The 576,716-nt window shown below is 41.2% G+C and overlaps 1 protein-coding gene and 1 pseudogene across 1 annotated transcript; both read left to right on the top strand.

The window, feature by feature from the left end:
* The first annotated feature begins 114,501 nt into the window (after nucleotides 1-114,501).
* Large1 (LARGE xylosyl- and glucuronyltransferase 1) lies at nucleotides 114,502-563,797 on the top strand. The gene is made up of 16 exons (XM_090328589.1): nucleotides 114,502-115,609; nucleotides 183,463-183,549; nucleotides 240,780-240,967; nucleotides 321,293-321,594; nucleotides 334,762-334,844; nucleotides 349,908-350,031; nucleotides 384,415-384,586; nucleotides 475,930-476,034; nucleotides 503,953-504,065; nucleotides 506,883-507,008; nucleotides 524,234-524,389; nucleotides 533,731-533,894; nucleotides 539,339-539,617; nucleotides 554,143-554,289; nucleotides 559,812-560,007; nucleotides 562,302-563,797. The coding sequence occupies exons 2-16, from the start codon at nucleotides 183,485-183,487 to the stop codon at nucleotides 562,497-562,499; spliced, it is 2,418 nt and encodes an 805-aa protein (XP_090184715.1). The 5' UTR covers nucleotides 114,502-115,609; nucleotides 183,463-183,484; the 3' UTR covers nucleotides 562,500-563,797.
* Nucleotides 361,753-363,736, top strand: LOC150067482 (lipid droplet-associated hydrolase-like; annotated as a pseudogene).
* Nucleotides 563,798-576,716: the final 12,919 nt, after the last annotated feature.

Below are 576,716 nucleotides of genomic sequence, written 5' to 3'. Positions count from 1 at the left end.
CCTCTAGCAAGTGACCTATGAGAAAGAACTCAAGTCAGGTCAGAATGCCCTGTCCTAGATGCACTACTTTCTGATGACAGGGAGAATAGGAGGGTAGAAATCGGACAGCACAGTCAGTGTCCAAGAACCAGGCATGTGGAGGTCAGTAAGTGGCTCCCAAGTGGCAGCTCCATAGGTTTCTTTTCAGCTATGACACCCTTCAGGGACTAATCCTGCTTTCTGCTCCTCTTTACAGCTGCCAGGACTTCCTTTATTTTTCAGACTTTGTCTCTCACTAAAGGCTGGTGATAGAGGAGAAGGCAGTCCTGGCTCCCAAATTTCATTGCTAAAAACATGCATGGTCTTTCTATCTGTGGAGTTATAGGATTGGAAAATGGGAGAATTAAAACAATACAAAAAGGACTATAAGTACAGTGGGATATGTTGAGTTTTTTTTTTAAATTATGCATTATACTGCACCCTTTTCCCCCCTCTGATTGTAATGCTCCTTGTTTGGGGAGAGCCACTACCCCCCAACCTTCAGTCTTTGGGATTTAGGTCAGTGCTACCTTCAGCCACATCAGATTCACAGGTATATCTGAGTCAGAACAAACAGACTAGGAAGCATGGAAATTATGTTATTTTTTTATGAATGTCAGAAGAGCCAAACTCAGAATTTGAAATGAGGAAGTCAACTGAAAAACCAATTAAACTCCCCTCCTGTTATACCTCCTTTTAGTTGCTAAGTTACAAGGAAGGCCTAAAAGGGGCTCTCTAAATCTGCCCTCTCCTTTGAAATGATAAAATGCTGCAAACATCCAGCAGCCGGCAAGCGGCTCAGGCTACTGCAATCCTAGTTACTCAGGAGGCTGAGAGTTGAGGATCCTGGTTTGTCGCAAGCCAGGACAACAAAGTCTATGAGACTCATATCTCCAATTAATCACCAAAAAGCCAAAAGTGGAGCTATATAGCTCATGTGGTAGAGTGCTAGTTTTTGAGTGCAAAATCTCTAGAACAGCACCTAAGCCTTGAATTCAGGCCCAGGCCCAGCACACACACACACACACACACACACACACACACACACACACGCACACACACGCACACGCACACACTCCCATACACCATACACACACTCCTGTAAACTCTTTATGGATGGGTAAAAACAGAAAATAAGAAGCCCTAAAACTTATTACATAATTGTCCCTATTATTTTAGTTAAGACCAGATACATCTCCATATTTTAGAATAATAAACGCTATCCACATCATCCACCCAGAACCATTGTCTAATGATTAGGGGTTGTTAGATGATGACATGCCTGAATGTGTTCCCCCAGTTCAGAAATAAGAACCACCATTTTGAGCCTTTCACTCCCATTTCCTTCATGGGGGAACAGGATATCATTTTGTCTTATTTCTCCTTACTTCAGCTGTGTTATAATGAAGACCTCTAAGTACATGCTAAAAAGCTTTCAACTTGTGAGAGAATCTCTTTTTGGTGATATAACCTTGAAATGCTTTCATCATGAGTGGCTCTCAAGGGCTTATGATTTTATGTGGAAACTAAGAAGCTGAGGGAAACCTCTTATTGATAATCCAGTGGCTGATCTATGGCCCTGGCACGTTTCCTCCTCTGCTCATGGTAACAGGTCCAGAGGAGGACAGGTTGTAAGTGACTCAGGTCAAGCCAATCATCAAGTCAAGGACTAGTACTGAGGTCTACAGAGGAAGAATGCTGCTCCTGTGTTGACTAAGAAGAGACTGCAATACTATTTAGTCAGTGTTGTAACTGGCAACAGATCCAGCAGGGAAAAGAACCATGAGAGGCCATAACCCATTTGTTTTGCTGTGACCATTTGAGCCTCCTTAACAGTCCTATCTGACACCAAGCCTGCTTCTGAACATCTCAAGTAGATACCATTTAAATGCTGTATATAAATAATTCTGTAATTTTTTTCCTCAAGTAGCTTAGAGCTTGGTTTGGATTCCCTTGCAATAATGACAAAATTTGGTAACTAATAAGGTTTTCCAAATTTTATATATATCTCCAAGACACAGTCTTTAATTGCTAATAGTTGCCATTCTTTCCCATGGTTTGTAAGCCCCTTCCTCAGACAGAAGGTGAGAAATTGTTCCTTACATTATTCCTTCTTTAGCATCAGTGTTGGAAGTTACTAAGTATGTATGTGTTCAGGACCTAAGACGGTTAATTCATCATGCTTCATGCTTTAACTAGGCTGTCATAACCATAACTTCTGGTTATTAAGAATCTGTAGTCAATATTCTCACCCAGCAACCTAAAGATGAACAAACTGAGATTCTGAAAGCCAATAGAGTGCTGACACTCAGATAATTAAAAACAGAGCACGCATTCAAACCTAGCTCACCTTGCCAGGCCAGATAAATAGAAGTTTGTGTTGATAGTACGGAGGGAAACAATTGTGTACAGTTTCAGCATTCAGTAGTAATTATATTTGATCACTCAGCAAAAGCCAATGCCTTGGTCTAAGTACATTGCCTATAATATGTCTAATAATCACATGACATCAGAAGGTGGAGGTCCTTTCCTTTCCTTCATCTTCACTTATGAATTAAGATACTAAAGGCTGAACAGAGGTTAAAAAAAACTGTCCAAGGATGTACAGTTCATTCAGAGAGAGATGGGGTATAAAACCATGGAGACTCCAAAGCCAGTGCTCTTTCCCACAGATAAAAATGTCTTGCTAAGCATCAAATAAGAACTAAGCAGTAAACAGCCTTGTTTTCTTCTACCTTCCTGTGTCCTGCTCTTGGAAAGAAAGCTCTTAGGAAACTCTGACATATGCCATCTATTTAAATACTTGAAAATGCATGATGTACCAATTAAAATAAGAGGCGTGGCAGCTAGTCCCATGACCTATACATTTTCTGTACACCTAGAGTCTAAATACTTATAGAAGCAACAAAGAAACTTCCTGATACTTCCCATTCTTTGATATCTTTATCTATAAAACGTTAACACAATTATAGTCCTTAGAGATTTTTCTAGACCAGGTGCCAGTAGCTCATGCCAGTAATCGTAGCTATTCAGGAGGCTGAGATCTGAGGACTGTAGTTTGAAGTCAACCTGGGAAGGAAAGTCCATGAGACTTTCCTCCAGTTAATCACAGAAAAAGTCAGAAGTGGCACTGTGGCTCAAATGGTAGAGCACTTGCCTTGATCGAAAGCAGCTCAGCATCCAGACCTGGCCAAAAAAAAAGAAAGAAATTTTTTTCTGTAAATCTTGCTAAATAAAGATGCCCAGATATGAAATATGAACCTAGGCCTACTGAGCCAGAACAAATGGAGACAAAACTTAGCCCAAGGGATGTACATATACTTTACTCTTCCTTTCACAAATGTCCTGAATATCTCCTATTAAAATCACACCATACAATCAAAAGACAAGGCTGAAGAAGAAGATAGTAAACAGTGTAGAAAGAATGATAAGACCTATTTTTCACTTACAATTGTGCCATTTTGTTACAACATAGGATGGAAGGACATGACCTTGTCTGTGTGTGTGTGTGTGTGTGTGTGTGTGTGTGTGTGTGTGTGTGTGTTATAAGAGAGATTAATATAGCCCCATGGATTAAGTAACACTTGCACTAAGCTCTGAACAGTGGTGGGAAATAACCACATAAAGAGAGAGACAGAATATCACATATGTATGGAAAAACACAAGCACATGCCTAGAGATGAAAGGTAAGAAAGGGTTCTGGAAACTAAAAGAAAGTGAGAAACTCTATACCTTGTAAGAAGAGAATAAGAGTGCTTTACTGTGATAAGTGGAAAGCAGTCATGGAAAGGTTTGTACCCCATGTTCAGATCTGCACTTTGAAAATGCCTGCCCTACTTCTCTGCAGAAGACACAGTAAGAGGAGATGAATTGGGAGCAGGAAAGCCAATGATGAGGCTGTTGCTATCCATACAGAAAAAGGAAAGTGATTTGAAACAGAGTGGCTGTGGACAAAGTACAGGGGCAATCTAGATTTGAAGACAAAGATTAAAAATCTTGGCAGTGGATCAAATACAATGGCAAAAGAAAAGTTACAAACCATGAGGTAGAAATAGCAGAAGAGAACCAGAACTTTGTCAGGGACAAGAATGAGCCATGGGCTGGGAGTAAGGCCTAACAGTAGAGTGCTTAGTTAGTATGCATAAAGACCTGGGTTTGATTCCTTGGTACAGACAAAGCTGGAAATGGTGCTGTGGCTCAAGTGGTAGAGCTCTAGCCTTTAGAAAGCTCTAGGACAGGGCCCAGGCCCTGAATTCAAGCCCCAGGACTGGCAAAAAAAAATGAGCCAGCTTTAGGAAAATGTTACATTTCAGGTTCAACTACAAGCAATAGAATCCACTATTTTAAGCAGTAATCAATTTGCTTTTCAGCATTTAATATTCTCTTGGTTATCTATTGCTACTTCCAAACATTTTGGCTTATGAAAGATCCATTTACAGCAGTGGTACTCAGAAGACACTAGATGGAAAAATGAACTGTACAACTTGTGGATGGGGATGGGTGGAAAAAACTAAGAGAGAACAAGGGAAGGGGTTGTCCAAAAAGAAAGAAATGTATTCTTTACCTGATTTATGTAAATGTAACCCCTCTGTATATCACCTTTCAATTTAAAAAGAAAGAAAGCCATTTACTTGGCTCACAGTTCTGTGGATGGTTGGTCTAGGCCCCATTTAGAAGTGTGGTATTTCTGGTCTTGTTTGGACTCACTGTCAGCTGTGGTCAGTTGCTTGTAGGCATTGACTGGCTGTTGGCTGAGTATATGAACATTCAGTAGGCCACAGATTTCATTGACTTTCTTGGGCCATTTGCATGACTTCTGGGAAGCCTGCAAAGTTGAAAATCTATATAGGATCGCTTAGAATACAGGCTCAATGGACATAATGTTGCTTTTTTTCCCCCATTGGATTGGTCAGAGCCAGTTACAGATCTATTCTAAATTCTAGGCATAGGCTAAGTGACTCTTACATCAGAAGATGAGCTTCAAGCTCCTTTGCAAAGAACCATGCCTATAAGGAATGCCTATAGAGAGTGAGGGATCCCTGGCTCTGTACATAATTCCTTAGTTGCATCCATGTCATTGTGGAGTATGATTTTTCAATCCGGAATCTGGGATATACAATTGCTAGTTTCCAGCCTCACTGGTAGGAGAAGGAAGCTTAGAAGAGTTTGGAATGAATGCTGGGTGATGGAGGACCACAGTCAGCTCCAAGCAATTGTAGAAACATGGATGGATATACCCAAAACACTGGTAAGGAGTCTGGGCTGAGTTTGGATTTGAGGAGAGATTTGAGTTTGATGTGAACAAACTGATTATATGCCCAGAACTCATACCACAGCCAGACCTTGTCACTACTCTGAAATTATTTTACAAATTAACATCCTCTCGAATCCTCACTGACTCAGTTCCTAGAAACATCTAGAAAGACCTCCAATCCCAGAGAGGAAACCAGAGTCTGAGCTTGCTACTCAGAGCCCTGTGAACTTGACTGGTTCTCCCCAAGCCTGGTTTTTCCCAGTGAAGCCAGATGAGTAAGATGTCAAGGCCCCTTTGAGCAATAGAATCTAGGAGTGCTCCCAGCTCCCTTGCACAAATATCCTCCCTCTCTGGAGTCTCTTTGTCCAATCTATACTTCCCTGCAGGTGGAAGGGCTTATTCACTAAACATGATAATTATAGCAAGAGATGGGCCCTGGCTACCTGCCAGGCCTATTTCTCTCTCCTGCTGTGCTGCAGCTGTGCCCCAGACCAGAGCTCCCTCACTACCTCTGTCCACTTCACCCCTTCCACAGACACTTGTCACAGGCAGCCCAGACCTGGCCTGGACCTCACTGTCAGTCAAGGGCCAGGGCCTCAGGGAGTCCCTACATTTATCAGTTATAGACTGGGGATGAACAGGGCCCAAGTGAGTAAAACAACATTTGGGTACCACAGAGTTTTTCTTCTATTGAATATCTTTTCCGTGCAGCTAAAGGTTCATGTAATGAAAGCAATTAAAGGTAGAAAGGGCAGTCAAAAGACTTAGCTTTATCTCCTTGTCTAATCATAGGTCATGAGAAATAACCCAGTCTAGTATCTCAGATAGAAAAATGTCATAAATAATTACATGTGCAGAAATCACCTAGAGTAAGTATACTGAACAGAGTGCTTGGCAACCAATGTCTTGCCAGCCTTACTACAGCTCCAAAATTGATTTCTAACCCCAGAAACTGACACAAAGATGCTGTTTTCCACTTTTAATTTCAATTATTAGACCGGAATACATTATCTTCCTGTGTTCCCTCATTACCCACTCTGTGGCATTGTCCAGCAACAAAGGATTGTGTGGAAATACAAGCTCATCATTTTTTCTCCTATGTTTAAAATTTGACCACTTCACTTTTTTCTCCTTCACTTTGAGTGTGAATCCCTTAGTCAGGCAGCACAGTGGCACATATCTGTAAGATCAGACGATGTGCAAGAGAAATTACAGTTCCATGTTATCTCAACCATTTGCTGGGTGTGGTGATACTCATCTGTCATCCCAGATATACAAGAATTTATAAAGAAGAGGGTCATGGACTAGGCGAGTTGGGGTATAAATATAAGACACTAATAGAAAAAAAATAAAGTGAAAAGATCTAGGTATTTGGCACTAGTGGTGGGCATCTGTCTAGCAAGCATAAGGCACTGAGTTCAAGCTCCAATACCACCAAAAATTAACAAAACAATAATGAATCTCTCATGCTCAAGGTTCTGTTGGCCACTTTAGCCTTGTGTCTTGCTACCATTCATATTTCTTTCCAGGCCTACTAGATGCCTTACAGCTTCCTAAGAACATTGCACCCTCAGTGTCCTCAATTCTTTGTGTGCGCTTTACCTTCTACTTAGATTTTTTCCCTCCCCCCCACCCTCTACTCTGTTTCAGCCCTCTGATATATGAGCTCCTTCCTGGGACTATGATTCAGTGTTATCCCTCACTGCTTCCCAAAGCCCTTTGATGAGCAGGACCCAAGCCTGACAGCCTGTCTTGTCTTTCCCTGTCTTCTTTCTAGAGCGGAAACCATAACTAACATTTACCAAGTGCCAGTTTCTGAGTCAAGCTTTCATTTTTTTTTAAATAAAAGGAAAAGTCATATTTTCAAAAAAAAATTAAATCAGTGAATTGGGTTCAAAAAACTAAACCAAGCGGGGTGCCAGTCAGTGGTCTCATACATATAGTCCACGCTACTCAGAAGGCTGAGATCTGAGGGTCACAATTTGAAGCCAGCCTAGGCAGGAAAATCGGTGAGTCTCTTATCTCCAATTAAGTCATACAAAAAGTCAGAAGTAGTGCTGTGGCTCAAGTGTTAGAGCACAAACCTTGAGCAGAAGGAGCTCAGGGACAGTGCCCAGGCCCAGAGTTCAAGCCTAGGACCAGAAAAATAATAATGATAATCATAATAATACAAAACAGACCAATGAATTAACAATTGCATTCTTTTACCTTCATGCATAAACAATAATAAGCACAAAATAAGAAGATCTTGGATTCACTTTAGAAGTGGCCCTGAGTCCTGGCCTGAGGTGAGATTCCTAACCTCTGCATTAACCTCCCTGTTTAGTCTCTCAAGTATATTCATGTAACAGCTCAGTTTGTTTTCCTGATGGGTCCACAAGTAATTATTAAGCCATTGCTATGTTAGTTACTATTATTCTGGTTGTAGATTCAAGGGTGAGTAGCTTCAGAAAGGCTCTGTATTGTTGGGCTAAGTATTCCAGGAGAGGAGACAGAGACAAGTCAGAATGTAGGAAGGAACAGAGTCAGTATGGAATGCTGTGAAGAAACTAAAACATGCCAGTTAGATGACTGAGAAGGCTGCTTCTCCAAGACCAAGATGTCCTTGAGGAAATGGCATCTATGCCAAGTGCTGAACAGTGAGGAGCACTGTATGAGATTATTATGAGATCCTTGGGTTCTAGGAAGGTGGGGCAGCAGTCACGAAGGCCCTGGGTTGATGAGGTTTGATGCAGAGGAAGTTTGGAGCACTTAGAGAGTATGGCTGCAATTCAGAGTGGAAGGGAAGACAGCAAGTGCTGAGACCTGAGAGGGCTATAGGAAGGACAGAGGGCTGTAAAATTTCATAGTCTACCAAAGAGTGGGAAATTTATTCTAAGATCAGTGAGAAATGTGCTGTGTTTTAAGTATGGGAAAGGCATAATCAGATAGAAAGATCACCCTAGCTGCTATGTAAATAATAGGTAATGGGGACAAGAAGAGAAGAAAGGGGATCATGTAGGAGGCCATTGCAGCAAACCAGGTAACAGGTGGGGAGAAAGACAATGGAGCCTTGGCAGAGGTCATGGAACAGAGATGGTCAGCAGTGGTCATCTTGGGGAGGGCAGGTCAGCTAGCAGAACTTGACACTGCAGGAGACTAAGCTCCCTTCTACATGGAATCAAGAAATGGAGAATAGGTAGTAGTTGTTTTGGCTGGAGTCACTAGGTGGTGTATGTTGACATCTGTTGAGATCAGATGTCAGAAAGAATGACAGAGTTGGAGAATAAAGGTGATACCACCTGTATTACATTGAAGATGTCTGTAATGTACTAATGTGGACATTTGAAGTAGACAGATGGGTACTGGAATCTGGGGAAGAAGTCAGGATTAGAGACAGTAATTCTGGAATTATCACCAAAGACATGGTTGGCAAAGGCTCAGGCTAGGTGAGATCACTTAATAAAAAAATGTGCAAATGAGAAAAGAAGCTGGAACAGAGCTCAAGACACTCTTTAATGCTGAAATCAAGAAAAATACATGAGGTTGGTAGAGGACAATGACAGAGCTAGGAGGGCAGAAGTAAAATTAGGAGAGTGTGGTATTGTGGAATCAAAAGCAACCAGCAGCTGAAGGAATGAAACGAGAAAAGCTTAAATCAATCACCTTCTCTGGATGGACATTCCATTCAAGAATTCATCACTGTGAAAAAAAGAATGCAATCACAGAGGGAACCTGGTCATATGATAACCAATAGGCATAGCCAGCAGAAGAAAATTTGGTTCAAACAGTCGTTACAAGCTAAATTTCCAGATCATGGTAGGAGTCAATTGCGAGAGCCTAATTTGGAAAGCAAGAATATTAAAAGTAAAGACTAACTAGACATCACTAAGAATTCAGCCCCATCTTTTAATGGCAGGAAATAGATGATTTGATGGATGATGTATCCAAAGGGACCACTAATTTTTTTTTAAATCTTAAGGTGCAACTTATAATTACCTTGCAGGGCTTTTAAGTACAGCTTACCAGTTGTAATTTCAAAGGAAAACAATACAGCCCTACTGTAGGATTCAGAACAGCTATCTAGTCTAGATGCAAGTCTTTTTACCCAGACCCTTGGGGAAGTTGTGGAAGGAATACAAAGGTCATGAGTTTTAGCAGCCAGATAAAACTCTTCATCTTTATTTTTATCCTCGATCACTGGATTTTTCTTTTACTACCATTGAGTCTGACACCAAAAGCAATTTTAGATAGATAGATAGACCGATAGACCGACCGACCTCAGTGCAATTGTCACAGATATCTGGAGATAATGATCATACTCATTTACTTCTTCAGGGGAAATTTGCCTCAAGATCCAATTATGTAATATATCAGTAAAAAGCATGTGTATCACTCTACAATAATTTGGGGGTGTTTTCTTTATAAGTATTTTGGCAAGTGCAATTCTATATCATCTTTTATTAATTCTTTGTGTTTTATTTTGTGTACTTGAAAGGATTATTCTAAAGAGTGCCTAGGCTTTACCAGGCTGCTAAAGAATCCATGACAAGAAGGATGAAATGTCTAAAAACAATGATCTAGAGAGAAGGGTCTGGAAAGAAGGTGACTTCCAGAGGAGAGATAACTTCAGGAAAACCAGAGCTAGAAATCAAGGCTCATGAAGTGAGAACAGGAGTAGACATCAACTGTGCCCAACTCAAGGGAAACTCAAAATACTCTACCTCTCACAGCTCAGGGAGCAGCAAAAAAAACCCCAACTGTCCACATTTCTCTGAGGGATAAACTAAGGCAAAAAGACCAGGAAATGATTTACAAAGGCTAACATACAAGTAAGGCTGCCTAATGGTCCTCAAATGCCAGATGTACCAAATAAAAATATAGCATGGCTACCTATCTGACTTTCAGAAGAAACAAAAGGTAGTTTTCAGTGTAAACTTGCCCCAAATTTTGCTTAGAATAGACTTACAACAGAATTAACCAAGAATATTTTTAATGTGAGCACATCCCTAACATCTTAGGGGTGTGTTTATTTTAAACACCAACAAAGAAAACATTTAGTATACAAAAATCAAGGTTTTTAGTATAGTTATACATTTTTAGTGCACTTATACTATAGCTGAATACTCCCCCACTTATTTGAAATTCACTTTTAATTGATTAGTTACACAACTGTGCTAAGGAGTCCTGTCCTCAGGTAGCCATGGTTTTCTTTAGCCTTTTCCTATTCTACTCGGGAGGTTCCTTGCTTCACCCCACAAGGTGTCAGCCAAGGGGACACAGAAGGAATTTGACATGGCTATGGGAAGAGACTGGTCCTTCCTCCAGGAATGCTTCTGCCACTGTCTGAGAATGCTCAGTGCTGCATTTGTAGGGATAAAGGATATGACAGACAGAGATGCTTCAAGGCTCAGCTGACCCCTGAGACTGCAGTCACATGAGAGACCCAGAAAAGCCCAGCAGAACTCCCTGACTGCTAACCCGTAGAACTTGGCAGTACAATAAATCATTGTTGTTTTAAGTCATCCCTACTGACATTGCTTTTTCCCTGGCTTATGATAGCCTCTAAGTAGATTATCTGCCACTTGCTTCCATCACCTGCTCATCATACAACAGCCAGGTTAGTCACATTAGATGATATCATTTCCATGCTTAAAACTCTTGCAATTGTGTTCTGAATAGGGTAATAAATGATAGGGCCTTGTTATTTTCCCTCAATGAGCATTTTTGTAGAACCTATGTTAGACCACTAAATTCACTATTCCCAAGACTGGTTAATCCATCAACATTAGAAGCACCCACCATCCAGATTATTTACTAAAATTCCATATTCATGATCCAGCCCTACTAGTAAAACCACATAATTTTCTTTTTTTTTTTCAATGAACTTTTCTGGTGATTTTTAATCCTCTGTGGAATTTAAGGATTAGTGAACAAAAAGAGAATCACACCCCCAAAGGAAAAAAAATCTATAGATACTGCTGTGCCTACAAGCTAAGAAAGGAGACTGAGAGGTTCACAGGTGCCCACCACACATGACAGAAAAAAATGACTGCAAAAGGAAAACAAATAGCAAAAGGAAAACTCTTATGAGTCACAAAGAAAGGGGAAATTAACTGTGAGTGGGTGGGAAGACACAGGGAAAAGATGTCACAGCTCTGCCTCGCAGAGTGATTGTGCATCAACATAGGGCAAGGGAGTTACAAACTAAGAACTTGGCTTTCTGTGTCTGGGCTTCATTTAAGGATAGCCACCATTTTTAGAGCAAGCGTGGTGTTTGGGGGAATAGCTTGGTTCCTTTAGAATCTTTCCAAGTTTTCAATATAAGTACTCACAACTTATTATTTTTTTTAATGAGAAGTGTTCAGAAATAGGATGTCAGGGGCCCAAGGAACTGGTGAGGAAGGTAGCAACACCTATTTGCTTGTTTTATCCCAAGTAACCTTCATCGCTCCACATTACCTCTTCAAGGACCCAGCTTGCCTTTCTAGGCCTCTGTTTTCCTAATTTCTGATGTAGGTCAGAGTGTGGAAGATGACTGTACACTAAATAACAATTATCCTCATTGGGGTGGAGGGAATAAATAGAGGAATGGGCCTCAGCCTTTTGGGAGTGGCCATGACAACAATCTAGGAAACCCTAGTTGTGAACCATCTTCCTGTTACCATGGATAATCATAGCTCCAGAGACTGTGTACCTCTTGCAAGAGAAAAGGCAGGATAAATGGATAAAGGCCGGTTAATGCATAGTTGAATAATTAGTCACTGAAAGCACACAGAAAGTGATGAAGGAATGACAGAAACAGAAGATTGAAGAACTCTGGTCCAATGGTCCTAGCACTCCAGTCAAATGAACAGAAAGGTCATCTGTTCACAAACGGAGAGACTAATTGGAAAAGGACCCTCCAGAGACAAGAAGAATTTAGTCAGCATTGACTAAGACACATGGCAAGATCTGAATAGCCTTGCCTTTTGATGGTCCAGGAGTAACGGCACAGAAACCTGGAGAGGCAGAAAAGACCCAGGAGAAGAGAGAAGGGGTAAATAGCTCTGGGGAAGTAAAGACAGCTCTAGATCAGCTGCCACAGATAAAGACTGAGTGAGGTACATGTGACACTGCGTATTACTTCTACCCAAAATAAATGAAATAAACGTGGAGAGGTCACTGGCTAAGGTCAACATGGACATTAAGATGACCAGATAGAGAAGGGCTGACATCATTAGATTCAGAAAATGTGCAGGTTAGTGGGATGGTCAAGGATAGAAGCCCATGCTGAGAGCCCTTAATTCTGTGCTAAATTAAGTCAGTTCAGACCATTTAATTAGGTTCCGCAGTTTTCTCACTTGAAGTGGAAAAAAAAATAACAACTTCCATTTCATTCTCATTTCTGAGAAATTTAGGCTGCTCATGTAAGCACTTCAAAATTTACAAAGTGTTTTTTAAAAAATGCAGGAGATTGCTGCTGGTAACTAAGGAAATCTTCTAGAAGGGCAAAAAAGAATCAACATTCTTATGCCAAGTACCACACTCTGTATAAACATCACTTCATATAATCAGCACAACAACCTAAAAACATGTCTTATCTCCATTTCACAGAGAAGGAAACTGAGCCCCTGAACCTAGCTCATTCAGAGAGCCCCAGCGTTCAGCAAGGTGCTGGCCTCTGCACTAAGTATTGATTGATTGATTTGAAATTGAAAGTGAAGTCCATTACTTTATTTCCCACTTCAGAATACAATCCAGAGAGGTTATTCCCATTTTTTTTGCCATGCTAGAACATTTCTTCTGTTGCCATACTATTGAGTCTAATAGTTAGAATTATTGGAATCCAATCTAGGAATTGACTGTTAAATAATGTTGAATACTAACACTTTCTCGTAGTTAAAATGGTAAAAGGAATAATTGGAAAGGGATACTAAATCAAAGTATGACCCTAAATCAATGTGTGCTACTAAATGAAGTTCTCTTCTGGTGGTAATCATGATACATTACGTTTATATATAGAATATTGCCATTTCTGAAAGTTAGAGCAGCTCACACTTAACTATATTTTCAAAGAAGAGCCTTTTATTCTATTCCTACTCTGGCCAGCCTCATTCAAATTTGTTGTTTCTCTAGCATTTTCCCCACTGCTCAGGCCAGATACTCCAGAAGCATCCTGCTCTACCCTGCCTCCTCCTTTCCCATGCCTCTGTTTGTTTTGCCCACCTGTCTTTGTTTTCCATCCAACCCTGAATAACCAAGACATTCATTTTCTCCATGTTCACTGTTAGCATTCCACCCTACTGCCCCTGACATATTTCCCTTCCTAGACTTTCTCCCTGTTTGCCATTCCCTCACTGCCTGCCTTGGATGCAGCAGCCCAAGCTATCTACTGGAATAATAGACTAACATGTCATTCACTTCATTTCAAGTTGGGTTAATAGCATTGCTCCAGTGTTAATGTTTGGGTTCTGATAAATGCACCATGGTTAAGTGTGATATTAACATTACTGGAAACAGAGAAACTTTTTGTACTGTCCTGACATCTCTTCTGTGAGACAGGAATTAGTTTAAAAATTTTTAATTCTCCAAAGATTTCCAATAGGAAGTCTTGCAGGCTCTTCCTCACAGCTGGACTACCTCCTACAGTTCCTTCTTGCTCCATGAAACCTCACCCACTGCCCACTGGGACTTCCTCTTAGTTCCCCAAAGATATCAACCTTCAAAATCTTCTCCCTCCTTGAGATCTTTCCAAATGCTATCTTTCCCACTGAGTAATGTCTTCCTCAATTTTTCATGCTGTTTCTGTTTCTTGGGGCTCAATTCCATGAGAGTGAGGCCTTGCCTGTCTGTCCAATCACTCTCTTTCCCCCAGCCTGTAGCATATTGTCTGGTATAGGAAACATATCCAATATGGGTTCTCCTTTCTCCCCTTTATGTTCCTATCTTGTGATTCCTAGACAAGTGTTTAGTTTCTTTAAAGTGCTCTCCATCTCTGACACCACAATTTCTATTACAGAAACCCAGCCCTCAGGACTTGAAAACTTGCCTTCACCAGAGTAACATGGAAATAAATTATAGAATTTACATCTCCAGTCCAAAATTTAGAAAATTGAGACTTTCTGAACAAAGGTAATTAAATGAGTGGAAAAAGAACCATTTTTGCACGCTGTCTGATTCTACATTCATTTTAGCCTTTTCCAACATAGCCTATAAAGAGGATATAGCAAGCACAATATTAAAAAATAGAAGAAATGAGTCTACCTCTTAAGCCTTCATCCCTAATTCAGAAAAGTGTCTCAGGAGACATCTTCTTGAAAGCTTTTAATATCTCAGGGCCCTCATATCAGCATTTTGGTATTTGGATTTCTTCTGTACCCCCAAATTCTAGTTCAGCAGATCAGGAGTTCATTGAAATTATGAAGAGTCTATACGTCACCTTTGGAGAAAGGGATAGCCCTCAAAACAAAGAGTGTTCATCATGGTTCTATTTAGAGAATAAGTGTGAAACAGATAGCTACCAGTTGATGCACACTTTATGACAGACCAGGCAATGGGTGAAAGTCTCTCTTCTATTATGTCATCATTGTTCATGTCTCTTTGGGGGGTTGTCACTCAAATACCTACAATTCTCAAATACCTAGTTCTGGATAAATATTTACTACAATCTTCTAACATGGGTATTTCTGGCTTTATCAATAAAACTGTCTTTAACATTGAAGGGATAAAGGAGTGGTGCAGTGTGAGAAATCATCAGGAAGAGGTAAATGCTGATTGACCCACAGTTTTTCTGAGATCACATGCTTTCCATTTGTAATGACGCTTCATTCCAACCACAGGACTCATTTTGGATGCAGGTTAAAACTATTGCTTAGTCCTAAAAGCACGAAGATTTAATACTCCCCTAAATGTAGGATTTTTGAGTCTCTGTTTAACACTTCTCTGTTGACTTTCTGGATGATTGGATCAGGGTGCTGTTCTGAATAAAAGAACAACTTTACAAAAGAACTCCCTTATCCCTTCAAAATGGCAGGTGCCCTTCACGTTTGAAAGTCATCTGATGCTGTATTTATTACATTACTTCAGGGTTGCTGAATTTCTAGTTACTTTTTTTCAGTTGGAAGATGAATAGGTAGTATGCATGGGTTAGAAAGTCTAAATCAGTTTTGCCAAATATCTTGAGAGGAAATTCCTGCTGGATTAGTGTCTTCCCAGGACACAAGCTAGGAATTCGGGAGAATAGAGTCAAAAACTCTACCTGCTCATGAAGTTTCTGGCCTTTATATGGGGAACAGGAAACCACAGGGGTGAGAAAACCCTGTGCAAGGAGGAAATCAGACAACCATGGTGAAAAGCACTGTTGATTGGAGAGGACTTCCATGTAGGAATGAAATTAGAATGGTACTCCTGGAGTTGTACAATATGGTAGGGTCATAAACTGTACCAATGTCTTCCATGTACTCTACCAGTGAATTCTCACCCCCAAATCCTAGTATTATGTGTGATTTTCAGAGAAGAATGTGAGAATCAGAGAAAGCAAGTATCTTATACATCTACTACATTTTACTAACTGCTGTACAAGTCATTGAGAATATGGCACAATCCTGTGTGTAAATGAGGTCTCTGATTTAGGAGACCTCAGTTTTAGTCCTTACTTTATTTCTTTCCCAAAACATATTCATGGACAAATCTCTTTCCCTGCTCTGAGCCTCAGTACCCTTATCTGTACAATGAAGAGTTTCATGGGACGGGGTGGGAGGGGGGTTACTGCCTATGGTTAGCTCGTGTCCGGGAAAAGGGGAGTCTCTAGAGATCATATTTGAACAAGTGAGGGTTGCTTAAACCAGAAGTGAGGTACAGTTTTTGAACAGTGGGGAAAGCATATCACCGAAGATGGAACCAGTAAACCTACTCATCAAGAACACTAGCAAGGGGGCCTGGCCTAGTGACAGAGTGCTTCTCTAGCATGCTCGAAGACCCACATTCAGTTCTTTGGTACCTCACACAAAAGCTGGAAGCGGCTCAAGTGGTAGAGCTCTATCCTTGAGAAAGTCCAAGGACAGTGCTCAGGCCCTGAGTTCAAGTCCCAGAACTATAAAAAAAATTGTAGCAAGGGCTAGAGCACCTTCCTGGCACATATGAAATACTGAGTTGAAGCCCCAGTACTACCAATACAAAATGTAAGTCAAGAACACTGGTAGTTTTTAAGCCAGAAAGTATGATTTGTCAACCCATTACTTTGCAGGTGGGTAATGACCTAGTTAACTAATTATCTCATTATGTCATCTGTTAAAGGGGGGAAATAAGCAATCATACTTTATTATCACTTCTATAATTGTTATTAAATCCTCGAGAAAGAACATGCTCATGAAAGGACAAGTGGATTGATGTGACTGCCCATGCACCCACGCCACAACTACTCATTGAAATATCTGATTCCACTAGATCAGCGATGTTCTAACTAATTAGGTAGGATGAAGTGGGAGTGGGAGGCAATGGCAGTCAGGAAATAAAAATGTCAGATGTTAGACACCATGCAGAACCCACCATGTCAAAAGGTTGGGAAGTTAGTGATACTTTTGGAACTATGGTGAAATCCGAAAGGGTTTTAAACAAGGAAATGACAAGACCACATCTCAGGATAGTCAGACTAGAAGCAGAGAGACAAGTTAGAATAAGATGGGTGATCAAAAGAAAGGGGAGGTGACCTTGACCTGGGGTTGGGACTCTGGTAGAAGAAAGTATGTAATATAAAAATGTTAAAGAGGCACCGGGAGTTTGGCCTAGTGGTAGAGTGCTTGCCTAGCATGCACTAAGACCCGGGTTCAATTCCTCGGTACCACATACTTTGAAAAAGCCTGAAGTGGTGCTGAGGCACACGTGGTAGAGTTCTAGCCTGAGAAAAATCCAAAGACAGTGCTCAGGCCCTGAGCACAAGCCCAGGACTGGCAAAAAATAAATGTTAAAGAGGTGAAAATTTACAACATAGAAATTGGTAATTGGTCAGATGTAAGAGGGGAAAAAAGAAGGAATTCAGGAATGGAAGGGGAAGAAAAGAAAGGAGGAGAGAGGGAAGGGAGAGGGAGGGAGAGGAAAAGAAGGAAAGAGACAGGAAGAAAGGAAGGAAGGAAGGAAGGAAGGAAGGAAGGAAGGAAGGAAGGAAGGAAGGAGGAGGGAGAGGAAGGGAGAGGAAGGGAGAGGAAGGGAGGGGAGGGAGGCAGAGTGTCTCTATAGACTGATGACTGAAGATATAAAGCAACTGAGCTGTTTCAGAGAAAATATGTTTTCTCCTCCAATCCCATGATTAGGCATATGTCAATACATCAATATTCCCTCAGCTAAGGGATCGACCCCAATTTTATATCCAAGAATATTGTGGTATACATATTCTAACATACCGTGAGCTTCATAATTATGCTTAGATTGTTTTATTTGTTGGCCTCTGGAAAACCTCTGTGGTTGCACTGTGAATCAGTGAGGGGCTGCTGCAGTGGAGATGGGTAACCTCCACCTCCATATCCTATTAACTCAGGGGAGGGAGCTTCAGTGGAGCACTTCTCTTGATTCTGCTTTTTCTTTAATCTATGAAATGGCATAATTGAGCTAGATGCTTTGGGAGTTTCTGTCTAGCTCTAACATTTCTTATGTGGAATGAGGTATCTCCAGGATATTATGTAGAACACTAGAACATATGCTATATTAAATTTATTTACAGCAATGAATATGTTGACCATTTGCTTAGGTGTGTTATCTAATTAGAATACTATTCTTTTAAACTCAGTACTGGTCTTAAACTATTAGATTGCTTGGATTTGAGCCCGGCCTGCTAATTCATAAGGTCTATGAACCTTGGAATCAGAGCCAAGTCTCACTCTGTGATCATGTTAGTTTTAAAAAGATATCTGTGATAATAAACAAAGTCATCTCATTCAAGATGATAAAGTGGAAGCATCTCTGGGTTGGTCTTCAGTTCTTTTCAATTCCCTTTTCAATTCTAGCTGGAACTGAAAAGATTTTGTCTTCATTACATTATAAGGACAAGAATTTTTTTAAGATGTTTTGGTTTTCTCACCTCCCACCTGGAAACCTGGGGGTTTATGGACTCTCAGCACCCAGAAGGCATTTTTCCTTTACACCCACAGGTGGACTCCAGAGGCCTGGGAACAGTAATTGATTAAGCCATGAACTAATTGTACCTACTTATTTCACAAACCCCATATTACATTGCAGATCGATTTCAGCAGTATGACTTCTACATTCTACATTCACTCAAGGAAGATAGCAGAGCCAAGTCTTCAAACTAAAAAAAAAAAAAAAGAAATTCCGCCATAAACATCCAACTGAAATAATCCCTACTATAAAGCTCATGCCTGATCACTTTTTTTTTCAGATTTTAAAATGTTAAATTTATTTTTCCCTCTCTATCATGTCTGTGGAACAACTTTTCTGGGTTTTATTTTCATATATTTTTATTGTAATTAATAGAAGACTTACATTATATTCACCAGAGAGAACGTGCATTACTTCACATACATTGATACCCTTTCTCATGCCTTGGTCCCCATTTCCCTTCCCCCCACCCCTACCCCTCATCGTGTTTTCCTCCCTTCCCTATCCAATTTCAAATAACCAAACAGGCATATATCCAATATATCAGAAAACAAAGTAAAATACTGTAATATGAGATAGCCAAGGGACAGCAAAAGAGATGAGATAACATAGTACATTAAGGACAGCAGTCACTCATTATATGGCTTTTGTTTCCTTATCCTGGAGTTCCTCATATTTAGTGTCATACTATTTGGCCTAATCTCTCTAGATTTAGTTCTATTGTAAATCTCGGCTAGGAGAGCCCAAGGTTTCTACTGATTATGACAAATGAGGGAGACTATTGGGCCTATGTTCCTTTGAGTCTGGCTTACTTCACTTAATATGATTTTTTCTAAGTCTTTCCATTTCCTTACAAATCGGGTGATGTCATTCTTCCTGACAGCAGCATAGAATTCCATTGTGTATAAATACCACATCTTGTTGATCCACTCATCAACTGAGGAGCATCTGGGTTGGTTCCATATCTTTCCTGCAATGAACATTGTTGTGCTAGTGGATTTAGTATGCCCTTGTTTCTGGACAATTGGGTAAATGCCAAGTAGTGGAATTGCTGGGTCATAGGGGAGCTCTATGTTTAGTCTTTTGAGGAACTGCCATACTGCTTTCCATAGTGGTTGCATAAGTTTGCACTCCCACCAACAGTGTAGTAGTGATCCCTCCTGGCCACATCCCCTACAGAATCTGTTGTTATTAGTTTTCTTGATCCTGGCCATTCTAACTGGAGTGAGGTGGAATCTTAGAGTGGTTTTGATTTGCATTTCTTTTATGGCCAGAGATATCGAGCATTTCTTCATGTGTCTATAGGCCATTCTTATTTCTTCTTCAGAGAAGCCTCTCTTTAAGTCTTTGGCCCATCTTTTAATGGGATGGTTGTTTCTTTGGAGATTAGTTTTGGAGTGATTCAATTTTTGAGCTGTTGATATATTTTAGAAATGAGGCCTTTGTCTGTTGTATGGTTAGTGAAGATCCTCTTCCATTCTGTAGGCTTCCTAATTAATTTACTAGCTATGTCCTTTGCCATACAGAAGCTCTGCAGTTTAATGCAGTCTCACTTATGCAGCCTTTCTCTGATTTTTTGTGTTTCTTGGTCCTTGTTGAGAAAGTTTCAACCTGTTCCAAGGAGGCCTAGTGTGTCTCCTATTCCTTCTTGTAGAGTTTTCAGTGTGTCAGCTTTTATCTCGAGATCTTTGATCCATTTGGAGTTAATTCTAGTGCAGGGTGACAAAGAAGGATCCAACTTTAGTTTTCTGCACGTGCTTAACCAGTTCTGCCAGCACCACTTGTTGAAGAGGCTGTCTTTCTTCCATTCTATTTTTTTGGCTCCCTTCTCAAAGATTAGGTAGCCATAGGTCTGTGGTTTAATATCTGGGTCCTCAGTTCTATTCCATTGGTCTTCAGGCCTATTCTTGTGCCAGTACCAAGCTGTTTTGATTACTATAGCTCTGTAATAGAGTCTGAAGTTTGGTATTGAAATTCCTCCTGCACTGTTCTTTCTGCTAAGAAGTGTTTTTGCTATATGAGGTCTTGTATTATTCCATATGAAATTTTGGATTGCCTCTTCTATTTCTTTAAAGAATGCCATTGGGATATTGCGTTGAATTTGTAGCTAGCCCTTGGCAAGACTGTCATTTTCACGATGTTGATTCTTCCAATCCAGGAGCATAGGAGGTTTTTTCCATTTCCTCAGTTCTGCTTTAATTTCCTTTTTAAGGGTTTTAAAGTTTTCATCAAAAAGGTCCTTTACATTGTTAGTTAATTCCCTAGGTACTTTATTTTCTTTGAGGCTATTGCAAAAGGAGTTGCTTTCCTGATTGTTGCCTCATTCCTCTCACTGATGGCATAGAGGAAGGCAGTTGATTTTTGAGGGTTAATTTTATACCCTGCTACCTTTCCAAAGTTTTGAATCAGCTCAAGGAGCTTGGGAGTGGAGTCTATAGGGTTCTTTAAATACAGAATCATGTCATCTGCAAAGAGGGAGAGTTTCACTTCCTCATTCCCTATTTGTATCCCCTTTATGCTTGCTTCTTGACTTATTGTTCTGGCTAGGAATTCTAATACTATGTTAAAGAGGAGTGGAGAGAGTGGGCATCCTTGTCTCGTTCCTGATTTTAGAGGGAATGGCTTTAGATTTTCACCATTAAGTGTAATACTAGCAGTGGGTTTCTCATACACAGCCTTTATTATATTGAGGAATGTTCCATGGATTCCTAGTTTTTCCAGAGCTTTTAACATAAAGGGGTGTTGGATCTTGCCAAATGCCTTTTCTGCATCTATTGAGATAATCATGTGATTTTTGTCCTTGCTCCTTTTGGTGTGTTGAATTATATTAATTGATTTGTGTATATTGAACCAGCTTTGCCTCCCTGTGATGAATCCTGTTTGATCATAGTGTATAATTTTTTGATGATTTGTTGTAGACGGTTGGCCAGTATTTTGTTGAGAAGTTTTGCATCAATATTCATCAAAGAAATGGGTCTATAGCTATGGCTACCTAATCTTGAGAAGGGAGCCAAAAAAATAGAATGGAAGAAAGACAGCCTCTTCAACAAGTGGTGCTGGCAGAACTGGTTAAGCACATGCAGAAAACTAAAGTTGGATCCTTCTTTGTCACCCTGCACTAGAATTAACTCCAAATGGATCAAAGATCTCGAGATAAAAGCTGACACACTGAAAACTCTACAAGAAGGAATAGGAGACACACTAGGCCTCCTTGGAACAGGTTGAAACTTTCTCAACAAGGACCAAGAAACACAAAAAATCAGAGAAAGGCTGCATAAGTGAGACTGCATTAAACTGCAGAGCTTCTGTATGGCAAAGGACATAGCTAGTAAATTAATTAGGAAGCCTACAGAATGGAAGAGGATCTTCACTAACCATACAACAGACAAAGGCCTCATTTCTAAAATATATCAACAGCTCAAAAATTGAATCACTCCAAAACTAATCTCCAAAGAAACAACCATCCCATTAAAAGATGGGCCAAAGACTTAAAGAGAGGCTTCTCTGAAGAAGAAATAAGAATGGCCTATAGACACATGAAGAAATGCTCGATATCTCTGGCCATAAAAGAAATGCAAATCAAAACCACTCTAAGATTCCACCTCACTCCAGTTAGAATGGCCAGGATCAAGAAAACTAATAACAACAGATTCTGTAGGGGATGTGGCCAGGAGGGATCACTACTACACTGTTGGTGGGAGTGCAAACTTATGCAACCACTATGGAAAGCAGTATGGCAGTTCCTCAAAAGACTAAACATAGAGCTCCCCTATGACCCAGCAATTCCACTACTTGGCATTTACCCAATTGTCCAGAAACAAGGGCATACTAAATCCACTAGCACAACAATGTTCATTGCAGGAAAGATATGGAACCAACCCAGATGCTCCTCAGTTGATGAGTGGATCAACAAGATGTGGTATTTATACACAATGGAATTCTATGCTGCTGTCAGGAAGAATGACATCACCCGATTTGTAAGGAAATGGAAAGACTTAGAAAAAATCATATTAAGTGAAGTAAGCCAGACTCAAAGGAACATAGGCCCAATAGTCTCCCTCATTTGTCATAATCAGTAGAAACCTTGGGCTCTCCTAGCCGAGATTTACAATAGAACAAAATCTAGAGTGATTAGGCCAAATAGTATGACACTAAATGTAAGGAACTCCAGGATAAGGAAACAAAAACCATATAATAAGTGATTGTTGTCCTTAATGTACTGTTATTGCTCATCTCTTTTGCTGTCCCTTGGTTATCTCATATTGTTACAATTTTTCAACGTGTTATCCGATATATTTTATATGTGCTTAATTGGTTATTTGAAATTGGATAGGGAAGGGGGAAATCAAGATAAGGGGAGGGAGGGTGGGAGGGAAATGGTGTCCATGTCATGTGAAAGGGTATCAATGTTTGTGAAGTTATGCACCTTCTATCTGGTGAATACAATGTAACCCTTCTATTATTCACAATAAAAAAAAGTTGAAAAAAAGAAATGGGTCTATAGTTCTCTTTCTTTGATGAATCTCTGTCTGATTTGGGGATGAGGGTTACAGTGGCTTCATAGAATGAGTTTGGCAAAGAGCCTTCATTTTCAATTTCGTTGAAGAACTTGAGGAGTATTGGTGTGAGCTCTGCTTTGAAAACCTTATAGAATTCAGGTGTGAATCCATCTGGCCCTGGGCCTTTCTTAGGTGGAAGTTCTCTTATTGCCATTTCTATTTCAGTGCTTGAAATAGGTCTGTTAATTTGATTAGGTCTTCTTCTTTCACTGTGGGTATGTTAATATTGGCTAGAAATTCATCCATTTCTTCTAGATTCTCAAATTTGTTGGCATAAAGGTTTGAAAAGTATTCCCTCATGATGCTCTGGATCTTGGTAATTTCTGTCATGATATTACCATTCTCATCTGTGATTTTGTTTATTTCAGTATGCTCCCTTCTTTTTTTGGTAGGATTTGCTAAGGGTCTGTCCTTTTTGTTAATTTTTTTCAAAGAACCAATTCCTTGTTTTGTTGATTCTTTCTATAGTTTTTTTGGACTCCAATTCATTTAATTCTTCTTTGATTTTAATAATTTGCTTCCTTCTACTGGGATTAGGGTTGGTTTGTTGCTCTTCTTCCAGGCACTTAAGGTGACACATTAAATTGTTGGTTTGGGACTTTTCCAATTTGTTATTGTAGGCACTCAGAGCTATAAATTTTCCTCTGAGTACTGCCTTTTCTGTGTCCCAAAGGACCTGGTATTTTGTGCGTTACTTTTTGTTAAATTTCATAAACTGTTGGATTTCTGTTCTGATCTCCTCGATGACCCATTGGTGATTCAACAATGTGTTGATCAATCTCCATGAGTTACAGGGTTTTTGTTGGCAGAGATTGGTGTTCCGTTCCAATTTGATGCCCTTGTGGTCTGAGAGAGTGCAGGGAATGATTTCAGTGTTTCTGAATCTGCCCATGTTTGTTTTATGCCCTAAAATGCTGATCACTTTTTAAATCCACAAGAATAAGCCTTGATACAAATACATTAAGTCCAAGAAGGAGCCAATGAAAGATAATTCCTACTATGGATCAGTTTTCCCATATTGAGAAATGCAGAATCGTACACATAGACTTGAACTTCTTTCTGAAAGTTCTGCCTTGCAGAACATGTGTGGCTGCAGAAATCCAATGACAAAATAAACTCAATAATCAGTGCATGCAAAATTTCAAAGAACAAGAACATAGAAATGACCATGCACATCAAGGTGATTTTTGTAATTGTTTCCTTACTACTTTTAATTTCCATGGTAACACCACTGTGGTGTTAAGCAGTTAGACATCTCTACAGGTGTTGAACTAGTACACTGAAGGAGCTGAAACAAAGTAGCAAATAGAGGTACTTCTTCATCACCTTCACATTGATTCAACAGAACACAAAAGAAAGTTGAACTTTTAGACTGGCATTTATCCTGTATGTTCTAGAGGCTAGAGAAGTACATAGTAACTAAATGCACAGGAGGATGATGGGGTTGGCTAAAAATTATACTTTGGCTTATGTTAATCCTCAATATAAGAAATGACATTTTTCTCCCAATGTGATGCCAATTAAATATGATACAGCATTGCAGGGCTATCTTTCTTCAGAAAGCTACACGTGTACATTCTTCCTACAAAAAGGACTTCTTCACCTCATGCCTTGAAAAACTTTGAGATTCATCTCAATAGTTGATTACTTTGGGTGAGATGTAATCCTAGTCACTCAATGATCTGGAGGATAAGTTTGAGATCAGTCTGACCATAAAAGTACATGAGACTCTATCTCAACTAATAAAAGTTGAGTGTGGTTGCATGTACTTCTCATCCCCAATATGTGAGAAATATAAATAGGAGGATAGTGGTTCAGGTTGGCTCTGGGCAAGACCTTATTCCAATAAATAAATAAAATAAACAATAAACCAGGAAGGGTTTGAGTATAGCTCCAGGGGTAAAACACCTGCCTGGCAGAACTGGTTAATCATCTGCAGAAAACTAAAGTTGGATCCTTCTTTGTCACCCTGCACTAGGATTAACTCCAAATGGATCAAAGACCTCGAGGTAAAAGCAAATACACTGACAACTTTACAAGAAGGAAAAGGAGATACACTAGGTCTCCTTGGCACAGGTCGAAACTTTCTTAATAAGGACTCAGAAACACAATAAATCAGAGAAAGGCTGGATAAGTGGAACTGCATTATGTATGGCAAAGGACATAGCTAGCAAATTAACTAGAAAGCCTACAAAGTGGGAGAAGATCTTCACTAAACATACAATGGACAAAGGCCTCATATCTAAAATATCTAAAACAGCTCAAAAAATTGAATCACTCCAAAACTAATCTCCAAATAAACAACCATCCCATTAAAAGATGGGCCAAAGACTTAAAGAGAGTCTTCTCTGAAGAAGAAATAAGAATGGCCTATAGACACATGAAGAAATGCTCGATATCTCTGGCCATAAAAGAAATGCAAATCAAAACAACTCTAAGATTCCACCTCACTCCAGTTAGAATGGCCAGGATCAAGAAATCTAATAACAAGAGATGCTGGCGGGGTTGTGGCCAGGAGGGATCACTACTACATTGTTGGTGAGAGTGCAACCTTATTCATCCACTATGGAAAGCAGTATGTCAGTTCCTCAAAAGACTAAACATAGAACTCCCCTATGACCCAGCAATTCCACTACTTGGCATTTACCCAATTGTCCAGAATCAAGGGCATACTAAATCCACTAGCACAACGATGTTCACTGCAGCATTATTCACCATAGCAAAGATATGGAACCAACTCAGATGCTCCTCAGTTGATGAGTGGATCAACAAGATGTGGTATTTATACACAATGGAATTCTATGCTGCTGTCAGGAAGAATGACATCACCCGATTTGTAAGGAAATGGAACGACTTAGACAAAAATCATATTAAGTGAAGAAATCCAGACTCAAAGGAACTTAGGCTCAATGGTTTCCCTCATTTGTCATAATCAGTAGAAACCTTGGGCTCTCCTAGCAGAAATTTATAATAGAACAAAACCTAGATACATAAGGCCATATAGTATGATGCTAAATGAAAGGACCTCCAGGATATAGAAACAAAAGCCATATAATGAGTGATTGTTGTCCTTAATGTACTATGTTATCTCTCATATCTTTTGCTATCCCTTGTTTATCTCATATTGTTACAGTATTTCACCTGGTTATCTGATATACTGTATATGTGTTTATTTGGTTATTTGAAGTCAGATAGGGAGGGGAGGAAAACAAAATTAGGGGCGGGGTGGAGGGTGGAAAATGGGAACCAAGACATGAGAATGTATATCAATGTATGTGAAGTAATGCACCTTCTATCTGGTGAATATAATGTAACCCTTCTATTAGTTATAATAAAAATATATGAAAAAAAGAAATAAATAGAAAATACATTTCAACTCCAAAGGAAAAAAAACACTTGCCTGGCAAGCATAATGCTCTGAGTTCAAACCTCAAGATAATACAAAATGTTGATTACCTCAGAACTGAGATGCTGGGAATAATATGGATGATGCAGGGCCCTGCTTCACCCCTATTTCATTGTCAGTGAGGAATATTGTCTCCAGGTTGGTAACTGACACTTGTGAGCCATTCACTGAGTCCTCCTCTTCCCCAGACTCTCCTCAGCCTTCAGACTCTCCTTATTCACATTGTAGTAACACCATCATTGCAAGTGAACAGAAATAGAAGAAGGTGATACTCAGAAAACAGGCCGTCAACTCTATGGGTCCTCCAGATGTGGCCCCACTCTGGAGCTATGGATATTACATCCATTAGAGGAGGAAAAAAGTCAGCTTGGTTTTCTGCTGGAAATTCTGTGAGCTTCTGAATGGCATCTCACCTTCCTATCTTCTTCCTATCAATGTCTAACATGGGCTTCAACACAGGTGTTCAATGAATAGTCCGATGAATAAATAAAAGAATCAGTCTAAAGATCAATGAATGATAGCTTAACTATAATTGTAAACACCTGTATAGTGTTCACTAAATATGAGGTACACATACCAAGCACCTTGAATAGATTGACTTATTTAATCGTCAAATTTGTCCTGTGAGGAATGTCCTGCTATTATGCTAACATCAGAGAAGATGAAACTGACACACAGAGGCAAATATTAATGTTCCCAAGGACACACCGTTCGCAAATGGCAGAGCTAGGATTTAAACAAGGACAGGCTGTTTCCTGATCTAATCATTGAAATATGACTACTACTTACTTTAAAGATTCACTATATATTACTAAGCAATTCATGTTGATTTCAGAGGAAAGTTGCAATGTACAGAGCATTTCACGTCTGGTTTACTTCCTTCTAGACACTTTTATACCCATGTTAAATCATCTTCCTTAGGAGTTTAAATCTTGCTTTGTGTGTGTGTGTGTGTGTGTGTGTGTACTCAGGTCCTGGACTTAGGCACTGTCCCTGAACTTTATTGTTCTATGCTGGTGCTCTGCTGTTGCGTCACAACTCCATTTCAGGCTTTCAGGTGGTCAACTAAGATATGAATCTTATAGAGGGCAGGAAGTGTAACCTGATGGTAGAGTGCTTACCTAGCATGCATAAAGTCAATTCCTTGGTACATACACCAAAAAAGCCAGAAGTGGAGCTGTGGTTCAAGTGGCAGAGTGCTAGCCTTGAGTAAAAAGTGTCCAACAATGACCAAGCCCCAGGATTGACACACACACAAAAAAGAAATCATAGAATTTCCTTTCCCAGCTGGTTTGAACCATGGTCCTCCGATCTCAGCCTCCTGAATAGCTCAGATTACAGGTGCGTGCTTTTAAAGGGCTTTTAACTGCTGAAAATTGTGAAGAATTTTTCCAAGTTGAGAATTAGAAAAAAAAATAATGTTTCTTTCTAATAAAAGCATTAGTCCTAAAAGGTGGAGTCTGTTTTGACCTTCTGGGGAAAGGGATTGACTCAGTGTTTCTTCTGGAATTTGTATTTGAGATGTGGTCACTGATAGCCTTTAATTGGTAGCTCTGCCTGAATTGTATGCATTTAAGAACATTCCACTGTGTCCTATCTTTGCATGACTGTGCTCTTCCACAGTCCTCTCAAAATCCTCACTCCTTCATCTCACTCCTATCTCCCAGGCAGGGGTCTATTTGCACAATTGATATTGAGACTAGAAGAGGCCATATATGTTGGTTTCTTTCTCTGAATTCTTGTTGTGGCCTGTTAGTCACGGTCTATAGAGAACAGTGTCTGTGCTTTTCAAGGGCAGTTATAAAGCTGTGCTACAGCTGAAACTTGTACATCTTCTGTCTATCGCTGTGATCCAAATACAGCCTTTATAAAGTCTGCCTGCGTGTTGAAAAGAATATGCCAGAGTGTGAGATCTAAACATTTTTATTTTCTCTAGATCTGATCGGTCATAGCCAAGTCAGTCCCCTTATTCAGCATTGCTTCACCACAAAGTATATGGGCCAAGAGAAAGACTCCAAACACAACAGGTTGATAGTGTCCTGAACCCTTTGGTTTAAATACAAGGGTCTTACCTTTCTTCATCCATTGGAACTTCCAATGGTGAGGTATAAAAATATCTTTTAAAGGTTTCAGATGTCGGGGCCTGAAATTTGGCCTTGTGGTAGAGTGCTTGCCTAACATGCATGAAGACCCAGGTTCAATTCCTCTGTACCAAATACACAGAAAAAAGCCAGAAGTGGTGCTGAGGCTCAGGTGGTAGAGCTCTAGCCTTGGGAAAATCCAAGGACAGTACTCAGACCCTGAGTTTAAGCCCAGGATTTGCAAAAAAAAAAAAAAAAAAAAAAAAAAGGTTCCAGGTGTCTTAAACACCATTAGTGGGAATGTAAATTGGTGCAACCACTATAGAGAGATCAGTATGGAGGTTCTTTAAAACTCTAAAAATAGACCTACCATATATATGATCCCATACTACTACTCTCAAGTATCTTCCAAAAGGAATCAGTTAATGCACAATAGCAATAATCTGAATATCACTGTAGCAGCAAAATTATGGAATATGTCTAGGTGCCCATCAGCTGATGAATGAGATAAATAAAATATGGTATATATACACAATGAAATATTGTTAGCCAGAAAGAAAAACAAAATCATGTCAAAGGATGGAATTGGAGCTCAACATGTTAAGCCAAGTAAGTTAAACGGCAGATGAGAAAGGGCTATTTTTTTTTCATGTGGAACCTAGAGAGAAAAAGGCATAAAAGTAAAAGGGGACATTAGAGAAATAGAAGGTCAGAGGAGTGGCAAGAGAGGATAAGAAGTAGGGGGATAAAACATGATTAAAGAATGTTATATGTATATATAAAAGGGTAAAAATGAAACCGGGCATATTTTTATTGTATTTATTTATTTGTCTTTTGTCAGCCATGGGGCTCGAGCTCAGGTGTCTAGGTTAGGCACTGGCCCTGAGCACTTTCATTCAAGTGCTCTACCACATTGAGCCAAGCACCTATTCCAGTTTTCTGAGGGTTAACTGGAGATAAGTCTCATGGACTTTCCTGCACAGGCTGGCTTTGAACCACAAATCTCAGATCTCAGCCTCCTAATTACCTAGAATTACAAGCATGAGCCACCAATACTTATTATTATTTTTATAATTTATGGATACTAATAAAAATGTCTAAAAAGAAAACACCATAGACATCTTTTTATATGTAGTGACCAGTCATACTGGGAACCATCAACCTAAGTAAGGCAAGATATATCAGTCAAAGATATAGGCAACTGGACTTCAATTGAAATTTCTGATCCATTTTATCTCTAACCAAGAATACAGATGATATCAAATTTTGGTGAGAAAGTGCAGAAATGCCATCATACTTTAATAAAATAATAAACGATTGATCTAATATTTCTTCAAAGGATTATGTATAGATTATGGCATTCCTGTTCAAAGTTCACTTCTAGGTGCTTATATACAAGAGAAATTAAAACATATGTTTACATCGAAACTTGTACACAAATAGCATTCCCTGGCGTAAATCAGAATAGCCCAAAAGTAAGAAAACACAAATGTTCAACCAATAACTAAATAAAAACAATTTGTATATATATTATGCAGCAGTAAACATAAATGAAGAACGGTTAGAAGCTGCAACACAAATGATGGCTAATTGTAGAAATTTTATATTGCATGATATAATTTATATGATATCTTCAGAATCAGCAAACACATAGAGACAGAAAAATAGGTTCATGATTGTTCAGAGCTTCAGGGAAGGGGTGAGCGGAAGTGAGGATTGAAGTAATGTTGATCAAGATACATTGTATTCATAAACAGTTTTGATTCATAAACTGCTTTATTGAATAGCAACTCCTTTATACAACTACTTAAAGATAATAATAAAAAAAGCCTTACTGAAATATAACTCATCATGTAGCATACAATACCCCTATTTTAAATGCACTAGTCAGAGTTTGTGGTCATCACCACAATCAAGTTTAAAACATTTTATAACCCCTCTCCCCAAAACTCCATAACCATTCTTTTTAAAAAAAAAATCAGTCAAGGGAATCAGCTGGGTCAATCAAGACTTCATCAAGATGGTCAGACACTGGTATCAGACAATTGTGACTTCTTTATACTCACCATCTCAAAACAGTGTTTTATGTTGCACTTTTTTTTTGTCTGTTGTGGGACTTAAACTCAGGGCCTGGGTGCCATCTCTCAGTCTCTTTGTGTTCAAGGCTAGAACTCTACCACTTGAGCCACGGTACTACTTCTGATTTTCTGGAGTTATTTTCAGATGAGTATCTCATGGACTTTCTTACCCAGGTTGGCTTGGAACCATCAGATCTCAGCCTCCTGAGTAGCTAGGGTTACAGGCATGAGTCACCAGTGCCAAAACACAATATCTTTTAATGCCAAGCATTTATGTAGCTCATAAATCTGTGGGTCTATGGGTGGGTATTTCTAAGCTAGTATGTACTTGGCTAATCTTGGTTGGGTATACCTCCTATACAGTCTGGGGCCATAAAGGAAAAATGTTGCCATCTCTAGATTGTTCTTGGCTGGGATGATTCTTTGCCTCACACAGGCTGTTGACCCCTCAGTTTAAATTGGAAATTGATACACCACTTCAAACCACCTTCAACCAGCCAGTGAGATTCAAAGACATGGCATGAAGAGGACAGTGAAAAAAAATCACATTTTATAGAAAGAGGGTATAAGAAGGCATAAAAAATTGATAAAAGATTGTTATAACCAACATATCACAATCATGGGAGCAATAAGTCTAACTTTTAATTTCATATCACTAATCTTGTAGGAAGCTTTGGGCACATTTTTGCAAGCTTCTCCATACAAAAAAAAAGATTAGGCATACTTGACCTTCAATCATATTTCTTAGCTGAAATTAGATTTAAATCTTCTTTAGGCTGCTTATTTCGAAAAGATAATTTGAGGTTAAATATAAAGTAAGTCTTCCATATTTATTAGCAGCTAGTGTTTTACAATCCATGGACACAAGACGAAGTTCAAATGGCCACACATTGGAGAACAAGAAATTCCACCTCTAGAATTAGAAACCAATTTAAGTAGCACCTTCCTTGAAAGAGAAATAGGGCACAAAACAACCTTACATATGGAGTGGTGATTCACTCATCCAATTTATTACAATGTAGTGTCAGACACTACAGATGCAAGAAAGAAGAGCAGTGGATTGATCTGAGTGGGGGAAAGTAAGATCCATCCTAGAAGTAGTATCTTGGAGACTTCAAGAATGGAAACTTGGAAACATCAAATGTCTCCAAGGAGACCACTGGAGTGAAAGGGGAAAGGATCCATCAGATTTGGCATTCATTCTACAAATGTTACATGCAAGGTTCCACACTGAATTTTGGAACATGGAATTAATGAGGCTCCTGACCTCGAAGAGTAGGCAGTCTAATGGGATAGAACAGACATCAGAAAATAATATGTGGAAAAATGCTTCGTTGGAAGTTATTGGTCTTCTTGCAATGTGTGCTTTTAGTGGACAGTGAAAAGGCAAGATTTCTACAGACTGAATAAATGAGTGAAAGAGAAAGACAAGTAACCACCATGGAAGAAGAGGAAAAGCCAGAATGCTGCTTGAGAAAACAAATGAGTTTGGGAAAAGTTTTGGGTTTCTTAGTCTTGGTTTTTCTTTTTATATGGAAGGTCCTGGAAACATATCTGCGAGTTAATGGAAGACACTAGTAGAGAGAGCTTGAACGTTAGAGGTAGACAAATAAGTCTTATCTCCTAAAGGGAAATGGAGACCCAGACAGGAGAGAATGGTTCACTTTAGAAAAGAGCAGAGACTTCTTTGTCCTCTAGATCAAGAAACAAAGTAGTAAACTTGAGCAAATGCTATATTTTAACAAAATATCTGAATGCAAAGCTTTTTGTGATATTTTTGGGTCTAAGAAAGGGAATCGAGAGATATTTATGTGGTATCTTAAAGTATTAACATTAAGATTTCTAAGGGGAATTCCAGAAGTTTCTACAGGGGAAACAGGATAAAGTAATTAAGATTGGGTATTTAAGGGCATGGTGGCTCACCCCAGTAATCCTAGCTACTCAGGAGGCTGAGATTTGAGGGTCACGGTTCAAAGGCAGCCTGGGAACTAAAGAATGTGAGACTCTTATCTCCAATTAACTATAGAAAATGAAAAGTGGGGCTGTGGCAGGATGATAGCCTTGAGATGAAAAGCTCAGGGACAGCACTCAGGCCTAAAGTTCATGCCCCATGACCCACAAAAGAAAAAAAAATTGGGGCATTTACACAAAACATACATGCTTGCTTAGACATCTTTGTTGAGGGTAATATGAGTTGAATTCAATCTTGCTCTCAGGCTAATATATGGTTCAAGTGGTAGAGTGCCTGCCTAGCAAGCATACAGTTTGTGGTCCTGAGATCAGACTCCAGAACCATGGAAGGATAGTTATGTACCTGAACCCATCCATTTTCTGGTGTTACTGGGGAAAGGTTATTTGTTGAAAAGGGAAAGGGTAAAACACAGACATTTAAAAGAGAAGTAATCTGAGCGATTGACAGAAAGATGGAAAAAAGGCGCTAACCAGGCGTCAGCTCCCAAATTATTCAGAACTATTATGCAGAGGGATTTATTTATCCTGGGAGAGATGTTCGAGAGGTCACGCTGCTTTATGGGAAGCCTAATTAGGAAAGTTAATCAGATGCAAAATTATCCCAATGAATTCCATGCATTCCCAAGCATAAGAGTTATGATTTGTGGATTGCCTGCTGTTTTGGATTTGAATGCTGCCAACTCTGCTCTATTATCACAGATAACTGTGTCGGCTCCAGAGTGTCTCTATATATAAACGTGCGGGGCGTGTCACACTTTTCCTGGGTGCCACTTGTTTCTGGGCCAATTCTCCACTTTTAAAACAGTAATAGTACTGTTAACTGTGTTCTGTTAAACAGCAAAGCTTTAACTGAACAAATAAATTGTGTCATCCTCAATCCCCTAAAATACTTATTGTCTATTCCCCCCAAACATCCTCTAAACATTAATTATTTATTCATTTCTTGTTTGCTAGGAATTCAAATAGGTAAGTGGGTAATAAAGAGAGTTGATATTTTTCTACTTTCCTTTCTTAACAGTGAAATTTTAAATAGCTATAGAAAAAGAATTGGGATTACATTTAATCATAATCTTGATATCATTAAAATGCCATTCAGATTTTGAAGTCAGACAGTTCTAGACTAGAAAATCAGCTCTGTTACGTAAGGTCCATGAAGGCCTCTAATTTTTTGCTTGACTTCTGACTAAGTGTGCACAAGTGTGTGTGTAAATAAAGCAGCAATACAAAGATAGATGCCTGATAGAAATAGACAGAGATATGAAGAATAGAAATTATAATGACAATGGTGATGAGAAGGAAGAGGAGGGGGAGGAGGAGAAAGAGAAGGTGGATGGATAGATGGTCGTAGGTTGTTATCTATGGGTATGGCTCAACAAATAGAGAGCATGCCTAGCAAGCATGAGTTTCTGAGTTCAAATCCCCACAATAACAAGAATGTTAAAGCTTGTTATTGAAAAAGACAGGGGGAAATAGAGAAAGGAGGCAAAAGAAAAGAGGAAGCCTATACATGTATCAGTCAAGGTATAATGGCTTAAAGCATAAGCCCCAGAGTTAGGCTCATTTACAATGAATCTAAGATATTTTAGTTGCTACCTATGAGAACTTGGGCAAGGACTGCTTCTTAAGATGGTATATCCACTAAGAATCATCTTTAATCCTTGGCATATAACAAAATGCATAGGTAGCCAATAGTTATAAAGCATATTTACTCAATGTCAGCTATCCAATCAAACATGTTATGTGGAATAAACTACTGTAACTCCCAGGATGCCATAAGGGAGATACTGTCCTTATTTTCAGCTGAAAAGAAGACCTTTCAGGTTACCATCAAGGTCTGTGGGCTGCCATTGCTAAGGACCAGATGAAGATAGAGCTTTGTGGAAATTAACTTTCTAAATTAATTGTTTGAATCCAGGTTTGTGTGACACCTAAATGTGTTTTACCCTCTAAACATATTCTACCATAAGTGTTCATTATTTATGTTACCTAGATGAGCAAGTTGACAAATCAGTTTATGTTTTAGATGGGTAGAGAAGAAAAGAACTGTTACCAAAACAATACTGTCATGCCTTCATTACTTCTTTGTCCCCTCCGTCTCAGGCTATGCAGATTCCATTAGCAAGCCTACATACAAATCTAGATTTGCAATTATTTTGCAGTTAAGCTCCAGCCATTTCCTATTTTCAATTAACAGTGTATGACTTGTCCTTTGCTCATCTACCTGAAAATGTCCCTTATTTTTCACCCAGAATGGCATTGGCTACTCTGGTCTCCCTGTCCATTAGTGTTTGCTGAGGAGACAAATGGCAATTTAAATCCTAGCTGCTGGAAATTTCAATTAAGAAGTTTGGTACTGTTCTGTTCCTCTCTGCTCTAACAAACCACACTGTTAAAGGTCTGATGTCAGCACCAAGCTAGGAGAGCAAAGATGCCTTACAGCCTTGGACAACCCTACCTGGAACTGCCATTAAAGACTCCATGTACAGGTGCCATGCAAGAGCTTTTCCATCAGTTGTTTCAGCTATTTTTTACCTCTCCATATTATCCCCAAACCAAACAAATACTGTGACTAAAATGGTGAGCAGGCCATGGTCCTGGAAACTCAATGCCTTGGAGGCATCTTCCTTTAATTATTGTGATATCTTCTGTGAGAAATGCAGAACCAAATTAAAGAAGAGACACTGTGATAGAGGCAGAGACAGAGGTAACTATTGGGTAGGGAGGACACAGGACATAGCCATTGACAAAACTAAATTGCATAGGAGAAAACAAACTGACATCATTTATCAATAATTCATCTCTAAGGAAATAGTTTCATTTCAAGAATTTCAGAAATAAGCTGGGCGCTAGTGGCTCACAGCTGTAGTTCTAGCTACTCAGGAGGCTGAGATCTGAGGATCATGGTTCAAACCTAGCCTGGGAACAAAAAGTCTATTGTGAAACTCTTATCTCTAATTAACCACCAGAAAACTGGAGGTGGTGTTGTGGCTCAAGTGGTAGAGTGTTAGACTGAGCTGAAGAGCTTGGGAACAGGGCCCATGCTCAGAGTTCAAGCCCCACGACCAACAGAAAAAAAAAAGAACTTCAGGAATAATAAAAAAAAGAATGTGGTTTATAAACACACACCACATACACACACACACACACACACACACACACACACACACACACACACACACTTTATGACTACACACAAAGTATGATCATTCTTTTCTTGACACCCAGGCCACAAATCCTTTTCAATCAACTTACTAACATAGTCTCTCCAAAAACCTGGAGAGACTATGGAGTTTCAAGGCATCTCATAAAGGGTTCAAAACATAGGTTAGGTCCATTCATTTAACTTTAACATCTTTGATCAAGAGACTAGATCTAGAAGGCTAGAATGAAAAAGAGAAGTCTTTTTTCACAAGTTTGAAAATAGAATTCAAATGTAAGAAGACAAAAGACATGACATTGTAAAGAAATAGCATTAACATTTTATGTAGTAAGCTAGGCACCAGTGGCTCATGCCTGTAATCCGAGCTACTCAGAAGGCTTAGAGCTGAGAATTATGGTTCAGAGCCAGCCTGTGCAGGAAAAATCTCCATGATATTCTTATCTCCTGAAGTAGTGCTGTGGCTCAAAGTGGTAGAGTAATATCCTTGAGAAAAAGTGCTCAGGGAGAGTGCCCAGGCTCTGAGTTCAAGTCCATCTAGTAACAGAAGCTAGTTGTGATGTTTATTTAAGTAGTAAAATCTTACGATTTCGCATTTTTGCCAGTCCTGAGGCTTGAACTCCAGGCTTGAGCACTGTCCTTGAACTTTTTTAAGGCCAAAGCTCTACCACTTGAGCCACAGCATTACTTCTAATTCCAGAATCAAACTCCAGGCTTTCTGCATGCTAGGTGAGCACTTTATCACTAGGCTATGCTCCCAGCCTCAAATTTTGCATTTTTTAAAGATTATTTGGAGGCCTATGCAAAAAATATGTTAGGGGCCAGGAGTGTGGCCTAGTGGTAGAGAGTTTACCTAGCATGTACAAAGCCCTAGGTTTGATTCCTTGGTACCACATAAACAGTAAAAGCCACTGTTGCTCAAGTGATACAGTGCTAGCCTTGAGAAAGCTCAAGGACAGTGCCTAGGCCCTGCATTCAAGCCCCAGAGACTGGAAAAAAAGAATATGTTATAAGGACTTGGAGTAAACATAAATCACACACACACACACACACACACACACACACACACACTTTCTCTTTCTCTTGGAATTCCTCTAAAAGTGTAGATAAGATGTCTTTTAGAATAATAAATTCAAACCATAAGATGAACAAAAACTATTGAGATTTGAGTCATATGAGAAGTGACTTGAACCTTCAAAAGAAAATGGGAAAGGCTTAAAAATTTTAAGTGCCTGAAGATCCCACTTCCAAGTCAAAAATATTCTTGATTGAACAACATATTCCTGAACTTCCAATGGGTCCAAGATGATATCCTAATATAAACTAAATGGGAACACAAAACACCAACATTTGGGAAGAAACAAAAGCAGTCTCAAGTGGGAAGAATATAGCAATAAATAACTACATTAAAGAAGACCTCAGATAATCTAACTATATACATCTAGGAACTAGCTAACAACCAAATAAGCCTAAGTTAGCAGAGAGAAGGAGAAAATAAAACTCAGAGCCGATAAAAACCTATTAGAGAATAGAAAAACTATTTCTAAAAATCAACAAAATTAAGAGCTTGTTTTTGAGACATTAAACAAAATAAACAAAATTAAACAAAACCTTAACTAGAGTAACAAATGAGAATATTCATGTAAGTAGAAGTAGAAACGAATATGAAGACATTATAACAAATAAACCAAGACATTTCAACACTAGAAATTTTAAAAATAATCCTACAAGGATTCTTCTGAACACCAAAACCCTGGATCATCAAGGGAATATGAATAGCTTCATAGGATCATATAACTTGTCAAAATTAAGTCAGGAAGAAATTAATAGCCTAAATAGACCAAGAATCCATGAATAAATTGAATTTGTATCTCCCATGGATAAGAGAGTACTATTGTATTTATGATGAAATATTACCTGTTATTCAACTTTTAATGAAGATCCTATCATTTTACACTACATGGATGGATGGCAAAAATAATATTATCCTAAGTGAAACAAGTCAGACACAGAAAGAAAACATACTGAATAAAGAAAATAGTCTCAAATAGATATAAAGAGAGAGTAAAAGAGTGGTTATCACAAGTGGGTAAAACATGTTGGAAAGATGTAGGCCAACTAGTAAAAGAAATTACAAATATGAAAGATCTGTAAACATGGAACATGCTACATTGCTTACCTATAGCAATCATTTTACTAGGAATATGCTATTACAAATATGACTGACCATCTCCTAAGGGTTTTTATATTTTTCTAAGCCATTGACTCTTTAGGAATCTTCATATAAAGCCACATTACCCCTTTATTTCAAATGTTTAAAAAATAAATGGAATTGGGGTAGAAAACAATAGAATTTAACCCAAAATACTTGATAATGTGATTTACAAAAAGGTTCCAGTCCTGGGGCTTAAACTCAAAGCCTGGGTACTGTTGTTGAGCCTCTTTATGTTCAAGACTAGCATTCTACCACTTGTACCATAGCACTATGTCCAGCTTTTTCCGAGTAGTTTTTTTAACATAAGAGTCACACAGACTTTTCAGCCCGGGTTGGCACTGAATTCAGGTCTTAGATCTTAGCTTCCTGAGTAGATAGGGTTATAGGCATGAGCAACCAGTGTACAGTTGAAATGTGACTTAAAAAAAGAGAGATGTTTCTTTGTCTTTCATTACTCACCAAGATCCAGTGACGGGACTAAAACCTCCCCTAATTCTCAAGTAGCCATAAGCAATAGACCCAGCATGTGTTCTTTACCTCAACATCTACTTAGATTCTCTTGTTTTTGACCCTCTTTTACCACTCTATTCCCTAGGCCACCTTTCAGCCAAACCCAAGGCCACGCACTTTTTCTTTGTTCAATAAGCAGTACTGTAGGATTCCTCATTTCTAGATATTCTAGAAGTTTCATTTGAAGACCACGCATTTAACTTTCACAAGTGTTCTCTGAAGAACAGAAGGGTAGATCACACAATCGGAAATAGACAATGAGCAGTTAACAGGAGGATTGCAAGCAGAAGCAGCAGTATGTATAAGAGGTGTGCACCAAGGACTGCAAGGTGTTCAATGCTGTTGAAGAGATGCATCTTCCTCCTTTCCAACACCTGCCTTATGGCTGGTTCCCCTTCCTTTATCCACTCCTCCCCAGGGCACATGGAGTTCATTATCTGGTTAGAAACTTGGGAAGAAGTAAACACATTTCTTCTTATTTCCTTGGGAACAAATTACATGCCAGGAGCAGGAGTTCTGTAAATGTTCCTGTCATGCATTTCACACCCATTCGTTTAAGATTCCCTGAACCTATACTATGCATGGCTGGATGGGCACCTGGCCCAGTTCAAGGGCTTAATCTACCAGGCCCATGGCACTAGTACTTGCCATGTTGTGCAACTCAACTTCTGCCAGACTGAGTGAGAGGTGATACTTTGGTATTCTGATTCCTTTGGGTTGTTTTTCTCCATTTGCTCAAAATCCAGAAGAAGGATGATACTGTTTGGGCTCCTCAGAGACTCCATTATTCACAGCAGGACTTAGGTAGCAAGTGGGAAGCAGAAACATATATGAACTTAGGGTGGGAAATGTGAGAGATAGACCAGAAGTGCTATCTTCTATGACACGGAGTTCTGGCTTTCTCCTGGGATGATGGAAAAAATAAAAGAATATACAAAAGGCAACAATTTAGTCAGAAAAAAATGGTTCTGTTCTGACAGAAGAATGGTGAAGGATATAGCAGTCTCTGAAAGGGCTAGGAAATAGATGTCTACAGATGTCTTGGTAACCTTTCTAGAAGTCAGGTAGAGGAAATAGTTGTATAAATGGTATGTTCCCCAGTTAGAATTCATAAGCTGAACCCTTAGCCAGAATGTGATGGTGGTAGGAAGTGAGGCTTCTGGAAGTATCATGACCTGCAAATTCTGTCACAGTGGAGTTTACATCCAGCATATCAGCTCGGGGGTAAGGGAAGACACATTGAAACCACAGCTAAAGATACTGAAGGAATTTCTTTATGTGCCTTCCCTTAAGCCTTCCTTCCTGCCTCAAGTCTAGGTTAGAAACAATCATTCTACTCAGAGGATTACTATTTGTTTTCATTCCTTGCTCTTTGTGTCCTTTTTAAATGCTCATTGGCTATCTACCTGCCATGTATTGCCCACTCAATCTGATTGTGGCTTCCTGGTAGCTGGGACTTTTGCTTTCCTGACTCTGAAGTCAGCCATATATAAACAAGTAAATTCACAGACAAAGTTGATCTTTGTAAGGTAGGTAAGAGAAACTGAAAAAGTAGGCTATAGCAGCTAGTTATTGCCACATATCAAATTGCTCTCAGAGTTTGGTGACAAAATAACAATCCTTAGTTACTGCTTACAAATTTATGAGTAAAATGAACTGTTCTGAAGGTCTGGTCCAAGAACAGCCTGTGTCAGGTGGGCTTACTTATGGGTCTGTGGTTGCACCAAAAATGACTGAGGATAGCCAGGAGAGGTGGCTCATGCCTGTAATCCTAGCTACTCAAGAGGCTGAGATCTAAGGATCATGGTTCAAAGCTTACCTGGGCACTAAAAAAAAAGTCCATGAGACCCTTATCACCAATTAATCACTAGAAAATGAGAAGTGGGGCTGTGGTTTCAGGGGTAGGGTGGTACCCTTGAGATGAAGAGCTCAGGGGACAGCACCCAGGTCCAGAGTTCAAGCCCCATGACTGACAAAAAAAGTGAGGACAAGCAAGCTAGAGAGGTTGACACATGAGAGGAAGAGGACCCTGGACTGTATCTCCCTCATTATCCAGGATGCTATCCTCAACTTGTTATTGGTGACAAACAAGGCCAACCGAAGTACCAAAGGCCATTGGAAGCCCAGACTCAGAACTAGTATTCTACTGTATTCTACTGGCCAAAGACCACTGTAAAAACATTCTACGATCAAGAGACAGGTAAATAGAATTCACTTAATGGACAGAATGGAACTGTCACACCAATAAGGGTATAGAAGTAGGCAACCGTATGGAGAAGTAAGGGCATTTCTGTAATCAGTCTATCATGGGAAATTCTCAGACACAGATTCCATTTGGACAAAATAATTTCCTTATCAAGGCTAAGGGTACAGCCTAGTAATAGTACCCTTGCCTAATATGAATGGTGAGCTGAGTTCCATTCCTAGTACTGAAAAATAAACAACACACACACACACACACACACACACACACACACACACACACACACACCTCACCAGTAGCAACTAACATGTGCTTGAAATTATAAATATGTTGATGATGATGATGGCTATAACACTTATTGTGAGCTTACCATGTGTTCTTCACAATAAGCCTATGACATCGTCATTACTACAATCCCCACTTTGTAGCTATGGAAATCTAGTCAAGTGAAAATGTACCTTACTCAAGGTCCTCTGGCTGCTAAGGTAAAAAGAAAAGAGCTAAGACAGAGTCACACAAAGTCACCACTTGAAAAGACAGACAAGGTCAGCTGGCTTGAGCTCCAAGTACAGAGAAAATATTCCTAAGGCAATTTGGCTGGGAGATGTAGAACATTCTTCTTTTTCATCTCACCATCTTTTCTTTTTTTCCCCTGGCATCTGCTTTGTGTCTTGAGCCCTCTTAATTATCTGTCTCCCTGTGAAATCTATTTTTCAGAGTTAGTCCACACTATTTTATAATAAAAGACTTTTGTTTCTCTACTTTATAGAGATGTAGAGAGGATTAACAGTTAATTTAATGTTTGCAAAATGCCTTAAGCACCTGGGAATTAAATGTATCGTGTGCAAATAAATAAATAAAGGCTTTAGAATATAGAGAGAGACACATCAGTTGTCTCAAGCTCAGAGCATCTAAATGCATGCATGTACACAATCAGCGATAAACCTACTGGCTCCACAAGAAAGGCACTGCACAGCCCTAGAATTTACACTTATGTGGGTTGTATTAGAAAGAAGAGATGATACTTCCATCGCCATTTTACTCTATGTGGAGGAAATAAAATGCAATACCCTTGCCTTGTCTGAGATTTGATCATCTGTGTCTCTCTTATACACAATCCCTTTCCTAACATGGCCTATCCCATTGTCTTTTGGCTCCCACTATGTCCAGAAAGCAACTTCATTTCTCTAGGTTTTAACTCAGTTCTGAGCAGTGAGGTGTGGTGGATGGAAATCTGCTGTTAATAAAGAGAATGAGCCGGGTGCTGTGGCTCATACCTGTAATCCTAGCTACTCAGAAGGCTGAGACCTGAGGATTGTGGTTCAAAGCCAGCCTGAGCCCTGAAGTCCATGAGACTCTTATTTATATCAACCATCAGAAAACTAGAAGTGGGACTGTGGCTCAAGGGATAGGGCAGTAGCCTTGAGCTGAAGAGCTCAGGGACAGTGCCTAGGCCCAGAGTTCAAGTCCCATGACTGACAAAAAAAATTTTTTTTAAAAAAAAAGGAAAAGAGGGCCAGGAGTTTGGCCTAGCGGTAGAGTGCTTGCCTAGCATGCACAAAGACCCAGGTTCAATTCCTTGGTACCACATACACAGAAAAAAAACTGGAAGTGATGCTGTGGTTCAAGTGGTAGAGCTCTCATCTTGAGAAAGTCCAAGGAGAGTGCTCAGGCCCTGAACTTAAGCTCAGGACAGGCAAAAAAAAAAAAGGAAAAGAAAAATGAATTCAGTGCAGCAGTAGCAGTAGAATTCCTTTCTGTCAGCTTCCATCTGCTCTGTGTACGAGGCCATGTCAAAAGCTTAGCAAAGGCCCCAAACACAACTTACGTTGCTTGTTTGTATCATACTTCCTGAAAATACAATGGTATTGGTGCACGTCTTCTTTGTTCTTTATGCTTCTCATACACAAGTATTCACGTTGCCTTTTCCTTTTTCAAGAGATGGGCTCTGAGTTACAGCAACTCCCAATGCAGTCATTCATACTTCTAATGAAAAGATATATGAATAGACCCTTGAAGTTCTTTTCTTCCAATCCTGGGGATTGAGCTCAGGGCCTGAACTCTGTCCTTGGGCTTTCCTCAAAGCTAGTGCTCTACCACTTGAGCCACAGCACCACTTCAGGCTTTTCTATGAATGTGGTACCAAGGAACCGTGCCCAGGTCTTCATGCATGCTAGGTAAGCACTCTACCACTAGACCAAACTCCTGACCCTAGTCCTTGAATTATGAACTACTTAGTTTTGAGAAGTATGTTCAGATGGGAGATTGTTTATTATTATTATTATTATTATTATTATTATTATTACTTTAGAATTCTGAATACAATCTTAGAAACCTCAACATAACCTTGTCTCTAGGTACCATTTAACCCCCGTTTCCACCCCCTCTCTTCCTTAGTCATTGGATTCCAATTCCAAGAATCTCCTGGATCTTCCTTTCTCAACACCATAATGCTATTTATTACCCCAGGACTTCTTCTTCCTATAGAAACTAAGCTTCATGTTCCCTCACATCCTTTACTCCCTTCACCACTTGGAGCGAGGAGGGGCTTTACAGTGCTCACAGCTTCCCCTATTGTATGGTGGGAGGTTTTCATGAAAAGGAACAAAGAGGCTGAACCCTTTCCTTCCTTGTGGCAAAAAATATTTCTTCTACATCTTGTCCATCTCTCACTACACTGCTTCTTTAAGAATTTGGGTCCTTCTTTTCTCCACTTCCTTTTCCAAGCCAAATAGTAACCAAGAGTGGCCAGATCTGAGAAGCAAACTTGGAGACTGCAGGTGGACTTTGTATACTCTCTGCTTGTTAAAAAAAAAAATTGAATCTCTCTGAGGGTGACTCAAGCTGGCTTTCATTCAAAGGCACATGGCTGGGCCCATATCAAGAAATTCTGAGTAAAACCCTTTGCACAGACACTGAAATCTCTGCCTTATTAAAGTGATATTGATGATGACCCAAGTTAAACTGTGGAATGAGCCCACACCTTTTTTGTCTCTTTATAAGATGAGTTCTTTGGGGGTCTTCTTTACCCACACAAGACTCACCTACAGTGGAAAGATCTGAATGCTTTCCTTCAGGTAACCATCACTAAATATAGAGTGAATATTTAATCCAAGTATAGCCCTTTACTTAGATTATTTCAATTAACCTACCAAGCAACCCACAGCAGAAATGATCAGTGCAGTGAAAGAAGTATTCTTGTTCCCATTTCATGAATGAGTAAGTAAAGCCTGGAAAAGTAAACTCATCTGTTCAGAGAAAATCAGCAAGATGCAAAGCTAGAAGTCCCACCTAAACAGTTTGATACAAGAACTCACACCTTCATCATTTAAGCTTATTGCCTTCTCCAAGGTTTTAAAAAATGAGAAAAAATTCTTTTCATTTAACTCTCACTGAGCAAAATAATTTTTAAACTAATTCTAAATGTCTCCCAGGAACATCAAATTCCACTTTTCTAGATCTTCTTCACGTAGAAGTCTGCATTGGTTAAGGCAGATTTATATGGGGTGGCATGCAATCAAAATAATTGGTTTGGTTTGGGTAGATCAAAGTAAGCAATAAATTAGCTCAAACATGACCTTTCTGAGGCAGCCTTCTGGTTTGTTCCTTTTCTCTGGCCCTGAATTGTCGCTCATTAATTGGTAGTTTGTTCTCTAGTAGAGCTGCCTGTTTCTGACACTGGGTAATGCGTTATGAGATAATCTACTTTCTGTGACTTCACACAGTTCCCATAGCAACTGTCAATGCCATTTCCCTGAAGAAGGGCTGCTCTGTTTGCTCCAAATGTGTTACAGAAATGTAAACATCTTCCATAAAAAATGTCCAGCAAAATGACAGTCCAAGCAACAAATGTCATTTATGCAATTACAAAAGAGAAACTATAATTATTCCAACTCCTTTCCTGAGATTAAAATAGGAAAGTATAGAGTTTCTTGTTTCCTGAGTGTTGTTTGCTTTCCTGTTTTTTTAAACCTCTTTGGTTTGGAAAAAATATAAGGAAAAAGTTTATACAACAAGACATAATAAAGAGACCTAATGATTCTCTGAAGAGTTGTTGTTCATTAAAGCTATAGTTTATTAGCATCAAATGTGGTCACGTTTCTGGAAAGAGGTACCAATATTTATCAACCCAACTATCACAGATAAAAGACAAATGCTCACCGGCCACATTGTTTCAAGTGACCCTACCATCTTGACATTCAGAAATAATAAGCTGACATCCCCTTGGCTGATGGAGGGAAATATTTACTTTTCATTGTTCCTGCTTTTACTGCTATCTCCAAGTGAGCTCCTATAGAAATATCTCATTTCAGAATGCCAGCTGAAAGCACAGGAAAGAAGGTATCTGGATCTCTTTCACAAATTAGCTGAGATAAAATTGATCTACAAAACTCTGTACCCATTTCACTTATGAAATTTGATTAGTTTGGAAAATAGTTTATATATCATAGTCTCACTTCTTTGAACATATTATTCCTTCTACCTGGCATGCTTTTCCACTCTCTAGGTTGGCTCATGATACCTATCCTTTGCAAGCAAGTTCAAGTACAACTTCCACTAAACAGTTGTGTCAGTAGAATTCTAAAATTGCCCCCCCCAAATTCTCACCCCTTTGTACACACATCTTCCCTAATTTCCTTCCTCCAAGTGCAGATAGTACCTCTAAATGCAGTAGAATATCTCATCTGTGTAATTAAGTTTATTCAAAGAGGGTTTAATCTATGTGGGCCTGACTTATTGAGATACATCTTGTTAATTTTGTTTGTTTGTTGCAATGCTAGGAACCAGATACAGGGCATTGTACATGCTAGGCAAGCTCATTACCATGGAGCAACACCCCGAACCTACATATAAGTTTGAGTCTCTTATATAAAATAACATATTATTTGCATGCAGCCCATGTACATTCTCAGGTATGCTTTTTTTTTTTTTGCCAGTCCTGGGCTTGAGCTCAGGGCTTGAGCACTGTCCTTGGACTTTCTCAAGGCTAGCACTCTACCACTTGAGCCTCAGCACCACTTCCGGCTTTTTGCTATGTATGTGGGGTACCGAGGAATCGAACCCGGGTCTTCATGCATGCTAGGCAAGCATTCTACCATAGGCCAAACTCCCGGCCCTCAGGTATGCTTTTTAATCTATGTGATTATGGTGCTGTTTAAAGAACAATGGCAAGCAGGAATCTGTACATGTTAGTATAGATGCATTTGTATTATCAAACATTTTTGACTTGTGGCTAATGGAATTTATGAGTATAGAACCTGTTGATATGGAGGGGCTTGTGAAGACCACATTCCAAAGACAGCCCAATGAAACACACATTTATATAGGTTGAGACTAAATGAAATAAAACCTAGAATATGGAAATAAGAAAAAAAGACACATTTAATCTAATGATGGTAGAACATTTCCCTTTCCCCCTACCCAACCACCATACAAGAGGTACCAGTAATATAAGAGAAGAACTTCCAGCAGCCTCTCCCTGAGAAGGACCATTCCATCAAAATCAGGAGGGAAGCAAGCAAAGGGCACTAAAGACACAGAAGGTATTTGAATTCCTGACACCTATGATGACAGAAAACATTAAACACAACCTGGATGCTAGCAAATTAATAAATCCTTTCACCAAAAAATTATTTACTGCAACTCCTATTTCCATACTCACCATCATGTCTTTCTCTAAAAGAAAGAAAAGGCCTAAAACACATCAAAAGACAAGGGAGAAGAGAAAAGTTGTGAAGACATAAAGCAATCATCATCAAACACAGACTCATGTATGTCTCGAATGACACAATGATTTGTCAGAAACTTAAAAATAATTATGATGACTATTAACAGTATAATGGAAAAGCTAGAAAATTATTCAAGAACATATGGAAATGTAAGCAGAGACTCTAAGAAACAATCAAAGAAATGCGAAAAAAACACAAACCAAAACAAAACCAGAAACAGATGTAAAGAAGTCTCCATAAGAGATTTTTTCAGCGGACTCAATATAGCCATATAGAAAGTCAAGGAACTTGGGAAAAGGTCACAAAAAATTCCAAAGTGAGATGCAAACAGAAAAGAGCAAAGCAAAACAAAGAAAAAGAATATATCCAAGACTGTGGGACAAAACTAAAAGTGAACCTAAGAATAACTGGAAAATTATACAAAGAAGTATTTATAGCTAAGAACATTTCAAAATCAATGTCAACACCAAGGCACAGATCCAGAGAACAATGGGAATAAATAAAAAGAATCCAATGTAGCATAGTCAAATTGCAGATAATCAAGACAATGTGAACAGTCTTGGTAGAAGTCAGAAGAAACAAACTTCAGTGATGAGAGTTACTGGGAACTTCATACCAGATATCATCCAAAAAGGAAAAGGAAAAAAGAACAGAATGGAGAGAAATGTAGAGAGTAAAAAGGAAAATAATACTTCACTAGTGTATATTCAGCAAAACTATTCTTCAAAAGTAAAGCTGTAGGGCTGGGAGTTTGGCCTAGTGGTTAAAGTGCTTGCCTAGCATGAGCGAAGACCCGGGTTCGACTCCTTGGTACCACATATATACAAAAAAGCTGGAAGTGGTGCTGAGGCTCAAGTGGTAGAGCTCTATCCTTGAGAAAGGCCAAGGCCAGTGCTCAGGCCCTGAGCTCAAGCCCAGGACTGGCAAAAAACAAAAACAAAAACAAACAAACAAACAAAAAGTAAAGCTGTAAAGAATTTCCCACACAAAATTGTAGGGATTTCATCACTAGAAGAATTTTCCTACACTAAATGTTCATAGACTTCCTTTAGAAAAATGAAAGAACACATGAGTTCAAAACTTGCATGCACTGAAAGAAGGGCAGAATAAGGAATGGACATACAAGGTGCTTACATTATGTCAATAAGTGAGTATCGCATGAATATGATAAAGAATAGGTGGCAGAAAGACTGTCAGGAGGTATACACACAACCTGTGAAGTGGTCTGGTGCTACTTGGAAGTACACTTTAAACATCCATAAATGTAGATTACAAGCTCCTTGGAAACCAATGTGCATATTGCAGGTAGAATACGAAAGAATACCAAGGAAAAACCATGATGAAAATTAAGACATATGAAGATTAGTTAAAAATGTATCAATACTGCATTTATTGATTGTGATGAATGTAGCATACTATGCCAGTCAATTTTCATTAAACAACTTAAGGGAGGATTTATTTTGGCTCCTGATTTCAGGAGGTTTCAGTCCATGGTGGGATGGGTCCATTATTTGGGGGGTGACAAGGTATAATATCATGGTGGAAAGTTAAGAGTTAAGGAGCCTGCTTCCTTCTGTTTTAGGGAACAGAGGATGAAAAATAGGGAGAAGAAAGAAAGAATGAGAGGCAAAGGAAGTATACAGCAGGGAGAAGAGAAAGAGATAGAAACAAGAGAGAGAGAGAAATGGGTCAGAGATAAAATACATTCTTCCACAGTGACTCACATTTTCCAAATAAGCCTTCACCCTAATAATCCATTAAACTATTGAGTTCATCCATGGATTAATCCACTAGTGAGGTTAGTTTCCTTGTGATTCAATCCATGGATTAATCCCCCATTATGTAGGCCTTTAGGGACATTTTACCTCGGAACCACTGTACATGCTAATGCTAGGATGAAGTAGATGCGTGATGCATGGGAATATCCTGCCATGTCATAACTTGTCATTAATACTTTTCCTAAAGTTAAACACTTATTTGGTGTGTATAAGGAGTGGGTGTGTATAAGGAGAGTGATGCTTAGGGGCATCCCCCTAGCCTCAAGGAAGGAAGCTAACGTCCCTATCCTGAGCTGCCTATTGACATAGACTATACCAAGCACTGACAGCCCTGTTCTATAATAAGCAAATGAATGGTACCCATAACAGAAATGAATTTGGAAGTCAACACCAAGCAGAGATGTGACAAGAATAAACCAGCATGGGCTGGGAGTTTGGCCTAGCGGTAGAGTGCTTGCCTAGCAGGCACGAAGAACCGGGTTCAATTCCTTGGTACCATGTACATACAAAAATCCCGGAAGTGGTACTTTGGCTAGGGTGGTAGAGCTCTAGCCTTGAGAAAACCCAAGGACTGTGCTCAGGCCCTGAGCCCAAGCCCAGGACTAGCAAAATAAAATAAATAAATAAATAAATAAATAAATAAAAAATAAGAATGAACCAGCATGGCCAAAATGTAGATAGGTGTCATTTGAAAACTGAGGATTCCTACAAACTGTTCCTGGATTCTGAACCCACAAAAAACTGTGAAATAGTGGCTAATAATCCAGATGGCCACATATTTTGGTAATTAGTTATGTATGAATAGAAAAGCAGCACAGAACCCTTCCCTAATTATTCCAACCCAGAAGTAAATGTTTCCTCTGGGGAGGTTCCGTCCATTTTTCCCCTCATTCAACTTACACATATTAATTCCTCTGTTCATGTGCTAGTATAGAGACTCAAACTCATGGCCTCATGCTCTGACTTAGCTTTGCCAGTCTAGGCTAGCACTCTACTGCTTGAGACACACTTTCACTTCCAGGTTTTGCTGGTTAATGGAGATAAGATTCTCATGGACTTGCCTCAGCTATCAGTCTTCTGGTTAGGTAGAATTGCAGCTAGAAGCCACTAGTACCCAATGTTAATATCTCCTTTTTGATAGTAAATTATCTGATAGAAATGAAAAAGATGAAATCTTGCCATTTGTGATGATATAGATGAGCCTGGGAGACATTATTTTAAGTAAAAGAATCTAGGTAAAGGAACACAAGGACTGAATGATCTCACTCATATGTGATTCTAAAGGAGTTGGTCTAACATAAGTTGCCAGTTAGAAGGGCGATAGGAAGAGGAAAAAGGGAGGAGAAAAGCTGGCCACTGCATACAGTGTGACAATAAGTGAACTATGGTCAGCAGAAAAGCAGTGTGCATTTATCAAAGTAGCTGGCAGAGAAGATTTTCAATCTTCATTCTACAAAATGACAAAATGTTTAAAGCAATAGATAGGCTATTTACTCTGATTCATTCATTACACCATTCCTATATGCATGAACTGAAACGGCATATTGTACCCCATCAATATGGCATGGTTTATACGTCAATGAAAAAGGGAAAATTTTTTATAACAAGAAAACAGAGGACGAGCCATGTTCCACTCACTGTGATGGTCATGAAGTCTAGAATGGAGAGTCAAGTTTAGTCTTTTGAATTCTTAGAGTTGCTCAGAGATTAATGAAATATGCAAAACATAGGTGTTTAGTTTACCAACTAGCCTAAACTCTATGAATTCTTCTTAATCCAAACCTTCCTCTTAGGTACACATACTCCTGTAGCATAAATCAAATTTTTAGTGAAATCTCCTCAAAAATCAGAGTGAGGGGAAAAAGCAGAGACTTAGGCACAGGAATAAAATGGATGTTAAAAGCTATAGCTCCATAGTGTAGAGTGGGGCTCAGTTTTACATTTTTGTCTGGCCTTCCATATCTATCATGTGTCAAACAGGGACTATAATAGCTAGTTGGCATAAACTTGACACATGTTATGTGCTCAATACATGATAAATTCCTCTTCTAGTCTCCACTTGAGTTCTTTTTTTTTGCTTCCCAAAGCAAAAACACAGGAAAAACAAGAAAGAGGAAGGAATGGTAGCTGAAGGGGTGGGGATAAGGGAAAGAGGGAGGAAGCAATTTAACTCTCCCTTGCTCTACTGATGAGAGAAGTGTAAGAAAAGATAGTTGCCTTCATCTCTTTATTCCTTCGTCACCCACTAAGGCACTTTTCTAAGGACAGGGACCAGAAAAGTAAGGATGGCAATGGCTATAGTACCTTTACTACATCCCTTAAGTTTGTAATTTCAAGGAGTTTTGCAAAATGACTCATTGGTGCATAAGCAGAAAATGAGAAAACTACTCTTGCCTCTACTTTTAATTTTCTTCATATTAATTTCTGCCTTTTTTCTATTTTTTGTTTTGATTTCTATTTTGATATGTCTTCTCATGAACTTAATATATATAATATTATACTATGTGCATGCAACATATAAGTAGTAAAATTTGTGCTGAAATCAATTTCCTGGTTGGTGAATATGATTAAGGAAAGGGAAGGCCAATGAGCCTTCTGTTCTAGGCCTATACTTCTTTTTTTTTTTCTTCTTTTTTTTATTGTAATTAGTAAAAGGGTTACATGATATTTGCCAGATAGAAGGTGCATTAATTCACATATATTGATACCCTTTCACATGTCTTGGTACCCATTTCCCTCTCCCCCCCACACCCCCCACCCGTCTTGGTTTTCCCCCCTTCCCTATCAAATTTCAAATATCCAAATACAAATAAATTCAATATATCAGATAACAAAGTGAGATACTATACCAATATGAGATAACCAAGGGACAGCAAAGGAGATGAGAGACAACATAGTACATTAAGGACAACAATCATTCATTATATGGCTTTTGTTTCAATATCCTGGAGGTCCTTTCAATTAGCTTCACATTATATAGGCCTATACTTCTTAAACGATGATTTCAAATACACTGATATATCTGGGGATTCTAGAAGCCCTAAGTGAATTTGGTATATCTTTTTGTAGTATCCATTTGGTTGAAAGATTATTTCAAAGTGGAGGAAAAGTACCTATTATCATAATGGGAGTTGAAGACTAACTGCATATGATTTTTTATAATTGTATATTCCTCATAAAACTTCTAAGACATTTCTAAGAAGTGGCTGGTACCTCTGGATGTCTCCCAAACCACTCAAGAGTATGTGTTTACACTCTTCTGTCTGGAAAATTAAGAGAAAGTTTGATCCACCACCCTTTTGCCACAAATATACTTGTGTGAAGTTGGCTCTCTGAATCTAACTACAGACAGTCCTAGAATTACAATATTTGGCTACTGTTTGTGTCTGTGTATGGTGCTGTGAAAGTCATACGCATTTATTTACTAGAAGCTGTACCTCTAATTGTGAACCTGGACCTTTCCCCATGCCAGAGATAGGCAGGAAATAACTCCTTAGAGTTGCTGGGTAATGACAATGAGTGAGTCTAGCTCCCAGACAGTCATAGGATAATGAGGGCATGTAACTGAGACTTTGGAGATTGTCCTTTGCATTCCTCTCCTTTCTTATGCTCTTCCAATGTAGCAGAAGGCCCATCTAGTTGGGTAAAAAGTCAACTGCCAGGTCTTTTTCAGATTCTCCTTAAGGTATGTCTCCTCTCCAGCTTATCTCCATTTACAGTGGTCTATGGGAAAATATTTCCTGCTACCAGCAGAATTCCATGTGACCAAGGCTGACCCAGTGATCAGCCAGCACACACCTGACTGCAGGGAAGCCAATATAAAAGTCAGGCATGCCTATCAATATGATCAGTCACAGCTCCACAGCTGCACATCACAGAAAACCCAAGTTGTGGGCACCACTTTATGGCCCAAACATTATGTAACACTGGACAGGGATGCATGCTATGGGACTTGGCACTGAGCTCCTTTTTCACTTCTCCTTCCTGAAACTCACCTGTACCTGTGGTTGCAACAAATGCTTCTCCATACAATTTCCTCCAGCTTTTCAAGCTCTCATTCCATTTTTGTTTTCTTTTTTAAACCAGGCCCATACCAAAACTATTCGCACAAACACTGGGTCTGATGCTGCCCAAGACTAATGGTTACACATACATTACAATACCTGCGGCTCTTCCTATGTAGTCTTGGAGCTGCTGCAGATAACTTGAAGGTAGTGGTGAGGTGACTAGACCTCCAATGTCTCTGGTGGTGGCCACACTAGAACAGATTTCTTTCCTCTGTCACCATCACTCATCTCACTGCTGCTCGGTTTCTTTTATGGATGAGTATCTCCAGCTGGTCTACTGGGACCAATGGAGTCAGGCCTTCTGGCTTAAGATTCCAATAACTGACAGACTTCACACCACAGTGTTGCTAAGCCCAGACCTAAGATCCACTTTGTACTCTTCCTCTTTCTGCCTTAATAGATTTACATGGTAATACTAATGACACTATAGATACTAGTGTTATTAAAATATTGGCAATAACCAGGCATAAGGTAACCCCAAAATAACCCCATTGCAATCACTAAATTCTCAAAATTCTGAGCTCACAAAATAAAGCTCAAAAGCTAAGTAACTTACCTAGCTAATGTTTGGGGAAGGAGATTTTACTCCTTATCGGTGTACCTCATCAACCTAAACTCTTAAGATTCAATTTCCTTATTTAAAAAATAATGAGTGATTGTTGTCCTTAATGTACTATGTTATCGCTCATCTCTTTTGCCATCCCTTGGTTATCTCATATTGTTACAATTTTTCACCTTGTTATCTGATATATTTTATATGTGCATAATTGGTTATTTGAAATTGGATAGGGAAGAGGGGAAATCAAGATAAGCGGGGGGGGGGAAGGAAATGGGGACCATGTCATGAGAAAGGGTATGCACCTTCTATCTGGTGAATATAATGTAATCCTTCTATTAATCACAATAAAAATTATTTAATAAAAAATAATATGAAAAAATTAGTTTAAGCTGGGTATGCTAACTCAGAATCCCCGGTACTTTTTGGAGAAATGTGTAATTTTTAGACCAGTCAATGTATGTAAAAAAAAGTTAGCAAAATTTTCATATCAACACTTAAGCTGGGTATAGTGACATGTGTCTGTGATCCCAGCTATCTGGAAAAAAGAAAATCACAGTCAATACTCAGCCTAGCAACTATGCAAGACTGGAAAATAGCTAAAATTAAAAGGGCTGGTGGTATAGCTTAAGTGACAGAGTACTTACCTAGGTTGAATTCAAATCCCAGTATCGAAGGAAGGAAGGAAGGAAGGAAGGGAGGGAGGGAGGGAGGGAGGGAGGGAGGGGAAGGAGGGAGGGGAAGGAGGGAGGGAGGAAAAAGCATTTAATATTCCAGGGGTTTCATGGAAGAATGAAGCCATGTTCATAATGCACATATCTCAAGACATAATGAGCTCAGGACAAATTTCTGTGGAAACAATCATTGGACTGTAGGAAGCCTAGCAGTCTTCCTAGAGGATGTGAAGCCAGGAAAGTCTTGATTTGACTTGGTCCATTTTGAGTTAGGGCCTTTGGACTGGTCTCCTTTCCCTGTCTGAGGGCTGGCAGCTGGAGTACCTTGCAAAGCTGAGAAACCCCTCCTGCTTAGCAGCTGTAATGCATCCTCCCCCTTCTCCAGGTTACCAAATTGGAAAGAGCAGTGTTGAGTTTCTACTCTCTCCCATCATGCAAGTGGTCAGTGCTGGATGCAAGCCTTGTGCCCAGGCTGCATTCTGCTTTGCAGAATTGCCTCATAAAGAGCCAACAATGCTTTTCTGGAGAGGTTATAAGCTCTTTTCTATTTGAATTGACTGAGAAATATTTATCCAAGATTGCAAAACATAAAATCCTCCAGGAGGTCATTCCATTAAAAGAGAAAGAAAATTTTGCTGTGCTGGATAAACAGCATTCCTTTTGACATTTCATACGCGTCAGAGACGTACTCTTAGCTAAACTGCAGGTGAGAGCAGAGTGGAGGACCCCTGAGAGCCTGCTGTCCTTGCCTTTGTTAGGTTGGTCCACAACCTCTCTGAAAGATTGACCTCTGCTGCCCCAAAAGGTTGGGGGCAGAAGTTTATCTCCTAAGTATTCATATTTTAATCCACACCCCAGACTCCTCCTGATAAACAATAGTTCTGATTTTTTCAAACTGGGCAGAATCCTCTGGGATCTTGCAACCTAACTCCCATTGCTTCTGGCTAGCTTTTAAAAGTCACCCCTTCCTCTTTGGGGAGAGGGAGATGGGTATCCACAGTGCTACTGGAACCCAGGGGAGCTTCAGCAGGATCATGACACTTAGGGTTATCAGGATGGTGGGATTTCGTAGGGCTCTTCCACCTAAGTTTATAAAATAATTTTTGAATGATTAAGGGAGGTTTATAATGTGATACTCTCCAAGGTAAATTTAATGATCCCTTTAGTTACAAGAGGATGCAAGAAGGCCACATCTTTAAAACACATACATATATTTGATCAGTTCACTAAACATGTAGATTTTTGAGCTCCTGTGCATGAAAATTTGATTTGCCAGGAAAACCAAAGACTTTGCATTTAAAAACTGTAGTATGCAGGGCCTGAGCACTGTCCTTGGGCTTTTTCAAGGCTAGCTCTCAACTAGTATCACCACAGCAGCACTTCCAGCTTTCTCTGTGTATGTGGTGGTACCAAGGAATTGAACTCAGGACTTCATACATGCTAGGCAAGCACTGTACCACTAGGCTACACTCCCAGCCCTGTAAATATTTTATATTTACTAACTCTATCCTGATGAGAGCCTTATGAGATTAATAATCATAGCTTTCCATTTGACAGATGATTAAACAAAGATATAGCAAAGTTAATTTACTTTCCTGATATTACGTTGTTAGCAAGGGACAGGCAACTAACTAATCCCCAGAGAGAGGGGACAGGAGATTGTTTAGCCATTTTTCCAAGAGAGTTTCTTTTTTTTTTTGTCAGTCCTGGGCTTGAGCTCAGGGATTGAGCACTGTCCTTGGATTTTCTCAAGGCTAGAGCTCTACCACTTGAGCCTCAGCACCACTTCTGGCTTTTTTTTTCTATGTATGTGGTACCAAGGAATCGAACCTGGGTCTTCGTGCATGTTAGGCAAGCACTCTTACCATTTGGCTAAACTCACGGCCCTAAGAGAGTTTCTTTAACAAATTTATCCTATAGGTCATACTAACCTAACCTTTCCTAACTTCAAGTCCAACTCTTCAAATCATTTTCTTTATTCCTTCTTTGCTCCTTCCATCTCTTCCCTATCTGGCAATCTGAAGCTCTAGAATTCCCTCTTTACCTCAACTCCTGAAAATCTCCAAACCGTGAGGAGTTCACCTGCTTTTTTCTGCGTGAACATGTGACATACACATATTCTGGATGTAGTTGTTAAGATAAACATATTTCCATTGTTTCATTTAAAAATGACAGAGCGTTTGCCAGGACTTACATGTAACAATCAGATAATAGTCATATATTTAATTAAAAAGAAAAACAATTTTAAAAACTGTAGTATGTTCCCAGAGGACCCCAAATTGCCATACCCACTCTGCCTTCTATCAGCCAGAATTAACTCAGAGCCATCATCACCCCTGCTCTCTAATGGAAGTTAGGGTTTTCTTCCAAGAGGGGAGGAATGAAGGAAAGAAACGGCACATGTGAGGAAAACAGAAATAGAAAATAGCAAATGTAGTATGTGACAAGCAACATGTGACCCATCATAGCACTTCTTACAGTCTTAGAAGCCTTGGGCTCCTGCTCAAAATGGTGCTTCTTCTTCCCATAATGCCCTAAGTCCTTTCTGACAAATGCTTCTTCTTCCCATGATGCTCTGGGTTTGCACTCAAATGCTACTTCTTCCCATTAAGCCCTGAATTCTTGCTCAACCAATAAAAAGAGCCTGGTTGGTGCACACTCAAACCCTCAAGCAATGATGCCAAGCCCAGGGAAGGAGCAATGGGAGGACTCTTGTACTATCGTTCACTTTCCTATCAGAAGACTCCACTGGACTCCAGACTTTCTATGGAAAAATCTATACTCTTATTTCCACTTCCCAATAAACTTGCTTGATCAGCTTTAAAAGATAAAATAAAAACTGTGGGTGTGGTTTTTTGTGTGTGTGTCACTAGTGAGGCAGCAGTGTCTGGCTCTGGGTCACATCTCTTCACTGGATTTTTTCCTATTGTGAGACCTTCAGCATGTGATCTAACCACTCTGGGCAAGGTGAGTCAGTCTGTCAACAAGTCTTGGTCCCAGGACATGTCACCATTTGGAACCCTAGTTTTCTGGCCTTTGAACACCAACTTTTGACTGAACCCCTATTGTGTCCTGGGCAGACGACTCCAGCCTCCTCACGACTCATCATTTCCCTTTCCAAAGTAAAAGAATGCCTACCCACCAGCTTGAGCTACTCAAGAATGTCTCCAGACCCATATTCTGACATGACCTGTGTGTGGTGCATCCATTCTGCTCAACGGATACCAGTCGTTTAGCTAAAGGAAAATCAGTTTGCAGAAGTTATGTAGTGCAATTCAGTTCACTCACCAGGCATTTCTGACCACGTAGTGAGATGCTGGAGATCCCTTGGCGTACAAGACGTGGTGAGTGAGGCAAGCTGGCATTCTTCCCTGACCCTCGGGGTGAGTTAATCAGAAGCAGCTGGCAGACACAGCCACAGGCAACCCAGGTCCAGACAGACAGGAAACTGGGACAGCTGGGTAGCTGAGTCACAGCTTGGCTTCTCTAGGGCCAGGTGAATTCACAGCACCTGCCTAGGATAAATAGCAAAACAATGATAATGTGATATTTAAACACTGGCTACTGACTTCTTATCAGCTGTACAGGCTTGTAGGGAAAAAGCTAGAACAATGGAAAGGCCACACAGCCACCCTCCTTTATACAGGAATATTGAGATTGCAACAGCCAGGTTTTCTCTAAATATTGTCCCCAGCTGTCCGCCACCCCCAACTCTGGACACACAGCCACCTGGGAATTTTATTGAGGGCTCATGAAGCATAATTAACAAGCTCCTCTCCTGCCTCCCCAATGCAGATAGCCTGCTCTACCTAATCTGAGAATCACTGTAGCTTCCTACATCAACCCTGTGCAACTTTTCTATTTCCGTATTTATTCTCTTTTGACAGTTGTGGGGTTTGAGCTTTGGGCTTCACTCTACCATTTGTACCATTCTTCCAGGTCTTGTTTTTTGGCTTTAGTTATGTTTCAGGTAGGGTCTCATGCTTTTGTCCTGGCCAAACTCAGGTGGGTTATGTCCTGATCCTCCTACCTATACCTTTCTCACAGCTGAGATTACAGGGTCAGGCCACTATACCTGCCTTGTTTGTCGGTCCTGGGCTTGAACTCAGGGCTGAGCACTGTCCTTGGATTTTCTCAAGGATAGAGCTCTACCACTTGAGCCTCAGCTCCACTTCCAGCTTTTTTCTACATATGTGGTAGTGAGGAATCAAACCCGGGTCTTTGTGCATGCTAGGCAAGCACTCTACCACTAGGCCAAACTCCCAGCCCCCTAGTTCGGTTTTTAAGATGGATGTTGTACTGTTTCATTCATGCTGGATGACAGGTGATCTTTCCATATATCTGAAAATATAGTTTTGACCTCTTTTCCCAGTCTATGCAGCTTTTGTAGTAGATCTCATTCTCTCTCTCTCTCCTTTATGGTAGGAATAGCAATAAATTTAATAACTGATCATATTTATTGAGGAATTTTTGTCTTCTAGGGAATAATCTCCTGGAATCTTTACTGTGGCACTATTGTTATCCTCACTTTACAGATAAGGGAAAATGAGTCAAAGACAATTTGGTGAATTCCTAAGTTCTTATTCATAAGGTATGCAGCCCAAATCCAAACTCAGACTCACTTTTTGGAGAAATGAAACAAAATTAAAGCAAGGTGTTCATGACAGATTTTTCTGGATGGTGAGAATACAGGGTTATTGTTTTTTCTCCTTTTGCACCTTCTAAAATTTCTACAATAAACATGCATTTATTTTTGGCACAAAACAGAACCTGAGTTCATGTTTGTTATTCTGTACTTATTTGCTACACAAATTCTAGTATGTATCCTTGGATTCTTGTTTTGTTTATTTTGCTTTTGGATTTATTTGTCTGTTTTTGTTTTGTTTGCCATGCTAGGATTGAATTTGAGGCCTCATCTTTAATAAGCAAGTGCTCTGCCACTTAAGCTATACACCTAAGCCCTTTTTACTCTGGTTTGTTTTTTAAAGCAAGTTTCAAAAGTAACTTTCTCTAGGTGGGCTTCAGAACTGTGATCTTCTTATTTCTATCTCTGAAATAGCTGGGATTATAAGTGTGCCCCCATATCCAGCTCAGACACATATGTTAATTTTGTGCAAGTTCAAGAGTCTCCTCTATAAAATGAGCATTAAAATTGTCAGACTGGATTAAGATATTTTACATTAAACATAGGTAGGTTCCTTTCCTTATAGCAGTTTTTTTTCCACTCCTACTCTCTGACCACTCAAAAGGCATCATTGTTTTATCTATCTCTTGTGCTGAAACTAAGTCCAGAGGTTTTCTGTCCCTGCTGAGATCCTGAACTGACAGCATTGTGCCTCGGAAGGCTGACAGACACACAAGATACAGCACTTCCACCAAGAACTACTTTAAAATCCTCAGGTGCCATATAGGCTGGCAACAGGTCTCCAAAAGGAATGGTACAAAGAAAAGAAAGACAATGGTCTAGGTTTATGAAGAAAACAACTTCTATTTATATTTATTTTTAATATTTTTGAATGTCTGATTTGTATGTGTGGTGTGTGTGTGTGTGTGTGTGTGTGTGTGTGTGTGTGTGTGATGGTTCAGGGTGTAGGTGCTGGCCCTGTGCTTTTGTGCTCAAGGCTAGCACTCTACCAACTTGAATTACAGCTTCACTTCCAGTCTGTTTGGTGGGCAATTGAAGTAAGAGTCTCACAGACTTTTTCTTGCCTGTGGAACTGTGATACTCAGATCTTCCTGAGGAGTTAGGATTACAGGCGTGAGCCCAGCACCTGGTTTGAAATGTGTGCTTTACAATGCATGTTATTGATTAGTACCCATTGCATATACGTGCGTGCGTGCGTGCGTGCATGCGTGTGTGTGTGTGTGTGTGTGTGTGTGTATGTGCGTGAACGCACGAGCACATATACACATATACACATACACAGATTCAGGAATAAACAATGTCCCAGATGAAGAGAGTAGTCTCAGAGTTGTACACACTCCGGCGATAATGCAACAAGTGTGTGCAATTCTTCTCTACAGTATGTCTATCAGAACTCCCAAAGGTTCTATTGTCTGGGCACAGGGCTGTCCATCACTTGTAGTCACTATACTTTACTCTGAGTGAACAATCTTTCATTTTGGTATTGCTTCTGTCCTCGTGAGTGATTTTTTTCCCACTCGGGAAACTCAGCCTGTCTTCCATCCTTTGGGAGAGTCCTATTCTACTCTGTCCATCCTAGTGAGTTTGGAGAGGGAATCTCTGAAACCCCAGGGCCCCTCAGAGTCCGTACCTGGCATAGTCCATCACCCCCCTCACCTGACAATTCCCAGATTGTATCCTTCCTGCAAAACCCAAATCAGGACAAGTCCATCAGAGCATGCTTAGTGCCTGCTCCGGGAAGTTGACTCTGGCTTCAACATGCAAACAGGAAAGCAGGACTGTCTTTAAACTCCTGTTCAGAAATCTTGGCTAGATTCAGTCCCTTGGTCTTCCTGCTGTGCACCCCTCATTACCCCACCCTTTGTTGCATGACCTCCAGTAATCTCTTTCCTCCCTTCCAGCCCATGGCCCAAGCCCTTTGCTCCTCATTTCGATTTTTTGAGAAGATGCCTGTCTGTTGCCAGGTTTTTGTACTTAGGTGTTTTAGTTCCCTAGAATCAGATCAGATCATCTCTAATTCTGTGCTCTTCCCTTGCACACACAAGCAACAGTGGCTCCCTGACAAGGTGAAATCCATACACCATGACTTTAGATGCTGCGCTTTTCCTGAGCACCTTATTAGTCCTAAAGCATTTTGGGGTTTAAAAAATATAAAATTGGCTGATGACACATGATATGCAAGGCTAGCTGTGGCCCTTACTGCCCACTTTCCAAACCAGGAAAACTGGGACACCTGCCTAAACCCCTGATCCAGCACCCTATGGCAAGTCAAGTCAGAGATGGAAGGTTTTGTTTCTTCTAAGAGATCCCAGCCTCTTTGGGACCGTAGTCAGACAAAAGAGAATCAAAAGGTGCCAAGTGCACAGCCTTCTCTCCACCCCTTCAGTGATCTGAGCCTGGTCCAGTTGGAGGTCAAGGCCCTGAGGCCAGTGTAGGAGCTGCAGCACTGAGGTGAGAAGAGGATTCTGTGCAACAAGACTTTTTGAAAAACTCAAATGACCCAGATCTGGGCTGGCTGCAAAGGGCTTTCAGTCCCTCTAGAGGGACTGAAAATGCCAGCCAGGCTGAGCAGTACTGGGCAGCACCAGATTAGAAAGAGTGCTTATTTCTGGACACTAACCTATACTAACTGAATTACTTATCTCCGGGGTTGGATCTGATGATCTTTTATTGTTTTCCAATTTAAATTTTATTGTAAAGGTGATGGAGAGAGGGCTTACAGTTACAGAAGTAAGGTCATACGTACATTTCCTTTGGAACGGTGTTACACCCTCACTCATCTTCTCCAACATCCTACCCCCCTACCACTCTTCTCTCCCTGAAGTTGTAAAATTAATTTCCAAAGTAGTCTCTAGTGAGTATATCACTGTTGAATTGGTTTGACCCGTTGACCCACTGTTTCTATGATTCCCCTCCCCTTCCCCACATCACATACATTTCTACACAAGACAAAGACTCCATTTCTTGGAGTTCATTTCAGTAAGTGTTATGGTATATGGCCATATGCACATAGTTACTGAACCATTGTGATCTTCTATTAAGAATATTCAGGACATGACATTTGAAATATGATATAAATATTATTAAAATCTTTAATAAGAAATAATATAAATCTCCAAAAAAAGAATATCCAGGGCACATTCTAGTTATCACAAATGAAAGAAACCACCTAGTCTATGTTTCTTTGGGTCTGGCTTACTTTGCTTAATATAATTTTCCCCAAGTCTTCCCAATTCTTTACAAATGCAGCAATGTCATTCTTTCTGATGGAAGCATAGAATTCCATTCTGTAAATATGTCACATTTTCTTGATCCAGTCATCTACTGAGGGGCATTTAGGTTAATTCCATATCTTGACTATGGTAAATAATGCTGCAATGAACAACAGAGCCCTTTGGATCTGAAATTTATTATTTTTAATACTGTTTCTGAAGCATGGTCTGGCTTAGAAACCTTTGAGTCCTGTCATTATGAATCTTTTTAAATCCTAAAATAGCAAGGCAGAAAAGGCTTAGGCAGAATTTATTCCCAAACTCTCATTTGACAGATAAGAAAGCCAAGTCTCAGAAAGCAGATGTCACCTGTCCAGGTTCCCAGACTCTGAAGGAGTTAACGATACTCTATTTCACTTTGAGTTATCCTCCCAAATCAAATTTCAGGACCAAATTCACACTGCCAAAATTTACTTGAATATTAACTTTTTTAAAAAACGGGGGGCCCTGAAAAGAAGAGCCAGGTTTCTCATTTAGTGTCATCTATCCAAAAATAGGCATGTTCAAAGAAAGAAAAGAAAAGCAAGAAAGCAAGAAAGCAAGAAAGCAAGAAAGCAAGAAAGAAAGAAAGAAAGAAAGAAAGAAAAGAAAAGAAAAGAAAAGAAAAGAAAAGAAAGAAAGAAGACTATGCATGCTCATAGCACAGCACAGGCTTTTGTGAATGAAGGAGGGGATAATGCATCTTCCTAAATCTTGTTATACTGCAGCTCTGGTTTGGAGTATTGAGCAAACTTGGTCCTGAAATCAGGTCTCAGATGCCAGGAATGTCTTTTATCTTCTTTTTTGATCCCACTCTGTTGGAATACCATAGCTGGCTTCAGTCTTCCAAACCCTCCAAGACCCATGGGTAAGTCCTTCATTGAACCCTAAAAGCCATTCCCTGAAAGTCAAGGGACTTTATATATACATGCTTATGAAAATAAAACCATGAAGTATTTTGAAATTATTTTAAGAAGAGAGTTAAGGGGGAGTTGGTGACAAAGAGTGATAAATTTAAACTGAGTATGCTGTTGGTTTGCATGGAGGGAAATATAATGAAATCTCCCTGTACAACTAATCTATGCTGATAAAAAGAACTTAAGAAAATAGAACAGGTAGAGTTTTTTTATTCTGCTTTCACCTGCTCTCCATGGCAGGTTTGCATACTATGGTTGTACACATGGCTGACATCTTTTTTTTTTAAATGCATATGTCCCTGGTGCCGGAAACTGAGCCACAGACAGGAGAAAATGTGCCATCTGTGCAAGTGGGAAGTCATTGTCTGTGTATTGCCCTGTAAGGATCCGCCTTTCCAGTCTTTGCTTGAGCTGTCTGTCAAGTGTTGGCTTGGTCACCTGACTGACAGTAAGCTTGGCACTCAACTCTCTGGCCCCCACCTCCAACATCTACTTACTGCCTTGCATTGTATGATTGAGGAATCTACAGCCACAGTGAGAGCCTGGCACATTGGCATGGATGTGAAGATCTGTAGAATCTTTAGATTTGAATTTATTCTTTCCGATACCTATGTGTTTCTGAGACTGCTTCCAACCTAATCACTGATGCCAATGTGAAGTCCATTAAATGTTTATCCAGCAAGTGCTGAGTACCTGTAGTTGGTTGTAGCTCTATCAAGACCAGTAAGCTAGAGGTATTCTTTACCAAGAGGGGAATCTAGGGGAACATGCACACCCTTTCTTGTCATCCTTACATTAGACAGGCAATCTGTGATGAAGGAAACTCATTCAGTGCAGAGAGTTGGGTGGTAGCCTGGGAAGATTTCTACCTGGCTTTTTATCTGTATATTTTATCCAAAATATTCCCCTTCCTATACCACAAACTCCTCAGGGAGTGGCATCTTTGGTCTGCTCATGGACCTTGCCAAGTACCAAAACCAGTTCCCATCACCTAGCAAATGATCTATTTCTACATGATAGTAGTGGATTCAAATGTGCTCTGAATTCTAACCCAATTTTTGTTGCCTGTTAGCCCAGATAACCCAAGACAGCAGTCTTTTTAACTTCAATTTCCTTTAGTGTAATGACTCAGGCGTAATGACAGTTGTTGTAAGAATTAAGGTTTATTAAAAAAAAAGTGGTTCTCTGCTGATGGCATTAATCTTATTGTGATCAGCACATTATCTTAGTGTTAATATTTTTAAAAGGTATGGTATCTTGGTAGAAAGGGTCATTAATTATAACTGGCACACTGACTCCATCTTTCAAATATCCATTAGGTTGCTTTCAGCCACAAGTCACAGGAAAACCAATTAACTGAAGCTTAAATAAATCGAGGTTTATTTATTTATTTTCTCTAGGACAAAAATCTGGAAGTGGCTCCATGGTGTTTCCACTGTCTCTGAATTTCCTGGGTCAGGGGATAGCTGACCCCTACGGCTGCTGTAACTTGCAAACAGTTCATGTGTTGACTGGTTGGTCCTCAGGATAGTGCTAGTATGTAATGGACCTTTAAGAGGTGAAGCCTAATGGGAGATCCCTAGATCATTTGGGTGATGCACTCTTGGCAGGAATTGTAGTGTCCCAATTTCTCTCTGGACTCCTGCTTCAAGATGTGATTTCTTCCTCACACACTTGATCTTACCATTGTGATGTCATCTGCCATTTATTATTAGGTCCTCGCCAGAGCCAAGCTAATGCTAATGCCTTTGCCTTGACTCTCTACAACTGTGAACTAAACAACTCTGCTTCCTTCTTTTTTTTTTTTTTTTACTTATCCTGCTTCAGGTGTTTGCTGACAGTAACGCAAATGGACTAATACAGTGGCCCACAGGCAAATTTAGAACACTGAACTAATTTCACAAATAGAGGTTCACTGGAACACAGCCATGTGCATTTGTTTATATGTAGTCTGTTGCTGTTTGTGCAGTGTTAAGCAAGGTTGAATAGTTGCAAGTGACACTCTATATGACCTTCAAAGCCTGAAGTGTTCACTAAAATATTTACTATTTTCCCTCTATACAAAATTTTCTGATCTCTGCCCTTGACAATTGCTTAGTGGTCTAACAGAATATCTGCCTTTAGGACAAGAGGGAAGCCCTGGCACAAGCCACCTTGGTTCCCCTTTAGGAGAAGTTTTCAGAGATGCCAGCTGTTCTTTTCACCAGACTGATCAGAACTGGGTCACATGACCACCCTCTTGCTGACAAGAAATCTGAGGAGAAAATTGGATATGCATTATTACATTGGCTAGAATGGAGTTAGTCAATAAGGGAGCCAGTAGTCATGATTGGCTCCTGAAATATGGTTTAGTCCAGTGAGATGTGTACCTTCAGTGTAAAATATACAGACTTCAAAGTCTGAACATGAAAAATATAAATACCACATTCATAATTTGTTATTGATTGCCTGCTAAAGGCTAATATTTTTATATATTAGGTTAAATAAAATATACCATCAAAATCAATTTCACTTGTTCCTTGGTATTTCTTTTTTAATGTGGCTCCCAGAGAAGTTTGAGTCACATATGTGCCTCACACTTGTGACTCTTATTCTTTCTGTTTCTATTGTGTAGATTAATAACTATCTGTTGCCTGGGGCTGGGAAAGTTGCTACCCTAAACTATAGGGATATTCTATTAACAAGGAGAAAGTGTGTGTGTGTGTGTGTGTGTGTGTGTGTGTGTGATTGAATGGAAACTAACAGGCTTAGCACAGTTCATTTATTCAGAAAGAAAGAAGGGAAGGAGGAGTGAGTACCTAATCTATGCCAAGTATTAGTTGGGCTCTTGGAATACAGCAGTGAGCAAAATTAATGTGGTCCTCACTCTAGCAAAATTTTAAAATATTGGAATTGGGACTTATAGAGTAGGATGGACTTTGATTGGCCATGATAGCAGGGTTGAGGGATAGATCCAAGGACATTATAACCAGGAGGAAAACATGAAGACATCTGGGGAAGTGAGACTAGGAGGTAAGACTAGGAGGCTTAGACCCATCGCCCTCCTCTGTTGTTGCATCCTGACCCAGATACACTCATGTCTCCAATTCCAGACATACCATGTACCTTCCAGCCTTGCCTCACTTTTTTTTTTTTGCCAGTCCTGGGCTTGGGCTCAAGGCTTGAGCACTGTCCTTGGACTTTCTCAAGGCTAGCACTCTACCACTTGAGCCTCAGCACCACTTCCGGCTTTTTGCGATGTATGTGGTACCAAGGAATCCAACCTGGGCCTCGCCTCACTTTTAACTGGGATGTCTTTCTTCACATTTGTCTCTCTCACCTTGGCTTAGATAAAGACTATTACACCTTGAGGTTCAGTGAATACATCCTCTCCACTAAAAAGATTTCCTTGGACTCTCAATTCATAGATGAAGCTTGGTTTTCTTTGAACTTAAAATATGATTCTATTAAAGTAGAATAAATAAAAACATCTGTTGAGTACTTACTGTATCATCTGACACCAGATTAAACACTGCATAAGAATTGGATTATTTGTGTTTCATGACTACTTTATTGAGTAAAACTTGTCTCCCCTTTCATATAGCCAAAGCTAAGCCTCTGAACTCTAAGAAAAAGCAGAAGGCTGTGAATGAAGTAGGTAGAGTGGAAAAATAAATACTAAATTTAGAGAGAGCAGCGAGTATAATAAAACTTCACCAAAGCAGATCAGTCCCCACCACAAGAGATGAATGTGACATGGGCCGAGATCCAAGAAAAGAGGAACCAAAAGCGAAGATCTACTAGAGAATAATCCAAATATTACACATGAATTTCATGCTTACTGGGAAACCAGGAAGAATCCACAGTCAAGGGCGTCACTAAATTCTCAGTTTGGAGACAAGAGAATGTGTAGCGGAAGATCCATACATCCAAGCAGAGGGTGATGAGTTGAAGAAGGAAAGAGCAACAGTGCCAGATTTGTGAGAGAACACTTGCCACTCAGGAGAATGATCCAAACACTGAGAACAATCGCCGTTACTCCCCAGCATTCAACGTGGCTGCTTCATTACACTTCTGAGCCATACTACCCCTTCAGTGAGGTGCCAGTTTTCTTGTCCTGCTGATAAGGATTCTAAGCTCCACATAGGAAAAGTGCTCTGGCTGAGGTCACTTCAGCCATAAGATGGAGATCAAATTTCTACTTGGGCTTTACTATAAGCATAGGCTCTTGCTCTTCACTGCCTTTAACCCTAAGCCAGGAACTACATCTCTGCTCTCAATACTGGTTTGACAGACATGAAATATGAGGTGCCTCATGAATGTATATATAAAAAAGTGTATTTAAACTTCTCACCAATTTGCAAAGCTTGCTCAGCCTGAGCTCTTCACTTGACTTTCATTTTATTCCCTTTTGGGTAAATACTATGCTGTAGATGGCTAATAGTACCTCCATTTTATACACACTCATGCTTGAGTGCCATTTCCTCTCCACCCATCCTCCCCTTAATCATCTCTCAGAGTTTGGGTGCTCTTGAAAGAGGCCCTCTAGAATGCCACAGAATTGCCTGCAAAGCAGGATAGATTGGGACATTTATATCTTGGTTTTGCTTTGGGGTAGAGGGACACACTGTTTTTAAAAAGAATACTAAATTGGACATCCCCCTACCAAAGTGTTGACTCACTTACTTATTAACTCTAATTGGCTTTTGGGTCAATGGTAGAATGAGGACCCTCTCACTATAGCTTGAACACCCTGGCCAGAACTTTGCATTGGTGTCTCCAAATATGACTCCAACCAGTGGCCACATTCGGAGCTTAAGGGGAAAGTCTTGAACAAGTTATTTATGCCATCTGATGCCCACTTTTCCCAGGCCTCAGTGGGATGAGACATAATGCCCATGCAGCAAGGGTTGTTGACCCTTAAATTTTCATAGCAGGTAGAATCTCTCCAGTGAATTTCTTTTCACATAGTTCTTAGTAAAATGGTGGATACTTCAAACAAGACGAAGACAGCTTCATATATAAGTAACTTGTTATTTTGCTTATAGGTTATACAAGTCTAACTGTTCTTCTTGTGTAAAGGCATTTCACACATATTCTGCTCTAATTTCTTTATAAAAATGTGCTTAGTATCTATCATATTCTTAGCATAACACTAGTTATTCCTAGAGAAAGGGCAAGAAGATGCACAGGAGGAAATAAATACACTAAAAGGAAATGAACAGAACTAATGCTCATTGGAAAACTACTCTGTCAGACATTATGAAGAACTGAATTCCTATGTCCAAGTCCTTCCTCCAGTGACATAGAAATGATTATATTTGGCAAAAGGACATAGAAGAGGTAATTAAAGAAGAAAGAGGTCAAAGGAGAAGAGTGCTGGAATCCTTAGAAGAAGAGCTTAGAATGTAGACAGACTCAAAGAGAGACTATGTGAAGCCATTTGTAAGCCAAGCAAAGAGCCCTTAGGAAAACCATACATCCACACTTTGACCTTGATTTCTACCCTCTAGAACTGAAAGAAATATTTTCTTTTCTATTTAAGCCATCCACTCTGTGATCCTTAGAAAACTAATTAGCCTTTATCTTTGATAACTTTATACATTCATTTATTGAATATTTATAGCGTAGCTACAGTAGGTCTGGCCCAGGAGCAATCAAGTTGGATTTAGAGCTTTCCTTCATGGAACTTCCAGTTGTGTACATGGTATTTTACATACATTGCACAATAGCCTTATGTGACAATTGCAATCATCCCTGTTGTACAAATGGAGAAATAGAGTAATAAAGGATGAGGGAATGATCAGAGAAAGACCCTCTGTGTAATATAATATAGAATGCTAAAACATCTACAGGATTCAGAGGTGATTAAAACATGCTCAGTATCTATGAAGACCCAAACCAAGGAGTAAGTTGTAACAGTTGGAATTCTACATCGATGATGTGATGGGGTCATAGAAAGGCCTCCATTGGTAACTAGAGGGTAGAAGATAGAACAAGAGCCAGCAAGAGAAGGACTCAGGGAAGGGACTGACAGGGATTAGTATCAAGAGCCCAGTCTTTATAGTCACAGAAAATATTTGCCTTTATCCACTCAGTTTGAATAGACTTGGAAGTCTGTGGGCCCACCTTAGTATTTGTCCTAGATAAATCAAGGGGACATTTCTCACCAGTTTGCTGGAAATATTTTCTCCTCCATCACCATGTCCTCAACAACAACAACAACAAACGGTAATCAAAACTGCACAAGTCACAAGGTCGTTGACTAAATTAGTGAAGAGTCTATTTTTGTAGAGATGTCAGCTCAATATTAGAGCAAAGCCAGTCCTTCTTGTTGAAGAGACAGCTAGCTTTTGACTTATGAAATGAAGAGTTGCTGTTTTCTATTATCAAATACCTATTGTGAGAATGAGAATTGCATAGATAACATCTTCTAACATTTACAACATCCCCACAAGGCAAGCATTATTATCCTCTACATTTTCTTGACCAAAATAAAGTCCAGGAAATTTCATTAATTTGCTCAAGGTTGTGTAGACAGTAATAGAAGGGGCTTGGTTTGAATGCAGCTGTGTCTGACTTCACATTCTTTCTCTAACAGCTATGATTTCCCAGATTTGGGGACTGCCCATTCCCTAGAAAGGGCAGAATGTAGAGGATACCAAATCTTACAAGAGCCATTATTTTCTTTATCCTTTTTCTTTCTTTTTATTTTTTTCTTTGTGGGTCATGGGGCTTGAACTTGGCCTGGACGCTGTCCCTGAGCTCTTCAGCTCAAGGCTACGGTCCTATCCCTGGGCCTGGGTGCCATCCTTGAGCTCTTCAGCTCAAGGCTACTGCCATACCCCTTGAGTCCAGCACCACTTCTGATTTTCTAGTGGTTAATTGGAGATAAGAATCTCACAGTCTTTAGTGCCCCAGCTGACTTTGAACCACAATCCTCAGATCTCAGCCTCCTGAGTAGCTAGGATTACAGGTGTGAGCCACCGTGTCTGGCAAGCCCATTATTTTCTGATTCTCCATTTCTCTTTCCTCTAAATACTTTTCTTTTTTAAAATTTATTTTTTTTGTTTTTCAAATTAGAAACTTGAAACAGAGAGGAGATCAAGTACATGAGCATACATCCCCAAATCTTGGAACCTTGAAAAAACTTCACTTGAAAAAGACTACAGTTATAACGGGGATAAAAATCAAGAGAGAACAAATGATACAGAGACCCTGTTTGCTTCTGTCTCTAAGGACTATCTTAAAGACAAAAACAGTGGGATGAGACTGGTGGGAAAAACATGCTCTAAAACACTGACAGGCCTTTTCAAGTTCTAAGGAATTTTTAGCTTTAGAGTGATATAAATAAGATGCACCATGTCAAGCATTGAGAAGACTGGTTGAATAGTCCATAATTTAAACATCCAGGCACTTTGATTACTTCTACATTCTCTTAAGCAAGCAGGACCATTGCAAGCATCAACCCGCCTCCAAGAAAAGTAGAATTAAGTGGGTTTTGGCTAAAGAACCAACATTAAAAGAACAAAAAGGGGAAGAGAAGGGAACAGGCAGACATTAATGGGAAAGAAGGTCTTCCTGAAGCCATATTCTGTTTCTTCTCTATAACCCTTAGAGACCAGGGAATAAGAAGGAGAAAAACAGACAAGCCAAGCACTGGTGGCTCATGTCTGTAATCCTAGCTACTCAGAGGGCAGAGATCAGAGGGTTGTGGTTCCAAGCCAGCTAGGCATGAAAGTCCATGAGACTCTTATCGCCAATTAACTACTGAAAAAGTGGAAATGGTGAAAAGGTGCTGTGGCTCAGGGGGGAGGGCAATAGCCTTGTGCTGAAGAGCTCAGGGACAGTGCCCAGACCCAGAGTTCAAGCCCCATGACTGACAAAAAGGAAGAAAGAAAGAAAGAAAGAAAGAAAGAAAGAAAGAAAGAAAGAAAGAAAGAAAGAAAGAAAAACATAGACAAGTAGGTAAGGAATTTCAAGTGCAAAAGTAAATACAAGAAAATAGGTGTATAGTATAAAGTTACTGAGCAGCAGAACAAAGTGATGCCTTGAAAGATATATTGGTTTGCAACATGATCACCAAAAATTTAGATTGAATTTCTAATCCCTGATATCTCTGAATGTGACCTCATTTGGAAATAGAGTTTTAGCAGATGTAATCAAGTTAAGATTAAGTCATATGGGATTTGGGCCTTAATACCATGGATTAAGGATCCTTATAAGAAGAGGAGATTTGGGACATAGGGACACAGAAGAGACAGCCTCACTCATTGGGGAAAAGCCATAGGAAGATGGATGCAGAATCTGGAATGAAGTGGCTTCAAGCCAAGAAGCATCAGGGAACACCAGTAACCATGAGAAGTGAGAAAAAGGAAAGAAAGGACTTTTTACAAAAGCTCCCCTAAACAATAAAAATCATAGAACTAAACCCTAGCATAGAGGCTGAAGACTGATACGCTAAAAACCATAAAACATTGTTGAAATTTAAGAAGACATATAAAACATACAATGTTCATTGTGACATGCAAACTGAATATTTTCCCCATCAAAATCTGTTTCGCAGAACTAGAAATGATAATCTTAAAATTCATACCTAACTATTACAGGATCTAAAATAGCCAAAACTCGCTTGAGAATTGCCTAAGCTTGAGACTTCAAGATTTCCATCATCAAAACACATTCCTAAGATAGAGGCAATTGACAAAAAGGGAGAGAACTTGTCTCATGAGGAGTTAACACTCAAATATATGAAGAGCTCTTCAATAGCAAAATACACAAATGAATAACCTAATTTTAAAAATGTAAAAAAAGGCCTGAATAGACATTTTCCCCACAAAAGACACAGAAATGGACAAGTACATGGAAGCATGCATTATTATTAGCATGCATTATTAGTCAGTAGAGAATTGCACCCAAAACGACAATGAGAGATCACCTCTTATCTACTAGGAGAGCTGTTATTAAAAAATATACAAAACAGAAAGCATCAGGTGTTGGAGAGTGAGAATGTGGATAAATGAATTGAAATACTTGTGTAATGCTGATGGAGGATGTAAAATGGTCCATCACTACACATGGCAGTATTACATTTTCACAGAAGAATAAAAAATGGAACTCTCCTATGATCTGTCAATTCCACTTCTGGGTATTTATCCAGAAGAATTGAAATTAGGATATCAAAGAAATATTTAACCTAAGTTAAAGCTGAATTATTCACCACGAGTTGCAAGGTGGGAGGAGGTGGAGCTAAACATACCTTGGCAGATAAAAGAATAGTTAAAACTATGGTATACACAAACAATGGAATATCATTCAGCCTTAAATAAGAAAGAAATCCCTGTCATATGCTGCAATCTGGATGAAATGTGAGGACATTGTATTAAACAACATAAGCCAGGCACAGAAGAAGAGAGATGGCTTCATTCCATTTATATAAGTATCTAAAGTAGTTGAATTCCAGTGGGTATAGAGTTTCACTTTGGGAAGATGAAAACTTCCTGGAGATCAGCTGCACACATAACTAGCAGTTCTGTAGTATACTATATACTTAAAATGTAGTGTACTTCTTGTTATATGGTTTTGACTACAGCAAAAATAAACGGAGGATCATGATGAATCTTTTCTAAAGCTTTAAGTGGAAGCCTTACTGACTCCTTCATTTCAGACTCTAGCACTGTGTAAATGTATGTTGCTTTAAGCCACCCTATTTGTGACTACTTGTCATATCCACTTTAGGAAGCTAATATCCATAACCAACAAACAGAAGAACTAATGTCCAGATAACAGGAGAAATGAGGAGTAAAACGATTTGGCAAGAAATATATGTCAATACTTTCCCAGGCATAAGCAAAGGTACTCATGAAATGAGAACAGAATCATAAGAACTAAGAGCAATTAGCCAGTTGCTGGTGGTGGTTCATACCTATAAACCTAACTGCTCAGGATTCTGAGTTCTGAGGGTCATGATTCAAAGCCAGCCTGAGCAGACAAATCAAAGAGACTCTTATTTGCAGTCAAGCAGCAAAAATCTAAAAGTGGAACTGTGGTTCAAGTGGTAAAGCATGAAACTTGAGAAAAAAAAAAAGCTAAATGGGTATGCAAGACTCTCAGTTAAAGCCCCAGTACCAACACACACACACACACACACACACACACACACACACACACACACACCTGACAGAAACAAAGAAATAGAGACAGAGAACAGAGAGGAAAAAGAGCATTAGTCATCATAGATGACATAATCTAGCCAACAGAATTTGTAGAGCATGATATGCCCACTCAAGGATGCTCTTCTGAAGAACAATGTGAGAAACGGAGAAGGCCTGGAAACCCTATCAGAATGGTGTGCAATGGCAGAAAATATGAAGAAATACTAAGACAGAAATTACTGGAAAAACCCAAGCCCTTTCAAATAAAAACTCTGGAAGAACAAATGGGGAAAATAGCATTAAAAGGAATAAGATAAGACCTTTGCCAAAGCTAAACAAAGACATGAGGCTTCAAACTCAAAGCACAGAAAAAGATTGGGTATTTATTTTCTTCTGTCATAAAAGCTTCAGCTATGAATTCGTCCCTGGTTCTGGGCCAGTATTTGTGGTGTACAAATTGAAAGTGCCCATTTCAGGAGGGGCCTATGGTGTAATTAGAGTTTATTAGTCTCAGTAGTGTGTGCTCATCAGAAGTTGCTCCAGTTTGACATAGTCTTGGCCTGTGATGAGCTAAAGCTTTAATTTCTGCCAAATTAGAAGGGAAATCAGATAAGACCTATCTCTACATATATTTATTGCACATAAGTATGCAGTATGATAAAAAAATTCTCATGTAACAATCTGTTTGGATAAATATTATTGGAGTTGTGGACATTTAAGTGAGAAAATGAATGTTCATAAAATGGAGTGGAATGAAGATTGTAAGACTCTCTAACCAGACAGCAAAAATAAAGAGCTACAGAGAAAGTCAATTTTTGAAAATAAAACAGTATTAATCTGAGATGAGAAGTATCAGTTTTCAAAGAATGATTCAAGGCTGATACTCAATGAAGAAGAATGTCTTTTGAGGAGTGAATGGTTCCCAGGATTCTTTTGCTAATCAACCCTTAAGAGAGGAATTTGCACAAACACATTTTACTAAGGAAATAAAATATATTTAATTTGGTATCTCCTTCCATGTCAGTTGGTCATTAACAGAACTTGTATCAAATCATACAACACTAGCTTTCCATCAATAATCACTTGACAGTTACTATGCTACCTCTCAATTTTATAATTAGGAAGGCTTGGCAGATGAGAATATGGATCAATAATGCAGTCAATTTTCTATTATGGAAATAAATTGATATTTCCACCATAAAAATAATTATTTTCAATACCTCAGAACAACACTATTTATTTCCAACCAGAAGATAAGTGAGAGGAGATTTAAATGTTAGACAAAGGAGAGTAGCACTTAGCAATTCTTTCAACTCTATCTGGTTTTCAGTATCCCTTAGGAGATGCTCTGCTTGTTAGCAATTTCCACACAGGCAATATGTGCTCAGATGTTTGCTTTGGGCCAGGAAAAATGGATCCAGTAGTGTACATCAAACCGGGTTTGCCTTTATTGGAGATGGCATTGGAACTGATGAGTGCCATAGGATGAAAATAGTACAGATACAAGAATTAGACAGATATGAGGGTTGGCCTTGAATTTGAAGATATCTCTAACTCACTATGAACCTTAGCTTCCTCACCTATAAATTGGAATCAGCTAGATCTAGACCTACTTTCTAACTAGGATAATTTAGGAAAGTTCCTGAGCCTTCCTTAGCTTTGCTTTCTTCCAGGGGTTACCTTGAGATTAAATGAATGATTAATGGATGTTTCTTAGTGGGGGAGATGTCTTTCAAAGAGTTCATAGGATTACTTTTTTCTCTCTCTCTAGTGAAGTCATTTGGTAATGAAAAATGCTTAGGAACAGAATAAAATGTGACCACTTTCTTGGAAATTAGGTCTTGAAAACCATCTCATGATAACTAGGATGAACAATGGGCCTGGAGAAAGGTTTGCTGGAAAAGCTATATGTGGCTGCTTTCCTCCCCTGGACAGATTACATTTTCCAAAGATAGTGATGACATTTTCTAGCCTATATGTCCTTTTCCAATATGACACTGACAGTCCTCCATCTAGAGGTAGGATCTAGTTTTCCTTCCCTTGAAACCCAAGTTGATCTTAGGAATTGCTTGTAAGTAGTAGAATATGACAGCAACAACTCCGTGACTTTCAAGACTAGTTCCAAAAACTATACTTGGGCTTTTACAGAATGCTTCAGTCTAAAACACTTCTTTTTCTCTTAAATGAGCCATCATGCTATACGAAGGGAGAAGCCATATCTAGGCAATCTGTTGATGACAAAACTTTGCTTGAGAATGGTTTCCCTCATTTGTAATAATTAGTGCACATCTAGGACTCTCCTAGCAGAGGATTATAATAGTTCAAAACCTAAGTATATTGGGCCGGGAGTTTGGCCTAGTGGTAGAGTGCTTGCCTAGCATGCACAAAGACCCAGGTTCGATTCCTCAGTACCACATACATAGAAAAAAGCCAGAAGTGGTGCTGAGGCTCAAGTGGTAGAGCCCTGGCCTTGAGAAAGTCCGAGGGCAGTGGTCAGGCCCTGAGCTCAAGACCAGGAATGGCAAAACAAAACAAAACAAAACAAAAAACCCTAGGCATTTAAGGTCATATAGGATGAGATTAAATGAAATGAACTCTAGGATATGGAAACAAAAGCTTTATCTTGTGTGATTGCTGTTCTTTATGTACTATGGTATTTCTTTTCTCTTTTATACCCCTTATGGTTTATCTCATGTAGTTACTGTATCTGACTGTGTTACTTGGGATATTGTATATACGTTTATTTGTTTATGAGAAATAGGAAAGGGAAGGGGGGAAACAAGATGATTGGGAGGGGTTGGAGGAGGGAAATGGGGACAAAAACATGAGAAGGGTATCAATGTGCGAGAAGTAATGTGCCTACTACTTGACGAATGTAACTGTAACCCCTCTATACATTATCCTGACAATTAAAAAAAATAGTGAAAAAAATTTTGTTTGAGAACAGTCAATATGTGGACAAGCCTCAAATTTTATAATTAGTGTGATTTTAAAAAGTCAAATATGGCTGGGTACAGTGGCTCATGCCTGTAATCCTAGCTACTCAGGAGGCTGAGATCTGAGGATCCTGGTTCAAAGCCAGCTTGGGCACTAAAGAACATGAGACTCTTATCTCCAATTAACCACTAGAAAATGGGAAATGGGGCTGTGACTCAAGGGTAGCCTTGAGCTAAAGAGCTCAGGGACAGCATCCAGGCCCAGGGGTACGGCTGTAGCTTTGAGCTTAACAGCTCAGGGACAGCGCCCAGGCCCAGAGTTCAAGCCCCATAACCTACACAAAAAAATAAATAAATAAAGTAAGACCTGGACAAAGCCTCCTTCAGATAACAATTCATAGACTTGTGTTGGAATTAAAAGAGAATATACATTCAGTACTCAGCCTAATACATGTAAATAGTTAATAAAATTTTCCTGCTTTTATATGAATCTAGTCCTGTATCATTGTAAGCAAAAGACAGGACAGAAGACAATTTTCAAGGTGATTTTTAATATGCTAGTAAAAGTCTTTAAAAAAAAAAAAGGAAACTTGTGCGTGTGCATGCATGAATGTCTGCGCTTTGCAAATTAGATGACTTCTTACAATAATATTTCCAGATCAGTTGTTTAACTTTCAATTTCTTTTCTTTTTTTTTTTTTTTACTATAAAAATACCCTAGAGAAAAGTAACATACTGACAGAGCAGTAGTGGAACAAAAATGGATTCTAATCCTGGATAAATCACTTTTGTTCTTTGCAAGTTGGTAGAGACACACATAGAGTGCTCAATAAATATTTGTAGAACAAAATTCTGAAAGTTATTCTGTGAATATGTACCCTTTCCTCTGGGGAATTAACTGAGCTAGAAAGGAAAAGTGCATAGCTCACAGTTAGTGACTAGTTGGCAAATGTTAGTTTTCTTTATCCATACACTTTTTTTTAAGTGCCAGATTTTTTTTAATTCCAAATTTGACCACTCTTTTTTTTGTTTTTGTTAAAGTGTAATGTCTCTGTTTATCACATATATATAATCAGAGTGTTAGCTCCTGAGCTACTTTTACTGTATTTTCACTGTCTATTTTAGACTTGGACAACACCGTGCTGTGTAGTTAAAGCAATGTCACTTAACAGAGGAAATCAACAATATTTGCAGAAGTGAATCTCCATCTCCATGATGAAAATAGAGAACACAATTCTGCGTGAACTTGAAAGGTAGCTGAGTCTCCTTGCATTATGTATATGCAGGAAACCCATCCCCCGACTCAGACATTAAACCATTAACTCCTTATAACCTTGAATTCTGGGGATGGTCAAGGAAGCATCTGACTCTCTTCCACTCAGGTAAATTTAGATATCTATGACTTCCTGAAAGATAATTATTTGTTTAACCCTTATAATCAAGAAAGGGAAGGATTTCTTTTCATGCTTAGCAATCTCTTCTACTTAGAAGCAACTAAATTCATATCACCTGACTCACCTTCTGCCATAAATCTGGGGATCAATCAAAAAGCCCCTTCTGTGAGCCATTTCCTAGGAAACAGACCCCAAGTGACTTTTATGGACAGCTCAGAGCAGACAGAAACCAGCAAGAAGAAAGAAAACCTACTTATTTTGTACCCATTCCTCAATATGTTTAAATAATTAAAACACTATCAAGAAACTAATCCATAGATAAAATGGCATGCAAAATATGATTGCATAGTGCTTTTCCACCTTTATTGATTCATTTTAGAAAGAAAAGGTTCATTTACTCAAGGCTTTACTTATCCTAAAAGAAATGTCTTCCAATCTTTGACATGAAAGTTAGGTGTCAGGCTGGATCTTGTGGAATGAGTTACATGTGCCCACCAGCTAAATATGTACAATAGTAATGGCCCCTAGACTTCCTTTGAATCCAGACCTATTACAAAGTGGTTCTTTGGGACTAGTGTTAGTAATCCAAAGACGTTTACAAGTTCAGGTTTCATTTGAGAAGCAGTCTTAAGTGAATTCTAGGCTCAACGCCTATCTTTTGGATATTGTGGGGGATGGGAACTACAGAATCTTTTAAGTCCATATACTTTTATTCTGAAAAATAGGATAATAAAAATTTGTTGTCCTTCGTATATGATTGTCCGATGGTTAGATTAGGTAATGGAGATAAGTAAGTGTGGGAAAGAATAATCACCTTCATATACAGAAGCACATACTGAGAGTATCAGGCATCAGGCCAGGGTATTTTGCACATAAAAAAAATATTAGTGTTATAAAGCATTAAGTGGTTCCTGCATTGAAAGACAGAAAACCATTAATTCACGAATATCATCTACAGACTGATAAATAGCAAATGTGTTAAAGCACTGTGTGCAAAGCCAGTGGTGGGTGGAAAGAGCATTGTCTTTATAATAACACCCAGGGAAGCCAAGCCCTGTTTCTCCCTTATTAGCTACCTGGCCATGGAAAGCAACCTCCCTTCTCACCTTCCAAACCAGAAGGTGAGGGTCCAGTGTCCAGGGTCATCATCTGTGCAAACAAACTCAGCAAAATTTAACCATAACAACAATACATGGGACGTGCTTGAGACGCAGAGGCTTCGAGAGACTAGAAGACCCAGTTGGAAAGCTGGTAAAGGTTTGGAAAGATTACAGAAGACACAGGGAAACACAATGATGTTGCTGATGACATGAATGACTTTCCACTCATAAACCCAAATCCAGCGGCTTTACATTGTAGAGTCTTTAGCACAAGACTTGGTCTTTAATCGTGACTGCTAATTCTTTGCTAGGAGAAACAGGATCTTTTCAGTTTCTACCATTCCAGGTGGATACTTCCTCCACCACCATCACACTCACTGATCAGAAGAGGGCATGCAGTTCATATGAGTGGCCATTTCTCACTCTGATAGGAATATTGACATAAAGTGATGCAAATTTGCTTTAAGAACAGAGGAACAAATACCTTCAAAATGTGCATCATAATGTCCAGCTTACAGAGAAAAAAAAATAGTGTTAGCATTAGCTATTCAAAGTACTGCCTCTCAAACAGACTTTAATTGACCACCTATTCTGGGTTTGACATTATGCTCGCCAGAAGGTAGTCTAGCGATGTTATCAGTCAATACAGTATCACCTCTGCTCATGATGAGATCACAGCATAAAGGAAGAGGCAGAGAAGCGAAGAATGATTATCATAATTTGCGATCACTGTGATAAAGGACTTTGTTGTACCCTGAGTAGGCTCAAGGTGGAGAAAGAAGAACTACTGCCCCTAAGCTGGAGGAAGCAGGAACAGAAAGGAAATTTTTCAATGAGCTGGTGGCATTTATGTCTGAAACACATTTGCCTCCTTTCTGTCCTGTTTCTATGTACATTCTTCCAGGTTCAGCTTTTCATAAAAGCCCCTTTGCTTCTTAATCTAACATGCAGATGGCAGGATTTGAATAGAGAAAGATTCTGCAATGAAATCTTCTAGGTGGGAAAGAAGTTGCCAAGGAAAGGAATTCTTAAGTCATTTTGTTTCATTTTTCTGTACTAGTTTCCATTGCCATCCCTATAGTATGTCGAAAAGGAGACGATTTCTCTTAATTAGTGATCTGGCTCAATGTGGTTTTTCTCTCACCCTCTTCCTGCTTTATAGATGACTAATGGCAACCTAGACCGTAATTCTCAGTGGTTAAGCACATGGGAACCCAGGCAGGGTAGTCCCCTATCCTTACAGTAGTAACCTCAGCTGAGTCATACAACTGTTTAACCCTAGGCAAACTAGGAATGAACATAGTAAATATGATCATAGATTTACTGTGACACTGTCCACATAAACTTGTGCCGAGTGGCAGGTGTTCAATAAACGTTAACCATATTATTACAGTAAGTGGCATGTGAGAGAAAGTGCTTTCCACTAGTGAAGGAAAAAATGGACTGGAATTTTCAAAAGCCTTGTCCTAGTAGAGACAGGAAGGAAATAAAGAAAAGGAAAATATTAGACATAACTCAAAGACAGGTTTCTGTTACCTCCTGTCCCATTTCACGGTTTCCTCAGGACCTACAACAATGAGTGGCACCAAGAATCTGTTCCACAAATGCATAGTGAGCTATTTAGTTAATAAAACTTGTTTAATCAGTGAGGTTTGTTTGAGAACCATCCCACCACACAGTCCCAGTGATATATGATCTACACCTCAAACCACTGGCTCTCAAACTGAGGACTTTGGAATTGTTAATAAAATCAAAACGAAACAATATCCAATGTCTAGGACTCAATTCTAGACATTCTGATTTAATATTAGGGGTTGATTTTCTGTGCTCTCAGAAAGTAATATACAGCAATGTAAAAACCAGTTTTATAAGGGGCCATTGTATTATGGATGTGTTTTGGCCCTAGATTGTGTAACAGAATGCTCTACACAACTCAGGATTATGTCTCCTAAAATATACAGTATGACAGTAGTTGTTTATTATGGTGAGAGATTAGAGAATTGATGTTAGGTAGACCTAGCTCAAAGTGTAGGTAAGCCTATTTACAATATCTAACCTTGGGCAAATTTCACTGGGTGACTTCAAAACCCAACGAGAGTACCTGATGAAAAGGTCAAATCTGAATGACAGAGTTATGTCTAAGTCTCCCTTATGGCTCAAAAACAAGCATGGATAGAGCCTTCAGAGTCTAAATCAGGAGGTGGCAAAGTTCAAATCCAGTTACTCACCTGATTTTGTTATTTGGTTATTTTGGTTATTTTCACACTACCACAGCAGCATCGCGTAGATACACAAGTGGGAATATGTTCTACAAAACCTAAAATATTAACATTCTGTCCTTTACAGAAAAAAATGTATTTGTCCCTGGCTTAATCTATTTTATGCACTGTTTATGATAATGATTGCCTATTTCTATTACAAACAACCTTTCCAACATTAAGATTTTTATGTTCTTTGAAACTAGACTACCTCATATAGTTTTTACTCTACTAATGAATCTTTAAATTCATCTCTCGCTTTTCAAAGAACTTTGAAATGCAAGCTGCCATTTCCCACAGAGTCTAGTATCATGTCAAGCCAACAGAGACACACTCAGAAAAATATTTGACTGATTGATTGCATTTCTCTGATTTATTTCCAGCTCTAAGCAATTGGGCCAATGGTTATTTCTGTGGCTGATGTGAAAGGTCATGAAGACCATCACAAATCCATGTATAAAATGGGGACAGACTATTTCAAACTATTGTACAAAATGGCTTTTTTGTGACATTTCTGGTTGTCAATGGTTTTCAGCCCAATCCATTATAAGCATTGTGTGATTCTTCCTGCAAGAGACAGAGCTATGACTGTTGAAAAGAACATTGCTCAGAGTCAGACTTGAGTGAAAATCCCAGCTCACTTCCTAAACTTTGAGGTATTGGTCCTGTGGCTCATGATTCAGGGTCTTTTAGAATCTAGACAAGTTAGAAATACATTGGTTCCTTCATTCTGGCATCTAAGGCTCACCTTTCTACCTATCAGCTATCCATAAACAACTTTAGGATTTGCTAGTGTCTGGAGCATTCTATGGTGTGAATTCACTTTTACAGCTGTACATGAGGGTACAGGTCAATCTAATGTCAGGGAATTTTTTTTTTTGGTAGGAGCAAACAACACTGTGAAGAAAATATTCAAGCCAAAAAAAGAAGAGTTGTGAAATACGCATGTGTCTCTGAAGCCAGAGTGATGTGACATTTCCTGTCATTAGTTTGACCTACTTTTATCATGCTTCTAAGTAACAAATGGCAAAGCACTCAATACTGTTCAATATTCTATTCCCACACAATGTATAGTTAATGCTAATGATGCTTTCTAGTTATTTTGTGCTTGTTATTGTATGAGCCAAGTGGATGACTTTTTTATTCTTTAATAATTAAGTTTACCAGGGAGATTTCTTTCATTACAGATTCAAACTGAACATGGTTTGAGGGCTTAACATGGTGGCTAAAAGTAAAATGATGTTAAAATTTTTAAATGGGAGATTTTCATGTTATTGAACCTGCCTTTATTCTGGACACGGCATACTTCTTTGTTTGAATCTGGTATTTATTTTGTATTCTATTTCATTAAAAATATGGATAATTCATAAAAGAGCCCTGACAGGAATTCTGTGTATAACTGAAAAACAAAGCCAAGGGTGAAATTAAGAGGAAAGGAGTTGGGAAAAAAAATGGCTTCAACTACATGAGAAGGTGAGATAAAATTTCGATATATCATCACAAAACAAACCAGATATGAATTCTCTTCCTACAACCTTATAACCAGGAAGAAAAAAATGGGAATTTTAAAACGTACTTATACATAAATTTCTAATAACCTCATTCTGAAAGAATTCACTTCAGATTAAATAATACACATTAAGACTTAAATTTGGACACCCCCCAGAACCTTGAAAATAGTCTCTACCTGGTACCTGCCTTACCTCATTTGGTCATCATAGTGACTTTATAAAGTAAGCATGGCATATACTAAAATTTATGTTTTATAAAAAAAATCAGTTGAACTTCAAAGAAAGCAAGAGCTTTCCTTGTGTCTTCAAATAACTGTTAGACCCACATCTGACTTGAAGTCCTTTACAGTATTTAAATCCTTTCTAGATAAGCCAGCTTCTACTTTCCAGAAGAGGAGGTATGCCTGGTGCTGATGATTTTCTTCTTTTCCCTCTTTTTTCCTCAGGTCCAGAATCTGTCTAGCTTATGGTATTATTTCCCTTTGATTTTTTTCTCCCAGCTCAAAGTCCTTGTCCCTGGGATTTTTAACTTCCCTCCTTGGGTCCAGATTTCAACTCCTGGTTGTATTAGGGTGTCTATGAGGCCATATCCAACTTTTAATCTAGACCTGAATCTCTTCCTAACCACTGTTGACAGAAATTGTCTGCTCTAATAATGTAAAGAATCTGTGCATCTCACTTACTCTGTGAACATCTGTTCAGAGACTACTTAATGATGAGGACTACTGTTCTTGCTAGAGGCTGGGGATAGAAGAATTCAAGGCTATAAAATGGGAGTTCTCCATCTGGCTGGCTAGGGAAGCTAGTTTGGGATCCAGAAAAAAAAAAAAAGACCAGTTTATTTCCTTGAAAGAAACATTATGGGGCCGGGAGTTTGGCCTAGTGGTAGAGTGCTTGCCTAGCATGCATGAAGACCCAGGTTCAATTCATAGAAAAAGCCAGAAATGGTGCTATGGCTCAAGTGGTAGAGCTCTAGCCTTGAGAAAGCCCAAGGACAGTGACCAGGCCTGAGTTCAAGCCCTAAACTGGCAAACAAAAAAAAGAGAAACTTCATTGCACAGAGCAAAATTAAAGCTGCATTTTGGGCTAATATAATTATTTATTCAACATTATTCAATGAGTAATGACTGGGTACCTGACACGGTTAACAGACCCTGGTGATATATCAGCAAATGAAACAAAACAAACAAACAACAACAACAAAAAAAAACCCTGCCTTAAAAAAAAAAAAACTTACTTTCTAATGGAAGACGCAGGTATGAGTTATACAAGTGAAAATCCAATTTTCCAGTTTCATACATATTTGTTAGTTTTTTAGGCATTGTAATTGGCATGTATTATACATTGTGGTCTTATGTGATATTTTGGTATATACCTACAGCATACCCTGAACAAATTTGCCCTCTCCATGACTCCCCTTCCTTGCCCTTCCTGACTTCTTAAAACAATTTTAAGCCGGCTCACGCCTGTAATCCCAGGAGATTGAGCTCTGAGGATTGTGGTTTAAAGTCAGCCCAAGGTCCATGGCACTCCTATCTCTAACCACCAGAAAACCAGAAGTGGCATTGTAGCTCAAGGGGTACAGTGCTAGCCTTAAGCTGAAGAGCTCAGGGACAGCACCCAGGCCCATAACCAAACAAAAAAAATTAATAGTTTTCATTGTTCTATTTTTAGATATTCATAAAAAGCACTTTAACCACATTCATGCTCTCTGTTGGCTGTCTCTGCTTCTGCTGTAATATGTTCCCCATTAGAACCTGTTTTACTTTTCTGTCATTTATTTTCCCTTTTGTTTCTTAATAGATACTAATTGCACAAAGCACTTTACCATGGTTTCTCACACATCCACATACTGTATTTCAGTCAGATTAACCTCTTCTCTTGCTCTCATTTTCTCTATCCACCTTATTCCCTATTCATCACTACCTTTAAGTGATTCTCCTATGCTCACTACTTCATATATAGTTGTAGGGTATTTTTATATGATTCAACCTCTTCTATTCTCTTCCCTTCTCCCCTCTTATCCCTTATACAGTCCCAGCTACAATTATATTTTATACACACATAGATGCATATATTTAGATTCTATATCTGTATGTCTGTGTATATACACAGAGAGGTATCTTAGAGTTTAGATTTCACAAACAAGCAAAAACATGCAATAGTTGGCTTATCTTGCTTGACATCTTTCTCCAGTTTCATCCATTTTTCTACAAATGACATTTCACTGATATTTATGGCTGAGTAATATCACACAAATACTTACATATATGCATACATATATTTATATATGCACTTATACCTCTACATATGTACATATTACAAATATAGAATATATACATCTATATGGAATACATATATGGAACATGAAAATATATGGAATATTATGCTATACAACACATACATATTATTCATTGAATAACTGATGAATAAAGAAAATATCAATGTGGAATCACCTGATTCATTCTTGTATACTGACTTATTCTTCTTCAGATCTATGCCTAATAGTAGTAGAGCAGGGTCATAAAGCAGGTCTGTTGTCTGTCTTCTGAGAAATCTCCATACTAGTTCCATAGTAGTTGTTTCTCTTCCACTGCATCGTCATCAGCATTTGTTATTGTTACTTGTCTTGATGACAGAGGTGAAGTATGATATTAATGTAGTTTATTTTGTCTGAAACATAAATTTCTATGTATTTGGGGGCTGGAGTTTGGCCTAGTGCTTGCCTAGCATGCACAAAGACCCGAGTTCGATTCCTTGGTACCACATACATAGAAAAAATCCGGAAGTGGTGCTGAGGCTCAGGTGGTAGAGCTCTAGCCTTGAGAAAGTCCAAGGACAGTGCTCAGAACCTGAGCTCAAGTCCAGGACTGGCAAATAAATAAATAAATAAAACACTTTTTTCCATATATTTTTATTGTAATTAATAGAAGGGTTACATTATATTCACCAGATAGAAGGTGCATTGCTTCACAAACATTGATACCCTTACCCTTTCTTATGTCTTGGTCCCCATTTCCCTCCCCCACCCTCACCCCTCATCTTCTTGTTTTCCCCCCTTCCCTATCCTATTTCAAATAACCAAATGCACATATTTACAATTTATCAGATAACAAGGTATAAAACCCTTTTTTAAAAAATTCTATGTATTTGGTTTTTCTTATCAAGGCTTTTTTTTTTGCCAGTCCTGGGGCTTGAATTTAGGGCCTGAGCACTGTCTTTGGGCTTTCTCAAGACTAGCACTCTACCACTTGAGCCACAGCATCATTTCTGGCTTTTTCAGTGTATGTTGTACCAAAGAATTGAACCCAAGGCTTCATGTGTGCTAGGCAAGCACTCTACCACTAGGCAATACTCCTACCCCGTATTATTTTTTGTCAGTCATGGGGCTTGAACTCTGGGCCTGGGCAGGGCCCAGAGCCCTACCCTTTGAGCCACAGTGCCACTTCCGGTTTTCTAGTGGTTAATTAGAGATAAGAGTCACAGACTAAAATACCTGGGCTGGCTTTGAACCACAATCCTCAGATGTCAGCCTCCTGAGTAGCTAGGATTATAAGGATGAGCCACTGTACCTAGCCATATTTGACTTTTTTAATCACACTAATTATAAAATTTGAGGCATATATCTTGGCTTTTGTTAAATTTACAGTATTCATATTTTAACACTAAGTACAATTTTCCAATTTCTTGCTAGTATATAAAAAGTTGAATTTTTATATTAACTCTATATCATGCAACCTTAAGTTCAAGAAGGAGTTCTACTAGTTGTTTTATGGTTTTCTTGCTTTTTTTTTTTTTTTGCTAGTCCTGGGCATGAGCTCAGGGCCCGAGCACTGTCCTTGGAGTTTCTCAAGGCTAGAGCTCTACCACTTGAGCCTCAGCACCACTTCCAGCATTTTTCTATGTATGTGGTGCTGAGGAATCGAACCTAGGTCTTTGTGCATGGTAGGCAAGCACTCTACCACTAGGCCAAACTCCCAGCCCCATTTTCTCACATTTTTTATGCTAATAATCAGGACAACTTCAAATGGAGATTATTTTACTTCTTCTGTTCTGTTAGGCCCTTTATTTCGTCTAACTATGAAGTGTAATATTAAATAAAGTGGTAGGGCCTGGAGCGTAGCCTAGTGGTAGAGTGCTCACATAGCATGCACAAAGTTCTGAGTTTGATTCCTCAGTACCACATACACAGAAAAGACCAGAAGTGGTGCAGTGGCTCAAGAGGCAAAGCTCAAGCTTTGAGCAAAAAGCATTCAAGGACAATGCCCAGGCCCTGAGTTCAAACCCTAAGACTGGTAAAAAAAAAAAAGTAGTGGCATAGACATCTTACTCCTGATCTAGAGAGAAAACACACCTACAGCCAGCATCCATTAGAATGCTAAGTATGAGCTCTTTATGGCTTTCAACTGACTTAGGAAGTTCCCTACTAATGCTAGTTGAAAGAAAAATTTCATCGTGACTAGGTACTGGCTGTTATCAAATGTATTTCTGGCATCTTTTTTTATATTTTTATTAAAAATTATTAACTTGTACATCATATTTTAAATGACAAGTTTAACAAGTGTTTAAGAAGGGAATCTCTATTTACAATCTCTGGGACTTAGTATTTAGAACTCAATCAAAATTAGGCTAAGGGTTTATATGTCATAGAAACATATTAACTTATGAAATAAAACATTATGTCTATAGAGTCATAGGTTTTTATGTCTATATAGTTATGTTTATATTTCCATTACCATGTCTATAGCTTTGGGTATGCAGATATTGAGTCCTCGCGCTTGTACTCTTTGGATTTAATAGCCACATATTAAGGATATCATGCGCCTTTTGTTCCTTAGGTCTTGATTTGTCTCACTCAACATGATTCATTCTAGATTCATCCACTTCCCTGCAAATGCCATTATTTTATCTTGTCTGTTGGCTATGTAGAATTCCATTGTGTATATATACGACATTTTCTGTATCCATTCATCTGCAGTAGGACATCTGGATTGTTTCCATTGCCTGGCTATTGTGAATAGTGCAGAGATGAACATAGCTGAGCAGGTCTCCTTATAATATCTTGGGTCCTGATGTTCAAGATAGATGCCCAGAAGTGGTATGGCAGGATGGTCGGGAAGGTCTATTTTCAGTTCTTTAAGAAACCTCCACACTGCTTTCCAGAGTGGCTCAACTAGTTTACATTCCCACAACCCTGTCAGCAACTGTCATTGTCTGAGTTCAAAATCTTGGCCATTCTTGTTGGGGTAAGTTGGTATCTTAGGGTTGTTTTTATTTGCATTTTCTTTATGACCATAGATGATGAAAATTTTCTCAAATGCTTTTCTGCCACTTTAATCTCTTCTTCTGATAAGTCTCTCTTTAGTTCCCTTGCTCATTTAGTGAATATTTTATTGGGTTTGGGGGGAGATTAGTTTCCTGAGTTCCCTGTAGATACTGGATATTAAGCATTTGTCAGATGTATTGTTGGTGAATATCTTTTCCCAGTTGGTTGGCTGTCTCTCTACTTTTGCAACTATGTTTTTATGTATACAGAAACTTTTTATTTTTAGGTAGTCCCATTTATCGAGTCTCTCTCCAATCTGTTGTGACCCTGGGATTCTGTTCAGGAATCTTTTGCCTGTGCCTATGAGTTCCAGTGTCTCTCCTACTTTATCATGTAGCAGTTTCATGGTTTCCAGTCTGACGTTGAGGTCTTTGATCCACTTTGAGTTAATGCTTGTGCATGGTGAAAGGCTAGGGTTAATTCTTAGTTTTCTGCATGTGGCTGCCCAGTTTTGCCAGCACCAATAATTGAATAGACTGTATTTGTTCCACTGTATATCTTTGGCTCCTTTGTCAAATACAAGTTGCCTATAGGTATGTGGTTCTATTTCTGGGTCTTCTATTCTGTTCCACTGATCTTCTGGTCTGTTTTTGTGCCAGTACCAAGCAGTTTTTGTTATTATGGCTCTATAGTAGAGTTTGGAGTCTGGTATTGTAATACCACCAGCATTGCTCTTTTTGCCTAGAATTGTTTTGGCTATTCTAGGTCTTTTCTTGTTCCATATGAATCTTTGGATTATATCTTCTATTTCAGTGAAGAATGTCTTTGGGATTTTGATGGGGATTGCATTGAATTTGTGTATCAGTTTTAGCAGTATAGCCATTTTCACTATGTTGGTTCTCCCTAGCCATGAGCATGGGATGTCTTTCCATTTCCTAGTGTCCTCTTTAATTTCTTTCGTTAGGCTTTTATAGTTTTCATTGAATAATTCCTTTACATCTTTTTCTGGCATCTTTTGAAATGATCATATGCTATTTTTTTCTCAATTTGTGATGTGATAATAAAATACTAAAAAACTAGTGAGCAACATATATACAACATAAACTTTAGAGACAGAGATGAACATGATCAAGGTGTTTAGGGGAGTTACAGGTGTTGCATTCTCCAGAGAGGAAGATGCTGTTGTCTCATATCCCACAAGGAGTGGAATGGCAAAAGAACATTCCTTTCAACCTTGAAGCTATTCATTTATTAAGTGGGTTATACCTTGTAGCCCAAATGTAGCTCTCAATTTTCCCACTTTAGTCTTGAACGTGTTGGGATTGCAAGGCACACCCTACTAGGCACAACTTTGAGCTCTTGTATCAAAATGCTAGCTTCCTGACTGACCTTTAAAAGGACATAATTCTTAACACCAGGGCTCTAGGATTAAGTTTCAACATTAATTTTGGAGTGTGTGGCCGACAAGGGATGCAGTGAAAGACACTGTGGAAAGGATATAAGGTTCAGCCAAGTGGTTTACATATAGGACAGTTTTTCAGTGAGCCTGGGAGACTGAGGATGGCTATTGAGGCCATCCTGTGCCTGGAACTGAAGTAACCAAAGTGGAAGACATAATGGCAATCATACTGGAAGGAGAAGCAGAGTTTACGACTTGAAAGCTAGGGAGATGCCTGATAAAGAGAGTCTGTGAAGGAGAGGGAGATAGTGAAGGTGTTACCAGAAGTGAAACATTTCTGAGGCCCCCTGAAATGTTGTGATGGACTACACCACAGGGTGTATCTCCCCACATTTGATCGCCAATCTCTCACCCAGGATTGGGAAAGTTGGAGAAGATGGTGAGCCTACACTCATAAGGGTCTAAGCCATCCTCAAGAGATCAGAGCAGTGATGGCTTTAGAGACCCTAGTAGGGGTGAGTGATGAGAGCCAAGGCAGAAGGAAGAGCCCTTCCTCTTGTAGTTTTCTTCTAAAATGGCCTTCATTCTTCTGTGAAGAGATATATCTTGACATCATGGTGGATGAAGTGAAAATTATTTATGAGTTGTAAGCAACTATTCTCATATTGAACTGCTTTGCAAAGGCTTTGTCTCTGTAATTCACTTCTTGCTCTCTCTTCCTACCAAGGAAGGGTTGTAAAGCATTAAGTTTTCAAAGGATATCTCTGTTTTCAGAATTGCCCAGAGCTGAGACATCAACAAGGACTAAGATATAAGTTCAAAAGTGGAGCAACTTGGGCTTCCCCATGTGCCTGTGTTAGTTATTCTGTACATGGGATCCCAGACCAACGATTGCTCATTATGAATTTGAACAAAGATACCAGGTGGGTCATAGTAATCGTGAGTCTATGAATTTCAAAGCAAAACCAGAGCATGTATTGCAGAGGCAACATGGTACCCTTCATTTGCATAGGGTTTGAGGACTGAGATCTCTCTGTGGGAAAAGAGAAGCAGGTTAAAAGTAGAGAAAGAGATCAGTTACTTCAAAGGTTCTAAAGGGGTCTGGGAGAACATCCTTTCTAGTACATCTTTCAAAAGATGACCGTTTATGATATTTTATCTTCAATCCTGCCCAGGATGGAAGGTCTCTTTTCTAGGCCTCATCCAACCCTCATAATATAGTTGCTTTTGTGTCTCCCTTCTCATTCAGAGGGTCAGAGTTAGAATCTTACCTATATTTATATTCATAGGACTATGTCATAGTGAATACTCAGAATATGTTGTTGAACTAAGCTCTTCAAAATACTATACAGTCTAATGTGACATTTCAGCTGTATGAGTAATAAAATCTCAGAATTTAAATATGAAAAAACAGAATAGTTCATAATCATTACTACTCTTCACTGAGAACACTGTATAAAATACATTATTTAACAGAGCAGAGTTCATGAGGTAGATACTGTCATTACTTCCTGTTTACAAATAATTACATGAAAGGGAGGTGTCTCACATGTAGACCATCAGCCTTGAGTAAAAAAGCTAAGAGACAGTGTCCAGGCTCTGAGTTCAAGCCCTAGTAGCAGCACAAACCTCCCCCCCAACCGACACACACATACACCAGTTACAATAATAACACATAGTATTTAATTTCAGTTGTCACTGTTCTTTTTGTTTGTTTCAGCAGATGCTGGGATTGTAAAAAAATTTTAAATTTTAATTGTCATGTTCATATACAGAGAGGTTACAGTTACCTATATAAGGTAGTGAGTACATTTCTTGTCGAATATTATTACCCCCTCCTTCAGTTTTTCACTGTTCTAAACTCTGTTAGCAAATTGGGTTGTAGGGAACACATCCATTAACAGTGGAACTTATCATTTGACTCCAGCAGCTACAGGATTAACCAATAAGTTTGATTGCTTCTACAAATTGTCTGATCAAAACACTCAATATACCAGGATCTTCCAAAACATCTATTTATCTTAGACAAAAACAATTCTCTGTTTTATTGGATTGCATTCTCATTTTGGATCCTGAAACATGCTATATTCTTAGGAGAAGGGAGAGTAAGCAACAAGAAATGAGAAAGTGAGTCTATGAATGTATTTAATCTCAAACACACATTGCTGGGAGGAGAAATCTTCAAGAGTTGAGGAATGTTATTTCTTAAGCCTGACTGCACCCCTTCTACAATGCACACAACACCCTCACAGTAGGCGGCTAAAGTATAGATTTCCCATTTGGTCATTAAGATCCATTATCTCACTCCCCCTCCAGACTTGCTGAATTTACTTTTAACTGCTCTCAGCAATGAGGCAGGAAGGGGCAGGATAATAAGTCTCCACAATGTATAATTATTATAAATGAGCAGAGATAAACTACACCTGTCAAAATAACTGATCAGCATCCTAAATCGCTGGTTTCTCCATTTACTGTTTTGTAAACTTGAGTTATTCACCCTTGATAATTTCTCCCACTGCTGTTTCCAAAGACTTCTTTCCCCCTAATCTGAGCTCCTAAAGTTAGCTCAGAAGGGGCTTGTCATCTCCAAAGTCTTCAAAAGATGACAAAAGACAAAAAAAAAAGCTTGAAGCAAATTGCTCCTGCGGGAAATGAATTACTAAATAACTAGAGTTCCCCCAAAAGATGTCAGATACAGGGTGGCTCATTGTGGCTCACTCTGTCAATGCTCAGCCTTTCAATAATACCCCTTTTTGTTCTTTTCCTAAGGTTCTGCCAACTGACAAAGAGACAATAGCAACACAGCACAGAAGTCAAGCTAATTTTGAGTGTAACTGTACTGAAGGAGTGTTCAGCTGACAGTATTTTGGATGCAAGAATACTTCCTCCTACTGTCTCCAAAGTTCAAGTGAGTCCAAAACACCAGAGCATTGGCTGCTTCCATGTCTCTGGTCTACAACGGCATGAAGTTAACTGTGTGTGTAGTTTTGAACAATCGTACATTTAGGCATTTTCCCTGCAAATCTGGTTTTTTACTATCTAGGTGTATTGGTCAGAAGATTTAGATGGGAAATAACAGAAATAAGGAAAGGAACTGCAGTAGAAAGCCAATATGGCACCTGACAATCATAGATAGAACTGAAGACCCAGACAGATGCCAGGACAAGATGGAATACATTGTAAGTAGGGGCACAGTGAGGTCCCAGGGAAGCTCAGGTTAGATGAATTTTATTATCATCCAAATCTTTGAGAGAAAATTGATGAAATTTGAGAGTCCAGTGCCAAGGGTGGGTGATATCAATGCTGTGAAACCTGAGCATAGAAGCAGAGAAAGGGGAAATAAAAATAGCAAACAAAGGGGCCGAGAGTATGGCCTAGAGGTAGATTGCTTACCTAGCATGCACAAAGTCTGGATTCGATTCCTCGGTACCACATACGCAGAAAAAGCCCAAAGTGGTGCTGTGGCTCAAGTGGTAGAGCACTAGCCATGAGAAAGCCCAAGGACAGGGCCCAGGCTCTGAGTTCAAGCCCCAGGACTGGCAAAAAAAAACACAAAGTTGTAGCTACTCAGCTAGGCACTGGTGGCTCACACCTATAAGAGACCTGAGGATCATGACTCAAAACTAGCCTGGGCAGGAAAGTCTGTGTGATTCTTATCTCCAATTAACCACTAGAACAACGAAAGTGGCACTGTGGCACCAAGTGGTAGAACATTAGCTTTGAGCAAGAAGAGCTCAGGGAGAGTGCCTAGGACTTGAGTTTAAGCCCCAAGACTGACAGCTACTCATCTGTTTTCTGTTATATTTCGTGCAAGAAAGGCTCAGCATTCCAGCTTAGGCCCTGTTCCAACACTCTCTGTCTCAAGATACAGGCACACGAAGCTGTTGGGATAATTTAATGCTTGTTGCATTGATCTGGATTAAAAATCAGGAAAGCAAATATTCATTATCTTGGCCTCTATTTACCAAATACCCCCATAAGACTTTTTACTTTGAAATCTCTCCCACAGACTCTCAATCTACTTGTGAGTCTGTGGTTAGTTTTATATTAAAGATGAATATATCTAAGGGTGATGGATAGTTGAATCTTTAATAGGCTAACTGGCACAGTTTCCCTCCTTCCAGAATATGCCCAGTTTCTGAGTCTAGTATACCAGGGCATTATCCTTTTAGTTTCTGGATCATGGGAAAAATCCAAAGACTTTAGGAGAGAAGCTGGGTGGTGAGGATATTGCCAGGAGCCCTGAAGGGTTTCAGCACAATACTGGTTTACAGAATAGAATATGTCTGTATTTCAATGGTCAGTATGGTATATTTTTAGATACCATCCCAGTATATATCCTCTGGAAGCCTTAAGCCTGTAAATCATCAAGTTTTCTAAACAGATTAAATATATGTTTAAGAGAAGCCTTAATAATTAGAAAGATTTTGTATTTATTAGTGTGTTTTGCTGGCACTGGGATCTGAACAACAACAAAAGCCCCTTTCTCTGTTAGCCATGGTTCCAACCTTGCTTTTGCTGGTTATTTTGGAAATAGAGTTTCATAGACTTTTCTCCCCAGGCTGGCGTACAAACATAATCTATTCAATTTCAACCTCTTGGGTAGCTAGGAGTATAGGCATGAACTAGTGATGTGAAGTTTTCATTGAAGAGAAGAAAAATGTGTGGAGTAGGGGGAGACTTTTTAAAAATAATATTATTTTAGCCAGGCTCTGGTGGCTTACCCCTGTAATCCTACTTAGGAAGCTGAGATCTGAGGATCATAAGTCAAAGCCAGCATGGACAGAAAAGACCAGGAGACTCTTACCTCCAATTAACCACCAGAAAATGGAAGTAGAGCTGTAGCCCCAAGTGGTAGAATGCTATTCATGAGTGACAAAGCTCAGAGCTACTGTCTTTGCTTCTACCTAGGTTCAAAGGAAGTTTAGTATAAAAAAAAAGGAAGCAAAAACTCAATTTGCAGCTTAATTGGTAAATTTGGAAGGTACATGAACATTGTTGCTTGCCTTTGCTTTGAGCAGCATGTCTTCCCTCCCAGCTGGCTCTTCTTGGCTCTGCTCTTGGCTATTGGAGCCATTTCTACAAAAGATACTCATCGCTTTTGGCTATTTGGTGTCCTACAATAAAAGCTGGCAGAGTATATGATAGATAGCTGAGCTCTTTAAAAACAGATCTTTTTTTCTTTGCCTCCTTGTCAAAAATTTAAGGCTCAATCATTTCTTTCAGAGCATGATTGCTTGCAAGAGTAGGAAGAAGGTAGAAGATCAAAATTAAACTGAAGTCTGGGTGAGTGGTATCTTTTAAAATGTGTTCCCTCATGAACCTGCTCCATGGGCAATGAAATTTATTGAGGAAATTTTCATAGGAAAGAAGAAGAAATTCCAAAGTTCAATGGATTCCTGGATTTTTATTATTTATAAAAATAAGGAAACAAAATGCTTTTGCTTGGAGCTATTGTGTTCTTCAGAAAATACAAAAATAATATATCTTAGTTTTACTGTGTAACACTCTACCGAGCTATTTTTTAGTGACAAGAATTCATACTTCTGGATTCTACATGTGATTCTGAACTGCGCCACTTCATTTGATAAAGAATGAGTATCTGATTCATTCATTCATTCACCAATACTTTCCGAGAACCTATAATGTGGGACGAATGACACAGGGCACTGAAAAGACAACTGAATAAAGGAGATGCTATCCTGACTGTTAGGAGGTTGTGTAAAATGAGAACAGTATCCAGTAAGACGGACGTCATGGTTGACCTTAGCAAGAGCTGTTTTCCAGGAAGTAATAGCTCAGAGGATTCAGTGAAGTGGGCTGAAGAGTGAGTGGCTTGGGAAGAATTGGATCTAAGAAGGACCAAGTGTTTCTTAACTTCTCATGAATGGAAACATGATGGAATTGCTCACTCTTAGAAAGGAGACCAGATTTATTTGGCATAAGTGGTCAATAGAAATATAAATCAGGTCTTCCTGCCTAGATGTGGTAAATAGATAGTGACCAAATTAACTATTTGGTTGGAAATTTCTCTAAATGGAACCACTTAGTTTTGTTCCACTGACACAGAATGATTGGCACCTTGTCAAATCTTAATACAAATTTCTTCCTCTTCTATGTTCTCCTTTTTAGTTATAACCGCTAATACTTTTCCTGACTCAAACATGAGTTCAGATGAAGGGCTGGGCTTTTAGAGTACAATCTAGCATAAGTAGTAGATCTAAGAGCTGAGGACTGAAACATGTATAAATTCTGTCAGTGTTGAGCTGCTGCTGCTGGGAAAACCTTATGGAAACTCTTCATGTTTCTATGGTCTGATACTCAGGCCTGTTCATTTCTTCACTGAAAAACCTAAACCAGATGAGCCCATGGAGTAGTAGCCTATGGAGTAGTACTTGGAACATAGCAAATATCTGTAAGTGTTGGTTGTTGTTATTATAGTTAGGAGTTAATTCCCCTATACCTCCAGTTAAGGATTTGATGATGCGTGTTCCAACTATCAAGGAGAACGCTTGAATATTAGGTAGGTAAATATAGGTAGCCACCAAGAAGCCCCTACCCCACTTTTGCATGCAGTAAAGTTTGAAAATGAAGTTGATCACTTTAACATGCAGTACCATCACATTACATTTATGATTTATTTGTATGTGTTTATTTCATTGAAGTTAGTACATTCAAGTACACTTCAATACCAACAGGGGCTCTTTTTCTTTTATTGGAAAGTTATTACACAGCTCATAGGCTAGGCAAAGGGGTGAGAAATCAGGTTTAAACAAATTAAAAGGAGCTGAAAAGCTAAACCACCTTCTAGACTAGGCCTCTCAGAGAGACTAGTTAGGACCAGGAAGTTCACTGGTGCTCCAGATTTTAAAATTCCCCTCATGCCCGCCCCCCTGCCCGAAGACACTAAACAAATAAACAACAAAACAAAAGTCATTATTGCAGATTGAAAAGCCTAGGAAAATGGCTCTTGAGATGCATGGGTTGGATTCCTTTCCGGAACAAGTAACAAAATACCACTGATATCACCCAGCCAAAAATTAAGATAAGTTTGAATGTCAAATTGTAAGCATACGGACCTTATGACTTCAGTGTTATTATCGTCGAGCCCTTCATTTCTTCCTGTTTTCAACAGTATCACAGCATTGTCTTTGTTTTGTCTAGTGTCACAAAGGGCTGCTTCTGAAGAAAGGGACCATGTCTTCCACTACTTCTTTTCTGTCAGTGATAAAGCCTATTTCTTGAAACTTCAACATGATTCTCACATCTCACTCATCAGAACTACAGTTAGTCACATTTCCAAACCAATTTCTAGCAAGTGAATGGTAGATTTAGAGCAATTAGGATCACACACACACACACACACACACACACACACACACACACACACACACACACACATACACCCCAAGCTGGAGACTCTGCTAGCAAGGATGAAAGATGCATGGCTCTGGCAACTGCCAGTATACTTAGTGGTATGCAGCCCAGTAACTGCATGGCCAGCATGTGAGCAGTTTTCTTTGCTTTAGACTGTAGAGAATAATCAGGCCTCCTGGGTGCTCTTTTAGTGCAAGGGTACATGGAGTAGGCTAGGAGTGTTTTAGAAAAAAGAAATCATAAAGACCTAGGGCTCTGGGGTAGAGGTGATGAGGAAGCAAACACTACCTCAGGCTGTTTTCTGCCAGGCATGATTTATGGCAACTGACCAGAAGCTTTCTGTAGCCTGTGAACACTCCAACCTTTCTTGCAGACCTCCTGGCTAAAGAGACATTTCTCTGACAAATTTTAAGATCCTGAAATGGAAGTATTTAAGTCCTTCATGAAAATAGACCCCAAACAAATGAAACAAACACAAAAATCAGAGTTCTACTTTTTCCTGCACTTTGATTCCCTGGGAAATGAAGCTGCAGGGAAAGCTAGAAAATGGAGAAAGGAGAGGGGATGGAGAGTTCAGGTATTCCTGAGAAGCAGACTGTGATTCAAAGCTAAAAATCTTTAAAATCCAAGAGAGAATGCTTTACTCTAGTTGAGTGAACCCAAGCTGTACAATAGCAGTACATGTGTTGAAGCTAGCTTGTAGGGGGTGTTTTTTTTTTTAAAAAAATAGGGGAAAAAATACGCTTTCATGTTAGGTGTTTGACCCAAAAGAAGTTGTGATCATTTATTTTCTGCTTTTATTGATGATATGTTCTTTTTTCTCCCTTTAACTGCACATGATGATTTTACATTCATACACATATGTGTACATATATATAGAGAGAAATATTTGCTGTTTTTTCTTTTTTTGCCAGTCCTAGGGCTTGAACTCAGGGCCTGGGCACTGCTCTTGAACACTGCTCAAGCCTAGTGCTCTGTCACTTGATTCCAAGCACCATTTCGGGCGTTTTCTGTGTTTGTGGTACCAGGGAATGGAACACAGGGCTTCACGCATGCTAGGCAAGCACTCTATCACTAGGCCATGCTCCTGGTCCCCATATGTTTTTATTTATGGGGTTCAAGATGATAATTAGATACCAATCTATAACATGTAATAACCAAATCAGGGTATTAGCATTTTCATCTTCTTAAATGTTTAGTGTTTCTCAGTGTTGGCAGCCTTTGAGCTATTCGCTTTAAATTTTATAAAATATATAATTATGATAAGCTCCAGGTACTGTAGTTCTAGCTGTAGACTGCTAGAACTAGAACTCATTTCTTCTACCTGTATTCTGATACCAATTACCCAGCCTCCTGCTATCCCACCCACCACTAAAAGACAGGAAAATTACCCTTTGTCATGACTATTCCCCCTGTCTCTCTATGGATCAACTCTTTCAGCTTCTACAAATGAGTGAGGACTTGTAACATTAATCTTTCTCTGCATTTTTCACTGGAATATCCTCTCGAGCCAGCTTGGTGGCCTCGTGCCTATAATCCCAACTATTGGATATTCTGAGACAGGAAGATGACAAATTCCAAGCAACCAACACTGCCCTTCCCCCAAATAAATAGACAAAAACAATGGGCCAGGCATATTGGTACATATCTGTAGTTATAGCTACTTGAGCAGCAGTGGTAGGAGATCATGGTCTCAGATTGTCATGAGCAAAACCCTAAGTCCTTATCTGGAAAACCAACATAGTATTAGGGGCTGGGGTGTTGCTCAAGTCATAGATAGAGTGCTTGCCTCTAAGGGTGAAGCTGTGAGTTATAAGATAACTATATTATATTAATTATATATTACATTGTAGGTTACATTATATATTTATATATTACATTATATATTTATGTAATATAAGCATTTATATATAATGTTGTTTATTGGTTTATTATTTATTATGCATTTATTAATAAATTATATAATTATATATAATAAAATCTCAATCAAAAAAACTTTTAGGATTCCAAATCAAATTCTGGGTGTTGAAGTTACAGATTGGTTTATACCATCTAGCCAAGAATCTAACAGCTAACCTAAATATCAAAGATATTCCTTACTAGCTATTTCTGGTTAGTTCTGAATCCTCCAACTTTGTGAGCAACACAAACTGACAGAGAACACGAAAGTTTCTACAGACAAATAGAATTATTAAGCAGTTGGAGGGATCATTCCAGAACAGATGAAACATAGTTGTATTTGATAGGAAGTGACAAGAGATTTCTATATTTATTAATAAATTCATAAAGGCAATAAGAAAAACAACCACCAATACTATTTATTGGTGTCTATTCTGTGGCACACATTGTACTAAACAATGACTCCTTCTATTGAACAGGGTTTAAGGTGACAAATAATAGGAGCTTAAGAATCTGAGGCTACAGACCAGGACATACATTAGTGCTAGTCTGATTAGGTGATTCCACATCTGGAAAACTGCAGCTGTCTCTCTTGGCCTCAGAAGCTTCTAATTGGTCAGCCCTAAACAAATGACCATGTTTCCCACGAATATAACATAACTTCAATTGTTTCTTTTACCATTGAGATAAGCTATGAAAGCTTGTGTTCCAAGCACAGACCATGGGAGAATGGTCATCCTGCAGTATCCCACAATACTTTCCCTGGGGGCCACCATAGTGATGCTAGCTTGGCTTACTGTGCACACCAAACTTATCAAGGGCTTATGAGGGCTGAGAAAAAGAGAGTGGACTAGAAGGAGTAATCTCATTGCATTCGAAATAGAGTGTTCATGTAATTTATCTGTGCTTTTAATGGCACAGGAGCCATTCCTGTGGGTATGTATTGTATATTATACATTTTGGTCAACCAACCACATCATCAATTAGAACTACTCATGGTTGTTTGAGCTAACACACTGAATTCAGTTTCTAGTAAGAGAACCCATGTCAAGATTATCTTGGAACTAATGCTTTTCTATGTAACTTGAGTTACATGGATTTCAATAAAGTTATGCTGGGATATAAAAATATATAGTTATAGATAAGGAGTCAATGAACAGAACAAGCATCTTCACAGTAAGGGGGAACTGGGAATGTGACTTAGCAATAGAGTGCCTGCTTAGCATGCATGAAGCCTTGGATTCTCAGTCCTCAATAGCACATAAACAGAGAAAGCCAGAAGTTGACACTATGGCTCAAGTGGTAGAGTGCTAGCATGAAATAAACAACAACAACCAAAAAGAAAACAAACAAACTCCCCCCAAAACCCAATGAAACTCAGGGATAGGGCTCAGGCCCTGAGTTCAAGCACCAGGACTGGAAAAAAATTAAATAAATAAAAATAAAGTCTCAGAGGGTTGAATAATGGAGGTCTCATCTGTAATCTCTTCTCCTTGGGAACGGGAGATCCAGGAGGATTGAGGCTCAAGTTTAGCATGGAGAAAAACTTAGTGAGACCTTCATCTTAACAAAAAGCTAAGTGTGATAGAACACAACAAAAAGCTAAGTGTGATAGAACACATCTAGAAACCTAGCTATGCAGGTGGTGTAAATAGAAGGATCATGTTCTAGGCCTGCCTGGGCAAAAATCCACAAGGTTCTATATGGAAAAAAAAAAGAAAGGCAGGGATGTGGCTCAAATGTTAGAGTGTTTTTCTGAGTTCAAATTACAGTATCATAGGAAAAAGAGAGAAGAGAACCTCTTAGGCAAGACGGTTGCCTTCCAGGCCAAGATAAAAGAGCCCCATGGAGGGGGGAAGGAATGGAAGGAGGAAGGGTGAACAAATGCAGTCGTGGTATTCAATATACACTATGTAAAAAATGAACTAAGCAGCTCATAGGCATGGATGGGAAGGGAAAAACAGGGCAAGCAAAGGAGGATGTGACATTGTCCAAGAAGCATAGTACTCAGTACTGGACTTAGAGAGTTGTAACCCCTTTGTACATCTCCTTAATAAGAACAATAGAAAAGAGCCCAGTCAAACTTGAGGAAGGGGGCTACCTAAACTAATTCCCCATCAGAGTATGGCTGAGACTTCCCCAAGGCTTCAAGGACCCACTATTTTCTTAGAAATAATTTGGTCTTTTGTAGGACATCTAATAATAGATGACAATAATAGATATGACAATGAGTGATAGATAATGCTTTTGCAATCCACAGGATGAAATTTTGATTTTTGTTTTTTCAGCTGCAACAAATAACAGATTATTTTAATTGTTGTCATTCAAGGTTCCTGGTTTCTAAGTCTTGAGCCAAAATCTTAGAGATTGTAAGTGGTGGTTGTTCTATTTCTTTACACTATCACCCTAGTCTGAATTCTCTGTGCTCTTGTAGAGGCAAAATGCCTCACATTCTTACAAGGGTCACATTGTCTTTCTTTTTTCCATGTTGTACTCTTTTTTTCTAGTTCCTTGTCCTGTTTTTCCTTTCATTACAATCTGATGTGACCTCATTAGTTAGGTAAGAAGTTGTGGGAGCTTCTCATCTCTATTGTTGTTTCTCTCCTTGAGAGAAAACTCAGGAGACACATGTTCACTTTCTCCTTTTGGCTGTAAAAAGGCAGACAAGATTTTGTGTGATGAGGCTGTCAGTGGTAGCATATTTTCATAACAAAAGATTCCTACTCCGGGAGTTTGGCCTAGTGGTTAAAGTGCTTGCCTAGCATGCACGAAGACCGGGGTTCGATTCCTTGGTACCACATACATAGAAAAAAGCCGGAAGTGGTGCTGAGGCTCAAGTGGTAGAGCTCTAGCCTTGAGAAAGTCCAAGGACAGTGCTCAGGCCCTGAGCTCAAGCCCAGGACTGGCAAAAAAAAAGATTCCTACCAAGAACTCAGACTCAGTGTGCTTTCAGTGACCTTAGAAAAATCAACTTTAACCTTTGCAAAAGCTGCAATTGTCTTTGTTGTTTTAATTACTTTCTGCCTGAGTAAAGAGATGAACGTTTTTAACTTTCTAAAGGATACTTGCTAATTTTCTTTGATTAAACCATATGAATTTTAGTACCAGGACCCTTTGTACTTTCACTAATAATGGTAGACCTATTGCTGCTTCATATGTGTCAGATTCTATATATGGGAACATAAAATAACTAGAACCATAAGTAGATAAGTGAATAAACAAGTAAGCAAGCACATTAATTAATTATTTTGCTATGTTGGATGTGCGGGTGATACATATGCTTGTGTGCATATGTATATGTCATGTATGTGTATGTGTGCTGTACTGAGGCTTACACTTGGTGTCTGGGCACTGTCCTTGAGCTTTGGTGCTCAACGCTGGTTTTTCACAGCTTGAGCCACAGTTCTACTTTCAGCTTTTAGGTGGTTAATCAGAGATATGACTCTCACAGACTTTCCTGCTCAGGCTGGCTTCAAACCGTGAACCTCCAATCTCAACCTCCTAACTAACTAGAAGTATAGGCATGAGTCACTGGTGCCAGGCTCTGTTGGATTTCTTAGTGAAGCCAAGTATCATTAACTGTTTCAGTAATTCCTTCTAGAGTATTCCACAACAGTGAATATTCACTATACCTTCAATAAGTATTGGCTTCAAGGAGGTCAAATATACTGCTGTAATTAGCCATCTGACCAGCATATTTCTCAGTTGGCCAGACTCTCAGAATTCCAATTAGGGCAAAAACAATTACAGATTATTTCCTTCTCCCCACCCCCCGACTATTGCCTATAAACCTCCTCACTAGTAGGAATTTCTGTACCAACCAGGGTTCTTTTTGTCTTATTGGGAGGTTATACATAGCTCATGGCTTATTGGAAGAGATGGAGAATTAGGCTCAAATAAATATAGTTAAGGAGCTGAAACCACCATCTAAGGCATGCCCCTCCAAGTCTGGTGAGGATGCTATGGTTATTACCAGCCCTAGAAACTCACTGATGCTTCAGATTCTCATTTATACCATGGTCACCAGAAATAATGTGTAACTGATGCTTTATGTATTCTTTGCCCTCTTATATATCAGAATCTTGATGGGGGCATTTGATTAGTTGGGCCTGGATCACCTGTTCATGTTCTAGCTCTCAGTGAGCACAGAGAGGGAATACTTGCCCTGTCATAGATATTTGGATAACTGTCATGTTTTCTAGCTTTTCATCATCTTTTAAATATCTTGTAATAAGACAGAAGGCTAAAACTTCATATCTCTATATTCTTTTTTTTTTTCAGTCCTGGGCTTAATTAAGCTCAGGGCCTGAGCACTGTCCTTGGATTTTTTCTCAAGGCTAGAGCTTTACCACTTGAGCCTTAGCACCACTTCCGGCTTTTTCTAAGTATGTGGCACCAAAGAATCGAACCCGGGTCTTTGTGCATGCTAGTCAAGCACTCTACCATTAGGCCAAACTCCCGGCCCCTCTATATTCTTTAGTAGCCCTGTTTTGGACAAGTGGCCTTACCTTCTCATCTGATAGGATTATCCTATCAGATGACAGGAAGAAGTCTTCATAGGGGGTGGCCACTCAGCGGAATGGCTCAATGCAAGTCCAAGTTCTTTAATGGAGAAGTGGCATTTCAGTTGTGGTACAAGGCCAAGTTCTTAACAGAGCTACCAGTTCTAGAGTCTGGTTCCAGGTGGCTTTCCTCATGGTGAGGACGAGCGGTCAGCCACCGTTCCTAAACTTCTTGAATCTATTTCTTCCATCTATCCTCCCAAGGATACTGTAAATTTAATCATCTTCTGCTTCTGTTTTGTCCATTACTACTGCTCAAAATCAAAAGCCTTTGCTAGTAATATTTATCCTGCTTCCAGTGTCCACATTAGAAGTTGTGATCACCCCTCTTACCAAGGCCAAAATAATAGTCATTCTCCTAGATAGGATATGAAACCTTGAGTAGTCAATAGAAAAAAAGGAAGACACATCTCTTTTCTACTATACTATCATTTACAGGCATTATTGTCAACACGCAATTACTAAATTTGCTATGTCTAGCTCCATTTTTACTAACTAAATAAACCAAGGATTGAAGAGATGACGCAAGGGGCATCAAGTCACACACATCCAAGAATGTGCCAAAACTGCAACCATTCTCACCAAAGTCAAGTTCCAAATTTCGAATTCCTATTGATTGATTTGCACTGTGACACACCATTTCATGAACTGAATGTTAAAACTCAACACAAAACAGAAAATACCCAGGATTCACAATAATTCCCTTCCTCCCAGGAAATGTGTCCTTGTCAGTAGTACATTTGGAGAGACTTTCCTTAAAAAGGTTACTATATATGAATGTTTGATGGGAAACATTCTATAGGCAATGCCTTCACCAAGAATTTCACAATGACTATTCAGCTGGTTTTGGGGAGGCTCAGATAACATCCTATGTAAGGAGAGAATGGCTGAAGGCCCTGGCATTTGACCTATAGAATGTGGGGCAGACTTCTTAATATAAGATTTATTTTACTCATCTGAATAGGGAGGAACAATATTAGAATCATCTCCTTTGCCATGAAGGTTGAAAGATAAATGCATATGAGGCACACAGAAAGCACTGTGTCCTGAATATATTAATTAAATATCAAGAAAGATTGGCTACTCTCCTTAAGTGACATTTGATGAAAGGCTAAGGCATTCCATAGGGGAGCAAGTCGTCTGAGTGCTCAAAGGGAGACTTGGTGATATAGATGATGCCTCAGCCTGGTCAAGCTGGATCCTAAACTTTTACCAGAGTTAATCAAGCCTAAGTTTTGCTTTATTTATTATTTTTTGCCTTCAGAGAGAAAATGACATCCATCTTCTTTAATTCACAGAGTCATTAAGTGGACAAAACAAGATAATATATGTGTACAAAAAAAAAAAAGAAACACTAGGGAAAACAAAGTTAAGTGCAATAAAGCTGCAAGGTTGTTTTGACCTTAAGAATCTTATTGCTTTTTGGAAGATGTTACCCTGGTAAATAATAAGACTTCCCCTTTTAAGCCCTTTCAGTCTATAGGACTTAAATATGTGACCTAAAAAAGTAGAAGAAAAGGATTCATGGATTTAAATTAGTCTGGCAAAAGGAAAGCAAAGTAGACAGGGTAATTTAATATTTTTTGTAATGTGAATATAGCCTCTGTAAGGGAGGGTTATAGCCAAATCATCTGTTCTCTTCCAAGGTCTAAACAATAAGGTATTAGTTTCAAATGTAATTAGAAAAGAAGTCCAGGGGAGTGCTTTGGGAAGAGAAAAAAGCCATGATTAACAAAAATAACACTATGACTTTTTCTAGAGGGGAGCTGGGATTGCTCAGGGGTTCCCTACAATAAAACCTCAGCTGATTGGAAATGATTAGAACAAGTCCATAATTATAATTGTTTTGTTGGTCGTGATGCTTGAACTCAGGGCCTGGGCACTGCCTCTGAGATCTTTAGCTCAAGGCTACTGCTCTGCCATTTTGAGCCATAGCACTACTTCTTGTTTTCTCGTGGTTAATTGGAGATAAGAGGCTCATGGACTTTTGTACCTAGGCTGGCTTTGAACCATGATCCTCAGATCTCATCCTCCTAAGTAGCTAGAATTACAGGCATGAGCCACCAGTACCTGGCTAAAATTCCATAATTATTATAAAGGCCATTTCATCCCCACAGTGGAGAAGAGGGAAAGGATAGAGATGAGAAGATCTAAAAAAAAAAAAAAAGCTTCATTTAAAGTCGAAGAAGTCTGAGTAGCTTTCATGATCCTGTGTGTTTAGGACAGGGCATCCTAGACTATGGCTTTAGGTTAGGCTATCTGTTAAGTAAGCTGTAACGGCAAAGATTAGAGAAAATCAGAGTTAAAGGCATCTGAAGGACCATCACAAAAGGTTAACCTGGGTTTCCCACATCTCAACAGAAGCAAGAATGAAGAACAGAGAGGGATAAAATATTGTTGGGACACAGTCCTAGAACTGTACTGATACAGGTCAGCATTACTTCATATTAGATTCAATAGGACCACACGGCTACTTGGCAATCCATTTATTCATCTCTTGTTGATTTCCTGAAACTCCCTTAACAGCTGTCATGTCCTATTTGCTTCTTCAAGATGCTCCCTCCTCCTCAATAAGCTCCAGCTACATAGGCCTTCATTTAGTCACTTAGTCATGCCAAGTTTTCCTGCCTCATTGCTTTGCACATGCTGTTCCTTCCAGCTGGAATACTCTTTGTCCTCCCACTTGCCTGTGTAATTCCTATTTTGTATCTTTGTTCTTCACAAAGACCATCCTCAGCTCCAAATGTGATTCTTTCTCTGTAGCACCTTTTTTCATTTTTTAATGAATGAAGCATTTAATGAACCATTATGCATACATTTTTATTTGTTTTCTTTACATTTGGCTCTCCTACTAGATGGTACCATCTACGACAGAACAAAGACGTCATTTTGTTTATTATTGGGTTCAATCTAAAAAGAAGATTTTCAGTTAATCCTAGTTGAATGAATTCATGTGAATCCAAACTCCACTGTCTCCTTTACAGATACTTCTATAAGCTTTCCCTGAGATTTTACTTATGCCTAGTAGAACAGATAACTCATCGCATTAATCTCAATGAAAGGATAAATTTGAGACAACAATCTGGTCAGACTAACATACTAGTATTGGTGATCTTTTGTTGCTGATCTGTCTTCCTGTACTCTGCTAAATTGGACAATTGTCCCCCATAGAAAGAAGCAGTATCTGAATTCCCATATTCTGTTCAAGGCAGCATCCTCCTTCCATTGGGGAAGTGAAAATATAACAAAAAGTAAAAATACAGCATCAATGAGTACATCCTTCAGAGTGTTTGCTTTAAATAAAGGCACTAGAACCATGGCACAAGAGGTTAATAAGTTAGAACCCTCTTATTTATGGATATGACAGAAATTTGGCCAATTATACATTGCCTCTGATGATTTCTTACTAAAAAAAAGTCTATACTTATATGAAGAAAAGAAGCTACAAAATACAATAAACGTGGTAAAGTAAGGTTGGCAGTTGGGTGATTATTTCAACCATTTACAGAGCTGCTCATGGGGGTGGAAAAGCATAGCTAGACTAGACCAGTAGAAGCAACCAGAACCTGAAGTACACAAACAGGATCTTCCCCCAAACTGTGACCATTTCCTTTCTGTTTGAGAGGCTCTAAGTCCTGACCTAGTTGAATCTGCAAGTGATAGTCCCCAACAGTAAAGCAGAAAATGGAGACAGAGTGAGGGAAGAGAATGGAAATCGTAATTTCACACTCTCCGTGTGTTCACACAAAATCATGTAAGGTGGCAAGGAAAGAGAAGTTGCATTTTCGATACAGCAAAGTCACACAAAATGCAAGTTTACCAGGCAGGGGGCTTTGGGCCCAGAGCAATTTGTGCGTATCAAAACCTTCTGTCCAGCTGTAGATCTGAAAAATAATTCAAAATGATCACTCTGAGAATTGGGTTAAGGGAAATCCATCAATCCAGTGAATTGGTAAACACTAGGTGTAGATGGATTTGTTCTTAGTTGAAGATAAATGAGAAGGAAACCACAGTTATATAAAGCCTGCAAAAACAGCACAGAATAAGGAAAAGGGAAGAATATACTAAGAACTCAAGGAAGGAGGAATTCCCTGAAGATGATTTACTCAAAGATAGAAAGTGATATTTTAGAATTTCCTTGACATCCATAAAGTTGGAGCATAAAAGGCCAAAATGTCAAGACAAAGAAAATGAAATTTAAAGGGAGACAGATGACATAAACAAGGATTGTAAAGAACAGAACAAAAGTAAAATAGGAAGAGAAAAAAATGGAAGTCCAGAATGAAGCAATAAGCTTTAAGAAATTAGCCTTTTGCTCAAAACCATGTCTCCAAAGCATCTCTTTGTTATGATCTTCTTAATTTCTTCTGCTCCCACTTGGTTGGGACAAAATGGCATGGTAGTTAATGACACAAATTTCAGAAATAAACTGCTTAGCTTTCTGTTCTACTATTACTAATTCTAAAAGCTTTGGTAAATCACCTGTTTTCTGTCCTATCAGTCAAGCTTTGATAAGTTACCCTTTTTCTATCCTTTTCCATTTTTAAAGTGGTCACAATAATGACCCTAATAGTTCTTACATCTTAGACCTTAATGTGATTAAATGAGCTAATTCAAGACTATCTAGCAGAATGCAATTCAATAGTAAACCATTACTTAGATTATTTTGTACTACTCCTAGTTTCTTCCTCTCTACTGGACCTAGATGGACCTACCCAGGTTAAAGCCAGAGTTGCAAAAGCAGGTTCTGGTATCCATGATAAAACTATATCCCCTTTAGTTTCCACTGTGGATAGCTAAAGAAGCAACACGTGCCTCAGCAGGAAATTGGAATGATACACAGATCCTCAAGCAAAGGAAAATGAGAGTTGGGCAGAAAAGCCACCAATATGAGCACTAGCTGGAGAATGGAAACTACAGTTTGGTACTCCTGGAAAACACAAGGACTCTCTGCTCTAAGCATTAAACAAAAAAAAAGGTATTTTTTTCCCCCAAACTGAATTTCATTCTCTGAAGGACAGGGAGCTAACTTTCTATAGACTTTTCAGATTGGCTATAATATCACCTACAAATAGCAGGATGAAGATTGCTTATGTGACTATTATGGCAGTGTTTCTTGTTGGTTAGGATTTCTTTTTTAATATAGTTAACAGAAAACCCAAGTAAAATGCATGGAATAGGTAGTGTGTGTGTGTGTGTGTGTGTGTGTGTGTGTGTGTGTGTGTGTTTTGCTTTATAGATAGAGTTCAGAGTTATGACAACTGCCAGGACTGGTTGTGTTCTGTGGTTCAATAATGTCATAAAGAATTCTAAAGAGGCAATGTAGTTGGTGCCTCCTTGTTAATAACCCTTCCCTCCCAAATATTTTATATCCATAAGGTATCTCACAGCTAGTCAAAGTTGAGAAAGTGATTTCTTCCTGCCTGCCCCCAGCCCTCAACACTCATTGTCTGCTTTGGATACCAATTTGAGAAGATGGTTGGAACTATAACCACCATGGTGTGATCCTGGGTCCTCATTAGAGCATAAGGCAACAGATTCAGTCAGAATGCTGAGGTAAGAATTGCTGAAATGGTTGAGTTGCTACAAAAAACCCGGTCTTGTCTCCTTTAAGCTTTCTTATTAGGTGACCTAATTATTAATTACACTGAGCAGGGACTTCTGTTATCTGAGCTTCAAAGGTTTCCCAAATGAGGAAGGTTGGTTTTCTGAGTCTATGTGCTATGCTATTCTCAGTGTTAGGATAATGTAACAATAGATTTATTATTAATGGTAGTGAAATGGCTGCCTATGCAAGATAGTACATCTGTCCACTACTTGGTCCTTACGATGAAGGAAGTCTGAACAGTTCAGCATCCAAAATAGGAGTCTTAAGATTCATCTTGATCTGGGTTGTACTCTGAACCTATGTCAGGAAAACAAAAACACAGATTTAGCTTTATCTGAGATCTGCTCCCAGGACTGACGATAGGTCAGGTTCAAAAGAAAAGTAATAGTCTAAAAGAAAATGTGGCTAGTGCTTTGCTCACTCTCCTAGGCCCACCTTGGTGATTTTTTTCCTCCTATTAAAATTTATTTTTTTATTATCTTTTAGGTAGTTGTACAAAGGAGTTGCCATTAAAAAAGCAGTTTCTGAATATATTTTGATTAATGTCACCCCTTTCAATATTCTACCTTTAGCCAACACTTTCATTATTCCCTAGAGCTCTCTTCTGTCTTTGTATGTAGGCAATTCTTAGTTGAGGTTATTCTTTTGTTATGGAGTACAGGAGAGGAACCAGGAGCTAATCAATACCCAGAAGCAACCCTCAACAAATGAAGAAGGGGTTCGGTGAATAATTACTCTTGTAAATTTCCTGAGTGGGACAGTTCTGAGCTCTGTTCTACATCTGAGGTATCCAACACAGTTGTCCCTAGCCACTTGAAGCTATTTTAATTTAAATCAATTAACAAGAGCTAACTTAAAAAATTCAGTGCCTCAATCACAGTAGTTTCCTTTCAAATATGCAATCATCACATGTGCCCAGTGGCTGCCACAGAAGACAGCATAGGTGTATTGTATGCTCATTGAAGACATAAATCACTTTGGATAGTACTGTTCTGCATAGTCGCTCAGATCATCCTCTCAGAACTGAATCAAATTGTCCCTCTCCCTTCTACCCCAGGATTTGAATTCAGGGCTTCAGGCTTGCTAGGCAGGCTCTTAAATTCCAGTCCTCAGCCCTTCATTCACCCTATAGTAATCTTCAATTTTCATTTTTTTTTTGCCAGTCTGGAGGCTTGAACTCAGGGCCTAAGCACTATCCTTGGGCTTTCTCAAGGCTAGAGCTCTACCACTTGAGTCACAGCACCACAGCACCACTTCCAGCTTTTTCTATGTATGTGGTACTGAGGAATCAAGCCCATGTCTTTATAAATGCTAGGCAAGCACTCTACCACAAGGCCAAACCCCCCTTTTCATTTTTATTTCCTCACATCCTCACCCTGTGTGGCAGTCTATTTATGCTGCTACAACATCCTTGATACTGGGTCCCTTATAAAGGTCAAAATGTTATTTCCTATGTTTCTGGAGCCTGGGAAATCCAAGATCAAAGCAATGGTGGGTTCACCCTTCTCCCAGAAGAGAGCTTCTTTGATCATATTTACAGGACACAGGGGTAGGTGCTGTGGTTTCTTATGAGGGGAGGAAGATGGAAACAAACACTGTCATCATGTGAGTACAACAGTGACCCTATTCCTATAAGCCCCTTGTTTTTGTTTTTATTTTTATTGTCATGCTATAGACCATATGCAGAGCCTTGTACATGCTAGGCCTGTGCCCCCTAAACTACAAGCCTTTCAGATGTTATAATTTTCTTTATTTTTATAGTGTATGTGCATGCATGTGTGCATGTATGCACGCATGAGCACGTGAACACATACTCATACCTGCATGCTTGTGTTGGGGCTTGATCTCAGGCTCTGGGCATTATCCCTTAGCTTTTTTTTCCCTCAAGCCTGGTATTCTACCACTTAGGCCATGATCTGACTTCTGACTTTTTGGTAGCTAACCAAAAGTCTCATGGACTTTCCTGCCCATGCTGACTTTGGACCTTGATCCTCAGATCTCAGCCTCTTCAGGAGCTAAGTTTACATGAGTGAGCCACTGATGTATGTTTTATGGTTTATTAATTGGAGAGTGCAACAACTAAACTGTACTCACACAACTAAAACTGCCTTTTCTTTCTTTCTTTCTTTCTTTCTTTCTTTCTTTCTTTCTTTCTTTCTTTCTTTCTTTCTTTCTTTCTTTCTTTTTTGGTAGGTCCTGGGGCTTGAACTCTGGACCTGGCACTGTCCCTGAGCTCTTCAGCTCAAGGCTGCCACCCTACCCCTTGAGCCACAGCTCCACTCCCCATTTTCTAGTGATCAATTGGAGCTAAGAGTCTCATGGTCTTTAGTGCCCCTGTGTCTCTGACCCAGCATTCTCAGATCTCAACCTTCTGATCCTCAGATCTTGTGAAGCTAGGAATACAGGCGTGAGCCACCGTGCCTTGCTCTATAACTGCTTTTGACAATAGGGCATGCCTCTCTTTTAAATGGGGCTTATTAATTAAAAGCTCCAAAAAGCATACATTGTCATTTTATGTCAGGACTTAGGTATATTTAACTATGAGCTATTTTTTTTTTCATTCTTGTCCTGGAGTCTTATGCCCACGAGCTTGAAATCCCCTTCGGTCATGGGGGCTAGAATCTGAGACTATAAGCTTGTTCTGTCATTTAGGCTGCCCTCATTAGCAGGGATGTTTCCTTCTGTCTCCAGAGGTGCTTCATTTCCCTAGTTCAGCATCCTTCATAAGGAAATCTGGGAGCTACAAAATTGACAAGGTTTTACTCTGATGGACCTTCACAGCCCATAAGGGAGTAAATAAACTTCTCTTCTAAACACAATGGGTTCCTCCCTCTAGAGCCAAATCCATTCTAATTAGCTGGCTCTAAGGTTTGTGGCAGCAAGGTTTCTGGAAGTTAATAATGCTATTTTGAGAATACCTGTATCTAGCTTGCTTAATGAACGTGATGATAGGAACAAAATATTTTTTCAATGCACAAAGGAAGACTTTATCCTCATCCTCTTTTCTACCTTGTGTTTCATGTCTCAGTTTTGTTTCCACTTAAATTATGTTCAAATCACATTCCCATTAGTGCTAATTTGGTGGCTTTTGCAATATTCTTTAATTCTTTAGCTTCGAAGTGACATTTTCCTATTTTAGCCCTGATAGAGGCATTCTGTTTTGCTCAGGAATGTCTTTTGATTATTGGCTTGAATGCCAGACAAATGTGTCATACTTGGGGCTTGCATTTTGAAACGTGTCTGGATAGAACACTTTTACCCTATTTCTCCAGCATTGGTTGAAGGAAAATTAGTCTTTTCTATGTTAGGACTGTTTATCTCCCAACTCTCATAAAAGACATTTTTTAACCTTACTTATTAATGGGATGATGTGGAAAAGATATGATGTAACTGCTGAGGATTAGGATTTTGAAGCATTGAAAATTTGATTGTTAGATAGTATAGCATTATGAAAACATTTTGGAGCAACTTTCTGAAGCACTAGATCTAATATTTAGTTGCTTTGACAAGTAACCTCATTGTTGAAGTAGTACAATGGCTATCCTGCCTGGTAAGAAGCTCCTGACCACTCCCACTATTCTTACTGGCCCTTTCTTAGGCACCTTCCCTTCCTCCCACCAACACCACTGCCATTCCAAAGAACCCAATACTAAACAAATAATTACCTGAATGCTTGGCCCCACCTAGACCCCACCTTCATGTTCTGATGTGTCCATATGGCTTGCTTGACTTCACTTAAACTGACCCATACAGGTGCCCTGATGCACACATAGTTAAATATTCCAACCCTACCCCTCACCCCCAGAGTGGGCAGTCCCCAAATCTTGGGAAAATTGGCTTTTTTGAAGGGTACAATTAATTGGATGAGTTTAAGATTAAGATACACACACACATACACACACACACACACACACACACATATAAACACATTGTGTGTATGTGCTGTGAGAAGAGTTGGGGCATTCTTGACTCATGAATCAAATTAGACACATCTCTTTAAAAAGAGAAAGACTGATCTGTCTTTGTACCATGTCCTCGCATTTAGATTCCGGTTTTATTAGGTACATAGAAAATGAGACCAAGAATAACTGAGGTGAGCTTGTACCTCTTTGAGATGCTTTTAGGGCCCCCTAGTGGTATTTTAAGGCTTTTTTACACTTATTTTTATTTTTTAAACATTAGATCTCCTTGACCCTAATAAATGGAAACCTTTCAGAATCTCTTCAGTGACAGACAGGTGCAATAACTGTGTATTGATAACTAGCAGTTGGTGGGTGCAACATATATATACATATACATACATATATGTATATATTTATGCACCAATAAACATCTATGGTCATGTATAGATATAAGCAGTAAACGATCATGAGCAGACACACACAATTTACTTGGACTAGGGAGGTCAGGAGCTTTGATAATTATTCAAAAGGATGTTTAAGATGTGAGTCTTGACATGTTATAAACAAACCAGATCAATTTGTGGAATATTTCAGTTGAACACTATTCCTACCATTCAGTGCATTCGATCAGCCACTGACTTAAAAACCTGCAACTTGAATCAACATAGCAAAGCTTTTCCGCATTCAAGGTGCTTACAGACACGCGATGCTAGTAAATTTTTTGAAATCCCTTAGTGATAAGATGTAATTTCAATATATCTCAGTGACCAGTGTAGACATATCTCTCCCTCTCACCATCTTTTCATGGTCATATTTTTCTAAGATCTAGAGAATGTACTTCACTTGGGTAATTACAATGGGAATGTTTCTTTGCCTACATGCTTATCTTTTAGTTTCTGATTTAATTCAATTATTTCTCCTTTGCTTGTAAATTTCAAGTCTCTCATCCCTTCCCCTGATTAATATGCTAATGTATTGTATTAATGCATTTTACACCATTAATGAAGTGAAGCAAGGCCATAAATAAAAAGAAAGCACAAATTCTTGGTTTAACTTTAGCAGGTTCCAGGATGGGGGTTGGAGTGAGGGGAGGAGGAAGAGAGTAGGACGGGAGAAAGGCCCACAAAATATGAAAAATGCTCCCCTAGCTGTCTGAACCTTCTAGCATAGAACTCCACGTCAGAATAAGAGCAGAGCTGCCTTAAGCTAAAAGGCTTGGCATTAAACTTTGACACTTTAATGGTCTCTAGGATATTAGATAATATTTTATCATATAATGTTCTTCTCCGACACGGTAATGGCATCAAAAAACAGATAGGATCTCGATCTCCTATCCCAGGATCGTGCGTGCTGAGGCTCAGTCTCGCAAGGATAAGCCAGCAGGACCCCAGTCTCACAGTTAACTTAACCCTGAAGCCCCAAAACAAACGATTTCTTTTCTTCTCTTTTCCTGCTTCTTCACCAGGGACTCTGCTGGACAACAGCTACCTTCTGTTCTCTTGCTTTCTCCTGGGTTGGGTCTACCACTGAGATCAGGTAAACTGCGCTTGGAGCTGGGGGTGGGGTGGGCACTAGCCCAAGCCGCTGTGGCTGGGGGGTCCCGGTTTAATAAGCAGGATGGAGGGAAGCAGGGAGTGAGGGTAGGGCAGGGAAAGGATCCTGGCTGGGTCAAGCTAAAGGCTGAGAGGGTGGGTACCCAGGCTATACCCGGGTTCCAGCAGGGAGGGACTGGACCCCTTCAAGCTTGGGGTGTGTGTGGGGGGGCAGCCTGGTCTAGGGGAGTTGATCAAGCAGGGGTTGGATCTCAGATGGTTCTCTTTGCTCACCCCACCCTTCCCCATCTTTCCTCGGCTCTTCCAAGAACTCGGGTGGGCTTCCCGCTGCCCAGGCTGAGTTTTGGAGAGAAGAATCAGCCAGATTGCAGGGCTCTGGAGAGGTGGGGACCTGGGATGGGGCGGGTGGTGGTGGTGGTGGTGAAGAGTAGGGAGATCCTCCCGAGACTCGGGACTAAGCTGAGGAAAAAACCCGGGAGCCAGACTGTGCGCCCGGAGGAGCTTTTTCTCCCAGTCAGACTTGTTCATCCCCCTGGCACCCTTGCTCTCTGCTGCCCTGTTGGTTTCGCCCCCACCCTCCTCCCGGGGTCTTCTCTCTCTGTCGAGGGGCGATCGCCTCTCCTGCGCACTCACACCTTTACCCAAAGCGCTGTCACCCGCTCCGGCGGAGGGCTCGCGGCACCCCCTCTCCTAGCCAGGGGTGTCCGTCCATTCGCGGGGATGGATGGTGGGTGCGCGCGGGGTTGGTGCCCTCAGGGAGGGCTCAGAACAAAATCAGAGGGGGGGGAAAGTGTGTGTGTGTTGGGGAGGGTATCTCAGATTTTCTTCCGGACCCCCCCCAAAAAACAAAGAAAACAGGGAGTCTTAGACAGGATTCTTGTATACAGAACCCAAACAGACGCAGCCAAACCTTTTCCCGGGGCTCCCCGCCGTCCCTGGATACCCCACAAATGCACGTTTCCGAGGTGAAACGCGACCCTAGTGGAAGGTGGAGGCGGGGAAACTTCCTACTTCCCAAGACGGCTGCTGGGTCCAGGCCTGCGAGTGTGCCAGCGTCCCCAGAGGCAGCTTCCAACCGGTGCTGCTTCCTTTCCCCATTTCTGTCAGGCGCGCCAAGCCTCCGGCGGCCGGGGGCGGCCCGGGTGGTGGAGGTGGGGAGGGTGGGGAGAAGGGAGCCGGCAGCGTAGCACTCAGCCGCCGCGACCCGGCCCGAGATCCCGGCTCCGGGTGTTGCTTCCGCCTCGCGCACAGGCGAGCCCGAGAAGGCGAGGGCGGGGTCCAGCTGTAGGGCGGAGCCTATGTGGGGCGGGGTCTCGGCCCGCGCGGGTCCGGCGCTGCCCATTGGCCATGCGTGTCATCACGGGGTCAGGGGCGGGCCCACAGGCGAGTGCTGGCCCCGCCCCTGCTGGAACCCGGCCGCGACTCGCGGTCTATTGCCTCCCCCCAGCTTCAGCTGCACGGACCTGACACCGCCACACAGTCACTGCAGCTGCTGAGGGAACCGGGCTCGCGGGGCACGCGGCGGCGGCGGCGGCGGCGGGGCCAGCCCAGAGCCGGGAGTACAGCAGCGCCCGCCAGCGCGTATCCCCCGCCGGTCCCCGCGCGGTGAACCCCGCCTGGCTGGGCGCGGGAGGCGGGGATCGCGCTCCGGCTTCAGTCCGCGGCGCCGGGCTGCCGGCCGCGGCTGCGGCGGCCGCTGAGCTCCGAGCGCTCCGGGAAGCCGGCGCGTCTCGGAGGCGGCGGCGGCGGTGAGCGGAGGCCAGCGAGCGCTCCGGGCGGCAGGGACCGTCCGCCTCGGCTCCCCGCACCCACCGCTCCCCTCCGCGCGCCGCTCCCGGCGCCTCCGCACCTCCCGTGACCTTCCCGGGGCGCCTCCCGCGGCCCCGCGCCCCCGGCCCCGCGCCCCAGGCCGGGGCGAGGCCCTCTCCGGCGCTTGTCTTCCGCCGCGGGCGGGCGGCGGAGGCCCGGGGGGAGGGGGAGCGGCGACCGGCTGCAACAACCCCCCTCCTCGTCCGCCGGCCCGCCCGCCCCTCAGCCTGTCCGCCACCGCGCTGGGCGCCCGGCCCGGCCGAGCCGCCTCTGCCCCGCTGCTGCGCCGGAGCCGGAGCGCCCAGAGACTGGGGGCGCGGCCGTGGTCGCCTGGCCGGGCTGGTTGCCGGCAGGCCCTGCCCTGAAGGGGCGAAGCCGCAGGGAGCACGGGAGGTGGAGCCGGCCCGGCGGCGGCGGCTCCCCGGGACCCGACCTTACGCGCACCCGGGCTCCTGCTCATGCGGGGCGCCCCCGGCCTGGAAGAGCTCTCCCGGCTCGGAGCAGCTCCAAGCAGCGGCCCCGGAGGAAGAAGAAGAAGGAGGAGAAGAAGAAGGGACCGTGCTCCGCCTGGGCGACCCGGAACCTCCCCGCGGCCGAGGGCTGTCCTGAAGTCTTCGTTTGGCATCAGCGCTGGGACTGGGGCTGCGCCAGCCTGGACGCCGATCTAGACCCTCTCTTCCTTCTGCGTGTTACTGGCGGAGGCATCTCCACGTAGCCCCGGTCTTTTCCCTCTCTCTCTGTTCCGGGGGCATTCCCGGTCAAGGTAAGAGCCCTGGAGAGAACCAACACCGGGGCGCTTTAGTGAGCCGCGCTGGACAAAGTTCTCTGAACCTGTGGCTGGTACCCCCTGTACTCCGGATGCTGAGAGAGAGGATGGAGAGCTGGCACTTGCCTGGGCTGAGAGCTTTGGAATGAATACAGTTGGAAGACCCCCGAGTCCCCTTATCCGTCCCAGAGTCCTGGCGGACTTCTAGGCTTACAGGCGGGAGCAAAGGACCAATTTTTCTATTAACCCCAGGAGAAGGTATGGCCTCACGTCCTCTGGCACCCTGTCCCAGGTTATAGCTCTAGGCACCTGTGCTTTGGAAAAGCCTGCCGTGTTTGGATAGGTCTTTCTTTGAGCTTTTCATATGCCTTACCCAGTATGGTGCTGTGAACTTTTCTTTGGTCCTTGTTGCAGTGAGGATAATCTGGGAGTGTGTGGTCACAGTTTGCAAGTGTGTCTTTAGAACACACTGGTTGGTTGGGAGCTGTGTCTTTAGTGGGGAAAACCCAGTCAGCATGCCTCTCTGATTAGACAGAGCTGTTTGAACAGACAGGATCCATCTGTATTTGATCATTCTCCTGAATGTCACTGCTGCCCAAAGTTGCAGTGAGGACTCCAAAGTTTGTACATCCTCAAGTTATTTTGTTCATTACATTTATTATCTTCTTTTAAATGCTTCTAGCCACCTCAGTTTTACAAGACTGTCCTTGGCTGTCTCAAATTTATTAAACCTATGAGCTGCCTCCGGAACAATCAGATTTTAAATGGGTCACTTTGGAGGGAACAGATTGTCTCTCACACATTGAATCCATCCCCTGGGTGACCCTTTTTAATAGGGATGGATTTTTTTTCTTCTCCTGTCCCTGTACTGATGTACCTCGCTTGAGCAGCTTTCTGCTGAATTCCGAATCCGTGAATTTTGTCACTGGGTCCATTAAAATGATCTCCCCAGGGAGCGCCATAGCAGCTTACATTTTCTGTGAATGTCACAGTAAGTTTTACAGGGTCTTACGTAAGGAGAGAGAGAGAGAGAGAGAGAGAGAGAGAGAGAGAGAGAGAGAGAGAGAGAGAGAGAGAGAGAGAGAATGAACAGGAGCACTCAGACTCCTGCTTTCTTTCAGGGGTCTTAGGCAGGGAGGGAGGTGGGGGCCTGAGCATTACCTAAGTGCCAACCTCTCTCTGTCACAGGTGAGAACCCAAAGTGCTTATTCATTCTGTGGAGGCAGTCAGTCACCTCAGGCTAATTTCCCTCCTTAACCTCTCTCCTCTTCCCACCTCTGGAGCAGCTTTGATAGACTGAAGATAAAGGCAGGCTCTAAATTAGGAAAAGAACCAGTGCTGATTTCTTTTCTCAGTTCTCACAAATGGATGACATGAAGGAGTTACTCACAGTCATGCTGGGACTTCACTGGGGGTAAAAAAAAATAAAAAGAAGTTTCACACATCTCTTACATATACCTTTGTTTTTCAAGAGTGCCTTAGTTTAGTGAAAATTGCTTGAGAAGAACACAGTTTATCGAGCTTGGTTCTGTTAATTCTGTTCCAGGAAGGAAGAGAAGCTGAATAGAGAAACAGAAGTCATTCACGCAGAACGGCAGGGAAAGACAAATTCCCTGGTGTAGGATAAAGTATTTTTTAAAGAAAAGAATCCACTAGTTTGGGGTGAGCAGTAACTGGCATGGTCCTTTTTGGCCTAATGAGGTTTACTGGGTGTGGACTGATGCTGATGTAAGAGCATGTGAATCGCTTTGACTTTTAACTCCCACCTCAGAGGGCCTTAGAAAAGAAGGTTTTCTCTATTTATAGCTTCCTGAAGTACTTCTGTCTCTTGGGAATGTTACTCAAGGTTTCTGTTGGTTGTGGATCCCTGAGTTGTGGTTTGAAGTTGATGTGGAAGTCAGGAGGTTGTGACCTGCTGTGGTGTCTATCTTTCAGTCACCTGCAGGACACTAGGGGGGACTGGTTTTCTATTCCACCATGGATGAAGAAAGCACAGGACCAAGGATTGATGGTAGGAGAGACTATGGCTTATCGTTATTGCTTATGAACCTAACATTTTGGTACTTAATCTGTGCTTGAATTAATTTCTGGCATTCAGTTGCTTAAACGATAGGCATGGTTATATCTGAACTGTCTTTTTTTGTCAGTTACTAATGTTGTGGGGATTCTGCACACTTAAGTTTTGGTTTCTAAGTTTATAAGGGTCCTGTGTTTTTGGAAGACAGACCTCCTGAAAACTGAACCTTTTGGATAGTGAGCTATGTTAACTTTAAATTCCCTAACAGTTTATAACAAGAATTTCCTTTTTTGGTGTTTTTTTTTTTTTCCTCCTTTGACTGCCTACCCCACAGTCTTTATAAAAGTCACTGCACTTCAAAACATACCTAAAATCAACTCCATCACACTTAAAATTTCTTGCTGTCATTCCCTTAAAAGTACATACCTTACCCAGATGTGAGCATAACATTTGACAGGGTGGTAGCACTATGAGCTGAGATGCTTTCTGCACTTTTAACAGTATTAAGTCATTAGTGTCTGGGATTCTTCTAGCAGTAGGTGAAGATAATTGTATTTCCCTGAAGAACTATTACTGGCCAGCCCTACCTACAGGAGCCAGGCTTATCCATAGTAACCAGGGGTCTGAAAGCTGAGGTGGGAAGACATGAAAGGTAAGAGATAGAATCTAAGAAGACAATGTCTGTTTCAGAACATTGGCACAGGGTGGGGAAATGTCAGCAAGATAGGTTTTCAGCTGGGTGCCAGTGGCTTTAGCCTACATAGGAGGCTAAAGATGATCATCTTCTAAAGATGATCACTATTCTAAGCCTGGGCAGGAAAGTCTATGACACTTTTTTTTTTTTAATAGTCAGGGTGACATAAGAGGGGTTACAGTTACATTTGTAAGGTAGTGGGTGGATTACTTCTTGAACATTGCTACCCCTTCCCATGTTTTTCTCCCACATTCCTTCCCCCCACCTCATCCCAAGTTGTAAAGTTCATTTCTAACATATTATCTTGTGAATATTGCTGTTACATTGGTTACTTTGTCCCTTGTCTGATCATCTGTGACACTCTTATCTCTACTTAATCAGCAAAAAAACTGGAAGTGGAGCTGTGGTAAAAGGGTAGAGTGATAGCCTTGAGCAAGAAAGCTAGAGGACATAACCTAAGCTCTGAGTTCAAGTGTCAGTACACACACACACACACACACACACACAGATACAGATTTAAGTCTTACTATATTCTAAACGGTCCAAAGTTATACTTTTTTCTTTTTTTTTTCCTTGTCAGTTGTGGGGCTTGAACTTGGATTGGGAGATGTTCCTGAGCTCTTTAGCTCAAGCCTAGCACTCACTCTGCCACTTGAGCCCCAGTGCCACTTCTGGTTTTCTGGTGATTTTGGAGATAAGAGTCTCATGGACTTTGATTTCCTGGCTGGCTTAGAATTGTGATCCTCAGATCTTAGCCTCCTGAGTAGCTAGGATTATAGGCGTGAACCATGGGCGCCCAATCAGCACCCATTTCAAAGTTATACTCTTGAACTTCCAAACCTGCCTGAGTTACTTCATTGCCTTGAACTCTGGAGTTAGATTGTATTTGTGACCCTTTACTCAAATGTAGTGCATATTCAGGTAGCTTAATGGGAGCTATTATGTGGTGTAGGAAATATGGTCGATGTAAAGCTTTATTTCTACTATTAAGGCTTTATAGATTGATTCTCATAGGTACAATATAACCAAGGGGTAAAAGAGTGGAACTAGGAAACATCAGAATATTTGCATTCAACACCAACTTGGAAAACACTCTTGGGAGAGTATACATTCTGTGGTCCTAAGTCTTGTGAATCTGAGGGAGGTCAAGTACAAAAGTTGAGACAACTTGCTGGCCTTCCTCAGGGCCTGTGAACTAGGGGAAGGTGTCTTTATGGCCACAGATTCTCAGAGAGGAAGAAGCAGTATGTACTGCCTTGGGGGCTAGTATGAGACACCGTTCCCTTCTAGGGAATGGAAGTACCATGTGCCTACTATTGCCACATATTGGGGATGCAGTCTCATTATAGAACTAATTAGTGTTGATGGGGCTTTGCTTCTTCAGTCTGGAGTATTTGACATTGAGAGGTACTCAGCTTCCTATGGCAGTGATATTTGGAAAGTTGAATGTACAAGACAGTGAAGTGAAGGCTTCATTGACTACCTTTCTGTAAACTTCTCAGTACATAGTAATTGATTGTGTACATTGTAGCATGCACCATGATCTGGGCTAAGGTCTCAGGTTCCATGTTTGGCCTGCAGTCTTTTGGGAAGGCAGATATTTGTTCATCCCTTACTGCAAGCTAGGTACTACTGTGTAGATTAAGGGAAGGAGGCAGTTAGAGTCAGGCAGAACAGCACAGGACCCTCAGTGTAAGTATTGAATTTCAAGAATAATCAGTAGTCATTGTGCCTGGATGGTGAACTGTGCTAAAAAAGGAAAGCTAGTAGGTAGAAAGATTCCATGGTAAGGATAGTGCCCCAGCTTCCTGCTGTACTGATTTCATGTGGTGGCAGGAATTGTTGCCGGGTGCAATCCAAGAATACTAGTTGATTATCTCACATTGTTCCTAAACACAGAACAAGAAATTTTATTTTTCAATGCATCTTCCTTCAACATCGAACATTTTGCCCATTCCCTTCCAACAGTGTCCAGCAATGCAAGTAAAGAAAGGGCTGAATATCAACCTGGAGTCTATCTTCTTGTGTACCGGAATCTCATCTGGGGCTTTCATTATGTTATTATGCAGCAGTAGAGAAACAACAGTTTTACTTTACAAATGGTATTGTCTGCATTAAAGATAGGCCCTTTTCTGTGAGAATAAACTCCACTCATCAGATCTGCTTCTGGGTAGAGATACGGTTGTGTTTAGCACTTGAACAAGTTCTTAAAATCATTTCTGTTCTGGTGTAAACTTGCTTTCTTGGTTGGAAAAGAACAGAGAGGTGTATATGCATGTGTGACTGCATGCATGTGTGCTGTGTATTTTACAGGATGAGGAAACTGTAGTTGTCTACCTCTTGGTGTTGTAATCTGTGAGACATGGAATCCAGGATGGTTATCACATTCCACAAATGTTCCTTTTATAAAAAGTTTCTGCCTGTATACTTTCAGTCACCTCTAGTTGATTGTCTTATCCTACCTAAGACAATGTAAATACTGTGTCCATATTCGCTATACCATATTGTTTAGGGAACAATGCCAAGAAAAATAGTCTTTTTGTTCAGTATAGACACAGCTTTTTTTAATTTAATTTTGTTTTGTTTTTCTCCTTCAAATATTTCCCACCTGAGCTTGGCTGAATGTGTAGATGTAGCCAGCCTATGTCAGGCTGGCTATCTTTGCTGAAAAAGATATGCAACAATGTAGCCACCCGAAGATATTACAGATACAATTATCTTTAGTCAAATGTATGCAGTTCTTTAACAAGCGGAAGTGTGTATGTGTTTTCTTGGTGTTTATCTGTGTGTTTCATCCTGTTTGTATATTTTGCTTTGCATGTTTACATGTGTGTTTCTATGTTGCCTGTATGTAAGGTATGTGTATTTGATGTTTGTGATGTATATATGTGGGTGTGTGTCTGTATATATGCATTTTCCTTTCTGCTGTGTCTATTCTTGATCCTTGAGCTGAATGGTAGACAGGTGGTTCGAAGTAAAACTAGGAGATTTAGGGTTTAGATTTTTTTCTCAATCATATGCTGCCTTGCTGTGTGACCTTAAAATACTTCTTAACATCTCTAGACAGTCTTTATAAGGAAGGCATTATGTACCTTATGAGTAGGAATTTAAATATCTGGAGAATGAAATAGCTTATTCAACCTAATTAGTAGCAAAGCTCAGGTTACTCCATAGGGTTTTCCAGCTCTGAAATAGGAGGTGTCTGTGCTACTTTGGTAGTAGTGGTGGTGATCTAGTCTACATTGAAATATAAAATACTTTGGATGTGCACTGGCAGTGCACAGGTTTTCGACATCTCTTGTGTGTTGGTTGTAGATGGTGTATAATGTGGACCAGGGTGCCTGCTTACTTGTTAGGTCTTATGCTAAGCTGTGGCTGCTGGAATGTTACACTATTCCTTCTTCACTACTGGAGAATGAAGTGCTTTTTGATAAAACAGAACAAAAATAATGTTGTCATTTTAAATGTTTCAATATTAAGTAGATAAAAGCTGAGTCCACTTGGCTGTGAGGATTTGGCACATCCTGGACTGTAACATGCTAAGGGAAGCCTATTGTCTGACCTTGTAGGGGAGCTGTTGGGCAAATATGAAGGCAGAAGTCCTTTGAAGAAAAAATAGAGCTGAAGAACAACAGTAGTGTAGAAAGGGCAAGAAAAATGCAAAACAAAACCAAACCAAAAAAACCCCTCAAGCCTTCGTTTGTCTGTCCCCAGATTAGGGTGCTGCTTCTTTTAAGGCCATAACCCCCCTCCTCTCTTCCCCACCCCAATCTCCTAACTCGAGGGAGGAGGCAGTGTTTATTAGAAAGAGGAAATTGAAAGTTAAGTGCAATGTAAATATAAGGTTTGTTACATTATTATTTTAATATTGAAGCAGAGTGGAGGAGTGCTCTATTTTAGGAGAACTTGACATATAAAAATCTAACCTTAAAACCAAGTAATTGAAGATAAGTAATTGTGTAAGGTACAAAAGGATTTTATTTTACTGAAAGGATTTATTGTGGGCCTCTTTTTAATAAGCTTTTCCTTTATTCAACTTTAAATTATTTGATTAACATAGTCATGATGGACACTTTTACTTGTGAAGTAAAACCCAAGACAAGAAGGTTTTAGCAAACAGCCTGTTTGGTTTACCTGCAGAGAAGCCCACTATGAACTGTAATACAGAACAAGCATACAGGAGTTAAACAGTCAAACCCATTAGCCTGCTGCATGGAGCAACTACGCTTCTTTCCTTCCTTTTGGCTGGTTGATTACTTAGGGTTTTTTTTTCCTTGAGATTTTGATCATAAATGATCAGAAATGCTCATGAGTCCTTACACCCCCCCCATTCCACCACTTTTAAATCGTATCAATACCTTAAAAAAAAAAAAAAGAAGAATCTGAGTTTTCATACTTCAAAAAACAAGGGTGATCAGTTTGTTTCTGCAAAGTATACCTTAGATGAGTTATACATGAGGCATGTAAAAACCCAGAATTATGTATGCCTACTGCTTCTTCTTTCATTCACTCTGATGGGGAACTCTACAGCTTTTTGTGATTTTTTTTTTAATTGTAAATTTTTAAAAAATGTATTTTTTATTCTACTTAATAGAACGGTTACATTATATTCACCAGATAGAAGGTGCATTACTTCACAAACATTGCTACCCTTTCTCATGTTTTGATATATTGTATATATGTTTATTTGTTTATAGGAAAGGGGGAAAACAAGATGGGGGAGGAGGTAGAGGTAGGAAAATGTTCTGTTTTACCTTTATCTCTTGTAAGGTTCTATTGAAAAGAATTTGTTCAAGGAATGGAATCAAATGAACCTCACTAAGGTTCCAGAGGTAATTTTGGGAGACCTGGAGCTACAGATAATCACAGGCTGGCAGTAGAGCCGCAAGTGTAGTCTCACCCATAATTTGAGCCTCTCAGCACATCATGGGGCTCTGCTTTTGGACAGGCAGTGTGAGCAGATGGAAATGGAGCCCTGACTACCAGGAGAGCTTTGCTCTTAACACAGTTCTTTTCTGAATTACCAAAGCCAATTGGGAGGAAAAGGCTTGGCTGATCTTTCTACCTCTCCATGGTAGCAGGAGAAGTTGGGAGGATTTACAACAGAACATGGGCATTTGAGGATTTCTTTCTTCTTGTTTTGTTAAATTTAAATTCAGCAAGGAATCAGGCACTCTTGAGTGTTATTCTGTGATTAGAGATTGCTGCATCTGTCTTGGATACACTAGACACATTTGTTATTACTCCATAAGGCTAGCATGGCGGTGGCTAACTGGAAACCATCCCTCCCCTTTTTTTGTTTCCAGAACAGTTGGGCGGATCTTTAATAAGCCAGTACTATTTGTGTCCCAGCCTTGCTGTCTGATGTCAGCTCTTGTTTGGGAATGGCATTTAGAGGTTGCTTCAGGAACCAAGGTGGGTATAGCAACAACATGATAAATGTGGTGGGCTTTCCCCATCTCCAGGGGAGGTGCCTGGTACTTAATAGATCTGCATTAAATAAGTAATTGTGTCTGCACTGAGTGATATATTTAATGAATGAATGACAGGTCCTATTTTCAAACTTGAGGTGGGGTAGTGAAGGAAGGAGGGAACTCTTACAGATTTAAGTGGTGTTAAGATGATTTGTTGCTCAGGAAGCCCTTACTTTAAGACTGAGGACATTTTAGATCAGCAAAATGTGTTCTCTGAGGGACCATTGTTGAAGTTCAGACATTGATGGCTTTGTAAAAATGCAAGTACAATGCCCCAATGGGTCTTATGTTTTCTTTCCTGGGTTTCTAAGGGATTTCAGCTTATCTGGAATGAGAAGAATGAATATAGTTTAAAGCTGGTTCAAATTCATATGCCAACTTTTCTTGAAACTACCTTGAAGGGCATTTCAATACAACCCCTTGGGTGATGGTGGATGGTAATATTTCCAGTGCTGGGGACAATGACAGTGAGATGACTAGGTTCATGGGGGCTGTGGCTTCTACATGAGGGGATGAACTGGGCTTAAGGAAATGGAGAGAGGGTCCCTATCACAGTGAGAAGAGCCCTCCTCTAAATGGGGGCTTTCTTCCTTTCCTTGACTATGGGAATCAGAATCACACTGCCAGCTGGAGTCTTCAGTGTCTGGGTTTCAGCAATGGCTACTTTAAGTGAGTAGAGCCTGTCCTGAAACACCACCTCATCTGCAGGAGACCTGAGGTCCCTGCCAACTCTTTCATTTTACCATTTTGCACACTCGGGCTAGGGACATAAGGATTATCCAGAGGGCGGTAGATAAGGAGCCTGATCTCCTGTCTGCCAAACTGTCAATCGCACTGCCTTTGCATGCCTTTTCTTTCTAGGCTCCTGTCCCCAGCTTTCTTTGTCTTCTATATATTGTGATTCTCGTGTGGAACACACCAGTGCCAGACCTGCTGCATTTGATCACTTTTAGTCTCTTGAGCCTGTGGAGATCTCTATGAAGTAGGAATGGTCTTACTGTCTTATTTTCTAGATGCAGCTCCCTTATGCATGGCTTTGTAGAGTCATGAAGCATGGCTTCTAGACTCAATTCAGCTGTCCAAACTTGGTTGTCTCAGGACTGACCTTGCCCTTAGCTTTTCTACCTCTAACCTGTTGGCTGCTACCCCCAAGTACGCCTTGGTTTCTGTCTTGGGTGACTATGATAATGCTGCTCCTTTGCTGGGAGTCCTCATTCTCTCATCTGTGGTTGCAGCCCCTCTGTCCTTGACCATATTTTTGTGATATCTTTGTGGTATTTTCCTTCATTTACCAAGCCATCATTAACTAAGGTCCTGTGTATGAGACCAGGCTTGATAGAGAGCAGGAAAAGAGACACGAGATCACTCCTCCATCTCATGACCTTGATCTCGAGAGGGAGGTAAAAGGTAAGAGGTGAGGGCAGCAGACACAGTGTTGGGATAGTTTGAAGGTTTACACAAAAGAGGGGTATTGCATTTGGGCCTCAGTAAATCATCAAAGGGAGTATAGAGTGAGAAGAGGCATTACCCAAATCAGAATGAAACCAAGGCTGTCCTGGGCTGTTTTTGTGTGTCATGGTCAATATCTCTGTTTTTCTTACTCTCTCACGTGTTCCTTAGTGGCTATGATTAGGTCAAACTTGTCTTAGTATCCATCCTGCAAAGATCCCAGCTAGCATTTAGCAATCCTACTATAGGATACTAACTGTGAGATTCATATCTTTTCCTTCAAGGAACATAGTTGGAGAGATTAGAAAAGAAGTGTGATGAATTAAGCACAGTATAAGATTTAAATGATCCGTTCAGATCAATAGTAGGAATGGTGTGACATTAGAGGGAATGGTTGTATGGAGTGTTGAGCTGACAGCTGATGAGAGTTTGGAGATGAGTTTGCTTTACCTTCATCAGCTTAGGAAAGAGGTAAGATTTTAAGTTAGGTCTTTTGACATAAGGCATCCATGGTGTGATTGGAAGAATTAAAGGGAGGTTAGAGAAACAGGTTAGGTTGACTAATGCCCAGGTACCTACTTTTTGGTTTTAAAAAAGCTAGCTTAAGTTTCTCTTAGCAAGAGGTTGAAGATGAAGTTGGCAGGCTAAGCTGGTAAGCTTTGGGAAGGCAGGGTGGGCTTTCATTCAGAACATGGGTACATTAGTGAAAGCTCTGTTTGAAAAAAAAAAAGATGCATCTGTACTGCACATGCTGGAAATTCATTGGAGTAGGGAGAGATATAGTCTGGGTTGCTACTAGATAGATCTTTTGCATCATCTCAGTCTGCTGTAGTACATGGTTGTGATGAGATTCCCATTTTCTTCTACTGATGGTGGAAGTGGAAGAACTTGCAGGTGTTTGTAGAAGAGAGCATTGAACTGCTGTAACTCATCCAGTTCCATGAATGCCAGAAGTCAGTCATATGTAAAAACTGTCTTAAGTGCTCTCCCTATCACTCAGACTCCTCCAGTAGGTTTTTATTGTTCAGCATGGACACGTTGAAGAATTCAGGTTCCAGCACAGGAAGTTTTAGGGGACCCACTCAAACCATAGCAAATGGTAAGTTCTAAAGACCACTGGTCTAGAATTGACAGAGTAGAAGCCAAGGAAACTTGTGAATTTTCCTTCAGTCTCAATCATTGGTTCCAGGAACATTTGCTTGGTATTGCAGTCTGAGGTGGTTTTCACTGCCCACTCTAAAGCAGCTTCATTAGAATAAAGCCCACTCTGACCAAACTACAATTCTTAAAATAGTACTTTCCCCTTTAGCAGGGCTGGGGACAGGGCTTTGGTGAAATGCTTTTTCTGGAGCCTCTGTTACTAGAGATTTGTTTAAATGGACTCAGGGTTATAGAACAATGTTCTTCTGAGCCTTGGATGATACCCAATAAGAGATATAATAGAGAAAATTCTTCTTTTCCTCATGAAAAGCTCCTAAAGCAGCTGTGGAGAGCTGAGAGTGAAATGTTCAGAGCTCTCTCTGGAATCTGTAGTTTACCTTAGAATCCAGCTTGTGCCCTGTCCCCCAGGACTGCTGAAAAGAAAACATGTTTTTTTTTTTTTTTGGTTGTTGTTTGTTGTTTTTGTTTTGTTGTTGTTGTTTGTTTTCAGTTTGCTGTGAAATTACAGCACATATTTTTCTGAACTGGGGAGCAATCCATTCTGGATAACAGAGTTTTCAAAAACTATTAATAGTGTAACCATGGTAGATAGAATCATTATTTCTAATCTTTAAGGAGTGTAGGTTTTTCTGGAATATTCTGTGGACTTACTTACCCTCACTGGAACACTATTGGAAAACATGTCTTATCAGATATAAAGCTAGCTATGAAGTGGTCCCATCCTTCATTCACTGTCTCATTGGCCACTGATACCTGTTTGGTTTTCATTTGATATTCACTTCCTTGGAGGCAGCATCCTGTGGGCTTTTCCCCATCCTAAGCACTGACTGGCATCTGTACCTTCTGTTTTTAGCCTTTTCTGAACACTAGCCCAAGTTTGCTGACTGGGCTAGCTTTCTCCTTTCCAGAAAGATTATAAGTTAGGATTCTGGGCATCTTCAGGCCCATGTTCAGCCTAATCAATAAATGGTGGTAGTGACACTGGTTTTGGATTCCATAGTATGTACTGGCTAGTGAATAAAACCTTTTCTTGCTGGACCTTGAGTGTCCTGGTGAGCTGCTGGGGCAGCTGGCATTGTGTGACTATCCTCTCAAAGTTTTCCTAAATCAAAAGAATCTATACCTTCCATCACCACATCCCAGAAAGGCTGGGGAGCTTTTCCTGGACACGATGGGAATCTGCTAAAGTGGTGGTAAGGAGCAAAAAAGAATTGCTTCTTATCAGATCTAGAAGGGTTATGTGTTTTAGGGAGGGCAGGGCGATTGAGAGAGTATTTGGAGTGTATTTGTACATTTTAATATTCCCTTTCCCTCAAGCATTTGACTTTTTCTGGCTTGATCCTTGGATGCTGATGAATCTTTTGACTATGGCTTTTGTTTGCTGGTTTTAATGCCATTCCATAATCCTTCTAGAACCCAGTAGAAAGTGGCAGCTGTAATTGATGGAGAAATTATCAGACAGTGGTCGGGAGTGCGTAGGGAGGACTGGATTAATTTGTGTAGAAGTTTTGTGATGTCGCTCAAGACTCCTCCACATAGTTACATCTGTGTTCAGGTATTTAATATTGCCTCTAGTGTTTCTGAGATCCATTTGGGCTTTTACTGGGCTCTACCCTGACAAAGCAAGCCAGGTTTGCTTAGCAGATCACAGAGGAGTGACCAAGGAGGCCCTAGGCTTATTAGAGGTCACTAGCAAAACTTTATGAGCTTGTACTTGGCCTGGGGTGTAGCTTATATGATTCATGAAGCCCTGCTACTTTTCTGGCTGTGGGATCATTTAATCCATATCGAGGAATGATTTCCTTGGTTTTTAGCTTTTGCTTTTTTTTTTTCTTCTTCATTCTACTCTTAGTAACTGCTGTTGAAACATAGCCTTTTGGGCTCATTAAATCTGTTAATGCATGTGAAATACTGAGAAAGCATTCAACAAATAATAGATATTGCAAAAAAAACCCCCCCAAAAACCCAACAACCAGAAAATGCTATTTAGTGTCTCCTCCCCAATCCCATACCTCCTGCCTTTGTCCCTTTTGGCTGTGGGTTTGCTTGATAAAATAAAATGGTGCCAGGGAAGAGGATGAAGATCCATCCTTGCCCATACATCTCAGAAAAATTTTCAGAGGTCCTGAAAGGAAAAGCAGATGTACACTAAACTTCTGACACTAATTTTCATTCATTCATTCATTCATTCATTCATTTATTTATTTATTTTTGCCAGTCCTGGGGCTTGAACTATGGGCCTGAGCACTGTCCTTGGGCTTTCTCAAGGCTAAAGCTCTACTGCTTGAATCATAGCACCACTTCTGGCTTTTTGTCTGTATGTGATACTGAGGAATCAAACCCGAGTCTTCATGCATGGTAGGTAAACACTTTCCCACTAGGCGAAACTCCCAGCCCCTAAATTTTGTTTCTAATAAAATTCTTTGCCTTGTTCTTTTCTGTAAGGAAAATGGAGGAGTATGGAAGGGAATAAGCCAGACTTGATCTTCCACAGGTGAGGACTATTTAGTGAGGAGTAGTGAGGGGCATAGACCTTTCCAAGGGACTGGAGGTTATGTAAAGGACTGGATTTTGGGGTAGGCTTATATAGGGCCTAACAAGGAAGCAAAAATTACAAGATGGGTAATGGGCTCTTGAAGGCCCAGGGCCATGTCCCTGGCCAGGCCCACAGTGGAATGCCCCACCTGGGGGTGTGGGGACTATTATCCTCTGGGGACCCAGGTCAGCATAAAGTGTCTATAGATAAGCTCATGAGCATGCAACTGGTACTTTGCTTTCCCTGGGGAATAAGACTGGAAAAATCCTTCATTTTCTCTCTGAGAAATTGGAATTTTGACAGGTGAAGGAGATAGTAAGCAAAGAGTAGCCTTGGCAAGGTGTGACAAACAGTATGTTGAACTATAGTAATAATGGTGGTAATAATTATATCTACCATTTATCAAGTATTTATGTGCTTAGGAGAAGAAAGTACTTTTCCTGCCGGGTACCTTTGAACCTCACTGCAAAACTCCTGAGTTTCCTTTTAAGATAAGGAAACAAGTTTGAAGAGGTAGTTTTTTGCCTGAGTAGTAAAGCCAGAGACTGGATCCCTGGTCTGTCTCTAGGATATTGGCTTTAATCATTGCTCTGTGATCCACTAACTTAGGTGTTTTGATACTAGGATGTGTCTTATCCCATACAGTGTGCAGACATTGGTAAGTTTGGAGGAAATCCACTTGGAAATCCTTAACTGCATGGATGCACCCATCTCTGAAATTAGTCATTCTGAGGATTTTCCTACTACCCTGCTCCATTTTCAGTGTTGCCTTCTGTTTTCCTCATTTTAAGACCTTATAGGAAATCACCTAGAAGTGGGAAGGTTTTGTGATTGTTTTGAAGATCATTAGTTATTCACTAAGGAAAAGAAGAAATTAAAAATGCTGGAATCCTGGTTACTTTGCTACCCACTTCATTTTCTCAAAGTTCTAGACACCAGGGTCCCAAGAGTATGGTGTGTACCCCGGCCTCTGTACTTGTTTATAGACACCCATCTTCTCCTTTGTCTTCTCCCTCAGTCTTCACTTGGCCTTCCTTGTCTAATCTCCTTTTCTTACAAAGACACAGGCATACTGGATTAGGGGCCACCCTGATCACTACATTTGATCTTCACTCTCTAAAGATCCTATTTCCAGATTCACTTACATTCTGGAATCCTGAGGGGGTAATTACAACTTCAGTATGTGAATATTTGAAGTTAAGGAGCTGTGGGTTTTTTTGTTTTGTTTTGTTTTTTTTTGCTTTTGTTTTTAGCTTATAGTACTGAGAATTAATTCCTTAGGTCTTGTGCTCCTCAGGAAAGGGGCTCTACCACTTGAGCAATGATTTTACCTCCATCTGTTGTTCTAATATTTGGTTAGATGGGTTGCTTTTGCAACATATTGGGCAAACTTTGTTTGAAATACAAGTATCTTAGTAGATTCCTATGCAAATGAAAGCAAACAACTTCAGAGATGGCAAGTTTGATGCAGTTTGTTATTTGTGAACACTCTTCAGTAGGAGTAGAGAGATAACATGTAGAATGAGAACTTCTTTGGCAGTTGTCCAGAATACCTGGGATCAAATAGTGAGAAGCTGGACCTTTTTTTCTGGGTAGGCTGAGTGCTGCCACGTTGGAATTGTGGCATTGGCATTGTTGGTAATACTCAAGATAGACTTGGGTTGCGGAGTATCTTTTGTGACTATTTTGGGGAGTCAGGTGGAGATGACTCTGACAGAACTTTGATGTTGAGTAGAACAGCATGTGTTCAAACCAGTCCTCTTTACTTGTAAAAGTTCTACTGAACTTCCATAGTGCCAGCCATAGTGTGTGTGTGTGTGTGTGTCTGTCTGACAGACACTTTATCTTGTTTAATGTTTTGTTAGGTATGATATCTTCAAGTGTGGGGTTTTATATATATTCACAGCCTTCATATTGAATTAAGCATTATTCTGTGATTTCATTTTAACCTGATCACCTCCGTAAAGATAACTCAGGCCTAGGCATTGTCCTGGAGCTCTTTTGCTCAAGACTAGTGCTCTACCACTTTGAGTCACAGTGCCCCTTCTAGTTTTTGAATGGTTAATTGGAGATAAAAGTCTTAGGAAGACTTTACTGGGCTGGCATCAAATGGCAATCCTCATATTTCAGCCTCTTGAGTAGCTAGGATTACATGTATTAGTCACTGGTGCCTCGCCCTATTTGAATTTTGTTTTCCTGAGTAACCTGGGGTATGATCCTCTGGAAGCCGAACATAGCTTGTCATTGAACTGTAGCTCCCAGTTACATAGTCTTCTAGGTGGGTACATACTCTACCATGTTTTTGCTACTAACCTGTGATGATTAGTAACTAATTGTATCGATTACACATTCACTTCTCAGTGCTTTCAAGTTGCAATATGATTGTCAGGACATACCAAGTTGAGGAGCTTTCCTTGGCTGATGGCCAGGTTGACCCATAGATATTATACACTCTTCATTCCCAGTCTCTGATACTCTAATGAGCCTTTATGTCTGACATGTGATGTGTTCTCTGAGGTTTTTCACTTAGAAGCTCTTTGGAAAATTTGACAGTTTGGCTAGAGCTAAGTGCTTGTTGGAAATTCTCAAATTCTCAGCATCTCAGCACTAGACTAGAAGGAGTGTAGTACCTGGTGGTAAAAGTTTGCCCCTGAGAGCCAGAGATGGCTGGATCATCCTCCTGTTAGGACTTTCTGACCACCACTGACTTCTGCTCTTTGGTATAAGTTGACTATAATACTGAGATATTTGTTCTAGCTCTTAAATCTTTCATAGAGAATGTGTATGTGTTCTGGTTTTATTGGTTTGTTTTCAGGAGTTGTGTTTTGATATTCAAAGAGGTTGATTCAGGGCAGAGGCTAAGAATGTTTTCTCTCTACATTTCTCTTTTGCCTCCTCCTAATCACTTGCAATGGTGAGGAAAAAAGCTACAAAACAAACCCTCACAGTGACTTTGAAAGGAACTAAGGTTTTTATTTCTTTTGCATACAGCTTGGTGCTTGAGAGTGTGTGTGTGTATGTGTGTGTGTGTACTTTTTGATGTTTTTATCTTTTTGAGATACCCAGAGCATAACAGAAATACCACTTCTTTGTTAAATGGGTGTTAATATTGTTTTCATCACTGGATCATAATTTGAAAGGGTTGCAAATCATCACCATCACTTAATTCACATTCTTTACTTCCTTCACTCATTCTTGTGCCTAGAACTGTGCTGGCCCTACAGGCAAAAAGTAGAACAAGACCAAGTCCCTTCTTGCAAGGGGCATTCATATTGATTCTGGAGGCTTAGTTCTCTTTGACCTTACTGGTTTGTGTTTTAGTCGTTTGCCACCTGCAGTTCCAGGCTAAAGCTACCATATATCTAACTCCACTTGGTATTTATTGGGTTGTTACACCAAATTTTGCAAAGCCAGAAGCATTACTTGGTTAGAAGGAATCTTCTTTATTCCATTCCCAAGAGTCTGTTCAATGAGATTTGATGATCCATAAAACCCAGCTCCATTTCTAACGAGAGGGAAGCTGGTAACTTCCTTTTTTTTTTTTGACTTCTCTGAATTTGAGCTCTTTATAGAGTATTTTTTGAGAGTTGGGCACTGTCGGGCGGACGGGTTTTATGTCATTGCCTCTCTGATGGGCAATGAAGTTCTGGGATCAATTTTGTTCTATGGCTGCCTTGCACAGCACCACACTTGGAAGCGTTAACATTGTAAGAAGTGTGCTTTTCATGGTGAGATTTAGATGTGGTAATTGAAATGGGAATGCCTGAAAGGACTATTGATGGCTCCAAGCTGCAAGCATGCATCTACAGCCATCTTACCAAAGCATAGAGGGGATTTGTTGCCTCATTCACTTCTGATGGGAAGCAGCCTGAATGGCCTCCTGCTCTGGTGACCTGGCCTAGCACATTCTGCCCTGAAGCACTTGTCTTTTCATTCATTTCCTGATGGATAAAAGTAGAAGAGGACTTGACAGAATTTACAATGAGCCATCCCAGAAACGATCTCAAGGAATGACGGGGCAGAGAGAAAGTTTCTTCCTGGATAGGAGGGGGAACTGATTTGACACATCTTGGAGGATTGTGTAATTTTTTCTTTAGATGATGACTCTTGCAATGATTTGGATGAGAGAGAGGAGGAAATAGATGTATTTTTATTAAGGTGTCTCACGCTCTCTGCATCTCATTGCAGTGTAGAATCTTGAGGGCTCCGAAGAGGCATTCTGATTTATTTTGTGGATAAGGACCCATAGTACTGAGGATACACAGCAATATAAAAAACTGGCCCCTAGAATTCCATCCTTTTGCTCTCTCCCTCCTGCTCAAGCTTTCTTCAGCTTGACTCACCTGCTCTTGGGAACTGTTCTTGGGCATGTTGTTCTCCAAAGAAATTACATGGTAGGTTGGGTGCCTTGTGCCAACAGCTGTGGCCATATTGACGTTGGAAGGAGTGACAGAACATGGTCTTATTTTTAAAAGCAAGGTCACATCACTACGATTATGGGAATGTATCTTTTAGAGATGACTATAAAACCAGCCACCCTCCCAAGCAAATCATAAAACAAATTATGCCCTTGCCACCCAGAACTACAGAGAAACAGCAGGCCCTTCGTGGCAGCGAGAGTAATGGCTGCAATATTAAAACAATGAAGGGAAAACCAGGATCCAATAGCTGAAAGCAGGGAGGAAAACAACCCTATAATCCCCCAGGGATAATGGGTCTCAACGACAGGTCCCTGTGATTTATTGTGCTTAATGTACTTATTTTTATTTGTCCCCTTCAACATGGAGCTTTGTCACTGGAGAGATTTGATAATGGCTTGTTTGCAGTCACTTAGGCTCCGTAATAGAGCACCACATTTTGGCTGTCTATAGGTTCAGTCAGCTTCATTGACATTCTCCCTGGGATTTCGCCTTCACTGGCTGAGGTGGGATGGATCTAGATAAGGGCTTTCCTACCTCCCTTTGTCTCCTACCCTGCCACTAGTGGCTCCCTAGCAAAGCTTACAGGGTGGCTGCCTCGGCCTAACCCGCTTTCCTCTGTTATTTTGTGCTGTTTTGGGACAGGTAGGTAAAATGACATAAGAAGTTCTGTGTAGTTGGTGGCAGTGCTTACACAGTAATATGAATGCACGTTATTCCATTGAACTCTGCCCTTAAAAACAGTTAAGAAAGGAAATCCCTATTCCGTCTGTCATAATGGATCCCTGGAAGTTTGTCCTCATTTCATGCATCACTTAGTGAGAATTTACTGCTTGCAGATTTTAGGGTAAGCAAAAAATGAAAGCGGAGGAGTACAGGCCTATGAGGGTTTCCAGAAGAATGGGCCTGATTTAAAGGCTGCAGTGTATGCTGATGGCAGCAGCAGCTGCTTTGCAAAAACGGGTGTGTCTGATTTGACAGTTGTGAGTCAACCTGTGGTCTTCATTTCAGCTTCTTCCTGGGGACTCTGCAGGGATAGAAGTAGAAACTCCCCAGGGAATTCTTGAGTCCCTACCCTGCCAAGGTTGGCAGGGAGAGAACTAGAAAAGTGCAGGTCCAACTGTTTTCTGTTCTAGAGATTTCCTCTGGTTGGGGATGTGTCTCTGGTCGTATCTGGTCTCCAGGTGGGTGCTCTCCATCTAGTCTAACTCATTGGAATCTAATGGCACAGGGGCCTTCATTTTGTAAGCAAAAAGAGAATAAGTATTTAACTGCAGAAAACTCAGCAAAATGCAGCATAAGGAGCAAAAATTTGGAGCACACAATGAGTGATGGGTGTTGGTATCCCTAGATTCTAGGGGAAGTACCTCCAATATGTCTGAGTTTTTAAGGTAGAGGCTCCACTGGGAGAGACTGTGAACATTACACACACACACACACACACACACACACACACACACACACACGTGTGTGCCCCCACCCCCCGCACACACAGTGGAATATTACTTACCCATAAGCAGGTAGAAAATCTCATCGTAGGCTACAACATGGATACACAATGCTAAATGAAGTAAACCAGTCACTGAAAGACAGATGTTTATGGTTCTACTTACAGAATATCTCAGAGTAGGCAGATTTATAGAGACAGAAAGGGAAGTGGTGGTTACCAGGGCTGGGGACAGGGAAGAATTGGGAGTTTGTGTGCAGTGGGCCCAGAGTTTCAGTGTGGGTTGATGATGGATAGTGGTAATGGTTGCCTGAGGTTGTGAGCACTCTTAGTTCCACCCATCTGTGTGTACCCTCAATAGTGGTTAAAAGAGTACCTTTTATGTTGTATATATTTTACCACAATGAAAATAAAAGCAGGTGGACTCCAGGGACCATTGAGTTGTCACCTCCTGGCATGTTTACTCCCTCACATATTCCCACAGTCTCACATAGAGGGACCATAGGCAGTGTTACATCAGAGCTGATGGGACAGCATTTCTGAGATCATATCCTCTTAAATTGTTTTATGAGACCCACATCTTTGAGGCAAATTTGCTTCAGCCTCTTGTTATCTTGACTGTGTTGCCATGTTGAGGGAACCCACCCACCAGAGAACTTTGAGGTGCTGAAGGTGATGCCACTGTTTGCCAGCAGAGAGGCAGAACCCTTGTGCAGAATGAAATGACATATTGCAACTTTTGCATGAACTTGTAGGTAGATTCTCCCTAGAACTTTCCCATGAAAACACCTGCTCATGCAACTGTTTGACTGCAGTCTTGTGATACCTAGCAGTGGACTCTGCTAAGCCAAGCCCGGGATTACCCCTGAGCTACATCACAGTATCTGCTATTGAAACTGTCAGTACACGAAATCATGCATACATAGCTTTACAGACTTGGAAGAATTTATTCCATCCTGGATTTCCACCCTGCTTACCCTAGGTATGAATCTTCCCTACTTATTCTCTGGAAGTGATAGCTTAAGTGAATGCCTGTTTTTTGGTTTTCTACTTACACTGGTGGAGCTAATTCACCCTCTTGCTTTCTTCCTGTTCTCTCTGGTTTGTGTGTTCCAATGCTTCTCCTTATCCCTTCCCGTCACTCTTCATCAGTGTAATCCGATATCTGGCCTCCTCATCACTCTACTCACCAGTACAAAATGTGTGTGATCAAATTTTCTGGGATGGCTCTTGTTTCAAATACAGTATCTTACTTGTTCCCACACACCACTACACTGTCCTAGACATTCTATTTTGGCATAAAGATCTTAATGGACTAAAAAACTAATTGAGTCATTGTCATTTTTGGGCCACCTGCTCTATGTTAGCTGCTTGATTAGTCACTCATTAGGTCTTCCCAACAGCCTGATGAGGGTGTGTCATTGTGCCCAGTGCTTGGAGTAGTGCACTGAGATTCAATTTAGTTCATTTCCTTGTCACATAAACGGACCCAGGATTAGAACTTCTAGTTGTGTCCTCCCGTAAACAGGCTTACTGCTTTGGAAAGAGCGTGGAGTATGGTTCTTTCAGGTCCCATCCTCCACTTTTGAAGCACACATTTCTGGAAATTCACTCTGGTTGGACTATAGTGATAACCAGATGGAGAAGAGACCTGGAGTTTAGGAATAGGGACTGCGGCTGGCAGTTTCTGCCCTGTGGGAAGAATGAGGTGCCACAGATTCTCACCTTAGCTGTGTACTTGCAAACTCTGTGAAGCATTCATATCTACTGGTTCTGCCAATTCTCTGCCTCCCCCTTCCCTCATGTATGGTGATTCAGCTGGATTTGTGGACTCCCTAGGAGGTGCCAGGATGCAAAGAAAAAAGCATCAGGGGGAGTATGTGCCTCCACCACCAAACTCTCTGCTTCCTGTTCACAGGCTTAGGTATATAGAGTCCAGGCCTGCAGGACTAGTTTTCCTGAGCCCAGCTTAGAGCCCAAGTATTCATAGTTTTCTGTGAACATGATAGATTTCTGCATCTTCAATACCTCAGCTACTGATACACAGTGAAGTGGGTAGAGGTCTGCTATGGGATTTGGCATCGGAATCCAGCTATTCTTAATAAGGCAGCTGTTTGTGTTGAATGGACTGTTCTTTGTCATTGCCTAGAGTTACTGGTCAACCAAGAAGTCCTGATGGATAGGAACTCTATGTTTGTATTCACTACAGTGAACGATGTGGTAATTTATCTGTTGGGGGAGTTCAGTATAAATCAATTTAGCAAATGACTCAAAATACCTTTTTTTGAGAGACCATACTGGGGTTTGAACTCAAGGCTTTGAGTAGGCAGGTGCCTTATGATAGAACTGTACCTTTAGCCTTTTTCTTTTTTTTTTTTTGCACTAGTTATTTTAAGATAGGGTCTTAAGTTTGGGATGGTCTCACCATGATTGAGATGACAGGTATGTGCCATTGTGCGAACCTTCTTCCATTGAGATGGAGTGTCATGAATGTTAGTTCCCAGGTTGGCCTGGAACTGCAGTTTTCTTGAACCCAGATTCCAATTTAAGTTGAATATGATAGGTAGGAGCTACCATATTCAGTTACTGAGTGAGAAGTGGGGAAAATCTCATGAACTTTTTGCCTGGGCTGGGTTTGAACTGTGATTCTCCCAATTTCAGCCTCCCGTATAGATAGAATTATAGATGTGATTGACCATGCCTGGCTTTTAAGCACTTTTCACAGGTAGAGAAGCAAAGAAAAAACCAAAGTGCCTTAGGGAAGTGAACATGTGGTTGTTTTCAATCTATTCCAAACTGTAATACTATTATACCTCTATCTCTGTCTTTTTTAGCCTACTAGTTTTAGTAACATCACAAATAGTTACAGTGCCGGGTAGTTGATTTGATGGTAGGACCATTGTCTCTTTCTGCCTTAGGTCTCAATACATATTTGTGGAGCGGGTGTATACATGGTAGGAGGTGTGTGGTGTTCCAAGGGTGAGAGGATTGGGGGACAGAACAACCTAAGACTGACAAAGGCTTGGTTTGGGCTGGGGAGGAAATGTGTCATTCTGGGGCTGAGGAATTCAGTGTATGGATTAACTGTGTTGTACTTACCCTTTTGGAGCAGGTGTCTTATTTCCCAATTAGAATGCATTTTTTTAGCCTTTTCCTTGTAATGGAAAACGACACTTCTGCAGACTTTAGTCTTTTATGTGCTCTAAACTGAGCCCTTTCTCCCCGCTGTGGCTTCAATAATGCATCATTTCATAAGTTCATGGAATTTAATGTGCTCTGCTAAACCTCTAGTCTCAGCTAGGTAGTTAAATGAAAATTAACCACTGTAGGTTGGATTCAAAGTCACCTCTTCATCTTATCCTTTTTGATTCCTTCCCTTAGTTCCCACCCCATACTAAACAGCACCCCTCTTTTTGGGGAGAGATAATATAGTAGATATATGTAGGGCCCTCATGTGTGAATGGGAATATTGATTTATTCCATAATCAGAGATCTATGAAAAAATAACAATGTGAACTACAAGTTTTTAAACTGCTGCCTCTCTAGCTAAAGTACAGTGGAACCTAGGGACCTGTATCAAACTAATATTTAATGAGAGTGCTCTTGGTATACCACATTTAGGATTCGCAGTGGCTGCTGGTAAAATTGGCGTGAGTCTTGACAAGGCTCTGAAGTGTACTCAGTCTTTATTCTTTGATTCATTTGTTCATTTGTTTAGTGTCTAATGATCATTTTATATGTATAAGATGTCTGGGCGGTGGTTGTGATAGACTATTTTTATTACTGGCCTCAGTTCTTCACCCTTTTCAGAACTTTTATCCAGTCTTCCTGACCTTTGACTTTGTTTTTGACTATGCTATTTGCTTTGACCTACATGCAGTGGCTTTGACCTGTAGGATGAAGTGAAGATTGTAATGTACAGGTTCTAAGCCTGTGCTTTGCATGGTCCTAAGAATGTCTGCCTTTTTAATGAGTCTTTGTCAAAAGGAGCATGCCCTGCTAGCCTTCTGGTCTGAAGAGGAGATGGAGGAGGGGCACTTGGAGCAGAGCCACCCACTCACCAGCTGGAGATCCTTCAGTGAGGAACCAGGCCCTCCTAGATCTGACAAGTGCCAGCCAATGTGCAGGTGCATGAATGCCAAGAACTGATAGTTGCCTCAAGGCACTAGTTTGTTAGGCAGTATCATTGTGCAACAGATGGCTGATATGCTGAGATATTAGTGTGATTTAGGAATCTATTTGCAAGAAGCCTTGATGATGGAGTTGGTGATGGTGGTGGGAGGGCCAGAACAATATCATTGTCACACATGGTAGAGAAAGTGTGAAGCAACTATGAAGGGCCTCTGTCCAGGAACTTCCAGGGAGAAGTGTCTGTTGGGAAAGTGATCAGAGAGAACCTTGTGAAGGGGATGACCTTTTGAGAAGGTATTTCTAGATTGTATCACCAAAGTCCACAATAGAGGAATATTGACTAGGATTCTAAGTTAGAAATAAGATCACTTACAAGGTTGATTTTTCATCAAAGAGTGAATGCAGTGGTGCCAGTTTGCCATTGTTTCTAATGATCCTTCCTTCCTTCCTTCCTTCCTTCCTTCCTTCCTTCCTTCCTTCCTTCCTTCCTTCTTTCTTTTTTTTTCTTTCCTTTCCTTTCCTTTCCTTTCCTTTCCTTTCCTTTCCTTTCCTTTCCTTTCCTTTCCTTTCCTTTCCTTTCCTTTCCTTTTCCTTCCTTCCCTCCCTCCCTCCCTCCCTCCCTCCCTCCCTCCCTCCCTCCCTCCCTCCCTCCCTCCCTCCCTCCCTCCTTTCTTTCTTTCTTTCTTTCTTTCTTTCTTTCTTTCTTTCTTTCTTTCTTTCTTTCTTTCTTTCTTTCTTTCTTTCTTTCTTTCTTTCTTTCTTTCTTTCTTGCCAATCCTGGGCCTTGAACTCAGGGCCTAAGCCTTGTCCTTTGGTTTTCTCAAGGCTAGAGCTCTACCACTTGAGCCACAGTACCACTTCCAGCTTTTTAAAAATATGCATGTGGTACCAAGGAATCGAACCCAGGTCTTTGTGCATGCTAGGCAAGCACTCTACCCTTAGGCCAGACTCCCAGCCCTAATGGCATTCCTTTTACCAGCCCAAAGAAAGTCTTAACAAATTAAAGCCATGTTGGTGTCAGAGAGCCATAGCCAGCCCCCTTTGATAATGGACAACACTTAACATTGATCACAAAAGAACTCAGCATATAGTTGATGCAGTTACTGTTTGCTGCACATCTTTTTTGTATGCGCTGCACAGGTATGATCTTGTGAAATCCTCATCATTATGACAGTAGTACAATAGTAGATAGGGATGTTCATTTTCTTTTTCAGGTAAATTTACCAAGCCAGGGAGAGGGGGGTGGGTGCATTATCATCAAAGTCTCATTCTCCTCCCTGAATCTATATATTCTATGATTGACAGCCTCACAATTTCATTTCGTATGGCTAATAATGCCACTTGGTACCTCCTGTACTGTAGGTGCTCTACAGAGGTCTGACTGTTCAACAGGAATCTGTTAAAAAGGAAGAAGACTTTAATTCATAACCCCAGGAGTCATTGCCATGTTGGTGACTTTTCACCATGGTAATGACGCTTTTTCACAGACCTGGGTATGTGCATCTATAAATAAATACATTTGATGTTGTCTCTGATAGTCCAAATAAGCCTCAGTAAAATGATACCTCACAGCCTTCACTTTTCGACATAATTCATTGATGACTGTCATGTTAATCTCTGGATCCTGGCTCTCTTATGTTCTAGTGAGATTTTTGGAAAGTTCCTTTATAGCTTTGTGACGCTTCAGGTTGCTTCTGTGTGTGCATTAATTCATTTGACATTTTTAATGGTTACATAAAACTCTCAGATGAAATAAATATGATGGCTGTGCCCAATGTGCAATTGAAGTAATAGAATTTGATAAGTTGGCCAAGGCTGCAGGGCTAATTAGGGGAGAAACAAGGATTTGAACCTTAGAATCTTATGCTTCACCCCATAAGCTGTACTAACTATGTGCCTAGAACATGGCAGGTGCACAGATATGATTAATTCCTCCGTCTTCTCTTTTTCCCTGAGATGAATACTGTTAATTTTCTCTTTGTTCTAGGTCACTCTGAGACATCTGTAGGTGAGGGGCACTTGGTAAAGACATCAGCCTGGTGTCTGGCTTATGGGGGCCATCTCTTTCAGCACTGGCATGGCTGGTAATGTGTATTTTCCTACATGCTTAAAATCCCTCTATCTCTTGAACTTGTACAGTAATAGGCAGCGACCAGTCTGCTTTCCAGACCATGCTGCATTCCTGGTGCTGAATGTCATACTTTTTCCACGTGGAAGACTCAGAAAACGTTAAATGGATGGATTGATGAGTTAGTTACCCATGACCTTTTCCTTCCCTTATCTTCCCATCCTTCCGGATTACTCTCCACTCAAGCCCCAGTTCAAATGACGCCATCTTCTTATAGATACACTAGCAGCCTGAAGTGCTGACATAACATACAACAAAAATGATATAAATAAAAATAAAATGACAAGGACATGTAGGTGTCCTGTGAACAGTGTTTGGGTCTTCTTTGTTTCCTTCCTGCCCAGAGCCACCTCTGGGTCAGTAGATGGTCTTGACATGAATGGACCACAAGGAGACACTGTCAAAGAGGCTGGACTTAACCTGTGCTGGAACTGCAATTTCCCAGCTAAAATGTAAGAATATAAAGATAGTAGCTGAAATATAAGCTGTTCCTGCTCCAACAGCTCAAATTTTATGAATGGGTGGATTCTAAAATACAGACCTTCTTCTCCAGTGAGAAAGATGTCAGAAGTGGAGCTGAGGAGCTCGGTCCATGCACAAAAGGCTGCCTAGCCCAGGAGGGAGCTGAGTTCCTGGACCTTTGCCATGAAAATTGTCAAGACAGCTGCACTTGCCAACCTGAGAGTAAAGCTGAGGACAATGCAACTGAATCCAGACCTCCTTCATTTCTATTGAATGAGGGCATTGAGGAAAAATGTCTGTCACAAAAGGGAGAATATTAGCATTTCTAGAGGGGGTATTACATAAGAGTCTGAGAAGCAAGTGGCACTAGCACCTGCTTGTTATGGTGGTGCAAAGTGCATGTATAGTCTTCCTGTGAGGAAGTGAAGTAGGTGGGGTCCTGGATGATAGTCAAGCTTTAGGACCAGGCAGGCTTTGAGTTAGTTCAGGCCCTTAGTATAGGTGACTGACCTCAAGCTACTGGAAACACCAGCAGTTGATGAAATTATTTAGAGGACCTGTGAGGTTACATTTGGAGATGCTTTGTAGGTATTTAGGCCTCCAGGAGTGTTAAGCATCTCAAGTGCCCCTTCCTACCACCTCCTAACTGTGACAAGCATGCTACATATGATCTGTCATCGCACCATTATTAGACTACTTTACATGGTGCAAATATCACTCCTTGGATTGAAAGAGAAATGGAGATAGTTGCAAATGTAGCAGAGAGGGTGTTTGTTGAGGTTTTGACAAAATGGAAGAGAAATAGGGGAGTGTTTCTCAAACCGTGTCTGTCTTTGGGTTTGTGGATGATATTTTATGAGACTTCTTTTTCAACCTATTATTTTCATGTAATTTTTCAAAATCGACATTTGGTGTTACCTAAAATTAGCATAAGTATATTCTGGGTTATTGATATGACCACTTAAAACCAAATATGGCCTGAGATTGCAGTCACTCATTGCTTTGGTGTTCTAGTGTTCTCTCTTCAGCAACATCTGTGGCTGATTGTGGGAAGGGGCATCAGGTGGTTCAGTATTTCCAGGAGTAGAATGAGCTCCAGCCTCATGAATTATCTTTTAGGAAGCGGTGGTATAGTTCAGGAGAAGAGCACAGAACATCTATTCGGTTCACTGAAACTTGTTTTGGTGTTGAACTAGAACAGAATGTCCACTTAGTTCTCCATGTCCTAGAATTCTGCGTATGCAGATTCTGCCCACCTCAGACCAAAGACATTTAAAAATAATTGTGTCTGTACTGAATGAACACACACTTTTTCTTGCATCATTCCTGACAAAACATAGCATAGTCACATTGCATTACTTATAATGACTAATGCCATGGAAATGCTACATTAAGAATTATAATGCATTATGTAGGGAATAATGTGTGAAAAAAGGGGATTTAAGGTATATGGGGAGGTGTGAGGGGAGGGGCTATATGGGAATACCATGCCATTTTTACCAAACAGACTTGAGCAATTGAGGAATTGGGTATCTCAGGGTTCCTGGGACCCCCACCACTTAAGGGCACCAAGGGACATACATTGTTTTGCTTTCAAGATTGGTTTAGCACTACAAGTGTTGGCAGGTACAACTTGTTCTAGTCCATTCTGGCTGTTACCAAAAAAAAAAAAAGACTACAGACTAGGTTACGAATAAGAGAAACTTTTAATATTTCTGAAGGCTTAAGAAGTCCACAGTTAAGATACTGTCAGAGTCTGCACCTGGTAAGGGATGCTTTCTTGTTTACAGAAGCATTGAGTGAGGGGTGGGAGGAGCAAAGGAGCTCTCTGAACTCTCTTTTAGAAGGTCACTAATCTTGTTCATAAGGCGAGTCCTTATCACCTAACCACCCTGAGACGTCCCATCTCCTAACACCAACACTTATATTATCTCTTTACATATGAATTCCAGGAGGTTAGAAATAGATATTCGCCCTCAGCCGAATCCAAGAGGGACCCACTTATTTGGCCTTTAACCAAGGAAGTCCTTGGGCATGTGCTGTGTGCATTCGTGTAGGTGGACTTCTTTTTCCTTTGCTTCTTCCAGGCCTGTATAACATCTGTGATCCAGATCTTGATTTACATATTTCTTCCACCTGCCTTCATCACCTTTTATGTTTATAAAGACCTTCATGTGGTTTTGTCAGTTTATTGTGGTCTTTGTGGGATGTTTTAATTTCTTCTCCATTGGACTGGCAGCTTTCTGTGGTCAGGGCTGTCTTCTTAGTTTCCTTATACCCATTATGTTCTTACCTTAGTGCCTGGCATTTTGTGATCACTACGTCATTATGAAATTTAGTTATATTTGAATTTCTATATTAACATTTAAATAACATTGGTGAAAAAATTTAAGGCTAAAACTAGAGTTATAGATTTTTTTTTTCCTTTTCTTTTGGTAAAGGTAATTCTTGGTCATGTCAGTTGGAAGAACGTGTTGTCAGAAGACAATGACAAAAGCCTAAAGTGTAGGAAAGGGGAGACACACACACACACACACACACACACACACACACACACACACACACACTCTTCAGGTGTCAAGAGGCTGAAGCCCCAGTATAATAAGACAGGGAAGTTGTGTTTGCCTATTTTTTTCAAGTGGAGGTACCAGAGCTGTTTATGCCTGTGGCCCAGGCCTTCTTCTGCAGTTCCATTGTAATTGTAATGCCTTTGTTTGGACAGCCTTTTATAGGTTACAAAACGCATTATTAAGATTAGATTGCCTTGTCGGTACCACAACCTCCTTGTGTCCCCTGTAATACCACCGTATCATAGATATTTCTATTTTACCGATGAACAACCTGAAGCCTAAGTGAATTGATTACTCAGGGCTTAGTACTTTCCCGTGTCATGTGGACATCCTAAGGAAGTCCCATGTGCTCTCAGTGTGTTCCTCGGTTTGGATCTCAGAGCCTGGGTCCCAGCTGCCCCCTTCACAGAGGGTTAGTCAGAATTAAGCCGGAAGTAATAGGGTTTAGTAGCAGTGTGTCTAGATTTTCAGTAGTAGGGGTAGATTTTGTAGATCCTAGGAAGTGCTGTGTACTGTGCAATACATCTATTGAAGCCATGCACACCTGGGTGTGCAACAGCCAGTGCTGCTGTCCCTTTCTGTCTTAATTGGATTCTTTCTGAATCCAATGCCTGCCTCTTCTAAATGGACAGAAATACGTTTAACCAGAACATTAGGATGAAGTGAGTTATCGTTTAAAACTGTCTAGCTTCGCTAGCACTTACACATCCTAGATATTTTTATTCCTCAAAGATCTTACCCATGCTTGTTATTACAAACAAAGCTTTGGAAAACACGTGCTGTTGGTGCCATCAAGGTTCAAGGTGGCGCTGCTGCCTTTGTGCTTGGCAGGTATCTAAGAAGCTGCAGGGATCTCTAGCTTCAGAAAGCCAGGGGAGGCTGATTTGAGCACTTGAGAAGTGTAGGGTTACTTCTTGTCATTGTCCCTGGGAGAGGGAGGTTGACTTTGGGAGTCAGCACAGGTATGCCATGAAGATAGTGATTTGTAGGAAGCAGGAGGTGGGGACCTCCTCTCCCTGGGCAAGCAGATGAAAGGCTGGGTTGCCAGCCTGTGGTGTAAGCAGTGACCTCCAGAAGCTGCCAGCTCCACAGGACAGTAGCATCTGGCCTTTCAGGGCCTCCCCAATCTGGCCTTGCCTGGTTTCCCACTGATTTCCTGCATAGTTTTGACATTCCAGCCAAGCTCACACTGTTGGCTGGGGCACATGCCTCCCCATTGCTGCAGTCCTTTGCTTGGGCTGGCAGCACAGCATGGGGCATTCGGGAGGCTTATCAAATTTGAACAGTGCTCAACTCCTGTTGCTCACTCACCCTAAAGATAGCCATGAGGGAAGAACACATTCTCTAATGCCATCAGGGAAGAGGTGTGACTCCTGGTCACCCTGGGTGCCCTCTGCAAGTGTATGGTTGCTTTGAAGCATGTGTTCCCAGCAACCCGGAGAGATCATTTGTGACTAGTCAGTGGATGAAGTCCTCCTTGTCAGAGGCCAAAGAAATGGATTCTGCTTGAATGGGGGAGGGTCAATGTGAGGAATGGCCTGCTGAGGTCAGTCTGTGGTGGACTTGGGTTCAAACTTTCATTTCGTAGCTACTTTTAGGTCATGTTTAGTGTGAGACCTTGCTCTAAGCACTGCATCAGTAAATCAAGTAAATTCCTATCCTAATGAGGTAAATATGGGATCACAAGGAAGCCATTGTGTCTCCTCAGAGATGAGTACCATGGGGATAAGAGAGAGGGAGTGCTAGGTGTGAGGTGTAGGACTTGCTATATTTAGGTTGGTCAGTAGGAATTTGTGAAGATGATTAAAAAGGAAATAGCTGAAGAAGGTGAAAGGCTGTGTCAGTTGGTTAACCCGGGAAAAACGGAGGCCAGTAGGGGGCCTGAAGCTGTGTCCATGGCTGAGAGACTACAAGGGTATCCTGTGCCTGGAATTAGAGCAGACTCCTAGAGAAGTAGTGCAAGAAGATATCTGAGAGGATTGGAGGGACATTTGTTCTGGTTCTCCTTGGATTTAAAAGAGGTGTATGAGACAGCTGGTGAGTTGCTTAGCCTCTCATATGTTCCTGCTTGTCTGTAGATAACATACATGTACGAGAGGAGACCACAAAGACAGGCTTGCTCAAATCCAGGTAGGAAGTGATAATGAAAGTGCAAAGGAAGTTCAATCTGGGTCTCTGTTGCTTGCATTTCTTACAATCCTGGGCTAGGTTGCTTCATCTCATTAATTTTAGCTATCTCAGCTCTACCTACAGAATACACCAGACCTTACTAGGAAGTTGCAGGTAGTCAAACTGCAGAACAATACTACTTTGTCTCCACCAGGCTGAAGGTTGAAGCATGGTTCCTGCTTGCCGTCAAGTCACTCTGAAGAGTCTGGGCCTGTGGAGGCTGAGGGCTAAACATCTAGCCAGTGTCTGCTTTATGCTTCCTTTAGCCGTGAAGGTTCAGGAGATTGTCAGACATGTTCTAGCTCAACCTTCCTGTGTTACTGAATTAGAATCCGGGGTCAGAGATGGTGAGTGTTCCCATTTCTAATATAATTCATCCAGCCATGTGTTATATCTTATGTCCCTTTGGATTTAAGGAGACACTGGCTGATTTGTGGTTTAGAGAGAGGTAAATTGGATTAGGGAGCCATAAATAAAGAGTGCTCCCTCAGCCTACTGAAATCCCCATAATTGGGAGCTCTCCAGGTTCCAGAGTAATTGCAGCAAAGATGATGGTAAAAAGTAGGAGAGAAGGAGAGTCATGCTCAGTGATATAATCAAAGGGATGCCTGCCTGAATCCTAGGGTCAACACATACCTTAGGGTTTCGTGGATATGTGGAAGTGAGGTGGTTACTGCATCGGCTTCACCTGTGGGACAGAGTGGGACAAAGACCTTATTTACCCTGCCAGTCACTTTTGACAACCAGTTCAACTTTGCTCTTTAGGTTTTACTGATGGCAGAGCCATTCTTCTTAGTGCAGGACTTCATCTTTGCGATTTTCCTGCCTGAAGTCTCCTAGTTGGCCTGTGCTTCCTCTAATCCCGCCTTTGCTACAGTTGGGGCAGAAGGGAGAGTCATTTAGCATGGTCTGCATCTATCTTTTCCACTATGCAGAAGGACAAAGAGAATTGCTGGGAATGTGGGTGGGGGGAGTGGTTGGGTGTTCGTGCCCACTATCTTGTATTGTTATAGGACATTTTTTCCATCCTGAGTTCAGAGTGCTGTCTTTGCTGATGTTGTCTCTAGAGCCAACCCCAAAGGTGGTTACCCCATTTTGGGCACTTGTTCCATTAACTGCCTCTTGAATCACTTGTTATGCTGCACTGTGCCCTGTTTCCCCAACTTCCAAAGCTTTGTTAACCTGGGGGAACTGCACAGGGTCTGTAGATGGGCCTTTTTCAAAGTTGTGGCTACAGGTCTCCATTCTGTGTGGTTCAGGAGAATGAGCTAATTCTAAGATTGTTTGAGCTAGTAGCTATTTTGCGGACACTGCAAACACTTTTGTTTTGACTTTACTGCCATCACTTGTAGTTGCAATTTATTTTCATAAAATAAGATTTGTGCTTTTTAACTGGGTGCCCCTCTACCATTTATTTCTACCATTCATTCATTCATTCATTCATTCATTTGTGCTGGTACTGGAGGTTGAACTCAGGACCTGAGTGCTATCCCTAAGCTTTTTCACTCATGACTGGCACCATACCACTTGAACCACAGCTCCACTTTTGGCTTTTTAAGTTAATTGGAAATAAAAGTCTCAAAGAAGACAACCTGTCTGGGCTGACTTCAATTCTCTGATCTCAGCCTCCTGAGTAGGTGGGATTACTGGAGGATACTATTGACTTCAGGCATCTTCTACCTTTATAAAGGATAATTTATTACCTGTGTTTGTGACGCTCTCCACTGTAATTCGGATTATCTGTTAGCTTCAGTTTCTCAGATGGTGAGATTTAGAGCAGCATTTCTAACAGATGCTCATCTCTCCTTTGGATTCTCCACCTGCTCGTTCAGGTGACTTCACCTGGAGGCTTAGTGCAGGCACCTCTGGGGCACTGGGCCTCAGCAGGCTTTGAGCACTTTGCTCATTAAGCTGGACAGTAAGCCTTGCAGCACAGTGTGTGCAGAGCATTCCTTTTCTGTCCCCAGGGGGCTCATAACCATGCTTCTGAAAACCTGGAACATAGGAAGGCATCTGGAATGATCGAGTCTCCATATGGGAGCCTGTCAGGGAATGTCATTGCGTTTTGGCCTGGCAGCCTCTGTGGCATCTTTATTGAAAGTTAAAAAAAAAAGATAGAAAACTACTTGGAAAGTAGAAGGGGGCTTTTTGGAAGGCTCACATTTATTCTTTGCAATCAGAAGGTTAAAAACTACAGAACCTTGTAAGTACAAGTATGTTAAACACATAAAGTACATTAAAAGAAAAAGGTTGGTTGGTAGCATCCTTCTTTCATCTGTCCTTCTGCTTCTGTGTTTGCTGCCCAAGGAATGGTGCCTGACACAATAGGGCTGAAGGATAGGAATGCAGTTTCCTCAGTGTCCCCTTATGGCTGGGAAGTTTCCTAGAGCAGAAAAAAAAAAACATTTGTGTAGGGTGGTCCTATATCACAGAAATGATGGAATGCAGCAGTAAGTCTCTGAATGTGGGGAGGGCACAGTTAGGGTCTTGTACCATGGGATCAAGGCATGATTTTTGTCATGATGAAGAATGGGTTTGATCCTGCAGAAAGACATATTTTTCATGTGGGCCTCACTGTTCTTATCCAGAAACTGGTGTGATAATAGGCCTGCATGATTGCCGGGGGAAGCTGATAAGTATATCATAGTTTATTCAGCATTTGCTCTTTAGGAGCTGTGGATAGTTTGAGATTTTGGTCAAGACCTCTCTTCATCTGATCTGATTTGGAGGGAGGTCAGCTATTTTGGAAAATTGTGACAATCACATGAAATCCTAAAGGCTGTGTCATTGAGCTAAATCCTGACTTCTTGGCCATTGCAGAAATAAAACATGTTATCGTGGGTGGACACAATTTGGAGTGCTTGATTAACCCAACAATTAATAAAAATGGAGAGGTGACAATTGGTATTACCCAAGCTACAGTAGAAAGCCATGCTCTTGGCCTCTCTCCATGCAGACAGATTGCCAGTGAAGCCACCTGTGGGGAAGAACATCAGAATTCAGAATGGGGAAGCTGGTTTGGAAAAGGACTCAGAACAGAAATCAGAGGATCAGGATGGATGGGTTAGTAGGTTGTTTGGTTATTTCATTCATTCAGCTAACAGGTATTCTTGGCATAATTCCAGTATGCTTGATAGTGCTTGGTAGTCTACCATACCTGTACAGATAATGCATAGCTCTCCTGTGAAGGAGCTCACCTGTTGTAGTAATATCCATAGAAGCAATAAATTCTAACCAACCACAATCAAATTTTAACTAATTGTTGTTGGTGCAGGGTAGATGGTATTTAAAGAGATAACAGTGTTGTTGAATTGACCGCAGTGGTGGCTAAAGCCAGACCATGCAGGATGAGCTGGTATAAGAAGTGGGGGGTTATAGGCAAAGGCACAAAGGGAGGGATGTTTTTCCATTTATTGAATGGGAAGGCTAGACATAATACCGGCTTTGACTTCTGTCTCCCCCACTGTTGGAGGATTGTAGGTAAGTCCCAGAGCAAGCAGCACTAGTTCTTGTAAGATACATGTGCATCTGGGCACATGGAAATGTCTAGACTCCTTGATGTGTCCTGTGTATTACTCTTTTCAGTTTTCCCCCTGCAAACATTTGCCCTTAGATTTATGTATTATATCCCTTTGAGATATCATACTATCTTACCTTGTGATACGCAAACATGCACTGGTGCTCTCAGGACAAGTAATTACATGTTTTTTTTTTCTGGGGTAATAATATGGGGGCCAGTGTTTTAATAAATGAATAGATTCAGCGGTCTAGATAAGTAAATATGAGTATAGGTAAAGGCTCTCTCACCTTGGTGTCTGGTTAGCTCTGAGGTCAGGTTTGGCTTTGTTTTTTGTCAGCCATGTAAACTCAAGAAAGTCTCGTTATCACTCTTGGTTTCTTTTCTATATCTGCAAAATGGAGTCAGTGTACTTATGTATTGAGATGTGACACTTTCTGCTGGGATGACAAGTTCATTGAGGGAGATGGGATTTTGGTGGTAGTGAACACTGAGGTAGAAGATGCAGCTCACTAGGGCTTCATAGAAGTTATGGAAACAGTCATGTTAAAACATATTAAACATGTTAAAGCATACTAAAAGATATTATTCACTTATGTCATGCACTGTTCTCAGCATCTAACTTAGCTGATTTCATTTAATTTCCCCACATTCCTAGGAAGCAGCCATTTTCCTCTCCCATTTCAAAGATGGGGAAATTGAGGCATCGAAATGTACCCAAGGCTACACAAAAGTTTGAACCCAAAATAAAAAAAAAATCTGCTGGGCATAGTTTGTAATCTTAGCTACACAAGAGGCTGAGATCTGAGGATCAAGGTTCAGAGCCAGCCGGGGCACTCAAGTCCAATTATTTCCAATTAAAGGGTAGGGTGGTAGCCTTGAGCTGAAGAGCTCAGGGACAGCGCCCAATCCCTGACTTCAAGCCCCATGATCCACAAATAAATAAATAATCTGTCTATAGAATTCCTTTTTTTTTTTTTTTGCCAGTCCTAGGGCTTGAACTCAGGGCCTGGGCCTGTCTTTGAGCTTTCTCAAGGCTCTCTCACTTGAGCCACAGCACGACTTTTTCCATGTATGTGGTACCAAGGAATTGAACCCAGGGCTTCATGCATCCTAGGTAAGCACTCTACAACTAAGGTCATATTTCTGGCCCTGTCTGTAGAATTCTATTATGTTCATTACCTTAAAAAATCTTAGAGAAGGGTTTGGACTTCTATGTGGCAGAGTCCAGGAATGGGAAGGTCACAAAGGTCAACCCTTGTAGCATTGTTGAAAGTAAATTTTATACTGGGCCTACATCCCTTCAGACTCACAAAGTAAGCTTTTATTTATTTATTTATTTATTTATTAAAGAGATTTTCTTGGGTTTGTTCATATTTAGGCCTATTTCTGGCCTAGAGTATGTGTTTGTGGAAGTCACTGGATATAATCTCTGAGTCTGCCAGGAGCCTACAGGTAGCTATTGGTTGGTGGACTTTCAGACACTACCCTGGGGAAGGTGCCTGTAGAGAGATGGGCCTGTGTGTTTAGAACCTGAGTTCTTGCTCCAAGCTGAGGACAGTCACAAAGGCTGGCTGATGTGTTAGGCTTTTTGTCACTGTGGCAAATACCTGAGAGAGAGGCACAATTGAGAAGAGCGTCCAGTCCAGTTGGCTCTTTGCTGTTCACTTCATGTCAGCTGAGAAGCAAGGAGGGTAAAGAAACATAGGGACTAGTTAAACCCTTCAAAAGCATGGCCCCAGGGACCTGATTCCTTCAGCCAGCCCCCACCTTCTACACTTTCACTACCTCTCCATGGTCTTTTCACATTTTGATTCCCTCAGTGGATTAGACCCTTGATTGGATCAGAGCCTGCATGGTCTAATAATTTCTGGAAACACACCCAGAGCTGTGCTTTAATGATTGCCTAGGTGTTTTTCAGTACAATCAAATGGGCAGTCAGCATTAACCATCACAATGTGTCCCATGACAAAGATTTTGCTTTTTTTTTTTCTAATAAAATTGTATTGAAACATAGTATATTATACAAACAGCAAAGTGCTGAACATGTCTAATAAAATTGTATTGAAATGTAGTAAGCATACTATACAAGCAGCAAAGTGTTAGTGTGCAACTTGTTTTTTCTTAGAGACAACCTGGTTAGATAACCAGTTCCAGATGAAGAGGGATTACCAGGACCCTGGATACCCCCTACCCCACCATTGTCTTCCTGCTTTTCCATGACTACTGACGTACCTTTTCGTGCGCACAGGATGGAGCATATTCTCTGGTGGAGGTCGTAGGGACTGGTGTAGGGATATGGTTGTCTCAGTCCTGCACACTTGGTCATCTCCTGGATGGGACTTCTAACCTGGCAGCTGTGTCCATGACACAAGAAAAATTCAGGATCACAAGTTATGCATTGTGCCAGATCTCAGGGCTAATGACCTGCCAGTGATTCAGACCCAGAGCTCAGGGTCCCAGGCCTCCTGTGTTATCCACCAGCTCATGGATTTTCTTCTATCCCAGGGCCAGTTTGAGGAGAATCTGGGATTGCATCTCAGAGCTCCAGATCAAGGCAAACTGACTCCCAGACTGAAGTCTACACTTTACCTGCCAGAGTGACCAGCAGGCAGGCAGAGTCTGCCCTGGGTGGTGCTGCAGGAGGCTTCAGAGCTTGCAGGCAGGAGGGTTCCATATTGCCCTGTGCTTCTCACTTCTTCCTGGTAACAGGTGTTCACTTTCTGGCACTGCACAGGAGGAGAAATGTCAAAACTGGTAACTGAGGTGAAAGAGGAGAGGCTAGAGCCCAGGATGGGACAGAGAGGGGAGGTGAAAGTGGTGACTTACATTTGGCTTTTTGTGCCTTGTGAAGGGCAAGGCAGGACAAGAGGTGGGAGGCAGATGCCAGGTCTGATGAGAGGAGGAGGAGGAGGAGGAGGAGGAGGAGGAGGAAGAGAGGGAGAGGGCGTAAGATGTCTGCAACAACCAGTGTGAGGTTAACAAGAACCTGAGAAGGGACCAGATAATCTTACTGCAGCCCAACAAAATAAGCACTGGGATATGGATTCTTGTAAGAGGGTGTGGTCAAGGGGTGACGGATTGATGAGGGTGGGGAGAGGGGGAGAATACAGTTAAGCCAAGAGTAGGTTGAAGGGTGAGAATGTTGAAGGGGGTTTGACACTCATTAAGATGCATTGTATTCATAAAACTGCTTTATTAAATGGCACCTCCTGTGTACAACTACTTAAAGATAAAAAAGAAAAAAAAACAAAACTCAGTGCTAGAATGGATTTACTGGCTCAGTGATAAGGCACACCGAGGTCATTCACTGATCATTGGGAGCAGCCTCACTCCTCTTCCAGTGGCCTTGGTTATACGATTTTGCTTCTAGACCAGGGGTGACTAGACAGAAGACAAAGCCTGTTGAGCTGAGCTTCCTGCTCTCTGGTTCTGTGGGTCAGGACCCCTAGAGCAGGCCTGCCTTTTGCTGCCCTGCAATATCCCAGCTTTCCTGGCAAGTACCCAGGAGGGATGCCTCTGCCAGTGCTCTCAGCCCAGCTTCACCTAGCACCATTCAGAACGCATGTCACAAATAAACTCCAGTGTGTCTCATTAGTCCAGGAACAGCTCGCACTCACTGAGGCGTGCCTCTCTCGAATGCTGCTCATGCCTGGGGGGGTCTAAAAAAAGAAGTATGCTTCTGATCCAAGGGCTTTTGTAGATGGGGAAGGAATAATGACACCAAACCCAAAGTCAGCCATCAGGAGTGAGTGAGGTTGTATGTTCTTAACAGGGTTGAGTTCTCCCTGCTCAGAATCATGCCATAGCAGCTAGGAGAAGCAGCTGAGACATTGCCCTCGAGGGCTCCCCTGCTGTCCAGCAGCTGCAGTAGAGGTGAGTGGACACGCTTTCTCTGAAAAGATCCTAGATTTAATAGAAAAGGCTTATTGTTTTCTAGCTAGGTCAGTCCCAGTGCTCTCTGCCCTCAATCACTGTAGTTTGACTTTTGCATTAGCTTGTTGTTGTTGTAAGACTTAACTCCCAGCAGGAGCCAGGGCTCACTGTGCCTCATGTTTAATGTCTGGTCCTTAAAAAAATTCCAGGGAAATTTTTCTTTCTAAGTATGATATATCAGGCCCAAAGTCCAGGCTTATGATCCAGTTTACAGTGGTGATGATGATGAAGAAGATGGAGGAAGAAAGCTGCCATTTGTTTTCCTAGGTGTTGTGTTAAACAACTTGATGAAGAAGATTTGATTAGTACTCACAATGGGTAGTGTCGATTATGTGTCTGCTCTGTGCCAAACAGTGTTCTGAGCAATCTGGTTCACTTAGTCTGAGAATGATTTTACATAGCATAGATGCTCATATGTCTATTTGACACTCTGCCAATTATTCTAATTGGTGGAAGGAAGGTCAGGTCCAAAGCTGAGTTCTCTCTGCTATGCCACACAGCTCCGTGTGGAGTGAACCCTTCCCCTTCCTCACCCCAATGTGTGGGTGATTGGAGATCTATTCTAGATCCTTCTTTAAATCTTGGGAAATCTTCCAGCCCTGTACCACCAAACCCACAGGCTTTTAATCTGTGTTGATTCCTTTTCTACTTGTAGACTCAGAAATAGACTGGATTTCTGGGTTCTGGGATACTTCAAGCTGAATTAACACTAATAACTAGTGATAGTTAACATTTAACTTTAGTTCTTCCAATTTAAGATAAAAAAAATCCTAGTTTTTTTTCCCCCAAAGTTAATCCATTTCGTGCCTTGCAAAATAGTAATCATAAAAATTTAATGTTGTCAAGTCTTCTCTACATTACTTATGTAGCTCACAAAGTGAGAAAGTGTAGTATTTTGGGAAAAAGTTGCAGAGAGAAAGTAAGCCGAGGAAGAGGAAGAAAGGAAATCATGCATGCTTGTAAGCCATGCACGCCTATGTTGGAAGTGGTATTTAGATCAGCATTAAAATAAGAAACGTGAAATCAGGGACAAAGTTCTGTGTCACCTGCTCTGAAGCTAGGTCCCTTCCCTTTGTCCCTCAGTAGTACCAGTGTTCTGACTTCAGTGCTGGATTATAGTATGGACCTATGGCAGTTTGGTCATTTTAGTGTTCTTCTGAAATGAGTACTTTTGGGCAGGATCAGGTCTTCTGTCCCATTCCCTGAAACAAGACTAGCACATCTCAGAGGTTCTTTCATTATTCACTGTAATGGCCTGGGTCAGCAAAGTCCTATGACAGAAAAGCTGTTTCTTCTGCCTGTTTGGACACACCTTTCCTGATAGATATTGTCCATAGAGACCTGGGCTGCTTTTAAAATGCATCTAACTGTACTTTAATCTAGAGTAATAGGATGTACAGAAGCAACTGTCCATTTAGTTGATTGGTTATATCATCAAGTGCAGGTTTTAAGGTGATCCTTGGAGCAGAACATTGTATTAGCACATGGAATACTGAGTGAAAAAGAGGCCAATGATGTGGGCTTTGAAATCAGACCACCTGAGTTCAGGTCTACATCTTACACTCTCTTCTGGCTATACGCAGAGTGGATAAAAGCACAGATTCTATGTCTGACTTCGAATTCCTGTTGCATAGCATGCAGGCTGTGTGACTCTGGACTGTGTTCTTTACTTCTCAGTGATCCAATTTCCTCCCCCTTTAAAAATGGAGCCTGGGGCCCGGGAGTGTAGCCTAGTGGTAAAGTGCTCACCTAGCATGCACGAAGCCCTGGGTTATATTACTTAGTACTATATACTCAAGTGGGTCAAGTGTCAGAGTGCTAGCCTTGAGCAAAAAAAGTGTCCAAGGACAGTGCCCAGACCCTGAGTTCAAGCCACAGGACTGCCCCCCCCCCCAAAAAATGGAGCCTGTACAAAATACTCAGTACTTGATGCTGGTAGCCTTAAAACATCTTCAGTTTACACATGAAGTTGTGCCAGAGCCTGGATGACATAGGACTGTGTTTCTATAACAAAATACCACAGAAGAGGGGACTCAGTAGCAGAAATCCTAGAAGCCAATGATCTGATGTCTAGTGTAGCAACAGTTCGGAGCTCCCTCTGGAGCCTACAGGGCATCCTTCTCCACCACTTTCTGGTGTCTGGTGTTTGGCTGCTGTCTTTGAGGCTATTTGACTGTTAGCAGCATCTGTGGAGTCCTTTCTCATCACAAGATCTTCTGTCTTTCTGCTGTCGTATAAGGACATCAGTCAAATGGTTGAGGACCCACCCTGACTTAGTGTGACCTCATCTTAATTGCCTTCCCGGTGATTCTGCTTCCAAATAAGATCACATTCTGAGGTTCTGGGGAGGATAGGTCTTCTACATATCAATTTTGGGGATACTCATTTGAACCTATAACTAGGAAGACATGAGAGAATGCATCAAAACACTTAAATATAAAATTTAGGGTGAAAGAAAGCTAGGCAAGGTTAGCCATTGCCACTTTTCACTACAATATCACTGTAACTGTCCATGCCTGGGGCCTGGGGGGTCTTGAGGCTTTTGAGGTGCTCCTGTTTGAACATTTTTGAAGCCAATCTGTTACCTTGAACAGTGTGTTCTCTCTTACTGGATGAGTGAATTACTTAGTGTTCCTGCTCTGGATGGTCTCATCCCTGGAATAGGGAGAAAGGAGCTCCCTTTCCTGTGGGAAGAAGCAAGGATTCCTGTGAACTGACACATGTATGCGAATGTTGTAGGCATGCAGGAGCATTTCCTTTCCTGCCTAGTGCTTTCTGGCTTAGTGAGGGCAAGTGGCTATTGTGGGCATCTGTATAGAGAGGACTCCAGAGGGTCAGGAAGGAATCAGAGGTACCTACAGACACAAGCAGGCTTGGATTTTCTGCAGTCAGAATAGAAAGTGTTTTTTTTTTTTTTTCTTCTCCCACTTGGGAGTAGAACAGATTTGTTACAGAGAAGTTAGATATCTATGGAAACAGTCCTAATTTTAGCCTTACCACAGTCAGTGTCAATTAGGAGAGTGCCATTTTGGGTCAGGGCTTAGGAAATAGGGAGGTGAGTAGGCTGAAGGGTCAGAGCAGCTTGGAGGAGCTGACAGAAAAACTAGGAAGGTTGAAGCCACTGTTTTCAGGTAGTCTAGAGGGTTTGTTCTAAAGGAAATGGATCTGAAGAGAAGGAACAGAGTGATGAACACTGATTTTAAAAAAAAAAGATGTCATTTGGATGAAAGAGCCTCTGTCCCATCTCTTTTGTCATCCCAGTCTAAACTACCCACATGACTTTTCTTTCCACACCTCTACCTTTGGAGCCATTACTCATTTCCCTGAGTTCCTGATATCTTTCCTAATCCTGGTGACATCTTTGTGACATGCTTTCTGGCTTTGGGATTAAGCAGTTATTACAAAGTCACATTCTTCAAGTGTGTGTGAGCAGAAGTTGCAGAAACTTTGTGTGTGTGTGTGTGTGTGTGTGTGTGTGTGTGTGTGTGTGTGTGTGTGATGGGAAGAACTCACTTGCACGAGGGAACAGAAAAGGTCTTGGTTCATTATGCCACTGATTAAATAATTAAAGGGCAGGAAAGTGTTTAAGTTGGCTCCAACTGGCAGATTCTGGGAAGACAGGTGAAATGCCCATGCAGTGAATAATCCTTTATCTCACTTATGGAGTAAGGAGTGAGTCTAACCAACATATAGTTAAACCCAAAGATATCTCCCTCAAGCTCCACTTTCATAAGTTCAGATTGACTTAGGCTTTCTTAAGGGAGTTTTGGGAAATTAAATAAAATAGGCAAGGGGTGAATAAGATATTAGGAAGCAGGAAGATTAGCAGTTGGGTAACACTGTACAATCTGGTCAAAAGATAAGATTACTGCAGAAAGTCAGACACTCATAATCCTGTGTCCTTACTTAGAGATAATATAAACAACCACAGAACCAGCATTTTCCACTGTTATCATTCTCACTCTGAGCACACTTCAGGTCATCTATACCTGGTCACAGTTCCCACAGGGCTTTAGGGACAGCAATAGGAATAGCAAAATAAGGTTCCTTCTGCAGGGATGAATCTTGACCTTGCAGCCTGGCCCTGTCTTCAGAGAAGATCATATAGAGTACTAGACACGGGATGAACTGCAGGCAACATCTACAGCATCTAATCTCGTCTGTCTTCATGTTTAGGAATAGTTTTTCTATCAGTCCTTGCCTGTTTATTTCATCATTTGTTAGTGAAGTCTGGGTAAATAGCATATTGAACCTGTTTCTCAGGTCTTCTTGAAGATTCCTATGTAGTCTCACTGCCATGTGAGACCTGTAATAGGTGACTGTCCTGCTCTAACATTTGGAAATTGAGCTTATGAGCATGGGAGAAAGTTCTGGTATTAATTCATGTGCCTTGTATTCTTTTCAGCTGGAAAAAGGGCAGCATAGTTTTGTGTATAAGACTGAAGAAAGGTGGGCACAAGTTGGATTGGCAAAGATAGCTCAGATCAGCTGTACTGATAAATGATGATAGGTCTTGAACCATATCCCCTTCTCTTGTCTGTGTGGCATATGAAGAATGTAAGCTGTTTCCTGCTTAATTCTTGAGTACTGCTATGGTTTGCCTATGGTTTGTGTGTCAGGAACTAGACCCACAGTGCAACCTGTAGGAGGTGGAGCCTACAGAAAGGTATTTCGGTTGTTAAGAAAATATCCTCAGGAAGGACTGATGTTGGTCTCCTGTAGAGTAAGTAAGTTCTCTTCAGAGTGGATTGTTACACTAGCAAGGTATTGGCCTCTGGATCTCTAGTTGCTCATCTTTGCATGTGTTCTCTTCTGCTGTGGTTTGCCATGGTGGCACCAACTTTGTTATGATGTAATCAGAGGCCCTCATGTAGCTGATGAATGCTGCTGCCATGCCCTTGAGCCTGTACAGCCACACAAAAAGAACCAGTATAGATAATTTATTCTTCTCATTCAATCACATTAGCACAATTTTTTGGTTAGCAAACAAAAGGGGAGACTGAGACTGCAAGACCTGAAATAACTTAAGGAGATAAGAAATAGGTCTGTCGATTCAACATGGCCCCATTACAACTTAGTTGTGTCAAGGTGCTAGAGAACCACTGAAAAGAACTTTTAGAATTTGGAAGTAGAAACACACACTGAATGTGGGGTTGCATGCCTCTTCTTGGCACAGCTCCAGAAAGGAGCTATTCAAGGCCAGGACAGCCTGGAGGCTGGGAAGGAATTTTCTGGGCAGTAGGACACATCCCTCTTTGGTAACTCTGTGTGTCCAGAACCCATGAAAGAGCCTGCTTCTTCAGCCAAGTGAGCAGATACAGCTGACAGAATGAGTCAGTGCTGGGCTCAGAATAGAAGGCAGAGGGGCATGTGTGCAAAGGCCACTTTACTCCTAGTGATTTGATTTTAAGATTCTTGCTCAAGTTGATTGAGCTTTTCTATATAACACTATTTCCACACTGCTTTATGGTCATTTGTTAGTGTTGCATGGCAACTGATCCTCAAATTAGTCACATTCATTTACCAGAGGGTACTTAGATGAGGCGCCATCCAAGGCCCAGTTCACTGACTGTGCAGTATTGGGCCTCTTTCTATCAATCCTATCTATCAATCCTAATGTCCATCCATCCCTGGTCTATCCATTTACTCATTCATCATCCATCTGTCTGTCCATCCATCCATCCATCCTTCAATAAGAGTCCTTTTGTTAGGCCCCTGTCTTGTGGGTAGCTTTATGTTTCACATTTCTTTTTCATGCTTGTGAGAATTCAATACTTGGTAGGAGTAGATATATTTCTTAATGTTGTCAACACCTTTTGGCACACTATATAAGAGCTCTGCAAAGACAAAGCTTTTGTTCATTTCTCTATCTTTGGAGCCCAGAAAGAGTGCCTAGTGCATAGTTGGTGTTCTATGAAGATGTACTGGAAAAGAATGAATGGACTAAAGCCTGCTATTATTAACTCTGCAGGAAGTGCTTTCCATAAAAGTTTCTCTAATTCTCTTGCCCTTCCTTCACCTCTGTTTGTTCACCTTGAAGGTACCATCTTGTGAGCATCTACTTTTACTGTAAGCATTGCCATAAGTACTTTTTCATTATAACTAAATACTATATCTGCGATCCATCTCCCTTTTACAGAAGAGAAATAGGATACATAGAAACTAAGAAACTTGTCCAAGATCACATAGGCCTTCTAACTCAAGCTATTTCTTTACTTCTGTATCAGTGTTTTACCCTAGAACATTCTGCATGATGGAAATGCCTTTTATATACACTGACTGGTATGGGAGCACCAGACAGAGGTAGTTTTTTGGGGCAACAGTTCTGGGGATTGAACTCACTCCTACCACTTGAGCCATGACTTAGTCCTTTGGCTTTTTGTTCATATTTTAATAGGATCTCATGCTTTTACCTAGGCTGGCCTTAGGCCATGATTCTCCTATTGACATCTCTTGGGTAGCTGGAATTACTGGAATGTGCCACACATCCAGCTTATTTTTGAAATTTTTATTACATTTAATTTTAATTTAAATTTCACTAGCAAACATGACTAGTACTACCCAGCTGGACAGCATACATCTGAATTAGACTATATCTAAATACTGCTAATAATATCTGCCATTAGTTTAGAAATGACTACATGCTGAACAATTTTCAAAGCATGCTGATGTACAGTCAAAAATGTAGGTTAATCATCATAGCCGCAGGTAGATTCAGTGGATCACCTCCTCTACTTCGAAGATTGTATGGAAAGAGAATAATATGACTAGATTCTCTCCCTAGGAGAACTCTGCCTGACCCCCAGAATTTTGTGCTAGCTCCTTGTTTTCTTCCCTTTTTTCCATGCATACAGCAGTGGATAGTGCTATAAAAACTAAGATCCCATTGTTCTAAATGTTTCTCAGCCCCAAACACAAGGCCACCCACAGCCCATCTCTGTAAAGGGTCACGCCATATGCAGGCTTGCAAACTTACTGTTCCCACCAAATGACTCATTTATACTGAAAACATTTATTTACATAAGGTGAGGCATCAATGTCATTTTCAAAAACAAATGCCTTGAATTTTTAGTATTTCTTAATAGCATGTTTTGTCTTGCTACCAAAGAAATGAAACAAAATGTGCTTTGTGTAATGGTGAAAGTATTTCAGGGTCAGGGTGGGAATGATAGAAGGTTAGACCAGTCTTGCTGGATAGAACAAATAGTTGTACCTTGTGAATCTGGCAATGTCTACTCATTTTGGCTATGTCTTCCCTTCCTGAGGATGGGTGAGGGTATGTTTTATGCAAGACTTGGTGTTACAGATTAGAAAGCAAAGGAAAAGCTGTCTCAGAAGCATAGGTCGCTGATTTCTTCTATGCTAGTGATATACACTCATTCTAGTGGGTTCTATATGGAACGGTACCCATGGCTTATTCAGAAATGGAACCAACCTAGAGGCAGGGCCAGAAACCTAGCTTAGTGGAGAAAAACTGGGGGTTAAAGATATCAGGTGAGCCAGAGAGATAGATCCAGAGACTATATGACAGCACTGTCCAAAAAATAGACATCTTAGTAATAGGCAACCTAGTAGTAAGTTTAGGGGTGTTTTGGGTTCTGAGAATTTGGGACAGGCCAATGTGATCCTGTGCCTTTGGGGAAAGCCATGATCTGTGGGCTTTGATGGACTAGTTAAGTCTATACTATTATTTTTACTACTGATCAGAGGCAGTCATGTACCTTCCCAAACCAGATTTAACTGCTCATTTATCCATTCACCACGAATTTGTTTTTCTTTCCATCCATCACGCATCCATCTGTTTGTCCAGCCTATTCTTCAGGCAGCATTTCAGTCTCTGGGTGACACTTTGAATAGTGTGGTGGGGAAGGCAACACAGTGTTCACAGTGTTGCCTGGATGTCCATACATAGGTACATGTGTATCTTAAAAAGTCAAGGGAAGCCTTGGATGTTCTGTAATCCAAGGCCAACTGCCCTTGTCCTGTGTAACTTTCTCTGGCAGCACAAGACAATACTTGTTTCCTGACTTTCCCTCTTGTCTTTATCAGGTATTCACTTTTTAGCTGTATTGTGTTTAGGTGTTTAATTATACTTCATTGTACCTTTACTACAGTCCATATGCTCCCTGCATCCAGGCTTCATTGTAGGCACTGGTAGGGATTCCAGGACTATCAGTATCACTGGGAGCCCCTTCTACCTGCTACGGGTCTGAATGGTCATCATTGACCTTCCCTCCATCCCAGGTTTCCTCTTACTGACTCTTTCCATGGAGTTTCTAAGAATGGAGCCCATCTTAGGCCATTGCTAGGCAGGAAGAGAAGAAAGAGAAGCAGCAGTGCTCGTGGAAACTCACGTTTTCTGATACCCTTCCACCTCAATCGAGGTCTAGCCGATTGACATGTGCAGATGCTGTGTGTTTACTTTGTCTTCCAGCAAAGCTGCAAAGGTGAGCCTCAGTGTCCCAGGTTGCTTTGGCCGTCTTCAGGTTCAACAGCCATGATTTTTAACCTTTTGCAAATAAAAGCACTCTCACCAACCTTTTATTCCTAATCATTACCTATACCCAGAAAAATTTCTAGGAACGGGAATATTATCATAGGTACTTTCCCCAGACAATATTATGAGGCAGGGTAGGGAAAGAAAAATATCACCATGCAGGGAAGCTTATTCTGTGATAGATGTTAGTTGTCTCAGTTATCCAGTGAAGGTGTATTGACCTCCACTCTAGAAGCTAGGGAAGCTGACACATGCCCAAGGTCACAGCTGGTGGGGCTTCAACCTTCATCTTCCAGCTCCATGTTCCTATTTGTCACAGTGCCATGCGCAGAGCTGGCACAATGAATTCCTGCTGAAACTAGAGATATAGGGTTTCTACTTTCTAGAACACATTCTTATGACCTGGGGAAACTTGGTTGATTTCGGTGCCTCAATTTTGCCTTCTGTAAAACAGGATAATAATATCTAGGTGTGATGATGATTCAGACCTCTCATCCCAGCACTCCAGAGATGGAAGCAGGAAGATTGAGTTCAAGGTTAGTTTGGGCCACATAGTGATTCCCTGTTTAAAAAAAAAAAAATCATAAAATGAAAAACCACAACCCCAAAAGGAAGGCTGAGGCTGTAGTTCAGTGCTAGATCATTTGCAAGGTATGTGAAAGGCCCTGCTTCCATACTTAACAAAACAGACAAGCAAACCATAAGTGTTAGTGTGTGTGTGTGTGTGTGTGTGTGTGTGTGTGTGTGCATAGACATGTATGTACATGTACAAATAGATTCACGCATACTACATGTTCTTATATCTCGGTATCTTGTAAGTCTAATAAGGATTAAAGGAGATTATTCAGTGAACACTGACACATGGTAAGCACACAGTGCATGGGACTTCTAATAGATACTAATAGATATTGTTTTTCTGTTTGACATCTGGTAATTTTTACTGAACCTCCCCTTCTGCATTAATAGAGTTATTAATGAAAAAACAGCCCCTATATAAAGAGCTTCTGTTTTGTGACAAGAAGCCCAGAAATCCATCATATGATCCTAAAGAGCTGTAACAGAGCTAGGATTTGGATCCAGGCCCATCTGGTTCCTGTCTCCCGATGGCCATGCTTGGGATCAGGTGTAGTTGGCACACTGTTTTATCTCCTGTGGTCCTGGTGGCTGTGTTCTAGTCACTATGTTAGGAGGACCTGTGATATAGTCAAGGAGGGGCCAAACCTGAGCTCTGGAAAAAGGGAGGAGTAAACCTTGGGTTTGCTGTGCTGTTTAAGAAAAACCAGGAACACCTGGGGCAGCTGCTTCAGGATTGCTGAAACCCTCCATCCCTTCCTTGGGACAATTTCCGTGGTGCTTCAGATACCTTTAAGAGGCCTCCCCACAGAAGCCTTCCCTGATATGTGCATTCCACCAAGCTTCCAGGCATAGTAAGGAGAGGCCTCACAGGATCCCATGAAACTCCTGCTGGGGCCTCCCACTTGTGTGTTGTCTGGTTTCCTCAACTTCTTTGGGAATTCTAGAGGACAGAGCAGGGGCTGGGTCTCTCTCAAATGTCTTCTGGGGACATGGGAAGGTTACATTCCCTTCCTCACTCCAATTAGGTGGGGCCCTCTAATTTTGGCTGAATGATGGTGAGAAGCTAATGTGCTTATTAGCTGGTATAAGAGTTAGGGATTGAAGCTGGGTGCCAGTGGCTCAGTCCTGTAATCCTAGCTACTCGGGAGGCTGAGATCTGAGGATTGTGGTACAAAGCCAGTGTTGGCATGAAAGTCCATGAGTCTCCTATCTCTAATTAACCACCAGGAAACTGGAAGTGGTACTGTGGCTCAAACTTGTAGAGCACTAGGCTTGAGCTGAAGAGCTTAGGGACAGTGCCTAGGCCCAGAGTCCAAGCCCTACGACTGACATCTTCCACACCCTGAAAAAAAGAAGAGTTGGGGGCTGTGACAAGGTGATGGGGATCAGACCAAGAAGTGACATTAAACCCAAGGCAGAGAGGTAGCTGGATCTATCAGTCACCAGTCCTTGCAGTACTATTGAGAGAATGGGCATGTAGGTATATCCATTATAAGGTGAGAGAATGAGGTTCCACAGCTGGGAGTCAAATCCAGATTTGAGTTGTTCTGTGGCCATATGCTGCCCTTCTCTGTTACTGATTTCTTGTAGTTGTTGTAAATTGTAGGTTACTATGTATGTGTGTGTGTCTGCATGCGTACTCATATGTGCCTGTATGTCTTGTGTGAGTGGGCAAGTGTAGATCTGGAGCAGGGGAAGAGCTAGCATGGTTGCAGGGCTCTCTCCCTTTTGCAGAGAAGGTGATAGCAAAGGTTGACATTCTTACCCCAGGCCTTGGCTGCACTTGGCCGCCAAGGTAACAGAGGGAGAAATCAGTTGGCTGTTATCTCTGCACATGGCAGTTTCCTGCGACTGTAGGGCTGGAATGAGAATACTAAGCTTTCTTAGTTGTGCTTTCTGACCTTTTCGTCCCTGTGTAGGTGGGAGAGAGGAATATGAAAGGAGGGGTAGGAGACAGGGAAGGTATCTGAGGTCACAGCTGCCAGTGTGATACTGTTTTCCCTCTGTGCTGTCAGATTCAGATAGCGCAGAGCCTTGCCTTGCCTTTTACAATGAAGGCTGTTGGAAAGAACATCCAGAACTGAGGTCCTTACCAAAGCCTATGGGTGCACGTGTTTAGGCCATGCCCTCTGAGTCAATAGAGCAGGTCTGCAGCCGAGTCTTGGCTGCGGACACTCAGAGGGCCCATGATCCATTGTCTTGCTCACAGGTGAAGCATTACAGGTGTTGGGAGCTACTAGGGTCAGTGGTCCAACCCAAGAGAGAGGAAACTTCGTGTTGTTTAGCCCTGGTGAAGTGTGAATTTTGCTTGTGAATGCATGCCAGACACTTCTTATGTATCCTAAGAATATCCCCTTTGCCGACAGATGACTCGGCTACCCACCTCATAGCTTAGGACACAGCGTACCAGAAAGGTCAGGTATTTTTCCCACAACATGCTCTTGCAGCAGGCTAGAGAAATCAGGGTTGATCAGGAGGGTGTGACTCATGAGATCCCTGCTAGGCCCATTCCTGCTGGTGGTTCACTACTCTGGACCCCTGCTTTACTTTGCAGATGAGGATAGCAAAAACAACATTTCTGTGAACATCTAATGTGTTTAGATCACATACATTGTCTTTACCAGAACTCCTCCCAAGCTCTCTTCCCCCCATTCCTACTGGGGAGTTGTAGCACAAAGAACATGGAATGTCCATGTGTATTAGCTTTCCATGACTAACAAGATATCTGAGATAATGAACTTGCAGTGAGGAAGGGATTATTATGTCCTTGTTGCTCACTGGTGCAGAGGCTGCGATCTCTGTTCAGTTGCTTTTTGTTCTGTGGTGGTTCATCACTACGTGGTGGCAGTGCATAGTGGAACAAAGTTCTTCATGGCAGCTGGAAGGAAAAGAGACAGGAAAGGGCTGGGATCTCAATATCTCCTTCAAGGGCACTCCTCTGCCCTTGTGACCTAACTCCCTGCCTCTAGGCTGTTCATTTTAAGACTTCCACTATTGTTTATTAACAGCACCCAGCTGAGGACCACACCTGTGACACATGGGCCTTTAAGGGTATCCCAGAGCAGCCAATCTGTATACTGCCATGGGGGAAGGGACTCCTGGCTCTGTCTCACTATGAGCTGGGCATCTCCCCCTCTGCTTTGGGGTTGTATGGTTGCCTGTAGAATGAAGACTTGGGCAGCCTTCTGTACCCCAGACCTGGAGGCTCCAGTACCTTAGAAGTGTGGATTTGCTTTCACTGTTGTCAGAGAAGAACATGACTCTTAGTAATCCCTACATGGATTTGAGCCTGTGAGCCACGTAGTTTAAACCTAGTGCTGCTCAGATAGCTCCTGTCCCTGAAGCCTTGCAGGAACTCTGTATCTCCGGGGGCCACAGTGTGAGGAGAAGGCCTTTATTTTGTATCTTATGGTTCCCATTACTTCTTCAATATGTATGGCCTTTACCTGATGAATTTGATGAATTTATACTTTGTTGTTAACTCTGGTCTTTTTAAAAAATACTTTTTATTATCTTTAAATAGTTGTACAATGAATGTAGTACATCTTAATCAACAGTACTTCTTTCTCAGTCACCCCTCTCAACCCACCCTTTCCCTCACTTATCTTCATTCTAGGTTATGTATTGACTTTTTTTTTTTTGTCATTTAACCAAGTAGTATGTTTACAATACATCTTGATCTGTACCACTTCAATGTCTTCATCCACCTTTTGACCCATCCCTTTTTTTGTAATATATACAATGAATTCTTGCCTGCATTCTTCCCCATTCCTCCCTTCATTCTTATTATACTCCTCTATATTTTAAAGCTGGCTCATGCTTGTAGCTCTCTTCACTCAGAAGACTGAGTGTGATGCTTGAGATTTGAAGTCAGCCAAAGCAGGAAAGTCCATGAAACTCTTTCTGTCCAATTAATTACTAAAAATCTGGAACTGAAGGTGTGGCTAAAATAGTAGAGTGCAAGCCTTGATCAAAAAAGCTAAGGAACAGTATTCTGGCAGTGAGTGTCAGGCCCCAGTACTAGTTCTAGGATCCTCCTCCCCAACACACACACACACCCCAACTACCAACTAGCCAACCAAAACCAATAACAAAACACTGTGACCCTTCTGATGTGCCATTCTCCAATTAGCAGATACAGTAACCCGGTATTATTAATACCACACATGTTTGAATTTCTAAGGTTTCGTCCCTTAGGGCTCTTGAGGGTTCCCCTCCTGTGTGGCTTTGGATTTTCCTCAAGGCTAGTTGGGCCTGGCAGGTAAGTAGCTTGGCCTTTATACAGCAAAGTGGCTCATGTTGACAAAGGTAAAATCTGTTTTGTGATTTACCTGAGTTTCTGTTTGACCTGATTGACCATTTTCTATTTAAAATGTTATGTTTGTCAGAATGAGCATTAATTGCTAATTGTTGACACTTACCCCTTGGCATAACTATTGATAAGAAAGATTTAAATATTGCTTTAGCGGCTCCATTAGGAAACTCAGTGCAGTTAAATGTTCAGTCTGGCTTTTCATGTTCCTGACTGCATTGTTACTTATAGTTGCATGTCCGTTGTACATATTTATTGCTCATATCTTTTGAATTCTAGGGTTTAGGGCTCTTTTCACTATTTAGATATCAAAAGCTCATAATAATTAGGCACCGATAGCTCATATATATAATCTCAGGAGTTTGACATCTGAGGATCATGGTTTAAAGTTATCCCGGATAGACAAATGCAGAGACTCATATCTCCAATTAACCAGCAAAAAGCTGGAAGTAGAGATGTGGCTCAAGGGATAATAGAACACCTGTCCTGAGTGGAAAAACAAAATAAGAATGTGAGACCCTGAGTTCAGTCTCCATTACAGACACACACACACACACACACACACACACACACACACACACTCATAATGTATTTTTTCCTGCCCCTGTGAATTGTGCTTCTTTTGACTGCTAGCTTGAAATAAAGGTGACACATTACCAATTTGAGCAGCTCCTAGAGGCCTCAATACTTTCTTTTCTTTTTTTCTTTTTCTTTTTGCCCTGTGAACCTGACTTTGAGACATTACTTTAGCTTTTCTGCCTGCTCTTAGCAAAACAAAAATTGTGGGATGGAAAGAATACACAAAGATAATCATAGAAGGTTTCATCTGAGAGTCTTGAAGGGACCTCGTCTGTTTTTCAAGCAGATTCAGGTCTGGGGAGGTAGCTCACAAGCTCTTGCTTAGGACTTTGTGAAGCCCTAGGTTAAAATCCCTTGCACCACAAGCAAACAACCAAATTCTGAGAAATCAGTCAATGTAAAACACACCCATCTCCTCGCAGGAAGGTATGAAGCATTTTCAGAGCAGTTTTATGGAATGCGCACTGAAGCCTTTGTCAGTCACCATTGTTGGCTGGTGTGAAGTTGTGCTAAATAGAGAAAAAGTGGATGTACTTCAGGTCATCCTCCTTGAAGGTTAGGATTCTGCTCTGGTCCTCTAACTATAGAGGGTGGCAAATTCCTCACAAGAATCAGGAAATAGGTTCAGTTTAAAGCTGCAGTGGGAGTTCTCTCTGATTCCTGTTCTCTTTGCTCACATTTAGCAGATGTCTCCAGTAACCATTACTTGAAGCTCAGGAGACTGCCTTGCCTCCCTTCAGCCTCTTCTTTAAGCTTGGCTGAGGCCTTGAGGTGACTTTTTGGATCTGGTTGCCAGCTCCTTCCACCAGAAACCATTCTGGTTTCTTCCATGGAAGGACATGTGGCTCTCTAGGGTAGAGAATGTTTCCAGAGAAGCATGGCCACATGAGAGCTGTTTCTGCTATAGCCAGGATTTGGCACTGCAGTTGGACTCTGCACTTGGAACATTCTGGTTCCACTTGGAACATTCTTGTTGATTACCTGCTCTCTTTCTGGTTTGAACCTAAGGGCAGAGGCTATTCCTTCTGCTAGTCTCCTGTGGGGCCTCAGAGAATAATGCCCACATGCTAGGCAGAGGCAGAGGCAGAGGCAGAGGCAGCAGCTGCTTCTTAGGATGCTGAGGTTCAGTTTTGACTCTGTCATGTACTATTTCTGTTGACTTAGCCTTTTATACTGCAGATTGCTCTTCTCAAAAAGAGGGCAGGGAAGGCCCGGGGCAGGAATGACAGTAATACCTTATGGTGTTAGTTACAATGAGAACTCAAGAGAGCAAAAATGTGTAATGAGGCCATGTATTTTTGTTTTATTTATTACAGTCTCTGGAGGTCAGTGCTCCACAAATATTCATTGAATGACGGAATGAGGAAGGAACTTCCTCTCTTGCCCCACTTTGAGAGATGAGATAATGATGTACATTCTGGTTCTTAAGAGAAACCACATATCAGAGTACCCTGGGTGGTTGCTGTAGGCAGGGTTCTCCACAGAAACGTAACTAATATCATGTGTATCTGTAGAGGAGCACAGAGGCTGAAGAGTTCCATGACACTGGGCATCTAGTGAAGGCATAGGTACCCAACTCAGTCCACGGGCTTGGAAGCCTTAGCACCCTGGAGGCTGATGGTGTAGCATCCTGTCCTGGAAGCCTGTCCTAGGATTGCCGGTATAAATCCCAGAGTCCAGAGATAAAGAACCTGAAACCTCATATCCAGTGGCAGCAGGAGGAGAGAATGTGACCTATTCCAGAAGGAACAGCCAGAGGAGTTTCCTGCTCCTTCCATGGTCTTGGATGGTATCACTCATACTGTAGACAGGTCCCTCCCCCCAGGTCACCCACTCACATCAGCCTTCCTTGTAAACACCTTCTTGGAGAGCCTCAGAATTAATATGTGTTCAGATTCTCAGGCATCCTTCAGTTTGCTCAAATTGACACTACAAATTCATCATCACAGAGACTTCCCCAAAGGCCCTTGACCAAGCCTGCCTCTGTGATTCAGACTCATTCTGTGGCTGGAGCTTGGCACAGGCACTTGGAAAACAGGGCTTGAAGGTGAACTTTGTATGCAGTCTTGGTGAGGGACAGTAGGCTCTCTGGCCCTAGTCATTTGTCTGATTCTTTTGGTGTTGGACTGGGAACAAGCAGCAGATAGTTCTGGAAGTGGTTTGGGTTTCTCATAGTCTTGTCCTATCCATCTTCCCATGGCCAGCTCTTTAATACCACCTTCTTTGTAAAGCCCCCTGAGCCTCCATGGCTGGATGATCCTGCTACTTGAAGCTTCTGGAATATCATGGTCAGCAGAGGGCAGATCTTTACTTGATTGGACTTGGTACATCTGTGTCACTTTCTTTAGGTTCTCAACGTGTAGTTGGCACATTATATTTACATAAATGTGTCTCTAGCACATTTAAGAATCGTTCCACACATACCCGCACATGCCTCAGAGACATCAAGGGTCGGGGCAGGGAGGGGGGGAGGGAGTGATTCACTTTTCCTTTGTAATTAGTTTGGATGATTAGACTGTCTTTTCCATTATATTTTATTGTTGCTTTCCTGAATTTATCAAGTGGCCTATTTTTTTTGTGAAGGTTATCCTTCAAGTGAGAGAGGTAGCTTGATTAGCGCACAGGGAATTTACTTTAGATTTTTTAAAAAGTAAGAAAGGGCTGATGTGAGCACATATGGAAAGGTCAGCCTGGGAGCTATAAAAAGTGCTCCACACTAAGAAACCAATACTCTGATGACAAGATTACCTTATTTATTTATTTATTTATTCATTTATTTATATTTTGCAGTCAACTGCTAAAGTAATTAATAGTCACACTTACTTTAGTATTTATTTTGTATTTATCAATGCTTCCTGACCACTCCTTGGTGGCTTTGTCTTCTATGCTTAGGGCAAGGTCATTTCCTTTTACATTGTGGTATTTTTTTTTTAATTTCCCATTATGATACATGAAAAAATGCATTGTCAGCTCTGACTTTGTGATAGGTTAGCTACTTGGATGTGTAACTGGTTTTGTTTTACTTTTTGGATATTGAGTTTTGTAAGTCAATTCTAGAGTGTCTTAGGAGACTTCGTAATTCTCAAAAGGCAACTTGATTTTCTCATTTAGCATATGAAAATGGTGTCCAGGCCAGGAAGGTCTAGGCATTTAGCTGTCTGCCTGTCTATCTGAGGAGAACTTAACTGTTAACTGTGAAGTTTTACCTTTACACTGGTTTCTTCCTATACACTACTGGATGGGAAGATGTTAGGTGTGGGGCACAGAGCAGAAGGAAAGGCTTGATTCTTCTTGTACCTCTATTCAGTGAATACTTAGTGACCAGCCCAAAGAAAATTCTGAAGAAATCAAGTCCCTGTTTTTGTGGCTATGTTCTTGGCACTAAGTTCTATCCAACTTAGCATGTGAGGGAAAAGGAATTAGTGTTTTTGTTTGTTCTTTAGTGTTTGACGTATGACAGTCATTTTGTGTTGGTGGTAGAATAGACCAAAACAAGACCGCTCTAAAACACCAAGCCCAGGTAATAGGAAAATACTGCACATGCACAATGCACACACAAATAATGACCAAACTTTCCCTTTTCTCTGCTCTCCTGAATGACTATAGTATATTCCAGCTGTAGTACTACCAAAGTAGCACTGTTGCTAAAAATTATTGAGATACATGGAACTCTTGCTTCATGATAACACCAGAACAAAACTTTATATCCTTGACTGAACCCTTGCCTGAACCATTGTGAGCACAGGCAAGATTGAAGACAGTATACCCGAGAATCCCCACGGCATACTGTCTCCCACACCCTTACTGGAGTGAGCCAATGAACTAAGTTTAGTTTCAGTAAAAATGTAGTCTCTAGCTGGAGCCTGGAGCATTGTTTCATAGTGACAGAGCTTGTTAATGAACATTACTATAGAAACAACTGGGTTACTACTACTAGCTGCTGGGCCCAAGTTTTTTGATCTGCAAAATAAGGAAGTTGACCAGATGATTCATCAGGGTTTCTTACAGTTTTTACATTATGTTATTCCTGAATTGTACTAAATAGGAGATGTGGTCTTAGGTTCCCTTAGTCTGTACTGCATGCTTGCAGTTGACCCTAGGATACTTGAGACTTTGGCTTTAGTTTTTTTAGCCAGGAAATTTCAATGAGAATGACTAATAATACTGGTAAAGAACCTGTGTTCCGTGCCTATGCTTTATTAATGCCTACTATGGTCCTATCATGTAAGTGTTGTTGTTTCTTTAAACACATGAAGAATGAAGACAGAAGGTAAATAACTCTTTAGCTTCACACAGCTAAAAAAGTGGCACAGCCAGAATCAGCCTTATGTATTTGTATCTTGCAAGTTCAGATTCTTAATCATAAAACTTCAGTGAACTAACATTGTTACTTAGGAAGTTTCAAATGGATGTTTTAAAATATTTGGCATGAACTCTAATGTAAAGAGCTATGTCTTACTTTGGGTATAAACCATGAGGTGTGGTAGGGGATGAGAAAGCAAAACCTGGTGCCTACTTTTTTCCCCAGGTATGGAAGATTGGGAACAGAGGAAGCATGAGAAATAGGAGTGTCACAGAAGAGAAGACTTAAGACCGTAGGTATCTTGAGAAGAGCACAGGTTGAGAGTCAAGAGGTCTTATTGGGGTTCACAGTATGTGAACTCCTTAACTCCAAATAGTATATTCTTAATTTGCAAGAAACGGTGGTCAGCCTCTCCTCATTATCTCACATAGTAGTTAACTGATGTGAGTATGATGTTTGAATAGTCCTGTGTTGTAGAAGCTAAGGCTTTGTTTTAAATGTGGAGAGAATTTGCTGAGGGGTCCAGGACCCAGTTGCTTCCATGTACCACCTATCCTGATCCACTCCCTCCCTCCCCCCCACACCTAGACACAGGCTTAGTTGTTTAGGGATTTAAATGGAAGAACATGTTAGCCACATTATTCTTCCAAATAAGCCTGTGATGTCTACCTTTGGCAAAGAGGAGATAATTTCCTTCAGTAGAATTTCAGATCATGATAAATAATAATAATAGTGATGATAATAATACCACCAGCTGCACTTGCAATAAATTTATCAAGGAAATTGAGGTACAGAGAGTTTAAAGTACTTCCCCATCATCACAACCAGTAGGTCTGGCAGCTGAGATTTAAACTAGGTTTTTGCCTTCATGTGCTGAAGTCTTAAATATCCTGCTATCCAGTTTCCTTGCAGATAGTCTCCTTGCCAGTGGCTGCCATCTGTCACCAAAGGTAAGGTAAAGCCATTGCTTGAGGGCCATGCTGTCAAGGCTAGGGACCTTTCTGTCCTGACCCTCAATCGACAGAGTGACCTTGATGGTTCTGCTGATGGGATGTGCTGGTTTCTTAGTTTCCTGTGACTAAAAAGCTGGGAAGAACAGCTTCAGCTTCCACAGTTAGATTGCCAGGGCTGTCATCTTTCCTCTACTCTTTACCAGACATGTTACTCTGGACTTGGCTTTTCATCTTTTTCCATGTGTATGCTCATTAGGAAAATCAGGATAGCAATCGTATTTTCAGAGTAATGGGAGCTAAAGAAGAGTGTTTGAAATTCTCTGTCTGGTGCTTCATCCATAGGAGCCATCAGCAAGTGCTGTTTTTTATCAGTGTCTCCCCCTCCCTCTCTTGGTTCCTGTCCTAGTGTGGGTTGATGTTCGCATGTGGAGAGAGAGCTTGGCTCTCACGGGTCCTAACTTTTCCTGGGTAAAGTTAGTGGAGTGTCCAGAGGTGGGTACTGTTCATGCAGAAATGACGTGTGTTTGTTCAGTCCACCCATGTAACTGGGATGTTCCTTGAGATCAGTCTGTGTGTGTCTGCTGGACCTCAAGTTTTGGAGGACAGGTTTATGTGGCAGCAGCATCCCATCCTGAGTGACACAGGAAGACAAAGCTTTTTCCCAGGGGTGAGACTGAGGCATGTCGTGGCTCCTATTCCAGAGATGGAGAAAGGACATAGAGAACATAACCTGTTGGTCTTTCTATGCTCAGCAGTAATAGAGCCAACAGAGTAAGTGGACTAGGACTATTCCCAGCGGTTGCATATTGGTTGAGTATGTGGATGAGGGAGCATGTGAGCAGTTAGAAAGAGAGTGAGTGATGGTGATAGAGTGGTGTGGTAAGCTATATTTGCCACTCACTTAGAGAACTCCTAGGAGGTATTGGTCATTTTAGAGACCACCAGAAGCATGATAATTAAGGAGGACCAAGAACCTGGGTCCAGGTTCTTCTGCCTCTGTGTCCCTCTAGGAAAGAGTGAAGGTATGTACCTTGACTAATTAACTGCATATTAGTTTATTTAAAATGAGGGACCTTCAGCTAGAGGGCAGGCATCCCTTTTGGGGAGCTGTCAGGATTTGGGGTGTTTTGCAGACTTGTAGTATCTAAAGTATGTGTTATAGCTTTGTGTCAGTGCTATTGAAGGATAGCTCCCTGCCCTTCTTTAGTGAGGACCATTTGTGATGGAACTTTTGCCACTTTTCATCAGTGCTGGAGGAAACCACTTTGATTTGAGTCACTCAGTGGCAGGTGTGGCCAAGTGGCCAAGAGTGGAGCTGCTGTCTTTTCTTTCTTGCTGCCTCACTAGCCCTGTGATCATGGCTTAAAAACCACTTTAAAAACTGTCCTGTTTTCACCCTTATATGTGATTGATTTGAGATGTAAAGTTAGTAAAGATGCACTCATTGGTGGGAGACTTTCAAGTATTTCCCTGATAAGCACCTATTTGCTTACAGTCTGTGCTTTTAGAGTAGCCAAGCACCTCAGAGCATCCTTCCTTCTGATAAAAGAGCCTGTAGAACAACTTAGCAAAACAAGATCGATGCTGCCCAATGTCCTGTTGATTGCTCGTGCTCTGGCTTCTTTCACAGAACTATGAATTGTCTATAGGGAGTCACAACTTTTCGCATGGTAAGCTCCTAGTGAAGGAGCAAAACAGTGACATTGATTATTCTGAGGGATTTAATCCTCTGGCTGCATTGAAACAGTCTGTCATTTTGAAACTGCTAGTTAGCATTAGTTGGGGGTGGGAATGACTGGTTCGATTATCAGTCATGGGCTGTGGCTTATTCTTAAGCCATAGGGAAGGAAGAGGAAAACTTTATGAATGAGTGAGTTAAACTGGACAAAAGTAATCATGCTGAGTTTCTAGACACTGTGTCTTTTTTTCTAAAATGAATTGATTTACTATTCCTAGTTTATAATGAACAGGAAGAGGATTGGGAATTTTTAGGCCACTTGATCCTATTATGTACTATATTCTCTGGTGGGTCCTTGTGTAGATTAGTTTGTTGTACCATTGCTACTCAGAAGCTGGCTGGATTTAAATAATACTGGCCAATGTTAGTCAATAACTACTTATCTTTCATACACTACTTGGGACAATTGTTAGAACTGAAACTATATTCATTATTGTCCACGTGTAATGTGTGTCATGGGACTTTTTTAAAAAGTAGTCTCACACTGTTAAACATATAGTTTCATTTTTATACTTTGGTAAAGAACATGGCAGCCAGTCGATGGCTGCTCAGCATCACAAAAAAATGCAACCAGATGTTATGTGTCTCTTGATGGAACTTGAATCTCACCAGGATTCTAGATCCAGTTATACAAGTATAGGCAACACATAGGGTGGAGTTCCATGTTAAATACCAGAGGTGCCTGTGCTGTATGCTGCTACCTCTCACCTTACTCTTTTACCAAATTCCTGGCTGAGCACTTGTGCTAGATAACTTCCTGCAGGAGGAAGACATTGAATCTGGAAAGCGAACAATCTCTTCGGGATTCTGTCTATACTGGGATGCCTGTATTTTGAACACTTAATTGTTTTTAATGCTTGTATTACCTACGTCTCATTTTTATTTGCCTCCAATGAAACCAAAAAGCCGAGGAGGGCCTAAACCAGAGAGCCCATTATTCAGGACCAGGGACAACTATAGAGCATAGTGAAGTTCCAGCAATGTTCTGATAAGCTGGGAGAGATTCTCTTCCAAATCCAGAGAGCCACCTGGGAGAAGAAGGGAAAAGGTACATAGGTATGAGGGTGAACAGTCCATACCGTCTTAGAAACTAATGTTAGACCTTAAATTTTAGTGCACCCATGCCTGTGGGATTATAATCAATAACATTTTGCTAGAGATCTGGTTGGTATGAGGAAGGTTGTGGGGTACTGTGGGAGTTTGAGTAAGCCTCACAGAAGTCTTAATCATCATGTAGCCTCAGTCCTCATCCCATATTGTTCTCTGTTCTTGAAGGCTCTCTTGAATTTCTCAGCTCAACCTTTACAGCAGAAATGTTAGGATTATGAAGAGTGGAGTTCATGGTGGCATCTGTACACCAGAGACATCTTTAATAATGTTAATCTTTAATGAGTGCCAGCTATATGTCATGACAGTAGGTTATAAGGGTGGCAAAGATATCTAGTCTGTACTCAGAGGTACATAATATAAGGAAAATCACACGTAAATAGTCAACTTTACTTTATTAGAGAGCAGCCTTGCCAGATAATGCAGCTACAACTTTGGCTCTGCTTGATTGTTTCTTCAGTTCTTGACACAACCAGTAAGGAGAGTTGGCATTAATAACCCTATTTTATAGATGGGCCACAGCGGCTTCAAGAGATCATGTGCCTTGCATGAGATCACAGAGATAGTAGTGGGTGTCCAAGACAGAATTTAATTCTAGATAACTGTCTGCAGATAGGCCATTCTGCCACCACACTCTCCTGTGGAAGGGACAGGCTTGAGGCTCACTGAAGAACCATGAATACTGCTCAAATGTGGGGAAGGAGTTGATCGTCCTGTAAGGAAGGACAGTAGAGAAGGAATTATGGAAGGCTTTACAGAAACGGTGAAACCTGACAAAGTTCTGAGGATGAAAACGATCTGCCAGGCAGGCCAGGAGTATGGCTGTCGAGGTTCAAAGTGGCCAGCATGTGTGGAAAGGTCTCAGAGGCATACTCATATGTATTTGGAGGATTGTTGGTGACATTTTGTGTTGGGATAGGAAAGGGAATGAATAAAAGGTTATACATGCTGGAGAAACTCAAGGGCGATATCTGAGCAGTCTTCCATTCAGTACCATCAGCTGTAGCTATTTCATGAATTGAAATTTTTTAAAAAAACCTAGTTCCCTCATCTCAGGGGCCACTCGTGGCTAGTGGCTGTTATATTGGAGAGCACAGGTATGGATCACGCATCCTGGCCCAGAATTGGATTGGAAGGTGCCAGGCTGAATTATCTCTATATTTGATACATGTCTGTCAGGCCAACCTGGTTTTCTGTGGTCCCCTGTGTGCAAAATTTTAGAAGGTTGATTTTATTGGGTGGGTAGATAAATGAACTCTATCTGTCTAGGCCCACAGTAGAGAGCTTGTGGATGGTATGTGTGGATAGAGGAGAGAGATGGACTTGTTCCAGAGATGAGCGCTTGTGTCTTTTTTTTTTCCCCTTTAAAGTAGTGTTCAGGTCAATATATAAAAATTGTAAGAAATATGCCATTTTTTTCCCCCTCTAAGCCAGCAGAGAGACTAGTTTCATTAAAAAGGTAACGGCAAATCTATTTTTAATTTTATTTTTTATTAAAAATGCCTTGGTGCTTGAGATTCTAATCTCTCACTGAATAATGGGTGTCATTTTAGAGTTGCAAATAGCCAGCACAGTAACGTGCACTCAAGATTCTTAATAAATAGAATTCAGCACTTTACATTATTGTAGTGACAAAAATAGGTCACCAAGCTTTCCCTTTCTACTTGAAATACAATGTTCTCACTTTCCAGAAGGTGAGAAACCATTTAAAACCATAAAGGGACTTTGATTTTGATAATGGAAAACCTTGTTTAGTTTTTGTTAAAAGGAACATGGCTTTCTTTGGAGCACTACAGGCTGTGCAATATTTTTAGGTTTTATTTTGCCTGGGAGAGTTTCAGTTTGTAGGAGGGTGTGTGTGTGTGTGTGTGTGTGTGTGTGTGTGTGTGTGTGTGTGTGTGTGTGTGTGTGTGTGTATGTTTACACTTAGTCTCTGAGGATATGTTTGAATCCTGGCTTTTTCTGTTAGTGTCTGTGTGACTTTGGGCAAATCATGCAGCCCGTACTGGGTGGGGCATTTTGGTATTCTCAGTATTTATTCATGCTGCTCAAACTTTCTTTGGGAGACCCTTTAGCTCATGGACTTTGATGAAGATGATATTGTATGGGCTTTAGGGTGGACTCAGGTTTTGCCTTCATAGTGGTTGGCCCAAGATTGGTACATGACCTAGTCAGGACAGTTTAGATGTGAAGAGACTTTCTCAGGATTGATGGTTGAGAGGTTTGATTGTTCTTTTCCATAGTTCTGAAGTTTGCAAGTGATAATGAAGTAAATCAGAGCAGAGCTGAGATGAGAGAGAGCAGGTCATCCATCCATACTGGTATTACATTTTTGTAGATTAGTTTGTGTTTGGTTTTCTGTCATTTCAGTTAGGAAGTTCCCTTGCAAATTCTTCCCCCCCTATCCTCCCAGTCCTGGGGATTTAACTCAGGGCCTGAGCACTGTCCTTGGGCTTTCTCAAGGCTAGTGCTCTACCACTTTCAGGTTTTTCTGTGTATGTGGTACTGAGGAATTGAACCCAGGCCTTCGTGCATCCTAGGCAAGCACTCTAACCATGCTCCAGGCCCAAATTTTTGTTTTTCCTTTTTTTTTTTTTTTCTTTTCTAATCCTGAGGCTTGAATTCAGGGGCCTACGCCTCCCTTGCAAATTCTTGGAAGCTATTTATGCCCATTCCAAAAAGAATTAAAAACAAGATGGGGGTGAATGAAGGGTAAATAATACTTTCCTTAGGGCTATTGTAGGAATGAAGGAAGAGAAATACCCAAAGACGTATTAGCAGTGGTAAAATATTTGATATTGCAAGATAAAAAGTGCAAGAATCTTTAAGTACAAATTTTGATTCTACTTGTTAGGGAGAGCTCAACATTATTTTCATAGATGAAAGCTAATGGGAAAGCTTAAAATATATCCTATCACTTGCTATTTTGCTGAAATGAGCTGATATTCAAAAATAGCTTGACATGAATATAGGAATAAGTTTGTAAAGACAGGAAGGAAAACTGTAGTAGGTTTGTAGTTTCTAATAAATTTTTTCTAGGATCATTTTTGCTGGCTGTCCTGTCCTTCCTCCCTCCTCCCCCCTTTACCCCCTCCCTCCCTCCCTGCTTCCCTCTCTCCCTCCCTTTCTCCCTCCCTTCCTACCTTCCTTCCTTCCTTCCTTCCTTCTCTTCTTGTTTTGGGGCTTGAACTCAAGGTCTGGGTGTTGTCCCTAAGCCTTTTTACTCAAAACTTGCACTCTACTATTTGAACCACAGCTCTATTTCCAATGTTTCTGTGGTTAATTTGAGATAAAAGTTTCATGGACTTTTCTCACTGGTTGGTTTTCAAACCTCAACCCTAAATCTCATCCTACTGAGTAGCTAGAATTATAAGTGTGAGGCACCAGTGCCCATTCTTTGATGCTTTCTTATGTATGAATTCTTTTAATTTTCCTAGATTTTAATGTTTGGGATGTCTGAATTGGTGGATTTGACTGCCAATTTGGCAATGCTATTATCTCAGATAACTTGAAATATAAGTATAAAGTGCTATAGAATTCCCAACATAGTCAGTGTGGGTGTGTGTTCCCATGTCTTGGTTTTTTTATGCTTTGTGTCATTTCTGATACTCTTTATTAGAACTGCTTTTTGTAATGACCTGGTGTATGGATCACTTTGTAATACTTTCATACCTACAAGTAGATGACATGAGCAGAATCTTATCTTACTCAATGAACATCTGACTTTACACACCAAGGGCCCCCTGTTTGGTGAGCTGGGTGAGCTCAACTGGGTAAATGAGGACTGCGGTTCTCCATAGTGTGCTACAGGAAATGGATGTGAAAGTGCCGCATACCTGACGGGTTCTCAGTAATCACTTTTCTTATTTTTCCTTCCATTCATGAAAATGTTACTTTAAAGCAGCCAGTCTAGCTCTAGGGAAATTAAGAATTTTATTAAAGAATCAATTGACCCCTCTAGCATTGAGATTTCAATTCTCTAGGCTACTGAATCTTATTCTCATCATTTCTGTTCTTTTGTTTTTGTTGTTGTTGTATGGGGGGGTCTGTTCTAGTTGTGGTAGAATAGACATATTGTCTGTTTACATTCTGTGACATGAACATGCATGTGCACTTTTGTTCATATGTGCAACTTAGGCATCCGAGTGCTTTTCTCCTTCTCTCCCAAGTATTCTCCAACACACTTGACATCCTTTCCCGTTCCTAATGTATTTCTGGTCTTCTTAGTACATCTATGGACAGAGCTATTTCTGAAGTTGCTTTTTAGATAAAGGTACTATTTATTTTTCCAAAAACTCTGTTTCCTTCCTCTGCTTGTCCTGTAGTTCTCACTCTTGGGAGTAGTAGGATATTCCTTTTTTTTTTTTTCCTCCTCTAACATAAAAACCATGAAGAGCTACTGAAGAGCTTGTGGCAGCTACAACTCCTCCCTGGTGGAGTGGCTTGTTCTAGAATGCAGGTAAGAATTGCCGTTGGTGTTGGTGTTAGAGCCAAAGGAAAAACTTTACAAAGCATATTTTGAGATTTTTTTGTTTGATGAGTCACTGAAGGCAAAGTAGAAGAGATTCCAGCAGCCATCATCCCAGCCTGGAAGGTCTAGAGAGCGTTCACATTCTCAACCTGTGATAAAGAGGGATAGGTGAGAACGAGGAACTTGTGTATGCAAAATATGGCTCAGTGTCCTTTAATAGATAGACCCTGAGGTAAGAATGGATTTGACTTTTTTTTTCTTGTAACTAAAAGTGACAAGAAAGTTTATGAGGAAAGAAATGTGTTTTTGTTTTATTTTTTGGACAGTTGTGATGCTTCAACCCAGGGCCTGGGCACTACCTCTGAGCTCTTTTGTGCAAGGCTATTATTGCTCTACCACTTTGATCCACAGAGCCACTTCACTTCCAGGAAATTTACTTTCAATGATCATCTCTAGGGTGAGAATGGTAGCTTTTATATATTTTTTTTATTTTATTTTTTATTTATTTATTTATTTTTTTGCCTTTCAGAGTAGCTACACTAGTTTACATTCCCATCAGCAATGCAGTAGGGTTCCTCTGGCGACAGAACTTCTTTTTTTTTTTTAATTTTTTATTGTAATTAATAAAAGGGTTACATGATATTTGCCAGATAGAAAGTGCATTAATTCACGTACATTGATACCCTTTCACATGTCTTGGTACCCATTACCCTCCCCCCACCTCCCTCACCCGTCTTCGTTTTCCCCCCTTCCCTATCAAATTTCAAATAACCAAATACAAATAAATTCAATATATCAGATAACAAAGTGAGATACTGTAACAATATGAGATACCCAAGGGACAGCAAAGTAGATGAGAGACATCATAGTAGCTTTTATATTTTTAAATGATTCAGAAAAACAAAATTCCAAGGCTGTTATTTTTTGGCACTTGGAAATAACATGGAATTTAAATTTTACTATCCATTAATAAAGTTTTTAAGGAAATTTTTAGTTATTAAAAAGGTGATTTACAGAGGGCTTGTAATGAGTACATTCTGTTTTGGACAGTGTCATCCCTTCCCTTGCTATCTCCTAGTTTTCCCCTCATGTACCCACTTAGAAGTCATCTAGTTCATTTTCAACATAGTATCTAGTGAGTACTGCTGTTATATTTATTCATCTTTTGTGCCTCCAACCTCAGTGAAGTTTTATTACCTCACATTCACACACCTGTTATTACTGGTTTCTGTGGTTGCTTTCCCATTTGGTATGGCACAGTAGCTGTAACATAGATGGTATGGCATGCAGAGCTTTGAAGATCTATTTTCTGACCTTTACCATAAAACCTTTGTTGTCTCTTTGGTCCAATGTTTAATGTGCTGAACCATCTCCCCCAGAGATATTGTGGGAAGAGGTAAGATTTTTTCCAGAAAGCTGGGAGGAGTAGATGTTCTGCCAGCCCAGGATTGAAGACAAGGCCGTAGTGCTGCAATGACTCATTGATTGGTACCATAGCTTCTAAATTCTTATTCAAAGGATACTCTGGTTATTGGATGTGATGTTTTCACCTTGACCTGCTCTTTCCCGAGGGTTACGGGGGGCAGGGTAGGCCCTGTAGACTCAGGTGCTCTTCAGAATTCACACTTCTCACTCTCACAAGGATTTCTAGTTTATAAATGCTTTTACTTCTGCTTGCTGTTCTCAGGCATTTTAAAATGTTACATAATCCATATGGTCTCGTGTCTCAGGTTTAGCCCTTGAAGGTGTCATGGGCACATAGGCAATTGTTAGTGGTTAAGGAATTCACAGTGTACTTGGGGGTAACTGAGTTTATATACACAGAGGGATCACAAAGACCCTTGTGCCTTTGACACATGACAGTTTTGGAATTGACTGTATTCTCCAGAGACTGCTTATGGCCTCTGTTAATGCGGCCACCCTGGGAATCCATGTTCACTGACTTGAGTGTGGACAACTAACACTGTAGCCATTTTACCCCTTTGTAGGATGAAAACATAAGAGCCTGAATCCTACTGTGATAATGGAGATGAGGTGCTTCAATTTTTAAGGATGTTGGCAAGAGATTCAGAGAAAAATCAGCTGTTCAGAGCTGGATGAGAGGCGGATTGAGAGGAATTCATTTGTTTAGAAAAGCATTCTAGTGTTGCTCTTGTGTATGGGAAATTGAGTTCCCTTATTGGATATCATATTTTGTAGCAAGAGAAGTTAGGAAAAAAGCCAACCGTACCTGTATATTGGTCCTGGGTACTAAGCCCAGTGCCACATGCATGAGTGATCTGCTCCCAAGCTAATCATGAAAACATAAATCTTTTTAGAAATAGATAAGTTCTGTGAAGGAAATAATATAGTTTGATGACCTAGAGCAATGTAGGAGGTAAGGTTATAAGGAAGGCCTACCTGGGGAGGAGCACCAAAGGAAGTAATAAAGCCAACTGTGCAAAGACAGGAGAGTGAAGGATGTAAGTGTAATGGTCCTGAATCACTGATAGTTTTGATTTGTTCAGGCAACAGAGAAAAGTTGTTGGGAAAAGTCATGTTGTGAGGAGAGCAGAGACTGAACACACATCCATTGTAATACCCATTTGAAGATGCCTAGTCAGCCAGTCCAGAACCCCTTCCCTTCCTCTTCCTCTTTTCCACTGTGGTCCCTGTCCTATCTGCATTCAAAGTTCAGGCTCTCTCCTGAACTGTTACTATTCTGACATCATCAGGACTGAATCTGTTTCTGTGTGTTCAGATCACAGTGACAGCGATGTCACTGGGTCTTACCTTCACACTGTATGTGGATTAAATTAAGGTGAATGGTGGGTATTATGGTGGTCCCCATTTTGTCATGTTGGATCCCTTGCTATTTTGTACCAGTCCCAAAGGGAGCAGCCTGAGCGGGATCCACACAAGTTACACCATTTGGATCTCTAGTCTTGGATCAGTTTGAGCAATTGCTTAGTGTGATCTCTTTCCTCAGAAAACAAAACACTTGTTCATGCATGCATACTGATATATAATAGTATGTGGCATGCAAAATCACACTGTGGGAGAGCCAGGGTAGATAAAAGGAGGGAGACCCCAATATTATTACCCACTGGCTTCATCTCTTATCAGTAAGTGATGAGTATTTTTTCATTCACAGATTAGCCTAACCTTGATCACCTTCTTTGTGTCAGGTATGGGTCAGGAGCTCACACACTTGCTCTCATTTCAGGGCTCCTCTATAACGATGTGCCATGGGTACTGTACTTTTTCCTGCTTCAAGGATGCTGAAAGGAAGCTTGGAGAGGATTCTTGCCAGGTGAGCTGTAGATGTTGGCTTCTAATGTAGCTCTTTACTCCAGCACACTGTCAGACAGTGGATGGGTTAGCGGCCCCATGTTTTTAGTGCTTACAGACATTGCCCAACCCTCAAATGTCATTTCTCACCGACCTCATGGGCAGCTCAATCCCTTGAGCCTGGGGAATGCTGATATATTTCTGGTTTCATCCTGAAAGCATGGGTACATTAGGAATGTGACTATGAGTTGTATTGTGCTGCTCTGTGAAGAGGAGCATGTTACAGAGAAGTCTCTACAGCCTCTGGCAGGCATCTGTGGGATTAGTCCCTGCTGAGAAAGCTCCCTGACTTCCAGGAGGTTGAAAATAAATCATAGTATGTCTTCAGGGACTTGCCTGCCATTACAGACCCTAATGTGGAGAGTAGTAAATGAAAAGACAAACGATGCCACAGCTTGAGCAAATCCATCCCTAGCAATAAAACACCATACCAATGTGAAACCCTGATAAGTACATAATAATAATACATGTGTAAGTGATGACTATAAAGTAAACATCAGCTCCATCCAGTTTGGCGAGAATTTTTCCTTAGTGGACAGTGCTTGTCAATGTGCGAGTTCTCTTCTGGACGAAGACTAATGAAATCCACTTCTCGGAGCATGGTAAATAGTTTTGGCTTCCAACCTTGGAGGGAAAAATTACCCTGCTCTGGAATGCTTATTGTGGCATTTCTATCAGTTCCTTGTTATGAAATAAGGTAACACCAGGGAAGCTGAGGCAAAGTTTCTAATGTTCTCTGCCTGGTTATCCTGTACATGTAGAGAAGAGTGACATGGATGAGAGAGGCTTTCTCCCTAGCATTCCTGCATTTTTACAATGTGTTTTGACTTAAATGCTTATTGTAAAAGCTATAGAGTAGAATGAGGAAAATAGATTGCTTGTATTCCTCCCACCAGGTTTTTTTTGTTTTGTTTTGTTTTGCCAGTCGTGGGGCTTGAACTCAGGGCCTGAGCACTGTCCTTGGACTTTTCTCCAGGCTAGAGCTCTACCACTTGAGCCACAACACCACTTCCAGTTTTTTTCTATGTATGTGGTACAGAGGAATTGAACCTGGGTCTTTGTGCATGCTAGACAAGCACTCTACCACTAGGCCAAACTCCCGGCACCAACTACCAGTTGTTTTTGAAGGTAAATGTTTTGCATTTCCTTGATGATGATTTTTTTTCTTACCATTTGTCTGAAAAGTCCACTAGGGGAGAGACTGTATCTCCTTTGGCCACTATGGAATACACATCTACTATTTTATACATAATGGGTACAAAATTAATACTTGGCAAGTACAGGCAGATGTTAGGAAGTGATGTGAGGAACCAGTCTTTATCCTTCAGAGTCTAGCTCTACTACTTAGTGGCCCAGCGGCCCAAAATGACAACAGTTGTACATGGAGGCCGGCCATACCTGTGTGTTAGTTTGCTAGTCTACCATTACAAGGTATCACAGACTGGGTGAATTTAAGTACAGCAGTGTATTTTGTCATTATTTATACAGGTGAGAAAACCAAAATCGAGGTGTCAGCAGACAGGGTTGGTCTCTCTTGAAGCCTCTGACCTTGAATATCAGCTGATATGTTCTCCCCAAGTTCTTACTCATCTATTTGTGTGCCCCTGTCCTCATCTGCTCAGATATCCGTATGACTGGATTAGAACCCATCCCAGGGATCTCTGTTACTTTGGTTACTTCTCTGAAGACCCTGTCTTTGAATATGCTACGTTCTTCGGTATTGAAAGGGAGATTTTTTCCTTCCTTCCTTCCTTCCTTCCTTCCTTCCTTCCTTCCTTCCTTCCTTCCTTCCTTCCTTCCTTCCTTCTTCCCTCCTTTTTTTCCATTACCAGAGTTTTAAACTCAAGATCTTGTACTTTCTTTGCAAACACTTTGCCACTTAAACCACAATTGTAGCCCCGTTTTTGCTTTTGTTATTTTCAGAGAGCGCCTCATTGTTGAAAATTAATCAAGTTTATTATTTTGCTTAGGAAAATGTTTGATTATGATCCCCCTGCTGTCTTCCCAGTAGCTAGGAATGAGCCACCACCCTCAGTTAGCATATGAATTTTAGGGGAGTACAGTTCAGTTTCTAACATGGGATGTGATTGCCCTATGCAAATTTTTCAGGACATATTAAGACAGTTTAAAATCTAATTGAGGAAGTAATATAATTATAGGTTAACAAATGCCAATTCACACTCTAGGTTGATCTGTTATACTCCCCTTGATAAGTGTATATTCCCCTCATCTCTTCCTCACTGCTATGGTGGGGCCTTAGTGAGCTTACCTGCAATGTGACTTCCAGTGGAAGGTCTCAGGGCTCCAGGCTTTACTGACTCACAAAGGCTTGTGTTTTACTCATCTACAAACAGGGCAGCTGAGATGTGCTATAGTACTTTCCTATCCGGTCAGTTCCACAGCTGTAGTCTAGTAATAGCACTTATTGAGCCACTGTTGCATGTTGGCCTCAGTCTTGATTAGTAGTCAGCTTTGCCAGGCTCACCAAGCTTTGGCTAGAGCCTGGATTTAGTTCAAAGTTCTGTTCTTCCTCCCAAATTCCACTGGATTCCCAGGGAAGGTATTCTCTTAGTGGCTGGCAGCTGGAAGCTCAGAGAAAGACTGTGCTATGCTTTCCTGGCCTTTCTGCCCCTGGGATTGCCCTCAGAAATGGTCCAAAATGATTTCCATTGTGTTGAGTTTTAGAGTTGAGCAGAGTCACTGGCCTCTAAGCCTGGAGGCACTCTTGGTTACTTGATCTCACTTTGTGTATGGCTTGGAGTTTTTCTGGGACTCTGTGTTCATATTTCTGACCTTTACCCCATCCCCCACCCCAGTCTCTTTTAATTCTCTTCCTGAATTATCTCGGTCCTGAGAGGTGAGAGCTCTTAGTGGGTTCTGGCTTGGTTTGCTGTCTGAGGTTTTTAAAAAATTTCACTCTGTGGAAGGACACACTGGCTAGGTGCCTTGTGGTGATTGCAGACAGAGCCACAGCTCACAGAGCTGCCGTGTCTAGGCCACCCGAATTGTGGTCACCTTGGGCGAGGCTGAGACTTGAGATTTCAATTTTAAGGAGTGTAAAGTCTTCCAGGAGGGAGAACATAGTGTTAGGGAAATCCACAAGTAGGGCTCTAAGGGGTGGCCCCAATGGAGACATTTCATTCTAGAGAGCTGAGTGGGAAACAGATCAAAGTAAGACCTGATAGCCTATGGACAGTGGGGATCTCAGGGAGGGAAAGGAACCGGTGAGGTTTCTGAAAGGGACTACTATTCTATACCTGTTAGACCAGGACTTGGAAAGGAAATGATGGCCTGGGGATTACACTTGGGTCAGGCTGGGAGGAGCTTTGTGTTCCAGCCAAGCAACTTGAATGTTATCTTCTTTGAGGGCATAAGTCTAGGGGTGTGTGTGTGTGTGTGTGTGTGTGTGTCTGTCTGTCTGTCTGTCTGTGTCTGTGTGTCTGTGTTTGCATGTGTGAATGCTTTAGGAGAACCCCACAGTGTACTTTCCGCTTTTCTTCTAGGGTATGCCTATACCTACAGGTGAAAGGGCTCTTGTGGACTTGACCATGATGGCCACAAGGTATGAAGCCAAGAAGAGGAGAGAGACAGATAATCTTCTGCAGTTCTTGTTAGAGTTAAAAATACTTCTGTAAAATCTGGACAGAAGAGGATTCTGTTGGGTGGCCCCTTTGGATTCTCCTCTGGGTGCCAGAAAGCTTAGATGGGCATCAGATCCTAGCAACATGGGAAAAAAGAGTTAGCTTTTCCTGCCAGGGCTGCCTTTGGACTGTGATCTTCAGATCTCAGTCTTCTGAGTAGCTAGTACCATGCATGACCCTTTTTCTTTGGGGAAACCAAGGCATGGGAATGTTATATACATTCTTCAAGGCCATGCCGCCTATTTGTGATAGAGTTGGAGTTCAAAGCCAGGCCTGGAGTCTGGCTCGAACCATTTCCTTCTCCTCTCAGAGGAGGCATGTCCCTGACAGTTTCCACACCTGGCTGCTGCAAGGAAGAGGTTTTTTTTTCTTTTTTTATTAAAAGATTTTATTGATGCTGAATTTTTTATATCATATTTCAAATGTCAAGTTTAACAAACATGTATTTAAGAATGGAATCTCTATGCAATCACTGGCACATAAATTTCAGAACAAGATGAAAATTAAGCTGAAAGTTTGTATGTCATAGATACATATCGATCTTTATAATATATCATTGTCTATAGAAATATATCCCATCATAGATTTATGTGTCCATATAATTATATCTCCAAGTTCATGTCAGTTTTTTTTTTTTTTGCCTGCTCCCTTTACCTCAGCAGCTGTTTGCTGTTTTTTTTCCTCCTCCCAGAATTCCTTGGTTTTATATTGTCATTCAGCATGGTCAGCACTTTCTAATGGAAATGGACGGGGCTGGATGACCTCTTTCTGTAAATGTTGAGATGTAGTGTCTCTTGAAGATGAAGTGGTTGTGGGTTCTGGGCTTGAATATCCTGGTATGGACACATAACTTTACTTTAATAAATGACCTGAGAGAGCACAGTTGATTCTCTTATCTGTTGACTGATGGGCAAATGGTACATTTCATCTGAAATAGCCAAAGAATCCCTCACTCTTTGTAACAATTACCTTGCCAGGGCACTTTTGCTGGGAGTTTCTCTATGTCATCTTTTCCTTGGACTAGTCATCTTTAATCTCTCAAACAGGAGCCTTGCCTGCTTTTTCCCTTACAGGGAAGATCAGAAGCTACTTGGCTTCTAATGGGTTAAGTCCAGCAAGGCTGCCTGCTGAGATCCTGTCTCTCTGGATCTCTCTTGGTTTTAATCTTCATTATCTTGAATGACAATGCTGTCTGCACCCAGGAGGGGGTCCTTGAACAGCCAGATGGTGGCTGGATTTTTCTGCTAGTCATCAGTTTTCCCCTGATTACAGAACAGGTGTGAAGGGGAGGAGCTTTTCCAGTCTTACTGGGTCTACCTCTGTCCAGCCTTTCCTCCAAGAAGCCTGGAAGGGATTGCTCAAGCCCAGAGGACTCAGAGGGAGATGAGGTGGTGCTTTCATTTACTTCATACTATGTTCTAGAACCTCTAATAGGAATAGGGGACATGGGAAGTGGTTTAGTCAAATATTTGCCCTAGTGTACCTTATATTCTAATATCCAGGATGTGTCCCGGGAAAATAAAATAGGTCGACAAACTGTCCAAGGTAGCAGAGGCTGGCAGGGCATGCGTGATGGGTAGGACATTGCTATTTTAGGAAAATATTAGTAAATATTTCTGTATGGGCTGGGGGAGTGGCTCAGTGGTAGAGTTACTCATTTGTAGAGTATACCCATCTCCAGTACTGCCAAAACAACAAAAATTAAAGAGAAAAAAAAGTCTCCTTGAGAAGGCAGTATGTGCACTGAGTGAAGGGAGGAAGCAAGCCACTTAGGAGGGAAGGAGCAGTCCAGGAAGAGGGAACAGAAAGTGTGAGGGCCTTGAGTGATGCCCTTGAGTAGGCAGGAATCTGTGGTGAATGAAAGAAGGCAGGGAGGTGGCATTGATTTCAGGTGCAAAGGCTTCATTTTCTTCTGTCCCTGGAGCACTGTTGCATTCATGTATGCATTTGTTCTTTCATTCTTTAGTCAGTGTTCTTCCCTAGGGAATGCTTTAGGAAATGTGACTTTAGATGGTATAATCATTTTGGGGCTATCCCTGAGATAAAAGGAACTGATATTAAAGGTTCTCCCAGAGTTTCCCTCCCCCTTCAACCTACTTCCTTTTTCCTTTGCTACTAAACTTCAGAGGAGAGCTAGAGTTTTCCATTCCATCATTTCAGATGACTTCACCATGAAAACGTGGCTTTCAGCTTACCCACTGTTGTGTATGTGCCCTGGGTGACCTCGTAGTGGGGTCTGAATGCCTTCTCTTCAACCTTCTCCTTTCTGAACAGCCCTTGCCCTTGATCATCCCTTTCCTCACAAGTCTCTCTGTGGATTTTCTGGGGCTCCTCAATCTTGCCTAGCTTTCCAGTTCCTATGTCATTGTCTTTCCTGCCTGTCAGAGCCAGGTTATCTTCAGGTTCTGTGTGTGGCTTCTCATGATGATCACAACTTCAAGCTTCTGAATAGGTTCTCTGTTCTGTCCTGCTTGGCACCTTCAAACTTGCCATGTAAAAGGCAGGATTCCTTTTCCTCCTGCCTCCATGAGGAGTCACTTATTTCGAGTGCAGTTTTGTCTCCTTCTGCCACCACTTTTCTTTTCATGCACTCAAATTAGGATTTTCCAGCGCTCTCTGATACCTGTCTTCTTTCTTCCCTTCCCCAGTTTTGTGCACCACGTCCTCCCTGGGAACAGTGGCCCTTGAAGCATTGTTGCCTGACAGGCTGCCTTCTGTCCCCTGGGAAACTTGTCAATGTCTACTCTTGAGCCACATCCAACAGAATATGCAACTGTGGTCAACCTGGTAAGGGTTGTTTAACAGCTGTGCATGGGATTGGATGCTCCTAACTTAAGAAGCTCAGAGCCTTGCAGCTGAGCAAGGTCCCTTCTCCTCTCCCTGACAAGCAGCTCTAGGTTGTAGTCAGTTGCATACCCTGAAGTCAGTCCCATTCCTCAACAGTTGCCCAGGCCAACGCTCCCCCCATTCCCCCCCAACTCCTAGCCTTCTGTGGCCACAGTGGGGGCAGGTGTGAGTTCACTTTCTACAGGAGTAAAGCCAGGCCAGAACACATGAGCTTCTCATTTCTGCTGAATTAGGCTAAGGAGATGCTTTTCTCCTTGTTGTTGTTTGTTTTTAATTAACTATATTTCTTTATAGAGATGGAGTTCATTTTATCGCTCAGTGAGCCAAGAACTGATTACATGATGGGCTTCTGGAGATGGTGTGGGGGCAGGGTTTGGAGGAGGATAATGATGTTCTTTTCAGTGAACTCTTTTCAATGTCCTGAGCAGAGCCCTGAATGAAAGTAGCTTTTGTTTGCTAGGGTGGGTCTGCTGGGTGATACTGGAGACACTGTCACACCAGCCCTCTTTTCAGTTACCAGAGGGAAACTGGAATTAGTTGATTTTCAAAGCTCCTTCCAGCTTGGCATTCTGAATTCATCTGGTTTTGAAAGGTTAAAAGTTTATTTTATTTTTATTTTTTGGCATTTCTTTGGTTGGTGGTACTGGTGTTTGAACTCAGGGCCTTATGCTCTCTAGGCAGACTCTCTACCAATTGAATCATGCCATCTAACTGTATTTTAAATAGAGTTTTGCATGTTTTCCCCTGAATCTGAGATGACAATCTTTTTTTTTTTTTTTTTTTTTTTTTTTTTTGGCCCCCTTCTCTTTCTGGCCCCGCTCGCTCCGGCCCCGCTCGCTCCGGCCCGGCTCGCTCCGGCCACCACTCGGTTGGGCTCCGCTTGCTTTGCTTTTGCTCTCTGTCGCTTGTTGCAGTCTCGTCTCTGGCACTTCCGGCTTGGTTGTGTCTCGTCTCTGCCACTTCCGGCTTGGTTGTGTATGTGGGATACCGAGGAATCGAACCCGGGCCCTTGTGCATGCTAGGCAAGCACTTTAACCGCTAGGCCAAACTTCCGGGCCCTGAGATGACAATCTTATTTAGCTGGATGATAGTCATGTATCACTGCACCCAGTTTATTGGTTGAGATGCGTTCTTGCTAACTTTTTGCCTTATCTGGCCTTATGCCACCATCTTTACAGTTGTTTCTGCTTCTAAAGTAGCTAAAATCATGTGCATGAGCCACTGTGCTGAACCATTTTATGAAGAAAACTGGCATGTCCATTATGCCAGGTCAAGGTCCTAGCTCCTAGAACCTAGGAGATTGATGTCATATACCCAAGTAAAAGTACGTTGGCAGAAACCAGAAGTTGGAAGAAGCAGACACAGACTCATAGTGCACCCTCATGTTTTAGACCTTTGGCCACCAAAGATGTATTCGATATGGCTTGGGATATTGGGGTGGCATGTAAGAATAAGGACCCCAATTGGAAAGGAACTCAATGACTCCAAATTTACTTCTGCAGAAGACTGTCATCAGCTTAAAACTGGCAAGTAAGCACAAAGAGGAGGAAGACAGCTCCTTTTTAATCCCTAATGCAGCAAGCCCCACCTCGCAGCTCAGATTGGCTGAGTTCAGGGTCACAGTCTATACAAATTTCTAGTTTGAAGAGGGAAGGATCTGTTTTTATAAAGCAACTATTTACTGTTCACAGGGAATCTCAAAGCATACAACTTTTGCTACTTTCTTGTGTAATTTTAGGTGTATCTTAATTCAACTACTTCCACTTTGGTACCGACAGTTAAGACAAAACCTTGTATTTCTTTTTTTCATATATTTTTATTGTAATTAATAGAAGGATTACCTTATAGTCACCAGATAGAAGGTACATTACTTCACAAGCATTGCTACCCTTTCTCATGGCTTGGTCCCCATTTCTCTCCCCCTACCCCCGCTCCTCATCTTGCTTTTCCCCCTTCCCTATACAATTTCAAATAACCAATTAAGCATATGTGAAATATATCAGATAACAATGTGCAATATTGTAACAATATGAGATAACCAAGGGACAGCAAAAGAGATGAGAGATAACATGGAGGTCCTTCCATTGAGCATCATACTATATGGCCTTATGTATCTAGATTTTCAAAAACCTTATATTTCAAAACTCATTTATCCCAAAGCATTTCCTCATTTCTTTTCTTTACTTGGTGATGTCTTAGCAGAATAATCATAAGGACCAAGCCAACAGGCTAAAGCAGGAACTTTTAAGCAACCTACTTTAATAGAAAAGATACCTTTTCTCACAGGCCTGAGAGAATTCCCTCCCTCCCTCCCTCCCTCTGGCATTTAAACAGTGTTTTGAGTTTTCTAGGCAAGCTTTACTTTCATGGTGGGTTTTTTTTTTTTTTTGCCAGTCCTGGGTTTGGGCTCAGGGACTGAGCACTGTACTTGGACTTTCTCAAGGCTAGCACTTTACCACTTGAGCCTCAGCACCAGTTCCAGCATTTTTCTATGTATGTGGTACCGAGGAATTGAACCCAGGTCTTGGTGCATGCTAGGCAAGCACTCTACCACTAGGCCAAACTCCTGACCCTTTACTTTGGTTTCTTATTAGTGTTCAGGATTATCCTTTGGCAGTAGTCTTCCCATCTCTTCCTTCCCTGTTGCTGGAATTATAAGTATGCGCCACCATGTCTATCCATATTTCTATTGTAAGCCACCAAGTTCATACTATAGCAGACATAGAGAATTGTATTACAGATAAAAGGGGGAAAATTGAGCATGTGGTGCATATATGTAATCTCTGCTATTGTAGAGGCAGACAAGCTTGACGTTTGAAGTTAGCCAGGGAATAGTTAGTGAGACAAGTGAAAATCAAATGGACTAGGAATGTAGCGATCCCGAGTCCTGGGTTCAAGCCCCTTTCTAGAAACAAAAGAAACATAAACTGTGGTGTTGAAATGTATTCTGGACTAGGGAGGAGTGAGACATATGTCCTTGGCATTTTCCCTCCTAATCTTACTGTGAGGGTTCCCTGAACCTCCTGGGTACAGATGGCCATATCTGCTTGGCATACCCAGGCACTTTTCTTGTGGTACTCCTCTTCCCTCTCAGATCTGCTGTTTCTTTGTGCTCATGGCAGATGGGAGTTCAGCAGCTTCCCGTCTCTGTGGAGCAGGGGATTGATTTGTGGTAGGAGAAATCCATGGTGAGCTTATGTTCTCTGTTACTGTCACAATCACATATTTGAGGATTCAATAAACTCCTCATACTCTGAAATGAATAGACTTGCCTCTGCAATTTTACTTTATGAAATTTGTCCTTCATACTGGCTTAGTCATTTGAGGTCTCTTAGTTTCCTATAGTAAAAGTATTCTCTGTAGAGTAGACTTGGAGAATTGTCCTGGACAGTTGCTCATTTGCTAATTAGCTATTGAAATCACAAATCATAGTATGTTAAGACTTTTCTGGAGGGAAGTGGATCCATGTTCTTATTTTGCAAGGAGGAAAGCAAAAGCCATAATTGTCTGTAGGATGAATATCACATTGAACTTGGTCCTTGCTGCCTGCCTTCTCACCTCCTTCCCTTCTCCAAAACTGCTAAAATGAAAGATGGAAAATACCTTTCACTATATTAAATTCCTTAACCAATTATCATTTTTTGATACCGTACTATGTGCCTGGTAGTGCTATTAGCACCTTTTCCACGGTAAGTCACTTAAAGGTGTCATTATAGCCTTGGAAGATACTGTTATTAGTAGTAAGAGTTTAGACTAACAAAGTAGTTGGCTAAACCATTAAATACTGTAGTATTTTGCTTGCAAAATTTAAAACTTATATGAGAGATGGGGATAATTTGGTCTCAACACTGACCCTCAGTGAATGTTTATATGTGAAAGGAATAAACAAATGAATAGATAAGTTAGGGATTCAGGGAAATGCATGTAATTAAGAAATGTTCGTCAATAGAATGTTAGTTCACTGAAGAGTCCAGGTTTATGGTTAATTTAGGCCTGTGGCATCAACCTTTTGGTTCTGTCATTTTCTTGCCTGCGAAATGAGTTTATGTCTACTTTAAAGGATATTTCTCTGGGCTACATGGGGCAGTAATATAAGTAGCGTTCTGGTATAGTTTGGGAATGGTTTCATTGTGTCTCATGGAAGTGGTGAATTGGGGTGGAGCTGGTGAGTCTAGGTCATTGAGGGGATGCCTTTGGAAAAGAGTAAGATTGTTTTCATTGGACCTCTGAGTTCTATGAATTCGTTTTTGTCAATGTAATCTCTTCTCTTAAATATGCCTGCTATATCAGTTAGCTTCTCATCAGAGTATAGGACTTCATGAATTGTTTCCTATTATGACACTGATGCTGTAGCACCATGCCACTGAATCTCCAGAACTGTGAGATACATAAATCCACTTTCTATATAAAGTTAGTCTGTCCCTCATTTGATGATAGTAACAGAAGCAAGCTAAAATGACAAAACAAGCACCTGACATAGTTCCCAGTATGAACCCTTGAGGTCAGTGAACATCCAGTTAATTGTAGAAAGTTATTATTAGCTGTTAACAGGGCAAATGAGTAATGAGCCATCATTAGGTGAATGGAGCATCCTGAGGTAACTGTAAAAACAAAAACAAACAAACAAAAAAATCCCAGCAAACAAAAAAAAACTTGCCCAGGACAGCACAGAGGCACGAAATGCAGATGACTCTGTCTGAACAAGGATATCTTGGCCTAGAGAGCAGCAGAAAGAGTTCTATCCATAAGTAGTCTGGCTGAAATTTTCCTGAAGGTATAAAGAGTAGATACAGTGTGCAGAAGAATCCTCTGGCTATTCATGTATGCATCTGTCCACTGGATATAGGGATGAGTCATTGACTCTGTCCTCAATTGTGGAGAGCAGGAACCAGGGACATCTCATGACAATGAACTTGTGGACAAGGCTTTGTTCTGGGAGCAAAAAGGCCTTATTTCCTTTTCTGGTTATACATTCCATGTAAACTTGGAAGCTATTGTAATGATTTTTCCCTAGTCTATATAGTGAGGTGGTTAACTTAAAAAAAAAATCTGTACTAGGCACTGTATTAAGTTTTGTTTTAAGTTCTGCATAAAGAAAATGCATGGTTTCTGTCCTCAAGCAGCTTTCAGTTCCTAGGAGACACAGACAAGAAAGCTAGCAATAGCAGGTATACCATAGTGCTTGGAAGGATTTCTGCTCAGCAGCACATCAGTGCATACATGCACTTGGCTTTTGCATAGTCAGGGAATATGTGTGTGTTCTCAGGGTAAGCTCATGAATTCTTCTCCTTTGAAGGCCTGATAAATCACAATGTATCATATGTGTTTGTTATGATTGGGTGAGGTTTATTGGTAGGAACAGTCCTAATATCTCTGTGGTTTGAAGGATAAAGTGTGTTTCCAGGGTGTGCCAAAAACTAGTGGTATATAATTAAAGAATTTGGAATATATTTATCATATTGATTACAAGATGAGGTAAGTATGTTTTCACTTAAACTAAACATTTTAGCAATAAAAACAGTAAGCCTTTTATTCTCTAAAAGTCACTTAAATGGATCTTGCATAATTGACGCGTTACTTTATAGTTTTTCATTGTGTCACATGCCATCTTAAATTTGTCGAACATTGGGAGAGACTTTCAACCTTCTGTTATCTATTTATTTATTTATTTTATTTGTCCTTCATGATTGATGAGACCCTTCTTATTTTCACTGTATTTACTTTTTTTTTTTTTTTGGGTACAAATACTGGGGCTTGAACTCAGAGCCTTGTCTGCTCATTTGCCTTTTTACTCAAAGCTTTTGGCTCTACCAATTGAGATATATCTCCACTTCCAACTTTTTGCTGTTTAATTAAGAGTCTCATAAACTTTTCTGTTCAACCTGGCTTCTGACCACGATCCTCAAATCCCAGCTTCCTGAGTAGCCATGTATATAGACATGAATCCCCAGTAAAGAAGAAATGTTTGATTTTTTTCCTTACCTTTATTTTTATTTTTTATTTTTTTGACAGTACCTAAGATAGAATTCAGGACCTCGTGCTTGCCAGGCAGGTGTTCTACTCTTTTTACCATGCTACCCAGCCCTAGGAATTTCTAGCAATGTATTTAAAATTGAACTCATTTGTTACAAGCATATGTATGCACACACACGCACACACACACACACACACACACACACACACACACACACACACACACACACACACACACTTGCAACTTTCTGCTTGGAGAGATAAGAACTTTAGCAGAAGGGTCCTGTGATTGGAACAGAGAGGGCACAGGTTATCCTTTGGAGTGGGCTTGCCTAGGATTTCTCCTTCTTTTCCACACATTTTGGACATGATATACAGTGGTGGGAAAGAAAGCTTCTTGAATACCTTCAGTTCTTTTTTCTTCGTGTCTTTACTTCCTTTAGAGTTCAACAAGCATTTGCTAGACATGGTTCATGACCCAAAGATGTAGTAGGGAAAGATATAGAAGGGGAAGGAATGGCTTTTGTTCTGTCTGGGTTCAGGATGGAGGAGTACAGTTGATTCTCAGTGTTCCTGAGGGATGGGTTCCAAGAAACCCTGACAATACCCGCATCCACAGAAGCTTGATTCATTTGTATGAAACATAATGGTCATTACTTTGTTCATATTCAACCTTTTCTGTATTTCTTTTTTGTACCTAATGCTATGCAGCTGCTATGTAGATAGTTAATATTGTAAATTTCTGGAAATAATAGTAGGACAAACTGTACATGCTCGGTACAAATAAAAATTTCTTTTCTTTGAGAGTGCTGCTCGTTTAGTTCATGAATGTGGAACTCAAGAGACACAGAGGGTTGATTTTATTTCCTTGCTGTATGCCAAGCACTGTTCCCAGGTTTATTAACTCACTTAACCCTGTAGCATCTCTGATTAGTTACCACTTTTTCTACTTCATGATGAAGGCGTTGAGGCTTGGAAAAGATAGGCAAATTTTATCATTCACCCTAAGTCCAGCTCAGCTCTTGCCCCAGTATTAGCCATACAGCATACAACAAGAGATCTCTAAACCAGAGGACTCTGGGGAGGTTGAAGATTTTTTCTTTCTCTTTTAACCTGTATGTTCATGGTGACAGTGAGAACCTGGCATAGGTACACTGATGGTACAGAAAGGATCTGCCCTTAAGAGCTTGCAGTCTAGGACTATGAAATAGACAAAGTTCATCATCACAGAATGTCAAGTGCTCCCTGGATATGCACCCTGGGTTGAGACAGGAATAGCAGGAGTATTTCAGCAGGGAAGTAACATTGTTAGTGTTAGATAGGCTGCACACTTCTATGGAGCAGGAACGTGGAGCAAGAACGGAGGAAGAAATAAGAGTGGAGATGGCTGACCCAAGCAGGTGTCTCAGGAACAGGAAGGGGCTGAATTCAGATAGTGAAGAGGAAGACATACTTGGTGTCAGGCATGTTAGGGTAGAAAATGGAGGACAGAGAGGAGCCTGGGAAAGTCTTTACATTCCTGACTTGGGTATTGAGGTGAGTTTTTTGATGAGTCACGAGTAGAACCTGGTTTGGGAGAAAAGATCATCCTGTTTTGGACAGAATGAAAACTGAAATTTTAGTGCTAGACCAGTCAGTTCTAGATTTAAACTGTGATTTGCCATTTATGTAATTTTTGATCTTGAGTAGAATACTTAACCCTTTATGGGCCTTCTTTAATTCTTGTAACATGGAATTCTGATTGTATCTACCATAGAGGCTTAAGGATGAAATAAAATCTTATTGGCCATTGATAATTATCAATAGTTAATAGTCGGTTGTGAATATGAATGTAGGCATGAAGTGTGAAAGTGGTGTGATAATTTGTAAAGAATTGGAACAAAGGCCAGGAGTTTGGCCTAATGGTAGATTGCTTACCTAGCATGTACAAAAATCTAGGTTCGATTCCTCGGTACCACATACATAGATAAAAGCTGGAAGTCGTGCTGAGGCTCAAGTGTCCTTGAGAAAGTCCAAGAACAGTGCTCAGGCCCCGACCTCAAGCCCAGGACTGGCAAAATAAAAGGAGAATAATACTAATGAAATTCTTGTATGCTAGGCCCTGAGCCAGGTTTTGTACTGGGTATTTTACACATTTTCATTATTTATGATCATTGCTGTCCTTAGACAGAAAGGAAGTGCATTAGTTAGAACAGACTGAGCAGACCCAAGCATGCACAGACTTGAGATGCTCATTTTGCTTTCATAGAAACAGAATATGTGGATTTGATGTTTGTCTTTGCTCTATAGTAGCCAAGATGAAGGAAGCCCTGTCATCATACACATGTGATTTCTAACCTTTTTTTTTTCACTAATATTTGCCCATCTATCTAGCCCAGAGCAAGAGCATAGCAGCAAAGGATGAGAACTATATCATGTCTGCTGACCACTCACTGTTAGATGTTAGTCACATGGTCACCGTCACCACCTGGAGGGTAAGGGTAGGAAATGTCTTACTTTGCACCCCAGGGTGTGGGTGCAGGTTGCTACTCTCCACAGATGTCTTGATGTCTAGATTTTATAGAAACGAATTTACTTCTGCAAGGTCACAGTAATTACAAGTTTTGTATTTGCAGAGGTATAGACCAAAGGAAGTAGATTTAGTATGATTAAATAAGTAATAAAGGTTGTCAATTAATGAATAGGGGTATTTGAAGCCCAGATAGTTGACTTCAACCCTCAAGTGATGTGAAGAGCTCGTACTTGGTATGAAGATTATTGTCTTAAGGAAAATCAAAGATTTAGTAAGCCAGTGGTATGGGTGAATAGCTCTGGATCACGTTGTGAGAAAAGAGGACCCTGATATTCAGTGCTCAGCAGAGGATACAGTGTTTGTGTCTAGAAGGTCAGCAGTGTTATCCAGAGCATCTTTCGATGTAGAATAGCTCTTTTTTTTTTTTTTTTTAAGATGAGGGGTGACTGAACTTGGTTGTTGTGGTCAATTCTTTGCCACATAAAGGCCATATGAGCCCATGTGAATTCATTTGACATTTGGGGTCATACAGCCTGTGAAATTAATCAGCGAGTTGTTCTCTTCAGCCAGGCAGTCTTTCAAGTTGTTTTGAGAGTGAGAGTGATTCCATCTAGTGGATGGCATTTATTGAACATGTAATATGCACAGACAATCTGGGTTCTGGTTCCTGGGATTTTAATGGGGAATAGGAGTGAGGGAAAGACAACCTGGCTTCTCATTCTACTCAATTCTGGGAACCTTGAGCCAGTTCCTGGGTACATTGGTCCTTAGATGTCTCTTTGGTTTAAAAATTACAGGGAGGCATAGGCAAGCCTGTTTAATTTTGATTATTCAGGACAGATTTGCTATGTAACAACTGTTCTAGTTCACAGAGCATGAGAGGGTAGGAAAGGTAGCTCTTACCTTCAGGAAGTAGACGGAATGGAATTAACACTTGTCTGTAGGTATTCACAGACTGTGATGGCTATCGATGGCACATGCCCATTGTACTGGTGGTTTTCAGGGACTTGACGAGAAGTGAACAGTATTGCTGGCCCTCAGATCAGGGACCATTTTCGCACTTGCCCAACCCACTCCTCTCCCTCTTATCATCCACTCAGAATGCTTACTTTGAATATATAGAATTTACCAGGCTTTAGAGAGTGCACCACATGAATGAATTGACAAGGTACTGGTTTCTGTGGGAGTACCTCCATGGAATGGTGAGATCTGTGCCAAAGATCTCTTGGTATAGATGGGGAGAGAGCCAGGTGAATGACAAAGCACAAGGGAAAGTAACATCCAAGACTAACCACAAAGATGAGGGTGATTGAAGTTTCTTAGCTTGGGTAGAAAGACCAGAGAGAGCTCAAGAGCCAAAAGGCAGAGTTCTAGACATGGATTAGTCGGTAATCTGAACTCTGGAGTCCAGCTGATTGATTTTAAATAGCTAAGCAAATACAGTGATTTCACACATCTTTACACATATCCTGAGCAAGCTAAAAGTCTCCAGTGTGGTAGAGAGTGACTCTTGAGGACCTAGTGGCATGTGTTGTCCTACGGAGGGATCAGGAGCTACTGTGTGACTCTTTAAAAACCACATGAAGGTAGAAATGTGAAACACCTATGTCCAAGGTACAAAACTGAAGCACAGAACTTGTTGACAGTAAATGACTTTGGGGCTCAGCTCTTTTTCCCATGAAATGAAGTTCCCTTCACTACCACATTGCCCTGCCTTTACTCCCTCCTCTCACCCCCTCCTTCAGCTTCTCCATCTGTCATAAGTGGATAATGATTTTGTCCTACCTTACTGCTGACCCCCTCAATAATAATGACCTAGCAAGGAAGTGTGAGGCATAACTAATAAAAATGACAATGAAGCATTTGCCAATAGAAGGCGTGCTGCTGCATGCTAATACTGGCAAGAGCCTGTTGGCAACTAGAGGGCAGATTTATTAGCAGCTGTTGAGCCTGCGGGATTCTTCTCCCCTCAACTTGGAAAGGCAGCAAGTTTAGCTCTAGTGGTTCTGGCCTCTGGACGTTTACTCTGATACCTGTTTGTGTCTCCACTTATGTGGGCCTGTGTTGACTTGAGAAGCCCTTTCATGTTGTGAATTGGACTTGACAGTCATAGGAATGGTGCCAAAGATGGTATGGTTTAGATGGGGAGAGAGCCAGGTGAATGACCAAAGAGTTGGAGGGAAGGTAATATCCAAGATAGACCCACAAAGATGAGGGCTCTAGGAGTTCCTTAGCTTGGGTAGAAGGACAAGAGAAAGCTCGAGAGCCAAAAGGCAGAGTTCCAGACAGTGCAAGGTCGGTAACCTGAACTCCAGAGCCCAGTTGCTACTTTCTGGCTGCTGGACCTCAGACAATTATTCTGTCTCTATGGCTGCACAATGGACTGGCAATCCTGTCTACCTCATGGGGCCATTGAGAGCACTACATGACAATAAATGCAAAGGGCTTTGAACAATATCTGAGCCATAAGCACAGGTATCACTATCTATAAAAACCTGTAGAGCCACCGAAGTGGATTCAAGGCTATAGGTAAGTGGCAAGGTATGAAGAAAGTTGTGATCCTGGAAGAGGAGACATTCATGGAAACCATGGAAGCCCTTAGTGATTTTGGCAGCATAGCAGCATACACACACACACACACACACACACACACACACACACACACACACACACACACACACACACACGTGTGTGTGTGCGCGCGCCTGCCAGATAGATTTCTGCACATCACTCAAAGTGTTGTAGCTCTAGGGACAGATGGGAAGTCAAGTTTAAGAAAGTATCTAGGAGCCAAGCACTGGTGGCTCATGCCTGTAATCCTAGCTACTCAGGAGCCTGAGATCTGAGGATAGTGGTTCAAAGCCAGTCCAGACATAAAAGTCTGTGAGACTCTTATGTCCAGTTTACCACCAGAATACTGGAAGTGTCATTGTGGCTCAAAGTGATAGAATACTTGAACAAAAGAGCTCAGGGACAGTGCATAAGCCCTGAATTCACGCCCCAGGACAGATAGATGTTCCTCACTCCTCTGGAATTTGAGATGACTGCATGCATATGAACTCTTTAAGTTGTGGAAAGGATATTAGTTTTGGTGGCTAGACTAGCCTACCTTTAAATCTTGGCTTCACTATGTCCACTGTCTGTTTTTCTCTTCATTTCCCTCTTATGATATGAATGTTTGTATGTCCCTAGTGGATATTTTGAAATCCTAACATCTAAAGTTACGATGATCTTGGGAAATGGGGCCTTTGATTAATACATGAGAGCAGAGCCATTAAGATTGGGATTTGTACCCTTACAGAATGATACCAGAGAGCTTCTTCAGCCCTTTAGCTATGAGATGACCAAAATGTAGACTACAAGTAGGCCCCCATTAGGTAGGGAAGCTAGTGGCACCTAGACCTTCTCCTTTCTCCTCCTTGGAACTGTGAGAAATGAATGCATGTGCTTCGTAATCCATCTACCCTATGAAATTTTGTTACAACAGTCTCAATGTAATGAAATTCTTTTGTCTGTCTGTCTGTCCATCATCAAGTATTATCTATTCATTCAGCATCTATATCTGTCTGTTTACTTACCTACCAACCTACATACCTGTTTAATCTGGAGCCTACAATGAAACTAGTTTTGGAAATTCAACCCTGAGCAGTTAGATCAGATTTTTTTTTTGTTTCATTCCTACTCAGTCCACAGGGGGTGCTCGCTGATCCAGCCCTTCAACTCCCATTTTTACCATATTTGTAAAAACTATGCAGAAATCTGAACAGCAGGCCAAATCTTTGTGTGCTCATTTAATGAGAAAATTGAATGTAAAAAAGGGAAAAGTTTGGAGATAATTGGACTCAAGAGAGTTGTCTATTTTTTGGAGGTGATGAGCAGTTGATAGTTTCGTCAGAAGTACTTATGATGGTCTACAAATGGCTTAGCCACTGAATCCCTGACTTCCAAAGCATCTCTCCCAGAGGGTTTTGTCATTCAGCAAAATGTCCTGGTCTTAACAGAGGTGTGAAGCCGAACACTTGCAGCTCTTCTTGGTTGTCCACACAGTTGTGAACCTATGCAAGCCTTCCAGTAACATCTGTTGTGGCTTCACAGAAAGATGGAAAGTTCTGATCCTTGTGCCAAATCCTTTTCATGATTCAGTCTCTTTTGCGAGGTTGTAAGCCTGTGTGTAAGTCCCTAGACTCTACTGACTTGACAGTTACCTGAACTTTGTACAACATGAAATTCCCAAGAATGGACGTTACATAAAATAATCTTTTTTGCATTGTAGAAGTCGTTGTCACCAATCACTTACCTGCTTATCATAAAACAGGCAAAGGCAACACAGTACATTTCCTCTGATGGCAGGTTCTCCCGGCATGAGGAAAGGAACATAATTAGAAAATGGGCAATATTCACAGAGCAATTACTGAGCCTGTTAATGAGGTTTACATGAAGGCTTCCAATGAATTAATGAAGAGCAGTGGTTTTGGCATTCCTGTTGAACAGCTGGACAGCTTGATAAGGGAGCCAGTGAAAGCCCTTGGCTTAGACAAGGTGAGGAGAACCAAGCGACAGACATTCTAGCTCTTGCTGGCCCAGTCTCCAACCTTCTTTAGTTCTCATATCCTGAAGAAGTAGGACAAGCTAGGTTTCAAGACAGAGACTCTCCATGAGGAAAGAGAAGAGGCAGCTTGACTTGGCTGTGGCCTTGCATCTCCCTTTGACTCTGCCTCAGATTGTAGCTAGGAGATAATTGTTAAGTCTCCTTTTTTCTTCATATATTCTCATTATGGATCTGCGAGTTTTGGAGAAAATAGCATGCCATTTTGAGCCAAGGTGTCTGGGTGTTCATGTTGACCCATTACAGCATTTCTATGAGTTCCTTGGACATGTCACTTAGCTGCATATGACTTGCTGTTTCTTTCCATCAGTGAACTGTTTTAAGGATCAAATGGAAATGTTGATCTGAAGTTAGATTATGCATATGTTAGATCAATCAGCAAAAGTTCTGCAGATGTACAAAACCAGTAAGATGATATAGACACACATAGACAGATGCTAGATTTTTTTTAAAGTCTTTCATTTTGTTAATATTTATTGTTTCTTGCCATGACTTGGTTTTCTGAACTGGATTTTAGTTAAAACACATTCATTTATTTAGTGTATAAGCACCATGAAACCATATATTTCCATTCTCTGACAAAAGCAGGGCTCCCACCTGGTGTTTTTGAAAAGTTGTTCCTTTATCAGTACACAAAGTGACTTAGTTAAATTTAATCAACAAACTACAGTAATAAAAAGAGAATAATATAGACTTGATAAAGATGATATTGGAAACATTCTCAGATTACTTCACTTTTTCTAGTGTTTAACTCAGGGCCTTATATTTGCTCAGCTTCTTTACTTGTCTGGCATTCTACCCTTTGAGCCATGCCCACCGCCCTGATTTTTTGCTAGTTATATGAAGGACATTTCTGCCTTTCCTGACTTCAAATCTCTATCCTCTGGATCTCAAGCATCTTGAGTTTTAAAGACTTGGCTGGTGATTGTGGAGGCTGACAAATCTGAAATCAGTAGGTCAGGCTGGCAGCTAGTAGTAATGCAAGCAGTTTTTAGGCAGCAGTCTCCGGCAGAATTACTTCTAGGAAAGTTCTTCTAGGACCTGCAATTGATTGATGAGGTCTACCACTGTGATCTCTTTTTACCAGTCTTTAACTAGTCAACTGGTTAGAGAGGTTAACATGGTTTTCAGAACAACAGCATAATGACTTCTACTCTAGGTTGGATTAACTAGAATGTATAGCCTAGCCAAATTAACATACAGCTCCAGCCATCATAGCTATCATTACTGGTGTTGATATATCAAGAATCAACTAATATGCTTGGGCACTGCTGGGCCTGATATGCACCTAATATCTTTACTCTAAGGACTGATTCTGTTGAGTGAGGAAGGTCAGGTTGAGAATGACTTGAATGATGGATGCTCTCAGAATGCATTGTAAGTCCATCAGACTAGCCTTTGTCAGACAGGGACTGGAGTTTAAAATCATCAAGTGAGCATCATGCACAGTATGTTACTTTTGGAAGCCAAGCAGACTTGACTTAAAATATTGAAATCAGCTTATTCCTTATTTACCATTGAGATGACTAATTTAATCTCCACAATGCATGTATTATTTTTTTCTCCTTTAAATTGTGGAAACTAATGTTGATCTTTTAGCTTTGTTTCAAGAGTAGAATGGTTTAAACCTTGTTTCCCTCAATGGTTCCCTTTTTCTTTATTTATTGAGTATTCATTGAGTTTTTGTAATGTTGTATTTTTTTCTTTTAATGTAAACATTTCCCCATAAAGAGTTTATGGTAGATATTGGGAGTTTTGCAGAGTGCAAGAGTTTAAAAAAGCTGAAACTCTTAGTCAAGATGGAAAAATGAGTAGAATGGCCTGGACATCTTGTGTTCGCAGTGAGCATGCATTTCACCCTGAGATCTTTAATGAGAAAGAGGGAGCCTCCTGAAGTAATGCTCTTTACTGTCCTAATAAGACAGTGACAGCGTTGTTTTATTCCCCAATGATTGTGTCCAAGTGAGAGTGTTAACATTTCACCAGTGTTTAAGAAGTGCAGTCACTATTATCAGTTCTTTCCTGTCTGTCTGTCTGTCTGTCTGCCTGCCTGCCTGTCTGTCTGTCTGTCTCTGCCTGCCTGTCTGATTGTCTGTCTGCATCCATCCATCCATGCTATGTTCTATTTGGTAGAAGAAATTCCACATGCTTGGCTCACTTGTTTTTACCAGTAGGTTTATGTGGGACATTGATAACACCTCAGTTTTGTCCTTGATCCTGGTGAATTTAACAAATAGAGATCTACTAATTCTGGAATAGTTCCACAAACCACTGAAGACTGAGATTTCACAGCTTTATGAGGGCAGCCTTGCTGCATCTTATTCCAGTAGCAATATGTAATAATACATCATAAAATGGCATTACATGAATAGTCTGTGGTTGCATATCAATTTGTTCCCTCCTATTTGGTTCTCCAAAATGGGAGAAAACCAGAAAGAAAGTGGAACCAGAAACATTAAACAGGTCTCTATTTTATTTGTGTTTTTTTCTTTGTTTGTCTTGATGAGGAAGCTGTGAACTCCTTCATGGACAGATGGTTTTCTTTTCAGCTCTATGCTTCATTGTCCAGCACAGTGCTTGGTATATTGCCAGGAAGGTAGTGTATGTTTATTGAATGAGTGAAGAAACTGTGAAGAAATGTCCTGATTTGTGTTGTGCTGTGGCCTGGGCAGCTGTTGACACTTACGGAATGAGGTACTCCACACAAGGGGAATGGCCATAATGGGCCATGCTGCCTGGGGACCATCTCAGAGAATCTGATAGATGGATGAGGTTGCCTGGCAAGCTTGATGCCATCTGTGCCTCCAATCCAGTAGATCAAAGGTGAATGTGTGATTGATTGAAGTCTCACCAGTGACAGTGGACTCTTGCTAGAAGGTGTATCCCCCAGATTCAGGTTTTCCTTGGAAACAAGCAACATGACGTGGGAGGGAGGGAGGGAGGGAGGGAGGGAGGGAGGGAGGGAGAGAGAGAGAGAGAGAGAGAGAGAGAGAGAGAGAGAGAGAGAGAGAGGAGAGAGAGAGAGAGAGATTGCTTCCAAAGCATCTCTCCCAGAGGGTTTTGCCATGCAGCAAAATGTCCTGGTCTTTAGATGTGTGAGGCTGAACACTTGCAGCTCTATTTGGGTATATCTGAGAGAAGAAATGAGCAAAGGATATAAAATGCTAGGAGCATTGTCTAAGAGGAAACCAAAAGATTGTCATAGATTTTGGGTATTTGAACACAAGAAGGCAGAGGAGCTCAGGTGACCTTCTTAGTATGAGCATGTTGGAACTCAGCATAGCCTGACCTATGGTCAAGCCCTCTGGGGCATATGCTTCTGAGGCATTACGTATCCTTCAGTGAGGCAATGTGCTAAGTTTCAAGTATCTGTAGCTATGTGATATAAATGCTTTGCTATATTTGCCCACCCATACCAATTCTATCAGAATATTTTCCCAACATTTCTTTTGATGACATCCCTATGTAACCAAGGTCAGAATCTTAGCAGTCATACTTGAAAACTTGCTCTCTATCTAATTTACCATCTCCTCATTCCTCTCGATTCAAGTCATTCATTCATAGATCTCTTTAAGTTCTGGTAGATCCATTTCTTTGTGATGTTTCCTGCCAGCTTTTCCTTCTCTGCCTGTCACTGTTGTGAACTGGGTTTCCATCATCTGTGGCCTGGAGAATTCCACTGGCTGCTGGCCTGTTCCCTCCTCTTTGTGTCTCCTCAGTCATCATCTTCCACTACTAAAGTGATTTGTCTAAAGTTCAGAACAGCAACTGGCATCCCTTCATAAGCCTTTTTGATAATTTCTTGGTGCCTCTACAAAAATCCCAAGAACTTAGCATAATATGACAGAGTTGTTCTTTTGTCAGGTTCCAGCCTTCCTTTTTAGACCTGGGTCCTGCTGCTGTGTAGCCAGGAAACCAGCATGTTCTTTTATGCTATAGAGATGTGGGAATTTTTTTTTGTCCCTCGGATATCCTATGAATTTTTCCCTGTCAGGTTCCTACTTATCCTTTAGGACTTAGGTACTGTAGTTGGATTTGTAGCTTGTGGAAAGAATTACTGCAGAGCTGCTGAGATGGGATGATGGTGTAGGAGCATGTGGTTTTCATTTAATGGAAGTTCTCTTCAGCCATATCCACGAGCATCCCACAGGGGAGCCGAGTTTGTTCATGTCTTTACTCGGTTTGTTAAATTGTGTTTTATTAATGTGTGTGATTGTACTGATGCTCAGGCTACTGTGCTAATGACTGATAATTGCCTTAATGAGCTATTTGTAAGAAATACAGTAATACCAGTTGGAATGAAACCAGACCCCACCACAGCTGGTGGTATAATAGCCCTTTGACTGACTTCAGGGGAGCAGGCTGCAGGATTCTTGCAGTCAGCATAAGGAAGAGCTCAGCTATTCGTGTTGCCTTAAACACCAAATTCATCCATCCTCCATGAAAAGCATGTGTGGGTCAGTTGGAAACCTCATTTATGCCTCAATAGCATGTGTCACAAACAGCCCTCTAAGGCAATCCATTCTTCCAGGTCACTGCAGGTCACCTATCCTTATGCTCCTTACCATACTGAATTTGGGTCCAGAGTATTGGAGGCACCTTTCTTTTTTCAGGACAATTGCCCGTCATTGTTTCAGAGAGATGACTTGGTTCTCTAAGTTCTGTCTTGGTCACCTGGACTCTTAAGTCACATGTCTAAGCCTGTGTAGAGACAGTTATCTTGACACAGAGAAGTGGAGAGCTCCTATTTGTGAACAACTGAGAACCATCATAGTGTAGCGTGGTACCCTGTAAAATTTGGCAATGGGGAACTCAATAAAGAAATTCTTACTGCCCTTAGCTGAGGCTCAACAAGTATCACAATGTGGCCTTGGGTCTAGCCAGTCCTTGGTTCAAATCCTGACCACCATGTAGTGTCTCTGTGATTACAATGAAATTATTAAATTCTCAGGTCTAATCTCTTATGGAACCACACCCTATTCCATAGGACTGTGGTGGATTCAATGAAGATGACAGATTGGAAGATGTTAAAAGTTTTGTCATAACAAGCATTGGCTCTCTTTCCATTTTTCCTGTATGCTGAGTCTGACTTAGAGGCAGTGATCTTGTCTCTACCATATGTGCATATGGTAATTTTCTGTCTGAGCCTTCCCGATTGTCAGCAATACCTTCATGTGACTGTTGAATGTTTATAACATGGCTTGTGCAGCAGAGAAACTGGCCTTCAGGTTTTCTTCAATCTTTATGACTAAAAATATTTTAGGAAGATTTCTTTTTATTGACATGCTTTATATGTTTTTGTCATCCGCAACATGTTTTAGAGTATAGAAGTTATAAAATGGTAAAAATACCCCAGGCCAGAGTTTAAGCCCCATGACTAACCAAAAAAAAAGGTAAAAATATGACAAATCAATAAATGCATCAACCTCCATTTTCTTTCTTTTTATTTTATTTGTTTGTTTATTGTCTATCATGGGACTTCAGCTCTGGGCCTGGATGCTGTCCCTGAGCTTTTCAAAAAGCTCAAGGTGACTGTCCTAACCCTTGAGCCACAGTGCCACTTATGATTTTCTGGTGGTTAAGTGGAGATAAGAGTCATATGGACTTTAATACTTGGGTTGGCTTTGAACCATGATCCTCAGATCTTAGTTTCCTGAGAGATTAGGATTACAGTTGTGAGCCACTGCGCCTGGTGGCTCAAATAGCATTTTCATGGGGAGAAAAAAATAACATCTACTCTCTTTATATTTGTCAAGACTACAATGTGTCATGTACTATTACTATTGCATTTCTTTGTATAATATATAGATTTCTTAAAATCTATCACTTCTGCTTAGATGTAGTTATGTATCCTTTGACCAACATCTCTACATTCTTCCATGTAATCTTCCTTGGCTCTGGTAACCACCATATTTCTACTTCTGTGAGATGAACTTTTCTATATGTGAGTGAATCACATGGAACCAACCTGGTTTCTGGTGTCTGGCTTGTTTTACTTAGCATAGTATCTTCCAGTTCATTATGTCCTTGCAGGATTTCATTCTTCTTAATGGTTGAATAGTAATTGTGACTCTATACTACATCTCTTTGTTCATTTGTCTGTGGATGGATACTTAGATGGATTCTATTCCTCAGCTATTGTTAATAGTGTTGAAAAAAACCTAAGAAAGCAGCTTTCTCTTCAACATACTGATCTTATTCCTGCATATAGATACCCACTAGTGCCATTATTTAATTAAAAAATGAAGCAGCATATCATTTTCCCATTAGACACATGTTTATTGATTAGGGAGGATTCCTTTTCACTACAACTATTGAATATCCACAGTCTAAATGGAGATATATTCTAAGTGCATCTTGACTTTGAATATTTAGTGTCAAAAACAAAATGTAAAATACCTAATTGATTGCTTTTATATCGATAACATGATGGAATAATGTATTGGGTAACATGAGATATAATTTAATGCGGTTAGTGTTAGTTTTTTTTTTTTCTTATTTTGTTTGATCTCTTTTTTCCTCTTGGTGCTGGAGATTGATCCCAAGGCCTTGTACCTCATTTCCATGTGTCTACCACTAAGCTACACCTCCTAAGTCTCACTCTGTTTCTGTTTATATTCATTCCTTAAGTTGGCTACCAGAAAACTAATTCACAGGAAAGGAATATAGATGCATATTACCAAGTAAAAGAAGCTAATTGGAAAAAAGAAAGGTACGAAGTGTAACTAAGTCTGATATTGTGGAAAAGGCAGGACTCTGGATAAAGTGGAGGGAGGAGCCAGTAAGCAAAGCACTAAGGATTCTTAAGGCAATAAACCTACAGTTTGAGGTCAGCATGGTGGACACATGTTATACAGTTATTGAAACCAACAGAATGCACATCAAAAGTGAGACCTAATGTAGATGGTGGATCTGTTTTGCGGGGGTGAGTGCAATGACATGCCATTTGTAACAAGTGTATTGTTCTGGTAGTGGATATAGATAAATGGTGGGTCATGTATATACATGAGCAAGAGAGGAGCATATGGGAAATTTGTGTGCCTTCCTCGTTATAACATGCAGCTACAATTGCTTCTAAAATGTGTATGTATGTGTATATGTACATATACATACTTATATATGTATATATATATATGTGTGTTATTGGATATTCCTCTGTATGCTGGGTTTAAAGGTACATAAGCTCTTATCCCATGTTCTAGGAACTTATAGTTGGGGAGGTGTTACATTACAAGTAATTTCAATATAATGATAGTCATGTTCCTGGAAAGTGTTCAAGGAGCTGTTTGTCCTCTTCTGCAGGTGATTATGTGAAGGGTTTTTCAGTTGCTGGCCTGTGAGGGATGTAGCTGGACAGTGTGCCAGATTCACTTGTAAAGCTTAGCTGATCATATCTGCAGTTCAGTTAGCTGCAGTCATTGCTCCTTGTAGTTTCAGCATCTAGTCCTCCTAACATCTCAAATAAACTTAGCTGAGTTTTCCTTTCTTCCCCTCCCTCTCTCTCTCCCTCCTTCCCTCCCTTTTTCTCCCTCCCTCCCTCTCCCTCCCTCCCTCTCCCTCCCTCCCTCTCTCCCTCTCTTCTGGAGAGTAAACAGCCATTTAGTTATTGAGTCAACTGTCTATTTAATTTTCTCATGCACACATCCATCCATCCGTCCGTCCGTCCGTCCATCCATCCATCCATCCATCCATCCATCCATTCATCCATCCGTCCATCTATCCATCCTTTTGAACTGTGGCAGTGAATAAAACAAAGACTATTTCACATCCTTAGATTTAGCAAAGGGAAGTAAAAATTCACACACAAGAAAGCCACATATTATTTGATTCTCCAGTGAGGTATATCTGGGATTGGTGAATCTACAGAGATAGAACTTAGATTTGTCACTGTTGGGTTGGGGTTGGGCAGGTGTGAACATGGGCAGAACCTACCCAATGGTCTTATTTTGGAGTGATGGAAATACTTTGAAAGAAAATAGAAGTGGTTGTGCAACATTAACATTTTGAGTGTTCAAAATGGCACTGAGGAGTTTATTTTATTTCATCTTCATACCTTTTATTAAAATTGTAAAATACATTCCAATGAGAGTAGATACACATGTTCCAAATTTTATAGCAGTAGTTAAAGTTTTAATAATGATGGATTGTCATTTAAACCTGTAACTGACGTTTGAGAGAGGCCTGAACCCAGAGGTTGGAGTGATGGTGCCCCAGGCAGAGGTTATAGAGCAAGGTGTATGACTGGATGAGAGGAGTCCATTTTATCTTCTGAGTGAGTATCAGAGGAGATGTGTTGCTCCAACCCAGAGATATCTTTGTACAAAATAGAGAAAAATCCTTTCCCTGCCCCGGAGAGGCACAGCCTCTGAGAACAGGGGAGGGGCAGCTGTGCACCAGGCCCCTGGTACAGAGTTCAGTTAGCATTTCTCATGCTGAGAGCTTAGGGGAGGGAATATGATGGGGGAAGTCCTTACTCTTAGTGACTGATGATGCAGGAGAAAGTGATCCAAGCAGAGCAGAGAGATATCTGGTTCTCTTTTCAAAAAGATCTCTTTGGTTATTGATTTGAGAAAGGATTGAGTAACTCAAGTAGGAGAAGTTGCTGTCTTGGACTTAGAAGTACAGTTGCAAAAATGATGGGAAGTCATCAGATCCTGGTGGTTTTCAAGTAAATTCAACAGGATTTGTTGACATTGAGGATCACGAAAAAAAAAAAAAAAAGGAGAGTCTAGGGGAAACTTCATTTCTCATTTGCACTTCTGCAAGGTTGTATTTGTGTGTGTGTGTACATGTGTTTGTGTGGTCTGGTTTCCATTTACTCTAAGAAAGACTGCAAGTGTAACTGAGTAACTGAGAGAGGATATTATGCATTTGGTTTTCATCTTACTAAATCAGTGGTGCTTTGTAGATGGATCTAAGCAAATATCTTGGGGCAGGTAGTTGGATATGAACCAAGACCTCTGGAGCAAAACAAAGATGGGAGGTACAGACTGGGGAGTTGCCAGCATTTAAATGGTACTTAAACTCACAAACCTGATGGGATCAGCTCAAAAATGTTTGCAGGTAGAAGAGAGCGAATGAACTTGAGTCCTCTCCATCCTACATGTCTGGAGAGAGAAAGCCTGGGTATCGCTAGCAGTGCTGGGGGCTCCGTGTCTAGCTCTGAAAAGCAGTGTCTTGAGACTTTGAAGCAGTGAGGTGTTGTCTTAACCCCAGGAGAAAGTAAGAGTAGGTTGCTCAAAAACACAGATAGGCAAAGTGCTTGGTGAGAAATGGAGCCGTGTGTGTGTGTGTGTGTGTGTGTGTGTGTGTGTGTGTGTGTGTGTGTGTGTAGGGGCAGGTGGGGAACTTTTGAGGTCTTTTTCATACCTGAATCTCAAGTACTACTATTTAGATAGTGTCTCTCAGGAGGCTGCGTGGTAAACATTTTGATACTAGCCACGGTCTAGTCTCTTGGAAAGAAGTTAGGTCATTGTTGGACTCTGGCTACTTCTTTCTCTTCTCATTTCTTGGCCTCTCTGAAGCAAGCACCTTATCCTATCATGTTCTTCCCATTGGATGTGCTTTTGCCTTGCCTTAGACCCAAAGCTATGGCCAATTGGCCACGGGCCTGAAACTTCAACAGCTCTAATCCCAAAGAAGCCTTTCCTGTTTTCAAGTTGATTATCTTAGGTGTTCCTGTATAATGACAGATGCTAACACATAACCAAATGACCTACAGATTATCAGAGATTCAGAAAATGCCAAACAAATGCTTGCCACTCTCCGAAGACCAAAGTGGGAAGACTGAGTTCATTATTTTATTGTAGAAAATGGAGTTCATTATTTTTTTGTTGAGGCTTACATATACCTTGTTTAGGGAAGTCCACTGTAGATGAGGGGCTCCTATGTGAATTCCTGGAGAGAAATCTACAACTGCTCTGAGTAAAGGCTGCATTGTTAGAACCAGTAGGTTCCCAAACCAGACTACACTGCCCAATTCCAGTGGGTTGTGTCTTTCAGTGAAGAAGAGAGTTCCATAATGACATATAACAAGAAAACTAACATGTAGGGGCTTGCCTCAACTGGCATTTATGAATTTGGACTTTAGGAAGGTTCCTTTCATTCCTACAGCTAGAAAGACTATGTCAGTATATATAAGTTGTTCAGGCAGATAACTGAAATTTTGCTGAACAGCTATTTTCTTCTGGGAATCTACTTTTTGGGTACATGTCAGGTAAAGAATGTCAGTTTCCCATGAGACTCCTGGATACTTCACACAGGTTGGCACAGGTAATTGCTGGAGGACTTAGGTCTATCCTGTGGATAAATTTAAGACCTAGTTTCCCCACGCATTTTTTTCTCTTTGCTGACTTTGTTTTATGTCACAACTGTGTCTATATGTCAGTTCAATATGTCTCAGTTCTTGTGATGACTTATCAGATGTGGGTCTGGTCTTGAGGACTTTCATCCCTCTTCTTTGACTATTTGCTTTTTTTTTCTTGTCAGTTGTGAGGCTCGAACTCAGGGCCTACTCACTGTCCTTGGACACTTTTTGCTCAAGGCTAGCACTCTGCTACTTGAACCACAGCACCACTTCTGGCCTTTTCTGTGTATATGGTACAAAAGAATCGAACCCAGGGCTTCATGCATGCTGGGCAAGTACTCTACCACTCCCGGCCTGTTTGCTTTAAGTCTTCAGTCTCATGACCTTATCATAGACTTACCATAGCCAAAACTCTGAGGATAGTTTGTCATAGAATTAAGATATTACTCAATACTTCAGGGATAATTCATTCACTAGACTTCTTGAAATGTTTTTAGCACTATGTCTTCTCTGCTTTCTTTTTAGTGTGTGTGTGTGTGTCTGTGTGTGTCTGTGTGTGTGGTCTGTCTGTCTGTCTCCTCCCTCTCCACGATGGGCTTTCATTATCCTGCAACAGTCATCATAATTTTTAGGTGAAGAAATGGAAGTTTAAGATTCAATGGTTTTTACTAGTTTATATCATTTACAAAGATGAAACCTGAATTCAATTCTTTTAGACCAAATATCATAGGACTAGAAAGAACTGTTAGCATTTGTGATATGATACCCTGAAGATAAAGAAAAGCATGACTTACTATCTCGTTGCAGCTATCCTCTTATGTATTTTGGCTTCATTCCTATATTCTGTGCCTCTATTCACTTGCTGGTTTCCCCAGGTTAGGCAATTGAGTCTGCGGTTAATAAGCAGTTGAAGAATTGGAATTTAGAGAATTTATGTGGCTTGCTTAAGGCCATATGGCACATGTGAGTGTACTGGGGTTTGAACTCTGATGTACCTACTAGAAAAGGCCATTCCCTTTACTGCCTCAGCCACTGGCCACTCAGCATGTCCTTGACTATACTCTTCTACTGAGAGCAGTTCTAGCCCCAGATACCAACTTCTGTGTGCAGAAATGTTCCATGACACAGACTGAGCACTGGGACCCACTGGGATAGCAGTGACTGGGCTGTGTCAGGGGCATATTGGCTTCTTTCTTTTTCTTCTTCTTTCCCTCTCTCCATCTCTCTGTTCCTTCTTTTCTCCTTTTTCTTGCTCTCTCTTCCTACTTCCCACCACTTCTTCCCTTATACCAGAGAAGAACCAAATTGAACTACCCATTTCATTTGGTGGTTAAGTATCTCTAGAAGAAGAAAGCTATACAGTTTTCACCAACATTGGCAAATTATTTGTGAATTTTATGCATGTATTTGGATCCCACCATTGGGCCTCAATGTGGATGCCAGGATGCTTCTGGCGGGCATCTCATCTAGCATAGAGGCTTCCAGCCTTATAGTATACAAGCCGTGTTGTCTTTCTCAGCATTAATAAACTTGATTTCCCTAAAGTGGAAGGAGGGGGGGAGAGGGGAGGCCCACACTATGGAAAACTTGGAAACCTAAATATATTACTGTGGAAAAAAAGAAAAAAAAAAAGAAGAAAGCTATCACTGTCAATTCCTTCTTTATTAGTCTTTATTTTTGGACCCATTTGCATGAGAGCAAGTGACTCTCATGCTACCCTCTCTCTTTATGAGCATGAAAGAGAGGGAATGAATCTCACAACAATGGGGGAGGGCCTGCCTTACTTAGGAAGGCGAGGCTCTGCAATGATGAGGGGCCCTGTTAACATACCATTAGGCTAAGAAATGCTCTGGAAAAAGTTCTATTTAGGGATAAGAATTTCTTCCTGTGTTCTTGGTGGAGGGGTAAAAAGGACACTGAAAATGACAGTGGCCATTTGTATTCTCCCCGAGGTAAGAAGTTGTGGTGTTCAGTTGTCATAGCCCATGCTGGCTTCGGGTTTGAGAATAGAAATCAAGCAGCTTTGCTTTTTATTTTTTGGTACTCCTGTTGTTGTTGTTGTTGTTGTTGTTGTTATTATTATTATTATCTTCCAGTAGTTGTCCAGAAGAGTTCTAATTCAATGTATCAATTTCTGAGTACTGTGCATCTTGGTCAATGTCACTCCTTTCCTCATTCTCCCTCATTTCTTCCAACCCTACCCATTGCTTCATTTTTCCTTGTTCCATTTTCATATATATGCTTTGAGTATTATAATAAGACCAGTGTGAAGTCCTAATGTAGGTAAATATGGGGGAACTTTGAGAAACCATTGCTCCCTGTTTCTAATGAGGGTTTTTGTCCTCCTAGTCCTGGTAGGAGGAACTAAGACAGTATCTATCCTTCATTGAAGCCTGAAAAGGGCTGATTTTCTTTTTCAGGTAGAAGGTAGTTTTGCTATTTCCTCTTTCCCTTCAGCCATGATATTTTTGAGAATTGAAAACCCTGTAGTGGTCCAGGGTGATGGGGGAGGGGATAGGGAGGGAGAGAGAAGGGAAGCGGGGGGGGGGGGAGAGAGAGAGGCACATTGAGAGACATTTCAAAGTTTCAGAGCATATTTTCCAAGCCTTGGGTTACTACTGGGAATAATAATGCCATATTGAACACTTATCTCCAAGATGTCTGGGTAAACAGCTCATAAATCTTCCTGGCACTGAGAGTGATAGCAAGGCCCATCCCAGAATTTCCTGCCCCAGTCTCTGTGCTTATGTGTCATCCTGAATGTCTGTGTGTGTGTGTGTGTGTGTGTGTGTGTATGTGTATGTGTATGCATGTGCATGCGCATGCTTGCAAAAATCTGACCAGGTCATTAAAGGAGGTGTCAGGATCTCCTCCAAGCTCTTCTCTAGCTTCTTTCTTGTCCTTACTCTTGGAAGATGGACAATGTTGGATAGAGAAGGAGGAGAAAGATGATGGTATGAGCGAAGGTGGCAGAGGACATGGCACCTTTTGCATTTCAAATGGAAAAAAAAAGGTTTAGAAATAGTTGGGATGGTATGTGTGCTTTGATGTTGTTATTGTGGTTTGTGCTGGTCCTGGGACTTAAACTCTGGGTATTGTGACTGAGTTTTTTTCCTCAGGGCTACCACTGGAGCCACAGCTCTACTTTCTGGTTTTTGGTGTTTAATTGGAGATGAGAGTCTTATGGGCTGGCTTCAAACCTCAGTCCTCCAATTTCAGCTTTCTGTGGAGCTAGGATTACAGGCATGAGCTACCTCTGCACTCACTTTGTTGTTATTTTGTAATATGTGACATTCTTTATACTGGGTCAAAACCTGATCTCTAGGAAATGAGATGTGTTGCCATGATGTTTTCTGTGTCTGAAGTAGAATGCCAAAGGTTGGGGAAATGATAAACAAGTTACATACATCACTGGTCAGGAGGCTATGATGGCCAGTGTTGATAACCCACTCATTGGGTGAAGCTTACTCTGTCTAAACACAGTGCTAAGGTAAACTGGCTTGTTTGAGGCACAGGAGGAAACCAGGCTCCAGACTTGCTTGAACTTGGCCTGGGCACTGTTCCTGAGCTCTTCAGCTCAAGGCTACCACCCTACCCTTGAATCAAGCTCCATTTCCCGTTTTCTAGAGGTTAATTGGAGATAAGAGTCTCAGGTCCTTATGTGCCTGGGCTGGCTTTGTATCTTGATTCTCAGATCTCAGTCTTCTGAGTAACTAGGATTTTTTTTTTCTTTTTTCAAATCAGGAACTCACTCCTGAGATTATATAGCTCTTCCGCTTTTTGAGGTTGGGGTGGGATAAGTGTTTCTCGTTCTAGTAACAAGGACCCACCAGTTAATACTGCTCATTTGGCAATTAAATGCCACTATGAGTTTTGGAGGGTATTCAAGTCATAGCAAATGTCTCTCCTGTCCCCAACATCCTGCCCTCTTGGCGGGCTCCCTAAGGATCTTTCCAGTCATCCCTTTTCATTTCTTATGCTTCTAATTGTAGGGTATCTACAGACATTGTAGGTCCTCTCATATAGAAAGACAATAGCAGTGGCTTAGGCATTAATGTCTAGCTAACTGGACTTTACTCTTATTGCTGACTCACAGGATACCTGAGCTGAGATGCACAGTTGGGCATCACAGATAGATGATAAGACAGATGATTGAAATCTGATTTGAATCTGGTGCAAAACCAGCCTGGGCTGGAAAACCCATGAGATTCTTTATTTTAAATTAAGGATCAAAAATCTGAAAGTGGAGCTGTGGCTCAAGTAGCACTAGCTTTGAGTGGAAAATCTAAGAGACAGAGCCTAGCCCTTAATTCAGGCCCCTAGTACCAGCACACACAAAAAAGAAAAGACGATAGACATTATAAAGCCTGTCCATTAAGGGTGTGTTGAATGAGTTTACAATTCCTTTGTTGATGGGAACATATAGTGGGCAATTTCAAGTAAGATAATTACCTATTTCCTTCATCCTTCAGTACAAACACAACTTACAGTTTTTTCCTAGAAAGATGGTGATATCAGCAGCAGTAGCATTAGGAGAACTGCTGATATCATAATTGCGGTACTAACTAGTGCCGATACCTATGGTTTGTCATCCTCATAAAGACATAAGGATTTCTGGGCAATCAATACTCTGTGCTACTTAACAGCATTTTTTCCTGTAGAAACTTGTCCTGAGATGATGTATAACTTAATGGTAAAGTTTTGATTGCCTTCAAATATTCATGCAGATGAAATTTTACATTGCACTGCCACATTGTCCTCTAGGTGCTTAATTGATTGGTGGACAACTTGGAGGTGGCGTGATAACAGCCTCTTTCAATACACAGCATCTAAATTCTCTCTTTCAATTCTCTTTTAACTTAAAGCCTGGGTTCTGTCTCTGAGCTTTTCTCACTCAAGGCTAGCATTCTATCACTTGAGCCCCACTTCTGTGTTTTTGATAGTTAATTGATAAGAGTTTCATAAACCATCTGTCCTGCTTGGACTGGCTTTGAACCATAATCCTAGATCTCAACCTCCTGAGTAGGTAAGTTTTCAGGAGTGAGCCACTGAGCATCTAGCTGAAACATTTTTAATAGGTTATCAATCCTGAGCTTTTCTTATTTATTTCTAGAAAATGAATTTTTTTCTCTTTTATTCATGCAAGTTACAAAACAAGGACACGCTTCTTTATTTTCTCTTAAAGAAATTTTGTTTGTGACACATAAAAAGAAAACCTTACAGTGTTGGGCAGAACTTAGATGGTATTCACCTTGAAAGAACTTGTGCCTGTGGGTATTATAAAGCAAAAGGAAAAGTGTATTGAAAGTTCTAAAGTTATCTAAATAAATATTCTGGGTATGTATTGTTCCACAAACAAAATCTAAAGCAGCTTTTGGAAATACCTGTCAGTTCTATCTTACACTATGGTGAGTTTGGGACGTTGGCCTGTCAGATTAGGATAAGTTTAAGCTTTGGCCAGCTTCCAGAGGGGCATAGCTTGTTCCTTCATCATATCTTTAAAGACAAGAAGATAGATGTAAATCTCTTAAGTGATATGAATCGCACGTATTTCTGTTGATTTACAAATACCTTGAGGAAAGGAGCCAACTTAATTTTATTTACTGACTACGTATTTATTGACATTTGAAGCAGTTGAATGTAGTGTTCTGGATCTAAAAATTTCAAGTGAAAAGGCTGAAACTTACTGTGGGCCCAGTGCTGGTAGCTTGTACCTAGAATGTTAGCTACTCTGGAAGTAGAGATCTGAGAATAGAGATCTGAAGCCACTCCAGGCAGAAAAGTACATGAGACCCTTACCTCCAATTAACCACCAGAAGGAAAAGTAGAGCTGTGACTCAAGTTGGTAGAGCACCAAACACAACTGAATGAGCCAAGCAAGAACATGAGTTCCTAACTGAGTTTAATTCCCAATACTGGCATATACCTACATAAAATAATTGAGGTTGAAGTTTTTTTGTCACCTAATTAGAGACAGTTTTAATCCACAAATACTATCATTCGGCTATCAGGTTCCATGTGCTTGCCAGGTACACTTCCAGGTACTGTGCAGCTGCAGTAGATATGGCCAGGAACTAGCTGATCCCTCAATCTCTGCACTGTACATACATTTGGATAGGGTTTCACCAACTCTGTCATCCCCATCTTCTCCTTCGAGTCTCTAGCTATAACTTCTTAAGCCTTTAAAATTACTTATATACACTTACGGAATAAGTAATTTATATCACTCTCCACACATAGCAGGGAGCCAAAGAAATTAAAGCCTGCTATGGTCTAACTAGATGCTGTCAGCCAAAAGTCACCTGGGTGAGAGCTCTGGATTTTCTTTGCTGAATGGTAGAGGGTCACAAAGCCTCCTGAACTGTGAAAATGCTTGGAGTCACTGTCTCATTAAAGAATCAAAATGAAGACTTAAAAATAAAACAGAAAACACAAATAGGAAGTCAAGCTGTGGCATATAAGTATAGAGCACTAACCTTGAGCAAAAGAAGCTCAGGGATAGTACCTAGGACCTGAGTTTAAGCCCCAAGACCAGTACACACATACAAAATAATTATTGCTGGGTGCTGGTGGCTCATGTCTGTAATCCTAGCTATTCGGGAGGCTGAGATCTAAGGATCAAGGTTTAAAGCCAGCCCTTGTAGGAAAGTCTGTGAGACTCTTATCTCTAATTAACCAAGGAAACCAGAAGTGGCACTATGGCTCAAAGTTGTATATTGCTAGCCTTGAACAGAAAGTGCTCAAGGACTGTTTCCAGGTCCCAAATTCAAGCCCATGAAAAACAAACAAAAATGGAATTTGATACTTGATTTCCTCATTCTGACTGAGCTGAACAGTGCTCAGTGTGTAGGCTCCAGGAAGGAAGCCTCTGTGAGTGGAGACTAGAGGAATAATGAGGACTTGCCCTGGGAGGAAAGGCATTCCCTAGATTGTTCTTGCTTTGTTTCAACTTGTTTTGAGGAGTCTGAAATTTTACAAATTAGAAATCATTGCAGAAAAACGTTACATCTTTACCATGAAGACTTTTGTTTAGGAAGGAAGAGGAGTAATGTCTGACCAATGGCCTCAGGTTTTGCAATGAAAGATATCACTGCTGGACATTAAAGTCTTCTCCCACCTGCTCTGAGACCTTCATTCTCTGAAACTTGCTTCTCTGGTAGACTTAAGCAGTAAATTAGAGCTATCCTAGCTCCTGTTCAGGACTAGGCAGAACATTCTGCTTTAGTTGTGAGCAAAGGGTGTGATTCAGTTTACTAAGAAGTGAACCCCTTAACACAGGAACTCACACTATAAATAGGTAGCAGTGACATAATCAAAAAACCATGTGGATGCTGGGCACAGTGGTTCACCCTTACAGTCCTAGCTACTCAGGAAGCTGAAATCTGAGGATCACGGTCCAAAGCCATATTAGACCCTAAAGTCTGTGGGACTTTTATCTCCACTTATCCACTAGAAAACCAGAAGTGGCCCTGTGACTCAAGGGTAGAGCGGTAGTCTTGAGCTGAACAGCTCAGGGACAATGCCCAGGCCCAGAGTTCAAGCCCCATAAGGACCAAAACAAAACAAAACAAACAAACAAAAAAAGTATAAAGTTTTAAATTGCAATTGTGGTTTAGTAAGGAAGTGGGTCTTTATTATGGCAGAAGACTTCCTTGAGCATTTGAGAGCTGAGTTGAATAAGACCTGAAAGGCTGTTTTATGGTGATAAGAGATTCTGGAAGGAGCAATATGCAAGAAAACCTCTGCAGAAGTGGAGACAGTCCCTCAGCCTGTCTCCATGGCCCCTCTTTGAAAGGTCAGGATGTTTTATAGCATTTCATGTCTTCTGGTAGAATCCATCCTTTCCCATGTGACCCCTTTGAGTTATATCAGAATTCTAAGAGCTGTGGTTGAGGAAATCTAAATAAATTCTTCAAAAGAGACATGTCTTTTGTCAATGAAGGAGCAACATTGAATTTGACCTCCATATCTGGGGCTAGGGCAGTTTGGAGGGAAATATACTGTAGATGCTTTATCATTCCAATTAATAAACTTGGGTCTAAACCTTAGTGTTCCTGTGTTTTATTAAATAAATGTAGTAGTAAAACACTAGAGCATCTATCTCCTAGCAAGGACCTGTTAGAATTAAGTCCACATTCCCTTCCCTTCTCAGGTTTTGATGGGCTATGGAGCCCTGCTGCTGATACCCTGAGGATGTGGGTCTCTTGAAGAATTTCCCATTTCCTAATGATCCTGAGTTTTATAATTTAAAAGCATGTTTTTGCTACCTATGGGATTAAAAAGTAGAAATAATAAAGAGTCTGTCAGGCTAGACCTCCAGGCAATTTATTGCTGCCTGTAGCTCCTAGCTAGTTGCATTTTAAACAGCCTTGCCACTTCTCCATTTCTTTTTCTTTCTTTTTTTAAAAATCTTTCAGCACCCTGCCCTGGTCCTGGTGACTTAATTCAGCATGTCTGCAAATATCTACTTATATGCATGGAAGTAGTACACAAATTGGACTAAATAGCATTTCATTTCTCTCTTGACAGATTGGATTTTTTTTTTAACTTTTTAAGTGGCTTTGACAAGAGTCAGGGCAAAATTATTAAATCACCAGGTGACCTTTCCATTCATCAGCTGCTAATGAACTTGGAAAATTGAGATCTTATCTGGCAGACAAACTCATTTTGTTTGACAAAGGGCCCAAAAGCATTTGTAAACAAGAACTAATTATATACATACATATATATATAATCATATTCCCCACCTATGGGTCCTATAATCAGTGTGCATTTACAGTTGGCTTGTTCAGTTTGTTTTTAACTTGTCAGAAGTTTACAGTATTTGGCTATATTCAGTGTTTTAAGTTATTAGCCTGGTATAGTTATCAAGTTTCCACCCTTTGAGAAATAACTTGTATATAGGGGATTAGAAAGTACTAGACACTGCAATAGATTGGCTTGAGTTTGACTGATTACAGGTTGAGCCTCTTATCTACTTGACATATAATAATGGGATTTTAGTGTTTTTTTTAATTCTTTCCAATATTTGCAAGTATATAATGAAACATCTTTCTGGCAGGATCCATGTCTAAATAGGGTATTTTGTACACACTGACTAAAGGTAATTTTATACAGTATTTTCAGATACTTTTGTTGATGAAATAAAATTTAATAGTGAGGAATTTTTCACTCAGGAGGACTCAGTTGGCGCTCAGAAACTCAGATTTTGGAGCTAGAGGATAATTCAAGTGGTAAAACATCTGCCTGGTGTGCTTCAGGTTCGGAGTTGAAACCACAGTTCCACCAAAAGAAGCAAAAGAAGGAAAGAGAAAGTCAGATTGTAGATCATTTTGGATTTCAGATTTTTGGATTTTGAATGACTACTCTGCACTTACCTAACGACTTTCCAAGTTGTTTAACATGTTAACCTTACTTTACTTTCATAAACACACACACACACACACACACACACACACACACACACATTATTTGATGACATAACTCTACATTCTGTATGTATAATAATACTATATATAATATTCATCTTCCTGTATATACATATGCTATTTATAGTGTCCATTTTTGTGTACTGTGTGAATATCTAATATTTACATGTCAATACAATGATGTAAATATGTATAACATAAAGATTCATTTTATATTTATGACCACAACTATTTCCTAAGCCAGGACAGTTTTATTTGAAGATAAATCACATTTATACTAAATTTCCAACAGATTATTTAATCTTGCAATGGAATACCCTGACTCATAGGTATTATTTAGAAAGCAAATCAGGGCATTGGAATCTTCACATTTAATTTTTGTTTTTATAAATCTAGGAAACGTTTTGTAGTTCTTCTGTTCGCTGCTAGGTGTTTGCAGAGTAGAAGCAGGTGGAAATGAATATTCTGCAGTCACCTGCATGGTTTATATCCTGGTCCTATCATTTACTAACTACGCAGTTTTGGGCAAATTGGTTTCTTCATTTTGTACTTGGGGATAATACTATCTACTTTTCAGTAGATTTCAGTAAGACTGTGTATAAATGTGAAACACTGAGATTGGCTCAAAGATACTATTACTTAAATGTACTAATGTTTTATTTATTGGCAGGTAAGCATTTGTTGTGGTTGAGAAACAACAAAATTGAAAGAGCTAACTACACAGTGAGAAGGCAAAAGGATCACGTGGTGGGCCTCTGAATCAGTGGTCCCTGGAGTTGGAGAGGAAATTGTTGTGAATCCCTTTTGCCTAGAAGGGGAGTACAGGGAGAAGAAAGGGAGGGGTTATCTTGTGATCCATTACTAGTTAGTGTTTACCAACTCTATAGGTTCTTTTTGGATAACTGTCCTTCCTTAATGTTCCATTGATGACCAACTATACTCCGTTCTGCTACTCTCTTCTTGTCCCTGGCCTCCAGGAGAGTCTATGATCAAGATCAATAATTCCCAGTAGATGTGGAGCTATTTCTTAGGCACAGATTTGGAGATGAGGCAGTGGCACTAATTTTGTCTTTGTCTTCTCCATCATGTCTCATGTTTTCTCATAGAAACAGTGGGTATTTGCTTGATTAAATGATCAGATTATACAGCAAGACCAAATAGGACCTTTCTTCTTGAGTAAATCTGTGAATATCTCTTCTTCCTTTCATGGAACAAACAATTCTTCATGTGTTTTCTCTGTATCTCAACCTCTATCCCTTTGTTTACAAGCTGGCTTCACTCTACCTTCTAGTAAATCTGGAGCCTCAGTTCCATCATTGCCCTTGTTCTAAAAAGAGATCCAGTAAGCTAAAATAAAATTTTTATTCTTTTTTTATTTAATTTTTTATTTTAATGAATAGAGGGGTTACAGTTACATTCACAAGATACAAGGTACATTACTTCTCACACATTGATACCCCTTCTCATGTTTTTGTTCCCATTTCCCTTCCCCAGCCCTTCCCCTCATTTTTCCCATCCTATTTCAAATAAAGAAATAAACCTCTATATAATATACCAGGTAACAAAGTGTACCAATAGAGATTAACCAAAGGGCACAGGAGAAGATAGAAAAACATAATACATTTGTGAAGCACTATGCTTGGAGTTCTAGAAAACAGGAGTTTGGTCCCACATAGGATCTTGAGGGAATCATCTCACTTTTTAGAAACTTGGTCTTTTCATTTGTAAATTGTATTGTTTTGAAAACATGTACTGTGCTGGTATACCAAGGTCTGGAAATTGCTCAGAAAAATTTAAGATTAATTAAGAGTCCCTTAAAAAACTAAATTAAAAAATTCATTATTTTGATAGTTATTGATTTGATAGTTATTGATTATGAAAACCATCACCCTTCCTTGTTTCAATATCACTGATTTTGCTTAATCCAGGAGTAATTCTCATGGTATAAATTTCAGCCTTTTGCAAAGTCTTAGAATCAGTGGTGGTGAATATAGTTTCCAGGTTGTATGATTGTCATCACTAATTCCAGAACCTTTTTTTCAGCCCAAAGAAACCCATTATCATCAATAATCATTGTCCAGCTATCTCTTCTCCCAGGTTCTGGTTACCCAGTTCTGTCCTCATAGATTTGCACTAAGAGACTGTTGAAGTATATCTTCTCTCATTTTGAGTACTTCAAGTCAAATATTTTCTGGTCCTTAAAAATATGAATTGACTTAATGATGAAGATGGAATGGAAGTAGAAGAATAAAAAGTCAAGAACTTAGATTTAGACACCATTCTTTCCTTGGTTTTATGGATACATAACTATACACAGGGAATTTTCTGACTGAGCCTCAGTTTCCCTACCCATATATATTTCATATTAGATTGGAGAAATATCTGTCCCTGTGTTAACTTTCAGGCATGAGCACAGTGCTCTGGAGTCTGTTTTAAGTGTTAATTTGCTTCCAGCATGTGCTGACTCTATATTGCCTCCTCTTATCCTCACAGCTGGCACTCTTCTTTTTTTAGTTTCAGCGTTCTGCATGAGTAAGGAAGGAAATAAATTGTGTGCATGTGCGTATGTGCGTGTGTGTGTGTGTGTGTGTGTGTGTATGTGTGTCACTATAGTGTCAGTGTCATGTTTCTCCCAAGCTATCCCATGAGAACTAATGAGATAATTTACAGAAGTTGATTAGCCCAGGGTCTGGCATATTGGAAGTACTGGATGTGTATTCTCTTGCTAGGTGAATGATGGGTCTTCCTAAACAGGCTGCTGACATTGGCTTGTGTAAAATTTGTTCAGTGACTTGTCTCACATGCTCCCAGTTGGTCACATCCTTGAGCCTTGGATGGAGTCTTTCATACCTGCTTTCTTTTCTTCTTTTCCTTTCTTGACTTCTGGAATACATGTAAATTTACAGATTTGGAAAACAAATGCTATGAGAGGAGCGATTTACCTTATCCAGTTATCTTCAAGTGTCTAGGAAATGAAAAAAAAAAGAAGTCCAAGTATAGACAAATGTATTGGATACCATAACTACCAGGCTATTGATTCTTAAAGCCAGACAGCAAGCTGGTGAATTGTGTGATAAAATTGTGTGAGAGCATTTAGTTGGCTAAGATGAGGATGGCGTTGTGTGTTTTCAAGCTATTGGGCTCCCCTGACAGCTCTACAACTAATGAACTAGTACTTATTAAGAAAGCTGCTTACTGTGGGCCACATCTGTCTAATGTGCTTTGTGAATGAGGTATATCTGAACCCTTTATTTTATTCTTATAGAGGCCTGTGAGCTTGAGGTTTAATCTCTGATATTGAAGGTGGCAGCTGAAAGCTTGCACAGGAGAGAATGAAATAGCTCTAAACCACTGCAGAGGAGATACTATGTTTCAGACATTGGTAATCAGTGTATTGAGTCCCTAGACTTGACTTTACTCTGAATGCTGATGGAGAGGATAAGTGCCCAGAGGATAAGCCAAGAGAGGATAAGTATCCAGCCAGGCCACAGAAAAAGCATTTCTGAAGCTTCTACCCCTGGATTCTTTTCTTCACATTCTTTAGGAGGTTCCAAAGGATCAGGAAGATATCTGGTCTACCCTCCAAATGCCTTGCATAGTTTTGCCACTCTTTGACAGATGGCTTCTAAGAACCAGGTATCTCTTACTATATCTATACTATCTTACTATATCTATTTCCCTTACTATCTCCTGGTAGTTGTTGGGGACCGACTGTGGGGTCAATGACCTTGGACCTGACCTTGGACCTACACAACTGTATACACAAGGAAGTAACTCTGATCAGGATGACTTTAAGCAAAGTCAATCAGTTCTTATCATGATGACTTTAAGCAATGTCAATCAGTTCTTATCATGATGACTTTAAGCAATGTTAATCCTTTCTCATTTATCCTATATGTGATTTGTTTACTATTTTGTATGAATGTAGCCTCTGGCAACTCCAAGTTTTAAGAAGAGTATTTAAGGTCGGAACTTAAAATAAACGAGAGAGTCTTAGGCGGCAGTCTGGAGCTCACAGTCTTCTTGGACTGCTGACTTGGGCTGTAGTCCTCCCGAACTCCATCTGTTTGTCTCTCTTCTATTTTTTCCTAGTCCTTGCCCCTATTTCAGGAATCCCAATCCGCGAACCCTGGTTTGCTGCCGGCTGGCCCCGGCAACTGGCGCCCGAACAGGGACCTGAAAATCTGGGACAAGGTGAAGGACCCCCCCTGTGGCATTCCTTACAATCCTCAAGGTCAAGGCATCGTGGAGAGAGCTAATGGATTATTAAAACATCAAATTGCTAAAATACAGAAAGGAGAGTCGTATCCCGCTACTCCTGTGAATATACTTAATCATGCTTTATTTGTTTTAAATTTTTTGAATCTGGATTCAAATAATTTATCTGCTGCTCAGCGATTCTGGGAAAAAAGAGAGCAGCGTGCTTTTGCCTTAGTAAAATGGAAGGATCCCCTAACTGGTGCTTGGCACGGACCAGATCCTGTTCTAACCTGGGGTAGAGGGCATGTATGTGTTTTCTCACAGGAAGAAAATGATGCCCGCTGGCTGCCCGAACGCTATGTTCGGATTGTGGAGAGTGACAGTGGTCATCCAAGCAGCGACCCACTGGACCTTCACCCCCAACCCTCCAGTAATGCATCCAGTAATGCAGAAAAGACCTGAATTCATGTTTTTGTGTTAAGTGTAAAAGTCTCTGTTTCTTTGTCTTGTTCATGTTACATATTTTTTCTTGTCCAGTTTTGTCTTTGAAATTGGTACCAGTTTTAAATATGGATCCTTATGTTTTTTCTAAAGTTTTGTTTTGAACCTGGTTCTCACCTGCAAGAGTAAAATTGGCAAAGCTCTCTTGACACAAACTTCCGGAAAATGAATGGCCAATATTAATTTTGTGCACTTTAAAATCTTTGAGTATGAATGTGTGTGAATGAGTGAGTGAACATGTTCAAGGTTTAATCAAGAAAATCATTTATGTTTGAATTATTGCATTGTTTTAAAGAGGGGGGAGAATGGAATGTTAGATCAAAAAAAATGTACTTGATGATTGTATGACAGCTCTTAAGTCCCATTAAGAAGGTCGAATCAGTAGATTGGAGAGAGAACTCCGAGATCATAAAGGGAGGCACTTGGAGCAGAGAAAAGAGCCTCAAGAACCTACTAGTAAGGTCCCAGAACAGCAGAGACTGATCACGTTGAAAACGACTGCAGCTTCTGAAGAATGAGGAATTGCCAGCACTTCAGATCCACCAACAGCCAATATCAAGCCAACTGCTGTTGTTTCTACTCCAAGTAAAGTGACAACTGAAGCTATGGTTGGGAACAAATCAACACCTATGGCCAGTAGCCGTCCAATGGTCACATCTGCAACAGTCACCAATCGAACAACTCCGCAGTTCTAAGCCCCAGATGGATGAATTCCCCCCCCCGAGAGGAATCGCAGTCAAGGATGGGATAAGAGGGGACGCTCTCTGACCAACCTAAGACAGGGCCTTCAGCTTGATCTGAAGAAGTTCCCCATGACGGGTAAGGCAGAGTCAGCGATCCACCCAACCCAAGACAAGCAAGACCGCATCTTTTAAAAGACAGACGGGGGAGATGTTGGGGACCGACTGTGGGGTCAATGACCTTGGACCTGACCTTGGACCTACACAACTGTATACACAAGGAAGTAACTCTGATCAGGATGACTTTAAGCAAAGTCAATCAGTTCTTATCATGATGACTTTAAGCAATGTCAATCAGTTCTTATCATGATGACTTTAAGCAATGTTAATCCTTTCTCATTTATCCTATATGTGATTTGTTTACTATTTTGTATGAATGTAGCCTCTGGCAACTCCAAGTTTTAAGAAGAGTATTTAAGGTCGGAACTTAAAATAAACGAGAGAGTCTTAGGCGGCAGTCTGGAGCTCACAGTCTTCTTGGACTGCTGACTTGGGCTGTAGTCCTCCCGAACTCCATCTGTTTGTCTCTCTTCTATTTTTTCCTAGTCCTTGCCCCTATTTCAGGAATCCCAATCCGCGAACCCTGGTTTGCTGCCGGCTGGCCCCGGCAGGTAGTCTCACATTTACAACTGTGAGATAAATTTTCACTATGCCTACATCCAGTTTCTGATACTTTTTTTTTTGTTACAGTATCTTTAGAAACCACCAAAAACATTCTATATAATAAAAGTACAGCTAGGTATGGGAAAGAAAAAGTAAGCCGTTATTAAGTTCTTGATTAAATAACTGGTAGCATATGCCAGATAACCTCGGACTTTCCTATAGTACTTTTCCCAGTTGGATGATTTCTTGATCTTAGGATAGAGCATCTCATGTCTTCTTTCTGGAACATGTCACTGTAAACATACAAATTTGGAAAACAAATGCTGTGAGTGGAGCAATCAAATCCTGATTCTACTCTGCATTGTGTGTTTTAGGTGGGGGGTATTATGTAACCCACCACAAACTAGTTTTTCTAATCTGTGTGGGGGACAGATAGCAGAAGTCTTGAGAGACAAGTTCCTAGAGCCAGGTAGGTGCTAAATAAACTAGTATTGCTTAAGTTCCCTATGTAACAGGTCTGAGAAATTTAAGAGCATCAGTATTAACAATAACAAAGGGCTGGTGTGTAAAGCAAAGGACTTTAGATCACCTTGAGAAAATGTATTCATAACAGCATGACTCATCACAGTAATACAACAGCACTAATGAATGAACAAGTGTGGTAGAGCCATGAGAAAGACTAGAATCCAACCACAAAAAGAATATTGTGCTAAAAGAAGTTTTAATAGGGATGGACCCCTAAAACATGATGCTATGTGAAAGAAGCAAGCCACAAAAGGTTACGTTGTATGATGCCACTTTCACGAAAACCCATATGTGAATTTCACCCTAGTTTTTTTAAAAAACAAAACACTGAACATTTGCCTGGGCTCAGGTGGCTTATATCTATAATCTAGCTAGTCACAAGCCCAAGATTTGAAGATTGCAGTTCAAAGCCATGCTTAAGCATGAAAGTCTACAAATCTCTTATTTCTTATTAACCACCAAAAAGCTGTAAGTGAAATTGTGGTTCAAATGGTAAAGCACTAGCCTTGAGAAAGAAAAAACAAACAAGCACACAAAAACCACCACCACCATCATCAACAATAATCAAACTAAGAAATGGCACCCAAGCTCTGAGTTCAGGCCCCAGTAGTAGTATCCTCCCTCACAAAAAAACAAAAAATTTAAGAGGCCCTAATCAGGGAGGACTTAGAATGAAGTGTTAAAACATTTAAGGTTATATTATATGATTGAAAGCAATCTTATAATTCAAATATCTTGAATGGTCATGAATACATTGCTTTTGAAGATTTTTTTTTTCCCTAAGACAATAATGGTTCTGTCTAATTGGGGAAATTTCTTCCTGTTTGTGTCTTCTTCATGGGTTTGGGGAAAGTATCTTCTCCTTTTATCACAGCACCTCACCTGAACTGGGCCACAAATCAGCCCCCATATCAGAGCCTGCTTGATCATACCTGAACCAGTCCTCATTATCTTCTGCTGTTAACTATCCCATTTCATGCTATAGCGTGTCCATCTATAAACATTGTTATTAAAGGGAATGTCCCAGAGCAATGGTATGTACTATACCGGATACCTTTAAACTGGTGTCTGGGTTTACACCTTCTTTTCCACCTAATCCAGCTCTTACAAAATTGTCAATTTCCTTTGAGGCCATTTTTGTTTTTTCTGCTCAGGGGTGCTCAATAACGATCTAGCAGCCACAGAACCAAGTTCTAGTACTTCACTTCATATCCAAGAGCCAAGACCACCAAGTTTCACCCATTTGTGTTGTATCTGAAGGGCTCTGCAGCTTGCAGCTCTCTCAGGAAGTAATGGTCAGCTTCTATCCTCAGTCTGTAGTAGGTTTTTCTTTTGTGTGTGTGTTTTGTTTTTTAACCTGTGACCTTTATCTTTCCTTCTTGTATTTAGGCATTATCTTTGGCTCAACTCAGATACTTCATTTCCCTTGACCCTGACTTCATTCTCTCCTAAGACCGGGAAAGTGTAGGTTAGCTAGGACATGCATCCATCTCTATGCCTTGAGCCCTGTGCCAGCATTGGAATAGAGAACATGTAGAGGTCATGTTATCCAGTTGTGGAACTGCATGAACGATAAAGTGTGTAGAAATCACCTAGAAATAGATGTCGTCTTTTTATCATTTGCCACTAGAGACATTTACATAAAAGCTCCATAGGCCCTGAAACTCAGATGCACAATAGACTCTATAAGGCAGATGCAGGGAGACCTTCTGCAATCGGGAATGCCAAAGTGCTTTTTGTGGTATTTGCCCTTGTTAAAAGCTTATAAGTGTTTGCTTAAGCAGAATGAAAATGTGAGGCATGTCTGCCTAAATTATCCCTTTCCAGATGGAAATTAAGGAGATGAAGACCAAAACACTCCATTGGAGGGCTTCGTGGGTAGCCTTGTGAATGTGGTGAAGGACTGATTTAACATTCAGAAGGAAAACTTTTATAAAAATCAACCTTTCTGGAGCTGACCCTAGGAAAAGCATACATCTTCAGGAGCAATCCATTTGCATTAGAGATCTCCCAGGCAAAACATTGTTGAAAAAGCATAACATTAGAAGTAAAGTTTTTTTTTATTATTATTACTTCTGTATTTACCCTCCAACCTTTTGCTCTTCTACTGTGTCACCTCAGTGAGATTTCTGTGATAGAGGTAATATTCGTACCATCTGCATCCTAATAGCTCTATTAAACCAGAGTTCCCACCCTTATAAAACAAAAATCCACATTGTGTAGGTTAATGCAAAGGGAAGAAATTAGGGAACCTCCTTGGAAGGTGCTGATCAATGCACTTATTTCCCCAGGCCCATGGGACAGCTGTGAGAAAGGTAGAGTTTGTGAATTGGCAGGTCTGCTGGGTATGTGCTCTTTTGAAACATCCTTGGAGCCTAGTAGTGACAAAAGGTCTTCCTCGAGGACTTCGTACTTTAGGCCAGCCTCAACATTGTCATTATTTTGGGCTGAATTATCCTTCTTTGTAGTGTTGTCCTGTGCCATGTGAGGTGTCCTTCTGCTCCTCTGTTCTACTCATTAGGTTCTAGAAGCACTTCATCCTGCCCAGTCTTGATCATCAAAATAATCTCCAAGCATAGCTCAGTATTCCCTATAGGAAGGGAATGTCACCTGACTGAGAAAATCATGTAAATAAGGAGTCAGTGAGGAGGAAGTCTAGCAAATAGAAGAGATCAGATTGCATGTCAAAGCTATGTGACACTACGTAGTCTTCATCCATGTGGAGAACATGGGTTGGAAGGAATGCTGATATGGTAGTAAGGTCAGATCTTGGAGGTCTTTGTTATCATGTGAAGGAATGCATATTGACTTATAACCCCGAAGGGCTAGTGTGGGGTCTTTGTTACCAGTTGGGTAACTTGAGTAATTTAGCTTCCATGGCCTCTGTAAATGCAGTCTAAGATGTAGAGACTACATGAATTAAGGCCATATGAAAGTGTCAGTGCTTGGGTGTCTGGTAGTTTCCTGGTTGTTGTTTCTTGTTTCCTAAGCACTGTCACATCCAGTAAATCCTGTTCTCTCTATTTGTACTGGTACTCTTTATCCAGACAGTGTTACTGGAGTGCCTCCTGAGTCCTCTGCCATAAATCCATTCTCCAGCCTGTAGTCAATCTTCCATCACTCAAGCGTATATGTGATAGCTTAGGAAATGTTTCAGTTGGCCAACATACAAATGTTAAGCAATAAAAATGTAGCCATTTCCAAATGAGCTGTGTGTCAGGCTAAGAATACAATCTGACTTCAAAGACTGGTTGAGAGTAAGGAATAAAATAACTCATAGGTAAGGACTTTACATGATTGATTACATATTAATATTTTGCACGCACCACATGAAGTAAATAATGAACAATAGTTTTTATTATTATCTTTAAGTAGTTGTACAAAGGGGTTTCACTTCAAGATGACAGTTTATGAGTACAATGTATCTTGATGTGTTTGCAGCTACAGAAAAGAGCTTTATAAAAGTGATCTGTTTTCTTATCCAAGGAAGCACATTGGTTCTTAATGAGTAATAAATTTTGAGTTATAATTTGTTCCCATTATCTTCAGGGAGTCCATTCCAAGGGTGGATACCTAAGATATATTTGGACAGTACAGAACCCTACATATAATCTTGCCTATCCATGATATTTGTACATAGACATATGATAATATATGCATAAATACATAGCCATGATAAAGTATAATTTATGAAAAGTCACAGCAAAAGTTACAGACAATAATATAAGAAATATAACCATATAGTTTAATAACAGTTACATGAATGTGATCTTTCTCTGTATGTCACCTTATCTTATGGTACTAATCTCATCTTTTTTTGTTATATGTGATGAAATGGTTGTGTGATGAAAGGTTGAAATGAGGGGGATGAGGAGAGCTTTGAGACTTAGTGTTAGGAATTTAGGTAAAGATTATTGAACATAAACATTAACAGTATTTGGCAATTGGACTGAGAGCTGAGTTAACCTAAGTGACTAACAGATGAGTAATATGTACACATGGATATAAAAGTTTGACTGACACACATTTTGGGCCACATAGAGTGGGATTCGATCTCATACGATTTCATCATACCATCAGAATGGTGGAAAACTTAAACTTAGGAATGTTTTGGTGGAATTTGCCATTTAATATTTTCAGATACCTACCTACTCCATTACAGTATAATATTTGTCATAGGGATTCTGTTTTTAAAAAAAGAATATGGCATACCAAGACATGTGAAAGGGTATTAATGTATGTGAATTAATGCACCTTGTATCTGGCAAATATCATGTAACCCTTTTATTAATTACAATAAAAAATATAAAAAAAAGAAAGAATATGGCTGGAGACATATGGAATCATGGCTGTAGCAGAGATTGTAATTGCCTTCTCCTGAGACAAGAGCATACTTTCCATTTTATATTTATTTATTTATTTATTGTCAGTTTTGGGGACTGTACTTGGGGCCTGAGCACTGCCCTTGAGCTTTCCTCAAAGCTAGTGCTCTACCACTTGAGCCTCAGCACCCCTTCCAGTTTTTGTATGTATGTGGTACTGAGGAATCGAACCTGGGTCTTTGTGCATACTAGGCAAGCACTCTACCACTAAGCCAAATTCCCATCCCATACTTTCCATTTTTGTAGTCTACTCTTTATCAGGATAAGTGGCCTGGAGGAAGGCACAAAGCACATCTTTTTGTTGTTGTGATTGTTAAGTTTATTTCCTTGCTTGCATCTGATTTGTGATTACCAAAGCCACAAAGCTACCTTTGTATGTCCCAATGCAAGATTTTGATTGGATGAGCAGCTAAAATTCAATAAATTCATCTTAGTCTGAATACTTCACCCTCTCACATGATTCTAATTTCATCATATTTTACATTTCATTTGATTTTCTCCTTGTAGCCACACTTGATATTGCAATGATCCTTTGCCTCAAACTGACATGACTCCAAGCTATTGAATGACTTGCTAAGCTCCTATACCCAGAATATGGATGACTGACATTTGACCCAGGTCTCTTGATTCCCGGTGCTTTGAAAATACTGCAAAGCCCATATGAAATGCAGACTGTGCCTTGGAGTTTGCTTTTCATGTGGTAGAGATAAGATGGGCAAAACTCCAGTGACAAGCAATGTGTCTTATCTGCAGAACTGAGCGAGAGGGGGAAGGGAGACATTATTGGAGTACCTGGCATACCCACTGCCCTTGATCTCTGACATCACAGTGGTTCACAGACCAGTGACATGTTTAGCTGCAGCCAGAGAATTGGACTTCTCAGTGAGATCAAGAAAATCAAAGTTGACAGGAATGGACTCTTATGGCTTTTATAATACAGTGAACTCCAGGTTCTCAATGTTTATTCTAAGCATATTCCATATGTTTTTTTACTCTTTGGAGTCTGTGATCAATGTGTGTGTGTGTGTGTGTGTGTGTGTGTGTGTGTGTGTGTGTGTGTGTGTGTGTCTGTCTGTCTGTCTGTCTGTCTGTCTGTCTGTCTGTCTCTTTGTGTCTGTGTGGCTGTGCTGGTACTAAGACTTGAACTCCGGGCCTGAGCAATGTCCCTGAACTTAAAAAAAAATTTTTTTAATGATGTACAGAGGGGGTTACAGTCAGGTAGTGAGTAAATTTCTTTTGCGCACTGTTACCTCTCCTTCATTTTCCCTCCCCTGACTCTCCTATTCCCCAAGTTGTAAAGTTCATTTCTAGCATAGTGTCTAGCGTTTATTGCTTCACCCATTGTCTCACCATTTCTGTGATTCTCCTTCCTTCCCCCAAATCAGATAAATACATTCAAGACAAAGGGTATCAAAATCAGGAACGGGAATAAACACGTGGAGAAAAAATAGACAAAAGAAATAACTGCCAGCAGTACATTAAAAAAAATAAGGAAAAAGAACACACACATACACACTACACACACCCCCTTAAAACTAGTGTGTTACTACTTTAGCTTTAGATCTACTGCCTACTGCTGGCTTTTTTGTTGGTTTATTGGAGGTAAGCACCTCACAAACTTTTCTCCCTGGACTGATTTTGAAACAAAATCCTGAGGTCTCAGCCTCCTGAGTAAATAATAGTATAGGTGTGAACCATGATTCAGAGCCATGTGTCAGGTTGACAGCCAAGGACCATCCGCAGGTGTGAGGTGCTCTGGGGCCTGATGTGCAGGATGTGTATGTGGCTGTCGATGTGGTGAGAGGTGTCAAACATGTAATGTCTTTCCCCATGAAGCATTGCATGGAGAGAGAGTTACCAAAAATGAACATTTCTAGTGGTATCAGTGCCTGTGACAGTGACAGTATCTGTATGAGGGCTATGGGGACCTCCTTGAGGTTCAGAGCACACTATGTGTATCATGTTATACGTGTTGGACAGTCAGGGCTGGCTTTGTATCTTGAAACAATCTCTGTGAGTGCTAAGGTATCTGAGGGCACACTCACTCATTCATTGATTGATCTCACGGACTGGTGGAATGCTTCCTAGGTACCTGGGTGACACTGACTATAATCTGACTTTTTTTTTTTTTTTTTTTTGCCAAAGCAGAGATTAAGATCTAGTGATGCAGTGATTAATCAATGAAATACTTGCCTTTTTTCAGAATTTGCTGAGTATGATAAAGGAAACAAACGCAGTGTGGTGATAAACCATGTGAACGAGGAGCTTATTAGAAATAGGACTGTCCATGAAGGGTTCCCTGAGCTGACATGTTCAAAGCTACAGACTTCTATGATGAGCAGAATATAGTCATATAAAGAGCAGGTACTGGGACAGCATTTTGTAAGAAAAGGCAGAGGTGACATGGTGTGAATGACAGGATCCAGCCTGTCTTCAGTTAGAATCAGCAGCTCTAATGCCTTGATTCTAGTAAACACCTAAGATTTCTTTGGGTTGCTAAGTGATTCTGAAGATTTAGGCCATATTTTTTTCCTTCAGTTCTTTTTTTAAATCCATAGATTTCTGTTTCCTTTTCATATGTTTCTAGACAACCCATATGTAGTGAACACACATAACAAGTGATTTTGAATAATCAAGGTAGTAATTAAAAGATAGTCTCTGGCTGGGCACTGATGACTCATACCTGTAATCCTGGCTCCTAGGGAAGCTGAATCACGGTTAGAAGACAGCCTGGGCAGACATGTTTGTGAGACTATTTCTAATTCAGCAACAAAAAGCTGGAAATGGAGCTGTGGCTCAATTGGTAGTGCAGTAGCCTTGAACAAAGCTCAAGAACAATACCTAGTCCCTGATTTAAAGCCCCAGGCCTAATATATAACTCCACATGTGCATGCAGTATTCACTCATCCCCCATTCCTGCCCAAACACTCAGAGCACAGGCATTTGAAAAGGTGGATTATTGCCCTTTAAAAATGTAACCAGACAAGCCTGGAGGCTGTATTCCTAGCTGCAGGAGTTCACTTATTATACCTATACATGTAAATTATATACTTCATGCTCTGTGCTGAGGTATTTTGAATTGCAAACAGTATAACCAGACATAGTAATTTAAGCTTTTCTCCCCAAGTTTATTTACTTATTTCATTATTTATTTAATCTTTAAGTAGTTATACAAGAGGGTTCCAATTCCACATGTCACTTTATTGATTCATTTATGATCCTTATCAACAATGATTTAAGATTTAAATGTTTTTTTTATTTATTTGGTTCCAGTCCTGAGTCCTGAACTCAGGGCCTGAGCACTGTCCTTGGACTTTTCTCAAGGCTACAGCTCTACCACTTGAGCCACAGTACCACTTCCAGCTTTTTTCTATATATGTGTTACTGAGGAATCGAATCTGGATCTCCATGCATGCTAGACAAACATTCTACCACTAGGCCAAACTCCCAGCCCAAGATTTAATTTTTTTTTTAATATAAAAGCAGTGTATGCTTCTTGTGTAATGTCTGAGGCCATATATTCATATAGAGTGAAATTACACATACCCTTTCTTCATATGCACATGTACCTATTTGTCTTTCTGTATAAAGATTATTACACTGTACAGAGGAATGCTTGTGATGGGATTATTACATTTGAACTTTGAATCCTCCTTGTAAGGCTTAACATGTGATATGATTTTTTAAATTTTTAAATTTTAATGTTTGTAAATGTGAATTTCCTTGATGGGGCAGATAGAAGAGGATGGAGTACATGTTTAGGAGTAAAAATGATCCTAACCATAGGACTGCATTGGAGTTGAGGGAGGAGTGTTTAAGCCATGACTTGGACACTTGAGAAAATGCAGTTGTTTTTTGTTGTTGTTTGGTTTTTTGTTTTTTGTCAGTCCTGGGCCTTGAACTTAGGGCCTAAGCACTGTCCTTGGACTTTCTCAAGGCTAGAGCTCTACCACTTGAGCCTCAGCACCATTTCTGGCCTTTTCTATGTATATGGGGTACCAAGGAATTGAACCCTGGTCTTCACGCATGCTAGGCAAGCACTCTACCCCTAAGCCAAACTCCTGGCCCCCAAAGCTGTTTTTTCAACTTCATGCATCAGCATCTGCATCTGTTTGGGATGTGATCTCCTTGTTTTTCTTGTGCTGATTCCCGTGTTAACTTCCTGAGTAACTTCTGGTGTAAATTGTGATTTTTTTTTTCTCCCTTAAATGTGTTTTTACTTCAGAGAGATATTATTTGAAAGTTAAATCTGGGAGGGAGGGAGGGAGGGAGGGAGAAAGGGGGGGAGGACATATTTGTCTGTTATGGGGCTTGAACTTTGGGCCTGGGTGCTGTCCCTGCACTCTTCAGCTCAAGGCTAGTACTCTACCACACTGAGCCACAGAGCCACTTCTGGTGTGGTGTTTAATTTGAGATAAGAGTCTCACAGACTTTTGTGCCCAGGCTGGCTTTGAACCTCTATCCTCAGATCTCATCCTCCTGAGTAGCTAAGATTACAGATGTGAGCCACCAGCGCCCGGCTCATGAAGGAATATTTTTTACCTGCTGGGTTTAATTTTTACCTCATGCCAGCATCATCATAAAAGACAAGCTATCCTAGACACAGTTTTTAAACTTTGTACAAACCATATCTTTTTTTTCTTTTTTTGCCATTCCTGGAAATGGCAAACTCAGTGCCTGGGCACTGTCCTTGGACACATTTTGCTCAAGATTAGTGCCCTGCCACTTAAGCCACAGCACCTCTTCCAGCTTTTTCTGAGTATGTGGTAGTGAGGAACTGAACCCAGGGCTTTGTGCATGCCAGGTGAGCACTCTAGCACTAAGCTACACTCCCAACCCCAAAGCCTATCATTTTTAAATTAACCTCCTCAAGTAGAGAGAAAAGAAATTTTATTGTTGGACTAATGTATAGAGGGGTTGCAGTTATATTTGTCAGGTAGTAAGTGCATTACTTCTCGTACATTGATACCCCTTCTATATTTTTGTTCCCTTTCCCTCCCCCAGCCCTCCCAATCATTTTGTTTTCCCCCCTTTCCCTGTTTTGTAAACAAACATATGGGAAATAAGTTTTCTGATGAGTTATTTTTAAAATGCTTTAAAAATGTTGATGAGGTTGTGTTCAGTTATAATTGTCCTATTTTTCCCCAAGTCTAAAGTCATTTCTAGTTTTACTTTGATTTACATTTGAATAAATCCAGTTGAGCTGGGTACAGCAGCTAGATTTGAACCCAGATCTCTTTAAAGGCATAGCACAGCCCTATCCTTTTTGCCTCTCTTCTTTTCAGAGATTCTAGCATCTTCCTTGCCAAATTCTCATTTTCTATGAGTTTGTGTTCTGTGCATGCACACGTGTGTGTGAGCGCATGTTGCATTTATGTGCTGTATTTGTTTTCGATATTTCAGAATGAAATACTTTCCTAGGGGAGAGTTTTCTCAAGTCCAGCTTCTGTGTTCAAAATGATTTTGTTTTTTCCATTTAACTTTCTAGTCCACCCCCTCCAGCCCTGAATTTTTTTTATCTTCCATAAGAAGACCCATTTACAACATCCCATCCAAATGGTTGCAGAAGAAAGCCCAGCACTGACAGTTGAGATTGGCTCCATTAGGTGTTTATTGCTGGTAACTTGCTGAGCACAAACTCCTGAAGCTGGAGAGGTTGCCTCTGGTTAGACTCTTGAGTTCATTTATTCCTTTAACAGACAGTTACCAGGCATCTGAAGGTGACAGGCAGTATGCTGTCAGAGAATGTGAGGGTCCAATGAGGTGGGGGAAAAGCCCCCACTTGGCCGCTCGATTGATGGTGTGGAATGGCGGCCAATCAATGAGACCAGGAGCAGAAAAGCTATGATGGAGACCATTATACACCATGGCAGTATGGATGTGGAAATTCACATTAACTGGTTCATGGATACCTGTTGTTTGGACACCTGTTATACCTGTCTGCACAGGGGTTCCTTATCGTCAGGGGAGCTTCACTCAGTCTGTTTCCACATGACATCTATTTTAAGGAGCGGGTAGAAAACTCTTATATCTCTTGTATAAATCATCTGATTTCCTGGTCAAATAAGCAAGTTCATGGGCTCTGTACTTCATATCTATCAAGCTTCTCTCTTGTTTAAACGTGTCCTGATCACATCATGGCCAGTCTTCTTCTTGGCCTAAGGATCATCCCTTACCAGGCTGATTATAGGTTACCTCTTCTCGTCTATTCTTTGTATACCATTACTGTTTGATTTTTTTTTTTTGAATTCACTGCTTCTTTCATCATATTAATGGTGGAGGTAGCTAGTGCTAGTGACTCATGCCTGTAATCCTACCAACTCAGGAGCCTGAGATCTAAGCCATCCTTACTGAATTCTAAGTTCTCTGTTGTAACTAGGTCTCAAGAAGACGGATGTTTTGGCATGACCAAGCTCCTTTTCTTTGCATGTACTCTTGATTCTACTTCAGGTATTGTTCAGTGTCTCATATGCCTGAAACTCGCCATCTACTTTATCTGTCCTCTACAGTGGTACATGTAAATCTCAATTGTCATGTACTTAGCTTCCTCCTGCAGAAGTTTTTGTGTGGTCTGTCTGATAAAGCCATACTCCTTGAAGTAATCCTGTTTTCAAACTTTGAGTATGCATCACCTTTTTAGTGTGTGGTATATAGTAGATTCTAATTGAGATGCTACTTTAACTGTGTTACTCATATGTGTATGAAAGAGAGAGATGTTCCTCAGACTTCGTTATTTCCTCAACTGTCTTGGTTTTGATAGACTGCAAGATGAGCAGCACTTTTGGTCATATCTTGTGCTAACATGCAAGCAGGAAGTCTTACAGACTTGGAGGTTTACCTTCCGGATCTATACATTGTGCTTGTTTTGCAATTTCCATTCCTTTACTGTGTGAAGGACTGAGCCCTCGATCTGTGCTCTTTCTTTCAGAAAGTACTATGAGGGAGCCCAAAGATTTCATGCTGCGGACAGAGATACGACACCGGGATTAGGGATTGCTACTTCTGAGAGGATGCTGGGAATCTGCAGAGGGAGACGGAAATTCCTGGCTGCCTCTTTGACTCTGCTGTGCATCCCAGCCATCACCTGGATATATTTGTTTGCTGGGAGCTTCGAAGGTAAGGGTGGGGATCCAGGAAGGAAGGAAGTATGGGAATGCTGCAGGCTCTCCAAGAATGAGAGAACCTCAAGAACGAGCCACAAAGCCATCTGATTATCAGTGTTCATTGGGTAGAGCACTAGAGCAGTGAGGCCTTATCATGGGAAACAATTTTCTAAGGTTGCATGGGTAGTTGGAAGCCATCAACTACATGAGCCAAAAATGAAAAGAGCAAAATAAGGTGCACCTTGATTTTACAGTGGATTGGTGAGTTTGGATACATCTAAAATCTGTTTGATTAAGTATATCAAGGAAAGGGAGAAGGTTGAACCTTGGAGAACTGCTCAGTTATTGATGGAACCAGATGTTTTTGATATTGACGGATCATTTTATTCTTGTTTTCACACTTTGTTGACTTGTCTTTCCTACCAAATGTACTGCGGAGATACTGAGATAGCAGCCAATCTGGACATGTGCCATCTAGTGGAGGAGAGGATCTCTGCATGGTGATTTGTGCTATGATGTAAGAAGCAGGGTGTTGGGAGAGAGGATTGTGGGGACTATCAGGTTTCTGATGGTCCCCAGGTATGCAGCAGAAAAACTGCCCTTCCCAAACAAACAATAATCCCTGCCACTTCCCAAAAGCAAGTAGAAAAGACAAGATCCATCATTTCTTCAGCCAGTGGCTCCAGAGATGGGGAATTGCTTTGTGTGCCACAGATGGGTTTCCTAGTTTCAGGATGAGGAAGACTGGCAGTGCAAGAATGCTTATTTTCTTTTTATTTACTCCTACACTTGAGTTTTTAAAAATTCTCATGAAAAAGAATGGCTTTAGGAAGTCACTACTGTGTTTGAAAACATTTATTTTTTTGTGCATAAATTTTATTGCCAGCTCAGGGCTACTTTTTAATTAGGACCTTCATTTCGTTTTTTGAGATTTGCTTTGAGACAGTCAGATCGAATGTAAACAAGACCGAGCTTTGCCTTCACATAGCAGGGAGAATTCCTGATCCCTAGCCCAGTACTGGGCTTTCTCTCAGTACAGGCTTTCTCTCAGCTATACCCTTGAACCGTTCAGAGCTTCTCCCTATTGAGTTGAGCAGTCAAAAGAAGGAAGCTGAGCTGATGCTGATCTTGAAGGGATCCAACAAGGATGACCTCTGTACAGGAGGGCAATACCACCCAGTACCAGTACAGGCTTCCGAAGTAAAAATACGGGCTTCAGTAGTGTAAAGAAACTGGTAATACACTACTACTTCTAGTACTAGTAGTACTAGACTCCTCCTCCTCCTTCTCTTCCTCCTCCTAAATTAGCACTGATGATGTTGACAGTCTTCATCAACCAGTATTATGACTATTTCTTTGTACTTTGCCATCTTTGTCTTCATCCTGTCACCACAGAGTTCATATAGTTACTATCCCAGTTGCTTAGATGGGGCAAGTCAGAAGCTTTGTTTATCTGCCCATGCCTCCAAGTCTATCAGGCTGGAGCCCAGACTGTATTCAAGACTTTACATTTTTACCATGTCACTGCCCTCTAGACAGTGTGGTATTGGACTTGGTCAGTAGGTCTGAATAATTGTCACTTTATTTTTCTGCAGTGAAGTTGTAGAGTTTTGCTTTGTACTCTGGTGACAAAGATCCAGCCTAATCAGATTTTGGCCAAATGGGAATTGTGTTGTTAATAAGGTTAGTGAGTCCAAAGATAGCTCAGGCTTTAGACAGGCTTGTATTCAGGGGCTGAAAGGGTGCTTTCATAGCTGGATGTTTCTCCCATCTATTTGTTCAGATTTTCTTCACTTGAGTCTCTCAGCATGGCTTTTCCTTCATAGAGGAAGTTTGAGATAGACATCCTTATCAGTCTCAGTAGGAAAAGGACTTATTCTTATTTCCAATCTCCCATGGTGCCTTGCAGTATGTGGTTACCTCTAAACCTCAGGCTGTGGTTACTCCCAGACAAGTTCTTGTGATGGGTACTGGGGAAAACACCTTGTGGTGGAAAGTTATGTGAAACATGAATTGCTCAGTAGTGCATTTTCCCTAAGAGGAGAGAGTAGAGATTGGTCTGGGTTATGTCAGATTCATAAGTGACTGTGTTTCTGGTTTGGTATCAGGTTGAAGAACTGTTGGGAGCATCATGCTACCTGCCCTAACTGATGAGTGATTTTTACCAGACTGGCAGAGGGTTTGTGGGAGATAAGCGCATAGAGAAAATAGACAGTAAGCCCAGATTGACAGTGGGTGTTAAGTCTGTCAACCTGATACTTAAGAATAGACCATCCCATCACAAACAGCATTAACTGGAAGCAAAGGGATATGGGTATATTAATAAAAGTAACCAGAGGGCTGGGAATTTGACCTAGTGGTAGAGTGCTTGCCTAGCATGCACAAAGACCCAGGTTCGATTCCTTGGTACCACATACATAGCAAAAAGCTGGAAGTGGTGCTGAGGCTCAAGTGGTAGAGATCCAGCCTTGAGAAAGTCCAAGGACAGTGCTCAGGCCCTGAGCTCAAGCCCAGGACTGGCAAAAAAAAAAAAAAAAAAAAAAAGATAACCAGAGTGACAGAGGCTCAGGCTGAACTTACCAGTTACCAGCTGGTCCACAGTTGGATTGCATTTATTTCTGAGTTCTGCATTGTAAGAACAAAGCAGACAAGTCAATGTGCTTAGGAAAACAGCGAATTTCCAGTTCAAATCAGGTTAAATGAGTGACAGTAGAGAGAACTGCGGATGTTTTCCCTGGATATACAGAGGCTGAATGCACAGACCACTTCAGCCAATGTCTAGAGAGCTGGCACCTGAATGAGGCAGAGGGATGTCTCTGATGGCCTTGACTGTGCAGGCACATGGCCTGGGGACAGAGGTCAAATCCCTCATCATGAAGATCGTTCTGTGCAAAGCTGTAGCATGATGCCCAGGAGGCTGTGAGATAGTTCTCATGAGAGATGTAGCAGCAGAAATACCTTGTCCTGGAAGGAGGTCTGGCAATAGGGGAAATGGACATGATGATGTGTGTGGCTATCTAGAGATCTGAGTCTCTAAAAGAGACTGAGTGGTCACTAGGAGACAAAGACTATTCCCCTGGGGTGTGGCCAGCACCCATCCACAAGGACCCATGAAGGCACTCTTCAAAGCAGTTAAACCTCACAATCCTACCGTCCATTTATCAACACTCTCGAGTTTATGACCTCCTGGAACATGAAGCCATAAATAAGGCACAGAGTTGGTGCCTGGCTTTCTCAAAATACTATTCATGTTTTATGTGAACTTATTTATTTTTCAACCCTGTTTAATTTCTATAGGTCTCCTGAGAGCAGAGCCCAGAATTACCTCTGAGATATGAACACTTTGAATGCAAAGGTTTAATGGTTCAATTACACAGTACAGTCCAACAGTGGTTGAGTGCCGCAGGGGGTAAACTCAGCTTAGCCAGGATAGCTGGTGGTCTGGCATACGATCACTTTTCCTCCTAGGCGTTAGTTTCCTCTGGTATGAATGAGGCTGTCAAGATCAAGCCTACTTGTTTGGTTGCTCATAGTCTATATACAACTTTAAGATTATAAGCATTTGAGGTAAGTGAATCAGAAACAGGTAGAAATGTCCCCAGTTAGGGGACTATAACTAGAAAATAGAGTAACTTGTTGTGATTTGTTCTGGCCTATACAGCCAGAATTAGTCTATAACAGTTACTGGGAAATATACATTGATCTGAGCTGAGGAAGAATGACTGTTGTGGGGTATGGCATTTGCCACTTGGGGGAAAAAAAATGATATTTCAACCCTGTCGCCACTTGTTCAGGGCCAAGTGTCTGTGGGAAAAGATGCTAATTGGGGTTGTTTTTGTTAATTTTTTTTTTTTGCCAGTCCTGGGCTTGAGCTCAGGGCCTGAGCACTGTCCTTGGACTTTCTCGAGGCTAGAGCTCTACCACTTGAGCCTCAGCACCACTTCTGGCTTTTTTCTATGTATGTGGTACCGAGGAATCGAACCTGGGTCTTCGTGCATGCTAGGCAAGCACTTTAACCACTAGGCCAAACTTCCGGCCCATGTTTTTGTTAATTTTTTTTCTTGGCATCTTGACTTTGACATTCTATTCCAACCTCCTAACTTCCTTCCCTAGCCTGCTATTCTTCCTTCAGCATCTTAGTGAATACCTCTACCACGTGCCCTTCCAGCTTTGTGCATTAGAGTAGTCACTCTCTTCCTTCTTCTCTCCATGCTATCTCTTGTTTTCCCTCTGATTTTTTATTCTTGCAGCTGTGTTTTTTCTTTACTCCATCTTTTATCCCTGCCTTGGATCTGCCATTTCTCCTTTATAGTCAGGACCAAGTGTAACAGCTTGTCTCATATTTTCTTCTGCTACTGGAAAGAGGCCAGTGCTACATTAAAGCACCCCTTGCTTCTTGTCCTCTGTCCTTTCTCCTGATCTGCCCCTGCCCTCATCTCTGTTTTCTACCTGGGTACACTAGACTCCTCGAGTCTGCCTCCTGCAGCCTCTCCTTCCCTTTCATCCCTGACCCTGTAGTCTCATTTCATCTTTCTTCTCCTTCTTGCCTGACTATCTTAGATCTTCCATTATCAGCTCATATATAACTGCTCCTGGCCAGAAGTTACACTGGCTTCTGCTGCCTGCCCTATGCTTTATTTTCCCTTTATATCTCATGCACATTCCTTTGTCTTGTTTTTATGACCACTGATCTTTTTGACTGATTAGTAGCACCAGAAGAGAGGAACCCTTCTATTCTGTTTCTTCTTCCATCTCCAGTGCTTGAAACCATATATTTATGGAAAAAATGAACACAGAAGTCAATATGTTTTCTTCTAGCTTTGAGTACCAATATCTCACATCATTGTCTCAGGGATCAATTCTGGACTCCTTACCACACTCTTGAGTCCATCATTATTTTAACCATTTCTGTCTTTACGTAGATTCCAGTGCCTCCCTGAACTTCCTAAGAGAACTTCTTGCTTTACAGTTGTTCTTTATGCCAGGGGTATTTTTTTCTTCCCACAGTCGTTCCCCTATCCAAGACCTTAAATGCCCAAATTCAATGTCATTTCCCCCTAATAACCAATACTGTGGAAATTTCTGTGTCTGGGACTCACCAGGTGATATGTTGCTTGTTTCATGTCTCTCCAACCACACTTCTGTGAATTTCTTAGAATTGAGGGTGTGCTCACTCTTATATTTTTTATGCTTGTTCTGAGACTTGAATCCAAGACATGGGCACTGTCCTTGAGCTTTTGTGCTCAAGTCTAGCACTCTTACCATCTGAAACACAGCTCTATTCATACATTTTGTGGTTAGTTGGGATAAGAGTCTCATAGGCCTTTCTAGTAGCCTCCTGACTAGCTAGAATTACAGGCATGGGCAACCAGCACCTGGCTGGCCTTGTGGGTTTTATATTTGTGGTATATTCCTCTGTTTTCTGCCCCTTGTTGGAAAGCATTCAGATGTTTTTCAGTTGTCTGCATATGGGAGAAAGGAAATTTAATGTCATTCAGATGTACTATTCTATGTTAATTCAAAGGTGCCCTACTATGGACATGTCCCATGGCCACGGAAGCGGGCCAGGGATGGTGGGAGAATTCTTTGAAAGCAAAAGTCTTTTGTGCACATGCAGAGTCTCAGACGTTTGAAACCACACTATGAGAAAACATTATATATTAACTTCTGAAGTGATTTCAGCCCACACTCACTTTTTGTTATTCCTAAAACCTATGTTCTCTGTTTCTTCTATTCTTATCAATATAAACCCTGGCATTTGACCATTTTACAAAGTTGAAATGATAGCAGATTGTTCTAATCTGAAACCCTTCCTTTGCCTTCTTGTTATGAAGCCTCTCAAGCTACATATACAGTCAAATCTGGGGAATGGAGTATATTTTATCTAGGGAGAACTCACCCTAGTTTAGTGTGTCTAGTCCCTCAGTACAGAGAAGGTATCAGAATGTTTGTGAATTCAGATCATACAAGACACTAGCAAATAATTTGCTAAGGTGTTAATACCCCTCAAGACTGGGCTGTAATGATGGTTTTGATGGCAGGAAAGCCTGTTTTGTCTTTCCTGCCAATGGCCTAACTATTCATAAGAATATCATGGGATTTAAGAATACAAGATGCAGAATGAAATATAATGTGTGATGTGACAGTTGTATCAATTTTCTTTCTAATGAATCAAAAATGAAGAACTTTTCTAGACAGTGCTTAAGACCTGTTAGCACAAAGGATGAATAGGGATAAAACTCCCTTATGTATGTAAATCGGGTCTGGAGGAGTGCTGTTTTGCTTTCCTGCAACATCTGTGTTCAATGTGTTCAGTCATTGTCATCTCATCACATTCTTTGTTTTCCTGGAAGTCAGAAGTCCAAAATCATTCTCATTGGACTGAAGTCAAGACTTTGTCAGGGCTCCTTCTTTCTGGAAGCCCAAAGGAAGAATGTATCTCTTGGCTTTTATTGGCTTCTATAGACTATCCACTGTTGTTTGTGGCTCCTTCCTTATCTACAAAGCAAAAAGATAGCATCTTAAATTCATTCTGATCTCAAACTCATTTTCCTGCCTCTGTCCATGTATCTTCTTGTTTGGGAGTCTCCTAACCCCTAGTAAGGATTCTTAAGATTACATTGGGCTGACCCAGATAATGCTAGATAATTGTGTTCTTCAAAATTCTTAATTAAATGGTGCCTGCAAAGTTTCTTTTGCCACTCAAAGCAACATGTTCACACGATACAGTGATCAGATCCTGAGAATCTTGCTATGAGGATTGTTATATTTTCTAGCATCCTATCTTGTCTCTTTGGAGCAAAGCCAAAGGTGTGTTATGTATCCACTTTCTTATGTGGGCATCTTATCTGTCCCTGAATCCCTGTTCTGAGTTCATTCTCTAATACCCCAAAAGACTTAACATCTCATGAAAAATGCCAAGTATTTAGATATATTTACCTTGTATTATTTAAACATTTTTTGGGCATTCCTCTGCCTTTTAAAATTTGTTATATATTTTCAAATACAGTATTGTGTTTTTGCCCAAAGTGGCCTGGATTACAACATTACTATCCCAAATAGCTGAAATGACAGATGAGTTGTGAGTACCATTGTACACACCTTCTTATTCATGGATGTGGAAGTGGGGGTCTTATGAACTTTTTTGTCTTTCCTGGTTCTAAACTACAATTCTGATCTCAGGCTTCTGAGTAACTAGGATGACAGATAGGCGTAAGCTACTGTGACTTATGATAGCAAACAGCTTGTTTGATATCATAAAATTTATGTATTATAGATGCCTAATCAGTAGCCACTAATCCTGAAGTTTAAGGTAATTTTATTTATTTTTATTTTATATATCGATTTAAGTAAAGGAAGGAATTGTTTTATTCACAAGAGACCTAGTGATGGGTGGATACATCATCTGGAAAGGCCTGATACCCACTGGTGTCACAGCTTTGGGAATCTCTTCACTTTATCAAGTAAAGCCAAGCATATTCCTTAAGCCATTACATCTAGCCCTAGTTGTACACTTGATGGTGGTGCGTGTATACACACACACATACACACACACACACACACACACACGACAAATGTATGACTTGTAGTGCCATGTTACCTCAGTCTTGATTTATGGCATCACCAAACAGGAATTGGAAAACATCCATTACCAGTAAAAAAAAAAAAAAGTCATTTACCAATCCAAACTGCTGGTCCTGGGACTTGAACCTAAGGCCTAAGGCCTTTGCATGAAGTATTTTGTGACTGAATTATACCCAACCTTTGATTTTTTTTTTTCTTGAGACAAGGTTTCAACTGTGGTATTCAGATTAGCTTTGTAATCAAGATCCTCCTGCCTCTCCTTCCCAAGTAGTGGGATTACAGATGTATGCCACCTCTTCTGCTTAAAAATGATGGCAACCATGTAGGCTTTTGCCAGCTCAGATAGTTGTTACCCCTTAGGAGGAAGGAAAAGGATATATAGACATTGGGGAAGGGTATGAGGGAGATTGAGTGTTACTAATTTACTAATATAACTGCTACCGTACTGTGCTAGCTAATCATTAGCTTTCTAACCTGTATAAGCAGAAATACATGTATGTTCCTTGGTGATAGTCCCAGTACTTCTTTATTCATGTTTCTGTGGGTATTATTTTTAAAACCTGTGCAAATCTAGGTAAATATGTAGCTACATTTGAAGTGATTTTGTAAGTTTTGTTTTCCTGGTCCATGAGAGCATTAGAGGAATTTTATTAGCCTTTGGGATTTGTGAAGCTATGCTTTTTATTTGTTTTGTTCTGTTTAGTTTTGTTAGCAGTCATGGGGCTTGAATTCAGGGCCTGCTGTCTCGTTTGTTTAAGGCCGGTGCTCTACTACTTTTAACTACAGGTCTACTTCCAGTTTTCTGCCGGTTAATTGGAGATAACCAGGGCTGGCTTTGAACCCTGATCCTCAGATCTCAGCCTCCTGAGTAAATTAGGAAGTATTACAGTTGTGAGCCACCAGCACCCAGCAGTCTAGGTTTCTTTTCAGCCCCAGAATTTAGAGGCTTTTTATGCATGAAGCTATACTTCTGGGATTGATGTTTAACACCTGTATTTAGCCACATGTTTTTATTTTTCCTTCCTAATATATCTTACCATTTCTATACATATTAATACTGTATGGGTTTGATCATAATTTTGACTTCAATACCTCAAATTTGACTTATTGTAAAGAAGATCTTTCATCAGTTCAAAATGAGATCACTTATTTTTAGCAGTGATTTAGCCACCATTAACATTAATATTGTTATGGATATCATTCCATATTAGGTATGTTACCATCCATATTAGTAAACATGTATCTGCCCCAAGTCTAGATGCCTGGGAAATAAAGTATGTTCTGATTGTAGAGGATATGGTGATCCTTAAAAGAAATTCACTGTTAAAACTATGACCAAAGTTGGGTATTGGTGGCTCACACCTGTCCTCCTAGCTACTCAGGAGGCTGAGATCTTAGGATCATGGTTCAAAGCCAGCCTAGGCACAAAAGTCCGTAAGACTCTTATCTCCAATTAACTACTGGAAAACCAGAAGTGGTGCAGTGGCTCAAGTGGTAGAGTGCTAGCCTTGAGCTGAGAGCTCAGAGGATAATGCTCAGGACCACAGTTCCAAGCCCCATGACCGATCCCCCTTCCCCCCCCCAAAAAACCCCAATAACAACAACAAAAAAACTATGTCCAGAATGATAGTACTTATTTCCATTCAGGGATAGTGAAACAAGTTCATCTGGCCTTCAGTTATGTTGGGTTTGGCTTATACACTCTTTTATTTATTTAGTTGACCTTCTTTGTATTTTATTGCGATGGTTTCATATTGAGGGATTTCAACAATATAGAGCAAAATCATCCAGGATTTTTGGCTTTCCTTGAAAAAAAAAAAGGGATGATCTAACAACCTAGAACCTAATATGTGGCAAGGATTGGTGGGAGCTGAACAGTAACTGTTCCTTTGACCATGCTTAGATTATTACAGTTTGTCAGTTACCTTCTTTCCTAGTTGGTCCTCCTGTGGTCTCTACAGTGTTATTGTATGTAGTCTTCTCGTATCTGTGTAAATCATCTGTTGACCTTACCTTGGCTCAGTCTTTGAATCTTTTGTCTTCTTCTCTACCTTGTGTTGTACGCAGTATCTTATGTATTCCTCAGACAATTCTATATTGGTTTACTGTTACTGATGAGGAAACTGCGACTCAGGGATGTTGAACTCTTTAACCAGCTGGTTAGTAAGAGAGCTGGGCCTTGCCAGACACAGAGTTATATACTGTAATCGTGATGACATCTAAACAGCTGGACGATGTCATTTCAAAGTCCGGGTGCTCAAACTTTAGACAAGGACGAGACAAACCCAGGAGACATGCAACAAGGGGCTATTTTGGACTGGATGGCAGATCATGTTCTGTGCTAGCAAGATTATTATAAGCCAATAGAAGCAGAAAATTTGATTAGTCCTTTAATACAATTTGCATTTTGTTTCTGCCCTAGACTCTTAAAATTAAAAACAGGAAAGGACCTTAGAATCATCCAGTAGGCTTATAGCCTAAGCAGATAAAACTCTGCAAACCACACAAGGGCTTTATTTGGGGCAGGGTTGATGTTGGATTCAACATGTCCCTGAAGAACTAGGAGACCTGGATTTGAAATTGAGTAGTAGCATTTGACTCAGAGAATGACAATAGATAAGTTCCATATCCCTGCAGGTCTGTTTCTTCTCCATTTAAAGGACCATAATGTGTGACTGCCACAGTTGGTATAAAGGTTAAATGAAGCATCTGGTGTACAACAGTGGTTACTCGATGAATCTTCATTTTTCTTTCCCTCTCTTATTTTCTGGAATTCAAGGAAGTCTCCTGGGAGCAATGCAAAGGTCACCCATCTCTTCCAGTGAGCTTTTGTTTTACAGCAGAGCTAGTGGAAAGTGACCTCATGGCTTAGGAGCTTACCATGCTGCAGCCAGGGGTAGGGTAATTGCAGCCCCTTTCCAGGCTGCATTATCTCTTCATTTTTTGCTGTTTATACCTCTTCATTGTCAATTAGTACAGCAAAAGAAAAGCAGAATTGAACACTACCTTTCTTCCTTTCTCTCCATGCCTATTTCCAGAAATTTGCTTTATGTCCTTTGAGCCTGGGGGTTAGAGGGAACATGGACCTGAGACACAGCTCAGCTGTGCTCATAAATATACTTTCTGACAATGGTTGGTTCCATGACCATTTTGGGGGAAAAGTAAATTATTTCACAATAGATGACTGACCAGCTGTGAGTACTTTCAAGAACCAACAAACAGGAAAGACTGGCCTTGAGCATGAAACTTAATTAATTTAGTGACAGATTTCATGGGACTGAGACTAGGTCAGCACATGCTGTTCCATTCCCTTGCCGCTCTTTAAATATTGTGGGCCTCTGAATGAATCACTTAACTTCTCAAATTTGTCTCACAGTCCTTCCTCCAGGGTTGAGGGTGTTGCTCTCTTCTTGACAGCACAGTAACTTTAGTCTACTCTTTGTGCCTAGCAGCCATTTTGAATATGCTGTCTCTGTGCTCAGAAGTTAAAACTTTCTCAAGGGGTCAACAGAGTGGAAGGTTTAGGTTGCAGTGATTGGAAAAACCATGATGATCTTGAGACCCTATCCTTCTCTCTATGGGAAAGGATCTTGGCTGTTGGAATCATGGCTGCTGTGGGCTTTCTGTTACAATAGAGGGTACTCTATGCTCCATTTCATGGAGGGGTGAGGGTAGATGGGTTGAATTCCCTGCATGAAGGAGCAGATGTAATGGGGACCAAAGGAGTTGCCCCTTTCCATAGTGTCTACTAAATTGGTGGCACTATGACTACGTAGCATTATGTCATTAGATGCTTCCATGCCATTAGGAAGAAACAAGTTTCTGTGTCCAGTGAGTCACTGTATTTCATAACCATTAGGTGAATCACGTGAGATTATCCATTCATTCAGCAAACACCATGTGACCATGACCATGTGAGTGTGGTCCACATGAGCTTTCCAATGTAGTGAGGAAAGAGGAGTAACAGAGACATTCATAATTTGCTAAATGGTGATAAATCCAACAGAGGACAATATAGGAGGATGAGACATCAAGACATGTGGCCGAGTGTGGGTTTAGAGAAGTATGGTCAGGGCATGGAGATGGAGGGATGATATGGAATCAGAGGCATGGGTTGATGAGAGAAAGAGACATCAAAGCAGGGAAAGGCAAGAGAATGCTCAGTGAATTTGTTGCATAGGGGGTGGCTAGAAAGAAGAGGACAAAGAGTGTGTGATAAGCTTGGGGAGGCTGGGCAGGCCACATGGAATCCTGTATGTGGCAACCCCTCCTTGGGAAGCTCATTCCTTGTCACTTGATGAGAGGCACCTTAATGGGTGCTTCCTCCCTTCCCTGGCTTGAAGGAGCTATCTAGTTCTCTACTAGTATTTGCCAGGTGATAAAAGCCACCTAGAGCATTTATTTGGTATAATATATAGACTCCTTGCCTACTCCAGGGCACCTTTCACAAATGGGCATCAGAATTCTGCTTGCCCCATATCTGCTAAATGAGATGCCAGTGCCCACAGGGGGTGACCTTGTGTGTCTAGGTTTTGAATAAGTACCTTAGGTGATCCTTATTTTTTGGCCAGTTTGGGAAGTTGGCTTGAAAAAAGTGAAGGTTTTGGGTGACTGAAGTAAGCTTTCTTCCTCTGCCCTGGGGTTCCTGGACTTGGATTTCAGTTAGCATGGCACTGCCAGCACTGATGATGGAAGGCCTAGTGTTTGCCCTGCTTGCAAACCTCACTGTCCACTTCTTTGACTGTGAATCTTAACCTGCATACTGACTTCCTCAGCCAATATCTTCTTTGTATTTCTGTTAACCATTTATTGTTTTGCCTTGACATTAGGTTCCCTGCTGGTCAGCACCACATTAGCCCCAATTTAAGGGTATGAATCCCTCAGGAGAGTGCCTGTCATAGGAGCATTGGTACAGTTGTCATCATTTTCTGTACTGTACATCTATTCTGTCAGTCTGGACATTATTTCTAGCTAACATATAAGGTCACTTGTATAATTGGTTATTTTATGGCAATGTTTAGGAGATCCTTACAAGAAAAAGTATGTATATGTCCAGCACACCCTTTCTGGTACTTTTGGTCTGTGATGGGTTGAATTTGTAATTGAGGAATCAACAGGTATGGAAGATAGGGATTTCTGTTACAATCTCCTTCCCTTGACCGTCTCTCTAAAGTTCTTACTCCTTGGTAAAGTAATTAGATAAAGCAAAGGCTCAACAGCTGTGGAAAGGCCAGCAATGAAAATATTAGCAATTGCTTTTATTAGGCATTATGCATCAAGCTCCTCGATTCTCATAACTTCTCTGTAAGGTAGGCACTAAAAGCCCCATTTCACAGATGGGTAGATGGAAACAGAGCAGTTTAGAAACTTGCTCAAAGGCTGTCAGGTAGATATAAGAGAATAGAAATATCCTATGTGGTCTTGTCTATGGTGGACTCCTTGAGGCTTCTTTTACCTCCTTAAGTTGACATAATTCCGGATACCTCTCATCCTCCCTACATATGGTTGCTCCCTCCTGCTTTATCTTCCATAGTGTTAGGAACGTTTGGTCATCTCTTGGTATGTGAAATGCCCCATCCTGGTGAAATGTACTGGTCCAGACTTCTCCAGAAGCAGGCACAGCTATGCTTATTTCCATGCTTCTCTGACAGAGGGCACCTCTTCCTACTTACCACTTCAACTGTGGACCATTTGCCCTTGCTCCATTCATGACTTGGTCTAGCCTTAGCAGATGGGTATAGCAGCTTGCTCTTGGCAGTAGAGACAACCAGGCCTTCGCCTCTCTCTCTTGCAGGGAGATTTGTGATTTGTGCTGCCCAGTGTGCTGTGCCTGGCTCACTTGAAAATGAATGATCTGGGTCATTTGGGATCCAGGACTATTGACATTCCTAAGTCCAGAAATAAATGTGGACATGTTTGAGTACCTGGATTGTCAAGTGCACATGGGAACCCATACTGAGGCTGCTGTGGAAGAGAGAGGTCTGGGTAGAGATAGGCATCTTACCCACAGCTTCATTTTATATTTTGGATAAACACTCAGAGGTGAGTGTTGTGAAAGGCAGATAAGTGAGGATCTTGGGGACTATTTACATTTTTACATTTCCCTTTCCCAGTCTTTCTCATAATAGGTATTCTTGCTCAGAGGGCTCTCTGATGAATAGTGAGGAGTTATTTTCTCTGTGGTCCACCTCTCTGCCCCAAATGCTGTCTGTAGTGCTTTCCAGATGCTTCAGCAATGCGTGGTAATCTGAAAGAGACTCTTGAATTTCAGTTTTTCATTTTTTCCCCCACTTGATCAGTTCCCAGGTGACATCACGTGGCTTCTGAAGGCTTTCAGGCAATTCCTTCTTTCTCTGCTTAGTGTTGGATAATTAAAGTTGACACTTGGTGAATCTTTGTTACATGTGCCATTCTAAGCACCTGCTTTGGATTCTTACATCCCTTAACAGCATTACCTCTTTTTAATAGATGGAGGACAGTGTGGATTGTTGAACTTGCCATAGGGCAGCAGGTGAGTGTTTATCTCTAAACCTGGGTTCTCTTACCCATCACTTTCTTTTGGCCTCTTGTTGCCCTGCCCCACTTTGTTCTTCCTTCTTTTATAATCAGTACTTTTGTGTGGTGTCTCCATTGTGCCAGTCAGCAGGCAACAGAGATGTACCTTGACTGTGTTTGGTGTAGCAATACAGAAATAAAATTATTCGGGCCGGGAGTTTGGCCTAGTGGTTAAAGTGCTTGCCTAGCATGCATGAAGACCCGGGTTCGATTCCTTGGTACCACATACATAGAAAAAAGCCAGAAGTGGTGCTGAGGCTCAAGTGGTAGAGCTCTAGCCTTGAGAAAGTCCAAGGACAGTGCTCAGGCCCTGAGCTCAAGCCCAGGACTGGCAAAAAAAAAAAAAAAAAAAAAAAGAAATAAAATTATTCCACAAGCCAGTGTGGGTCCCTACACAGCCAGAGAACACTGCAGGGAGAAAGTGGTTGTTGTCTTGTGTTTCCAAACGCCAGTTGGAATGCACTCAAACTCATGAGAGAATATGTTGTCACTTTGGATGACACCAAGGAGCAAAATGGCCTCAACAGGAAGGAAACTAAAGGTGTCCAAGCGTACTGAGCACTCATTCCCATTGGCCATCATGGTGCATTATAGTGACATATGACATTCATTGTGTCTCTTAAGTCTCAGGCCCCCTCTCTGCTTGGCAGCCGTTGACATGAGCCTCATGTATGAATGTTGACTTGATTTAACATGTGTTTGACCTTTGCATGGTTAACTGGTCTTAAGGTAGCATACGTTGCACTGTTCATAGGCAAGTTCCCACTCAGCCTGCCAGCCAAAGTACTGGAGTGGGAAGTAGAAGCACCCTTGCCATGTAAGCATGGGTGCTTGCAGTGCCCCAGGACATTCTAGACTAAGTGTGTGCTTTCTTTTGGGGCTTAGTTCACACCTGGCAGACACCTGATCCTCAGCTACATTTTGATGACTAGTTATCTTCTGAGATAGTCACATACTTGCCATCTTCACATTTGAAATTTTTATCTGCTTGAGGAAAGGCTGGGTTTCATTATCTGCAGTTTGGAAGAGACATTGCTCTATACAAGGCCTGCGGTTGGGGATTCTGTCCTGACTATTCCACATTTCCCTGACCCTTCAGATTTGTGTAAGATGCTGTGGGATTTGGGGAGTTGTACTTTGAGCATATTTGAACTGAGAATTCATGCATAGCTTAAGGGAGGGGGCATATGAAGCTTTTTGTTTGTAAAGATGTACCTTTGACAAATATCCTGATGTTTTTAATCTAGGTAAAACCAGTGCTGTGATATTTCATGATTACCACAGTGCATTGTACCTTTCTTCATGGATTCTGAAATTTTTGCTGGGCAGCTAGTTGATTTGGGGCTGTTTTCAATCATCCCTCTCTCTTTCTCTCTCTCAGATCATTGAACACATTAACTAGACAGCATGTGTTTGATAGTGGACTCCAGTCTGAGAAAGGCACTGGTAAGATTTAGAATTGGTCTCTGCCCTCAAGGAAACTGTTTTCTGGTTGAGTTAGGTGGTGATGGTCCTTCTCCACATGGCCATTCCCAACTTGTTTGTTTGTTTGTTTCATGGAAACTAGGAGATAAGGGGATGAAACACTAGTGAATGGTTAAGGGAAAACTTGATAGGAAGCCAGAGTTTAAAGCTGAGAAAAATGGCCAGCCTGAATTCTGTCATTGGCTAGAACGAACAAGAGGTAGGTACTGGTCAAACTCTATCTGCTGAGATCAGTGAATGATACCAGGTTTGGTCTGAAGAGCTCAACCTGCAGAGCTCTTAGAACCAAATCACTGCAGAGTACTTAGTAGGAAAAGCAACTTAATAAGTCCAACCCCTAACCATACCTTGTAGCACCTTAGCAAGCAGGCCCCTGAATTAACATTTCAGCTGTGAAGAAATGGGCTGTATAGTCATGCTTTCTGAGCATCCCTCTCTACTTCCGAAAACACAAACCCTGGGGATCCCTTACCCATCTTCCATCTCCCTGCATACCCCCAAGTCTTGGCTCTCAGTGACTCTGTATTAATAGCAGCGATTAAGCCACCTGATCTCATCAGGGAGGAGATATTAATCTTCATCAAGCCCAGGGTGGAGCTTACTTTTTTCTGCTCTCCTCCCCCTGCTGCCTCATATGCTTAGGGGCTGCTAGTCACATGGGTGTCTGTGGAGGGTTCACTAATCTGCTTCTACTGATTCAGCTGAGGGAGTGTATTCTCTCCCTTCCTTTGTGAGCCTCTCTGTACTGGGACTGAGCTTCTCCTGCTATAATTGAAGCTCAAGTCAGGGGAGGGTGGAGAGGGAAAAGTGTTCCCTCAAATAGCAAGTCTGTTGGGTTTCTGCTGCCATTGGGTAAATCAGACTCAGGCAGTACCTCATCTGGAAATGGTGGTCTTTTTGTAAAGACATGCTAGGCCCCAGGGGCCTTTTTCATGCTCTGTATCTATGATTCATTGTGAACTGAGTCTATCGGATGCCAGTCGTAGGGACTGGGTTAACCAGAGAATTAGAATGGAAAGGAGATATTCTTGAAGCCTGGCCTCCTAGATTAGTCCTGCCTGTGTGAATTGACTGCTAGTAACACTTGGTTCTCCATGGAGTTTCCACATATATCAAGTGCTCTGCCAATCAGATTACACATGGTGTCATGTTCTTACAGAGATTTGCCAGATGTGTACTGTAATCCCACTTTTCGGATTAGAAACAGAGGTCTAAAATTCTACCCTAGCCTTCTTCTCTGCTGTAGTGCTTTACCCACGGTGTCCAGGATGACTATGTAATTTGTCATTCAATCTGGATCACTTTTAGGAAGGCATGATGTTCTTGGTAATTAGGCAGTGCCATAAGTGTACACCAGGTTTGGTCCAGGGCAATAGAGAAGCAGTGAGTCTAGGGTAAGAGACATCCTAGGGCAGATCAATGCTTCTGGGAGCTGAGTAATTCTTAAGGCACCTTTAGAAGCAGTATACTTGATCCATTCTCTCTTCTTTCCCCTCTCACCTCCTCCCTCCTGAGTCCCTTTCTGGCTTCACAATGTCTGGCTTCAGAGGAGAGCTTATTAGTTTTTTTTTTCTCAAAGGAAAATGTCAACTAACCCCTTCCTTCCCATGTAGCAAGCAGCCCTTATATTCAGATTGCCTCCAAAGACTTTTCGGGTCCCTTAGGTCTGTAGGACTGACCTTGCTTCAGTTTTTGAGCATACCTAGAATGAAAGGCCAGTTCTTTCTCTCAGAATGGGCTCATTTTGCATTCCACCAGCAAGCTTCTTACTGTGAGGGATTCCTGGGACATTAAATTAGCAGAAAATGACATTAGTGCTAAGAACCAAATTCGATTACCTGAAATATGAGTATTATTGTAAGGAATAAAACAACCTTCTCTCTACCTCACCACCCTCACATCATACCTTCCTACTGACTAGTATTAATGTTGCTTTCCTTTCAGTTGGCAGCATTCTTTTTCCCCCCAGCAGAATCTCTGAAATAAGTAGAGTGTCATAATATTCTGGGTCAGCTGGCTTTGACAACTTCAGGGTATGGATGTGAGTTCCAACAGAAGCCTTAGTGCTTCCCTGTACATGGCTTCACTTTTTCAGAATCCAGTCACTTTTCTATTGTCTTTTCTTCTAATTCCATGTCCTTATATTGTTTTTACTCTTTGCTTTTTTTCTCTTTCTTTTTCTTTTCTGTGAAAAGTTCAACTGTAAAAGCTTCACTCTTCTTCTCCTTCAATTTGAGGTCTTTTAATTTACACTTCCCCTTTGCTACTGCTGCTTCTCCTTAAGGATAGTCCATTGCTCGGTATTGGTATTTATTATTTTCTGGACACAGGAATACATTATGGAGCAGTGAGGGAATTAAAGAATAGACTTAAAGCACACATACAGAGTCCAGAATGTAGACCTTAATATTACTTCTGTTAATACCAAATTTATAAAATTCCCAGAGTTGGTGTATGTCTTCCCTATTTACACAGACAGCTCCTTTAAGGTAGGCACATCTAGGATCATCTCATTTGATTTTTTTTTTTTTTTTTTTTTTGTGATTCCTAGGGCTGAAACTAAGTATTTAATAAGTAAGTTAAATGAACTCCCTTGGGTGAAGCAGGTAAAATCAAAGTGTACTTAGGAAAGGGATGGCAAAGAAAACCATCTACTTCTCCCAAAATTGATGTGGGGTATGAGAAATGAAGTTAACAATGAAGAAACAATTCTAAGAAAAATAAGGAGAACACATAGGGTATGAGGAACTGTTGCCCCTTATGCCTGATTGTTTCTGTGGATTTCACAGCAACCCGTGGAGTCGAGGAACATGCTCTCCGGTACATATACACAGACTTAAGAGTGAAATTTGGTTGCAGAGGGTCAGCTGCACATTTGTCAATATTGAGGACTGGACTTTGCACCTGAGTCCAGTCCTACCTATAACTCACTAGGTGGCCAGGGATAAGTTACTCCTTCTTTCTAGAATTTAAAAGATTAGGTGCAGTGTTGCAGTTCAACTGATTTTGGATGGATTTCTGTGCTTTATAAAGAATGAAAATGATAATCAACTCACAGTGGATTATAGGTCTGAATATTAGGGCTTAAGCTATAAGGCTCTTAGAAGAAAACATAAGAGTAGGTTCTTGTGACTTTGAATTAGGCAGTGCTTTCTTAGATAGGGTGCCAGAAGCATTACCAACAACAACAACAGAAGATAAATTACACTTCATTGGATTTAATTTTTTGTGTGTTTCAAAGGAAATCATCAGGAAGGAAAAAAAAGAAAAACATAAGCAAACATTGTTTTCGATTATGAATCTGATAAGGGACTTGCATTCAGACTAAATGAAGAATATATACAACTCAACAGTGAAAAAATAACCCAATTAAAAAGTATGCAAAGGACCACATGGACATTTCTCCAAAGAAACCAATGGTCTGGACACATTTGGAAACATGTTCCACACCATTAAAGGAAATACAAATCACACACATCCACTGGGTGAATTTTAGAAGAGACATCAGCACCCTTTTAGTTGTGGTGGGAGTGTGAACTGGAGCAGTACCTTTGAAAACAGTTTTGACAGTTTCTCCAAGTGTAAAACCAAAAAATAACATAGAAGCCAGTAATTCTATGCTTCAGTGAATTTTCCCAGGAGAAAAGAAACCGGAACCCCAAATTCTCCTCTTGCATTGAGGTATGAAGTCTAAATGAATTCCAATGTCTTTATAGGGAGACAGGAAGCCAACAGAACAAGGTAAAAAATTGTCTTGTAGGTAGCCAAGATTTTCCTGCTCATAGACCCTTTAATGTCTTCTCATTACAAATGGGCTTTACCAGCAGTTGGCATACCTTAATTTGTACTTCCTACTCTTTTGCTTCAGTGAGCTTTGCCATATCCTGTCCCAGCTCATACTTGCCTTTTTGGGTTCAACTGATTGCCATGTTATAGGGTGATTTGTCTCCCCTCAAAGAAGAGGGAGAAGGATTTTCTTTTAATGCTATGAATATGACTTTATTTGGAATGAAGAACTTTGCAGATTAGCCGAGTCTTCTGACATCAAAAACTGTGAAATTGTAAGTTTCTGTTCTAAAGGACACCCAAATGTTTTGTTATGGCAGCCATTGGGAACTAATAAATTCTATTGTGAATACTGTGGTCCCTCTACTGTGATGTGTCAAATGACTGACTCTTCCATTTGAATCCTTTAAACCATTATATTCTGTATATCAGTTTGAATATATTATATTACTTTCCCTTCTGTTTGATCATCTCTCTAAATAGTCAGTGGTGGTAACCTCTCAATTAGGAAGGAAGAATATAGAGGGAAGTGAGTGGGTGAGTGGGTAGATGGATAGGAGAGTGACTGAATGAGTGGGTGGGTGGATTGATGGATGATCCATTGGTGGATTGGATAGATGAGCTAAATAGATGCTTGGATGGTTAGTTATATGAATGATTGGTTGGGTCATTGAGTCAATCAGTTTCTTGAGTTCCTGATTCTGAAGGAGAAAAGCAAACTTGCATCAAAGCTCAAAGTTTAAAAAGCAAATTAACATTTGAAAGATATATGTGTCATCTCTGTTTGCATCCGTCTTTGGCAAGCCATCTCAAGCATGCATTTTCCAAATGTAAATAACTTCAAATGTGTTAAAAAGTTCACCAGTGTTTAAGTTCATTAAATTAATGTTGTCATTTTGAGCTGCTGAAGTGTGTTGCAGGTTGTAAGCTGTTCATCACTTTTCTGTAATTCTGTAATCATGTCATCGTCTGGAATGTGGGGTGTATTAAAAATAGAAAAGTTCCTTTATATCAAAGAGTCCAAAACCAAGAATTAAATTACTAGAGTCTGCCACCTACTGCTTGTGGCTTTTATTGACTTAGTCCTTCAGTCGTTCAACTGAAGTTTGAGTTCCATCCTTGTACCCTGACTCTGTCCAGTGTTACCTAGATAAAAGCAATCGTCTCCTTCCCTCAAGAAGCTTCGTAGTGTTGAAGAAGGATTTGAGATATAAATGGAAATCAATTCAGGTGCAAATTTGTTAGGACTATGGCAGACGCTGGCACAGGGTACTATGATGGTATACATCAGGGAGCAAACTCCAAAGATGGTAGTTGGGAAAAGCCTAGTCCAGGAGGGGTTACTAACTGACTCAGGAGGGAATTTCCCTGTTCATTGGGAAGAGGTGGGTTGTGTTCAGGCTTAAAGGTAAATATTTGCAAAGGCCTTGACTTTCATCGGCTGGTTTCTGGGAAAGAGGCTGTGGTGGATGGGATTGGTGGCAACTATAAGAGAAGTGAGTGATTCATCTTTGATGATGAGAGCTTGGCAGATTATTTCAGTTCTTTGCATATAGAGAATCTAGAGTTCTTCTTATAAATGCCCTCACATATATGACCCTTGTCATCCCCTCCCATCCCATCTCCCCCCATTTGAAAGCCTCTCTCCTTGTCTACTTACCTGTTCATCACTTCTGGAGCACACACTCTGGCTCGCCTCTGACACGAACTATGCTAAGCAATGAGCATGTGCAAGTAAATGAAACCTGGAATTCTATTAAGTGAGGGCATCTTAGATTCTATGCCAACTCCACAAACCCTGATCTTTTTGCTCATCGAGCATTCTCCTCCTGCAGGGTCTTTGCACTGGATACTGGTTATATTTCCTTCTGTATCTACTTAACCCTTCTCCACCTATTCTTTTCCTTCAGCTTGACTTGTGGTGTCAGGTCCCCAGCCTCCTGTTAGGGAGGCTCCTGGCAGAAGATAAACAGGAGGGAATGTGGGAGACCAGGCTTCCAGTATGGGTGGGTATGAAGAGTGGAATGATACAGAGCTCCCGAAGCTGAATGCCTGTGTGTACCTCTTCTGGCTCTTTCTTCATCTCCTTCTTGAGGCCATTCCACAGCTTAGAGCGAATTGGTTACCCCCATCATCACTAACCTAGAATTATTGAAGGTCTTAGTTTCCCTCCAAACCTGCTTTTCCTATTAAAGAGTTTACTGGTTTGTAGTTAATTTCATCATACACAGTGTAGCTAAATGAAAGCAAATCATGCGATATGTTTCATCATTATTTTCCTGTAGACAGAGTGAGATTAGTGCAGTAGCATTTAAGTAGATGATTATTGAGTTAACATCTATATCAAAGTGAGCCTCTATTGATGTGTGACATATAGAAGGGAAAACATCAGTATCCAGCTGAGTGTGGTGATCAGGAGATCCCCATAAAAGATCCTGCCTCTCAATGATTTATTATCAGTTTGAACAATTTCCTTCTAACTTCTTTGCTTATACTATTATTTGGTGAAAAGAACACTTAACACAAATGCTTAAGTGTGTGATGAAGACTATATTGCTAAACCTAGGCAGTATGCAGAGCAACAGACCTCTAGACCTCATGGTAGTACAGGACTGCAATTCTTCCCAGTACCCCTCCCTTTTCTCTTCCCCCAGCTCTTGCCAAACATTTATTTTACTCCTCTCATATTATTCAGTTGGCATATGCCATCTTTTTCCTGTCAGAAATACATTTAGCTAGGTATGGTGGCTCACGTCTGTAATCCTAGCTACTCAGGAGGTTGAGATCTGATGATCAAGGTTCAAAGCCAGCTCAGGCACAAAAGGACCTCAGACTCTTATCTCCAGTTAACCTCTAGAAGACGAGAAGTGGGGCTTGGCTCAAGGGTAGGGCAGTAACCTTGAGCTGAAGAGCTCAGGGACGGCCCCATGACCCCCCCCCCCCGCAAAAAAAAAGAAATACATTTAGACATTCCCACTCTTCATCTTTCCCCTGTATCTCTCCAAGTTTCAGTAGCTACTATAAATCTCATTAAATCCCCTCCTGTCATTTTGGGAAAATACAAACCCCTCTCCACTTCCTGTCACGTAGTCCCATTTAATTTTTCACATTGTTATGTATTGCTTTTAAATATGAGGCACAATGTAGTAGTTTCTTTAGCTCTGTATTTCCCCCAAAACACACACACACACACACACACACACACACACACACACACACGCACGCACACACACGCACACACACACACTCATACACATGCATGCACACATATACACAGAGGTGCACACAGGCTTAATGTTGATCCCAGCATGAGAAGGTACCTCTGTGAATAGTTGTAGAAGGCCTGAGAGGGCCTGAGGGAAAACCTCCACATTTGTGTAGGACCTCATGCATTCCATCTCTAGTGCTTCTTGTGGCTTTCTTTAGCAGGAAGTGAAAACAAATATGCAAACAAACAACAGTGTCTACAAATGTAAGAACCTAAGCTTCATACACATTCATACTGTGTTCCTATTGTGGACCTTCAGCTTTGTCCTTAATAACACCTGGCACTTGGGAATGGCTTGGATGAGATATCTGTTGGGCTGGGGGAGTTAGGAAGGTATTGTTGGCATTTATAGTTGGAGGACATAAAAAGTCTGGTAATATGCCTGCTATTATGGAAGCAGTGCCATTGGATGTAGAAAAATCTAGTGGTACACATTCTACTTCATATTATCTTGATAGAAAGCATAGAAACTATATTTGAATCATCTGTTTTGGAATACATTTGGTGATAGTTTACAGTCCCTGAAAAGTTAGTGCTTAGTCCATACCTCGTGGTATTATTCAGTGACCCTCTTGTCACACAAGAGAGACCACATTCCCTCCTGTCTTTTTTCCCTTCCTGCTGTGGTTGCCTTTAAATTTGATGGCTAAATGCAGTTAGTATCCTTGGCTGAGACTTCATGTAATTATTTCCTTTTAAACTCCTTAGCCATTATATATTTCCTCTTGCTTAATCTGCACTTTAGTGTTCCATGCACATATATTTTAATTGTAAGTCAATTCATTTTGAAGAAGAACAGGAAGTAAGGACTATTTTATACAGAAATGAGGATTCTTATCATTATACCATGATCAGTTTATCATCAGTATGCATCGTTTTATGATGATGCTACATTAATTGGTTCCTTTTCTGAAATAAAGCTGGTTCCAAAAATTACTCTTTTTTGATGGCAGTTAATGCCCTTGAGCTTCTGGATTTTTTAATTTATTTAAAAATTTTTTATAAATTCATCTAGGTAGGAGCTATGAGTTGAGAAAATAAGCCTGCTATAAGCAAAGGAGTGTGTGTGTGTGTGTGTGTGTGTGTGTGTGTGTGTGTGTGTGTGTGTGTGTGTAGTACTGTATGTTCTACCCTGGAAGAAGCCAGACATAGCAGGCCAGTGAATACAGTATCTCAACTGCTGCATGGAGCATAGTTGCCAGAGTAGATATCCCTTGAACTAGCACATATCCCCTGGAAGGAAAATGTCAGGCTGGAGGAATTGCCTGCTCATGCATACAGGTGTTTATGACACACTGGAAATCTACAAGTGAATTGGGGCTGACTCTCTAGGGTAGTTTCAAACCATAGTGGGTAGCCAATTGTTGGCGAGCTCTTTGAAGGACTTCAACCTGGTCATATGTGGATCCAACCTGGATTTGAATTCAATTTATATATTCAGTGGATGCTTGCTCACTCAAGCTCATTTTTCCAGCCCTTGAATACCCTTTGCAGTCTCTGAGCCTCTATTTCTTCCTCCATACCAGTGGTATTCTCTGTGGTGTCCCTGCACGCACTCAAATAAATGCTTCATTTGAAGCATTTATGATCTTCATATGAAGTATTTATGATCTTCATTTGAAGCCTTGACGATCTGTTTTGCTGTCCTAGTCCTTTGAGGCAGGGAATTGGTGGTCCTAAGTCTATCCCATAACCCATCGGAGTTTTCCCTTTTTGATCTGTGAGATAGAAGTGGAATCGTATTGCCTAGGAAAAGAAGATAAATGCCATACATTTATGTCTATAAGGGTAATTGAGGCTTGCCCTCATTCTCATTAAATCCTATTCATAGTTGGCTTTGACACCAAGTTTTGTTGACCAGTTCTATTAGTACAAGGTGGTGTGATGAACAGAACATAAAATGCACTGAGATCTGAAAGATAGCTCTTGCAGTTCTTAGTTTAGTAAGACCCTTATCCCCTTCATCGGACTTGTTTTTCCCACTGAACTATTTACATGTTGTCAGAGCTTCTATCTCCTTAGGTAGGAGGATTGAATCCAATGGTGACTGTATCATTCCTGAATCACTGTCTAGCATGTAAGTGATTACTTGACATTTATCTCATGAACAATCTGACAGGTTTTTTTGTTTTTTGTTTTTTGTTTTTGGTCGGTTGTGGGGCTTGGACTCTTAGGCCTGGGCATCCCTGAACTATTCAGCTCAAGGTTACTGCCTTGCCTCTTGAGTTATATTGCTACTTCCAGTTTTCTAATGGTTAACTGGAGATAAGAGTCTCTTTGTCTTTAGTGCCTGAGCTGGCTTTGAACCACAATCCTCATATCTCAGCCTCCTGAGTAGCATGAGCCACTGCGCCCGGCCAATCTGACAGGTTTTGATTCTTCTCAAATTATATGATAATACACTAAGCCCACCGTAGTTGTGGATTTGTTATACTCAATTTTATGTAGTCAAATAAATGAAATTTAAAAATCAAAGATCATTTCAAAAAATCTGAATTCCTGAATATGTGTTCTTATATTAAGTTGGCTCTAGGAAGCTAAAGGTATTCACATGTTGCCAATTGGGTTTAAATCTTAATGATTGGCCTTACTTCTTCCCTGTTCTTTATTTTGTAAGTGTGTGTGTGTGTGTGTGTGTGAGTGTGTATGCATTTAAATAAGCAAATCATGCTCAATAAGTAAAATAAAATTTTAGTTATCCTCCCAAGCCAAAAAGAGTACATAATATACTCAATTTAAGTGTTAAAGTAAAACCTTTAAACCTGTTAAAAGACAGCTTATTTTTGGTGGAAGTCCAGTGGTGTTATTGGAAAGGTAAGTTGAACATTCTTAGCCTTCCAGATAAACAGCAGGAAATAAATCTTAGATTTAGTGAGCAATATTAATATTTATAGCATTCATTTCTATCAAAAGTAATGTGGGTTACTCCATGCAGTTTCAAGTTACAAATGTTCAGACCTATTGTGCATAACACCTGGGTAATCTTAGTGATTTCACAGTATTGAACTGATGGTCTTTAATTGGCTTTGCGAAATCCATTCACATTTCCTTCTAAGCCCACTGTCTTTCCCCAAGCCATATTGCCTCACTTCCTCATTCCTGCAACATTAACTAGTTGTTGATCTCTATTAAGATGGTCACCAGGATTTATTGAATGGAGAGGTAAAGATCAACAGAGGTAGAAAGCATAATCCAGGTGGGAAGTGGGTTCTGACCTCCATCCTGCCTGCTGCTAAGAGAGCCAGTCAGGTAGAGTCCCTTTGTGACATGCACATCTGAACTGGAGGGAGCCCACCCACCATATCCTGGCCAGAGTACAGATACTTTAAAAATGGTCTGGGCAAAGAGGGACCTTGTGTATCTTAGGACATTTCCAGTTGTAGCACAGTGCTTGGTTCAGGGTAAATGTATGTTTATAGAAGAAAGAAATGGAGAAATAAGGCAGTTGGGTTCTTCCTGCATTCCTCAGTGAAGAGTAAGGAGGTGAGATTTGTGTGGTAAATATTGTCATGTTCTTATTACTACTTATATGAAAACTGATGTTTAAACTGCTGTGGGGGTAAAAAAAACTATCTTGCGAATGAGAAAACTGGAAGCTTATGATCTTCCATACCACCTGCAGTTTTGGACTTTGAGGCACTGTGATATTAGAATAAGCCAAGGACCATGTGTTCATTTTTAGCTGTGCTTGGCTTCATCTGAAACTTCAGTCCAGTTTTTGTTCTTTTTTCCATTTTTTGACTCAGTGCCTCCCATTATGCTGTATGTATACCAATTTCTTTACCTAGCTTTCTATTTTTCTACCTTACTTATCTGTCTTCCTGTCTGATGTTTTCCTTTATGATCCGTGTTTGGTTTACAATGTAATTGAGTGTGATCTCTTGGCCATGTTAATTAACATCTCTGGGCACAGTTTCCTGAAGTGGAAGAAGAAAATGATCCTTGTAAAGATTATAAGAGTAGGTGTCCCAAATCTGGCATTACATTTTGGACCAAACAATTCTTTTTTGGTGTGGGAGGTGGGACAGCTATTTTGAGTTTGTCATGAGGCTTAGCATGCCTGACCTACTGTATGCCACCTTCATCCTTTCCTCAAGTTGTGATACCACAAGTATCTCTAGTCATTTCCAGATTGCCTCCACCAAAGAACTATTGACGTAGAGTTAGATAGAGGCTTAGTATCGCCAAACTCATGCTTAGTGTTACAGTTTTATAGTTATTTATCCAATAGGTATTTATTTATTTATTACTATTATTTAATGTCTCCTGTGTCAGTTGCATAACGTTAAGTAGGAGAGAGATTTAGGAACGGCACTTCTTGCTGTGTCAAGGATTCTGATGAGGTTTGAAACCACTCACCTGGGCACAGCATCCAGAATTGTTCTGAATGTTTTGTTCTGGCCTAAATATAGCACAAGGACAGTTGCTAGGTAGGGTTGGGAGGAATGTTTGCTCACTGTCAGACCTTCTTCCTGGGTTGACAGCCCTTGCCCTTGGGTTCCAGTAAACACTGCATCCTGCAGAGGTAATCATCTTGTGAATTGGGCCTCTGTTTCTGGTAACCCTTGACTAGTCACTGAGTCAGTGCTCCTCACTCTTTAAAGTGGCAGACACTATTGCATCATTGATGGTTCTTTCCTGTGTGTCCTAAATCCTCATAGAGACTAGGGGACATATCACTGCCCCTCTCAATACTGCCTTTCTTTTTTCCTTTTTTTTTTTTTTTTTGTTCAGTTATGGGGCTTGAACTCTGGGTTTGGGCACTGTCCCTTCAGCTCAAGGCCAGCCCTCTCTCATTTGAGCCACAGTGCCACTTCCAGTTTTCTGGTGTAAATTGGTGATGAGTGTCATGGACGTTAGTGCCCGGGCTGGCTTTGAACCGCAATCCTCAGATCTCAGCATCCCGAGTAGCTGGGAGTATGGGTGTGAACCTCCGGCGCCTGGCTCAGTGCTGCATTTCTAAAGCCATTTTCCTTCTTCCTTTGTCCTACCCAGCAGAAGACTGATTCAACACAATACCATGTCACATAGCACATCTAACTAACATTGCCGTGAGATCTTGGCATCTAGAAGCTCTCAGATCTCTGCACTTCCTTCCTGCTCATTCTCTTCCTGCTTGCTTTCTTCCCTCCACAATGGACATCATACTATGTAAAACACACAAATGTGTTCTACAGACGTTTGTTGAACAGTTTTTTTTTTTTTTTGAAAAGGTAATGACCTTTATACTTAGCTCAAAAGACATGTTTAATGTTGATGCAAGTTCTAATACCAAATATTTAGTTGCACAGCATATATATCTGTTTAGGTTTAGAGAGGCACATGGTAGATTTCTTAGTGAGACATATGGGCTGTGCAGAACACTCAGGATCTGTAATTATAGTCCAATTTTTACTTATGAACTAGGAACTGAGGCTGTTTCCTTCAGGATGACCATTGGTTCTCTCTCCATCTTGGTCTTGTCTTTCTCTCTACCCACTTCCCATTCTTGTCTGTCTTCCCATTTTTCTCCCCTTTTCACCGCATAAACTTTCTGCCTTTCTTCATTCACCTCTTCTCTCTATGCTCTTCCCTCTACATTGATTTGGTATTCTTTGCTTTTTCTTCTTTTGCATTACCTATTTTGAGCTTGCCAGCCCTAACTCTATGTGTTATCTTAGGCATGGTCCATCAACTAAAATTTAATTTTATGTGGGCCTTAGGTTAAATTTCCCTAAGAAGAAACAGTTGGCTTATCACCAATGCTTTAAAATCCTTAGCCTCCATATTGAATTGACAGTTTCTTCAGTTACCTTGCAGCTCAGAGCACTTTGGTGCCACTGTGGGCCACTGGGGCTAGTGCCCCAATGAAAAGGGCAAAGTAAAGCAGACTACACAGGCCTAGATATGTCTTAGAAAGTCAGAAATAAAGTTTTTCACTCTATGTGGTTTCATCTTAGGTAGGTAAGGGTGAACTAAATGTGGGAATTGGAGTGGGGTAGGGGGCTACCTTACTCTCAGTACAGCTCAGTCCATTGGGTGTGTGACCAACCAGCTCTTAGTTGGCTCATGTTGTTCTCATCCATTAAGAACCTAAGTCTATTAAAAATAATGATTGCTTCATCTTCTGTGACTACCTCTGGGAGTCCAGTCAACACATTAATTAATTATCCTCCATGTGAACAGATTTGCTCTAAACAGCCTCCTGCGTTTGTTTTCTTTGCCTCATTCTGCATCTTCCAGTTTGTGCAATCTAGTTCCCTTTGTAAATCAGTCACTGGCTTAACCTTCTCCCTAGCATGTGGCTTGGCTCTGCACAGCATAGTCTTTAGGGAGACAGCTAAGTTCTGATGGGATGCACTTAGCCCAGAGTCCTAAAAACAGGGGAAGGTGGCTCTCTGTTTTGTTCTGCTGGGTATATTGACATTCTGGGTTTTTGTTATGAGAACACAGGTAGTTGGTGTGCTAACAAGGGACTTTGAGCTCCCAAGAAATAATAGCACGTTTGACATACTTGAAAGAAAATCACCGACGGCCTAGAATTTTCCGCCACTGAATAGCCAAGGTTGTCTTACTCCAATATTGTGATTGAGCCTGTTTTCCTATGGCTAAACTCAAAACAGATTGCAGAACGCTACAGAAGAGCAAAAAGAAAAGTTCATTGTAGAAGTGAAAAAAAATGAAATACGGTGATGGCAAATAAAGGAAAGTTAACAGTGAAAGGACTGGGCAGGCCTGACATGAGAGGGATAAAACATAAAGTAGATAGCTCTGGCTTTTAAGGACAAAGCAACTGTGGCAGAAAGGGTTTCAAAGGAAATTCCAGGGTTCAGTTGATTGAGGTCCTGTCTGTGTGATTTTGATGATCTTAATCCTACATGCATTAAGTTGGCTTTTTCATTTTGTCGCACCAGTGAAAGAAGTGCCATTTAGTTTCCTGAGTACAGTCATTACTGTCTGGGATTATTCATGAAAGAAGCCTCTGTTGGATCCAAAGCCATCTCAGATAACTTGCAGTTCAGAACACTTTGGTGCCACTGTGTGTTCTTGTATGTCCTAGAGCAGATCACTTGGTCTTCATGGGCTCCTCTGTGGTTCTTTCAGATTTTTCCCAGGTTATATTTTAACATCAAGGAAGTACAAAATAGCTAAGGGGAAGAGCCTACTTATGTGGGAGTCTGGATCTTATCAAGACTAGAAAGAAAAAGTCTCTAACTGTGGTTATAGCTGAGTGATTTGTGAAATGCTCCTCTTAAAGAGACATTTTGTGTGTTGGCATGGGTTGAGGGAGGAAAAGCTAATAGAAGGGCATTTGTTTGACCAAAATGCATTATGTGAGTATATGAACATATCACAGTGAAATTAATATATACTAGTAAGAAGGAGAGGGGAACATAGAGACCCTGGATAGAAAACTTGGATGATTGACCTACAGTGAGTTCAAGGCACTAATGGAGATACCTCAGTAGCTTCAGAGCATTGTTATCATTGTGTGTTACAATAGGAAAATAAATTTTAAAAATTGATGAATACATACATAGTGTACTGAAAAGGAGGGAGTAGAGAAAGGAAGGAAGATGAGGTTGAGTGGAAGGAAGGAGAGAGAATGGAAGGAGGGAGAGAAGAAGGGAAGTGGGAATGAGTGCAGGGAAGAGGGATTATGAATGTCTAGGTAAGTGAGTTAGTGAATAGGTGAAAATAAGGTCAATAAGGAGGGGAAAGAAAATACTCACTTTCATGACCTCCAGAGAGACACTACAGTTGCAGTATTGAGAGAGGAAAACTATTACTTTAACAATGATGTCAGTCTGCTCCCTCCTCCCTCCCCCCCCTCTCTCTTTGTCGTGGGACTTGAACTCTGGGCCTGGATGCTGTCCCTGAACTCTTCAGAGCTCAAGGTTACTACCCTACCCCTTGATCTACAGTATCACTTCCAGTTTTCTAGTGGTTAATTGGAGATAAGAGTCTCATGGACTTTAGTGCCCAGGCTGGCTTTGAACCACAATCCTCAGGTCTCAGCCTCCTGAGTAAGTAGGACTACAGGAGCGCGTCATGGTGCCAGGCTTAAAAGGATTTCTTTTGAGCAACATTTGAGAATCTTGTGGGTATTAATATCAAAAGACTGAAGTCACTGTGGCTTAAGGGGGTAGGAACTTGTTTTACTTTAATGAGAGTTTAGAGATTAGTGGTCATTTGATACCAGTGCTCTTCAATGACAGCTCCATAGTTTTTTGTTTGTTTATTTTGTAACTTTACATGTACAAGGTAGCTGCAGGAATTCTACCTGTCATCAGTCAACAGTAAAAGTAAACACATGTTCAAGAGCCAATTGTTAAAATGTTAACCAACACATCCCTGCCCATGTGTCTTTTGTTTTTAACAAGTCTCATTAATTATTTTTAATTATTTTTAATGAGTACCCAAATGTATTAAGGTTGTCAAATAAAATGCAGGCTTCTTCAGATAAAAAAAATAGTTAAGTGTATATCCTAATATTGCTTATACTTATACTACCAGTTTTATTAGTTGTTCATCTGACATTCAAATGTAACTAACCTCTTGAAGTTTATCTCCTCAATCTGCTAATTCTAGGTTATGCAACTCACTTTAAGGAAAACGTAAGTATGTTTGCCAGTACTTCTGAAAGTGAGGGGTGCTTGTTTTCATCCTATTACGTATGTAGGATGAGGTGATTTTATGTAGATTGTGCAAAGATTCAGAGACATTCATCTGGAGGGGAACATGAAGTTTGGAATGAGTTCTTAGTAACGAAGAATTAACTCAAAATTACATAAACTTGAAGATGCTTGCTAACTCCTCAGGAGGATTTCCTAGTCTTGATTTCAAAACAGTGACAAGTGTCGGCAGGATCTGCAGCCTGCCCTTGTGGGTCTTTGTCTGTGTGACATCTCTCTCAGGTCATAGGAGAGATTTCAGTCATGTACAAAGTAGTTACAACTTCAGCAAGGCCTGTCCCAAACCACAGGGCTGCTGACAAGATGTTTATCTAATTTACAGTCCCTGAGGAGTTAAAGGGAGAATAAACTTAGAATTTGTTTAAAACATAAACATTTGGGCTCTTGGAACAGGTATTGTAGCACATATAGGCTGGTAGCTTGACGTTTTAATCAGCCAGTCAGTCTGATGCCTGTAAAAGTCTAGGAACCACCATTCTCAATTTGCTTTGTAGATGGAAGGCTAGCCATGTCTTCTTTGGGACAGTAGACACCTCTCTCCCTCAAGGAAACAACTCTACCATTTCCCCAGGGACCTGGCCCCAGTCTGTCCTACTAACTAGTAAGTCAAAGAACTTTGGTACAGAGCCTAGATGTGTTGTACCTCCAGAAAGTGCTGGGACAGCTCTGTGTCTTAGATCAGTGATGAAGTGATACACATCCACATTTAGATGTGCAAAGAGCCTTGGATTGATGTGTAGGTATCCTGGGTTCCAGTATAGACTTGACCACTGACTTGTGGAATGACCTGATATAACTGCGTAATTTGCTGTGGGCCTCAATAGTTAATTATTATTAATTATTATTTAGTTAAGACTGGCCAGGAACTCATGACATAGCCTGGATTGGCTTTGAACTTAAGAGATCCTCCTGTCTCACCTTCTTGAATGCTGAGATTAGAGTCATCGTCCCACCATACCCGGCTGAGATGAATATTTTTTAGCTTCCACAAATCACTGAGAATTTATTCGTGTTTTTGTGCCTGATTTATTTCACTGGACTTAATGTCTTCCAGTTCAATCAACATTGCTACAAATGACAAGATTGCTTCATTCTTTTCATGATAGAATAATATTCTGCTCTATATATTATATGGATATTTCATTGCATATTTGTTTATATATATGTATATATATGTATATATATGCAGTATCACATATATTTAGTTATATATGCATTCATTTGTCAAGAGATTGGCCATTGTGAATAGAACTGCAGTAAACTTGACAGTCCAGTTATCTTTCAGATACATAGTTTTCATTTCCTTAGAGTATATACCTAGTAGTGTGATAAATTATATTATAGATCCATTTTTATTTTCATTAAGGAGGCTTTATAGTGTTTTTCACAATGGTTACACTAATTTATATCCCCCCTCAACAATATGAGGCAGATTCAAATGCTGAACATCAAGGAGAAAGACTAGAATTGTCCATTTGTAATTAGGAAATAAAGTTTCCTGAAAAGTTTTCTGAAAAGAAAAACCTAAGACAAAATCATTAAATTGATCTTTATAAGTATCATCCTGGTTTGTTGTGACTAGCTGTGGGACTTGTATATTTTGAGGTAAAACCAGTGATAACCCTGACATAAGTGGGCCTGTCATTTATGTTCTATCGAATACTGAGAGATGGTCCCCTACATTTATATTCTTGATAAATGGTAAGGGAAGGGCAACTTTGCCAGCAAAAGGCTGTTCATGGATATATTTAATCTGCTTCCAGAAGTAGATAGAAATAGCTCCTTAGTTTTTATTTTGTCCACTTTAGAGGACTTAGAGAAACTGAAACTTTTTTGTTTTTGTTATTATTATATTTAAACCCATTCTCTCTATTTCCTTTAATGAGCATCTGAACGCTCAAACCTCCTGGGACTGTTTTGTGTAATCTTTCTCTAAGCTGTATCCATTTTCCCCAGGCTACAGGTCTATTCATCCCCATTTTTCTTTTAAAACAAAATGGATTAATTATAGGAAAATAGATCCATTTTTCTTTTAAAACAAAATGGATTAATTATAGGAAAATAGATATGAAAAGAATTTCTGAGCTTGATTGGAAATCTCAAGCCTCAAGTGATGGAATTTCCTTTTAGATGGGGGAGTTACCATAAAGGGGATTTTTGAAGACAAACACAAGATAAATTAGCCACAGGGTTAGGCAATTTAGGTGCCTTTAAAGAATAGCTGTCACTGTCACCATCGACACATATTCATTATACCAGCTACTAGAAATATAGAGGCAATGCAAGGCAAATTCTTAAAGACAGTAGAGTGTGCACCATAGAAACATAATTTGAATTTCATTCTAGTTGAGGACGATGAGGAATGCCTGGAGCCAAGGTTATTGGTTCTTCTTCCTTCTGTTATTACCTCTGCTTCTGTTTTGAGAGGCTGGTATATTAATAACTTTTCTAGAGGTCTCAGTAGTGTGTCCTCCCCCACCCCTGTGGGCTCCTACTCTCTAACTCCTTGTTTTCTCTTCCTGTCTCATTTCTGTGACTCTAACCAGTGTGGGTTACCTCCACTTTTCCTGTCTTTGAAACACATTTGGAAACTAAGGATCTCTCCATGATTCTCCTTTGCTGATGGAGCAGAGCATGTCACCTGCCAGGCTTCCCAGGAGCTGTGCCATACCTCCTCTCCAGTGGGTTCCTGCCTCCAGTGAACACTACTTTCTGTACTTTTCTCCTGGCCACTGGGATACTGAGAGGACACAGTTTAGGCTGACATCCTTATTAGTTCAAGGTCATTCATGACCTAGATTCCCTCATCAAAGGAGCTGTGTTCTTCATCCCACAGGGTCAGATTGAACTGCAGAGAGGAAGTGGTTAAGGCTGTCTGGAGTCAGGGTGCCTGGGATTGCATTTAGGTATGGTTTTTTGCTGGTTGGGTGTTGTAGGATGTGCCCTTAAACTTCAGTTTCCTCATCTGTAAAACAGCATACTATGCAGAATGCAACATTTACCCTTGCCTTTATAAACCTGACTACAACCACTTTCATTGAAAAATCTATATTTCTCCTTTCTTTTCCTGTCTATGCTCTTTTCTTTCTGTCATGTCTCAAGCTGTTTGTCCTTGTCATTTGACTGTGAGCTGACACATTCTTTCTTAAATATTATCAAATGCTTAAGTCCACTTCAGACAGCTCAGCTCTTCTCTCCATTAAGGTGATCATCCTCACATCTGTATTTCATTTTAGCAGCTATTAAAATGGAAGTATGAAGAATTCCAGGTTAAGCTGGGGTGAAGCACAGTATTTTCTCAGGGAAGTTGGCACTGTTGGGACAGATCAAGCTAGTCTGCTCTTTAAGGCTTTCGCTGCTTTGCTCACCCCTTTTGGTCTGTCCCACGTGAGACCTTGGCTTCAACAGCTTCCCTATGGGAGAATAACCTTTGCCAAGGGCCTTTTTTGTCCTCTACCTTTTTTCCTCTTCCTCATCTGGGGATTTGCTACTTCCCTGGGGGATTAAGCTCAAGTTAGATGTTTGTTACCTCATTCTGTCCTGTAGCATCTGACACATCCATGAGCATTCAATATCCACCACAGCGTCTAATATGCAATAGGGGCACAATCAGTGCTGAGCAATTTTCTAAAGTAAATGTTTAGATGAACGTCAAAGGTCCTTTCTTATTCTTTTGAAATTTCTAACAGATTTACCTGGTGTTTTGAGAAAAAAACAAAACAAAACAAAACTTCAGGCAACATTTATTTTTCACTGTCGTGCCCCTTTGTCAAGATAATAACCTTCTGCTAAAATGTGCCTCTGGATTTAAAGAATTTTGCTGTGTCCTTCCCAGGTACTTAGGATGTCCTTACTACCCTTGGATTGTTGTTAGTGGATGATCCATTCTGTTATAATCAGGGCCATTGGAATATTAATTCCCCAGAAATATTCTTCATTTGATTCCTCTGCTAGGGGAAATGGCATAGCTTTTCTGATCCCTGTTGCATCATTGTAAGTGCCTCAGTGTAAGTGTATGCTGCTTGGACCTCCAGGAATTCTGTGTGCCTTGCCATTTGTTATAAATACCATTCTTTCTTCTCCAGGGAGCTGCTTTCTTAGCATCTTATTGTCCTTTACATTTGGCAGTACAGTGTCTTTCATTTATGCCCCTCTTATTCCTAATTGCTCACCATGGTGGCTAGTTCATATCCATAGTTATTGGTGACCCTGACCTACCCATTCTCTAGAGCCAAGGATTTCAGTTTTAGTTTCTCATTTGTTCCCTTGATACACCAAAATCCATAGTCTCTTCTCTTCTGAGAAGCCTTTAGTCTTCTAAATCCTATCCCAACACTGATTACTGGCTATTCTTCAAAGGCCTAAGGCTTACTAATACAATTTGTACTACATTATTCTGCATTCTTGAATATTTTTTATCTCCATGATTTGCTTGTAAATGCTTTGCTGTCAGGAGCTATTGTCTTCTTTTTCTCTGGAAATGGCCTGGGGTAGTTCTTTGCCTGTACAGCTGCTGAAACAGACATTTGTTGAATGACAATAACATTTTCCAAGTGGGAACATTAGACAACAGGGACAGAAGAGGTAGATAACGATGGTGAAGTTATCCTCCTTTTCCACCTAGTAAGGGGCTGACAAGAGAGGAAAAATACATCAAAGCAGTGGTGGAATTAATTACAAGGAGAAAGTTTAATTGGTTTCAAAGACTTTCTTTCCATCAACTTGTAATGGACAGAAACTCATGGCTTTCACAGCTTCTGCTCATGGCACAGTTTCTATATGTGAGCATGCTCTGACATGCAGGCTTGGCTGGGAAGACAGTAGACTGGGGGGAAGGCAATAGACTGGGGAGAAGAAAGCTATTGGTTAGGTCTCATGCATTCCTTCCACCCTGGGCAGTGGTCTTCTTTGTTATCTCCTAGATTAGACTACTGAAATTTAGACATAGGAAGAATTTGAAGTTGCCTTGATCTATTCATATACCCAACCACCTATCCACTCATCTGTGCATTCAGCAAACATTTGTCAAGAAACAGTGCTGTGCAAGGTTTTAGACTGAGCTCTAAAAGGCTTTAAGAAGCATGAAATATGACTTGGAGAATAGCTATCCATCAAGTTGGCTTCAATGAAGGGTGTTGAGACTCCACAGATGAATAGACTTTAAAAAGTTTAGATGAAAGTTCTGAAACACCTCTCTGAAAATCGGTAAACATTGGAAATGAATTAAAAGCTCATGTACTTAAGGGAGACTAAGGTAACACTGAAGAACTTTGGTGTCTAGATACCTGGGTATACAAGGGTAAGTTATATGCCTTAGCAGAGAATGTTTTAAACCCAAAGGCAAGAAAAAAATGAAGAAAAGAAACCCCACAAACAGTACAATTAAAAAAAAGAAAAATTTCTTCCATTTCTTGGGAGTTCATTTTGACAAGCATCATTTTATATGATCAAGATCTTCCCTAAGAGTATTCTCCTTTGTTCTCACTATATGTCCAGGTGTAATTTTTTATCTTTTACTGCCCATTGGGTTTACTTGTAGTCTTACAGGAAGCTTCTAGTTATTACAAATGCAAGAAATCATGTAGCTTATGTTTCTTTGGGTCTGGCTTACTTCACTTAGTATAATTTTTTCTTAACTCTTTTCATTTCCCTATGAATGGAATACTGACATTCTTTCTTATGAAAGCATAGAATTCCATTCAATTGTGATATATACCACATTTTCCTGATCCATATGTCCACTGAGGGTCCTCTGGGCTGATTACATATCTTGCTGCAAATAGGTTTTTGTTTAGTTTTTTTTTTAACTTCTGTAACCATTTGTTTGTATATGTTTATCTGATTTGGGGAGGGAGAGGGAAAGCACAGAAATAGTGAGAGAAAGGGTAAACCAATTCATCAATGAAACCCACTAGACACTATGTTGGAGAAGAACTATACGACTTTGGGGAAAGGGAAATCATGAGGGGAAAAACCTAGACGAGAATGAGGGAAGGAGTGACACTGTTCAAAAGGAAATGTACTCATTACCCAGAGCATGTAATTGTAACCACTCTGTACATCACCTTTATAATAAGATATAATCAAACAAACGAACAAATCCAAAGGCAACCTTGATGTACCCCTACCTCCCCAAAGATGACTGGTAAAGGCCAGGGGTTTGGGCTAGTGGTGGAGTGTTTGCCTAGCATGCACAAAGGCCAGGGTTCAATTGCTTAGTACCACATACATAGAAAAATCTGGAAGTGGTGCTGTGGCTCAAGTGGTAGAGCTCTAGCCTTGAGAAAGCCCAAGGACAGTGCTCAGACCCCATGTTTAAGCCCCAGGACTGCCCCCACCCCCCAAAAAAAAGTGTTATTGCTGGGCACAGTGGCTTGCTCCAAGATCCGCGGATTGTAGTTCAAAGTCATCCTGGGCACTAAAGACCACTAGACTCTTATCTCCAAATAACCTCTAGAAAACTGTGCTATGGCTCAAACTACAGGGCTTTATCCTTGAGCTGAAAACCTCAGGGACAATGACCAGGCCCAGAGTTCAAGCCTATGACTGACTGAAAAAAAAAGATGTCTGGTAAGTGTGAAGCTCCATTCGCCCCATAGGAATTCTCATATCAATATTGAGTCTGTGACCTCTGTAATCTTCCTAGGCTACAGCTATCTCAGTTGTAAATCAGACAGAGTCACAGCATGCTCACAGGTCCCTGGATAGCAGGATAGTATTTTCTAGGCCTTTAGAGGTTTAAACTTGAATCTTGGCTCTGCCTCATACTAGTTATATGGTGTTTTCAGAAAGCATTCACTTTCTATGTGTCTTATTTTTTTCAGTATAAATAGGCAGTGACTAATGGGGTGAATTTTACCTTTTCTATTCATGAGCTGAAGCTCTGTATTTGTATATAGGGATCCACAGGGGTAGTTTAAGTTAGAATGATGTCGTTAAACTGAGCTCTGTTCTTCAGTGATTTTTATCCTTGTGCATAGAAGAGATAGGACATTGCCTGGCACTAAGGAGGATAATGACATAGGTTGAAGGTAGTCAACTTTAAACCAAATGTAGGCCTCCAAAGAAATCGGCACTGCCAAGACCTTGATCTAGGTGTTTAACATCCAGACCTGTGAGACAATGCATTTCTGTTGTTTAAGACCCTAGTAGGTGTTATTTGTATCATTGGAGCCCAAGTAGTCTAATACAGTTCAGTAGGTTAAAGAGATGGATTGACTCACAAAATTGTACCATATCTGTGTTACTGTATGGCTGGAAGAGGGATCCTGGCAAGGCCATGTAAATAGGATCAACTTTGAGTTACCATTGAGGTCCTGTGTATACTTTCACTCTCATAGCCACCTTCTATAGTGAGCTTTCCTAGAAACTCCAGTGCCTATGTAAAGTCACATGTCCTCCCCTCCCCTCACCCCCTCCTCTTTCTCCTTCTTTTTTTAATTAAATAGTTACTCCATTGGTTATTTGTCTGTGGAGACCAAGATATCACCGTGCCAGGCTCAGCTGCAACCTTCTCTTAAACTTATGTTTGAATAGCCCTTAGCCCAAAATGGTCAGGGAAGTTTTCCTTAAATTACTAATGGATATTATTAGGAGCCACTCCATTCCTTTATCCCATACTTCCACCAGCCTGGTTAAGTGGTACCACTTTGTCAAGACCCTGGCTTCATCCAGATATACACATTTGATGGCCTTCTGCATGGTTACTCTTTGGCCATTTCCTGAACTAAGTGTACCGTGATTTCTTACTTCACATGTCCTCAGCTTTCTCAGAGGTGTCCAGTGCCACTGATTTTTATGGCATGCTTGCTGTCAGCACTCTCTCTGGGTACAACAAAACCACAGTAGTGACATGAGCCACTCAGGTGTGTAGGTCACCAGCAAGGGGGAGCTCTACCTATAAACCAGGAAGAAAAACTAAATCTCCTTTTGCTTCTCTGAACTCAACCTTTATATGTCATCAGGGCTAAACAGGAAATTTACAATGATACACTTCTCTAAAGCTGCTTGATATTTGAAAAGTTCCTATGAATGACAAAGATCTGTTTGTAAGGAGGGAGGTTTTCTAGGAAGCCAGAGAAGCAGGCAAGGGAGGAGGGCAGTGATGCCCTATGTTCCCAGAGTACTGTGGAACTGGAAAGTCTTGAGTTTGCATAGCTAGCATAACCATGGGCCTCAGCCAAAGGAACTATGTCACCACTTCCAGCTGTTAGCACCTGGAGATTTTCTTAGTTACAATCAAAGAGGATCCCCTGAAAACCCAGCCAATTTTGTCAATTTTGTTGTGTCTCCAATGATCTTCCTTCTCACCTTCTCACCTATATTTCACTGTTGGATACACAGTGTAATCATCATTGAACTGTGTGTGTGCCAGGGGGCAGGTATGGTCCAGGATATCTCCCTTGAGCTATGGAAATCCCAGCTAGTATCAGGGCAGTGCTTTAGGGATGCCAGAGTGCCTTTCCCCCTTGTCCTTCTTATCCTTGCATTGGACATAATAGTGTCCAGCTCGAATGGCTCTTTTGTGCCTCTACTAGGTCTGTTGGAGATGATAGAATTCCTATGCGAGGATGGGATAGTGCTGTCTTTTCCAAGCTGCTCTCATTTTTCAGTTGTTCCAGGCTTTGGTCTGGGCAGATTTCTGAGAACCAAAATTGGTAGTTGCCAATATATGTCTAGGTACAGCAAACAGGATAACTCCAAAGATCATTTATTTGTTACATAAATGATCTGGGTCCATGCATCTTGTTTCCTCCTTGGCTGAATCATTTCCCTTTAAAATTGTGTAGTCTGTCTTTACTACCTGCCCTCTACCCTTGCACTCCAGGAGTGAGTCTGCTGTGACTTCAAGTATTTACTTAATATTATTGGTCTTTGTGTGGCCAAGGTCAACCTTCCCCAGGATAGACATTGAATGATGGGCAGAAGTGGCATCTGAACATGTACCCTCTTTTCTAGCCTAAGGCTCTTGCCCTTCCAAAGAACTTCTACTGCTTTCTAGGAGTTCTCACCTTGCAGTTTCCTCCTTTGCACCACAGATGGTGCTGGGGCAGGGAGCCTCCCGCCTCATCAGACTGAAGAGAGGCCCCCTTAGCACTGGAGGCGGTGTGCTGGAGGCCTGTGTTAGGTTGTGGGCTGAACCTGGTGATACATGTCTTCTATAATGGGAAGCAGCCCTCAGAAGAGAAAGGCATGCATTTGAATGCAGACAATTGTTGGGGGTTGAAATAAACATAGCCCTGGTGAAACTATACTACAGCCAAGAAGTTACAGGGAAGGGGGACCAAAATGAAATACTATTATTGTTTTATTTTCGCCTTATCTTTTCTATAGAAATCTTTCTTGCCATACACTTGGTGGTGCTGTTAGGGGCAGTTCTTGTTTAAATCTGTTTACTGATTGATACATGCATTTTTTGATTTATAATCTCTGAGATACTTGTGGCATTTCCCTGTTTTGAGCTTTCATTCTTTTCATCTATAAAAGGGGATGACATGTGAATGGAGTTCAGGGAGTTTTTAGAGTTAAAGAAATGAGTAAATGTAAAATGCTTCTCACAATGTCCTGCCCTTCTTAAGCATGCAGCAGTGGGTAGGTGCATGTACCACCAGCTGCAGCTTCTTCGTGATCATTGCCTCCTTGATGGATAGGTTGGTGTATATAATGAAGTACTTGGTCTTAGAACGTAGCCTGCGGTTATCAGTAATAAATGAAAGCTGCTCTTGTGGAATGGGATTCCAAACATCTGAAGCACTGAGCAGATACAGCAGAACTGGAAGATTCTCTTGCTTAGATTCTTCTCCCAGGCCTGCTTTCAGATGACTGCATTGCCTTGAGCACGTTGCTTTAGGGATCCTCTCTTTCCTTATCAGCCTAGTGTGCCTAACTGGGCATCATGAGATTTTAAAAGATCGAATCCTTTATTTGTTCTGGGATGTTACCTGCTCATTTATGATAAGCACTGTAAGCTATGCATGTACTTTAACTCTTTGATATGCACACTACATCAGTGCTTTTGTACTTTGGAAAGGACTGCCCCCAAAGATAGATCCTAAAAGGAGAATCCCAAGCTCTTTAGTGCTATTTTAGTTGTTCCTTAGGTAGCAAGTGACATCTTGTAGGTGTAGCTATTGGGGTGCCTGAAAGGTGTGTGGGGAGTGTGTGAGGGCACACAGGCTGATGAGAAGGACCAGGAGGCTATTAGAACTTCACCTCAAAAATCTGTCTCCATGTTAACCAGGTCTGAGCAGAGTCTGAACACAGTCACTAGTTATTTCTGCAGTTTTCTGATGGATACCGCCTTGCACACAAAAAGCCTAGGGACTCAGGCTCAGCTACCACATGAAGATCAGTCTCCCTGGCAGCTGAGATTGTGAGAAGAATAAAGTGAGGCTCAGTGAAAGGAGGCCCACTGTGCTTCTAAACACCAATAAACATTTCCTGCCTCTTCAGCATTCAGCAACCAATTATCTGTCTGGCCAGGATCTGGGAAAGAAGTAGAGAATTCCCAGTTTCTAGTCTAGTCCTACTATCTGCACAGACAGGCCCTTCCCACATCCCAACTCTGCCCATGTTGCTCTGAATCTTTGGGGACATTAGAGTAGAATTTGGAGAGATGAACTCATTAGATATTCTACTAGGCTGTGCCTTCATTCCTTAAAGCCATTATAGTCTGTGATAAAAGAAATGAGGGTCAGTAAAATGGAGAATTAGACATGTGGTAATTCCTAAGATTTAAGATATAAAAATGTGATGATCTGGTGCTTTAGCAGGGCAAGCTCACTATAGCTGCTCTCTGCTAATGCACTTCCCGTGCAGTCTCTGTCCTCCATGAGGACAAACGAAACACAGCTTGGCACACAAATCCCTCATCATTTGGCCTGGACCTGCCTCCTCAGTTTCGTTTTTTCTTTCATTTCCTTCAGCAATTCTGAAGACACGCCTTGAACAACATGTTTTTTTTTCTTTTATTTCCTTCAGCATTTCTGAAGACATACCTTGAACGACACATAATTATTAGTTTCCTATTGCCGCTATCATGAATTACAATGCATTTACTGGCTTCAAATAATACACTTTGCTGATTTAGAGCTCTGGAGGGTTAAAGTCTAGAATCATCCCCCACCCCTAGCTAAAGTGGAATGTTTTGACTTATTATTCTGGAGGCTGGGGCCTGGGACAGGAGAGGAATCCATTTCTTTGATGTTTTCAGATTGTAGCTGACTGTATTTCTTCATTCATGGTCCCTTTCGCTGTCTTCAAAGAACACCACTGCAGTCCCCATACACTATCACCAAGATACTTCCTCTCACCATGACTCTACTGCATCTCTTGCATGAGCCACTGTGATTATATCAGGGCCCTTTAGGTAACGCAGCAAAATTTCCCATCTGAAGAGATTTTGTTGTACCTACAAAATCCCTTTTGCCTACATAGTGTGGTACTCACCCATTGTAGGAATTATCATGTGGACATTTTGTTACGGTAAATATCATTTAACCTACCACGATTTCTTTTCCCTCCCTCCCTCCCTCCCTCCCTCCCTCCCTCCCTCCCTCCCTCCCTCCCTTCCTTCTGGGTTGTAGGGCTTGAACTCTGGGCCTGGAAACTGTTCCTGAGCTCTTCAGCTCGAGGCTACTGCCCTACCCCTTGAGCCACAGCGCCACTTCCAGTTTTCTAATTGGATATGAGTCTCATAGTCTTTAATGCCCAGGCTGGCTTTGAACTGCCATCCCCAAATCTCAGTCTCCTGATTAGCTAGGATTACAGGTGTGAGCCACCATGCTCGACCACCACAATATGTTTCTGTGTCTTGCTATGTAGCAATCTTGTTGCTTGGAACCTTTTAACCTAGGAATCGTTTCTTCTTTCTCTGCCCTTGGCTAACTTTCAATCATCCTTCAAGGCCTTTCTCTTATAAGACTTGCTTGAACTTTACTTTTCCTCCCACCCCATTGATTCAGCTAAGTGCATCTCGTAAGTGCATCTCATGTGTCTCTTCCTTGCTTACCTAACAGGTGCAGTTTGCACCTTGGTAAAATCTAACATACACTGAATTGTAATTTATTGGTCTTTCTAAACAGTGAGAGGTTCCACATATTAACCACTTCCATCTCTGTCACTCAGATGTATGGCTGCATGTTGTAGGTGCAGTTTGATGGCTGATCCAGGAAATAAGTACCTGGCAAGAAACCCCTCCTTCTGTCATGTAGACATCTGAGAGCCCCACGTTCTGATTTCCCTATAGCCTGGTTGATCTGGAATTGTATTTCCTTCCAGGAGCTGCAGTCCTCTGGGCTTTCATGTGTCCAGGTCTCATATTTTCCATTCCCTTCAGCTGTCTAATTCCCTCTTTTGTTGGACTGTAGTAGATTAGCCCAAGTAAAAGCGAATAGACAATTTCCTATTAACATTTATATTGCTTTTCTTTTCTGTTTCTTGGTGAGGCTTTGCAGACTGGGATAGCTGTGGAAAATGTTCTTTCATCTAAATAATATTCCTGTTGGGGGCTGCACTGCAGTTTTTTGTTAAGCTGTGGAGAAGAGTGGGTGTGCCAGACTCATGAGCTGAGTGGGGATAGTTGTATAGTCTCACCACAAACTGAAAGTTGGTTAGAGTGAAGGCATACTTGAACAATCATGTGTGTCTGCTTCATGTGAAGTCCTGGTGGAGAGAATTGATTCCTAGTGGATTTTACATACCAAGCATTGTTTCAAGAGCTTTATTTTTGGTGACTTCTTAGGACAGCCCTGTGAAATGTAGGCAGTATTATTCTCTTGACTTGTCTTGATGAAGAAACTAGAACAAAAGGTTTATTTTAGGCCACAGTGTAGGAAAAGGCACAAGTTCTGCAACCAACTGTGGATGGAAGAGGTACAGTCATTCCCCTGTCTGCCCATCTTATGGAGGTGGCATCTGCACAGGTGAATGGAGGTCCACAGGTTATCAGAGGTTTGGAAGGACATTCCAGGCAGCAGAAGGGATATATGAAGGTATTTGTCTTGTTCAGGAAAGTAAGCCAAGCTGAGACCTGGATGTTTAAGGGGGCACAGAGGAAAATGGATCTCCATATCTGCCAATCTGTGACAGTAAGCTGGAGGTGAGGAGGAAGAGGAAGAGAAGGAAGTGGTGGTGGACAGGTATCAGTATTCTTCAGAATAGAAGGAACTTGCTTTTTTCCCTAAAACAGATTCCCAGTTTTATCAAATCTTCCATGTTGCTAATTGTTATTTTATGTAAAACCAAGAAAAACAATTTTAAAGCTTTTAACTAAAGCAAGAGACATTGCATTCTCTTTTTTTTTTTTTTTTTGAATTTTTCCTTAATACTCATTGAAAGAGACCTTTCAGACTTAGAGAGTTTTTAGGCCCTTTCACAATGAGGCCTATTCGCAAAGGAAAGTGTAGATAAGTACATGAGTTCAGGGATTCCTAATGCTTTGCTTTGCCTCTCCCTTTTGGCGCAGCCCCTTTTGACCCAACCAACATCTGCCACATCTGTGTGTTCTACCTTGTACTATCTTTTTGTGTTGTGCCACTATGAGCATGAAAGTGCTTCTTATGAGATTCCTACTTCAGTGTTCTTTGCTGCTTTGAGGAGTCTATCTCCTCTCCTCAGGCTCCTCTTTTTGGAGTGCTTGTGCCTCATCCTTGCCCTTTCCACAAACAACTGGTTGACATTAGTGTTGGGATTGTCACCAAAGCCACTGATGTTCTTCAATGCCATGTATTTTGCATTTGCTGGCAGTGATAGCAGCTACATCACCATTGTCATAGGGCCTGAGATCATTATATATGTGTCTCAATTTCAGCGGTTCTAGAATAGGAAAAGAGTTGTTTTACAGTCTGTACACTTGTTAAATGTCTCCGCATGCCTAGCACCCATTTACTCTGTCACAGGTGTTCACTTAGCTGATCTCAAATGATATTTACAGCCCTTGTCCAAAGTCTGAATTGGAGTTCTGATAGTACCTTAAAGCCCCCATCACACAAGCAGACTGCATTTATTCTCAAATTCTCTCTTGAAATATTTGCAGAACTCCCAGTATGTGTCAGTGACCATCAGGGCATGGGTATGCCGTCATGGGTGGACATTAAAAGTAGAGAAGCAACTTAAACTTGTCGTGTTTGGCTTTTTGAGAACCTATCTTCGGGGTAGATACTGGAGTGAATTAGAGTACTTAAAACACAGGTGCCACATGGGACAGACTACATCCAGAGAATAATGCTGGAATAGGTATTCAGTGTTGCTCTGATATTCTGGCACCTACAACAAAAGATCTTGTGACAGAAAAATACTTGTCTTATGAACAGCTAAGAAACCAGTTGGGCTAGATGAGTGCACGTTTGGTAACGGTTTGATTAAGTGTCCCAGTCTGGAAAATGGCTGAGCTAATGTTTCTGAATGTTTGAGTTCCAGGTTGGGGTGTCAGTGCACAGAAAGGTGACTATGAGGAGCTGTTGCAGCTGGTACCCTTTTCTGCTTACTGGAGTGAGTTTAATCTTTTCTGAGACGAATGTCTTCACCAACTCTGCTTCAGTAACGGTTCACTGGAGAAATACGCTCATTGCTGTCACCCTTGTGCCCTGAGAGAAGGACCCAGAGCATCTGAGCTCTGAGCCGCAGTTTAACTAACCCAGGGAGAGAGAACCTCACAGACAGGGTGAGCAGAGGTGAGGGCGGAATGCAAACATTCATCCTCTGTGCTTTGCTTTCTCAAAATAGAACACCGGCTTTCAACTCTGTCTTCTTTGAAGAGCATTGTGGAAGGAGACTCTGGCAGCGAGCTGCAGAAGCAGCTCTGAGATCCAGGTTTTGATCCTGACTCTACCAGTAATTAGCTTGGGGACTGTGTCCATCAGACTTCAGTTGCCAGACGTGTGAGTTTGAACAGAAAAGGATTTATTGCCTCAAGTACTTGCCTGTGGAATTCAGATAAGTGTAGTTTCTGAACCTAGCCACTAGGAGCAGGCACCAGAGCTTCAAGGAGCCAGGCCACCCATGAGTCTCCACACACTGCTTCTCACTTAGGAGCCATGTTTCATCTATGTCAGCAGGCTGAGCCCCATGGTGTTTGAGAGTTGAGAAGTTGGGGGCTGCGTGCAAGGATCCACCTATAGCTGGGCACTTGTAATTTACACCTGCAATCCTAGCTACTCAAGGAGACTGAGCTCTGAAGATCATAGATCAAAGCCAGCCCAGGTAGGCAAGTCCTTAAGGCTTACCTCCAACTTTCCACCCAAAAGCCCAAAGTGGATCTGTGGTTCAAGTAGTAGAATGCTAGCCTTGAGCACCAAAGTTCAGAGACAGCACCCAACACCTGTGTTTAAGCCCCAGCTCCCCCTCCCCCACAAAATCACATAAGCACACATACCTAGTTCATGCCTCCCAAGGACAAGAAGAGGCAGCACAGAAATGCCTCCTTTTCCCTACATGTCACCTTTGTCACACTGATCTCCCGACAGTGTGGCTGCTGGGTGGCAGCTGAGTTTTATAAAAATCCAAGGCATACAGGAGTTTGGGAACTATGGAACAAGAACTGCTACCTGAAGGGACCCCTGAGAGGTGTTGTTTTTAGAGTTGATGTGAATGGTGATGCCTTGTCTGTGGTCGATGCCTTGTTTAAATTATCACTGATTCGGTGGGCTGTAGGTAGGATAGCTTGACAGGCACACACATGACACCTGGAGGTGTCATGGATATCCTGGAGCACAGGTGCATCCTTTGATGTATTTCCAATGGAATCACTCTTGTTTATTGGTCTTTGTTGTAGTCACATACACATAAAGTTTACCAATCTACCCATTTCTCATTGTGCTTCCTGTTGACAAGAAGCACACTTCAATGTAAATAGCCACTGCCTCCATCCATCCTCAGAACTATTCTATCCATGAGGCCAGAATCCCTATCTCCTTTAAACAGTATCTCCTCTCTACTTTCTACCAGAAACATCTATTCTCCTGTATTTTTACAAATTTTACTACTCTAGATAACTCATCTATATGGACTCCCCTATTTGTCCATTATGTCTGACTTGTTTTACTTAGTGTACAAAGTACAACTTTTATATATGGTGTGTGCCAAAATTTCCTTCATTTTCAAGGCTGAATAATATTCCATCCTGTGTGTATGCCACATTTTGTTTGTCTCCCTGTATCTGGACCCTGAGATTTCTCTACCCACTCTTGGGATATTGGAATAATAGTACCTGAACTTAATAAAAATGACATATTTTAATACCATATTTTGCAGATGTTGTTTATACATGATAATTTTGTTTTTTGTTTTTGTTTTTATTTTTGCCAGTCCTGGGGCTTGAACTCAGGGCCTGAGCACTTTTGTTGGGCTTTCTCAAGTCTACAGCTCTACCACTTGAGCCACAGCACCACTTTCAGCTTTTCCCATGTGGGTGGAACCTTGGTCTTTGTGCACGTTAGGCAAGCATTCTACCACTAGGCCAACTCCTGGTCCACTTGAAACTTTTGTATTTCCTTTGTAAACATTTTCTAATTGGAAACTAACTTTCAATAAATTAACAAACTGCAGTTAAGTTTTGAGTATGTTTTTGTATACATACAATTAGTAGAAAAGCTCTAAGCATTTAGAAGAGTAGAGTGAGCGCCCAAGTTGCTGCTGGTCCCAAGAAAGGCTTGTTCCTGTTCCTGTGTGCACAGCTGCAGAAATGAGAATAGTTTTATGATCTGGAAGCTATGATTTATGTGTTGCACAAATTAAGGAGGGAGGTTGGCATTTCCCTACAGGTGTCTTACGATGTCTTCTTTTTAGTCTCAGAAATTTTTTTCTGAGAGGTATGTTTACTGAACCCATAATGCATTGCAATGATTCCTTGTAATTTATAATATCAATGGTAGTTTTTTCTCACTTAGAATACATTAGAAATTGCCTTTGTGTTATTAGCTTTTTAGCACAAAATGTTTGCTTTGTTTTCAGAAATAAGTTATTGCCCTAACAGGGACAAGCCTTGTACTGTGAGGTATGGCACAGCTACATTGGTGATTCTCACCTTGAAGCATGAAGGAAGTATGAATGAAGGGGGGGGGGGGAAGAACTGCTACCTTGCAGTTCATGGAAACCCTTCTGGAGGAGAGATGGGTGCCTACTCTTCCATGTGGTAGCACCTCCTTAGTTTCTTTCTGGTCTTTTGGTGTCTTGATTTTAGCATGATGGGAGTAACTCACCCCCATAGTAGGAGGAGGAGACCCATTGTTAAGAGCAGCCTTAGGCTTTGCAAGTTTGATTAGAATTCAGCTCTCAGGGACCTGGATACCCTGGGCAATCTAGGAGAGATTAATGGGGCGTGGCATATGTGTATGTCTTCGCCTGCGTAAGATGGGTAGAGGTTTTGTGTGCTAGCTGCCCAGAAAAGACCCAGATACCCATCTTGGGCTTACAAGGTTTATGAATAAGTTATCAATATTGGCTGGTGAGAAATGAGCCCCCTGGGAGCCACCATGTCCAAAGCTCCCCCTCCCCCCATGTTTACACTCCGCAGGATCAATGTCCTATGTACAGCTTATAGTGTTAGCTAATAACAAATCTCTTTAATTTCCTCCTTTCTCTCATCTTGTAGCAGTGTCGTCGTCGTCGTCCTCCTCCTCCTTCTCCTCCTCCTCCTCCTCCTTCTCCTCCTCCTCCTCCTCCTCCTCCTCCTCCTCCTCCTCCTCCTCCTCCTCCTCCTCCTTCTCCTCCTTCTCCTCCTTCTCCTCCTCCTCCTCCAAATGTCAATTGGGTTAACAGCCCTGGCTGCTTGCACATCTGCTTGCAGTGTGTGGCTAGACCTTAGAAAGCCAATTCATGTAGCCTCTGTGTGGGTTCCATATTATTTTCTTTCAGTGATGTGCCTAGTTAATCTGTGCTTCTCCCAAGCCCTGGGATGATTCATAGGCTCTGCCAAGGGCTTTGGACCACCTGCTTCACTGGCTCTTCTGCATGTTCTGGAGCAAGGAAGGAATTCAGAACTTGATGTTTCATGGGTTCCTGTGAGATATCACTTCATGCAGTCACAGGAGTTCTACCACACTGGAGAAATACAGAAAGTCCTGGATTGATAATGATTTGTGTCCTCCCTATGGGAAGAAAAGCCTAGAAGGAAATGGGGGGAAGGTGTCTATGTACAGCTCCATGTTGTCACTTCCTTGGCTAGAGGAACACCAGATACAATAGAGAGATCCTTGTCTTTTCTTTCCTTCTTGCATTCTCTTACAGGTTTGACTTCGGATGCTGATCCTGATGCTTCTTATGTGAAATCAGGGCCACCATCTTCCTGAGATATGTGGAAATGTAGAGATTGGCAGAAAGACTGAATGCCAAGTGACCACTCTAGTGTTACCAGCCTTCATTTTTGTGTTAGTACTTATTAATTCAACTTTTGTGTGTCCTCCAGGTCCTCAGAACAGCCCACAAGGTAGGGCTTTGTTATGCTAACCAAGGCCATTAGTACGAAACAAAACAAAACAAAACAAAACAAAAAAACCCAATCAGCTCACTTGCTGACTTCACAGTGCAGTTCTCTGAAGATGCTCTGTGTGAAGCCAGCAATGCCGGGGTTGAGTACCCACTGATCCTTCATACCTGACTGAGATGACTCTTGGTCTTACCCAGCACATGGAAAATGATGGATCATTGTTTATTGAATATCTATGAGTGAAAGTTCTCATATACACTGTGAAGGATGCACATTCTAAGGATTAAAGGATGAATCATTCTTACTATTTTCTGCTCATTTGTTTTCTTCCTTCCTACTTCTACTCATTTGTTCTTTGAGAAGTTTAACATAGCTCTCCTTCCTCTTTTGTCTTTCAATTTTTATCTTTTCAATATATTATTTTCCCCTTTGTTTTTTGCAGTTTTATTGTGCTTTGGGGGCAGGAGTATCTTCTCTCTACTGTGTGCCATGCCTATTTGGTTCTACTTATTTTCCTTCTCTTCCTCCTCATATCCTTCCTTCTCTACCTTTTCCTCCTCTTCCTCTCAGTCCTTCTCCTCCTCTTACTTTTCTTCTTGTTACCTCCTTCTCCTTTTTGTCTTCTTCTTTCTCCCCCTTTTCCCTTTCCTTCTTTTCCTCCTCATTCCCTTCCTTCTTCTTCCTTCTCTTCCTCTTATTCCTCCTCCCCCCTCCTTTCTCCTTTTTCTCCATCTTTCTCTACTCCTACTTAATTCTCCTTACCTCTTAGACTGTCAAATTTATCTCTTTTCTATCTTGGTTCTTTGCCAACAAAGCTCAAGAATTCTTACAGTCTTGATACATTCTTACGATATAGAGAGAGGACAAAGGGCTACATTGACCAGGCTTCTCTTATCCTGTGTGCCCGGGTGCCTAAAAGGAGAACACAAAGTGCATCCTTGAACATTCCACAGGGCTTGAGCGGAAATTACACCTGCTGAAGGAAATGCACCAATGTGCAGTCAGGTCTCATATTCTTTCTGCAGGCTGTATAACTTAATCATTCACACACACACACACACACACACACACAACTCATACACTCATGGATGCACACATACATGCATGCCTACATGCATACACACACACACACACACACACAGCAAAGCAGTAAATCTTGCAGTCCATATAGTGATACACAGTTCTAAATATGTGCTTGGTAGGAAGAGAGATGATTACTATGGAACTATAATTTTTAATTCACTGGCTTGGTACTATAAACTAGGGCTTGGTGCTTAATGTAGTGTTTTTTTACATTTTGATGTATGCTCAGGAAAGACATAAAACTTGGCAAAACTAGGACCAGTCCTAGGGGAGTCACTAAAAGGGGGAAGCAGTTAAGAGATGGTTGAAAACATAGGGAGATGGCATAAGGCCTATGGGTGCCATTAGTCTGTCCTCAAAACTTAAAGTGGAAGAAGCATTCTGGTGTTGGCCAGCCCTGGTTTGTCAGGAAGGGAGCCCTGTGAGTTACACTCACAAGACAGATGTCTACACAGTTACTCTAGGAGGCTGAGATCCTGAGCTGAGCTGATGTGCCTAAGGGATGATGGGAAAGTACACAGCTTTGGATCCAAAGATCTAGGTATAAAACAGTATAACATGTTCTAGGACGTAGAAAATCTGAGCTTAAAGTTTAAAGTCACGGTAAGTGCTCCAGGCCCATTTCCTAGGAGCTAGGCACTGACTGCTTCCCACTACTCAGTGCTCCCTCCTCCTTTCCACCTTCATCTCAGCAACCTGATGCTTCTGACCTCTACTTTGTAAATGGACGCTAAGATAGAGGGGACCTTTGATGTGGCATTTTATCCCTGGAAGTCTGAATTCATTCTCACATTTGTGTAGTAAGCACTGCACCACCTGATTTCCATTTGTTTTCCAGATAGGGTCTTCTTACCTTTTGGCCTCTTGTGTAGCTGGAATCAAGTTCCCGTGCCCTGCCAGAGTTGGTGTTCTTAATTAGCAGTGTTTGTGCTGCATTTACATCCTGACTTTGTTATTTTCTTGTGTTTTCTTGAGTAAGTCTCTTAATCTACTGAGCCCAGGAAGATGAGGACAGTGGCACCTTCCTCAAGACAGGGCAGGAGGCATCTGGAGAGAGAGCAAGCATATGGTAGTTCTCTGTAGGTGTGAGGTATGATGTTTGCCATAGAGGGAGGATCTGAGTGAAGGCCTGGGTTAGAGTAGGATAAAAATTGTATTTGGGTATTTTTACTTTTTAAGTAGGCAGCTCTCCTGTTGGCATCAGGCCCATCTGACAAACCACAGATTCTCTTCCTTCCTCCTACCTCTTCTGTCCTCCCTGTGAGAGGGTGCACACCCCTCCACTCCCTCCAGCTTCTCTCTCCCTCCCCTCATGCCACACTTTCCCAGCACAAAAAGTAACTGAGAAGTCAACAACACCTGCTTAGCATGTTGAGCTGGCATAACTTCTAGTGTGGTACTGATGATCAGAGAGGAAGGCAGTGCCTCCAGGAACACTCATTCTGTTACACAATGTTTTTCCCCATTGTGGGCCATCCAGTGTTCTCAGCACTGGAAATATGCTCCTCATCAAAGCCAACACAGTCCGGTTTTCATACAATGTAATATCCAGCAAGGAAAATGGATGGTAACTAGTTCTGTCAACTAGTGATGAATATTATCTTAGCAAAGATAAACATAAGCAAGGTTGTAGAGATGGGGATTGGGCTAAGTGGGAAGTAGGGTTTTTAGAAAGTCAGGAAGGTCTTCTTTGAAGAAGCCCTCTTATAGCCGAGATGTAAATGAAGTTGGAGGAAAGGCTAAACAAAGATTTGAGGAAAGAACATTCCAAGTACTGGAAATAACTAGTATGGCAATCCTGATGCCCAAGAAGATTGTTGTGTTCAAAGGACAGCAAGAAGGAAGGAAGATTACAGTTGAGCTAATGCCAAGGATGTGGAGTTTCACAGATGCTCATGGGAAAATGAGTTTTGTGTTCTGAGAAACAGTTGCAACCCATTGAACTGGGGTTGCCAGACAAATTTCAGGAAGGCCAGTTTAATATGGATTTCAGATAACCCCCGAGTTGTTCAATTTGTATATAACTGGGAATCTATATTTTGATTGGCTTGATTAGGCAGCTGACATCAGTGGGGTGAGATCTCAAAGAAAGAACATTGGCTGAAAGGAAGATGATATAGCATTAAGGAAAGAGACCTCTGATTACCCAGATAGAGGGACTTATCCACAGCAGGGTGGTCCAAGCAGAGATGAGAAGATTTTAGATTTGTTATATACTGTGATACCTCTGGGTTTTCTAAAGAATTAGATTTGCCAAGGAAAGAGGAGATCAGGACTGAGCTAAATCTTTATGGAGAGGAAATATTGAGACTCTGTGCCTGTCAGCTTTTTACCAAGTTGTCAGCTGGGTGCTAGAGCCCACCCTTTTGACGTGAAGACTCACATGCCTCACTGAGCCCATCTTTTTCATTAAGGACTCCAGGTAGAATCCTCTGTTGTTTTGGGAGTATACAAACTATGGAGAGATATATAGATACAGAATGGTCTCATTTCCCATTTAATGGTTCTCCACCACTTAATAATTGTGTGACTTTGGGTATCATCTATTCTGATGTTTCCCTCAAATTTTAAAGGGAAGATATGTTAGAATCAATCAATATGTTAGTATCTATCTATGTATGTATCTAATCTATCTATCTATTATCTAGAACTTATCTAGCTAGCTAGGTAGCTCCATTATCTATCATATCCATCCATACATACTTCCTTCTTCCCTCCTTTCTTTTTTCCTTCTTCATTTCTTCCCTCTCTCCTTCTTCTTCCTCTCCCTCTCTCTTCCCTCTCCTTCTCCCTCTCCCCTCCTCTTTTCCTCTTCTGTTCCTCCTTCCCTCTCTGCTTCATTGTGTTTCTTTCTTCTGTATATATGATATATAAAAGAACATAATATAAGGATTGGTTCCTATGATTTGGGCACTCATTCTAGCTGAGAACTCAGGACCTAGGAGAGCCAGTTGTATAACTGCATTCTCCAAGCCCCCCAGGCTTGAGACCCAAGAAGACCTATGACTATATTAACACTTTTGGGTAGGAGATAACCATGTTCTAGCACAAAAACTGTCTAATAGTATCTTCTCTTACTCAGCCCTTTTAATCTAGTCGAGATCTCCAACTGACTAAACGAAGTTTCCCCATATTGGGGAAGGCAGCATGCTTTACTGGGACTACACATTCAAATGTTAAAGATCTAGTCACAGTGTTCAACCAAATGTTTGGGTGCTCGGTGCCATAGTCAAGATGACATGTATAATTAATTCACCATCATAGTAGATGTTTTTAACAGCATATGTCCTGTGATATTATGAAGATAAATTTAAAATGTGTAATTTCTAGCATATTGCTTGCCATATAACCCTCAGTATTTGTTACCTCAGGATATATTTGAGTTATTACTGTAATCCTCATGCTGTTAGTACTACATAGTACTTAGAGACTGGAAACTTGATATTGGAACCATTAGTTCAGCCCCTTAATGTCAGGGTGGCCTTGGTTTAAAGATGGGCTTCTAGAGGGTCAATGAAATATAGTGCTACAGGTCTCTGGTATTCCCTTGAGTTCAGCACACAGCACAGTGCCTGGCATGGTGGCTGAGACTCAGTAGTGTGTTTTAATTTTACTTCTACTGAATAGAGGCCAGTGTCTTAGTTGCTAAAAACCCAGCAACTCAAAGACACAAGGCTCCTGATTCCCATGTGCCTTGTTTTTCCCATTACACAGATAAGATGGGGGAAGGATTTTATACCACAAGCTCATTGCGAAACCTGATGAATACATAAAACTAGCACAACCAGTCAGAGAGGAGCTTTCATCTGCCTGTGTGAGTCAGGAAGGCTCCATGAAGAAGTGAAGGCAGCATGGAGGACTCCTTAGTGTTGAGGGAGTTTCCCATTTGGCAGGTGGGTGGGGAGTGGGGGGGGGGATGATAGAAGCCTAGGTGAAGCAGACCTCAGAGTTCTCTGAAGATACAGGTAAGAGGCCAGAATGGTAGGGAAAGCAGTCAGAGATTCTGACCATATCACTGGCTATTTAAGCTAAAGTTCTTCAAATTTAGTGTTGACAGTATTATGTTAGGTGATGCTGTGGTACCCTTGAATAGAAAAAGAGGGGCGAATTGACTACCTTGGAATGCCTGTGTGCTACAGAATAGCTCAGTTGATATCTCTAGTATTCCTCTTTTCATTAGTTCAGTAGAGGAAGGTCAGCATGACCATCCACAGACATGCAAAAGCAGGCTGTGATAGTGTTCCACTAAAAAGCAGCTGTAAAGAACGTTTCTGTACGTCTGTGAATATTTTAACAGATTATTATTAAAGTAGCCATTTCAAATTAGTAAACATTTTCAGAGACACAGGAAGCTCCACATACTGTTGCATTAAAGAAGATTAGCAAGGGGCCAGAAGTTTGGCCTAGTGGTAGAGTGCTTGCCTAGCATGCACAAAGACCCAGGTTTGATTCCTCAGTGTCACATTAAAAAAAAAAAAAAAAAAGCCAGAAATGGTACTGTGGCTCAAGTGGTAGAACTCTGGCTTTGAGAAAGCCCAAGGACAGCATTCAAGCCCTGAGTTCAAGGCCCAGGACTAGCAAAAAAAGAAATAGAAAAAAGAAAATTAGCAAAATAAAGTGGAATTGGGGAGGAAGTAGAAATCTGTTTAGCCAACTTATCCTAATAAAGAACAATAGATAGTAATTATTAATAGTATAGGAAATGCTTATTGTAATATTTGCTTAAATTATGCTTCTGTGCCTCAGGCAGTGTTCTGAGACCCATGGATAGTTGTGATTTTGCCTTCAACACACCTCATAAGGTGTTGGTATTGTTGTTATTCCAATTTGAGAAGGTGGGGGGTGGTAAGTGAGGACAAGAAAGATTGTCAGAGATCTAAAAGCAATAAATTCATAAACAACAAACCCCGGTGTTGAACTTTAGCAGTCTGGTCCTGAGCCCATTTGCTCCTAAGAACTCAAAGTGCAAATTAACATTTCAATTCCTGCTTTCATAGCTTCCTGTAGAAATAACTAATGACCCATTCACTTTATTCCCTACAAGTGTTCTGGGGTGACATCTTGTTACAATTTTTTATTCATAGCAATGCTACCACAGCCCTTTGACAGTTTCAGACATAAATCTACCTTAAAGATGTACAAGTACAAATTATGCAATTTGATTTTTAAGTGTTTTTCCAGCAATATAAATAATGAAGTGTGTTGGAGCTGGCAGGTATAGTACATTAAATTGAGAGCAATTAAAACACAGTGATATTTTTAAATTAACAAGGAAAAAAAGTAAGTGGCAAATTTTAGAAATCTGCATCTGTCTTTGCAGCCTCCTCCAGCTGATAACTGGGTGGGTGGTTCAAAAGGTATTAGTAACATTTTTACTCTGAATTTCAAGTGTGGTGATAGTCACATTTAACACAAAGAGCACGTTGATTTCACTTCTGCATAACAGGCAGATGACATTTCCTGCAATATCATCTCTTCAGGTTTTTTTTTTCTTTCTGAAAGCTGATGACAAGTGGTATTCTAAGAGGATATCTAAGTTGAAATAATGCCTTGCCTTCCAGGTAGTGTCTCAGTGAGATATCTGAGAGTCAGAATTCTCTGCTAGACACAGGAATCATCTGCATCTTTTACACTCATGGGTAAGCTTTACCCTTTCTCCACAAGCCAGAATTCTGTCCATTGGAAACTGGGAGGTGGCAAAGCTGGCAAGGTCGCTTATGACCTTTCCGAAAGTTTGATGTGAATAGAGTGAGTGGGAGCTGCTGTCATCCAGAAGCTAATGCAGATGTAGAGCTCAATCAATACAGATTTTTGCATGGAAAATCACCTCAGTGCTAAGATCTTCCTTCCTGATTCTGGAATTAGAGCCAAGAAAGATGGCTTTGCTTTTTCTCCTCTTTTCTTTTTATAAAATAGACATGTAACTCTGCCTTCTTCTGAAGAGTAACCCTGGAATTATTTATATAACTTATCTGTCCCCTTACTTCCAGTGCTAATGTCCTTTATCCTTTGTTAGGTAGTCCATGAGCAGTTAACACCAGATGTTTAGCCTGTGCCACATTTATTTGGGTGTTCAGAGTTAAGACAAAAGCTACTTCAGATTAAAAAATGATTTTCTTAAGTTTGGAGTGCCTGTATATTAGCTTCTTGGTACCTCCATGTAATGTACTGAAGACCGAGTAGTGGCTATGATTGAGATCTATTGCCTTGTGCTCCTAGAGGCTAGTGGAGGCTAGAAGTCTAAAACTTTACAATGGACAAAACTGTGCTCCCTCTGAAAGATCCAGGGAAGGCCTGTGTTAGCCTGCTTCACAGCTAGGGGTAGCTTAATTCCAGCCTATATATTGTACTCTGTGTCTCTCTGTCCAAATTTCTTCTTTTTAAATACAAGTCTCCAACTAGTCAACTATGTTCTGTTAGAACATCAAGAAAAGCAGATGGACAAGGAATGCCACTTCTCTTTCCACAAACATATATATACATATACATATATATCTGTCCATGAGACACTATGATCTCTTCCCTCTGGCAGTTGGGAAGGTTTCTGCTCCCTTGTGCCCTGCGCTCCGATTTGTGGAGAGCATGCCATTAACAACCACATTTCTCAGATCTCAGGACTTCATTAAGAAATGTGGAGAGATCTAGGTCAGTTTGGAGAAGCATGAAAGGGAGAATTAGCTGGTTCTTGTACTAAAAATAGAATGAGATTTTTTTCTTCTCATCTCTTAAGGATCATTGGGATGAAGAAACCAAAGACAGTGATGAGGTTTCCAATTCTAGCCTCTCCACAATGCAATCTTATCTAAAGCGAAGAATTCCTTAAAATGTCAGTCATCCTTCAGCTTCCTAAATGTCTTGTATGCACATTAGGGTGATGATTAATACTGTTGTTTTAGTGCTGACATTACTGATTCATTTTACTCACTAGGAACACCTATTGGAATTGATGATCTTCAAATCAAACAGATTGCCCTTGCTGCTGCTCTACTTCCTTTGGTTAAGAGAAATTAAAAAAAAAAAAAAAAAAACAGCTTTCTACAACTGGCACTCTAGTATCCCTTTGCATACAATGAGAACATCCCCATTGTATTCTTATAATTGTACATATTGGATTCTTCACCTATATGATTATCATTATAATTCACTTGGCCTTTCTCCTGTTTCTCTGTATTTTCTCTGAATTGTGTAAACACATCCCACTTCTGTTAAGTGGCTTTTGTATGTGTGTTGAACATTTCAGGTGGCTGTGTGCTCTTGTGATCCATCTGCTGTTTTCCTCAGATTGAGAACGCAAGTCACTGTGTCCCTTTTCTGATACTGGACAAGTTGAGGTACATGTTTACCTCTCTGAAGCACTGGCTTTTGTAGCTCCTACTTTAGTTTTAGAACCAGTTTCCTTCATAGGGCCATTCATGGCTAATTAGAGTTAATGCATTTGGGATCCATACTAGCTAATCCCCTGTGGCTCAGAGCTGAAGAAGCTGACTCAGAGCAGTAATTTCACTCTGGAAGGTGTCCTCATTCTTGGGAACTGGTGGTTTGATATTTCAGGAACGTATAATCAGGGAAAGATAGCCGATATTGGAAAATGGAGGATCTTGTAGACCTTCATAGGAGAAAACAGGGTTGAGAAGGGAAGGAGGGAGGGAGGGAGAGAGGGAGGGAGGGAGAGAGGGAGAGAGGGAGAGAGGGAGAGAGAGGGACTTTATATCTGTTGATGTATCTGTTAACTTTTTATCTGTTGTATATTATTTTAGACTTTATCTTCTTAAATTTTACTGTATAGTATAGATCTCTGGGGCATTCTTTCTGGTCAAATAGTCATATAGGATGATTCTATTTTATTTTTCTGTGTTTTGGGGGAACATTTCTAACTTGTCTACTCATGGATGATGTGTAAACTTAGCCTGTTGGACATGGTTTGTCATATACACAGCTTTTGTTGTGGTCCATGACATCATTTGAGGATTCCTCTACTTGCTGCTACGTGGCTCATGTTTTTCTGAATTGGACCATTCAGGGTATATGTTAGAACTCAGGCCCAAGTCTTTATGTACCCATTATAGTGAGCAGCCATTCTGCCTCAGCCACTTTTTTTTTTCCTTTTTTGTTTTTTATTGTAATTAGTAAAAGGGTTACATGATATTTGCCAGATAGAAGGTGCATTAATTCATATACATTGATACCCTTTCACATGTCTTGGTACCCATTTCCCTCCCCCCCCACACCCCTCTCCCATCTTGGTTTTCCCCCCTTCCCTATCAAATTTCAAATATCCAAATACAAATAAATTCAATATATCAGATAACAAAGTGAGATACTATACCAATATGAGATAACCAAGGGATAGCAAAGGAGATGAGAGACAACATAGTACATTAAGGACAACGATTATTCATTATATGCTCAGCCACTTTTTGATGATGTTTTGTGCAAACAATATCCTTTGTTACCAAAATACTATCCTGCAAGTTGTACTGTTAGTAGCTGTAATGCATAAAAACATAAAACTTTATTTGGAAACAAGAATTTAAATGAGCATTAAAAAAATCCCTAGCCTTAACAAGAGCTATGGTTTGATGAAAATAGGGATTTTTTGAGATAGATCTTTTATCTAAATTTCAGACCTTTTTACTTACCAGTTAAATGCCTTTGGGAAGCTTATTCAACTTAAGCTTTAGTTTCATGACTTCTAAATTAGAAGCCATATCTTCTTCAGAAAACTCTGAAAAAGACTGGTATAGCATGTTTAAGGCATTTAAGATCCTTATTTTGCATATGATCAGTGTGTGCACCAGCTGTCTTAGATTTTTAGAGACAATTCTTATGGTAGACACCTAAATTTCATAAGTGAACATTCTTAGGCCAGCCGTCTTCAGAACAGTCCTTATTCACTCTACTCAGGACACAATGGCATTTTAAAAAGGTTTTGTTGCATTTTTTTCCAGCTTCCCTGTTACACCAGTATTTCCTGCCTTTTGCCTGAACCAAATCCCACTTTCTGAGGCGTGTCTTTTCTGAGCCAGCCTAGGGTCAGATCCTAGTCTTACTTTCATTCTTGAAAGAAATCAGTGAAAAATTTTCTCTGAATTCCTCCTTTATGCTAGTAAGTATACTAGACATTGCAGACTAAAAATATATAGGACCTTTCCTTCTTAGGATGTGTAGTCAACAAAAATGAGATGTGTCGCACACATATAAACGGATTTTTATTTTCTTGTGATTGAATTCTACCGTCATGAAAGCCAATCCCTACCAATAGAAAGGGGGATATATTAGAACAGAGAGGAATGATGGATTACATGGGAGGGTGAAGAACTTGGACCATTATTTGAATGTTGAAGGAGTGAATCAAACAGACACTGGAAAGAAATCCTCATACATTTGCAGATGCACAGGCAAGAAGGCCTGGTGGCTGTGCAATGAAGAGGCCTGTTAGCCAGATACTTGTGAATGAGAGTGAAAATGCTCTGTCCAAATGTCACCGTAGCTGATTATGCATTGTAGCTGATTGTGCCTTGGGCCACACAGGGGAGTTGTACTTTCTTCTTTGATAAACTGAAGACCGTGAAGCATTGTCCTTGGAGAGGAGTATTTTATGTAGACCCTACTATATGGAGAAGAGATGAGGAGGTAGATGCAAATAAAAGACATGTTAAATGAAATGTCAGATACTCAAGATAGATACTATAAGATTCTACATATGTGTCATCCTTAAAGTAATCCAACTCTGAGAGAAAGAAAAAGGCCTGTTGGAGGTAAAAGGGAATAAATGTTATAATTTAATTGGTATAGAGTTTCCATTTTACAAGAAAGAAAGACTTTTGGAGATGGTCAGTAGAGTCCGTTTGCAACATTGTGAATATGCTTAATGCTATTGACTTCTAATTTAAAATGGCTATTGTATAAAGTTTAACGTGTATTTTGTCCTAATTAATTATATTTTTAAGTGTGTGCCTGAGGATCAATTAGAAAACTGATGCAGCCAGAGAGAGAACAGGCAAGAATGTGGAATGTGAAGATGCTAGTAGAGATACAGAGAATCCATGGGCTCTGCAAGGTGATGGAGGAGGGCATTCCACAGAATCTTGATGATGGATTAGCCATGATGCAGCTAGAAAAATGGGAGGGACCACGGGCGATTCTTGGATCTCAGGATTGCCCACCTGATGGGACCATTTATTACAACAGAAAATCTTGAGAAAAATCTTATCACTGCAGTCCGTATTTATCACACTTGTAACTACATAATGAGTTGGGTAAGTGATGTTTTCCCTGGACAGCTATCAAATAGAGTATAGACAGTGTTCTTCCACATGTGCCCTCCTGACCAGGGGCCTACTACCTTGCATTGTGTCACACTTGGAATATCTTCTCCATAGCTACTTGTGAAATACAGATCTATGCTTTATGAAATCCATCTCTTTATTTAGCATTGAGGTCGGAAAGCTTATTTGTTAGCACTGCAATTTTAGGAATCAATAAGTAATATTCCTCTTCCATGTATGTGTTGGAAAGAGGTTGAGAGATAGACTCTAAAAGCTAGCAGAAAGTGATCAAAATACCACTTTTTTCTAAACCACTTCTTGCAGGCATACTTATTTCTTCATTCAAGGTAGATTTAACAGAATGACAAAGCAGCAAGTCTTTTACCAAAGGCACATGGTGCACGCTGCCTTAGACAGACAGGTCCCCATGGCATAGGGAAGCAGGGTTGACTGAACTTGCTCAGGTTCTTCAAAGGGATTTATGGCTCTGAGAAAATATACTCTTCTCTGGAAACAAAGGAATAAGATGAAAGAATAATATACAGTCTGCCTTTTTTTGGATGCAGTTTTTGGAAATGTAAGTTTGTCATGGGTATGTGGGAGATCTTGGGATTGGCTGCCTGAGGATTTCCATTCAGTATAAGAAAATGAACCTGAGTTATAAGACATACATACATGGTGTGTTTTATAGACTTGTCCTGGGCAGCCTTATATAGCATCTCTCTTCTTCACTATTCATTTTTAAGACACAATATAGATATAATTGTTGGAGAGGATCTGCTACTTAGTTATTTTCTAGCTATGTCTTTCTTTGTCTTCTGTGGCTATAAGGAAATACCTTAGGCTGCTGGCTCTGTGAGGGAAAGAGGTTTACTTTTGCTCATGGTTTGAAAGGTAGGAAAGTTCAAGATCATGGTGCCTGTTTATTTTTGGTGAAAACTGCATGGTGGGTCAAAAATGGAAAGAGGACGTTGTTGTATGAGGACCAACTCAAACTAGGGGATAATAATGAAGAGAGAGAAAGGGAGGGAGATGGAGAGAAAACACACACAACAGAGGAAGCAAGAGAACAAGCTAAGAAGCTTGAACAAGCTACTCCTTTTATGACAACCTTTCCACGAGACAAAACTATACCCTGGGGGATATGGATTAATCCTTCTAAGGAGTATTCCAGTGACCTGACCATCTTCTCCTAGGCTCCACCTCTCAAACTCAGTTTATTTTGCAGGATTCAGAGCAGGTGATGTAATCGGTATATAAAAGTTTCTAGGCCAAGAAATTGCTCTTAAATATAACATATAAAAGGAAAAACACACACACAAAAAAAGGAAAAACACCTACTTTTATAAATTGTTTTAGCATATACATTTTCAACATTTCTTTTAAAATTTTTGGTCAGGTATCAGAGAGATGGACAAAATTAATTAGCATTCACCACAGTCTTCAGGGATACTTCTGAGAAATAATAGCACACATCATTTCTGGGGACTGAACCCATCATGAAATGACATAGTTTAGATCTCAATATATGAACTCTTTCTTCTCATATCTAAATGTTATTTGAGGATGTAGAGAAGAAGCCTTTTTGGCTATACTAAAAATAAGATTTGCTAATCATAAAATAAGAAACCCTCAACAGTCCACCTAAGGAGGGCCCCTAGACAGTTCTTAACTTGGGTATAAGATAATTTGATTTATACAAAATGCATTAGTATAAATGCTCAGAAGTGCTAACTTGACTCTATAAAGCATTTTTCACCTTGAACCTCCTTCCCCAACTTTTTTTACTCAGTTCAATGGATTAAGTGCAGTTAGCACCCATTCCATAGGAAAACAGCACAGCTTACAAGTAACCACATATTTACTTGTCAGTGATTAGCCACAGAATGGGTGGTAAGGTGAGCAGATTGGGGTCTGAGGCAAGTCTAGGAAAACTGGTGCTGCTATATAGGGAGGTGCAAAGGCTTCCATGGCTCCACAGTTCTTAGGATGAAGTTCAGGTTCTGGGAGTCCCTCAGTAGACTGCCCCACCTGTCCTTCCTGGCATTCCTCACATTCATGTTTCATGTTTGCTGCTCAAGCTGTATTCTCTCTGTTCTTCAGCCCCACCACCCACATTTTCTCAGTTCTTGGTGTCCTCAATATCTTACTAATTTTTATGGCTCCCATAGGCCATAGAATAGCGGTTTTCCCACATTTTTGCTCTAACACCTTAGTAGCTATCTGAAAATGAGCAGGCACACTATGTTAAGGGGAAATACTGTTACTTGGCTCTTACATAACTGCAGTTACTTATGGAATGTGTGAACCTGTTTGGCCCTTCATAGCTTCTGAAACTTGGAATCATATTGCACACTTGCTTAATGTAGGTTTTCATACAGTAATTGTTTATTTTTCCTCTCCCTCTCCTGGTCCTGGCGCTTGAACTCAGGGCCTGAATGCTGTTCTTGAGCTTTCTATGCTTTAGACTGGTACTTGACTACTTGAGCTACAGCTCCACTTCTGCTGTTTTGTTTGTTTATTTGTTTTTGGTGAGGGGCCTGTTAATTAGAGAAAAGAGTCAAATTTTCCTACCAAGGCTGGCTTTGAACCATGATCCTCAGGTCTCAATCTCCTGAGCAGCTAGGATTACAGGTGTGAGATACTGGTACCCAGCTCAGTTACTGCTTTTTATAAATAGCAAGTCCCTCCAAATATAACTTTAGAGAAACCTTGCCCCAAATGGAATTAGTGCAATCTTCTGTTGCAACTCTGACCCACCTTATGGTCATCCTTGGTGTACTTTACATACAGCACATCCTGAGGACTGATGTGCTCTGGAAAGATGATATCCTTCAGTGCCCCGTAAAAGTTGTCTTTGCTACTCTTGACACACAGTTTGTGAACCATGGTTCTCAGCTTTAGATACGTTATTTCTTCAGTGGAGATATTGCTCTTAGTTGGGCTTCTGGGAGCTCAGTAGTTTTGTGATCTCAGTGCAGACCCGATGGGTCCTAAAAGGATTTCCTGAACTCAGGAACTTATGATATGCTGTAGAATGATTCCTTGGCAGACCGTCTTAAATTCTACTTTATCTCTCTGGACTGTAACTTTTTTAATCCTTTCATCTTTAAGCTATAAATAGAGGAATAGGGACAGAATGATGACTGTCAAATTGTAGATGTTTCATGGCTATATAGATTGAATGAATGTTTACTTACTATTGGACGATATTCATACTGAGCTTGTTGACTGTCAAAAATCAGAATAGCCGTGCCAACACACAGTTGGTACATATGGTACTTTTTTTATTTGTAGGAAAATCTCTTTTGTAGAAGCATGACCTCGGGGGCATGTCATGAAATTTGGGTGCTGTGACTTCATATGCCCCTGGGCTGTACATAGCAGATCTTCCAGGTTGCAGTTACACAATCTCATAAATTATCACACAAGTAACAGTTGAGGTCAGTCTTATAGCACAAATAACAGTGGGGGTCATTTTGATATTTCTATATTTATTCATGTTGTGTGACCTTGAGCCATGTACATAGTACCTTGGTTCAAACACTGTTGGCATAACTTGCTTCAGATGTACTTCTTCTTGCCTTTTAGGGAGAAATATATTAAGTTATCTGATGAGTGAAACTCCTGATATAATGTGGCCTTATAGAATATACAGTTCTGCTGTACTAATTTAATCTAGAGGTGATGGATTCTTGGGGATGGCTAGCTTGTCCTTAGCAACAAAGGTGATCATTCAGGTGCCACCACATCTCTACTGCAGACTTAATATCCAGAGCTTTCCAAAACAATGAATATGAAGGAGGTATGACCATCTCTTCCACAAGGCTAAGAATGCAAATGGATCTGCTGAGTGCTTTAGACATTGTTTTACTTCAACTTCTCTTTATCCTCCTAAGGTAAACACGATAGCATTGTAATCTAGTGCCGATGATTATTTTATTACTAAATTAGATAACTGGACTTTGGCTAATAATAACTATCACAGAAACATAATCCTAACCATATCCTGTATTATTGCTTAAGAACTTTGTGTTCTATTTCTACAGAATTTCCTAGTTTCCCTAGACCTCGCTCTTAGTCTTTTAAAAAATTATTTTCAAATTAGTTCTGTATATTAGGTAAAAACATTGATTCCCAGTTAATTGAGGCTCATGGGCATTGAATTGAATCAACTTGTCTAAGATCAGCACAACTAGTAATCCTCTCAGTTTATGGTATGAGCTGTAGTTGTTTGCGGCAAGGGGGTGGGGTCTTTTACCTGTGTTACACCTATATGGGACTTAAAGCCATCAGTGAATCAGGCCTGCAGCTTCAGAAGTTGATGTCTGCTGAAAAGTGAAACATAGGTCTGTGAAAGGAGCTTGGCCAGTGTTCCACACTTTGACTTTTCTTTATGGTGAGGGCAGATCTGTTTCTGTGAATCTGTTTATGTCTTTGAATAACCTATTCCCACTTTGAAGGTGACCAGCAGCAGAAACTTGTGTGCTAAAAGAAATTTCAGGGGGTTGGAAATGGAATGGAATAAGATTTGATTACTTGAAATCTTGTTATTCAGGTTGATAGAGGCCTGTGTCCTTGGTCTCTTTCACGTCATGTAGAGTGGACACAATTTACAGTCCCTTCCCTGATGGCCTGAACTCATAGGAACACAGTTTAGTCTCCTGTTCTACAAGTATAAAGGAACATTTAATATAAAATATCTGAGCCAGTACTTCTAGATAATAGAGAACAATGACTTGATCAAGGTAATAGATTAATAAAACAACACGAGAACTTGTCTGCACCCTTATTTCTTGAATAGGTTAGAAGGCAAATGCATCCTGTTCAGTAGGTCATTTGTGATTCCTGACAGAACCACACAGGAAGTTCTCCTTGGGAGTTTCTTAACTCCACTTAAGAACAAATCCAGCATCCAAGCATCACTCTAGTCCATTCAGTGCCCACCATAAGTAGAATAGACCAGCCAATAGCCTTTGTTCTAGAACCATTTAAGACCAGTCAAGTTGTATGCTCTACAAAAGTCATTTTCATTTATTGTCAGGCCTGTGATGATCTATCTTTCCAATGTAATTAAATATTAGAATTTCATTATTACTTAAGTCTTGGTGAAATAGAAGTGCAGGAAGAAGCCTCCTTTAAAAAAAAAGTTAAGTTTTACATTTTGGAACAATAGCCAAAAGGTAGATTGATTGTCTTATGAAGTAGCTGTCAGTGAAATGTAAGCTTGACAAGTAGAAAATGGAGAAGATAAAAATATGAAAGAAGTTCTGCTCCCAGTTTAAAAAAATACTTTTTACATTTACCCTGCACTTTCAAGAAACCAATCTGAATGCATTTAGCAATTTTGTTGTGGCTTATACAAGACAGGCAGTATAAAATTTTCACTTATCAGTATGTCCTAATAGAAAGAGCCTTTGTCCTCCATCAAAAGATTGTCAAATAAATGTACGTTGATATATTATAAACTAAAATAGAATGTCCATAGCTCACATGTGTTCTGGTGGTACTGGGTAAGACAGCTTCAGCTAAGTTTTTACCTCCATTTTACAGATGAGCACAATGAGGTAAAAGGATCGTGAACTTGACTAAGTGACTCAGTGCTAATAATTTCTATTATTATTTTATCCACCCTGCTCTGTCTTTAGGATGTCATGAGCCTCATTTTCTACACCTTCTTTTGGCTCCCACATCTTTCTTACTACCATCAGGTTGTAGTGCTGACAACTGACATTGGAGTTTTGAGGCCATGATTTTTCTAGCCATGTCAGACAGGCTCTTCATTATGTTTCTGGGAATATTGGCATTCTCTGGTGTGGCATCATTTCCTAGGGGAGATGTTCCTCCTCACAAGCCAAGATAAATGTCATCACAGAGGTAAGCCATCAGAAATGGAGTGTGGTGCTTTGGCATTTCCTTCTCCCTTTTTCTTTGGGGCTAAAGTATCTTCATAGACAGGTGCAAAGATGAAAAGCTTCAGGATTGTGTGAGAGGGATAGAAGCCTTCTTTCTGTAGGAACTCATCACTGCTCTACAAGGTGGTGAAACAGCCCAGGTGTGAGTGTAGCCAGGCTGCTTGTGTCCACGCACTTGTGTTCCAGGCTGCATAATCATAACCCTCTTAGATGCTTATTGTGGTAAAAACACATCCTTCTCAGATCTGGGGGGAGAGGACTCTCCTGTGCGCTCCTGATTTTGACAAATGGCATATTTTAGGATGTGGGATTTATTTTGGCTGAATATCTGGCTTGATTAGCATGGAGAACCACATGCAAAGCAGGCTGGAGCCCCACCCCTACCCAAACCTCCCTTGTGCTTTACAATCAGGAAGTGCATTCTCCCTCCCATTGTGGCTTTTGTGGGAAGTATGCTTTACATATGCAAATGTGAGCCCTAAGTTTCACTTAATAATTATCAGCTGGAGATTCTATTGATGAGCAGCTGAAGCTACTCATCAGGGGAGAGTCTGTGAGTTAACCATTTGTGGATCCCTGGAGAAAAACTGCCTCAGGCCAGCCTCTGAATACTGTGGTGATTACAAACAAAGGTTTCTTGATTCATGCCACTCACTGCTACTGCCAGGCCTTGGGAGTGGCTGCTGAGTCTCCCAGATCTTGTCATTATCTCATCACCACCTCCTTCTATCTCTTAGGCTATGGTGTAAAAAGAGATTAAGATCTCTTTCAGGTTTTAATTAGGTAGCTGATGAAGAGAACACCACATGGTGTTCAGGTCAGAGAGAGAACTTAATTCCAAACTGCTGCCCTCAAAGGCAAAGCAAGGTAGAGATATAGGCCTAAGGGCCCTGGAGAGGCTTGGCCCAAGCTTTTCTGGGGAAGGAGCTGGGAGAAGGTCTGGCCAGTGAAGAAAGGTATGGCCATACCTGTTGTGGAAATGACCTCAGAATAGGGGGAGGTGATTGCCTTCAGGTGTTTCAGTTACCTAGAGAACACAGGTATGAGGCAGGAACTTAATCAGGAGGGGGTGGTGCCTGCAAGGCCCCATCCCTGGCAGATTGCACTATCTTCATTTGCAGGGGCAGCATTGCTTTTTTTTTTTTTTTTTTTTTTTTTTAGCTCTAGAAGAAATGCCCTTCTCTATTCCCTGCAGCATCTAGCTCAAGGCATCAAACCCTAACTACCAGACAGGGTACTCAGGATGCCTAGATCAAGGAGTCAGGCACTTGCATCCTCTAGGCCTTTTCCTCCTTCTGTTTCCACACTAGATCCTTAGGGTGTCTCTTGTGCACTGGGGCCTCCCTGTCAGTTTGCTTGTCCTTGCTGGGCCTGGGTAAAGTTTTCTGGACCCAGGAGTGGATTCATCTCCATGTGCTTACTGCTTATTTCACAGGAAGTCCCCTAGTTTCCTCATTCTTGTTGGAATGATCTTATATCTATTTTGTCACTGGAATGAGAATTGTCCCCTACCTGGTCACACTTCAACCTTTGTTTTCTGGGAAGAGCTATTTAGAGACAGCAGACAGGATGAAAATAAGAGTCTCTTTGGAGCTCATTATATCTTTTTCATTTTCCTCACTTCATCTAATTTTTTAAAAACTTTTCTGTAGTAAGTCTTGGCAAGGTACTTAAATTCAGTGAGACTCCTTTCCTGCTGGTTAAATATAGGGACACAAAATCCTGCCTTGTACAGCTGGGAGGATTGAATAAGAGAATGTACAAGTCTAGGGCAAAGTGGATGATCAGGAAGGGAGTTGCCATTGTGATCCTCCTTTGAAAACTGATTCCTGTGATGATCTTTTTCTATTTACCTGCATTCCTGACTTGAGCAGTCACACTGGCATTTTGAGTACCTGCTAGGACCTTAAGATAGTATGTATGGTAGATGACACTGATCTACAGAAGACCTGCTGCCTTGAAACTTATATGTCAGAGGTAGAGTCAAGTAAACAGGAAGAAAATGGAGAAGTTTATACTTGGGAAATGTTACAATATGGGTAGAGTAGATGGATATATGTAGGAATGGAGTGAGAAAGACATAGGTTCCAGCCTGGATGAGAGTTGGATCTAGAGGTAAGCTTACAAAGATGCTTCTCAAAAGAGTGGAATTCAAAAGGGAGACTGAGAGCCAGCCAACAGCAAGAACACAGGCCACCAGGTAGGAGATTGCTGGGGGCCAAGTAACTTTGAGCTATATCATCAGTAATTACTTTCTGCTGAGAGGCAAGGCAACACACAAGTGTTATTGCTTTGAGGCAAGGGGCAACAAGGTAAGGTGCAGGAGGTGAGGCTCAAGACTTGATTACCATTGGTTAAGAATGTGTTGTTGCCTTATACTCTCTGCTGAGACCTATTGTGGGAGTAAACACGTGGACCTCCCTGTCCTGCCCACCTTTGTGCTGGTAGGCTCTGGAACCCCATATTAGGAGGAGAGACTTCCGGAATAAAGAGGGATTCCTGCCTTAAGGAACCTGCTTGACTCATCTGTCTGTGCTCTGGAGAAGGGCTGGGTGCATGTGGTCAGTGGGCCCCCCTCTCCTCTCTTGGCTTTTCCAGGTCAGGGCATGTTCTCCCCGTCCCTCCTGCTGATCGAGAGGGACCAGGGAAGAAAGACCCTAACAGGAGATCAACTTGGCTGATCTGAGAAGGCCAGTGAGGCAGGAACAGAGAGAACAGAGGAAATCTGAACTATACTCAAGGTTAACCAAGGCCAAGGAAGTACCTTGTCAGCCTCTATGAGGTATTTGGGTTTTCCTTTAAGTTTGATGGGAAGCCCCAGGCACGGAGACTTGAGTTAGTGATTGAGGAACCATTGTTAAACATGTTTCTCTTTTGGTGCAGCAGTTACTGGATACATAGGTGTTGCCCGCTTCAGTGTGAGGAGTGATTTTGCAAAACTAGCCTAGAACTCCAGGCATTCTACTTCTCAGGACTCAAGTCTGGCCATTCTCCCCCAAAAAGGCTAAAGAGATGACCAGTGGTCAGTGTAGAGAAAAGAGATTATTGATGAGGCATAGACATGCTGCCAGAAGAAATATGGAAGGAACTTCACCCCACTATAGGAGCACAGACATGAGCTTTAGGTTTCGATACAGGAAGAATTGGGACAGGTTGAAAGAGGTATGCATGATTAAATAGGCCTGTGCCAATTGTGGCTAGGTAGATCTCTATCTCATACTGGTTGTTGGAGAGGTTCTGGAGAAGGGGAGCAATCTGATTTCCGGTGGAAGTGGTTCATTTGGATGGAAGAGGTGATATGTCCTTTTCTCGGGGATAGTTCTAGTTTTCATTGCCTCCTAATGATGTTATTGACCAATCCTAAGTTTTCTGGATCCCAAAGTGACTTTAGAGAAAAAAATCAGAACAGAGACAGATAAAACAGCAAGCTTTCCTCCTGCTTTTAATTACCCTTTAGACAGTTACAGGCCCACATAGAAAATCACTGCTTCTTAACAATAGCAATTTCTACGTATCTGATATAGGACTTAGTTAGCAGCAGGCAGGAGTTTACATTCAGAGGGGACTTGGAGGAGATAACCAATATTTAAAATATGTCCCTGATTCACTCCCTTTAGAAGATGAGGGGGAAAAAAATTCAAGTGCCAGCCCTAGATTTTCAGTCTGTGTAATAGGAACAGTAAAGATGCTATTTGCTGAGGATAGATCCTGCCATGCAGGAGATACAACAAGTAATCAGTTAATGTATGTTGAGGAAACAGATCAGCACAGTGTGAAGAAGGCTATAGAAATCGCAATTACATGTGTAGTAAGAATCATTACATTCATCTCTATGATCAAGGTAGTAGAATCCAGGATGATGTTTGCCTGTGTGGGTTGGAAAGCCTGAGCCTGGTGTTGGAGGGTAAAAGGTAGGGCACCAAATCACAAAACCCGCAAAGTAAATAGCACAAGGACTTCCAGTGGCCAGGAAGTTAGCGTATGGCTTGTGAATATGAGATTTCCAGAAACCCTTTTGCAAATCTTTAGATCCTTAAGGATTCTCGAGAGTCTGAAGATTGAGGTGTGGGGAGAGGGGAGAGAAGAAAGAGGTCATGAAATTTTAAGATTTAGGCAGCAATTTCAGAAAGTCTTGAACACCTTCAGCTTGGATCTCACTTGAGATCTCTTCTATTTAATCTAGCTCTTCTTTCCTATCCTCACACTGTCTCTTCTGTCTTGTTCACATGGGCGCCTGCCCAGCAGGCTGCTCTTTTCCTTAGAGCAAGGAATTGGGATCCTGTGCAGCAGCATCCATCCACCATGCAAAGCTTCCCCATTGGTGAAAGTAGATCTTTTTTGTCACGTTTTAGAGGAAACCCCTGGCTTTGCCTTATAATGAAGTTGAGTCAATTGTCCTTGGTTTTATTCTTGCTTTTCTAAGACTTTTAAAGCATCTTATAAAAAAAAAAATGCCAGAAGTAGGACTCACAAGAAAATAACAGGCTGCCAAATGCAGAGATGGCAAGTTTTGAGCTTAATAGGTATTAGCACAATGTTTTGCCCAAACATCCATCTTGCTCCAGGTAACGTGTTATCTTTCCCAAGTGCCAATCCTGATAAAGCATTATTTTTGTCAAGCTGAACTCCAGATAAAATCTCTCATCCTTTCCAACCTTACTTGCTCCTCCTATCTCTTCTGATAAAATCTCATTCTTCATTTCCTATTTCCTCCTAAGGGATAGTTGGGATTTGTGAAAAGTAAAGTGGTGATACAGTCTTTTTTTATTAAAATCTTTTCTCTTTATTTCTACTTCATATATACATATATATGTGTCATATATACTCTCCAGAATTAGAATATAGTTTTCCTGTAAGTAAAAGTGATAAAAGAAGATGGAAACTATGAAGAAGGTGGGGGGAAGGATATGAAAAAGGACAGAGTCAAAGAAATGTCTAGGCAGGCTTTTGCTTAGTTTCTCTTGTTTGTTAATTTACAATTGAACTGAACACAATAACATTGATTTAAGAGCCATGACAGTTCATAATAGAGATATACTGTGGAAGAATCCACCACATGTCCAACGATGCTCACCCCGTATCTTTTAGAAATGTGTTAGAACACTGTGTAGGCTATTGGGTGGCTCTGCCACAATGGCTAAAGTTAATAAATAGAAATATAGAGCACTACTTGCCTTTGAATACTGGCTCTTTCTAGTGAACTCCTCTCCACTCTCTCCTTTAATGAATCTTGGCATCTACCTCTGTAATAAACACTTGCAGGGCAGAGTTGGATCTTCTTGGGCAAATTGGCCAGTATGAAGTATAACATGTACTGATGGTCCAGAAAGAATGCGTGGGACTTGGTATGATTTTGTCACAAAGCTCACTGACTGAAGATGACAAAGTTTGGCAGGGAGCCTAGAGAAGATGACATATCTTCCCTAGGACCACTTCCTGAATGGATCACTAATAAGACATGAGGTCTTTCCTATGTTCATGCTGGTTATTATGTGCTATAGGGAAAGGGAACTTTTTCTCTGCCAAATTTGTTATGGGTCTAATCTCAGATGAAGCAATGTGGGTCCAGGGCTCTGCTGCTTTTTCTGTTGCTTGCTATTCAGATTTGCTTCCTCTCTGTGTTCCAAACTGGACATTATTGACCATAGTTTGATTTCTTTAATATCCTAGAAAACTGGACCACGAGTTTGGCCTAGTGGTAGAATACTTGCCTAGCATGCACGAAGACCCAGGTTTAATTCCTCTGCACCACATACATAGAAAAAAGTCAGAAGTGGTGCTGAGGTTCAAGTGGTAGAGCTCTAGCCTTGAGAAAGTCCAAGGACAATGCTCAAGTCAAGAACTGGCCCAAAAAAACAAAACAAACAACAACAAAAAAAACCCTAGAAAACTCATTTTTAATTGAGCAAAGACACCAAGAAGAATAAAAGTTTAGCTTTATGGCATTATGACAGGTGTAAGTTTTGAGTAAATAATAATTTTCTTGTTGTGCTTTGTAGTACCCACCTATAATTTCTGTTAGGAGAATCTGAGCAAGGATATCCCAGGAAAACAGTGAGATCTATCTAAAAAAAAAATTATGCAGACAAAAGTGCTGGAGACAAATTATGCTCAAGGTCTTGGGATCAATTTCTACTACTACATCAGAATGAAAAAAAAATGTAGTTTTCAAAGTCTTTTCTATGATGAATGTAAAATGAAATTAAATCTTTGTTCAAGAATCACCCTGTGTGGCCATCTTGATTTGTGTAACATTTTAGCTACAAAAAAAAAAGCAACTTGTTAAACATTTTTACTGTAAAATATGAGGCTCCTCCACACATATGATTTGCCATTCTTGGAACAGAGCATTGAGATTTTATAAGGGCTATGAATATTTCATAAAAATAACACATTTATTGCAAGGAATTTTTAAAAAACTGAGATCATTGGAAAACTATGAACTTTTTCATCTTGAGTACTGCTGCAAAGAAGCTTAAGAAATTCAGAATTGTTTCTGCATCTATTTCCATCATCAAAAGTCACATTGGCCAGGTGTTGATGGTTCACATCTGTAATTCTAGTTACTCGTTACTCAGGAGGCTAAGATCTGAGGATTGTAGTTCAAAGCCACCTAGGCAGAAGTAGAGGTATCACTTATTTGGTAGAGGGTCAGGCTTGAGCCAATATGGTAAGCAAGAATGCAAGGCCCTGATACAATGCTTGCCTAGCATGTATGAATCCCTGGGTTTGAATCTTCTCTGTCAGATAAACAGTAAAGGCCAGAAGTGTTGCCATGGCTTAAGTAGTAGAGTGCTAGCCTTGAGAAAAAGAAGCTCAGGGATAGTGTCTGAGTTCAAGGCCCAGGACTGGCAAAAGGAGGAGGAGGAGGAGGAAGAAGAAGAAGAAGGTGAAGGAGAAGGAGAAGGGGAAGAAGAAGAAGAAGAAGGAGAAGGGGAAGAAGGAGAAGGAGAAGTTGTTCATCCAGTAACAAAGATGTTGTGTATGCATATACATACTTAGGAGAGGAAGTCAAGAAACTTGCTGCTGCTTCGAGCTCTGCCATGGTGTGTGGTTTATAGAGACATTGAGGCTATGGTAAGTGGGATTGATGTTATACAGGGCATATTAGAAGCCAACAAAGAATGACCAAGAATGTGAATTTATTGTGCTCTCTGGTTAATCTGCTTTCAGGATTTGGGATACTGTGTACTCTGAGTTTCCAAGATGCCCCTTTACTTTTCACTGTTTATAGCTGTCTTCGCAACTACCTGGTAGTCTAGGAGAAGCCTTGCCTCAGCCAGCATGTGACTAAATTAAACAGAAAATGGAGTACACCATTTTTTGTTTTATGTGGTTTGGGTGATTTCAGTGCTACTCATGATAGTTATCTGTCTGTACGTACATTCTTTGGACATCATAAAGAAAGAAAAGTGGGAAAACTTGTAAGCAGAGAGACTCAGTTGCCTTGCTGTAGAGAGAGTAGTCCATAGATTAATTGCCTCAAATTTTATTACTTAGGACATTTGGCATAAAAAATATTTTAAGTTTTGAAGTATTGAACCAGAATTTTCAGGGGTGAGAATGGATATCATTGTTTATTTAAATAGCCACAACCTAGCTATGGATAGAGCAAACTGGTGCTAAAAATGTTTTCATTTTTTTTCTCTCTACTTAATGAAGTCCTTCAAGACAAAGTTCTTGAAAATATTTCCACAGAGGAAAGAAGCCAGAGCTCATTCTGCCGATCACAGAAAAACAAATCCAGACATTTTCCCCTCCCTGCATTGTGGTTGCAGGTTCTTTTTAGAAGCTTGTGAAGAACTCTTTTTTTGACTCTTTTTCTGTCTTTGCCAGAAGATCCCCAAGGCCTTTGTTGGAACTCAAGTCTGCTTCCCTTGCCAAAGATAACTTCCAGAAAATCGCTCCAGGGAATCTTTGGGTAAAACATTCCCTGTTTACCTCATAACAAGTGAGCATTCTCTGCCTGGCATCACTGCCAGTTTACTTCCCATTGCCAATCCAGCGCTTCTCATCTGGAAATTCAGAAACTGGCTTCACTTGGGGGAACCTGTGTCCTCTTCTGATTTATACATAGTCTAGAAAGCAAAAGCCAGGAGCAAGTCAACATCATTATTTTTGATATGGCTATTCAGTGAACAAAACAACTACCAAAAAAAAGTTAATAAGAAATTTCTAAAATCAGACTGAGCTTCTACACTTTTTGAAAATGACTTTGGCTGTAGCATATTTTGAAATTTCAAATGCTAATCATAGACTATGAAATTTTTAGGTAAATTAAAGTAACATGATGCTAAAGCATTAAGAATTACATAATGCATATAGTCCTTTGTAGAGGATGAAAGTTCAGTGAACTCCAGTGACCTATGGCTGGTCAAGAGGTGGGACCCTGGAACCAAGATGGCCAATGCCCAGTCAATAAGAATACTAGAGTCTTGCTATATGAAAAGAGAATATCATTCACAAAGAATAAAGATTCAAGAGATAAAACAAGGACATACGCCTGGAAAAACTACAGACTGAGAGGAAATGGGCAACCTGTAAGATTGATCACTCCACTCCACCTCTAGACACCTTGGGTCCATTCATGGCTGGGGGCATTTGCTACCTTGATAGTTTTTAAGAACTTTCCCAAACGAGTATACTCATAGGCAGAATTGAGAACCATTGGCCTAAGGGCCAATGAGACTAGATTGGGTTTTTTGTTGTTTTGGGTTTATTTATTCTGTTTTATGGGTGAGGAGATGTGGGAATGGATGGACATTCTAGTGTGGTACCAAAAGAACTTCTGATCCAGAAGCCTTCTGCTAGGGTGATAGTGAACAAGTTAAATCATGTGTCTTGGTTCTCTTTCTCTCTCTTCTTTGGTTAATAAAAGTAGTTAAATCACCTGCCTCATTACAGCACTGGATAAGTGAAGATTACATGGCTCATATAGCATCTGAGTACTCTGCATCTATCAGCAGGCTGACCAAGTGTTTGGTTGGAATTTGGTAGATAACCTTGAAGAAGCTCATGGTACTTTGGTACATTTCCAGATTGCCAATGTCTTAGAAACAGAAGTAACTGTATTACTCTGAGTGGGCAAGACTAGAAGCAGGTTGCAGGCTAGAGAAAGGACAAACCCCAGGATTGAAGGACAGGATTTGACAAACTGTCTACATAGGCTTACCACTGGTTTTTGTAAATTGACTTCGTTAGAACACAGTCATAACCATTGCTTGTCTAATTCTCTGGTGGTTTTTAGACTAGGGTGAAATAGTTGGAAACTTAAAACTGTGGCCTACAATGTGCAACATATTCTCTATATGTCTACAAAAAAAGTTTCTTTGACAACCACTGTTTTAGTCTTTGCTTGGAAAAGGAATGTTTGTCATGAGAAGTGCAAGCACTTCAGTCAACAGGAAGGAAGCATTGGCAAGCCTGGGTGACACATTGTACATGGATGGGGAGACTTTGCCCTGTGAAGTTTAGGGATGGAGACTGTATCATCCATTGAAAGATGCAGCAAGACCACATTGCTGAAGTCAGACCCTGAATACAAGATGTTGGGTTCCAAAAGAGATATGGCACTTAATGAAATCAACTCCAAGAATTAAGAAAGAAGATATTTTTTATTTCTGCACCTTTTGTCTTCTTATATGTAAGTTTATCTGTTTTGAGGAGGGTAAGGGGAACCAAAGTGTGGACAAAGAATAAAGTAGAGCAGGGGTGAATGAACACAGTACTGATACGAAAGACCACATCGACAATGAACCATATAACTTGTAGGAAAGGATGCTTGGGAGGGAAAAAATTGGGAGGAAACAAAGGAAGAGGTGACGCTGTTCAAAAAGAAACTTACTCATTACCTGACTTGTATAACTATAACCCCTCTATACATCATCTTTACAATAACAATAACAAATTAAAAATAGAAATAATTCTTAAAAAAAGATAATGCCACTGTCTTTTAAGGACCTGATCTACCGCATAAAAGGTTCATTTTAGCCTGTGTCCTGTCTGTGACTGTACTGTGCAATTCTGTCCATCTGCAAGTGGCTGCTCACACAGTGCTAAAAGCTGTGTGAGTGGAGATAGAGAAGAGAGATAGGAGAAGGGAGATAGGGAGGGGGAGAGTGAGAGGGAGAGAGAGTGTGTGTGTCAGAGTCACAAATTGAGATCATTGCTTAGGACATTTGGGATGGCAAGTCCCTAATCCCTGTCATTGCACTGCACAGAGGTTGATTTTCAATTTTCCCTCTTTGTTCTCAAGCGTTGATGTTTTGATTCTTAATTCAGAGCATTCATCTTGAGTGGATGCCGAGATTCAAATTCAATGATAAATTCATGTTTTTTGAGAAGTTATGGAGGGAGGAGAAATATGTTGGGAACTGAGATTTTGAATAATGTTTGACATTTTCAACTCTAAGTGGGATGAACTGTAAATCAACACACATAGGTATTTTATGATGGGGAGATGTATACCATACACATAAATAAATAAATAGCCCACACATCTAGCAGCAAGAATTGCCAGGGCAAAGGCAAAAGGTTTTATCCTCTATTGCATGTTCTTGTCTTGCCTCTAGGCTTCGTAGGGTAAAGGATGAGGGAAGACAAAATGAAAAACTTTAAGGATTGCTAATACCTGGTTGTACTCCTTGTGGAGACTTGGGTGTTTAAGGCATGAATAATGAACCTTTCCTTACAGCATTGTGTATTGCAATGCTTTGTCTCCAGCTGGTGGTGCTATTTTCACTAGCTTGCAGAAATTTTAGGAGATGAAGCTTAGCTGGAAGAAGTCAGTCACTGAGCCTTGTACCTTTGAAAATTATATCTGGTACCCTTTTCTTGCTCTGAATGGAGGTGAGAAGCTCTTCCACCTCCTTCTGCCCTGACCTCCTGCCCTGACCTCCTGCCCAAGTTCATTGGACCAAGCAGCTGTGGACAGTACTTCTGAAAGGGTATAAAGGAGTAGAAAATTAAGGCAAGAATACATGAGAAAACAGGGGAAGGGATGTGTCAAAGGAGCTGAAAGATGTTGAGGGGACAACACAGATACAAGATGTATTCTATACACGTATTGATTTGTTAAACAGCAAAATAATTCAACGTATAGCCTAAAAATTAAGAAAAGTGAGGGAAAGTGTAGGTTAGGCAAGATGGGTGAGAATTTTAAATGGGGCTCTGTATTTGTAGACTTCTCTAAATGGCAGCTCTTTTATACAACTACTTAAAATAAAAATATTCCAAGAAAAAAAAAAGACATGTAAGGAATATACTAGGTAATGGAAAAGTTAGGTACTTTGCCTAAGGCATGGAGAGCTTATTTCTATAGAGCTGCAACATAACCAGTGCTCAGTTTATACATGTAGACTCTTGGATCCCTTATTTGTAATGGGAGGGAGGAGGGATTGTTTTCTCTATGACAACCTAGTATGTCATAGGCATCATCTGCAATGGAGCCTTCTGCCCTCTGATGGATTATGGGTATTCATCTTTCCCCACCTGCTCCCAGCCTCCATGTTCCTTGAGTAAACACATTGCTATAGGGTGTGTAACCTTCAACCTCTTGACAACTATTCTAAGTGGGGAGAAAGGCTTCAGAAAGCTTGAGTAGGAGCTTGTGATTGGCCAGTCCTGTGGCAATACCATCCTGAGCAACCTGCTTTCACATCCCTACAGATTCAGCCTGTGCCTTTGATTTGCCATTCTGGACAGTAGAATTCAGTGAGTCACCTTGGTTGCATTGACAGAAGAGCCTTGGGCACCTGGACATTTAACCCTGAGGAGACTAAAATGAGTGATGTCTCTTAGCCATGTGGCTAAAAGAGACATCAAACAGCCTTGAGCCAAGGCCAAAGCAGCTTGGTCAGCATAGGTGAACCATGCAGGGTATGAGTTATGGAGACTCTGGGGTAGTTTAGACACTCAAAGGAGTCTGGGCAGGAGGGAGAAAGATAGGAGGTATAGATACAGAGAGGGCTTTTTCCAGACAACAGAGAGTATAATTTTCTAAAGCTGTGAATGTGGGCTTGGTAGCCTAGGAGGCAACCTCCAGTGTGGCTGGAACCTGGGATTTCTGCAGATTGGAAACAGAAAGTCTGACAGCTTCAGTTATACCTCATGTCTCCAGAGCTCCTCAAACATAAGCATACACTAGGTACAAGTGTTCAGTTCATAGGATTAGACATAAGATAGAGCTGGATATGAATTCTGATGCCACCATACCAGTTGTTTGACATTGAGAGTCATATTTAGCTTGGCTACTTTTGTAAGTTTTTTTGATTGCACACGATGGGAATGGTAGTTTTTGCTTCAGAGATTGGTCTTGACCCTGTTTACTCCTCCTCCTCTTCCTCCTTCCTCTTAATGCTTTTAGTCTTGGCTAGTACCCTTCTAGAATTTATCAGTTATTTACGGCACTATAAAGACAATAAGATCCTGGTGTTGTCTCACTGAACTGTGGATCTTCAGAGGAAACTTAGTAGGACAGTTAATGACATGTCCACAGCCCTGTATATACAAATTGCTGAGTTCTACATGCAAATTGCTACTAGGTATCTGAAGGATATTTAGTCTTCAGCTGAAGAAAGGTTCCTCTAGAAAGGTAGTGCTTTGAAAGCAAGGTTTTGCATTTTATTTATAAAGTTTCAATTGCACCAATTTGTTGCACAAGCGAGTTTCATTTGAACGCATCCATAGGTTTATAGAATGTACACTGTTACACTCAGCCCTTCATCACTCTCCCTCATCCTTGTTCTTACTCTTCTCCAGCAACCACAAGAAGCTTCATTGATAATTTCCACATTTCTTCATGAAGAATGTTGGCCATATTCAGCATCCTTCATTCTGTCCATTTATTCAGCTCTCTTCTAGATCCTCAACCCATGGAAAGGACTTCAGCAAGAGGAACTCAGTGCACTGCCTAGCTTTTTTCTACTCCTCCTCTTTTGCTCTGTTCTACTTCCAGACTCCTCCACTCTCTTTCTTTCCTGTTTCCCCCTTCTCATTCATATTCATACTGTGTTATTGTTCAGAATGTCTACCTAGAAACATGGCACCAAGAAGACACTGCATTTAATTAGGAATAATTATATTACTTCTCCAAGCAGCATATTAGTTTTTATTACCATATTAAGTCACTCTGTTCTCAACTTTGTTCGCACTTCAATCTGGATGCATTTATTTCTAATTCACAGTCCATCTGCTTTCCCTTAAAAATGAGATTTGTGGAAGGGGGCTGAGCTAGGTAGCTGTGGATGTCCGTGGTTCTTTCCAGGCTTATTCTTTCCTGGTGTCTCCACCTGCAGATGGGAAGCCTGTATCCCTGTCTCCGCTGGACTCCCAGGCACACAGCCCGAGGTACACGGCCTCCAGCCAAAGGGAGCGAGAGAGCCTGGAGGTTCGCATGCGTGAGGTGGAAGAGGAGAACCGTGCCCTCCGAAGGCAGCTCAGTCTGGCCCAAGGTCGCAGCCAGGGCCACCGCCGTGGCAACCACTCCAAGACTTACTCCATGGAAGAAGGGACTGGGGACAGCGAGAACCTGCGGGCTGGCATCGTGGCAGGCAACAGCTCTGAATGTGGGCAGCAACCAGTTGTGGAGAAGTGCGAGGTAAGGATTACCAGGCCAGAGAGGGGAGCGTACCAACTTTTGTTTCCCTCCATCCTCTCAGAATTCTCCTGGAAGCACAGCCAGGTTCCTGCAGAATGCTGGCATTCTTGGCTTGGGCTTTGGTTGGATCCAGTATGGTCACCAACCATTCTGAATGGACTGGGCCAGCTTCAGTTTTCTCATCTGAAAAATGGGAGGAAAGATAAAGGGGAGTTATTGATGGACTCTCCACCTGTTTCTTTGCAGATTATTTTGTCATGCTCAAGGTTTCTATGGCTGAATATTATCCTGAGACCTTTGTTACTTAGAATGTTATGTGAATGGTGCCCCTCTGAAGTTGTGGCCCTAATAGCAATTTCCTTGAGCCTCATTATTATATGAACATCCTCTACAATTCAGAACCAGAAAATAGTTCCTTGATGTCTTTTGGTATACACTTGTATCTTCCCTGTCAAAACTGTTCTCCCTTAGTGAGACTTTGGAAACTTGGGACCCTGAACCATCCTCCTATACTTCTACCAGCCTTGGAATCCTGAATTTGTACTTGTGTCCTGGAAAGACACACACACACACACACACACACACACACTTTACTGGTGACATTGCATTAGAGCATTCCAGTTAAGATCAAGACATTTTGGTACAAAGACTGAGTTTATAACCTACCTTTAATTTCAGCTGTGAGTACTTGAGTACCAACCTCTGTGAATTTTAGGTAGCATGTCAGTAAACATCAGGAAACAATATTTGCTTCACAGGATATTTAGAAAATTAAGTAGGATGGTCACATAAAGCCATGAATGGCTCTTTTTACATAGTACATTTTCAATTATAGGTAATTGGTATTATTTTTAAATGCAAACATTACCTGGTGTTTCTTTATTCCACTTCCTAGAATAATCAGTATTAGACTTTGGACTCCCCAAAGAATTTACAGCTTGTAAGTCATAGCATCTGTCCATGTGGATGAGTTGTTAGTGACATTGTTATTACAACATAATGTGTGGCACAGAATGTAGGACTTATCCAATATGGGAGCTCAAGAGTAAGAGAAGAAACTGTAGATTGGAATATACCAGGACAGCCTCTTGAGGAATCCAGGATTTCTGTGGATTCCCAAGCCTAGATAAGAATGGATTGGTATAGAGGTAGATAAAGGGAATGGGGAAGATATTTACATATTATTGTCATGGGGGTAGAAAACATAGAACAAATATATAGTTAGATTCCCAACCTAGATAATGGATTGGTACAGAGGTGGACAAAGAGAAAGGGGACGATATTTACATATTATTGTCATGGGGGTAGGAAACATAGAATAAATATATAGTTGTAGCAGGAATGAATTTGGGACACAGTGAGTTGGTTGTACACCAAACCCTGAGAACCTGGGTGACAATGTGGTTCTAAAACCTCAGTCATTCACTCACTCACTAAGAAGTGGTCCTAAAACCAAATTCATTTGCTCCATTCACTCACTCACTTTCTCAGTAAAGAAGCTCGCCTCCGTAATTCTTTATCCCATACTCTTCATTAGCCAAAGAAATTCCAGTGGTGAGCAAATAGCCAAACTTCCTTTCTCTTAGGTTTTCCATTTTCCATAGGGCAGATGAGGAAAGAGATGGTAAAGCAATGCAGACATCAGTAGATAGTAGTTCCTGTGTCTTTCCTCCCTCGAGCTATATGGCAAACTTGCTGTCATAATACTAGACACATCCAGTCCCTGGATTACTTAATATCTCTACTGCACATCTTTGGCCTCAGTGAGGCCGCTGAAGTTCCTCCATCTGGGTTGAATGGGAAAATGATCTCTAATCTTGCCTTGTTGCAGAATTGTTTGATTTCTCTCAAGTTCTTTGTTTTCATGTCACCATAGTAGTTTTAGGATAGAGTAATTTGGTTTAGAAGGAACTCTCCTAACCTGGCAGAATGGCCTAGAATGAGGAAGAAATGGTACCTTGTATTCTTATCCTTATGATTGACTGTCTACTTTACTTGAAAAAACAAACAAACAAAGTAGGAGAATACTAAATTGGAGAAGGGAGGAAGCAGTTTCACAAAAGGAGACTGCGAGCTGTGTTTGCTGAGAGAATTATCTTCTACTGTAGTCGTTATAGTTGGCACTTTCTTCCTTGTTCAGCTTAGAAACAAGTAACCATGCAATTTTGCAAGTGGGCTTTTGTCCTGAATTCTCTGTAAAATAGCGGAGGGAAAACACCACATGATAGCTTTGGAGTTGGTCATATTGTGAGACTTATAGATGTGTGGCTTTGAACATGGAATTTCTCCTCTCCGTGTCTCAGTTTCCTTGTCTGTAAATTGAAGATTAAAATCAAAGTTTCTGCGTCTTAGTAGTTCAGTGCTAGTCACAAATAATAGAATTTGAGGGAAATTCTCAAATTGTTGTATTAGTATTATATTTCACTGGGAATGATTTCAAAAAAATGACAAATACCATTAGATGAATTAAGATTTGACTCTCATATGTCTCTTCATTTAAAATAAAACTTGGGCCAGGTACTGATGGCTCACACCTGTAATCCTAGCTACTTAGGAGGCTGAGATCTGAGGTTCATGTTTCAAAGCCAGCCCAGGAAGGAAGTCTGTGAGACTCTCATCTCCAATTAACCACTAGAAAACTGGAAGTGGCTGTGACTCAAGGGGTAGGGTAGTTGCCTTGAGCTGAAGAGCTCAGGGACAACGCCCAGGCCCAGTGTTCAAGCCCCACAAGACACACAAAAATAAAATAAAGTAAAACTTGCACCTCATTCCTTTTAGATACCATTGGCAAAATTATTTGCCACAATACCTTCAGCTCTATGACTTAGCTGCAACTGAGTTTGGAAAACTCTGCCGCAGCCCCCCCCCCCCCTTTTTTTTGTGCCAGTCCCGAGCTTGAGCTCAAAGCCTGAGCACTATCCTTGGGCTTTCTCAAGGCTAGAGCTCTACCACTTGACCCTCAGCACCACTTCCAGCTTTTGTCTATTTACATGGTACTGAGGAATTGAACCCAGGTCTTCATACATGCTAGGCAAGCACTCTACCACTAGGCCAAACTCCCGGCCCCAATTCTCCCTTTTTTAGTGAAGCCATATTCTCCACTGACATTGGAGTTGTGCCAATCTACTCACAAATGAACATCCCTTGGGTGGCTCCTAAACTTGGATGCAAATATCAAAATTGTATATCCATGTGATCCACTCAGACTTCCTTAATGAGTCTTGTAGTAGAGGCCAAAAAATGTAGTATTTAAAATAATCTCTCCAGATGACTGAGATAGAGGCCATTTGAAAACTCCTGCTTTGAGATACAACAAAAATGAATAATACAATTCTCTTTAATTTTGTGTTCATTAAAATATAAGATAGCAATATAGGAATTTAAACCTTTCACCTACTCTTATCATAACTTATTTACTAGTTTTAAAACTTTGTACCTAAGAGTTAGCTTTTACTCATTTCTTCTTCTCTTTGTTTCTTCATTTCTTTTCTTCCCTTTAAAACTCAGGGCTAGGAGTTTGGCCTAGTGGTAGAGTGCTTGCCTAGCATGCATGAAGACCTGAGTTTGATTCCTCAGAACAAATACATAGAAAAAAGCCAGAAGTGGTGCTGTGGCTCAAGTCGTAGAGCTTTAAGCCTTGAGAAAGTCCAAGGACAGTGCTCAGACCCTGAGCCTAAGCCCAAGACTAGCAAAAACAAAAACAACAAAAAAAACAACTTCACTCAGTGTAGTTCATCTGCAATGCTCTTTTGTCTTGTTGAGAGCTTTCATATAGGCATTTGAATGCTGTATTACTTCAGGGTGACTTAATTACCCATGTGTAATCATATTGAAATGATGACTACATACACATTAGCCGTGCATGTCCTGTCTCCCTCATTTAGTGTAAAAGTTTAGGGGAAAAATCTCAAGAATAATTAAGAAATATCAGTCATTGGAGTCAAAATAGGCCCCCCTTCTTTCTGGTTCTTTTCCATTACTAGTGAGGAAGCTTGTCTTAACATCTTGTCAGAGTGCAGGGCCACATAACCAAGGATACTGCTGTCATCAGGGCTTACACTGATGTCTCCAACATCTGACAAGCTTTTCTGAAAACTTTACTATAATGACATCCATGCTGTCATCTGAGTTTTCTGGTTATAGAAACAATAGATCTTGCTAGTCCTTCTACCCTTTCATTGTCTCCTAAATACATGGCCTTCAAATATCCTTCTTTATGCATATATATTTCTGTTTCTGGGACAATGCTGCTTCAGTAGAAGTCTGCTTTCTGGGTGCCTTGGTACTTGGAGCCATGGGATCCCTTTTGATTTGCACTAGAGCTGATGTATGTATGATGTATATAATTTTCTTGCCTTTCTGGTACTGCTTGATCCTGGGAGTGAGCTGAGGTACAGTGGAAAAAGTCACTAGAACAGGAAGCAAGAAATCCAAGGAGGCTTTTCTTTCCTACTTCCTAATCCTGTGACCATGGACAGTTCACTTCAAGCTTGGACTCTATGTCTCTATAAAAGGTGAACCATAATTAACTCCTTCAGTACTATTGGATAAAAGTAAAATATGAGAAAGGGGACAGTCTGAATATCTCATATGCTTGTTACAGATACTCTTACCTGTTTCTGCCTAACAAAGACCTTAAGATTTATTGCTTAAAATAGCAAATATCATTTCATGAGTGCTCAATAGTTACTGGAATTTATATACAATTGCATTTTGGATTCCTTTATCTGGTGGGTTATTTTGTGGTTAGATCAGCAGGGGTTGTCCCAGGATTACCTCTCATCTTATGGACTCAGGGCCTGTCCATGTGGTTTCTCTGTCTAGGCTAGGTTGGGTTTCTTTATATCATGACAGCTCAGGGTAAAAAAATGTTTACATGGAAGCTGAAGGTTCTCAGTCTAAAGATCCAATATATAGTCTGTTACACAGGGTCACAGTGCCATAGGGTCATTTGTTCCATTAGTCACAGGCGGGAGGTGCAGTATTTTTCACCTGGTACATCAGCTACTCCGGATGGAGGTAAATGTGTGAGATCTATTTTGTAAAACAAAGCAAAAGGAAGAGAATATGGCTCAAGTCACAGCAAGGTCATAGTCCTGAGATGAATCCTTAATACTGTCAAACACATACATACTTTGTAGTGGTCACAGAATTCCTATCTGCTGACAAGTGGAGAGTAGACCACACCTCATCTCCCAACGGGAGGAAACAGTACATTTTGGACATCATTTAAAATCACCACAGTCCATATTATTTTAATAGAAAGTTAATGACTGGTGATCATTCCATCACTAATGAGATTTTTCTCTATCTTCCCTTTTGTTGTTGGCTTTGAGCCTCATTTCTCTGTTGCAACCTAACATAAATAAGAGATAACATTTACCCTCCTTTCATTTGTAGCAGATACCATGGTAAAATGTTATCCAGAATTTAAGTTAGACAGTGTACTTTCTTTATTTTACAGGTTTCTAAATTATTGCAAGGAAAGTTCAACCATTCAGCAAGAAGTGGATCTGAGGTTAGAACCTTGGAAATTTGCTTCCAGAAGCTGTGTTGTGAACCCCTACACTTAAAGCTTGGTGACACAAGGCTTCTGAGATCCACACTCTGAACACTCTAGCCCCAGTCTGTATTATGAGCTCAATACCTCATAAATGGTAAAGGGTGACAAGTCATGATATTAGGGTCCTCTTTCATTCTGGAGGCTCTTGAAATCTGACCACAGTGATTCCTCACTGGCTCTAAGCAAAAATCTGTTTGTTCATTGAAAACAAGTTGGATCATTTTAAATTGCCTTCCAGATTGTGGCTGCTCATGCTGGGTGATGGTGGGGCGGGGGGGGGATACAAAGGGAAGTTGGCATTTTTCTGGAGCCATTACGTTTGCAAAACTTGACACCATGCATTTATATCTTCTGGGACCCCAGCTAAGTCCACAGTATTTTGATCTACTTTATTTTTTTTTGTCACTTCATCTTTAAGAATTGTGCATAATAATTCAGCAGTGAAGGGTTTGCCAGCTGTCTGCCTGTATCCCACATTGCTGTTGGAAGATACCATGGCGGTATTTGAGGACATAAATCCACTGAAAGATCCCCTCTGAAGGTCAGATCCCAGAATTAGGAAATGTGGCAAGAAGGAACATAGTGGGACTGCCTCAAGTACTAACTTTCAAGGAGCAGTGTTCCTATGAAGGTAGCTTGGGCTTGTTCCTTTGTGCCTTAGTTGTTTACTTCTTCTAAGCAAGATATCTGAAAGCTTATCAGATTAAAGCATTGGTTATCTGTTGTCTCCAGCAATTAGTGAAAATTAGGAATCTGGCAACACTCTGCGTGGGGATTGTGATTCTGAAGCTTTAGTGAGATAACCATTATGTCTGCAGAGCTGCAGAGTCATCTGAAGGCTTGGTTGGGGTACAAGAGAAAGTAGAGACACCAGGGAATTAGCTGTTTCCAGCTATGTGGGTATTTCATGCTTAGATCTCGAATGTAGGTTCTTGTGCATGCAGCAAAGGTTCCCTGAAATAACGATAATAATAGTAGTTATTAGTATTAAATGATTAATGCTGATTACTGATACATATCAAATAGTGACAAAGCCCTAAGCCCTTCACATGAGCTGACACATTCGTTACACTATCATATTTATAGATGTGAAAATGAATTCCCAAGAGGTAGAATTATGTTTTGAAATAGAGGGAAGAGTTGAATAGGTATGAGGCCACGACATTCTATATTGAAAGCATATTAGAAAGCAAGACAGATTTGTGAGACAACAATCTGACTTGAGCATAGGCAACTTGAAAGGATAGGAAGGGGTTTTTAGGGTACTGATGTTGAAATTACTTACATTCCTAGTATCCTGTAGATACTAGATGCCAGGAACCACACTTTATATAGATTAGCTCACATAATTGTTTTAATCATCCTGATTTTATAGATAGGATTAGCAAAGCTGCATAGCTATAACTATACAGTGATGATCATAACTTTTTAAATTATGCCTTACAATACACATAACAAGAGAGTTACTGTGTTTAAGTATACAGTTGTGTAATTGTTAGTATATTTACACTGGTGTGCCCTGAGACTCCATAGCTGTTCCTTTTGTTGGCATATCTTAGTTCTGGTGATAAAGCTGTGCTATGAACGTAGGTATGCACATCTCTTTCTGAAGTCCTTTCAGCTTTTTGCAGTATATACCCAGAGGTGGAATTACTATTTCATATGATAATTCTGTTTTTAACTTTCAGAAGAACCTGCCATAATGTTTTCTATAGCAGCTGCCCCATTTTACTATTCTGCCAGCATGCATATGGGTTGTAACATTTCCCTGTCCTCTTTGCAGGTAGCAGATCTTAGTACTTGCCATAGTGGTGCATGCTTTCTCAAGTTAAGAACCAGCTACACATGGATCATGAAGGACAGCGAATGAATATGTCTCCTGGCCATTTTGCACAGGAGAAGCCAATTCCTCACTAATGCTGTGGGCTATAAAATATCTGTCTTGTTTTCCAAGTCTGGTCCATTCAACTGACCTCCTCCATGCCTCTGTTCCAGGAGGAGCCTGCCTCCCTTTCTTCATCACACCAGTTTCTACCTAACCCAGGATTTTCTCTGCTCCCTGAAAGGCACATGCTGTATTGTCACATGGCTGCTCCATTTTCATCTTTTTAGATATAATTCTCCAGGCTATGTTGATTGCAAATATTAATCTGTCCATGTACACCTTGTCTGACTGCTTACTTTTGCTTTCTAGCCTCATTATCATTATACATACATACATACTATTATATAATTATTATCTTCATATACTTGTATAAGGGGTTTCAATTCAGTATTGTCAATTTAACAGCACAGCAACTTGATTATTGTCACTCCTAGTTATCCATATTTAATCCTAAAAACAAACCCCTCTCAGATTCTCAGGTGGTCTTCTTAATTCTGGTGATCCTTGTAGAAGTATCCACCATGAAACAGGATTGAGCTGTTTTTAGCCTCCCTCCCACCTCCCCGTCCATTTGTATCCATTAAATTTCTGTCACTCTATCTCAGAATCCTTGTCATTCCTTACTATGCTCTCTAGATAACATATTGGATTTTGGATTCTCCTTTGGGTGGCTAAGTTCTTCATAGCAAGAAAGTCAGATCTAAAATAGGTTAGGAATGTAAGATAGCCAAAAATCAATTAAGCTGAGGTAATAAGTGCTACATGGAGTGGAGTGTCATACAGAGACTCCCCAGGAAGTTTGGCCCTCTGGTTCTCATACCTCCTAAAACTCATGACTCTGCCTTCCCTTGGCAAATTTCTAAAGACTTTGCTTCCCAAGTCATGGGGCATTTATCTCCTATATCACAATAGCAACAACAACTTTGTCTTTCAGGCTGTGGTTTAATATTTAGACCAAATAGGCAATGGTTCCCCAGAGAGATGTGGTAGCCAAGAGGACTGTGAGATACTTACTGTTCAGTGGCAGGTAAATAGTCCAGTGTTTCATCTTAATAATTACGGATGTGTTGAGGCAGAACAGTGAGTTTCACATCTCAGTTCTAGATTTCAGTCCCTCATGGAGCTGTAGAATAGCAAGCTTCACATGGCATCTCACACTACTGACTTAACCTGTTCCCTGTCTCTGTTTTCAAGTCTAGAAAAAAAAATAAACTGGGTTAAGAAATAGAAAATCTATGTATGAAAATGGAAAATCCTCACCTTATCAAGTTTATGATTGAAAGTGAAGGAAAGGTTGAATGACTTGACTATGGTCACTCTGCTGGGCTGCAACACAGCTGGGGCTTCTGTCTGCCCCTCTGACTTTCAAGCTCTTGTTCTTTGAATAGAAGAGTTTTTTTTTCACAATTCCTTCACTATGCCTTTCCCTCTTCCCACAAGAGTGGATGACTCAGAATCTTCAGGGTATGTGGTAACCTGAGGAAGATACCCACCATAACTTGGCTTGTATAAGAATACAAGAGCAGTGCCCTTTTATGATGGGAATTGAACCTAGTCTTGAATGTCCTGTCATCCATGTCAGATCATTGTAGCTAGCTCCTCTTGAGTTTTTATGAAGACACTACCTCTATGACCAGCAGAGCAGTGCTTCTCCATTTGGCCCCTGGGCCAGCTGTAGCTAATACTATAGTACTCTTGCCTTAGAAGTCCTATGAGAGACTCTGGTGCATGTTAGGAGTTACTGGGTCCCCTAAACCACTCTTGGAGTACGATGTCCCATTTTGTAGGTCCTGGGGTGTGGTAGTTCTCAGGAGAGAGTACTCAGCTGAAGGGAGCACTTAGCAGGAGGGAATTCTCAGCTTCTCCTGGAGTTGATCTTTCCAGCAGGCATTGTTAAAAACATGTATGTCTCCCATTTTCCAGATGAAGCGTTGTGGAGGTTATATCAGCACTCCCTTGGTTTCTTGAATAAATGACTTGAATAGTATAGTCAGATAAAAGACAGGGACGGTTCTGACAGGTCTTTTACCTAACCTGGAGAAGATACATATTATTGGTTCATTGTCTCACATTTCAGTCTCCCAGGTGTCAGCAGCTGATGCCCACTTTAGATGCATCCCTGCTTCCTGCTCCAGTCTCCTCATGGAAGATGCTATAACCCACAGAACCCCATCAAGGTACTCTAAAAGAGCACAGAGTCTGAATCACAGGTAGTTTTGGCAGTAAAACAGCAGGGCTGACACTGTGGTTATCTCTGCCAAGCTACAGCTTGCCTACAATCCCATAGTAGAGATTGAATTTCTTTGGGGACAACTTGTTTTTCATTTTTGTTTGTGAGAGAATACTTTCTGAGGACTACTTTCCTGCAGGGGGAAAGAGTACAGAATGCACAGGGAAAAGAGCCCAGCAATTTTGTCTAGAACATTCGTTCTCTAAGGGTCACAGAAGCATTGAGAAGAGTAGAGAGTATGTTTGGAAGGATAAAATGAGAACATCATTGCCCTGTCTGTCCAGACTTCGTGGCAGATGGAAACAAATCATACACCTATTAATGTAAGTACAAAGAAGGCTTGGTTGGAGGGCTCCAGGCACAGCATCTGATATTCAGGTCGCATCCTTTGAGTCGTCGGGGACACCTGTGTTATGTTTAACTGAATAAACTTAGAAAACTGTACTTAATAGCTTCAAATCCTCAGGTTATCATGAGAGAGATCTTTCAAGCAATATCCATTCTAGTTTCTTCCTCTTTAAATTTCTACCCCTGGCTCTAAAAGCCTTGCAAGAGTAAATTCAAGGGACATCCTGCTTGTCTCTTTTCCTAGGTAGCAGGCCCTGCTGCTACAGTTCCAGATGATGAATTTATTCATAGTGGCAGGTGTATTGGATGAAACTAAAGAGATTGGAAAATTATGTAAAATGTTTGAGAATGTACGCACTTGTGCTTACATTTAATGGGCCTATTTTGAAAAGTTCCTGAACCCTGAAGCCAAGACAAAGTTTGATATCTCAGAGGCTGCATGTTTAAATATTTGTCATTCAGAAGATCCTGATTCTGCATGTTTTCCTCCATCCTGTCCCTTCTCCTGGTGTGCAGAGCACTTTTCTATTCATTTCCTTCATGACTTAAATGGTGGCAGTTACATCTGCACTGCAATCTTTCATTCTGAGTCTTAGGATGATATTTTCCATAGATAAGTAATGGGGCCTTCATTTTACAGGTGGAGAAATTAAGAGATGTATAAATTAAGCTGAGCTAAAGTAGCACTTGAATCTGTAGGGAGTTGTACTTCTCACTTCTCCGACCCTCCATTCCCTTGTTCTTTCTTTGTAAAAGTCTCCCAGCAGCGTTACTCTTCATGTTTAGACAGTGTAATTTGTTCAGAAGAGAATAGTGCGGGCTCTCTTGCATATTTTAGGATGTTTAACAACATCCTCCATGGCCTCTACTCATGAAATGCTAGTAGTACCCTACACACACACAAGCAGACAGACAGGCAGAAACATACACACACACACACACACACACACACACACACACACACACACACACACACAACAAATAATAACAGGCAACATAGCTCCAGCCATTGCCACTGAGAACTACTACTTTTCATAGAGTATTTGAAAACCTTAGGCATCAGAGAATTATCAATGAATTGGTCAGAGATGGTTTTAGAACAAAGGGCATATTAAAAATACATTACAGGTATTTCTGATATACCACCAGAGTTAAGAATTTCTTTTGCAGAATTTAAATCTCAATGCTCAAGGCCTCAGTGTCCTGATCTATGATACAGAACTGAAATATTGTATGTAACTCACACAGCTGTGAGACTAAAATTTGTACAAAGTGTCAAACAGTGCCTGGAGTTTAGCAGATTGCTCTTCGGGAATTAGCAGTCATTATATAAATTATTCCTAGCTTTCATCTCCCTTCATCTCTTTGGCACTCAAGTACAAGAGAGTGTTGAGGGTCTGCAGCATCACAACCAGCATCAGGATTTGCACTCAGAATCCTGACATGAATGACAGAATGTTTCAGATGAGCAGTCATGATGCGAGGTGTGGTCAGATGGAAAGGTAGAACCTGGAGTTAGCTGTTCAAGGTGGAATGAAGGTCAGTACATCCAAAGAGTTTATGGATGGAGGCTGTTGGATGATTTAGATTCGTTCCTGGTGGTGTCAGGAGGTGGAGTGAGGAAGATGGCCTGGCATTCAGAGATCATTGTACATAAGCCCATAGTTAAGTAGCTGAGCAAGATAGTAGGGTATCTTGAAGCTATGCTATGAAAACAAAGGCTGTCTGTCATTCTGATAAGGAGAAAGTAGCTAGCTCTCAAGAAACGGGTACCAAGACATGTGAAAGGGTATCAATGTATGTGAATTAATGCACCTTCTATCTGGCAAATATCATGTAACCCTTTTACTAATTACAATAAAAAAAAGAAAAAAAAGAAGTCAATTTTTTAATATTAGAACTGTTTTACTATCTTTAAGTCATAATACAAAGGGGTTTCATGTCAGTTTATGAGCATAACGCATGCTGATCAATGTCACCCTTTTATCAAGAACCCACTTTTAAGAATAGGGATCACAAGGATTACCCTTCTGTAATACTCCCAAGACAGAACTTGGTTAGTATGGCTGTGAGGGAAGCATTTCCATTCAAGAAAGGCTGAACTCAGGAGAGGCACTAGTGAAAGATATTCACTATGCTGTCCTTGAGAGGCCACCATGTCCCATTGAGTTTATCCTACTGCTTCCCAGTCTCTGACAATGTACACTACAAGTACAGCATGATATTTACAAGGTGTCTGAGGTCTCTAGAAGAGTTGCCTGCATCACAGAGGAGCCAATCTAAATCTGCCATCCTGGCCTGATGAGGAAATGAGTGTCACTGTCACTTGTAATTCAATCATGGCACCCACACTTGGGAAGCCTGGAGACTTCCCAAAGGTCCCAGAGGACCTTTCTTGGTGCATTTGGAATGTGATACAGCTAGTACTGAAAGATCTGGGTTCCCCTCTCAGTATTACAATGCTTCACTTGACCCAGTCTATTTTCCAGGATCACCCAGGATAAAAGAATGGTGTCAGGGTTCATGTCTGGGGCACTTGCCCCTGTCATCTTAGCTGATAATATTTATAAGTTTCCCTCAGTTCTACCAGTCTTCTGTTCTTTGAATGATATTTCAAATGGGACCCAGAGGGTTTCATTGATCCCTTTGGCCTGACTATCATGTTGGCCATAACCTAAGACCTATGACATACCATGAGAGCATTTGACAGATTCTTTGAGCCAAGACTTCTCCATCTAAGATCTTTGAGGGTTGTCATCCTTCCAGGGGTCTATTCCTCCCTCCCTTATTTTACCAGTTGTTACTTTCTCCTTGCTTGGGAGCAGAGGGACTCACTGTTTGCCGATTTAAACCAATCACCATTTCTCTCGTCCCCAAAATGTAATTGAAGAGAGCCTTAATGGCTTCGAAATGATGATAGCTCCATAAACCGATTAAAAAGGCTTTAATAAAACTGTCTAGCGTTATTCTCCACAGCTCAGACAGTGCCCTTTGTTTTCTAATGATGTCTACAGGAAATAAAGGTCAGTTTTCTTATTTTCCTTCTTTTTTTTATTTTTTTTGGTGTGTTGTCAGGGGGCCTGCAGCCCCCAAAAAGCCCACTTCTGTCTGCATGTTCATGCTGTGTTCCTTTCCCCACAGACAATCCATGTTGCTATCGTCTGTGCCGGATATAATGCCAGCCGGGATGTTGTCACCTTGGTCAAGTCTGTCCTCTTTCACAGGTAAGAGCTGCCTTCACTCACACTCTGTGAGACCAGTGCATATACCTGTGCACTTGCACATCCTTTCTTAGGAAGGGGAGGGAGACAGGATCATCATAATACTGTGTTTATCTGTGAAATTGGAACTAAGGAAGCCTGATGAGACTGATGGGGAAACATATACATAGTAGGGAGTAGAGAATGGTGGAAGGGTTAACTGATCAGAATCTATTGTACACATAAATGAGCATGTCAAATTGACATCCCTTGGTTTATGTTTCAAGATAATAATAATAACATTTTATTGTTGTTGCTGTTGTTGTTGTGAGTCATGGGGCTTGAACTCTGGGCCTGGGCGCTGTCTCTAAGCATTTCACCTCAAGACTACTTCCCTCCCCCTTTAGCCATGGCATCACTTCTGGTTTTCTGTGATTAATTGAAGATAAAGAGTCTCATGGACTTTAGTGCCTGGGCTGGCTTTCAACCTTGATCCTCAGATCTCAGCTTCCTGAGTAGCTAGGATTACAGGTGTGATCCACCTCCCAGCTAATAACAACATTTTTAAGCACAAAAAATATTCACTTACCTCTCAAACTTCCATACATGAAAGCAGAATTTTTGTCCAGAGTTCTGAGGATGGTACAGTAGGATTCTAGTGTTTAATAGCAACGGTCTGGTACTGTCTTACTACATTTAGAATTGTAGCTCTCAGACCTAAGGTAGCCTTCACAGAAACTCCAAATTAAATGTTTCAGCTTCTCTGTTAGTCTCTGTTACCATTCTCTCTTTCTTTCTTTCTTTCTTTTTTTTTTTTAACACATCCTTGTGGAGGAGGTGGTGCTGTGAGCTGCATGGTGTCCAACCCAGAATTCATGTTTTGAAGTTCTAACCTCTAGTATCTCAAAATACAATTCTATTTGGAGACAGAATGTTAAGATAATGATTAAATTAGAGTCTTCATAGTGGACCGTAGTCTGCTGTGATAAATGTCTCCAAGAAACCCCCAAAACAGAATAGGAGAGTCACGTACAGAGGGAAGATTATATGAACTCAGTGTGGGTAAACTGCAAAACAAGACAGGTGCCTTAAAATATCTCAGACATCCAACAGTAAAAACATAAATCTCTTGAGTTTCTGCCACCTCCTCTGTGGTGTTTTGCTGTGGTAGTCCCCTAAAATGAATGTAGGCTTCTTTCTCTATTCTAGTATGGCCACTCCCATTTTTATATTAAACAGAAATATGCCCTCACCATTGATGCTTTCCATTGACCTCATGATTCCTTCCCTTGGGACTAGGAAAAGCACTGCTTCAATGTAGAAGCACCTGTACCCTGCTTCAGGAGTCATCTCTGCTTGATGTCAAATTCCTACCATTTATATCTGATTCAGATTTCTTCTTCCCTTTCACTATTTTGGTTTGTATCTCAGTATACTCAGGATCATGTCTAGAATTGAGTCCAGCCAGTGTCCTTCCCTCTACTCTACTTTCTCATCTGGGTTTGGGTGAAGCTCAACTATAACTGTAGCCAGTAGCTGGAAAGGTACATCAGATAACCAAGTCAGAGCACAGAAATTTTCCACATTCTTGTTCACCTGAGCAGACACTTAGGCTAATGTGTAAGTTGAAATTGGCCTTCAGTGTTAAAAACATAGTTGGGAACATTGGTGGACAGCAATACCCACTACTTCTACAAGAAGCCAGGGTACATTTCTTTTTAGTTCTGTTTTGTTACTAAATCCCCCAGACAGTCTATTAGTTATTAGTCTATTAGGCTAGGTGTTATCAGCACCTAGTGGTCCTTTGTCTTAGAATGCCAGCCCTTCTTCTCCATCCTGTACACACCCCAGTTCTTTCCTTGCTTATTTCTGCTCTTCAGATCTATATTCTCTCTGAGTTCAAGATACTTGGGACAGGTCAGTCTGATCTGACAAAACCCTTTCAGTGGCTTCTTGTGAAGAGAAGGAGATAGATCCTCTGCATGCACAGAGAATATTGAGTTCAGGTGTGTTCTACACTGTGTTCTCTTGTCTTTAAAATGCCCCATCACCATAGCCTGTTGTAGTTCCCATTCTCTCTGTGGTATAACCTACTGCCTCATCCGCCTCCTTCCTGCTAATCTGGTAGACCCCCCCTCTCACCCTGTAAGACTTTGCAAAAGCATCATATTCAACAAGTGAGACGCCCACTTGAAGCTCTCTCTCTTGGTTCTCCTCTCCTTGCCTTCCATGCCCTGTTCACTTTCTGATATACTTATTCATTGATCCCTACATAGTTACACATGGCCTATCACCTGACCAAAACTTGGCTTCTTTTTCTATACCCCTGGCACCAGAGAAAACTATGTATCACGTACCATACGCTAGTATGTGTTGTCTTGTTTAGTAAGTACATTAGTAAAGAATCTGAAGGTATTTTTTAATCAGATAATGAAGATTTCCAACCCAGACGTTATTCAGTTTCATATTCATACCACTGTACAGAGGCATTAGTAGATCACTGAACTCTGCAGTTCCTATATCACTGAGTTTTCGCTGTGAGTCCATGTGCTTCAAAATGTATTTTATTTTTAACAGTGTGTATTACTGAACTCAAGATGTAGCTCTTTGCCTGGGCCCCTTATACAGACAGCCATGCTTAGCTGACTGACTGCTAGTCAGCCATGTAGTTGCTGAATTCCTATTGTGGGGAAAAAGACTAGGAGGATATATACTGAGATTGTATATCAGAGGGAGACTGAGGGATATCCAGTAAAGATTGGCCAAGTAGGGCTTGATTCTCTTACCTGCCGATTCCAGGAAAGATGTCTTTCTATATGATGAGAGCTCCTGTGCTTTTGGAGACTTCATCTGCTCAGATACAGGCACTGTAGGCTGAGCACGGAATTAGATGGGTGGTGTTAGCCTGTATGTATTTACTTTTGTTCTTCATTAAAGATATCTAGTTTCCTGCCAGGTATATGGGGGGACTATTCTTTTAGAGATGGGTATTTACATGATTATAGATTTTTATCAATTTATAATTATAAATTATAAATGTTAAGGTTATAAAAACTACTGGTATTATTCAGAGTACATTTTATTCCTGTTGCTTTAGCTACAAATCCCATAATCTAGCAGTAATTGAAATTGTTAAGAATTCTGTTTGAAGGTAAACTTGAATACTCCTGCGACTCCCACATACACAGTGCAGAGAGAGACATTAGGTTTGAAAACAACAGTTTTATCTTCGGGTACAATTGCAGGCCACAATCTCATGGAGACACAAATATCTGATAAGGAAGCTGATTATGTTATGAAAATTCTGCATCTCATGCCAGTGATTACTTGATCCTGGACCAAATGACCAAATGACCTAGTCCTTGATGTCCTATGGAGAAGGGCAAATCTGTAATTGATATGCTGGTGATAAACCAGTTGAGCTCTCAAGACAAAAGGACATTTGAAAGACTTTCCACTCAGAAGTCCAGCTATAAATAACTTCATTGCCTCCCAAGCACGTTACAGAGATTAACTAAGACATGATTATAAAATTTGTTCACAAATTAAGTACCTTCCTAATGTTAATAATAATATAATAATAGTAGTGCAGGATGCTCCTTTTGGCTTTTACTGGTAATTACAGTAATTAGATTTATTTTTCAGAACAAGATTTTCCACAAATGTTCATTTAACATTTGCTTTGTTCCATCAAATCAGTCTTATCTCTGTGGAATGTTCAGTGACAATGAGCAATTGATATTTTAGAGATTGTAAGAGAGTGGCATGTGCCTAGTTCTACATAGTGCTGCTGGCATTAGAAATGCTTATAACCTTTTAGAGGAAAATTTTAAAGTACATACCAAGGACCTTGACCTTATGTAAATTGTCTTAAGGACTTGTCTTAAAGAGATCAGTCTAAGTATAGAAAAAGCTTCTGTGAAATACTTTTTGTAGACATAACACTGGATAACTCTTGAAAACAGCAAAAACAATGGAACATCCTCTTACAAAAAATATGTAACTGTTTTGCATTAAAACTCCCTTGTAACATGTGGGGATATTTAATATATAAAATAAATGAAAATAAAATTCAGAATAAGAAGCATAAAATGTATTTCAGAATATATATTCATAGATGTAGGGTATATAAATGCTTGGAATAGGAGATCACCATACATAAGGCAGGGAGCTTTTGAAAATTGTGTTTAGGTGAAAGGAATAAAAGTAAGCATGTTTTTATTTTTCTTTCACATGTATTTTGGGTCCTTTAATTTTTTACGTCTGGGGTGAAGGAAAGGTAGGTGAGGAAGATATAAACTGTATTTAAGGGAAGTTTATTAGTTATGATACAGTAACATAGGAGGTCTCTATGTCTCCATGATGGAAGAAATTTTTTTTCTTTTTTTTTTTTGGCCAGTCCTGGGCTTGAGCTCAGGGCCTGAGCACTGTCCTTGGACTTTCTCAATGCTAGAGCTCTACCACTTGAGCCTCAGCACCACTTCCGGCTTTTTTTCTATATATGTGGTACCAAGGAATCGAACCCTGGTCTCCATGCATGCTAGGCAAGCACTTTAACCACTAGGCCAAACTCCCGGCCTTGGAAGAATTTTTTTTTTTTTTTGCGAGGGGGACCCTATGGGATTCTTGTAAACTCCATCCCAAGTTACATCTAAGAGAAATATGGCTCCCTTTGAAGATACTCAATACTTGCTATCAGAAAAAAGAAATCCTTATTTACTTACTAACTTAACTAACTTATTCCAGAAGATGGTAAAACTTTAATAGCTGTTTTCCAGGATGATCATCTGGCTGTTCCCAGGTACGTTTCTGTTGGCTGATAGGAGATGATTATTTCCTTTACATACCAGCAGATTCTTGTTATATGGATTATTTTCTTTTAAATCCTACTCCTAGCATTGAAGAACCTATGGAATAAAAGAATGTTTCTAGTGAGGGGCACAAATTACCTTCTTGCTGATTCTGGAATAATCATATGACAGAAGTAGTGTTTAGGTCATGGAACAGGACATTAGGTATGAGAAAGACTTAAGAAAGCCAGCCCAACTTCAAGTTCCAGTTCTGCCTTGTGTGAGCTGGTGAATCCACAATCATTGGCTTCTTGGAGTGTTGGCTCTTCTTCCAGTTCTCACATAACCCTGTTTTTAGTATGGAAAGAAATTTGTAGCGTACATAATCAAATTCTAGGGTTGTCCTCACTATGCATGATTCTTTTTTATGTGTTTACAAGTTGGCCACCTATTAATATGTAGCTTCCTCCCATGCCTCCTTGAGGTAGATGGGCACCATTCTTCTTAGATCAAATAATGTAGGACCATATATGAAGCCATGGTCTGGTCACAGAGAGAAAATGTGCAAAATCAGGTTAGAACTCATTCATTCTAACTTTAGAGACCAGACTCTACACCAGCTGGAAGTTGCCGTTATCAGCATCATTATTCATGTGCACGCACACACACTCTAATTCTCTTGCTTAGCATTTTTTTGGTTAAGGCTAGTATTCTACCACTTGAGCCACACATCTATTTCTAGCTTCTTACTAGTTTATTGGTAATAAGAGTCTCTTGGATTTGCCTACCGGGGCTGGCTTCAAACCATGCTCCTCAGATCTCAGTTTCCTGAGTATCCAGGATTATAGGAATAACCACCTGTACCCAGCTTTCATTCCGATTTAGTGACCACTTGGGACAGCTGTGAGAGATAGTTATTATTGCTGATTTTTCCATTATCCTCTTCTTCCAGATTGCACTTTTGAAATGCTGAGTTTAATATATAGATACAGATACAGGTTTTTAGAGGCTCCAGCATTGGAGTTTTTAGTAAGAATATGGAAACAGCATGGTAGGGATTATTTTTGAATAAACAGAAGAATTTTTTTCTTTGGTCCTGCCTCTTACCAACAAGGATGGGTTTGTTATTATTTATGCCTGTCCAGGAGCTTGAACTTTGGCCTGGGCACTGTCACTGAACTTTTCTGTTCTACCACTTGAGCCACAGCTTCACTTCCTAATTTTCTTTACTTTTTTTTCATGATGATTAATAAAAAATCAGAGAATCATATTCTTTTCCTGGGTTGGCTTTGAGTGGTGATCCTCAGGTCTCAGCCTCTTTGAGAAGTCAGGATTACAGGCATGAGCCAATGGCATTCTGCTGTGAACTGACTTTTATGGTCAAATTTTGAGCTTTTCTGATTACATTTAAACTTCATTCCAATTTGATAGAATAGTTCTCACTGTCCCCATAAATGGATGTGGATACTAGGAAAGATTAAGCAATCATTCATGGTCACAGATAAGCAAATACTGGTCTTAGAGATTTAGCCTTGGCTCTTCAAACTTCTACCGTCCATATTGCTTTTGCTGGACTATTTTTCTAGAAAATTCTCTTGTGGAGAGCTTTGCTGACATGTCCTTAGATCTTTATATATTATCAGTGACACTTGGCCTCTGTAAAGCCAAGGACTCAAGATCAAACTGTTCATCCAGCTTCAGTAATTTTCCCAAATAAGTTTTATTAAATCTCTGTCACAGATGCATAGTGCCATCACAGGTTCATTTCTTTTCCTGAATTTGCTATCACATTCACATTTTAAACATAAAATAATTAAAGATGATCTCAGCTCCTCTGGCTTCATGTATTTTCATCTTAAAAAAGGCATATCCTGGATCACCTTGAAAGGGCTGCAGAGGCAGGAGAAAGCAGTGGTTTAATATCTTTACCTCTTTGTTGCATCAAATTTATTGCATCCTAACATGAACAATGGAGAAGTTAAGGAAACAGAGACAGCAAAAGTGGCGCTCATTAGGAGCCAACTATGCTGGCTGAAATTGGCACACACACACACACACACATTCTGTTCTTTCTTCTCTGTGCACTGTGTTGATCTGTGTGTAGAGCAGACTATGTCTGAAGCAGCCTCTGGGAGGCTCCAACCCAAGCAAGGTTTTGGGCCCACGCCAGCATGCAGGAAGAAGGTTCTTTCCAGGCTTAAAGCAAATTCATCCCTAACAATTTTTATAACCAATGAATTGGCATATACGCAATTATTTTAGCTGTTATAGAGATAAAAAATAAATCAAATGCTTCCAATCATATATTAAGAAAATTAATCCTTCTGAATTGGCTTTTATTAAATGCCCAGTTGGTCAAATTCCCTGTGCTGTAAATGCATTCTTAACATCTGCCTAACTGGCACTTATCTCTCTTTAAACCAACGAAAATAAGGGGGAAACTCATAGCTTTTAGCTGATTTTGAAATGGGTAGAGCTTTATCACTACAATTTTTTCTTATCTTCCTGAATCATGAGTCAAATGTGAAGTAAGACTCAGAACTTAGCCCTCCAGAGATTGAAATGCTATTTCTCCTAATCTTGAGTTGCTACAGAATATCTGTTTAACTCTGGACATAGTTGGACTCGGTATCAGCAGGAATTGGACCTCCTTCCTGGTCAGAGGCCTGTCTGGAGAATCACAGATGCCCCAAACTGGGCACACCACTTAGTGCACAAACAGAACAGGCCTAATTCACCAGCCAAGCTCCCAGACAAGACTCATTCTCCAACTCAGACATTTAAATGTGAATTAGAATTTATTGTTCATAAAAGTTAAAACTTGCTGTTTTTTGGAGGGGCCAATCATAGGGTTTAAACTCAGGATCTGGGCACTATCCTTGGGCTTTCTCAAGGCTAGCACTCTACCACTTGAGCCACAACAGCGCTTCCAGCCTTTTCTGTGTATGTGGTACCAGGGATTTGTGCAAGCTAGGCAAGCACTCTACCACTATGCCACACTAATAACACAGAAAACTTGCTCTGAAAAATGTAAGTTTCAGCGATGTACAGTCCTAGTGCTACCAACATCTTAATTTAACATTAGGTTCTTGTCATCACACTAAAATGAAGCCTCATATCTGATGGCAGGCACTTCCTATTTTCACCTCGCCCCTCCCTTACCAACCACTGTTCTTCCTGTCTCTGTGGATTTACCTACTCCATACATTTCACTTTAGTGTTATCGTATAATACATTTTTTGGCTGTCTTCTTGGTATAATGTTTCATAGTGCGCCATCCACAGTATAGCTTGTCTCCCTGCTTTCTTCCTGTTTATTGACGAATAATATTCCTTTCTTTGATTACCCTATGCTGAGTTTATCCACTCATGACATTAATAGGAAATTCTGAAAAGATGTTGTAATCTATTGTGCTGACAATGGAGTTTTTTTGTTTGTTTGTTTGGATTGTTTTTGGTTGGGGACGTAAAGAGAATTGCTGAGTGATTTAGCAGTGGATAACTACATGCTACATATGCTACATGCTCTTTTTTGGGTTTTTTGTTTTGTTTTGTTTTTTGTTTTTTGTTTTTTTGTGGGTTTTTTTGGTCATTGGGCTTAAACTCTGGGCCTGGGAGCTGGGTGCTGTTCCTGAGCACTTCAGGTCAAGGCTACTCTCCTATCCCTGGATCCACAGTGCTACTTCGGTTTTCTAGTGGTTAATTGGAGATAAAAGTTCCACAGCCTAGTGCCTGGACAGGCTTTGAGTCGAGATCCTCAGATCTCAGCTTCCCGCCACCATACCAGCTACATGCTGCTTTTTCTTTTTTTTTCTCTTTCTTTTTTTTTTTTTATTGTAATTAGTAAAAGGGTTACATGATATTTGCCAGATAGAAGGTGCATTAATTCACATACATTGATACCCTTTCACATGTCTTGGTACCCATTACCCTCCCCCCCACACCCCCACCCGTCTTGGCTTTCCCCCCTTCCCTATCAAATTTCAAATAACCAAATACAAATAAATTCAATATATCAGATAACAAAGTGAGATACTGTAACAATATGAGATAACCAAGGGACAGCAAAGGAGATGAGAGACAACATAGTACATTAAGGACAACAATCATTCATTATATGGCTTTTGTTTCAATATCCTGGAGGTCCTTTCAATTAGCTTCATACTATATGGACATGCTGCGTTTTCTTTTCTTTTCTTTTCTTCTCTTTTCTTTTCTTTCTTTCTTTTTTTTTTTTTTTTGTTGTTGTTGTTATTGCTAGTCCTGAGCTCAGGGCCTGAACACTATCCTTGGACTTTCTCAAGGCTATAGCTCTACCACTTGAACCACAGCCCCCCTCCAGCTTTTTTTCCATGTATGTGGTTCCAATGAATTGAACCCGGGTCTTCGTGCATGCTAGGCAAGCACTCAAATTCCTGACCCTGCTATACATCATTTTATAAACCCCCAAGTATCATTTGTAGGTTCTAGTATCTCCACCTTCTGCCCAATATTTGTTGTTGTCTATCTTGTCTATTTTAAGCACTCTAGTGTGGGAGTGATGCATCTAATTGTGGTTTTGACTTGTATTTCCCTAAGAATTAATGACACTGAACATCTTTTAATGTGCTTATTGACAATTTGGTTGCATCCTTGAGGTAGGGTCATGCAGATCTGTATTTTTTTAATTGGCGTACTGGTCTTTTTTGGTGTCGTTATTTGATTTTTGTTGTTTGATTTTTATCATAGCAACAAACTCCTTGTCAGATATGTGGTCTGTAGATATTTTTTCACTCAGTTGGGAATTATATTTGTCACTTTATCAATGTCCTGTGAAACACAAAATATTTTTCTCTTATTTTTATTTTGTCACTTAATACAAATTTCATATTCCTTGAGTCCAGAAGCTTGAGGTCAGGCAAGGTAACACTGTGGTCAGGTTCTGGTGGCACTTATTCCTGGTTTGCAGATGACCATCTTTAAAAAAGATGATTTTCTTTCTGGATTTTGACGTGGCAGACAACAGAGAGAGAGGTAGTCTTTGAAATTAGTCGGGTTTATCTATTTTCTTCTTTCATTGTTTTGCACTTTATGTGATGGTAAGTCTATAAGAGGCAATTACCTAAGCTAATGTTAAAGAAGTTGCTCCATCATTTTTTTTTATAGTTAATTGCTTCAGAGTGCATTTGGATCTCTTTGTTTCTGTGGGGAAACAAGTTAGTAGATAGGACACTAAAATAATATTCAAACACAGAGCCACCAAAATAAAGTTCAAACGCAGAGCCTGCATTTCCCTGTGAACATAGAAATGAAATCCCACTAGATTACAACAGAAGTCCAAGTTACATTTCCATAGTGCAGTGAGAGTCACTGGCCAGTCATCTGCATAAGTAGCCTATCTTCCTTGGAGACATTTTGTGTAATTGGAGAACAGAAGTCTAGATGTAGTAACTGTAGCAGAGCAGCTGGTACAGGAAGAGAAAATTGCATGAACACAGTCTAGAGAAGAACTTGGCTGATTCTTGGAGCTTTACCTATGTCAGGCCTTACAGTAGCATGGTTAAGAAATGTTACTTTAAAAGAAGACTTAGATTTATTAGTAGGAGTGGTAATTGGCCATATTCAGAACCAAATGGAAAGAAGGTGTGTGAAGACATGAGCTTGAAAAGTAAGATGGGGAAAAAAAATAAGATGGGGTGAGATCGAGGAAGTTTCTGTTAGGTGGACATAGGAGCTTGAGTCTCATACCTCACACAGCAGGCAGAAGGTATTGGGAGTATTGAGAGAGCATATGACTTCCATGATGGAAGATACGTTGAAAGGAACAAGAAAGACAGAGATACCACCAAAGGTTGAGCTAGATAATGATAGCTAATATTTACCATGTCTTTACTATCACATCTCTCTTTTGAGTGTGTCAGGTATTTAATCAATCTGACAATAACTATAAGATAACTACTTTTTTGTCAGTCCCACTTTATTTGGAAGCTGAGACTTAAGAGATGAAAATTTTGATCAGAGTTCATCATTATCTTGTGACAGAACCAAGAGTAGAAGAAACCAGGTACTTCGTTGCGTGTTCTGAGACCTAGCTACTAACCACTTCTGAAGACCTGAAGGTGACCAGGTATGAGAGACATGACAGGCTAGTTGCTCAGGTTATGCTCTGTTTCTAGATAATTGAGTGGTACACATTGGATCCAGACAGGATGCTAGAGAAAGGCCTGAAAGAGGTAAAGAAAGCATGAAATAATTTGAGACTTCAAAATAGAGTCACTCATTGATGTCATCATTTAGAATATGTGGGAATATGCCAGGTAGTGTTCTGGGATTGGGGTAGAGCAGGTTAAGAGTGATAGACCTAAACCTCCCTTCCCACCTGCCCTTCCACCACCCCAAGAAATTACTTTGTAGAGGAAAACCAGGAAAGACACAAATAATCCACAAATAATCAGTAGCTTGGCTTATTTAGACTATTGTAAGTGGGGCCTTCTTTTTTTTTTTTTTTTTTTTTTTTTGCCAGTCCTGGGCTTGAGCTCAGGGCCTGAGCACTGTCCTTGGACTTTCTCAAGGCTAGAGCCTCAGCACCACTTCCGGCTTTTTTGTATGTATGTGGTACCAAGGAATCGAACCCGGGTCTTCGTGCATGCTAGGCAAGCACTTTAACCACTAGGCCAAACTCCCGGCCCAAGTGGGGCCTTTTTAATCATGAGGATCCTGTGGGCTGGAAATACAGCACCCTTTAATCGGCAGTTCATATTACTATTTAAAGCACAATATTCTGGCTTACAGAAAGTTACTTTCACAAGTTCTGTAGGGATTTGGACTGTGGCTTGGCGCACTTTAGAGAAGACAGCATTTGAGAGGTGCCATCTAAGGATCCACACTTGCAAGGACATCCCTAGTTCTCATGATGGTACTCAGAGTAGAACATAAGTAAAAACTCCTCTGAGGATCTCACCTGACAAGTGACACATGGCTATTGTGAAATATCCAGCCATTCGTGGCTAAGACAGGGTGTTAGTGGTCCCCTGTCTAGAAGCTCAACATAACTTCTCATTAAGCATTTGCATATTCTTCTAATGAGGAAAGCTAATGAGGTGAAAATTCCTTTGACAATACAGACACCTAGTACTATGCTCTGTAATTTTTTTTAATGGATTTACTCCCCCTCTTGGAGAGACTTAAAGACAGAGAAGGGAGGAAGCCCCATCTGGTGTTTGTATATCTTTCTCCAAAGCCTGCTCCTCTGGTCCATTCTGGTACATCTTCTGCTCTGTAATCAGACTGAAGGGTCCTGGAATTACAACACTGAGCTCCTGCCTGCTGAACCTCCAAACCTTATCTGGCTCATTTTTCTCCTGGTAATGAAATTATAATGATTGGAAATTCCCATATTTAGATCTTGCCTCCCTATTCCTAGCATTCAGTTGGTGTCCTATAAGTGTTGTACTATGTATGAGCCAGCTACACAAGACGTTTCCTCTTCTCTTTCCTTATATCCTATTGATGTCTTCACCTAGCCTCCATTTCTACCCATCTACAGTTCTCATTTCATTGCCACTTAGTACATGGTCATTTCTTATAGACTTTGCTCTTCCATGCAAAGGTCTCCTGCACAATAATGAGTCATTAACTCTAGAGGCTACTTCTCATTATACACACCAATATTACAACCTAGGAGATGTTCCATGCCAAACCCATTCAGTAGGCAAGGGGGGACTACCCAGCCTTATAGTCCTCCTGTGGATCTTGGGCAGTGATTCCACACAGCCAATTCCTTTGATTAATTCTCTGTTGTCACCCTCGAATGCCTTGACTCCATGTGTTACAGTTTCCCTTGGATAACTATCTTCAGTTATATACACCACCTGATGTTTGCACTCCCACCTTACACTCACCTCCTCCAATTCCAAATTTGTCATTGCCTTGCAGTGTGCCTTTCCAGTTGGATCTCTTGTCCTAAAGTTACCACTACTTTCTCAAGAACCCCACTGGCACTCTCTACAGCTCCTTGTCTTTTTTTCCCCCCTCATAGCTAAAAATCTTCTTTGTTTACCTTCCTGATCCGGTTCCTCTTCCTTGAACATTGTATATTATTTTTTTTAATGCTATTAAAACAGAATACCACCCAGTAAGTAATTTATTTTTTTTTTAAGTACACTTGTATTGGCTCGTGGCTTTAGAGGTTAGAAAATCCAATATCAAGTTGCTAGCATCTGGCAAAGCTCTTTTCGCTACATCATCCCATGGAAAAAGCACAAGGGCAAGAGAGGGCCAGAGAGAGAAGGGGTGAGGAATCAACTTATCATTTTATAAAGGAACCCCCTCCTAGGATAATGACATTAATCTATGAGAGCATTGGTACCCTGTGATCTAAGCAAATCCATTGGACAGACACCTGTACTTTAGAACCTACATTCAGATGGTGGCCCACTGTTTTAGTCACATCCTCATTTCAGTCTACCTAATCAGATTACCTTCCGAATGCCAAGTCCTCAGCTAGTCCTCTTACGTATCCACATACCAAGTTTGTTTATTAAACTGCTATGTATTACAGCAGGGTCCATTTGAACACAACTGACAGGATCCTTGAGCTCACTGAGCTCCCAAAGAGGTGAAAGGTGGAAGATAAACAGAAAGTCATGCCTTGTCATGGTTACAGTGGGCATGTAGTGTAGAGTTAACTATTAGTCAGTCAGGGCCATGGCCTAGACATGGGTCATCAGGCAAGAACTATAGCAGCAAATGACTGACCTCAGATTTGAGGGCAGGTAAGAGATGACTCAATGCTGAATGGGAAGGCCAAAGGAAGACAAGATTTAAGTTCTGTGAGAACAGGGCCATTGTTTCTTATTCAACTCATGTCTGCAGCATCTAGCTATTGCCTGACAAATGTATGTGCTTGGTAAGTGTTTGCTGAGTAGCATGTATAAGAGAAGACTGTGGGGAGCAAAACACAGACACATCAAAGAAAATGTCTGTGTGTGTGCACATACCAAGGACAGGGCCAGGGAGCTGCTCCATGAGGCTGGCCTAAAGCTGTGTCATGCTGGTCCCCACAGCTAGCTGAGACCCAGACTGTTTTAATTAGATGTTTGTTGCATTGCCTCCTTCTCTCCTCCTGGCTTACCTTCTCTCGATTCCCACTGTAATGCTACCTGGCCTAACCCATAGGTGTCCCTGACTCTCCATGGAGAGTGTCCCCTCTCCCTTTGTGACAAAGTCACACTTACTCCTTTCCTCCCACATAGCCCTTTGACCCTAGCAAAATGAGTCCCTTATTCGTTTCACTTTCACAGAATTTTGTGTTCTTTTTTCCTAATTCTGCCTCAAGCTCAGGTTTACCTGTGGATTCTCTGTTATCCTGAACAGTGTGAGGTGTCTGAGGCCAAGGCCTACTCATTCCCTTCTGTGGATTTCCCAACTACTTTATTTCTAGTAGGTGTTCATTCACAGTATTATGGATCAGCTGGTTATTATTAGCAGTGGACTAGTATTTATGATAGTGCTCCTGGATTGAAATACTCTACTGCTTTGTGCTAAGCACATTCTCCATAGTATCTCCTGTTTATAAGTGTCCTGTTTATTCTTGATATGTCATAAATTATATTTACTATCTTACAATAGCCTAATGAGCAGGTATTTCTTTCATTATTTTATAGCAATGTAGATATATAAAGGACATGTTCAAGATTGCCACTAATAAACGCTTGAACTAGGTTTATATTCCATTTCCACCAGAAGTTTTGCCCCTATGTCAAGCTTTTAGACTACAGCCCAGTAATCAGTTGATTAGATGAAAGTTGTAGAAATACTAAAACTGACTACAGATTGATACTCTGATCTGGGTCTCCAGATCATGCCAGTGTGGCTTTCTTTTGAAGCAGAACAAACATGAAATCCAACTTAACTCTTGCTGTAGGGTGGAAGTGTCTTGCTAGCTGCCACAGGCAGTAATTTGATGACTTGGCCTTCTGTGGTTGTATTTCTGCACTAATGCCAGTGTAATAAAGGCTGGACAAATTGTTAGCATGTCCTGTATTTCTAATTTTTACAATACTATTGCTTTCATATCAAGTACGACAGTGACTTTACCATCTATGGTGCTTGGTTTATTTTTACCTCTGAAATCCTGAGGTTGCTTGAAGATAGCCTCTCTCCTTTTCAATTCCATGAAGCACCATTAGGACACATGCCTAACTTATTTTCACCATTGCTGTTAGAAACTTCCCCTATTTAGCAACTTGGAAATGATTGCTTTTGCAGCTGGAATCAGAGGCCTCAATTCCTGGACCTCCTTCTCTATCCCCCAATAGGCGGAACCCTCTGCATTTCCACCTCATTGCTGACTCGATCGCCGAGCAAATCCTGGCCACACTTTTCAAGACCTGGATGGTGCCTGCTGTGCGCGTGGACTTCTACAACGCAGATGAGCTCAAGGTAAGAAAGGGAGTTTGAGGGGACTTGGGAGAGCTGACTATATGGTGCGTTCCCAATGGGACTTCGTGTTATATGTGGTAAAGTAGATTGTAGCAATGACAGAAAACTCACCTCTTAGCTGAAAGTGTCTAAGATGTAACTGAAGTTGTCTGTTTTTATTTCTGAAAGCATTAACATAAGCACTTCTTCAATACAGAAGCCATCTTGGTCTGGCCATTTTGATACAGTTCTTGCCCCCAATTCTTCATTGAGACTAGAGACCACTGGCCTGGAAAGTATCCACAAATGGTTTCATGATAGAATTATAACAGGATCCTGTTGCCCAACAAAATTTTTTGATTAGGACACATGACTCTACTTCCTGTCTTTCTTTTTCCTGCATATTGTCTCTTTTACTTAAGTGCTAGAGCAGCCCTCTCTCTCTTACATTTGAGTCTTGAATCATATTTTTTTCTTCTATCTAACATGGTGATGAGCTCTGAGTCTAATGAACTTGGCTTTGAAACTGTGTATTGTCATTTACTGGTCATAAAACACAAAGTAAATCAAGTACATTTGTGACAGCCTACTACTAGAAGATGGTAATGATTCTAAATTGTGGGATATTTAAGAGAGACAAAGGAGGGAGGATACAGGAATATGCTTTAACAGACTATGTTGATTAAATATTAAAGAGAATGTTAGGCCAGAGTGTTGGAAACTATTCGGTCATCTCGTTCCGTGGCTTGAAATCTTCTATTACACTATGGTGAAATCAAACTTTGATTAAGAAGTTCTATATATTGATATGACTCTATTTCCTGTCCCATCTCTTTCTCATTCTTGCATATCGTCTCTTTTACTTAAGTGTGAGAGCATTTGAGTCTTGAGTCATACTTTTTCCTCTATCAAACATGTCATTCCCCACTGTTTTTATTACAGTCCTATCTCTCCTGTGTGGCTTTGCTACATCATCTTCTCCTTTTGTAACTTTCCTTGACTTCTCCAGGAAGAAGGAAGGATTTTTTCTTCATTTGCCTCTGGTGAAACTTCCTGTAAGAGAAGGGCAGGGAAGGGGTCTGGAAGATGTGAGGTATACCTTTCTGTATTTCTGGAGCTAGCAATTGCCTTATAATGCTTGTAGATTTGACAAATTGCTATTAACAGAGAACATACAATGTTGCAGTAAGTTGCCAGTGCTCCACTCACTATGGAAAGAACCAAACACCTAAACATGCAGCTGATTTTGAAAAAAGAACTTGCTCCAAACCTCACAAAGCCATTATCTTTTCATTTCAGAGCCATAACATTTTATATAGATCATGGTGATGCGGGCCAGAGTTTGTGATTTTCTTTCACATACTTTGGGCTCTGTGGTTGATGTGGATGTTCAGAATTTAGCAAATGGGGATTGTCATGGTAATTTGTGTGCCATTCCAATCTATTCTGAGCTAAAATTGATTAACTCTTAAAAAGGAAAAAACAAAATTTAGCAAATTGCTGCACTAATTAAGGTGAAAGCAATCCACTCTATCTCCCAGGGTCATAGTGCCAATGTGAGGGAAAAGCAATGTGAGGGGAGGTGCAGCAGCTGCCTAGAAAGGGTTCCTTTGTCTCTGTGCTCATAATTTACCTTTCTCTGGGCCTGTGCCATGTGAATATGCATCCTCTGCTTATCAAGAAATCAAAGAATGAGTTGGATAGGTGGCCCAGTCCTGTAATCCTAATACTAGAGAGACTGAGGCAAAAGTACCTTGAGTTTAAGACTTTCATGGGCGACCTAGCAAGACCTTCTCAAACAAACAAAAAAGTATTTCATTCTCCTTTGAAGCCAAGACAAAGGCCAAATATTACGGAACATACTGTTAATTTTGTAACTTTGTATGGCATCCACTACTCTTAGGGAACTAAAGAGATAAGATGCCATGGGCACCATGCTCTGGTCATATATGAAAAAGGAGGAGATAAAGACAGGATTCTAGCTGCGTTCCCTGCTGATCCAGGTAGACCAGTTGCCAGTTATTTACTTGCTAGGTTTCTATTCATTCAAAGTAAATGAGGTTTTCACTGTTTTAAGAATACAGCAATCAGCCAGATACCATTGGTTCATATCTATAATCCCAGCTATTCCAGAGGCTGAAATCTGAGAATTGTGGTTTGAAGCCAACCTGCAGATTAAAGCTCATCCATAAGAATCTTATCTTCAGTTAACCACCAAAAACCCAAAAGTTGTGCTGTGGCTCAAGTGGTAGAGCACTAGGCACAAGTAAGAAAAGTTCAAGTACAGCACCTAGGCCTAAGCACTGGCATGCATGTGCACATGTGCACGCCACGCGCACACACATGCACACACACACACACAGAGCAGTCATTTAAAAAATATAATCTGCGATGATCCTAAAGGATCCTGTCTCCAGTCTTATTTTCTAATCCAACCTCTAATACAGTATAGAGGATTCCTAACGCGTACATATTTCTCTAGTAATTGATCATTGCTATTTCTGTTCCTCAATCCTCTGAGACTGTTGTCAGAATTCTTTAGGAGGGTGAGTATGAACACATTACTAAAAATTTTTCTGTAGTAATAATTTATGTATTATCTAACTCAGCACAGCCAAAGCAATGATCTATCTCTCCTGCCTGGCCTCCTACCTGGTACCAGCCTGCCTCCTGGTTCTGTCATTCACATAGCTACTTCTAGAACTGATAGATTGTCTTTGATATATGTGTTTTCTTCACCTTGTATCTAACTATGCAGCATCCTAACTCTGCCATCTCCCAGTCTAAGCTTCTATCTTTCCCCAGCATAATGGAAACTTGTTTTCAGCCTAGTCTCTTTTGACTTCTACTCTTCTCACATTTCCTTTCCAAATGTACAGTTGTTCAGGAGTGATCAGTTTTCAAAACAGTAAGCTCTCTCTCGACTCTTCTTACCTTTGGGTAAACTCCGCAGTGGTTTCCCACTGCCTTTAAGACAGTGACCACAATTTTGCATATAATTTCTTCTCTGCTAAGTGAAGTTATCTGGACCTTTTATCTCCCCATTTCTAGGTAATTCCAAATTCTTTTATTGCAGCTATGTCTACTCAGGAAAACTGAGAACCAGTCTCCCTCCATATCTCCTAAGTGTCCATCCCATTGTTAATGCATTCCAATAAGATCACTTGTGTTTCTTCAGGAAACTCATCACTGAGTATAATCTTTCATACTATTATCTGATAAGCTAACAAATGCCAGTCTTTCCCCTAAACTATAATTTCCAGGGTGGTCAGATTTTCCATTTCTATTTCCTTTCATTCGTTTATGCAGATTTTTTTAAGTCAGTGATACACATTGAATTCACACCTGGTTGTCCTGTGCTATGGTGACTTGTGTCTCAGTGAGCCTCCAGGGATTTGCCAACTTTACTGACATAAATAAGCCAGCTCCAAAGATAAAATAATGGCATTCACAGGGAAGTGGATGAATCTAGAGCGAAACATGTTGAATGAGACAAGTCAAGACCTAAGGAACAAAAAGTGCATGGTATCCTTAATATTCGGCTATTAAATCCAAAGAGTACAAGAGCGAGGACTCAATAACTGCATACCCAAAGCTATGGACATGGTAATGGAAATACAAACATAACTATATAGACATAAAAACCTATAACTCTACAGACATATTTTATTTCATAAATTAATGTTTCTATGACATACAAACCCTTAGCCTAATTTTGACTAAGTTCTAAATATTAGGTCCCAGTGATTATAATTAGAGATTCCCTCCTTGAACACTTGTTTGTTAAACTTGTCATTTAAAATATGATGTAAACATAAGCCATATAATTAATGATTGTTGTTCTTAAGGTACTATGTTATCACTCATCACTTTTGCTGTCACTTGGTTATCTCATATTGTTACACTATCTCACTTTGTTACCTGATATATCAGATATATTTGTATTTGGTTATTTGAAATTGGATAGGGAACAGGAGAAAACAAGATGAGGGGTGGGGATGGGGGGGAGGGAAATGGGGACCAAGACATGTGAAAGGGTATCAATGTATGGAAATTAATACACCATCTATCTGGCAAATATCATGTAACCCTTCTATTAATTACAATAAAAAATAAATGGAAAAAAATAAGCCAGCTCCAAATTGACCAGTGCAATAGGCAATAGCAATCCTAAAAAGGATGAGTTTGTATTTTTTTTTTTTTTGCCAGTCCTGGGCTTGGGCTCAGGGCCTGAGCACTGTCCCTGAATTTTCTCAAGGCTAGGGCTCTACCACTTGAGCCACAGCACCACTTCTGGCTTTTTGCTATGTATTTGGTACCGAGGAATCGAACCCGGGTCTTCGTGCATGCTAGGCAAGCACTCTACCACTAGGCCAAACTCCCGGCCCCTGTATTTTTTTTTATTGCCAATTTGTTTGCTACATTTTGAAACAAGGCCTCACTATGAATTCAGGTTGGCCTTGAACCTTTTATGCAACCCAGGCAAGGCCCCCCCCCCCCCCCCCCCGCTGCCTTTTTTTTTTCTTTCATTTACTGGTATGCCTGAGAAGTAGGAAAAACATTAAAACATGAACCTGCATGAAACATCAGAGAAGGAAGAACAGGAGGAAATGGACTCAGGCTGTGTTTTGTAGTTGTGTTAGATAAGCATGTCAGATGGGCATATAGGACGGCTTCCCCAGATACAGCTCCAAGAAATTGCTTTGTACAGCTGTTGGAGATGGCGTTTCTCAGAAATGCTCCTGTGGGCTCCTTATTATATCTGTTACTGCTGCAGATGAAGTAATAGGGAATAGGAAATTTATGAGGGATTGGTGCATGATTAAAAATGAACTGTGGGAAATTCGCAGTGGACTCTTGTACTTCTCTCTGTAATGACCAATTAGTGTGGATTTGCAAATAGTGTCGCGCTCAGCCTACCCATCTCAACAGCCTGGAAATGCTGGTTGGTCTTCCTGATGTTTGCTTGGGCCATTTATTTTTAGCCTCTAAGTTCACATATCAACAGGCTATCAGCACAGAGGGTGTCTCTGTGTTCTGAACTCTGTTCAAGGCCTGCTGCTCCAAGCATACTTAGAAGAAAAGAAGGGGAGGACGTATTTGGGTTTAGAGGTTTTTAGATGGCTGTATACCATCCTTCAATTCTTAGCACAACCTGTGGAATAGAGAGAGGTTTGATTATTTTTATCTTACAAGTAATTCATAATCTAAAGCAGAGTTGAAGAATATTTATTTAAGATCAGGCAACTAATAAATGCCACAGCAGGTATTTGACTTTTGACTTTTTGAAATGAAATGATATGAAATAGAAGATTGCATAATTCAGTAGACCCAGATGCTGTTTAGATCTGAAGTAAAGGACAGAGACATGAGCTGTAGCCACTAGAGAATGAAAAGGCCCCTGTCTGTCCATGTGCACCTGAACTGCAGATTCCTCATTTCAGTGACCTTGAGCCTCATGGAGTCTCATATCAATTGCTTATGTTTCTTAACATTGTATATGCTTATCTTCTAAATTCTCCCAGCAACTGTATAGAACGTATCCTATTGTCCCCATTTTCCAGGAAAGGAAACTGAAATATCAAGTTGCACGCGCACATGCGCACGCGCGCGCGTGTGTGTGTGTGTGTGTGTGTGTGTGTGTGTGTGTGTGTGTGTGTATGTGTGTATTTTAAACTCCAAATCCTGCCTTGTACCATAATCCCAGATTTGACTCCTAGGTTACATTTCCCTTTCTGCGGCATGTGTAAGTTTAAGATGCTGACTATAATTCTGTCTTAGGCAATGGTTTGCTAAGCTCTCTGCATTGTTCCTTTATGGCTGTTCTTGTACATATAAAGCAAGAAGTCTCCATTGAAAGCCCTACGGTGATCAAAGTTGACCCATTCTATGGTGTGCTGGGTGTTAAAATGCATCAGATGGCCACATCCTGTACCTCAGAGCTCATTGCTGGTGATAAAAATGACCCATTGGAGTGGTGCTATGGAGGATTGGGATAAACCTGGGGTTCCCATCCAATGACTAAGTTCTAAACTACAGGACCATCACTCTTCAGTCAGTTTGCTTTAAATCAGCGAAACAATTTTTGCCAAGTTTAGACAGGGCTCTACATGTCTACCAGCCTTTAATCTTGCCCCATGTGGCCCAGAAAGTCACCCCCATGCCACCACTAAGGTGCAGATGATACTGAGCTCATGAAGTGAAGCTGCTGAGGCAATGGCTGTTTCATGATTCACCTGTCTAGCAGGGAGCCCTAATTTATCTCCTTTTCTCTTAGACCTGATGCCTGCTCGTTACCAACATCAGAAAGATTATGAAATAGGATCCAGGACTGTAGTTACAGAAAATATTGATGGTTGACTGTGCAGCCTGGCGTCCTAGTCATCCTTAATTGCCCTTGTGTAGGTCTCTGTAGAGTATGCAGGAGGAGCTTTCTTTAGATAACTGTAATCTCTCAGACCCCTGAAGCCCTTGGGGAGCCACACATCTATAGTTCCTCTCCCCAGAGGGGCAGTAAACTGCTGCCTGCTTTCTCAATTTCCTAGAAAGATTTACTCTTCTGAACACTGGATATTTTCAACTAAGGGCAAATGAAGAGAACATGAAGTCAGTATCTCAGAGTTATATGACCTAATACTCATCACTAAGAAGAAGGAGAGAGAGAGAGAGTGCGAGCCTAGAGGGGATAATGAATTGCCCAGGATCTCAAAAACTGATTCTTTATAACATATGGACTTGGGATATCACATACTGTACTTGGCAATGTGGAAGTTCAGATGCTCTAACTGGTATCTCCAAGGAACTGGAGCATGTCAGGTAGACAGGTGCATTTCAGGAGGACCATATCTGTCTTCAGATGTCCTGCAGAGGGGTGAGAAGTGAATAACCTGTATGTCCTTCTGGTACATGTTAACGCCTGTAGAAGCTTGGTAGTCTATCAGACTCTAACTCTAGTTCACCTTAACTGATGATGGATAATTCAGTGGACTTAAATAATGTCTTACGCAATTCATGGCACATAGTAGGTACTTTATACATTTTATTTCTGTTGCTTTTCTTCATATCAATGTCTTTCACATTCAGGCTGACCCCACACAGTTGATCTCCATTCATGGAAAGATAGTGGAACTCACATTTTTCTTTTCACCCTTACAAAAGCAATATGCACTTTGCCAGTATCACGTGCTATTCTCCTGCTGGCTGTCGTGATGGGCAGCAGCAGAGCCCCATAGCTACAAGCTGGCACTGCATTGAAAAGGTTCAACAACCCCCAGTCTTCAGTGGGCTGTGTTGTCCAGCTGTGAGTTTCCAGAGCCTATATACATTCGATGATTTTTTGTTCATTCATTCATTGGTGATGGTCCCAGACTTCAGTTCACAGGCTGGGTGCTGTCCTTGAGCATTTGTGTGCAATGATAGTGCTTTGCCACTTGAGCCCACAGCTCCATTTCTGGATTTTTAGTGATAATTGGATATGAGTCTCATGGATTTGAATCCCGGTAAGGCTGGCTTCAAACTATGATCCTCAGATCTCAGCCTCCTGAATAACTAGGATTCCAGACATGGCACCCAGAGCACAGCCCACAGCATGGGGTGCCTACATTTCTGTCAGGAAATTTTCATTTTACAGTGCTACCGGCTCCTTTTTAGTCGAGGATCATCTGTTTTTAATGATACCATAATCCCTTAAATCTTGGCACTTTCCATACTAGTGTCTGATGGCTTTCATCAGGGGGTAGATATTGTGTGTTTGCTTTCAGAATATTTGGTGGGGTTATGAGAACTGATCATTCCTTTTTTATGGTCTCATATTGTAAAAGAGGTCTGACAAAGGTAGAATGGATTGCAAGTCTGAAATAGACACCACTCATTTTTTTTTTCTTTTAACTTGTACTGGCTTCTGGGTTATCTATGTCATTTCTGAATGTGGGGCTTACATTTGCATTTTTCTGATGATTAGTGATAGGGAGCAATCTTTGCCTACACTTTTTGCCATTATATGTCTTCTTTAACAAATGTCCATTCATATCTAAGACCCATATTTAATTATGATGTTTGGAGTTCTTTCTGTATTACAGATAATAAGTATTATATTTGATCCCATTCTCTAGGCCCATCACTTCATCCTGCCTGACTACTGCCTTTACCTTTGCTGTGCAGAAGCTTTTTAGTGTGATGCAACCCATGTCCTGTGCTTTGGGGGATCTTTTTTGAAAATTCCTTGCCTTTTCCAATATCCTAAAAAGTTTCTTCTGTGTTTTCTTGTTTTAGTAGTTTTATTTCTTTAGGTCTTCACCATGTTTTAAGTTACTTTTGTACCAAGTAAGAAAGAAGAGTCTAATTTCAGTCTTTTGCATATGGATACCCAATTTTCCCACCATCACTTATTTGAAAACCGTCATTTCCAAAGAAATCCTAATACATTTTTGTTTGTTTGTTTTTTCTTAAATCACTTGTCTGTAGATGTATAGGTTTAATTCTAGGCTCTCTATTCTGTTCCTTGGGTCGATGCTCTGTGTTTATGAAAATAACTATTTTGATTACTAGTTCTTCCTATCATTCAAAATTGCTAATGACAGCCAGGCACAGTGGTACATGCCTGTAATCCTAGCTATTCAATAGGCTGAGATCTGAGGATCATGGTTCAAAGCCAGCCAGGGCGATACAAAGCCACAAAGCCATGAGACTCTTATCTCCAATTAATCACTAGAAAACAGGAAGTGGGGCTGTGGCTCAAGGGTAGAGCAGTAGCCTGGAGCAGAAGAGCTCAGGGACAGTGCCCAGGCCAGAGTTTAGGTCCCATGACCCTCTCCCCCCCCAAAAAAAAACCTGCTAATGACATATTTTACATTCTTAAATGTTTTTGTATAGCATTGTGGAAAGCTGCTGTGTACTTTGCCCATCTCAGTGTTCAAGGGGCTCACTGGCTATCTATAATTGGCCATGGGCAATATATGGAACTTGAATTCTAACTTTATACTGATAAAAGGGCAAAGGGTGGAGATACATATTGTCTTAGAAAACAAAAAATCCTACCTTCGTCTTTTTTGTCTAATAATAATGTCCAGGTCAAATATAGATCCCAGAGTAACCACCATGTTCTCTCCTCTTATAAAGATAATATAAACAATGATGTGCTGGGCTGGAACTCCAGATATAGATCTTGAGGTTGCCATCATAAATCATTTCCCAGTCACCCAAAAAAAGTCAGAGAAATGAATATTCAGCAATGAAAAATGTCTTGTTTTCAGGAACATGCAGCTTGTACTGAATGAAGTTACTCTATAAAATGATTTATAGCTAATCATTGTTAATCAGTTGCAAAGCTAAGTACAAATATGAAAACTTTGTCTCAAAAACATACAAAATACTATATGATCATTGTTGTTTTAAAACTCTATTGGAAGGATGATTGGATTGCATTTAGATGTGACAGATCCTTTTATGTTCATGAATATCTTATATAAAATGATCGCCTTGTGGCCCACAAGAAAACTTCATTAAATTCTAAAATATAAACCTTTGTTTATGGTTTATGAGAGGGAAAGGAAAGAAAGACTTTCATTTCAGATAACACAGATAACTAAACAAGTAGAAAGCTTTTGAATAATTAGTTCAAAATACTTGAAAATTAAGAGAGGGTGAAACATTTCCTCAAATGTTTATTTATTCCAACAGGAAATAAAACCGAATACTATTCTCTTATTTTACAACATATAAAAAAGGAATATTTCATACTAAAATTTATGGACTGTTCCCAAAGCTGTCACAGAAGATGTTTTTTAGTCACCTTCCATTCCTCATTATTCAGGAACAAAGATGGTGATAAATGAATCTCACGTCTCATTTGGTAATTGAATTATGAACAATGGTGTCCCTGATAGCAGAAAGGAAATAGAGTTAATGACAGAAGTCCACAAAGTAAGAAAAAAGAAAAACCAAATAAAATTTTAAATTGTGAAAACTAACATGTATATGCAAATGCCAATCTCTAATACTTTTAATAATAAGTAGTGGAGACAATGTCAGTAAGCAAAATGATACGATTGTATTCAAAAATATACATAGAACGGTAATAATGTAATAATAGTTTCCAATAGTACTTATTTGGCACTTAATGCATACATACCCTGGCCTAGGCCTGGCCTTCTCACCTTTATTTCAGCAGAGTATTCTGCTAAAATCCTGTGTACATAGCCTGGTCTAAGGCCTGGGCTTCTCACCTTTATTTCAGCAGAGTATTCTGCCAACTTCCATGATTAGTTATTGAAAGTGTTGAGTGTATAATATTGTGTTTCTGTGAAAACCTTTCTTGCCCTTGTTGCTGACCATCACCTGTGGCACCATCATGTTTAATTATATGGATTTCATTCTCCACTTGGGGTAACTTGAATACAGACACATACCATGTATGACACAACTTGAGGGTAAAATTCCTACCTCAGGGAAAATCCATTGTTATGCCCCAGGGAAATACTAGTGTGTTTATGAGATATTCCTAGGTCTGCCCTGAACGCTAGGACACAGGGTATTAGAGCCCAACTTTTTGCAATATTTCTCCTCTGCCCTTTATAATCCAACCAATCAGTCTTTTCCTCTCCCTATACTAAAGCAGTGTCAGAAAATATGAGCTCTTTGTGTCAGGCCAATACTTGGTTTCCTGGACTTGCTTTAAATATTGGTTGAATTGGGTTTTCGTTGTTGTTGTTGTTTTTGCTTTCATACCCACTCAAGTGTACAGTATTCTCACATCTGTGCACATGCATGCACATGCACACACATGCATACATACCTATAATAACTTGTTTACGATTTAAAAGTTTTTCTTATATTTCAGTAGTTGGACAATGGGTTTTTAATTCAACATGTCCTTTTATGAGTACCATGACACTCTTTCCATCATTCTACACCTCTCTTCTCTCCCAACTCCATTCACCTTCTTAAGTTCCAAGTTCCATTTCCACATATATGCACTGAGACTGAGCATTATGACTGTTCAGCAACCATTTCTCTCTGCAGTTGTCTACCCCCCCCTTTTAAGCCCTCACTCCTCTCAAACAATACATGTTTTTGTTTCCTAGTTATTTGGTTATCTAATTACCTAAATAAAAATTTCCCCATTCGTTCCCCTCCCTATCTGTCCTTTAGAAGTTAGTTTAAATTAATGTGTACATAGCCTGACCTAGAAAACTTTTATTACTCGACATTCTATTCATTTTAGATTCCTCTATGAGTCTTCATGCCAACTGTGCTATTTTCTTGACATTAATACCTGTCATTGTGCTCTTTGTTCTTATCTTCCTTTGGTGTGTGGATATTGGTAGTGTATCAGACTCACTCACTAGAATACCAACTCCAAATAGATGGACCCTTTCCGCCCTTAGATCTGTATCCTTACTATTAGCATGTGCTTGCTTATAATTGATTCTCAGGCAGTCTTTGAAGGAAAAAATTCAGGAAAGTATGCTGAAGCTTTCTTTTCCTTGACTCTCAGGGAACAGTCCTGGGAGAGACTTTTATCTGCTGTTAACATGAAAAGGGGAAATGGTAACTTATGTTCTGTTTGTCTGTCAGGAAAGTTTCAACCTATAGAGAAGCAATGGATTACTCAGCAAAAGACATATTTGTGAGTAATGAGCATTTGGCAAAATATCCCATAGAAAATTTCTAGGTATATAAATAAATGTATTGATTAAAAACTTAAAGTTGAAAAACATTAGTCCTAAAAATAGCAGAAAAGACCTAATGCTGGTGGCTCACGCCTGTAATCCTAGCTACTCAGGAGGCTGAGATCTGTACATCGCAGTTCAAAGCAAGCCCAGTGAAAGAAAAGTTATTGAGACTATGATCTCCAGTTAACCACCAGAAAAGTGGAAGTGATGCTGTGGCTCAAAATGGTAGGGTACTAGCCTTGAGCTGAAGAACTTTAGCGACAGCTCTGAGGCCCAGAGGTCAAGCCTTACAACTGACAAAATAAAAAATAGTAGACAAACATTTAAAGAATGGGCAAAGAGGACCAGAGAGGAGAATGAAGCTAGAGTTAAGAGGACTTAATTACATGATGACTCTGACCTAAGAGTTTCAAAAAGAGATGATCAATAGTGACAAATGCTTTAGGAGAGGCAAGAAGAAAGCAAATGAGGGGAAAGTCTAGTAGGTTGGTTACCTGGAGAATTAGTAATGGCATCGGAGAGTGCAGAATGGGTGATAGAGAAGATGATTGAGAAGTAGAGGCAGCAAGCCAAAGCTTCTCTTCTACCATGAGTCCAGATACTTACACACTTCCTGTATACACTTAGACATGGCTGTGTGGAATCCTAATGTTCTCTGATGCCGAATGAGACTGACTTTAAAAAAGAAAAGAAGTAGAATTGAGAAAAAATAGTAGACAAAAATATGAAAATTTTGGTGTAAAGATAAGGAGGGTTTCTGCATCCTCAAGAGAAATGTGTTCAGTTTGACTAAATGAATGGGAATGAAAACATTTATGGTAGATGATAGAATGGGAAAATAGATACTATAAAAAGATGAGCATATAATACACAAAGAGTAAAGAAGCCTCGGGCAGGCTGGGAGAGGCTGCTAGCTGCCCAGTGGGCTGGCAGGTGAGGTACCACTCCGTGTGACATGGGTAGCTGCCCAGGGAAGAGTGTATGGACTGGTATGCAAGGTCTCCTTTTTGATTGCCTCCCGCAGAGAGATTCCTGCCCTCGGGCTGTGGCAGAAATGCCTGTGCTGAGGTTTGTTAAGAGCCTCCTGGCAGGCGCGTCCACCCTTAGAACACAACTTTACTAAATGAACTCAGAAATTAAGGAAGAAATCCCTTTGTTTGAAGAATTTTTTTCTCTGTGGTACAGTTGAAACCCAGGTTCTGAAATGTGGACCTTGGCCTGACCTTTGTAATGAGCAAAGTATCAGTAGACCTAAACTGCTTATTGTCAGTATTCCTGGTAACCCAGGTTTTGCTTTCTTTTATATACCATTTGCAAAAACATTGCATATCTTGACTAATAGACGCTTTCCAGTTTGGATTATTTCTCATACTCGACAGGTCTTGGCCCATTCAAACAAAACAACATTTTCATCACCAGAAGATCCAAATACTCAAGAAATTAAGGACATCTATGGATTGACTGGCCAAGTAGAACACAAACTGGCTTTTCTGAAAACTCACGTGCCAAAGGAAATAAAACTTATGTTCACTGGCCATTCAATAGACAGCTATTTTTGCTCTTGAGATCTTGAAGGGAGCCCCTGAGCTCCCAGTTTTTCACACTTTTCTGCTGTTTCCAACAATTGAATAATCATCTGAGTCACCCAACGGCAAGATTACCACTCCATTATTGTCCATTATGTCCCTGAAATGATCAGGACCTTGTTTATCAAAATGACCCTTCATCTAATGAACGTGAAGGGTAAGTTATTGCCACAAGGTTTATTACATCTGTTCTGCCTTGCCTGCCTACCTTGGAGCCCAAGAAATGATGCAGGTAGTGAAGTAAGATGACAAAACCATAAAGGAAAATTTATCCAAGTTTACCTTCTACTATGGCACAGTGGATGGTTGGTGTCCAGTAAAATACTATGAAGATATCAAGAAAGATTTTCCCGAAGGAAATATTCGACTCTGTGAGAAAAAATGCTTCATGCTTTTATCCTCAGTTTTAGCCAGGAAGTAGCTGTCATAGTTTGTGACTGGCTAAAGGATAATTTGTCCAAAATATAAATACTGACACAGGAACAAACACCTACAGCTAGTATGTGAAGCAGGAGGTGTCCTACGCTTCAGATGTAAATGTTTGATTTTAATGTTTGATGTTAGAAAAAAGAGAGCACTTCTTGTTTTAAAATCTAGTAGCTCCTAGCCCCTCGGTTCTTTTATTGAACATTCAAATGTTACAACACATTTCCCACATTCAGAGAGCACACACGGTAATCTAGACAACTTCTCTTTTCATAAGATACCCCCAGTGGCACAATATAATGGATTCTAGTCCTAGAAAAAAAACAAAAAAAGAAAAGAGGAGGGGGGAGGGAGAGAGAGAGGACTAAATGTAGGTAGCTTTGAGGCTCCTTGTAGAACCATGGAGGAAACCATGAATACCTACTAGAAAATAAGAAAGAGATGAGTGGATCTGAAGTGCACAATCTGATATGGGAAGGGCATGTGATCATGATGACGTAGACTTGGGTTGCCTTTAAAGAAGATGAAAATCAGCCCGGACTAACTGTGTATAGGTTTTGGCTGAAATTCTCATTGTGACTTCATGCTTTTCCTGATTTGACTGATAGTCAAGTATGCCAGACATTACTCTGGTCACCTAACCAATTCTGGACCCCAATTCTGCCTCCTACTGCAGGGCAACTAATACACAGGCTCCACACTACTCCTTAGCCCCTCATGCCCCTCCAGAGCCAGGGAAGGAGGCATGGGACTGTCCAGAACCAGACTTAACAAGGCCCACCATGCCATTGCTGTGTCTGTGATTCTTGCAGTGAAGCTCAACTGAAGACTAGACACAAGCCAAGTACATAGTGTACTAGCCATTAATGCCAATGTTCTTACCTACTTCTGAAAATGTCTTGATAAATAATTTCTGGGTAGATGTTTTAAATTACTGAGTTAGAGTACTCATATAAATTGATTCTCCATTTGCATTAACTATTTGTTCAAAATCATTTCACTAATGAAATGTGAATTTTCCTTTCCTGGATACTTTAAGTCTAGTAGAGAAGAAGCCTGTTTCTGACTAGGGAAGGGCCAATGGTGCTACCTCCCTCAACTGACTCAATTCTGAGATCTTCTGGGCTAACAGTTCCCCCTGACTGCACTGTGCACTGACCATTGCCAATCAGTCAGAAGAATTCCATTCCTCCCTAAAGGAAAAGCTATTGTGCATCCTCATTCTTTCCCTCCCAACCAGAAGCCCCCTGATGAATCATTCCACTCTGATAATGTGCAGTGTCCCAGTCTTCAGCATGTCTTCATATCAAAGCACTTGACTTCTCAGAAGGGAGAAGCCTCACTTCAGATCAAGAGTGTTAGGAGTGTTGTTATCCCTGGGAAAGAATCACAAGATACTCAGGTCACAGCTCCAAAGCTGCAGGAGTCCTTGGTGTTCTTATGGGAGGTTGGGGAAGCTAACATTGGAAGCTGGGACTCACCTCTGAAAGCCTAGCAGACACAAGCGGCTCAATAGCGTGGAATTGTTGCATATAAACAAGTACTGATCATCGTATCTCCCAGAAGCAAGAGTGATATCCACTGCTTTTCTTCTAGAAGTTAGTTTAAAACATTACTCTGTACTCCCAAAGTCTTCTGAAATTGTATCTTTTGTTTTTGAGAACTTCAGAGATTTTGGCTACTAATTCCTTTTCTCATCTAAACACCTAATTAATTTTAAAAATAAATGTTTTATCAGTTAAAAAATACATAGTTATCACAAATAAATTAGAAAAATGACCCTAGGGAAGAATGAGGAAAAGATAATAAGTCTTATCAAAATGATAAAAGCAACTGGGCAATGGTAGCTCATGCCTGTAATCCTGGCTACTCAAGAGGCTGAGATCTGAGAATCACAGTTCCAAGTCAGTTCTTACAGGAAGGTTCCATGAAACGCATCGCCTATCAACCATTGAAAAATTGCAAGTGAAGCTGCAGCTCAAAGTAAAGCACTAACCTTGAGCAGAAAAGAGTACAGCAATAGCATCTAGGCTGTGAGTTCAATCCACATCAAACAAAAGAAAAGCAGATAGAAGATAAAAAATTTTAATAGTCATTATTGGCATATATACATTGGGATCTACTCATAAAAGTGACTATTGTAAACAAATACCAAAATTTCCTTTCTAGTAGTTGGCCAATATCTTTCAAAATTCGTATATGCATATATGTAGTTCTTACATATGCATATATGTGTATGTGTATATATACACATATATATATAATTCTCATATTTATATACATAATGGTTGTATAAAATTGTACATACTTTTGTACTTATCTATATATTCGCCATATAATTTTGTCATCTTGTACATACATATTTTTCCTTTGTCCTGTTAAAATAAAGATGGGTAAAAAGAAGTCATTGTTAGTACTGCTAGCATTAGGACAAATAAAAGATGTATCGATCATAGCAATCTTCACAATGGAATGTTGGAAGTATTTCAGAAGTATTCTAATAAGATTTTCATTGATTTAGTATCAGTGTTGAATGTTGCTTGAATTAATTGAAAGGGAAGTATTGGGGATGTAATACTAAGTTTAGAAAAAGACACAATTCTTTCCCCCAAATGTAAATGTGTTGTATACCCATTTTGTAATCATTTAATGTAACATATTGTACCTCTAGGTAGGAGGATTTTAGGTTCTAGTGGTTTGATTTTTCTTTGACTATATTTTGTAAAATGTTTATAATAGAATCATTTTTTAAAAAATATACTGTTTTAGACTGAAAAAGTAGGGAGGGAAGTGAATAAATTAGATAAGGTAATCCCTGCACAGAGCCAGAATGTGGGTGGAGCAAAAGTTATGGGCTATGACTAGCTTTGATGAATTCTACATGCTAGAGTGTCATCCACCCCTTGGAACAGCTACTTTTCTTTCTCAGGCCAAATTTGAAGTGCTGTTCTAAGCTATATCAGAGGTAACAGATAAGAGGGGTTATTGAAAGCTCTTCCCTTCTCCGTTTATGCAGCCACCAAGACTTCTCCCTGCTTAGGCAACTAGATGAATTTCCTCTTTTCTTTGTGGGCCATCACATATCGTATAGATTGCTTTGGATTACACATACAAAATGTTAAAAAGGATATGATCCAAATAAAAAGGCTACAAATATTTGTAGTGGGTTTATTTTCCTCATTTTTTTTTATTAAATAAGAAATTTGAGTTGGACAGTACCCTGAAGGATGGTGATTATTTTAAGGATTCTTTAGACTCATATGGTCTTGATGTAATAAACCCAAACATCAACTCCTTATAGAATCATAGGACAGAAAGGCCTCATTCTTAGCTCTGCTTTTGTATTTCTGTCTATCTCTGTCTCATGCTCCCTCTCTCCTCTCTTTTGTTCTCAATTATCCCGTGTTTGTATATGTGTGTGTGTGTGTGTGTGTGTGTCTGTGTCTTTGTGTGTGTCTGTCTGTGTCTGTCTTGTGTCTGTGTCTGTGTCTGTCTACCTGCCTGCCTGTCTGTCTGTCTTTTCAGTCATTCAGCATAAAATTTGAATTATAAATCTGGAGAGACAAAGGCATCTCTCTCATTTCCTCTATAGCTATATGGTAAGAGGAAAAATAATTACTTGAGAAGCAGGAATAGCTAATATAGATAGGACTCATTTTAATCTGTGGATTCAGTGAGTAGGCTTGGAATGAGGTTTGAGTAACTTCATTAGGGTTTTCTGAGACCCTCAATATATAAGTGGGGGAGATCTCAACAGCCCCTCCAAGTTGGGATGGATTTCCAGAGCAGAATTTCCAGAACTTAGCTGGCCTGCAGCACATGATGTAAGCTCTAATTAATGGGTCACTGAATCCTACCTGATTGAGAGGAGGTACCTCAAGTCTGTACTATGATATGAATCGATCAATCAAGAGATAATGACTTGCTGAATGCACATTATTGCTGAAGAATTGGGGTGGTATAAAGCTAATGTCTTACCCAAGAACTTAGTGAAACTAATGAAATGAGACAGCACAGTACTGATTGGTTATCAGAAGGTCCAAAACAAGGGCTCAGAGCTAGGATTGGGTGGCAAATGTGGCTCTCAGTTGAGGGGAGGGAAAGAAAGGACTGTTCCTATTATCAAGCACAGAAGGTTTGAGCAGGAGGTGACAAGGAAGCACAGGGCATTATGAACAAATGACAGGCTTTTGTTAACCCTAGAAAGTACCCAGTTAAAACACCTCGCCTGCTTATTATCTCACACATGTAACTGTAAAAGTTAATATATTTATCATTGTACTTTTCTTTCAGTAAATAAATGTTTCTTTTATCTCTTTGACATTTGCTTTTTATTTTTACCTTTTTGATAATTGAGGAAACTAATAAATCAAATCACTAAAACTGTCACCCAGGACTGTTTTTGTATTGCCCACAAGGGAAAAATGGATTAATTTTTATCTTCTAGGCTTGATTATGCATACAGTCCATATGTCTACATTTTAATTAAAAACAAACAAGCATAGATGGAATTCATAGTCCATGCAGAGCATCTTTCAAAGCACTGGGGAGTTTCTAAGGTAAAAATGGTGAATCTGGACCACAAGAGATGCTCACGTGAAGAAGATAGTGTGAACCACAGTCAGTCACTGAAGGGTGCTTAAGGCAAGAGAAGAACGCTTTACCACTGAAGGAGTGTGGCCCTCAATAACCTTGTATTTCAAAATCAGACTGTCATATTATAGTATACAGAACCCACTTTAAAATCGGTGTCCCTGACCTGTCCAGTGAGCATGAGGGCAGGAGGAAGCTAAGTGGTACAGGCTTTGTTCAGTTCCTTCCAAAGGTCTGGTTTTATTTTATCATTTGTATTCTTGTTTCTTTTGCATGTTGTATGGCCTTGAACTCAGGACCTGAGCACTATCCCTGAGCATTTTTGCTCCAAGGTAGTACTCTACCACATTGAATCAAAGTCCCACTTCTGTTTTTATAGAGGTTACTTGAAGACAAGAGTCTCAAAGGCATTCTTGCCCAGCTGGCTTTGAACTGTGTTCCTGAGTAGCTAGGATCACAGACATGAGACACCAATGCCCAGCTAGCTTTATTTTCATTGGATAAGTTGGAGTACAATGGCACTGTAGACCCTATGGTATTCTACAGCGATATATAAATAGTTCCAGGTCCCTGACTATAAAATGATCTGGTGATCTAGTAATAGCATGGCATATGTAAGAAAATTAAGAAAGAACAAAGTTAGTTCATCTTCTGCAGACACACCATGTTGTCCAATGATAGTGCCTAATGATAAGGTAGCAAAGGAGTGAAGGACACTGGGTAAAAGCTACATCCATAGACTGCCTCCAGCTTCTAAAAGGGATATTATTGACAGGTGGGTTGGTTGATATCTGACTAGACAGGGTGCAGATATGTCAGAAAGTTAGATCGGAAATATAGAAGGAAAGGATCAGATTTAACTCTGAGAGTAGATAGTAGTGGAAAAAGAGGGGAAATTGTGGAAGGAACAGGTTTTAGTGGGAAGAATATTAAGAGTTCTACTTGTCACCTAGATGTCCACTTAAAGATAGTAGCTTGGTTTCTTAATATACATAAATGAAAATACACAACATGGAGAAATGATTGTATTTAATGTGTTTTCTTTCCCCCTAACTAATTGTATATACAGAACTAGTAGGGACATAAGCACCTCTTTCTCTAGGCATCATATAAATAAATGTCCCTTAGCTATAGTGCATCCAGGGACATCTGCAGAAGAGATTCATCCTTACCTTTTCTGTGGGGCAAGCATGAAAATCTGGCTAAGTTCTGGGGCTCAGTTGTTGGAGAATATTAGGTAGAAGTGTTGTAGAGAATGCTGGTCATCAGCTCCTAGAATTTAGAGACCTTAATCTGAAATTTACCTACTGGATTGGCCAGGTGCCTAGCTCTCTTGGCAAAGTTTAATCTGTCTTGCTGAAAAAGGGGCAGCTAAGTATTAGCTTATTACCTCCAGCCAAGGGGGACCTCCTAAAATCCATCAGTCACCTAGACAATCATATCTATTCCTTCATGTGTTTATCTCCGTTCATTCTCTTCTTATTTAGGAGAGTTACGAATTTGTCCCTTTTCTTTATTTAGAATGGATTTTGCCAACTTTGGATTCTTTCCCCACTCTTCCTTCACAGAGTTACTTATCCCTAGATAATACTAAATCTTCCATGAGGTCAAAAATGGTGACACAACGTATAGTTGTTTAACAGGATTAAATAAAATCTTTGTTTATTCCCATACATTTTTTTAGGCTTTTAATAGCCACATACCTCAGCATTAGTATTGCTGATACTTTGAACCCGATAATTACTTGTTATCGGGGCTCTGCTGCCTGAGAATGTTGAATGGTATCCTTGGCTTCTAGCTAGAAGATTTGAGTCACATCCTCCCTCTTCATTGGAACTGGCTTCGAAAGCAAAGTCACCCCTGCACAAGCAACTCGGAAAACGAGGGGTGATGCCAATATCCCAACAACTGCTGACTGATTTTTTCAAAAGTGGTGATATGGAAAAGTCAGAGACCAGGAAATGGACTTAGGTCTTTATTTCCAATGACTTAAATGTGAGATGTTATTTCAGTGAATGCATTTCCCATGAGCTCCATCCTAAACACTGATCCATACTTGGGGTACTGCAGGGCCACATTCTCTTTGGTCTCTAACTGAAGCATAGAAACTGAGCCAGAGTTATTTCCAAAGATGACTTCGAACAGGAAACTTAGTGACACCTCAGTTAGATCCTTCTTTTCATCCTTCCTTCCTTTCTTTTCCTTTCTTTCTTTCTTTTTTTCTTTCTTTCTTTCTTTTTTCCTTCCTTCCTCTCCCCCTCCCTCCCTTCCTTCCTTCCTCCCTTCCTCCCTTCCTTCCTTCCTCCCTTCCTCCCTCCCTTCCTTCCTCCCTTCCTTCCTTCCTTCCTCCCTCCCTCCCTCCCTCCCTCCCTCCCTCCCTCCCTCCCTCCCTCCCTCCCTCTCTCTCTCTCTCTCTCTCTCTCTCTCTCTCTCTCTCTCTCTCTCTCTCTCTCTCTCTCTCTTTCTTTCTTTTTTTCTTTCTTTCTTTCTTGTCCATCATGGGGCTTGAACTCTGGGCCTTCCCACTGTCCCTGAGCTCTTCAGCTCAAGACTAGCTAGTGCTTTACCACTTTGAGCTATAGCACTATTTCTGGTTTTCTAGTGGTTAATTGGGATAAGAGTCAAGGACTTTCATGTTTGGGCTGGCTTTGAACCGCGATCCTCAGATCCCAGCTTCCTGAGTAGCTAGGATTACAGGCTGGAGCCACTGGCACCTGGCTTAAATCCTTTCTTGTACCTAGCCACCAGCTTGATGGGGAAGATGGTACAAGACATATATCAAAATGTGAATTTCTTTGCTTAAGAATAAGTGTCAGTGCTTCAAAGCTTACTAATTCATTGTCACATGATAAATTCAAAGCATGAAGGTACATCAAAAGGTCCTGGGCCTTATAACAGTAATTTTTCTTAATGGCAGAAAGACTGGTCTTAACTCTGTCACTTGCTGTGTCATTTTGGACTATTGTATTTTAAAAACCTTACTTTTCTACATGTGAATTAGTGATATGAATCCCTTACTTGCCTAGTTCATAAAACTATTTCAAGAATGAAATGAAATAATAGACGGAAAATTACACTGTGAGCTGGAGTATGCAACACATACATTATTGCTATAATTATCATTATCATCACTATGAGCATTTTTGAAAAGTAGACATCTTCACAAACTGACCCATGAAATATCTTTGTATATTTAACTCCCTCACCTAAAAAAGTCATCTAACTAGGTTATTTTCATTGGATTTAACATACTCAGCTAAGCTGAATTTGAGAACCCCAGTGGATTTTGAATCTGTGCACCACTGGCTAAATAATATGTTTGAAGAGAAAATAGCAAGCGATGATCAACATCTTATTCACAGGCATAATAGCACTGCCAAAACTCCCCTTTTACATCCCCTATTATTAATATGATGTTATTACTTAACACACATTGTGTTCTAGAGTGTGTTCATTGCCTTTACATTTTATATACATAATACATAAGCCCTGCCCTCCAAAGCCAGCCATTATAACAAACTAGAGGAAATCACAAGTGCTGACAGATGTACTGAGGGACTAGCATTCTGAGCTCACTTACTGTGATTGGGCCTTTATTCCACTTGTCATGTAATGAAATAACTCCTTCCTTCTAGATTCAGGATTAACTAGCAGCACAGGAGTGCTTGGTCTATGAGGCTCTCTGCTAAGTACTTTTCTGCCCAGCATTAAATAGTGCTAAACAAGAATAAGCTAGAGGTCTGGTGTCAGTCTTAAATGTGTAAAACACGAGATTCAGAGAAATGAGTCAGACTGTATGTCCAACTTGGATTTCTGAACTCTGAGGACAATGTTCATTTCATTATTTCCAAATCAAGGATGTGTGACAATCCCCAGAGTTGTGTGTTTGTGTATGTACATATATACATACATACATACATACATACATACATACATACATACACACACACACACACACACACAACTTCTAGGAACTCAGCATTGTCTATGCCAAACACACACATACATACACACGTACACACACACACACCGTACACAAGTTACAGATCTGTGCCATTAATTTGAGCTTGGTTTTTCCCCAGTTTTTATGGACCCCTGCCTTGATTGCATCGAAGTATAACTTGGTGATACAAACACACACAAATACTTTCAAAATGATGCAGGGGATTTTTCTTGATGGCATCATTAACATCATATCACATCATGATTCATAATCTTCATTGAACCAAGGCCCTACCACCATATCTCCTAATTCAATGTTTCTAGGGCTGACCCTGTTCAGGACCCATGTTCCATGTGAGGTTAGTGCTAAACCATAGCTACAGCTAGTCTTCATCTTCAGTTGGGGAAGACTGCTCCTGGCCACTTGCAGTCCTGTGATGTAACTCTTTGTTAGTTGTATTGAACGTAACTGCAAATAGAGTGACCATTTAAGTAAAAGTATAAACTCCAGCAAGTAAATGTTACCTTCTTGTTTTATGAGTTGATTTCCCATTTCTAATATGCTGCCTCATTCCACAAAGTTTAGTAAGAATTTATGTATGGATTTTATTACTAAATGATCATTTGAGTATTTTACTTGAATCAGTTTCCCTAGCTCCTGTAAATTTTTTTTATAACTGTGTAAGTTTCTTGATAGGCACTTCATAGGTTTGTTGTTTAAATAAAAAAGGATACTATTTGTAAATTGCCTTAGTGAAGTGTCTCTTACATAGCAAGCATTCAATAAATGTGATATTAGTGCTGTCATAAATACAATATTCTCTCTTTTAACTGTGATCTTCAAAGTAATCAGAACATTCCACATTTGCTGTTCTTTTCTTCCTGTCTATGACACAGTTTAGTAAACACAATAATTGTTTAGATAAATAACCACTTTGAAATTTTTATGTTGGGGTGATATGGAACACTGGAATTCATTTCATAAATATCCAAATGCTGGATGGCAGTAAAGGCACAGTGGAATTATCTTGTTCTGTGTACCATCTTCTGTCTTCTATAGTACTTCCTTTTGCTTGTTTTTTAAGTTTTTAAGGGCAGTGCTGGGTATTGAGCAGCAGGCTCTACATATGCTAGGCAAAAAGCATTCTACCAATGACCTACATTTCCCTATATCTAAATAGATTAAATAACTATCCTCAAAAAAAAAAAACAAACTATCCTAGTTTCCTTGACAACCATCATATAAATGGTAAGGGCCTATTGTGGAAACTGAATGTCAATATAACCACAATCTAAATATTCTCAAGCAAGGCTTCAAGGTCAAGGTTAAAACATTTGAAATTGCAATGATCTCTGGTTAAAGGTTTGATAGGTGTCTTGCGAGAACTGAGAAACAAGGCTTGTTTCATTACCAGTCATCTGAGAATCAACATATGGGAATTGTAGGACGGTAAAGAGGGGCTCTTCTGGTGTCAGCAGTACTAAGCCCTTGAGAGTTCAAGGCCTTGTGGCTGGACTGGCACACATAGAACTTTACAGTGCCAAACTTTGAGACCTAGGAGCTCACTGCTCCTGACTGTAGAAGGCTTTGAAACGTGTCTCTCGGCCTCCTGAGTAGAAGGATTACAGATATGAGTCACAAGTTCCTGGCTTTAAAAAAAAAATCTTTTTTATGCGCCAATGGAGTTTTGTTTTCCATGTTTTATTTGTTGTGATTTACTCTTATATGTACTTAGAATTAAATTCCCCAGCAAAGTGAATTTCTAATGCTGGGAATGCTGTCATAAGCAAGGACCTGCCCTAGGAAGGGCTACAAAGCCCTGTAGAACTGAAGAGCAAAGCACCTCATTAGAAAAGAACAGCGTGATGCCTCCTGATTGTAGCCTCCAGCTGCCCTTTCCATGGTGCCTGGAAAGCAGGTGAGGAGGGGAGAGAAGGAAGGGTGGAAGTGGGAGTGAATCACTGTTTCCCAAATCTACATTTGAACCTAAGAACAGAGAAATGCCATTCCTAATTAAGCTGTGAGACTCACACTTGCTATGATGATCTGGAATCGGGTTTTATTGCTCTGCCATGGCTAGTTTTCTGTCTTTCCTTCTGGTAGAGGAGTTTTCAGCTTTTCACCAATTATCACAGTCCTCACAAGTTTTTCTTTCTGTTTATCAACTTCATGCATTCCTGTCCACTAGCACACTTCTTTCCCCTTCCCCCCTGAGATGCTGGCGATCCTTTTAAAGTATACCTAGCAGTTAAGTCTTCTGTTGCTTTCTACCAGGTGTCAAAAACACAAGTCTGTTTGTTGTTATTGTATTTTTGTGTTTTGTTCTTTGTTTTAGTGGGAGGGGGGGCAGCGTTGGTCATTTTGTCCCCACACAAGAACCAATGTTTGCCTCTGTTAAGAATGTAAAACAAAAACCATGAGTCTGGTCTAGTGGTAGAGTTCTTGCCTAACATGCACGAAGACTGGTAGAGTACTAGCCTTGAGGAGAGCCCAAGGATAGTGCTCAGGACCCAGGACTGCCCCACTGCCACCAATAAAACACAGAAGAAGAAGAAAACCCAGCCACAAGGATCAAGTCTTCCTTTCCTCCCCACACCCTACACCTTTTTCTTTCTTAGGAATAGAGTTTATGCTTAGGACCTTGTACTTGTTCAGTTTGCTTTCTTATCTGTCAATTTACCACTTGAAACCAGCTTCCTGCTGGTTATTTTGGAGATGAAGTAAGTCTTGAGGACTTTCCTGTCCAAGTCAGCCTCAAACCATAATCTATGTCTCAGACTCCTGAGTAGCTAGGATTACAGACATGAGCCTCAGCACTCAACAAACCTCCCCCATCCCACTTGAACTTATTAGCAGAATGATTATCTGTTCTTAGCTTTTTGGTCATAATCGAGTAAAATTCCAAGATATTTATACTTATGTATACACATATACACAGAAGCATTCATAGATATGAATACACAGAAATGTTCACATGTACACGTAATTAAGTATATAAATATAAATATATTCAATGTATAAAATTCAATTGATAAATATATTTATACTTTAGTTTGACTTCAAGGTTAAGGACCCCAATGTAGCCAGTATCATTTCAGCAGTCCTGTCCCCAGGGACTTTGGCTCTTCTGTCTTTATACACAGGCATGTCACACAAATGTAAACCAAGGTTTCTTGTTGACTGGTAAGAGGGACAGATATTTTGTGCCACTGCTAAATGGAAGGAGGTGTTTGTAATCCAGGTTATGTGCTTCTTGGCTCACTTTGCTTTTATCCTTCTAGAATGAGTACCTAGATCATAATATATGCTAATCAACACTCTGCCATCTAACTTAAGACTAGAACAATATCACCAAAGTAGCCTGGATTTTTTTTGCCATCCTCTTCCCGACCTATCAATCTATGTCTTTACTGATATAGTAATGTTTTATGAGATTGTCTAAAGCCCCAAACTATCACTACTCTTCAAAGCAGTCAGGCATGCAGAACTTCAGACATGAAAGTCACTTAAGCTTTTGTTAATGAATGAGTGAGTGAACGAATCAGGTTTATCAGTATATAGCCTCAGCAGGAAAGGTTCTATAGAAGAACCTTTGTGTAAATATTGTGTTTCCTTTTGCAAAACTATTCGTGTGTATTTTCTATTTGTCCAAAAATTGTTCTAAGTAAACATACATAAATACTTACTTGTACCCTGTAATAAGAATTACATCTCCTAAAAATACAGTGTTCAGGTTACCCAGGAGCTAATGTAATTTTCTCTGCAGTACATTGAAAAATCTATGAGTTCAGAAAGCAGCCTATATTTCAAGGAATTAAACCACCGTAACAGTTCAGTTCACAAATCAGAACTTCCAGTGCATTGAAATGCTCTGTTTCATAATGGAAAGTACTGAGGGGCTTTTTCCAGTAGCCAGTCCCCCTCATTTTCACAGAGCTAAAAGAGAGGACACTTTTGGCCAACTATGAGGGGAGATATTTGTGCCATAAATAGGTGGAAGGAGGCGTTCATTGAGCCACGATCACACTTCCTTGATATGCTCCGCCTTTTACTTTCCAGAATAATTTATACTCCTAAACGAAGGCTTCTCAGTGGATTTGGGGATAATGGACATATTAAGCAGAATTTGGCGAAGCCTATGTTGGGCTAGGGTTGCATGATAAATATATGTACCTTGATGTTTCATGGAGGTTGCTGTTACCTGTCAACTCTAACTCTGAGTATTATACAAAGTCTTCTCTTAGGTTGCTGATGTAGGAAGTCGTGAACTTCAGCTTTTTCCTTGATACTGTTTATCAAGAATGTCACAGTAGTTGACCTAAAGCTGCTTTTTCATTAAAATAGTATTTCTCAATTTAAAAAAGAAACAGCTAATAAATTATCTGTGAGGTGGATTGGTATAAAAGGAACATCTGGTTTTACATCAGCACAATCTTTGATGAACCTTTTAGAAGGGTTTTCTCTCCCTGTCCATTTAACCCAGCATCAATTTCAAGTGGGGCACTTGGGCTTGAGAATGATGTCTTCTGACTTGTTGAGAAGCAGTGAACTGGTTGTGAATCAAGCGTCAATGATTCAGCCAAGGAGATCTTGTGGTGCCTCCGGTGCATCCTCACTTACCTTTTCAGAAGCTTTTGAATCGCCTGATTGCTGATCCTTACCCCCCAACACAAATCCTCAAGTATACTTTTGAGGGGAGGCATCTGCATTTCCAGGAAACATCTTCCAAAGTTTTGATGTTTCTCAGCTACCTCCTCTAATTTTCCTCTGGGAGTCAGTAAGTTCCCTAAACACTGATGAGTTCACATCTCTGTGCTGGTGAAAGCCTTTTGTTTCTCTGGTCTCTTCCATGTTGATCCAGCATTTCTTGGCTCAGCATATGGCACTACCCAGCTTCCAATCCTTCCCTGCCATGCTGTATCATTCTCTATCATTCCCAGCTCCAGGCTTTGCCATTAAGGGTTGTTTGCACACACCCATGGTTGTCTATTTATACCTGAGTGTTCGGTTGAATACTGTCTTTCTAACCTTTCTGTGCTGCCAATATTTGAGAAACTAATACTTTGAATAAATTTTTCAAGATAACCTATGAGGCTTACCACCTTCACACATTTCCTTTCTTTCTCAAGAGCACTTGCCTTTAGTTGTCCTTCTTCCAGACTGCAGCTGTCCAGTTGGAGTTTATCACAGTCCAGTTCACAGGGTTCTGTGTTGCAGATATGGAAGCTGGAGTCCATGAAGGCCTCCAATAATGTCTGTTTCCTACTGTGTACACTCTGACTGAGTCCCTTCCCACACCACTCTGGCTGACCTGTATGCCCAAAGAAAGTGCACGGTCCCACTGAGGTCATAATATATATGCCAGCTACCCGGTTGTACATACAACCAGTCACAGCCCTCTAAGGACTTGCCAGGTAGCCAGGGACAAACCCTTTGTTTGGCAAGCAGCATTCCTGCGGGAATATCTGAGGAACCTCCTTAGGAATGCATTCTACTGCCCAAAGTAGGATCTCAGATGACTGTAACTTTATGAAGAATCTATTCACCAAAATGCTCCTGAATTCCTGGCATGCAGAAACCATGGAGAGATGATGAATAACCATTGTTGTTCGAAACAGCTGCCTTTGGGGATACCTCTTATTCAATGATGGCAATAAATATCTACTAGTCCACAGACCCCCTAGAGGGCATTAGCTGTGTTTTTATTCACAATGGTCCCTGACCTCTCCTCTTCCTCACTGGACTTGGTCCTCATTAAGTGTCCCATAAATGTTCTTTGAAATGCTTGCAACCAAGGTAAATGGGAGCCTCTTTGTGCTGACAAGGATAAATACTCCAAAGTACAGATGCTTTTGTCTACTAGATACAAATCCTGTTTCTGTTACTATAAAGATCTTTAGTAAAAGCATGAGCAGTTTACCATAGTAGCTAGAGCGCATATGTAACACCTGACTGTCACAATTCTGGGGTGCATGCACTATAAGTATTCCATCTTGCAGATGGAAAAATTGAGTTATGTAGCTTGGCCAAAGTGACCAGCTAATTAGTGACAGAGCCATAATCCAAGGTTAGATTCATATTAAGCTTTTACCTGTGGTAAACACGCTGCCAGGTGTGTCTACTCTTTGATTTCTATTTTATGTGTCTCTGAGCAATGTCTTTGTGTGTGTGCATATGTGACATATACATGTGTTTATATGTATCACTTTGTTTTCTCTATATCATAACTAAGATTGAGGTTGACATTGGTGAACCTTGTCAATCTGGCTGTGGTAGAAATGGGATTTGGGATCTATGCATTCCTATTCAGGAGCTGATGTGTCAGCCATGATCTGCCTCCTAGCACCTTCAGGAGCCCAGCTCTAGAGGTACCTCCTCCTCCATTCCTCTCACTTCTCCTCTGAGCATGCACTCTGGTTGTCAAGACAACCACCTACAACTTGAAAGCAAATGACTTTTCAAACATTTATCAGCTACGATGACTTCTTTTTTTAGTTTAAAAATGTGTCAAGGTGATTTGTAATTCACAGGAAAATGTTGGTGTGGATAACAAATCTATTTTGAGCCATAAATATTTCCAGTATGATGGTAGAAGGCTTACAGACTACAAATAGAGCAACTCCTAAGAAGAAGAGGAAGAAGGATCTGATATTCACATCCCTGTTTTTTATGGATGAGGAAATCAAGCCCCAGAGAGATCTGGAATCCAGTAGTATTTCTTTCCAGGGCCTAGATATCTAAAAACATTAAAACATTTTTTGAATGGTGGTTAGAGCCCCATTCTAACCCCAGGAGAGTGAGGAACATATTTGCAAACACCAGAGCTTCTCAAAGGAGAGGAAGAGGAGAGCATTTGCGTCAGAGTAGATGAGAATTGGGAACTGAAGGTTGGGGAAACATAGGAGGTTCAACCCCATCCTTAGCTCTGGGGACTAGCATAGTCACACTTAGCCCTTGGCTTGTTAGAAGACATTAAATAAATAGCACAATATGTCTGCAGCTCTTCTTCACTGGGGATCAGCACCCAGTGAATGCTGATGTCTTATTTCCTTTATTACTGGACCATCACAGTGCAACTAGGAAAATCACCAACTCTGAAGAGGCATAAGCATCCTTTTCTGGTCAAGCAAAGTCTTTTGTCTCCCTTTGGCAATATGTATTCATGGTCAGAAGCTTGCCACCACTTCTGGGACATGCAGTCCTTGTGTTTTAAGCCATCACCTTTGGGGGATATGTTCACTGTCCAACCCTGTGTCCTTATGCTCTCTTCACTACAGCCAGGCCCAGCTGGAGGTAGAAATAACTTCAGCACATTCTCAAAATTCCACTTAGGACTCATTGCACAACTGTCAGCTACAAGAATTTCCCATTAAGAATATCCTGACTCCACCACCACCACTCCCCCTATACATACTTCACACAAAACAATTGCTTATTCTCCTTTCTGTAAATGCAGTAAAGTTATCTTGGGCACAGTTGCATCTTTTTGTTAATTAAAGCTTCAGCCGTGCTGCTTAGAATTATTAACAGCTATTGCAAGGATAATGGTCTGTCCATTAAAATGAGCCTAAGTTTCATTTTTAGTATCCTTTTAATTACATGAACCCTTTGGCATATTTATAATGATGAAGTCGCAGTGGGATATGGCACCAGCAGGTGTGGTCGACTCTGTGTGATGCTCTAGGGAGGATGTGCCTGCAGTACTTAACCACAATTCCTCAGTCTTCTGACTAGGATGTGCCACTCACTTTTGACCTTGTGACTCTGTGTCCTTGGATGGGTAGGAGCTTGTTCCCAGAGGGAGGAAGATCAAACACAGTGGGACTCTACTAAGAGACAGCCCAGAAAGATCACACAATTGGCCTTTCCTGCCCACTTTCCTCCTTCTAAAACCCAGAATGTGCTGTCCTATGTGGCCTTCCACCTTGGAGACTTTGTATTTCCCAGCACATTTCAGTTTCTTAGTTTTTTTTCTTAATTTTCTATAGTAACCCAGGAAATGGTGATGAGCTACTTACTAAGTCCCAGCTAACACCACTTCCATTCCTAGAAGTCCCCTTTACTAGTCCATGTCGCATAATTCCAGCTCCAAAACCTCAATCAGCTGAGTTCAAGTACTGCTGAAGGACATATGATATGTGAAGGAATTGTACACATAGAGATTTAGTCACTTCTTTGAAGTTACACAGCCTGTAAGATGTTAAACAAGTTCTAAAGCCCAGGCTTTAGGACTCAATAAACCTTCCCTTCAAATCACACATCCTCACCCTGGACTCCAGTGATTATGGATACTTCTGTACCTAGTGCAATAAGATGTCAAAGGTAACACTTGAACCCCAGCCCACCTGACTCCATGGTTATAAACATTCATCATACTATTTGTAAGCAATTGCTATGTTGAATATTTTCCCTGACTCATGGAATTCTGGTCCAAGACAAGTGAGGGGCGTGAAAAAAATCAACACAGTCTGATAGCCGAGGGAGACAGACAGAGACAGGGACAGAGAAGTTACTTACTTTTAGAATCCCCAGGATAGCCTGGAGAAGAAGGAGGCAGTGAGTAGAAGATGGAAACTTCCAGGTTGAGACTTGTAGGAAGAGGTAGTGGAGGGGAAGAAGCCATGCCAGTTCTGAGATGAGCCATTTTTAAGGAATGCATCTGCCTTGTACTACAAGTTCTTTCCCGCCTAAAAATTCCTTAGTGTTCTGCCCTTTCCTGGGGCTTGCTTTCTGAATACAAACTCATTCGAATGCTTCCTTTACCTCTAATTGAACACTCGGACTTAATTGATTATGTATTAAGTTGGGAACTTGGGGCAACATTCAGGCCTGGGCTCATGTTGAGATTAATTTATTCCTGTAGTCTTACTGTTTTGTGATGCATCCGAGTATCTCACATGTGTGTTAAAAATAAAACTGAGAGTCAGGGCAATCTAATTAGATGGCTTAACCCAACACCCTGGTGTTCAGGCTTCACCAAGCTTTCCTGCTTTGATGGTAACCAAAATAGATGAATAAGTTAATCAAAGGTCTGATTAAATAGCACAGCCCTGCAGCCAGGACCGCTGATTGCCAGGCTTCAGTTCAGGCAAATTCTCCAGGGAAAGAAGAACCAGAGCTGAGTTCCAAAGGCCAGACTTTCAAGAGGGAGAGTTTCTAAAACACACGGGAGGGAATTGCTGGCTGAGTTCTTAGATCTAAAGGTGAGACCTAGCTGGGAAGCTAACTCCCAAAGAAGGATGATATGATTTGGGGGGAAAAAACAAGAACCTTCCCCTGGCAGATTCTAACTATAGCATCTCTTCACGTTTGGTCAGGGACTGTATGAAATCACTTCTGCTCTCTGCCTGCCATCTATTCATCACCAGGTATATATTTCACACCTGTTCTCTTTAAGGCATTGCTCCTGTGTGGGGTGTTTGGGGACTGGCCCTGTCTTTAGTTGTAAGTCTGTGCTGCTTGAGTTAGGCTTATCTTCTCTAGCCTTTCCCCACCTAGAGATTGATGGACAAAGCTGCTTCCCCAGGCCTCTATGTGGATTAGATTATGGGTCACCAACCAGAGGCATCATTGAACTGGAGGAGAGTGAGAGTGAGATGTGTGTTAGATTCAAAGAAGCCACAGGGAATAGACACTGACAGCTGAACATCAGCACAGGTTTATTGTGGGGAGAAAACATACAGACGGGAGCTTCAGGCTTCCAGCTGACGAAGGTAGAGATGAAACCTCATTTGTGGGTTCTAACACTTCTAAGAGTGGTTTGTTAAAGGCTGAAGCTCTGTGGCAGGTATTGTGCTAGAGTAACTAAGGGTGGGACATAGATAATGTGGAGGAAACAGTCACAGGGATAAAGAGCAAGCCTACGTCTGCACAACGTCCTCATCAGTGCACAGTGGCAGTAAATTTTTGGTCTGGTACCAGCTGAGTGCCATGGGAGTTCAGCCAGGCAATGGCAAAAGGTAAGGGAGTGGGTGACTGGACATAAATCAAGACACTAGTCTGGAGTCTCAAGATAGGACACCTGGCTTATTGAAAACTTAACAATGTGCCTTCTAGGTTTTATCTTATGAGTTGCTATTGATAAGCTATGCCCTCTACTGGAGGGTGCTGCTCCTGACAACTGCTTGCTCTGTACCCCCCCCCCCCTTGCTGTTTCTCTTTCTCTCTCTTCTCCCTCCTTTGTTCTGTGTTCTGTCTGTATCACTGTGTCTCTCCTCACTCCTTTCTCTCTCTGTGTCTGTGTCTATTTGCCTCTCCTCTTTCCTCTGCTGTTTCTGTGTTCTATCTCTGTGTCTGTCTGCCTCTCTCTGTTCTGCAGTGGCTGGTTTGACATTGGGGGTTGCTGGTGGTAACATTATAGTTGATCTACCACTGATGCTACAGTTCCACTCTGGAGTGTTGGTGGTTGATTAGATGTACAAATCTCACAGATTTTCCTGTCCCAAACCATGATCCTCAGCTCTCAGCCTTTTTAGTAGCTAAGTATGAAAGCCACTGGCTTCCAGCTTACCTTGTCATTATATCTTAATGTACACTTTGTTAAATGGAAGCATAGTATGCCATTAAATAAACTTCTGTTCCTAATTGTCCCATTACTTCATTTTACAACATAATGATGAATAACTTTGGGAATTACACTTAGGTCTTTTATATTTAAATTTTATCTGTTAGAATTTCTTAAAGACCAGATGGAATTTTAAGGACAAACTTCTTTTCAGAATCCTCAGTGATGCCCTCATTTCCCATGAAAGGCTCTAATACAACTCTTTAACCTCTTGGAAAGAAAGTGTGTGCTTTGGCTCCCATGAAAACTCCCTACCACAGCTCCCCATAATGACCTTCATACATGACCTTGCGCAGAGTAAAGTGTTCCTCACCCTTGTGAGCTGGGCTACTGATAGCCTTGAATTTGGTTACCAGCCAGTACTGAGTTCTGCTGATGACCCCACCACCCCTGTCAGTGATCTTCACACTGTTTATGTCTGTCCTACTGTATGTCTGTCCTTCTTTGCTGTCAGTGTAAGAGTGTTGACCAAGTGAAACCAAGTTCTGTTCGTGTATCTGAAAAGAAAGGGGGCTGAAGGACTTACCTAATCAATAATATCAGTAAAATATAGAAAATATAAGGTTTTAATGTATCATTAAATGGTAATTTTAATGACATGAAAATGAAATATGACATAGTATATTTACCTTGAGACAGTTAGGTATCAGTTTTGCAATGTATATATAGTATGAGTCAATGTATATATAGTATGAGTCTCTAGCTGGATTATTATTTTCTCTACTGAACCTCTATAATTTCTCTAATAACAAAAAATGGTATTTTTGTAATTTCATGTGGTTACTGTATCTGACTTTGTTATCTGGCATATTGTTTATGCATTTATTTGTTTATTTGAAATAGAGAAAAGAAGGGGGGAAAAGAAGATGATTAGGCAGGTTAGAAGGAAGGAAAGGGAGACAAAAATATGAGAAGGGCTATCAATGTTTGAGAAGTAACGCACCCACTATCTGACGAAAGTAACTATAACCCTTCTGTACATTACCCTGACCCCCCAAAAAGAAATTTGCATAGTATTTTGTAAACTTCAGCATATAGTTTATATATAATAATGATTTTATGGATATTACCTTTCATCTATCTTGATTCAGATACTTTTTTGTTTTTATTTCTCTCCTCTCTCTCTTATCTCTTCTGCTTTCTTTTTTTGTGAGTCAGTACTGGGGTTTAAACTCAGGGTCTCACTTGTGTTTAACTTCTTTACTCATGTGGTAGAACTTGGTACTCTACCACTTGAGCCACACCTCACTTCCAGTTTATTGCTGATTAACTGAAATGGTAAGAGTGTCCCAGACTTATCTGCCTAGGCTGATTTTCAAGAGGTATCTAAGAATCTCAGATCTGACTACCTGAATTGCTAAGATTCTAGGTATATGCTGCCAGCAACCAGCTCAGATACATTTCCTTTACTCACCAGACCTCATAGACAACAATTCTGTGCACAAACCATTAAAATAATATTTATTCATTTGTGCAACAAGTTTGGATCAGATACTTTATGTTTCAGGAATGATTAATAGTTCATCATTAGCAATTAAGAATGTTTAAGTAAAAAATTAATAATCACTATATTAATTATTCCTCCTTTCTCCAACTTCCTTTCTGTGCTGTTCTATGTAGTCTGAAGTTTCCTGGATCCCCAACAAACATTACTCTGGGATTTATGGCCTGATGAAACTTGTCCTAACCAAGACTCTTCCTGCCAGCCTGGAGAGGGTCATTGTCTTGGACACTGATATCACCTTCGCCACGGATATTGCAGAGCTCTGGGCCGTGTTCCACAAGTTCAAAGGTAATTACAGCTTGCTTTTGTTTGTTTTCTCAGTGCTAGGGATTCAACCCTAGACCTGATGCATGGTACGTAAGCACTCTCCTGCTGAGTTACCTGCACAGCCTTTGTGTTTGTTTTAGAAGGAAAATCTTGGCGTGGATGAGGATGAAATCAATGAGGAATTGCAAACATTGTTCAGTGTTAACTCTAATTTGAAATGCGTTAGAGTAAAACTAGAATTGGCATTTCTTTAGGAATTGAAGAGGGATAATCATGTTCATAGCGTCCAGTTTAAGGCTCTTTGTAATGCATAAAGATCAAATGCATGTGTTTTGTGTGCTCCTCATTGAGTGTTAACAAAGTTGTATAGATACATTTATTTATCGATTTTCTCTGTCAAATAATTCAGTTGCCAAGAAAGCCTGTGAAGTGATAGAAATAGGTATTGGTTTGGGAGTGTTTAGAATATTCTTATGGATTTTGATTTTATTCTCAGTAAAGTCTAGTAATTTAAAAAGGTATGTAAGTTTGGCTATAAGGAAACGTTTGTGTTTACTTGGTTTCTCCTTTGACATGATGATGGTTCTTGTCTCCACTTCAAGATTTATGAGCATGTTTGGAGAGATGTTGTGAATCCAGTGCACATGTTTACCTCTACTGTGGATGTAAGAAGTGACAGGTTAACACAAAATATTTTGCACTATTTTATTGTCCCCTCTCAAAAGTTGGGATGGGAAAGAAATTTGGTAGTGTAATGATTACCTTTAGAGGTAGGACCAGGGTTTAAACTTAGAGCCTTGCACTTGCTTGACCAGTTTTCTACCACCAGAGCCAAACCCTCACCCTGTTTTTCTTTAATTTTCAAGGCAGGTCTTAGTTTTTGCCTAGGGCTGGCCTAGATTACAATCTTTTCCAACTGTACGTCCCACATAGCTGTGATTATAGGTGTACTCTATGGAGGCACGCTGGTTTGTTGAGATGAAGTCTTGCTGTGTTTTTGTCTGTGCTATTATGAACTTTTACCATTCTGTCCCTCTGAAGTTAATAGGCTATATTTTTTAATTTCCCTTGCTCAAATTTCACTCGGCTTCTATGTCTAACATCTCTTTACCTCTCATCATCCTTTACCTTAGGATGAAAAACTAGTTAATAATTGTTAACCACAGCATAATCATGCCATCTCTGGTCACTGCTTGCTTCTTTGCTCTGGCCTTAGTAAAGGAAGTTTTTAAGATAATCGTGGGGTATACCATGATTTCCAGGGTTTTTACCTTATTGGGATCAATGTTAACTTTCTGTACTTAGGCCTAGGAAACAATCTGCTTCGTGAGGACTAAGCCTGCAGCCTATGTAGAGCTTGAAGTCTAACTCAGACGTCACTGGATTAAGTGATCAAAAATTGAAGTTGGGAAATCCCATTTGTTCTGTTGTAACCCTGGTTTTACCAGGGCTCCCTAGCCAACAGCAACAACAGCAAAAAATTATAGGTTTGATCACTACGATGCCATTCATGGAAGAGAAAGGAGGCGTTGTGTTTCTTAGTACGCCTGTTTTTAGACCAAGGACTTAGAACTGGACCACCCTGAGCTTCAAGACAGTACCAAGGGGTGAGCAGGGTCAGAACAGGGTCAAGGAACTCTTCTGTGTAAGGACCTGAAATAAATGGGGTCACCCAGTAGCTTATTAAGTGATGTTCTTACATAAAACATCCAGAACCCAACGCCTGTTTTCAGAGACCTTGCACCAGTGATGGAGTAGTAAATATCCCATACCTATCCTAATTTTTCTTGGAAAATATGAAGATTGAGCCTGTCACAGTGGCTCACACCTGTAATCCTAGCTATTCATGAGGCTAAGATCTGAGGATTGTGGTTCAAAGCCATCCCAGGCACAAACAGTCTGTGAGACTCTTATCTCTAATTAACCACTAGAAAACTAGAAGTGGCACCATTGCTCAAGGGGTAGGGCAGTAGCCTTGAACTGAAGAGCTCAGGGACAATGCCCAGGCCCAGAGTTTAATAAGTCCCACAACCGACAAAAAAGAAAACAGAGAGATTATATTAAAATAGATAAGCTTTTACCTTTTCCATATGTCAATCTTGTGTAAAACTTTTGCTTGTCGGACTGTCTGTTGATTTTTTTTCTTTTTCCCCTACATCAGAACACTTTCAAGGCCATGGAACAGAAAGCCTCCTAGGACACAGACATAAAAGCCAAGTGTTCTGGTCTAAGAGGACGAATTCTTCTTTCATCAAAGCATTTTTTCTTGACTTACTGCACTGAAAACATTTTGAGTGACATTAATGCAGTTTGGGCCTTGTTCATTGTTGGTTTGGAGCAGTTAGGTGTCTGGGGCTGCAGCGGCTCTTGTGTTGAGATCACAGACTTGATTCCTTAGTGGTGCTATAGAGTCCCTGTCCCTAGTGTCATCCCATGGAGAATGTATTAAAACACCTTTTATTAAGGATGCTAAACCAGCTTGGCCTCTGCCACTAGGAGCTTTTCCTGATTCTAGGAGATGTCCCAGATGTCCTGTCTGGACCTCACCTCAGTCCCTCCCTTCCCACATCAGCCATCTACCCCCTTACCCAGCCTTTAATTCTTGGTAACAAGCATGCTTCTCTGGCTATAATCAGAAGTAGTCACTGAGCACCTTTGCATTGCCAAACAGTTTTCAACATTTGGGAATAGGCCAAGAATAGAACAACCCAAGCCCTATTCGGTGGTTAAAGGGAGACAGACAATAAAGTGAAATGTATATGTTTATTAGACAATAAATGATGCTATAGAAGAAAATACATAAGAAAGGTACAGACGTGTTTGGGGTGTGTGTGTGTGTGTGTGTGTGTGTGTGTGTGTGTGTGTGTGTGTGTTGGTATTCAGACACGACGGGATCTTTCAAGCAAGGGAGACCCTGAAAAGTTGAGGCAATGGCAATCAAGGAAGTACGTGTCTGTGGGGAGAGTGAGGTAGTGTCTGCTGCACAATTAAGCTTTGCTATCAGTGGTCATGACTGGATTGAACTATAGGGTAGAGCTTGGATTAGAACTCAGTGCACTGAAGAGAATAGGGTTGACAAGGTCGTGTCACAGAGCAAAATTTTATCTTTTCTTCCTACAAATTAAGGAACCTTAAGCAGAAGGACCTTAAGGACCTTGAGCAGAAGCATAACTTGATCTACATTGTATTTTGTATTGTTTTGTTTTTAATTTCTTGCTATATTTATGTTGTCCTGAGGAACTGAACCCAGGGCCTCATGTATGCTAGCAAGCACTCTACCACTAAACCACATTCCCAACCTACATTGTGTTGTTAATGCATCATTCTGGCTGCCCCTTGTGATGTGTTAGGGGAGATAATATTGGCTTGGACCTGGGAGGAAGAGAGGTGGTGAAAGTCATCACATTTTGAAGGTAAAGTTGCCAGGATGTTCAAGGGAGGGAGAGAACAGAGTGGAGCATGACCCACGGTGGCTTCCAGGTTCGGTGAGTGAGACACTGATTAACAAGACCAAGAAGAAGGCCTGGAGTTGTGGTCAATTTGAGATGCCCAAGCAGAACTCCACACCCAAAGATGAGGAAGCAGGAAGAGAGTATTTGTGATGCATGGAGAAGATAACTACCATTTAAGAACAGCTTTGGTCCTAAGAACTGAACTAGAAACTTGACACATGGGGAATTCAATAGATTAGGCCCAAGAGAGAAAAAAAATTTCTGTCTGTGCTTGGAGAGTTCTCACATGCCAAAGCAGACTCCAGACCCTTTGCTTTGGAATCTGTACTCAGTCAATTTGAATCACAGTGGATGAGGAGGGGAACCCACCAACCTGGGGGGCAAAGGTCTTCACTTAGACCAGGTTTGCCCCTGGTCATACAGAGACACCAAAACCCCCGCGTGTCTTCACTACGGTCACATAACATTGGAAGTTTGGGAAAGATGTTATAAATGCTTAAATAATAAATGCACACCCATAATGTAAAGCTTTTGGAAGAAGACCTGGCTGAGCATAAAAGACAGTGTTTTAATTCATAAGGACAAATTCCTCTCCCTGAAGAACCATGTTCCCAGGCAGCTTCATGCAAGTAAGGTCCATCCCCACCTCACCCGCAATGAGCCCCCTTTAAGTATGTTGTGCTAGCAGGAGTCTTTCCTGGATTCAGTGGATTCCCTGGCGCTAACCCACGCTAGCATTCCCAGCTTTTGCTTTGTACCAGCCACAATAAGTACACATAATCACATAATGGGTAAACCCACTTCATCTCTACATCCTGGCATGAAGCAATCCCTTCTCCCAGACACCAATGTGGTAGTTCACACCTGTATTCCTAGCTACTTGGGAGGCCGAGATCTGGAGGTTTCTAGTCTCGGGCAACACCTGACGAAATGTTTAGAAGATCTTATCTCAGTCAAAACAAAGCTGAGTAGAGTGAACCACACCTGCTACCTTAGTTACATGGGATGGGCCAAAGAGAGGATGAGGGTCCACACTGGCCATCTTATAAATGTGAGACCCTATCTGAAAACTGTAAATGTGGATGGAGATATGATTTGAGTGACAGAGTGCTTGCCTGGCAAGCCGAGGACCCTGAGCTCATACTCAAGTGCCACTAAAAACCAACAGATAAAAAAAAAAGATTTGGGGGCCGGGACTTTGGCCTAGTGGTAGAGTGTTCGCCTAGCATGTGCAAAGACTGGGATTCAATTCCTCGGTACCATTTATGTTAAAACAGCTGGAAGTAGTGCTGTGGCTCAAGTGGTAGAGCTCTAGCCTTGTGAAAGCTCAAGGACAGTGTTCAGGCCCTGAGTTCAAGCCAAGACTAGCCAAAAAAAAAAAAAAAAGATATGGGAAGAGATGCTTACAGAAAAAAAAAGTAGTTTACCCAAGTTCTTAGACTTCTTAATATGGGGAACTGGGATTTGAACTCAGGCTGCCTAGATGTAAGCCCAGTCTTCTTCACTCTGTACTTCTGAGGAGTAGCAGGTAAAGCTAAGTGTCTTCAGAGAGACTAAAGGAAGGAATTCTGGTCATGAAAGTCCACATGTAGAGTTCAAGCCCCTCAGAGAACAGAGGCAAATCCCAAGGCTATGAATGCATTTTCCTCGGGGCTGGAGAAATAGCCCCTCAGCCTTCAGAGTCCTGCCCAGCACACAGTACCATATGTTAATTGGTCCAGGAGCTAATGGTGTGGGGATCTTTACCTATGGATTCACAATGAGGCAATAGATTAAGACAACTTTGAGGCTCACCATTTCATATTCCCCCAAACTCAAGCACAGACCTGATCCCCAACTCACTAGAAGCAAGACATAGGCTTGGAAGAGGTAACTGTGTATCCAGCCTGCTGTGAGTGGTGTTAGTGTTCTTGAAGTCTGAAAACACCATTAGAAGGTGCTCCCCATGAAGTGAGGAGCTAGTGTCAGCCAAACAGGGAATCTGCTGGAGTCTGATGTAAGGATTATCTAGTGGGAAAAAACAAAACAAAACAATAAAAATAAATTTCTGCATGTTACAAATTATCCAGTTTGAAATTATTTTCTTATAGCTGATAAAACAGACTTAACACAGAAGGTTATGTATTTCTCTGGACCTAAATAATTGAGGATTAAAAGTAATGGGGTCACTGTGACAACTACACAAGCTAATGGGCTTTAGTCTTCCTGCTTTCCACTGTAATGATTCCTGCCAGTTTTGTGCATGAAACCATTAGAGCTGGGGACAGCTGTAAATGTAAAGTTTCATGGAAGTGCAAAGTATGAAGAGCAGTGGAGGTACTAGCGTTGAAGACTTATGTAAACTTGGATCATTCCAGTCAGGTACCCAAAGAAGCTTTTAAAGACTCTTAAAGTTCTGGATCTTTTCTCTTATGCCATACCTATCTACCTCCACCAATGGGATTAGAGTAGGAAGATAACTTTCCAGCCCCCTTTGCCTATTTATTAGCAAGGTGAGCCTGTGGAGGTCATTGGCCTCTTGCAATCTCAACTCCTCTGCATCTATAAGAAGAAAATGCTCATGCCTTCTCCCAGAAGTAGATGGGTATTAGAAGGTGACTTGCTGGTCTTGGTACCCAGAAGATGTTGACTGCATCCTTCATTCCCTTCCTTTTCTCTATCTCTCTCCCTCCCTCGGTCATTATCACACATCCTCTCATGTCCAAGTTAACTGTTATTTGTTCATTTTCTTTTGATATTAGATAATCCTCCTCCTCTTCCTTTTCCTCCTTTTCCTCCACTTCCTTCTCTGCCTCATCCTCTTCCAAATGCAACTCTGTGTTTCCACTTTATCTGATTTGGAAGGAATCACAGTAGACCATCAGGATGATCACATGATCTCATGGCAGTCAGGTTTCCCTGATTAAAGCCATCCCATCTAGGCTAGCTTGATACTGCCTCTCCCAGGCAGTTCCCTCATCTCACATCTGCTCCTGACTAATCTAAACCTATTTGGCTTCAGAGAAGAAAGAATTTTAAAAGATAAAATTTTGTTAAACAGAAAAAAAAAATGTGTGAACATGACACCAGCTGCTGGTGACGACATGGGTTGAGGTTACTTGCCGGTCACTAATGAAGACTGCAATTGAGTTGGACTAGAGCTGGGCCTGCAGTCTCTGCATCAAGCAACACAATTCAGCAGTAAGGCCCTGGCTATTGTTTCTAGTCCGTACCTTAATTTAAAAGAATCTCTTACACTCTCATATGAATAGAGGCCTGCCCTTGCCACTAAATTTCATTGTCTTGTCTAAATTGTTAATGTCTGCCTCCTAGATGAATTTGCTCTGGGGGAGCATTCATTCCAATAACCCCTTGCTCTCTTCTTTCCTCCTTGTATTTCAGAGATGCCTATTTCCTTTCTATTTCTTATTTCTGCTCCCTCCAGTTTGGAATCAGAAACCAGCTCTTTAACTGTCTTGGAAGATGTTTACCAATCTTGCACGGGATCTGCCAAGAAGTACTGTCACTTGGGCAACATCAAGGATTTTATTCCTGGCAAAATTGGCCAAGAGCTTTTAATTATTTTCATATTAACTTTGATGGGAATCTGCCTTTTCTTACTGTGTTAAAGAGATTATTTAACTTCTCAGAGCTTCTTGTTTTTTCCCATAAAAAATGAGGGAATGATACATTAATAATTGCCTCAAAAGCTTTATCTTGGTTAAGTCAGATAATGGCTCTGCATTACATATTCATGCTAGTTTTCTTACTTTCCCCCTGTATGTTTTCCTTTCTCTTATTCTTAAAACTGAAATCCCTAAAAGTTATGAAAAAAGAAACTTACTTTGTTTCTTCCATTCTTCCTTCCCTCCCTGTCGTCTTCTCTTCTCCTCCCCTCCTTTCCTCCCATTTTCCTTCTTTCCCTCCTCCCCCTCCCTCATTTCCTTCCATTTTTCTTCAACCTTTTCCCTCTTCTCTCCATTTTCTTCCTTCCTCTCTCCAGCCACCTTTCCTTCCTTCCTTTCCTCCTTCCCTTCCTCTTTCCTTCCTTCCTTCCTTCCCTCACCTCTCCTTTCCTTCATTCATCCACATTGACTTGCTTTCTTGTTCTTTCATGGCTTGCTTTTCCTTTCCGCCAGTTGCTAACATCTGTTAAGAGCTTTTTAAGTGTAAAGTCCTTGGAAATTTCATTTTACCTTGCCTGGAGTTAGTATAGATGGAGGTATAACTGAAGAGATATAGCCATGAGAAAAAAAAACAAAACAAAACAAAAAAAAAACCTGAGTGAGCTTGAGAACCCAAGGGGTGGGGGTGGGAGGGGAAAGAAAAGGAAGGGATATTTCAAAGGACCACATAAGAACAACCTTCCAAGAGCACTTGCCCAGTAACTGAAGGACCTCCCACTAGGGCCCCATCTCTGAAAGTCATGTCCTTCCTGCACAGAACATCTCAAGGAAACATTCAAACTACATCCACGCCAGGGTGGGACTAACATGAGGAGAGATATCTCATCTTAGTGAAGATATCTCATTTTAATTCAGCAAGCAACTGTGACAGTGTTAGTTATTGCTGTTGTTGATATTCGAGTCACTCTTCATTTTATTCAGAGATGTCTATATACTGAAAATATTCATGATGGTGGATGTTCTTAATCACAGAAGACAGTAGTAGTCCTCCATGAGTGAAGACAGATCCCAAAAACCTCTAACAGTATGCAAGAAGGGGGCCAAGCATGGTAATCTGTCATCCCAGCTACTTGGGAGACAAAAGATCTCACTCATTCGTCTAGGCAAAAATTTAATGAGCTCTCACCCCAGTGTACAAGCTGGGTTTGGTGGTGTACTTGTAATTCTAGCCACATGAGGGTAAGGGGAGAAGGCATAGGTAAGAGATTCATGGTCCTGTGCTCTTCCTTGGTTAAAAACACAAGATATTACCTAAACAGTTCTATTGGTAAAGTATCTGCCTAACAAGCATGAGGCCCTGAATTTGAAAAGCAGTATTATCCAAAAAAAAAAAAAAAAAAAAAAAAAGTGTGTGTGGTGGAGGGAGTTTGTTTTCTGTTTGGAAGGCATTGGGAATAGAGTCCAAGTTATGGAATAAGAGTCCAGATTGGTGAGTAGAGAGACCTGGCCTTCATGTGGTTTATAGTTAGTTTGGTTTACCATTCTCAATGGGAGAATTATTTCTAGAGCAAAATATGTAATTCATCTACTACTCTGCAGATATTGGTTATATGATCTCCATGCCATGATACAAGGCTTTTCATGTTCTGCCATTGCTGAAATTGAGATGTGACTTTAAAAAGCAGCTTGACAGATGGTCTTTTACTCCTAGAAAAGGTTTTGATATATACTACAATCAGTATGCTCTTCAAATCCAGAAAGGGACAGGGGGAGAATGCTATGATTATTTTTACTAGTACTATTTCTCTGGATTTTTCCTCTTATCTTTGAGTGGCAGAGGAGAAAAAGGAGGGTGGATGGGGCTGTGGATTGGAAATGAAGAACTAAATCTTCAAAGAGAAGGATCCTGGTGTCTAATCAGGCCGCCCCTTGATGACCTTTGATTATTTGACCACAAGGTCCTGGATAATCTATATCATCACTTTCTTTGGCAAATTCCTCACTTGTGTCACACCTGTGGGAGCAGCCTGTTTCTTGACAAAAATATCTGTTAACTTGCTGAAAGCTAATATGTGTACAGGTTGTCATCCAAGAGAGAGGGAATTCTGGGGTACTAAGCACATGGAACAGAAATTTGGGTTTCCTTGAGAAATTCAGAAAGAATATTGAAAATCTAATCAACATTAAATCTAGAGTGCCAGGAAGCTGCTCTGCCCTCTTTCTTATTGTTCATTCAGACACTCAATACATATTTATTGAATGCCTCCTAGATATAAAATAAAAAGCTATATTCTTTAAGGGGGTTCATTCATTAGAAATTCATGTAACTAAGCCTTCTTTGCAAAGAAAATCTAATATGTCTCAGGACATTATAGGGTTATGGATCATTAATGTGACTGGTGTAGCTGGATAGCTTGTCTTCTGTTCAGCTGGAATGGGCTGCCATGAGGTACGGAGAGTTTGACTATGAGCATAGCCTTTTTGAAGTTGATATTCATCCCTGTGAAGGTATGTTAGGTCATTGTGGGGGAAAATGATATAGAGTGTGCAGCAGTTAGGAACCAATAAAATGATTAGACAAGAAGCAAATTTGTGGACATGAGATAGAAATCCCTGGTGAATGAATTTATGGAGATAAAAACAAAGTCCATCTATAGAATCATGTATTCAGAAGCCAATTATTTTTTCTTGTCTTCCCTGCAAGTATCTTGGCCCAAGAGACCTCACATGAAGGTTAGTTCTACTTTAGCAGCACACCAAATTGAATTAATAGGCCTGGGAAAGCTTAGTATCTAACAGTCACATCCAGCTCAGTCCTGTGAACTTTCATTCTGAAATGTGGAGTGGAGGGTAACTTTGAGTGCCTGAATTACCTGTAGGGTCTTTTCCAATTACACAGATCACTGCTCCACCTCTCCCCATGCCAAAATAGCTTGAATGTCACTGCAGGCTTCAGGATCATTTTTCTAGTTCAGTACTTCCCCACCTTGACATAATGGACGTTTTGGGATGGACGATTCTTTGCTGTAAGGGTAGGAATGCAGTTGGTATGCATTGTGGATGGTGAACATTTTTCTTGGCTTCTGCCCAATACATGCCAGCAACATCCTCCCCATCAACCTCCACCAGCTGGGACAATCCGAATTGTCCGAATACATTGCCAAAGGCCTGGCATCCTTCTCTATTGAGAACAACTTCCTGGTGACCCAGCATAACCAAGGGGAATGTGTAGGATTCGTCTGGATTATTTGGTGGACGTAGTGGCTTTATTTGGTAATGATGACTGAATTATGACTGGCCCAAATGAAGACCCAGAATCTACATCTTTCTCCAACTTGATTATCAGTTCTGAACTTGAAGAACCACCAAATCACATGCTAGTTATTGACTTCCTGATTGACTTTATACTAATCACCTATTGTGTGGACTTTAGACTTTTTCTGCTTCTTGTGAACGCACAGCAATAGTCTCTAAAGATACTTAAACAGTGAATTTTTTCTTCCAGATCTCCAGAGAGTTGAACAACCAGTTGGGAATTTCCTCTTTCAGAAGACAAGTAAATGTATTCCTTTGTACCTGAAGGAGTGTGATTTACATTTACTAGACTAAAAAGTCTTCTTGCCCACAAAAGGCCACAAAGTTGATTAAAACTCAGTCTAATTTCTAATCTTCCCTCAGAATTATGAGAGAGACCTAGTTTGTTCCTCATTTGTGTACTCACGGAAAGAGAAAATCAATGTCTGCCTTTCTGTGACTGTCACAAGGACACAACACTCTTTTTAGTCATCATAAATGTATATGCATAGATTATTATCAGCATCTAATATTTGACAGGGATGGACGTGGCTTGTCACAGAAGACAAGTGGCGCTGGCGTCTTCTCTGCACAGTATGCTGCACTTGTCCAACTGGAAAATTACAAGCAGGGAAAGCTAGTAGGTGTGTGTGTGTGTGTGTGTGTGTGTGTGGACTTTACAGAGGTGAAATACATTGTTTCACAAGAATTCTTTTCCCTAAGGAGGTCATGGTGCTTCCTTATATGCAAAAGAAGGAGATGCATAAACACAAACATAAACACAAATACGTATGCATATGTATATACACACAGACAGCACATATATACCATTTACAGCCACCTCATCAGAAAAGAAAATGGTGAAGATTTTTGTTCTTGGTCTTTCATTTGTTTTATTATTTTCAAAGTCCAAGAAAGCTTGGTTACTCAGTGTTTCATATTTCTTTTTTGAACTCTGGGCCTGAGCACTGTCCCTGAGCTCTTCAGCTCAAGGCTAGTGCTCAACCACTTTGAGCCCCAGCACCACTTCCTGTTTTCTAGTGGTTAATTGGAGATAAGAGTCTCATGGAATTTCATGCCCAGGCTAGTTTTGAACCATGATCCTCAGATCTCAGCCTCCTGAATAGCTAGGATTGCAGGCATAAGCCACCAGCACCCAGCTTGTATTTCTAAGATGTCAAAAAAGACTACAGGTCATTATGATAACAAAGATTCTTATAAAAGAGAAGATTTAAGATGAGACAATAAGTTTAACTTAACATTTCTATAATTTTTTTTTTTTACAGTGCCATGGTTTGATCTCAGGATATCCCATTGCTCAACTTGCTCACTCAGCTGGTATTTTACTACATTAATCATGTGTGCAGCTCAGTATTTTACTATTTATTTTGGAGTCTGAGTCTCTAAGACTTCTGCCTAATTTGGCCTTGAACAGATATTCTCCAGATCTGAGCCTCCTGTGTAGCTAGGGTGACAAGCCTGAGCCATCAGACCTAGCAAGGAAAAGGAATTTACTTGGAACTATCAAGAAAAATTTTTATCTTTGTACCTACAGTTGCTGGACTATGAGAATATGAATCTAGAACCAGTCTCCTTTATTCTGATACTGTTGGGGTTCCCTAAGTCCACAGTAGGCTCAGAAGCCTGGTAAGAGGACTCCAGGACTCGGCATGATATTGTACTTTTAGAAAATAATTTGGGACCTGGAGTGTGACCTAGGTTCAATTCCTTGGTACCATATAATGCAGAAAAGCCAGAATTGGTGCTGTGGCTTAAGTGATAGAGTGGCCATGAGAGAAGCCCAAGGACAATGCCCAAGCTCTGAGTTCAAGCCTCAGGACTGGAAAAAACTGACCTCAAACTGTAAGATCTTTGCTGTACAGTGTCACCTGGCATGCCTGAGAGTTGTCCTTCAGGGAAGCCCAGGATAGGCTCAGACACAGTGTTTATTCGGGGTCAGCTGATCACCTAAATTCTTTCACACAAACCAAAATTTTTGCCTCCCTGAAGGAAAGGAAGTATTCAACACTAATCAGTTTGTCCAGCACGTCAGACACATAAGCTATTAACAGGAAATAATGGGAATTCTCTAGAATCCCAGGGGCCAGCCCCAGGAGCAAGCGTTTATAAGCATGGCCTCTCAGGGCTCCTGTGCCATCTCGTCAATGCACAGATACTTACTTATCTAAGCGCAAAGCCAGGTCTGGGAACTTGAAAAGGCAGGTTCCAATTTCTCCTATAATTGTGCTTCCTAGGCACTGCCAGGCCTCAAGCCAAATTTTTCTGTTTTAAAATGTCTTAAGCCCATTTAAATTGCTGTCATTTCCAACTTTAAGAAGCAAGCTGGATAATAGAGGCAAATCTGAATAAATGAAATGTTCTCTTTGGGCTCCTTTTCCATTCATCACCATTTCTGTTTTGCTTCTTCATTGATAGAATCTTTCCCCTACTACTTAGCTCCATTCTTGACCTCTTGTAGACATGTGAGAGCTTTGGATTTTAGGGGATTATTCTGCTTGTATGGGAAAAAATGTAGTTTTAATAACCTATTTATCCAATAATTAAAATTTTGACCCAGCTGAATATCTTCTTGATTCTCATTTTTACCAATTGGCTCTTCACTGAGAACTTGGCCACGGCTCCTGGGAACATTAGCCTTCTCTGGGGATTCACTGACAGGGGCTTTCTTCCTTGTTTTGTCTAATTAATTGTGTCTTCATTCAAGCAGATTAGGTGTGTGCCTTATGGGGAGATCAATTAAAAAATAAATCAGTGGTTGTCAAAGTGGAAAGGGATGTGCCAAGAGATAAATTTCCTTTCCAGGCTGATATGGAGTTTGTTGTAAACAAAGGATGTTTTGCATTGCCTTTACTGAAGTGCTCACAAATAGAAAAAAAGAACCAGGAAGGTTTTTAGGCCTTGAATACATTCCATGCTTTTCGTTGTCAAGGTGAAGAAAAATTCAGAATGTTTAGACTTGGATACAGATCTGTTTTATCTTGGCTAGCCTTAGGCAAGTCAGTCTACCTTTTCTAAACCAAAGCTAGCTGGTCAATAATTATTTATTGGATGACCGTTGAAAGAATGAATGATCCATAAAATAAATGGATTTGACTGAACAATTCCAATTTCCTTTCATGACTGTGGATCTCACACAGTTTACACAGTTAGAGGCAAAACCAGAACCATACAAACTTGGAGTCCCCTGTGGACCTGTCTTGCCTCACACATTGCATATCTCAGCCAGTAAATCCTTCTGGCCAAACTTTCAAGTTGTATTCCAATCCAAGCCTAGGAATCGCTAAGAAAATTAGTTACTAAGTGAACAAAATTAAGCCTTCAACCTCTGTGGCTCTTTGGATTTAACAATACTTATCCCTTCTGTCCCTGTAAAGTAGCAAATCACAGGTACCCTGCAGATGTTAATCAGAGGTCATTTGCAGCCATAAACACCAGCCAAGTCCCCAAAAGAGACAGAATAGAGGAATGTAATGACAAAAGCAGGGTTCTCAGGAGAATTCAAATCTTCTGAGAGTAAACCCAGCCAGAATCTCAAACTCTCGATGTCCAAATCCCAGCAGTCATAGCCCACATCTCTGAAGACAGGTGTAGAAGCATTGCAGTGGAAGATGGGGTTTTAACAAGCTCTATGGGCTAAGCATAATATCTCAGCCTTGTTTAGTTTCTTGATTTAGTCTCGTAGACTTTAGTGCTGTTGCCTGGTGATGCCAACTAAGAAGAGAATTCCTGACAGGATAGCAGCAGTACGCCTGTGATTTCTCTAGGTGTAATATTGAATAGTAAAGGAACTTTTTATCTCCTGACATGACACGAGGGATGGACTGTACCTTTCAGACACTTCTCTGAGCATTAAGATTATTGTTCCGTTGTTCCTTTTTTTTTTTTTTTTTTTTTTTTTTTTTTTGCCAGTCCTGGGCTTCGGCTCAGGGCCTGAGCACTTGGACTTTCTCAAGGCTAGAGCTCTACCACCTGAGCTTCAGCACCGCTTTCAGCTTTTTTCTATGTATGAGGTACAAGGAATCGAACCCAGGTCTTTGTGCATGCAAGGCAAGCACTCTACCACTAGGCTAAACTCCTAGCCCTGTTGTTCCTTTTATATAAAATTCTGGTCATATTATAACACTGCTTTGTTCTTCATAAATACACATCACTACTATTTTCCCTCATTACCCATGTGTAGTGTTTTATGCTTGTTTCCTGGTCTTCATAGTGTGGATGTGTCAGTAATTGCCTATTCAGGTTTTCTTTTTCAGACGTGTGGGTGGTTCCTATTTGTCTTTAGCCTTCTGAAGAATAGTGAAATACTCTCTTTGTGGGGCCCTGTGTGCTAATGGGCCCAAGGCTGTGCATGCGTGTAGGTGTTCTGAGTTCAGCAATGCCGTTTTGTGACAACAAAAAGGCAAGTATCCTGTGTCCGTGCCCCAGCCTGGCTGAGTGATCTTGGGTGATCTAATATTCTCCCTGCATGTTTTCTTTCTTTTTTAAGCCCTGGTCCTGGGGATTGAATTCGGGGCCTTTGACACTGTCCCTGAGGGCTTTACATTGTTGTTGTTTTTCTTCTCAAGGTGAGCACTCTTACTAGTGGAGCCACTGATGTTTTGGTAGTTAGTTAATTGGAAATTAGACTCCCATAGACTTTCTTACCTAGGCTGTCTTTGAACTATGGGCTTGAGATCCCAGCCTCCTGAGTAGCTAAGATTATAAGCATACACTACTGGTATCTGATTCTTGCAGATTTCTTCACGGAAAATCTAAGACCTTCCCTACCCAACTCACAGAGGCTGGCTCGCAGATTCTCTATCCTCTTCTGTTCTCCCAAAGTCCAATTTTCCTCTCTTTTAACTTCAAGTTACAGTCCTCTTGGGAAGGTCCTCATGATGCTGGGTCTAACCTCTTAGCAGCCCAGCACTGAGTATAGCACAAGCATTAGCCATCCCTATTTGTAAAAGCTCCTGCCATGATCTTAACATGTGGCCCCCATGGAAGTCACTGACCCTAAGTAAACTGACCCTGGGCCGTCTGTCTGTTCTACCAAGAAACATCATGTCTTGGTTGTTTTGCCACAAGAGTGGCAGGGCAGAAGAACATTTTGGAGAAGTGTTTGGAGACAGGATTAAAATCCTGGCACTTATGCCTTTCCCTAGAAACATGCCAACCTGTTTTGTTTTTGTTGAAAGTTCGAACAGTGATCAAAATCCAACCTGACATCATAAATACCAACAAAGGTCAGGGCCGAGCTGGTCCTGGGGTCTTGCACACACACAACCAGGCTGGAACTGGCACTTGTACAGTTCTAAACTTAGCCAGCAAACAGCAAGCGGAGGGGGGTGGGGAGAGTTGGCAAAGCCCAGCCCTTGGCATCCCAGCTACAGAATGGAGTTCACATGGCTCGATTGCTTTTGCCGAAGGAGGAGAAATGCCATTTTCTCAGCAGTCTTTCTCCTTGACTCATTAGTGCGGTTGGCATGTGGTTATTTTTTAACTTCTCTGCAAATATGCACAGAGAGGAGATTCCAAGGCAGGAGGTGTTAATGTTTGCAGAGCTCCTGTTTGGTGTGAGCCTCTGCTGAGTAAAGGGGGCTGGTTCTGTGGCACCAGGTCTTTGGCCTTTGGTGCCCATGAGGGCCCTGGGCCCTAGAAGACATCTGAGGTCACAAGGTCAGCCAGAGGCGGAGCTGAGAATTTTATCCCAAGTCAGCACTACCACATATCTTAAGAGTGTGGGAATTTAATTAAACGATTGCTCGCTGGGATGGTGCTGAAAGTGACCTGGAGGGAATCTCATTGTACACTATTTGAAGGAACTTTCTACATACACTTGACAGCTTCGCTTGGTAGTAGGACATGGTGTATTTGAGCAGGTCCCTTAGCCCATGGAACCTGCATGGAACCTCACTGGCTCCTTTTAATAAAAGAACATCTCAGTCTTGTAGAATGAAGGTGGTGCAGTGGCCTGTGGGAGTGGGGCATTTATCTAATACCTCATTTATTAAGAGGGATGGTGGTATTCCATTTCTAGGCCTCACTGTTTCAAATATGTGAAGTGTAGCTGTGGCCATCCCACACTTTTTGGACTGTGTAAGAAATGCATTTTGTTTCACAATCCAAACAAGAGGTTTGTGTCTATCTGTGTTTGTGTTTATGTGTGTCTATGTAGATTTCTCTGTGTGTACACATTTACATTTACATGTACATATGCTCTCAGTGTGCAGATATATAATCTAAAACAGTATTTTCACCCCAAAAATAAGTACTTTATGATATCAATGAATCTTTTAAGTTCTTACCCAGACCCCCCCCATCCCAAAATGATTATCACAATTCTACAAAGTGCCACAAACCTTCATTTCCAAAGTGCTACCCTGGAAACTCTGTTAAAGTATCTTCCAAGCCGGTGTGGAGTGTTCTGAAATTCAACACACAGCTTCCCTAAATGAGAGGGAGCTCATGTTGTAGAAGCCAGGAGAAGCCAAGGGTGGGTGCAGGTGGGCGCGGGTGGGTGGGGATGGGCATGGCTGCTGCTCTGCTCTGCCTCCTTTACCCACGTGAGCTGGTATGTCCACTTGGCAAGCCCATAGCTGGGGTTGTATGTTCAAACTTGCCAGTGAGGTGCCTCCAGCCAGATTTCTTTGCATCTGGTGTGTTCCTCAAGGTGGATCCAGTAAATTAATGGAGATAAGGAAAATAGGTGGCTCAGATTCCCCCCAGCCCTCCCAAACAGGGGAGGTTGATTATACAATCTACCACTTATAATGGTACAGTTTGGGGTTTTATGTTAGCTTTTGGTCAACTCATGAATCTCCACTGAATTCTTACTGTGTATCAGTGTTAGACCTAAAGACAATAACGCACAAGAAAGGGGAGGGATTTCTGCCTTTCCCAATCTCCTGTGCAAATAGACAAGGCAAGAGAGAACAATTACAAGATGACAGGGTCTATGCTTGTTCACAGTTTGTCAGAGTAAAGGCACGGGCGAGTGAGCAAGTTCTGCTCAGAGGGGATGAACTTTCTCTGGGCTTTGAACTGTCAGTAGGAATTTGTGAGGCTACAAGGAATTCCAGGCCAGGAAAAACAGGGAAGAATGGCTTATTCAAGGATGTATTTAATGCACACTGATCCATGGGTGTGGCTAGAGCTCAGCATTGTGGGGAACTTTGTGCAGGAGTGGTTAAGGTAGCCTTACTGGGCTGGTGCAGTGCCTCACACCTGTAATCCTACTTATTCAGAAGGCTGAGATCTGAGGATCACATTTCAAAGCCAGCTCAGGCACAAAAGGACCTGAGACTCCAATCTCCAATTAACCCCTAGAAAATAGGAATTGGGGCTTGGCTCAAGGTTAGGGCTGTAGCCTTGAGCTGAAGAGCTCAGAGACAGCACCCAGTCTGAGTTCAAGCCCCATGACCCACAAATTAAAAAAAAAAAGATAGCCTTACAGATACAGGACAGATGTCTGGTTCCTATATTCCTCCCTGTGATAGGCTGAGTAGCCTTACACTTACATAGCCTTATACTAACTAACCCATGTTCCATAATCTGTCAATATTACCTGGTGTGGTAAAAGAGGCTTGATATATGCTATTAACTTAAGGTCCTTGGGGAAAAGTTTTCTGCCTTGTTCAGTGAATCCTAAATATATGAGTGTCCTTTTAAGAGGAAAGTGATGGGAGATGTACCTTCAGAGAAAAGAAACAAAGTAATGAGGAAAACAGCAGCTGTTGAGTTGGAGGAGGGGACCACTAGCCAAAGAAAGGCAGGCTTCCACCAGAGGCTGAAAAGAACAAGAAAACAGAATCTCCCACTTCGAGCCTCCAGAAGGAGCCAGCTCTTGGTGGCTTTCCCACCAATGAGACAGATTTCACACTTCGGTCTTCCAGAATTGAAAGAGGATAGATAGCCATGTGGTTTCAAGCCAGTAGCATCTGTGCCATTAAGTTGTTACCGCAGTGATAAAAAACGAACACAGGACTTTAAATGGCCTTTGGAGTGTGTACCTCTATCTTTAAGACTCAGTTCTCCCATGTGTAAAAAGGAGTAAAAGGAGAGTAATTATGCATGAAATAGCAATTTAATAGAGAACAGTAAGGGCTACTTACACATGGGACTTAACCACAACCTGGCACCTAAGAAGTTAAAGATGATGCCTACAAGTAGCCGGCGTGGAATGGAATTTTACTAGAGTTGCTTATTGACTTGTGTAAGAACATGTGCTGGTCCAGCTCTTCCTGCTTTCTCTCTTTCTTCCCCACTGCATAGCATGTTAAACCTTTTCTAATGCTTGTGGTGTAAGGGTCTCAATCCTGAATAGCAGAGAAGGCTGTTTGTAACAGGAGAGATTGCAGAGGAGAGCGCAGTACTCACCCATCCTCCTAGTGAGAGATAGTTTTCCACAGCTGGCTAAAATCCCTAGTGCTGCCCTTCCAAGATGCATCCTTCAGTCTTCTCAGAGCTGGAACACAGCTGCCCTCTGTCCTCAGATAGCCTCTTCTCTACTTCTGATTTGATCTTCTGCCTTCTCTTTCCAAACAGAATGACCCAAATTATTTTGTGTTTCACTCTATCAGAGAACAGCCTCCATGATACCTTGCAGATGTTATCTGTGGATGGCCAGAGGACAAATTCAGCGTACACATGAGTTTTAAATGACCCTCACATCTTTTATTTTTTTTCTTCTTTAACATGAATTATAAAATGTGGCAGCCTGAATACAGGAGCTTATTTCTGAGCTGTTTTCAAAAGGGCCTAAGGGCACAAGATCAAAGATGAGGAGAAGGGTAATACAGCAGGCATTGGAAGACAGCAACTTTATGAGCCTAGAATTCATATGAAGTCACAGAGTTGATATCATACAGTAGTCATCCCCTCATTGGTCAGCAAGGTGAGACATAGGATTGCTTGGTTTTGTTGAACCCAGACTAGGTTGTGACATGAGAGGCTCCCAGGATCTGCAGATGCCATGTAGCTAAACTGTCACCATACTGGGGGCTTGAACAGCAGTCCTATTGCCCCCATGCTTTTGCCTAGGGGATGTTTCTCTTCTACTTTGCACACTCTTGGAGATATTCTCTCAGTCATACTCTATGGTGACTTGCAACAATAGCTCAAGCACAGATGGGGTTGTGGCAGGCAGAGTGGTGTGGAAATAGGGAGATGGACAGAAAGTATCTAGCCCTCTGAGAAGTTGGAACTCTGAACTCATTTTGGTTTGTTTTTGGTGGTACTGGGGTTTGAGCTTGGAGCTTCATATTTCTTAGGCAGAAATTCTACCACTTGAGCCACATTGCCAATACATTTTTGTGTCCATTTATTTTTTAATGGAATCTTATAGTTTTTATATGATGTTTTTCAGGACTACAATCTTCCTATCTCTGCCTACCAAATAGTCATGATTATGATATAAACATGTACCCTGCTGGTAAGAGAAGGATGTACCTGAGGTAGGATGCTGTCTTGCTATGTGATGCTTGGCATTGCCTCAAAACTCTGCATGGCTCGTTCTAGATGTGGTCTCCTGAGTTCAGACAAACAGAACCATGAGCTAAATGGACTACTTTTCTTTATCACTTAAGCTGGTCTCTGCTGTTTTGTTAAAGTATTACAAAATAGACCAAGGTTATCCATATCAGTATCAGTTATTAAGTCCTAGGCTTCTCAAGTGCTTCTGATATTCCTAACACATGACATCCAGACACACTAATTCATCATACTGGAAGAAACAATTCCTTTCCAGCAGGGATGTGGTTTTTTTCCTGTGAGTTCCAAGCACAGCATCATGGCGACCAGCCTGGAATCTTCTCCTTGTCCATGCCCATACCCTAATTCACTTGAAATGGCCACTGAAGGGCCTTGAGAGCTGGCACAGAGCAAGACACATGGCAGATTAGAGCTCAGGAGCTGCTTGTTTTTCTGGGTGTACTGATACACAACTGTAATCCCCATCCCATATTCAATAGACTGTGGTTGGAAGATCAGGAATACAAAAAATCTAGCCTGAGTTATGTAGTGAGGCCCTTTCTTAAAACAAAAATACAAGTGTTGAATCCTGATACTTGATTCCAAGTTCTTTCAGTGGGAGAAAAGCAAAATTATTTAGGAAAATAAAAATGAAACATGTATTTCCCCTAGGGAACATTTGGGGCAGTAGGGTGGTATCCCTGTGTGTTCCTTAGCACACTAAGGTGAGTGATACATACAGCCAGATGTCGTCAATGCTACCAGTCCTCTGGGACCTAACAGATGTTCATTTTATGAGCAAAGACTAGAGCTGTTCCATCTTCTTAGGTACCTATAAAAATTCAGAAAATTCTAAGTTATCCAAATAGCTGCCTGGCAATGTTATTAGCTGCTAGGTGGCCCTGTCCATTCAGACAGGATGAAGTCTCCCGTGGGGCCAGTCACACCAAAATGTTTTTTTTTTTCCATTAGCTGGACAAAGAGGAACCAGGCAGCCTTCTATATAGAGGGACTCTGCAGTAGGCAGTCTCTATATGCTGTTCTGATCCCCCCCCACACCCTCTCCCTATGAGGTCATGAAGTCAGAGACTGGTATCTGCACCTTAATCCCCCACTACAGCAGATTGACAATGCCCAGCCGTTGTATTGGACTTGTGTTGATGTCTCGTGAACCTATGTTCATCTGAAAGAATCTAGATGGTGAGCCACACAACTTTGATTTCTGACCATTTTTGTTGTTGTTGTTTTTAATGTCAGTTCTCACCACTTTAAATCCTAAAGCTCTTTCTGGTTTTGCCTGGGTTCCTTTTGTTTTCGTGGGAACTGTTCAGGTTCATGATGGAGTAAGTTGCTTCGGCTCTGGCTATCCCAGGTCACTCACCTCATCGGTTTTGAAGTTTCAACTCTTTGCTCTGTCTCTGTTTCTTAACTGCTGCTTCTCATAGTTTGTCAATAGTGGATCTGACTCTTGTATTAGAGTGCATCCAGCAGAGAGCCCATACATCTGAACCTAGTGCTAAAACAGGTGGCTCTGAGTTTGAGGGTAGCCTTCACCAGGAGGTAATAAAGTGAGTCTGGGCCTATTGCTGGGCCTGTTGTTCAGAGCCAGTGTGGGAATTAGACAGTCCAGCCAGTTATACCAGCGGTTGCTTACTACCCAGGTATGGGGCTGCTGAGGTCTGCCACCAAGAGGACTGCATATCCTGGGACTCAGGGAGCAAAGGGAGGCCTGGCAGAACTCCAGAACTTGGAGATCACCCCAGAGTGTCAGGACCCCAGCATCTTGGAGGGGATGGAAATACTGTGTCACTGAGGGTTGGAAATACTGTCGATGAGGGTTGGCGTGGAGAGGAGAATAGGGGATGGCAACTAGCTGTATTGGTGTGATTCTGACCAAAACAGAAAGAAGGCAGGCAGGAGTGCTAGATGTCTTTACTGGCCTTTTCTTCTTTTTTTTGTGGTTGTTATTTTGTTAATGTTTCCAACAGTTGAAAAGATCAATATTAATATTCTGATTTTACAGAGCAGAAAATTTGGAGAACCCAGAAAGATTAAGTTATTTGTTCAAGGCCAGCAATACATTGACAGCAGCATTGTTCTGTGCTTCTCTACAGGAAAGCACACCTGGCCGAGTCCTGCCCTAGGAGTGTGTATGATCTGTCTCTGGAAACACCTTTGTTCACTTCATGGCCTCATGAGCAGCCTTCCAGCCCTCTGATTTTTGCCTTTTGATCATAGCACATTGACCGCTTCTATTTTTTTCCTATTGTCACCTTTCTTATATGTGCAGACTATGGGTACTATCCTTAAGGGAAGGCAGAAAGGAGCCAGGGAACCTGGAACTCTGGTTGATCTAGTGTCACACTGAGCCAACCAGGATATTTAATGTTGACTGTCATCTCTGAGGGTGTCACCCACTGGAGAAAGGCGTCACTGAGAACTTACCTTCCCTGAAGGATAAATTTTCCCTTGTTCTGTGCTCCCTGACCACAGAGTAAGGACCAGGAGGTCCTTCTGAGCCTTATTTCTTAAGATTGCCACTTTCTATGTATGAGCAGCTCCTCTTACAGTGTATCCTAAGACCTCCTGCTTCATAAGAACCTGAGGCTCCTGGGTGGAAGCAGCTCACCAGACTTCGTAGTGTTTCCTCCTTGAAATCTGCATCTAGGAGATGCATTGTCTCTGAGTCACACACATCTCTGCACAACCCAGGATCCTGTCTCTGAATAGTTCTAAATCTCAGCAGCTTTGCCGGGTCCATTTTTTTTAAATTGAATGGTACATTAATTGAGTACTTGATTACTAAGTCCAGGAAACAGAAATTGTATTTTTCCCCATGAAAAGGAAAACAGAATAAATCAAAGTTGCTCTGAAAGATCAGAACAGCATTTGGATTTTATGGCTTCATTCAGTGCCTCTTTCCCCAAGCCCTCATCTAGGACAGGGGATTTCCCTAAATAAGGCAAGAACATGCTGTACCTGAATTCTGCACACCATGGAATTTTAACCTCAATCCAAATACTTCATTGATGAACCCAGTGAGAATGTGAACAGATCCTCATTCTGGATTTTTTTTTTTAATCAAATAAGCTATTCCAGTAGCTCCACTTCCATCCTGAGCATCTCTTCTCTGGAATCCATTTTCCTTTCTCCTGAAATACATGCAAAGGTCTCCCTCTCCCTCAAGAGTCTTCAGTGATAAAAATGAGCATCTGTTTTGTTTTTGTTTAGAGGCAAGATTCTTGCCATATAGTCCCAGGCTGGCCTGAAACTGATCTTCCTGCCTCAGCCTCTTGAGCGTTGGGATTATAGGTGTATACCACCCATTCCAAGCCTGCAATCATTTGTTTGTCTCCCTCCTTGCACCAGAAGGTCTTGAAAGAAGAGGACTTCAAGTGTTACACACATAGTAGGTGGAAAAACAATCTCTCTAGAATAAATTATTAATGCAATGGGCAGGTTCTGAGGCCAGCTCTGCCTCCCAGGAGCGATTTCATTTAATCTTTCTGCATCTGATTTTCTCAAATGTCAGAAGACTGGTGATTAAGCAGTGGATCATTTGGAGACTAGATAAGAAGCTAAGAAGCAGGGCACTGGGAGAACATCTCATGGAGAATATATGCCAAGAAAGATAGTTACTTTAGCCAGTACTCCTAAGTGGTAAAAATATATGTTGGTTACTTCAACTTAGTTTTCTCTTCTTTCTACAACCAATTTTCAGGAGGTACTCAGTGTATCTTTCTCCAAATATTTTATGATGTGATCCACGTCTCTTGTCTGTTCATTTATTTTTGTAACAGTTTACAGTTCAGTGGGGTTTTTCTTGAGTATATTCAAACATTCAAAGAGTTGTATAACCAACAACAACACCCAAATTTTAAACATTTGAACTCCCATAATGTAGGTAACCTTTATTTTCCAGTGGTCTTTCCCTATTACCCAATACCTTCGGTATCAACCTCTACTTATGTATTTTCTTATCTAGGATGTGCTTAGCCTGGATTTCATTTCAGTAGAATTATACAATGTAGATGCTTGGTGACTTGTTTCTGTCACTTCATGTCCATTCCTGTAGTATTTGTCTATACATCATTTTTATGGCTAAATCATATTCCACTTTATGCATCTACTTTTTTCATGCAGCTAATAGACATTTGGGTTGCTTCCACTTTTTGACTTTGGCGAGTAATGTTGCTGCAAATTTTTATTTTTAGTTCTGAGTGGTTATACTACATTTTCTATTATTCAGGTATAGATTTGTCAGGTCTTGTGTTGACTCTGTGTTTAACATTTTGAGGAATTGCAGGACTGTTTTCCAAATGGCTGCACCATTTGCAATTCAGTGTCTTACACTCACCTCTTTGTGTGCTGCGAATAACAACAACCTATATCTTCACTGAATGCTAGCAGCTAACTGGACAGGTAGAACACCAGTGATTCATGTGGACTAAAGAAATGCAGATTCTACCCATTTCAGTAGCTAGTCTGAGCATCAATTCAGAAACAATGAGCAGATCCACAAGGCCTAGATTCAGAACCAAGGGTCATCTAGAACCATGAGCTAAGTAGAGTGATCTTGAAGAAACACATTTCGATGTGTAAGGCCTGCAGGCTCAACACAGATCAAATTTTGTCTGCTTTTGTGTTTTTTGCTCTTGTAGCTTATAGCAGGATTATGAGAGAGGTTGTTTCCACAGCTTCCTGACTGCTTCAATCTCTTTTGTCATGCTTACCCTGTGGCCACTAGATTCCACATATTTCTGTTGGAGAAAACATCTTCTGTACCACAAATCAGGCTCAAGCAACCAGGCTCCACCTTACCATGTGCTGTGCCACTGACCACAATAAGCTTGCCTTCCAGAGAAGCCCCGGCAGTATTATTGCTGATGTTGATTACTAATAGGTCTTGTCTGGATCCTTAGTCAGTCAATAAGGAGGACACAATAGGAACCATATTGTGGACAACCTCAGGCAGGTTGATAGGACATTTGCAACTCAATACCCTCCTTTATTTGGGGGTTTATTCTTTTTAACTTTAATGTTAATGTTATTGTCATGGTGGTGTATAGAGCAGTTACAGTTTCATATGTAAGGGAGTACATTTCTTCTCAACCATTGTTACCTCCTCCCATATTTTTTCCCATTTCCCTCCCCCTACCCCCTAAATTATGAAGTTCATTTCCAATGTATTGCCTTGAGTATTGCTGTTACACTGGATCACTTTGTCCTTTTTTTTAAGTTATCTTTAAATAGTTGTACAAAAGGGTTTCAATTCAACGTGTCATTTTATTAGAATACATCTTGATTGATGTCACCCCTTCTATCATGCCTCTCATTGCTCTCAACCCCATTCATCCCCTCCAGTTATGTGGTTCCATTTTCAGTTATGTACACTGAATATTATTACTGTATTCACCCACCATTCCTCTCTCGGTTCTTCTACTCTTCTCCCCTTAAACCCTACCCCCTCAGACAAAGCATTTTCTGTCTTCCTACCCCCCCACCCACAACTTCCTTTGGTAGATGAGGAATGCAGCCCACAAGGGACAAACCATTACCTGGGGTTTCCACTGTGTTTGACAGATTGTGGCTGACACTGGTACAGAGACAGATAAAGAGGCAGAGTCATGCAGAGTAGTCTGAGGCTCAGGTTCAAGTATGGGAAGGAGAAAGTCCCTGACTGAGTATATATGGTTCCTCTGACTGTCTAGGTGAGTCTTCAGTGTGTAACAGTCCATCTGGGTACTGCCAGGTCTAGAAAGCACACGGGGCTCCCTCCTGTGTTCATTTGCTTACAGAGCAGAGCCTGTAGGCTGTGCCCATCGTAGACTCCGGGAGCTGTGTGTCACCTGTACCTACATCACATATCCATCTCAGGCACACAGCCATTTATGAGCCACTGAAATACATAGATTGTCTCTTAGCCTCTCCAGGAGGGAAACCCAGGGAAAGAAAACTTGGTAATCCTAAGGAAAAGAAAATATTATTGAAACTATAAGAAACAAATACCTCTTAAGAACACAATTGTACAATGAGCTCTTTTTTACTCAATGTGATAAATAGAATATGAACTAGTAATGTAGCACAGAGATCAGGCCTCAGAAAGAATAAATTGGTAATTGTGCTTTTGCTTTGTTTTCCTTGTTCTTTGCTTCTACACAAGGAAGTTTACCTGTTTGATTAAAGGACACAGTTTCAGAGCATTGGAGGATATACAAATAAGCAGTGATATAGAACAAGAATCCAGAGATGGAATAAAATGATTTGGGGTCTTCTCCCCAACCCCTGCCACCCTATATCTTAGGGCAGGAAGTGAACTCCTGGGGTAGAGCCTGGAGTCCTGGTGGAAGCTGGGCTGGGTTCTGTGACAGTTAGAAAAAGGATCAGTTCAGATAAGCTGGCTTGGACTCTGGCCTAAGATGGGTTTTAGAGGGAACAGCGGCCCCTTCTGGTCAAAGTGAATAGAGTTGAGGGTTTTAAAGTCCTAACTCGCAAAACTTAAGCACCTTGTGTCAGCCCTTTTCTCTGGGGCAAAATCCAGCCCTTAGCTCCTCCCATGGAAAAGCCCCTCTGCTAGGAAACTGTAATCTCTCATATGGAGGAACTCACAATGTTCAAATTTAGTCCAAGATTGCACATGCTTTACTTGAGTCAGGGTTCCTCCGTCTTAACTTAGATCTTTTATTCTGTATCTTGAGCAAATCTATGAGATGTTTGTTTGCCTGTGTTTAATCTGCAGACTGCCAGTAACATGGGATCAAGCTGTTTGTGAACTTTCATTTTCTTTTCCTTTCACCTCAAAAAAGTTCAAACTGAGTAGGTTGGAATCATGTGATCTTGTAGCTCTATGTGTGTGTGTGTGTGTGTGTGTGTGTGTGTGTGTGTGTGTGTGTGTGCGCGTGTGTGTGTGTTTCTTGAAAGATGTATCAGTACTTACAATAGCAACTTTGGCCAGCAATCCCGTCCAGGTCCCCCTTCTCTACTGTATGTCCCTCGTCTTGGTTTCTCCCCCTACAGGATATTCTTAGCATCCTCCTATGCTGGTCAATTAATGTTCCTTGGCTTGATGGCCTACGAGGGCCTCTAGGGGAAAGTGTATTGGAGATTTAAATGGTTAACATTTGTAGTGAAGAAGCCAAATGCTATAACCTATCTGCCTCAGTTCTTCTCTTTGTTGACTATGTGGCCTTGAGCAGGTGATATAATTTGTTTGGAACTTTTCTTGCACAGAAAATAGAAGTGTTGGAAGATGTGGTATTTATACACAATGGAATTCTATGCTGCTTTCAGAAAGAACGATATCACCCCATTTGTAAGGAAATGGAAAGACAGAAAAAATCATATTAAGTGAAGTAAGTCAGACAAAGGAACATAGGCTCAATGGTCTCCCTCATTTGTCATAATCAGTAGAAATCTTGGGTTCTCATAGCAGAGATTTACAATAGAACAAAACCTAGGTACATAAGGCCATATAATATAATGCTAAATGAATATAGGATATAGAAATAAAAGCCATATAATGAGTGATTGTTGTCCTTAATCTACTGTGTTATCTCTCATCTCTTTTGCTGTCTCTTTGGCTATCTCATATTGTTACAGTATTTCACCTTGTTATCTGATATATTGTATATACACGTATTTAGTTATTTGAAATCAGATAGGGAAGAGGGGAAAACAAGATGAGGGGCGGGGGGGGAGGAAAATGGGGACCAAGATATGAGAAAGGGTATTAATGTATGTGAAGTAATGCACCTTGAATCTGGTGAATAAAATGTAACTCTTCTATTAATTATAATAAAAAATATATGGAAAGAATAGAAGTGTTGGTAACTCTGCCTAACTCACTGACTCTAGAGAGTCGGTGTATTCTGTGTGTTTAGGACAGTACTCCTCATGAAGCTTCGCTGTACATGTTAGCTATTACTCTTGTGTCTTCACATAGTTGTTAGTGACTGTATTATTGCCCATATTTTTTCCAATCTGCATCTGGGTATTCATTGCCTTGGGAAGCAGAAGCATCTAGTGGTGAGCTCTGTAAACATCAAAGCCATCTAAAGATAGTCAGGAAGGTGAATTTGGGCCTTACGTAGTCTGTTTAACTAGTCATGCTTCACTGCAGTCTTAATTCTATGGCCTTATTTCTCCAGATGAAGCAAGTTTGACATGGATTTGCTTCTTCTGTATCAGTAGGATAAATAGTAGCTAGGCCAGTTCTTTGCCATGAATCTCCCCTTCCTGAGCCAGAGTCACTTAACCCATTAGTAGATTGCATGAGTTCTTAGACCCAATCAGAAGGTGTAGGTATGTACACAGTTCTTGGTACTATGTATGTGTTTTTGCAGAACTACTTGAAACAACATGATTACTACTCCTAAGGTTTGGAATGTGTCTTATACTTGAAAGTAGATGGTTGGGAGTAAAGGATATCACCTTACTACCACTTCCTACATTTTTGGCAGCTCAAGCTACATGCAGCATTGGGTTTACCAGTTCATGATGACAATTACAGGGACTCAGCAGAAAAGGGACTACATGCTGCCTTTTCAGAGATGGAGGCTTTCATCCCCTCTTCTAGATTATTCATACACCTCTCTCCTTTTTCGTGTAGATAGTTAAGTGCTTGATTTTGTTGTTAGAAACAAGTAAACACTGAAAAAGGAAATGGTGGTGAGCCCAGGGATACTTCTGTAACCTTGTCATCAGATTCTCAGAACTAGGGGACAGAGGTACTTAAGTAGGAAGTGGGGTACCTCCCCCTTGCTCAATCTTGACCATTCCTCAGGGGAAGGGCAAGAAGCAGGAGGACCTGTCTAGTAAGTGGAGCTCAGTACAATTAATGAGAAGCGAGGCCCCCTTTTCAGTGTTTTGGTTTCTATTTTGTTTGTTTATTTTCCAGTCCCTGGGATTAAACCCAAGGCCTCATCTATGCTAGGCAAGCACTAAACTCTCAGCACCCAAGGAACCTTTTTAAAGAATTGTTGAAATTGAAAATGGCAATAGTAGAGCATTAAACCAAGCACATAGTGTTTTTCAGTAATGGAGTTTTGTAAGTCCGGTGGTCCTGAAATTAACCCTGGCTTTGAGAACCCTGGTTTCTTTCTCGTCCTCATATCTACTGTGTCTTCATCATACCAGTAAGTCTCTGTCACCAGATGACCTGTCTCTCACACTATTCCTTCCTTTACACTTCTGCTGATAGGTAACTCTATCAGGGTTCCACCAGCAGACCTCTCTATCTAGCATCATGTTTCCCTGGGCCAAGGACTCTCACTGTGTTTTCATTGGTGATGTGTAAGTATTTAGATGGCTGGAGATCAGAGCACTGGGGAAAAGGCTTTATGGGAGAGATTGAATCCACCATAGACTTGGAAAACATCTAAGGCTCATTTCTTGTTAAAGGGTGGTAACAACTGTTAAGTAGGAGAGTGCTGAACTCAAATGTGCAAGAGGGAGGCTGGGTTTTGATAAAAGATCAATCGATTTCTTCTTTGCCCTTCTCAGAACCCTTTCTGTTTTTTCCTATGCACTGAGTTTCACTCAGTCATCAGACCCTGGAAACCTCTTTACTACCAAGCCCCTCTTTGTAGCCACATCCTGGTGTCATCCTTGCCTGTGGGCCGGCCACACATGGACCATCTCCCATCCCTGGCTTCTTTAGTCCATACATGAGGATGCTTTTCATCTAGGCAACTTTCCTGATAGTTCTCCTATTGGATGTAAGGTGGATGAACTCAGCAATCCTGTCCATTATAACAATACAGAAAAAAATGGCTTTCCATTTTCTATGGCCTGTCAGAATTAATTCATATATTCAGCAGATACTAAGTTTCTATCAATTGTTAAATACTCTTCTATACCTAGGATACAGCAGCAATCAGCCAGAGCCTCCAACACCTAGCCCCATCATCTACCTTCCTTAAACCTGCATTTTCACAGGTTTTTGTTTTCTTTTGGTTTTTCGTTGGTCATGGGGCTTGAACTCTTGGCCTGGGCACTGTCCCTGAGCTCTTCACCTCAAGGGTAGTACTCTAACACTTGAGCCACAGTACCACTTCTGGTTTTCTGGTGCTTAACTGGAGATAAGAGTCTCATGGACTTTCGTGCCCTGGCTGGCTTTGAACCATGATCCTCAGATCTCAGCTTCCTGAGTACCTAGAATTACAGCCACCAGCACCTGGCTCTTTTCACAGTTTTTGAAGGGCCACCTGGCATGCATACATTTGCTATCTATCTATACTAGATCTCAAGCACCAAAAATCAACTTGGGTTGGTTAAAAAAATAATAATAATAAGCATTTAGAGCTAAAGCATGAAGTCCACCCAAACCAGGGAAACTGGGACTGAGAACTTGTATTCTCTTGTCATACCACCTAGGGACCCATCTTGGTTCTACATTTGCTAAAACCTGGGGCCTTTAAAGAACATCCCTGTAGCTTAGGAATATGGACATCTCCCACCCAGAAGTACACCCTACACACAAAGCACTTAGCTGTGTAAATGAGTCACCATCCTTTGGCCTTGACTAACCTTAACTATAAAATGGTAGCAGCTCTCCGTTCTAGATAGGTCTGCCATTTTGATTCTATTTAGTGTCATAGCCTGTCCCAATGAAATGTGTCTAGGTATATTTAAATATATTCATGTATGTATGTGCTTTACCATTTACACACACTCATATAGACACACAAATAGAAATATGGACTTATACTTTTTAAGTTATTATCCTTGCCATTTTTCAACCAGCATTTTCATCCCTGAGACATGCTGCTTCTTCACGTATGCAGAGGGTTAGACAAGATGAGAAAGATGAATTTATGTCCCTTCCAACTCAAGAGTTCCATCAGTACTGTTGCCATCCAGGGAGACTTTACTCTGTTTTTTCTTTGGCATGTGTCTACGGTACGTCGCCCTCCCTCCTGAATTGCTTACCTACCTGCTTAGCATGCTTTACTCCAGGGGGGCTTTCCTTTGTTGCTGGTCTCTATCATCCCAACATCATTTGTAAGATTCAAAACCCAGGCCAGTGAACAAAAGTGTCTTGGTCATTCTGTGCTCAATAATGCACTCATTTCACCAGGTTCAGCCCATTTAGCGCAGAGAGAACTTGCAGCCAAAATTTAGACTTGGATAGCTTTTCTTATTACCTTGAAATTAGTCTCGATTACCCTTAAATTATTGAAGATTGACCACCATGCAAAGTGCTTTCTCCTTTCATTAATCTTGCTAACTGGCTGCATTTGTTACACATCTTTTTTTCCTGGCCAGCACAAGAGATTTCCTTTCTGCAGAAGGCCCCCTCCTGCAGTGAGTGCCTTTCTCTCCTGTTCTTCACTTTGATTTGAGCTTTTGATTAATGATCACACCAGAGTATATCCCAGCAGTCATTCTGCCACCTGTGTCCACAGACAAGCCATCTGGATGCAAGGTTTGCATCTTCTGGGACCCTTGGGTATTCTGTGACTTCCTTTATATAAGTGTTGGTCAGGGTGACATAGCACATCTGGGTCAGGCATTTTTTAAATTACGTAAAATATATTTCAAATACATTCTCCTTTTGTAAAGCCAGCATATCAGCAGGTGTGTTAGAGACTAGAGAAAATTAACGGAGAAGAGACAGAGAACGGAGAAGAGACAGAGATTATACTTCACCCACTACCTAGGGACCAACACTATTGGATTCCTTGTTTCCATTCTAACTTTCTGTATATTTCAAAACACATTTGTTTTATTTGTTTTCCTTCTACTGTAGCTCTTGATTCCTGGTTTTATTTTCATTTAACATTATTGATCTCCGTAAGTATCACTTTCACTGCCTGGGCAAATTTCCATGTGGTGATAAATCACTTTTTGAAGACCTCCCATTTTTGTCTAGTAAAGATGCTTCTGATTATAGTTTCTAATGTAGGACTTTGTTAAATTTTGTTACAGACATGACTCCCTATTACAGATTTGTTTCTAATATAAATTAGCATAATATGATTTCTGGGTAATCTATTTTTTTTGTCAGTCATGAGGTTTGGACTCTGGGCCTGGACACTGTCCCTGATGAGCTCTTCAGCTCAAGGCTACCGCTGGAGCCCTGGAGCTACAAGGGCCACTTCTGTTTTTCTAGTAGTTAATTGGAGATAAGAGTCTCAAGGCCTTTAGTGCTCAGTCTGGCTTTAAACCACCATCCTCAGATATCAGTCTCCTGAGTAGCTAGGATTACAGGCATGAGCCACCACGCCCAGCTTAGAATGTATCTTTTTGCTTAATTTTTTTTTAATGATAAATGCAACTACAGCTGTGAGAGAGCCTTGGTGGAAGTAGGTAGAATGTCTTATCTTATAATGAGATTCTCCCCATGACTTTATTTTTTTCTAGTGGCTAAAAAGTATGTGTTACTTGTGACCAGCCCACAAGCAAGCAGTTCCCTTTCCTGGGCCTCAGTTTTGGTACAGATATGTTCTGTCGTTGTGTAAGGCATGTGTTGGGTGAGCAGTCAAAGCTTGTTCCTCTTATGAAATCAAGAAAGGAAAGGTTGGCCAATAAAGAAGAAAATGATACCCAGTTTCATAGATGTCAGACAACCTTTACATGCTCAGATTTGTCTTTCCAGGATGCCATGATCAGGGGCTATTTTGCAAGAAATGCAGAGTCTGTTGAGACAAAGAGATAGAAATAGGTGGTCAGGGGTCTTGCTGCAGCCTGAGCCCTCCTCCTCCTTAAGTGTATTCTTTCCCAAATCCTCCAGGGTGAAGCGATCCATTCTTGGATTTGAGTTTGCAAGTGTGACAGCTTTGGGGGAGTTTCCATTTCTCAGCTGGCTTAGTCATCCTCTCTTTATGGGATTAATCTTAGCAGTGTTAATGCTTGGGTCACCTAAATCCTCAGAACATTTGGGAACTCTGATAAGAGAGCCCAAAGTGCTGTGGGGCTTATGAGGTAAAGCTGAATCATACCTTGTTCTCTGCAGTAGCAACATGAATAACATGTAGAAAACCTCTTAAATGCCAACAGAATACCACCCATGTCAGATGTCCAGTCTTCTCCTTAAGAGTCTAATGGATATTCCAGAACTATTAGCATATTGGTTTTAAAGCTTCTGGATGCCTCCCCATCCAGTCATCAGACAGTAGGTACACAGGTACAGCTCATGCCACAGCATCAAGGGATCAAGGGCACATATAGCTATGTGTAAAGGGAATAGAGTACAGGTGCCACCTGTGGGAGCATCTGTCCAAATGGAAGCAGAATCTGGCTTCCCCAGATGGTGCTCATCCGCCGTTGAGGAACCCATCCTGAGAACGGGAAGGAAGTGCCAGTGTGGGTGATAGAATGCCTGATATCGTGGCACTGTCTGGGCACTCTCTTCCTTAATCTGTACTGTACTTATATGTGTGTCTGTTCAAGGTCAAGTTGGAACCTATTCGCTCACCAATCAAAAGCATAGCTCTTCTCTGCAAAACATGAATTATTCTACTTCCAGTAGGAATGGGAGAATAGAGTACAGTTCTCAACATATCTTCCAGTGCCATTCAGCCTGGGTTCTCATTTTATCTCCCCCTTTATCAACAGGATGACATTGGATGAGTTATTTAACCTCTCTTTGGCATTATGCTCATCTGTGAAGTCTATGATAGATTTATTCTAATATTTCACTAAATAGCGATATGTTATGATATTTATAGGAAACTTGAAACTTTGAAGACTCTACATTTCCATCCTGCCCCACCACATCCTCCCACCCCCTTGCAAGGTGGCTGCTGGGACGAGGGCTAATATTCTGGTAGTGCATGTTTGAGGGTTCAGTAGATGGTAAATAATTACTGTTACCATGTTTATGTCCTTAATTCCCCCTGCACACTATACAGTTATATGGTAGTTTATTAAATAGAATCATGAACTCATTTCTCTAGTTTATTCTATAATCTGTTAGGTAGGTCCTGAGCTATTTATTTTCTTTAATTACTGTATTCACATGTTCTAGGTCCTTAGGTCTCCCGTGTAGCTAGGAAGCAAGGTCAGATATGAGGCCCAGGAGGGTTGCCCAGGTCATTGTGGACCACTGACTTGCTTTAATCTTTGTATAATTCATTTCTGACCATATAAAAGAATAGAGAGACGGTAAAATACTCAGCTTCAGAAAACATGAATATTCATTTCTAACACTACACCTTTATGTTGTGGTGTGTGTCTGAGACCGTGGCTCCCTACATTGCCTATTCCATTGCACAGATGGGGCAGTGGATGCTGGGAGACTTGGCCCACCTCTGACCCTAAGGAGGATACTATTCTCAGCAGTTGGCCCCTAGTGTGCTACTTACATACACACTAGTAGGTAACTTGATAAATTTCCAATGTCTTGGGCCCCACCCAGACCTACTACGTGAGTAACTGGGATGAGGAGTACTTTTATCAAGCCCCTTAGAAGATTATGGTCCATGTTAAAGTTCGAGACATTCTCCCCATCAAGCTGAGCATCTCAGGGTGGGGAGGAGGGTGTAGGGGGGAAAAGATATCTTTGTAAGGAACAACCTAGGTCTTGATATACCAGTTCCTTCTCCTCACTCCCCAAGCAAACATATACCTGTGACCACACAATCAGAGCGGTAAATTGAAGCCAATTAGCAGCTAAGTAACTGCCAGCACTTGTCACCAGGGTAGTTGTTAGTAATTAGCACTAATGACTCTAGAGAGGAAAACAGTTGCAGTTCAAAGACATCCCCACTATTTGAATTTATTCTGGGGCATTTCCCCACAACATTTTTTCTGCCATTTTTTTTCTTTTACATTGCAAATGTCCTAACATTCAGATGGATACTCCTTCTGAGACAAAGATCATATATAGTAGTAAAACTTGGTATTTTCTGTGCTTTCCAGGAGCTGGTTTGGTGGGTGGGATGTGCAGAGAAATTATGAATCACGTCTCTGGATGGACCTGCATAATTCCTATAGTAATGTCAAGATGTATATTGTAACTACCTCCAGGAAGCAGAACATGATTTATAGACATGACAGAAATGGTTGGATGAGATCACCAAATGACAACTCTTCCTCCCCTTTTCCTCCCCCCTCCCCGTCTCCCCCCACCCTGCCTCCTGTCTCCTTTCTCTCTCCATTCAGCAAGTATGGAAGCATAGAAAAGAAAACCAGAGAGAAACTTCAGCTACAAAACCAAGTGTAGAAACTTTGGTGCTCAGTTTCCAAAGGGAAAACTCCTGCAAAAATGTGTCTAAGAAAGGAATTGTTGCTATTCCTTAGCCTAGCCTCCTGTGAATGTAAGTGTGGATTGGAAAAGGGGAAAGGCTATACAGGGACTCACAGTTTTCCTGCAGGCTGACAATGTACCATGTTCATTTCCAGTTCCCTGTGGTGGTCCCATACCTGGCCCATGGTAACACTCACCACGAGTCTGCAGCACATTAGGGTGAGTGGAGCTGGACCGAATGCAGGGTGACTTTGGATGTGGGAAGTTGCCTTATTTAGTCTAGACACTGTGTATTCGACTGTAATCAAAGCTCATCCCTGCACACATGTTTGAAGCTGACAGATGGTTAGTTGTGTGAAGTCTTGTTAATTAGGAGAGGGAGCAGGTTATCAAAGAAAAGCATGGCTTTCAGTTCTCTTTACTGCCCTCAAAACAGAAACAGAAAATAAGGGGGCACTTCTCAGAAATTTGGAAAGCAGATAGAAACTGTGGAAGCTAAACGCTTACCTCATTCTGAAGGTGATGCAGTTTCAAACTGCTAGATTCTGTGGAAGAATGAGTCTATAATGCCCCCTTTCACTGAGTGTGACTCCGCCTCTACTTGGGGTAGAACAGGATGAGTCCCTCCAATTCTGACAACTTAATGAAGAGTGCTCTTTGGGCATAGCAGGCCTTACTAGACAGACATTTTTTTTCTCTTTACTTCATTGTGCTCAAGTACATAGTTTTTCACCATTTTTAAATGTGTAGTTCAGCTGCATTAAACATGCACTGTCTGTTACACATCCACCTCCAGAACCTTTTTATTTTCTCACATTCAGACTCCCCAGCCATTCACCCTTAACTCCCATTCCCCCTCTGCCAGGCTGGGGTACCTCCCCATCCACGTTGCTCTCTTTTCTCAGTCCTTTTGAGTGTGGCTTCTCTCATTTAGCATGATATTTTTGTCTGGCCCATAATGTCAGATTTTGTTTCTCTGAGCTAACGAGTGAGGATTGTCATATCCTTAGCAACATACCCAAAACTCCTCTCAGTTTATCTCCCAGCATCAAATCCCCATACAGATGATTTGGTTTCAATTGCAACTTGCTACACCAAACAACTGACCTACCAACAGTTTTCTGCCCTTGGAAAAGGTGACCCACCCTCCTCTTCTTGGGACATTGTCTGTCATTGACTATCATTATGGGCAAGAGCATGTGTGTGCTTGGGTGGTGGCATTTGAATTTTTTTTGTTTTTTTTGTTTTTGGGGGGTTTTTTGGCCAGTCCTGGGGCTTGAAGTCAGGGCCAGAGCACTGTCCTTGGGCTTTCACTTTCTCAAGGCTAGTGTTCTGCCACTTGAGCCATAGCACTACTACTTACAGCTTTTTTTATGTATGTGGTATCAAGAAATTGAACCTGGGTCTTCATTCATGCTAGGCAAGTACTCTACCACTAGGCCAAACTCTCTGCCTAGTGGCATTTGAAAATTATCAGTGACTGTTGATTGCCTTATCAGTGGTGACTCTCCAGTCTCCATCCCTGCAGCCTGTGAATATCCCCTAAATAGATTGATCCAATGTCCCTTTGTCTCCTGAATCCCTGAGCTGCTAGAACCTGTCCACGCAGTCTTTACTGACATCATAATTCCTGCGGACTTTAGGGGGAAGGAATACCTTGCTAAGCTAACGATGGAGCTATGTTCATGAGCTCATTGTGAGCTACCTTTTAGCTTCAACCCAAGTTCTTACCAAGTACATTGGACATTGGTAAAGAGAGAGGGTCCTCTGTATAACCCAACACTAGGTGTATGTCTTGGATGCCAGAGCCTTGCTCTGAGGGAGCTCGACTTTGGATCCAAGGGACATAGGGTTTCTGTGTAGCCCAGAGTTGTTATTTAAAAAAATATATTTTAAGTAGTTGTACAAAAGAATTAACATTTTAACAAAGTAGTTTATGAAGACAATGCATCTTGATAAGTGTCACTCCTTTCAACATTCTCACCCATCCCTCCCTACCCACTCCTTTCCTCACTCTTCTTAATCTTGTAAGATATACATTGAATTGTTCATTGCATTTTCTCCCTTCTTTTTAGTTGTTTGCCCTTCTCACAATGTCTCCACTCTACCCCTTTCAAATAGCTATTTCCTAGTGTTCATTTGTTGAACTTTGATTTTGCCTTTCTAAGGAATCACATAATGGGATTTAACTCATCTATTGGGAGAATGAACAGGAGAATGCCTAGAATGCAGGCAAGAATGCAATATGTATACTACAGAATTGAGAAAAATTAAGAGAAGTGGTGGGTCAAAGGAGAGTAAAGATGTTGAAGGGATGACACCTATCAAGATATCTTGTATTCATTTGTTAAATGACAAAAAAATTCAATACCTAACTCTAAAGTTAAGAAGAATTTGAAAATTTGAGAAGGGATAGATTGGGAGGGGAGAGTGAGAATGTTACAGAAGAGTGATGTTGATCAACAGGCACCATATTGATAAAGTGCTCTGTTGAATGGCAACTCCTTTGTACTGCTTAAAGAAAATAAAAATATTCAAAAAATAGGAATGGATGGTATTGCACCATTTGTAAAGAAATAGGAAGACATGGAAAAAATTTTGTTAATTGAAGTAAGTCAAGGCCAGAGAGACAAACATTGCATATTTTCCCTTATATGGGGAGGCTAGATTAAGCTTATGAAATTACAAGTAAATAATCTTGGGTAGTATGCAAGTGTACAGAATTGTATTAACTAAAATATAGTAGATTCAAGGGAGAACTCAAATAGTAATTTCTTAGGAAGGCAAAATCAGAGTTCAGTAAAATAAATGCCAGAGTTGATTTTTATTTATTGAGGCATCTAAATGGAAACTTGTTGCAGTGTCTACCTCCCCATCCCTGAGTAAGAAAGAAGATTGTCTTATCTCTGAGTCAGAAAAAAAAAATTCTTTTTTAAATTACACCTCTTATTATTCCCAAAGCATTTTTGGTACATTTTGTTGGCAAGTCTGTTATTCTCCCTCATTATTTTTTTTTTACTTTCAATTGACTTGTTGAAAATAATCCCAAAACATTCTTAAAGGGTAATGTTTGAACTGAAACCCCAATCCTTCCTTCAGGAAAGATCTCATCTCTAAAGAAAGCAAGATATAGGTAAATTAAAAATGCCAGGCTCTGAGGCCTGGGACTTAATGGTACCAGAAAAGCAGGGTGCCTGCCATGTTGAGGGGTGCATTCAGCTCCTACCACAGTTAGGCTTCTGGGATGACTGAAAAGGTCCCTAGTAAGGAAGGCATGAGGCAAGTTGAGAGTGTACCCCTTATGCAAAATGTTTGGGTCAAGAAGGTGGTTTGGTTTGTTTTAATAGGATATTTTACAATATTTTATATACATATTGATAGTTATCTTATGGGTAGGACCCAAGTCTAAACTTAGAATTCATTTATATTTCCTGTACAATGTATTCCTGTAGTCTGCAGTAACTTTAGGTGATATGTTTAGAGTAACTTTGTACATGAACTAAGTTTTGCTGTACAGGACACTCTGCAATGTCATATTGGCAACACAGAAAGTTTCAGATTTTGTGTTTTCAGAGCCAGAAAGCTGCAGACTTGGGTTTTTCGGATATGGCTGCTTTGTAGAGCAGCACTTTGTAGAGCAAAACTGTTTATTGTCTGGTTCATCGAGAATTAAGCTTTGGTAAGTGAGGGAGAGAAATGGGATTGATTCTACATGACAGGTACCATGGGATGGTTTCTGAAAGGACACCTTCCTGCCGTGACAAAGAGTCCCGAAAGTTCAGGAGTGGCTGCTGTGCTTGGGTTCTCCCAACCTCACCCCAAAGCAGGGAATCCACAAAGTTCTCACAGGAGCCTTTTCTGGCTCTGGAGAGCTTTGGCCTCTGAATATTCTCCACAGTCAACCTCAACACTCCTGTCACTCGACTCCTTCCCAGCTGATGCCCTTCAGAGGTCCACAGCACCTCTGCTGGGCCAGGGGAATCTTAGGGCCAGTGCCCAACTTAGAGCAGGGAAGGCATGTGAGGCCATACATGGGATAAGTAGAAACTATATAGTTTCTGTCTCTGCTGTCTCGTGTCACAGGCTGCAAGAAGGTTGCTCTGCCATGGTAGCCACGTGGTAGTCTAGTGGTACAGGACTTTAATCCCAGTTACTTGAGAGGCCTAAATCAGGAAGACCATTGTGTCAGAGCCAACTCTGGGCAAAACTAAGAGGCCCTGTTTGAATAATAACTAAAGCATATAAAGGGCTGGAATGTATGGTTAATCTGTGCCCGCCTAGCAACTGCAAAACTTAAGCATTCAAATTTCATGACTTCCACAGGTTACCTTCTCCCATGGGGCAGCTACCTCTGCTTTGCCTTCTTATCCAAACTGTAAAGACTTGCGAGCTACAACCCGTGCTTAAATGTGATTCATTGTGTTTTCAAATGCCATGTGCTAGTTCAGAAAATTGCTTTGTCTACTTAAGGCATTATGTTTCGTTAACTGCTCTATTTCTTTTTTAAATGTCAGCATCGTATGGCAAACACGATGCCAACACTTCACGTGAAATATTGCATTGTGTGGTGGTAAAAGCCTGGGAGTTGGTGTCATGCATCTTGCACAGATGTGGAAACTAAAGCTCAGTGCCAGAGATTCATCTGATCTGTTTCCCGTGGCTTAGCAGTTAGGAAAGCTAGAATTCAAAGCCCCTGTCTGCTGGGTTCTCATGTTTGAACTCTTAGTCAATATTCTCTCTTTTTGTCAGAGGTATTTCATATCATAATGTTTGCTCACTTATACTGTGCAAAGGAGGGACTTTTAGTTTTTTCACAGTTGCTTTTTGATGTGACCATGGCTACAAGCCAGCTTTTTTTTCATTCCTCCTAGGATATTCCTAAGAGTTCAATTTCTGGGCCCCATGGGATAACTTCCCAGGTAGCATTTTGAGGACCTGCCAACCCAGTTTCTATTAAGTTCCTCCTGTTTTTTACCAAATGGGTTTGAACCCAGAGCCTTGTAGTTGAAGTTGCTAAACAGACACTCCACTACTTGTGCAATACCTCTAGTTCTTTTGTTTTAGTTTGCAGTTATTTTACTTATTGTTTATTTGCTTAGGATCTTGCTTTATTTTCCCCCAGTCTAGCAATCCTCCTCCTTGTTATGTATCTTCAGCTTATCTAGGATAACAAATATGGACTCAGATTTTTGTTGTTGTTGTTGAGATAGAATCTCACTTTTGTTTCTTTGGTTTTTGTTTGTTTTTTGCCCAAGCTGGCCTTAAACCACCATTTTCTCAACTTCCCTTCCTGAGCAGCTTGGATTATGAGCATAATCCGCTACATCCAAGTCCTTTGCATCACTACCTAGTCATGTATTTGTTTATTTGAAGTGAGGAGAAGGAAAAGGGGGAGTAAAACAAGGAAAGGATATTAGTGGCTAAGAAGTAATGTACCCACTACCTGACAAATGTATCTGTAACCCTTCTGTACATTACCCCGACAATAAAAAAAAGAAAAAATAAATAAATCACGTCTTGGATATTCTAAGTTAAATCTACTTACCTCATTGTCTTAGTTCAGCAGCTCACCTCCTCATTTTGATACCTATATATTGATACCTATATAGCTGTGCTGTAGTGTCTGTACTCTTTCTAAGGCACCTGATCAGAATCTCAACCCTGACTCTGCATCACTGTGACCCCAGGCTGATCAATGTTCTATCAGTGGAATAGATTGACAGAAGGATTTAGTGAGAGGCCATGTGTACAACAAAAACCTGGCACAAAGCCTAGAGCATAGTGGATATCCTTACATTTACTTGGTACTTGAATTCCTACTGTGTATTGTAAAAGCATATAGTAGGAACTGAAGGAGTAGGCAAGTCTGCACACAGCTGACATTCAGAGGACAAAGACAATTTTTCAGGTCTGATGGCCTATGTAGCTTTAAGGTACCACACCCCGCCAACACCACCACAGACATTCCACTTTCTAGTAACACCAGTGTCCTACACCTCAGAGTCTTTGCACCTACCTACCCTCCCCTCTACTTGAAAGGCTTTCTCACTTGTGTGTTTAAGTTCAGTCACCAGCTATCTAGATTATCCACCTGGTGAATGGCCTGAAAGGTATACTGTGTGTCCTTTCCACCTCACCTCAGCCATCAGTGTTTCAGGAGCAGCTGTTCTAGATCAGGCTGCCTGTCCAGGTGCATTCCTCCTGTCTTAGGACCTGCACGAAGTCAGTGTGTTTGTCCTCAGTAACACTGACCACAGCTGTCACTACAGATGGACTTGCATTCACAATTGCTGTCCAGATTCCCTAGTAGACTGTAAATCACTCCACTCAGGCTAAAAGGAGCATGTCACCTGGGTCACACCTGGGTGAGGCATAGAACACACTGCCTGCTACCCCATCTATCAGTGAGTATGGTGGTCAGGTAGAATACAGAAGGATGGATCACCAGGTGCTGTGTAGACAGAGATTAAGAACTGATTTGGACCACTGCCTATCAGTTCCAGGAAAGAAACCAGAGCGTGTGATCTCATAGAGGAGGTCGGCCAGCGGGCAATGTCAGGGAAAGCAGCCCAGCACCTTCCTGGTGACAAAGTTAATTATTAATCCTCCCTCCCATTCTTCTTCCTCCTACCCTTTGACCATCACCACCTCTGAGCGTCCAGGGCATGGCTCCTGTTTCAGGGGACAAGGAAGAGGGAGAATATCCCAGCCCCTCCCCAAGGCAGGCAAACCCCTCCTACATCTCTCCTACATCTCGCAGGAACAGCATCTCTTGCCACCCCTCTGCTGCTCACTGCCTTTGAAGTTTAAGTAATAAACTTTTATACATGGTGACAAGAAAAGCCTCATTAGCTTCATCCCTGACTCAGAGAGTGGCTCTAATCCACTTGCCTTCTGAGTCCAGCTCTTTAATGTATCATTTCCAATCCCACACTTCTCACACAACCCTGAAGCTGCTTTGAAGTGCTGCCTGCCCCCTGCCCTCCCATAGTCTTCACTCCTCTTTGTATTCTGGGCTCATCCAGAAGTCTTTTCCCTTGGCCCAGTAATAAGAGTGCATCCATTCCCCTCTGAGCACAAATAGATGGTCCTCTCCACACCTCCTGGGGCAGAAAATTATTGTGCCTTACTATTAAGGCATTCACCACTCACAGGGGTCAACTTCCTTCCATGTGAGCCAGCAACACCAGAAAAATGGTAGTGACACACTTCTCTAACCACAAGTGCCACTCAAGTTAATTAGTGGCTTCGTGTGCATTGCCATATTTGTTCTCCCAACCATTGTGCAAGCTGAGAGAGGTTATATGACTTTCTCAAAGTCAGTTAGCAAGGAGATCCTGCAGCTAGCATCATGCAGGCACCAGCAACTCATGCACCTCTACACCCTGAAAATCAGGAGCAACAAGACCTGTTTTTCTTTAGCAAACATCCCAAGTTTTACATCCAAGGGTCTCCCATGAGAGAGGATGAACTTTAACGATGTTTCCCCTGCCTTAGCTGTCAACATCATGTTCAAAGAGTGTGCATGTATGTAATTGGACAGGTAAGATTAGGGTTTTGGGAAGATGGAGATTAAGGAAGTGTTTTGCCAGCTTTCTTGCCACCTAAAGATGGGCCAAAGCTTAAATCAAATTCTCTGCTTGAAAAAAGCCTCAGCTACTTTAAAAAACCAAGTACTTGAGAATTAAAGGTTAGTTAGACCCCATTTCTTCTAGAGACACTTAGGTGAAGAAAGAAACATCTTTACCTTTCCTGTAGACATCATCATGTGCATATTTTCATGTCCAAATATAGTACCTGTGTAATACTATATAGTATCTTTATATACCTGATGTCTGTGTCAACAGATACCTGATTGCAATAAGACAGGAACTTTGGGGGCCTCATGTCTGAAAAATAAAATGATAAATTGCTTCAGGAAACAGAGAATGCAGAGGCAGGACAGATGTCAGGTGGGCGCTGGCTCTTTCATCTATTGTTTTCCCATCTTTGAACTCAGTCTAGATTTTTTTCGGTAGCAGATAATTCCCATCTGCCTATAGGTCCGCAGGTCTTCACTTTCCCCTCAGAGGAAGAAGGGCCAGATCCTGACCTCACCCTCCCAGGTCACATATCCACTTCTTTGCTTATTAGCTAAGTAAGAGGATTGTACTGATTGCCTTCATCAGGCAGGTTCTTCACTTTGAACTGGCATAGAAGATAAGTGGGAATTAGGAGGTAGGGGGAATGGAAGCACTAGATGCTACAATCCCTTCCTTTGGATACCCTAAGTATTCGAAGTAGGAAGACCTGGGCTTAAGGATCCACTCTGACTCCAGAGTCCACCATGTCATACCTATGACACACAGAAGGCAAAATGCACCATCAGAGGACCTGTTCTCCATGTCAGTCATCCATAAAGTTTGTACACAGAAGTGCTTTCATGATGTACCCAAGTCTGTTTATGGTCAATTGTATTTAAAAAAAAAAAAACAACTTGATATTCTTTCCTGCCATCTTCTTTATAAAATTCTGGGCTTTTTCTGTACATCCAGTCCTCTGCAGGAGGAAGAAAGGAGCTCAGAGTATGTCTTAGATGGGAGGGGATTTCTAAGGCCCTGGGATCTGCAGCAGTAATTTTAGTAGCCGCATTATTAATAAATAAATATAAACTCAACTTTACTCTGGAGAAGATTCTTAATCACTACTTGCCTTTTCCCTCCAGCACATTCTAAGGAGTTGGAGAACTTATTTTAAGAGGATAGATAATCTTGCTTGAAGGACTGTCAGGCTTATTTGAGAGTTTAGAAAATGTGATTGACAAAAATGTGAAGTATAACTTCTCTTCCTGAATCCCCCCCTCCCTGGCTTACCCCTGCCATGGGGAGCCCTACAGGTACACCCTGTAGAGCCTTGATTTATCAGTTGCATAAAAAATGAAGAAAAGTTCTTTTAAAATAATAAGATTTGGGGAATAATTGGTGATTATCATTAACAAGAGTTAGTTATGTTAACTTTAGTTATTTTATCATCATCCTCATCATTAATATTGTTATTTGAAACTATTCAAAAGTTACAAATGCATAAAATCTGGATGTAACCAGTGTGGTAAGTAGAATTTAATCAGGTAGCAGGTCTTTTATTTAATGGGATTATTTCCCACCCACTTCCCTTTGTGGAAAGCTGTGTTAGGCACAGTGCTGAGCGATTTTACACATATTAATCTGTGTTATATTTTATTTTAGTAGCAGCTCAGTCATTGGGTTTATTTACTCAAACTATCACATGTCATTAAACCTAGGGAAGCTTTTCTAAACTCATCTTCTCAGTAATTCCAGCAGTCAAGTTTGGTTCTCTCCTCCTCACAGGTGATGAACTGAAGCACACATTGACTAGATTCAGTGCTCAGAACCCAACACCCTGAAAGTAGACTCCAGGTCTTCACCCTGGCTCTGGCTTTGGATCTCATCCCGTCGTCACTCTCCAATGCCGCCTGCTCTCAACAGTGCTTTATATAGCTGCATAACATCTCTGGTATCCATAAATTAATGAACAAACGTGGCTTCGGGGCCAAACCACTTAAGCAAATTTCACTTGGGCATTTGTCCTTGTACATGGTTCAACCAGGGAGGGGACATCACACTGGCCAGGGTTGAGTCCCACTTGAAAACCTTGAAGGAGGATGGAGCAGCAAAGGAGTACTCCTCCCCCAGTCAGGCACAGTTGGACTACAAGATGACAAGGTGGCCCCTGAGAGAAGTGAGCATGCTGGATTTATTATCCCTGTGCTATACAGATGTGGAGCAGGCAGCCAGACCAGCTGGGATCATTGTTAAAAATGAAGAGCCTGAAATCCAACTTCACAGGTAGAAGTCCCAGCAGAAAGGGAGCTGGATCACCTCCAACAAGTAATCCAAACACTTCCTTTGTTTCAGATATGCTTGCACTGCCAACCCCATGCCGCTGTTGGGAAGAGTAGAGAGGGGTGACCCCTGGTGGAAATAAAGCATGATAGTCAGTAGATGGTCATCTGTCATCACCCACAGGGCAATCCATCTTCTTCCTGCTACTGGTGATAGGCACATAGAACAAACACCCTGTTCAAAGGGACATGCATTTGGCCCAAAGTGGCTTTTAACAGGGAAGAGGCCTGGGTAAAGAATATACTCAAGTTTTGTAGCACAAGGCTCATTCTCTTTACTCAACTAGACATTAAGCACAATTTCCACTTTAATGGACTACTCAGATAATTTCAATCTTGTTCTAAAAAAAAAAAAGATGGTTAGGCAGGCAGGTCATTGTAAAAATATGATACTTTGAACAACAGGTATATGCTTTCTCTCTTCAGTTACCCCATGAAAGCCACTTATGCCAGTTCCTATTCAGAATGTACCCTTTGAACATAGTGCACCCTTTTCTTACAGTAAATAATTTAAAGGGTTTTTTTTCAGTTAATACAGAAGCAATTAGATTACAAGGTATAATTTTAGATATGCACACATTGGTAGCACATACATACACGCGCGCGCATGCAGACACACACACACACACGCGCACACACACACACACACACACGCACATACCCACATAACTGTAGTTCTAACTAACAAAGACAGGAGAATCACAGTTTGAAACCATCCTAGGGAAAAAGTTAGGAAGACCTCATCTCAAACAAGCCAGTTGTACATGCCTGTAATCCAGCTACTCAGGAAGCAGGGATAGGGTGATCTCACTTTGAGGCCAACTTGGGCAAATGGTCCTTTCTGCTAATAATAAATAAAATGATGGAGTATGAGATAGCCCCAGAGACAAAGCACTTGCCTGAATTCAATCCCCTGTAGCTCAAAAGCACAAACTTTTAAGATAAAAATTGAGACTTCAAGGATTCACTCCCGTACTGACTGTCTGTCTGTATGATTATTCTTGACTGACCTCAGTCTCTGTGTTGATGAAAGAATTTGGAGAGCTTTGGCATAGGCCACCTGTGCCTTGGAAGAGTTTTTGTTGTGGCCTTCCTCTGCCTTCTATCTGTGGTATACCACAAGTTGTTACTTAGAGATTCAGTTTCCTCTGCTGACAACCAAAACCCCAGGTTACAGGTTGAAGAGGGAGAAGGACAGTCAGGGCAGATGGAAAATGCAAAGGAAGAGTATAGTGCTGAACAGGTGTTTGTACTTGATAGGATTGTCTGCCTTACTGTGGCATCAAGGGAAGTAAGCTGGCATCAAAGGAACAAGAGGGGCCAAAGCTAGCTAGGGCCTAGAACCTTGCAGCCTATATCTTAGCTCTTGTGGCTCTTAGATGCAAGTGCTTCATCCCAGAGCTTATCCTGGAACCTACCCTCATGATATTTAGACACATCTGTCACTCCCCATAGCTGCAAGCCTCTTCCATCTTGCTGTCACCTGGTATTCGCCTGCTTTTCCTCTTTTCTGTCATCATTCTTTGCAGAGCTCTGTGAGTGACACTTGATAGCTTTCCAGTTGAAATATTTCATGAAGACCTTTGTCTCATTCATTCAGCCATAGAGCACCCTGGTAAGGTCAGCCTCCATCTTTGTAGAAATTCTACATGATAGCAGACTGGGAAGTTTTACTTCTGAGTTAGTCTGCAATTCCTGCAATCCTTGTCTTCTCCTTACAATCTGGTTGAGTTTCAATGGTCTGCCCCAGCCAGTGAGATAGAGGTATTTATCCCATGCCACAGCTTTTAGCAGCTGCCCAGCCTGGGCAGTAAAGTGAAACCATAAAATTTATGATTGAGTTCCAATTTCAAATTAAGTGGCTTATTGTATAGGCAAAGCCTCTTGTGATTCCGCAATGCCCTCCCATAGTCGTGGAGCTAAGGCTCAGGAGAAATGCAGCCAACCAACACTTTAATTAAAAGGAAGCTTCCAGAAGATTCTTTTCATCTTCAGTATTTTCTCTCACCTTGAAATGAGAATCCAGCATTGTCTTTTAAATTATTGAGTCCAGGCTAGCTGGATAACTCTCTTGAGAATATGAATCCATCTTTATAAGTACCTTTATAGAAGCTCTCTGTGGCCCCTCCATGATTGTGGGTATAATGACCCAGCTTCTTCTCATCTATAGGCATTGGTATGCCATCCTTGTTACCAAGCAGTCATTCTGAGATGCATTTTATATAAACGCATCTGCAATGGCCACATCTTCAGATAATATCTTACCGGCTTATATTTTCAACAAGACCTTAAACTTTCAAGTAGGACAAGGAGAACAGAATAAACAATCATGCCACACACCAGTACATTGGTATTAAGGAACATGCATCCTGTCCAATTGCCTTGCAGGTATGGCCTGTTGTTCCTGTCTTATAGGAGGAGATTCACAGGACCAACAGACCCAAGGAAATCTCAGCTGCTTCAGCAGAACTTCCTGGTGTCCTTCGGGCATCCTGTCTGGCTAAGTGACTAGGGTTATCTCACCATCTCTCAGGGCAGATTCAGGACACTTAAGGGAGAACAAAAGATGGGAATGCAACTAACCCCTCAGTCCCCACCAGAAGATGGCAAAAGTAACACAAAGAGGTAAACAGCACAGAAAACTCCCCAAATGGATCCATTTAGCACTCTGGAGAACATGGCGGCAAATAGCTTGCTTGAACAATAAACAGCCACAAAATGCCCATCCATCTTCCAAGCATCACTGCCTAGGCCTGCAAATCTCATTCTGACTTGCTTCTGAGCCACTCCCCAGCTTGTTGGAGCATTGTCTCTCTCTTGCTCTGGCTCTAGAATGGAAGCTTGTTCTGTTTTTGATTTGTCTTACCCCAGTGCTCATAACATTACATATAGTAAATGTCTGATCAAATTTCATTAAGCTGGATGACAGCTTCAAAGGGTTTAAAATACGAGGAACTTCCCCACAAACGCTGCCAGTTTTATCTTTCTCGGTAGTTTGTAGCTCCTACCATCATTTGGCACTAGATGTATTTTCAGTCTTAGTTGTGTTTTCACTGCAGTGCAAGCATCATGAGGGGAGGGATTGAAACTCGTTTCTTGTTATGTCTTTTGGAATGTATTCCCACCGTATATTGTGTTCCCATCAAGTATCTATGATACTTTATACCTAGCAGTGCTTTATGTATGTCTGTTGAATGAATGATTGAATGAGGCTGGTTCAGGAGACTCAAGGACAGGAAATAGAGGTGAGCCCTGTTAATTTTACAGGGAATTCTGCCCCAAGCCCAGGACTCTGACAGACAGGGAATGATGAGTTTTGTCGTGCTCATTGGTAACTCATAAGGAATTTTTAAAGTAGGCCATAGGAGCTGGATCTGGTCAATATGTTAGTGGAAGGTGGGTTATACCTGCACTAGTTACTGCTTACATCCCAGATTCTGGTGCCAAGTGCACTGTTGGCTTTGGGCATAGTATCCCTTATGTATACAGAATCCACTCCTATTGTTGCCCTGAATTCAGTTAAGGCAACAGTGGATTCTGTATGATTTCCCTTTAATGTGTTATTCTTTTCCAGTAAGTAAAAGATATGAAATTATAATTCCCTTGATGATACTTATTAGTGACTGTAGCTACTATAACCATCCAATAAAATCTTATATATACCCTGAAAAGCTCCAAAGTGAGAAAAATAGCATTCAATTAACATTGAAAAATTTTTGAAAATTTGTCAGAATTTTCCTGAAGTTTCCATGGTGATTATCCATCATACCTTCCTGTTCACTTTCTTCTTATTTCTTACCCCCATGTCTTATCTATTATCAACACACTTTGTCCACTAGAACTTAATGTACTGATCATAGTTGTCATTGAGCCCTTACAATGTGGCTAATCTAAGGGAATGAATTTTAATTTCCTCTAGTTGTGACTAATTTATAGATGATGACTATGGATATCTAGAAGCCACTGTGCTAATCAGCACCTGATCCAATATTCGGGTGGGAGCTATCTGGATTTTCACCAAATCCTTTGTATGCCATGGAAGTGTCAGAGCCCAGAACTGTCCTAGCTTCTCAGAAAACTTTTCTTCCTGGACATCAGAAACGACAAAACCCTCCACTAGTCTCCTTACAATGAATTCAGGGTGAATGAAGAACAGTTCTGTGTTAAATTCAGATGTCTCGTGCTACCTGGCCCATACATAGTAAGTGTTCAGTAAATGGTAGTCTTACTTATTAGTGTGTGTGTGTGTGTGTGTGTGTGTGTGTGTGTGTGTGAGAGAGAGAGAGAGAGAGAGAGAGAGAGAGAGAGAGAGAGAGAGAGAGAGAGAGAGAGAGACAGTTGTGGGGCTTGAACTCAGGACCTGTGCACTGTCCCTGAGCTCTTTTGCTCAAGGCTTGCACTTTGGGCCACTTCTGATTCCACTTCTGATTTTCTGGTGGTTAATTGAAGCTAAGAATCTCGTGGACTTTCCTGCCCCAGGTAGCTTGGAACCATGATCCTCAGATCTCAGCCTCTAACTCCTGTGGTCAGGTGTGAGTTACAGGTGCCCAGCTAGGTAACCATGATATAATCCTCCCAGCAAGACTAAAGGGAGGTAGCAGTATATGCACCTTGCAGCTAAGGAACCTAACACTGCTTGAAACCTAGTGATCAAGGGGTCCTGCAGTTAGTGAAAAGAACTGTGATTTGATTCCCAGAGACACCACGCCAAGACACAAACTTACTTTCCAAATTTCAGGGCACTTTCTCTGCTTAAATGAACGTTTTGGGGACAGCAACACCAACACTGCATCCTTCTCAACATGTTCTCCAATCTCCATATTTCATCCACATATCAACCCTTCAACATGAATAGCTGGAAGTCTTTTCAACCCAGGAACTCTCCAGGATCCTAACCCAAGGGACACCTGAGCTAGAATAGCGATCTGAGGGGCTTGTATGGTTAGAAGGACCCCAGAATACCATGCAGAGACCTTTCAGGTGGCTATCAATCCATATAAAAGGAACTGTAGATCCCCATAGTCAACAGAGAGTGACAACAAGGAAATTCAGCAAACCCATGTCAAGGGACAGCTTCTTCACTCCTGGTGTTAATGAATTGCTTCCTTCTCTCCAGCTCTTTACACCCATTGCCTCAATCCCCTGTCTTCTTGATAGTACATGCTCAATAATTACCTGTCCGACACATGGACAAGTAAACAGATGAACAGCTTGATGAGCATAAGTTTGCTCGTGCCCTGAAGTATTCTCCTTTGTGAAGGGGGGGAAAAAAAAGGTAATTCCTCTCCTGAAGACATGCAGCAATCTAGGACTGGAGAATAAACTCAGGCTGCAATCACTCATCTGGAGAGACTCTGAGAAGGAATACTTGCATCTTCGATTCAGATCTAGGTTTTTTATCAGAGGCACAGCATTATAATAAAGAGCACAGTTCTATAAGATAGCAAGAGCTCTATAACCCAGATAAGAGTCTTGTTGTGTCCTTCTGAGCATGTTACAGAAGTTTTGGTACCAGCTTTCTGAAGACCATGCAGCACCTTCCCCAACAGTGCAGGGTAGTTAGAGGTAGAGAAAAAAATCCTGGATAGGCTCGCCCTCTCCCTTGAGCGTACATACGTATATTATATCAGCACTGATGGATATAGTCCCCATTCAGTTGGTGGAATGTGGCAGTTGCTAAGGGAATATTTTAATCAGGTTAGGATGAATAATGTGGAAATTAATGCATGCCTTTTGCTGTACTTTCTCTGTTTCTGAAATTGCATTTGATTTCACCCATGATTTCCAGGCTTTCCCTAGCCATCTCTACTCATCTAGTTGGATAGGTCCTGCTGGCTCTGTCCTGGCATGTTTGGTGTCCTCTGTGTTTGATTTCGATGCTGTGCCTGACTATCTAAGATTCTCTGGCTCATTGGCCACTGGATAAAAATAATTGCATGCTCTAAGAAAAAGCACTTTGTAGAAGTACCCTAATCTTTGCTTATAGAAAGGGTTAGGGGGTAGGTTGTCATACTCTGCTTTTTGTGGCCATGTAGAACCCCAGAGGTGTGTGTTATCTACTCCACAGTCTATAGGACATCATAGGAAAAAAGGTTGGTTCACCTTTGGGCATCACTACCTCCAGCCCTGTCATTTACATGTATGAGGAAACTCAGGCAGAGAGTAGACAAGCCCCCTGTCCCAGATCAAAGAACTTCAGTAGATGCCATGCTGGTTATTGACCTCCTGTTCTCATGGCTGTTCTTATTACCTTCTCCAGGCCACCACTGGAAGCATCGCTTCCAGCAGTGATCCTGTTTCTGGTTTGGGCTGAGTATTCCTTACCTGAAATGCTGAGGACCAGAAGTGTTTTGGATTTTAGCTTTATATTACGCATACTCGGTTTGTACTTTTGTACTGTTTGGATTTTTCCAATAATCCCTTTTCCTTGAGTATTGGGTACCAAGCAACAAACACAACAGATAAAAATAACTTCCATCCTCTTGGGACCGAAACTCTTCCCCCATGAAAACACATGTAAAAACATATGGTACAAATGTGTATGCATATACATAATGTGGTATGTGCTTCCGCGAAAAGGAAAGGAAAGATGATTTGAGGTGCCTAGGCATTAGTAACTTGCTGTTATCTAGAAGTTGTGGACCAACCTGTTAATGTGAATGAACTCCTATTGTGGCCTCAGTTAAAACCTAAATTCAAAGTTTTAACCAGATAAAGATCAAGACTTTAAAAAATAAACAATGGAACGCCCAATCAAGAGCAGCTCACTGATTTACCTATCAAAATACTAATAGTCCTAGTTTCTTTTTTGGGTTGTACTTTTGTTCTCTTTAGTCATAGAAAGGAATTGCCATTCAACAAATACGTTTATGAGTACAGTGTATCTTCATTCATATCACCCCTTTCATCATTTCTCCCATCTCTCCCAACCCCTCCTCTCAATTTTCTAAGTTTCATAGGATATGCATGAGCAATAAGACTATATTCTCCTCCTCCCTTTCTGTCTTCATTCCTCTAGTCCCCTCTCCTTGACCTCCCCACCCCAATATCCTTCAAATGCCGTTTCTTGGTATTGATTTAGTTGGAATAGTCCTAATTTTTAATAGATTTATTATTTTTAATTATATTTTATTTTATTTATTATATTTTATTTTATTATATTTATTATATTTTAATATATACTATATTATATATTTTATCATATTATTTTATTTTATTTATTATATTTTATTTTTATTTCTGGAATTTCCTATAAGGAGGGAGGGAGGGAGGGAGGGAGGGAGAGAGGGAGAGAGAGAATTATGTATAACAACAAAGACACATCAGATACATCCATTGAGGTGATTTCAGTGTTGAAGAACAATACAAGCTGAAAGAGGAAAGAGATGGAGGAAAGTGAATAACCAGATGGAGATGTCTTCTATCATGACCCCCCCATGTCTCCTGACTGAACTGAAGAACTTGAAGAAAAGAAAGAAAAAGCAATTGTGAGTTGGCTCTTAGGTTAAAACAAGACTACTTTGGGGTTGAGAAGCTTTGTAGGACCCAAGAAACTCCAGTCAGCTCAACTCAAACTGCCAGCAGGACCCACAGACACTCCCTCCTCCAAAGCTTGCTGAAGACCCTTCCTCTGCATGGAACCCCTTAAGACATGGACCCTTTGACCTTATCTTGACCTTAAGACACAGAAACTCCGAAAACATGTAAAAAAAAGAAACTTATCATCCTTTAACATTTGTTTTCCAATTACATTATTCTCTTTCCAAGTATGATTCACAATAAGATTTATTGAATAAGTCCTGCCTGCATTTAAATCAAAATGACATTGGCATAAGGAAAGGAAAGATTCTTATATAACTGTTAAGTCAAAACTCCTCAAGGTGAAGGACCACAGCTCATTTTTCTCTGTATCACCTATCATATCAGGCCCCATAAATATTTATTGTTTTACTCAGAAAGATTGTGGGATAGAGAAAATAGCCCCAAACTATTATCGAACTAACTTTTTTTTAAAGTAGAGACATCAGAATCTCTCTCAAAGTGTTCATTATCTCAATGTGTGTGTGTCTTTGAGCACATTGAAAAGTATCCATTGATAGCCCAGTGAGATAAGTACAGGAATGTTGAAGATCACCAGTGCATCTTTCTGTTTTTCATTGTTTGCATACTACATGTTCGGAGATGACCAAAATATATGAACCCCCATTTCCAAATACCTTAATCATGGATCTCACCTTTTAGATCACCACATCCATTGCCAAGTTGTACCAAGAAGCAGAGTAAAATCCACAGGGACCAGGTGCCCAGGCTGACAAGATTCTCTCTCCTGCCATGTTGTGACCCCTTTCAGATGAACAGCCACTTTCCCAAGCCACATCGCTTTGTGAAGGAGATTTGGAAAGCCAGTGGCCTCCTGTCCCTCTCCATCAGTTTAACAGACTGAAGATAATTTAATTGTCCTTTAACAAGGCAGTATCTTATGGGCTTCACAGTTAAAAGTAAGAGTGCTAGTGGTTATTATCAGCATCCATTATCCCTGCCCATCCCCTCTTCCTTAGTTCCCCTTGGTTACTTCCTTGGCCATGATTCCTAACCTGCCTCTTCATTCTCTTCATTTGTTTCCCTCCCATCATCTTTGTTTTTGTTTTTGTTGTTGTTGTTGTTCCCTTCCATTCTCATCTCTCATCCCTCATCCCTTATCTCAAGACATGGAATTCAGTAGATGTATATTCCTCAATATACATCAGTATACATCCAAGCTGGGTTAAACCGATAGTTAGAGGGACAGGTAGCATTTCTATTACTATAATGAAAGATTGGATCTCCAAGATGACTCTGGATGTCAAAGTGGCTTCTTCCATAGGAAGAGAAATCTTGGTGAAACACCCTAGCTCGTACCCACTGAATTTGATCTTTCTCTGTGAGTTCTTTCTATTTCATGGACTCCTGCTTCCTCTGACCTTTAGGGTGGTACTGTCAACCCTCATAGCCCAAGTGTGAACTGATATAGAGCAGGACCCACCAGGACTTCTAGAAAGATTGGGAATTTTGCCACTAGAAAGGAGGAATGAGAAAGCAATATTAGTTAAAAGAACATAGGAATGGGGATCCTGACCTAAAGAATTTCATGGTGGCATTTCTAGTGACACATCACTGGACTTCATTGAAAGCCTTTTAAGTCATGTCCTACTATGCTGTACACACCCTGTGGGGAGGCGGCATGTTTCCTCACCATCCAGAGTTCTCCTATGCCTAAACTCCTGGCATAATCACTACCAATAGCAAGGCTGCCAGCATGCAATTTTGCTTCCTTAACCCTAACTTCTTCTAAAAAGTTTCTGTTAAGATAAATGATCAGTTAATTAACAACTCCTTACCTGTAAGACCTACATTTAGCAAGCAGGAAATGGTCTTACAGAGAGATCCAGTTACTCTGAGTCCATTGTTAGTGCATTTTGCTCAACCTGAAGTCCTCAGAAGCTGGCATGAGGCCCAGCATAGAGCCCAGTAAAGAATGATGCTCTACAAAGAAAAAAATATGAATAATATCACCTTGTATTTATTTAACGTGGTAGCCGTTATAACCATTTGTAAGTCATATCAAGTGTCTGAGTTCTCTTTAGGTTGTGACCTTAATCTGCCAGTGAAGTTTGCCAAGACTGCTGCTTTTGAGTTCAGGCCAATAATCCAGTCTAATTCCTGGTTCAAATTGGCAATAAAATTTAACAGTCATTGTGCTAATAATTAACAATTGGATAGAGACTTTCTATTGGATTTAAAACCCGTTCTGTGGATCAGGGTATATTACATTATTTTGTATATTTGACAATATGAAAGCTGAGGCCCAAAGAAGTTGATCCTGCTGTCTGGTAGATAGAGTACCTTATTCCACATTTTCTACCCTGCCTGGGTCCACAACCTCGCTCGCATTTTTGTTGTCCTGAATAAAGGGCCCCTTTCAGAACACTTAATACATATTGGTTTCAACATTTAACTTCTAGTTTTTGCCTAGGTCAGCATTTGTTCCAAGTTGTAAGGTTTTACCTAGAGAAGATCCATCTTAAAATCCTTTGTCCATCCAGAAAATAAATTAATGATAAATCCCAATGAATAGTGAGTTATCTTGCCTAAGGGTTGCTGTACCAATTATTCTTTGACCAGTAATGAGAACAGAGAAATAGCAAAGGAAAAATTGGAAGGCTAGATGAGGAGTTGTGTCAGAATACCATTCAGCCATTTTTTATAGTTTCTATTATTTTTAAGTAGTTATACAAAGAGATTTCAATTCACCATGTCAGTTTATGAGCACAGTGCATCTTATCTTGATCAATGTCACCCTTCCATCATTCTCCCTGCATCTTTCCCAACCAGTTATTTTGTTAACCAGCTGCTATAGGGGAAATATGCATTGCACACAAAAGTGTCTAAGCCTATATTTCGCTATGTAAAAATTTCTCAGAAATCGTTGAAAAAGTAAATAAATGGATAGGTGGACAAAGGAAAAAAGAGGTTCCTCTCTGAAGAAGTAAGCCTGAGTCATTGAATACATGAAAATTTTTTACTTCACAGGAGAATGAAAATTGAAAGAAAATTTAAACTTGGGCAGTGATAGTAAAGTTAAAAAAAATGTAAACTCTTCTTTCTGTAGTGAGTGTAAATCCCATAAGTGTTTTTTACAGAGCTGTTGAAAAAACTGCATCTGAAGTATAAAATTCTGTGAATATTTGACATAGCAATTTCACTTCTAGGAAATTGTAAGAAATGGAAACAAGAAGGCTTTGCTACTTATAATAAGACTATTTAGAGAACATATCCAACTTCCAGGAACAGAGATTGGTTATGTCTTCATAAGTATTAATATGGGACACATATACATATATAATAGGTAATAATGGCATGAGGATTTTCCTTTGTTCTTTTTTTCCTAGTGTGTACATTTCATAAAGGGAATTTTGTTATTGTTGTTTTGTCATCAGAAGTAAAGATATAACACAGGTAAAATTGATTGGAAACACCAGACTTGGCCCACTGAGATACCATTGACATCAGCCATCAGAGAACATATTCATTGCTTACAGCCAAGGCAGCTTGTCCAAAACTAGAAATTTGCTTTAAAATGGAAGACAGGACCAGTTCACACCCTGCAGAGGTGCAATCACAGGCCCTACCTCTCCTCCCTGGGCAGGGAACCAGAGGAATAAGTAGAGATTTATACCCACTTGACTTCTTGTTCTTATCCTTTTTGATTAAAAAATACATCAAGACACAAGACGGATGGAAAAAACCCATAAAAATTGTTTTACTGCATCATAAAAGGCTTAGGTTTCTGACATTAGGATCAGGGAAGGATTAACTAGTGCTATCACTCGGAGTTTCTGGCAGAGTGCACTCCAGCTGTGGTGCTGTGGCTTTGTTCCATGGTCTACATGAAGCAATAACAGCTACCTATCTCCCCTTCTCCTGCCGTCTTCACCCTTGAGGTTCAGCTAGGCACCATTCCAGATTTTCCATTGCTTTAAGGGCTTGTTTTTTGTTGTTGTTGTTATTGTTGTTGTTATTCTGGATAATACTGGTGTTTGAATTCAGGGTTTTATACTTGCTAGACAGATGTTCTACTACTTGAACCATTCTCTCAGACCTTTCTACTTTTTTTTTCAGATATGCTGTCATGACTTTTTATAGGCTGGCCTCAGACCATGATTCTTCTACCTATGCTTCTGTGTGTCCAGATTTAGAGATGAAAGTCACCAGTGCCTGGCTTGTTTGTTAAGAAGGGAATCAGTCTCTGTAACTTTCTGCCAGGACTAACCTCCAACTAAAATCCTCCTAGACTCTTATCTCCCATGTGGCTAGGATTATAGGCATAGACCTTTGTGCCCAGCATTCTAGGGTTCCAGGATTCTACGGTTTTATGTTCCTGTTGTTGAACTTTGTAGATCACCTTGCCTTTGGGAGACTTTTCATTGTTCGTTGTTTTGTTTTGCTTTCATAGGCTCCCCTATGTAGCTTAATTTTCCTGGATATTAAAACCTATTTTTTAGGATAAATAGAGCAAAAAAGTAATCTCAGAGAAAAGCTGATTGGTCAGTGACTAACAATCACTTACAAGTACTTTTCCAACTCGTACGGTAGCTTGAGTTAGTCAACTATTCATGATTTCTTTCAACAAGTATTTATTCAGTTCCTGTTGCAGTGCATGAGGAATTATATGGGAGACCAACCTCCATACCAGTCACACTTCCAGCTGCTGATCATGTCTTTCTTGAGGACCCTGTCACCATTCAAACATAAATCAAAAGGCATGTCTCCTTACCACCCAGCACGCATTTGTGAATGAGAAAGTTCCTTGAGAAACCCCACTGTTGGGTAAAATTCTTGATGTCAGTTGCATGAGAAGCCACCCACTGAATTCTGTGAGTTTACTAGAAGCATAAGTCCCATATTAGAAAATGTTTGTTCCTTGGAGAAAACAGCCAGCACAGGTCTGTGACATCCTAAAGAGCAAATTGGTCATACTGCCAGCATGAAATTTGGTAAGAGCAAGGGGGGGGGGAGATTTATTGAACACCTATTACATTCCTCCTAGACATTGTGCCAGATGTCTCCATGCACTATCTCATTTAATTTTCACAGCAGTCCATTATACTTTCACAGGCAAAGTCACATTGGTTCCGAGAGGTTAATTGATTTAGCTGAGGTTACAGGTAACCAACTGCAAAACTGAGTTCAGAGCCAGAAGTGACGGACATCTCAGCCCTTCTGCCATCAGGAAAGCTTCATGCAGGGACAGGTGTTCCTTTGAAAATTGTTTCATCCTGCTTTGGAATGCAGCACTATTTCCCAGACTATTTTAAGATATTAAAGAAAGAATATGATGAAGAAGAGGAGAGAAGATGATAGAGAGAAGGTTAAGTGGAATAAGTATGGTAGAAGAAACTGGCAGACCTGGGCAGACACACAGTGGCAGTGCCCTGTCAAAGCCACTTTTAAGAAGTATGACCCATTTTTGACAAGCATTTGATGAGTTTTTTCTCTGAGAAAGACACCTGTAATCCATATTCTTGCTCCTTCTGCACATTGGTTTTTATATGAAGGAGTAAGACAAGGCTCACCCTTGACCCTGGAAAAGGTCAGAGCCAGGGATTCCAGGAGAAAAGAGTTGGCTGTAAGACCTAGAACTGTGATTGGAGCTTTATTTGGAAAACATTACTGGGGGGGAAAAAGAAGATTTTGGTAGGACCATGATGGATATTTTAGGTCTGTGATTGTTGGGAATTGCTTTAGTTCTGATGTAGTTAGAGTGTGTCTCCAGGGGGTCCATGTCTATAAAATTAACAGTCACTGTGTGGTGTTTCAAGGATGGGAATTTTAATAGACCATGTTCTTAGATGAGGTCATCAAGGTAAAGCCCCGCAATGGAATATATGATGGCTTCTTGAGAAGGGGGGACAAAGACCAGAACATACACACATGACTTTCTGTCCCTCCCACATAACACTGTGTTCCACTCAGGGTTCCCATTAAGGCGGCCTTTGCTAGATAGAGTCCAGCTTTTCAACTTCTTGAATTGTGAAATAAATACACCTGTTTTCTCTATAGAGTTATCCAGCCCCAGGTATTTTATTTGCAGAATGGAAATGACTAATGCAGGGATCCTGAAGTATTGGTACTATTTTTACCACAATGAAATGGACTTTGGCGATAAAAGGCCTAAATTCCCCAATTATTACTAATTACAGCACTTGTTTGTAGCTCCCTACATCTGAACAATACTGGGATTATTTAGCTGAATGTGAGCACTGAAGGAACTCACTAAATTTTATGGGGTAGTGTGTCTAAAAGTCTCTGGCTTTGGACCTTTTGGCTACTTTTCTTGGGCAGGAAATCAAGGTTTTCTGAGGACAAACATCTTTCATGTATCTTACTTGGAATGCTGAGATGGCAGTTTTTTCTCTAATCCTTTGTTGAACTGGAAAGAATCAAGCAAGCCTGGTTTCTAAACAGAGAGGGGGTTTTAACAAAGACTGTTTAGAAGATCAAATTATCCAAAGTTCACTGTACTCCCAACCCACAGGCAGACCCTTTCTTGAAAGAGTTGCACTGGCCTCACCTTGCTTTTGTTAAAATGTCACCAGGCAGCCAGCTGACCCCATCCTGATCATCACATCTGGGAGAAAGAATATATTCACAAGAGTTAGTGTCAGCTACCATGAGCCCCAGGCAGGGCTTTTCTGAGAACATTCCCTAAGAATCCACGTGTCACCAGTGGCACTTTGAAGACTTCCACCAAAGCCCTTAATATCTTTGAGAACTTTTTTTCAAAGAAATTTGCTTCTACATGGCTGGGGGTAGCTGGAGAGCGAATTTGTGATGGTCTCCTAAATAGCCCCAACAAGAGTCATTTCTTTGGGGGGCAGCTCCATGACTCCCCATTGCCCTTCAAATCTAGCAAGGAGAATGTGGCCTACCAAGTTGCATGTCTGAGTCATTTGGCTAAAGCTTGACATCTATGTTTGTTTTTTTTTTTTTTTTTTTTGCCAGTCCTGGGCTTGAGCTCAGGGCCTGAGCACTGTCCTTGGACTTTCTCAAGGTTAGAGCTCTACCACTTGAGCCTCAGCACCACTTCTGGCTTTTTTTTTATGTATGTGGTACCGAGGAATCGAACCCGGGTCTTCATGCATGCTAGGCAAGAACTTTAACTACTAGGCCAAACTCTCCGCCCTTGACATCTATGTTGATAAAGAAAATTCCTCATACGGCCTGGCACAGTGGCTCATGTCTATAATCCTGGCTACTCAGGAGGCTGAGATCTGAGGATCAAGGTTCAAATCCAGCCTGGGCACAAAAGAGCCTGAGATTCTTATCTCCTATTAACCTCTAGAAAATGGGAAGTGGGGCTTGGATCAAGGGTAGGGTGGTAGCCTTGAGCAGAAGGGCTCAGGGACAGCGCTCAGGCTGAGTTCAAGCCAGAATACCCACCAAAAGAAAAGAAGGAAAAGAAAATTCCTCATACACTCTGCTCAGGTCAGTCATCGATGCTCTGAAAAATTCTAAGTGGGTCTCTTGGATTTGTGGCCATGCCAGGAATGCATACCTTTTGGGTATCTAGACATTCCGTGGAAGCCAGAGGCAGGACACAGACTAGAAATGAAATATTTGTATACATTATGGCCTACTCTAACTATACCTATCAAAACTCTTTGAGTGAATGAACATGATGACTGTGGGCAAGATGAATATTAAATGGTACAACATGTTCATTATAACTCAGTAATGCTATGAAAAAAATGAGCCATAACTGGCTTCAATTTAAAACTTAACTTGTATCTCAGTTATGTAACTATTATTACCATCCTTCCCTAACCAATGAGACAGAAATCAGAGCTTGACTTTGTACTCTGTTACTTCACTGTCAATCCTAGACATTCCAACAAAGCTGCCAGTGAGTAGATTATGTCTTTCCCTGTCCCCGAGTTCAACTCTTCTGCCCCTTTCTTATTGTCCTTGTTATGTTTGCCAAAGATGGGTGGGTGTACTGAGAGATATGGTTTGGCAAGACGCAGCATTAGGGCTCAGAACGTCCTGCTGTGGCTTTCAGGAACAGATGTTCCTGGCTTCTTGCTTTCATTCTTTGCTTTTTTTTTCTCATCCAATCCTCCCATGAACAAAATTGTTTCTCAATTGTAGCTCAGCAGCTGTATTTTGGGTGCAGGAGCTTTACCATCTTGCTGACAGCTCAGTTTCCTCTGGGGACATCACTGAAACCACAGTACTGGGCTGGTTGTACACTCTCCGGATTTTCTTGTGAGCTTTGGTTGCTTTCCTTTTGGGAGCCAAAATCAATCAGAAAGAGAACTGTTCTCTAGTTATTTCTGATTATCTCAAAGCAGATGTTGTAAGTGAGGCTCCGGATCACTTCTCCAAAGGTAGAGAGAGGATTTGTGTCCTGACAGAGTAAGATCTCAAACTCTTCTGTATGCAAGGGGAATCTACTTGATGTATGCAAAGTTTGCTAAGTTGAGTGTGGTAGGTACTTTGTACTATATCTCTTGCATTGTAACTAAGTTTGACACCTCTAGCCATGTTGTCTTTTAGCTGATGGGTTAAATGCAACAGGCAAAAGTAGTACTTGGATAAAAGAAATTATTCAGAATCAGTGACCCTGAAATTCCCTTGCAATTTGTAGATACTGGATATTAAAACCCTTCTACAAGTATATGACAACTGACTTTTTCCTCCAAACTTGTGTTGGAGAACTGCATTGCAAAAAACAGTAAGAATATTATATGTCCTCACATTGTGGGTTTATGGGAGTTCAGGCACACATTTCTAGAAAACATGGTAAGATGAAACTGATATTTGTAACTCTTAAGGCAGTGCCTTCATCTCTTTCTTCTTCTCTTCCCATTCTTTCAGCAGATATTTTAAATACTTTACTTGGTAGCATGAACATAAGAAGGACTAGGTATTGTGACATGGTAAGTACAGTGTAGCTAAATGTATGCTTGTGTGCCTACTATTGGGAAGCACAGATCATAGGGTCGTAGTTCAAACTGAGCTTTGGCAAAAATTTTAAGAGACTCCATCTTAACCAATAAAAAACTAAGTATGGTATACCCACTTGTCTTCTTATGCCAAAATGTAAGTAGGAGAATAAAGGTCCAGCTATACCCTGGAAGAAATGAAACTACCTTGAAAAAAATAACAATAGCACAAAAGGCTAAGGACATTGCTCAAGTGATAAAGTACCTACCTGACAAGCTTGAGGACCCAAGTTCAACCCCCAATATTTACACACACACACACACACACACACACACACACACACACACACACGCTGTCAACATGGGGTAAGTAACACCCCAAGTTTCCTGGAACTTTCCCATTTAGCATTAAAAGTACTGTGTCCTAGAATCCACTCATTTCCAGGAAGATAGTCCGGTTGATCACCTTAACACACAGAAAGAGGGCCGGGAGTTTGACCTACTGATAGAGTGCTTGCCTAGCATGTACAAAGACCCGGGTTTGATTCCTTGGTACCACATACACAGAAAAAAAGCTGAAAGTGGTGCTGAGGCTCAAGTGGTAGAGCTCTAGCCTTGAGAAAATCCAGAGACAGTGCTCAGGCCCTGAGCTAAAGCCCAGGACTGGCAAAAAAAAAAAAAAGAAAGAAAACATAGTGAAATGATCATAGACTTGTCAGTAGGCAGAACTCCCTTGCATATAGCAGCCACCGGTTCAGAAAAACATAGGCAAGTTGTTTCTGATAATCCACACAGCCTGGCTGTTGTATCATTCTTTTACAAAATGATGAACAACTCTTGGTTAGATTCCAAAGAAAACAGTGCAATCTTCCCGCAATTTATACGGTAGCCACTTTGCTAGAACATTCAGCATATATTAAATTGTGCAGAAACCCTTGGAGTTTAAATGTAAAATATGGTTTAGATTTTATACACAAATGCTTATTAACATCTGTTTCCACTTAAATGAATATCTGGAGAAACATTTGAAAGCTACCATAGGCAAGGGACAGTTCTTAGTGGTGTGAAATTGCCCTTTACACTGCAATATATTGATGGCCTCTTCACAGTACCTTCCAAATTTAGCAAATGTCATCCTCCAATCAGAAAAACAACAAAACCCACCTGCAGAAATTTCCAAACTACCTTTGAGGAGTCAGTGCTGCCATCACTGAAAATCATTCCACTGGATAATTTCAGAAGTAAACTACAGATAGAGCCTTTCCCAAACATCTTTTCCAAACCTTCCCTTTCTTCTTGTTTGTTTCTTCTCCCCTTCGCTTTCTCATTTCCTCCTTCCCTCCAGCAAACTGTTCAGTCTTTCTGTGTGCAAAGTCCTGGAGAAGTCTGCCACTAACTATTGTTCTTGTCTGCAAAGAGCTTACGGTGTACCTGGAAAGTTTGCAACCATCCTGAAGGATCAGTGCTCAAATGACCCAAGGCACTAAAATTAGCATTGTCTGCCTAGCTTCAAAGTGGCTGGCTTGATTGGATGGACTTCTCTCCTTCTTGAAACAAATATCTGTTTCTTTTCAGCCCTTCCTTTTTTTCTTCTCTCCTGGAAAGAGAATTATCCTGAAAATTCTGGAAAGAGAAGCCAGGGAAGGAGCTGGGAGCTCCACCTCCCTTGAGGGGAGCCTTGTGTTTGATTCCATCCAGTTACACAGTGTAGGATTTATAGGCATTATTTGGGGTAGGGCACAGTGTAGTAGGAAACCAGAGATGATTAAAACTGAAGCAAATAGTTATTGGAGAGAGAAGAGACTAGTGAGAAATTGTTTGAGTTTTTATTGGGGGGGGGGGTCAGTCATAAGGCTTGAACTGTGGGCCTGGGCACTGTCCCTAAGCACTTCAGCTCAACACTAGCGCTTGAGCCACAGTGCTCAAGAAACTTCCAGTTTTCTGGGGGTTAATTGGAGATGAGTCTCACAGACTTTTCATGCCCAGGTTGGCTTTGAAACACGATCCTCAGATCTCAGCCTTCGGAATAGCTAGGATAGCAGGCATGAGCCACTGTGAGTGCCCTGTGAGAAATTATTTTTAAAATCCCAGAAGGAATTTTTGTAAGTAAAAGCCAATAGAAATACTCACATTCACTATGATAGCTGTTATTTTTTATATTTCCACAGCCTTAATTTTTGATCCTTGAGATCAGTATCTTGTTAGAAGAAGGACACTTACATGTCATTGTCTAAGTCCCTTGTATACATACAGGTCTTGCAACAACCTGCTTATTCCGTACCTGGAGCACAGGCCTGAAGAGAGTAGGTATTCTGTTCTGATTAGTGTTCACTCGAAGGCTTTATGGACAGGTTAAAGCCAAGTCAAGGAGATTGGGCTTGGCGTCATCAGCAGCATAGGGCCTCACTTCTTTTTTTTCCCCCCACCCATTAATATGATTTATAATTAATGAAACTTGATATTCCTGGGTCATAGTTTTGCAAGATTAATCTTGCAGTGGTGCAAGTTACAAGTGAGATGTGCAAAGTAGCTGTTCCCAGGAAATATTCAATGAGCACAATGGCTTTCTGTCCTTAATTTTTTCCAAAGATATTGATCAGATTTTGACAGTTGATGGTATTCAAGGCTACAAAATGTGCTACCTAAAAAGCAGTGTCTATAATAAGAAAATTAAGTGTTTGAAATTTTGACATGTTGACTTTGAGTGGCAGCCTAGTTGAATTGACCTTGGAGTTGTTGTAAGACTGAAACTGATGAGGTTTCAGAGAAGTGAGTAGTGCTACAGATAGTGATTTGGAGCACTGTTATGAGTGACAAGATCACAACAGAAGGTTCCAGGTATGGGCCGGGAGTTTGGCCTAGTGGTAGAGTGCTTGCCTAGCATGCATGAAGACCCGGGTTCGATTCCTTGGTACCACATACTTAGAAAAAGACAGAAGTGGTGCTGAGGCTCAAGTGGTAGAGTTCTATCCTTGAGAAAAATCCAAGGACAGTGCTCAGGCCCTGAGCTCAAGCCCAGGACTGGCAAGAGATCTAAGGAGGCTGAGATCTAAGGATTATGGTTCAAAGCCAGCCCAAGCAGGGAAGTCCATGAGACTCTTATCTCCAACTAAGCTCCAGAAGACTGGAAGCTAGCACTGTGACTCAAAGTGGTAGTGTGCTAGCCTTGAGCAGAAAGAGCTCAGGGACAGTACCCAGGATCCAAGTTCAGACCCCACAGCTGACAAAACAGGACTGGAAGAATGACTAAAGTGGTGGAACATCTGCCTAGTAAGTGTAAAACCCTGAGTTTAATCCTAACACTACAAAAATGAGAGGTTAAACTCTTTGTGTTCAATTCACTAGGCAGCATTGCCACATCTTAGGGAAAAATTTGGCTAATTCCATTCAGTGGGATTTTTCTAAGTATTACTTGGAGTTCAAATTTGGACTCCTTTCAGAAACCTTACCTTCTGCAGTATCTAGCAAAGTCAAGCACATGTATTGGCCACCTCTTAATACCTCATGATGGTAGGATAGAAGCTAGAAACTGGCACTCCTCTGGTGTCCTTGTTAGGCTGAGCTGTGCCTATGTCCGTAGGAAGATGCCATTTGAAGTACAAGCCTTTAAATAACTTGGACCTGAACCAAAACAATTCCAGATGTTAGAAGCAAAAACAGCCTGCACCTCTGTTGCTTTCCAACCATGTAGCATAAAAATTATCCAGGGAGCAGGCGCCCAGTAATGAAGTCTGGGTCACTCCCCATCTGTCTCACTAAATGCCACTTGGAACCAGTGCCTTTTCATTTGACAATAAAATCGATGAATGAAAGATCACGGGGTTGGAAGCAGTGCTGTGCAGAATTCATTATGGGTGATGCTGTCTTCCAAGGGATGGAGAGGCCCAGCCCTCTGCACTTCACGCTCCGGTCACATCAACACATCTACTTAATGAAACTTGAACCTTCCGTTAACCCTTCACCTATTTGCTTTTAAATTTGACTCTCTCCAACAAAACTTGCATGGCCTTCTCTGTAGATTCTGCCTTGTTGTGAATGAATTGTAATTAAAAAAAAAACTGAAATTTGCAACAGGCTAATGACCACAGTCTGCCTGCACTGGGTTCCCAGTAGAAATGGGAAAACAAACATGGAGATAAAAACACACAGAACAGCTCACAGTCCTGGGCACATGGATGGAGCTGTTCTGCATAACCTCATGGGAAGTTTGCTCCTCCCTATTTCCCACCTGCAACCCCTGTTTGTTTGGTTTGTTGCAGTGTTTTGTTTGTGTATTTTAAATGTATAATGTTCCATATAACAAGAAGGAATATAGTTGATGTTTATATTCTGTTTAAAGAATAATAAATCTCACATCCCTGTATCTCTGTATCTATCTACTAAGTAATTTGAATCCCTCAAAAAAGAAAAAAAAAACACTTCAAGCCCCAAATACTCATTATCCATTGTTTTATTTTTTCAGTGCTGGGATTTGTAATTCAGGGCTGCATACTTGCTGTGACTAGCACTCTACCACCTGAGCCATCCTTTTATGCTAGTTACTTGGAAATGAAGTCCCATTTCAAAGTCCCCAAATGGCCTTGAACCATGACCCTCTAGATCTTAGTCTCCTGAGTACTAGGAGTTACACATATGAACCTCCAAAGCCCAACTAAAATAAACTGTTTACTTTGACTCTTTTAAATTCATATAAGTAGAATTATTGTACATTGATACTTCTGCAACTGGTGAATTTTTCTAGGATTATGTTAGTAAGCTGTAGCAATGTTATAGTGTATAAATAAACTAAGTTCATTTGTTTCATTCCTATTAGTGCTGGACAGTGGTTTTCTTAAGTATTCGCTGTACTTTATACTCCCACCCTGATGGTCAAAGATTCCTATTACGACTCATTTAACCAGAACTTCCTTGTTCATTGTTGATTCATATGGCCAATCTGGGATAGAACTGCATTGTTATTGCTTATGAAAATTGTATTCTTTAACATGATCATTGACTGGTGAAATATTCCATTATAAAAAGTTATTTTATAATGTTTTCCCACTTCTCTATTTAGTTTGTCATCTTTTTTGATTTGTAGCTACTTTTTACATGTTCTGGATTTTAATCTTTGCCATTTATATATTGCAAATATTATCTTTTAATTTATGATATTTCTAATACACTGAAGTTCTAAATTGAAGTGTAGTAAAATTTTTCATTTGTTTTCTTATGGTTCACATGTTTTTGCATTCAGTTTAGAAATGTAAGATCGTAAAAGTATCCTTTTCATATTTTATATTTTAGGAAATTTTGCCTTTCATACAAAATTTTGTCTTTCTTTTTTTGATAATTTTTATTGTGATTAATAGAAGGGTTACATTATATTCACCAGATAGAAGGTACATAACTTCACATTGATACCCTTTCTCATGACATGGTCCCCATTTCCCTCCCACCCTCCCCACGCTTATCTTGATTCCCCCCTTCCCTATCCAATTTCAAATAACCAATTAAGCACATATAAAATATATCAGATAACAAGGTGAAAAATTCTAACAATATGAGATAACTAAGGGATGGCAAAAGAGATGAGCGATAACATAGTACATTAAGGATAACAGTCACTCATTATATGGCTTTTGTTTCATTATCCTGGAGGTCCTTACATTTAGTATCATACTGTTTGGCCTAATGTCTCTAGATTTTGTTCTATTGTAAATCTCTGCTAGGAGAGCCCAAGGTTTCTACTGATTATGACAAATGAGGGAGACTATTGGGCCTATGTTCGTGTGATTTTTTTCTAAGTCTTTCCATTTCCTTACAAATTGAGTGGAATAGGAGACACACTAGGCCTCCTTGTCACAGGTCGAAACTTTCTCAATAAGGACCAAAAAACACAACAAATCAGAGAAAGGCTGGATATGTGGGAATGCATTAAACTGCAGAGCTTCTGTATGGCAAAGGACATAGTTAGTAAATTAATTAGGAAGCCTACAGAATGGGAAAAGGTCTTCACTAACCATACAACGGACAAAGGCCTCATATCTAAAATGTGTCAACAACTCAAAAAATTGAATCACTCCAAAACTAATCGCCAAAGTAACAACCATCCCATTAAAAGATGGGCCAAAGACTTAAAGAGAGTCTTCTCTGAAGAAGAAACAAAAATGGCCTATAGACACATGAAGAAATGCTTGACATCTCTGGTCATAAATGCAAATCAAAACAACTCTAAGATTCCACCTCATTCCAGTTAGAATGGCCAGGATCAAGAAATCTAATAACAACAAATGCTGGAGGGGATGTGGCCAGGAGGAATAATTACTACACTGTTGGTGGGAATGCAAACTCATGCAACCACTATGGAAAGCAGTATGGCAGTTCCTCAAAAGACTAAACATAGAGCTCTCCTATGACCCAGCAATTCCACTACTTGGCATTTACCTAATGGTCCAGAAACAAGGACATACTAAATCCACTAGCACAATGATGTTCATTGCAGCACTATTTACCATAGCAAAGATATGGAACCAACCCAGATATCCCTCAGTTATGAGTGGATCAACAAGATGTGGTATTCATACACAATGGAATTCTATGCTGCTGTCAGAAAGAATGACATCGCCCCATTTGTAAGGAAATGGAAAGACTTGTCTTTTTTTTTAACTTTATTTTATTGTTGGGGTTATAGTTACATTCATTCATCAGGTAATGGATAATTACTTCTTGAACATTGTTACCCCTTCCCATGTTTTTCTCCCACTTTCCTCCTTACCCCCTCCCACTCATTTTGATTTTCCCTTCCCTTCCCTATTTCAAATAAATAGACAAACATATATACAAATACACCAGGTACCAAAGTCAGATAAAGTAACAACATGAGGGGAACATAAGGAGGAAAAAAGAGGATAGAAATAACTTCACATAACACATTAAAAACAGCAATCACAGATAAACCTCTTATTTACATATCCTGGAATTCGTTTCACTTAGCCTCATCCTATATGGCCATATGTGCATAGCTTCTAACCTATTGTGATACTCTGCTGGGGAAATCCTAGATGTGTACTAATTATTACCAGTGAGGGAACTGTGGAGCCTATGTTTCTTTGGGTCTGGCTTACTTCACTTAATATGATTTTTTTCCAAGTCTTTCCATTTCCTTATGAATGGGGCAGTGACATTCTTTCTCATTAGAAAGAATTCCAGCATAGAATTCCATTGTGCGTATATATCACATCTTCTTGATCCATTCATGTACTAAGGGGCATCTGAGTTGGTTCCATATTTTAGTTATGGTGAATAATGCTTCAATGAACGTGGTTGTGCTGGTAGGTTTTGTATGGCCTTGTTTTTGAACATTTAAGTAAATGCCAAGGAATGTGATTGCTGGGTTATAGGGGAGCTCTGTGTTTTCTCTTTTGAGGAATTGCCACACTGCTTTCCAGAGTGGTTGAACAAGTTTACACTCACACCAACAGTATAGTAGCAATCCATTCTGGCAATATCCTCAGCAGCATCTGTTGTTAATAGATTTTTTGACAATGGCCATTCTAACTGGGGTGAGGTGAAATCTCAAGTCATTTCTATTTGCATTTCTTTTATGGTCAGAGATGTCGAGCATTTTTTCATGTGTCTATTGGCCATTCTTATTTCCTCTTCAGAGAAGTCTCTCTTTAAGTCTTTAGCCTTGTCTTTCACCTGAAATTAACTCATGTATGAAGTATGAATAATATATTTTATTATGGTAACTACTTTTCCCAAGATTATTTTTCAAATTACCTTTCTTTTTTTGTATCTGCATGAATAAGTTTTATCAGACTGTGTTTCTCTGGATCAATACCACAGTATCTCCAGCTAATTAAATCTTGATGCCAAGTCTTGTTACCTCACCTGATCTCTATGGTTTAAAACTTTAAAATAGAACTATAAAAAAAGATATGATCCCAGTTCAATGAATTAGTTAGAATTTTAGCTATTTCTATATGAATAAGTTGTTGAGTTCTGCATACACACACACACACACACACACACACACACACACACACACTGAACTTGAGATTTATATTCATCAAATCAGTCACATACAAAGTTGTGATCTTTGTGTAATGATTCTTCCTATCTATAAAGATTGTTATTTTTATTTGTTCTTCTGTGATACCCCCAATAACATTTTACAATAGTGTACATGAAAGTATTGTATATCTGAGCATCTAATACGTTGTTATCACTGCAAATGTCATTTTAGTGTAATTTTTTTTTTGCCAGTCCTGGGCTTGAGCTCAGGGCCTGAGCACTGTCCTTGGACTTTCTCAAGGCTAGAGCTCTACCACTTGAGCCTCAGCACCACTTCCAGCTTTTTTCTATATATGTGGCACCAAGGAATCGAACCCGGATCTTCGTACATGCTAGGCAAGCACTTTAACCACTATGCCAAACTCCCGGCCCCTTTAGTGTAATTTTTACCTATTGATAGTATGTGAAAAAATGGAATCTCAGGCATGTACCACCATACTTGGCATACACTTAATTATTTAAAGGATGCTGTTCCATCCTGTCTTGGTAGTAATTTTCATTGTTCAGTTGATATGTTTAAAAATTGTAATATCTGTTCTTCTCACATTTCAGACTTTTCCTTATGTGGTACTTTTTAAAATTTACCCTTAGTAAGATCTACTACTTGTAAAATCCGGCTTTGATCGTGTAAAAAAATGACTACTTTGCCATCCTGAAACATGTTTTACTGTTATTTACCATCCTAGGTTGACAGTGATTTTCTCTCCCAGCACACTGATGGTGTTAATCCATTCTTTAAGCTTCAGTGTTTCTGTTGTTCAGTCAGCTGACTACTAGTCTTCTAGTCTTACACTTGATTCCTTCTCAAATGCATTGGGTCATTCATTCTCTTCCTATGTTTCATACTCTGTAGAGTGATCTGTTTAGACATAAAGAATTACAATAAAACTTAATGGCTTAAAACAAATTATTTATTATGACTACCAGTTAGGAATTCAGAAGGGACTCCAGCTAAGCAGTTCTCCTTTGGGATCTCTTCTACAGTCACTGTCATGAATCAGCTTGGGCTGCACAGGTGGCATTCCAGGTACCTCACCCACTTTGCTGGCAAATTGGTGGGAGCCAGGGACCAGGAGTGTTCTGTTTCCCCTACAGGAGTACCTCCCTGGAGCATGTAGCATGGAGACTGGCTTCTCCCAAAGTAAACAGGCAGAGTCAGAGACAGAGAGTGACAGACATACAGACTGACAGACACTGAGGGAGAATGTTAAAACGTGTATCTGTATAAACTTTATCACCCGAATTCACAAGTCACAGTCATCATCCCTGTTATTCTAATCATTACAAATGAGTCATTAAGGTAGATTATTCAGTGTTAGAGAAAGTCTGGCCTTCCAAAGGGAAGAGAGAGGAAGAATCCATAGACTTACTTTTAAGCTTTTGCCTACTTCCTGTTATTTCTTTAAGTATATTTGACATCCTGGTGTTCTGTGTGTGATGATTCTATTTAGCAGTCTTTTAGAAAATGATTCATTGTTGTTTTTCTGTTTTGTTTTGTTTTTCTGTTAGGTGGCATGGGTGAGATAGAGTCTCCTGGCAGGTCTCCAATCAGGATCCTCCTGCCTCAGCTAGATAGAATTTGCATGTGCCTCTGCAGAATGACAGGGTCCATCCACAGTGGCTTTCAAATGGATGGTTTCGCTGTGAATTCCATCCCTGAACCACCTAATGCTGGGCCTAGCTAAGATGTGCAAAAGTACTACTGTGCTTCCCCCAGATGCATCTCCTCTGCTCTTCCACAGGCCTCTCCTGCTGAAAAGGTGATTTTTGGAGGGATCTGCCTTATCTTTGTTCTCTGTTTATTCTCTTTCCTGATACTGATATATTTCTCCTTTTCCTGTGCTTGCCTCATGGAAACTAATGCTTAGTACAGACTTCATGAGCATATTCCACCGTTCAGGTACTGCCTCAACCTGCTTGTACATTTTCTTTATTGACCCTGAGGACTTGCCTAAACTGTTCCTTTTATTCACACATATACGAACACAACTATGTGCACACACACACTCACACACACACACACACACACATCTTTGTTTTGATCTAGCATTTTTAGGAGTTTTTTTCCATGCCAGAATTTTGTTTTTCAAGAATTATTATCCTCCATACTGCTAGTTACCCAGGTACCTAAGGAACTATATTTTTAAAAGCTACTTCCCTGGTCAACCCAGAGTTAGGAAATTAGCAAATTAGAATCTCCTGAGATGGGGATGGCCAGGTACATGTGTTCTTATGAAACCTCTCCAGAGGATCCCAGTGCCCACCATTGCTAAGAGCTAATTGCTCTAATGAAGACATGGTCCAGAGGCAATGAAAACTCAGCAGGAGAGTTAAATTCGGCCCACAAAGTTGGGCGTAGGCTTGATAGAAGAGGAAATTGCATTTCATTCTCTTTAAACATTCCCTCTCAGCCTCTGCTACTGTAGTTAGCTTTATGGTGTGCAAGCTTTTCGCTATCAGCATGCCACTGTGAGATTGAAAGGCCCTGGTGAGGGACTGATATATAGTGCCATCACTGGGCTTTGCACTGTAAAGTTTTCCAGAGCATCACAGAAGCCCATCTGTGCACAATGTGGGCTGAGATGCACCATGGACCAGCTTACAGAGTGAAGAGCCACCTGTCTTATTGTCTGCTGCTGCTCAAAAACAGTAGTGGGATGTCTGAGCTAACAGAACAGCATAAAAGTGAGCAAGGAACTATGAAAGGAGGGATTCCATTCTTACAAGACGTTAAGCCATACCAAACCCTGTGATACCATACAAACTTCATTTGACTTCACTCTGCTTGCTTCATCCACAGTGAAAGAGCATGAGGCATGAACCTTTGGAGTCCAGTGGGCCTGGTTTGTATACCGGCTCACTACTTCTTACCATCCTTTCATGGGCAAGTTGTTCAGTGTCTTCTATTCTTTTTCTTTTTTTTTTTCTGTATTTTGCCAGTCCTGGGGCTTGAACTCAGGGCCTGAGCACTGTCCTTTGGCTTTCCTAAACAAAGTTAGCACTCTACCACTTGCGCCACAGCACCACTTCCAGACTTTTTTCTGTGTACGTGGTACCAAGGAATCGAACCTGGGTCTTCATGCCTGCTAAACAAGCACTCTACCACTAGGCCCCTGGGTTTGTTCTTTTCTTTCTTTTTCTTTTTCTGTGAAATAGTAGATGTCACTTACAATCTTCTAAGATTATTGGAAGACATAAGAAAAAATAATACATTTTAACCACCCTGCCCATTTCTCAGTATCTAGGAGCCATTTCTATTTATTGTCTTCATTGTTGCTACTGTGATTCTTAAAATCCTAAGGGGAAAAAAAATAAAGCAGGGATTGTTTTCATGTTCTTGTTTCTGGTTAGTCAGTGCAATGCATCTCTACTTTCCATGTTCATCAAGACCAGATTTCTGTATTCACACCTTGAGCCTTTGTTCTTTCTTCCTATATTTTGTTCCTAATAACAATAGTAAAAATTCACAGTTCACTTATTAGACACCTCTGCAGTGTAGATTGAGCACCAAATAGTTAATTGACAGATACAATTGCTCATCCTTTCAACAAACTGCAAGTAAGTTTTAGCAGACCAGGCTGATAAAGAGTAGAAAGTAGGCCCGGGAGTTTGGCCTAGTGGTAGAGTGCTTGCCTAGCATGCACAAAGACCCAGGTTTGATTCCTCAATACCCCATACACAGGAAAAAGCTGGAAGTGTTGCTGTAACTCAAGTGGTAGAGCTCTAGCCTTGAGAAAGCCCAAGGACAATGCTCAACCCCTCAGTTCATGTACCAGGACTGGCAAAAAAAAAAAATAAAAATAAAAAAGAGTAGGATGTAAAGAACTGGCCCAGGTTCTGCAGGTGTCAGCTGCAGGGTGGTGCTATAACCTACTTTTCCCTTGCTACAAAGACTACTTCTCAGCTTGGAATAGCTTACTACCTTCTATGCTACCTACTAAATGTACTTTAAGATCCTGACACAAATGTCACCTCCCTTGTGACTCCTTCTTCTTGTTCCCTTAGGACACACACACACACACACACACACACACACACACACCACACACCACACCACACACCACACACATATATGCATATGTGGTATACATACACATTACATATATATACATGTATATTCTGTGATATTTACATTGGGTTTTAGTGATCTTTCATTTGGGGCACATTTAATCATCTGTCTTTTATATCATGCATACATGTTTCTGACACATAAGATCAACAGTTATATCTTAGCTATGTCTTCCTTTGTTAAATGACAAAACCCATCTGGTATCCTTCATAGATGTTGATTAAGTGATTACTGAATTAACAAAACAAGCACATACAGAAAGGTGATTAGTGGCAAACATTTTTAAATACTCTTGTTCTTAAATATTGAATGATAACTGTCCAATGATTACCGTGCATAAGTAGAAATGACACAGGAAGCCGGGTGCAGTGTCTCACACCTGTAATCCTAGCTACTCAGGAGGCTAAGATCTGAGGATCAAGTTCAAAGCCAGCCCTGGCACAATAGGACCTGAGACTCTTATCTCCAGTTAACATCTAGAATATAGGAAGTGGGGCTTGGCTCAAGGGTAGGGTGGTAGCCTTGAGCTAAAGAGCCTCAGGGACAGCACCCAGGCTGAGTTCAAACCCCATGACCCACAGGAAGGAAGGAAAGAAGGAAGGAAGGAAAGGAAGGAAGGAAGGAAGGAAAGGAAGGAAGGAAGGAAGGAAGGAAGGAAGGAGGAGGGAGGGAAGGAGAGAGGGAGGAAGGAAGGAAAGGCACAGGATTGCTTGAGTGCCTACTTTTGGTGACAGCTAGACAAGTCAAAGTGTTGCCTCACACCCACAATCTTGAATTGCAAAATTGTATTGGTCTTGAACAAATTTTCCTGTTCCTACTCCTGGTCCTCCTGTGCGGCTCCTTAAATGTCTTCACTCACCCCTGCACATTATTCCTGGTGTGCAGAAGATGACTAAGTGGTGTGTCAAGTTCTCTTAGCTCTGAGCTGCCATTCGCCACCCCCACCTCCCAAGCTCTTCCAAATGACTCATCCCACAGAGCTCTACACTTAAGTTAGTGGGTCACCCTCCGTCCTAACTTGCATAAGTGGAATGGAGTGAGACTCTTAGAAGCTAAAAGGTTGCATTGATAACAGGTTCTACCATTTCCATGATGCCTTTCATCCAGTGACTCTTCAGTAGAATGTTAATTGAAATGGAAAAGATCAAGTACAAAGTCAGAAAGGCTTAATAAGGTGTTTAACATTATACTATGCTTAAATGAAGCATGGATTTTGAAGTCACAGGCACACCAAAAACTTCAATTTGAAACTATGAAAACAGTGATATATCCAAACTCTGCCGGGCTGTGAGGAAAGGTGGAAGAAATGGATACAGCTGATGAGACACATGAGAAGCCTTTGTCTGTGGGGAACACTAGTAGATACCTATTAGATTAGTTATTTTGTGGTCCTAGAGTGTCAGAATTCAGGGAGCCCTGTATGTACTAGGAGAATGTTATTGGCAAAAGTACCATTCCTGTCTCAAAACAATGTTGCCTTAACCAGGTTTTTTGTCACCTGTTTGTAGTGCTGCTTGCACAGATTGTCACAGCGCTGGCCACGGCCTAGGAGGAAATGTAGAGACAGTTTAGATGTGAAATAGGAAAAGGCTGTAAGTGCTCAATGCCATAGCATGCAAGACCATGGGCTTCAGTTGGGCCCCATTTTTCCTGTGGAATGGGTACTTCTTCTGCAATGTACAGTTCTAGTATTTAAAGTTGAATTAGTATTAGGTTGGCTGCTGGTGGCTCACACTTGTAATCCTAGTTAATAAGGGGTCTGAGATATGAGAATCAAGGTTCAAAGCCACCAGGGCAAGAAAATCCATGGAGTTAACCACCAAAAAGAAAGAAAGAAAGAAAGGAAGGAAGGAAGGAAGGAAGGAAGGAAGGAAGGAAGGAAGGAAGGAAGGAAGGAAGGGAAGGAAGGAAGCGAAAAGAAAAGAAAAGAAAAGAAAAGAGGAAAGAAAGACAGACAAAAAGCTAGCTGTAGGTGAAATGGCAGAGCTCTAGCCTTAAGCAGAAACAGTTCATGAACAGTGCCCAGACCCTAAGTTCAAGTCCCAAGATCAGCACCAAAAAACGACAACAAAAACCCACACAGTCTTTATGCACAGGAATGCAGAATCAGGCTATTTTTTTTCATTATCTTTTCCTCTTAACATATGTAAAGGCAATTTGTTTAAAGCAGTTCTTCAGTGGCAGGTTTTTCTAAAGAATTCAGCTTAAGTCTACAAAACAACTGTCTTTCTACACTCTTAATAGATTTACATAATAATTGCTCAGAGCTCTGAATTACAACAACAAGAACTGGCATAATCAGGTCTGGAAACAATCTCTGCTCCCCCTAGATGAGCAGAGTCCAATTGATAGAAACAGGACATAGAGACAGTGAGCTTCCTGCATGCCCAGCTATTAACGTAAACACTCGGCAAGGAAGAAGGGGGACACTGGCAGTAGGTCTTCCATCCTTTGCAGTTCATTTCCCCCTTTAAGGGGCTGGTCTGTTTTAAAGTACATATATATTATTTAATTTTAACACATGTATAGTAAGTATGGTATATATGTATTTATAGGACACAGTGCACATGCAATGCAAGTATACATGTGTAATAATCAAGTCAAGGTAATATAGTACACCCATCACATTAGATATTTATCATATTTCATGTTGGGAACATTCAAATCCCTCTTTACCAACTAATGTGAAATATGCAATTAATGGTTGCCAGACATTGTTACCCTGTGTGCCTATCCAACTATACTCCACTTAAAAACCCAGGAACCATCCTCTTCTGTATCTCCCTTCCCCATCATCCCTTCCTGGCTGTGTCACTGGTCACGTCTTACAAACATACACATTGATCTTCTGCCAGATACACCCATAATGTTTACTAGGAGACACTTCTGAACTTTGGTTTGCTTTTAGCAGTAGGAAAATTATGGTTGAAATATCATGGAAGACAAATCTGTAATTAATGGGTTTAGAGGACATCGCACCCTGAAAAATTGCATGTAAATGAAGTAATTGTGGGAGTATGAAATCCAGCAGTTTCACAACTGACCCTAATCTTTAGAGCAAGCTGAAACGGCATGCCTTGCCGAGAGACCCCATATGCTAAATTGGGGTCAGAATGCTTTTCAGTGTGGCAGGGCATCAGGAGCAGGGCTTTGGTAGTCCTGGGCTTCTCTCTGCCTTCCCCATTATGTAATCTCTGGTTCTTATGAATCTGAGCCTCTGCATTCTCTCTGTTGCTTGACCCAACACTGATTAGATACAGTTAAATTAACATCACTTCCAGTGAGCTTTCAAAATCAAGTTGGAAAGAGGGCTGGGAGTTTGGCCTAGTGGTACAGTGCTTGCCTAGCATGCACAAAGCCCTGAGTTCAATTCCTCTGTACTACATATATAAAAAAAAAACAAGAAGTGGTACTATGACTCAAGGGTAGCGTGCTAGTCTTGAGAAAGCTCAAGGGCAGTGCTCAGGCCCTGAGTTCAAGCCCCAGGAAAGTGGCAAAAAAAATAATAATAAGTTGGAAAGAGATGAAAGGTAGTTTCAAAAGTGATTCCAAATGGTTTGGGTTTCTGAGAAAACATTTAGCAAACCCAGACCTCTGGTAGAAGCCAGATGGAGATGAGAAACAAGTCTCTCTTTAGGTGAGTTTATCCAGGACCAAGTGAAAAAAGTACAGAAAGATGGCCAGGCAGATAGCCAGAGATACAGCATGAAGAGCTGGCAGAGCTGCTGCTGGGGCATGCTCAGGTCAGAATTATGGTACAGGCCCATCCTTCACTGGATCTGGCCACCTCTGGGAAGGGAATTCTAGTTGTTCCTGGGAAATGAAGCCAAAGCTCATGTGTAGCAGTCCAATGAAACTGCAGAAAAGATAGCATCAGTTCTCAGTATGGTGAGTCCAAATTTTTCTGTGGTGATATACCCAAAGTTAGTTTATCATGGCTCACTCAAACTAGAAGAGGGGAAACAGCTTTCAAAAGCTCACGGGCAAAAATCATGAAATAAGGAAAAAATAGAATTTATCACTCAGAGATATCCTACTTGGTTTTACAGAAGATTTTAGCCAACTACTTATTTAAAAACTAATTCCTTACATAAAAACTAAAAGGATATATGTATGAGTCCTTGTTTCCTGTGTGATTTTACAAATTGAAGTCAGAGTTTCCTGTCAGCCAAAGTAAAAAAAAAAAAATGTCTATTTGATTCTTGCTGCAAAAGGAATTATAGATTGAGTATCCAAAATAAGACAGAAAACAGTGTTTGGGTTTGGGGATCATTTTTTTCCTTCTAAGTTTTGGAATTGTTACATTTATTACATAGTTCAGAGACAGGACCAAAGTCTAAACATAAAAAGCTCTCTTAGAAGCCTGAAGTTAATTGTTAAATCATATTTTAATAAGTTACATGGTGTGAGCTATTCATTTGTAGCATCATGCTAAGTATTCAGAAAGTTTCTGATTGAAGAAAATGTGTGGTTTTGGAATTCAGGTTGAGGGACATTCAACATGTTCATCTCTTCCATGAAGTCGGTGATAATCCTGTTATTTAGTTGCAAAGGATTCTCTTACCTAGAACTCCCTAAAGAGAAATCAGGATCGGCTAGCAGTAGGGCATCCTTTGCAGATACCTGCACTGGAGAACTGCTTTCCTTCAGCATTCTTCCTTCAGGAAAAGGTGGAAACAGAACACAGACATACTCCAGGTCCAGGCAGTGTAGCTCAGGCATTCTCGGTTCCTCTGACACCCCATATGATATAGCACCTCTGTGCTGGCCCTTTGGTGAGTCTTCATGCTTTGCATTGGTAAATTTTTTACAGCAATAGAGTTGATCCTTTTGGGAGCTGTGATATTCATTCACTGAAATGGTAATGATTTTGACTAACAGGGATGGGAGAGCTGCAGCCATTTTCCAGGGTATTCCATTGAACCATCTACAACCCTAGTCTGATGGAGGAACTCCTTTCTATGCAGAGCTTTCTCTCTACCCAAATGGGCATTGCTTCCTCTTTCTGATGGCTCTGAAACATTAATCTGACATCATCCACCATGCAGTCAGATGCTGCCTGACCTATTCATTCTCAAATGGCTATGAGTGCTAAATGAGGAACAAATGTCATCCCAGGCACTTTCCTGGCTGAGCCAGGGACTACAGCACTCATACACAGCCAGCTCACCTGGCACAGGCGCTCAGGGATGCCCTGGCCTCTCTGCTCACCTGCCTGTCTTTCTCCTCTCCCTGGCATCCTTGGGCAACAGAAGATGCCCTTTCTCTTGAAATGTCACATCCTGCTGCTTGCCAGGCCCCTGTTCTGCAGGGCATGGCCCTGACCTGCTCCTTCGCTTTATTTTTCATAGCACCTCCTCTCTAAGTAACATTGTGCCCTGTCTATTTGTGGTCTGGCTTTCACTCCAGTGAAAACTTCCATATTTGAGGATTTTTTTTATTTTGTTTTTGTCTTGTTTGGTTACCACTCAGAGCCCAGAACAGTGCTTGGCATGTAATCAACACTGAATAACTTGGGTGAATGACTGGATAAATAAGCAAATGGCTGAATGAACAAGTGAGCAAATTTAGATTGGAAAGGAGCCTTTGACTAAGTTTTGCAGCCAAGCCTTCTTTGCTCAGCTATAACCTGCATGTGTGCACATACAACCACAAGCACACACGCACGTGTGCATACTCACATACACACAAATAAGTATCCACTCCATTGCTCTTTCCCAACACTGCCACCACAATGTTGTGATGTTGCCAGGCATAGCTGTTGCCCACGTGAACTTGGATACCTCTGTTTACTCTCTTGGAAAGGATGCAAAATCTATTGCAAAGTCCAATGTGTTCTCATTGCTAGTACATTAATACCATGCCAGGAAAGCATTCCTAGCTAACAATTACAGGCATGATGTCCTTGTCTTGTGAAGGGAATTTTCTAGTGTGAGGAGAGCACTCAGAAGGCTTTCAATGAATGAGGTATCTGTAGGTTACTGGAGGACCCATTTGTCTTACCCCAGGATTGTGTATTGTTTGTGTGTTATGTTTGTTGCTTGCCCTGTAGGGAATTTGGGGTAAGGAAGTCAGGGTCCAGCATATATGGTCTTGGTATTCACTTCTAGGTATTGTTGGGGGTTTCTCAGATGATTCCAATTGAAACCACTTAAAGACCTAGTTTTTGATGTTCTTTTCTTGTTGTAAGTTTTCTCTGTCAGCATGTACCTGACCTTAGAGAAGGTCTGTCTGCCTAATGAATGTATTATCAGCATTACCATACCACACTCTTCTGAAAGAAAGAAAAATCTTTTTGATGGGTTTGTTACCCAGCAACTTGACAGTCTTCAAATCTTCCTTGAACAATGTAGCTCTGCTTTTTTCTGAGTACTTGCTTACCTGTTGATCTGATTAGTAAGTCAGTGTCAAAAGAAGTAATTTCTAAATTATTACTACCCAGAAATTTTTGGTAATAATGATAACATTTTCAAAATTGAATACAGTTTTTAAAATTTATACCATTTCATCTTGTTCTCACTGCAACCTTTTAATAGAAACAGGGTGAATTCAATGAACATCTATTATTAAAACATAAAAACCATTTAGATGTTGATAGCTCTCTCCTGTAATCCTAGCAATTGAAGGAGATGGAGATCAGGAGGTTTTCCATTCAAAGAAAAAAGTGTAAGATCTCATTTCAACAGAAAAAGGCTGGGCATGGTGACATATACCTGTCATCACAGGTATGGTAGGAAGCAGAAATGAGATGATTGCAATCTAGTCAGAAAGCAAGACTCTGCCTCAAATGTAATAAGAGCTAAAAGTTCACAAAATAAATAATGAAAGTTCAAAGATGAAGCACTTGGAGTTGTACAATAACTGGGAAAAGACAGAACTGGAATTTTGGCCCTTACAATCTTATAAACAAATCTTTTGTACAGTTCTACAAGGAACCACCAGGCACTTGTCTTCCTATTCCTACTGGCCAGTGAGGGACACCTGAGTGAGCCACCTGAAAGATGCAAAAGAATTGTGCTTTTATGAAGAATCACACCCAAAAAAGCACAGACAAGAGGCGGTGGCTGGACTCAGGCCAGACCTGCCTCCCTGACAGAGACCAAGGCAGAGAGGTGATGGCAGTTGTGCATCCTGGGAGCCAGTATGATAAAAGTACCACTTGGGAGACAGCCAACCAGCTCTGCAAACAGCTTGGTACTGGCACAAGAACAGGCCTGAAGACCAATGGAATAGAACTGAAGACCCAGATATTAAACCACAGACCTATGGCCACCTAATCTTTGACAAGGGAGCCAAAAAAATAGAATGGAAGAAAGACAGCCTCTTCAACAAGTTGTGCTGGCAGAACTGGTTAAGCACTTGCAGAAAACTAAAGTTGGATCCTTCTTTGTCACCATGCACTAGAATTAACTTCAAATGGATCAAAGACCTGGAGGTAAAAGCTGACAAACTGAAAACTTGACAAGAAGGAATGGGAGATACACTAGGCCTCCTTGGCACAGGTCGAAACTTTCTTAATAAGGACCAAAAATCACAACAAATCAGAGAAAGGCTGGATAAGTGGAAATGCATTAAACTGCAGAGCTTTTGTATGGCAAAGGACATAGCTAGTAAATTAATTAGGAAGCCTACAGAGTGGGAGAAGATCTTCACCAACCAAACAACGGACAAAGGCCTCATATCTAAAATATATCAACAACTCAAAAAATTCAATCACTCCAAAACTAATCTCCAAAGTAACAACCATCCCATTAAAAAATGGGCCAGAGACTTAAAGAGAGTCTTTTCTGAAGAAGAAACAAAAATGGCCTATAGACACATGAAGAAATGCTCAACATCTCTGGTCATAAAAGAAATGCAAATCAAAACAACTCTAAGATTCCATCTCACTCCAGTTAGAATGGCCAGGATCAGGAAAACGAATAATAACAGATGCTGGAGGGGATGTGGCCAGGAAGGATCACTACTACACTGTTGGTGGGAGTGCAAACTCATTCAACCACTATGGAAAGCAGTGTGGCAGTGCCTCAAAAGGCTAAACATAGAACTCCCCTATGACCCAGCAATTCCACTACTTGGCATTTACCCAACCATCCAGAATCTAGGGTATACTAAATCCACTAGCACAACAATGTTCAATGCAGCATTATTCACCATAGCAAAGATATGGAACCAACCTAGATGTCCCTCAGTTGATAAGTGGATCAACAAGTTGTGGTATTTGTACACAATGGAATTCTATGCTGCTGTCAGAAAAAACGACATTGCCCCATTTGTTAGGAAATGGAAAGACTTAGAAAAGATCATATTAAGTGAAGTAAGACAGACTCAAAGGAACTTAGGCTCAATGGTTTCCCTCATTTGTCATAATCAGTAGAAACCTTGGGCTCTACTAGCAGAGATCTGCAAGAGAGCAAAACCTTGATACATAAGGCCATATAGTATGAAGCTAATTGAAAGGACCTCCAGGATATTGAAACAAAAGCCATATAACGAATGATTGTTGTCCTTAATGTACTATGTTGTCTCTCATCTCCTTTGCTGTCCCTTGGTTATCTCATATTGTTACAGTACCTCACTTTGTTATCTGATATATTGAATTTATTTGTATTTGGTTATTTGAAATTTGATAGGGAAGGGGGGAAAACCAAGATGGGGGGGGCTGTGGTGGGGAGGGTAAAGAGTACCAAGACATGTGATAGGGTATCAATGTATGTGAATTAATGCACCTTCTATATGGCAAATATCATATAACCCTTATATTAATTACAATAAAAAATATAAAAAAAGAACATCAAAGATCACAGAAGGAAGAAGACAAAAATCATTATTGGAGATTGAACAGGAGTTTTTCAAACCATAAATTAAGTTAGGTTGTCTCAGGTACTTAGTAAGGGAGACGTGGTTTTGAATCTTGGCAGGTGGACTCATCGTCTGGCACTTTATTCGACACTGGATTCTTTTCAAAGCCTCAGGCCTGGTTGCTCTGGGGCAAGATGTGCCTCAGGACCCCTCAGCATCCTGAGATTTCTACTGATGAGAATCACAACTCCAAACCCCCTCATAGGCTCCGAGGAGCATCCTGGAATCTCATCCCCGCTGATGATGGTGGCATATGATAATGGTGGTCTAGATATGTTGGCAGCCTGATCCTTGCTACTGCCAGCTGTGGCCCTAACCCTGGAAAGAGATGTTCTTTCTTTTTAGATGGATCCTGTTCCTGAGATAGGAGTAGAAACATGGCTTCCCAATAGCAAGACATCTGCCAATGATTATACCTCTCTAAACCTCAGTTTCCTTTCAGAAAGATTTAAAAAATTAAAAAGCAGCACAGTACAACCCTCCTGGGGGTGTTTGAGGCCATCTCTGAACTGCTGCATGATAAGAACAGATCTCGGGGCCTGGAGCAGCTGCTCACAGAGGGGCTTTCCTGATACGTGCACTGTTCCAGTACACTTAATGCACCATGGTGCATATTCCCTACATGGTGCATTAAGGAGCTCATTGCTGAGTTAGTGTCACAAATTCTTGCTCAAGTGTTAAAAGCCATCCCGTCCAGTCTTCTTTTATAGAAGTAGGTGATGACCTGACTACCATCACCCGAAGACCTTCAAACCTGCCATGCACAAAGTCCTCATTCAAGAAAAATCCCAGCCAACCCCAGAGAGAAATTGCTTCAGTGAGACTTGAGGTGCTAACTAGGCTGGATGATAAGTTACATATAGAGATCCGTCCAGAGGGCAGAAATTGGTGTTTTTCTCCCCAGTGTGTCCAAAGTATTTGACAAAGCATGGTGTAGAGTAGAGGTTCAAGAAGTCCCTGCTAGATGACAGCCATGCCATGCAAGGTCTCACTGAACCCACCCAGCACCTGGAAGCTTCTCCCCAGAAAAAAAGCTCATTTCTCAGTCACAGCTGAGAATCAGCCACAACTCTCCATGAACGCATCAGCCCTTCACAGCCTTCCACAATGACACAGATTCAGATTTCAGTTAGAGGAATGAGCCTCAGCCCTAGACATCAGGAAGGGTGGAGTCTTCCCCTGTGCATGAAATCAGGGCTGGGCAGTGAATATGCTGGGGTGGGTGTCTCTGATCAAGAACTGAAATCCCCCCCCCCAGGAAACAAATTGTGTGACCATTATGTGAGTCCATGACCCACTCTAGGACCATGCTGTATACACCTGGAACATAAGCCTGGTTAAGAGTCCCATGAAGACCTGGGGTGGAGACAGTATCACCAGGTATCAGTGAAGAAAATGGGAACTCCAGACTTCACTCACAGGAACTTGACAAGGATAAACTAGATAGGATTTGAAGCAAGTGAGACTTATATAAAGGTTTAGAGAACAAAGCAGCAGGCAAGTCCAAGAGGCATTGAGCTTCAAGTCAGAGTCAGAGTCCTAGGCCTTCTACTGACCATGTGTGACAGCATTACAGTCCCCTCCCTCATGTACAGGTAGATGGTTCCAGAGGAATGACTAAGAGCTCATGGCTCATCGAAGTTGGAGTGTTTGGAACTAGAGCTGAAAAACTAAAGCAGAAGCTGTGAAACATGCAAGCTAAGAACCAGCCCTATGCAACCTATTCAGGGTTGTTTGAATACCCTTTTGTGTGCGTCATCTCAGGAGATGTTTTATTATTCTATGCCTGCTAGCCAGGGGCACCTGAGGCCAGGGAACAGCTCTTTCAGGATGTCTAGCAAATGCTAATGTGATACCATATGTTTTTCTTATTATAGACATCCTGGCCTGCACTGAATGTACTATTAAAGGCTTTTCTATTGGAAACCAGCTTATTAGAATAAATAGGAGGTTGGGAGGGCATGGTTTTGTTCTCTGCTATACTCAAGACTCCCTCTGGTTTTAACATTTTAATATTGAACAAGTGGCATAAACACAGCTGGTTTGATGTCAGCAGTAATGGGCAGTCTTCCGCTGAGTATCCAGGAATTTTCATGGGGTATACAAAGGAGCCTTCATAGAAGGCACCTTACAGATCAAGGTGACAGCTATCTGCTCTTGGGCTTTACCTGGAGAGGTTAGTCAGTCAATACCCACCTCTGCTGCATCCTACAACAGCCTATCACATACAGGCTAGGATGACCAGTGGTGATAATATTTATCATTAACTCATCCAGCCATTTATTCATCTATTTGCAGTGTACTGGATCCCAACAGCATTTTAAACAGCATTTTAAACATGAAAGCACAAAGTCTGCAAAATGTGTGCCTTCAAATGTTGCTGGGTTAGATAAGCAGAATTGAAGGGTAAAAGATACTGGAAGGGGAGAAAAAAGATCAGATAGAAACCTGCTAAGGTAGTCCTGAAAGATGAAGAGACATATGGATGGTTAGAGCATGGGCCTTTGGTTATAGTGAGACTATGAAGAGAGAAAGGTGTCAAGACAGATTCAGATATGGCTGGCTTCATGGACAAGTTAAGTCTCTACAGGGCTAACATTTTTTTCAGAGGAGGGGCATACCATTATGTAACAGAAAAGGATGGTGGATTTGATTTGGGTCAGCTTGAGTTGAAGATTGTAATTGAGCAGTCAGTGGAAGATGGCAAGCTGCTGGTGGTCTGAAGAATAAGAAGAGATGGGTAGAAGGAGGTCTGGCCTGTCGGGGGAGTATCATATTAGATCTCCTCATCAGTTGATAAAAAGTACAGCAAAAATAAAAAAGCACTAATGGAGCAAGCCCAGATTTCTGGCATAGATGGAGAAGAATGGACAGAATGTCCAGTGGGAGACTGGGGTCACAGATATTAAAGGCTGTGGACAACAGGTCAGGATTGGAAGGCACTGAGATCAAATCTCGCAGAGTCCAGTCTAGGGTTGATGTTAGACCTTGGGTAGGAAAACCTGGATATAAGCAATGACCATCAGAAAGGAGGAAGAGAAATGCCTTATATGAGTCTCTAGGAGGAGCCAGGCAATTGGTATGTCAGGCACACACATACCTGGAAGAGGTAGGCCTTTTAAGTGCAAATGGAGTCTCAGAGTGGTTACACATGGCCAGTGCATTCTGAAGTAAGACATAGCCAGGTACTGGCAGCTCACTCCTTTAATCCTTGCTGTTCAGGAGGCTGAGATCTGAGGATCACTGTTCGAAGTCAGCCTGGGCAAGAAAGTCCAGGAGACTCTTACCTCAAATTATCTACCCCATAAAGCTGGAAGTGGAGCTGTGACTTAAATGGCACCAGCCTTGAGCAAAAGGTAAGTGAAAGCTCAAGGCCCTGGTTCAGGCCCTAGTACTGACACCAGGAAAAAAAAAAAAAAAACAAAACAAAACTGACCATGCTCCTTCTTCACACCTAGGGCTCAGATATTGAACTTGACCTCCTCATAGCATTTGTACCATGTAGAGTCAGCATGGCTTCCTGCTGCTTGGATCCTACCTACTGAACAACAGCAACTCTGCCTGGAGCCAGAAGCTGCAGAAGGCTGGAGAAAAGGGAGTTGCTAGCCCAGAGCCATCCGTCTCCTGGCTGGTGACACCAGTACCAGAGCTCCAGCAGACTAGCAAGCTTGTTCAATCTTGTCTGACTGTTAGTGATGATGTATGAATAAGCAAAGAAGACAGCTTCATTTTCATAAGTTCACTTGTGCCAAGAGTAAGGAAGATGGAGAACAGTGCACTTAATCATAACCACAGGACTAGCATGGGAAAACAATGACGGAGCTTTTTCTGTTAGTCACGGTGTTTTATTATAATAATGCCTAAGAAGATGAGACAGGCAGTGAGGAAGGCACAGTGAGTCAGGATGGCGTGTCAACACCATGTCAGTGCCCCCGTAGCATCCCCTGAGATTGTATGTCTCTGTGTGATGGCAGGTGGAAGAGTCCCTTGCATAATCAAGGTGAAGGTTTTGAACTTGGAACTCTTGAGACCAGGATTTAGATGCCACTTACTGCTGAACTGTAATGGTTGTGTCATCCACACTGTCACCAGGGAATAAAAATGACCTCTATTTGTAGATGACTAATACTAGATAGCACCCTTACCAGAAAATCTTGGAGGGGAAGTTGAAAGTCTGTGTGGGAGATGGACAACCTGAAATGCTGCAAGGAACAAAATAGATGACTTTAGGGGTGACATCTAATGCCAAACAAGCATCACTGAGCTGCACACAAAATCGGTTGTTCTCTGTTTTCCATTCTTCCAACTTTATCAGTGTTTCTGTCATTGTAGGCATCAGGTTGTTTCATAATTGTTTACCTTTCTCCTCTTCTGCCTCTAGGGCAAGGACTATATTTTGACTTTGATTCCTTAGTATTTTGTGTGCTGCTTGAGATGAAGTGAATGTCAATCAATATGAAGCTGAACCAAAGCTTTGACAGGGAAAGGACCATATCTACTCAGGAGGAAAGAAGATGGGGCAAAACAAGGGGCAGGGGAATTCTAGGTATAATGACAGGAGCAAATACCTACTGAACACCTATTTTCTAGGTACTCTCAGTGGTATTGTTTGAATCATCGGTGAACACAGCTTCCTTTTCCTAACATTAATTTGTACCTAGCCCACAGGGGGAAAAAAAAATCTCATTCTGAAGTATCTATTCTTTAACACCGTTTCACAAATGAATGGAGAACAGACAAACACAGAGACCTTAAGTCTCTGATCCAGAGCTCTACAGTTAGGAAGTAGAGATGTAAAGATTTGATCAAAGGCCATCTGGCTCTGAGTTCATTTTCCTGATCACATTAATGAGCGTAGGAAATATAGCTCTGGAGACCCCATTGAAATCTGCTGGCTTATGACCTAAAATTAGATAACTCGTGACTTTCTTGCATAGCAGGGGTTCCTGCAGGTGAATCTCACCCTTTACTGAAGAAGTGGAAAAAACGTCCTGTCTCCAGTCAGTAATTCTTCCTCTTCAGAGTGCATCTCAGTTACCCAGGAAGCTGTTTTTAAATGCCATGTAGACCGCTGGGGACAGAATACATATGTAAACATGTTGGATGAGAGCCACAATAGGACACTTTAGGGACCGCTACCTGGACTTTGCCATTGTCCACATCACTCAGAAAGCACTTCCAGTGTACCCAGCTGCATGGAAGTACATTGACATTGGTGAATGGAAGAGCGCAGCTTCACAAATGCAGGGGGCATTCACACAAGATAACCTTAGTGAGATCCCCAGTCAAGACAGAATTGCCCACCGGACTACTTTTCCCTCTTTGGTTTTTTTATTTATTATCTTTAGTTCATAAAGGGGCATCAACTCAACATGTCAGTTCATGCATGGTATTCACCATGCATCTTGACCGGTGGTGCCATCCCCTTTAAACCCATTTCTAAAGCATACATTTGTTGAGTTCTCACACATTTGTTGTGTGAGAGAGATACTACATAGGACATGCGATGTCAGAAATGAGTATGTATAAATGGATATGTCTGAATAGGATTCCCTTAACCTTTAAAAGGTTGGATATACCAATAGGATGTACTGACCAGAGTTGTCTGCCATCTAATGCAGTAGTGAAGGTAAGATGGGATTTTGACTTGGAGTTCTACATGCTAGAGTTCGTGAAAGCACTGTGAGAGATAATCAGTGGTCCCTGTAGTTCCTGCATGGAGGGCATCTAAATGAGAAAGAAAATGAGGCTGGAAGCAACATTACCATGTGTTTTTGTTGGGCAGGACCAACATGTGGCTAAGAAGAGGCTTTTCTAAAGTAGTAGTTTAAGACAAAAGAAAATTCACACACATGATGTCAGCCACAAAATTTAGATTTCAGAGGTAGGTGAAGTTGAACATACTTGAGATTCTGATGATCATCTTAAACACAATGAGAGATTATTTCCATTTGGTAGTATGTGACACCTATGATCATGCCAAATAGATTGCAATGCCAGTCTAGGGTCCTTAGTAATTATGAGCCATCTGTCTCCCCCAGAAACACTTCTCCTCTGCATCCTGTCCTCACCATCCTACCTCATCCTCAGATGAGGGATGTAGCAGGGTTGTCACACAGTCAGTACTGGGCATCTACTTCTCAGCTCAGAGTGTCTTCCCTTTTGGGTCTATTGTTTTTACAGAACCATCCCAAGCAAGTTGGGTATAAAACTGATTGGCTCTTGAACTCTCTGAATTAGAGATATATTTGTCTGAGGGATTCTACAAGTTTTGGATGTGATCATATACGATGACAAAATGGGTGGTAGGTAGTATTTTTCCTATGCTTCTAATTTATGTATTTGTGCTGGATTGATGATTTAGATAGGAGCTCTATAAATTGATCAGATAAATTACACCAAACTTACACACCATCGTTTCAGGGAGCTGTCATCGTACCAAGAAGGTCCTATATCACCCAGTGTGGTATTCTAAGAAAACTGCTGTGTTTTCTTAACATGTTGCTGGGCTCTGACACGACAAGAAAGTACTTTATTTTCCAGAGTGGCCCAAGAGTTTCACTCTGAAAGGCATCAGTTAACTTTGGTAGGCAACAGTGATTACTTATACAACCATTAGTTATTAGTTATTTAGACTCAGTTTCCCTCTCTGTCATATATAGATTTATGCTGTGTTCTTCAAACTTTGGTTGCAAGGGTAAGCAGTAATACATTGAAACAGTAGAAAAAATTGGGTGTCAAAAAAAATAGAATGGAAGAAAGACAGCCTCTTCAACAAGTGGTGCTGGTAGAACTGGTTAAGCACCTGTAGACAACTAACGTTGGATCCTTCTTTGTCACCCTACACCAGGATTAACTCCAAGTACATCAAAGACCTAGAGGTAAAAGCAGATACACTGAACTAGAAAGCCTACAGAATGGGAGAAGGTCTTCACTAACCATACAACAGACAAAGGCCTCATATCTAAAATATATCAACAGCTCAAAAAATTGAATCACTCCAAAACTAATCTCCAAAGAAACAACCATCCCATTAAAAGATGGGTTTAAAGAGAGTCTTAAAGACTTAAAGAGAGTCTTCTCTGAAGAAGAAACAAAAATGGCCTATAGACACATGAAGAAATGCTCAACATCTCTGGCCATAAAAGAAATGCAAACCAAAACAACTCCCAAGATTCCACCTCACTCCAGTTAGAATGGCCAGGATCAAGAAATCTAATAACAACAAATGTTGGAGGGGTTGTAGCCAGGAGGGATCACTACTACACTGTTGGTGGGAGTGAAAACTCATTCAACCACTATGGAAAGCAGTATGGCAGTTCCTCAAAAGACTAAACATAGAGCTCCCCTATGACCCAGCAATTCCACTACTTGGCATTTACCCAATCATCCAGAAACAAGGACATACTAAACCCACTAGCACAGCAATGTTCACTGCAGCACTATTTACCATAGTAAATCTGGAACCAACCCAGATGCCCCTGTTGATGAGTGGATCAACAAGATGTGATATTTATACATAATAGAATGCTATGCTGCTGTCAGAGAACGACATTGCCCCATTTGTAAGGAAATGGAAAGAATTAGAAAAAAATCATATTAAGTGAAGCCAGACTCAAAGGAACATAGGCTCAATAGTCTCCCTCATTTGTCATAATCAGTAGAAACCTTGGGCTTTCCTAGCAGAGATTTACAATAGAACAAAATCTAGATACATAGGCCATATAGTATGATGCTAAATGGAAGGACCTCCAGGATATAGAATCAAAAGCCATATAATGAGTGATTGCTGTCCTTAATGTACTATGTTATCTCTCATCTCTTTTGCTGTCCCTTGGTTATCTCATATTGTTACAGTAGTTCACCTTATCTGATATATTGTATATATGCATATTTGGTTATTTGAAATAGGATAGGGAAGGGGGGAAAACAAGATGGGGAGTGGGGATGGGGAGGGAGGGAAATGGGGACCAAGACATGAGCTTTCTCAATGATACCCTTTGGTATCAATGTATGTGAAGTAATGCACCTTCTATCTGGTGAATATAATGTAACCCTTTTATTAATTACAATAAAAAATATATGGAAAAAAAGAATTGCGTGTCAGATGATTGTAGATCGATATACTAGTTCCATCAGCGGTTGTGAAAACCAGCACGCTGATGTCTCATTTCCTAGTTGGTTTACATGGCATTGATGATAGCCCTAGGAGAGTGTCTTTTACCAGTGTTATTTATATACTGGAAGTGGGTAAGGAAAGCCTGGTAGGTCCAATGCTCTACCCAGACTTAGTCGCCCCCACATCCCAGAGACAACCTAAAAGATGGACTTGAAGCCTGATTGTTGAGAGATGCTGCATTTCACTAGAGATGAGGCCAACATCAAAGCCCAGCTCTGAGGAGAGATGAGCAATTATCCCTTTAGACCACACTCCTGAACTGATATGATGCTTGTTGGCATAGACAGATATATTTTAGAGGAAAGAGGGAGTATAAAGACACATATGTACCATAAGTTTCTGCTCACAGGATGGCTCTTGTCTATGAACTTTCCTCAAACATGGATCATTTCCTCTTCTCTGATGAAAAATTAGTCTTAGACCATACTTAGAAAAGGCTGATCAATTAATGCACAATGGGAACTGTTAGAACTGGAATATTTGGGCATGTGATATGTTGGCACATGGCATCTGATAGGACTCTAGATTTGTCACAGAGAAACTAGATGACCTTGGATAGGGTAAGTGACTAATCTGGCCTACCATCTCTTCTCTACCAAATAAGAGTAATAAAAACAATTGCCTAATTGTGTGAATGAACTATGTCCATGCAAGTTAAACATTAGGGTCAGACTCTTAAAGCTCTCGGAATGAAAGCTGCTGTCGTCCTGATGTGCCATGATTACATCCAGTGTTCAGTACTCCCTGGCCTGAAATCTCAGCTTCAACTTCTAAAACATCTGTGTTCTCTACTTCACAGGGCAGCAGGTGCTGGGCTTGGTAGAGAACCAGAGTGACTGGTACCTTGGAAACCTATGGAAAAATCACCGCCCATGGCCAGCCCTTGGAAGGGGCTACAACACAGGTAAACCAAACCATAAGACTGGTATGGGCAAGGGTTATATAAAAGGTGACAAGGTGATCAATTATCCTTCAAGGAGGGGACATTGACAGTGATACGTTTTTCTCAGTCTCAAGTCATGTATATTTTAGGTATGCAGGGGATTTTGCTCCCTGCAGGTATCAGGATTCATCTTGCCACATACTTCCATGTATAAGCTGAGAAAGAAGCAGAAGTAATGGCCCTTTAAGCCCCTGCTCATAGCTCATAGACAAAAGTATGTCATGTGCCTTCCCGTGTTCAAAAAGTACAAGCAAGTACACCATACCTTACACCTGGCAGATAGCATAGTTCTCAAACAGCATGTGTCAGATTCAAATTCTACCTTGTTCCCTAGCTCCGATCTTGCTTCTCCTCTTTTGGTATCATTCATTCAACAACTGCCTGAATGCTAAGTGGGCATGAAGGCCCACACTACATGTGTCAGACACAACAGGCTCATAGAACGAACAATGTCTGTGTGGGACATACCCTCTGGATTCATCTCTTCTCCCCTTTCATCCTCACTGCTACACCAGTAGTCTCCTGCCCTCAAAGGATGCAGACTTAGTCTTTGTCCAGAGCAGTAGAGCTCAGGGAACGGTGATATGGGTGAAGCAAGGAAGAGCTGGAACCCAGTGTATGAGACCAGCAGGTGTGTTGGGTTAGGGCAGGTGTCTTAGGACAGCATCACCTGAAGATGCCATGTAGAGCCTACCCTAAAGTCTAAGTCCAATCCTAAGTGAAAAGAGCCAAAAGTCATCTCTGAGAGCTGATGAGTCAGACTCCAGAAAGGACAAAGGATGCCAGCTTTCAGAGGTAAGGTCAGAATAGAGGTCAAAACTGGAGGAGGAAAAAGAAAGAAAGCCCAGTTTCACACCCTGCCCAGCCAGATGTGACAGCCAGGGAGCCCTATATTGAAGGCCAATCTTGAAGATGGGTGTTGTGCCTTAACTGGCAGTTGCCATTGACATCAAGCATGTCAGGCTATCTGTAGCCACCACCCTTCTCAGATACACAGCTTTTGCTGGAGTCCATTGCTTTCCCACCACTGTACTGATATTAACGCTTTAGTCGCTGGGTAGTAGGCAAGTGCGAGGATTCCCTGTGAGGGGTCAGGGCAGTGGGGAACTGAGGAGGAATAGAACCATAACTCTTTCAGTAGTAGCAAGGAGGGAAGTATTTTGACAGTTAACAAGTTAAGCAGAGCCTCTACCTACCAACTAGGTATTATTAGCCAGGCACTGTATGTGTTAATCTCATCTGATCCTCACACTGAACCCAGGAGACAGGTGCTGTTCTTATCTGTATTTTGCACAAGAGGAATCTTGCGCTCAAAGTTTTCAAGGCTGCAACCTTAAAAAGTAAGAGAGCCTGCGGTGTTAACTACTCATCTTCCTTATTTGTGCTTGAATGGCATCAGTGTCAACGACTTTTGTTTTGGATTTTTAAAACAGGGTCTCTCTTTTATTCAGGCTAGCTTCAAACTCACAATCCTCCTACCTCTGCCTCTCAAATGTGAGATTCCAGGAATATGCTACATTATACATGCTACATACCCTATTTTTTTTTAAACGGAGAACCTTGAACCTTACCTTGAAGAGCCTGCTCTGGCAAAACATGTCATACTTAACCAGCTCACTGAGGAGCTATTTACACAGTGTATTTAAGGTTGGACCCTGGGTGAGCCGTACCCCATTATGGGCCAAAGAGAAGGCTCTGTGCACTTTCCTTTGGGAATCAAATCATCTGTCACATTGACTTCCAGACTTCTAGAGAGCCAGAGACTCTCATGTTCATGGGCAGGAGCAGAGAATTCTCAGACACACCCTAGTCTGCATTTTTACTTCTTTTCCTTTGAAACATATGGTTATAGAAAATGTCACATGGAGATATACTACCCTGCCTTGAGGATGCAGTATAAAGGTCACAGTTATCTGCATAAAACAAAACTCATAGGTCATCAATCCAAGCTTACAGGGAGAAGGACAGCATGCCCCCCCACCAGAGAATTTATTATGATAAAAATGACATATCCTCTGTTACCCCTCTACGTTTGTTACAGAATGCAAAGACAGGAGACACACCAGGATTTAAACCATTTCAGCTCCCAACTGATAGGCCCTGAGAGTGCTGGTACTTAAATTACAGAGCAGATTAGGAAATCCCAGTTACCAGTGATAGGTCCACTGGGAAATTAGAGACACCAAATGATCATTAAGAGAGTGTTCAGGTAACACTGTAATGAAATGGCTTTCACAGTGAGAATTTGTTATTGTACAGTTTCATGGAAATTGAGAGGTTGGCAGGAAGAAACCTTCACCCTAAACCCCAGCCATCTACAGACTCCACAGAGGGTCTCTCCAACAAAGCCCCCTGGGTGAACTCTAGCACATCAAGGCCAGAATTGTAGCCATATGAGCTTGGTCGTGTAGCTCCACCTCCTCAGACCTTGTAAGCTGAGATAGCAACTTTTTTTTTTTTTTGTCAGTCCTGGGCTTGAGTTCAGGGCCTGAGCAATGTCCTTGGACTTTCTCAAGGCTAGAGCTCTACCACTTGAGCCTCAGCACCACTTCTGGCTTTTTTCTATGTATGTGGTACCAAGGAATCGAACCCGGGTCTTCATGCATGCTAGGCAAGCACTTTAACCACTAGGCCAAACTCCCGGCCCCGAGATAGCAATACTCTTACTATGTAAGAGTCATCAACTAACAGGGACACTTGCCTAAGGTGACCAACTTGGCACAAAACAAGTATGCAATACATCTTAGTCTTTGACACCTTGTCTCTTTCTACTACTTATCTGATCAAAACATTGGGCCCCCTTTAAAATAGTGGATACATGATTCACTGGGATTTGCTTCAGTCAACTAGGTTCCTAGTGTTTCATTTACCCAGACATCATACAGTACCTTTTCCCTCTACCTAGAAAAAAGCTTTTCATAGTTTACGATTTCCTAACTATGTTGTACTTTGAAAAATTCCCAGAAAAAGCATGAGACATCTGAGTTAGGATATCTGCCTTCTAGACCCGTTGTTTTAAACTTTATCCAATGTGGTGAATCTAGGATTCTTCGTCTGTTACATTTCAAAAATTGGTTGTAGTTTTTTCTTCTCCTGAATAATTCAGATTTGGCTGTGCTTGTGAAATGTACCTGCTATGCGCCAGACTCTTCCCAAGCACCTTAGCACGCATGAAGGTTCATTCGTACAATTACCTGGTGATACAGAGATTCTCCTTAAGATACCCAGCCAAGTTCCCACTTCACCGTCTGCTTTTACAAAGCCCAAAGGACCTTAAAAGACTAAGGGAAATCTGCTTTTCATCTCCCCTCTGTTCTTACTGGAACTGTTTACAATGTATTTCCATCCAAATAAAGTTAACTGAGCCAGAACAGCTGTGAATGACCAGGCAGGCCCCAGCACAGAGCTTGTAACTATTCAGGTGGATTAAACAGTACCTCCCACATCCTTGCACGGAAGTGGTCCATTCCCAGCCACTGTCCATGTGTCAGCCTAGGTGCAAGAAGCTATCATTCACTCAACATTTAGCTGTCAGAGGGGCTTTCAACAAAGAAGAAAAGGAAAGAAAACATACACACACACACACACACACACACACACACACACACACACACATTTGGATGGGCTCATTAAGATTCAACACATGTCATCTCATAAAGCCGATGGATGAATAGCTAACAAATAAACAGCAGCAAAGTCAAGAAGAGGAAGGAGGGCTGAGAGCAGTAAAAGATGAAGGGTGATGTCAGGAATGCCAGGCCAGTAAAAAGGACATGGAAAGTTCAAGTTCACAGGAAGATTTGCTTGGGTAGGATCCCCAACATTACTCAAGGAGGAAGTTTATCCTAGGAAGAAGGGCATACATAAGATTAGCCAGAGGATATGCTTTTAAAAATAAAATGTATCATGTTCCTTTCAGTCCTCAAATTAGGCCAGAGACAGGCAGGTAGAGACCTGATCCTCCAGGGAGAGGATAAAAACTTCTCTAGCAATTCCCTATCTGTAAGAACTATGAAATTGGGACACTCAAGGACTGGCTCACCTCTGTGGCTAGAGAAAACTCTAGGCTGTGCATATGTGAGAAGTGATATGAGATAAAAGTCAGACACTAAGGTGAAATCCCTGGCAGAGATTCAAAAGAAGAAAACAGTTGACAATTTGCCAAAGAACTACAAAACTCATAGCTCTAACAGGAAGAGCAGAAGTATCCGCTGGAGCTTGATACAGCCTCTGCCTCTGGCATCCAGTGTTTCCAGACACTGACCAAATCTCATCATGTCTTTGAGTCTTAATTGCCTCTTCTGCCAAAAATTCAAATTCCTTCATCCTTTGAAAGAACATTCCAATTTGGGTTGTTGCAATCTGTAATTATTGCATCCAAGGATGTTAGACTTGAATATAGTTCAGTGATTCATTTAGTACATACTACTAAAAAAATATCATTCTGACAAGGTTAGAGTAAAGGAGTATTACCAAACACCTTCCCTCAAAACAGCTTATACTGTAGTCCATAAGCATTTGCCATAGACACAGATAAACTTAGCATGATATGAGCCTTTCCGATAATTAAGATTCATAGCTGAACTGAAGCACTACAGTAACCCTGGACCAGCATTTCCTCAGCTAATTCCAGTAAGCATTGCAAGAAATGTCAGTGCATGTTTACAAACGGTGAACCAGGAAGGTTAAGAAGTTCACATTCTCTCAGAGATTCATAGGATACATGTTGGCATACGACAGTTCCTATAAAGTCCAGAAGTAAAGGAAGCTGGAAAGCAGAGAAGCAAGCATTTCACACTTTTACCCGATCCCAGATTTAGGTTAAAAACTGGGGCATGAAGGGGCTGGTCTAATTCTAATAGTGAGGATAAGGAACGTCCATGTTTAAGCTCTGGGTTCTAGGCTCTTTGCCCTGAAGTATTCAGAAGGGGTTCCCAATTGGAAGCTACTTGCCTTTCCTGACACCATGCTAAGTAGACACACCTGCCCTGTTTTAATCCTGAAGATACTTATTTCCATACTCTCTGGTAGGGACATAGACACTGTCTTACTCTCTTCAAGCTGCTGAGTCCGACATGCCATGGACTGGGTGGTTCAACTACAACCCAGGCCACTGCCTTAGTCACTTAGAATGTGTGTTTTCAGTGTCAGCTTCATTCCTTCACAAGGGAGGGGGAATTAGGACCCAAATGCTGTATGACTATTATTTTAAACATGATCCTGTATGGTTCTAGGACTTTGGAATTTAAGAACCTGCTCCTTGTCTCCTCAACTTTTACCACTACATTGCTTTTCAAATATAAATTGAACTTGAGTTTAACAGAAAAACTCCCTCTAACACTCCCATTCTCTATATCGAGTAGATTTGTGGAGCCTAGAGTATGTACTTTATATCTTATCTCTGGTGAGTTTTAGCCAATTTGGGCCAATCTCTGTATCATTTTGTTAGACTTGATTTTAGCTCTTAGAATAGGGTCTCCCACAGAAATAGTGAAAATGCCTTCTTTTCATTTTGTCAATAGCCTGGCCCATTTTTATAACATGTTTTGAGTGCCTCTTTTATAGTCCTAGAGTAAAATTCAAGTTTCATCTATATTTTATTATCTACAAATACATTTTTTGTGTGTGCTAGTACTAGGGATTGAACTCAGGGCCTGGGTATTGTCCCTTAGCTCTTATGCTGTACAACTTGATCCATGGCTTCATTGCTGTCTTTTTGTTTAGTGGTTAATTGGAAGTAAGAGTCTTACAGACATTCCTGCCCAAGATAGTTTTCAACTCTAATCCTCGGATCTCAGTATCCTCAGTAGCTAAGATTACAGGCCTGAGCTGCCAGCTCCTGGCTACAAATAAAAATTTTAGAAAAAAAATAAATGTAATGCCCTAGCTATATTGTAATGAAGAAAGAAAAAGAAATGTGTTAATCATAAAATGATATGTAAGAGACATGTAATGTCTCAGGCTTGGTTACAGCAGGCAATTTAATGAAATAGATACTTGTCTGCTTCAATTCAGTACAGAGTGGTCTTCACTGTCACGGGTACAAATGGTGTGGCTCTGACACTGGCCATCCAAATTGGCTGGAGTGATATGCCACCCTCTTTGAAGGTCATGAGTCCATTTGTTAAGCTCAGGCTCCACAAGTGCAAAGCCACTATGAGTTAAAGGTCTTTTTTGAGGTTGGCATTCGTAAATAAAGTAATGGTCCCTGCTCACAGGGAGTGTGCAACCAGCTAGATGTCTGTTTAGCAGCACTGCCATCTGGCTGCTTCTCTCCTCAGCCTTTATCTACATCTGTGTCCTTACCCAAAGCTTGTTCATCTCTGTATTCTGAACCATATCCTTCTCTGGCCTTGTTCTGCCTTGTTGGTTCACACATCCATCTACTCCTTCAACTTGAATTCCTTCAGTCTAAGAACAAACAATAGAGCCTTCTCTTTTGTGGTCACAACACTCCTAGTACCCTTGCTAATTTCCTTGTGTCACTCATCTCTGAGCCCCACTTCATTCCTCATTCCTATGTGAGATGGGGCTGGTTGTACTGTCAACCTCACAATGGATTGTTGAGGAAAACACATGGGATAATAGAGTATGTTTAATATATGAGTATAAAGCAAAAATACTCACCCACTACAGTATTGCCAGTATCCTTTAAGGGGCAGACTAAGGGGAGACAGGATGCCAGGCCTCCTCTCCTGTAGTACTGGTCTCCTGTGCACCTGTAGCTTGCCATTCTCTTTTTCTTACTAAGAGATAGTATGCTTATGCTCTGGGGTTGATCCCAGGCCTTGGTACTCAACGAAGAGCAGTAGGCAGCGAGCAGCCTTTTCTCCCTTTATCCTATCAAGACTATTAGTGCCCCAACCTTAGAGTGATTTCTGCAGAAAATTGGGTATTGTGTTATATTTCCATTTCTAGGAGGGGATCTGGGTCAGAGAACTATGGATATTACCATTTCCTTTTCCATTGATGCCAGAAGTTCAAAAACGGGACTAGACTATCAAGATGCCTTGACCTCTTGGTGCTCAACTCTTATCCACTTAGGGTGTTTGGGCTGATCACTTTCTTCCCCCAGGCTGGCCAGTCCTGAACTCATTCACTGGTTAGATATTTGCCATGCTTGTGTGATATGCCAGGTACCTGTCTGCATCCTAGAGAGGTTCTGTTCACAGGGAGGGTTACTTGTAATTGTGGGAGAGGAAATGTCTTCCTCCTGTGTTCCTGTAACATCTCCCTTTGGCATCCCACATTCATTCAGCTCCAGCTACCCTAATTCCTTAGCTGTCACTTAAACCCACCTATTGGAAAGCACGAGCCTTTCCATTTATACACTGTGACTTTCTTGCTATGCCCTCATCTCTGCCTATAGCATTAAATGCAATCTTACCTTCTATTGTGAAGATTTTCTTTTGGCTTTCCTGACTCTTTCCATGTAGTTATAAGCTCCACCAGAGTAGTAATTTTATCTAGTAATTTTCACTGCTCTATCTTATATACCTAGAATCCTACCTGGCATATAAATTAGGCATTAAGTCTATGGTATTGAATAAAATAAATAATTTTGGAAGAAGATGTTTTGAAGACAGTCCCATTTCTCACAGGAGTCCCATGGGAAATGTTATTTACTTGAGTGACATTGACAATCCCTGGAGAGACATTTGCTTATCATGACTAAGGAGACTGTTCTGGTATTTAGTGGGTAGAGGCCAGAGATGGTGCTAAACATCCTAAAGAACACAAGATAATCTACAGTGAAGACTCATCTAGTGTAAAATGTCAGTACTGCCTAGAATGAGAAACTCTGATATAAGGAAATTCCTACTAGGAAGGACTGTTTCTTCAAAGGAGGGTCTCTGCAAAGATGATATTTGAGCTCAGGATCTGAAGGAAGGGAAGGTAGCAACCTTGGTGAGAACTGGTATAAGAAAGATACAACTTGGGGCCGGGAGTTTGGCCTAGTGGTAGAGTGCTTGCCTAGCATGCACGAAGACCCGGGTTCGATTCCTCGGTACCACATACATAGGAAAAAAAGCCGTAAATGATGCTGAGGCTCAAGTGGTAGAGCTCTAGCCTTGAGAAAGTCCAAGGATAGTGCTCAGGCCCTGAGCTCAAGCCCAGGACTGGCCAAAAAAAAAAAAATTTATTGGATATATTTGTGTTTGGTTATTTGAAATTGGATAGGGAAGGGGGGAAAACAAGATGAGGGGTGGGGGTCGAGGGGAGGGAAATGGGAACCAAGACATGAGAAAGGGTATCAATGTATGTGAAGTAATGCGCCTTCTATCTGGCAAATATAATTTAACCCTTCTATTAATTACAGTAAAAATATTTGAAAAAAAAAAAGAAAGATATAACTTGAAGGGTTGTTGAGGTTGGGAGAAGCCCAAGCTCTGGATCCATCCTGTATTCATGGCTTACTCGGTGACAAAAATCCCGCCATCTTGTTTTTTCTTTTTTTTAGTGGGAGGTCAACTTTCTTCATTTGTAAGATGGAAAGAGTAATTCATACTCACAGTTTCTGGAAGGAATGCATGAATAGAAAATGCCTGGCACACAGTACTCACCCAGTATACAGTAGCTGAGACTCTTGGTGTAAGGTAGAATGGGAGACTGCATACCATGGGAAACACCTACCAGACTAGCAGTGAGGTAGTTGACAGGGTAGATCCTAGGTCTGAATTCTAAACAAGCAGTGCAGCTCTGTCCTGCAAGCAGGAAGTCTAAAACAATACAATTTCCTTCCTATATCTAGGAAGAAACCACGTAGGATACCCAGTCTCTCCCTTTTTTTATTGTCTTTATGTCTTGTTACAGGGCAAGTTCTGATCTTTCCAGGCTCTGACTGTAGCCTGTGGCAGCTAACACTGTGGAGCACCCACTGGCAGGCTAAAGGCACTCAATCCTACTCATTCCTTAAGCTTCACTAGATCCTCTTAACTCCCTTTGTACAACAGCCAGACAAGAGTCCCCATCTTGTCCCACCTCTAATTAACGCACTAAAGAGTTTTCGCAGCTGCATCCTGTAAAGATGTTAAGTTGCCTCCCTGCCCTTCCTCCCAGACCAAGTCCTCTGTTCCAGAAATGATGCTTACCATGGATTGCTTCCTCCTTCCTGAGATGCTGGCCCCAGAGAATGTATTTAACTCACCTCTTCCAGTGTATGACCTTAAGTGCAGGAAGTCTTCTCCTTGGCATCTCTCAGAAAGGCCTTTTCCCCCTGATCACTCATCCTTATGAATGATCCTATGTCCTAGGTAACTCTGCCCACAAAGTCTCATGGTCTTCCTGCTAAAGAAATCAAAAAGTTGCTGCATGTTGAACAGAAGGAAGACAAAGCAAAAAGAAAAACAAGAAAAAACACCAGATACCGAAGCAAAATTCCAACTGATCTGGGTCTGACCGGTGAAATAATATGGTCAGGTCATCTATGGAGGTATCATAACCCACCTCTGTGTTCTGTCCTGTGAATGGAGAGGAATCCAATATTGTCTTAATCCATCCAGAATCCTATATAACACTATATAGGACTCAATTCTGGAGGCTGGGAAGTCCAAGTGCCTAGTAGAGTCAGTGTCTGGGAAATGCCTGCTTTCTGGTTTGTGGCTGGTCTGTTCCACCTGTGTCTTCCCATAGTTGAAGAAATGGACTGGCTTTCTGAAGCCTCTGATAAGAGCAATAATTTCATTCATGAGTACTTTACCTTTAAGACCTCCTCACCTCTCAGAAGCCCCAAATAATAATAGCCATCACTTTGGAGGTTGGGATTCCATGTACAGATTTGAGAATATAGACATTCAAATCATAGAAAATATGAAAAAAATAAAGCCTTTCCTTACTGTTGTAGGGCTACAGACTTTCCTAAGCATCTGAACTAGATTTATGAGTCCTCATCAATCCCTTGTTTAGCAACTTGATACCCATTTACTCAGTGTGTCTTCATCCATTCTGTACTGCAGCTTTCCCTCCTCTTTTCTGCCTGAGCATTTATTCACTTCACACCCTTTTGTGATGGTGGTTAACTATAGGAACTGTGTTGTGTAACGGATTTCCAGAACTTAGCTCATTCTGCATAGCAGAAACTTTGTACCCATTGAGAAATAATTCTCCATTTTTCCCCTACCCTGAAAACAATTATTCTGTTCTGTACTTCTGTGTGTTGAACTATTTTAGATACTTCAAGATGAATGGAATCAAGCAGTGTTTGTCCTCCTGTGATTGGCTTACTTCATTTGACATAATAGAACGCTTATACACTGTTCCCGGGAAGGGAACGCAGCACAGCCCCTGTGAGGGACAATTAACTACAGAACTAGCATGTGATCCAGTAGTCCCAATTCTGTGCATATGGATTCAAAAGAACTGAAATTAGAGTAAAGAGATATCCTTTCCCTTAGCTTTAGTGCAGCATTATTTATAATAGCCAAGATAGATAAATAACTCAAATATCCATTTACAGTTGATAAAGAAAATGTGGTATATTCATGCAGATTCTGAAATGTAATTCACCCTCTGAAAGAAGGAAAGCTGCCATTTGGCAATTTGGCTGACATCTACCCATCAATGGGGGCTCATTGGGACTTGATGTCTGAGAGGACAGTGAGAAATTTCAGGGGGAAGTAGAGCTATCGTAAGGCATGTGTTTAAAGTATGTGCACTCAAGTGTACATAGTGTGGCACTTAGTAGGCACCTAAAATCTGGCTTTGTGTAGAACATAGCACTCCTTTAATTCCAGTGCTCAGGAATATGAGGCCAGGAGGATTGAAAGATCAGGTGAGCCTGGTAACATAGCAAGACCTCATCTCAAAAATAAAAACAAAATAAGGCTGAGGATGTAACTCAGTGCTACAGCTCTTACCTGGCATATGCAGAGCCTGGAATTAATCTTAGGTACCAAGAAAAAAAAAAAAAGGGTGAGTGGGCAGGAGGGAAGGAGGAAAAAAGAAAAGAGATAAGCAGTGGTGGGTTGCTTTAACCTTCTATTGTAGAATTCACCAGATACTAATGTACCTGCTTCTGGATTACTGACAGAGTGACATCTTAGAAAAATATATACCTTTTAGAAAAGAAAGTTTAACAATAATCTACATTCATAGTTATTGTAGGAGACAAGCAGTGCAAAAATGCAGGAATGTACTGAACTCTAACTCCCACCTGTTAAACACAACCACTACCTTAAAAAAAAAAATCAAATAGCTGGGTGCCAGTGGTTCACACCTGTAATCTTAACTACTTAGGAAGTTGAGATCTGAAGATCATGGTGCAAAGCCAGGCTAGACAAGAAAGTCCATGAGATTCTTATCTCCAATTAACCACCAGAAAAAAACAGGTTATGTGGTACCTAGGAATGGAACCCAGGTCTTCCTGCATGCTAGGCAAGCACTCTACCACTAGCCTAAACTCCCAGCCCCAAACTGAAGTATTTTTAAATTAGAACTCAGAACAGGCACAGCCAATTCATACATATAGTCAGAGTTCATCAGGAGGCTGAAGCCTGGAAGATCCAGTTCAAAGCCAGCCCAGGCAGAAAAGTCTGTGAGAATCCATCTCCAATCAGTAAATAAAGGCCAGGCTGAAGGTGTCTCTCCAGTGGTAGAGCAGCAACTGTGAGCAGGCTAGCTGAGTGATTGTGAGAGCTTGAGTTAAAGCCCTGTTACTAGCTAAAGAAGTATGCATGTAGTATGTGCACATATTTGTGTGGGGGTCTGTGTATGTGTAGAGAGTGATTTCATAGATAGATTGATTTATATCTATATATTAGATACATAGAATTCAGATAAACTATGTCTGATAGATGAACCATGTAAGTGAAATCATTAGATATCTTAAACTTGGCTTATTGTGCTTTTAATAAGAAAACCTGATATAGAGACTTTTCATGGGACTATAGCATGGCACAGACACTGTGGAGAACAGTATGTTTTGTTAGTCAAGCTCAGTATTTGCTAGTCACCTTTCTCTTTTATCCTCTTATGATTATTTAAATGGCCCTATGTGTCTATATGGTGGAAATCTTATATATGACTGTGGTACTATGCAGCTCTTCCCATCTTTGTTCAGTCATGTTGCATTGGGAGCTTGAAATCTACTGTGGTGAAAGTATTTATATTGTGGAAATTGGCAGACACTACAAATCAAAGATTTTTTTCCATGATGTTTCTAGAAAAAGTTGATAAACATTAACCAACACAGTATAGAGGTACAGTAATATATGAAGTAGCTTCTCTCTTCATATTCCCTGAATGAAGGCTGAGCTTAGTTTGTTGACATTTTGCCTTTTACATAGAAGATTCTCCTTCCTTCTATAGCTGCATCTTCTGAATTGTTGCATGTTCTGTTTACTTTAAAAATATTGGACATTTTTATGCTCAGTTCTCTCTGCATATGTTTTCTATTTGGTGAGCCATTTTTCATTTATTCCTTACTCATTTTTACTTAGTGTTTAAGTTTTCCTAACAGTTACAAGTAATATATTACACACATATCTTTATTGTTCACGTTTGTTTGCTTATGTGAGTATTGATGTATAATGGATTCTAATCAATGGTACCATCAAGGGTTGGGGTATTTTAAATGTTTGTAAATCAGAAAATGCCAAATGTGTTAGTTAGAAATCATTAACAATGACGTGTATGTGTCCATGTGCAGACCACATACATGCCTATACTGTGGCTTTAACTCAGGGCCTGGGCACAATCCCTTAGCTTCTTTTGTTGTTGTTCAAGTCTGGCACTCTACTGCTTATGCCAATTAGCTCTACTTCCAACATTTTAAAGATAAAGAGTCTCACACGTTTTTCTGCTTTTAACCTTAGTGTTAGGTCTGCCCAAGAGAACTGGCCCCTTCCCTTAGCTCTCTACCGATACTCCCTAGAAGTCCCAGCCCAGCACCTGTAACCCACACAACTGGCATGCCTGGGGACAGTGGGAGGTCCCCAAGCTCTGAAGCCATTTCCCCATCCTCTGAGGTCCCGCAACTTCTACTGGGGCCTCCACTGTGGCTATACTCCTTCCCTCTCTCCCCCTATATAATTTCCTCCCTCCATAATCCCTCTGGCTCTGCCTGACTCCATCTTGTGGGGCTGATGTTTGCTTTCTACCTCTTTCAATAAACCCGCTTCCCTTGAATCACATGGACTTTCCTTTCTACAACCCTTACACTTAGCTCTCAACCCCCTTAATAGCTAGGGTTGAAGGCCTGAGCCACCAGTGCCCCATGGAAGTAATATTTTCAATTAAACCATCTTAAAGTGGGATTGGAGCATGTGTCTTGGACTCAGTGTGCTTGTCTAGTACTGTGTCTTTACTGTAGAAAAGGCAGTCCTTAACAAAACAGCTACTTCACAGAATGCAACTTCACATTTTCTACCTAGGCAGATGGTCTGAGAATAAAAAGCTCAGGCCCTTGAAGCCATAAGTTACAGACCAGTGACCAAGTGAAGCAGAGCTATTTCCTGCTCTGGGGAACTCTGCCTGGCCCCAGCATTTCAGACTGGAGTTGAGTTGACCTGATCTAACCAGAACACACAGAGTGGCCCTTCTTGAAAATGATTCTGCAACACAATCCTGACCCATGCCAGATCAGGATTTTTCCATCCCTCTGGTCTTTAGGATTCCAAGAGCTAACAGGAGCTATGACCTTTTCATTACTCAGTCAACAGTGTGTTTTAGTTTGCAGTGAGAGGTAAGAAGGGAAAATGTGAACCTAAATCTTCCTGCCAGAGAGAAAATAACCTTGCATTCATTCAGTGCATTGTTTCCTTTAAGATATATTTATGATGGGAAGAGGCATCTGATTCCTTCTGGGGGCTCTTAGATGTGTGGTGTAGTCTCTGAGATGTGTGCTCTCAAGTATATTAGCTCCTGCAATCCCTATGCTACCAAGAAGCTGATAGAGGCTCGGTGGGGTTCATTGATTTCAGAAGTTAGTAGAGCCAGTAAATGATAAAGCCTAGACCTTAAGCTCACTGACTATTCTCTACTTGAGTCATCTTACAAGTAATTGATAGAGTAGTTTCTTAGCTTTGGGTACTTGTCCAGCTTCCTACCTGTCCAGTGTACAAGATTAGATAGCTGTGGTTGTCTTCGGAACTTGAACTCTGTATTTGACCTGATATTTTCATTCATTGGCTAGCATTCAAACAACTGATCTATTAATAATAATAACAGGCCATCCACTAAACTTAGAGCTCTGTTTGGCAATCATAGCTGCATTGGGGGATTCAATAAAAAAAAAAGTCCCAGTTCCCAGGGCTCCCCTCAAACCAATTTAGTCCACTGAAAATTCACCAAATTTCCAATTAGATAGGTATGACCTCTTTTCATTCCAGAGACAGCATTATAATGACAGCATTTATACCTGTTTTTTCTCTTATCACTTATACCCCACTTTCCTGACCCTCACCCTCCTCTTGGACTCCATAGCTACTTGAATTTGGTTACATTCATGCAGCACATGGACCATTAGCTATACAAAGTATAACACCCCATGCTAAGTCCTAGGAAGCTTGTGGTTGGGGAAAAAGAAGCCTGGCCACCAGTTACTATTAAGAATAAGTCTTCCAGGGCCAGGAGTTTGGCCTAGTGGTAGAGTGCTTGCCTAGCATGCACAAATACCCAGATTCAATACCTCGGTACCACATACATAGAAAAAAGCTGGAAGTGGTGCTGTGGCTCAAGTGGTAGAACTCTAGCCTTGAGGAAAGACCCAAGGACAGTGTTCAGGCTGTGAGCCCAAACCCAAGACTGGCCAAAAAAAAAAAAGACAAGTAAGACCTCCAGAAAGTTACAAGCTGCTTACAACACACAGCACACCAGTGGAGAAAGCCTGTGGGCTCCAGGAAAGAGAAGAGCAGCTGAATTAGACCAACAGGGAGCTCTCTCTATCTCTGTTTAGATACTGGCCCATTCTTAGGGCCTCCCCTCATGGCTGACAGAACACAGCTTAAAATGCCAGTGACATCATAGAGAGAGAGAGACTGGCCTCCGACTTAGTCTCATTGTGAGCTGTTCGCTGTCACCCACCATTATGCTTAAACAACCCCACTTGTCCCCCTGATCCCTCAATTGCTGCATCTCCTTTTAGAGTCTATTTGACATCTCACCACAGCAGGTCAAATGTATTTGAATCAGAATGGCATAGAGTTGGTGAGCAGAGCCCTGTGGGACTACTCTGACTGAAGAGAATCTCAACAAAGGCAATTATCCAAGAGAAATAGCCCATCTCTCAGCCGGCATTGCTGCCCTGAAAGACTTTGCTTCCCCAGCCCACGTTTATCAAGCATATACTCTGTGCCTAGCCCAGTGCATCCGGCTCACCGTTCTTCAAGCTCAATGAAGGCAGCAAAAGCAAGAGAGAGCACAGCCCATGTCTTCATGAAGCCCAGGATCAGGGTGTGGTGGCCAGGCAGCTGCAGAAACACTTACATTATTTTCTTAATCTTTTTCAAGTCTATGCAATGTCTTCCTACTGACTATTTAACTGTCTACGGCAGGAGTTGGTATATACCAAATCTAACCACTGCTTATTTTTGTTCATTCTGAGGCTTAGAATGGGTTTTGCCTTTTTAGATATTGAGAAGAACATCATAAAATAAAGAATGTATAACATAATACAAGAAAGTTTGGTGAAATTCAAATGTCATTGTCCCCTCAGAAGGCCTATGGGCTCACCACTACACCCATTCATTTTGTGTTTGTCTCTGGCAACAGAGGATACAGAGGCAGAGGTGAGTAGTGGCCACAAAATCTTGTTTTCCAGTGCACAAAATAATACTTTCCGGCCCTTTTATTTATCATGGTTTATAGCATAAGTAGCAGTGTGGCCTGTGGAATCTAGCAGACTTGAGTTAGTATTCTATCTGTGCTTCTTATCTTTGCATTTCTGATCAATGGGAGTAATAACAGTATTCACAGGCTCCTTTGTGGACTAAATAAGCTGTTGTAAATGTAGCATAAAAACCAATGATCTAGAACTAGTATTGATGCTCAATAAATACAGTACCTTCATCTACCTTAATTATACACAAATATAATTTCCTATGTAGGCATTGAGAGACTAGAATTGCATGGGTTAATCATACTTTCAATGACAGACGTGTGCCAACAGGATATCAAGGCTCATATATAGACTTACATAAAGTCCATTGGAGACTTTGCATAAGATCAGAATCGTCACATCTTTACTCAATGCTTTCTTCCCAGTACTTAGTCTATGGCCTTTGGTAGAGTCTCAATATATACTATTGAGTGAAAGACTTCATTTTCACATCCAGTCCTCCTAATAGTTTGTGTTGCCATCCAATGCTTGACCCCTAGAATCATATAAACAAAATGAGGCCCCAAATTCTCCCAAGTTTCACCATGTAACTTTGGGTGGTGTATCACTGGAAAATTCAGATAATGAGAAAATATGATGTATTGGGATGTCTTCAGGATGGAATGAAATTGCAGTTGTGGCATACATCTCTGCGTTGCAAAAGAAAGAGAAAGGCACAAAAACTGAAGGTGGGCATTCAAGTCACAACACTGACATTTTAGAAGGCAGGTATCTTCTGAATTCTGTCTCATTTGTTTGGTAGTAAGCAGGATATTCTGACAGGGTCTGGAAATAGAAAAAGTAGAAGAAAAATTCCAAAGTGCAAATAGGACCTAGTAGCAAAAGTTAGAACTTTGGGGACAGCTTCGTAAGTGGGACTGTAGGGAAATGGATATGTAGATTTCCAAACAAAACAAGGGAAAGGGAGACCAGACAGCCTTGGGCATTGGTGTTTCTGGGCAAATGCATGATGGTCATGAGGGAACTCTTCGGCTGGACTTGAAACATTGAGTCCAGTCAGGTCTGGAGACTTGATAAGAACAGATCAGACTCTGTTATAGTATAGCCCACCTTTGTTACATACACCTCTTTGCCCCCTTCAAAACTTATTTGTGGCTTCAAAATGCTCTAAATTTATTCAGTAGTGACTGAATGATAATGCAAAGGAAATATAATTAATAGTATTAGTAATTCAATCCACTGCATTGTTTTAATCTTTTTGTTGTTGCTTGTGGAACTTAAATTCAGGGCCTGGGCACTGTCCCTAAGCTTTTTCCACTTTTCTACTATACCACTTTGAGCCATAGCTCTACTTCCAAATTTCAGGTAGTTAACTGGAGATGACTGTCTCATTGCTTTAAACTACAATCCTCAAATCTCAGCCTCCTGAATGGCTAGGATCACAGGCGTAAGCCACCGGCACCCAGCTGATTTGATTTTTTTCAAATGTTCCTCCCATTGGTTTTAATGCTCTTCATTTCCTTTAACATAAGCACATATTGGTTATGTTAAGGACCATCCATTGTCACAGAGTGAAGGAAGGTTTTTGCATGTGTCAAGAGCCCAGTACTGCATACTATCACTAGCAACATTGAACCTCTGTTTACCCTGTACTGAGCCCTACACTAATATTTTTCATGTCTTGGTCTCACTTTTTCCTTACTCTATTCTTTGTAAGTAGTATTGCACAATTTATTCAAATTTACTGTTGATCAATAGCAAAGCCAAGATTGAAACATAGGGCTTTCTGTCACTCCCCACTGTCATGCTGTGCACATGTGACTTTTGTATTCCACAGCTGGAAGAAGGCAGGGAAGAGAAAGCCATGGTCTGTTGTTATCACTCCCTAAAGTTTCTGTGATTAATGAGAACTGGAACAGATCAGACCCCAAAGAACATCTGGGAACCAGCATGCAAAGGTACAAGGGACAAGAACCCATCAGCCAGCTTATGAGCACTAGGTTGGCTGTGCTGGACCTGGTGAGAGGAAGAGTAGGTTGACATGACTCTGAGGAACAGCCAAGAGCTTCCTGGACTATGAAGAAGGGTTGATACAAAATGAATTTTCTCCGTTGCATAGTGATAGAGACAGTAACCTGGCTGAGAATATCAATCATTTTTTGGTATGTTACATATGAATAATAATGAATATTGTGCAATTAATTTCTATTTATCAGTCTTTTTATTCAATGGTAACTTCACAAGAGCCATCCCTTGCATGCCAATGAGGTATTTATTAATGTGCTTTGCATTGCTTGATGTACACACTTGGAAGGACTTCCCCATCCCTCGTTTCTGCTCCTCTCTCCTAATCCTGTCACTCCTTCCCCATACTCATCTCCTTGGCTCCTGGCAGCTCCTTCTGACATCAAAGGCTGTGGTCCAGATGACTCTGGAATGCAGAGCCAGGGGGGGAAAAATGAGCACTGAGCATCATCACTGCTTTTCCTTACTCCTTGCTCCTCCATTCCCTCCTTTCTTGAGGATTATTGCCAACAGACTCAATTAAAATTGTGAGTTAAAAGAGAAAATTGACAGTGTAATTCTTCACAGAGCAGAATATCTCATATGGGAAGTTTGCTTTTAGGGGAAAACTCTATTTCTGCATCTACTGCACACATCGCAGCAATGACCCAGGGAGCATACTCTGGGACATACCTGCCCCAGAGTCACTCAGACAAGGAAGTGTCAGTGACCCAGGTCTGTCTGTCTAACCCCAACATAACTTTCCAGCACCAACACCTTCTGCCTGAGGCCAAGAAGCTAATCCAGAAAGATTTTTCTGATGGTAACTTTTATGACATCTTTTACATTGAGTCAGGCAATCATTTAACAAAAGATAGAATTTTAACTGCATTATTTCATTTGTCCTGGTGAAAGAAGGTACTTGACAGGCATCCACCTATCTCCACTTGTACAAGACAAGTGACCTACCTTCTTGAGAAGCCCATGGGTCTTCGTGTTAACTAGCTACTTCCATGTGCATGGCAGACAGCACATTTTACAACTAATCATTCTATAAATAGTAATTAAGCCTCTGTTGAGTACTGCTGTGTAGGGCCACTGGCTTATTTCAAAACTCAACTCATTGTTTCATTTGTCAACTCATTTGGAAACATCCTCCAAGTTTGCCTGCTGAGCCTGTGAATGGCACCAATGTGTAGTGATGACATCATCTCTGCCCTAGACATTTCTGAGGGACAAGTGGAAATCAGCACCTAACAAGATGAATAATGTAATTGGCTCACCTTGGTGGAAAGGAGATGCCAGAATGGGTGGTGCACTCATCTGGGAGCATCCTGGAATGCGTGTAAAGAGAAAGATGGGAAGAATGGGGATCACAGAGAGTGGAGGATATGTAAAAGATGGGGATGGGTTCTCTCGTGCACTGTATATGCAGATCAAGAATCACCTGGACAGTGGCTGTCACCACATGTGAACATTTAGGTGTCTATGGCATATAGGAGGCACCCCCCCCTCAATTATCTGTCCTTCCCACCTCCCAAGTGGGGTGAACAGGAAGGAGGAGGCTGTGAGCCCCACACAAACCACTGATGGTTCTTTTGGTGTCGGGCTGCCTTCATGAATGACAGCAGGTGCATAATGAAGGAGCCATGCTTTTCTTTCCATGCATACCCGCTTTGTTTAAGTTTGACTTTGTAGAGAACGTCTTGCCCTTTCCAGAGCCCATGTGCTCATCACTCCATCAGCACCAGCTTACATTTAGCTGGTCAGAATCATTCAGCCAGCCACACTGTCTCACACACTCCCCTCACCCCCAGTAGGCAAATGAGACATTATCTTGTGCAGCCAAGCATCTGGCCAGACTGGTAGCAAAAGGCAGGCTCATCATTTGTGGGGAAAAAATTAGGATCTCCATGCCAACAAGCAGGTCAGTAGTCTGACTTCTCTAGAGCTGTAGTCATTGTCAGTAGTTGGTATAAGGCTCAGGGGACTGAGATACCCTTGTATTCCTGCCTGGTCACATTGTCCTGGAATTAATGCATCTACCTCCCAGTTGGTCCAAGCATTGTATTGTGTTGTTTCGTGAAGTGGCGATTTTAAAACCAATGTCATGGTATAGTGTTCCTTTGTAATGCCGAGAAAAATGTCTTCCTGAAAGACACCAGCTAGAGAATCTAATACTAACACTACTTTTCCTGCAGGGGCCTTAACAAGCCCAGATATCTTTTTCAGTTGATCATGAGACACTATCTTGCTTCAGACCAGGTCTTGCAAGAAACTCAGTGGCCTGGTGGATATACTGGACAGAGGAGGTACACATTCCCGTGGGCATGATTTATATATTGAGTCTTCATCACCCCTTCCTAGAATGTTAGGTTCATAATTCTGTGATCTTATGGAAATCTTTGCTCCATGTCTGCTGCCTCTTTAAGAATACCAGCTATTATGTTAGAATTCACCTTAACTCAGTATGACTTCATCCAAATTGGATTATGCCTGCAGACTCTGTCGCTAAACTGAAGCCACGTTTACAGGTACTGTGGTTAAGGCTCAGGTATATCTCTTTATGGGACTGGACATCCCCCCATCTGTTAGTGCTTTTGCACAACTTTTTGTGGTAAGACACTCTTTGGTTGAGAGGAGGTGTTTGCAGAATCACTCCAAGTCACCATGGTTAACCAAATGTTAAACAAATGAGCCTAAAAAGTGAGAAAATCTGAGATGTATTCAAGGAGATTGAAAGGGGATAGTTGAGATATGGGGGAGACATATGGCAATAGAGGAAAGGTAATGAGTAGCAACGATGTAGTCCTTTGACCTTTTTGACTTTGTGCTTATTATTTTACTTTGGGCCTCAGGAGAATGTGGCTGGCATGAGGCATGGATCCCATGACCTTCTTTGAGGTTTCGCCTTTCTCCTACCATTTGCACTTTTTCAATGACCCAAAGACCTCGACTGAGACCCAACATCCTACTTGTCACCACCTCCCTCTGGGAACCAGCTTTCCATACCAAGCCTTTGGGACATGTCCTAGGCCCAAACCTTAGCATTTTCCTGTTAAAGCATCCAGAGCACTTTCAATTCTCCAGAGCAAAAACCACTATATTCTTTATGTGGGTGTACTTAGCACCTACCCTGTAGAAGCCTCTCAGTCAGTATTTATTGAATGAATGGAGTTAAATGAATGAATGAGCAAATGTTTTTATAAGATTTAAGCAACCTCTATACCTAATCCCATTCACATTTTCAAAATACCCAGCAAAGTCAGCCAAAGGACTCTGATGAATGGATTTTTATTCATTCTTATTTTCTCTCCCTCTCTCCTTTCTGTCTAATCTCCTTGTCATTCCCCCCCCATAAAGTGCTTTTAGGAAGGAAAAAAAATTTTAAGCAAAAAGTAGAATACAGAACCTTTTTTATATGATCAAAAGTGAATACCAAGTAAAATCAGCAGGGGATTTCAAATTAACTAGTTTTTAATAAACTCACCTTATTGGGTCATGCATGAGAGAACTCGAATGCTCCAAAGCAGGGAGCAAAGTTATTGATCTCAAAGACCATTTTCATAAAACTGCGAGGCAAGTCTGTGGGTTCCACACCTCCCCGCAGAACATAGTACCCACTCTATGTCCATGTATACTATCTCTGGCTCTGACTAGCAAAGCCACAGGAACTACCAGTGGACTGTACTTCATCATCTTGGAAAAGACCTTGCAGTAGAGTTAGAAACTGAGCAAATGTAACCAGAGGCCAGAGGGAACTCAAGGTAGAGAGAGAAGCTATGTTCTACTACTTTCCATTGAGACTCAGCAACTGTTTTGACTTAATGCCACCATTTCCTAACTGATTCAACTCCTTTAACCATGCTTCTCACAACACTTCTGACTGTCCTGCAGAATGCCAATGTGAAATAAAAGGTTCAATCTGAGCTTGCTTCATTGGAAACATGATCAATATGGACATTGGTAATGGCCAGACCTAGCTTGATTCTTTCAGTTGCCTCAAGCATAAAACTAAGTGGCAGTAGCAGAGACAGAAGGAGCCACTGTGCCACCTACAATTCTAGCTACTCAGGAGGCTGAAATCTGGGGATCTCAAGCTTCTGCTCAGCCTGAGGTATAAAATGCATGAGGCTCTTGTCTCCAAGGAAAAGCAGGAAGTAGAGGCGTGGCTCAAGTGATAGTGATAGCTTGAGCAAAAAAGCCAAGTGAGACCATAAGGCCCTGAATTCAATCCCCATTATCTACATACACATACAAAAGGAGGAAAGACAGAGGACCCATAGAAGGAGAACTTGGTCTTAACTAGGTTTTCGTAATGCAATTTAAGGCATTCCCTTTACTGAGTAAGTCTTAACAGAACACCTCTGGGACTGACAGAGGTGACTGCACATCCTGACATGTTCTGTGAGTGAGCTAAGATACAGAAAGAAGAGAAGATACCAGTCATACAGGAATGGAAGCTGGCATGGGTTAGCTCAGAAACACTATCTCCATTTAAACCTTTCTGGGCTCCAAATAGCCACCACAACCACTTAGAGGAGATAAGGCCTACCCTAGCCAGACTGACTGCTTCTTCATGAAGGACAGGGAGGTCTGATGTCCCTTGGCATTCTCCCAAGTTTCCAGAGAACCATCTGGTGTTGGCCTATGGTCGTCTCTAGTGATTCCATGTGTACTTTCTTTTTTTTATTTTTTTTTAAATTGGCCGCAGGACTTGAATTCTGGGCCTGGGTGTTGTCACTGAGCTCTTCAGCTCAAGGCTACTTTCCTACCCCTTGAACCACAGCACCACTTCAACCCATGTGTACTTTCTTTTCCACCTCGAGCTGCTGCTTGATTGTGGCTTTAGGCAAGTGTTTTAACTGGATCTCTCCCCTGCTTTATGTGGATGTCCTTATAGGCACACTTCTTTGCAGTCTCTGTTTGTCACCATCACCATACCCCACTTGAAAGAGCAGCACAACTCAAGTGGTAGGATTAATTTTGCCCCTTACGAGTTACATGTGAGCCTTAGTTTCTTTATCTGTAAAATGGATACAGTTCCATCTCCCTTGAAGATTTGTCCTGAGAATCAGGTCATGAAATTAAAAAAAAAAATACCTTATCTCTCTAGTAGACCCCAGTCACCCCTTCATTCCAGTCATCTTCATCATTCCTATCATGTGTAATTACAGTTACAAAAAAAATCATAATACAGCTCATGCTGTATTCAAAAACAATTTTGAAAATCGTTCTTTTCTCTCCTCTCTGCATGGACACCATCTTGCTTGTCCTACCATCTTGGCTACTGAGTTATTTCTACCTGTTCCATTTGGGAAAGAGAAGTGCTGCCCTCTGAACAGCACATGCACCTGTCTACCCTGGACCAGATGTTCCCAGGAAAAGCCTTTGATTTTTAATTTATTTATTCATTTATTTATTTTCTGTGGTCTCTTAAGTTCTAGTCTTGACAGCTGCAGGTAAAGCCCTGCTGGCCCTAAGATCACAGCCAGCTCCAAGGAGAGGCCCTGTCATGGCTCATACCCCAAGCCTCTGTACAGAGCATGCACAGGCAGGGGCAAGCTTCCCACTCCCAGACACCAAGGAGAAGTTTGGAAATAGGCAGAGTATGTGAATGCCTGACAAAGGCCAGAGTCAAGCCTTGGGGCACCACTTTCCTTCTTCTTGACAGAAGAAAAACAGTGTCAATAGCTGACCTGGGGCTATTGAAAGCCAAATCTATGTAGCTTCAGGTGGAAAAGTCCAACTTCAGACAGACCATTTTCATTATTTTAACCAGTGTTCACTTAAAAAGCTTGCTCCCAGCCAGGCACCACACCTGTAATCCTAGAGCTCAGGAGGCTGAAATCTGAGGATGGCATGGTTTGAAGATAGTATATCCAGAAGAAGTATATAAAGCTCTGAGTACCCATATGTAATTTGCCTGAATATTATTGGACTATTGGGAATGAAATAAGTTCAGTTCAGTGAATGAACTCTGTAGTTTTCTATAACTATACTAAAAATCTATAGTTTCTATGTAACAATTATATAGTGATAGGAAATTTCTATAACTACTATTTATTAAGCCTTTCTGTGCCCTTCAAACTTGCTGTCATTAATTAGGACATCTCCCCAGCACCACAATAAGGTCAATAACTAGTTGAGGTTGTGTTTCCTTGAGAACTGTTGTATTTCACCTCTTTTTTAGACATTTACACTTGTTTTTTTCCTGGGAATGCTGGATTTAGCTCATTTCCCAAACTTCTAACCTTTGGAGAACCAGGCAGTTTTTCCTCACAGCTTCTATCCGTATGACTATCATGCATCCTGAATGGAGTCTTTTATGTACAGAATCTGTGCACAGATATCCCATGGTGGGCTTTCTTTTCTTTCACATGATTGTTTTTCCTTCCTCTGGTTGCATCTCACAGCTGGCATATCCTACTAATCATCCTGGTTATAACACTGTGAACTAATTGTTACCTCAAACTTGAGAGGAGAATGGGCCTGGGAGTCTGTCAAAACAAGTGTCTAGTGCACAAGCAGGGACTTTGAAGGCATTTGGAGTTAACAATCAGCTCGGGCCAGTCAATTAGTTACCAGGTATGAGCATTAATGATCACTACATCCTTAATGGATTAATGGCCACTGTTACTATTGGTTAGTTTATTGGCTTTTTTGGTGGTGATGGTGTGGTGATTTTGGGGCTCATGACATCATCCTGTTAGCTCATCAAATGGTATACCACTTTAGCCATCCTCCCAGTCCCTTTTCCTCCCAGTTTGTTTTTCAGATCATTTTCCCCTGGCCAACCACAAGTAACAATCCTTTTAACTGCAACCTCCTGAATACCTGGAATGACAGGTGTGCAAGCATCTGGTGAAACTTGTTTATGAGATGAAGTCTTGCTCACTTTTTCCTAGAAAGACCTCAAACCACAATCCTTCTGTCTCTATCTCCTAAGTAACGTGGATAGCAAGCCTGGGGCCACCACACCTGGCTCTGGGCACTTGGAAAGATACAGTCCTCTGAGTCATTTTGGAGTTAACGATCTCAGCCTTCACTGTGTTGCAAATAAGGGACACCATGCCAGTAGCTTTTTTCCAGGGTCACCTTGGTGATACTATCAGAACTTGCTTTCCCATCCGGCCATGATTATGTGCACATAGCTGCCCTTTGTGGGGTAGCTTTATTGCCCTGTAGGCTCAAGACTCATTTGGTTACATCCATCTGGGGGTTTGAGGATACTTATTGAGTGAATAACTTAAGGCTGTGCAAAAAAAAAAAAAAAAAAACAAGTGTTTTTTCCCTGCTGGACAACTCCATGGAGCCTCTCTTTAAACTTGAGAAGAAGAAGAAGGGGAAATAGGCCATTACCTTCTTAAGCTCCACTTTGCCCCTATGGTAGGAAATATCTGTCACCTGACAAGACACTTAGAGAAACCACTGGCCTTCAGGGAGATGCCTGCCAAGTTTGACCTTCACTCTTCCTCTCTTTCTCTCCTACATTCTCTAGGTGCTAGTGTAGAAGCACTTATTTGAGGAAGCTTCTTAATGCTTCTCCTAGCTATTGCATTTTCCCTGTCCTTCAGCTTCCTTCCTCTTCATCTCAGGTGTCATATCACTCTTACCCCTAAAAGCAAGGACTGGCCTTGTCTCTTGGCTACAAAGCAAACTTAAGGGCCCAGGTGTGAAGAGAGGAGAGTAGCAGAAGGAGCCAGTGCACCTTTGAATAAGGCAGATATAAGTCTAGATGTTGTTGGCTATGAATTACACAGTTATCTAAGCCCCTCAACGTCGCCACTCATAAAATAAGATGACAAAAATATATCTTGTAAAGATCTTGGGAGCATTGAAGAAAATCGTATGTACAAAAAAAACACAAAAGAAGACATTCAGATCTTTGTGTACTTTCCCATTTTTTTCACAGCCATCATATATTTTATTTCAACTCTGACCAAGCACCCCTCTTCTCAATGGTAAATATTCTTTTTTTGGCCAGTCCTAGGTCTTGAACTCAAGACCTGGGCATTGTCCTTAGACACTTTTTACTCAGTCTAGCACTCTGCCTCTCGAGCCACAATGCAACTTCCAGCTTTTTCTGTGTATGAGGTTCCAGGGAAGTGAATGCAGGGCTTCATGCATTCTAGGAAAGCATGCTACTACTAAGCCAAGCACCAGGGCCATCAATATACTTCTTGTCCAATTACACTGGAATAATTGAAAAGTCTGATTAGAGTCTACTTTTATGTCTCATGTGAGAGAATCAGTTTGTTTCATACTTAGAATCTTTGAAGAATATGTACTAGATATCAACTACCATTTTTCTGTTGCTTGGAGTTTCATCCAGTAACTATTCTACTGAGCAGGACTGATGGGGACCTGCAGGGGTGGCTATCCCTAACAACAGTGCATGCAAGAAAACGCTCTTGCCTCTTCCTATTTTGAGCTCCAGGCCTTCTCTGCACCCTGTGACCTACCTGCTCACCTAATCCAAAGTATATTTCCCTTTTTCAGTTGTCAGTTGGACTGCACATGATATTTAGTTGCTTTAACATGTTTAATAAATGGTGTCCACAGATTTGGAGTATTTCTAGACAACCTACCACATATATCTCACATGTCACACATATACTTACCTCTTCCAACAACTATTATTACATTAATAAATTATCAGCAAACTGTGTATTACAACAGACCCACGTTAACCACTGCAAATGCATTGCTTTGTGTTTCTCTTATTTGTTAAATAAAGATATTGAAAGAGAAAACTAATAAAAATAACATAAAAAGTGTACAGCAGGCCACCAGTGGCTTACATGTGTCATCTTAGCTACTCAGGAGGCTGAGTTTGAAGATTTGAGTTTGAAGCTAGCTGGGGAAAGAAAGTTTGTGCGATGCTTACCTCCAGTTTACTACTGAAAAAATTGGAAGTAGAGCCTTGATTTAAGTAGTAGAATGCTAAACAAGCAAACAAAAATGTTCATAAACAGCACCCAGGCCCCTTAGATTAGGCCTAAAGATGGCACCCCTGCCCCCTCTCCAAAAGACTAAGATGTTAGGACTGAAGTTCAGAGCCAGCCTTGGCTGGAAAGGCCATGAGACCCTTATCTCCAATTAACCACCAGAAAGCCAGAAGTAGAGCTGTGGGTCAAGTGGTAAACTAGCCTTGAGAGGAAAAACCTAAGGAACAGCACTCAAGCCCTGAGTTGAACAAGCTCCAGTGGACACACAGACACACACACATTTACAGTCTGATATAGACACTTCACTGAGGTCCACTAAGGGAGGAAAACAAAAATCATGAAAGGAAGGTAACAGGAGGACCAAAAAAGCTCTTGCTACTAGCTTCTGTGGGAACACAAAAGACTTGGAGCTCATGTCAGAGGCATAGTACTGGCATTCCCTTTCAGAGGCACAAGGAGGCCTAGATACATAGGGATAATCTATAAACCATAGAAGCCTAGACCTTGTGGCAGGTCCACATGACTGGCCAGTAGCTAATAAGACATACTTAGCATTCAGTCAGAGGGGAGATATCGTTCCTCTATAAAGATAAATGGGATACGTTGTACAGGAACCAGGTTCGAGCTAAACTAAGGATCATGACTTTGGGGAAAATACGGGAGAGAACCTAATGCTTGTAGGAATTGTGCTATGTCTCATGTGCACAGTAAGGTTTCTTATTGACGCTGATAAAATATTCTTAGCGTAAATTTCCATTTTAACTGTGCATATGTTTGAGCCCAGTGGCATTACTTCAACTTCTATGTGGTGCAGCCCTCACCACCATCCATCTCACTTAATCCTTGCAACAGTCCTTGAATCTGTGCTTCTTTCTCATCCCAAGGCCATGACGTTTTAGAGATGTAATTTAGCCCCATACCAAATACCTGATGAAGCCTGGGGCTGTTGTCTTTCTTCCTCTCCAGCTTCCTACCCCTCCCTGTGAAGCCACAAAGGTTGAGGTTTGGACGGGAAGGATGTTGGATGTCTTGGTGATGATCCCTCCTCTGTGCACACGCTGTGCTGAGAGGCCACAGCCGTGATGCCAGCGTCTCCTTGCCTCTGCCTCAATGTAGGGTTTTGTTCCTCTGTGCTGTGCCTCTGTCCAGGTGTGATTCTCCTGCTTCTGGATAAGCTTCGGAAGATGAAATGGGAACAGATGTGGAGGCTGACGGCAGAGAGGGAGCTTATGGGCATGCTGTCTACATCCTTGGCTGACCAGGTGAGTGCCCAGGTGGGAGGCCTCTTACCTGAGTGCCCTTGGGTTAGAACATAGTGTGTCGTTGCTGTATCCCCTACCTGATGTAGCAGGAGAAATGTGCTGTGGGGTTTTTTGAGGGCATATTTGTTGTTATTGTTTTAGTACAGGGTCTACCATAGTGCCCAGGCAGGCTGCAAACTTGCAGTCCTCCTGTCTAAATCTCCTGCAAACTGGGATTATACACATGCATCATCACTCCTGTCCAGAAAGATTTATTTGACCTTATAATTTTGAAGGTTTTGGTCCATGCTCTATTGACCCTATTATTTGGAGTCCTGTCATAAGGAGAAACATGTCCTAGATGAACCAAACTGTTTACCTGGTGACAGAAAGCAAAATTTTGCAAGAAACAAGAACAGACTGGAGTCTCACAAATTGTATCCCTAATGATTTAAGGACCCTCCACAAGGCCCTATCTCCTAAAAGTTTCACTACCTCAGGGCCAGACACAATGGTACATTTCTCTAATCCCAGCTACACAGAAGTCATAGGCAATAGGACTGTGATGTAAGGGTGGCCCCAGACAAAAACAAAAGACCCCATCCAAAAAGTAAGGACTCGGGGTATGGTTCAAGTAGTAGAGTGCCTGTGCACCACCCATGAGAAGCTCTGGGTTGAAATGCTATGAATAGAATTTTCTCCACTGGAGAGCAAGAAAGGACCTGGGCCCAAAACTATTAACATCTATGCCTTTGGGGAGGATTCCAGACTCTAACCACAGCAGTTAGAAGCTTCTCAGGAAACCAACAAGGAGAGGCGTCTGAATGCATTTTTCCCTTTTTATGTCTCTGTGAACTAAGATATACTTGCTCCATATTTTCCAGGCTGTAGCAACAGCACTATGCAGTAGTAGTTCATCCCTCAGACCAATCATTTTCTCATTCAGCAGATGATCACTAAGCCCTGTGTCTAACAGGATTAAGTGGAAGAAGGATGGAAGATCCAGCCATGACAGAAGAATAGTGGAATCCTGAGCCTCACAAATGCTTAGTGAATTGAAATAGAATCATAAGTGGATTGCAAACTACTGTTTTAGCAGACGGCCATTTTTACTGGCTGCCATCTTCCTGTGAAATGACATCATCAGTGTAGGCTGACCTGGACCTCAGGACCCTACAGGGCCCCAGCATATTCCAGGACAAGACTGCCATTGCCTGTCTGACCAATATATTTTAACAGTTGAAGCTTAGCTTGCTGTTGTGACCCCATCATGGTGTTCCTGAACTTGGGGATTACTTCTAATAGAAGGGCAAACTCCTTAGCTCCAGAAACCACCCTTTTTTTTTTCATCTAGACACTCTGAAAAAGTTATTGAATCATACCAAACCCTTAACAACCACAAATTTAAAACACTAATCTTTTCCTCTTCTTCTTCTCATTTTTATCTTTTTAATAGTACTGGTGTGTGAACTCAGGGCTTATGCTTACTGAGCTCATGTTCTACTACTTGAGCCATGCTTCTAGCCCTGCTTTTAGGTATTTGGGGGTTTGTTTGTTTGTTTGTTTGTTTTGGGGATGAAGTCTCAAGGACTTTTCTACCTGAGCTAACTTTGAACTACAGTACTACTTTTCCGCCTGTGCTATCTTTGAACTATAATGCTTCACATCTCTCAAGCTGCCAGAATTAGGAGTTCAAGTCACCACTACCCAGCTAGCTCCACTTCTCTCTTTGACTAGGAAAGTCAAGGATTCCCATCTTTGATCTTGGATTTCCCAGGGTAACTGACTTATATTTCCAGCTTGCTGTGGTATCGATAAAACCTTGTTGAGAGACAAAAATGATTTCTCTAGGCTTTCATCCAAAGAGCATTCACTAGCCACATTTTCTTTCAACTGCCTGCTTCTGTCAGATTCCTACAAGGTTTTCTAATACGACAGAAACAAGAAAGTCCTCAGGATGACTTCACTATTTTTAAGTACTATGGTTCAATACTCCCCAAGGAATCCAAAACTGATCTCCTCACCACTCTCTGAAATTCAGCACCATGAATAAAGAGAAAACTTACTTACTCAGGGCTGTCTCAAATATAAGGGGAGAAACTTCCTGGCCATCGTCTATTTTTGAGTCAGATAACAATGGCTTCAGTGTAGCTCCTAAAGCTAACAACATGTGTCCATGTCCAGACAGGCTAGTTTTTTCAACCGTCTCCTGCCATGCAGGCCTATAATTCACCTCCTGGCACTCTTCTGTCAGCAGCTACTTAATAAGCACGACCCTGTTGAAGAGCCCAAAGCAAGTAAAAACCTCCCCCAGACAAGGCAGATTTGAAAACAGAAACTATATACTCTAAACACTGACACCTTCAGGGATCTAAGTGTTATCTGCCACCACGCCCAAGAAAAGCCCAGGAGAGAGCCACCAAGAGAAGCCATCTGTCATTTGTCTCTTCCCTCTGGATGGGTTGAACCACTTGTCATGATGCAGTTTCCTCTCCAGGAGGCTCAGGATGGATAATACAGGGCTCCCGGTTAGGACAAGAGGAGAGACCTCATTTATTATATGCTGGCAAGCACAGGAATGTTACCCTTGCCTGCTGGTTAATGTTTTAGGAAACCAGTAGGTCTCGGGAGCAACCAGGAGCATTCCCCCATCTCTGTCCAAACATGATCACTGGGTTTGTAGAGATTAGAAGTGAGAGAAATGCCTACAGTGTGAGTCTGTGTGCAGAGTAGAACGTTCAAGAGATGCTCTCCCCTGGAAAATATGGTGTCTTGAGAGCCAAAACTGTAAACTGGACCCACCAGCCACCTTGACTGCATCTGCCTTTTGCCCCTCAGGATATCTTCAATGCTGTCATCAAGCAAAACCCCTTCCTGGTGTATCAGCTTCCCTGCTTCTGGAATGTGCAGCTGTCAGACCATACCCGCTCCGAGCAGTGCTACAGAGACGTGTCTGATCTGAAGGTGGGTTAAGACAGTCTTCAGAGGTGGAGCGAGGACCCCACAATAGGCAGAGGCTGGTGGGGGATGCAGGGATTGCAGGGGTGGGAGGTGACGTGTAAGAACATGGATAATGGCTGCAAGCTTATACAAAGTATGGTGAAAAAATGGGGCACAAGAGAACATAAAGAATGTGCTGTGCTTCTCTGTTGGATGTTCTGTCAATAGGGGAGTGTTGTGCCCGTGTTCGGTCTTCTAGAATGCATAGAACCCCTAGAGTAAGAACCAGCTTGTGTGGTTACTTTTCTTGCCATCGACTGCCTGCTTGACCGGTGCATCCCTGTCCCCCACATCCATTCGTTTAACTCAGATAAAGCACAGCCAACTCAGTGCCAGGTGCAATACAGATAAGTGTGGATAGCTCCTACTTCTAAGTCACTCATGGCTTCAGAAGAGAAATATGTAAGGAAACAAATATAATGAAATTCAGTTGTTAAGTGTAGGGAAGTCTGTGTGGAGAATGCATACATTTCTCAATTTTCTTCCCTCAGAAGGGACAGTAACAGTTTGAAAGCCTTCCTCATGGCTCATTGGGTACCAAGCCCAGTGGTGTGACCTGGCTAGGAGAGAGATGGAGAAGGGCAGATGATATCTGCTGCTATAGATAATGCTGCCATAACAAACTGGCTCAGCTGTTGATGAGCTTACATACAGGCTGGATGAATCCCCCTGGCTTAACCAAGTATCGGTGATTGGCTTCATCTCTGATGGTTTTGGTCAGGGACAGCTCTGCTGTTCTGCAGTGTCTCCTCTGTGCTAGCTGTGTGTCTCCTGGGCTAATGTGTTTTCCTAGCAAGGTGGAGGTAAAGAAGAAATCTTAGGGCACAGAATGAAACCTTAGTCACTGTTGTTAATGACCTACTGGCTAATATAACCAATAGGGCTGTACCCAGAATTAAGAGGTGTGTCAGAGACTCCTAGCTACAGAAGACAAGGGAAGAACTGGCAACAATTGATCAATCAAGGAAGGATTTGTACACAGTTATGTTCAACATCAAGTACACTCTCCTCTCTGGTCATGGAAGACAAAAATTAGAGACATGTGCTGCTATAAAGTCTGTTTCCTTTAAAAACACTGCCCATGTACACAAGAGAAGCAATGCTTATAAGCTGTAAAAGGTAAACAGACTTTAAAGATGTGGTTAATGGTGAAGTAAGAAAGCCAAGGAAGAGTGTGAAGCTGTAAGTTCAACACACACACACACACACACACACACACACACACACACACACACACACACACACACAAAGTATAGTGCATCTGTCCATAAGGTAAGTAAGAGCGCAAAGGCCAGAAACTGTTGTTTGAATGTGCATCCACAGGGGAAGCTAGGAGTACCCGGATGAGGCGTTGAGTCCTGGAGGGATCTGCTGATCCCTGGTGCTTAAAAGGTTGGTATGGTGGTATAAGAAATATAGTTAGTTGAGATCGGGCATGTTCAGGGTGGTATGCAGTGCAAACTCATTCAACCACTATGGAAAGCAGTATGGCAGTTCCTCAAAAGACTAAACATAGAGCTTCCCTATGACCCAGCAATTCCACTACTTGGCATTTACCCAATCATCCAGAAACAAGGACATACTAAATCCACTAGCACAACAATGTTCATTGCAGCACTATTTACCATAGCAAAGATATGGAACCAACGCAAATGCCCCTCAGTTGATGAGTGGATCAGCAAGATGTGGTATTTACACACAATGGAATTCTATGCTGCTGTCAGAAAGAATGACATCGACCCCTTTGTAAAGAAATGGAAAGACTTAGAAAAAAAATCATATTAAGTGAAGTAATCCAGACTCAAAGGAACATAGGCTTAATGGTTTCCCTCATTTGTCAAAATCAGTAGAAACCTTGGGCTCTCCTAGCAGAGATTTACAATAGAACAAAACCTAGCTACATAAGGCCATATAGAATGACGCTAAATGAAAGGACCTCCAGGATATAGAAACAAAAGCCATATAATGAGTGATTGTTGTCCTTAATGTACTATGTTATCACTCATCTCATTGTGGTCCCTTGGTTATCTCATATTGTTACAGTAGTTCACCTTGTTATCTGATATATTGTATATATGCGTATTTGGTTATTTGGAATAGGATAGGGAAGGGGGGAAAACAAGATGAGGGGCAGGGAGGGGAGAGGGAAATGGGGTCCAAGACATGAGAAAGGGTATCAATGTTTGTGAAGTGATGCACCTTCTATCTAGTGAATATAATGTAACACTTCTATTAATTACAATAGAAAATATATGGGAAAAAAAAGAAATGTAGTTAGGCCTTGACTCTGGACTCTAGCACAATCACTTGAAAAAAAAATCAAGAAAAAAAGAAGGAAATGAAAGCACAGAAATAGAAACCACGGAAAAAACAGGGAATGATAATAGCTGGAAAAGGGTGAAATAAATTATGCAAGAGCCAGATCCCAGGGGCTCACAACCATAATCTTATCTACTCAGGGGGCTGAGATCTTAGGATCCACCATTCAAAGCCAGCCCAGGCAAGGAAATCTGTGAAACTCTTAATTCCAATTAACCAGTAAAAAGCTGAAAGTAGAGCTGTGCTCTAGTAGTATATCACCAGCCTTGAGCCAAAAATCTAAGAACCATTGTTCAGGCTCTGAGTTCAATCCTCCAGTACTAGTACACACAAAAGAATTATGAAAAGAAACTATGAAGGAAATGTCTAGAAGAAAGCTGACTGTAGCGATATCTAGCAAATCATTATGAGGAAGGAAGATGGCCACACTTGAAAATGAAATTACCTTATATACATCTCCTGTACAAGAATCTTTATGTGTATGTTGGAGAGTATAAATATATGTACATTTATATATCTTTAATACTTACATATATCCCCATACACATGGTCCATTAGAATTGCAGAGAAAGAAATGGGTGAGTGTTTCTTAACATATTCTCTTCAGATACTATTGTAATTGATTTTTAAATGTGGAAGATTTGAGTTATAAATAACACACTTGATTTATTGGGCAGGTAAAGAATCTAGTTCTTTTTCAAGATTATATATCCTCTCAAACTCACACAGAATATTTATGAAACATTAGCCATGTACCAGACCAAAAAGCAAACCTCAGTACATGTTCAAGAATTGTATTTTACTTTAAATGCTCTGAATAAAGTACAATTAACTAGAAGCCTATTATAATAAAAATTTTAAAAACCTATTTTATTAAAATTGAAAACCCACTTTTAATTTCCTTGCACTTATAAATAGAAATCATAATGAAACTGAATACTACTTAGACTAAAAGAAAATGAAAGTAATACATGTCAAAATTACTAGAATAAATAAACACAGAGGGAAAGTGTGTGTGTGTGTGTGTGTGTGTGTGTGTGTGTGTGTGTACGTGTACTAAAAACAAAAGATGCCAAAAAATCAACCTGCCAGGTTTACTACTTAGTATGATATTGAATCAGCACTAGAATAAATTTAAAGGAAATAAAAGGCAGGACATAAAGTAAGAGCAGAAACTGATTAACAAATTACTTGATATGATTAAGAGTTCTTGGAAAGAGACCAATACAATAAACAAAGCTGTAACAGGATTCATAAAGAAAAAGACAACTCACCAAGGAATGAATAAAGCAGCAGCAATTCAAATTCATTGATTCATTCTCCACAAGTTTTTGTTGTGTGTCAAGATGGGGACAAAGAACGCAGAACCTAGGCACTAACCCTTAGGTGTTATATGTTTGTTCTTGTTTTTGCCAGTCCTGGGCTTGAGCTCAGGGCCTGAGCACTGTCCTTGGACTCTCTCAAGGCTAGAGCTCTACCACTTGAACCTTAGCACCACTTCCAGCTTTTTTCTGTGTATGTGGTACCGAGGAATCAAACCCAGGTCTTTGTGCATGCTAGGTAAGCACTCCACCACCAGGCTAAATTCCCAGCCTCTAACCCTTAGTTTGTTGGCACAAGGGTAGTGCTCTACCATTTGAGCTATAGCTTCATGTCCAGCTTTTGGGTGGTTAATTAGAAATAAGAGTTTTATAGTCTTTGCTGCCCAGGTTGGCTTCGAACTGTGATCCTCAGATTTCAGCCTTCTGAATAGCTAAGATTATAGGTGTAAACCACTGGCACCTGACTCTCAATAATATTCCTGAGCAATTAATTTTCCTGAAATCTAGGCATATAACAAAGACTGAAGTGACTAATCTTCCATTTAATGGAGTTTTCAACCAATAGGTAAAGCAGAATTGTAAAAAGGACTTAGGTTCTATGAGCATATATCAATGAATTTAAAAACTTTACACAAATGGACAAATTCTTATAATTTACCAAAAGTAATGTAAGAAAATAAAACTTATGCATCTGAATTGTCTTCTAGCCATAACACTTTTGTAAGCATAATGTTGCCCTCATTGCTATTAAGTAGATATAAGTTCAACCATTTTTTTAAATCAAATATTTCCAATTCTCAATAAACTTCTCCAGAGTAGGAAAAGAGATACTTTTTTTTAACTCATCTTGTTATGTCTAGAATACCCGTGATTCTAAAATTAGACAAAGGAAGTTACATAAAAGAGAAATTATAGGCCAGTTTTTCTCATGAATATAGATGTAAAAATCTTAAGCAAAATATTAGCTAACCAAATCCAGCCATGTAGAAAATAGATAATATATCTTGACCAAATTGGGTTTGTTCCAAGAAAGACAAGGGTGATTTAGCACTGAAAAAAATACGTAACTATCAAGATCATATTAGTGGATTAAAGGACAAATACCATATAATCACCAAAGTAGATGTAGGAAAGTTATTCGGTGAAATTAAACACTTATTCATGATTTTTAAGAAAACTCATAAATTTCACAGCTATTAAAAATTAATAGTGCTCATTAATTAGCAAAATAGTGGATAGCTCCAGAGCAGCCACCTGTCTGTGGGACCTTAATGGAGGCAAAGGCACCATTACTGACCACTGGAGAAAGCATTCTATTTCCCAGTAATGGTACTGAGATACCATAATAGCCATATGGAAGAAAAATAATCAAATGCATCCCTGTCTCATGCAATAAGTAGAATACATTCCAAGTGGATTAAAGACTTAAATGCAAAAGGCTAAGTTAAACTTTTAATGTAAAAGTAAAATAGTAGTCCTAAGACCTCAGAAGAGGGACTCAGCAAGATATGGGGGAAGGGGTTCCATGCTGGTTCAGCTAATGATCATTTTATGCAAGAATCATAACAAATTTTAACCTTGATTTACTTCCTTTTTCATCAGTAAGCCAGGATTTATAGACTATTGACTGAGTAGTTATTACCTTGCATTAACCTCCCTTCTTTGTGTAAATGCAGACCCCAGGATTATGAGAATTCTTTTTTTTTTTTTTTTGCTAGTCCTGGGCTTGGGCTCAGGGTCTGAGCACTCTCCTTGGACTTTGTCAAGGCTAGCACTCTACCACTTGAGCCTCAACACCACTTCCGGCTTTTTGCTGTGTATGTGGGGTACCAAGGAATCGAACCCGGGTCTTCATGCATGCTAGGCAAGCACTCTACCACTAGGCCAAACTCCTGGCCCCGAGAATTCTTTAAAAAGAAGCAGAAGTTGGCCGGGCACTGTGCCTGTAATCCTAGTTGCTTAGGAGGCTGAGATCTGAGGATCGCAGTTCAAAGCTAGCCGAGACACTGAAGTCCATGAGACTCCAGTTGACTGCTGGAAAACCAGAAGTGGCCCTGTAGCCAAGGATAGGGCGGTAGCCTTGAGCTGAAGAGCTCAGGGACAGCACCCAGGCCCAGACTTCAAGCCCCATGACCCAAGGGGAAAAAGCAAAAAACGAAGCAAAACTTAAGGACTTTTGCAAGCCGTCAGAGAATTCTTTCTGGTTTGTTCCCACACCTCGTAGAATGCCGACTTTTTTTTTAGGAATTTCCTTTCATGGAATTGTTGCAAAGCCTTGTAACTTGCATTTTATGAAACAGCAACACTTTGGGCACTTAGAATTCAGCATATATTCAATTAGATTTCCATTAGATACACCAGAAATAAAACCTCCTTTGGTAGCCAGCCCTGATTACTCCTAGTAAGCACAGAGCTTAGTATATAGGAACAGACAGCCTCCTGTATCATTCTGGGGTAAAGCTTCTTCCTAGCCTTGGATGTCTCCTGCCCTGGGTATCATCAGAGACCTTCTGTACATTCTGTCTGTGCAGAGTGGAGGGAGATCTTTCTGGGGTGGACAGGAAATGCATTTCAGATGAAGTCAGAGGTCACAGCTTCCTCCTGGATCACAAAGATCAAAGGAGATTCCAGGGTGGAGATTGGGTGGGATTCATGTTATGGGGCCACACCTAAAGCCAGAGGAGATGAATGTTATTCCAACTGTTCTATAAATCAGAAATTTTAAGGATCCTGCAGATTGAGTAATTTACTCAAGCAAGTCAAAGAGTATAAGCCCAGGTCCAGAGCTCTTTCCTCCCATCCAGGGCTGAGTCTCTGCTAGGACATAATTCCAGAGAAAACACAGCATGTGATATCAGGATTCTGTGGTGTGCTAGGCAAGCCCTCTTCAAATGGAATGGATTTCAAGTCCAGAACCACAATACCCTTCGTATAACACTGTCTCCTTGGAAGAACATTTTCATTTAAAGCCAGAGGCTTAGAGACTAAATTTTAGATTCCAATCAACTTATAAATTAGGAATTGAGCATGCCTAAAAGAGAAATTCAAAAGCAAAAGAGAAAAACCAGAAAGGGAAAACAAATCATGCTATCCTCACAGGAAAACAGTGTTTTCCTAGAGGGAATTTATAGCATTTGCATAAAAAAGCAGTCCATAACTCAAGTTTCAAAACATTTTCTAATACGGAGAGCCTTGTCAGCTTCCATATCTTTTGAGGAAGATGAGGTGCCCTGGGCATTAACATATTGGACCTGCCACCTCTAAGCAGGCCACAGTGAAAAATGAGGCAGGAAAAATCAGAGAGGGTAATAAGAATGATGAATGGTGAAGTTGATTCTGGAAGATTAGGATGGATTGAGGGAGGAAAAAAACTGCAGTGAGTTTGGAGAAGTTCAAAAATCTAGAATTTCCAACCTTCAGCCCAACTTCTTTCCAGTCCATACCTGAGTTTCGGGGAACGGGGTGTGTTATGGTTAATGAGAAAATACAACAGCTGGTATACTTAAGTCCTTCAAACTAAATAGGTGGCACTAGCCACTCTTCAAGTAGTCTATTTTGGACACTGTTGAAATGTTTTCATGCCTGGCCATCCTTCATATACCAGGCTGCTACTAGCTACTACAAAGCATTTACCATGGGCCAGGCTGTAAGGCCATCACTGAGCCCTTCAGCATGCCCTCACCACATCTCATGTGAGAAAATAGGAAAACAAGCATTGCTTTACAAAGCTGTGAAGATTCAAAGTGATAGGAGCCAACCAGTCATGATCAAACTGAGAGACCTACAGTAAAACTTTTAGTCTTATTAAAAGGAAAAAAAAAAAGGAATGTACCTCTTCCTTTCAGAGTATTTTGAAGTAGACTGGGGACCAAAACAGGTCAACAAGAACTGTTCAAGGGCCCAGGAGATTGGCCTAGTGGTAGAGTACTTGTGTAGCATGCTCTCACCTTGAGAAAAAGAGTCCAAGCACAATGCTCAGGCCCTGAGCCCAAGCCCAGGACTGGCAAAAAAAAAAAAAGAACTGTTCACATCTATCTGTCTCAGTGTTCTATCTCAATATTCTCATTTCACAGATAGACAAATGGGAGGGATGGAAGAGAAGTGGCTTGCTCAAGGTTAAGCACTAGTTGGGGGCCTAGCTGGAATAAGTCCATGGATTTTATAGCATGTGTCTTTTGGACTCTCCTTAGCACTCATGCATTCTTTGTTCATTAGGTAACTTGCAGAGCTTATCACCTCTGGGTTTTACTGATACAGGCAGTCGTGTCATTGGCTTTCTGATACATAGTGGATGGCACTGAGATGAGGTTACTCCTAAAAACATCAGCAAGATTCACAATCACAAGAGCCACTATATTTTTTTCTATTTAAATATTAGCAAAGCACTCAGACGTTTAAAAAAAAAATTTAGCTATAGCCAGGTACTGCTGGCTCCCGCCTGTAATCCTAGCTACTTCAGGAGGCTGAGATATGAGAATTGCAGTTCAACACTAGCCTAGGCACAAAGGTCCACGAGACTCTTTATCTCCAATTAACCACTAGAAAATCAGAAGTGGTGCTGTGGCTCAATGTGGTAGAACACTAGCCTTGAGCTGAAGAACTCAGAGACAGTAGTATCCAGGCCCTAAGTTCAAACTCCACAACCTACCAAAAAAAATTTTTAATAATTTTTTTATTCTGGTTAATAGAAGGGTTACATTATATTCACCAGATAGAAGGTGCATTACTTCACAAACATTGATACCCTTTCTCATGACATGGTCCCCATTTCCATCCCAACCCTCCCCCCCCACTTATCTTCCCTATCCAAAAAAATTTTTTAACTGTAGACATGAGGATTATTTTTTTTTCCAGTCCTGGGCTTGAACTCAGGGTCTGGGCACTGTCGTTGGACACTTTTTGCTCAAGGCTAGTGCCCTGCCACTTGAGCCACAGCACCACTTCTGGCTTTTTCTAAGTATGTGGTACCAAAGAACCCAGGGCTTCATGCATGCTACACGAGCACACCACCACTACCCAGCCCAGAAATGAGGATTTTTTTGTAAGGTGACATCATTTCTGGCTTTATAGATTCTTAACCAATAGAACAGTGTCCAACATCTGTTTGTTAGCTCTATATCAGAAATCTCTTTTCTAAAAGTGCTAGTTTCTCATTCATCACTGGCACATTGAAAGGTCAGACTGAATATTGGTATGTATGTATTTTGTTTTGTTTTGTTTTTCTGAAGTGTGAGATACCCCAATTACCGATCAAAAAAAGAAAAGAACCAGAAGTGGAGCTGTGGCTCAAGTGATAGAGTGCTAGCCTTGAGCAAAAATGCTCAAAGACAGCACCCAGGCCCTGAGTTCAAGGTCCAGGACATGCATCCAAAAAAAAAAAAAGGTGAGGTTGAATACTATTTATATCCATCTTTTCACTAAATCAGAGAAGTGAAAGTCATCTTTACGGGTACCATCCCTTCTGAGTCCTTTGTTTGAGGTCAGCAACTCACATCCCTCTGTTGTGACACTGCTCAGGCCAATAGAGCATTGTAAAAATGGCATGAAATTTTCTGTCTTGCTTTTATGAAATTATCCAAACTGGTTATATCAAACAGCACTTGTGTGTTCTGGCTTCCATTCCTTTGCTGAATACTTAGCAGGGAATGATTCAGTAGAGGAATGTATATAGAAGCTCCCCTTGTACTCATACCCTGGAATCTCTATTTTATTCCAGTTAGAGCAAGCGTATCTTCACTGATTACTTCTCTGCCCTTTTCATAAACTGCTGTCATCATCACCAGAGTCAGATCTACTTTTTCCGAATGGTACTTGTACAGGACACCCTTGCCTTTAATGGTCCCATTCATTCTTTGTGTATTTCCAGAATCCAGCAAACACATCTAAATCCTCTTTACTGCAGCAAATCTATGAAAATTGGTCTTAGATGGGTTTCTTCAGGCCCTCTCATTGTTTTCTCTTCCCACAATCATTGCTGAGAAAGAAAACTTACTTGTGTTATTACTGTATTACCTTACAAATTTCTTTTAACCCAGTTTGCCAAGTCAGACAAAGTGAGTGTTTACTAGTCTTCATCACCTTTTTGTTCGGTTTTGTTTTGGTGTGGTACTACAGCATGGACTGGAGGCCTGGATACTGGTTTTTAGCTTCTTTGCTCAAGGCTACTGGTTTACCACCAAAACACACCTTCACTTCAGGGTATTTATTAGAGATAAGAGTCTCAGGAACTTTCCTTCACAGAAAGTCTCAGAACCAGGGAAGCTAATGGTGGAAGAGCACAAGGTGAGTGACTGGCCTAAATCCTGGAGTCCCAAGGTTTGAGAGTCTGGAGCTTTCATGTCCAAGGGCAGCGCCCAGCTGAATGCATAGTGGTATTGCAGTGAAAATGGATCTTACCACTGATTCACATGTCATTCTCCTCTGGACACACACCCAGAGATAATCCTGTACCATCTCTAGGTAATCTTTAATGCAGTCCAGTTGATACCTACAATTAGCCATCACCACATCCATGGTTGCATCATTCCTGATCTTGACCACAGCTCTGCAAGGCAGTTGCTGCTAATGTCCCTGTTACAGATGAGAGGCTGCTCTGTGACACTAGACAATGTAGCTGAAGTTCACATAGCTGTTACTAGCTGGACCAGGTCTTGCATGTAGGTCTGTTCACTCCTTTTCCATGAATCTTAATCCTGAAGTTGACAAGTGAAAAAATACTTGTGAAAATATTGTCCTCTTTCAAATACTGAACAAGTGGATAACAGAGGGAGCTTAAACACCTGCAAGACAAAAATGACAAGCTATTTGGCCCTTGGACAATGAAAAGAGAGACTACATTTCTCCATTCTGAAGCCTACATTAAAAGGGCTTTTATAACTGATTTACTGTAGACAGATAGAATGTGAGGATTATTGAGACTGTCTGTCATCACCATGATTTCCATTCTTGAGCCAGAGGGAAACTATGGAATACTAACTATTTGCCAGGCATTGTGGCACTCAGGAAGAATAATAAGTCATGCTCCTTGCCAGCCTACAAATTCACTTTCTAATGCTGCCAGGTGCAGGAACGTTAATAAATAATTGCAAAAATATGCAATGAGTTATCTAACAGACTTAGTTGCAAGTCTGTTAGACACTGAGCAAGAAACTGACTATGACCTCAGATGTTATATTAGGATTGCTTATGATCAGAATTAGAAAACACAAGTTGTAGCAAGGTGCAGTGGCTCACGCCTGTAATCCTAGCTACTCAGGAGGCTGAGATCTGATGTTTGTGGTTCAAAGCCAGCCTTGGCACTAAAGACCATGAGACTATTATCTCCAATTAATCACTAGAAAATGGGGAAGTGGTGCTGTGGCTCCAGGGGTAGAACAGTAGACTTGAGCTGAAGAGCTCAGGGACAGCACCCAGACCCAGAGGCAAAGCCCCACCACCAACCAAAAGAAAAAAAAACACAAATTGTGAGCTAAGGATGTAGAGTTGGGTGATAAAGTCTTCACTTATCATGTACAAGTCCCTAAGTTGGGTTCCCCTCCGCTCTCTTCTTCTCTGAGAGAAAACCCAGTTTGCTGTAGTTTGCAATAAAATTGAGGAGTTTAAATCTCTTGCCTATCAACATGTTCCTTTGGGGATAGCTGTCATGGATCGAGTCATTACATCTCTGTTCATGACAAAAAGATTGGTGAGAAAGAAGAGAGATGCCACTAATTTTATCTGAATCTTTTTCTTTGAGAATCAGATACTTTCCAGAAAAAAATTTTTTGGAGAATTCTGGGTGACATGGCCATTCCTAGCTGCAAGGGAATCTGGAAATGGTGACTCCTACCTGCAAGAGAGTCTAGAAAGCCAGTTCAAGATCATTATGATTGGCTTAAATCTTACATCCATTCACAGGTATTGAGGATATTACACTCACAAACAAAATCAGTATTCAGTTAGGAATGAAAGATGGAGTAGGGAGGATAACATGCAGTCAGCAACCTTCTGCAGCAAGAGTTGAGGTGATTTTTATAGAAGAGGTCTTTAAGCTCAGCCTTGAAGGAAAAGAAGAAAGTCCCAGAGTGGAGATGAAGAAGAATTAACAAAACTGGAATCATGAAAGATCAAGGAACACTAGAAGTCTATTAAGTGGAGAACAAGTGGAAGTTGTAAATGGAGTTGGTTTGACTTGTTTTTTTGTTCTTTTGGTTTTTTTTTTATTTATTTATTTTTTTTTTTTTTTTTTTTTTTGCCAGTCCTGGGCTTGAGCTCAGGGCCTGAGCACTGTCCTTGGACTTTCTCAAGGCTAGAGCTCTACCACTTGAACCTCAGCACCACTTCCGGCTTTTTTCTATGTATCTGGTACCAAGGAATCGAACCCAGGTCTTCATGCATGCTAGGCAAGCACTTTAACCACTAGGCCAAACTCCCGGCCTTGACTTAACTGTTAAGCTAAGGAGTAGCTCATACAGAATCCTGGGGATCTTGAGATAAGACACCCTTACTCCTTATTCAGCACTTCTTCTCCCTATAACTTGGAAAAGGTAAGACTCATGAGGTGATTTCTCAGGTCTTTTTTTTTTTTTTGCACATAGATTACTTCTGTGAACTCTCTTGGTTATACCTCAAAATCCAGAGTTTTAGCTGTTTTTCCACAGCCTTCTCCATTCACTTTTGAGCTACTTTCTTCTGTGCACTTGATGGTGGATAGTTTCTCATCATCTCCTTTAATCACATTCACTTCTGATGTCTTTTCAGATGGTGTTTGAATTTGCTGAACTGCAATCAATTTCTGTAATTTTTTTTCAGACTCCCTCCAGACTGACTCCATATCTTCACATATCCTCAACAGTTATAGACAACTCACATCTGATCAAGTGACACTCCAGGGGTCCCCAATGCTTACCAGGTTCTGCGGGCCACCTGGCAGCCCCCTCCCTCCTTCACTTCCTAAGCTAAGCTGCAGGCTTTGCCATGTATCTAGGAAATCCTGAATCATCCTATGGCATTGCATCTGCTCCAGCGTCATTTCTGGTCATTTCTGACATGTAAATACATATTCAGTTCTGTATCTCCTTGGTTTGATGGTGTTTCTCCTGCTTTCTGGTCATGTAACTTTGAGTCATTTTCCAAAACTTCCCTCAACCGAAAGAGGACATATGAGAATGTCACTTGCTTGTAGACTTGTGTAGATGAGCTATAATAATAAGTGTTTGGCACCCAGAAAGAACCTACTAAGTGTGAACTGGGAATAAATGTGGTAATGAGTACAGTGTTAATTTACCTTAGGAAGTGGAGTAAGTTGGGGTGGGTTTATATTACAGACCTCAGAGGTATGACTGCACTCTCCAACTTTGCACACTAATCTGTTTGGAGGACACTCTCCTGGGTGGCTCTCAGGACTGACCAGAAGCCTGTCAGTAAAGATTGCCTCTGACACCACATGCTTGCTGTCTCCATGTTAGCTCCTGTCTCTCAAAGGATCAGACAGAGCAGTGGTCACACTTGAGTCTCATGAATCCAGAGATGGCTTGTCAGTGTTAAGAATGTGTGTTAGTGGAAGGAGCAGTGAGTGGGCCAGGAGACAGACCTGGGCTCTGCCATCTGCTCTGCTGTAGGACTCTGAACAAGTCACAAGTCCACGGTGGGCCTTGGTGACTTTGCACCTAACATACATAAGCCCTCTCAGGAATAATCATTAGCAACTCTGAAAACACACACAGAGTGCTTACAGGCTAGAGTAGATTGTTCTTCCATCCTCATGCCAGCCAGATTCTTCCTCTAAGTTGTGAATTCCACAAAGAGTCACAAAAGCATTCAAATGCATTCACAAACACAGTCATCCCTACCTTCATCCAAAGGACAGGTTCTGGCACATAATCATTGTTCATTTTTATATTTGTTGAATGAACAAAACTCACAATATGGAGAAAAAACTTGTAGAGACAAGAGATAATTTTCTATTATACTAGACAATTGACTAGCTTAGTGACCCTGGACTATGTGAACCTGAGACTAAATGCAACAATAATAGAATGAAATCTCAGGGGATTGTTTTCAGGATTGACTATGATGTAGGTATGTGTGTTGTACATGCATGTACTTGTGCACATGTACGCACATTTCTTAATATTTACCATCTGATGGGCATGTAAAAAGTGATAGCTGCTACTTATTTCCTGGTGCAAAGTAGTAAATTATGATTAAAGTGTCCATTGGGCACCAGTGGAAAATGCCAAGCATCCTAACCACTCAGACAGGAAAGTCCATGAGACTTTTATCTCTAATTAGCCACCACAAAGCCAGAAATGGAGCTGTGGCTTAAGTGGTAGAGTACCACCCTTGAAGGGGAAAAAAAGCTAAGGAACAGTCAGTCCCCTGGCCCTGAGTTCCAGTCCCAGTACACTCATGCGCACACACACATACACACTCATCCTTAACTGCTAAGGTACATTTATACCTTATCAGGCTGTGGATGGGCTCGTGTGTAGATGACAGCTGGATAAATAAGGGTTTTCCTTAAACCCCTGGTTCACACCATCCTCTCCTCGTGCCTTCCTAATTTAACCCTGGCTGCCTTTCATTCAGGCCCAGCATATGATGATTGTCATTGTACAGTGAAGACCAGGGTGAGTCATAGTGGGATGAGAGGAGGCTGAGGGAATGGAGTATGTGGTCCTCACCCTCACCCTGACGTGACACAGACCCATGGTGGGATCATATGCAAGCCATTGCTCCTCTGTGACTCCAGTCTTCAGCTATGAAAAGCTCAAATCGGCAGGATCAGAGGTACCACTAGCTGAGAATTGTAGCTGACTTCAAGCCCTGGCCCTATACCTGACAGCTGTGAGATGTGGTCAAGTCACACACCATCTCCAGGAAGTGAATGTTGATACTCAGATGGGCTTATTTAGAGGATTAAGTAAGTCATTGCCTCCAAAGTACCAGGCAGGTCGGTGCACAATGCATTAAGGTTTATGTACTCTTCACTTAATTGAAATTTCTCCCTATTGAGGAAGCCCAAGTTTCTGGAATTTGAGGCATATCAGTCCAACAGGCTGCTGCCTCAGCAGTCAGCAAGAACCAAAGTCATCTGCGGTGAAGACAGGATCCCCACGGAGTGTGAGTGATACCAGCCCACATGCAGTTATTTTAGTGCTTGGCCCAGGATCTTTCTCCCCAGCTGGAGCCTGGTCTCAAGAGAGACTCTTGGCCTCATGCATCCTTCCCAAGGCACGGCACAGTCACTGCATCTTTCATACCCATCCTCCCTCCCTGTATGTTTCATCAGACCCTTGTATAGTCCAGGTACAGGAAAACACAGAGAGCTTCCTAGACATACAGGCATTGTGCTAATCATCTAACATTTCTGCCTGCTTCCATCAGGCTCAACGGTCCTCTTCTTGACCATGAGAAAATGAAATTCCAGAAGAATATGGAGCTTCCCAAGGACACACAGTTAATGCAGTGCATAGTTGAGGTTCAAACTGGGCCTAATCTGAAGACTACAATTTTTACCATCAGCAGAAAATAAGAAATATAGTTTAGATCAAATATGCTTCCCATAGACGCCCTGACATGACAGAGGAGAATTGGCATTGGGAGTGGTGGGCATATATAGCCAGTGTGTATCTTCAAAAAGAACAGGGCAATGGGGGGAGGGGGGACTTTAGACCCCTTGACCTGAAGGCTCTGGGCCCTGCTATAGACTTGGAGACAGAATTTGGCCTATGAAGGGAACCAGAAGTTAATGAGCTACAAGTCCCTATTTCTTTCTTCCATAAATTCAATAGCTTACAATGAGCAGACATTGATTTCTTGCATTTCTGGAAGCAGATCTAGGAAATCCTAGATCAAAGAAACCTGCCTTTGCCTGCTTCATCTCATGACAGCAGTAGAGGACAAGAGAGTACACAGAGGGACTAGAGGAAGGTCAGGGAGAGTGTGGAGGAGGTGTACTCTTGAGAGGATCCCACCCTGCAATAACAACATTGCTCAGTGCATGAGGCAGAAGCCTCCAGTACTTCATCACCTCTTAAACTCCTGCTGCTCAACACACATACACTGTGGCTAATAACTATTACATGTAAGAATGAACTCCATTGAGTGTTAATACTGAAAATTATAAATAGAGAGATTTTGTCACACATTATTCAATAAGTGCTTATTTGGTTGTTTTTTGTTTTTTGTTTTTTTACCAAGTTATTTCTTTCTCCTATTCCTGTTTCTTACCTGTGTTGCCAAGTCTGCATCTCTTAACTGGGAATTGCAGCTGAAACATAATACCACATTTCATCTCTGACCAGTCAGTGATCTTCCTAAAAGCTAAAATCAGTACTTTCAGTCTCCCTGAAAATCCCCAGTGACTAGGATCTCTCAAGTCCTGGCTGTCAACCCAGCTCCACATTCAGTCAGACCTGTTTCTCCCATCCTCTGTTTCATGTCTCTGGTTATAGCATAGTCCTACCCACGAGTCTCCCCTCTCCAGAGCCTCCAGTCATCTTTTAAACCCTGGAACACTCGTCTGCACATTTCACAGCCCTGGTTGCTTCCTGCTCTTCGCTTCATATTCCTTCCAACCACCTGTTTATGGACCAGAGTGTGCCAAGGGCGTGCTCCTCTCTCTGAGCATCTCCAGGTCAAATGTGCTATAGTTTTGTTGTTGTTGTTGTTGTTGTTGTTGTTGTTTATCAATGATTCCATGAGTGTCACTCAGAGCTCAGGTGGGAGACAAAAACCACGTCAAGTATGCAAGCAGAGCATCTGAATTTCAGGAATGGTAATGGGGCATGATGATCATTTGGTATCTAAATGAAGTCAGAATAATTAACTGCAAGAACCAGCACCCCTGGAGCTAGAGGAGCAGAGGGAAAAGATACCTGGAGATGATGAGAACTCACACCTCTTGGATGGGGTTACCAGGAAGTACAGAAGCAATTTAGGCTGAGACCAGAGGGTAATAAGCCTTGTTCTGAGTGCTGCTAGAGCAAGGACTACTCCTTAGGTGTAGACAGGAGGTTAGGCAATACTGTGGGAACCACAAGCCACAGAGGGAGCAGGGTCTGCCCTCCCTGTGCTCACCCTATTGGGACCACTAAACAACTTTAGGTAAAGAGTGTCCTGGCCTATGCTTAACGAAACAGGTATGGTGTCCAGAAATGGTATCTTAGTCACTGACATAGGCAGGAGCCTCAAGTGTTCCATATCTCACAGGAGGATATTAAAGTGTAGAACAGCTAAGTAACTTGCCTAAAATTAAAAGAATACCTGTTATGGAGGCTGAATGTAAACCCAGTCACTAGCCTGCAGAACCCTTGTTATTAACCACCCTGCCGTAAATGTGGGAGGGAGGGATGGATGGATGGATGGATGGATGGATGGATGGATGGGAAGATTACTGGATTGATGGGACAGAAGGATTCCATCCATATGGATGGAATAATGGGTGGACAGGTAGGAGGGTTGCTGATGTAGATAGAAGGATTAAATATCAACAAGTCAGATGTCAAGCCATGGCTTTCTGAATATCCAGGCCTGCCTCCCTGACAACCTCCTGGTCACCTCTAGGTCATCCATTGGAACTCCCCGAAGAAGCTGCGGGTGAAGAACAAGCATGTGGAGTTCTTCCGCAACCTCTATCTGACCTTCCTGGAGTACGATGGCAACCTCCTGCGGCGGGAGCTGTTTGGCTGCCCCAGTGAGGCTGATGTGAACAGCGAAAATGTAAGTGTCTGTGGAGTGAGGCAGGAAGGGCAGGTGCTCAGTAGAATATCGGGGATCCAATCTCTGTCATGAACTTGGGGCAGGACCAGGATGAACAGGATAGTTTGCCTTCCTCAGGGCACACAGAACCCTCATTGTGAATGCAGGAAAAGAGTGCCACTGGGCCAGACTGGGTGACTCCATGTGAGTTCCGGCAGCAGGAACAGCAGGGGCAAACCACCAAGCATCAGTGGAGACCTTCCATCCCAAGTCCTTGTGGAGCTGGTATCCACAGGGGGTGCTCCAGAACTCAATCCTGTCAAGACTTGGGGTAGCATACAGGAGGTTCCCACGTGACCTGTTTGTCACACAGACAGCATAGGTGAGGAATCTGTGAGGTGAGAATTCCCAGGCATTGCTGAATTCCACTCTCTTTCTGTTTCTTCACTTTTTCTAGTTCTTTCATATGTTTTCATACGGATGTGTCTATGGAGGCCCTCTTTTACAGTTGAAGAAAGTGAGGTGCAGTGAGGCTAAGCAATTTTCCCGGGGTCATACAGTGAGCAACAACACAGACTGTGACAGACACTTGGCTGTAGGAATGGGGGAAGTAGCATTGCAGCAGGGAACAGGGCGTGTGCCATCTGGCTGGCCTGGGTTCAGCAGTGAACCCCCAGAGACCTCCTATAACCTATTCTACCTCCCTCTGTCTCTGTTCCCTCAACTATCAGGGTTGTATTTTTAAACTTCTATAGAGATACTTGAAAAATGGGCAAGAAATGCCATGTAAACTCACCTTAGTAGTGTCATCCTTATTAGATGCTGAGTAAGTACTTTCCCTGACCCTTAGTATCTGACATGAGAAAAATGGGTTCATTTATTAAGTCATCAAGCCTTTGTAGAAGACTTTCTACTTATTCTGAGAATAGAGTATTTGTAAACTGTTTTTAGTTGTAAGTATCCTCCATGCTACTTATAACCAAGTTTTAAAAAAAAAAAGGTGCAATGAATTAACAAATATGTAAATTATTGGGGAAAACTACCAGCTGTTTGCAGCTGCATAGCAATGTTAGTGAGAAGCTGGCAGCTTAATAGGGAGTTGGGGTGTTGCTTTGAGGAGGTAATATTTAGTCTGAAAACCTGAGTGTGAAGAAAGCTAGCCAGAGTAGAACCAGGGAAGTACATTCCAGGTGAAGAAAGTAGCTTATGCAAAATCCCTGAGGCAGGACAGATTGTGAGGAACGGAAGAATGGCTAGGGTGACAGGGACAAATAAAGAAGAAGGGGGCTAGGTATGTAGGGGTCAGATTGTAAAGATTCATAACCTGTGTTAGGGAACCTGCTATAAACTAGCATATAAGCTTTCAGAATTGAGCATTTTTATCATTTATGATGTCATGAGAAATCTCTGACTCCCAGCATTGGGGGAGGCTATCCATGAAGGTTAGCACTCACTCTTTTATAGAGTAACTAGTATCATGGCCACCCTCGCTATTGTGTCACAGTGGAGTTGTCTAGTTCTGACATGATTCCTATAACCCTAGATGCCTTCTAGGAGCCTCCATTGGCTAAGGGTACTAGAGGGAACAGAGCCATAATCACTTGAGCCCTTAGGATTCTGGGAATCTCTTGGAGGTTTCACATAGCAGATATGCAACTACATTTTCGGATGGGGATATTTTCAGATGTTATGTTTTCAGTTAGCACTGTGTTCCTTCACACCTCCCTTGGTGCATTTTTCTGATCAGTTCAGTATCTATCCTCGTCCTTGATACTCAGGAGCTCCCTCCGCATTTGTTTTTGAATACCAAGTGGAAACCGTTCTCTCATTCTCTCCATGAAGAAGGCAGCATGAAAAGCCTTGCAGGAAGAGGCAGTGGGTGAGTCCTCTAGCTCCCTGGGTTGTGTGTAACACTGCTCCGAATCTCAGGAAGCAGAGACCCCCCTCCATATGGGTCTTGCTGACCAGCTATGTCTGCCTCCCTCTTACAGAGGGTGAAGTGGCTTTGAGCCAACCTGGGATTGTATTCATTTCTGTCAGCTCTCTGCCAGGTGCCGTGAAGGGAACTGGAGTTGGCATTGGAGAACAATGTCCTCCTGTATGAAAGTTGCCACTTAAGTCAGCGAGGAGCTGGGATATGAGGAGCAAAGTCAGTCTCAGAGCCTCTCAAACCAGATATTTGGATCTGAAAGGAAGCTGGCTCCACCAGTGATGTTCAAGGACAGTCTAAGATGGAACCCAGCTACTCCTGGGTTCCATAGTTTGTCTGAACATCTGTCCTTGGGACCAGTGAGTTCTTTTATGTACTACAGTAATTATTTAGCAAGCATCACTTACCTCATCATTATCTGACGAAGGGACAGATTTACAAATTCTGTACAGTAGCATTTCTTTCCTTTTGTCCTCAGTAGCCCACCTCTGCCTCAAGTGTACTCAGGACCCCCACAGGACATGGCTAGATAATCTTGCAGATTTTCTTCCTCCTTGCCCCTGTGGGAGTCATTTGTAAGCATCCCCAACAGGCTGGCATCTGGTTCCCCCTCCACACTGTAAGTCAGCTCTCTCTGCTGTTGGCAAGCCCTGGATGCTAAAGCCTCCTACCTCATGCAGATTTGAGATTGTCTCTAATGCCGCTAATCATGATTACAGTCCTCTGGAGCAGTGGAAGTGAAGGACACCCACCCGCCTTCCTGACAGCCGAGCCTGGGTGTGAGTGTAGCAAGGTTTTCTGCAGTTATCTGAAATATGCAGTGCAGTTCCCCCACCCCACCCCGCTGCCTTCTTTGCACGAGTCTGTAGACGGAAGCCATCTCATCAAGGTCTTGCTCCAGCCAGATGCTGGTGGCTGATGGCCATAAACCTAGCTACTCATGAGGGTGAGATCCAAGAATTGTAGCTTGAGGCCAGCCCATGTAGGAAAGTCCATGAGACTATGATCTCCAGTTAACCAGCAAAAAACCGGAAATGGGGTTACGGCTCCAGTGATAGAGTGTTTGCCTTGAATACAAAAGCTAAGGAACAGTGGCTAAGGCCCGAGCTCAAGTTTCAGTACCAGCATCAAAAACTAAATATAAAAAGGGGTTTTTGTTGTTGTTGTTTTTTTTTGGGGGGGGGTTGTTTTTGCAGTTTCCATTTGAAGGAAGCTCTCTTATAAAAACAAAATGCAATTCCATTAAAATTGATAGGGGAATTTTTAGGGGAACTTGGCTAGAACACATGTCCTTCCTTTAATAACTAAAGTGGACTGAACACAGCTTATAATTTGTAATGACAAAATTGTCCTGAGAATGCCCAAGGGGCTGGTAAATGCCGGAGCCAGGAGAGATTGATGGTCATCCAGCAAGAAATGGCCCAGGACCACTAGCTTCTTGTTCTGCAGATCCCTTGCTGACAGCTGTCACTTTTAGTTTGTCAGCTGCAAGAACATCCCTCCCTGAGTTCACTTCCTTCTTTATCCTCCCTGTGGCCACCAAAGAAAGGACAAAGCACATAAAAGTGCATAATTCAGACCTACCAGTGATAAAAATGAATCGTTCATCCTTCTGTCAAAGGCTCATTATGAAACATGCTAAAACACTCAGAAGTGGGAAAAAAAGAAAAGAGGCCGGACATCAATGTTTGGAATTTGTATAGAATTATAGACGGTCATCAGCATCTGCCACTCATGGCTTCCTTATCCCCTGACTACGCCAGACATCACTAATTGATGATCCCACACTATCCACCATGGCCTCGGCCTTGCATCACTACAGCAAATCAGTACCAATCTCTTAGCAATGGTACAGGCACAAAAGCCTGCTGGGCATTCCTGGGTGTGGGTATTAGTCACTTTCAACTGGTATAGCATTACGACAGTGCTCTGTGCTATTCCTGGAGCTTTCTCTGCTCTCTTCTAGCCTGTGGGAATTGGAGATGCAGATACTGGAATGCAAAAAAGAGAGATACAACTGTAACCTTCCCCACAATGGGAGGGAAAGAGACCTATGATTCACCCTCTGCAGTAACCAGAGCTCTGAGGAGCTGTGTTGCTGCTACAGATCACTGAAGTCCAGTATTTGCAACCTGGGCTGCTGCCTCAGTGAATGGGACTGCAGGCTTAGAAGTAACGTGCCCACAAGCCATTCAGTCATTCTTGTGCTTGTTTTACAGAAATCGTTTCCCTTACTCTTTCACTACCCCTGCACGGGATTGCTGTCATGATTTCCATAATAAGGAGCAGGACATGAATGCTAAGAGAGTTGAACTCACAGAAAAGATTGGTGGTAGAGGGAAATAATCTTCAACCCTGACTGACCATTGAATGACCTCCCTGATCCAAGATTACAATAACCACCCTAACCCAGCACCACTTATTTCCCAAGGGTCCCTTCCTTTTTTTTTCCCCTTGTGGTACTTATCACTAGTCCATATATGTATGACTTATTCCTTTGATTATTCATCACTCTGAAGATTCTTGCTGCATTATACAAAACTACCTGGAACCTGGCTCACGTTCAATAAATTTCATTGAACAAATGAACTAACACAAGTTAATAAAGCATTTGTAATGACAGCATCTTGGCCTTATGACTTCTGGTATCACTCTAACTTTTGTCAGGCCTCAGATTTCCTGCCTGGTAAATGGGTCAGAAAATAACATCCAGGCTTTTGCACAAGGATTCAAGTATTACCAACTGTAGGTGGTTATGTGGTGGAGGACACTCTTCATGTCTGGGAGACTTTTCATTCCAACTGCCCTGAGATCCCTCTTGTCCAAAATGAAGAAGGCTTCTAAGCACAGTCCCCCCTGCTACAAAGACAAGGGACCAGCCACAAATGTGGGACTCATCCCTGATGCTGAGCCCCAAGAGGAAAGGAAAGCAACACCAGTGTGGCTCAAGTAAGAGTTAAAACTAAGACACATATAAACAGATTCTATAAACACTTGATGGCGTCATCCTGCATGGCCTGCCAAGGAACAGATGGCTGTGTGGAAACAGCTGTGTCCCAGAGAAACTCCGGTATCCTACACTCACGTGCCACATGTCACGGGCTTGTCAGTCACACAGCAGCCAGCAGAGCCCAGGATGCCGCTCACAGACGTTCCACGAGGCATTTCACAGACATTCCCAGGATAGCTAAGCCACAGTACAGCTGAGAGGTGGAACCCAGGGGTCCGGGGATACAGGGGGAGAAAGTCTGGGTATAGGTTGGCCCTTGTGACCTGGGTGCCTGGTTTTCCCTGGTGCTAATGGGTCTTCCCCTGCCATGTGCTCTTTGTAATACCTCATGCCTTCTTCTGTTGTCTCAGTCCCCCTCCTGTTAATAACCCCTCGCTTATTCATGATGGAGAGCAGCTCCTGTGACCTGAAGTTATGAGGCCTCAAGTAATCTACTCTTGGTACATCACCAGTTAAATAGAATCACAAGGACTCCTACCTGACAGACATGAGATGACCAAGTAAGCTCAAGAAATCAGTAAATGTGATGCACACAATTTGCCCCCTAAAATCAAGTAGAGTTCATGTTGTGATCTGTGATCATAGAATCTACTTCCTTTGCCGCTCCTGCTAGACTGTAGGATCATTTCCAGTATGGAAGACCAGTACCTATTGCTAACAGAGCACAAGGCATGAAATAAAAGCCAATTATTTTTGTGTGATGGATGAATTAGTACCAGTGAGAGATGAAACCATCTCCTCCCAGTTTGCCAGGCAAACCAGCTCTGAACTTTCACTAAATAGACCTTTGGATAGCTTTTCCCCTCCAGAAAAAGTAAGTAGCTCATGATTTGGTTTCCTCAGTAAAAAATACCTTGGGTTCCTGGATCTTGTTCATGATACATACAAGCAAGTGCTATGGTTAATTCAGATCATCAGCTTGAGTGGGTTGAAAATTGGCTAGGACACAGTAAAGCACACCTCTGGAAGTGTCTGTGAAGACATTTCCAGAGAGTATTAATTAAGGAGGGGGGGAGACACCCCCTAAAGATGGTAATACCATCTGTCTGGGAGGCTGAATGGAATTAAAGAAGAAAAAGGAGAAAGCTAGTAAGCATATAGGTGTTAGATTCAAAAGTCATGTAGAGGCAGGAGAACTGTAATGGAGTGCCAGCCTTTAGCAAATGAGCTCAGGGACAGCACCCCATCCCTGAGTTCAAACCCCATAGCCAAAAGAAAATAGACAAAGAGAGGGTTCAACACCAGCACAGGTTTATCCAGGAGAAAACCTGCAGGGAGTAGGGTTCCAGACACAGCTGGACGCTTACTTTCACTTAGTCTGAGTTATTTGTCATGGGTTCCTGAAGAATGTCAGTGTGGTTTGTGGAGATTGGTAAGAAAGGAGCTAAGGTGAAACCAAGTATTTTTACCCAGGCCCCAAGTCTTGGAGTCCCAAGTTAGGCATGCCCCATGCCCACATATGCCAAATAAAGAAACCTGCTGAAGGGCAGACAAAGGTATATTATGTGGCAGGCATTATAAGAGCACATTAATACATCTTGTGCAGTCTTCCTAGGCACAGAGATTGGCTTCTGATCAAATAGGGAGAATCGGGAACAGGGCACAAGAAAGGTATGCATAGTTAAAATACTCCCAAGTCAGAGCTGTGACCTGGTTGACCAGTAGCTCAGTCTTTATCTCTGAAAGATTTAGAGGATTTCTAGATAAGACAGCATTTTATTTCTAGAACAGAATAAGAACAAGACTACTATTTTCTTTTAGATAAGAAGAGGGCATTGCTTGTTTTGAGGGCAGTTTGTCTTCTACACAAGATGTTGGTGGAAATCTTCTCTTTTCTCCAGAAGACAAAAGGGAGTTGCCAAGCGACTGTAGCAGAGAATAGCATTTCTCTTTCTTGCTCTCACTCTTTCTTGTCCCTCGTTCCCACTTCCTGGCCACCATGGTATAAGCTCTCTACCCTGCTATGACCTCTCCATCCTGGTGGACTAAAACCTCTGAAGCTAGGAACCCAGATAAATCCATCCTCCTTTAACTTGCTCCCTTTTTACCGCCCCCTCCTGCGCAAATGAACCATCACAGTTGGCCTTGACCAACTGTAGGTTAAACATGGCAGCAGTGTATATGCTTTGTGTCCATTATTGTGTAAAATTAAAGAATAGGAGGTAATGTCACACGGTCTGAAAATCCCCAGATATTCTGAGTTCTTGAGATCCAAAGAAAGTTGATTTAGTAATTATACTCTCAACCATTTAGGGATAGATTTTCTTTACAACTTGGAATTTTCAAGCCAAGGACATGGGAAGCAAAAGTCATTCTGCCACGGACAGCCCCCAAAGAAGTTGGAACCATGACTTAAGGCCACAGAATCATCTAGCCTTAAAGCTAGGAAGAGCCCCAGAGATTGCTTGACAGGGCATTGCACTGTCTTCATGTCTGGCAGGGTTCTACAGCTGGATTTGAATCTCAGCTGCTGGGTTCTCTGCATATCTTGTGAAAGACAGGCCTGATCTAGGCCTTCACTTGTGGAGCTTATTGTGTATATTAACTGAGAATGCCTGCCAGGCCCTCTGTATGTGACCTGTTAATTTGTGAAAGTTGTTTTATAAAACCCAAACTCTCTATTTGTTCAACAGTGAGGCAGGACTTGTTCAAGGTCACAGAATAAATGAAAATCAAGGAGATCAGGTCTTAGTTTCCTGATGCCGCAGTAATACCACTCTGTGGCTTTACCCAGCTGGAAACTGATGTCCCTTAGGCCAAAGACTGGGGATACACGTCTAATCTCCTCTCCCCCCATGCTGCTGAACTACTCAAGCATGGCCAGCCATCATTTCAGGCAGCTCAAAGGTCCGTCTAGGCCATTGTCCTTAGGGGTAAGAAGGAATAAATGCCAGCTGCTTAAAGGACCGTTTTCCCTTGAGTCTAAATCTCCTGTGCCTCAGCTGGCTGCCCAAAGAAGCAATTTAGCAAATGCATTTTATCTCCAGAGAAATCTGTCTTTTGTTTCTGTGACTTGCTTGTCAGAGCCCTGTGCTTCCTTCCCTGTGGATGGAGAGCTGGGTAGAGTAAGCTTTCAGACCTGTTAATGAAAGTGCCCCCTCCAGCTCTGCATCTCCCTAGAGACATCACCCAGTCCCTGGGTAAAAAAAGGGAAGGCTGATTAAGTTGCTAGTGTCTTCCTTAGCCAAGCTGTCAGTAATAAAGCACGCCTGCATTAGAATCTGTAAAGGTGCATAATGTAGTCCTCATCACATTGCTTAGGTTTGTAGAGCACCTTCCAGTTTACAAAGCACTCCTACCCACATTAGCTCATTTGAGAAAATTTCAGGGAATCAGTTAACTACAGAAGACAGTGAAGATGCAATAAAACTTACCTTGAAATCTATCACGCAAAGAAAAATCTTTGTTAACCTTGTAATCCTCTTTTCCATCTATTTTCTAATATCTTTTGTTTATGCTTTGGCTGTGTTGGGACCATAATATTGTGTGGGGGGGTATTTTTTAGTGTAACATTGTTTGTTGCGTCATCTTATTGTTCCTGGTTTGAGGTGGAAAGATGGAGCTTCATGAAGCTATTTACCATAAGGAAAGGAAAAGGCCCCATGCAAATACCCATCTCCTGTCCAAAAGCAGACTCAGTTTCTACCAGCATGTTCCTGTCCTTGCTTAGACACACACCTCCCCATACCCTTGCTATTTTCTCCCTGGAAGCATGCACCCTCATAAACATGCTAAAAAGAAAAAGCAAAACAAGAAGGAAAACACCAACCTGCTCTTGCAAAAAGTTTGCAGGGGTTTCTATTCCAAAATGGAAAATCATTGTCTTTGCTCTTTTGCAGAGGAGGAGAATAAGTCCATTTTCTCTGAGGAAGTAAAAGGTCTCCAAGCATATTTGAGTTCTTCTAGGAGATAGGTTTAGCTACTCTTGTTGATGAACCAAAGATACCTTCACCACCTCCCAGGCTATTACCTACAGGTGTCTTAGGGGACTTAGCTGTCTCCCTCCCTAATTTGTGCCAGATCTTTTTTATCGTCTTTAAGTAGTTGTACAAAGACAGATATGGGAAGCCCAGGAAAAGTTGTTGGTGAAATTTCAGAGTATAGAGGTTAAAAGAAAGAATCGGTGATCATCCCCAAGGAAGTCTGAGTTGAATCCTGAACATCAGAATGAGTCAGTTGACACATAGGGATTTAAGTAGAATGTGATTTCTGTTTCCTATCCAGGTATTATGTCTCACATCTGTAAACCCAGCCCTTGAAAGGCTGAAGCAAGGAGGATTGTAGATCCAAGGCCAGTCTGGGCTACCTAGCAAGACCCTTTCTCAAAAATTAAAATATGCCTTCTTAGAATTTTTTTTTAATTTTCAGCCAAGTTTGTTTAGTAGTCATGCCCTTCTTCAACTGCTCTGCCCTGCCTTGCAGCTCCAGAAGCAGCTGTCAGAGCTGGATGAGGATGACCTGTGTTATGAGTTCCGGCGAGAACGCTTCACTGTCCACCGTACCCACCTATACTTTCTGCACTACGAGTACGAGCCAGCCGCAGACAACACGGACGTCACTCTGGTGGCTCAGCTCTCCATGGACAGGTATGGCTAACCCCACCCTCCGCACAGGCCCCTTGCTGCTGTCTTTCTTCTGTGGGTGAAAAGGAGAATGAGAGATAGCACCTTAGGCTTTGTTCCTGCCCAGTCCTCCCAGCTATGGGCTCTCGTCGTTTTCTGATTGTGTTGCTGCTGCTACTACTGGTTTAAGGAACTACAACAGAAAAATAGAGGTAGAACTGAGATTACCCTCAGGCGAAAGGAAACTGTCTAGTGCCGATGGTCCCAGAGAAACAAAGTCTGTTTCTTTTTCTTATCTGTGTCTTGATGCAGCCAAATATTTATGAAACATTTCCAACAGGACTGACAACCAGCCCAGCCTTCCATGGCTCCCCAATCTCGTCATTTTGCCATCTTGGCCTAGAATGGACTGAGTTACCTGAAGATCTTTGAAGACAAATTCATGAGCCAGTTACTAGTGCCTCGTGTCTACAATCCTGGCTACTTGGGAGGCTGAGAGGAGGAGGCTTGCAGTTCAAAGCTAGCCCCTATGCACACTCAAGACCCCTTTCCCAATCCCATCCCTGGATGAAGTGGCCCACATCTGTCATTTCAGCCATGTGGGAGATTGACATTTGGTGGGTTGAGGCTCCAAGCCAGTCCAGGCAGAAAAGTTGGCAAGATTTCAACCCAACAGGAAGAAGTAGGACGTGGGAGTGCACAACTGTCACCCTAGCTATAACAAGAAGCTTAAAATACATAGGAAGGGTGCTTGTAAATGTAAAACCTGACCATGCGCCCACCTTCAAAGAGCATAAGTTCTGTTCTGGTCTTAGGTGGGATTTTTTTTTGGGGGGGGATGTTTTTTTAAACTGCACATTTATGCCAGATACTGGTAGATCACTCCTCTAATCCTAGCTGCTCAGGAGGCGGAGATCTGAGAATCGTGGTTTGAAGCCAGCCTAGGCAAGAAAATCCATTAGTCCCCTTATCCCTGGTTACCTACCTGGAAACTAGAAAATGGAGCTGTGTCTCAAAGTAATAGAGTGCTAGCCTTGAGCAAAACAGCTCAGGACAGCACTTATGCCCTGAGTACAACTGACAAAAAGGAAAAAGAAAAAGAAAACCTACCCATTTATTATCTTGCATGTGTGCATGTGAATAGGATCTTCTGTTCAGAGTCTAAGGCCTGAAATCAACATGTCGCTCAGCTATGATGTCAGCTGGAAGTAGAGGGACACTGGCTGTGCTCACTCGGTAGGATTCAGTGTGAGGTCTGGGGTCCTCTTCCCTTCCTGGCTGGTAATGGGTGTTGTGATCGCCCTGTTGAAGGGCCATAGGCACAGAGCAGTCCTGTATAACATTCAATGATCATAGTGTGTGATGCCATCCTTCCCAGCTCCTGCCCACAGCCAACAGTAGGACATCCCATAGGGCATGTCCACCAGAGTATAGGAATCCTGGGCACTTTTTGGCATTCAACCACTGCACACAGGCAAATATATCTCACGATAGGAAATGCAGAGTTCCAGGAACCATGTAGGATGTGTACCAGTAGGGGTGTGAGAGCTCACAGAAGCCCCATGCCACAACCAGAGGGAGCAGAAAGACAAGACATGTAAAGTGCCATCTGCCCAAAATCAAGTTCACAGACTGCTCTCTGGCTCTTAAATTAAGAAGATACCAGTGCCTCCGCAAACATTATTTTCCTTTGACTTAGCCTTGTTTTTGGAGGGTGGGGGGAGTGCTTGGGGACTTTTTGTTTTAGTTTTCTGCCTCTATGGTGCAAAAACTTGGCTATAGAAACTGAAGTTGTATGGGATTCATAAGCCAATAGAAGAAAAATGTTCTTGTCTCAGACCCGTCTGCACGTACATCTGCCACCAACAGCAGCATAGCAGTGAACCTGAGCCTCTCCTGCACTTATATAGTGATGATTCTAGCCTGGGCCACAGAGAAGCTAACAGGCCTTTCCTTATCATTGCTTATACATCTGCAACACATACTTGTCCACAGAGGCCTCCCCTTCAAAGCACACACCCTGAAAACACCACCGGCCCACAAAACTCCCAGAAGCATTCCGGCAAGTACTGCAATATGACAAGCCCAAGGAACTGTAAGAACACCCGCCCCGGCCCCCCATGTGAGACACCAAGCAGTACAGAAGGAAAAATTCTTAATGGCACCACAAAACTAATATAGAACACAGAGATTCCCACAGCAACTTCTATTCCACTCTGTACAGCCAATTAGGATTCACTACACTGGTGCCGGCTAGATTGATTTGCAACTTACAGAACACCTCAGGTGTGTTTGTAAACTTCCTACTCATAAGTAGGCCCTACATGAAAGCCACAGGAAATTAGGGGAGCTGACCTGAAGGCCCCTTGTGCCTCTACCTTCAGAATTCCATTCAGAAAGATGAGTGTCACCAGTGACAACTATGGAACAAGCAATCTGTCTCTTTCAGCCATTTGAGATCTTTCCTGCCCATCCTCGCCAAGGATGGAAATGGCTAGAAGGAAAGGGGATCCTGTTTGTTGAAACCTGATGATCCGAGCAGGCAGAGGCAGGTGGCCTAGCACTCGTGTTGAGCTTGCTTGCTTACTTGCTTGCCTGCCTGCTTGGTTGGCATTCTACTAACTTCAGCCACTATCCCTCTAGGCCCTGTTCTTTTAGGTTTGATCTGTGTCTCTTGAAATATTCTCCATTGGCCCAGGCTTCACTGTGGTGGGTACCCTGCCTTCCTTCCTGTCTAGAAGGCTAAGAAATATTCTTCCAGAGCTTTCCATCAGTGAGAGGTACACAGGAGCTCACCTTGAGAACAGATGTGGTGAGAGATAGCTAAGAGAGAGGCAAGAGAGCAGTGGGTCTTTGGGGCAAGCTCAGGAGGCGCTGAAGAGGGTCAGGAATGGAGAAAAGTTAAGAGTGAGTATACTCCTATTTGGGGAAACAGGCCACAAGGGGAAGAAATCATTGTTCACAACCCAATAATGAATCTTCAACCACTGTGGTCCTTCAGTCCTGGGTGAGGGAACTGGGTGTGGGTTCTACGTCCTTCACTTTCTACCTGCAGGGCTCAAGGAAGCCACATAGCCTCCTTGAGTCTCTTTACCTGTAAGGTGCACAGACACACAAGGGGTTGTGTTACCCTTTCTTCATCGAAGTCCCAGAGAACAACATCCGGCACCCTTTCCTATAAAGCTCCACTGATTTCTCACATCTACTGGACCTCTCTCCATAGTTGTACTCCATCTGTTTTCACTTTAAACTCTTTGTGTGGAGCTGGGAAGAAGTACTGTGCTTTCTAGCTAGAAGACATAGAAGACACTCAAGTGCTCAAGTGTGGGGCTAGGAGTTTGGCCTAATGGTAGAGTGCTTGCCTAGCATGCATGAAGATCTGGGTTCAAGTCATTGGTACCACATACATAGAAAAAGCTGGAAGTGGTGCTGTGACTCAAGTGGTAGAGCTCTAGTCTTGATAAATCCCAAAGGCAGTGCTCAGGTCCTGAGTTCAAGTCCCAAGATTGGCAAAAAAAAACAGTGTGAGCCAGGCACTAGTAGTAGTTTACACATAGCTACTCAGAAGACTGAAATCTGAGACTTAGGGTTTTTAAGACAGACAAATGCCTAAGGTGCTTATCTCCAATTGACCACACACACACAAAAAAAAAACAGAAGCAGAGCTGTAAAGGGATAGTAGTAGGGACCCCTTGAGTGACAACACCCAGGCCCCAGAATTGACACACTTGTTAATTATTTCAATGGAAAAATTGTAGTGAAGATGCTCTCTCCACACCCAGTCAGTTGTGCCCTCTGCCTCCCATTCCTCCCCACAGCCTCAGGTCTACATAGGAGATTTTATTCTTGGTTTTGTCTTCCACCTTTCCAAGTTTTTCTATAAATGCCTCTCCCTGGAAGTAATGAGTCCCCACCCCTCATTAAGCAAAGATGTAACTAAGGTGCCACAGGGAATCATCCATCCCCAAAACCTAGGAAAAAGTAGGACCTACAGTGGAGACTCAGCACACACCTCAGTGGGTGATAAGCCATCTTTAAACAGTATCTCTGGTCATCCTGGGCTAGCAGGGGTTATAAAAGATGAGAAACAGAAGAAGGTGTTTTATCCTGGTGGATATCTTAATCCTCCGTATTGAAGGAGGAGAAATTCTAAGCAATACCAATCCACAGAATTACTGAAAGAAAACTAGAAATTCACAGGAGAAAAAAGCCTTTGAAAGAAGATGAGTGTGCCTATTTTCTTTTGTTTAGAAGTATGGAAATACCTGGAAGCTATTTCCTAGTAATTGTCCAAATAAAGTAGGTATTTTGACCAGCAGATTGCTGAGGATTGCTGGGAAAGGGGGAAAAGAAAACATTGAAATCAGCTTTTGCTGTTTCTTTACTATAGATTTTATGTACCAAGCACTACCTCTGATGCATTGGGAAAAAAAATAATCTTTATGGATTTCTCGTCAAACTTCTTTTGTAGAACTTCCTGTTAGAAGCACCATTGTCTTTGAACTGGGCTCTATTTGTCTCCTTCCCCTTAGCTCCCTGCTTCTAGGTAGCCATGAAGAGTTGGCCAGGACCCTGAGGCAGTAAGTGCTCTGACAGATAAAAACTGTACCCTTCTACATGCACTCTATTTCCCCCACATTTCACATACAGACCACTAGGCCAGGGATGAAGGTTCCAGCAAGAGAGCCTCTGAGGAACACACCATGTGTGAAACATAGCAGCACCACAGACTTTTTTATATTATATGGGTGTTGTCAAGGGGGAGGCTCCATCTCTGCTAGCTAAAGAATTAAAAGCCAGGGCCAACAGTGTAGCCTTGTGGTAGAGTGCATGCTAAGGCCCTGAGGAGAAAGACAGAAGAATGTTTATTGCAGACAAAGCAAGTTTATTTGAGAGTGAAGTAGAACATATTCCCTCCATACAGAGGGGCTCCAGAGCTGCCAAGTCCCACGGTTTGCTCTCCACAGTGGTTTATATAGTAAGGGACTCCTCTCATGCCTCCTTCTCTGGGCTTTGCCCTGATTGCTTGATAGTGTGTGTGTATGTGTGTGTGTGTGTGTGTGTGTGTGTGTGTGTGTACACGTGTGTATATGTTGTCCCAGCTCGTTTTGTTTTTTGAGCCAGCACATGGCATTATAGGGAGGAGGAGAAGAAGAAACATTTGCTCAGGAACCCAGAGCATCATGGGAAGAAGAGCTGCTATGGTGGGCTGCATATTATCTCTTGCCTGTTATGTTTTGCCCCTTTTTTAATCCGAGTCTTCCTAACCAAGGAGGCCTCACTCTCCCCCAGTATATCCATACGGAGGCAGAGAAGAACTAGAACCAGCCAGATAATGTGTTTTGTGGTGGTTGTTTATAAGTGAAAGCACTGAGTGAACATTTAAGAACAGATCCAGATGTATAACTGGTTCACCAAAACTGGCTTGGCAGATTGGTCCTCACACTCAGTCGCCCATTCTCTTCCAGGCTGCAGATGCTGGAAGCTATCTGCAAACACTGGGAGGGGCCCATCAGCCTGGCGCTGTACCTGTCAGATGCTGAGGCCCAGCAGTTCCTCCGCTACGCACAGGGCTCCGAGGTGCTCATGAGCCGCCACAACGTGGGCTACCACATCGTGTACAAGGAGGGCCAGTTCTACCCCGTGAACCTCCTGCGCAACGTGGCCATGAAGCACATCGGCACCCCTTACATGTTCCTGTCTGACATCGACTTCCTGCCCATGTACGGGCTCTATGAGTACCTCAGGTAAGGACCCTCGGGGACACAGCTGCTGCCCCCACTTTTAAAAAAAGAATTTTAATTGTAATTAATAGAAGGGTTGCAGTTATATTTTCCAGATAGAAGGAGCATTACTTCACACACATTGATACCCCTTCTCATGTTTTTGTCCCCAATTCCCTCTCCCACCTCCTCCCCACATCTTGTCCTCCCCCCTTCCCTTTCCTATTTCAAATAAATAATCATATATACCATATATGATCCCAGATAACAAGGTAAGATACTGTAACAATATGAGAATAACCAAGGGACAACAAAAAAAAGATAAATAATATAGTTCATTAAGGTTATATGGCTTTTATTTCCATATCCTGGAGATCCTTTCATTTAGCCTCATCCTATATGGCCTTATGCATCTAGGTTTGGCGCTATTGTAATCTTCTACTGGGAGAGTCCATGGCTTGTACTAATTATTACAAATGAGGCAAACCATTGAGCCTATGTTCCTTTAGGTCTGGCTTACTTCACTTAATATAATTTTTTGCAAGTCTTTCCATTTCCTTACAACTGGGGCGATGTTGTTCTTTCTGATCTGCACCCACTTTTTGACCTGAAGCCATGGAGGGCCCTGTGACAATGCTACAGTGGAAGAGAAAGGAAAAGGACCTCCCTGCCCAAATCTGCCCAGGGATAGAGCCCTTGGCTGAAGGCTTGGAAGATACATTAGGATTGAAGTTACATTGTACTGTGATATAGGATACATCCTTTTCATTTCTCCATAGAACCTTCTTTCTTTCACACCCTTGGAAACATACTGTCCCTGTCTCTATTAGAGATGGATTTAGATTTACAAGTAGTTGACAAGGGGTGTCCTGACATGAAGGAGCAGACAGCCTTCATGTAAGCAATCCAAAAAGAAAGATGGCCTGCTAGTCTCGAAAACAAATCTAAGTGATAAAATGCCTTGACATCCATAACACGTGCTGAAGGGCTTGCTGTGCCAGAAGGATTGACAAGCAAAACTATCCCCTGCCTCTACAGTTCTGCCCCAATTCCTATCCTGGTTGTCATTTTCCTGGCACAGGTTATATAGCTAGTGAAGGAAGAACTGGCTCAGAACAAGGCCTTCCCCATTCTAAAGCCTGAGAACTAATCACTGAGGCTCTCTGTGGCCTCCAGTGTCCTTTCTCAGCTCTCTCCCCACAGAAGGGCAGTGAGCCATGGCTGGGGGAAGCAGCCCAAAACTGAGAAGCTGGATGGCTGCATGGGAACCATTGAGAAGAGTCTCATAGACTTCATCCAGCCCAAATGTCCCATTGTACACTAGGGAAAACTTTAAAGTTCAAGGTGTAAATAATCCATGTTTTCAAAGATTCTTCCCTTATTTCTTCTCATTTTTCAGCTTAGTGCTCTGTACAATAAATAAGTGTTTACCTAGATTCTAGTACCATCAGTTAACCCATATATCATATAGAAATATATATCTTATGTCATATGTACATATATGAAGCCCCCAAAGCATACATAGCTCCTCAGTTTTACAGCAGGAAACAGTGAGAGTCAAAGAAGCAAAATTACCTGCAGAAAGCTTAAGGCAGTATTTGCACTCATGTCTGTCAGACTCACTCATCTGGCTATTCTCACTGTCTCACAGAAGTTAGGATATGCTTTCTTTCCCTCTTGACTTCTTTCCCTGCCCTTTTCCATCTCTCTCTTGATTCTTTGTGTCCCTGACCCCTGCCCTCAGCAACTCTTAGGGGCTCCCTTGCCCCTACCCTGTTCTATGCAGAGCAAAAGGGAATGCAAAACACTGTTCTGTGTCCAAGTTCTGAATCCGTTTCCTTCTAGGGTGTGCTGAGGTTGCCTAACATCAGTCCCCCCATACCCCATGAGCAGGGAAGATCCCTACCAGCTTCTCTGAGAACCACAGGGTGAGGGTCCCTCAGCCATGGAAGGACTGTGATACAGAGCAAGGTAAACCAGAAGTCCTGACTCCCACTGGGCTCCCTGCAAGGAGCTTTTACAGTGGTACCAGCATTAGAATCCCAGTCTACTAGTCAAGATCGCCCCCAAGTGGCCAGATAGGGCTCAGCTCTGCTGGATCCCTTGCAGCCACTAGGAAAATGGGGCGGGTTGTAGGATGACAGGTTACCAATGGAACAAGTAGCTAGTAAAAGCTACCCTTAATCTGGATGGAGGAAGGAGAGGCTACAGGACTACACCTGCCAGTCCTCCACCCTCTGGTCTTTTTCTTCAGACACCTCTGAGGGGCCTTCACTCTCAAAGTTGACAAAGTAGCTTTGGCCCCGACTCTCCCACCCACAAGCAACATGTACTTAAACTGAACACAAGAACAGACTTTTCTGTGTGATCTCCCAATGTCATTATAATCAAAGACATCATGCACTGCTGAGCAAAGCTACCCAGCATGCGATGATAGGTGTCGTCGTGGCCAGTTTGCTCGGTGCAGCGTCACCGTGTGTCTCCCCTCTAGATTTCTGCTTCCCAAATCCCATGAAGGCCCACACAGACCTGAGGAAGCTGAATGTCATTCAGACCCTAACCCCACCTCAGACAGTGACATCTCCCCCCTTCAGATGTGGCACAGCTGCTCTAGTGAACAGGATTAAACTTACTTGGTTTTTACATTTTCCTCAGAGGTATGGGAATCTGGGCTTACTTTTAATTAGCTGCTAATTTTAGTTCTGAAGATCAGCAACCAATTAAAAATAAGTTGTTAAGGCTACTGAGCCAAAGCAAACACACCTTCCCATCCCACTTGCACGCTATCAACTGCTCCCCCACTCCCAGACTGACAGCTATAACCTCTGACCTACAAAAGTCCTGGGTGCCAAAATCCTGAGGTCCATGCTTCTACCTGAAGCTCCAAATCAGCTCTAGCTGATCCCTTGGTATGCATACCACTCTGTCCAAATTGCTTCTGTCTGGGAGGGAAGTTTGTGTACTCAGTGGTAAGGATTTGTTTCCGATCCACAGATTGTCAGTGAGTATTGGATATGTAGCACGTGACTAGCACTTTGTCCCATGGTTTGGGATGAGTTTGAAGCTATTCGCTGTGGAACCTGTGGAGGCCAGCAAGGCCAGCCACCCTGGTAGATCCCAGTTTCCGCAACATTGCTATTGGATAAAACAGACACTCGTGTTAAGCGACCGCTCACTTAAGGAGAAGAAGAAAACAGAATTATCAGACCCTGCAAAAAAGCAGTTGCTTTATAATCTGCTACCTCTGGTGTTCACACTTGTAGCAGGTGAGCATTTCTATAGGTAATCCAGTAGGCCCCATGTCTAGGTAAAGTGCAAGCATTAGAAGAGAAAGGTGGCAGTTAGTCCACAAGGCTGGCTCCTGCCACAAGTCAAGACCAGGTCATTCTCTAACCCCATAGTACTTCAGCAGCTTTCTGGTCACACACACACCCAGACACTCACCTCCACCCTTCTTTATATGTCCCTCAGTTTCCAAAAGAAGTACAGCATCAGAGCTCTCTGAGCAGTTGCTTAGCAACCAGCTAATATTATAGCAAAAACAAACAATTGAATTGGAAAATAGTGAAATCAGCTCTCTGCATGGACAGACCCTCAGAAGCCTGTCCCACCCCTCCACCTACAACTGTGGACAGGTGAGTCTGTGAGTGGTGGCTTGTGCCCAGAATTGCAGAAATCCCCAATGGTACCCAGTGAGATGTACAAGAAGTCGCATCCAGTCTGACTCACATTCGAACCCAGGGTCAGCAGAACTGATTGACTATGTGACTTGAGACAGCTGGTGCCAGTGCTTCAGCTCCCCTTTTCCTTAGGTAGCAAAGGAGCTAATCATAGCCCCTTGCAAGGTCCTAGATTCTCCACCAGAGTTAATTTCTGTCCCATGATAGATTTGCCACTCCACCACTCAGCGCTTGATTTCTGTGCCGGGACCTCACAGGCTCTCCACTGCCTTTACTGCAACCAAGTATGAAGAGATCTCCCCCACCACTTTTTAAGCTGTGTGGTGACGTACAAGCAGTATGCATTTTCCATTAAGCAATATCCAGTATGATTCTTTTCTGGTGCTATGTAGCTGCCAGTCAGCCACACAGTCAGGTGAAATTCTGAGAGGGGAAGCAGGGGTGCTGGGTGGTCATGTTTGTTAGATGAGGTATAATGAGTTTATGTTCACATACCATAGCTGCAGGGTGTTGCGGATCTATCAGAATATAACTGCAATGAACGCCAAGGAGCATCTTCACTTTTAACTTAGCGTCTCCAAGGCCTTGGCAGTGGTACTTAACCTCTTTCACTTTCCTTATCTGTAGGATGGGAAGTGGGAAGTGTGCTATTTCTTTCCTTGTAGGCCCTGGGGATGTAGGGCTGATGTGACTTAGAAGTGCCTTGTCATGCCCAGAATGTTCTTCTGTCTGTGAGTACCTATCACATGTCTGCCACAGTCTGCAAGAATGTTCTGGGCACTGGAGCTGGCACAACGGGCAGAATGGGCAGATATCGTGCTCTTCATAGGTTTACACTCCAGCTCTATATGCTTCTTGTGCTATTGCTGGAAATAGAAATTAAAAATTTAGGAAGGCCAGGTGCTAGCAGCTTACCTCTGTTGTCCTAGCTACTCTGGAGGCTGAGAGTTGAGAATCCAAGTTTAAAGCTAGCATGGGAAGGAAAGTCCCTGCAACTCATATCCAGTTAACCTACAAAAAGCCAGAAGTAGACCTGTGGCTCACATGGTAGAATGCTAGCCTTGACCACAGTCGTTCAGGGACAACACCAAGGCCCTGAGTTCAGGCCTGAACACACACACACACACACACACACACACACACACACACACACACACACACGAGCAGGAGGTAAAACTAACAGATAACCAAATGTGTATATGAGAGACAAACCTCCAAAAGGTCTGGAGTCTAGATGAGGCTTGGAGACTAAGGCATCTAAAAGCCAGTGACAAAGGACATCTTCAACAGTTGATATGACAGATTCTGGAATGGCAAACGTGTAGGGAATGGGGCGGGTGTCTGGCCTCTTCCACTTGAAGAATCTTCATGTCTGATTGATGTAAGAATGTTAAGTAATATTTCTGCTCTTCTGACTGCATCTGTTTTTAGGGGACAAATGTGCCACACCGGCAGAGACGACATTGTAAAGTATGTAGGAATGACAAATCAGTATAATTCCATTCTTTCCTGAGGGTGGGAGGGGGAGAAGCTTACCACCTCCTCCCTTTCCCATTTCCCAGCGACTGATGGCTGTTCTGTAAGTACTTGTTGAATGAGTGCAGAAATGTGGGCAAGGCAGAAGAGGCACCAAGCACGGCTGACTGGAGGGCTGCCAAGATGATGCTAAGCAGGTGGCATTTCCTTGGGTTAATTCATCCTTTTCATTCTGCCATATCGATAACATTTAATGTTTATCGAGCACTTACTACGTGCCAGACACTGTTATAAGCACTTGTGCCTGCATTTTATCACGTAACCTGATGGGCTGTGTTTTACAGATGACAATGTACAGGCTGAATTCTGTGCCCCAGGGTCCAGTGTTACTAAGTGGGCACCTGGCTTAGCAATGCTGGACCCTCCGGGACCAACCAGACATGCTCTGTGCTGAGCCTGATTATTGCTCCAATTTGCCTGATAGACCAGATCCAATTTCATTATGGTCAAAATGATCCTCACAGCCTGCTTATCAGTCTACACATGGAGGAGCAGCCTTAGCCTTTGTTGAGATCGTCCATTCAGTCCTTACCAAACCACACAGCGCACCTCCCCGCTTCACCCAGGAGAGCAGAATGGCTTCTCAGCTGTCACTTGCTCAAGAGTCCCAGCTGGGGAAAGTGTAGGCAGGGATCAGAGCCCCCCTCCTGACCACTCGTAGACCTCCCATCACCCACAGCCTGTGTCCAACTGTGTGCTTTCTACTGGGCAAGCTTCCTCCCGGGTCTAGCCATTATTATAGAGAACACTGCAACAAAGGCTGTGAAAGAGGCACATTGAAAATTACAGGAGACAGGGTCATCAGCTGGACACTCGGTAAAGGGCTCAACACCCTATAGCCATTGTTCCTATCTTATTGTTTTTCCCAAAATTTCACTCTGGGTTTCTCTTTCTTACAGACCCTTCTCTCCTTCTTTCTGACTGACAAGTGTCTTCCCTTAGGGTATGTTAATGTCACCAATTAAGGAGCCACTCCAATCTTGCTGGGGCCCAGGAGCCCTGCCTCCCTGCTCATAGATGGCTGCATGCCATGTCTTCCTTCATCGGTTATCTGTCTATGTTTTCCGATTCCCTCCCTGTGGGCAGCCTTATCTTTCTCATTTGCAAGTCCTAACTGTTGTCCCCACACACCTCCTGGAAGCCTGGCTGCCAGGAACTCATTTCCTAGGCAATTCTATCTAATAACATCCCAGCAAACCCTATTACCTGGCCTCCATGTTTAGGGATATGAAGAAAGGAAGAGGACAGGGCTGAACCAACATCTGCCTCCAGACAGAGCAGCACAGATAATAAGTGCAGCTTAGCCTGGCTCCTTCCTTCCTCTCTGTCCATGGACGCACATCCTGAGGGAGGCTGATAAGTCCTCTGTGGTGGTGTTCTGATGATTGAACAATGGTTGAAAGTCAGGTAAATACCTGGTACTGTGGAAATTAGGCAGATTAAAAGGAGAAGGGCCCACGGGACACAGGGTTTCTCACAGTTTACTTATGTATCTCTCTCCTTATATTCCTCCCTCTGTCCTCTCTTCTCCCCTCTTATCATCTGTCACTCCCCCCCCCTCTTTCTCTCACTCACACTGCTTACACCCTTCTGTGCCTCTTGCTGGTTGATTAACTTGTGGCCATACTCTTAAACTCCCTGATCACTTTTTCAGTTTGCATGAGCTGTTCTGAGTTAGGTGAAACCAGAATGCTACATGTAAATCTCAGCCCTGTGCTGCAGCTTTCTGTCCAAACCAGCCTCACCCCATTGTGCCCAAGTGTTCTGCTTGAACACCTCAGGAGGATCCATGCCCAGAAACAAATCCTTCCAAATGCCCTCTCCCCACTTCCCCATCACGTAGCAGGCACTGTGCTAGGCTCTGTGTGTCACTTATACCTTCCTTTTTTAAAAATGGCATGCTAGTCAGATATCTGCCTTTATTCCTATTATGTGAGATTAAAACTTGAGAAGGCAGCTAGGTGGCAGTGGCTCATGCCTATAGTCCTAGCTATCCATGAGGCTGAGATATGAAGATCATGGTTTGGAGACAACCTGGGCAGAAAAGTAGATGAGATTGTTATCCCCAATTAACCACCAAAGAGCTGGAAGGAGGTACAACTCAAATTATACCAGCTTTGGGTGAAAAAGCCACTCAAGAATGCAAGATCCTGATCTCAAGCTCAGAACCAGCCCCTATACACTCACACCAAAGCAAAAAAACACATGCATGCACGTAAGGTTTTTCAAAATTTCTAGGAATAACTCTTAGTTCACCTGTGGCTTTTGTCATTCCCACATGTGACTGTTGCAGATCCATGCCCGAATTCCCTGCACAATTATTAAGGGCTCAGCACTATGCAAGGCTAAAAAACATAACCATGAGTAAGGCTGGTCCCTGAGCACAAGCTCGGCAGGGCTGCTAGTTCATTGCCAGTGAGCAAACACTCATGGATGACCTAGTCCCAAGAAGCAAACTGTCCTCGAGAGGACATGCAGACAGGGGACACATGACGAGGTGAGAGATGAGGCCATCTCCTTTCCCTGCTTCCCACAAATCTTGAGAGACAAGAAATAGTACAGATCTGGGGGTTTCCCTCCTCCCTCCCCCTTTCACAGAACTTTCATAGGAGGCTCTGAAACTTTTTCAAGACGTGCCCGACTACTCACAACACAGGTTTGATTAAACACTGGGTTTTGTGACATTCAGTGCTATGGAACTCAACTGTGGAAATGTGGGCTTTGAAGTGACAAACTGTGATCTCTCCCAGCCTCTGACAGCATCCACGTGCCTTCGCCCATGTTCCCAACACTTCATCACTTATCAATGTCACCTTGACCATCATTGAAAATGCAGAGAACTAAGAGCAGCTAGTTTCTTTAGAAGAGTAAATTGCTGGAGCCTTTGCTTATGAACAGTGAGTGGAAGCAATAGGGGTTTCCCCAAGTAAGACACCAAGAAGTGTCAGTCACTGAGCATCAAAAAGCTGATGCCAGAGCAGTCCTCTAGACCAGAAAAGGAGAGTGGCAGAAACATTCCTCAGAGTTCTGGAAGACAGGCAGTGGCCTTTAGAGCCAAAAACAGAAAGAATGAAAGTCTATAGTGGTTCATAACTGTAATCCCAGATAGGTAGGTAGAAGTAGAGGTAAGAGAATCATGATCCAAGGCCAATTCCAAGCAAAAAAAATACCCACCACAAAGAGCTAGACATGTGGGTTGAGTGTCAGACTTCTTGCCTAACTAGCACAAGGCCCTGAGTTCCCATCCTGGTACTGCCCTCCCACACAGAGTAAAGACTGGAGAAGTCTTTAAGCTCTGACAGTGAGGGGGCATTGCTGGCCTTTGCCAGACCCATGCAAAAACAGGCTGTAACTGCTGGACAAGCTTCTGGATGGTAAAGGAAATCAATAGCTGAGGCAGGAGAAAGTACAAGGGGTCAGTGCACAGGTCCCTCGACTCACAGTCTTGCTTGCTTTGTTATGTGACCTCAGCAAACTCCTCCCAGACAGATGCGCCGCGTGGGTGATACTTCCGGAGCCTAAGAATGCAGGCCCCAGCCGTCCTTCTCACCTTCCACTCCATTGTTGACCACTCTCCAAACTGTTGCCCTGACAAACTCTAAAGCATTCACTGCCCCAGTCAGGAAGATACACACATGTCACCACATTAACAGCCATGGTGCAAATAATACTGGGATTTTTTTTTTTATTCTTCCTGATGCATTCTAAGCTGCTGCTTGCTTCATTACTGAAGTTATGAGAATATCATCTGATGATGATAACCACTAACTGTATAGTGGTGGCTGATGTGCCTAAATCTGAGCATTAGTGTGTTCCTTACCTAACCAAGCATGTGGGCATGAAAATCATAGAGATGAGTACGGATGTCATAAGTCACAGTGATTAAAGAAACAGTGCATATAAAGTAGTTGGCACAGTACTTGCTACATATCAGCATGTGCTGCCATATATCCATCACCTGCAATATGCCAGGCATATTGTAATAAGTTCTCCTGAATGCTATATTTATTATTACCAGACTTTTGGAAATACCTGCAATATTCTTCTAACTGGTCATCTACTGCTTCCTGGTCAGAACACAGATCTGGAACCCTCCAGAGCTGTGTGCTTAGCTGTGCTTCTCTTTACATCCCTCCTACCACCTAGAGCTCTTTATGGATAAATTTTTATATTACAAGCCATGTCTATATGTCTATCTTTAATAATACTCATTAGGTAAGGGAATATATTATCTTACTTAACTCTCTTACCCAGCCCCAGAAGTATCAATCTATTATAATCAATATAAAGAAACCAGAAGCCAGAGAGATAGGGACTGTTGCCTATGATTGCACAATTCCTAAAGTGGTAGAGTGGAAGTAGAATCTACATGATCGCATTCAGAAGAGCATGCTCTTTGTCCCATGGTGCAGCCTCCCTTCAAGTTAGCAGCCCATGGGAGACATTCAGCACTTGGTGTGTTGAAAAAAATCACGCTATTTGGCCCACCTTGAAACAACTGAATATATGTCTATGTTCCCACATGATAATCATGTGGGAAGAATGGAAGAGCAGCTGCCCATTTGGGGCTGGGCATAGGTTCTCCAGCCTGTTCTGGCATTCTGTTTGCCATTCTGTTCGCACTCTTCCTACCGCCACATGGCCCTCACTCACAGGACTGAGCTGGTTCACTTGAAGTTAATGGCTCCCTCCCCCAAGATATAAACAGACTTTCAAATGAGATAATTTCAAAACCTTATGCTCTATGCTTTCCCATATTTCCTCACCTCAGAGATAGGTTATTTCCCTGGTTCTGTTTTCCTGAACATAAACCCAACATCAAGTTGGGTTTGTGATTGATATCGGAGCCCAGGCCTGTGAAAGGAAGCCTCTGTCACAGGGAATACTGAGCAGAGTAGAATGTATTAAGAGTAGAAAGACTGGGCTTAGGCAGGGAATCCATTGGTGAAAATTGATGAATAGCTTGAATCGCATTTTCAGGCAAGTTCTGATCATTGTGAGACTCGTAGGGGAGTCTAATTAGAAAACAAGGGTGTTTTCTCTCAGCTCATCATGAAAAGGCTAAATATCAGTCATGGTATCTTACTTATTTCCTCCTCTACCATTCTGTTCACAGCTAGCAGTCCAGCCCTGCCCTTGTATTGATGTGGATTTCTTTTAGAGAGGCCCAATGAATGCCATTGTAAGTGGTAGGTGCTTTCACACCTATTAGCTGGTCTTGCTGAGGTGTTCTGGTGCCATCAATCAAAGAGGAAGCCACCAGTGACGTCCACATGACCAATTCCAGCAGTCATCCCCAAGTTACCTTTCTTAACTTCTCAGCAGCATTTGCCACACATATTGTCTATCTTGGCTACCAGAAATACAGTCATCCTTCCCCCTCCCTTCAGAAATACACCAACTCCTTGAGACTGATTCTAGAAGGTCCCCCACTGCAAGTAATGTCAGCAGTGACAAAAATTCCACCTAAAATGCAGATGGTATGTCACTATGTCATTTAGGGAACAATGGCAAGAGAAGTACAGTTGTACAGAGAAACAGATACAGAGAAAGAGAAGATTATACAGAGCCTTCACAGACAAATATGACAGCTAGCCTGAAATCCATACAGCAGGCCCATAGACTGAAGGCAGGTAAGATCTGTATGTGATGATTCTAAGGCAAAGTCTTTCTAGAAAAACTGGGGTCTTTCCTGTTTTTCCCCAAAATTTTCAGCTATCTGGCTGAAACATCAAAGATTATAATACCTGTTCCTCAAAGTCAAATGATATAGATGTCAATCATGTTTATCAAGTACCTTCAAAGAAACATGTAGCAGCTGGCCACCGAGGTCCAGCCCAGTTGACACATTAAGTGGACCATGGCAGTCAGCAGCCTTCCTGTGCCAAGAATTGCACCAGGTGTTCCCAGACACACACACACACACACACACACACACACACACACACACACACACACACACACACACACACACACACACACACTGTTGTTGCCTTTCCTTTCCAGCATATTTTTACCAGTGCATGATTGCTAAATACACTGTCTTGCCCAGAAGGTCAGTAGTGGTGGAATCAGGGCTAGAAGCCAAGATTTCCTGACCACTCCACCAGCTTCCTCTTATGTTCCATTTTAATCACCTAAATATGAGAGAGATGTATGAAGTGACCAGCTGGTCAGGACTGCCCTACAACTCCGATCTCTTGACTTCCAACCCAGCTTTCTCATTCACCATACTGTCTCTATGCTGAAAACTTCTCAAGTCACTTTGCAACACACTGTCCAGCTATGGTGAAAACATATTGCTTTGCCGTGGGTCTGTAAACCAAGCAACGTAGGATGTCTAACAGAACATACTGCAGAAGGGCCCAGGCTACTGTCTCGAAAAATAACAGATGTTCTCAGGGTCTGTACACTGCCACCTCTGCACTGCAAAAGCAACTTTGTGAGGCCTGAAGCCTTGAATTGTTTCTGAAATGGGCCTACCAGGTGTCAGAACATGTTGTAGAAGTTTGTATTTCAGTGTGACTACAGGGAATTCGCAGAAAGCATGTCAGAATCTCATACTGTCTGTGCAGGAGGAAATATGACTGCCCGGGGCTCCATTCGTAGGGCTTGTTACTTACTGGGTCTGCTTGTTCTGGGTCTTCTACTGTATCATGTTTGTTCAGTGGCAACCCACACAAACCAATGTGAGATGCTTAATTAAGATTCTTTTGAATCAAAGGAAAATAAGACAAATGAAAAAGTGGGCTGGAATATCTTCTAGAAGGCTACACAGAAAAGAAGACCTCCATTAAACAAAGCAGATGTAGGCCTCTGCAGCAGAAGTTCAGAATTCTGTAGAGCATTGTCTGACATGAGTACAAGTCACCCATGTGGTTTTTCTGCAGATTTACTTACTTGGGACAAGTTTCCACCTCTTAGCAACCTGAGTCAGGGGTTCGGGTAGTGACAACCAAAGCTCTGGGATCTGCTCAGGGGCCATAGAAGGGGGAATTATTTTTCTATGGAGCATTCCAAGAAGTGACTAGCAGAATAACAGTGATTGCAGTGGCAATTTGATGCTTCTATAGAGAGCTTCATGTTTATAGATCTCTGTATCTGTTATGTATATGTGTGTATACATTTTGCTCATTCCCTTCATAATTCAGCCCTCCCAGCCTCCCACTCTATTTCGATTGCATTCATATCTTAAAATAACCACTGCAGAGGCAAAGAGAATGCTGACTGACTCTAGATGCATAGCCAGGGAGGAGGGAATCGGAAAAATGACATCATTGCTCTGGCTAAGAGAAAAGAAGGATTCAGACCAGGATGTACTGACTCACACCCTTGGACTTCAGACTGTTACCTAAGTGTGGCTCACCCTTATTCTATCTGCTGTCATCCCTTAGCAGCCTCTTTTGAGATAGTGGTCTGGGCCCATGTATCAGTTGGTTAAATGTTGTGATGCAGGATGGACTGCAGTGATATTTAGAGGGCTCCAAACTGAACTTCTAGTCCATCTCCCAACAACCTGCTCACTGATGAGACCCTTTCACAAAGTCTTATTTAAAAGACTTTTCTTTTTTTTTTACTGTGATATACCTATTTGATCTTTATTTTTTCATATATTTTTATTGTAATTAGTAGAAGGTTTACATTATATTCACCAGATAGAAGGTACATTACTTCACAAGCATTAATACCCTTTATCATGGCTTGGTCCCCACTTTCCTCTCCCCACCCCATCCCTCATCTTATTTTCCCCCCTTCCCTATCCTATTTCAAATAACCAAATAAACATACATACAATATATCAGATAACAAGGTAAGATACTGTAACAATATGAGATAACCAAAGGACTGCAAAAGAGATGAGAGATAACATAGTACATTAAGGACTACAATCACTCATTATATAGCTTTTGTTTCTATATCCTGGAGGTCCTTTCATTTAGCATCATACTATATGGCCTTACATATCTAGGTTTTGTTCTGTTGTAAATCTCGGCTAGGAGAGCCCAAGGTTTCTACTGATTATGACAAATGAAGGTAACCAAGAGTCTTAAATTGTTTCATTTGTCACACTCTGTTGATGTCCTCATTGGCCTGGAGATGTATCTTGTACCGCTCTGGTCTTTGCCTCTGCAGATGCTCAAAGCTTTGCTGAATGGAGTGACTTTGGTAATTCAGCCATAAGCAATTGTATGGCTGTGGAAGTTGCTCCTCCCAGTATTTTTCTAAATGCCTTCCAAATTTCTACCATTCCAATTGACATTGCTCTCTCAACTTCAGAGGTAGAAGCAGATAGCTCATGATAGCATCAAAACCTAAAAGTCAATGGTCTGAGCAGAAAGCCAGAATGAAGTATCAAGTTCATAGCCAAAAGAAATCATAGCAGGTCGAGCCTGGGAGTGATGATAGCCCTGCAGTATAATCATTTCCATTTGATGCTGTATGCCTGCCTCGTGCCAGGTGTGCTAAGCAGTATTCCATTACCTTGTTCACAGCAACTCCAGGAGGCAGACATTATTGCCACCATTCTGGAGGAGAAGGAAGAGGAACTTAAGGTAGAGAGAAGCTAAATTATTTGGCCAGGATGGCAAGACTCATAAAGTCACTTTGCCAGGATTCAAATCCAGTCTGTGGACATTAAAAGCTCCGTGCTCTGTGGCACTCTCTGAGTCTTTCTCCTTTTCTTGAGATGGGGACATGACTCCAGAAGGGCATGATCTCCATGCCTAAGGAACAGAGCAGAAGGCTGGGTACAGAAATGGGAGTTATGGAAAGGTTGAAGAAACTCTACAGCTACAAATAGCACACCAGAACTCTGATCTACCTGGCTGGGTGCTAGCTGCAGGGAAGAAGAGGCTCTGGCTACTTCTGTGGCTCAAGGTCCAGACCATTGATGTGGTTGAGCGGTCACAGGCTGGTCCCTCTGCTCTTGGCCTTGTATCCATCTGTTCTCATGTATGTTATCTATGTAGCCAATGCTGCTGCGGATGTAGGAATTCCTTTAAGACCTCCCTCCATGTTTGACTCGAACAGAGTTATAAGCTGCCAGTGTACTGGAGGCTGCCCTCATCCTCTCTGTCTGGCCCAGCCTGTGTCTGGTCTCTAGAAAGTCTCAGTCCACTGGGTCAGAGGCAGATGTCAGTTCCTCTCCGGGGTACCCTGGGTAGAAACCCGCAAACTGCTTGGCCTCCTCAGGTTTCAGTTCTCCCATCTGAAGCTGTGAGGGTGCCTTGGGCTTTCTCTTGCACACCTTCCTGGTCTGCCCCTAGCCTCTCCTCCTGGGGAATGGCCTTGCTTGATGTCATGGTACTAAGTCTCTCTGCCACCCTCTTTCAGGAAGTCTGTCATCCAGCTCGACCTTGCCAACACCAAGAAAGCAATGATCGTCCCGGCCTTCGAGACACTGCGCTACCGGCTCTCTTTCCCCAAATCGAAAGCGGAGCTGCTGTCAATGCTAGATATGGGGACCCTCTTCACATTCAGGTGAGTGGCCGCCAATGCCATCCCACAAAAGGCCCTCAGGACCTGTGTCCCGGGAACCCAGACACCAAAATTCCTGGCCCAGAAGTTGGCAGGTTGCATCAGAGCATTGTAAGGCCAGTGAAAGCACTGGTCCCGGATCAGATTATCCTGATCCAGGGTAATCTCTTTTCCTTGGCCTTTCCCCCAGGCCATGCGCCATGGGTCCAGATGTGTGGGTACAGATGAAAGGACAGGGGGGTTTGAGTAAGAAAGCCTAGCTCATTTCTTTTCATCCTCTTTGCTAAACTTGAACAAGGACCTTGTTACCACATTCCAGCTCTGAGTTCCATTTTTTGTGTGTAAGATTGTTGGCTTGGTGAATGGTTTTTGTTTTATGAGTTCCTTGCCGTCACGTTTCTCTTGTGAGTGGTCTGTCCTTTAAGCCCTTTGTGCCTGGCATGAGCAGCCTTCATTTCAACCTCACTTCATTAGTGTGAATCTAGAGTTGCATGTAGCCAACTCCTAAGTAACAGTTACTATCTAAGTAACAGCTTCAAAGGAAGCCCTCATTTCCCAGACTCTAGACCTGCAGGAACACACAGGCCTGTGTTACTCAGAGTGCTCCAAGGGAATACTCTGGGCCTTCCATGGATAGACTGCAGCATGAAGGGTAGCCATGAGGGCTGAGGTCTAGAGGTTCTCCTGGTTTCTGGATGGAGCCATCTGAACAGAGCTGTTGCTTCAGCCTGCTTTTGCTGACTGGAAGCCTCCATCACGAGTAATGTAAGAATGACCAACACTAAATCAAAATTCATAAGGAATTTTGCAACCTGGATTGTAGTGCTAAGACTGTAGACACAACAACCTCGGTTTTCATAATGCTGTAAAGTTTCTGGAAGTTTCTAGAAGGTTTTCTCAAGCTGCCCTGTGAAAATAGGTCTTGAGGTAGGATATTCATTCAACAAAGATTATTGTGTCTCACTATCATTATTATGTGCAGAGATTATTTCATGGATAGTGGAGAGGTCTGATGGAACCAGAACTCACTCAGTGTCCATCCAAAATTCTGGAAAGTGACCTGGAAGAGTCAACTCTGTGCCTTACTGCTCTCCAAAAAGAAATAATGTGTCACAACTGTGCCTTACTGCTCTCCAAAAACACTTAACAAGAGTCAGCCATTGTGATCAGAATATTTAATCCTTATAACACACCTAGTAGGACCCCTCATCATTTAGTTATTTTGCCATTATTGAGGTATTGTACAGAGGAGCTACCATTTTAGGTAATGAGTGTTGTTGTTGTTTTAATTTTTCTCCTTCCTTTATTTTTCCCCAGTTGCCTTCTCCCATCCCTGCGGACAAGTTACATAGGTTATTTCCACAAAATGTATACTGAGTAGCAGGATTTTAGTCCCCTTTTTTATAGGTAAGCTATGTTGCTCTGAGAGACCAGGTAATTGGCCCAGTGACACCTGGCTAATAAAAGGCAGAGCCAGGATTCATCCATTCCAAATCTGAGGAGCCTGTGTTCTTCACAAAAATAGCATTGGTCTATTGACAGGTCTTTAATTTTCATATTGGTCACCATTTGGAGATGCACAGTAAGAAATCAAGACTTTGAGGACAAACGTCCACCTGAGTCACTATAGCCTGGCATCTGAACACCTGGCATATTTCCAAGGCATTCTTTCCATCTCCAACCTTAGGTGATCTGTGAATGTGTTTCAGGAACATGTCTCTGGGTATGAGAGCTGGGGTCTGGCCCACTGTGTCTATGATTACTGCTCTGGTCAACAGCTTGTAAGCCACCATACCAAGCACTAAATTACAGCCATTCCCTCCATAAAATTGCTTTTGTCACCTGTTCTTCAAATAGTGAACACTTAAACCTCCCAGTAGCATAAACCTACCCCTGTCCACACCTAGCACTATACCCCACTGCCCCCCTTTAGGGCGTGGTTTTAAGTATAGGCTCTAGGTCAATAGTATCACATCATCAGGACCCTTGTTAGAAGTGCCATCCAGAGGCTGAGCTACACTTCCTGAATCAGAAACTGGAACTAGAACAAATCTTCTACAGGACTCTAGCATAAAAATGTTAAGGTGCTCAGAGCACCCAAAATCTCAGTCGCCTCATGAGAGGTGTACCCAGGAAGACTCCCTCAAGTCTACTGGGCTGACAACAGGCTCTTCAAGCAGTTTTCAGACCACAGCTTGTCTTAATGGCAGGTTGATTATGGTTTCTGCCCAGCCATTCAGGATGCTGTCAGCATTCCAGGCTGAGCAGGTGGAAGCTATATCCCCAGCCAGACAAATAGAACTGACCCAGCTGTCTTTGTCCTTCCCTGCTCTTTTTTTCTTCTGCACATGAAGATAGACCAAAGCATTCAGATTCAAAAGAAGAGAAATCAGTAAAATAGTTGTCCATGTATTGATACCATAGAGGGAAGATCACTGTGAACTGACATCATACCGAGGAGAGAAAGGGACAGAAAGAATAAGAATGTCTTTGGTTTTTGAAGGAATGACTTTGCATCTGTTACTTATTTTGATGTGAGTTACTTCACATCAGTTCAGGAAGGAGATATCATTCTTACCTCCCAGTTTGCCAAGAGCAAGAAACAGAGAAAATAGTTAACTCATCTGCTGGTGTTGAATGCAAAATTCCAACCCAGACTGGCTGCCGCACAGCCATCATGCCTAAGCACTTTGTTTCACTGCTGGGAACTAGCATTTACCAAATGCCTACTGCAGACCAGCACTGTGCCAAGCTCTTTGCATGGTCTCATTGACACTCCTTGACAATTCATTGCCTTAGGTATTATTTATCCCAGCTGATGCCAGAGGAAGCTAAAACCCCTTTACAGTGCTTTGTTATGCAAGGACCTCAGCTTCTAAATGGCAGAGGTGGGATTTGAACCCTGGCCCAATGACTCCACTGTGCTGTGCTTGGAACCTAATACGGGTTCCTGGCCATCGCTGGTGCTGCCTTTTCCATCAAAGCACCAGGTGTCAAGTGCCTGCTCAGCAAGTTCACAGACAGAAAGTCAACTGCTTCTTGGCCTAAATTTGGGGATTCGAACTGTGATTGACATCTCTCTTAATATCCTTTTTCATGCTCCTTTGAAGCTCAGACTTTCATTTTATTTCTCCAGTTAAGTGACTGGTTTGGTTGGATATTGCTATGTTGATAGAGCTGAGAGTGAGGTCCCTGCCTCCTCCAGCCTGTCCATCTCATGCAGCAACACAACCATAGGAAAGTCCATCTGATGGCCTGAAGACCACATAGCACACACTGGACAGATCCCAGGGAATCTGCTGGAACTCTAGCCTCAGTGAGAGAAAATTAAGGAATCTTGTTATTGGAGTGCTGCTAGCCATAAGGATACTTCCCTCCCCTCCTCTCTTCTCTTTCTCAAACTCTTATTCTAACCTATAACCTTGCTTGTGTTTCTCTCTGCAGCTTAGCCATTAAGTCCCAATTTTCATTTCCTACATCTCTTCTCTCTTGCTCAGGGTACCATCTTCCCTAACCTCTTTCTCTTTACCCCATCTGTGGCTTCACTATGCCTCCAGCTTCCACCAGTTCTCTGAAGCAGAACTCCTGTCCCATTCACTGGCTTCTCTCCAAGGCACTTCATGACATTTTTATTTTATTTTTTATTTTATTTTATTTTATTTTTTGCCAGTCCTGGGGCTTGAACTCAAAGCTGAGCACTGTCTTAGACACTTTTTTTTTTGGCCAGTCTTGGGCTTGGGCTCAGGGCCTGAGCACTGTCCTTGGACTTTCTCGAGGCTAGAGCTCTACCACTTGAGCCTCAGCACCACTTCTGGCTTTTTGCTATGTATGTGGTACCGAGGAATCGAACCCGGGTCCTCATGCATGCTAGGCAAGCACTCTACCACTAGGCCAAACTCCCGGCCCCATTCATGACATTTTTAGACTACCCATTCATGCGCTTGTTTATTCAGTGTTGAGTACAACAAATGAGTATTGGTTCTGTCAGTCAGAACAGGGGACAATGGCATAGAAGGGACTCCGCCAGGCATAAACTCAAATCCCAGCTTCCCCACTTAAATGTTGTGTATGTTATAAGAGAGAGAGAGAAAGAAAGAGAGAGAGAGAGGGAGAACTTTAACCCTTTAAATATTCCCAGTACATAGTAAGTGGTTGTCAAATACCAGCATTTTCTTCTTGTGTGTTTGTATTTGTTTTTCTATTCCAGTGTATAACAAAGTATGTAAAATGTATGGTCTGTCTCTGGTGAGGAGTTGGTCAGTGGTCCAAAATTGAAATAGGTCTCAGCAGGTGGAAACCAAGCTGTAGGCAATGCTGTTGTTCTCTAGTATACAGGGTCCTCTCCCTACTCAGGGGTTGCTAGTGGAATTCCATTCCTGGGGAGCCCAAGCTGAGGCCTCATTCACCCACTGGATTTGGCCAGGCACCCCACTTCAGATCCTGCAGTTCTTTGCCTGTGGCCCCATAGGTAGTTTGCAGTATAACTGCTTCCTTCCAGCCTAGAGCTGAAGGTTTATAGGATCAACTCTAATATCCTCAGTAATTTCCCTCCTCTTTAATCCAAGCTCACCTGAATACTAACCTGTAATTCTATCTACAAAAATGTCATTTCATCAGAGGTTCTCTTTCAAGAATGAGAGTAGTCTCTGGCAAGAATAGCCAGAGTTCAGGTCACCTGTTAGTTGTATGTGTAGAAATAAACAGAGCACCAGGATTTCACCAAACAAGGAGGCAGCCTCCATCTTCCACAAAGTCCACCTATATATTATTAGATTCCTGGGCCCTCCATAATAGCTTATTCTTTCACAGAGCTAGAAGCCAAATATCCAAAACCAGAGTACCAGTAGGTCCATCCCTAAGATTCTAGAGGCAAATTCTTTCTTCCTTCTGCCTTCTTTCTGGTGACTTCCAGAAATACTTGGCATTCTGTCTTTTTTTTATTTAATTTTGTTTTAATGTTAAATGGCTGCTTCTTCTTTTTTTTTTCCCAGTCCTGACCTTGAAATCGGGGCCTGAGCACAGTCCATGGACTTTCTCAAGGCTAGAGCTGTAACACTTGAGCCTCAGCATCACTTCTGGCTTTTTTCTATGTGTGTGGTACTGAGGAATTGAACCCGGGTCTTCGTGCATGCTAGGCAAGCACTCTACCACTAGGCCAAACTCTCAGCCCCAGGCCAAACTTCCAGCCCCTGCCCTGTCTTGTGGATGGGACCATCTCTCTCTGTCAGTGCCTTTACATGGTATTCTCCATGTGTGTCCCTCTGTTCAAATCTTCTTCTTAGAAAAGGAAACCATAAAATGGATTAGAGCCACCCTAATCCATCTTGACTTCATCTCAACTTGATTTAATTTGTGAAGATCCTGTTTCCCAACATATCCTGAGGTTAACATTTGATTGTAGCTTTCACAGGGCAAGTACCACTCACAAAAGGACCGTATCAGCATATGTCTTCCCTTGAAGCAGCAGGATTTAGAAAACTTGACTTCCTTCCTTCCACCCAATAGCTTTTCTCCATGTGTCCCAGGTACCATGTCTGGACAAAAGGCCACGCACCCACAAACTTTGCCAAGTGGCGGACTGCCACCACGCCTTACCGTGTTGAGTGGGAAGCTGATTTCGAGCCATATGTTGTTGTGAGACGAGACTGCCCTGAGTACGACCGGAGGTTTGTAGGCTTTGGATGGAACAAGGTGGCTCATATCATGGAACTGGATGCACAGGTGAGAAGAATGGATGGGAAGGAGGGAGGGAGGCTTAGATCTTAGGGCTTGAAGAGGGGACCTTATTCCTAGAATAAGGAAAACCGGGTCTAAGAAAGAGCAAGTTATGCTCAGAGATACAGAATGAGAGCATAAACTCAAATCACTGCTTAGATTACTGCTCTTTCTTCTTCCCTCGCAAGGAAGTTGGGTGCCTAGCCAGGACTATATGTGACTCACCTGTGGCAAACCATTTCATTCAAGCCAAAGATGAAGACATGTGAATGATGTTGGCACAACCCAACTTGGTCTTTGGGGTTGTACAATGGAAAAGTATTGTAAGGCTTCCATCTAAATGACACAAAAGACACCATTACTAAGGGGCCAAAGGATCACTTTAATTAAGACAGCAGTGATTATTATTTGGCTTCATTCCCTCTTAAAAACCCCTCCTTGTTCACTCAGCTAATGCTTATTTATCACATAATTTTAAAAAGTCTGCAAAATATTAAGAAAGAAACCAAGGTTCTGCAAACTTCCTCTATGGAGGACCAGAGAGTTGGATGTTTGGGAATTGGTAGGGCCTCCGGGTCTCCCACTTTTAACTATGGCTCAACTCTGCCATGGTTGCTTTAACACAGACATTGTCAAAATGAATGGACAGAACTGCGGTTCAGTACCACTGGCTTTGTGCAGAAATATAGCAAGCCAGAGAGGTCATAGTTTGTCACCACTGTGTTAAACAAACAGAAGCCAAGTGGCTCTGGGTAAGTGAGGAGGTCACCTTTTCCTCCCTCCATTCCCATTCTTTGCTTAGACTACTCTCCATGCTCAGATTAAAACATGTCTCCGCCATAGCACCTCAGATTCAGGAGAAGCTGAGGTTGAAAATAATGACGGCCTGTGGTGAGAATCACCAGGAAGAACTTTCCCCACATTCCCACGTGCACAGAGGCTGTCAGGGGTGATGACTGGTGTTGGGAGAAGGTGGAATCACATCCATATTGAAGAGAAGAATGCATGATCTCACCATGCTTGCAGGGAGTCCTGCTAACTGTGAACACCAACTGGAGTCTAGTCAGCCTCAACAAAAAGAGCCATGATAACCCCAGTTCATTTTTCCAGCACTGAAAACTGGGCTTCGTTTATTTTAAACAGTGGGGTGGAATTATCAGGAATATATTGCAGATTTTTCTGTCTTGGACTTAAAGCACAGGACACATTTAATTTTACCCATTCCAATGGCTGAAGGAAGGACGGAGGGCCCACTTCAAAGATGCTTGTGGGGCTACAGGATGGGTCAGAGCCTTTGTCCCCTCAACAGTGGAGATCTATGAGCTCTTGTGTCTTCATGGTTTTTCACTCTGCCAGGTTGAAGGACTTTTATGGTGGTATGGCTCAGAAGAAGCAGTCCAAGAGAGTTTTGCTCTTGAGAAACTTCAGTGCAGCTGAATATTTGTTTTTCTTTTCCTCTTGACTTTTATTCTTGTTTCATCCCCTCTTTTATATATATATCCATTATTTTAAGTAGTTGTCCAAAGGAGCTGCTTTTCAACAAAGCAGTTCAGGGATACAATATATCTTGATCAGTGTCACCCCTTTTCTCATCGTCCCCATCCCTTCCAACCCCATCCCTTCCCTCGGTTTTCTTAATTGTGTAGGATCTGTGTTGAATTTTGTGATTGCGTTCCCTTTTGTACTGATCAGTGGAGGCTGGCACAAAGTTCATCGAGGCCTACCAGGAATCACATCAACAGATGTCAGTACAGATCAAAACAAATCCATGGCTGGGTCATCCAGAGTGACCGCAAGGATGTGAACTGAAGTGTATCGAGAGCTCTTCGGGGGTCTTGAGCTCAGCTCAACACACAACACTCTACAGCACTAGCTTCACTTTTGTAGTCGTCTCTTGAGATAGATGTGATCACTAGATAGATGTGATCTTGAAATAGATCACTTTTGCTTTATAGGTGAGAAAACCTAGGCCCAGCTAAGTATTTTGTGCAAGGTCATAAGGCAGTCCTGAACATTGCCACTCTATGATGTCTTTGCATAGCTGTGTAGTTCCTTCACTGAAACCTGTCCACAACTGTGGTCCTAAGAGATGAAGGTAGGAGGATTATGATGAGGCCAGACTGTATCTAAATAAAACAAACTCACAAGTACGGGGACTGGGGTGGCGGCTGAGGGTGTAGAAAACTTACCTGACTAGCACAGACCCTGAGCTTGATCCCCAGGAGTGTCACGTGGGACTTCATCCTGCGCCACCCAGGCTTCCTGCGAGGACTCACTCTGTTCTTGTCTCATCTTGCCAGGAATATGAGTTCATCGTGCTACCCAATGCCTACATGATCCACATGCCTCACGCCCCCAGCTTCGACATCACCAAGTTCCGTTCCAACAAGCAATACCGCATCTGTCTCAAAACCCTGAAGGAAGAGTTTCAGCAGGACATGTCCCGTCGCTATGGCTTTGCTGCCCTGAAATATCTCACGGCTGAAAACAACAGCTAGCATCGAGAAGGCCACCACTGGAGAGAGAGATGTGCCACGGGGGAAGAGCCACGTGCTGTCTGGGGTCCACGCCTTCAAAATTGAGAAATGCTTTGTTTCTGTTTTTGTTTTTTCTTGGTTTCTTTGGCCCCCACACACAAAGCTGCGCTCACTTTCAAGATCATGGACAAGGATCCAGCCAGCCTCTGTCGATTTCCCTGAGTGTAGGAAAACAGTCCACCGACAGAGGGCTCTGTACGGGGTGAGAGAGAATCAGGGGTTATCGAAGTCCCACAAAGCCACCTGCCAAGGCAGGGGCTTTGAGGTCTTTCTGTTGTCTTTTTAATAATGATGGTTTCATTCTAGGTGGGGAGAAAGGAAAAATCAAGAGTGCTGCGAGTTAGTTTTCCCAGGAATTAAAAGCAGGTTTTCTCTTCCTTCAAAGGAAACTTCCTTTTCCCTGCCATGTAGCTGGGTCCCCAAGGGGAGGGCAAGCCCAGGACCTGAACCAACCATCCGGAAAACCGTGGAGACACCACACATGCAGGGACTGGAGGTGAGGTAGATTGGTTCTTTATCACTCTTACATTATTTTTATTTACTTTCATTTGGGGGGGGGGGTTGATTCTTTTTGGTCTGGGAATCCAAAATAGATCCTTTAAGGCTCCAAGGGACAACATACTTCCTGAGCCAACAGCGGTCTCAGGTGTGACCCAGCGGGAAGGCCAAGCGCCCCAGCCACCATAGGCAGTTTCCTTCAGGATTAGCACTGAGAGCCCACGACTGAGTTCCCTGCTCTCCAGAATCCAGGGCTACCACAAGGCGAGCTGGGAACCGCAGACCTACCCCTGGATACCAGTCACATTTTCTTACGTTCAGAGACTTGGCCATGACGAAAGAGTATTGAAAGGAACAATTTCAGTGCATAATGGAAGGTACGAACCTCTCAGGCCTTCAGAAGATCTTGGATTGTTGTGGGACCCCAATCCGGAGACTCAGTGCAGAGAACTGGAGACCACACGAAGAAACAGGGTTGGGTTTCTCTGCTTCGTTCCCTGCTTTGCTGTGGATGGGGGAGGTGACAACCTCAAGTCTCCCCTCAGGACCTGCCGAGAGTTGGCAAGCACCTCCCCTTGACGCAGTTGGAGGAGACACTGGACTTTCTACCCATTTTCTTTACTCTTCACTATTAATGTTGTGTTTACATTGATGAGAACAAGCGTTATCGCCCTACCCTCTGCTGGGCTGTTTGTATTGAGTTGCCATGTGACCAGCGAAAGCTGCATTCAATAAAGGAAAGTACAGACTGTTTCTTTCCAGTCACCTCCCGCTCTGTAGAAACTACCAAGACATATTTCTCAGCACAGACAGCCAAATCCATATCCATATACAGTGACTTCATGCCTTCCGTTCTCCTGTTCTTTCTCATCATTTGAACTTTGACCTTTTCTTTCCTTCTTGCTCAAGGTTTGATCTCACCAGGGAGGCCAGATGTTTTCTTATGCCAGATGTGCAAATTGTGGGACTTCTCAGTAAAGTGAACATACCAAGACATACATCCACTGGTCATATGGTAGCCCCAGAGAATTCTGATTGTGGAGACCATTGCCTGTGACCACTCAAGTGGATGTTGGTGCTGAGAGCTGTCTGCAAAATGTTCAGCAACACTCCTACCTTTTCCTCTTTTCTGTATACACACACACACATACACATACACACAGACACTCAGACTCACACTTCTCTTCCCCAGACATGCCATATCTGGTACATGTATTTTGAGTTAATCATTACCTCATTACCAGATACTTAAACCAAGCTAAAAGATCAGCTGATAGTACTGATATCTCAGTGCCAAAAATCAAATCTTAATTGTCTAAAAAGTTTGGTTTGTTTGGGGTTTTTTCAAGCATGTCTTATCCAACACCTTGTTTCTACTTGTGATGGCCAAGTTAATGACCACCCAGATTGGATCATCTCTCATCCAAACTGGATCACCTCCAGACTGATTATATGAGACAATAGGCATAAACTAGCTTTATGTACATGGAATTTGTTACAGCTAAAATCAGGCACTAAATACCAACTGTAGAAAAGTCCTAGCAGGTGCCTGGCACTCAATGCTGAGCCTGCTTACGGCTAAAGCACCAATGTTAGCTGAAGCCCAAGTTCCACAGAGAACTGGCCCCCAAAGACTGAATTCCCAGAACTTAACCTGGAAAGCACCCCCTCACTGCCAGCCCCACCATGTGTAGAGAGCAGAGTCATTTGCAAAGTGGTGACCATAGAATGAGGATCTGTGGCATTTACCTGAGATGAAGCAGACTTTTGAATCGGGGTCACATTGATGCTATGTGCTAAAGCCATCTTGTTTTTTAGCAAAAAGGAAGAGCAGGGTTCTCTCCTATCCCCTACTCCACATTACTCAATGAGTAAGAGAATTTCTGCTGTGTACAAAGCCTTTTTTCATCCATTAGTTCATTGAACCCCTGGAACAAAACTACCTAGTCAATATTACTATCTGTCAATGAAGACACTAAGTGCACTCTGTGCAATTAAATAGCTTACCCAGATCCACAGTCGAGATGTGGGTGAGCCATATTATAAACCTAATCCTACTGTTCTCATCTAAAATCACATAGCCTGAAATGTTACTCCTTCCCCTGTGAGAAAGAGGCATATATGAACCATATGCAGACAAGAAGATTCCAGCCTTAGCATCTGTCTAATCACATACTATATAGGCTCTCCTGTATACTCTCAGTCTTTCTGTACTCAGGGGTTTCCTGAAAATCCATGTGAAGTAGAGAAAGAACATCTATAATCCCACCCAATCAGCTGGATACAACTCTAGTGTACCCTTAAACGTGACTCCCAAGTCATTTCCTCTTGGACCCCAGCTCAGCATGCCAAAGCAGCTTGCTGATTTACAGAGCATATAGCTCAGTTGACCCATAGCTTCTTTATGTCCTTCCAGGAAGGACAGACCCTGCTTTATACCTGTAACTTTCAAAATCTCTACTGTCTTTAAGGCTTTGTTGTGGTCACCAGGCCTTTAGGAAGCTGTGTGTTAGTGGAAGAGCCCCGCTCAGTCACAGGCTCTGTGTACCCTTTCTAAAGATAGGAAGTGCTGTGCCATTTTATTGAGCCAAGACTTCTTTGGTAATTGGTACTGATGAGTACCTAACAGCCCTGTTGCAAAAAAGGTACTATTATTCATCTTGTTTTAGTTTATACAACTCTGAGAAAGTAAAGGATTTGCCCAGAATCAGTTTATCAGTGGAGATGTCTGAACTGAAACCAAAATCTGGCTGGCTTCAAAAATGCATGCCTTGACTGGATGTGATAGTTCACACCTATAATCCCAGCTACATAAGAGTTACAATTAGGTGGATGAAAGCAAAAGCCACATTGAGAAAAATCTATAAGACTCTAACAAAAAAGTAACCAAAGCAAAAGGAGCTGAGACTGTGATTCAGGTGGTACAGCATCTGCCTAGAAAGCATGAGGAGGCCCTGAATTCAAATCCTACTGTCATCCAAACAAACAAAAATCTTTCCACTAGTCATGATATGGTCTTCCTACGTGATGCTACAGTCAGCTTAGCAGTTGGGCTTACACAGCCATCTTCATGTAATTCTGGGTGATTATGCTGTTCTCACTTCCTTAATCCTTAGGAATCTGCTTTTTTTTCCGTTTAATATCACTAAAACTTATGAAATGTCCGTTTGCAACATACAGTGTGAGGTCATAAGTGATCTTTCCTTTGACATGGTGATATCTGACTAGTGACTATGCTGATTGGGATTTGCTCATCAATATGTTCCCACACACTTAGGTCTTTTTGAAAGACACTTTGGATTCAGGAATGAAAGAATGCCAGTCAGTTGTGGGAAAGTGCTTCCTTTACCACAGTATGGTATCAAGACCATTAGATCAACAAGGCTGGAATGAGGTCAAGAAACGATGGGCTGGGCTCACTCAAATCTGAACTCCTCATCAGAGTGTTGGTAAGTTGTGCTCTGAAGCTAAAGGCACAAAAGATGATGGTGACATCCATGAATCCATCACACTCTTTGTCCTGAGTCCTAGAATGTATGGAGCACCTACTTGACAATGAGCATCATGAATTCAAGCATGGACGGGGGCCAGGCTTCTGTCATGGAAAGATAGCTCGAAGCAAACTGTGCTAAAGCAGGGTTCGCCTTCTTACTGTCATTTTATTTTAATCTATTTCTGCAGCTTGGTGTTTTCAAAGAAGAATCAGAAGAGCAGTGCGAGAAACTTTTACACAGCTTTTTTTTGGGGGGGGGCTCAATCATGGGACTTGAGTTCTGGGCCTGGGCACTGTTCCTAAGCTCTTTAGCTCAAGGATACTGCTCTACTATTGAGCCATAGCACCACTTGCGGTTTTCTGGTGGTTAATTGGAGATAAGAATCTCATGGACGTTCCTGCCTGGGCTGGCGTTGAACTGCAATCCTCAGATCTCAGCCTCCTGAGTAGCTAGAATTACAGGCATGAAACACCAGTGCCTGACTTTTACACAGCTTTTATTAAGGTTAACCTTTTGCCCTCTATACTTCTGAGGATACTTAAGGGGGGGATTATAGATGTTTTGCCTCTTGAAGTCTAAATATTTAGTCCAAATTTCTTTAAAGCGTAAAATTCTCTTACATAACCAAAACACAATGCTTCAAATCAGGAACGTTTAACAATAGTATCACTTATGTGCACTTTATATTCAAAGTTTGCCACTTATCCTAATAATGTCTTTATGACAGGGACCCCTACTCTAATCCATCCCTCCCCAATGTCATAAAGTCACATATTGCATTAATTGTTTCTAGTCAGAACAAATTCCTTGGTTCAGCTTGGGTTTCATGATAGTAGTTTTGAATGATAGAATTGGGTTGCTTTGTTAGTTTAATGCTTTCAGTGAAAAGGAGGCAATTATATAAAGGACAATGTAGAAAGTAGACTATGCACATATAACTTCTGAGCTCATGAATATGATGTAGTGTATTGTATGACAAGGTTTTGTTGCAATAAGAATTACATTTTCCCTTGCCCGGATATGTATGCCTTGCAGAGGTCTGAAACACTGGCGACACTAAAGCAGTGTGAGCTATGAACATCACAGCACGGACTAGCTTGCCTTACCTAAAATCAGACAATGAAAGTGAGCATATTCCATTTCTACAGAACTTTGGAAACATTCATAAAGAAGCACTTAGTTTGTTAGAGTGAAATTTATTATGGAGGTAAATGTGGATCTTCATAGGTGTTTCAAAGCACAGATGTAAGAATCTTTGACTTCTAAACGGGTCCACACTTGCTGATTCATTAACATTTTAGTTTTGCATCTCCACCCTCCCTGGTGATCTATGATAGCTTGATTTCTTTCCTTATGACTCTTTAACATCAGCATTCAATATTCAGACCTAAACATGGTCAGAAATATCTTCTACCATGAGGAGAGAAACTGCCTAGCCCCACTGTAGTGAGACAGTGAAGAGCCCTCTTAAGAGGCTGGCCATGTGAACTCAGATATTGGCTTCATTAGATGTCTTTCATCCAGCTAGACACTGGTGGCTCACCACTGTAATTCTAGCCAGTCAAGAGGCCAACATCTGAAGACTGTGATTCAAAACCAACGCCAGGCAGGAATGTCTGTGAGATTTTTTTATCTCCCAGTTAGCCAGCAAATGTGGTATAATACCAGCCTTTAGGGAAAAAAAGATAAGCAGGAGTGTGTAGCCCTGAGTTTAAGCCCCAATACTAGCACACAAAGATTTTTTTAAAAAAAGAAAGAAGGCCTCATCCATACATCTGTTTTCTCAGTGGTATATGTAGGTTGTGCCATGCCAACCTAATCCTTTGAGATTCCCAAATATTAGGAACATTTATCAAGGGAGGTGTTTGAATCACAGTGCATCTTCTAGTGAATAAAAGATAATTCTGAGCTCAAGACTTTCATCAACTCTTAACTTACTTGAACATAATTCATATCTCATCATTAAGACAAAGAGGCTTCTCTTGAATCCAGTCTCTGAGAATAGATCTGCTTCAGACATTCTAGTACTGTTCAGAGCTTACTTCAGCTGATACCATTTGTGAGCCCTTCATTGTGTGCTAGTATGCCAAATTTGTTGCTTCTATCAGAGTAATCCTACAAATAGAGGGAATGTTATTTTAATAGAAATGGGCACAAAAGCCTGGTGAGTACAAGTAAATGGTAGACCAGCCATCTGTTTCTCCAACTCTGGGACTGTTCTGTATAGCTTGGTGAATGAGAGTGACAAGAAATAGGACATGAGGACAATAAGCCTGGGACAAACAAGACAGGAGTCTTTGCTGGTTTCTTACAATGTTCCCTCCCCCATTACCGACTAAGCCAGACCACTGGGCTCTGCCCTTAGATTCCAGGCCCTTGCGCAGGATGTCATGAACCACAGTGAACAGTACAAGCAATGGTAAGTCCAGGCCTGGGAAGCGGGGGAGGGGAACAAATGTGCTACACAACGTATTTGTTATCTTGTCAGTAAGAAGAAAGTATGTGAGTAGGTAATATCTTCATTTTAAAGATAAGGGAACCAAGGCTCAGAGAGGTTAAATAAGAACCTTGAAAATCAGTCTCCATCTCAGAGCCTCCCCTGTTCTTGTTTTCAGTTGATCAAAAGATTCAGGGTTTTCCCAGATGAGCACAAGATTTTAGAAACATACCTAGTGAAAAAAGCTTTTAATCAAGTAAGCCCAGTCACTAAGGCATGGGTCTTGTCATTGCCCTGTACCAAGACATTTGTGATTTCTGTGTACATAAGAAGAATATAGGAGGAGGCCAGGTACTGCCGGCTCATACTTAATAATCCTAGCTACTCAGGAGGTTCAGATCTGAGGATCCAGGTTCAAAGCCAGCCCAGGCAGAAAAGTTCATGAGACTCTAGCAAAAAACAAGAAGTGAAACTGTAATAGAGTACTAATAGTCTTGAGTAGACAAGCTCAGGGACAGTGTCCAAAGCCTTGAGGTAGCCCTGCAGGGATCAACTCCAAAAGAGCAGCCACCGTCACAAGAACCTAGAGTTTCTGCCTTGGATTTGCTTGATTATTAAAAAGAAAAGAAAAAGAAAAACTGATGGTTTTTGTAAAGATTAAAAGAGTTGGCATATGTGTATGTTAACCACCCCATCAGGATACAGCATTGCTTGCTGAAGAAGTCTTTTCTTCATCCATTTTCCTTCCTTTCCAGTGGGAAGAGAGAGCCAAAAGTTAGTCATTAGGAACATTTCTGAAATAGATCCCTCTGGGCCTTTGTTAAGGAACTGAGGCTCCTAAGCCTCACAGCCAGCCTTCGCGTGGAGCTGTGAGGAGACATCAAAAAGGTGAATTTCCAAATTCCGGAGGACAGCTATTGTCTTCTGATTCCAACACTCCCCTACTCACAGTTGACCGCACTAACAGAAACCCCCTTTTAGAATTCACCCCCACTAAACTCCAGTGAACTGCAGAATTTCATGTTGATGGGAACCCTCTGCTTGCTTTTTTTGTTTTATTCATGTCTTCATTATCATCCATTTTCTTCATACTTTCTCATCACAGACACAAGATTTTTACATGCCTACCTTTGGAGAGCCACTTTTAAAGTAGATTTGAATTGAGGCACAGAAAAATTGCCCAAGTTTGTTGACAAAAGTCAAGTGAATTTTAAAAAAAGGAATAAAAACTTTTAAAAGAGAAATAAAAACTTAAAAGTCAGAAGTGGTATCCCAGCTCCGAGTTCTAGAGTGCTAGCCTTGAATGGAAAAGCTCAGGGACAGCACCCAGGCCCTGAATTCAATCCCATGGCAGATTTTTTTTTTAAAAGTAATGATATATTTATGTGATAAGATCTGACAGTGGTCCATTGGACATTATTTTCTTTTAGATGGAAACTGGCCCCTAACATCTAACACTGCACTTAGCACATAGTAAGTTCTCATCACATATGTTTAGCCTAGGGAGTAAAATGATGAATTGGAATCTCAGGTTTAAAAAAAAAAATCCCACTACCAAATCTAAGATAGGTCACTTCCAACCTGGTTATTTCACCTCTGATCCTCAGCAGGAAATCATAGCACTAAAAACGTGTACCTTCTATGGCTGAGGTTTATATGACACCTGGCAGGCAGCGGACACACACACACACACACACACACACACACACACACACACCTGACCCATAAATCCCTTTTTACCCAACTTATGCTTTTCTTTGCTTCATTTGCTTTCATTTATTCCTTAAATGTCCCTTGAGAAAAGGGAGAAGGGAAGATCTTTGAGTCTGGGAACAACCATTGGAAGCAAAGAGTAGAAGAGGAACAGGGCAGGGAGAGGCCGGGGGCAGGAGTGGACAGGAGGAAAGGATTTAGGAATTAGAGAGGAAGATGCATGCCACACTGAAGAGCAAAGATGAGGACCATTCCCAATGGCCTACCATATGTGCATTTTGAATCCTTCCTGTGGATCTGTCCCTTTATTCTTGGTATCTCTCGTGTATATGCTCCTGTCCTCCTGGATGTAAGCTTTATACACATTTTTAACTAAAGATTGCAAATGAGGACCTTAAGACTTCTTGACGTTAGCCAACCAGACTATTCAGAAAAGGCGGAACCAACACCTGAATTCAAGTACGACTCCAGATCCTCCTCTTCAGAACGGGGCAACAAGCCCTCTGCCACAGACAATGAGGAGGCAACTCGAGTGAACGCTCAGTCTAAGTGGCTCATCAAAGGTGCTCTCTGAGAGCCTGGCAGAGCCTGCAAAGAGCTCCTGAAGGGGAAAATAAAAGGCTCTGGTCGGCTGGAGTTTGACAAATACTGGAAGCAAAGGTTGAGAAGCTTTCAGTAAATCATCCACAGATTTTTCTTTTGAGATTCCTGGGTGACTGAACAGTGGCCATGGCAGAGAAAACAGACAGCTAATAAGGATCCTGGGTTCAGAAAGAGAAGCTGAAGCCCAAGTGTGTGAAGCATCCTTGTGCCTGAAGTTCAAGTTCAATGTGTGAGCTGGGTTCTCTACTTCATCTTCAGTCTCCCCTATGACCCTCACCACTAGGGATGGATGCAAACAAGTCAGAAAGGCAGTGAAAGCCTCAACATCTTCACAGCTGTTAAGAAACCCAGCGAGGCCACCAACTCAGATCAGCCATGCTTTGTAGTCCTGATCTTTCTACTCATTCATGCACAGACTGCGGGAATGATTTCTCAGATGAGAATGAAGGAAGAGAGTCTGGGGCTTTAAGGCTTTATTGTCAAGGCATGAGGAGGCCAATGAATGAGAAGGTGATGGCTGGGAAGGAGAGTTTGTCCTCAAGAACCACTTGCTGCACTATGGAGAAAAGGCTGGACAGAGACTGCTCCTGCAGCTTTTGTGGAATGGAGCAGATGAGCAGGACAGGGGTGGGTTTGGATCATTCCAGGGGGGGCTTTCATTTTTTTAGATAAAGTCTCCCTAGAGTCCACACTAGCCTCAAACTCTTGATTCTCCCATCTCAGCCTCAAGATTGGGATTCTTGGCATGCCCCACCATTCCTGGCTTCAGTGGACTTTTTGGTATAAGGGAAATCTCCAGTTGTCTTGTATCAGAGCTTGGTGAAGGATGTAGTAGGGTGTATGACCTTTGAACGGGCTAATTACATATGAAATGCCAATTGTGGGTCTTTCTAGGGGGCAGCTTCTCCAGGCCCAGCCAGCCTATACATGTTAGAACATCAGAACACCCCAAGGCAAACAAGCTGCCTCACAAGAACTTCCGGTGGTAGTTCAAGGCCTTCTCTGTGTTCTGGAACCAGAGAACTTATTATTCTAGAACCAATGAAACTTCCTGTCAGAGATTCTCAGTTGTACTGCAGTTATTCAGAGATGTCACCATGGGCATTTATTTTCTACATCGTGGTAACAAGTCGCAGACCGAAGGACCCAAGCGGATAATTAAGGGGAATTAAATTAGATTAATCAGAAGAATCTCTGTTCTTCTGAATCAAGTCTGTCAACACATTGTTGCTAAGTTGAAGTCGCATGTTCAGAGTGGGTGGATGTACACAAACACTACGGATCACTGTGAACTCATCAAGTGTGAAATGTGCTATGACAAAGGATTGAAGAATTTTTTCCCCAAATTCTTGTTTTCTGCCCTTAGTTATCTCATAGATATATGTAGCGATTAAATGCAACTACTCCATCACTTCTCTTTAACACATTGTGTCTGTGTAATTAAAGCCCCCCCCCAAAAAAAAACCAGTGGAGACAGGAACCAGACAACCCTTTTGGCATTGATTGGTAGAAAGATAAAATTTCTTGATTGGTGTCATCTCTTCTACCAAGATGTACTGTACTCATAAACTGACATGTTGAATTTTTACAACCTTTTGTACAATTACTTAACAAAAAATTTTAACAGATAAAATTGGCTGATTGTCACTGGTGGCTCATACCTGTAACCCCAGCTAATGAGGAATCTAGATGTGGAGATGACCATTGAAGCCAGCCCAGGCAAGAAAGTCTATGAGATATTTATCTCCAGTTAACCAACCAAAAGCCAGATGTGGAGCTGTGGCTGAAGTGATAGAGCTACAGGTCAGCCCTAAATACAAGGCTGAAAAAGAAAAATTCTTATGAAGGCCTCTGTGTGCTACAAGATCACGCCTCTCCTCCCACTCACCCAGCTTCTGCTCTACTCTACCACTTGCAACGCTCTTTGCTACTTCTCTACTTGACTACCTCACAGCATCTTAGCCTGACGAAGACATTACTTCTTCATCCATCTGAGCATCTGAGCCTATGTACCCTCAGAACCTACTCCGTCTCCTTCAGATGGCTGCTCCTGAGGAATTATATTCACTTATATGATGGTTTATTCAGTGACAATACTCCCTAATGCTCCCTAATGCAGGCTCTGGAAGTGGATGAGTACTGAACTACCTGGCACCTTAGGGAGAGAACTATCCCTGAGTTCCAACAATTTGGCTCCAGTCTTTATCCCAAAGGGAACAAATGGAAATAATGATGATGAGAAGGCAGAAAAAGAATCATTCAACATAGCCATGCTGTACTGGGGAGAGGGAAAGGAAATATCTCAGCCCATCTTTAGGGTACTGACATGAATTTTAGATTGAACTAGAGCAAGAAGTGGTGCAGGGAGAAAGTTTGTATAATGAAGCAGTGTGAGTCAAAAAGACATGTTCCGGGTGATTGATTGCTATCTCAGGATGGGTCAAGATGGTTGGCATGGAAATATTACCTGCAATATCCTTCGCTTAGTTGTTGATACATTTTGGTCCAAAATAAGTACTGGAGTCCTTTCCTCTCCTTTCTTATATAGGGCTGGCTGAATCATTAGTATGGGAATGAATGGGAGGCAGGGGGTTGGGCTCTGTTAAGATCATGGCAATACTGTCTATGTGAACAGAACTTAATTCTGGGCTCAAGGATTTTACCCAACAGTGTAGGGAGAAAGCCAGAAGACAGGGAATTACTTTGATTTTGTGAGTGAGAAGAGTGGAACTCAGCTAGTATGGTTTGCCAGGCTCCAGGAGTGAATTCCATGTTTGTAAGTTCCACCCTCCCTCCCAGTGCCTCTCTGTGTTTTTGCCAGCTTCTTTTCTCCAGTATTTGGCTTCAGTTTGTGTTCAGAATCAATTTAAAACAGTTGGATCTGTCCATGGTTTAAATAACAAAGAGGCCCCATAGGTGTTATCAAAACAGGCCTAAGAAGTTTTTCCATCCTTCTTCAGATGTGTAGAAAGCACATTTGAAAGACTGAAGGAGCACACATCTCTAGGTGAACTCATTCTCCAGGAAGAATTATACCTCAGCTGATAAATGCTTGGCTTGCTTTGTTGACAGCTCCCTGCTTGGCTGGTAGAGGAAGCAGTAAGATCTGCCATTCTGGACTTGATAGAGATCAATAAAGAACAACTGGCTGGCTGGCTGTGAAAATGACAAGGAAATGAAAGAAAGAGGTTATGGAGGGGAATCAACAGAAGGCAACAGAAGGGAGCCCTTGGCTCTGTACTTTGATGATGCAGAGGGAACTAACTCCACAGAAAAGTAAAACACTTCAATGGGACATCAGGATCCTAAAAAGGAAGTTTGACAAGATGATTTAAAACTTTACTAGACAGAGGGGCTGGGAGTTTGGCCTAGTGGTAGAGTGCTTGCCTAGTATGCACGAAGACTCAGGTTCAATTCCTCGGTACCACATACGTAGAAAAAGCCCGGAGTGGTGCTGTGGTTCAAGTGGTAGAGCCTTGAGAAAGCCCAAGGATAGTGTTCAGGCCTTGAGTTCAGTCCCAGGACTGGCAAGAGAAAAAAAACGACAGAGATACGAGTTACTTTTTAAGAAATCAATGTATTTGCACAGGTAGAGTATTGTATATTAACTAGGGTCTTTTTGGGTGCAAATACAAAATTCACTTTGAATTTGAATATTCACTTTGAATTTAAATATGAGAAATATGAGAAAAGATTCTGAGATAAATCACAAAACCCAAGGGTAGTTAAGCTCCCACAGTGATTGTAAATCTCAAGCAAAAAAAAATCAGATATATAAGAAATATTATATGTTGGTTTAAAAAAAAAACATTATGTTTTTATTCTTTTACTTTTCCAGGCTGGAAAACACAAAAATCTTGGTTATTTTGGTGATATCCTTGATCATTCAAGGGACCAAAAAGAATATAAGAAGTTTATGTAGACCTGTATCAAGAGTGCCCAGACTTTCCATCCAGTGTTCTGTTTTCCCACTGTCCTGGTCTCCATTATTTTCTTGTTGTATCAGAAAGACTGTTTGCATACAAAAGCTAAAAACAAAATATCATTGTCTTCCCTGAACTAGAAGTCGATTTCCTGCTTCACTAGGAAAAGAAAAAGAAATAGAGGGCCGGGAGTTTGGCCTAGTGGTTAAAGTGTTTGCCTAGCATGCATGAAGACCCAGGTTCGATTCCTCGGTACCACATACATAGAAAAAAGCCAAAGTGGTGCTGAGGCTCAAGTGGTAGAGCTCTAGCCTTGAGAAAGTCCAAGGACAGTGCTCAAGCCCTGAGCTCAAGCCCAGGACTGAAAAAAAAAAAAAGAAAGAAAAGAAAAAAAGAAAAAGAAATAGAGATAAGTAGCCAGATAGATAGATAGATAGATAGATAGATAGATAGATAGATAGATAGATAGATAGATAGATAATCACCAAAGGTAGATGTTGCACTACCACAGTTGTGATCCTTGCACACCATCTCCCTTTATGTCACTGTTCCCTGCCCATGCCATACATCAGCCTTAGAAGACCGATGAACCAAGGTTCTAGAACTATAGACATAAAATGAGCCAGGAAAAGAATAGTGTCAGTAACCCTCACAAATACTATGTAGCAGGGACTAGAAACTCTTCTAATGTTTCATTATTTCTTCTCACAACCCAGTGAAGCAGGAATATGATTATCGCTCCCATCTACCTTGTAACATGGAGAGTCAAGAGAATACCAAAAGTCTAGCTTCCACTCTACAAAATGGCAGCAGGTTATCATTTGCAGGATCTGGAAGAGTGCCCTGAATGCCTTACCAGGACCTGGAAGCCAGCAGATACTCCTCTCCTTGATTTGCTGTCTCTGCTTCACTGGACAACTCTGTCCCAAGCTCTTCTAACAAATTCATTGTGTACAGTCCAATTATGGCCCCAGGTAATGGCCTCTGAGCTCATAATCTATCCATTAAAATAACTCACCCACACTAAAATACAGATTCATTCTCAGCTCCAAACCAGTGGGAAAATCTAATTCTCTGTGTGTCCAACACGTGTTCAATTAACACAGTTAAAAAGCATGATGATGTAGCACAAACTCTAAATTGCTGATGGATTCTCAGAGAAAGACCATGACTTCCAAAAGTGTCTCCTAGGCTCTGTTCTTTAAATGTAAGCACGTGAATAAAATACAGAAGGGGATCAGAGCAAAAATAAGGAAGGAAGGAAGGAAGGAAGGAAGGAAGGAAGGAAGGAAGGAAGGAAGGAAGGAAGGAAGGATGGAAGGAGGGAGGGAGGGAGGGAGGGAGGGAGGGAGGGAGGGAGGAAGGAAGGAAGGAAGGAAGGAAGGAAGGAAGGAAGGAAGGAAGGGAAGGAAGGAAGGAAGTCCAAACAATTTTGTAAGTGCAAAGGAATATTAAAGATCCATACAATCAAGCAAAGATTATAGTGTTAACATGTGGGAAATTACAGTAA

This window comes from Megascapheus bottae, chromosome 2 (genome assembly GCF_031878675.1).
Source record: "Megascapheus bottae isolate mThoBot1 chromosome 2, mThoBot2.hap1, whole genome shotgun sequence".
Lineage (NCBI taxonomy): Eukaryota > Metazoa > Chordata > Mammalia > Rodentia > Geomyidae > Megascapheus > Megascapheus bottae.
The sequence above is the reverse complement of the archived record's forward strand: the minus strand, read 5'-3'. Positions and strand labels throughout refer to the sequence as shown.

Excerpts from the sequence above, each read along its gene's own strand:
- Large1 (XM_090328589.1), top strand. The coding sequence starts at position 183,485 with ATGGGTACTGTACTTTTTCCTGCTTCAAGGATGCTGAAAGGAAGCTTG. Across the intron at positions 350,032-384,414 it reads ACAACGCAGATGAGCTCAAG|TCTGAAGTTTCCTGGATCCC; the intron begins GTAAGAAAGGGA and ends TGTTCTATGTAG. Across the intron at positions 384,587-475,929 it reads CGTGTTCCACAAGTTCAAAG|GGCAGCAGGTGCTGGGCTTG; the intron begins GTAATTACAGCT and ends TCTACTTCACAG.